Source organism: Pelodiscus sinensis, chromosome 10 (genome assembly GCF_052426305.1).
Source record: "Pelodiscus sinensis isolate ZL-2025 chromosome 10, ASM5242630v1, whole genome shotgun sequence".
Classification (NCBI taxonomy): Eukaryota; Metazoa; Chordata; order Testudines; family Trionychidae; genus Pelodiscus; species Pelodiscus sinensis.
Window position 1 is genome coordinate 48,624,514 of NC_143061.1, and position 576,716 is coordinate 49,201,229.

Genomic DNA, 576,716 nt, shown 5'->3' on the forward strand with positions numbered 1-576,716 from the left:
GAAGCATGCAGCTCAGAGAAAATTCAGCCTGTAGGTTTCTTGGAGTGTTTGTGGACTAGTCTATTTTGTCATTTTACATATTTTATACGGAAGTGACTATTCTGATTTTGAGAAAGAGAGCTGCTTCAGTGGCAGCACTGTAATAAAAAGTAGCGGATCCCCCGGTCCTGCATTGTGTTCAAAGATGTGGCAGACAAGTTAGAACATTAGAAGTGTTTTATACATGAAATGAATTGTAAATCTTGTTTACATGGATACAGCATGTCATGCAAACAATAATATATTTGTTTTTTCAATACAGACAGCCTCTCAGAGTCAATGTCTCAGACCAGAAATAGATAAACATAAGCTCATCTATACAGTATTTTAAACACATGTGCACGCACACATGCATTCACTTGTGATGGAACAAACATTTCTGAGACCTAAACTACACCCTGTGAAACATCAGGAAAGAGACAAAATTCTAACTATGGGCCCTCTATTTGTATTCAATATTTATATAGCGGTTCCTATGCAGCTGTACATTTCTGAACCAGGAATACTGCAAGCTGGCTCTTTAAAGCGAATGATTGTAACTACAGCCGGTCAAAACATTTGTGTTTGGAAGGAAGTTGGATGACAGTTAAAGAAAATCACAAGAAGCTCTGCAGAAAAAAAATGTCCATTTTCTTTGACACTCACCAAATTGACACTGACAATGGAGTGAACTCTGGACAGGAGGCACCAGCACCCTTTATATGCCCATAACCGTCCTTTACTGGCAGGCTGAGGCCTGATTGAAAGGCAAGAAACCCCCAAGTTCTCATTCGATGTTCACAGTGACTCCAGAACCTCTGCATTGGCTTCCTTAGAAATAACAGAACTTAACAACTTGTGTGAGGGAACTGGATTTTATTTTATATAGTTGTTTGTTAAAATCCCATGAAGACAAACAAGTTGAAATATCAACTGCTAAGCATTGTTTATAGCAGTAACAATTTCTGATTGTAATTTGTGCAACAGACACTTGTTCGCTGAGTTCTGCATTGAGACTGGCAATTAAGCTCAGGAAACGAACCTGAGGAGCAGTTAGTAATAATGTTTTGTTGTTTCCAGCCTTGGTCAGACTCTTCTTAGTGACCTGGTGGTGAAGGGGTTCATATCGCATTACCAAAACTCTAAGACATGCAACCCCCTGAATCCTGATGAATAATCAAGTTTAAACTGATGTGAGTAGAAAATTCAAGTTTCTGTTTTTAGAGATTTGATTTGTTGGCAGGATATATCATGGGCCAAATTCATCCATGGTGTAATTCCTTGGTCTCAGACTGAATTCTCACCATGATTGTTTTTGCCCAGTATGTCTTTTGTACTGAAATGCCAGCTACCCACTTCTGCCCACGGATGATATTGAAATAGCATACTTTGTAACAGACTCACAATATGCTGCAGTACCTTGGTCAAACTTTATGGAATTAAGTTAAACTTAATGCAATAATGTTTAATACTGTTGGGTCCATTGTATTCAAAATTCAATTGTGTAAGCGTTATTGCATATAACGTCTCTAAGAGGTGAAATAATACAATCGCTGGAAAATAGTAGAAATTTCTAAGGGCTTTTTGCATGAAGTGAGTTCCCTATGAAATGCTTGGGAGGAGGGAAATGCAAATTCTCCATTGCAAAGCCAGTTTTTTGAAGCTATGTCCTGGGGAGACAGAGCCACGGTTTACTCTTTATCTGTCCCTGGAAATTTCAGATCGAAGTCCCCCGAACTGTTTCAAACTACAGAGTGGGGGCAGGCACCCTTACTGATTCACTGCAGAAACAGCTTATGGAGTGTCAGCCGACGGTCAGGGCAGTGTGTGTGTGTGTGTGTGTGATACCGAGAAAAAGGTTTAACGTCCGTGACTTTACTGCTAGGACCGGGGTCCCGTCGCAGAGGGCAGCCAACAGGCTGACAGACACCCCGAGTTTATAGGAAGAGCCTATTACATCTCAGATTTTAGCTGCTAGGCTACAGGATCCCTTCGCAGCGGGCAGACTAGGGAAGACTGAGAGATGCCCCAACGGATCTGTCACCTGGGAGTGACACTATCAAAACGCCCAAGCTCTTCCTATACCTGTCCCTTATGACCGGCTGAAGTTCTTTTAAATTGTGCTTGGTTCTGTTACAGCACCTGAAGGAGTCAGGTTAAAAACTTAAACAGTTACAGGTTTGTTAAAAAGACTTATAAAAGTATATGGTTACAATGGCTATTGCTCTATTTCTTAACTGCTAGCAAATACAGATCTTAAAATGGTTACAAAGAAAATAAAGATAGAAAATAGAAATAATGGTACCAAGTGACAGCTTAATCTTTAAAGAGCTCTAAGTCTATGTGTACATTTAAGACAAAGGACCACATCCAGGTACAATTTTTACCCCTTTCTGTGCCTCTCGGTCCCAGCATGTCAGGCCAGGGCCGGTCCCTCAATTCCTAGGAAAGACGAATACGAGGTGGGCATCCCCGTGGAACCTCGGGAGGTCAAACACCTAACCGGACCAGCAGATAGATGGTAGATTGACACTCAGAGTAAATGTGCTCTGGACCCATCTTTATACCCATAGGGGCCCGTATCCTCTTTCTTATCTTAAGATGCTGAATTGTACTGGTCCATTTTGTGGCGCCAGTTCTTACAAGGGAGTTTCAAATAATTTACACTTGTAAGAGAGGAAGATAGCTAAATTAGGAGTGCCGGATATTCTTTGCTGGGCGGGAGATTCCTCCCCCTGCGGACGGCTCTGTGTTCGTATCAATATGGGTTTTAGTCAAGGGCACTCCTCGGCAGCCTCTTGGTCAGCAATAGGCATATCTCTGTTTACAGCCATTCACGGTCACTGAGCCTGCATATCCAGGCAAGCAAAAATGGATGTTACAAGGGGGGTTCCTGTCTGGCTACATGGAGGGTGTGTGTTTTTCTTGGAAGTTTGAACCTGGGTCCTGTGAAACCAGCTAGCTCTGCACAGATGGACCGTTGTAAGGAAAGCTGCCGGTATTAGAGAGAAAAAACAACAAATGGTCTGATAGCACTTTATAGACTGACGAAATATGTAAATAGTATTATGAGCTTTCGTGGGCACCACCCACTTCTTCAGATGACCCAAGTTATGAGTTGGGGATATAAAAACTTGAAATAAATAGGAGAGGGGAGAGAAAGAAAAACGGGAGGGGTGTGGGAGACAGAGGATCATTAAGTATCTGGAGAAGAGGTACTTAAACCTAAGCAGATAAAAATCAAAGTCAATAGAGAGGAAAGGTAACTATTATGTGGCACTCTGCTTTGTGCTTTATGACTTTGTGCACTGTAACCATTTCTGTCTCTTGCTTTTTGCAGAATCCTGTTTCTTTCCTTAAATAACCCTTTTCTTGTTTCATTACAAGCGCCGCGGGGTTTAAGGTAAAACTGGGGTACAGTTGAGCTCTGATTCCTGTGAGCAGCCAGGGCCAGGGTCTGGGTGTCAGGGGAATGATTCAGAGGGACTTGGGGTCTATGGAACACCCAGGGCTGGCGACAGACAGACTTTGTTGGGTCTGGGACAATGGGGGGAATTTTGACTCCAGTCCCTCCACTTGGGTGGAAGAGGCAGGGCTAGAAGCAGCCAGCCCTCAGCACTGCCCTGACTGCAGTGTGCCTTCCCCAGCCAGCCCTCAATGCAGCCCAGACTGCACCGTGCGGGGCTCCAGCAGCTGCTACTGCTGCAGTAGTGATGGTGGTGGCCTGGAGCTGCAGGCCCTTTTAAATGTCTGGGCCCCAGGGTAACTGCCCTCTTTGCTCCCCCTCCTGGCAATGGCCGTGGACACACTTCTTGTTAGCCTGCCAGGGTGAAGACAGGGCTGGCACAGCCCAGAGGAGAGCACTTAGTGGCTAACAGGCTGGTTGTATTAGGGACTAACAGCCAGCCATCCTGGGCAAGGCTCCCTCTCTGTAGAGGCGGGGTAACAAGGTACCGCGAGAACCATCATAGCTGCATATAAAGCACAGTCCAAAGCTACAGCTCAAACCGGTGTTATGGGAGGGCTCTAGACTGTCATGTGTAACACTGTTCTGTTTGTGAGAATCCCTGGCAAGCCCCAAACCAGGGCCATGAGAGATACTGAGGTTTAAGACGCAAAATTAACTTCCCTTTCAGCATATGAGATTCCAACCCCTCCATGGCTAGGGTATTTTTGGGTGGGGGGAGAGAAGGAGGAAGAGGATCTAACTCAATATTGTCATGAAATTGAAGCTCTGATACTGGTGATATTAAACCCATCTCCATAACAGACTGTGATGTGATGATAACTCCCAATTTTGCCTTTGTGACAGAATCAAGCAGAAATTAGATTGAAAGCTGGTTTAAAACACAGCCAGTGACTAAAAAACAATTACATTTTTTGGTAGAAATATTCCCTTTCCTCCTGTCCCTGCTATGCTCCAGTGACAGATCCCTTCTTTAATATCAGAAGCAGCATTTGTGAAGACAGCGTCTCTCTCCTTAACAGTCCTCTTTAGCTCACTTCTTCAAAGGGTGACTCATTTCAGTAACCTTCATACATGTTGAATAGTGATACATTGCCATGACCTAGAAGTATCTGTACAGACAGGTGTTTTGGCTTCCAGACACCTCTTAAAATTGTGGGAGAAATACAGTTACAATAACACGCTCCTGAATTAACCCAAACCTGTTATGTGTGTAGTATAACCAGGACACTGCCGTGAACTCTCTAGTTTACCTTCAGTTTTTGCCTCTTGAACAATGGAGGCATTTACTTGTGAACCGATGCAACAAACATCTTTCCTAAACCAAGCGACATGTAGAAATCTAGAATCTATGTCCGGTAGGACAAGCTGCAAGCTGGAGGGACTGAGGGGTGGGGATGAGGGAAGGAGGAGGAGGAGGAAATGACAGGAGGTGGAGAATTCCAGTGGAGAGCCGCGGTAGTACAGCCCTGAGTCTGAAAAGCATCATAAGAGCCTCTGGATACAGATACTCAGCTGCAGCAACAAGACCAGAGTAGAAACAAGAGGATTACTGCTGAATGGTGAAACATGGTGAGTAAGATTTTTGTCCCTCACCTTATTGCTAGCCTTTTGTGCAAAGGAATTCCTTTTGCTCTGACATCGCCAATGAGACTCCAAGGGACAGACGATTATTTTGGGATGATTGCTTGTTCTGACACTACCCCAAGCACTGGTTTTTCTTTATTTCTTTTCTTATATATTTGGAGGCACATGCTCAATCTCTTTTAAAACAATAAATAACTGAATGTGACTAGAGCTGGCAAGGTTACCATGTGGCTGGCTGATACTAAAGGCGGCTGGACACGGCCAGTGATAAATGCACTGTTTCCCTTTCAGGTACACAGCCGAGATTTCTGTTCAGCTGTTTCCTCCCTGGAGATAGGCTCATGGTTCAATAGCTCAGGGCGGGTAAGGAAAATGTTTCAAGCCAGTTCATTTCTTTCAGCTTCAGGTGCAGAAGAAAAACCGAGCTGTGCAGAGCAATGCCATGAAGGGTGCCTCCTGCTGTAACAAATTCATCCTTCTCCCACATTCCTCAGTGTGGTTCTCCCTCTGTTTTCCCTTGGCATAGAGCTGCAAGAGCTAGTAATTACAGAAACTGTTCAGATGACTAATCAAGGAAATGAAGCTGGTGGCTAGGAGCTAGCCATTGTGCTGAACATGTGGAGATTCTACAGCTTACATGCCCTGTACAATGAACCGGAGAGAAAGAATGCTTGTTTTTCTGCACCCTATTTCATCTTTTCTATGTACCTAGCTAGCATATTTACACACACGCTACTGCAGAGCTCAGCATACCAAGAGGTTTAATTTTACTACTGACATCTCAGCTTTACTGAGCAATTGGCAGTGTTTCATTTAAGGTTTAGAGACTTTCCTGTAGCACATTGCTAATAAGATTAAACATTAACTACAGATCCTCATAGTATTCTGATGGAATGTGTACGATTTTACCGAGTGTGCGTACGATGGTGTGTTTCCTTAGGTCTTCCAGTGAGAAAAAGAAGAGTCTGACCTAAATGTATATGCAAATTACTAGATGATCTGGATTAGCCAAGAGAGCCAGCCAGGTGATACATAGGAATAATAGCATGCTACCACTAATGATGACAAGACTATGCCAGGCAGGTGGTATGATAGATTATGCCAGTATAGATCTGTATGTCATAAAGGTTTAATTAAAAACAATCATTAGTATCACTTACTCTATTTCTCCTTTTTAAAAATGGAGATAAGATAGTGGCAGAACACTCGGTTTAAGAAGTGAGAAGATGAGCAATGCTTTAAAATCTTTTTTGTTTTCCACTGTGCGGGAATATTAGTGTCTGTTTTTAAGAAACTGAATTGGGTATTACAGTAACTTCAGACAGAATATCATCACGCTCTAGCAGGGAACCTCTTTGTTGGTTTATAATAAAAACATTCAAACAGTGTAAAAGAACAGCATGTTCCTAATAATAGTAGGAAAATTCTCCACTGGCTTTATTTTGTGACCTTTAGTAAAGAGAGTTAAGTGTTTGTGAAAGTAACTGTATTCTATCTCCCAAAGATAGCCCCTTTTGTAAGATTATATACTCTACTTTATGCTCTGTTAATTGATCCAGAACAAATGCTAAGCATTTATCTTACTCATTGATTTCAATAGGAATCATGGGCACTCACCCCTTCACACTGGTTTGTTAATCTTTCTTAGGGTTTTGGTTTGGGACCCATCACTATAGCAGCTCATTGTCTCCCTAAATTAATTAGTCTCTAGTACACTTAATGGCACCTTCAGTTCTTTGTCATTTCCCATTCTTCAATTTCATCATTAAAACATTTGAGAATAAGTTTCACTTCAGAGTGTTCAAAAAACTCCCCAAATGCTTGAAAAAGTTAAGAACACTGTCCATGAGATTTGTGTCCAAAATTTGTCTCACTCCACAGTTTTTTGGAGCAGGGAGAACATTTTCAAAAGTGACTTTCACACTTGGGCACCTAAGTTCACTGTGGAGAAGTCACCTCAATCATTTAACTCTAAAATACATGCGTGCTGTATTTTTCTTTCTCTCCATTTTAATAATATCAGCAGTTAGAAAGAATATAAAAGAGTTTGTCAATGGATTTAAATAGTAAGATCAAATCCTAGGAAAGGGGCGAGTTTAGACACTGTAGAAGAGGCAATCATTTCTGGTGGGGGGGGCACTCCGAGATTTTGGTAGGTGGTCAAGGGCCGCACTTTTCTGTGGAGGGGGAGCAGTGTTTGGGATGGAGGTTAGGTGCAGAAGGGAGTCCGGGACAGGGCACTGGAGTGCAGGAGACAGTCTGGGGCTTGAGAGGGAGTTTGGATGAAGGAGGGGGTTGTGATCTGGGGCAGGAGGTGGGGTATTGAAGGGAGTGCAGGGTCTGGGAGGGAGATGGGTGCGGAAGGGGGTGGGGTGCCAGAGGCAGGCTCTGGCCAGGAGGTGCTTACTCAAGCAGCTCCCTGCCAGTAGTACTGTCAAGTAGGCTCCTCTGCCTGCCAGCAGCTGTTCTGTGTAGCTCTGCTGCACTGCCCCTCCCCCCAGCAAAATCTCTCAGCTCCCATGGACAGAATTGATAAGTGGAACATCCATGCTACCAAGCCCGTTATTTTGAAATAACAGGCTGCTTATTTTGAAATCTGTACTCCCGCTTTCCTCAGGGAAAATACTATTTTCAAAATAGTTATTTGCAATGCCGCTATTTTGAAATAACCACTCCTCAGAATAATTCAAACTAATTACCCCATAGTGCTTCCTGGGGCTCTAAGTTGAGGTAGCACATCCTCATTAACAGAGTCTGCCTTGGACTAATTTCAAGGCTTCCCCATAGTGGGGACATGCTAGTTCAATTTTGTAAAATTGGGAGTTAAGTCCAATTAATTATTTCGAAATAATTTGCTAGTGTAGACATGCCCTCAGCAAGAACTAGTGCATACAAGATGATTGTTATAAGTTTGATGATGGAGTGTCTTTGAATTTTAAAAATAATATTCTCCAAATCCAAGTACCAAATCCAGAGTTTTCATTTCTATTGTACTTGCTAGCCCAATCCTTGGATTTAAATCTTGTTTAGAAACCTCTGAAACTTTAATGCTAATGTCAAGACCAGTAGATATGTGTCATTCTAGCAATATCATAGATGGGAAATGCAGTTTCTTCACAACAGTAGCATAGCATTTCTTTAGCTGCAGAAAAGTCTGTGTCTGAGATAGTGGTAGATAAAAATTTAACTGCAGTCCAGCCAAGATTTATGGCACATACGTAAATCTATTGATGCTAGAAAAAAGGAGATGGGTCAATTTGAAGGAAAAGTACACACAAAGTCTTCTTGAAAGACTGGATTAATGGATTAATTCTTAGTGGGCTGGCAGCCAGTTCCAAAGAGTCCTGTCATTCTGAGTGAATTTTAATTGAAAAACATATTTCTTTACAAAGATGGAAATCAGTCCCCAGATACGTCTTTTTTCTAGTAGAAGCACAAGATGAAAAGTGGAAATTAAATGTAAGGGTGGAATAATGGAAAGGAACTGGAGGCAAGGCAGTGAGAGAGCTGAATGCGTGAGTCAGAACAACCCACAGACAACGTCTAGACTCATTTTCTAGAAGTTTGATTAGGATTACACAACTCCTGGAAGCATATGCTGTTTTTTTACCTTAACGTTTCTTTAATCTTTTTATCCTCAGTTCTACGGTACAGTTTCCATGGTACTGATGCACAGCCCCACAGGCAGGAAAAGGAAAAATGATATAATTGGATGGAGATAGTAGAATTAATAACGATGCACAAAAGACATAAGTGTTCCATATGCATTGCTAGTCTATATTTGAAGAGAAGCAGAGTGACATGCTTCTATCACATAAGGATGATAAAGTACTTTCCAGCCTGTTTGTCAGTCCAAGGAGGATGTTAGACAACATTAATAAGGGATAAATGTGTTTTAACTACTAGGGCCAGAGTGTACATAAGAGTTCTAAAAGAGTTGGCTAAGAAGCTCTGATGCACTGATGTCAATCTGTAATAAATCTTAGAATATCAAGAGATATTTTAGGAGAAATTAACAGAGCTAGTATTATGCCAAGTGATCCAAATTACAAGCCGAATGACCCAGGTTACTATTGGGAGCTTAGGGTGTAATCAATCCTGGGCAAAATAATGGAAAGCTGATGTGGGATTCAGCTAATAAAAAATTAAGGAAATACAAATCATTCTAGTCAATGTAGCATTATGGAAACAGTTCTTGTAAAATAAACCTAATTTCATTCTTTGAGATTACAAGTTTGGTGGAGAAAGATAACTGTAGAAGTCGTCTATTTAGGTGTTTAAAGGTTTTTGACTTGGTACTGTTTGTCATGCTGATTTCAAAAGTAGCACTGGAGTATCAATTAAATGCATTATTAAGAACTAGCTACCATTTTTTTTAACCAAGATCAGACTAACACGGCTATTTCTGTTACTTTATATCTCAAAAACAGAGTTGTCAATGAGGAAGCTCTGAATGGGAGTGTTTGTAGTAGCACAGTTTTGTGGGGATTAGGGGACCACACTATTTAACATGCTCATCAGTGATCTGGAAGCAAATATCAAATCACTGCTGATAAAATTTGTGGATGACACAGAGGTGGCAAAGTAGTAAATAATGATGAGTAGGGCAGCCATGCTGAGACTTGGTAGGCAGGATTGTTCAAAGACTATGCCTTTTAATACAGCCAAATGCAAAGTTATACATCTAGAAAGAAGGAATGATACCTCCAGAATGGGGGATTATACCCTGGAATGTAGGAATGGATTGTATCCTAGACTCCTGGAATGTAGTGCCCCTTGGAAAGGATCAGAGGATCAACTCAACATGAGCTCTCAGTGTAGTGCTGTGGCCAAAAGAAACAATGTGATCCTTGGCTGTGTAAACAGGGCATAGCAAATAGGACTAGGAAGAGGATTGTATCTTGGTTTGTTGCAGTAGTTAGACTGATACTAGATTATTGGATTTACAGTTTTACATTTTAAAATTAGAGAGGGTACAGAAAAGAGCCACAAAAGTGATTTGAGGACTTTACAATGAGAGACTTAAAGACCTCAATCTGTTTAGCTTACCAAAAAGAAGACTGAGTGGTGATTTCATTGCAGCATATTTGTTGTGTCACCGGGAGTTAGTATCAGGTGCTAAAGGATTTTAATCTAGCAGAAAAAGGCATAACAAAAATGGTGACTGGAAGCTGAAGCCAGACAAATTCACATGGGAGATTAGGCACAAATTAGGATAATCCATCATTGAAATAAGCTACCAAGGGAAGTGGTGGAGAATACACCACTGTATGTCTTTGGATCAAGACTGAATTCCTTTCTGGAAGTTATGCCTCAGTGAAAACAGTTATGGGGCTCAATATGGGTGAAATTTAATGGCCTGTGATATACAGAAGGTCAGAAGATCAGACTGGATGACACAATTGTCCGCTTTTTTTTCTCACAAGTTCGCTCCCGTGGAATAGGTTTTCCTCCCATCCCTCTCTCAGGATGCTCAAATGGTTCTAACGTTTTTAACCTGAGAGGCCCATCTGGGCTTGATACCTATAAACCCTTTAAACAGCTATTTTCACAGACCCCTAGTGTCTCAAAACCAGTTTTTTCTGAAGCATTCCTCATTGTACTAGGCAGTGAACATATATGTAGAGCGTCTCTGCCTCCACCTTAACTCACCCTACATCTTTGACTATCTTAGCTGCTCTCTGGGCACCAATCCAGTTACAATTTACTGTAATACCTCAAATCCATGAGCAGCTCCAGACAGCTGCCTTTCTTTATATGACAATCTGCAGGGGAAAAAAAGTTCCTTTCTTCCCTAAATGTGACATTTCCTCCAAAAGCTACCCCTGCACAAGGTTCAGGAAAAGCAAAATGTATCCTGGGATAGCCACAGTTTTTCTAGACATAAAAATAATACAGTGCTGAAGTCTTATTCTACAGCCCAGCAGGGAGCTTCAAGCCACAGAGATATGCATTTTCCCCAGGGGATCCAGCATCTGCTTCAAGCACTAGAAGAGCCTGAGATCTCTGAAACCTCACATTTATGACATTGCTAGGTTGCAGGAAAGTTATCTTCAACTATTTCTAACAGACTTGTGTGGCTCTCTCTCAATTCTGCACAATTGGATTCAAGGTAAGTAGCATTTAGTTTTGAGCAAAGAGGTGCAAAAACATCCCAATAATCTTTTTCTAAAACTCTGAGTCTCCACACTGTACGAATGTAGTCACACGCTACCCTCTAGTTTGCCATTATTTCCTGACTTCCCCTGTCAGCACATTACAAATGTGCTGATTACAGGTCAACCTGGTGCCTCCACTAGAAATTGCTTTATACCACTGGATTATCACAGATCTGGCTGCCTGAAGATTCCCTTCTCCCTGTGGATTCCACGACTAGCTGTTCCAAGAAGATGTCAAGACACTTTCTCTCTTTATCCCACTCTGAGGTGATATGTCGCCAGTCAAAATGGGGATAGATGAAATCTTCCATTATTATTATGTTTTTTATTTTTATAGCCTCTCTAGTCTTGCTGAGCATTTCACAGTCACGATCACCATCCTGGTCAAGAGATTGATAATATATCCCTACCGCTATATTCTTATTATTCGAGCTTGGAAATGCTATCCATATTCTCTAGTACAGTTTGGTTCATTTCAGATTTTCATTTGACTCCATATTTTCTTTACATATATTGCCACTTCCTCACCAGCATAGCTTCTTCTGTCCTTCCGATATATTTTGTACCCTGGTATTACGGTATCCCATTGATTAGCCTCATTCTGCCTAGTTTCTGGGATGCCTATTATATCAATAGGCTCATTGAATACGAGGCACCCAAGTTCCTCCATCTTATTATTTAGATTTCTAGCATTTGTGTATAAGCACTTAAAATTGTCACCTTTTAGGTGTCTGCCATTATGTGATGTAATTGAATGGGACTCTTTCTCATCTGACTATTTCTCATTTTATCCTACCAATATTTAATCACCTTCCACTTTCTCCTCCTTACTAGGGCCTAGTGAATCTCCTTCTCCGCAGGATGTCTCTGTGTGAACCACATGCTCTCTTCACCTACCTGCCCATTGTGGGAAGGTGGCCAGTTCCAGCTGTCAGAACATCCTCTTAGAGGCCATGGACAGATGTTACTATTTAGAGGAGTTCTAAGACTGTTCCAAGTTGTATTTTCATATTAAAAGAGGCTTGCAACTGGGGGAGAGGGAGCGTACAAAGCTGGTTTGTACTGGGTGCAGAAGAGCTGGATCTGAGACGTTGGCCCCACATTTATGCACCTCATTTGAACACTGGCAGTTCTTTATTCTGCTAGTGTAACTGTGCCTGGTTTATCAATGAATGTTGGATGTAACACTGTGCTGCTGATGTGTATTTTAATATGAAGCCATTCATTCTCCATTATTGCTGACTTCCAGAGCTCCAGATGATTTTCGTTTTAGTGTATGTCTAAATGATGCAGACCTAGGGAATTTAATTCTCAACTGAGGTTTAATTCGGTGCAGATCTGAAGGGATTTTAAAAAAACGAACAGGCCTCTGAATAAGTATATGGGCCATTCTTTTTCTCCAAGAAGAATTTGGCTTGCATGAGAGCTTGCAGGACAAGTTTGATTCTGAATTATGCACTTATAATCCCATTGCTTTACTCCTGATTTACACTGGCGCAGGGAGGAGGAGAAACAAGTGCTGTCTATTTATGAAATAATTCCATGGGAGCTGAATTATTGTCACCACAGAATACTTTTCTGGATATGTTAAGTGTTTACTGCATTAAAACAATCAACTGTTCTGAACACTGTACAATCCACCCCAAATTTGCACTGAATTATGCAATGCACTTACATTTAAAAGTAACGAATGCACCAAAGTTATGCCAGTGCTTCCATGTACTATAGTTTGTCATCGTACACTTAAAAACGTTTGTTAGGCCAATCCAACTCTTCAGTGGTACTTAGCGGAGCCCTTTAAAAAAGCTACTGTTGGCATGTTTTTGCTAAAATTAGCACTACAGAAAATTCTAGGTTGCACTCTGACGTACAAACTCCCACTGGAAAGGTAAGGGTTAAAGAATTGATCTGCACCCAAGTGGCCTCACTCCACCGCACCTGCCACATCCGCACTGGCTGGAGAAGGAGCTTTAAAAGGGGAGAAAGCAGCCCAATGGCAGGCAAATGAGCTGACCCACAGCTGATCACAGCCCCGTGCAGAAGGTAGGTACAGGTCCTCCTACCACCCTGTAAGGAGGGATAACTATGGAAGTTTATCCCTCAGTGGGGAACCTCATTGTGGGTAGAAGACCCTGATGATAGGTGGAGGAGAGTCCTGAAGCCTCCTGCTTAATTCCCAAAGGCCTTCCCCACACTGTTGGACACCCTGAAGGGCCCAGATGTGTAAACATGACCTGGCCAGGACAGAGCCCTGGGTGGAGCCATGGCAATAAAGAGGGACTCTGGAGAGAAGATGGTGAGCCTGGCCTTTTCACACCTCCACCAGATGGAAGAGCAGCAATTCAGTTTCAGCATGTACCCCAAGCATTGCTTTATTCTGAACTTTTTCTAATGCCAAGATATCTTCTTTGAGATGAAGGGACCACATCTGCACATAGTATTCAACATGTGGGCGTACCATGGATTTCTAGAGGCTGTAAGATATTCTCTGTCTTATTCTCTATCCCTCTTTTAATGATTCCCAACATTCTGTTTGACTTTTTTGACTGCTGCTGCACACTGAGTGGCTATTTTCAGAGAAGTATCCACAGTGACCTGGGGGGGGAGGGATAGCTCAGTGGTTTGTGCATTGGCCTGCTAAATACAGGATTTTGAGTTCAATCCTTGTGGAGGCCATGGGGGAGAATTTGTCAGGGTTGGTACTTGGTCTTGCTGTGAAGGACTGGACTTGATGATCTTTCAAGGTCCCTTCCAGTTCTAGGAGATAAGCAACCTCCATTAAATTTAATTTTTTAATTTTAATCTCTCTCTTGAGTGGTATTATCTGATTTAGTCCCCATAATTTTGTATGTATAGTTGGGATTATATTTCCAATATGCGCTACTTTGCATTTTTTTAGCATTACAATTCATGAGCCATTTTGTTTCCCAGTCACCTTCCTATGTAAGATCCCTTTGAAGCTCTTCACAGTCTACTTCGGGCATAACTATCTAGAGCTGTTGAATATCATCTGCAAATTTTGCCACCTCTCTGTTTCCCCATTTCCCCAGATAATTTATGAATATGTTGAATACGCTTGGTCACAGCATGGACCCCTGTGGGACACCACTAGTTACCTCTCTCCATTCTGAAAACTGACCTTTTATTCCCACTTTTTGTTTCCTGTCTTTTAACCAGTTACCAATTGATGAGAGGACCTTCCTTCTTATCCCATGACAGGTTGTTTTGCTTAAGAGTCTTTGGTGCACGCCCTTGTCAAAGGCTTTCTGGAAATCTAAGTACACTATATCCATTGGATCCCCTTTGTCCACAAGCTTGTTGACCCTCTCAAAGAATTCTCATAGATTGGTGATGCGTGAGTTCTCTTTACAGAAGCTATGTTGACATTTTCCCCAACAAATTATGTTCATCTATAAAAATGATGAGAAGTCCTGTGGCACCTTATAGACTAACAGATTTATTGGAGCATAAGCTTTCATGAGCAAAGACCCACTTCATCAGACTAAATCTGTTAGTCTATAAGGTGCCACAGGACTTGTCGTTTTTGCAGATTCAGACTAACACAGCTACCCCTCTGATACTATGTTCATCTATGTATCTGACAGTTCTGTTCTTTACTATTGTTTCAATCAATTTGCCTGGTTCTGAATTTAGACTTACCAGTCTGTAATTGCCAGGATCACTTGTAGAAAATTGGTGTCACATTAACTATCCTGCAGTCATTTGTTACAGAAGATGATTTTAACTGTATCTGAAAGCTCCATCTTTGAAACTGTCAAGCTGCTATCAGGCCAACTAGCTGTCAAACTAGAGTGACCTGTTCTCCCTGCCAGTTCTATGAGACCTTTGCTAACCTTACCAGTAACACTCACTGGCTACGTCTAGACTACATCCCTTTTTTGTAAAAGGGATGTAAATTAGACGTATCACAATTGCTAATGAAGCGGGGATTTAAATCTCCCCTACTTCATTAGCATAAAAATGGCTGTTGCTTTTTTCCCACACGGAGCTTTGTCGGAAAAAAGCGCCAGTCTAGACGCTGATCTTGCGGAAAATAAAGCCTTTTCCGAAAGATCCCTTATCCCTCTATGAAATAAGGGATAAAGGATCTTTCGGAAAAGGCTTTATTTTCCGCAAGATCAGCATCTAGACTGGCGCTTTTTCCAAACAAAGCTCCGTGCAGAAAAAAAGTGGCTGCCATTTTTATGCTAATGAAGCGGGGGAGATTTAAATCCCCGCTTCATTAGCAATTGCAATACATCTAATTTACATCCCTTTTACGAAAAAGGGATGTAGTCTAGACGTAGCCCTTGTGTTTCACTTGAACTCTTTTTCAAGCAACACCAGGAGTTATTGACTAAAATCTCCCATGAGAAATAAAATCAGTTCTAATATTGCTGGTTCCCCCAAGCCTTCATTTCGCTAGATGTTATTCAAAATATACAAATCTGAATGGGGTTTTAGTTGTTTGGGAAACATCCTTCAAATCTACATGTATAGATGTGGGAACTAGAGGTGCTCTGCTCCTGGACCCATACCTGGCAGCCCAGCTTGGCCGGGATAAGGGGGCAGACTATCATTATCCCTATTAATAAAAGTGTTCCTGCACCGCTGCCCACATGGCCCCTTCAGAGCTCATTAGTGGAGAGCACATAGCCAAACACATTCTAAGGTTTCATTCTGCTGTTTTCTCTACAGAAACAAATGTGAGGAAGCAGCATGGAGCTAAGGAGAGGAAAGACCTTCATAAAATCGAGTTTGCAGCTGACCTCTGAGAAAGCACCATTGATAGATGCGATTCCTACAGACAAGGATGGTCTAGGAAAAGACAAAAGGGCAGCAGGTGAGGGGACCAAAAGCGAAGCAGATGTCCAGCCGGCGTGTTTGTCCACACACAAAAGTGATAGATTTTCCAATAGAACAACAAGGAGCGGGGCTAGTGAAAACTTCCTAGCAGCACCTGGGTCTTCCTACAAACTGGTAAGGAAGAGTAAAACCCATGACTGTGTGCTAGGGGGAGAGAAAACAGAACGATGCAGCCACAGTGATAAAGGTGAGAAGGAGGGCTCTTCAGCTGCAGGAAGAAGTAAAGGGCGTCTTGTCAATAGCATCAGCTTTTCTGGGGTGGGGAGCACCCTGAATTGCAGTGACAAGAAAGAGGCCATGGTCAGTCCAAGTCAGTCCACTTGCAGCAGTCAGCAGATGATAGATTATAGAAACTTTGCGCCACAGATGCCTTTTGTACCAGCGGTAGCAAAAAGCATCCCCAGGAAGAGGATTTCCCTTAAGAGATCTAAGAAAGGGCTCAGAGATATATTTCACATTAAAAAAAACAAACCTGAGAGCCTAACGCTGCTAGTTGAGAAGGGCAAGAGGCTGCCTTCTCCAGCTTGCAAGAGTGAGCTGCCAGGCAGGCTGGGGAAGTACCTTTTCAAACCCAGAGAAGCCTTTGCAGCTGACTGCTTGGCACAAGACTTCTCCGACAGCGAAATGCAGTCTGACTCCTCCCACGACTACTGCCACGCTCTGTGTGAAGATGTTGCTTCTCTGAAGAGCTTCGATTCTCTCACTGGCTGTGGGGAGATCTTTGCAGACGAGAGCTCTGCTCACGTGGAGCTGGAGAACAGCAGAGAAGTGCGGATGAGGCGATCCAAGGCCAAAGAGAGCCCCGTCCTGGGGTCTTTTCAAGGAGGGGTGGAACAGCTGGCATCCCCTGCCCAAAACGAAGCAGCTGATTTTGCAAAATTTTGGGACAATATCAACAAGTCGGTGCGATTACACCAGAGCACGTTATTTGATAGAAGGTTGTTGAAGATACCCAGCCCTGATTTGGGAAAGAGTAAACATGAGGCTCCTGCTTCAGTGACTGACCTGCTGGTATCACCTGACAAAGATCTTGACAGTTCCAAAGAAAGCTCTGTAGATACAGGGACGCCAAAAAGTGAGCACCAAGAATCCACCTCCACCAGCGATGAGGGATACTATGATTCATTCTCTCCTGGGCAGGATGAGGACACGAAAGAGACCCAGACTCCTGGGGTTCCAGGTAGATTTCCAAGAGATAGTTACAGCGGCGACGCCCTTTATGAACTTTTCTATGATCCCAATGAAGCCAAAATAAGCCCTGTCCTAGACGATGAGCTATGTATGTCTGAAAGCATGTCAGAGCAGGCCATTGAAATCCCTTTGTCAATTTACAGCTTTCATGTGGGAGCAGAGGAAAATTTGGCTTCACAGCCAGCTGCAGACATTATTAGCCAGGGGTTTCTTCACAGCACGTGGAAAGGTAAGGAATGCTTGTTAAAGCTCTGTGATACTGAACTTTCACTGACCATGGGGATAATAAACTGGCTGCGAAAAAACCCAGGGTTCATTTCCCCCACTGACCCGATCAGGAGTCCTGAATTGCAGATGGAAAACAGTGGAGATCCATTGGTCTCTTCTAGTCCCAGTCCATGCTGGAGTGAGGACAGAGCATCTGAGGAAGAAACACAAGCCAAAGGAGAAACAGATACTTCTAATCCAAAGCCTTCTTTGGGTGATGAGAATAATACGGCCCAGATGTGTGTAGAGGCCATGGCTGAAAAAGATGGAAGGGAAGTTTCTTGGCCTCACATAGCTAATGGGCATTCTCAGGAAAGGGAAGGAAACTACTCTGAAGATTCGTGGACTGTGTCTGGGCTTCAGGAAGCCCACTGCACACCCAGTAATGTGCCAAGATCACAAGCTCTTGGAGGCACTTTAGGGACCAGTTTGCCCGAGAAAGAGAAGATGCCAGTTTCAGGAGAATGCAAGGGACCTGAAGATAAAGCCCCATTAACAGGGGACGCGAACATGGAGCCTGCTTGCCAGAGCTGTCAAAATGATAGCCAGGAAGTGGAATCCTGTTGTTCCTATATGACTGCAGCAACCTCCCCGATGGATTCCCTAGAGACAGCAGCTGACAATAAAACAATCTATCATTCTTTGGCTATTTCCTGCAACACACCAATGCAGCCTCTTACTCTGAGACATTTTCAAAGCTACATCAGTCCCACACAGAGGGAAAGCGATACTACTATAGTGCATCTTCTGGAACGGTGCGTCACTCAAGTTGCATCCTTAAAAATCAGCTACGAAAACAAACATCTGGAAGACAAATGCATCGGGAATGAAATGAACAACATCATTTGTAAGATGTCTCAGTACAAAAACAAAATATTGTTGCAAAACGAATGCCACTGTGTTAGCCCGAGTTTAGAGTGCCCTGGTGTCCCTCACACAAACCAAGATAATTATGAGATGGGGCTCAAAGCTAGCAATCCATATCAGCAGAAACAAAATAAGGAACTAATTTGCTTGAAAGATCAGAAATGCAAAATAAATATTTTCGATCACATGAGTCAGGTCACCGGGAGTAAGATAAATTTTGAATATGCCCAGCTAAATAATCAAGCCCTCTCTTACATAAAAGACTTTAGGCTTGAGCACAGTCCAAGTGACTCTAACAGCATGACACCTCTTAATAGGCCAACATTTTTACCTCTCTTCAACTCTGTCTGCTCGGCTGTACCCTGTGATTTTTCACAAGCCTGCACAAACAGTTCCCTGGACAAACCAATGCAAAGTAACGAATCTAAGCAGAGCAGCACATCCTCATGCAGCTACACAGAAGGATTCCACCAAGGACTCTGTCAAGGAGCCACTCTCCCTAATAACCCAGAGGTGACTACCACAGACAGAGCAGTGACTGGCAAGACCCAGTAATGACACACCACAGTAACAAGGTGAGTACTTGTAGAAAAGATTGAAATAAAACATGACAAAATGAAATGACAACTATTCTCTTTAAGGAGAATAAGGCCCAGTGCACCTTGTTCTCCTGAGTACTTGGTGCGCCTCTCAGCTTGATCAGGTTCTTAGCATCTGCTTTATAGAGATGGACAAAATAAAAAAGAAGAAAACAAACAGTTAAAATCACACTGACTCCCAAAGCAAAGGGCCACATATTGCCTCAGGTAAGTGTGAAGCTGATTGACATGAATGAGAGATCCATGCAAAGGTGAAGGAGAGATTGGGGCTGAATCTGCACCCAGTTAAAGCACCTTCACCTTTATGGTCACTCCATCAAAAAGTTTCCTTATTCTCTAATCATAACTCTGGTCATCTGAAGAAGTGGGCTGTGCCCACGAAAGCTCATGATGCCATCTAAATGTTTTATTAGTAAACTAAGGTGCCTTTTAACCCCTTCCACTTTATATTGTTTTGCTTCAAATGAATAAGAAAAGTGGTTTTGGTACCCTTGTGAGCAGCTCAATTTTCAGAGTGTCGTAATTCAGGAAATCCCTTTGCTCCAATTCATTTTACATTTTCTAGACAATTTTTACTTCAGGCCCAGGACTAAAACCACTGATTTTGAGGCCAATACCAAGACTACCTGTGGATTCTGAAGGGGGCCAAAATCAGTTGTGTAATGCATCTTTAACTATGGAGCTATCATCATCATGCCACTCTCCAAAAAGAAAAAAGTAATTCTATTTATTTATTTAAGTCTATTGGCTCTGCTCATTATCAGCAAAATGTTGTGCTCACAGGGTATGTCTACACTAGAAAGTTAGTTCGAACTAACGGACGTTAGTTCGAACTAACTTTCCTATGCGCTACACTAGCGCTCCGCTAGTTCGAATTTGAATCGAACTAGCGGAGCGCTTAGTTCGAACTAGGTAAACCTCATTTTACGAGGACTAACGCCTAGTTCGAACTAGCTAGTTCGAACTAAGGGCTGTGTAGCCCTTTAGTTCGAACTAGTGGGAGGCTAGCCCTCCCCAGGTTTCCCTGGTGGCCACTCTGGCCAACACCAGGGAAACTCTATGCCCCCCTCCCGGCCCCGGACCCCTTAAAGGGGCACGGGCTGGCTACGGTGCCCGTGCCAGGTGCAAGCCTGCCAGCACCCAGCTAGCAGACCCTGCACCTGGCACGGCACAGAGCCACCCACCCGATGCCCCCCAGCCCACCCCCTCTTGCCGGGACCAGGCTGGCGGCTCCCAGGAGCTTGCCCTGGACCGCAAGAGGCGGGCACCTTCCTGGGCTAGTGCGGACATCGTGGACCTCGTCCACGATCTCTGCACTAGGCACAGGAAAGTGGCCGTCTAGGGCAGGAGAGCTGCCAGCCTGGCCACCCAGGACCAGGTGTGCATGAAAATCAAGGGGGTCCACTGAGACCCCCGACACTGAGCCCTGAGCTTACAATGGCCGTACTGGGTCAGACCAAAGGTCCATCTAGCCCAGTAGCCTGTCTGCCAACAGCGGCCAACCCTAGGGACCCTGGAGGGGATGGACCGAAGACAATGACCAAGCCATTTGTCTCGTGCCATCCCTCTCCAGCCTTCCACAAACTTTGGGCAGGGATACCACTCCTACCCTCTGGCTAATAGGACTCCATGGACCCAACCTCCATCACTTGATCTCACTTCCCTTTAAACTCTGTTCTAGTTCTAGCCTTCACAGCCTCCTGCAGCAAGGAGTTCCACAGGTTAACTATTTGCTTTGTCAAGAACAACAACTTTCTCTTACTAGTTTCAAGCCTGCTACCCATTCCTTTCCTTTGGTGTCCTCTAGTCCTTCTTTATGGGAACTCAGGAAGAACTTTTCTGAATGCACCCTCTCCACCCAACCCCTGCTTTTAGAGACCTCTATCCTGTCCCCCCTCCGTCTCCTCTTTTCTAAGCTGAACAGTCCCAGTCTCTGTAGCCTCTCTTCATCTGGGACCTGTTCCCAACCCCTGATCATGTTAGTTGCCCTCCCCTCTCCCAGCCTTTCTCTTCCCCTCTCCCACCTCCTTTTCCCAGTCTCCCCCAGTTTTGTTCAATAAAGACAGAGTCAATGTTGGAAGAAACGTTATCTTTATTTTGTACATCAATAAGAAGGGGGGCTAGGGAAGGGCAAGTGGAAGGAGGTGAGGGAGGAATGGGGTACGAGCCCCCGATGGGGAGGACTGGGCTGGCTCTGCGGGCTTCTGGGGGTGGAAGCTCTCCTGCAGCCCCCCAATTACTCCCTCTCCCCAGATGGCAGCCTGCGGCAAGTGCAGCCGGGCTGATGGCCGAGTGGTGTGATGTGCCCAGTGTGGGCACTCAGGGCACTCCAAGCCAGAACTTCTTTGCAAGCGGGGCACCCCTTAGAACTGTGTGTCCGGGGTGGGGGTCGGGACCCTTTAAGCGCAGCCCTCGGCTAGCCTGAGACAGCATCTCCATGCTCTAAGTCCTCCTTTTATGCCCTGCCGGCACTGCTTCCGGCCATCATTAAGCCCTGTTCAGAGTCCACTCAATGTGGACTTACTAGTTCGAACTAGCAAAACGCTAGTTCGAACTAGTTTTTAGTTCTAGATGCGTTAGTTCGAACTAGCTTAGTTCGAATTAACTAATTCGAACTAAGTTAGTTCGAACTAGCGCTGTAGTGTAGACGTACCCACCGTTACTGTGGTTGTAATGACAATCCAAGATGGCTTCTTTTCCCACTGTGGTTCCCATAATTTCTGCTTGTACCTTGCCATGAAAGAACAGGGTCTTGGAACTATCTGCTGCAGTGAGATTTATAATACAGAAATTAAACATTCATAATAAAAAAGGAAAGATTAGTGGTCACAGTTGCTACAAATAAGTCCCAATTCTGGCCACATCTGCCTAGGATCAGTGGACCAATATATACATTTGCTTACTGTGTCTATCTTAAAGTTGAGATTCATTCAGAAAGCTCTGCTATGCAGATCCCTTTTGTCTCAAGCTTGGATTGTTTGAAGGAATTCTATTTCTGATGCAAGAAGCAACCACTTTCTGCTAGAAATAGAGGGCAGAATTGTAGCTGATGTGACTGTCAGTAGTGGTAATATACTGTAACTTAACACAGTATGAGATATACTGCAGATAGACAATCATTGGTCTCAGGGCATTTTCTACTGCATCAGATCAAATGGCAGCTGTTATATGCCACCACTTGTCAGTGTAGATACCTGCAGTGCGAGGGACATAGCAGAGTTCATATGCCACAGCCCCATGCCCCAAAGAGATGTTAATATTAGCTCTTTGCAAAAGGAATGTGCTAGTTTGTGACAGATGATTTATCTAACAAAGTACAAATGAGCAGCATATACATTTTATTGATTTAAAATGTAGATGGAATTTGCATATTTGTGGGCTATGTGTTCAAATGCATAATTTCCAGGAATCATTTTGCTACAGACACCTTCATTGTGATTAACGTCTTACTGAAAGTAAATTTACACAATCATTAAAATGGCATTTAGCAAGAATGTAAGAAACAGCTGTGGGGGTAGCTATTAACTGTGTAACATGGAGTTTTCCTGTCTTGCCTCATCTTTCCTGGCCGCTCTTGAGCCTGCATTAACAGATGGTTTGAGGGTTCATTTGGGATTTTACTATTTTTGAAGATGACTGAAGATTTCTACCATATTGATGAAGGTGGGAGTGGGAGAAGGGCAGAAAATAAATAGGGCCACTGCTCTGACTTTGCAGAGAAATGCAACAGGAAGAAAATAATCCTGCTCTGGACACAAGTGCTTAAACCTAGACAATTTACACCTGACAAAAGCTCTAAGGCTGCAACGATCTCACTATTTAAAACAACATGCTTGGGAAAGCGACTAAGCCATAGAACAAATGCTGCACTGGCAGCTTCTGTACAGGCTGCCTAGGCCACGTCTACACTAGGAAAGTATTTTGAAAATACTAAATTCGACTTTTAAATCCTGATTTAACATATTCGATCTAGCATATCCCCACTATGGGGAAGCCTCAAAATTAGACTGAGGCCGGCTCCATTAATGTGGACACGCTACATTGGATTTAGAGCCCCAACAAGCACTGGGGAGTAATTAGTTTGCATTTCAAAATAACTATTTTGGAATTAGCGTTACTCCTGATCAAAAGCAGGAGTTCAGATTTCGAACTCCACAGCCTGTTATTTCAAATAACGTGGTTGGTACTGTGAACATTCTGCTTATAAATTCAATCTTGGGGGTGGGGGGTATTTTGAAATAAAGCCCTAGTGTAGACCAGGGCCTACCGATAAAAATTCTATCTGGACCCGCAAAAGGGATGAAAGGATAATGCAGCCTCCAGGCACCCAACATTCAAACCTGGTGGTGATGGTACTTGCCATCTTCACCTAGAGGTGCCTTATCTCTACATGTTCCAGTTTCCCAGTGACCAGTGACCCATTGCTCCTTCTTCTCCCCAAACTGGCACATGGTTTCTTCCCAGCCCTGTGAGAACAAGTACACAGCTAGCTCTCTCCCTAGATTCCACAACCATATACAGCCATTCCTCTCCACCTCTCTCTACTAGCAGCTCTCCTTCCCACCCTCACCTCTGGGCCACTTAAGCCTGACAACTTTGGTAAGAAGCATGGCAATTGGGAAAAACAGCCCCAGTGCCTCTTCTCTTTCCCTCCCCTTCCAAGTGTGGAAGAAAACATTGTCCTCACTCTGAGTTTGTAAGCAACAAGTAGCCAGAGGCAGTTTTATTACGAGCTGCAGCAAGGGAAAAACTGGTTCGGACAGGGGGGAAGCCCCCCCCTCCGAGGTAGATCTTCGAATACAAGCAATTATGAAGCAGTTTATATACTGTCTATTAGATATAATAACAATAACAATTAGTCTCCTTCCCATTACAAACACCAATGGCTAACAGTTATTTAGTTACACCCAGACGCTCCTTATCTCAAGGTCCCTGCCAGAGTCAGTATTCTATCCTTATTTCCGTATGGAGGCGAGAGGCAAAGGCAGCGTCTAATTACAGATCTCGCGTTGTCAGGCCACAGACTTAGCCTGACTCTTGCTCTCTTGTTAACAAGACCAAGATGGCTGCACACAAATTCCCTTATTCCCTTTTCCTGCCTCCACACAAGCAAGGTGCGAATTTGCAAATCTCCTTTGTAAGTTACTCATCGGTGGAATATGACCAGTAATTCCTAGCCCAATAGGTCTGTACTTAAAGCAGGAGGGGAAGTGGTTTAACATCCTTATGAAGAATGCAGATGTGCACCAGTGGAAGTTACTAGTAAGAAATACTTTGCGAGAGATCGATAAAGGAATTAAAACAGTTTCTGATTCAATGAATAGACAGAATCTTACACTGTAGTCTGAGGCTCATTAAATTTGGGTTCAGGTGGGTCGTGGGAGCAGGCAGGTTCTAGAGGTTTGAGCCTTCCCGTGAGAACCCCATGGCATTCGAGTTCAGAAGCAGGAGATCTCTCGGTATGAATAGGAGGGGCTGCTGGGATGATATTCTCCTCGAGGGGAGTTCATCCTGCAGACCCTCCACAGGACCGGACAACAAGAACAGATTATGCCACCATGACTGGACACAGGTAGAGAGAGAAGCTTTCTCAGATTACTGGGCCCACATTCATTTTGGGATCCTTAGATCTTAACATATCTTTTGAATTGCCCTGTTACGTGAAGAAAAAATAGGGCAGAGTACCAAGTACTTGTAAGAGCTCATAATAGCTCCTCTCATTCAAATGCTGAGCTCCTGCACGATGTATTAGCTAGCACCTTTGGGTGCATTTCAATGAGAGTAGATTGCAATAATATAGCATGAGGGTTAGAAAGGAAGAGATGATTGTGACAAGGTCCATGCCAATGAGAAATGACCATGCATGTTGGCCAAGTGTTGATAGAAGAAGACAACACAGTGCAAGCCATAACTGTCATGTAGCAACTGAGAAGCAGCAATGGATATAATATGACCCAGATACAGAAAAGGGATATTGTAAAGGTCAGATATATATCTGCAGTAGAAGGCATATTCATAGCCTTTCCATTCTAATGCTTTCTCTTACCTATCACCTTCACTTCCAGGCTGTCTACTTTAAACTAGGTAGCTGGCTCTCCTGCAAACACCCTTGAACCCGTAAGGCACAGGAAGAGCAGAGATTGCAATATTTGGGTTTGACAGAGCGGAGAAGTAGATTTGGTAATTGCTGGGGGTTAAAATATCCCATTATCCCCAGTGAGCTCAGCTGTATATTTTACAAGTGGAAAGAAAAAGATGGAATCCTTCAGAAATGCGCCTGAGAGCCCCTGAGCAGGGAAGGAGCTTAGGCTATGTCTAGACTGCAGGCTTCTTTCGAAAGAGCCTCTTTCGAAAGAGAGCGCCTAGACTGCACGTGGAACTTTCGAAAGAGCAAGCCGCTTTTTCGAAAGAAAGCACCCAGTGAGTCTGGATGCTCTCTTTCGAAGAAGCCCTATTTACATTCAAGAACGCCTTCTTTTGAAAGAAGCACTTTCGAAAGAAGGCGTTCTTCCTCGTGAAATGAGGTTTACCGCCGTCGAAAGAAAAGCCGCGTTCTTTCGATTTAATTTCGAAGGAACGCGGCTGCAGTCTAGACGCAGGTGAAGTTTTTTCGGAAAAAGGCTACTTTTCCCGAAAAAACCCCTGAGTCTGGACACAGCCTTAGTTACCTGTTTCAAGCCCACAGAAGTCAGTGCTTTCCATTGTCTTCACTGGAGTTTGGGTCCAGCCCTACTGGGAACTCTCAGAAGTAAGTAGCAACGAAGTCACGGAAGGGCTTCCCCTCCACTGCCATATGATTCCACGGCCGAGTTACCTGAATCTTGTGGACAATGGTGGGTTGACGGGTATCCAACATTGATGAGAGGTTTACCGCCATCAGTATGGACACGTTAGCCATACCCATTACTTGGTATGGGGAGAATGAATGCTACAGTTGAGCCCCACTCACCGAGAAGGCCACGCCAGCAGTGGCCCCCTATTTAATATGATAGTCCTATCGCTTGAGAGCCCTCGTGGATGGTAGCTGTGGTAGCACAGAACAGGAAAACAATCCCTCTGTGCTCCAATATTAAGGCCGGGACTGGCAACAAGAATGTGCATTTCAACAGAAGTGCCTCCTGTTCCATGGATTATGGTTTTATAAATTGAGCTACTCAAGTCTGTTTGCATTTAAGAAGCAGGATTCTAAAATCAAATCTGACCTTAAAAAAATGCACCCTACTCCTTAGACAAATGTATTGTCACCAGGTACCAATGTATAGCTAGAGATATTTGGCACCGTGTGTCTAGAGAAGATGGAGAGTAAAGTGATGGGCCACTGCCTTTACCAATGTGTTTGAATGTTAGTCACCATGTGCCCAGATACTAGGGCTAGATGCTAAATTAAACAATTTTCTTCTTCATTAAACATTATTGCTTCCGGACTTGGCTTTGTGTCACTGAACTCTCTGCATCTGACTTTTCCACTGATCCTTCCTTTGTGTAAAACCAGCGCTTCATCAGAAAGCAGGAGAGAGAAGGATTTCTCTAGCATATTTGCGAGGAGAGAAATTTTTAGCGCATAGTTATCAACAAAGATGCTGTCTCGGAGGACAGCTGCTCTAAAACAGTATTAAATTTGTTTCGTTTTGAAGCAGAGGAGATTGATTTGCCATTCTTGCCGGTTATTGCCGTGGCAGGGTTTCCATGGATACAGTTTGATAGAGGTTCTTTTTTTTCCCTGGCAGCAGCAGAGGGCTAAATTCTGATCTCAGCTGCACCAGTATAAATCTGAAGCCACTGGAATTACTCCAGATTTGCACTGAAAGCAGAATTTAGCTTTGAGTGTTTTGCAGCTCCCTAGCCAGGATTTTCACTGGAAGGAAACCAGGTTCTGTTTTCGGCAGGTGTGACTAAGGCACAGCACAAGCAAAGCAAACACTGTGTCTGTGTTACATGTGAGAAGTGCAGATGATCCTAAGCCCAAAATACAGGCACATGAACTGCCTATCATGTTCAGTGGCTTAGTGGACTACCCAACCATTTCATGGCAAAAATTCAAGTCCAGTTTTGATTACCCAACCGAATTACCTCATAAAATCTGCCTTAGATTGGACCAAATACTATATCATCATTATTAACAATAGTTGCAGCAGCATGAAGAACACTCCCCCCCCTCTTCTTTTTCTTTCCAGGACACATAGGAAGGCATGGAGGAAAAAGCAAAATCAGTATCTAATCTAAGCAGCAGACATTTTAACCAGTACCGATATATATGAGGATTGAACAGAGCACCTGGCCTGCAGAGAGTGCAGAGCAAGACTGGCTGAGGCATAATCTGTAACTGTTTGATTTTGTACCAGCCTCCTACTATCAAACAAAGAGATTTTGTTTTGTTTTATCTTGGGGGGTGGGCAAGGAGGAGAAGAGAGTTTTCAGTCTCTCTGTACTCATCTATAAAGCCCACCTCTATATTTAAGTTCCTCTTAAAAGCCCATTTCCATTGTGCTCTCTCTATGAAATGTTCATTTGTTACCACCCCCCCCATTTGCACATCCCCCCCCTTTCCCAATCTCTGTTTGCTTGTCTGTCTGTGAGTTCCCTGGGGGCAGGGGCTATGTTGCAGGGGAACTGCACCTATATTTCCCTGCAGTCCTCCTGTCAGGGCACTCACTTAGGGTACGTCTACACTAGCTCGTTAGTTCCATGAGGAGTAACACTAGTTCGAATTAGGATCTTTAATTCAAACTACCTACTCGGTGCCGCATGTAGCCGCGGGCATGGAGTCCGCACTAACGGGGATTTAAAAATGGCGGCACCCAGGAACATGCAAATGAAACCTGGGATATTTAAATCCCGGGCTTCATTTGCAACTCCGCTTGCCCTAATTACCCTACCTAGCTCGAACTAACGAACTAGTGTAGACGTACCCTTAAGGTTTCTGTCTCCCAGCCATCACCACTTTTGGGCAGAGACCAGCATCCCTCTTCCTGCTGATGGGGGAGGGGCTGCTCAGGCTGCTCAGCTCCCTGTCTTACATTGTGGCATCCCCAGCAAGTCCTGCTGCCTGTAGGCCAGGGCCTGGGCTTTGCTGTCTCTCTGAGGGCAGGGACCAGTTGCAAGTGCTCAGATGGCTCTTTCTAAGCAAGCTCTCTTAGTCTAAAGGCACAAACTGAGAATGCTTGTTAATAACCAATTACTGTTCCCATACGCCTCTGCTCACCCATCAGTCATATGGGGTCCCAGCAGGCCAAAGAATTCCAGCCGTTCTGTAAAGATGGGGGTGGAGCAAACGGAGCTCGTGCCCAGGGAGTCGTAGCCAGGGCAAGTGCTGCTACAGGCTCGGGTTTCCCTTGGCTGGCAGTGGCACGGACTTCTCTCCTCTCCATCCCCTCCCCCACACTGGGCCTTCAGGTTTCTCTCCCATCCCTGGCCCTTCTCCTCTGCCCACTCATGGCCAGCTGAGGGCTCCGGCTCCACCCAATGCCCCCTACCCCTGGAGCCCAGAGTCACTGTTTGTGCCACGTAGTCTCTAATGGGGGAGAGAGGAAAACTAGGCAAGGATGGGAGCAGAGCTGGGGGAGGAGATCTGGAGGTTGGGAAGAGAGGGGGGCAGCCAAGCTTGAGGGGAGTAGAACCAGGCATGGGTCTTAACAGAGCTGGGGGGGGGGGGAGGAGCAATGTTCCCTTTAATTTTTCCATCCATGTGTGGAATACATTTTGGTATGTGCATCAAGGCATGTGTGATATGCACCACCAGTAGAAACACATGCTGCCGGCTGGGGGCACTGTTGAACGCTTCTCTAATCAGCTGGGCAGCATTCGACTCTCTCCTGGGTGGCTGCCCAAGCACTTAGCTTACAGGGAACACTGGAGTGGGGGGAGAGGAGGAACCGGGCGGGGGCTGGCTGCGGGGAGCCATGCTGGGAAAGGAAAAAAGCAGGAGGGTTCTTTGTCTAGCTCAGTGAGCCAGCAACAAATGTGCTTCGGGGCCGCCTGGGGCCATGAGACACCCCCATGCTGCACCTGCAACTTTCCCCTCTTCTGCCCACAGGCCCTACCCTGCCTGCAACTCCCAGCAGTCTCTCTCCTAGGCCAGGTCTACGTTGGTGGAGAAAATCGATGCAAGATACAGGAATTGCATAGCTGCAGTTGATGTCTCTTGCATTGATATTCAGGGGCGATCCCACCGTGGGAGGTCAACAGGAGAAACTCTCTGGTTGACTTCCCTTACTCCTTGCAATTGTTTACCAGACCTGCTAAATCAAACGTCAGAAAATTGACCTCCAGAGCATCGATCTTCTGGGAAGCATAAATGTGGCCCTAGTCTCCTTTTCACTCTGTCCCCCTCTGCTGTGAAGTTAAACCCAGACAGATGCCAAGAACCATCCTTTTCTTCTCCTTCCTTCCCCAGCAGGGACCAGCAGCAGATGCAGGCTGGAAGGAGGGAGAGGCACACGCTAGCCTGACTAAAGGAAAATAAAAGAAGGTGGTGTTTGCTTTTCCTGCACATTCACTGTATTCCAGTGTCAACAGGAATCCGCCACTAAAACAAAATGAGGAGGGAGGGCCATGTACCTGGAGCAGAAAAGCAGCAATGCAAAATGCAAGGCAGGGAGCGACCTCTTAGCCAGGGAAGAAGATGGACTTGCTTTTGATAAGGCTGGAGTAGCTGAAAACTTTTATGTGGGCAAAAAGCGACATGGATTTTTTTTCTTGCGGATTGTGTATCTCCAGGGCTGTCTCTTAAGCTGGCAGCATTTTGAACAAGGGAGTGTTCTAATCAGTGTAGAGTTGAGTGGGATTAAAAGGGTCCTTCTAGAGTGCAGTACATTCTTCCTCACCCGTGAAAAAGACCTTTAAAAATGCCTGACATATCTGAAACAAGAGATGCTGTTCAAATGAGGCTTGGCTGGTTTATAGCTCCAGCCCCACGGATGTAGCATTGTTGAAAATGTGTGCTGAGCTACACCCCATGCAATCCCACTTTGAAATTTACAAGTCCTGACTAACTGCCCGCGTCTACACGCGGCAGGGACCCAGTAGTTCGAATTAAAGCCCTAGTTCAAACTACCTGTTAAACCTCATTCCAGGAGGAATAACAGATAGTTCGAACTAGGGCTTTAATTCGAACTACCAGGTCCCTGCCGCATGTAGACGCGGCAGTTAGTCCAGACTTGTAAATTTCAAAAAATGGCGACTGGCCGGGAAGATGCAATACAAGCCTGGGATATTTAAATCCCAGGCTTGATTTGCAACTTTGAATGCCTACATTAGCCTCCCTACTTCGAACTAGGGGGCTAGTGTAGACATACCCTAAGGTGCCATGGGACTATTTTTCATTTTTGAAGTTGCAGACTAACACGGCTCCCCTCTGAGACTTTTTATAATACATATTAGTAGGGATGGCCTTGGTGGGCAACTTTCTTTCTGAACATGTAGCTATTTGAAGGGTCATTAACAGGCGGATCAGGATGAACCTGAAATCATAGAATCATAGAGCTGGGAGAGACCTCAGGAGGCCCAAGGCAGAACCAATCCCAACTAAATCAACCCAGCCAGGGCTTTGTCAAGCCGAGACTTAAAAACCTCTTAGGGATGGAGATTCCACCACCTCCCTAGGTAACCCATTCCAGTGCTTCACCACCCTCCTAGTGAAATAGTTTTTCCTAATATCCAACCTAGATCTCCCCTACTGTAACTTGAGACCATTGCTCCTTGTTCTGCCATCCATCACTACTGTGAACAGCCTTTCTCTAGCCTCTTTGGTACCTCCCTTCAGGAAGTTGAAGGCTGCTATCAAATCCCCCTCACTCTTCTCTTCTGCAGACTAAACAAACCCAAATCCCTCAGCCTCTCCTCATCGGTCATATGCTCCAGCCCCCTAATCATTTTGGTTGCCCTCCGCTGGACCCTCTCCAATGCATCCACATCCTTTTTGTAGTGGGGGGCCCAGAACTGGACACAACACTCCAGATGTGACCCTCTGATGTCCACAGTACAATTGATTAAAAAAAGTGTGTGTGGAGGGGAGGTAAAGTTTTTCACGAAAAATGAACTTAATGAAATTTGCATTGCAATTTTAAAATCTGGAAATTTTCCACAGCTTTAGTGTGCAGTAAAATGTACTTTCCCCACAGCATTTCAGTCCAGTTGTGGTATGGAATAGTATTCATTGTGCTCTCTGATCAAAAGGCTCCCAAAGCCACGAATAATTTTGGTAAGATGGCTTCATGCAAATATCAAGCGTCAATTCAAATTTTCAGGCATTTCAGTCATGTCCCTTTTCCCATAAAGATTTCAACAAATAAATATTTGCTCTCAGATATAAAGCAATTTTTTGTATATTCACAATGCTTTTCTTGCAATATTCTTATCTCTAGTACTTAACATAAAAAGCATAAGGTACAGACTAATTTAATATTGCAAACTAATCCCATTGTCATTGAACTCGATAGCAAAACAAACTGTTACTGACTTCAGTGGAAGCAGGATTGAGCCCTGTTTATAGTTGCAGACATTCACTATAAAACAATACAGCAAGAACGTGCACTAGACATTCTCACAACTTCAACTTTGCAAGAGATGCTTTGCATTTATTATTCTCAACTGTGCTTGTAAAGAAATATTCCCTGGGTTGTTATTAGCTCTCCTTGATGCTGCTGCACTTTGGAACTGAGAAATGCTGGCACATCATCTTAGGGTTTTTTTCCTATTAACGTCAAAAGACGCCCTTTTGTGGCAGAAAATCGAAAACAATTTAGAAAAATGGGAGCTGCTGTTCAGCCCATAGGATGCTGCCAGTGATAGCCCTCAGACAGACAGAGGTTAGATTTCTTTCCTTTCCCATTCTTTCTTGCTTTGAATGTACAATGAAGTTGATTTTTGCTCTGAAAAGCATTTAGTAGACTGTTGCTATAGCAACCAACTCCTTGAAACCCTTTTTATAATAAGGATGGTAGTCTTAGCAGCCCACAAAAATAGGTCTTGAGGAAAAACAAGACTTACAGCTTCCTGGTTCATATTTTTAAAATAATTAAAAAATAATTATTGTCTGAATTGGGCAAGGTTGTTTTAAGTTATTTGGGAGCAGAGGTTTTTGTATTGAAAAATATTTTGCTTAATAGCTGAGGTGATAAAAATATTCAAAAATCCACCTTAACTGTATTTGCCAAGAAGCAGCAGGGATGTAATTTAAAATTTCTGCCAGATTTTGTCAAGTCAAAGAGCTAGTGCTTGAATCAACTGATGCTCTCAATAGTGCTCACTGGATATCATCAGTAAAATCTCAGGACAGTACATCAATCCTCCAGTGACTAATTTAACAATATTTCTACCTTCCTTCAGCATTCAAAAGCTTCTTGACTTTCAATTCATGTGAAAACACGGATGGCCCAGTTTTCCTAGGGAAAGGATTAAAATATGGAGATAGTCCACAGGATTGAATACTCTATTTCTGCAAAGGGAGTTCTGTATTGATTTAAAGCAGGGGCGGGGCACCTTGTTTTTCTGTGGGTGAGTGGCCCCCCAACCCAAATCAATCAACTAGGGGCTGCACACAAGTGAAAAACAACACCCCCAAAAACAACCCCCCCGCCCTTTACTGACTAAGAAGGAGAAAGACAGTCCCCTCGCACACCAGAGCTTAGGGAAGCCCAGCCTAGGGATGTTAGCTGAATAGTCAATTAACTTCATGAATTTGTATCAGTTACTCAACTATTCTATAGTTCCCAGAGGTGGGGCTGGCAGGCAGTACGCTTTGGCCTCATTTCTGAGTAGCCCCCTGGCACTGTGCGCTGCTGCCTCTGTATCAGAGGCAGCAGTGTGGGGTGCCTGGCAAGCAGTAGTCCACAAGGGGAGCCGGTTTAAAAACCAGTTCCCCTTGTGAACTGGCTGCCAGTCATGGAATGGCAGCAGCTCCTGTCTAGGTGGGGGTCTGAGCTCCCTGACCCAGTGCAAGCCAGAACTGAGCTGGGCTGCCTGCCAACCTGGCTCCTAATACATTTTAAATGCAGATCTGCTGCGGGGCAGGACTTGGACCCGGTGCAAGCCAGGACTGAGCCTGGCTGCTGGCCAGCCTGCTAAAACTTTTAGGGTATGTCTAGACTACATTCCTCTGTGGCCAGAGGGATATAAATTAGGCATACCGAAATTGCTAATGAAGCGGGAATTTAAATATCCTGTGCTTCATTAGAATAAAAATGGCTGCTGCTTTTTGCCGATGTGACAATTTGCCAGCAAAAAGCGGCAGTCTAGTCGGGAATTGGTCAACAAGGAAAGCCTTTTCTGAACGATCCTGTAAACCTCGTTGCCCCCAGACCTCCCCCCACCCGCTTCCTAGGTTCTGCAGGGAAGCTGCCTTCTGGCTTTGATCAAGAAAACAAGATGGCCACTGACAAAAAGCCTATAGACTTTTCTTAAAGGGGCCATGCTGTTTTATTTTTTTATTTTTTTTGCTCAACAACTTTGGTCTTCCCCTTTCATTTCATCAACAGAATTTTTTCCCTGGTGTTTTTTTTTTGGGGGGGGGGGAGGTGTTCGGTATTTTTCGTTAAACCATCTGGTAACCTTATGTGCATTAGGGAAACTGTATTTCTAGAAGGCCAGATTTTGCAGACCATTTTTAGCCAAACACCAGTTGAAACCAACAGAGATTTTGACTGACGAAAGTCTGCAGGATGTTGACATTTTTCCTCACTAAACCAGTCCCACCAGCTACCATTAGGGTTGCCAGATGGTTCAACTAAAAATACCGATCACCGCCCCCCCCCCACCAACAAAAAAGAAAACACCAGGGAAAAAATTCTGTTGAGAAAAAAAAGGGGGGGGGGAGACCAAAGTTGTTGAGAAAAAAAAAGGACCCTGAGAGTTATTAATAAAATAAAATAAAATAAAATAAAATAAAATAAAATAAAATAAAATAAAATAAAATAAAAAAATACCAGCATGGCCCTTTTAAGAAATGCCTTTGAAGCTTTTTGGCCCTAACAGGCTGCTGGCGGCCATCCGCCATCTTGTCTTCCTGCTCTGGGCCAGATAACTCCCCTGAGGAACCAGATATTTTCACCTCCTGGCCAGGAAAAAATCAGAAAATACCGGACATTTTAGGTGTCCAGAATTTTCTGAATTTTTTACCGGACAAGAGGTGAAAATACCAGACTGTCCGGGTCAATACTGGACACCTGGCAACCGTAGCTACCCTCGTACATATTGCTCCTTTCTGAATTCTTCCCAGTGCATTATCTTTCTGCTATGGAAGCACACAGCACAGTATTCACTCATCTAGGTGAGACCGAACTGTGTGCTGTATCGAGTTGCACTGCCTCCCCCCTGGTCCTGCAGTGAAGGATTCCTTGCAGTGATGATCACAATGTAAACTAAAAGTGCACTCCACTCCTTTATGTTGCTGCAAGAAAGCAAAAGAAGTTTCCTCTGCCTGTATCTGATATCAAATGCTTTATGGGCTAGTCCAGGGGTGAGCAATAATTTTTAATGGGGAGCTACTCCAAGATTTTGGTAAGTGGTCAAGGGCCGCACTTTTGTGGAGGGGGCGTGGGGTCTGGGTGTGGTGTAGAAGGGAGTATGGGTGAAAGAGGGGCTTATGATCTGGGTCAGGGGATTGGGATGTAGGGTCCAGGAGGGGTATGAATGCAGGACATTATTCTGACCTGGGGGACGGGTGTGGGGGGGCACGGTCTGAGAGGGAGTTGTGACCTGGAGGAGGTGGGGAAAGGGGGGGCAGATGGTTTGGGTGGTGGCCTGGGGCAGGAAGTTGGGGGGGAGAATCAAAAGGGGGGGCAGAGGCAGGCTCTGGCTGGGAGGCACTTACCTAGGCTTTCTCCTTCCTACCCAGTTTGCAGAGCAATTAGCAGCCTGCTGTTTAGAGCAGGTGCAGCTACTCTATAGCAAAAGTACTGGCTAGGCAGCGGTGGGCTGGATCTGGCAGCTTGGCAGGCCGAATCTGGCCTGCAAGCCACCTCTTACCCACCCCTGAGCTAGTCGCACGCAGCAGGTGGTGGGCAGTCATATTTTGGCTCCCTTCAGATAGGAGCTGAGTAGCCAACTTGTCCATACTTGTCAAAGTGAAAGTGTTTCGGCAAAAGACTTAGGGCCTGTTTCTCCCTTCCCTCAGACCAGTGACAGGCCATGTGACAGCCATAGGGTCGTGGCAAATCAGGCCTTTCGTGTGATAATGCAGAAATCAGCTAGGCAGTGTAGCCCATAATTAAGATTTTTGAACTAGTGATGGATGAAGACAATGACTTCCAAACATCTAGGCTAAAACATTTCGGCTATGTCTACACTGGCCCCTTTTCCGGAAGGGGCATGGTAATTTTTGAGATCGTAATAGGGAAATCCGCGGGGGATTTAAATATCCCCCGCGGCATTTAAATAAAAATGTCCGCCGCTTTTTTCCGGCTTTTAGAAAAGCCGGAAAAGAGCGTCTACACTGGCCAGATCCTCCGGAAAAAAGCCCTTTGAAGTAGGAATAAGAGATCCTCCGGAAAAGGGCTTTTTTCCGGAGGATCTGGCCAGTGTAGACGCTCTTTTCCGGCTTTTCTAAAAGCCGGAAAAAAGCCGCGGACATTTTTATTTAAATGCCGCGGGGGATATTTAAATCCCCCGCGGATTTCCCTATTACGATCTCAAAAATTACCATGCCCCTTCCGGAAAAGGGGCCAATGTAGACGAGCCCTTCATGTTTACCAATAAGTCCTTCCCTCTGTTTTGTGCACTGAGATTTAAAGAACTTTCCTAAAAAGGCACAGCCAGTCTCTTGACAGACTGGGCTAGACAGAGACTCAGACACAACAGGGCTTATGATACTCAAGGGCCCAGAGAGAGACAAGGGGACTAACTCCAGCATCTTTGAGCTGTTCTTGGTGACTATGAGCATGACGCAAGAGAGCTGTGCACAATTTCTATGTAAGTGGTGCACCCTTTGGCTTGGGAAGGGCAAAAGCTTAATACCAAGGTTTGTCTCTAATCAATAAAGAAGCCAACAGTCGAGTTCCAACAAAAAGGATGGGCATACATCCTGCTGCCAGCTACACATACCTCAACAGCTCACCTTTACAGGTGCAATTAAATTTAATGCAGAATGGAGTAAACTGAAGAGATAGACAACTGTATAAACCTTTCAAAAGTAACTGTACCTTACTAGCGTCTGGGAAGCTTAAACTGAAATCCATTAAAATCACTTGCAATGAGCCAGTTTTGCACGTTTTAAATAAATATTTCTGAAAACAGAAATTGCTTCCATGAACACCCCCCTGGCACTTGCTGCTTTGCTGGCATTAGCATGGGATTGACAAATTTTGCCATCATATGTGCCCTCCTTGAGGGCCAAATCCTGTTTCCCTGCACATCTCCAGAACAAATGGGCTCTGGGCATGGGATTGCCTCATTTTCTGGGGAAGAGAATCCCCCCCAATTTGAAAAGCAGCAACCTCCGTTCTCTTCCAAAGCAAAAGTTTTGGTCAGTGGATCTGTGTCGCTGCAGACCCTCTAGCACTTCCACACCTTCCACCTGGCCAACTGTCACTTCTTTTTAGGGCTGTCACAGCAAACTGCCACAGAGAGCTGATCTCGAGAGAGTGCAGGATGTGCACAGCCCTCTCCTCACCCCTCTCTTGGCCTGCTCCTTCACTTCCCAGCTGTTCTATTTCTTTTTGGTTCCCAGTCTGCCCACACAATGGAGGGAGCACAGGGATTGGCCCTGAAATAACTGTTGCATTCAACCGAGTTGATAGGTCTTTGGGGCTGGTATTACTAATACATATGCTGTTTGGAGTTGTGATTTAGAATGGGATGTGTCATGTATAAAGAGAATAAGCGCACAGTGTGTCCTCCAATTAGTTTGGAAGCATTTTCTGGTTCTTTGCCTGGGAAGATTCAGACAACAGTAGCATTGTTAGGAATGAATTGCTACCCCTTAATGTTCAGTTACGAGCATTACTGGCCGAGTAAATTATTACTGACCTTCGTCTTATTAGTTTCTTTTTAAAGATTCATGAAACCTTGGAAAAATTCATTTGAAAAAAGGGTGTCAAAGCTTGAGAGAGTGAATCAGAAAAGTGTGTGTGTAAAATGGATAAGTAAACTTGCAATACCATACTATTATTCAGCTGTTTAGCATATGAGGGGTGGCATGCCTCCTGGTATGTGCGTATCTCTAAGGTCAGCTCCACAACTATTCTGTTAAAAGGCTAGTTCAGCAAAAACAGGCTTTTTTGCAACTATTCCCATCCCTGAGGCTTGTCTGTTAGGATGCTGTGCCAGGTTTCCTTACTTATGGGCATGTAGTCACCAATTGTCTCCAACACAGTCTGTGGACACTGATTTATAATGTCTGCACTGCTGTGAAACTGGCTGGCTTGCACCCTGCTCTCTGTCTTGTTTAATCAGGCCATCCACAAATAGGCAGAATCTCACACAATAGAATAACGATGTTTCTCATACACATCCTTGTCCACATTGTACATTATTGCCATGGCAAATACAGGTTGAACCTCTCTAATCCGGCACTCTCTGATCTGGCAACATCTGTAGTCCGGCATGATTTTAGTTCTCTGGATGCCCACTTATCATGGGTGTGGCCATGTTTCCCACTGTCTGTGTTCTGTGCTGTTAGCACAAATTTACCCCTAAATGTCTTCTAAGAGCCCAGTAAGCAGTGGCAGTGTTGGGAATTCTGCTAGACAATATTGACCTCCTGTGATTCAGCAAATTCTCGTTTGGCACTAGTCAAGTTCCAAGGGTGCCTGACTGCAGAGGTGCAACCTGTACTTGTTTATATAGTTAAATATACCTCAGGAAACTTCAGGGCATGTCATTTATTTTTCTAGCATAGGAGTCAAAAGCATGGAAATTCTAACATATGACCAAACCCAGAGACACTTGTATCTATTTGCCTAGTAATTATGCTTCATAATTATATCTCCATTCACTCAAGGATTTCAGATCACTTTTGAAACACTAAAATAAATCTCCACAGCAAGAAAATGGTTGCAATGTGTTGTAATGTCATCCCCAGCACTTTGGAGCTAGCCACCCCAGAGCTGGAGACACCTAGCAAGCATTCATGGACATTTGAAAATTTAGGCTTATGTTCTTTGCTCAGGGAAGACAGCAAGTCAGTATCAGAATCCAGAACTTCTGACTCCTGCTTCCATATTCTAACTGATAGACAACAATACACAAAGATACTTTAGGTCAAAATTACTACTGGCATAATCCACTACAACACCACTACATCACCAGCAACTATACACCACACCACAGTAACTCTAACTCAGGAACCAATCCCTGCAAAAAACCTCTGTGCCAACTCTGCCCACATATCTACACCAGCGACACCATCACAGGACCTAACCATATCAGCCACACCATCATGGACTCATTCACCTGCACATCTACCAATGTAATATATGCCATCATGTGCCAGCAATGCCCCTCTGCCATATACATCGGCCAAACTGGACAGTCCCTACGTAAAAGAATAAACGGACACAAATCAGATATTAGGAATGATAATATACAAAAACCTGTAGGAGAACACTTCAATCTCCCTGGACACACAGTAGCAGATTTAAAAGAGAAACTGCAGAGCTACAATTCATCTGCAAATTTGACATTATCAGTTTAGGATTAAACAAAGACTGTGAATGGCTAGCCAACTACAAAAGCAGTTTCTCCTCTCTTGGTGTTCACACCTCTACCTCTGCTAGAAGTGGGCCTCATTCTTCCTGACTGAATTGACCTCGTTATCTCTAACCTTACTCTTGATTGGTACTCTTTTCTTATGCCTGTATATTTACAGGCAGTCCCCGGGTTACGCGGATCCAACTTATGTCGGATCCGTACTTACGAACAGGGCTTTTCTCGCCCCGGAGGACGCGGGCGGCGGGACCACCCAGACGCACTGCGGTCCCGCCGCCCACGTCCTCTGGGGCGAGAAAAGCTGCTCCGCATTTCCCTGGTCTACTCGGGGGGGGGGGGGGCAGCAAAGTCGCGGAGGACCCAGGCGGCGGGACCGCCCAGATGCGCCGCGGTCCCGCGGGGTCCTCCACGGCTTTGCTCCGTGTCTCCCTGGTCTGCTGGGGGGAGGGCCCCAGCAGACCAGGGAGACGCGGAGGACCCGGGCAGAGGGACTGCGGTGTGTCTCGGTCCTGCCGCCAGTGTCTCCCTGGTCTGCTGCGGGGGGGGGGGGGGGGAGAGCAGCTAGTGTGCCCCCCCCAGCAGACCAGGCTTTTCTCGGGACGCCTGTGGTAGAGCAGCTGGGGCGCTGCCGGTTGGTCCCGCAGTGCCGCTCTCAGCGCTACTGGACCAACCCGGCAGCACCCCAGCTGCTCTGCCCCAGGCGTCCTGATTCAGCCTCTGCTTGTCAGTTTCAGCAGCGGCTGAATCAGGACGCCTGGGGCAGAGCAGCTTGGGTGTTGCTGGGTTGGTCCAGTAGCACCGAGGAGCGGCGCAACTGGAGCAACCCAGCAGCACCCTAGCTGCTCTGCCCCAGGCATCCCCAAGTCAGCCGCAGCTGAAACTGACCAGTGGATGATTACAGGAAGTGGCTGACTACAGGACCTACCCGGAAGCGCCCCAGCTGCTCTGTCCCAGGCGTCCAGATTCAGCTGCTGTTGAAACTGATCAGCGGCTGATTCCAGGAAGCCCGGGGCAGAGCAACTCTGCCTCGGGCTTCCTGTAGTCAGCCGCTGGTCAGTTTCAGCAGCGGCTGAATCTGGATGCCAGTTCCGACTTACATACAGATTCAACTTAAGAACATACCTACAGTCCCTATCTTGTATGTAACCCGGGGACTGCCTGTATACCTGCCTCTGGAATTTCGATTTCATGCATCTGATGAAGTGGGTCTTTGCCCACTAAAGCTTATGCTCCAATTTATCTATTACTCTATAAGGGTATGTCTATTCTAGCCCCCTAGTTTGAACTAGGGAGGCTAATGTAGGCATTTGAAGTTGCAAATGAAGCCCGGGATTCAAATATCCTGGGCTTTATTTGCATCTTCCAGTCTGGATGCCATTTTTAAATCCCCTTAGTCTGAACTAACTGCCCGTGGCTACACGTGGAAGTGAAATGCTAACTCGAACTAAGTCCTTAGTTTGAGTTAACTGTTACACCTCATTCCACGAGGTGGTATCACTGGTTTATTTTGTCTTAAGTTGTTTAGGATAAATTAATTAGAGCAGGTCTACATTGGGGGAGAAAATTGATGCAAGATACGCAACTCCAGGTACATGAATTGAGTAGCTGGAGTTGATGTACTTTGCATTGATTTTTTGGGGTAGCCCCACAGCAAGAGGTTGGCGGGAAAAACACTCCTGTTGACTTCCCTTAATACTCGCGACAGCGAGGATTACCAGCACCAATGGGGTGCCCTCAGTGATTGATTTAGCAGGTCTTTACAAGACCTGCTAAATTGAACTCCGGAGGATCGATCGCCTGAGCATCAATCCTTTGGCAACTGTAGATGTGGCCTTACATTATAGTTCATCTTCTCCACAATGAAGTGGAGAATGTTGCTGGATCGTGTGGCCTGCTCATATCTCGCAATATAGAATATCGTTAACAATATAGAATTTTCACATAATGTTACCAAATTCCCAGACAAAAGTGGAGACAAACTTCTAAGGAAACTTTTCTGAGTGTGCAAGATATGAACATCTCACTAAACCATAAAACGAAGACCTTAAAGTCAATTGGTACATATTAAAACACAGTCAAGAAGTCAAATCACAGAACTGATATATTCCTATTTCATAACATTAAACTATTGTATTTTGATTGGAAGAAAAATTAATGGCAATCAATATTTTTGCAATACCCTCAAAGGATTTCAGCAAATGCTTTCACTTCCTTATACTGTATCATGGGTTTGTTATTTTGCTACAGATACAGATTTATATTACACCTTCCTATGGAGGTAACCTCATAGGATGGTGGGCAGAAGGTCCAGGAAACTCCATAAGGGGAATTTAAAAGAAGCCTCAGAGATGACGTTGGTAATTATAGGCTGTTAAGCCTAACTTCAGTACTAGGCGAACTACCTGAAACTATAGTAAAGAATGGAATGATTAGACACATAAATGAACATGATATGTTGGAGAAGAGTCAATACAGATTTTGTAAAGGGAAATCATGCCTCACCAATCTAGTAGAATTCTTTGAGGAGGTCAAACAAACATGTAGACAAATGGGATACAGATCATATAGGACTTTCAGAAAGCCTCTGATGAGGTCCCTTACCAAAGGCTCTTAGGCAACGTAAACGATCATAGTCAAATGGGAGCTGTGGGGAAAGGAGGGAGGAGGTGGTGCTTGCAGGTGAACACTAGGCAGCATGGAGCCACCTCTTCCTCCCCCCTCCAGCAAAGGGAAGCTGCGGCTGCTCCAGATAAGCACCCTTCACCACAATCCCCTGCCTCAGCCCTAAACTCCCTCCCAGACCCCACGCCACAAACCTGAGCCCCCTCCCACACCTTAACTCTTTCCTAGACCTTGCACTCCAACTTGAGCCCCAACCCTGAGCCCCTTCCTGCACCTTAACTCACTTCCATAACCCCCACCCACACCCCAATCTCCTGCCCAGAGCCTGCTCCCACATTCCGCATCCCTTGGCCCCAGCCTGGAGCCACCTCTCTCCTTCACCCCAAATGCCTCATTGCCAACCCCACCCCAGAGCCCACACCCCCAGTCAGCACCCCCATCCCCTCCCACTTCCTGTGCCCTTCCCACACACTGAACCCCTCACTTTTGGCCCCACCATGGAGCCCAGGGGGACCCCACAAAATCTAATAGCCCCAGGCCTGCCGAAGAGTTAATCCAGAAGACAAAATACATGGACAGATGGACAATTGGTCTGACCCAGTATGGCCCTTCCTATGTCCTTATCAAAGGTTCACCTCAAGGATTTGGGGAAGAGGCAACATGCCCTCTAGCTCCTGAGGATTCATGAAGAAAGGAAGTTCCAAATCCAGAGAGAGGCCACCTCCCCCCAGCTCTGCCTTGCTCCCCTGCTCCCACGAGCTCCTTCATCTGGGCTGGTTCATGTTCTCTGTGCCAGGCTGCTGCAGGCTGTGATGTCGTTGGGGGCTGTCTACTCTTACGGCCCTGGAACCACTGAGGTTGGTTGCTGTGTGTGCTGTGGGTGACCCCTACTGGCCTCCGTCTGTGAGCACTGCCCAGCGGGGGTTGCCCCTGAGCACCAGCAGGTAGACAATGACCAGCCGCTTCTCACCTGACCAGGGGCAGGGGTTTAAACAAAGGAAGGGGGGTGGCTACCTGGGGAGGATATGTGTTCTGTGGTTTTTGAGAAGGGGCAGTCTTGGCTGGGAAACCATGATGGGAAGGGACTAAATTGGGTGCTGGGGGTTCAGGGGCCTGGGTACCTCTACTCCAAGAGGTCTAAGGCTGCCTGCCCCTTACTCCGATGTCCATATCGAACCCAGGCTGTGCTGTATCTCTGAGAAGCAATAAATCCGCTCTATTCTACTGGCTGGCGGAGTCACATCTGGCTGCGGACAGGGGTGCAGGGTCGGGGGGTCACACAGCCATAGAGCATAGACAGTGTTGCTAGGAGAAGCTTTAAACTTTGTGTTAACAGCTGTCCATCTCGGTGTGGAATATGTCGTGGAAAGTGGCTGCTTCCTCTTCCACTCCATGTATTCACTCTAAACCACTGATGCATGATTACTGTGAAGGGTGACTCCCACCTTCTACTGCTTTTTACTCTGCTTTCCTCTTCTCTATTTCTTGGTGCTGAAGAAAGCACATGCATCCCTGACAGATGACATGCACCCTCCAGGTAATGTAGGCTCAATCTTGACTCTATTAAATTAACCCAGTAAATCAGTAACAATTGTTATCTAATAAAAGTCATGACAATAATCTACATAAATCTATAAACGCTTTCTAACAGCAGTTTGCCACCAGTGATGTCATTCATCATGTTTATTTCCTGTCTATGCCATAATTAAATAGAGCCCTTCATAAATTAAGTGAAAGCAAACAATGGCAATATGAATAGCAGCCCTATCGGAACAGAATCTCATAATGTTGAAAAATCCTGTCCCAGAGCTCTCTCTAACAAACGAAGAGCTAGACAAATCACAACGTCCACCAGAGACTTGCTAATGAACCCTAATTCATATAGATGGCACTCATATGAGAGTAAAGGGCAGCCTTACTACATCATTAGATACACTTCTGACAGTTGTACGAAAGATTTTCTTGGTGTTGTAACCTGGAAAGAAATTTATTCCAGTGTAAACAGGCAAACTCATACAATAAATTATGAAATTTAAACAGTTATAATTTGACACATTCAAATCAGTATTAACGACCCTCTCTCTTTTTGGTAAACATGACTGAAAACCCATTGGCTACGTCTAGACTGGCATGATTTTCTGCAAATGCTTTTAACGGAAAAGTTTTTCCGTTAAAAGCATTTGCAGAAAAGAGGGTCTAGATTGGCATGGATGCTTTTGCGCAAAAGCACTTTTTGTGGAAAAGCGTCCGTGCCAATCTAGACGCGGTTTTGCGTAAGAAAGCCCCGATCGCCATTTTTGCCATCGGGGCTTTTTTGTGCAAAACAGTCCTGAGCTGTCTACACTGGCCCTCTTGCGCAAATACATTTGCGCAAGAGGGCTTTTTCCCGAATGAGAGCGTCATAGTATTTGCGGAAGAACACTGACAATCTTACAGCAGATCATCAGTGTTCTTGCGCAAATTCAAGCAGACAGTGTAGACAGCTGGCAAGTTTTTCCGCAAAAACGGCTGCTTTTGCAGAAAAGCTTGCCAGTCTAGGCGCAGCCATTTCATTTGTTCAATTCCCATAAATTGTACAATCAAACAGAAAGTTTATTGTGTAACTATCTTGCTATTAGCATATGTGTATGAATTCCTTTGAGTGTACTTTCATGCTTCCATTTTGCTAAGTGATAAAATGCATCACCTTGAATGAGTCACAAAAGAAAATAGAACTGAAACACAGAGAAATATATGATTCTCTTGATAGCAGTGTTGCTGTACTACATCTTTGTTGAAAAAGCAGTTTCAATTTACAAACTTTCAGATAAATGTTATTTGGTTTCTTTTCACGGATTTCTATAGTTTGAGTTTTTCATGTTTCCGGGATAGTCAACTCGTCACTTTCCCAACCTTAACCTCTCCTGGCTTGTGGTGAAAGCATAAACCACCCCAACTTGGTTGCAATGGACCCAGCTTTTCTTGAGAAAGACAATTTGGCAGATGTTGGCCTCAATTAGCCACTGCTCTGCCCACTGTAGTCATTTACATGATGAAGTCACAGTTCTCCACTAAAGTATACCATTGGTGACATTTTACATCCCCTTTTCCAACACAAATGACTGCACTAAGTTCTAAAAAGCGGGTGCCTGTTCATTCCTTTGTAATAAAATATCACATCCATATGCTGTATAGATTTCTAATGAAAATTTAATGATCCTTAATTGAATCATCTGCATGAACTAAATTATTGACCCATCATAACAGATGTTAGTTATATGTTTTTAATTGATTAGCAATTCCCTTTCCCCCCACCAATTGTCAATATGTACAAAGAAAGTCATGTTTAGACTGAAAATGATGCAATGTTACTCAGTCTTCTTTCCTAGTTAGTCCAATCCATTCCATGTTTTCATATATGAGTGTATGCCATGTAATGGATGTCTGGAGTTATATAAAGAAATGCCAGCTTCTTGCACTGCCAAACTTAAAAATCAGGGAACTACAAAACATTGTTTTTCTGCTTAGCTGGGTGCAAACAGACCTGTTCATGGATGCACTTTAATGGGCCTTAAGGAGGTGCTGAATGATCTCTGTCAAAGTGGTGCAGTCAAGAGGATTATAAATCATGGGGCAAATATAGCAAAGCAGATAGAAACTCTGTGGACCCAAGTCCTTGAAAATTGCCCGTCTATAGTAGAAATCTCCAGGTGGCTGGGAGCCCAAGAAAGCAGATACTGCTAAAAGGAGGGCGCATACCTGATCCCCAGCTAGCAGAGCATAAGAACAGCTTTCACTGGCTGCAGAAATGGAGGACTGTAAAGATGGTGTAACACCACCTTTTTGTCACCCTGGTTCTGAGCTGAGCAAAGCTTATCTGGACTAGAGAGTTTAGGCCCAGAGCATTTACACTGTGTACAGGGCAAACACAGCAAAGGAAGCATGCAAAATAGAAGTGTATTACACAGAAATCACTTAAGACATATATGCCAAAGTATACCTATCGGATTCAAAGGCAGTCTCCTCAACTCCGACCAGAACACAAAAGTTATAATGAATCTTCACAATTGTAGTTTCCCGTAGCAACACTCATTATTTTTTGGTCAGGGGGATCTTGTTTATAGTGCCCTGAGTTTCTTTAGCAGGAAGAAGGGTAGAGTTGTTTAAAATGCTAGAAAAGTCACCTTCCCCATATACCTGTTATAAATCAAATTTTAGAAAATTTTGAGCAGCTCCAACTTAGAGCTAGGAATGTCTGAACCTGGCTTTGTCAAAATCTTGCTCTATTGCCTTCACCAAGTCATTTAGATCAAAATTTTTAGCTTTGGGTGACTAAATCCACATTTTAAATCTGTTTCTAAAATTTTGGCCTTAACCTATCTACTTCAATCAGTATATTCAGTGGGTTGGGATTTTAAATTATAAAATAGGAATATTGTCTCAAGTTAGAATGGAAGAATTTGTAATCATGGTAGCCCAGAAATCAAAGAATAATTAAAAAGCACAATCTTGTTGACCTTATTGCATATTTTATGGAGAGAATTAAATAGATCACATGATCAATAACGACATAAAGAGACTGCTGGAAAAACATAGGTATAGCATAACAGTCTTATGTATTAATGATGCATTAATTTAAATGGATTACATGGGCCCAAAGAGTCAAATCTGTGAAAGTAACCCTTCCTCAACATTAAAGAGTTTTAAACAAGGACTGGGGTTTGTTGCACAGAACCTACTATAGACATGTTGGTCTCAGGATATTGGAGAGAAAAGAAGGGTGAGGTAGAGTTAGCATCTTTTATTGGTGAGGGAGACAAGTTTTTGAGCTTCCACAGAGCTCTTCTTCAGGACTTATTAAGTAAGGTTTTCATTTTAACAACATCCCTTCTTTCCTTTCTCTTTAGCTGGAGAGAATTTTTAGGAGGAAATTCTCCCCTCCCCCGATTAGTAAGTCTCCTAGAGGGTATTAAAGATGTTAATTGTTCTTTTGAGGAAAAGAGAATAGTTTAGTTTAAATAACCTAGAGCTATGGTTATTGTTTCCTAGAAGACAAAAGATAGATACACAAAAAAGATAGCAAAAGAACAGCAAAGATAGAAAACGCAGCTTCTGGCTCTGGTGTTGACTTTCATGTGCATCCTCACTGCTACAGAAAGGCATAGAATCATAGAACAATAGAACTGGAAGGGACCTCAAGAGGTCATCGAGTCTAGTCCCTTGCCCTCACAGCAGGACCAAACATTATCTAGATCATCCCTGACAAGTGTCTATCTAACCTGCTCTTAAATATCTCCAGTGATGGAGATTCCACAAGACCCCCTAGGCCAGGGGTGTCCAAACTTTTTTCAAAGAGGGCCAGATTTGATGAAGTGAACATGCGTAAGGGCCGACCATTTTGCCTGACATTCTTTGAACCATTAAAATTAAATGCAAATTAACTATTTTATGCAAAGTTTATTGCAAACGGCATACTTTTCATTTCGTCACATGGATGACCAATCTAAACAGGTGTTAAATCACTCTGCCTTTCATATCTGAAGGCCAGATGAAAAAAAAAATCCAGGAAGCTGAAATATATGTCAGGAACATTGTAAAGTACATTACATATTATTGGTAATAAAGGTTGTCTGTCAACTTTTAAGTTCAAAAAATATGAACAGGAACATAACACCAAGTATACATGTTGTGTCCAAATATATTTATAACTGATTTAGACCAACTGACTTTAACTGAGATTTTACAATGTATTCATCTCAATACATATGGATTCGTTGGGGGCCATAAAAGATAGATATTGCCAAATTACCTGGGGGGCCGTATTAAACCAGAACACGGGCCGCAATTGGCCCGCGGGCCGGACTTTGGACATGCCTGCCCTAGGCAATTTATTCCAGTGTTTAACCACCCTGATTGGAAGGAAGTTTTTCCTGATGTCCAACCTAAACTTCCCTTGCTGCAATTTAAACCCACTGATTCTTGTTCTATCCTCAGAGGCCAAGGACAACAATTTTTTCTCCCTACTTTTCATAATACCCTTTTAGGGTATATCTACAGTGCAACACTATTTAAAAATAGTGAAAGGAGAAAGGAGGGTCAGGGCACAACAGGGAGGCAAGATCAAATCAGTATCTTAGATGCCTATATACAAATGTGAGAAGTATGGGTAATAAGCAGGAAGAACTGGAATTGCTAACAAATAAATACAACTATGATATCATTTGTATTACAGAAACCTGGTGGGATGGGACGCACGATTGGAATGTTGGTATGGAAGGGTACGGCTTGCTCAGGAAGGACAGACAGGGAAAAAAGGGAGGAGGGGTTGCCTTGTATATTAAAAATGTACACACTTGGACTGAAGTGGAGATGAACGTAGGAGATAGCTGTGTAGAGAGTCTCTGGGTTAAGCTAAAAGGGGTAAAAAATGAGGGTGATGTCATGCTAGGAGTCTACTACAGGCCACCTAGCCATGTGGAAGAGGTGGATGAGGCCTTTTTTAAACAGTTAACAAAACTATCCAAAGCCCAAGATTTGGTGGTGATGGGGGACTTCAACTATCCAGACATATGATGGGAAACTAACACAGCGGGGCACAGGCTATCCAATAAGTTTCTGGACTGCATTGGAGACAACTTTCTGTTTCAGAAGGTTGAAAAAGCTACCAAAGGAGAAGCTGTTCTGGATTTGATTTTAACAAATAGGGAGGAACTAGTTGAGAACTTGAAAGTGGAAGACAGTATGGGGGACAGTGATCATGAAATAATAGAGTTCATGATCTTAAGGAAAGGTAGAAGGGAGACCAGCACAATTGAGGTAATGGATTTCAGGAAGGCAGATTTTGATAAGCTCAGAGAACTTGTAGGTAAGGTCCCATGGGAAGCAAGACTGAAGGGAAAAACAACTGAGGAGAGTTGGAAGTATTTCAAAGGGACGTTGTTAAGGGCCCAAAAGCAAAGAATTCCACTGTGTAGGAAAGATAGAAAATATGGCAAAAGACCAGCTTGGCTTAACAAGGAGATCTTGCATGATCTCAAAATAAAAAAGGAGTCCTATAAAAAATGGAAACTAGGACAAATAACAAAGGATGAATATAGGCAAGCAACACGGGAATGCAGGGGCAAGATTAGAAAGGCAAAGGCACAAAATGAGATCAAACTAGCTACAGGCATAAAGGGAAACAAGAAGACCTTTTATAAATACATGAGAAGCAAGAGGAAGACCAAGGACAGGGTAGGCCCACTGCTCAGTGAGGAGGGAGAAGCAGTAACAGAAAACTTGGAAATGGCGGAGATGCTCAATGACTTCTTTGTTTCGGTCTTCACCGAGAAGTCTGGAGGTGTGCCTAACGTAGTGAATACAAGCAGAGAGAGGGTAAGTTTAGAAGATAGGATACACAAAGAACAAGTTAAAAATCACTTAGGAAAGTTAGATGTCAGCAAGTCACCAGGTCCTGATGAAATGCATCCCAGGATACTCAAGGAGCTGATAGAGGAGGTATTTGAGACTTTAGATATGATCTTTGAAAAATCATGGCAGACAGGGGAGATTCCAGAAGACTGGAAAAGGGCAAATATTGTGCCCATCTATAAAAAGGAGAATAAGAACAACCCAGGAAACTACAGACCGGTCAGTTTAATGTCTGTCCCAGGGAAGATAATGGAGCAGGTAATTAAGGAAATCATATGCAAACACTTGAAAGGTAATAAAGTGATAGGTAATAGCCAGCATGGGTTTGTGAAGAACAAGTCATGCCAAACTAATCTGATAGCTTTCTTTGATAAGATAACGAGCCTTGTGGATAAGGGAGAAGCGGTGGATGTCATATAGCTAGACTTTAGTAAGGCATTTGATACGGTCTCGCATGATATTCTTATTGATAAACTAGGCAAATATAACTTAGATAGGGCCACGATAAGGTGGGTGCATAATTGGCTGGATAACCGTAGTCAGAGAGTTGTTGTTAACGGTGCTAAATCCTGCTGGAAAGGGATAACAAGTGGAATTCCGCAAGGGTCTGTTTTGGGACCCGTACTGTTCAATATCTTCATCAATGACGTAGATATTGGGATAGAGAGTACGCTTATTAAGTTTGCAGATGATACCAAACTGGGTGGGTTTGCAACTTCTTTGGAGGATAGGGACATAATTCAAAATGACCTTAGCAAGTTAGAGAAATGGTCAGAGGTAAACAGGATGAAGTTTAATAAAGAGAAATGCAAAGTGCTCCACTTAGGAAGGAACAATCAGTTCCATACATACAAGATGGGAAGCTACTGTCTAGGAAGGAGCATGGCGGAAAGGGATCTAGGGGTCATAGTGGACCACAAGTTGAATATGAGTCAACAGTGTGATGCTGTTGCAAAAAAAGCAAATATGATTCTAGGTTGTATCAACAGGTGTGTTGTAAGCAAAACTTGTGAAGTCATTCTGCCGCTCTACTCTGCACTAGTTAGGCCTCAGCTGGAGTACTGTGTCCAGTTCTGGGCGCCACATTTCAAGAAAGATGTGGAGAAATTGGAAAGGGTACAGAGAAGAGCGACAAGAATGATTAAAGGTCTAGAGAACATGAGCTATGAAGCCAGGCTTCATGAACTGGGCTTGTTTAGTTTGGAAAAAAGAAGATTAAGGGGGGACATGATAGCGGTTTTCAAATATCTAAAAGGGTGTCACAAGGAGGAAGGAGAAAATTTGTTCCTCTTGGTTTCTGAGGACAGGACAAGGAGTAATGGGCTTAAAGTGCAGCAAGGGAGGTTTAGATTGGACATTAGGAAAAAATTCCTAACTGTAAGGGTGGTCAAATATTGGAATAAATTGCCAAGGGAGATGGTGGAATCTCCCTCTCTGGAGATGTTTAAGAACAGGTTAGATAGACATCTGTCAGGGATGGTGTAGACGGAGCTTGGCCCTGCCTTGAGGGCGGGGGGCTGGACTTGATGACCTCTGGAGGTCCCTTCCAGTCCTATGATTCTGTGATTCTATTATTCTATGAAAATAACTAGTGCTATTCTGAAATAAGTTCATATCTACATAGCAGGCAGTTATTTCGAAATAGTGTCAAAATATTGTCAAACTGGATGATTTCTTACTTTGACTCCTGTAACCCTCATTGTACGAGGGAAGTCGGAGGAAGAGTGCTCTATTTCGAAGTACGTACTGTGTAGACGCTCCCTATTTCTAAATAAGGTACGCAACTGATGTAACTCAATTTGCATAGCTTATTTTAAGTTAAGCCCTGCAGTATAGATGCACCCTTAGATACTTGAAAACCATTATCATGTTCCCGCTCAGTCTTCTCTTTTCTAAACTAAACAAGCTCAGTTCTTTCAGTCTTCCCTCATAGCTCATGTTTTCTAGCTCTTTAATCATTTTTGTTGCTCTTCTCTGGACCTTCTCCAATTTCTCCATATCTTTCTTGAAATGTGGTACCCAGAACTGGACACAATACTCCAGCTGAGGCCTAATCAGTGCAGAGTAGAGTGAAACAATGACCTCTCGTGTCTTGCTCACAACTTTCCTATTAATGCATTCCAGAATCATGTTTGCTTTTTTTGCAATAGTGTCACACTGTTGACTCATTTTTAACTTGTTATCCACTATGACTCCTAAATCCCTTTCTGCAGTACTCCTTCCTAGACAGTTACTTCCAATTCTGTATGCGTGAAACTGATTGTTCCTTCCTAAGTGGAGTCCTTTGCATTTGTCCTTATTAAAATTCATGCTGTTTACCTCAGACCATTTCTCTAGTTTGTCCAGATCATTTTGAATTTTGGCCCTATCCTCCAATCATACACGTGATTTTATCAGCCCTTCTGAGACATGGCAAACTTGTACCAGCATTGGGCTGTTTAAGGCATTGCTTTTAGCTGCCTTTTTCTGATCACATTCTTACAACTGCATTGCATAATATGCAATCATGGCAAAGCCAGACTCTTATTTCCCAGAAGGAAAAATGAGAGGGACAAGAAAGTGAAGAAATAACAAAAAGGGATGCATGGAGAGGAGGAGTGATGACAGTCTGTCATTGCTGGTGGTGAGAGGATTGAGACTGATCCTGTGGAAGCAGTGACAAAGACCCATTAGTGTAACAATGCGTCCCAGGGTGCTAAGAGATGGTGGCCATGATAGTGAGGTTTGTTCTATTCTGTTCTCCTGTCTTTCAGTCAGCCAGTGTTCATCATTTCTCCCCCTCTCTCCAGAAGAGCATGATGTGCAAAATAGCCCTTCCCCTCATTATTTGTTTTCACCAATTTAGTGTGATTTCTGACACCAATTTTGGTTCATTGGTTATTGGTCCTCTTGTTTACCAGGCATGATCTTAACAAAGTCCTTGAATTATATGTAGGCCTTTTTGTTAGGACCAATTCAGTCTTTCCCTTTTTCATCTGCTCCCATCAACATTTATTGTTATAGGCTATCATTACACTTTGTCACTTTTTATTCACTTTCCCACTGTTACGCTCACACCTGGACTAGGCCTACTAGGTCCCAATTAGTACCACGATGCTTAGCCCCTATTCATATTTGATTAGGGGACTAAGCTATTACCCTTTGCTAGCTGTCCAGTGGCCTATATAAAATGAGTTGGGGGCTGTGTCTGTTTTGCTCATAGACAGGTATCTAGATCGCAAGTTTCAGTATCAAAACTGGCACCCCTTTGGGCAGTCTCAAGATGAACAGTATAGAGATGGAACCTGGGTAGTACAGGCCTTAGTCACAGTAGTAGATGGTGGGGGGAGAAGCCTGCCTTGCTATGGCACACGCTGTACCAGTTTATGCTGAGAAAGGTCTATATGGCATGTAACAAACAAACCATTCAATAGAGGCCTGGAATCCAGAGTTTGGTACAGTTAGGCCTGGCAGAACTCAAATTTTATTCTTTGTGTAATTTTGATCAATGTTAATTTTAAGCATTTTTAATTTTTTAATTAATTTAAATGCTCACGGTTGCAGAAAATTATAGGTTGGCCAGATAATTATTTAATGACAATAGACAGTGAGATTCAAGAAAACTTTATACCCATTAAAAGATAAATTGTATTTTTCAGAACATGATGTTGAAAGAGTAAATATCCATAAATCAAACTAATAAGTTCTCAAAAGGAGCAATTGTTTAATTTCTCCTATCTGTACATTTTCATTAATGGAAGTATTGTTTCATCGCTTTGTGGGTGTGTGTCTGATGAAACTGACATTGACTGACATTTATCAATAAAAATCTAATCCTACCAAGGCTAGTTAAAGGCAGCGGGAAGTTTTCCGTTGATAGACGCTAACGTACCTCAGGCAAAGCCCACTCAAGTCAATGGAAGTCTTTGTGTGGGGTTGAATGGGCTTTATATCAGGTACTATAAAATCTTTTAATTGACTTTCAGGGGTTTTGAATCTGGCCCGAAAGTGTTCAAAAGATGAGGTTTTGAGACCTCTATAAAGGAAAATTGCCTATAGCTGCAGTATTTTTAGCTTCTTTATTCAAAAGTAAAAACAGTAGAATGGAAAACATGTCAAAACATTCTTGAAGACTCACTTTGCTATCCTGGCTGCTACCAGTGCCTTTTGATCTACGTAGTGGAACTCTCAGTTCAAGAAGATTTTTTTCCCTTCTCCTGAGTGACTGCCAAGCAAGCAGAACTGGAAAACTGTCCAGCCATCCTTCCAGAGACTTGCTGAGGCTGCGCTATGAAAAGTTCAAAGCCATAGCGGGGGGGAGGAAGAGTTGTCGCTTTCAAAATCAATACCAGTGCTGCAGGACAGAAGCTGGGCTCATTTCTGTTTGTGCACAAGTGAAATACAAAGGTTACTCACCCTGTCTGAGTCTAGGAAGGGCTTTTGTGACACCCAACATCTTAAGCAAGGATGATTTTGATTAATGCTGCTGCAGGGCAGGGCCTTGACTGAGAAGTAATGACCAGCCAGGAGAAGCCAATGGCCAGAGGCAATGCTGAAGGCCATTTCCCCAAGCGGGTCGTCAGTCCCCAGAAATGCCCTGAAGAGGCATTTTTATTGCTATCAGACTAAATAGAAGAAGTAAACATTGTAAATACTTTTTCTATGCTGTTTTAAAACTGGCATTGCTACACATGTGGTGATATATCTACCCAGTGTGTAATGCCCCAGGAGGTCTCAGACTTAATTGCTGGCAAGTTTAAAGAATGAATATTCATTTTGGATATTTTAATGTTTTAAAAAAAATTATTTAGCTTACGGGTTATCTCCTGCTATAATATATACACTGTTTCCCATTCCCTCAAATCTGTTACAATTGGACAAAACAAGGTATTTTCTCATCTGAAACTCCCTCTGTCACTTAAGCTAAATCTAAATAATTTTTGGAAAAGCCCCCGCAAATGGCTAACCATTCTAAGGAGTAACATTGTAAGCCTAATTCATTTCCTACCCCAAGGCACTTTTCATTTGTTATTTTCACTCTTTTTATCAGAACAAGTCATTTATGTGAGTAATGAAAATAATCTTACCCTGCAGCTTTTAATCTATTATTCAGCGGCCAAATGGAAAGTAACAATTGCTATTGCTATCAATAATTCAACTCCACCGCCGTTTTACTGCTAATGCAGCCACTCAGCTGAACCCCAGACCAGTGCCTCATACATTTTTAATTCCTAGGCTGTTTCCATCATGCGAGGTCAAGCATGTGAAAAGTGCTTATAAATATGATTGTGAAGTGTGAGAAGGACAATTAAAGTCTATTTGCCTATTTGCCAATACCCAGCTAATGCAAATGAGAACTTGAATATATGTCACTGAGATTGAATAGGGAAATTCCATTACAGCAGCGTTTCTCAAACTGTGGGTCCCGACCCCCTGGGGGGTTGCGAGCAACTTAGAGGGGGATTGCAAACAAATTAGAGGGGGGTCGTGAGCAACTGAGAGGGGAGTCGTGGTATCACAAGATTGAGAACCCCTGCATTACGGGATCACAGGTGCCTGCTTGACTTGGCTACTGGAAGAAGACTAAAAAACCAATGCAGCACTGAGAGTCTGAGCTAGTACAGAGAGTTCAGGAGCTCTCAACATCCCCACAGCATGTCTACTGATTTTATTAGATGGCAAAAGTGACCACATGTTCTAAGTTCTTCCCTCCTGTTCTCTTCAGTTTTATTTCTGAAGGAGGGTTCACGATAACCTTTTCAAAACATCCAAGGTTTCTCTGGGCTACATTTTCTTTATTTTTGTTTCTGAATAGGGTGTTGACAAAGGAAAACAGGTGTTTGCTACCTAAGGGTATGTCTAGACTACATGGCTCCATTGACGGAGCCATGCAGTCTAGACATACCGTAAGAGTTTTCATAGCTCCCAGTGCTGATTCCCCTCTTGAAGTCAATAGGTCACTCTGACATCACAGTTGGTTGCTGTGGAAATCGCCATTATGACTCAATGTAAAAAAGGGTAAGGACCTCTGAGGTAATAATTCCCTATGACCTTGACAAGTAAGAAGGGCAGGAGTCCCTTCACTCCCCTGAACCCACGTCACTGTCTTCCCCGGGGTGCTAACGTGGTTGCTCCATCCCTTTTAGGCAGTGGCAGAGGTGGCATAGCTAATTTATAGGTAAGAATGAGTCACTTCATCACTGACTGCATTGGTAATGTGAGCAGGGGACTGCTGGCACCTTTGCTTTTCTTTCTGTTGGCAGAGGGGGAAGCCTTGGAAGGACGTAAGAACTTTCCCTCCCATGGCCTGGAGAGACAGAAAAGCATCCTGCCATTAGATTGTTTCATTGCAGTTGATAGTCCTATTCAATGTTTCCTCTAATCTTTTCCATTCATGTGCAGAATACATTTTTTATGTGCAACAAGGTATGTGGGAATGTGCACCACTGGTAGAAACAAAATCTTCTTGTGGGCACTCTGCTAGTCAGCTGGGAGGCAGTTCAATCTCTCCTGAGTGGCCAAAAAACTGCACAGCTTACAGGGAACACTGGTCCCGAATCAGTGTGGGATTATACATTTGCTTACTGGCCAACATGTCGGCTACAAAGGTTTGCAATTCAAAACTGTGCCAGTTTTTTTTTCTTTCTTTGGAAATTTGACATGCGCCAATGCTCTGGCTGATAGAAGAGTGGTGGATATGTCTTATTTCTTCATGCTAAAACATGCAGGCTGTGAAATTATGTTACCTGTTTTGTAGCTCTCTTCAGGTTTATGTCTTGCTGCCTGACCTTTGTCATTTAATCCTGGAAGACAATGTGTTAATATTAAGCTGCTTGTTACAGAAGGAAACGTGAGATGGACAAAGGTTTCTGCATAGGTCAAGGCTTCATGCTGATCTTCATTCCTATAGCCCCTTGTTTTGATGTTTAAAAAATAAATTATACATGTTTATATAGAGGCTTTTTTTTGAATAGGCAAAAATAGGCTTTGTTCAGTGCAGCATCTTGGGCCACGTCTACACTGCAGTGCTATTGCGGGACACCGAAGATATCCCGAAATAGCTATTCAGCGTCTTTTGAGTGTGCCTGTTGTTTTAAAATAAAACAGGCTTGCTATTTTGACGTCCCCATAAACCTCATTCCACAAGGAGTACGGGATGTTTTAGAATAGCGATTTATTTAGAAATAAGTGCTGTCTAGACAGCGCCATATTTCAAAATAAGCTATTTTGAAATTAACTCAAAATAAGATAAGCAATTTGAGAAGCTCAAATTGCATAGCTTATTTTGAGCTACGGGTGTAATGTAGATGCACCCTTGGTGAACAAACCAGAGGGCCTACAGCAAGCACTGGGATGGGTTCCCTAGGGAGGTGGTGGAATCTCCATCCCTAGAGGTTTTTAAGTCCCGGTTTGACAAAGCCCTGGCTGGGATGATTTTGTTGGGGTTGACCCTACCTTGGGCATGGGATTGGACTTCATGACCTCCTGAGGTCTCTTCCACCCCTATGAATAAGGTGACTAGACATTCTGATATTTCCCCCTTTGTCCCATGTCCCAAAAATGCACAATCAGGATGTCATTTGTCCATATGGGGCAAGTGATGGGCAGGGGCGGTGAGAGTAGACTTGCAACACGTACAGGGAGAAGGAGGGATGGGAAAGTGGTCGTGAGCTGGGGGAGGGGTCGGACCTGGGGAGAATGAGGGTGGAATGTGGGTGAGGTCAACAGCTCCCCAGTGTGTCCCAATATTCACTGTTGAGTTCTGGTCACCCTAGCCTGTAACAGATCTGGGTTTCCAAAATGCAGTAGTGGACGTTATTCTATTCACATCCATCCCCTTTGGATATTTCACATATAATGTGTAATTTGTGTTACTATCACCTTAGCATTCCCGGGCATGGCTAGGACCCTATTGTGACATATGCCGTACAGCCACAGAACAAAAGGTTGGCAAGCCCCAGGGGTTATCATCTCAGTATAAGAGATCACAGATGGATACAAATGGAAGAGTAGAAGGAAACATTGTCCAGTCTTGACCAGCTTTCTGGACATAAGCCTTACAGCCAATGTATGCTTTAAGGAGGGACTTGAAGAAGGGTAATGAGTGAGTTTTGCAGACAGGTATGAGGAGCTCCCCCCAAGGAGGAGGGAAGCATGAGAGAAGACACAAAGGTTTAACACAGGGGTGGGCAAGATATCTCTGGCAGGCCTGCCAAGCCACTGGATCTGGCCCACGGACACCCTGCCAGGACCCTCAGGCATGCAGCAACTGCTGTTCTAAGCAAGGGAGGGAGAGGGAGGCTTCATGTGCCCCCAGCCCAACTCTCAGCTCCTATTGGCTGGAAACAACTGGCCAATAGGAACTAACCCCAGCCAATCTCTCAGTTTCTATTGGCAGGAAACAACCAGCCAATAGGAGCTGAGAGATTGGCCTGGGGGAGGGGAGCAGTGCAAGCCCCTCCCCACTCCCAGAACTGAGAGCCAAGTGGAGGGAGCAGCCTGCAGTTTTAAGAGGTCTGAGGCAGCAGCAGGCGGGGAGCCCAGCCTGCCTTGGGGGTGCAGCAGGGCTGCTGGCCAGGAGACACTTAGATAAGTGCCTCCCAGCCAGAGCCTGTGTCTGGCACCCCTGCCTCTCCCGCACCCCAACTCCCTCCCCTAGGTCAACATCCAAATCCTCTGCACCTCCCTTCCCCAGGTCACAACCCCCCTGTACTCCCTGGTACACTCCTCCCCCAGGCCAGAATCCTCTACTGCACCCAGACCCGTCCTGAACCCTGCACCTCAATCCCCTGCCCCAGGTCACAATCTCCTCCTTCACCAAACTCCCTCTCAGATCTCACATTATCTCCAGCACCCCAGTCCTTTACCCCATGTGTCCTTCTGCACCCAGCCTCCATCCTAGACCCCGCATCCCCTCCACTTTCTAAAATCTTGGAGTGGCCCTCCACCAGAAATTATTGCCCACCCCCGGTTTAACAAGTGAAAATTTAACAAGTGGGTGATAGAAGCTGACATTAGCCAACTGGACTTGACATTTTGATAGTGAATAATAGTCTGTAGGTACAGAAAGGTTAGGCCATGAAGGGCCTGGAAACTGGAGACAAACAAGCCTCTCCGATGGTGATTTAAAGGGCCCAGGTCTGCTTCTGCTGCCCCACTAGTAGTGGCAGCTGGGCGCCTCAGGCCCCTTTGAGCCCCCAGGCTTCAGGGCAACTGTTCCCTTTGCTCCTCGGTCGGCAGGCCTGGTGTGGCGCTGGAAAGGAAAGGCCCTATCTTAGAGATATTATGGAGAAAAATATGTTGTCCAGGTTATAGGCCTCAGTAACGGCAGGATGGTGACATTGTCCACAGTGATTGAGAAAGCAGGGGGAGTTTGGTTATGAAGTTTATCCTCAGATCATGTTTGCTTGATACGTATAATTGGCTGCCAGTCAGGCTAAGCGAATATGCCAGAGAGAGCTCTAAGTCAAGGATGGTAGAAGAGTCAGTATTATCCGAGTGGGTACGACACTGAAAGCATAGCGGTTGTATTTAACATTAAATACATTTCTGCCTCTTGTCTCTTGTTTCAAAACCAATTGGAGAATCTGGGTTGCCACTTAAATTTAATACTGTTCATGTTAACAACAGCAAAAAATCCAGCAGTGACATCTCTGCCATCAGCACTAAGTACAAAGGTTACCTGTAAAATGCTAACAGAGATGCACAGAGATTAGTTACCAACATTTTATTGCTGGTTTTACTGTGAGTCACATTCACTCTGACAAAGACTTTGAGCATACTAGTTAATCCCATTTTACAAACCCAGATATGCACAAGCAGCTCCCTCACCAAAAACAGAGAAAAAAAATCAGGTTGAGGAAGACAGGATGGAGAGTTTGAAAATTGATTCCTCGGCTATCCGTGACCTTGAGACTCTCTGTAAATGCTAACGCAGACTGGTGGGCAGCACAACCTGCAAACCCCACAGCAAATTGACAAAGTACATTCAGAGCCACAGAGCAGAAGGTGCAACCTGATACGTGAAGCAGAGCAGCACAAAAGCATTTACAACCAGCAAGCTGTCAGATATTTCGATTGCGAGGATTCCAAAGAGCTCTAACGCACCTATCAAAATATACAGGCTGAAAAATTAGATTTTTTCTTTGGGTTCCATTTTATGGCTATTGCTCCCCAAGCCTGATGTGATCTAATATATTAATGATGATGACATTAGGACTTTCAGGGAGCCTTGCTTCAGTACCAGTGTTGGAAACTCTAATGATAGCTACCAGCTCTGTTCCCCATTGGCTGGTCCTCTTGCTCTGACTGCCCATGTGATATTAACTGTGACTAGGTACCACATCGACTAGAATTATGTGGGTCAAACTAAATGACCGTATCTGTTCCTTCTGACCATAAACACCATGATTCTAAGATGTAAACCCTGTCGACATTAGGTGTTAGCAAGTCGGTAAGTAGCTTTTAAAGCATGTTAGCAAAATATTTTATAATGCCACTCCTGCATCTGCAAAGTTATGGGGAGAAAAGAAGGACTTGATCTTTCCTCATGGGGGAAAAAGGGTAGTGGCTCCTTTCTGGCTATCGCCCGCACAGAACATTGAGGAGCACCACCAGAACTGGTGGGCCTGGGGATGGGGCTCAGGTTAGCCACTGGTCTCCATGCAGTGGGGAAAAGTATTTAAACCCTCCAGCCTCAGGTCCTGTTCTCCCATGGATTAACATCAGAAATATCTGGATGTTCTACACACCCCCTTTTCCATAACCTAGAAAATGCCAAAACACTCCCAGACTTTCAGGACTTTTCAGTGACCATGGACTGAGTTTTGAGTTTCTGACAACACAAATAAGGCAGCAGGCAAGATTTATATTTTACATTTCATAAGAATATAAGAACGGCTATACTGGGTCAGAACAAAGGTAGCCCACTATCCTGTCTGCCAACAGTGGCCAATACCAGATGCCCCAGAGGGAGGGAACACAACTGTTATTCCTAGTCTTTATTTCCTGTCTTTTAACCAGTTATCAATCCATGAAAGGGCCTTCCCTCTTATCCCATGATAACTTGCTTTGCTTAAGAGCCTTTGGTGAGGGACCTTGTCAAAGGGTTTCTGGAAATCTAAGTACACTATATCCACTGGATCCCCCTTGTCCACATGTTTTTTGACCCCCTCAAAGAACTCTGGCAGATTAGTAAGGCATGATTTCCCATTACAAAAAGCATGTTGACTTTCCACCAACAAATTATATTCATTTATGTATCTGACAATTTTAATCTTTACTATAGTTTCATCTAATTTCCCTGGTACTGGCGTTAGACTGACTGGTCTGTAATTGCCAGGATCACTCTAGAGCTCTTTTTGAATATTGGTGTCACATTAGCTCCTTCAGTCATTAGGTGTGGAAGCTGATTTAAAGGATGGGTTTCAAACCACAGTTAATAGTTCCACAACAGTATTCATAAAGCCTCTCCCATTACGGGGTTGTGTCAGCCTTATATGAACAACATCATTAGTCTAATCATTAGAACCAGGGACAGGAATACAGAACTTCTGAGTCCTAGTTCCAATCCACCACTGATTTGTGATATTTTGGGCAAGTCTCTTCACCTCTTTGAGCCATAGTTTACCCAACTGTAAAATGGACATAATACTTCATATGTGTGATATGTCTTAGTGGAAATTTTCATAAAGCACAAGTCCTCCCATGGAAAGCTCTGTACAACACATCCTGGGAGCTCAGTAGAATAAGTCCAAGTGAAAAATAATTCAAATAGTAAAGATCACTTTCAGCTTTTAAATTTATTTTTTCAACCAAAACCACTTAGTTTTGTTCTCAGAATGCAAACAAGTTACTGACTCAGGGAGTTTCAGGTACCACACCTCTGTAGTTAGAGAGCATTTTCTAAGATGGCTAAGAAATTGTGTGCACTTGCCAGAAATAATATTAGGGTAGATCCCGGGTGTTTGCTTGATGAATTCATTCATTCAATTTGCTCAGCTACAGCAATCTTGGCATACAAAGGCAACCCAGAGAAATACCTCAGTTAGGAACCTGAGTGCTGCAGAGAGGACCAATTGTCCAAGCAAGGCTCTACAACTTAAAAGCCATCATGCAAATGTGTATCCAGCAGTTTGCATAATGAAATGAGAATAAAAAGATGGAACATGAACCACTTTTCTGCCACTAGATGGCAGAATTTCACAAGAGGGGTTTACACTTGGGGCTTTGATGTCTGAATTATGCACTGTGCCACAATGAATTGTTAACAGTTCCGGCAGTTAAGGGACTAAATTTGGAAGTGCTGGATGGAGGAGATAGTTTATCTGATATCCTGTAATCCCTGGAAAAGAGTGTTCAGATCAACAACAACTAAACTGTAAAAGCTACAGAATGTCCCACAGTTACTGGGTTGGCTGAATGAGCGTTGCTGCCACGTGTGGGCATCCTCAGAGTCTGGCCACGGGCTAGCACCCCATCCCACGTGGAAATCCTGGCTCTGACAGGAGTTCCGAGAAGTCAGGACTTCGTCTATTCCTCACCTCTTTCAATCAGTGTAATGAGCAGCACACAAGCAGGCAGGCCATTTGCGCTTTCTTCTAGAAAACTCTGACAGGTCAGCACTGCATAGGAGAATCCTAGACATAGGGATCACACTTATTAAAGTGCACAGGGGGCTGAGAATAACCCCTTTGCCCCACTGTGAGGAGGGCACAACAGCATCTCCCAAATGTATGAATCTGAAATGCTCATAGAAATGCTCATAGAAAAAAGAGCAACTATCTTTTCCTTAGGCACTCACACTGAGAAATTCACCACACTGAGTTCAGAGAAGTGGGAAGTCGGTCAACATATCGTATCAAAGAAATGTACATGCACATCTACCTTCTTCTGCAGTCTCAGCACAACATCCCTGACAAGTAACCTTCTGGCTCCCTCTGGTGGAAGAATTCCACTCTTGCTTCCGTACCTTTCCCACCCTGGAACAGGTGTAAAACCTGACAAGAAGAAAAGGAAGCTGTAAGTTCTACTTTGAAATAGGTTTAAAGGGCCAAATCTCCTAATAATCTGGGACTCTGGGAGCCACAAGGGATGTGCACATAGACCTAGTAGCCAGGTCTAATTGATTTTAACGGTACTTGAAATCATCAGGGCCTCAAAAAGCAGATCTCCCCACACAGAAAATGGAAAGCCTGAAAACAATCTCTTCTGTAACCCGGCATCTGCCTGCTCATGCCTGGGCTTTTCTAGATCATTGGGGAAAGCAATTGTATCAAATACTTTTAAAAAATTAGAAAAAAAACCACCCTCTTCTTTAAGTAGACGTGGACAATGGTGGAACTCAAGGGTTAGCTTCCCTTTTTCCGGCCTAGACTCTTTTCTGGTCTATGCAGTCTCCCTCACTGTCGTGGCATGCATTTGGCCATGACTCTGGTAGCAGTCACAGTGCTGGCACCTCCCAAGTCTTGAGATTTTTTAATAGGCACTCCCAAGGGCTTTGAATTCATCCAAAAACCTGAGACAGGCCGCCATGCTTCAGAACGATGACTCAGTTTTCATTATCCCCTCCCTTACCAATGACACTACACCCCAGAGTGTAATCCTATCTTCCCATCCCCGAGACTTAATTAGCATCGTCACATCCTAGAGAAATAGGGAGTCATTTTATGCTTTGAGTTTTCCCTGCTTAATTGTGGCTCTCAAGCTAAAGTAATGGGTCATTTCCCCACTTTGTTAAGTTCTGTTCTGATTCCAGGGCTACCAAGAGAATAATATGGGGAAAAAATGGAAACCCAGCACCAGAACAAACACAAAAATCAGGCACATGTGCTGCAAAATACACAGTGAACAGAGGAATTTCATAAAGGATGGGGTTTGAATAAACTTTCAGGGGTATAGATACTTAGTTGGCTCAAGAGAGGTTTCCCACCAGACCCAGTCATCATCCATCCCCTGCTAATTGGCCAATGAGACAATGTAGTGGCTTGGGAGACTGCACAATGGCCAGTGACTATACTCTCGTATGGCTGAAGGGTGGCTACAAGGCCTATGACCCATCTGACATCTTGAGAAGAATGTGGAAAGGCTGAGTCTCCATACCCAGTAGCTAAAAGGGGGCTTGGCACTCTGCCTCTCTTCAGAAGACCCATTGTTCTTTCCATCCCCATTGTTCTTTTGTCCCCCATTAATCTGTCTGAATCCCCAACCATACCTGTCCACCTAGGTGAAGAGTTTTATAGGAGAGGACGTAGGGGTTGACTCATCTCCTACCCCAAGCACTATTGTAGTAAGTGGTAGTGGGTGTGTTGTAGGGTGGGAAGTGATATTTCTATATTTTAAGTGGGAACAGTGCATTCAATTACATCTTGGCCCCCCTCCTCTTAGCTCTACCCTGAATCAGCAGCCTGTGCAGAATATCACCTGCCTCCTACCTAACTGAACAGAGAGCCTGCTTTCAGAGAGATAGCCATGTTAGTCTGTTTCAGCAAAAACAACAAGGAGCCCGGTGGCCCTTTAAAGGCTAACAATTTTATTATGGCTTAAGCTTTCGTGTATTGCAATTCAATTCCTCAGATGCATGCAGTGAAAACAGCAGTTAGTAGGGATACAGAGATGGGAGTGTTTACATCAAAGCTAATTCAATCAGGGTGGATGTAGCTCGCCTCCAAGAGCGATGAGAAGGGGAAAATACCTACAGGGGGAAATGACTTACTGCAATGAGAAAGCCACTCCCATTTTCTATTCAGACTCATTCTGATGTCAAATTTGCATTTAAATTCCAGCTCAGCACTTTCACAGTGCAGTTTGTTTTTGAAGATTTTTGCTTAATAACGACAATTTTCAAATCTGGAACTGTGTGTCCAGGTAGGTTAAAGTACTCCCTGACTGGTTCTTTTAATGTTACCATTCTTGATGTCTGATTTGTGTCCATTTATTCTGTTGTGTAGAGATAGTCTGGTGTGTCCAAAGTGCATGGCAAAGGGTGTTGTTGGCACAGGGATGGCATAGATCACATTAGTAGGTATGCAGGTGGATAAGTCTTTGATAATATGGTTGATGTGATTAGGGCCTATGATGGTGTCACTAGGGTAGATGTGTGGACAGAGTTGTCAGTGGGGTTTATTTCAGGGATTGGTTCCTGGCTTAGTGGGGTGTGAAACTGGTGGTGAGTATTTGTCTCAGGTTGTCGTAAGCAAGGACTGGCCTGCCTCCCAATGTCTGAGAGACTGAGGGATTGTTATCTAGGGCCAGTGTTTCTCAACCAGTGGTACGAGCACCCTTAGGGGTACTCAAGAGAAGTCTGGGAGCTACATCAACACAACTGAAATTTGGAGAAAAATGAATTTTTGTTTCAAGTTTTACAGCGCTTTCTTATTTTTGTACTTTTTATATCAAAAATTTCATTGCCCACATAGCTAAGATTAAGTTGTTTAAACAAATGTGTTGTAACAGTAGAAAAAAATGTGTATGTCTGAAAACTGTAGGCACTGGGGTACTTATAATTTTTTTTGAAAAAGGGGTATTTTATAAAAAAAAGGTGAGGAACACTGATCTAGGGTATGTTGGAGATCTTGATGAGGTATAGCAGAGGTTTTAGCCAGGGGCTGTAGGTAATGTCCAGAGGCGTTCTGTTGCTGTCTTTGTTAGGTCTGTCCTATAGAAAGTGACTTCTGAGTTCTTAACTGGCTCTGTCAAACTTTTTCTTCTCTTCCCCAGGTGGGTTTTTCAATGCTTGATAGCAGGGGCAATGCATAGAGGGGGAATGAGGGGTCACATGTGCTCCTGAAGGCCATGGGCGGGAGGGACTGGCCAGCAGCTGGTGAGGGAATTAGCAGGGCCACGGGTGTGGGCAGTGCCAGCAGCAGGAATCTGCCACCCCTTGCACTCACTGGCAGTTTCATCATTGCCAACATTTCAAGAAGTTTGTGGAGTAATTCAGAGATGCAGCTGAGTCGCGGGAGGCAGCCTGTATATCCTGGGGAAATTTGGGAGACTCATATCACTACATCAGTTCTCAAAACTTCAAAAAGTTGGGGCTCAGCAGTCAGAAACCCCAGATATCTCACCCCAAACAACTGCCTGTTTCCCACACATAGCACTGACACTTACCAGAAGTTGCCTTCTTCGAAGGGAAGCCCCATGCCTTATACCACCTTCAGGCATCTTCACCAGTGAGCAGAAGGCCTATTTTCCACTTTCCATTTCCTCTGCATCCTCTCACTCTTGAGGTATCTGTTACTCAGTGTTCTCCAGTGCTGGGCAACATGCCAAGTAGAAGGGGCTGGATTTCAGTCCTGAGGGCGGCATTACTAAACCACTGCAACACTGATTATTACATTGTTTAAAAAATCACAACAAAACAGGAGATTTTTCTGACTACATTGTAATTGCAGCCAACTTCTATTATTGTTTTCCTAGATGCACTACTGCATTTATTCTTTCAATTTACATAATAAAATAAGACTACCAATAAAAATGCACGCTGACCACAGCTTATTTTTTCTTCTGTATTTAGAAGCCAAAATGTGACCATCAGTATGTTTTCTGTTTATATTTCAGGTACAACACTGAAGAAACCAACTGTAAAAGTGATAGCTTTCTGCCGGTGTGTTTACATGAAGCAAGTCACAATGGAGGTCAATCCAGTGTCATAAGCAACAAGAACTTCTCACCAAGGCCATGCCTACACAGCAACATTATTTTGAAATAACTAGCATTATTTCAAAATAATGTTGAAATATTGTCAAGCTAGCGGATGTCTTACTCTGACTCTTGTAACCCTCGTTGTGTGAGGTATAAGGGAAGTCGGAGGAAGAATGCTCTATTTTGAAATAAGTGCTGTGTAGATGCTCCTAATTTCAATATAAACTATTTTGAATTAAGCTACACAAGTGACATAGCTCAATTTGTGTAGCTTATTTCGAGTTAAGCCCTGCTGTGTAGATGCATACCAAGAGACCCAGTGAAGACCTCATACTGGAAAGTTGTCCTACTCTTCATTTTAACAACAAATATTGTTAGGAGCTTACACACACCTCCTTAAATTCAGGTTTGCAAATGGGCAATAAACATGCTCCATTTTTCAATTGCAATGAGATTATGGTGAAAATAGTTTCATGACATGAATGTAAATGAAAAATATTGCACCACATGACAAAGTCTTTCAGGCAACTGAAAACACACAATATAGGGGTTTTTTTGAAAATGTAAGAATGTGGCTAATAAGCACTCACTTGGTTTAGATAATTTAGAAGATTTTCATTCTTTTGGATAGTGTAAATATTGTGAATTTCTACAGATCTTCACAGAAATTCTTAATAGTTTAATCATCTTAAACTTGATCATGAAGGTTACATTTGTATACTGAGGTTTACCACTTAGTTTAATTTTTTTTTGTAAATGTGGAGGTAAAAATACTAAAAAGTATAAAATGCTCTGCCCTGGATTCTCCAAAGAAGTTTGTTTACTATGTATCCTAGTTATAAAGGGTTGTGTTTCAGAATGACAACTAAAAAGTTGTTACTTGTTCTAAGGCAAGAAAAACACCCTATTTAACTGTCAAACAATGATTTTATTTCATTCCAAAAAGTCTTATTTTTCTAATTAGAACCCAGTTAGATATACCACTAACTTCACTTTCATTTTCTATGAAAAAGCCTCTTAAGAGGGTTTAACTTAAGATAACTTATTTTCAAGAAGTGCTTAACTGCAAGGTGTCACATACTATAAGGACGCAGAATTAGAGTGATTGAAACTGGATACATAAAAATTCTATGGGCAGTGGGACTAGTGATCTAATGGTCCCTTCTAGCCTTATAATCTATGAAAAGAACATTAGATCATCTACGTCAGTAACCTGCCTCAAATATGGTTTGTCATCTGATGCTTTGTGGAAGAGAAAAAAATTATCCATAATGCAAGCAGACAATTATATGTTGTAATATGTGGAGATGAATGAGGTGAGGGAAGAGGATTCTTTCCTGGTCCCCCATTTTATTCCTTGAAGCATGAGATGTGATTACCCTTTGCTTGAAAATGTATGGCTGCTAGTCAGCTTCTGTGGATGGCTTTTTAAAAGGATGGATAATGTAGTGACTATTATCTAAATTTTGCCAAATTTGAATTGGTACAAAAGAACCTAATGCACTGAATTTCATGTCACAGGTCCAGATATAGTGCATAGTTTCCTCTTTCATGGGTAGCTATGAAATAAATCCCACCCACTAGGGTCTCCGAGGTTTCCAGTAAAGGACATCTTCAGGATGGAAACATTTGCCACAAAGAACATGTCCTCTACACTACAGAGGAACAGTCATGACCTTCCTTTGTTGCCAGATATAGGCAACTGTGGGCAGCTAAGAATTTACCATTTAGAATGTAAAAAGTCTAAAATCACAAACCATTAATCACAGAGGCACCCCTTCAGAAATGCTAACATGACGCTCTAGCTGGGGGCTCATCAAATAATAATGAAGCTCAACAAAAGGGGTTGTGTAAGAACCAAACTGAATTCTCTTTTCTTGTATTGAGTTGGCCTCTTTTATCTTCATTATGTTTACTTCCAAACGGTTCTTGCAATACTGAAGGCCAATGAGAGCATGAGGCCAGAATTTCTTCACAGAGTAATACATGCCAAACCTGCCCTTTTAAACACTGTAGCCTTAATAAAATATCATCCCAACCCTTCAAAATGATCAGGTTTCATTGCCTTAAAATCAGTGATACTACCCGCTTTCCAATTCTTAAAAGAACAAGGCATGCAAGATGCAAATTCCCCATGGAAGGCATGTAGGAAAAAATACTGTTTTTAAAAGGCCCACACCTTTCAGGGCTCATTGGTGTATCATAAACAAGCCAACCAAGGACACCGAGGCACCATTTCTTCTTTCCTCTAAAGATCATTTTTAAAGCACAAGAGTCTCCAGATTAAATTCTCAGTGGAGTTTTGAGGCTTGGCAAAACCCTGGAAGTCTGCAAATTCAAATCACTTGTATGAATGAGCGCAATCTTATTGATTCTGAAGAAGCTGGGACCTCTCATGCCACTGATGAAAATGTCAGGTGTTAAAATGAGATAAAAATAAAGTTAATAAAATGTAGATTATGTTTTAAGGGCCTGGTTTTAGAATGTTATACATCAAGTAAAAACAGTTTGGCTACGTATAGACTAGCATGATTTTCCGCAAATGCTTTTAATGGAAAAGTTTTTCTGTTAAAATCATTTGCGGAAAAGAGCATCTAGATTGGCACGGATGCTTTTGCGCAAAAGCACTTTTTGCGGAAAAGCATCCGTGCCAATCTAGACGTGGTTTTGCGCAAGAAAGCCCCGATCGCCATTTTTGCCATTGGGGTTTTTTTGTGCAAAATGGTTCTCAGTTGTCTACACTGGCCCTCTTACGCAAAAGCATTTGCGCAATAGGGCTTTTTCCTGAACGAGAGCAGCATTGCATTTGCACAAGAACACTGACGATCATACATTAGATCGTCAGTGTTCTTGCACAAATTCAAGTGGCCAGTGTAGACAGCTGGCAAGTTTTTCTGCAAAAGCAGCTACTCTTGCGGAAAAACTTGCCAGTCTAGACGCAGCCTTTTAGTCTGAAAGTAACATCAGAATAGTTTGTGTTCTAACAAAATAGATTAACAACACAAAACACTGTAAGTGGATCTAGCAGGGCTTCTCTTATGCAGAGGTAGTGGGGAACAAGGGCTCTTGGGAGGGCAAATCCCTAGTTTAATAAAATGACTGGTCCTGCTGTGCCAAGCAAGGCCCAGCAGCCTGAATGCAAATTTACTGTGAAAGCTTCACTCCTGTTCAAGCCAAACAACGTAAAATGTGAAAAATGTGCATATTATTAGCAATGTTGTTGTGGCCACGTTGTGCCTCAGGTGTTAGAGAGACAATGTGCGTTAGGTAAAGAAAGAAGTTTTCAAGTTCTATAGAGCTTCTGGTGTGAAGGAGAGCTCTGTGTGAGTCCAAAGCTTGTCTCTCTCCAAGAGAAGCTGGTCCAAGAAAAGATATTACCTCACCCACCTTTTCTCTCTATAAAGTCAGTACAGCAGAGCACAATCTGCCCACTGTTTTCATTTTGTTTGTTCTCAGATTGTTTAGCGAGTGGGGCAAAGCACCCCTTGGCTCCTTTGAATGGTGACCACTCATCACTGAACAAAATTGGCCTTAACTATATAATACTAAGCACATGCTCTGGAACAGACTCAGTCAGAAATTTTAGACATGCACATGCAGTAAGGTAAGTGTCCTTCAGAAAACTGGTCATTAAAAGGGGTGGGTGGGTATTGTGAATATAGTGAAAAGGCCTTATTTTGCCCTGCCTCACATCTGGTTTTTCTCTTCCATGTTATTGTTCTTGCTAAGTTACAAGGTCACTGGTAGGTGGATATTGATTTAAAGATGAACTACAAAGTTGCAAATAAATTGACACATTTAAGAACAGCAACAACAAAAGAAGTCATAGAAACACAGACTGACATTTCCTTTGCGATGAGAAAGGAATAAGCTCTGGTTGTAGCTTTGGTAGGGAAAAGTGTGATTGGAGGCCACATGTAAACAACTCTGCAAAGTTGTTCAGTGAATAATATGAAATGCACATTGTTTTTAAACCATGACAGCAGAGAAATTGAATACTTCAGTACATATGATTGAATGTAATTAAACTACATACATTTAAATGCTATAGCTACCATATTTTTAACTCCTTTTCTTAAATTTGTCATATATGATATATAGTATTATGCTTTATGTATTATATTTTAGTTACCATATTCTACATTGCATATTAAAATCACTTGAATCCTATGTTATATATAGTCTCTTTTCAACATTCTTTTTATTTATTTACTTTACATATCATTAATAATTCACCATTTTTCAGAAATGAAAATTCATTATTCAATAATAGCTAATGCTTATCAGTTTTATTTAAAACTCTCACTTGTTTCTTTTTCTGCAATGTGGCCGTTAGCATAAGGAAAATGTAGACCTTTTCCTTCAATCTGTTCTCTGGGTAAAAGTCTATGTATTTTGTACACAATAGCACATGTAAAGTTTTCCGAGGGCAGAATATCAGTTCAGTATAATTCAGTCCACATGAAACTAACTAATTCCTAGGTATATGCTATGTGAGTGGACAAAAATTTGTATCCACATCTGATCTACAAAAACAGTCTGCAGCTATCTGCAGATTGCTGATGGGAATTGGATAATCTCCTAGTTTCGCAGCTGTATCTGAAAAGAGGGAAGTTTCTGACCACTGGGAGGCAGCGCAAGTAGAACCACATGAAAAGTGTCAATTTACCTAGTCAAAGAAACCGTCATCCCTACCCTATACAACTCTATGGTAGCAAGCACTACATCTGGTAGTAAGTGTTTCAGTAAACTAGTTAGTAGCAGAGACTCAATTTTCAACGTTCTATAAAGTGTCTAATACATTTTTGAGTGCCATGTTAAAGATACTTACAGTTTAATTTAAAAAAAATTTAAATTCTTCTTTGAAGGAGGAAAAATCAAGAAATTAAGACTTGGCCACTGTGTAAGGGAGCATAGATTGGAGATACAAGTCTATTAACACATACCTTTTGCCCTCTTTACTGTGGAACTCCCATTAAAGTCAATGAGATTTCTGCATATGGAAAAATGCAGTGCGCCTACATCCACAGAAATAGGACAGGTTTAGAAATAAAAGCAACATTTTTACACAGAGCAGTAGGAGTCAATAGAAATGTCCCTGCAAGTTTCCAAACACAAAATAATGATCAAGAGCTAACTTCTAGAAAGTTGTTAGGTTTTACTGTATAAGACTATTGCCAAGCTGTGCCAATCCATTGTCTCAGCATCCCATCCAGTCAAATGGTGAAGAGCACAGCGATCAACTGAACAGTCACACTTCCCCTGACGTAATATGTATTTGTTATCATGGGGCCCCCAGACCTATCCTGTGAGGTCTTGAACACTCAAAATCCCACTGAAAGTGATTGGACATTAAGGATACTTTGCACCGCTCAGAACTGAGACAGTCTAATTATGTTAAGAGTCTTTGAATGGCTTTAGTGGGAAGCATTTTCTCATCCATTTATGGAGGATTTACATCAGCAATCAACTGTAATGCTACTATGAACGTGTACATCTATTAATGGTAATGAGGAGCTCACCGTGTAAATCTCACACACATGGATGGAAGCTGGCAAATTCTCCCATGCTGGAAAATTAACAACACTGAAAGCTTAACACAACATTCAATATGAGGTATAATGATAACAAGTCCAATGCAAGAAAGTGCTGAACACCCTAAAACTCCTTCAGTGGATCTTTACCAATAGTTGAGGGCATTCAGAATCTTGCAAAAACAGGGCTAGTGGTAGATGCTGTAATGCAAAAAAGAAAGGTGCAATGAAGCTGGCAGCATGATAATCAGAGAGCATCTTTCTTGTCCCTTATGGAAAAGACAAGGGCACACATGGCTATGACTGTGAGCTGGCTGAAAAAGCAGCACACAAGAAAATGTGTGTTTGCATTACGGTTCTGACAACGCTCCTCTGTGCTCAGGTACAGTGTGTATTTTGTGTGCAGATTTGTTAGGCAGAACAGTTGCCAAAGAACTGCACAGATTCGTTAGGCAGAGCAGTTGGGTAAAAGTAGAATGCAGTGGTATTCAGCTGCATGATGAACTTATGTGTTTTGCTTACTTGCATGTTATAGCTAACCTCTATGTGAATGCAGCCCAGGGAGTTATCATCTGTAAAAAAAAATCAATATGAAAAAAACATCATTTTACCTAATTAAAACAATCTCATACTTTTTCAAGTAAAGTTTTGTGTGTGTCTGGAATTTGAATTAACTTATATCAATGTAGTAATAACTTTCCATAAGTGCTGTATGCATCATCTGGATACTCTTTTACTTGCCTTGCATTTATATGGTTCAAATACAATAAAACAAGGGGATTCAAGAACAAGGCCGTCTGGAACAGCATCTACAGTGGAAACATTTCTAACTTAGTTTTGAAAAGCTTTTCAGCCTTGCTGTTCTTCTAGGCAGTCATCATCTTCTAAACCCCTCCCTCCCCATTGGTTAGAATTGTACCAAAAAATCTGAGCCTTCTCCAGGTCAATATTTTGAACTTATTTGAGTGGCATTTATAATTCCAAGGACACATTTTGTGCTGCTTCTGAATGCTGTTTTCTAACTTGCTGTTTCTAAAGGAGTAAATGGATGTTTTATTTGTTTGTTGTACTTGTGTTTATTTTTTTATTTAAGATTTTTCACAGCCACGTCTTCCCCTTTTACCAGTGTCCACAATTGAGTATTGTCACTGACCTATGGCAGGAAGTCACAGTGAGAGCTTTGTCGTGCAGTCCCTAGCGTTCCTGGTTGGCACTCTACTCAGTTCTCCAGATGCTAGCCTTTGATAGGGTTCCCCCTTTAATACTCAGTCTAATAAACTTATGCAGGGGTTCTCAAACCTCAATGTGCCACTACCTCCATCTGACAACAGAAATTGCTACACAACCCTGGGAGAGGGAACCAAAGCTTAAGCCCACCCAAGTTCCTCACTTCCTAGCTGGAGGACCAAAAGTAAGGCCCGAGCTTTGTACCGCTGTTTACAGTGGGGGTGGGGCAAAGATGAAGCCCAAAGGCCTCAGTCTGAGGTAGGGGGCCTATAACTTGAGCCTGGGAGGTGGGACGTGGGTGGGGTTTGGCTTCAGCCCCACGTCCCAGCATGTCTAAGCCAGCTCTGGTGGCCCCATTCAAAACAGGCCTCGACCTACATTGGGGTCCCAAGCCACAGTTTGAGAACAGCTGAAATGGATTCCTAGGGCTGCCATATGTCTTCACTGGCTGCAGTGGCTGACCCACGTTGTTCCTGACCCTGTAGCATGGGAGTCTTGCTGAGACCCCTCCACAGCAGCTTCGTGCCCTGAAACCTGCTGCTGCAACGAAAGCTGGCTCCCAGGTGTGGTGTGAGGAAAAAAACAGGGCAAGTTGGTGCTCTGCTCTCTCCTCCTGCCTGGCCTTCCCCTGCAGCCAGTCCCCACAGCTGCTGTCTCCTTACCATCTAGCTCTCCCTCCATCTCCTGTGCCCTTCTCACCTCTGCTGCTACTTCCCTGGCCTGTGCTGGAGCGACCCTGGCTGGCTGTAGCACTCCAGCTGTGCTCCGCCCTTGCAGTGCTCGCAGGAAGAGGAAGGGGGGGCTCCCCTCTCCCCAGCCTTGGGCTATGGGGGAAGAGCCAGGAAGAACAACTGCCAGCACCCCAGGGCAGGAATGTACCACTGGGAGCATGGGCCCAAGGGGTGAGAGTGTAACCCACACACCCGGGTGTAGTGCACTGTCCCATCTAGGACCAATGCCTCTACAATGTTAGCTAATAGCCAGCTGGCTGTTAGCTCGTGCAGGTGAGGCTCCTGCATTGAGCTCCAGAGGTCCCAGGTTCAGCCTTACACAAGGTCGGGTGCTGGGGGAGTGTACCCCTCCCCCCCAAAGTGCTTAGAATCATAGAATCATAGAACTGGAAGAGACCTCAGGTCATCAAGTCCAGCCCCCTGCTCTAGGCAGGACCAGTTCCAACTAAATCAACCCGGCCAGGGCTTTGTCAAGGAGACTTAAACACCTCTAGGGATGGAGACTCCACTACTTCCCTAGGGAACCCATTCCAGTGCTTCAGTGAAATAGTTTTTCCTAATATCCAACCTGGACCTCTCCCATCACAACTTGAGACCATTGCTCCTTGTTCTGCCATCTGTCACTACTGAGATCAGCCTTTCTCCATCCTCTTCGGAACCTCCCTTCAGGAAGTTGAAGGCTGCTATCAAATCCCCCCTCACTCTTCGCTTCTGCAGATTAAACAAACCCAAATCCCTCAGCCTCTCCTCATAAGTCATATGCTCCAGCCCCCTAATCATTTTGGTTGCCCTCCGCTGGACCCTCTCCAATGCGTCCACATCCTTTTTGTAGTGGGGGGCCCAGAACTGGACACAATACTCCAGATGCGGCCTCACCAAAGCCGAATAAAGGGGAATGATGACATCTCTGGATCTGCTGGCAATGCTCCTCTTAATGCAACCTAATATGCCATTAGCTTTCTTGGCTACAAGGGCACACTGTTGACTCATATCCAGCTTCTCATCCACTGTAACCCCCAGGTCCTTTTCTGCAGAACTACTACTTAACTGGTTGGTCCCCAGCTTGTAACTATGCTTGGGATTCTTGGGGCAGCATTAGCAACATGGCAGGGTGGCATGCAGGGTGATTGCCCAGGGCCTGGCTGGGCTCTTTTTTATAGACGTGCCATTTGCAATGTGAGGAAAAAAACATGTTACTGAGGGAATCTTTAGGTGTTTTCTCTCTAGATTACAAGGGGCTGTGGGGGAGGGGGAGGGGTGCAGAGTTGACTTGGGGTTGGGGGAGGAAGACTATTTTTTTGCATTTCAAGGGTGGTAATGCTCCCTTTGATGCTAAGTTACCCCCTGCCCTGGGCTGTGCCACTTGGGAAGGGAGTGCAACCCCCTCCCCCAATCACCTCAGCCAGCCTGGAGTCAGTGTTAATTGCTGGCTCCTCCCCCAAGGCATGTCTACACTAGGAAATTAATTCAAAATAACTTATTTTGAAATAATAACTCCCCAAATAATAATTTCGAAGTAGTGTGTCCACACTACGGGGAAGCCTCTAAATTAGTCCAAGGCAGGCTCCCTTAATGTGGATGCACTTATAGACTCATAGACTTTAAGGTCAGAAGGGACTATTATGATCATCTAGTCTGACCCCCTGCACAATGCAGGCCACAGAATCTCACCCACCCACTGCTAGAATAATCCTCTCACCTATATCTCCGATATTGAAGCCTTCAAATAGTTTGAAGACCCCAAGATGCAGAGAATCCTCCAGCTGTGATCTGTGCCCCATGCTACAGAGGAAGGCGAAAAACCTCCAGGGCCTCTGCCAATCTACCCTGGAGGAAAATTCCTTCCCGACCCCAAATATGGCGATCAGCTAAACCCTTGACTTAGGCTATGTCTAGACTACAAGCCTCTTTAGAAAGAGATCGTCTAGACAGCAACCAGTATTTTCGAGAAAGAGAGCCACTTTTTGAAAGAGAGCACCCAGGCAGTCAGGATGCTCTCTTTCAAAAAACTGTTTGCATTTGTGTTCAATAACGCTTTTTTCCGAAAGAGCACTTTTAAAAAAAGGCATTATTCCTCGTAAAATGAGGTTTTCCGTGGTTGAAAAACTGCCGTATTCTTTCAATTTAATTTTGAAAGAATACAGCAGCAGTCTAGACTTAGGTGAAGTTTTTTTGAAAAAAGGCCACTTTTTTCGAAAAAACCCGGTAGTCTAGACACGCACCCAGAGACATGGGTCTTTCATGGGTGTCCACTTAATATTTCTGCCCTGGTTCTCAGCAAGTCTAACAGCATCCTTGAGCACGAACCCACCCACACAGACACACACGTGCACTGGGGGAATGCGCCGGGCCACTGGGAAAGGGTGTACACACACCTACACACAGCTATTGGAGATGTAGGGCATGGTGTTATTGTGGGGGAGGGGAGCTTTGGGAGGATGGGCACTGGACTGAGCTGAGGAACAAACTTCTTCCCCCCCTCACTAAAATCTTTGGGCACAATTACTCCACTGCTTTAATGTGCAGGACAAGAGGGCTTGGGGGAGGCAGAGACTGGTACAGCTGAAGAAGGAGTGGGGATGTGAAAAGTGAAGTCATCCTCTTGCTGCAGTAAGAGTGCTCAGCATTTTCAGAACGTCTCTCAAATTGCATGCTCCAAAATAGTGGCCGCCTGTGAAAATCTGGACCTATGGGGCATGTTCTCTCTGTCACTCTCTCTCAAGTTCTCAAGGACATCTGAAACTGGAGGAATGAAATATGAGGCTACCCACTACTCTCCCCTTCATGAGGCCACCCACCACTTTACCCTTTTTTAGCTTATAAGTGCAAAAGAAGATAAATGCATAGTAAATATGGGGCCACTTCCCTAACAAGGGAGCGGGGCATGCATAGTGGTGTATTCACACAAGTTCTGAATTAGAATAGTTTGTTTCATGCCAAACCACCTGGTGCTGGTTGAAATCTGAACTGAACCTTGACTTTCAGGAGAGTTCAGTTAATGATTAGTTTTCATTTTCTTACCCTCCCCATTGCCAAGTTCACTTGGTCTGGCTGGGGCAAAAATCAGGTATGCTGGACTACATCAAGAGTCTGGGCTGTAGGCATTGCTGACCCAGTCAGAAGCAGCACATGCCAGAAAATTCACAAGGCGGCTTCCTCTTGCAAGATTTCCTGCCCAGTTTTGCTAGGCTCATGTGGTCAGTATAATTCAAATAACTCCCCAGTTTTAGGGTATTAGCTGCTTAGCAGAACCAAAGCTCTGAATGTTTGAATTCAACCCAGGACTAGTGGAAATATTTTTTCTTCCTTGATCCAAACCTTCTAAATGTCTCATCTCAAAATACCATGGAACTTTGCTAATTTACACACTTTAGAATACACAGAAACGTGGCAGTCACTTGTATCTCAAAGATTTTAAACTGCTGCAATAAAGATTCATATACTAAAACATTGTATTAGGAAATTAAACTATGCTACATCTGCTAATACATGGACAGTTAACAAATCAAAACTGGACTACGAAATGGTCAGAACAGATAACCACTGTACAAGCCTGATGCAGCAGCCTTGCTTTTACTTTCAGTTGCTGGTGTGACTCGGTGAAAATATTCCTGTACAGGCAGTCCCCGAGTTACGTGGATCCGACTTATGTCGGATCCGCAGTTACGAACGGGGCCCTCTCCCTGGTCTCCAGCAGACCAGGGAGAGGAAGCAAAGCGGCGGAGCACGCGGGCAGCAGAGTCTGGGCTGCCTGCGTGCTCCGCGGCTTTGCTCTGCTTTGCTCCCCGTCTCCCTGGTCTGCAGACCAGGGGGACGGGGAGCAAAGCGGCGGAACACGCGGGCAGCGGACAGCCCAGACGCTTTGCTCCCCGCTTTGCTCCCCGTCTGCAGACCAGGGAGACGGGGAGCAAAGCAGAGCAAAGCCGCGGAGCCCGAGGGCAGCAGGACAGCCACGGCGCGTCTGGGCTGTCCCACTGCCCCCGTGCTCCGCGGCTTTGCTCCAGACACTACTGGACCAACCCGGCAGCACCCCAGCTGCTCTGCCCCAGGTGTCATGATTCAGCCACTGCTGGTCAGTTTCAGCAGCGGCTGAATCAGGACGCCTGGGGCAGAGCAGCTGGGGTGCTGCTGGGTTGGTCCAGTAGCGCCGAGGAGTGGCGGCGCTACTGGACCAACCCAGCAGCACCCCAGCTGCTCTGCCCCAGGCGTCCCCAAGTCAGCCGCTGCTGAAACTGACCAGTCGCTGACTACAGGAAGCCCCTGCCCCGGGCTTCCTGGAATCAGCCGCTGATCAGTTTCAGCAGTGGCTGAATCTGGATGCCAGTTCCGACTTACATACAGATTCAACTTAAGAACAAACCTACAGTCCCTATCTTGTACATAACCCGGGGACTGCCTGTACTATGAAGTGCTGGGATTTTTAAGAAAAAAGGCTAGCTGACATTGCATTAAGCAGGATTGCCACTATAACTACCACCAGACAGATTTGAACCTGGGACTTCTGGAGCTTAGTAGAGGCACCTCTACAACTTGAACAATAAAGCCAGCACTCTCTTAACCCATCCTGTAGAGGTATCTTGTTTTTACCTGTTGCTGTAAGTAGTCTAAGTGTCCCAACATGGGACAATGAACCACACTGCTAGTTAGTAAAATGTTGCCATAATCGAATGAGACGGCTACAAACATTGCAGAGTGCATTCACCTTAGCATGAAGAGCCCTGCCCCACTGTGAGATGCAATTATTGCTGTGCTGCTGCATTTCAAAATTGTCTAATGCAAAACAGAAATGGGGCTGCTCATCTGTTGATTCGTATTTTAAGGGCAGCTGTTGCAGGCAGTGTGGCCCTCCAGCTTCTTCAGCACAAAGTGTACTGTCAAAGAAGTGGTTCAAGTTTGTGAGGCTTTTTGTAATACTAAAAATGATTCATAGCAGAAGCATGAGGTCACACTCCAGAGAAGTTTGTTTAAGGTCCCTTCAGGTCAGACAAAGCTCCCATTTCCACACTTCTCCTCTGCCCTGCCCCCACAGCAGCTGTTCGTAAGATCTTTGGCTAGGACACTGCTTCTTTCACATAAAACCAAACCCAACCAGGATACTTCATTTCAAAGAATGACTGAGAGATTTATTAAATAAAAGTCCTAGTTTCTCTCTGCCCCCAGTCCTAAATACAAGGTCAGTCACATCATTAAGCTCAAAAACGAATTGTTAATGGAGAATCACCATCCAACTGGAGGGACGGCAGGTGTTTTCAGTAGGGTTCTTCTGCAAGGCTCTCCTCTTGGCCTAATATTATTCAGTATCTTTGTCAGTGATCCGGAAGGATATCTAAAGTCATCACAGGTAAGTTTGGCCGATGAAAAATTGATGGAGTGGTAAATGGTGCTGGGGCAGAGCAGTTATACAGATCAGTCTGGACCGCTTGGTACAGTGGACTCATTTGAACAACATTGTGTTTGAACAGAGCCAAATGCAAGGAAGGAGCAAAGAATGTATGTCTCTGAAGGTGAAGGGCTCCAGTTTGGAATACAACAACACTGAAGAGGATGTAGGGATTGTAGTAGACTGCTAACTGAAAATGATTTCCCAAGGTGATGATTAGCTAAGGGAGCAAACATGTTATTTAGGAGCCTACGCAGAGGAATTGTGAATAAGCTCAGGGAGGAGGCGTTACCTCTGTTTATAGTATTACTAGTACTGGAATACTGTGTCCACACTTAAAAAAATGTTGAAAATTGGAAAGAGCTCAGAAAAGATATACAAGAATGATACGAGGGCTGAAAATTATGCCACCTAGGGTACGTCTACACTACATGGCTCCGTCGACGGGGCCATATAGATTTGTTTATTGGGCAAAGGGAAATGAAGCCGTGATTTAAATAATCGCCGCTTCATTTAAATTTACATGGCTTCCACGCAGAGCCGACAAACAGCTGATCACCTGTTTGTCAGCTCAGCGCGCTAGTCTGGTCGCACCCCTGCCGACATCAAAGCCCTTTGTCGGCAGCCCCGGTAAACCTCATCCCACGAGGAATAACGGGGCTGCCGACAAAGGGCTTTGATGTCGGCAGGGGAGCGTCCAGACTAGCGCGCCGAGCGGACAAACAGCTGATCAGCTGATTGTCGGCTCAGCGCGGCAGCCATGTAAATTTAAATGAAGCGGCGATTATTTAAATCGCCGCTTCATTTCCCTTTGCCTATAACCCTCATCTACATGGCTCCGTCGACGGAGCCATGTAGTCTAGACACAGCCCTAGAGATCAAAGACATTCAATAATTTTGGGTAGGTACATCTCGACTACAAGCCTCTTTTGAAAGAGAGCATGTAGGCAGCTACAAGATTTTTGAAAAAGTGATCCGCTTTTTTGAAAGAGAGCACCCAGGCAATCTGGACGCCCTCTTTTGAAAAAACTCTGTTTGTGTTCAAGAACGCCTTTTTTGAAAAGCGTTCTTTCAAAAAAACATATTTTTCCTTGTAAAATGAGGTTTACCGCTGTAGAAAAAACCACCATGTTCTTTGGATTTAATTTAGAAAGAATGCATGGCAGTCTAGATGCAGGTGAATTTTTTTTTTTAAAAGCTACTTTTTAGGGTTAGGTTTTGGCTACTTTTTTTGAAAAAACTCTGTATTCTAGACATAGCCTTGCTTTATTCAAGAGAAAGGTAAGAGGTACTTGATTCCAGTGGCATAGCCAGAAGGGGACACTTGGGTGGGTCCTAACTTGGAATGGGTGGGCAATGATAGGGGTGAGGAGAAGGAGATAAGAGGGATGGGGCCACTTTCCCCCAACCAGCTTGGAGAGGAATGAACAGACTGGCCAGGGGACCTAGAGATGCACCCAGAGAGTGGGTTCTGCTTGTGGGGTCTTGCCCTATTCCACCTACCTAACTGGTGCTCCAGCCTGGGAGTGGAGTCCCAGTTCAGGTTCTATCCCTGCTCCACCCACTCCCTGGCAGAGAAGGGTAAGCTCTTGAGACGTGGCCCTGCTCCTCTGCTGGAGCATGGGATGCCCCCATGCCCAGCTCCCGCTCCCACTCCGCAGTTGGAGTGTTGGGTGAACGGAGCATGGAGAATCCTCGGCCCTACTCCCACATCCCACTACTGGTCCAAAGCACCTGGCAGAACAGGGGAAGCACTTGCGCTCTGATTGCACTTCCGAGCTGGAGCACAGGGCGGGCTGGCAGAGCGGGGCAAGCCACGGGGCATGAGGAAACCCGTGAGGGGATGCAGAAGTGGGCTTGAGTGCAAAGTGGATGATCCAGGGCCCACTCAGACCCACCCATGGCTATGTCCCTGCTTGATCCTGGTCTGTATGTACCCCGATGGGAAGACATTTCTGACAACAGACTGTTCTTTAGCACAAAAAAAGGCAGAGGAGCCCTCCAGGCATAAGAGATCCAAGAGTTGGAAACTGAAGCTACATGAATTCAGGCTAGAAATAAAATGCAAAGTGGCTGGGATGATTTAGTCAGGGCTGGTCCTGCTTTGGGCAGGGTCCTAGACTTGATGACCTCCTGGGGTCTCTTCCAGCCCTAGGAGTCTATGTTTCTATGATTTTTCAGTGCGGATAATTAACACTGGAGAACAAGGTGGATTCTCCATCACTTGAATTCTCTAAGCCAGCTTTGGATATCTTTCTCAAAGAACCATGATAGTTCAAGCAGGAGTTATGGGCCTGATGCAAAAACGATTGGGTTGTATGGTTTGTGTGATACAGGAGGTCAAAACAGAGCATCATAATGGGGCCTTCTGGCCTTAAAATTAATGACCGGATCTATGAAAAGGAATAGCTACCATGGTTCTAGTGTTTTCCTTCCTTTTGGTCGATGTAAGGGTGAGGACCCAGCAGACAAATGGATGTTGACATATTGATAACATCCAGCTCTGTGGATTCCTGATCCTGGATTATTTTATTCAATTGGAGTTTTACCATTGACTTGAGCAGGAGCAGACCCCATAGCTCCATCTTCTTTGACCCAGTTGCTAGAGCAATTGAACACTTTGCTTTGTGTCTGATAAACTTAGAGATTAGAGATGGCTGAAGCTCAATCCAGATAAGGCTAAGGTGATGTCGGTAGGTGGGGAGAGCAAGCACAGGTGATCCCAGAGATTTCAAAATCCTCTGATTGATAAAGGCAGCAAGGGACTAGCATTGAGAGCTGCATTCAGTCTCTTGCATTACCTTACAGAACATTACTATAGGGTAAACCTCTAGTCTGGAATCCTCGGGACCTGACTGGTTCTGAACAAGAGTATTTTCTGGACCATTGGAGGTCAATATTGTCTAGCAGCATTACCAACACTTCCACTGCTTACTGTGCTGTTAGAGGACATTTAGGGGTAAATAAGAACTAAATAATAGCACAGAACACTGAGAGCTAGGACTGGTGGCTGTAAACAGACTTTATGGGACTGCAGGAAACTTGGCCATACCCATGAAAAGTGGAAATCTGGCTCACTCAAATCATTCTGGATGACAGATGTTTCTGGACTAGAGAGCTCTGGATTAGAGAGGTTCAATCTGTACTGCTACTAGAGACAAGTTCTAAAGTGACTTTTAAATGGAAAAAAAAGACTGAGTGCACTGAGAAAGGACCCAGCTGAATAATTACGGCTAGCTCTTTTGTTGATGGCTCCTAGTGTATTAATATCAAGACAATAAAATGAGAAAATACCAGTTTCTTTTTAAGAATCTTCAGAATGGCATTCTGCATTTACAAGATATCTGTGGAAGTTCCCCAGAAATACCAAAAGAGAGAATCAATTTGTTTTCAGTCCAATTAAACAAGTGTCTGGCTTAGCAAACCCCACCCTTCAGCAGGGCCTTTGGGTATTTGTTGACATTTTTGTGTTTCACTGAAGCACCAGGATTTTCAGCTTCATTCTAATACAATTTATAAAAGGAAAAGGATCCTACAATTTGGAAGTAGGAAACCCAGTGTCTCAGATGGACGTGCCACTGCTGGGTGGTACTAGAGAAGTTTGGAGTTGGAAGCAGACTTGATTGAACCTTTGAGAATTCCTCTGGTATGCAAATTTGTCTATTTTTTCCAACTTTCAGCTTCACAGATGCAGACTTGTAATCCTCAGCAGGGTGAGCGAAAGTCAAAGAAGAATTTGAAAACTTATGAAAAGTAAGAGAATTAGAAAACGTTATGAAGAGACACAGTCGGGTTTGACCTGCCTAAGTGTAGGTCTCGTGAAAGAGAACAGTGCAGAGGAGGAAGGTATCACAAGTAGGGCTTTGAAATATACAGTTGAAACGCACTCTAGCAGTATTAGGCAATAGTTTTTATACTAAAATTTGGATATGCAAGAGATAGGTTCTTGGAGGTTTTTTTTAACGCAAAAAATAACTTTGACGTGCACAGATAGAAGCAAATAGAACCTGGGTGCAGTATATTAAATACTCTAGTTGGAGAAAAAGGGATAATGTACTAATCAAATACAACGGAATGTAGACATATAGTTGCATTTGTGCGTGGATATCGAAGTTGAGCATTGAGGTATTATACAATATTCTCCACTGCCTTGACCCTCCTGGAATCATTTATGCCTGTTCGGATTACTTTACACTTGTTTGACAGAGGGGCAAACAGCTACCCACAGAGCAAAAGAGTGAAAAAATCAGAGGACTGAGGACTAATAGGGAGATCTTGATTTGTGCATCTTATTTTCCTAAGATTGATTCACTGGTGTTATCACTGCTTCAGCTTCACTTGTGGTAGAAATAGTAGAGGTGGCAGTATGGGCAGAACACTTGTGGCTGCTGGTACTATAACTACCAAATCATCTGCACTTAGCTGGGTTAGACAACAGTGATTAAAATGTGCTAAACTGGTCTGTGTTAACTCTCCTGTAGTTATTAGCTCTTTCGGTAGCAGCAGTTTTGGGATGTTTTGGTAGAAAAGACTAGCGGAGAAACCTCCTTGTGGACAAAGGCAGATCTCACAGTCTGTTGGAAAACACACTGGAAGAAGAAAAATGCACTTCACTAGTATGTAAGGTGTTCATCTTCAACTACTCTACAAATGTAAAGCCCCGTTAACTGTTTTCATAGCGTGTTATTCTAGCTTTAGTTATATTCTGCTTAACACAACATTGGGCTTGGTTGGATGGAAAGACCATGCAGCAGCAGACTGATAGAGGCTTTAATGTCTGCACTTCAGATTACAAGAAAGGATGCAAATGGTATTCCTCTTTCTACTCTCACTTGCAGCACTTCATGGCTGCCGTGAAGTTTGGTTCTAGAGTTCTCTGCTATCTCGGGGTATGTCTACACTGCAAAGTTAATTCGGAATAACAGCCATTATTCCGAATTAACTTCCACAGCGTCTACACAAGTAAACCACTATTTGGAATTAAATTCGAAATAGCGGGGTGCTTAATTCGAGTTTGGTAAACCTCATTCTACAAGGAGTACCGCCAAACTCGAATTGGCTAATTCGGAATAAGCGCTGAGTAGACGCTTAGTCCAAATTAGCTGGCCTCCAGCCTTCCCAGTTTCCCCTGGTGGCCACTCTGGGTCAAACCAGGAAAACTCTTCTCCCTTCCTCCAGCCCCAGAGACCTTAAAGGGGTTGACTCTGGTAACAGTGCCTGTGCCAGCCTGCCGGCTCAGAGCCAGCAGTCACTGCTCCGACCCAGTGGCTCCAAAACATGAGCCAGCAAACCACTGGCAGCCAGCCCTCCACTGTGCCCTTGGAGCAGTCTGCCAGCTCCCAAGAGCCTGCCAGGGCCCAGAGAAGGTGGGCACCTTCCTAGTCCAGGACGGAGATCAGGGTGGACCATACTCAGGTTTGGGGGGATGCCCCCAATGTCCATGATCTCTGCACTAGACAGAGGAACACAGCCATCTATGGCAGGATAGCTGCCAGCCTGGCCAACAAAGGCCACATGCGAACCCAGGAGCAGGTTTGCATGAAAATCAAGTTGGTCCAGCAAGACCACCAACCCTGAGCTTCTCCTCCCCCTTCCTCCCCTTGCCTCTCCATTCCACTCCCTCCTCCCAGGTTTCCCCCTCCCTCTCCCACCTTCATTCCCACCCCAGTTTTGGTCAATAAAGAGAGTTTGTTTTTGGCAAGAAATGTGTTTTTATTTGACATCAAGAAGGGGGGCTAGGGAAGGGTAAGTGGAAGGAGGGACAAACAAGGCACAAGCCCCTAGTGGGACACACCAGGGAGGCTGTTAGTGTTCCTCAGAGTGGAAGCTCTCCTGCAGGGCTTCCTGGATACTGACAGCCCCCTGATGAACCTCTGGGATGGCAGCCTGCAGAAAGTGCAGCCAGTCTCGCAGCAACATGTCCACAAGAAGCACCAGAGTGCCCAGGGGCAGCTCCGGTTCTGTGTTGCAAAGTGCTGTGGTGTCCTTAGTGAGGGCAATCAAGGCACGCAGAGACACAAATGCTTTGCTGTCCCTCATTGAGGCAGGCAAGCAAGCAGGGACACCTGAGAACTGGCTGCCTGGGAGGTGGAGGGAGGTGTTCCTTTAAGTACTGGCATCAGATAGCCTCAGGCAGCAGCCTTAAATCCGATTCTGTGTCCAGTCAGTGTGGATGCAGTATTTCGAATTAGCAAAATGCTAAGTCAAGCTGCATTTTGTGTGTAGATGTGTTAATTCGAATTAGCTTAATTTGAATTAACTATTTTGAATTAAGATAACTCGAATTAACGCTGTAGTGTAGACATACCCTCAATGGTTCACCTTCATTGGTCTGGAAAAAAACAGGGAAATAGTCACTGCTGAATAGTGACCCACGTTGAACGCCTGGAGTATGCTTCAGCCAGAATGAGAGCTCTTGTTTGGTAGTCTGCCTCTTAACTCACTGAAAACGGAGCTAGTCTCTAGGGGTGTGTCTAAATTACATGGCTCCATTGATGGATCCATGTAGATTAGGCTGATTGGCAAAGGGAAATGAAGCCGTGATTTAAATAATCGCGGCTTCATTTAAATTTAAATGGCTGCGGCTCTGAGCCAACAAACAGCTAATCAGCTGTTTGTCAGCTCAGCACGCTAGTCTGGACGCTTCTGCGCCGACCTGAAAGCCCTTTATCCACCTCCCCGATATGCCTCGTAGGATGAGGTTTACCAGGGAGGTCAATAAAGGGCTTTCATGTTGGCAGGGGAGCATCCAGACACCTGGATTTATTTAAATCGCAGCTTCATTTCCCTTTGCCGAACAAACAAATCTACATGGCTCCGTCGACAGAGCCATGTAGTTTAGACGTACCCTAGGGGTGTGTCTAGACTACAGGGTTTTGTCGACAAAAGTGGCCTTTTGTTGACAAAACTATACCTGCGTCTACACTACCGCTGCATTCTGGCCATAGTATGTCAACAGAATGTGGCAGTTTTGTCGACAGCGGTAAACCTAGTTTCACGAGGAAGAACGCCTTTGTCGACAGAGATCTGTCAAAAAAAAGGTGTGTGTGGATGCAGGGAGCCAGTTCTGTCGACAAAAAAGGCCTCCAGGAAGAAGCCCTGGTGGACAGTCTAGCCTTTACATGTACAGCACCTCTGTGGTTCCTGACCACAGCCTCTTCAAGGCACAGGCACCCAGACAGGCCTTGCTGTCCAGCAGCTAGCCAGAGCACCCGTGCCAGCCATGTCAGCCATGTCCCAGCCTCAAGGCCCCCTGCCCCTTCTCGGAACAGAGACAAGGACCCACCCAGGGGCACCAAAAGGCAGACACCAACCTGGTCAGGGCCAGAAATCAGAACCCTCCTGGAGCTCTGGTCCCAGGAAGAAGCCCTGCAGGCCCTGCAGACACGGCGCAGGAATACGGACATCTACGAGTGCCTGGCCCAGGGACTGGCCACTGAAGGGCATCACCCCTGCACCATGGCACAAGTCAGGGCCAAGGGAAAGGAGCTGCGGCAGGGATATGCCAAGGCCCGGGACCAGAGCTCCCACTTGGGGCAGCCCCCGAGACCTCCCCTTACTACCAGGAGTTGGAGCAGATCCTGGGCGGTGGGGAATCCCAGACTCCACTGTGTATGGTGGAGTCCCGGTTACCCCACCACATCATGGACCTACCCCTCCTGAGGGAGGAAGACCAGGCAGTAGAGCTGCACCAGGAGGAGATGGAGGAGGAGGAGGCAGCAGGGACCCAGACCCCAGAGGCCACCCAGGCGTCCATGGACAGCAGGAAGGGAACATCAGGTGAGTGCTTTGAGGGGTCACCACACACAGGCGGGTTGGCAATGCGGGGGGCCAGCTAGTCCCATTGCCACTGTGGGGCCCCTGTGAGGCTTTCAGGCCGCTGCCCAACTCACACGTGGTGTCATGTGTAACACCCCTGAGTCTCCTGTCCAAAGGAGAGCCCCTGACAGCCACGGCATGCCCTCGGGGACAGCAGGGGTGCACACAGACAGTGATTGTCTCCTCCTCTTTTCCTCCACAGCCGGACCCTCTGCCCAACAGGGGAGCACCACACCTGCCCCACCCCCATCCCGGACCCATGGCACCCGCAGGCGCTGGTGGGTCTACATGGACCTGCTGAGAGAGCACATAGTGGCCCAGCAGGACCTGAACAGGACCCTCCAGCAGAGGACGGAGACAGAGGCTGAGTGGCGCACCAGGCTGCTGGATGAGCTGGTCCAGCAGAGCACTGACATCTGTGCCACAATGCGGGACCTCTTTGCCCTGCCTGCCCCTGTCACAGGCACCGCTCCTCCTGCACGTCAGGCCCCTGCTCCTCCAGCTCCCCCAGCCCCTCCAGCCCTCCATCCCACCCCAGCCCCTCCTGCTCCTGAACCCTCACAGGCCCAACAGCTGTCCCCCCCTCCTGCCCAGGCCAGGACTAGGTCTTGCTCCACCCGATCCCAAGGCCGTGGTGATGCCGGGACACAGGAAGGTGGCAGGATCCTGCGATCAGGGAAGCCGTGGCCTACCTGAGCCCCCCTCCAGGTTTTCAGTCCCCTACCACCCCAGTGAAAGGTCATTTTAGTTATATAACAGAATCTTTATTTTTGAGTGGAAGATTTACCTTGTCTATAAATATGTGAACAGTACACAGAGAATTTTTTTTGAAACAGTTAGCACATTTTCTTTACTGATAGTGTTTCTAATAAAAAATCATTATCTGTGTACAAAGAAAACCGTGTGTGTGTGTATTCTTTATGGGAAGAGGGTGAGGATAGTGGAGGGACAGGTAGGAGTGGGCCAGGCCAAACCCCAGGCTCTTTCTGAGAATCTTTACCTCAGGGCCTCTCGGATTTGGACACCAGCCTGGCGGATGGCAGCCGCCCAGGGCTGCTGAAATGGCCTCTCCTCACCATCAGCACCTGCCCCCCACCCCAGCAGGAAGGCCTCCCCTTTCCTTTCCACCAGGTTATGGAGGGCGCAACATGTGGCCACCACCTCCGGGATGCTGTGTTTGCCCATCTCCAGGCGTGTGAGGAGGCAACGGAATCCCCTTTCAAACAGCCAAAGGCACATTCCACCTGGATGTGAGCCTGGCTAAGATGCAAGTTGAAAAGCTCCTTGCTCACATTCAGGTGGCCAGTGTAGGGCTTGATGAGCCACGGCATCAGGGGGTAGGCCACGTCAGCCACTATGCACACCAGCATCTGCACGTCCCCGAATGCAAGGTGCTGCTGGGGGAAAAATGTTCCTAACTGCAACCTGCGGTACACGTAGGAGTTCTGGAATATGCGGGCGTCATGTGCCCGCCCCGACCACCCAACACCCCGATGGACGACCAGGGCCTGCAGCACCATCGAATAGTAGCCCTTCCGGTTTATAAATTGGGCTGCTCGATGGGGCGGTGCATGGATTGCGATGTGTGTCTCATCAAGGGCGAACCCGGCAATGATGTTGTCCAGGTACCCGAGATGGATAAGCCTCTTCAGCAGCTCCACATTGATGGCCCTCACCACCTGCAGCATGAGACAAATAGGCAGACAGAAACCAGGGAGTTAGACAGGTTACCTAAGCGCTTGGGAAGAGAACTCTCCCTCCCATCAACCCACTCCTCCCCTTGTCAGGATGCCCCCCTGCCCTGCATCAGTGCAGGGGTGGCTGAGGAGCGGCCTCCAAGTGTCACTCCATCCCCCACTCCCTGTTGCCCTTGTGTGGCAGTCTCCCTTTCTCAAACCCCCCACTTAGCAGGCCCTGTCCCCCGACAGTGACTTACCTCCATCAAAACGGTGCCGATGGCAGACTTCCCCATGCCAAACTGATGCCCCACAGAGTGGTAGCTGTTGGGGGTGGCCATCTTCCACAGGGCGATTGTGACCCGCTTCTGCAGGAGGATGGCGGGCCGCAGGTGGGTGTCCTGATGTTCCAGAGCAGGGGCAAGCCAGGCACACAGCTCCAGGAACATGGCCTTCCGCATCTGAAGTTGCAGAGCCAGTGGTTGTCATCTCAGACCTGCATGACGAGCCTGTCCCACCAGTCCGAACTAGTCTCATGCCTCCAAATCTGCCTGTCCCCAAAAAAGTTTGGGGGCAAGGGCAGAGCTCCTGCATTCCGGAGGAGGGTCTCCTCAGTGCAGTCCAGGTCCATATGGGGCAGGAGATTCATGACAGAGACGTACCAGAAGCTGCAGTATGGCAGTGTGGGGCCATCGCCTGCCCAGGGGCAGCTCAGGTTCCATGGCCAAATAAAATGTGAAAAGCAGAAAAAACCCTGCAAATAAAGTGCTGTGGTGTCCGAGGAAGCAGGGCAGCCAGAGCAAGAACTGCAGCATCTTTGCTTTCCCTCTAGGAGGTAGGCAAGTCAGAAGCAGGAGCAGCGCAACGGCTGTCCAGGGGGATCCCAATAAGTACACGTCTCTGCAAAGGGCAGGCAGCAGCACCTGGAAATAAAGGCTGCCCCCATGCCCTGCCAGAAGCACTTCCGGGTGCCTTCTTTTTTCAACAGAGAGTCTGGCAGTCTGGTCGCTCTTTTTCAGAAAAGTGGATCGATTCTTTGATCCGCGTAATGTAATCTAGATGCTCTTTTTTGACCGAGGCTTTGTTGACAGATACTGTCGACAAAGCCTCTGTCAACAGAGGGATGCAGTCTAGAGTAGCCAAGATGTTCTGCAGGTTTCTCTGATGCCTTTCACAGGAAAGGCTGGATTCTTCCACTTTTGCTCATAGCAGGTGGTACCTGCCTCCACAAATAATCTCATTAATTTCAATGGGATTACTTGTGGCATGGATAGGATTCCATGTGACTAAGAGTGACAGAACGGATCCTTTTGGATTTAAGTGCTTACAGTGCTTTTACTGAATAGCTGCCATGCGTGGTACTTGGAAGTGGCTCAGACTCACTCACTGAAGCCTTGGCTGTCATATCCTTTTACGTTAAGAAAGGGAATATTAGCCGAGGGGACATCAGAGTTTTCCCTCAGCCTTTCCGCAAGTGGCCAGAGAATGCCCACTTTCCACCTGAACATCAAGAAGTAGCAGGGACAGGGCAGAATATAATGTAGCATCGGAAGTATGGAAACTTCCTTTGCTCATCACTAAAGCTACCAAGACAATTCACCCTGATGGTCAACATAAAATACATTTGTTATTACAAGTTGAACCTCTCTAGTATGGCTCCCTTGGGACCTGACCTGTGCCAAACCAGACTATGGGAGGTCAATATTGCCTAGCAGCATTACCAACACGCCCGCTGCTTACTGGGCTCGTAGAAGACACTTGGAGGTAAATTGGAGCTAAATAACAGCACAGACCACTGAGAGCCAGGAAGGGTGTCTGTAAACAAATGTTATGATACTGCAGGAAACTTGGCCACACGCTTGATAAGTGGACACGTGGCTAACTAAAATCATGCCAGACCACGGATGCTGCCGGACCAGAGAGTGCTGGACTAGAGAGGTTCAACCTGTAGTACCACTGAAACTCAGAGACTTTGCTAAAATTAAATGGAAATCTCTTGCCATTTCCTAACATATGTAGGCCATTTAGAGTGAAATAAGTATGTTTTACAATGTTCTTAGCATATACAGATGCATGCTGTCTCAAGGCATAAATGAGCTGCTTAACATTTAGCTGTAAAATTGCTTGGCTAATCTCTAACATGTTTTGTTCATTTTTTGGCCTATGGAAGAACATTAGTTATTTCAAAATGTCTTGGCCTCTTTCCATCTGTGAGACCTCATTTATTCTTTTGAAATTTGTAGCCTTCACTAGCTCAGCATCTGCAATATCAACAGACAATGAATTACTGTGGCTACAAGTCTCTGGAATTAAAAAATCCTCCTCCGTAAGAACATAGCTTGTTGCAGAACTGGGATTTGTTCTGAGGAAGCACAATTGGCCAAAAAAAAAAAAAGTTTTCAAAGATAACAGCTTTTTCCTTTTTCTTGTAAATGAACAAGGGAGTACTGATGCCGGGGACTTGCTCTTTAAATAAATGGAATCTTTCTCTCCTCTCTTGGCAACGGGCAGGAGTATTCTTGTGTTGTATGACAAGGCTCTCTAGCCAGTGCTATATTTATCTTGTAGCTGTACACACATTTGCGAAAGGTCGCTCAATAAGAGAAAGGCAATGAGCCAATGGAGTTTAAACTAAAGAAAGTTCGTTCCACCGTAGCCTAAATTTGGGGTTGGCTTAAAGACAAGGCTGCATACTTTTGGAAGATCAGGAAATATAATTACTGATACGAAACAAAAAGTTCCCTGAGCTGTCTGTGGAAAGATCAAGGCTTTGTCAAGAAAGAAAAAATCTTTGATAAAATGGAGTTAAATAGGTTCTCAAGTGCATCAGTAGAAGAAGATCAAAGTCTACAAGAAGATGGGGAGGATGCTACTGCTGCTGCTGGCAATGGCATTGCCAGTGAAGAGCTGGATCTCGTGCAAATGTATCTTACCTGTTTACCGGACAGATACATGAAAGCGAAATTCACCCTGACAGCATACCTGGCATGCTGGTTAGTGCTGAAACTTTGCAAGGTAAGAGATTTAGCACTCATGTATTGGCATTAACAGTTAGCTTCCTAAATGCTGAGCAGGCAAAGTGAGCAAAGTCACACTGCTGTAGAATGTGATCGTCTGACAGGACGGGTATGTACAGTACCGTGAGAATGCAAGGATTTACAGTGTACTCAGATGTCTGTATGCAGAAATGCACGCTACTGAAAAGCATTGAGGGAATGCTATTTTAGGACTATGAGTTGCGGTACACGAATTAATAGCTGCTATTCAGCTTTCCAGCATACTTTATCGAACAGATGGAAGGAGTCAAAGGTACTGTATATTAAAGTTTGCTTTGCCACAAGATGGGGAAGCACGTTGTATCCCTCTAAAAATGCAGAGTTCCTCTGTTTATACCATCACACACTGTCACTTTACCTGCAAAAACAAATGGCTAGAAGAGGGGCCACCTTACATTTGATAATCGTGGAGGAAGCTGGATGATTTTCGAGATGAGATTCTGTCTGGATTTCTTCTAATGCTATTACTATTTGCTTTTGTTTCCATTTTGTGCTTGGTAGCACATCATTGGCATAATTCAAACAGACGGAATAACTAAGTCACAGTTCATTCATTTACAACCTAACAAGCGTTATCAATTGTAAGCTCCTAACACGGTAGTAACAGACGTGTGGTATTCAGGAACACTGCTGTGGAATGCCAAAGTGAATCGGTGACGACTTCAACATATGATTTTGTAAAGAAGTTTGTGATCGGGGCTCGTCTAACAAAAATTGTATTAGCTGTAATTTATTGTTTGTGGTGGTGATATTCATTTGATAAACTGTAGCACCATGAAATGAATCACATAATTTCTCCCTCTCCTTCCAACAAGCTACACTGTCATTTAGACCTAAGACAGGTGATATTCAGTCCCGAGCAACTGATGATGCAAAGTCAGATATTTTGTGATTTTGGGGGGTTAGGCACAAAGGAACAACTGTAAATTCTTAGTTCAGGAACGTGATGCTTAACAATACAGGACTGCAACTCAGGAGGGCTAGGTTTAAGTCTAGCTCTGCCACAGACTTCCTGTTCAGCCTTGGGCATATCACTTTGGCTCAGATTTTTAAAGGTATTTAGAAATGAGCATTTAGAATGGTGTTGCAACCTGACCACTGCAATGCCTGAATGCCTCTACAAATTTGGGTTTTATTCTTTGTGCCTCATACCCTCATTTGTAAAATGGGGAGAATGCACTTTCTTTCTCTTGTCTATTTAGATAGTAAGCACTTCCAGACAGTATTATCTTATTATTTATATAGTGATTAGTAGAATGATGCCTTGACCTGGTTGATGTTTCCAGGCATTACCACATCGCAAGTAATAAATTGACATACTTTGTAATATTTGTCCATTTCTACGAATAAAAAATAATCTTCTACTTTACTAATGCATCACACTGAGAAAACAAAATGTCCAAACAGAACTTAATATACCCTGGGACTATAATCTTTTGGAAAGTGTTCATTTCTCTAATATATAAAAAAAAAATTAGAACTAAGTCCAACATTTTGTTTTGTTTGGTTTGTTCTCTTACAGGAAAAACATGGGCAGAGTTAGTGGTGGGAGGGATAATACATCATAAACGTAACCTGAGCTCCGATTATTGTAATATGAGCATCTCACAAGCCTCCAGCGAGCTAGTGAAGTACTGTTGCCCCATTTTATTAATGAGGAACTGAAGCCTAATTTACACTTAAAAGTTAGAATGGCATGGCTATGGTGGTCAATGATGGGGGGAGGAGGGAAAAACAGTCACACCCCGGGCTGATGTAATTATGCCAAGCTAACTCCAGTGCACAGACATCAATGAAAGAAAGCTTTCATCAGTGTACTTTTTCATGGGGAACTGGTGTTCCCTACTGCCATGGGAAAACCCCAGCCATTAGTGTAGGCTGCACTGTAGCTACCCTGCCTGGTGTCTGTAGATATACCAGGAGACGCAGAGCAGCCATGTGACTTAGCCAGGAACACCAGAGAATTGAACGTGGGTATCTGGAGCCCCCAGCTAGTGCTTTGACTATTGAAACATTCACCTTGGTAGGTGAATGAAAGTAACAAGAGAATGTGGGGAACTGACTGGATCCCTTCACTTTCATTTTCAGACATTTTAACATTTGGGAAGCACTAGATTTTTTTCTACAGAAAGTACTTTTTTGGCGGGGGAGGGGGAAATTAACCAGACGCTACTGAGACAAATTTTCATCTCTAACCCTGAAGAATGAAGGCCGAGATTTTCAGAAGTACTTTGGGTGCCCAACTTGAGACAACTTAAAAGAACCTGATTATCAGAAAATGCTGAGAACCCACCTTCTGAAAATCAGCCCTTTTAAGGTGCCTCATATTAGGCAGCTTAAAGTAGATCACTAACTCCAAGGTTGCTACTCTGGCCAAAATCTTCAGTATTTAATAAAACCTAAGGGTCTAAACAACCTGATTAGGTAAATGTATAACTCTCAGCCATTCCTATCTGCCTCCAAGGTTCTTGTTTTGCGGTGGGGAGGGTGAGCCTGATCCCCTATGATCCATCTTGCTTTAATTATTACCGATCCTTTTTAACTTGCATTTGGGCCAGAAATACTGTCACAATCTATGCGATAGTCCTACACTTGATCTTTTGTCTGGAACCAGAAGGTGCAGAGAGGCAAAGCAATGAAAATGAAAAAAATAATGGAGAGCAAATCTAAGCACAGGGAAACCTACAGAAAAGTTTGGTTCGAGTTCATTTCCCATTCTGGGCAGAGGTTCAGGCCAGTTTTTTTAACAAGCAGTTTAAATCATTTACTGTGTGCCTGGAAATTCAACTTCTCCTGCCCCCTCCAGAAGAAGCAGGGAGTTGAAATATTTCCAGAATATTCAATACTCAGACAGCCATGCCTCAGGTCCAGTTCCAATCCACAGCCAATATGGTCAGAGCACAGGCTGAGCAAAGATGAAACATCCTTTATAAAGCCAGGGAACGATCCAGCCAGAAAAGCCAACAACATGCACTATAGAGAGCCTCATTTCCTATTATTGACACCCCTTTCATGAAAAAATTAAATCTTCATGCTGCCTATGAGGCGCCCCTTATAGGTACAAAAGCTTTCTCCAATGATGGCAGCTGCCAAAAATACATATTTCCTTTCCTTTCCATGATTAACTTAGGCCCATTTCCTGCAATGAGCGCTGCAAAGGCAGACCCCCATTACCACGGGGACCCTGCATAGGAAGAGAGGCCTGCCTGTGTGGACCACATCGCAGGTGGGGACTGGTGGCAACGGCCCAAATCCTGCAGCGAGAGGTCCAGTGTGAATTGCACTGTTAAGACCCCTGCTTGGAGAGATGGAGCTGGACAAGTTCATTAAGTAACTGGACAAGAGCCAACAACAGCAACAACTAGCGCAGCAAATAGGCTCCCAACAACAGCAACTGCTCTGTGAATTGGGGGCCCAACACCAGAAGCAGCCACAGCAACAGCTTGCAGCCCTGCTGCCCAGAACCAGTGGCCTCAAATGGGGCCTGTAGATGACCCTGAAACAGTTCTTTTTATCTTTGAATGAGTAGTGGTAGTTGCCCGGGGGCTCCTAAAGCAGGGGGCCACCGTCCTAGCTCCCTGCTTATCTATTGTGGACTCCCAAGTGACGAAGCCCAAGAGTATGGGTACATAAAGGAAACCATTTTAGATGCCTTAGACATCATGCTGGAGACCTGCCAGTGATTCTGTGCTAAAACCTGCCTACTAGGGATCGGGACACGAACCATGGCCCAGGAAATAAAAGGACCTTTGCTGACAATGGTAACACCCTGAGCGAGACTCGGTTGAGGAAGTTGTGGAACAGGTTGCGTTAGAACAGTTTGTCCATGTCCTCCCATCCTGGGCGAGGACTCGGGTACTCTGGGATTGGCCAACAACTCTAAATGCAGCCATTACCTGAATGGAGGATTTCTTGCCCTCCAAGAGTCTGACTGGCTCAGGACCTTAGTCTATGCTCCCCAGTGCAGCAAGAAAAGCTGGGATCTATGGCTGAGCCCCTTCCTGAAGCCCAACCTACTGAGGTCACCACCTGCAATGTCCCGAGGCAACTTGAGTCTAACTGGTGCTGTTACTCTGACAGCTCGGATACAAAGAGCCAAGGCCATGACCCCAGTCCTGCCACGGAGGTTACCCCCAGCCTGGCTGACCAGAGGTGAGACCCTGTTTTTCCTGTGGCTGGTTTGGTCACCTACAATGTGATTGCTCTGAGAAGGACTGTAACTTTGTTTGAGTCTATACCGGAGAGTGTCAGGCCCACAGGCAGGCAATGTGGCAGCTTACAACCACTGTCAAAGTCAGGCAAAAATGAGTCACAACCTTTCTGGTCTCCAAATGTGGGCAGACCCTTATCCACCGAGAGTTTTACCCCATAGAGATGTAACGTCATACACCAGGGCCCACGTCGCTTTGACCATACATGGACTGATACATGTTGTGACAGTGGTGTTGGCCCCCGCACTCACCTATCTGGTCACCCTGGATCGGGACTGGCTAGGGTTTGTCAACCTGCTGCAGAACGCCAGTCTCTGGACATCCACGACCCAGGCAGCCATGGGAAGAGATTCCGCCACAGAAAGAGAGACGAACCAAAGGGAAGCTCCAGAAGGATCCACGTACTTTGGGAAGTGTGCCGCTTCCACGCTGCCTGCAGGAGGATCCTGTCACAACGCCCCTTATGGATTTTTGTCATGACCAGAATGACAACCCCACCCTCAGTCGGGCATATGAACAAAAATGTAATGGATCCCCTGAAAGCTGCACAGTGGCTCCAATACAAGCTGTCAGGCAATGACCTCTACCACATGGAATGGGACCCCCAGGCAGCCAGGACCCAACTGGCTGTCCCCCATTGTCATAGGAAGGCTGCTCTGAAGCTCCCCATGCCATTCCCACAGTGGGCTACTTAGGGCAAGAGAAGATAGGCATGATGTCTATTTCACTTTTTCTGGCTGGGGATCCGGCCAGCTTGCTGCTGGACACTCCCCCAGGAGTGTCCAAAGCTCCTTTGCCCATAGAGGGGGCCTCTTTTAAGTGGGTTGCCCTGGACCTGCTGGAGCCCCCTCCCAAAGAGTAATGCTAGGTTCCAATACATCCTTGTCCTGATAGACTATGCTACCCACTTCCCCGAGTCCCTTGTCCCTCTACAGAACACCACCGCTTGCACCATTGCAGCAGAGTGGGTAAGGAGCTTTGTATGAGTGGGGCTGCCACAGGAGACCCTTACAGATCAAGCGACCAACTTCACTTCCTGGCTACTCCACTAGAGGTGCACCATGTTACGTATCAGGAAGTTACAGCCCTCAGCGTACCATCCCCAGACTGATGGGCTGGTTGAAAGTTGTAACAGGGCCTTAAAAGTCTTGTAAGAAAGTTTCCCCTGCCAGAGCTACACCTGTGGGACCTGCTGATCACCCCTCCATTACTTCTCATGAGAGAGACGCTACAGTCGTTGACCAAATTCTTCCCCTTTGAGCTCCTCAGTGGCCTTCAGCTCTGTGGCCTACTGGGCCTGATCAGAGAAGCCCAAAAACACACCCTGTCAAACAGCGAGTGGCACAGTCCCATTGTGCTAGTCCTGAACCCCAATGGGCCTCTTCAGTTATGGGTAGATTTTGGGAAGGTAAATGCAGTCTCTAAGTTTGATGCCTCGCTAATGGCCCAGATAGTTGAGCTCCTCATCCATTTTGGAATAGCCGGTTACATAACAAAGTCCGACCTCACAAAAAGGTCCTGGCAAATCCCCTTGGATCTTAGCTCCAGGCAGAAGACAGTATTTGCCACTCTGCCTGGGTTATTCCACTTATGACAAATCATCAAGTAGGACAGTTTCTGGGCTTTGCTGAGTATTGCTGATGCTTTGTTCTGGGTTTGCATCCATTGCAGTGCACCCCATAGCTCTTCTAGGCAAGGGCAGCCCCCTCCGGGTGCGTTGGTCAGAGGAATTGCAGGACGTGTTCTGAGCCCTGGAGGAAAGCCTGTGTAGGGAACCTGTGCTTTTCAGCCCTGATTTCAACCATCAGTTCCTGGTCCAATGGATGCTTCAGAAGTGGGCGAAGGGTGGCCCTCTCTCAGGAGGTCCCTATGTCAGCTGGAAACACTTTCTCCAGGAATGCAGCTATGTGGTTCCAAAAAAGGAGGCCTCCACCGTTAAGTGAACTATTGATGACCTCCGCTACTATCTTTGTGGGCCCCTTTCATACTGATAACTGACAATACCCCCTCAAAATAGCCAAATACCATCCATGGGCTGACAGCCACCAAAGGCTCCAGGGCAAGGTGTGGGGCCTGGCTCTATGGGGCCTCAGGCAGAGGGGGCAGGACTGAGGGCTGTCCGGACTGCAGCATGCCCCCCTCCAAGTCCTCAGAGCCACATGGAGTGGCACTCAAGCAGCAATTTAAATGGACCTAGGGCTTGGGATGCTGCTGCTACCACAATAGTGGTTACAGCAGCCAGTAGGTCTGGGCCCCTTTGAATCTTCAGGCCCCGGGCCAATTGCACAACCCCACCCATTCCTACCTGGAATGGAGGAAACTAAAAGACTTCCCATAGTTAAGGCACAGGACCTTGGGTAAGGCAACACTGGCTCTGTATCCAGCCATAGTGAAATCTTCCTGTGTGAGCTAAATCTATGCCTCAGTTTTCCCATCTAGAAAATGGGTGCCCACCAGAAGTGCTGAGATGCTAAATTCAGCACTTTCAGATCCTTGAGTAGAAACACAATAGAAATGCAAAGAGCTATTGAAAGAGCCCTTGGCTTTCAGAATGGGAGGAGCCAAACTTAAGAGGTGTGGCCTCACATCTAGTCAGCTGCCTCTGTTGTTTCCAAGAGTACATTTGACCTTTCAGCCTTTCCCCATGAGGATACATTTTACTCCTTACAAGGAGAAGTAAATGCTTTATTAAACAACATTAATTGCCCAAGCATTAAACTTTCATTCTTTGCTACATTTGAGCCTTCTTGCAGAACTAAGTGTAAAAGGACAAAAAAACTTATAATATGAGGAAACATTTTAAAAATGTTTCTTTGATGCCAAAGCAGACAGACAGCCTTTGTGTTCTCACAGAAAGTTTAGGGATGGGGTAGGCAGAGGGGATTGGGCTGTTTCCAAGTAAATGTTTCCTTTTTTATATTAGTTTCTATGGTACCATTTGTAGAATGACATTCACTGGTTTGACACCCAATTTTCCTGCATAAAGCGAAGGTGCAGTCATCCTTTGCTTTCCCAGTCAGCTGCTACTCTCATCATGCTTCACTTCAATTATGCTCCTGAAGAGACATTATCATACTCGCAGAGGTAGTGAAAAATGCCTAAACAAAAATGCCTAAAAAAGTGAACAGTGTGTGGGAAGCTGGGGGCTGCTTGTGAAGTTGGTCATGTCATGTGGACAACTTAAGTCTGGTGTCATGATGGTAAAGTCCCAGTTCCTGGAGTTAAGCGATCCAAAGGAATCCCAGCTTTCCTTTAAAAAAAAAAGGAAAAAGAAAGCAAACCAGATCTGAACCATGACACCTAAAGCTCTGGAAACCAAAAGGGGAACAGAAGAACCCCCCGTTGTCATGGTTGTTGGAATTGGAAAAAGTCGTATAAGTGGACTAAAGTCAGGGCCAGATATAGAAAGGTTCTGATTGCCTGTGACACCCCCACCTCAGCGTCTGCTCTTTATGATTGTTTTGGCCAGCCAGACTGAGTGAAAAATGATGGAGTTCATTTGTGCACCACCCTTCATCCTGAAAAAGAGACCCTACCTGGCTGTTGTAAAATGCGGGCACAAATTAGGCAAGGAAATGAAGACATTCCCAGTTTCGTGGCGGGACAGAGGGAGAGGAAAGGAGGGCGAAAACATCTGCAGAACATCAAGGGAGCAATGCATGAGCTCTCAAAACAAATTTAAAAAAAATCAAATTAGTGTCGCTGGAAGCAGGCCAAAGCACCAGGGCCCACTCGTAGAAACTCCCCTTGGGATCTTTGAAGACCAATGTGGTGAGGCTTTTCATGTAACCCAAAAGACAGCATCTCCAGGAATTCCATGTCCCTTTGCACCATAGTTGGGTACCTTAAAGAGAAGAGTCATCTTTCAAATTACCACCACTTCCTGCAGCAGGCAGGTGTTCCTGGGAGGATCTTGTAGCCTGGGACAGAATACAATGACAGCACAGCATAGCAATATCTGCAAGCATAGTGCCAGGGAAGTTAATCTCATGGTATTTCCAGACTAGCTGGAGCCAGCAAGTATAAGAAAAGCTTATTCTCCTGAGTTTTTTAGCCTAATGTCCAGTACCAGGAGACTGGCACAAGATGAGTCTCTGAAGTGAAACTCCGTGTGTTGCCTTTCACTGTTTTCCACTCAGATGCCGTATGACCTAGGCTATTCCAAGATGAATCTGAAATACAATCGATGAGGACAGGTAGCCTTGCTGGAAGGGAGGAAGAAGAGAGATGAGTCGATGAGTAACAATCAAGAGAGGTCGTATGGACTTGTAGTTAAGGGACCTGATCTCTGAGTTCTGTTCCTGTCACTGCCACTGAGTTCCTGATTGACCTTGAGCAAATCATTTTATTTCTGCCTCAGTTCCCCGTCTGCAAGACAGAGGCAGAAATTCCTTTCCCCCATTCCCATTCTCATTTTAGACTGGAGCTCTTTGGGGAAGAGAATGAATAAATGTGTATATACAGTGGCTAGCGCAATAGGGAGCCCACGCTTGGTTGGGGAATGTAGGTATAACACAATAAGCAGGAGTAGAACTATAAAGGATGTTAACCTGTTTGCAAGGAGGAGTAAGTGGAATTTAGGCAACATCTTTAACTCAGGTTTCTGGGACAAAGATGATCTAATACTTCAAGCAGAATTTCTTAGAACAACATAAGGAGGGGATGAAGAGGGTGATGAAAGGAGGTTTTAGCAACAGTGTAATCCAAGTTCTTCTGGCTAAGTTGTTAGCTCTGTCAGAATACCAGAACCAGGTGTGTAAGGCTGATAGCAGGGGTGTGAGATATTATAGGAGCTGCCGCTAGCCCAGTAGGGAGACGTTAGTGTCAAGGAAGGCCAAACAAATTGGAATTTGCATGATGTATGACTTGGAAATAATTTCTGAAATAACCTTATGAAAAAGGTGACTTCACTGGGAGCAAGACTGAGCCTCTCATTACTTGAGAAAAGGGTTAGATACAGAATATATGATACTCGCCAACTTGGACAGGCTATGTTTGAAACTCCTGATGGGACTGTGCTGTAGCATGCTGCAATGAAATCTGCCCAATCAAAAGGTTGTTTTTCAGGCATCAGATGGCCTCATTTGTTTTCAAAATGTGCAATCCTTGGGGAGCTGGATATTTACAGGAAGTTGCTAGTGTTATTATTTTTTTCCAGAATATCAGAGTCAGACTTGTAGGCGTTTTAAAAAGTGTAACATTGCTGTGGTAAAAATGATAAACCTTAGTAACGAAGGAAGCCATTTCAGAAGGCAGTCAGAACAGAGAAAAACAAACGAGAAAAGAAGGTAGCTTTGAAAGCTGCTTTAAGCAACTTTCAATGCTTTTAAAAAAGTTTACAGAGCTAAACTAGTGTGGTTTTAAACAGAATGCTGCATGTTTATTTCTGAGGCTTCAGGAGCTGTGTATAGAAATAATACGTTTCCACGTCCTCCCAACACCCTGCCTATTCTGGCTCTGCCCTTATGGCTCTTTTTGCCCCTGAATCTGCACAGAACCCATTGTGGGATTAGTGTGGTTAATAGGAGTTGATATTGAAACACAGTGTACATATCAGTAAGAAGAGGAAGCTCCCAGAGAGAATCACAGAACTCAATGAAATCAATAGAGAAGCGTGAGCAGGACAGCAAACACAGAGATGAGTGCAAAAGCCAAGATAAAGGTGAACTGCACACATTTTTAAACACTTTATGGCACAAGGCAGGAGAGGTAATACGATTTATTGAACCAGCTCCTGCTGGTGGAAGAGACCAACTTTTTAGCTGATCTGGACCCACATGAGTACATGTGAAATTATTTGTGAAAGAATAATTCACAAAGAAATTCAGAGCTATTTAAAATGGAATTATTATGGCATTTATACTGAAATGAGTCACTAACAGTTTGGATTCTATACAAAGCCACTCACTTGTTAGAGTTCTGCTTATTTTATTTTGTCACAATTAGATCCCATTGAGACAGCATGCAATTTTTGGCCCTGATCCCACGAATGCTTAAGGCTCATGCATAGCTTGACTCACCTGAATAATCACGCTATGGAGTTGCCCATGTGAGCACAATACTTACACATAAGCTCAATTGTTTCCATGGATGGGGCCTCTGTCTCATCCCAGACACCAGATTCACCTGACACACCAACCTGGATGAAAAGTGTACACATGTTGGGAAATGGGAGACTGGGCAAACAGTACAAGGAATGGGGAAGGATCGCAGTGTTTAATAGAAAAACACGAGTGTTTTACTTTCAGGGATCCGTATGAGAGCTAGCCAAAACTTCTGTAATAAAATCTGTCGAAAGCTGAGAGTTTTGTTTTGCTTTTAATTTCCAATGTAAAGTTTGGGGCAAGTTCACTAAAGTTTGTGAACTTTTCAGGAACCCTGGGCTAAGTTTTAAGCACGCCTGGGCTGATTTATGGTTTGGGGGCAAATCTGGATGGTTTTGACCCCAAGCCACAAAAAACATGACAGCTTTGCCTGCATTTAGCTTTCAGTTTTAGCCTTTAGTTGAACTCAGAACAAAGTGGAACTGGGGGTTAGAACCCACACAGGTCAAAGCTGATGCTTTGCATGAAACCCTGGGAGTTGCTTTGTTTCTGACAACTCTTGTTAGTATTGAGCTGCAGAGCAGGTCTAGTTTGGACTACATACATCAGGGTGGGCAATAAAATGGTGGTGGTTTGCCAGGGTTAGCTCTGAAAGGCAACTGCCACTATATTTACCTGCATGGCTGCAGGTACCGACAATTGCAGCTCCTGATGGCTGCGTATCACTGTTCCTGGCCAATGGGAGTGGTTCGAATTGGTGTGGATCTGGATACTGCTTCCCGCATTTCCCATTGGCCAAGAATGGCTATCCACAGCCAATGGGAGTGCAGGTAGCTATAGAAGAGGGAGCCTGCCAGAGGATAACCCTGGCAAACCGGATCTGGCCTGTATGTCGGTTTTTGCTCACCGCTGACATACATAGCGAATGAAAGGTGTCAGCATTTCAGACCTGTGCAGTGTGAATGAATTACATCTCATCCGCATGAGAGTTGATGGAGCACAAAGATGTGTTCACAAGGTCACTCAGGGCCCCAGTGTTCTCAGTCCAATCCCTTCTCAGCAGGTGTCCTCACAGGACAAAACCACCATCACCACTTCACTAACAGATACCATGCTGGAAGTCTCAGTCACCTTCTTTCTTTAGAGGTGATTCCTCCCAAAAGAGGAATGAGAATTGAGACACACTGACAGCAAAATTAGATAGCCCTTGTCTGTGTTGTGTTCATTCTGTAGATCTAGTTGTATTCACATTGGCACCCTTTAAATATTACGTTTCCTTTAATAGATAAGATGACATTTTTTAAAAATGTAAACAAAACTATGTTTTTGGCTATGGAAAAGCAATGGGTCCTGCATGTTTTCCAGTTCCTTTCTGTTTTCCTTTTCTTGTGTGCATCAGTTCTCTTGAGATGTTCCCTTCCAGGGCCAAAGCACTATAACCCTCTAGGTTGACAGACTATGCAGCAGGAAGGGATTAACGTGACCCTATCGTTGGACCCCCTTTGTAACACTGAACAATGGGATTTATTACATCCTGTTTGAAGCAGAGCAGAGCTTTTAGAAAAATATCCAAACTCGAATTAAAAATTGCTAATGATAAAAGAATCCACCACTGCTTTTGATTCCAATTGATTTTGATTAATTTCTCTCACTATTACATTTTGCGACTTACTTCCAGTCTGCATTTATCTAGTTTCAACTTCCAGACCTTGGGCTGTATTATACCTTTGTCTGCTAGATCAGAAGGCCTATGATCTTCAACTTTTTGTTCCCCACTTATGTACTTATGACAGTGACCAAGTCACCCCTTAACTTAAACGGAGGAGACGGAGCACCATGCATCTATCTCCGTATGCAGCATACGGCACGGCTTCCATTCTTCTGGAAGTTCTGCTCTGACAAATAGCCTTGAATTGTGGACACCAGAACTGGATGCAGCTCTCCAGCCATGGTTGTACCATTGCCGAGGGCAAAGGGATATCTGAGCAGACCATCTTGTTGCTTGAAATGGTGAAATTCCTTGCAATGTATCAGATTCTGCCACTCTCATGCACTTATTAGGGGTAATAGTGCCAAGAAAGCCATCCGACAGGTTAGCAGAATCAGGCCTCACGTGATTTTTTGAATGTAATTCAGAAAGCAATATTACTTCCAAAGGGGGAAACTTGAGAAGAGGATTTTTACAATGCAGCATTTTAATAGCGATATTTTCTGTGTTGGTTTCTGCAAAGCAACAGTGCAGTATTGAATTAGCTCCCCTGTGAGTGCCATTCTTTTTGTCAGCCCTAAATTACGTACCCACTTTTTAAAATATTAGCTTAACAATGGCAACCTCCTCTGCTTCTTTATGGCATGAGAATTGCTTGATTTGGGTTTTCCTCAGAGGTAATTTCTATTCAAGTCAATTAATATTTTTCTTTCCCTCTAGTGCTTGGGATTTGACACTCTCTTGAGTGCCAGCACACAGATAAAATAACAGGGCCTACTTCTGCAGCCAAGTCTTTAGGGCCTAAAGACTTGGCAGTTTACAGAGGTTGCACTCAGTAGAAAAATGAATGGAAGCATCTTTAAATAACAGTATTAGGGAGAGTCCACACCTCATTAAATGGCTACACAGTAACTATGTAGTCTGGTGTGTCAGCTGCTAGTGGAGTTTTCCTGGGACTACCAGCGCTGAGATTTAGGTGAAGAAATAATGAGCTGAGCAGAGGAGTAGGCAGGTCTTACTCCTGTTCGTATTGCACCATCTTTCCCAGCTATTCCCCTGAGACTTTCTATGGGAGTGCCTCATGACACGCACTGTGCGGGTGTTAATATTCCCTGTGTATAAATTCCTCCAGGGAGGGGGAACTGTTATTTAAATGTGGCTACAGAACTCTGGAAGGATCACAAATTCCACAAGCCTGGTTCTCTTTCACTCAGCTTGGGAAAGCACCAATCTGCCTGAAATTTACAATTTGTGCCTTCTAGCAGGCAGAGTCCTAGTGTGGTTGAGGTTAACCAAGCAAGACTATTTAGAGATAATAGCATTAGGAGATGTGTTACATTTTTAAAAGTGTCTCTCAAATTTGCTAGTCAGATGATTGAACTATGGTTAGGGCCACCCTAGCACTTCTGTAAATATAATTTATGTTGCTCAGGGGTGTGAAAAAACCCCCACTCTGAGCGACATAAATTACACCGACAGGAAGGCCAATGTGGACAGTGCTTTTATTTTCTTACCACCCTCCCCTGACCTCCCCTGACTTCCTCACATTGTTTCCCTACTGTCACCCCAAGCAGCCATTAAGTTTTTTCTTTTGCATTTCAGTTGTTACCCTTATCCTCTCTCCACTTAACCCACACATTCAGAAAAAGCTTGGGTAAGTAGAAAGCTTTTGCAACGTGCCGCGAAGCATGTATAGTTGAGGAGTATATACAGTATAATTATGCATAGCACAATGAGACATCACGAAGAGCCTTTGTTTAAAGCCGCTCCATCATGAGGACAGAATGAACAGCTTCATTGAGAAAATGCAAAAGCAGCTGCCTTTGGCCAGCGTCTGTTATTCTCTTTGGCAAAGACGTAGGGCCAAATTAATCCCTGGTGTGACTCTACTTGAAGTCAAAGAATTACACTAGGAATGAACTGAGCCCATTGCTTGTAGAATACAATTTTCAGATCCCCTTCTCCTAACTTGTACAATTTCTCTTTCCATAGAAAGCCTGCGAGAAAGGAGACTCTGCTTCGAAAAAGGTAGGATTTCTTTTTAGCCACAGACTCAATACTTTTTCATTGTCCTCAGACTATTGTTAGCTGTTCTGTTTCTCTGCCGATACTGCTCCTGCAGCAACATGGCTGAGTAACTAACCAATCTTAGGAAAACCAATGATTTCAGTATATCTAAAATATTTCCATTAGTGAATGGACATGAAACATTCAATTGCATGGCACTGGGCAAAAGACTAAAATGTTGTTTCTGAAAGCATTTATTCCTTACAAACGGGAGAGTGAGTCTGGAGACCTCCAGCAACCAAATAACAAATAAAAAGCCCTCGCCAGTAGAAATGACAAGTCATAGTCATACATCAGTTGCAAGTAAAAAAGTTCCATGAGAGCGAATTTTTGACTGGATTTAATAAACTAGACTGATACTTACTAGCCAAAGTTAAAAGGATGGTTGATGTTTTATGTTTGTTAGTTTTACAGTGGAACATTTTACCCAGCCATGAGCCCGAGTGGTGCCTCTCAAATAAAACCCTGCCATTTATAATTTGTCTTGTGCTGAGGCTCCCTTTGTTTGTATACAAGGCAGCTGGCAGGGGTACTGGCCTCCCTCGAGTAGAACTTTGCCAGCGCTAACTAATCAATATTCAGCTGAGTAGGCTGCTCATTATGTGGCCATTGATTATCTCTGGAAGTTACTCCCTTGGTATGTATCCCACTCGGTAGTTGCTTCCCTGTACCACATTTCACAAATCCCTGTGAACACAAGTATCCTTGTGTGCAAAGCTCCGGCATGGAATCTGGTATCCATCTGGAGCACAGACAAACTAACCTGGTCTCAGGTATAAAGAGGCAATGTTGAGGTGACAGGCCTGTTGCAGCCCTATGTCTTTCTTTTGACCAAAACGGATCTGAACACTTAATCCCTAGGAACCTTTTTATCAGGAGTTTTAAGTTACACCAGTGGGGGCGTCTGAGGAAGTGGGTCTGGCCCACAAAAGCTCATCATCTAATAAACCATCTTGTTAGTCTTTAAAGTGCTACATAGTCCTGCATTTTGCTTCACCAGTGGGGGCGTCTGCTCTGTTTTACTTACTTGTCATTGGATACTATACAGTCAATTTAAATACATCATCTTATGTGGCTGTGCAGGGGAGTAAGAACCCACCCACTCATGTCCCTTTTGTGGCTGCGTGAGAGCTGCCCAAATCATCATAGGAAGAGAGAGCAAGGGCCGCACAGCCCAAATTATCCCCCCATAGCAAGTGGACAGGAAGGGATGGGGAGTGGCAGACCCATAGTGTTGTTCCTACTACGTACCCATGTACTGGGCTTGCAGCAGGGCGCATGCTGTACCCCGAAACAGTATAGAATCATTCACTCTCTTGTCTCTCCAGTGCAAGAGACGCTGTGCTTTCCAAGTGCTCTTCTTGAGGCAGGGCATCTAGGCACTGCTCCGTAGTCTAATGCTAGCTCTTATACGCCAGGATGCCAGTCCACCATGCTAGGTAGCCTAATAATTTAGAATCCACAATCCGCACCCCACCAATTGCCAGTCCTTAAAGCAGTGGTACAAAATCTGCCTACTAGGTGAATAAAGAGAATGTAATGATCCCAAGGTATAATACTGCTAGATTGAGAATACAGAGTTACGCATGTCCGAGTGGTATATATAAATACTGACACTTCATGGCACAGATGTAGTGATGCCAATTTCAAACTTTTCAGCTTAGTTCAGGAGCAGGGATTAGAGTCATTTAGGAGCGTTCCAGGGAGGGGATCATATTTCAGGGGAGCAAGAATTCAGAGCAAGAGCTGAGAGACAGATGCCTGAGAAGGAAAGTAGCTGAAAGACCCATGTGAGAGTGAAACTGATCCCTGCCCCTCACTAGGGGCTGCCACTGATGGTGCGGCACAGAGACCAGGCCTGCTGTTTATTATTCCCTGATGCTGTGCAAAGGCAGAACACTGCATTTACGGGCATTCTGCAAGTGTCAACTCACCAGGGCTACTCACATTACTCAGTGTTGGAAACTGGCCTATCCTGGATTATTGCTTTACTCCAACTCCTTTTTGGTGTGCACCGCCGATTTGTCTGTGGCTTGTCAGGTGCAGCTGTCTATTTTGACATGTGTCTTTAGAGACAAAAGCTGGTTCAAAAGCCAACTCAGTGACCATCAGTAGCAGTATAATCTTGTCCCATCTCTTGCACGTACCAGAGAGTCAGTGACAGCTATGTGAAAAATGGCAAGCTGGCATCAGAATGGGTATATTTAGCCAGCCGGGTTTCCTGTCAGCTGTCTGTCTTCCTGATCAACAGAAAACGAGGCATGTGATGCTGTAAATCTATCTGGTTGCACTGAACGCTAAATGCTTAATAAGTCAGGGGCTAAAGGAAAGAGGAACAATGGGGAGGGGGAGAGAGCAGCTTCTCTGCTAAAGTGGAGGGTACGTCGTTATGAATAGGCATTAGACTGAACAAGACAAAGCCATTCAGTTTCCACTGTGAACTTTCCTAGTGTTTAATGAAATGCAACTATCTCTTGAGCTTCATTGATTTGGTTTCTAGCTTGCTGATGGAATTTGCATTGTAAGTATTCACTGCAGGCTTAGTCACTCTCCATACCAATAGAGATTCACATTTCCGAGTTGGGTTTGGTTTCAAAAGAGGCAGTGGCCACTCATCAGTACTGTGTTGCATGTCTCTGGCTTTACCTGCAAGAATCCATGCTAGGCACAAGAAGCCTCCTACCCTAAGGGGATGGAAGAAACTCACTGGATGGATATAACATCAAGGCTTCCCATGTCATGCAGATTCTTTACAATACCTATTCTCCGTAACTTACTGTTAAACTCCCTGCTTGCTTCGTTTGATTCTAATGTTTGATACAAGAAAACTTGAGACCAAATTAAATTATAATAATGATGTATAGCAATGACGGTATAGTCAGCAACTGCTCCATGAACCTAGGACAAAGAAACTGGAGTTAAAAACAATGTTTGGAGCATGTCAGCTGTCCCAGGTATGTACAATTTTTTATACTGAACTTTGGAGACTTTTGTTTTTGCTATAAGCACATTTCACATTGGCCCAAAGGGGAAAAGGGAAGCTGAAAAATAAGAGTGAAAAGGATAAAGTCTATTTTGCAAAACTGAATGTTACTGTTTGAGGAGAAGGCCATACCAGTGGCATCCCATTTCAAACATGTAGGTGCTGAACAGGAGTTTTCATTTTTAAGGCCCTGCCAGGTATGTACGGGTCTGCATTCTGGAGACAAAAATGGAGTTTTGAAACTGGGGTCTCACACATTTAAATAGGTGGTATATGCTGAATTCTCCAAGGCAGCTGCACACCAATCTGCTGCTAGAAATCTCTGCAGGCTTTTGAAGCTACTCAGTTTTCTCCTTTGTTTTGGGTTTTCCTCTCAGCCAGTAGTGTACTGATGCTCCACCTGCTGGAGACAGACAGCTGTTGGAGTCAGAGAGCAATTGAGTTTTGCAGAGGAGTGGCCTTGTTAATAAGTCTTAGGGTATGTCTACGCTGGGCAGTTTTTAGAGACAAGGCAGTGTTGACATAGCCTTGTTGCTAAAAGTCAGCTGGTGTGAACACTGTTTGTCAGCACTTTTGCTGACAAAATACTTCCAACCCCTATGAGGAAGTTTCGCTTTACTGCAAGGAGAGCACTCTGTCAATACAGTGGTGTTCACACTTTCACTTGCCATGGCAAAACTTGGTCATTCTTGGGCGTGGATTTTTTAAGGTTTGTCAATCAAGGGCAAGTGTAGATATACCCTTAGGGTGCGTCTAGACTGGCAAGATTTTGCGCAAAATCTTGCCAGCTGTCTACACTGGCCGCTTGAATTTGCGCAAAAGCACTGACTTTGTAATGTACAAAATCAGCGCTTCTTGCGCAAATACTTTCACGCTTCTGCTTGGGAAAAGCCCTCTTGCGCAAGAATACTTGCGCAAGAGGGCCAGTGTAGACAGGGAAGAACTGTTTTGTGCAAAAAAGCCCCGATGGCTAAAATGGCGATCGGGGCTTTCTTGCACAAAATTGCATCTAGACTGGCCACGGATGCTTTTGCACAAAAGCACTTTTTGTGCAAAAGCATCCGTGCCAATCTAGACACGCTTTTGCGGAAATACTTTTAATGGAAAAACTTTTCCATTAAAAGTATTTCTGCAAAATCATGCCAATCTTGACACAGCCTTAGTGTACTGGCTTCATGTGCTGGTTGGAAGAAACTGCAGGCACGCCATTTCAGACTTTGGTGAGGGCTGGTGACCTGTGCATGCTGTAATGGGGGCAGGGAGCGAGACCATGGAAGGGCAGACCGAGGACAGTGGCTTCAGCAGTGTTACTGAGCATGCTCAGTACAAGCCCGGCAGCAAATGGTGGGGGGCCTACTCCATCAACTTTCCCCTCCATACACATCACCTGTTTTCAGGGGCTACTAAGGCTCTGGAAAACTGGGGGTTGGGGTTTTTTTTTGGCAAATAACTTAGCAATTAGCTGACAGGAGCACTGTATCTAATTTTGATATAAAAGAAAGAAAATTAAATAAATATTAGACCCATTTAACTCTAATACTAACTAATATATTTATTCTTACTTTGTTACTAACTCTGTGGAGAAAGAGAGATTGTCAGGACTCCTCGGCTAGCTTTGGAAGGGGAGTGGGGTCTAGTGGGGTACATCATGGGGCAGATACATTTGGCTCTGTATAAAAACATCAGAATGGCCACACTGGATCAGATCAATGGTCAGTCTAGCCCTGAATCTAGTCTTCCAACACTGGCCATTGCCAGATGGCCTTCAGAAGGCTTGAAGAGGGAATCATCAAATGATCCAGCCCCTGCTGCCCATTCCCAGCTTCTGGCAAACAGAGGCTAGAGTGGGGGACCAGATCTGCATGCAGTGTTCAAGATGTAGGCATGCCATGACTTTATATAGAGGTAATATATTTTCTGTCTTATTATCTATTCCTTTCTTAATGATTCCCAATATTCTGTTAGCTTTTTAGACTGCCACTGCAGATTGAACAGATATTTTCAGGGAACTGTCCACAAGGCTTCCAAGATCTCTTTCTTGAGTGGTAACAGCTAGTTTAGACCCCATCATTTTTGTATGTATCGTTGGGATTATATTTTTCCATGTGCACTACTTTGCATTTATCAACCCTGAATTCTATCTGTCCTTACGTTGCCCATCCACCCAATTTTGTGAAATCCTTTTTGTAATTATTTGAAGCCAGCTTTGGATTTAACTATTTTGAATATTTTTTGTATCATCTTCAAATCTTGCCACCTCACTGTTTACCCCTTTTTAAAGAATAGTTATGGGAAGTTTAACAGCAACCGTGGAAATTCAGATCTTTTTTCCTATCTTTTATGTGGAGTACTTGGCAATGTTTTCATGATGAGCTAATGAGCCCTCACTTACTTGAATGACAAACTTTTTGTTATCTTAATCACCCTGCCTCTCTCTGTTTATAAACAAACTCCCTGTTCCAAAGGCAAATTAGGAGCAGCACAAACTCTGGCCATGCCTACACAGGCAGATGTAAAGCGCTTGCATTCACAGAGCGCAGCAGTGAAAACGCTATTGGATGTTCACTGTCAGCTCCCAGCACATTAATGTGCCCACGTTTGTGAGTGGCACTTATAGTGTCTTTCGGAGCAGTGCATTCTGGGCAGCTATTCCACTGAGCACCTCTACCTCTTCTTCTAGAGAGGTTTGTAGGGAGGCACAGGGTATCCTGGGTCCTGTTCCAGTGCCCTGCGGTGCATCACTTCACCTCCCAGAAACCTCTCTGCTTCTCTTTGCACGTGGCGCCATCTTTCAATGGCTTCTGTGCTGTGCACTCTGCTTCCTCAGTGTGGATTGCCAGCTATTGATGACAATGCTGTTAGGTCTCTCATCACAAATGGCAATTGAGTTATTCCTCAAGCTGCAAAGTGATGGCGAGGAGTCCGAGCAGTGTTCTTGTGGCATACGATTTCTTGAGGTGGCTTCACAGATGAACTGCTGCTTTATACTGATGCTCAGTCCTTCTTCAGTTCCTTTGGGAATGAGGTGTTCCCACTTTCACCCCTTTTTGGTGTGCTCTATGCTAAGAGACAAAGCACTTCTTATAAGGCATAAAAGTTACTCTTTGCCTCTGAGTTAAGCTTAGCTCAGCTGCTCCTGGATCAGCCAGGGGAAGTTCCCTTTCAGGGCACCGAGGGCATTTCCAGACTGCAAGCGTCTTTCGAAAGACAGTGTCCACACCTCAAAACCAGATCAAAAAAGTGACCTGCTTTTCCAAAAGAGAGCATCAAGACTGCATGGACTCTCTCTCGAAAGAAAGCCCTGATGGCTATTCACAGAATGGCCACTGGGGCACCTGTGCTTTTTTCAATTGCCTCTTCTTTCAAAAAATGTCCCTGTTCTACAGCCGCATGCGCCTTTTTTAAAAAGAGCTCTTTTGAAAAAGGCGGTCTTCCTCGGAAGTTGACGTTTACCAATGTTGAAAAATCCCCTGCGTTCTTTCGATTTAATTTCGAAAGAACACGATTGCAGTGTGGATGCAGGTGAAGTTTTTTCAAAAAAACAATGTAGTCTAGACATACCCCAAGTGTCTGTTTCAGGTATGGAGTTTGGTCTCTGGGCAGGTCTACATTACCCCTTGTATGGCTCTAATTTACATTGCTCAGGGTGTGAAAAAGTTCCTCTGTCCATACCCGCAGTCTGCCAGTTGAGATACTCTCCCACTGACATCACTTCTGCTTCCAGCCGAGGTGGAGTAATTATGCCAACGGGAGGGCACTGTCCTGTTGGCATAGTGTGTCTTAGGTGAGACAGCAGTGCAGATGCATCGGTGCGCCTATGCCAGTGTGGTGCAGCAGTATAGATGGGCCCTTAGCATGGCTCCGGTGTTGATTCCTATGAGGAGTTTGGTTAACTCTAAGGGTGTGTCCACCAATTGGCACACAATAGTTTCCAGTCCTGCAATTTGTTCTCTACAATTTAAAGAAAGAACAGAGCCCCTCCCATATAGTCACCATTTTGGGATGCCTTTTCTTGTCCTATCAGTTCCTGATTCCAGTCTGTGTATAACTTATGAAGGGGTGAATTTGGGGTCAGGGAAGCAAAAAGAACATTCCTTAAGAGCATCCCTCTTCCTAGCTGGAGGACACTAAGCTCAGAAACCTGGTACAGGCAGTCCCCGAGTTATGCGGATCTGACTTACGTCGGATCCGCAGCTACGAATGGGGCTTTTCTCGCCCCGGAGGACTGGAGCGGTAGGACGCCCAGATGCACCGCGGTCCGCCGCCCCCGTCCTCCGGGGCGAGAAAAGCTGCTCCCCGTCTCCCTGGTCTGTAGGGAGACAGGGAGCAAAGCCTTGGAGCACACCCGCAGAGGGACAGCCCGCTTTGCTCCCCTTCCCCCGACCAGCAGACCAGGGAGATGGGGAGCAAAGCCTCGGAGCACGCCAGCAGTGGGACAGCCCAAGCGCGCCTGGACTGTCCCGCTGCCCGCGTGCTCTGTGGCTTTGCTCCGTGTCTCCCAGGTCAGCAGACCAGGGAGACGGAGCAAAGCCGTGGAGGACTTGGGCGGTCCCGCCACCCCCGTCTCCCTGGTCTGCTGTGGGGGGGGGGTGCAGCTAGTGCCCCCCCCAGCAGACCAGGCTTTTCTTGCCTACCCCTGGGGTAGAGCAGCTGGGGGCTGCCGGGTTGGTCCCGCAGCACCGCTCCAGACCAACCCAGCAGCACCCCAGCTGCTCTGCCCCAGGCGTCCTGATTCAGCCGCTGCTGGTCAGTTTCAGTAGCGAGGAGCCGCGCTACTGGAGCAACCCAGCAGCACCCCAGCTGCTCTGCCCCAGGCGTCCCCAAGTCAGCCGCTGCTGAAACTGACCAGCAGCTGACTACAGGAAGCCCGAGGCAGAGTTGCTCTGCCCCAGGCTTCCTGGAATCAGCCGCTGATCAGTTTCAGCAGCAGCTGACTTGGGAACGCCTGCGTTTCTTAAGTTGAATCTGTATGTAAGTCAGAACTGGCGTCCAGATTCAGCCGCGGTTGAAACTGATCAGTTTCAGCAGCGGCTGACGCCAGTTCTGACTTACATACAGATTCAACTTAAGAACAAACCTACAGTCCCTATCTTGTACGTAACCCGGGGACTGCCTGTAATTAGAACTGTCCGGTCTGTATAGGCCAGATGACACGAATGGGTAAATGTGAGCATAGTGTCCCAGCTCGCTCTGTGATGGACAATCTCTTCACATCACATGCACTGCATGATGTCTAGTCAAAATGACTTCCCCAGCTCAGGACTTGAACAGCTGGGAATGCTGAAAATCAGAGCTCTGTGGAGGAAGCTCGTAGGAGTCTGGTCACACTATGAATAGCAATTCCCGATTGCCACTCATTTTTATGCATTCCAGTGGACACTTAAACCTGCCACCCCTCTTAAAGCTAAACTAAGTCATTGTGCTATTTGCAGTCAGTGAAGGTGGATCAGTGAAGAGTGGGCAGCTATACACTTCCCAGTACTTGGGAAGCTGGGGTTGATAGTCTCATACTCATATCTGCCTGGCTTTGCAGGTCTCCTCAGGTACTGTCAATACTAATGCATGGGTGTAATAATTAAGATGCCTTTTCAGTGTGGGCATGTGGCCTTTGTAGGCAATTGCATGAGGCTATTTGATAGCTCTTTTCAACATAGTTCCTTGGAGGGACATTTCATTACAATCTGATGGATTCTATACAGCACGCAAGAAACCTTATGAAGCACTGTAATTATACTGAGGCAACACCAAGAGAACAAAACCTTGTAAGATTGCACGATAACAAACATTTCAAACCATATTTGTCTGTAGCAATATTGCCGCAGTCATCAAGTGTGCAGTAAGTCAAAAGTGTCTGTACCGTAAAGAGAATGGAGAGAGTGCCTTATTTTCCAAAGACAGATTTACAGTCCAATAAATGCTGCTGGCATACTATATGCAATAAGACATATTGATAACCCTTATTTAATCATCATAATCCAGATGAAAACCCTTTGGATACTAGTATCTAACTTCGCAATTCTGAGCCACAGACAGATTTCAGTAGCACAATTGATATAATCATTTTGCAGTGTTGCTGATGAGGGTAAACTCTGCAGGAACGAATCACTGGAAGCCAGAACCTCTCAAAGCATATTCAAAACATTTAGGGTATGTCTACACTACAGAGGGAGGTCAAAGCTGTTGCTGTTGATCTTCCAGACTTCAAATTAGTGGTCTAATTAAGAGAGCTAATTCGAAGTGAGAGGTGTACGCCGGTTGGTGCCGGTAACCCTGCTTTCATGAGGAGTAAGGGAAGTTAAAGAAAGAGTGTTCTTCCTTCAACTTCCTGCTGTGTGGACAGCGCCAAAAGCTGAGTTAAGTTATTTCGACTTCAGCCATGCAATTAATGTGTCTGAAGTTGCGTATTTTAACTCAACCTTGTTTTGTAGTGTAGATGTACCCTTAAGGCGTTAACTTGTTTTTGTTTTATTCATTGCATGCTGATAGTTGCTGAATGACAAATGAAGAAATAATGTAGAATGACCACAGTAGCATCACAAACTGCAATTACAATGAAAGCCATCAGAGTAATCGCATAAAGGTTTATAAATAAAGTCACATTTCTATTCAATTATGTGTTAAGGAAAACTCCAAAGCACTGCTTTTAACATCCATTTTCCTCCTTCCATTCCCTAGTTTAAAAAACTCCACGAGTGGTCCCTCTACCTCAAACTGCCTTTCCCCTCCCCTGCTGACTGGAATTAAGCACACATCACTCTCTATAGATATCCTTGCTCTGCCATCCAGTTCAGAAGACCCACTTTTGAAGTTGCGACAAGGAGTCCTATGTCACCTTATAGACTAACAGATGTATTGGAGCATAAGCTTTTGTGGGCAAAGACCCACTTTGTCAGATGAAAGTAGTGGAAAATTCCAGAGGCAGGTATATATATGCCGGCCAGAATAAGGCTAGAGATAACGAGGTTAATTCAGCCAGGGATGGTGAGGCCCACTTCTAGCAGCTGATCTGTAGGTGTGAATTGTAGATCCAGACTAATATGGACTTTTGACATTAACATCTGTGAGTAGGTGTTGCCCTTTGTGCAGCAGTGGTTGAAAAAATCCTTATATGACTAGTTCCTTCTTAAGAAAGGAGTATTTTTTAAAAAAGAGACATTTTTATAGTTTTCACAACCTATAAAGATAAAAAAAAAATCTTCAGCGCAGCTGACAAAGTCTGGATTTCTCTTCAGCATGTCTGTGTAGAAGGGTACAAGGATTCTTTCCCTGTCTGATTCTTCCTACAGATGGATCAGGCACAGAATTGCAGGCAACTGGCTCTGTGGACATGGAAAAGTCAGTGGATGTGATATACCTTGACTTTAGCAAGGCTTTTGATACGGTCTCCCACAATATTCTTGCCAGCAAGTTAAGGGAATGTGGACTGGATAAATGGATAGTAAGATGGATAGAAAGATGGCTAGAAGGCCGGGCCCAGCGGGTAGTGATCAATGGCTCGATGTCAGGATGGCGGTCGGTTTCTAGTGGAGTGCCCCAAGGTTCGGTTCTAGGACCGGTTTTGTTCAGTATCTTTATTAATGACCTGGATGAGGGGATGGATTGCACCCTCAGCAAGCTTGCGGATGACACTAAAGGCCTTTTATTCAGTTCTGGTGAGGCCACATCTGGAGTATTGTGTCCAGTTCTGGGCAAGGCTGGCTTTAGGCTGATTTGGCCAATTCCCCAGAATGGGGCCCCGTGCCTAAGGGGGCCCCGCTCCCAGGTGAGTGATGCACGCACAGTGCTCCCTTCTGGATGTGTGACGCATGTGCAGTGCTCCCCCCTGGGCATGTGACGCACACGCAGTGCTGTCCCGGGCACATGGCACATGCACAGACCGCTGCGTGTGCGGGGCCCCGCCCCTGGAATCAGGCCCTGCACTTCTTAAAGCTGGCCCTGGTTCTGGGCCCCCCACTATAGAAAGGATGTGGATGCATTGGAGAAGGTCCAGCAGAGGGTGACCAAAATGATCAGGGCGCTGGAGCACATGACCTATGAGGAGAGACTGAGGGATTTGGGTTTGTTTAGTTTGCAGAAGAGAAAAGTGAGGATAGCAGCAGAGTTGTTGACTCAAGTCCCATGACTTGAATTTGAGTCCGACTTAAGTCACCTAGGTGACTTGACTTGAGACTCGACTTGGGTTCATTGTTTGTGACTTGAGACTCGACTAATTTTGTTAAATTGACTTGGTGAAAAAATTGTCCGAAAATGCTGATATTGATGGCTTGTACATTTTTTTAAATTAAGACTTGAGACTCAACTTGGGACTTGACTCGAAAGTGACTTTAGGGACTCAAGACTCGACTTGAGACTTGAACTGTAGTGACTTGAGACTGAACTTGGACTTGACAATGACGACTTGAAAACAACACTGGATAGCAGCCTTCAACTTCCTGAAGGGAGGTTCCAAAGAGGATGGAGAAAGGCTGTTCTCAGTGGTGACGGATGGTAGAACAAGGAGCAATGGTCTCAAGTTACAGTGGGGGAGGTCTAGGTTGGATATTAGGAAAAATTATTTCCCTAGGAGGGTGGTGAAGCACTGGGATAGGTTACCTAGAGAGGAGATGGAATCTCCATCCCTAGAGGTTTTTAAGTCTCGTCTTGACAAAGCCCTGGCTGGGTTGATTTAGCTGGGATTGGTCCTGCCTCGGGTAGGGGGCTGGACTTGATGACCTCCTGAGATCTCTTCCAGCTCTATGATTCTATGAAGTCTGGCTACCATCCTGCTGATTTTATCATTGTGCTGAGCAGACTAGTCTGTTGGATTGTACAGCAGTTACATTCAATGAGTATTTGCGTACAGAGTTGCTTATCACATCGACTGCTGTAGAAATGGGAGTCCTCCAGCCACAGAACAGTGTGAATAGCAGCACAAGCTTTTGGAAAGAGGCCCAAGCAACAGGCCTGAAGTCTGTACTGGAGACATCACATGAGTCAGCCAGTGTCCATGGTTTTTTAGCGATAGGTTGTGTCTGGTCCTTATGGTGAGGGAAGGTGGCCCATATGCTCCTATATGCTTTCCTTCCTACCACCCCAAGAACCAAGGAGAATTGTAATTCTTTCTTTGGGAGAGCAGAGGAACTTCTCCATCCAATCACTTCTAGAGAAGGCTAATCATTCCAGAAACCTAAGAACTTCAGAATGGCCATACTGGGGGGGGGTCAGACCAAAGGTCCATCTAGCTCAGTAGCCTGTCTGTCAACAGTGGCCAATACCAGATACCTCAGAGGGAAGAAACACGACAGGTAATCCTCACGTGATCCCTCTCCTGTCACCCATTTCCAGACAAACAGAGGTTAGGGACACATTCCTACCCATTCTGGCTAATAGCCATTGATGGACCCAACTTCCATGAATTTATCTAGTTCTTTCTTGAACCCTATTAAAGTCCTGGTCTTCACAACCTCTTCTGGCAAGGAGTTCCACAGGCCGACCATGAGCTGTGTGAAGAACTATCTACAATGACTCCAAGATCTCTCTCTTGATTAGTTATAGCTAAATTAGTCCCCATCATACTGTATATGTAGTTGGGATTATTTTGTCCAATGTACATTACTTTACATTTATCAACATTAAATATTAAATGCCATTTTGTAGCCTACACACTTAGTTTGGTGAGATCTTTTTGAAGCTCTACACCAGTATTTCTATATTGTGTTACCAACTTTTTCCAGGCCAGCACTAAAAATTACCCAAATCTGATGAAAAATTCCCAGATTATTTTTTATATGTTATAAAGGCTATTTTAGATAAAGTTAATTCCTTCGTTTTATTTTATATATATATATGTAAACTCGAAATATATGACAATAATTTTGATGATTTTATGATGTTCTCTATAATTAAAAATATAATGTTATTAAAGCTGCACTTTTAATCCAAAAATAATTGTTTTCTATATATCCAAATATCCTTAATTGCTTCATGGATGGTATTTCATAAAATGAAAGAATAATAAAACATTTTAATTATTTTACTCCTGTCAGATAAAATCAGTACAGTATACACGTCAGTATACATTTCAGTTATATATGATGAATAAAGAAACTTGTCAAATATAAAACATTTTCGTTTCATATAAAACGGATAGAATATTTAATACATAATACTTAACTATCACGATGAGTTTTACTCATCAGATGAGTCATGACTTGACTCCTCGCTAGAAATGTCATCACCATCATTAATATTTTTATCAGTCTGACCGCCAGTTTTTCTGGCATATCCCTGTTTGTACATATTTTTATTATGTCAACTTAAATGCTTCTTTGTAATTACAAAACTAGAACATTTCTTTTTTTTTTTTTTTTTTTGCTTTAAAAGCTGATCTGACAATTACACCAGAATTAAGTGTTTTAGTTTTCATGTTACTCCTTTTCTTAGTTTTAATGTCTGTAACCATTGAAAAAATTCTCTCACATTCTGCATTTGAATGTGGCAATGCTAAAACCTTTTGAGCTAATTTACAAATGTTTGAAAACATAAATTTTCCAGAAAAATATTTCATTTTAGAAATGTTATGCCACATTTCATCAACAGGCTTATTCTTTACACATTCAATTTGATTTGATTCTAAAGAAAATGGCAAGACTCTGAGTTCACTCTGAGCAGAGTTCACAAATATTGCACAAAGTTTTGAGATTTTTTTTTCTTTATCTACATCAACATTAAGACAAATTTTAGGATCTATAAATCCAACCTCTGAGAAAATTACTGAGTCAAGTGGCAGCCTGCACTGCATTTCTTGACAGCAAGTGATGTAATAAAGCTGAATCACTTTTCTTACATTCATAGCTACACTAGGATCAACACATTTTAAATACTCATCACACTCTGGACTAGTAAACATTTCATGAATTTTGATAAAATTAGAGGGATGCGACACATTAACTTTCGTTAATTCACCTTTTAGGAAATGTGGTTTTAAGTAATTTGTTGCAATTACTTTGAAAAGTTTCACTGACTCTGGTTTAATGCAATGAATGAGTGGAGATTTGCTTTGAAAGAGAGCATTGGATTTGTTCATGTAATCCAAAACATATTTCAAAAATAGTAGGTAGGCTTTGAGCTCTGGATTACACATTGCATCATATATTTCTTTGGCTTTTGTACTTTTTTTGATCAACACACTCAAGTTGTATATAGTTAAACAGAGCATCCCACAACACTAATATTCTATTTACACAAGGGTGCACAGCTAACCACCTTGTTTGACTTGGTTTTAACATAGATAACTTTAAATGGAGAAAATATTCAACCATCTCCTCAATTTCTTCTTTCTTTTTAACACTATGTGCTGGATAGTTAGTGATATTTGTTATAAACTGCTTTACGAAATCAGGCACAACTGTAGAAGCTGAACTTGATATCAGAGCTTATGTATGGCAAATACATCTGAGCAAAACAACATTTGGAACATCCTCTCTAAGTTTAGAGAAAAAGGAATTCTTTGCTCCTAACATCAAATCTGCACCATCACAAGCAACACCCAAAATATTATTCAATGGGATATTTTTTTTAACATTGATGCCTTGAATTTAGTATAAATGCCTTCCGCTGTACAATTTTTAGATTCAAGTTCAATGAGTTCTAATAATTGACAGGCAACCCTATTTACCAACTGAGAGCAGTTTTTGATCAATCTGAATCATCCACAAATTTTTATTCTAAAGGAACGACAAAATGAACAGAAATTTTAATTTTATTGAAAATTTCCCAGGATTTAACAGATTTTCAAGAAAATTCCCAATTTCTCATTTTGACACATTTTACTCAGAAATTCCCAGAATTTGGGAAATTTCCCAGGATATAGAAACACTGCTCTACACAGTCCGCTTTGGCTTTAACTATCTTGAGCAGTTCAGGGATGGGTAGGTACACAGTAAAGGGCAGGAAGATGCCTTCCAGTCTGCAGTGGTTACTAGAGTCAAGTGGGTGCATCGTGGATAGCACACTGTATTCCCCAAAGAAAGGTGTCGCATGCACCCTTCTTTCTGCTCCCCAGATCTGTGGTGCATCAGGAGACTATAATCCTCTCCAGAGCTCCCACTGTGTCATGAGACTCTGCCCAGTCCCTCGGGCAGGGCTATATGTCATTTACACAGTCTGGTCCTGAGATCTTTAGCCTCTGCTGGGATTGCCAACAGTGGCTACCATCAAGGATGCTGATTCATGCTATTTGTGATGGCTCTTAAGAAGTGGAGTCAAGCTTCCTGCTGCTCCTGATCTTGTTCAGAGTTAAACCAGCAATGAAAAAGTCTCCCTATTTCTTTACCCCATTGTTGGAGACTACCAGTTACTTCAGCCTTGTGAATTTGTGTCCTGGCTTAGCCATAACTCAGGGTATGTCTACACTACCCTCCTAATTCGAAATAGGAGGGTAATGTAGGCATACTGCAATTGCAAATGAAGCCCGGGATTTGAATTTCCCGGGCTTCATTTGCATAAGCGGGGCTCCACCATTTTTAAATCCCCGCTCGTTCGAACCCCGTGCTGCGCGGCTACACGGGGCACGAACTAGGTTGTTCGAACTAGGCTTCCTAGTTCGAACTACCGTTACTCCTCATTCCACGAGGGGTAACGGTAGTTCGAACTAGGAAGCCTAGTTCAAACTACCTAGTTCGTGCCCCGTGTAGCCGCGCGGCACGGGGTTTGAACGAGCGGAGATTTAAAAATGGCGGAGCCCCGCTTATGCAAATGAAGCCCGGGAAATTCAAATCCCGGGCTTCATTTGCAATTGCGGTATGCCTACATTACCCTCCTATTTCGAATTAGGAGGGTAGTGTAGACATACCCTCAGAGCTTAATGTGTCATAACTGCCATCCACCCACAAACAGAAAGCGCTAGCTCCATGACCTGTTTGGTCTGACAGAATTTTAATTGGTACAGACAATCCCTTCCCCCCACCCCCAACCCCTAGTTGACTTAATTGGGGAATGGGTGCTCAATGTTCCAATTAGGCAGTGGGAGCTGACAGGCTAACGAGATCAATCAACCCGTTGAGTGAAAACAGCTGAAGGACAGGCAGGAAGCACAAGGGGAGGTGGCTGTTAGTGGGAAGGAGAATTCAGGGTCTGAGGAAAAAGAAAGCGTTCTCTCACCATTCCTGGAGAGTGGGCCCAGAGGGAAGTTTACTTCCAATTGTATGTGGCTGCATGAGGCTGCACTGGAGGCAGGGAGTCAAGTAACGCAGTGGTGCTTAGAAAGGTGTAAGTGTCCCCTGTGAGCTGTGTACTTGGGCAGCCACACCCAAGGGAAATTCAGGTGCCACCCAGCTGCTGAGCAGAGCACCCACAGTCAGCAGTTGCAGTTTATGCATCATGCCTCAGTGCACATAAAATTTATTCTGAAGTGGAGAAAATTAGAGGGAACAGTGTCCCACGTCCTCTGAGGCGATCCAAAGGCAGGAGAAGGCTACTCTTCACATTTAGGTTTTACCTCTCACGGGACAGTCTCAAGAATTCGCTCTCTGGTGGTATGTGGATGAGATACAAGATGGCAGTACCCACCGTATCTGATTCATGTACAGTTTTAGGAAAAAATACTTTATCAGTGTACTTAAAAGCTTAGCTGCAGTTGATTTAACCAAGCCTTCTTAAAATAGATCTATTTAGTCAAGGGTACCCAACTACTGAATACCAACCAACCCCCCTCCCCCAGATTCCTTGGGGAGTGAATGGCTAGTGGGCAGTGTTGTTACAGTTGCCTAGTAATGGACAGTAGGAGGGATGGCACAGGTTCAGAGGTTCAGAAGAAAGGAAACATCAATGTCACATTCAGGTGGGGGACTGTATAAATCAAGACACAAACTGACCCATAGCTGTATATTAAGTTTAATGGATGAACACGTAGCTGTTCAGTAAACTGTCTCCATGACATAATATCAAAGAAAGCCAAGAAAAAACAGTAATGAACACAGGAGGAAAACAAAACAAAAATCTCTGTATTTGTGCCTAGTCCCCTGAAGACTGCCATGTTTTGTTTCCAGTGCATGAGCTACTGTCTGGCAGGTTTCCTGAAGCACTTTGTCTATTCACTTCTTGGTAATGTGAAAGGGCCTAGGCTCCCTGGAAGGAAGGTTTTGTTGAAAACCTTTCATGATTAAGGATTAGCTGTTTGGTAAACCTGTGTCACCCTTAACAGTCTTGATGGGAAGCACCAACTAATGAATGGCTCATTGTGGAGATGCTTTGAGTGTGGAACTTCTCCTGTCTGTTTTATTGCTCAGCTTTCAGCTCGGGGTTCTTTATGCTTCCAGGGTTCAAAGGGAAATTGAAGCATATACTTTAACTCAGCTAAAAATGTACAATGAAAAGTCTGATTTCCCCTTTTCAGTGTGATTGCTGAGTTAGAATCAAGTCTTTACCGAAAATGTGCTTAGTATCTCGGGGCATGTTATAAAATTAAGGAAATAGTTCTGAACAGCACTGTAAGAACTTTTAAAGCTAGTGTTGTCTCAATTAGTCCACAATGGTTCTGGACAACTTGCTAGGTACACAACATGAGGGATGTGATAACCCAACACCAGTTTGGCTTTTGTATTAGTTCAAGTTTTAGCTGCAAAATTCATAGAAAAAAACCCAAACAATATTCTCATTTGTATTGAAACGCTGGACAAGTAGCACATCTAAGGATAGAGGAAAGGCAATGGGAGAGATCCCTGTGGAAGGGGAAGCAGCCCATATACAGGAATGGACAATCAGGGTGTTTCTAGACTATACCTCTCTGTCGACAGAGATGTAGATTAGGCACGTCAAAATTGCTAATGAAGCTGTGATTTAAAAATCCCGTGCCTCATTAGCATAAACATGGCCACCGCTTTTTTTCAAAATGGAGTTTTTTCAAAAAAAAAGTCAGTCTAGACCCGGATCGGTCAAAAATAAAGCCTTTTTCAACAGATCCTGTAAACCTCATATTTTGAGGAATACAGGATCTGTCAAAAAAGGCTTTATTTTTGACAGATCTGTGTCTAGACTGCCATTTTTCTGAAAAAACTCAGTTTAGAAAAAAGTGGCGGCCATGTTTATGCAAATGAGGCACGGGATATTTAAATCCCGGCTTCATTAGCGATTTCAACATGCTTGATTTGCATCCCTCTGTTGACAGAGGGATGCAGTCTAGACGTAACCTCAGAGTTTGTCTTTTCCAAGGGAAGCATTGCAACATTGAGGACATGCTGTTGAAGTCATCACTTTTAAACAACTACAAATGTCCTATGTGATTAATGAATATATCTGAAAGATATAAAATTCAAAATAAGGTTCAGTCATAAAATCCAGCATCCCCTGTTGCAAATATTTGAAAATTAGGTCATTCATAATTCAGATTCTACCAAAAACCCAACCAAACAAAACTTCAAGGAAATCCTCCAATGCCAATGGCATTAGCAGATTCAAAACCAAAATACCTCGCCTACCAATATGCCTCACATATTTCCATTATGGCTCACAGATCCCTACCTCCCTTACAGTAAATACTGGTATGCAAGACACATGCACCATCAAATATAGATCCACCAATGAAAATATTCCACATTCTCTACCCACCAAGAAACATCAACTTCCCTTTTCTTCCCTCCATATATATTCCTGATCCACTGCTATTTGAACCCTATACCAATTGAACCTTCGTTCCAACTCCATATATTGTGTAGACACTGCATAGCCATACAGTTGCCATGGACTTGTAGCCACTTAAGTTTGCTTATCAGCTGACTACTTTTTCATCCATCCTGTGATTTATTGCTTTACAGATCAATATTTATTTACAACATAAATACCACGATGAAAAAAGTGAAATGCGTCTCTTCCGAAACAGCATGCTAGAAAGCAATTTTCTGTTAAAATATAACTTAAATAATGAAAAAATGTCAGAGAAGCCCATTATCTGAGTGTATTTCATTTTTTTGTCTCAGTAATAAAACTCCCTCATTGAAACTCTCATCATAATAGCTTCATACAAAGACATGATTAATTGCAGCATTTGGTTCCAGAGCTGTTATATAGTACTGTATAAAGATCTTCTGCTATTTTTCTACAAATAGGCTATGTCTAGACTGGCACGATTTTCCGCAAATGCTTTTAATGGAAAAGTTTTCCGTTAAAAGCATTTGCGGAAAAGAGCATCTAGATTGGCACGGACGCTTTTCCGCAAAAGCACTTTTTGCGGAAAAGTGTCTGTGACAATCTAGATGCGCTTTTCCACAAAAAAGCCCTGGTCACCATTTTCGCAATTGGGGCTTTTTTGCGCAAAACAAATCTGAGCTGTCTACACTGGCCCTTTTGCGCACAAGCTTTGTGCAAAAGGACTTTTGCCCAAACGGGAGCAGCATAGTATTTCCGCAAGAACCACTGATTTCAGACAGTAGGAAGTCAGTGTTCTTGCAGAAATTCAAGCGGCCAGTGTAGACAGCTGACAAGTTTTTCTGCAAAAGCAGTTGCTTTTGCGGAAAAACTTGCCAGTCTAGACACAGCCATACATTCAAGATTCCTGAGAAGGATGGGCCACTTGAATTAATTGCTGTGAATTCTTTTATGTGTGTATTTAGTTTGCTCATATTGTTTCCAAGCACAGCTTCTGTGGCGTGTACCGAGCTATTTGGCACACGGCCTTTCTGAAGCACCTAGTCAGATTAACAATTGCCCAAATTTGGACACGTGGCCGAAATAATGCAGTGAAATCCCAGCAGGATCAGACAGGAAGCGCTGCAAAGCACTTTTAAAACCCCACCATGGAACCTCAGGAGGGCAACATGGAACCAGGGACAGTGGGCACAAGGTGACATACACAAATCAACACACAGCACATATTTGCTATTAACTGTTCTTGGGGAGAGTCTGAATTTCCATTTGAGATTCTGCTTTGTTTGGCAAGTTAACAGGGGGTGCATCCAAGCCCATATGGAGCCTTCCATTGTAGCATCCTGCCTTTTCTCCACCGAGCGCTCATGGAAATGCCAGCTCTGGTCTGGAAGAGTGTACACACTTGTCAGATTCAACTCAGGATCAACACCTAGATTAATACCCTATGGAGATATATTTCTAGTGAAAACAACCACAAATTTATTGTCAAAGATTAATGTGTAAGGATAGAGGGAACAACACTGTAACATGCTTCCTGTAAACTAAACTTAACTAACTTCCTGTCTAAATAGGTTTCTCACTCCAAATTCCCTCTGCAGCATTTCAAACAAGGCCGATTGAGGTTCTGTTTTCATGAATGCAACTCATGGGCAGTTTACCTCTAGGTGCAGGAAAAAAGGGTATCTTTGTTGCCTTTTGCTTATACACCCAAAGTTCATTGCCTGTCCTCCAGAGAAAACAAGTGTTTGTGCTCTGCTTCTTCCTTGTTGCTTTCATGTCCCCTGATTGACTTTGTGAGTAGCTTAGCTATGGAGCCATAGTATACAATGCTTAATGAACATGCTGAAAGAGAGACAGCTGAGCAAACATCTTTTGTCTTATAGGAAATCTGTTAGTCAACTCTGTTTTCATATAGCCATGCTCATTTCAGTACACATAGCCCCTTACATATTGTGGGTACACACATTTCACAATTAAATGAGCCTGAATTTCATTTAAGACCCAACATGATGTTCTTTGGCGAAGAATGAATGTATTAGGGTATTCTTGTATCTCCCCGGCCCACTGGCAATAAGGGGATTTTGAGTCACCCCCTGCTTGGCTGTGGGACTCCCTCTATCCAACTTCGTGGGATCAGCTGCCTAAGTAGCACTAGCAGGTGGGATGGGGGAACTTACATTTTATATAGAAACATTCAGCAGAGAGGAAGCTTATTTACATGAGTTCCCAGTCTCAGGAAACTGACTGCACTGTGTGGTCGCTATTGTCATTAACACCCACCATTCCTCTGGTAGATCCAACCCTGTGCTAGAGGGGTCAGGTTGTTGATTCTCTGGGTACATTTTCCTACACTGAATTCACTAGCAGAGGGAAGATGGGAGAAGCCAACTGGATATTTACTAAATCTCAGAGGGGGAGCCGTGTTAGCCTGTAACTTTAAAAACAATGAGTGGTCCTGTGGCACCTTAGAGACTAACTAAAATATATAGAATCATGAGCTTTCATGGGCAAAACCACGAAAGCTCATAGTTCAATATATTTTGGCTAGTCTTAGTTGCTAAGGTGACACAGGACCACACATTATTTTGGATATTTACTAGTAAACTGTACTATGACCAGATATGGACAATCAGAGGTACAGTACTTGATCAACACCTTTTCTGCTCCTTTATTTCCTTAAAGCACCCTTCATAATGTTATTTCAATGCATCTAGGATACAAGGATGGAACATGTAGATGTTTATCTACTTTTTAAAAATGGACTTTTATCTTAGTACACTCCTACAATCTCTCTCAATACACCTTACTATTCAGATTAATAAGGACAGAAAGGACCATTATGATCAACTAGTCTGATCTGCTGCATAACACTGCTCACTGAATTACATCCAGCGATTCCTGCTTTGAGCCCAGTGGCTGAGCTAGAAAATTTTTTAGAAAAAAAAAAAGCCAGACTTGATTTAAGGACTTTAAGTAAAGGAGAATCCACCACATTGTTTGGTGAACTATTCCAGTGGTTAATTATCCTCACTGCTAAAAACCTAGTTTCTAGACTCAACTTTTCTAGCATAAATTTTCAGCTGTTGGATGTTGCTATGCCTTTGTCGGTAGGACTAAAGAGCAGACAAAATACGTTATTTTAACTTCCCTTTTAGGTTGCTTGTCTTATGACGAGGACCCATTATATTCAAAGTTTTAGAAGTGTTGCTTGTTTTAAATTGAAAAATGATTCAAGCCATTTCTATGTGAGCAGTTTAGATTTGCTATCAGATCAATGCAGATTTTGAAGTAGGAAAAATAAAAGGGGAGGAAATGTGTTCCATTGTACTTAAATGAAAGAGGCCACTGTGTTGCTTGTTGGCCTCCACTATGGCTTGTTGGTGTGCAGAATGGACGTGGGATCCCCTTTTATTATGTCCTTTCCAAACAACCTTGTTGTGCCATAGAGGGTTTTCCCAGATGTTTCCCTTACAGGATTTCTTAAAGGTACAGCACTAATACCCACTGAAATGTACACAAGACTCTCACTAATGTTTACATTTATAACCTCAGAACTTTCAAGATACTAAGCCTTGTTCAGCCTCAAAATTTATTTTCATCTGTGTAGAGCTCCCCGCATTTTGCATAAGCAGTCATGCTCTGCTGGTTTACAAATACCCTGTTTAGACAAGAGCTGAAGCCTGATTTGTAAGTGAAATAAGATAGCGGTTGTTTTAATGATTCTCTGTGTGATGGTGTTGCCTTGGAAACATGAACTATTAAGGCTTTCAGAAACTCAGAAAACAATTTTTGTCATACTTGGCAGGAGTTTCCCCTTTGCTCTGCAATTGAGAAAACGCTGCCAAAGATTTCACCCCGTTTGGCTTTCAAGACGACAGTACCCTTGTGAAAAAGGTATGATGTGCACTTACCATGATTTCAGCTATATTGAAAAGATCTTGTGGGGTTTTGGTGTTTAGAATGACCTTGTTCACCATGGCCTAAAAGTTAGCGTTGGAATAATGGTGAATGGACAGTGATGATGGAGATCTCAGGCAAAGAATTAGGATAGTGGGTAAAGCAGAACTAGTGTGAAGAACTGACTGACTAACTTTCACACCAAAACATCCTTTTTGTTCTTGTATGCTAAGGTGAGAGGTTTATCTGTAGAAAGCTTCTCTATGAAGATGGCAAGTAATATATAAATAGTCAGCTAACTGTAATGCTGAAAACATGGCAGGCACATTACATAAATTAGTTTCTAATGAATATATGTAAGAAAACTTGGTATTTTCAGTCATGCCCAGACTTTATATATGCTCTAGGTATGTCTCAGTTCTTTAAAGCTTTAACTGCATCCAACTCTACAGCTGTCCAGTTTCTCTCAGGTGTCTGCTGTTGAAATAGTGGTCCAACTTTATCACCACGGCAAATTCAACTGGATATTTGGAGATTTGCAGAGGGACATGCCACCATGCCAACATTAGTACATCATCTTCCTATTGTCTGTAGGGTAAGTGGTGTGTGATACCATGTGCTCACAACTTAACACTTGGAGAATACATTGGGCTATTTTATACCATCACTTAGTCATCTCTGTCTAAGAACTAAGAATATTGGATACATTTTATTTTGAAGTCTCAATAGCCAAATTACATGTGAATTTTTGAAAGACTCCAGAAGGTTTGACCTTCAGTGTGGAGTAATTTAAGCTTTGGATTTGGATTTTACAGATTGGAGGAAACATTCATCTCATAAACAAAGTCTATTATATATTGTTTCTCTTTTCCATTCTCTTTCCTTCAGTTTGCATTAGAAACCAACAGCACGCTGGATCTGTCTCGTTTAATAAAAACAATGTTGTGAGGCTAGAGCTGTCAACCTTCCAGGACTGTCCTGGAATCTCCAGGAATTAAAGATTATTTTTTAGTTAAGGTTAGTCATGTGATGAAAACTCCAGGAATATGGCTGACCAAAACTCACAATCATACGTGAGGTTGTGTACTCACCCCCAGATCGCCCACTGGCATCCATGAAGAAACTCTTGTTTCTTCATATCCATATGCTCCAGCATATCCTGATGGCCATCTGTTTCTCCCTGGGGCTCCGAATCCAGTGAACTGTTATAAAATTCCAGCCCTGTCTGGGATAACCAAAAGGTCTACATGAAATTCCCTACAAATCTGAATAATTCCTCAGCTCTTTTGAGCTACTGAAGTCACCTGCTTTCATTTCCAAAACCCTATTGCAGGGCTTCCTCCCACAGGAGCCTTTTTTGCTCCCCGGGGGTCTTTTCCATCTGTTCATGACCCTGCTGCTCCTGGAGCCTGTTTTTCTCCCTGGGGGTTTCCTCTCTGTTTGTAGCTTGTATTTATCCTTGTACACTCTTACAATAATATTCTTCGTACAACTGTATCTTGTGAGGTGTCATCTGAAAACTCAACTCTCTGGTCAGAATTGTCCAGGTAAAAACTGTGGCAACACTGTTATGTAAAGTTATAAGAGTCCACTGTATGGTTTTACTGAGCTATACTGCCAGTCTGGGGAATGGCCAAACCTGTTCCTCAGAGGAAAGGGACGAGCTGATGCCTCAGTCAGGTGTAAATAAAGTCAAATGGGCCATCACTTCCTGAATGACTCATCATTATCAAGAAAAAGAGAATTGGGCAAAAATTCTGCATCCTAAAATGAAAGCAGCTTGGAGTTCTTGTCTCCTCAATCTCAGCTGAAGATGTTTCCAAAAAAAGGGAAAGAGCTATGAGAAGGGAGGTCAGACCCCCCCCCCCTTCCAATTTATTCCTTCCTTCCCCTTCTCTCTGCCCTTGGCATCCACAACACCTGTAGGACAAAGGAAGTAGTACTGGAGTGAGGGAGGGATTCTGACTGAAAGAAGTTCAGGCATGTTTCAGCTGCTGAAACATAAGGTGAGACCTTGCTTTGAATTCACAATAATTTTTTAAGTTAGGCATTAGTAGTGTTACTTTTCTTTTTCTTGTAACCAACATTGACTTTTATCCTTCATTAGTTATATTCACTTAAGAGCTATCCTTTCTATCTAAACCAATGTTTGGGAAACTCCATTTGGGATAACAGCATTTGTGCATATCATTTTCTATTAATAAAACAATAGGCTTTATAGGAGCCTGTATTGTCCAGGAGAGAGCTGGGCAGAACAAGACACACATTTCTGGGGCTAGGAGTTTGCTGTTGTTCCTCTGTAGCATAATTCAAGCCATCATACCATACAACTGGGAGTAACTTCCATGGTGAAAGCCGTGCAGGAGACGGGGAGAGGTAGCTTTCATAGCAAAGCAGCATAGAAGATGCTCCAGGTTAGAGAGCTGAGGGGATACAGCTGTTCATCAGCCCACCTGAGGTCTTCTCCAGAGAGCTTATTCAACTGAGCTCCCTTAACTCCTTTGAGACCTATCTCTCCCACCACTGACCAGGAAGCAATTTGACATTCATCCCCAAGCTGTGGTGCATGATTAATTGAGGTTATTTCCTGTGTCTTACAGGTGACAGGGGTTAAACCCTATCACAAAGAAGAAAGGTGTTAACAGAGGCTTTGGCACTAACCATATGATTTCAGCAGCTTAATGAAATACCCTTTACATGAAATGGCTCCTCCTCCATTAGAAATCAAAACATTTACTAGCCCAGATCCAATAGAGTATATGCTCCCGCTTATTGTGGCATCTAAATATATAATTGCAATCTTGATACAGAATCTAGTGGGCAAGCCCCTAAGAATGAAAATAAGTCTTTGTATAAATGCTGAATTATAACAAAAAAATTACCAAATTTATGGTGACCCTTCTTATAAAAGCTCAGATGCAGAAGAGGAAAAGAAAGAAGATAGCAAAAAAGGATATGAACTTACAAAGGCATAGTACTAGGTAATCAATGAACAGCATCATGCTACCCTAATATTAGGGCTACGGCTGCATCAGAAAGGCAAACTATTTTATATGAAGATTTATGAATCCCCCTACCAACCCTCACAATGAGGTTTTACCAGAAGATCTTGATCCAAAATTCTTATGAGTGGAGATTTGCTCAGGGCTGTAGGGGGTGGAGTCAGGGCACCAGTTCAGCTCCCTGATTCTCAAGCTGCTCCAGCATGAATTAGCGTGGCCTTGAGACTGCTTTAAGTTACATCTATTGATTGTGGTCCCCAAAAGCCTGTTGAACTGATTGTGTGCAAGTATGCCCCTCTCTGCCCCTATCCCTAAGAGACCACTGTCAGTACACGAGTTGGCTACATGCAATCTGAAAGCTCCCCACGCCTGGGGAATTCTCAGCTGGCCAGTGAGAACTCTCTTCTAGCCAATGTTTAGCCTGACTAGCACAAGCATATGAACATATTCTTTACTCCTGCTCCTCTTGTCTTTAAGGGAAGAACATATAGAGCAGGGGGCTGACACTGGTATTATTTCCTCCTAGGTGCCATTGCAGTTTGTGGAATTTAAGAAATATACGTTCTATGATGTGTGGGAACAATTTAAAAATCCCTGATTCCAGGCTCTGAGAGGACAGTGATCAGTTAGTTGTTTGATAGAGAGCATACCAGCTTTTAAAACAAGTTTCCTCTGACTTATCGCTCAGGGGGTTGTCCTAGAACCATAGTTCAAAGGGCTAGAAGAAGACCTTCTGCAAACACAGATGCCTCCTTACAACTTCGTGCTTTGGCATTTATCATAAAGCTTTGTATACAGATCGCTCTCCAGTTTCCAAGCCACTTGACAGCATTTATGCATTCCGGCTAGCTTTAATTAGCTGTGTGAGATTTCGAGAGAGACTATATTTCATTGTTTACTAAGATCCAGATATCACATTCCCACTTTTCCTTTGTCTAGCAAGGGCTGCTCTTTGTAAACACTTATTGCTCATGGTTCCATTATCCTGTAGCTGTGAGTGGTTGTTTTCTGAGTATCTCTTCTGTTATTTCACCAAATATAGAAGTCAGACTTGTACAGCCGTTAATTGCCAAGTCATGTATCCCTCTTTAAAAGACTAGTACAACATTTTAAAAAAAGGTTTCTGGTACTTCCCCTTAACTTTTTTCCAGAAATAACTGTGAGCAGCATAGTAAATTAACTTGCAAATTCCAACAGTGTAGGGTGTATGATATTGGGCCAACAGACTTCAAGTTTTCTAAAATTCCCTTCCTAACTCTTTATAGCTAGCTGTTTCTATGTCATCTCATTTTCTAAGTGTTGCTACTCTTCTTTATTTTTCTTGTTAAAACAAGGACTTCAGTCTCACTGTCCTTTGAGTTCTTAATTCCATCAGCCCCCATTTATCACTGATTCCTCTGGTACTTTCTTTTTCCTGCTATATTTATTCTTCCAGACGTCTGGCTAACATTAACTCATTGTGCTTTCATACTGCCCTTAACTTTTCCTGGAAATCTTGTACTCTAGTTCATCTGACTTCCTCATTTTCCATTTGCAATACAGTGGATTTTTGGCTTTGTTTTTAACATCATATCTGAGCGGTCCGACTTGATATCATGCTTATTGACATGAAATATCTTGTCCTTTGCATTCTTTCTTGTCATAAAAACTGTTAGTCTTTCAGCATTCCTCAGCCTCTTTCCAGAGTACACTATTTGGCTACTTTCTCCCATTGAATTGTAGGCTATATTTACACAGCAGCGTTATTTCGGAATAACTGATTATTTTGAAATAATGTTGAGCTGGAGGACTGCTTACTCCGACTCCTGTAACCCTCATTTTACGAGGAGTAAGGAAAGTCAAAGGAAGAGTGTTCTTCCTTTGACTTCCTGCTGCATAGACCGTGCCAAAAGCGAAATTAAGCTATTTTGATGTCAGCTATGCAATTGATGTAGCTCAAGATGCATAGCTTAATTCAGCTTTTGCCCTGCTGTGTAGACATGCCATTACTGTGCTTTCTTTTCAGAAATGTACTGATCTTTTGTTTCTGAATTTTGTGACCCTGGTCCTTACAAGTAAGTTTGCATTCATTAGTTGCATTTCAAATTCTGTGACTGCTGCTAACTCTGCTGCCCTTCACTCCTATAAATTCTCAGCCCTGTCCTGTCCAGAATGGGTTCTTCAAGCAAATTTCTCCTCTACTTGCAGTTTTGCTTTTTGGCTTATAAAGGTTTCTTTTACAGAACATAGCTCAGGACCTGCTTTGCTGACGCATCTTTGGCTTTCTTTGGTATACAACCGGGAGTTAAAATCTTTCCAAAGTAGGGTGTTCTGTGGTTTCAAGTATCAAAAATGTGGAGTGGAGCTGCTCAATTCACTGGCAGCGTGCTCTCTTGTGTGAAAATTTTAATCACAAAAATATTTTCAAGCTCATTTGTGACATTCACATATTTTTGAGATGAGAAATATTTTCCCGCTGTTTAGCCTCTGGCAGGATGGGTCAAATTAACTGGAATAAACTGCAGGAAAGCTACTAATAAGACTGCTCAAAAGGTGGAAAAGTACCAGATTGTCTCCAAAATTAAGGAAAAGGCCAGGGGAAGAACTCTACTCTCTTACATTTTGATAATTACAGAAAGAGCTTCTCGGTTTCTTATAAAGCCATTTCATTACATCAGTGCAAATATTTGTTTTCTTCTACTTTTTCCAAGCCTTGGACATGCACTTCCTGCAAAAGAAGGGCATTTACCTAGTTTTCAGAAATAAGACTGAAAGGCTAATGTGGTGTAAGCTATTTGTTTCTCATAACATCCCTGCTATTTTCAACACAGTAACAATCAATGCTTTTTGGCTGGGGTCCTTAAGTAACAGGCCAACTTTCCTCTCCAAGAATATGTCTACATTGCAGAGGAAGATTGAAGCCGCTTCTGTCGATCTTCCAGGGTTCGAATGAGAGGTCTAGTTAAGGCTAATTCAAAGTGAGAGGGGTGCTCCAGTTGATGCCAGTAACCCTGCTTTCATGCGGAATAAGGGAAGTCGAAGGGAGAGTGTTCTTCCTTCGACTTCCTGCAGTGTGGACCGTGTCAAAAGTCGAGTTAAACTATTTCTACTTCAGCTACACAATTAACGTGACTGAAATTGTGTATCTGAATTCAACCTTGTCCCATAGTGTAGACATACCCAAAAATCCCGCAGTTTGGCAGAGCAGAGCTGAATGCAACGCTCCTTTGACTATCACAGGCATTGCTTGGGGGCCTTAGGAGATGCTCCGTTTGCCTAGAGATTGAATCCGGTGCCTCAAGCCCCTGCTTTTTTGACCTGGCAAGCAAAAGAACAGGCCTAGAAATCAATCTAGGTCTTCTGCATGGACGTGCACAAGGCCAGTGCTTCAGCATGCTCCCAAACTGCATTTTGGAAGGTCACATGACACCTCTTTTGAAACGCTGTTAGATTGTAAAATGGAGTAACTCAGCTACCCCTCTGAAGCTTTTGTCCAAAACTAGTTCAGTTACAGGTCAGGCAGCTGACAGCATGTATAGTTTTTTGGTGTTTTGTAAACCAGTGTTTCTTAAATTGTGTTCTGTGGCACACAACAGAGTTCAAAATGAACACCCTTAAAGGGACAGGTGACTCTCCCCCTCCCCTCCCCCCCAATAACTTTCCCTCCAATCCTATTTTCTTTTTTTTGCTCAATAACTTTTCCCCAGCCTATTTTTTATTTTATTTTTTTTTTTGCTCAACAAAAAGTCCTTGGTGTTCCTCATTAAAAAAAAAAATTGTTTGGTGTTCCTCTGTCTTAAACAGTTTAAGAAACACTCCTGTAAACATTGCTTAGTCAGCTGTAGAGATCAGAGCTCTGGGTCTGGCTAATAGCACTCATTCCTAAATCCACAGTGAAGAGTTTCATAGTTTGTTCCTCCTAATTTATTAAGCATCATGCTAGTTGCAAGTGGCATTGTATATCACAAGCCCACCACTTTATCCAGTTTCATCTTCACACACAACATTAATCTTTCCTGAGTGTACAGAAAGTTTGCATTATAATGTCATACTTCCCTCAAATCTGTGTGCTTGTCCCTCCAAACATGGGCTCATATTGCCAAAGTGGTAATCAAGATTTGTGAATTATACTGTTAGGGTATGTCTACCCAGCAAAGTTATTTCTATATAATAGCCCTTGTTTCGCAATAACTTTCCTAGCGTCTACACAGCCAAACCGCTATTTCAAAATAAATACATTTGAAATAGCGGAGTGCTTATTTTGAATTTGGTAAACCTCATTCTACAAGGAATAACGCCAAAATTCGAAATAGCTATTTCAAAATAAGTTCTGTGTAGACACTTATATCGAAATTGGGGGCCTCCAGCCTTCCCAGGGTGCCCTGGTGGCTACTCAAGCCTCAACCAAGAACACTTCTCTCCCTCCTCCCTCCCCAGAGTCCTTAAAGGGGTAGACTCTGGTCACAGTGCCTGTGCCAGCTCCAACCCTGCCAGCCCAGAGCCAGCAGTCACTGCCCCTGACCCAGTGGCCCCAAGACATGAGCCAGCAAGCAACTGGCAGCCAGCCCTCCACCACTCCCCAGGAGCAGTCTGCCAGCTCCCAGGAGACTGCAGGGCCAGGGCCTGGAGAAGGTGGGTGCCTTCCTGGTCCAGGGTGGAGATCTTGGACCTTATTCAGGTTTGAGGGGGATGTCCCCAATGTCCATGATCTCCACACTAGTTGGAGGAATACAGGAGTCTATGGCAGGATAGCTGCCAGCCTGGCCACCAAAGGCCACAAGCACACCCAGGAGCAGGTTTGCATGAAAATCAAGTTGCTCCAGTGAGACCCCCACCCCTGAGCTTCCCCTCCCCCTTCTTTCCCTTGCTTCCCCCTTCCAGCTCCCTCCTCCCAGGTTTCCGCCTCCCCTCTCCAACCCTCTCTTCTCCCCTCTCCCGCCTCCTTTCCCCAGTCTCACCAGAGTTTCATTCCCTCCCCCCGTTTTGTTAAATAAAGAGAGTTTGTGTTCATGAAAATACATGTATTTTATTTGACATCAAGAAGGGGGGTTAGGGAGGGCTAAGCGGAAGGACGTGATGGGGGAATGAGGCACAAGCCGACTAGGGAGGCTCTTAGTCCTCCTCAAGGTGGAAGCTCTCCTGCAGGGCCTCCTGGATACTGTCAGTCCCCCGATGGACCTCCCAGATGGCAGCTTGTAGAAAGTGCAGCCAGGATCACAGTAACACGTCCACAAGAAGCACCAGAGCGCCCAGGGGCAGCTCTGACTCCATGTTGCAGAGTGCTGTGGTGTCCCGAGTGAGGGCAAGCAGAGCACACAGAGACAAAATGCTTTGCTGTCCCTCATCGAGTTAGACAAGCAAACAGAGAGAGCTGAGAACAGGCTGTCCGGGGGAGTCCCTTTAAGCACAGGCCTCAGACAGCAGCCCCACACAGTAAGTCTTGGCCTGGTGCTCTGCCGGAACTGGTTCCGGCCAGCCTTAAATGCGATTCAGAGTCCACTCAGTGTTGACGCGCTATTTTGAAATAGCAAAATACTATTTTGAAATACATTTTGGCTACGTCTACATTGGCACCTCTTTCCGGAAAAGGGATGTTAATGTAGACTTCGGAATAGCAAAATCCGCAGGGGATTTAAATATCCCCCGCGGCATTTGCATTTACATGGCTGCCGCTTTTTTCCGGTTTGGGGATAAGCCGGAGAAAAGCGCCAGTCTAGACGTGATTCTCTGGAAAATAAGCCCTTTTCAGGAGGATCTCTTATTCCTACTTGAAAGATCTCTTATTCCTACTTGAAATAACACTGTAGTGTAGACATACCCTGAGAGAAATGGGTGTGTTGAGGCATTCTGCCACTTGTTGCTTGCTCTTCAGGGTTTGCCTTGGAGGAGTCACACTTAGAGGTCTGTCTACACTTGCACTTGATGAATAAAACTTTTGTCATTCACAGAACTTAAACCTCCCACCCCACCCATGAATCACAAAGTTTTGACATGGCAAGTGAAGGTAGGAGCGCTCTCCTGCTGACAGTGAAACCCCCTCATAGGGAGTGGAAATATTTTTGTCCTCAAATGTGCCGACAAGCAGCATTTTCACAAGCTCACTTTTGGTGGCAAGGGGTCTCAACACAGCCTTGTTGTGTAGACATACCCTTAACCAGCCTGAATCCTCTTTACCGAGACAGCTAGTATAGCATGGTTGTGGGAAAACATGCATAGGGTGGGAGCAGAGATGCTGTCCCCACGTAACCTATGGCCTGTGCGGATGTGGAGAGAGCAGGGGAGGGGGAAGGGAGGAGAGAGGACTACATGTGTGTGTAGGAAGGCCGTTTGTCTGTCAGTCCAGTTGCACAGTGTGTACATATTGGGGGCAAGGCACTCCTAGGCACTTCTATCCAGTGCCACCGCTCCTGACCATAGTGGAGCCTCTGCCAAAGATTCAGAGGCTGGAGAACCCCTAGAACTGCAGTTTGTAAAGTTCTCTTTTGCAGACACCTCTGCTATTCCTCCACCAATGAGCGTAGGTGCCTGGGATTGATGCTTTCCTTAATCGTCTATGAAGCATAAGCTGTGAGCCTCTTCTTTCCTCACTCGTGCCGGGCTCTTAAATGTACTGCATTTCAGCTGAGCCGGCCCCCAGTTTGGCTGAGCGGGAGAGGCTGACATCCCCAACAACCATCTTTTATCCCAGTGGCAGCTGAACTGGGCCACCAGCCCCCAGACTCTGCTAAACTGCAACCCATTTTTTTATGAAAATAGATCCAGTACTTGAGTACTCTGATTCATTTCAGGTTACCTCTAGGTTCTTCTTTAAAATGCCTGCTGTTACGGATATGGAGACCGATGAAAACATTGTCTGAATTTTATGTCATAAAAGCTCCAGGTAAAAATAATTCTTCAGAGCAGATAATTTTTTTGTTTGCACTTTACTTAAAAGGCTGCTTTGAATCTAATGTTTGCATGGGTTGGAAGAACTGAAATGAATGTGTGCTGTTGTAAAAGAAATGACAGTTATGAGGAATTATTTGACAATTTCTGTTTTCTGTGTGGGCTACAACTCTAGTTATGACAGAGAAACTTTAGCCTTACAGGGATCTGCATGGGCAGAGTCAGTTGCAGGATCTGGATATAAGTTGTGGCAAGTGACTCGGACTTTGGGAAGCTCTGGACCCACGAGTAGGGTTGGCCTTTCTAAAGAGTTTGGTAAAGTTTGTTGTTCTTACTGGGATCTTGGTCTGAGCCTTGTTGGGAATCTGCTTCTATACAGAAGTGTGATAGGGTGTGATCACTGGTGTTTCTTTGGTACCCAAAGGGTCCGCTCCAGCTTGGCTTTCTCCTTGTACAGGTGCTCAGAGGAAGGACGACTGGAGGGGCAGAAGAGAAAACTACTTGTAAAAAGCCAAAGCTCCATACCCAGGTGCTGGCTCAATTTCAGGTGGGGGAATCTTCTTGGCTGTGTCTACATTGGCATGATTTTGCGCAAAAGCGGCTGCTATTGCAGAAAAACATGCTGCCTGTCTACACTGGCCGGGAGTTCTTGCGCAAGAACACTGACGTTCTAATGTGTGAAATCAGTGCTTCTTGCGCAAGAACTATGATGCTCCAGCTCAGGAATAAGCCCTCTTGAACAACTGTTCTTGCGCAAGAAGCCAGTGTAGACAGGCAACATGAATTTCTTGCGCAAGAAAGCCCTATGGTTAAAATGGCCATCAGAGCTTTCTTGCGCAAATCTCTTGCACAAAAGCACATTCCAGTGTAGGCGCTCTCTTCCGCAAATACTTTAACGCAAAAACTCTTGCTTTAAAGAGTATTTGCGCAAGATCATGCCAATGTAGACGTAGCCCTTATGTTTAAAGTTGGTAATTGATTTCCATTCATGGCGAAGTCAGTGGGGCCATATGGTCTTCTTTACAAGATGGCAGGTCTTAATCTGTGTTCTTGCAAAGTTTAAAAAGAAGAAGGGTTCCCTCCTTCGGAGCATTCTAGGCTTTGCAAGAAAAGCTGCTGCTTTTTCAAGATGACTCAGGAGACATACAATCAACTAAACTACATTCACTATAAGTGCTTTTAAGAAATTTAATGCAAAGCTAAAATTATATAGTAAATATTCTTTCACAATCCCTTCTTTCTCAGTCAGTTCTAAGACTAAACCTAAGTCCTAATTCTACACTTTGTTCATAGGCATTATCATGCTATTTGAAGCTTAATAGTCTTTATGTGCCACTCTCTGATTTGGAAATGCAATATGCCAAACTGCAATTTTAAGACTCATTTTAAGACCGTGTGGGCCATGCTGCTTCCTGCGGCTCCCTTTGGCTGGAAATGGTGAACTGGAGCCAACGGAAGGTGTGAGGCTCCATGGCTAAGGTAAACAAAGTGGCGTGGGCCTTCTAGCGGCTTTCTCAAAGTGGGCCTGTGGCCCACTTTGAGAAATTCTGATCTAGATTAATGGAATTTCTCCTGGGTGAAGGAATGGTACAACCCTGCAGCTGCAGAAAATCATGGTCACAAACACACTCTTGTTTAGTAGCTGATTTGCTAGCTAGTTATTACATTAATAGCTAGGTTTCTCACAAACAGATCTGGTGTGTATATTAGTAATGGGACAGTACTAGTAATGCCCGCAGAGGCCTCTTTCCCCTCTGTCCCATAGGTACTATTAGGTGCATCTACGCAATGAGTAGCAGGGGACCTCCAACTCAAGGTCAACAGACTTAGTCTGGTGGAGCTGTCACGACTGCTAAATATAGCAATGTGGATGTTGTTGCTCTCCAAAGCTCATTCCACTCTCTAGATGTCAGCACCTCAGCCGCAGTATCTGCACTGCTGTACTTGGCACCACAGCCCAAGTCCAAGCCAGTCTGCCTAGGCTCTGAAATTTGCTGAGGCTCACTGTGTAGACGCACACAACATGGTTCCCATTGCCACAGTATTTGAGGACCTCACAGTCTTTGAGGTACGGACCCTCGCAGCTCCCTGGTGAGGTAGGGAAGTGCTGCTATGCCCCGTTGACACTGCAGCATGGCGCTTAAGACATTTAAGAAGTCTGACAAAGCACAGGATCGAAATTGGGTTTTTTAGGGGGAGGCTGGCACCCTAACCAATGCTCCACTCTTCCGCTTTGAGCCAGCTGTTGGTAGTGTAGGCTCTGTTAGCTCTACCTTTTCCTCTAATTCTGACTCCTTCCCCACCCTCCCCACACTTGTTATGTCTTTCCTGACACATGTCTGCAGCACTGAGGAGCTCCCTGGAGACTTTCTGGGGACTCTACTTCCTTCCTTCATTCCAAATTAATCTCTCTGCTCTGCTGTCCTTCTGAGTGTGCACATCCCTAACCAGCTCTTTGTCTTGTAAAGCCTCCTGACTCTTTGGTTCTCTGCAATGTTCTGGGCAGAAGCGAACCAAGGTTTAAGCAAGCTTCTTTTATAATCAATTTCTAAGTCTTCCTCTTTCAATAATCACATAACCCTCACCTTAATATTATTAAAAATATATAAAAAAAACCTGTATAAACAAAGTTACAATGAAATAAGGTTCTGTTAACACCTGGATAGTGAACATTCATTTTCCAGAAGGATCAGACTCTGTTTTCCCCCAAAACTGTACTTCCTTGACTTCACATGTTACTTAAGCCTTATTAAAAACACTCCCTCTCTAATTGAAACCAAGTCATCTTATGAGTCAAACTGAATTGTTAATTGAGGGTAATAACTCACAGCTCAGTTGTACTTGTGTGTGTGGTTCTTAGGGGGATTGTAAGTTGAGAGGATACCCAATTTAGAAGACAATTAAAAATGAAATATAAACTTATTAACAATGCTAATTAAGACTCACAGCAAAGCTCACTTGCCACTTATTGCAGGTTGCCTGCTTGCCAGTTCATGTTTTCTTTTGACACATACCAATTAAAGACAATTAATATGCAGCTTTTTCATGATAGTGAAATTGAAATAGCATGCAATTATCTCTGGCAGCTTAAATATTATATATCCTACTGAACTCCTGCAATTTCAGGCTGCAGATACAGAATTGTATCCACTTCTGTGTTAACTAAAGTACCAGGCAACATACTGTAGATACTTGCTTCAGAAAAGTTAGAAAGACAACAGTGGTTTAAAATGTCAGTTTTGAAAGAAAAGTATCAGTTAAAAACATTGGCTATGAATTTATCCTTCATATTTACTGAAAAAAGAGGTATTAAGATAAACTGGGGTTCATGTCAAACCAGTTACACAAGACTCCAAGCTGAAAATCTGTCTTCTTTCTGAAGAGCCTTGAATTTTTTATGTATATATATTTTAAAAATAATCTTTGCTGCTTGATTTTAACCTGGGAGATGATGGGCCCTCTCTCTGCAGGAGAACTTTAGCAAGATTTTGGAGAACACGGAATATAAAATTTACATTGCTCATTTTCCATTATTTTTATAGCATATTTTTGAACTCTCAAATGATAAATAAAAGTAGTATTTTTCAATTCACTTCACATAGTATTGTAGTGAAATCTTTTTATTGCGAAAGTGCAATTTACAAATGGAGATTTTTTTCTTACATAACTGCACTTAAACAAAAAGAACGTAAAGTTTTACAGCCTACAATTCCACTCAGGGTCACTTCTTGTTTGGCCAATTGGTCAGACAACCAAGCTTGTTTATATTTATGGGAAATAATGTAAACAAGAAGTGGGAAGCATTATCTCCCATAAATACAAACCAACTTGTTTGAGCAATTGTCTGAACAAGACGTAGGACTGAGTGGATTTGTAGGCACTAAAGTTTTACATTTTTGTTTTATTATTGATTGTAGTTATTTTGTTTTACATAATTCTACATTTGTAAGTTCAACGCTCATAATAAAGAGATTGCATTATAGTATTTGTAGTGGGGGAATTGAAAATATGGTTTTAACAGTGCAAATATTTGTAATTCCAAATAAAGATGAAGTGAGCACTGTACATATTGTATTCGGTTGTAATTGAAATCTGAAAATGTAGAAAACATCCAAAATATTTAAATAAATGGTATTTATTGAATAGCATGATTAATTACAATTAATACTTTAATTGCACAAGAGCCCTACTAAATTATACGTCAGCTCACTTCCTCCTCATGGTGGGGAAGCCTCAGTGTGGATATTGGAGCCTATTTGTAGACATTCATGTTTGAAATCTTCACCCACTACTTATACTTTCTTCTCTAGTAAGCAATAAGGCAAACCATGCTCCCATCCTTGTGAAGAGTGAATGAGCTGCCTTTAATCCGGAGACATTTTGTACAACAGGTATTACTGCATTTTGCCCAAGTCACTTACATTGGTCCTGGTGTTATATGCTAATATAGTAGGACAACTTAAGTGCATAGAGTCTTTGTAAAGAGGATGCATTTATCTGTGGAGTCTTTTGAACCATTTCTGTTATGGTAGAAGTAATCTTTTCCCCTCTAAGAGCAAAGATTATTGCACAGTGGTCCCCAATAAGATCAGAACGTTAGAGCAAACGTTCCTGTGGGTGACAGGAGTTCTAACAATGGCCAGTGACAATGTTCCCTCTTCCCCCCCCCCCCCCATTCATGTGTGGACTAAATTTTGTTATGCATGTGCAGATATGTACCTCCAGTAGAAACACATGGTGCCAGCTGTGGGAGTCTGTGGACACTTTGCTGATCAGCTGGGCAGCATTTGAATCACTCAGCTTTCAGGGAACATTGCCCAGTGATAAAATTGGCTAACACTCAGAAGACTGTGTGTCCTAGACTGTGTGTCCTAGAAGGGGCATTTTCAAGGGAGTTAAGTCTCACTGGATAGGGCAAGTATATACTGGAAGTATAGGAGTATATACTGGAATGGGCCATGCTCTTAAGCTCATCGCAGCCTGTTCACTCAAACGTGGAGCAAAGAAAGGATTTGACCCATGGTGAAATAGCTGACCTATTACTACTCTGGGTACCTCAGGCCTTAGATCTATTGTGACCTTACAACTTGGCACTTGTGTGACGGCACATCGGGGTTCCCCCACCTCCTGCACCTCTGTAGTGGCACGAACAGACTCCACCAGCCAGTAGAATAGAGGGAGTTTAGTGCTTTACCAGGATACAGCACAGCATAGATGTAATCCGGTTACAGGGCTAGGCCTGTGATGCCTCAGCCCCCCTTGAAATGGAGAAGACTAGGCCCTTAAATCCCAGCCCCCTTGCTCAGGCTGCTTCCTCCATGATTCCAGACAGAAACTACCCAACTCTCTTCCAGCCCTGCCCCCCAGCCAGGTGATGGTCTCCGCCTCCCTTCCTTTGTCTCCCTCCCTGGGAGGTTGAGCCTGGGTGTCTGGGTTAATACACATTTGGGAGAGTCAGTGAGAATCTCCCAACACAGCGCAGGGGGACCCCGGGTCACAGAGCAGACAGCACCCCCACTACGCCACAACTTGCTAGAAGAATCTCTGAGAATAATAGGGTTTCATACCATACACATTGCTTCTCTGCCAACCCAAATGTAACTTTATCTCCTAAAACTTGAAAAAAGACACACACAAGTCAACATTACACATTGCTACACATTTAAAGAACTCCATATAAGAGATCAATGGGGACATTTCCGGTGTCCTTAGTCATCTATCTTTTTGACCTTGTATTTGGTCAGTGCAAGTGCTTATTTATTGCTACTTTAGCCTCTCTCAACCAGTGCAGGTCTAAGCTAATGATCAAGACAGAAGATTTGAAGGTGTGTTTTCCCTCTGCAGTGATCTGAACCATCTAGCTTCCCATAAAGTCTTGTGGGGTTTTTTTAAATAGTTTCACTGCTACCCAAATTAAAACCTGGATGCTTTTAAAATATTGTCACTGCTAATTTAATTAAAAATAGTGGTACTTCAAGAGACAGCTGTAAAACCATTTATGATCAGAGAAAAACACAAGTAACGGCCCAACTATCATGAGTTGTGATAGTTGACTCCATGAAGACACTTGCTTTGGCTCTACTCCAGGATAACAAGACTGTTTCTGCTAACCTGTATATTGGAATACAGGAAAGGCCTAATATTCAGCTTTGTGGAAAAGCATTTGCATACTGTGAAAGTCTTGGCACCAGGATGGACATGTTGGTCTGAAATATGAGCACCAGTGAACAGATCTGCTCTCAAGTGGTTCTGGCTGTGCAAGTTCTGTCCAAAAATGTGCAGCTAAGCTTTCATTAGCTTACAGCTCACATGAAAACCCTGGACTCTATAAGCGTTCGATCTGTTTTTCTCCAAGTTAATTCATAGGACTTCATTGTGACCCCAGTATGGGAGGGGCATAACCCGTTAAATTATTGCTCTAATTAGAGTGCAAAGTCTAAGGGTATGTCTAGACTACATGACTCCATCGACGGAGCCATGTAAAATAGTTTACTTGGCATAGTCAAAGAAGCAGGGATTTAAATAATCCCCACTTCATTAAAATAAAAATGGCCACCACGCTGTGCCGACGATCAACTGATCATGCATATCCGGCATGAAACAAGGTTTACCGGAGCGGTCGACAAAGGCTTCCCTTGTTGACCGCGCCCCGTCTAGACTGCTGCACTGTGCCGGATCAGCTGATTGTCGGCACAGCGTGGCGGCCATTTTTATTTTAATGAAGTGGGGATTATTTAAATCCCTGCTTCTTTGACTATGCCGAGTAAACTATTTTACATGGCTCCGTCGACGGAGCCATGTAGTCTAGATGTACCCTAAGAGCTGGGGAAGAGGTTAGCACTGAGGTTGGGCCTTCTTTGGATGGAAGAAAATGACATAAGGACTCAACAGAGCTTTGGATGTTTGATTTAATATGTGCTGTAACAAATTTGCAAAGATTATCCTTCCATGGAAATGTTACAATGAGGAGATGGAGAAAGAGTAAAATTTCTGGGAGAACAAAGAGTCTAGATATGTCATTATTTGGATGGTTTCAATTATTGACTCCTCCCCTTATACACTCATTCAAATCTATTATTCACACACTTGGTGCTCTGTCACACCCTCCTTTTACAATTAGGCACAGGTAATTGCACTATTAATCAGTCACTTATATGCATACTTGCTTTGTCACTCAAAATACACACACACACACAGAGGGCAGGGAATTGACCACTGAAGTACGTCTTCGATACTGAATGAGTCCCTCATGTCACTTGAGCGGTGTAAGTCTTCTGGCACTAATCAGTGGCTGAGTTTGAATTCTGAGCTGTTAAATTAATAGATCCCAGCTGCAGTCAATGGACACATAGTTAATCTTTGAAACACATAGTAAATACATGACACTGACTTGGAATGGCCACGACAGAAATAATATGAGTTTTTGGTGCTTGAAGCAGAGATCCCAATGGATGGTCTCTAGAAGTATCCATTGTTCCGCTTGGCTCTCATGCTGTCAAGGCCTTATTTTGCTAACGCTTTAAAAGTGTGTGAATTGTGTGTTCAAGGTACTGTTCATGAAATGCATGGACTAGAGAATAGCATGATGGGGCAGGAACTCTTTGATCTCCCCCCTCACTTTCTCCCTATACATCTCAGTGTCGACCTGCCCCTGCTAGGCATCACCTTTGTCCGCTCTCTGTCAATTTCGCAGAATTGAGAGCATTGTATTCTTCTGATCTGGGTAAATGGGTGTGTGGGGAAAGGGGGGAAGAGGGATAGAGAGGGACTATTAAGATCAAAATTCCCTTTTTTACCTAAATGGAGACTTTTTAATTGTTTAAGTTCACTCTATGGTCAGTTCACACTATGGTCATCTTTCAACAATAGCTGCCTAAAATATTGGCATTCAGTCCGTGAGGGTTTATGATGTATCTGAGCTCCCCGATGGTAATATGGATAGCAGCTGGTTGTGCCTAGAAGAAATGATACTACTCATTACATAGTTTAAACCTTTGCCAAGGCTCCTACTAGGGAAGCTATACATAATTTCTTATTGTGATCTGATTTCTGTCTATATGCTTGATCTGTTATGCCATTTAAGCCTTTGACTGAGAGAGTTCCTGGAGCAGTAAAAGCTGTAGACCATGTCTGCACTACAAAAGTGTTGACCTAACATGTATCAGCATACCACTGCTGTAGTAATTGCATTGCTTGTGCAGGTCTATACTTTTCTTGTGCTGGCAGTGTGACCTGACCAGGAGCACTTGTATCAATTGTACTTTGACCATGGAGCACTGTGGGATGGTCATGAAAGCCAGTAAGAGTTGATGTAAGCAACCCACTATCTACACCACTGTTTCTCAAAGCATTCTGCAGGCCCACTTTGACAAACAATGGTCGACACTGACTGTGTCAACATAACTACATCAGCCGCGACTCTATGACACTCATGGAGTGATTCAACATAAAAAGGCAGTTACATCAGTGGGAGTGAAATTTAATAGGTTGACATGAGTTGTTTGTAGTGTACGCCAGACCTTGGTCTCCCAGAAGGTGTGTCGCTTGCTGGACTGCAGCTCAAAACTTTAATGAGGCATACCCCATGAGTCAGCTAGCCAGAGGTGACTGGAGAGCGAGAAAAATAAAATACAGGGAAGATAGACAATGTAGGAAGAAACGTGCCAACGTTTCCTACAGGAAAGAGTGTAGCAAAACTGGGAAGGTGGGGGAGCAAAAAGGCAAATAAGTGACACTTCTGTCTTTTTAGAAGGTTAATACAATCTACAGTAATCAACTCTGTTTCCATATACCAAAGAGTCTGTGGCTGTGGAATGTATGGCTGCAGGCTTGTGGGCTTAAATCCTCGTGTAAAATGTCAAGTGTGTACAACTATACTACAGAAATGCTGTATATGGTGTATGAAATGTATACACAGTCGGATTATTCCTCTGCACATTGTGCTCCTCTTCCCCCATTCCTTCAGGTACGGGTTGAACCTCTCTAGTCTGGCACTTTCTGGTCTGGCAACATCCGTGGTCCGGCATGATTTTAGTTAGCCAGAAATCCACTTCTTATGCATGTGGCCAAGTTTCCTGCAGTTCCATAAAGTTTGTCTACAGCCATCAGTCCTGGCTCTCAGTGTTTTGCACTGTTGTTTAGCTCCAATTTACTCCTAAATGTCTTCTAAGAGCCCAGTAAGCGTGGAAGTGTTGGTAATGCTGTTAGGCAATATTGGCAAATTCTCTGGTTTGGCACCAGTCAGGTCCTGAGGATACCAGACTAGCGAGGTTCAACCTGTACTATTTTTAACCAGGCCTATCCTAGAATCCTAGAACTGGAAGGGACCTTGAGACGTCATCGAGTCCAGCCCCCTGCCCTCACAGCAGGACCAAGCACCATCTAAATCATCCCTGGCAGGTGTCTATCTAATTTGCTTTTAAATATCTCCAGTGACGGAGATTCCACAACCTCCCTAAGCAATTTATTCCAGAGTTTAACCACCCTGTCAGTTAGGAAGTTTTTCCTAATGTCCAGCCTAAACCTCCCTTGCTGCAATTTAAGCCCATTGCTTCTTGTCTTATCCTCGGAGGCCAAGGAAAACAATTTTTCTCCCTCCTCCTTAGATACTTGAAAACTGCTATTATGTCCCCTCTCTGTTTTCTCTTTTCTAATCTAAAGAAGCCCAATTCTTTCAATCTTCCCTCAGATCATGTTTTCTAGACCTTTAGTCATTTTTGTTGCTCCTCTCTGGAACTTCTCCCATTTCTCCACACCTTTCTTGAAATGTGGTGCCCAGAACTGGACACAGTACTCCAGTTGAGGCCTAATCAGAATAGAGTAGAACGGAAGAATGACTTCACATGTTTTGCTCACAACACTTCTGTTAATGCATCCCAGAATCATGTTTGCTTTTTTTGCAACCGTGTCACACTGTTGACTCATATTTAGTTTCTGGTCCACTATCACCCCTAGATCCCTTTCTGTAGTACTCCTTCCTAGACAGTCACTTCCCATTTTGTATGTGTGAAATGTATTGTTCCCTCCTAAGTGGAGTACTTTCCATTTGTCCTTTTTAAACTTCAGCTCTTTAGGTAAACAAAGCATTGCAGACCCACTATCGACTTTCCCAAAGTGTTTGAACACCCCTGGACAAAACCTTTTTCTCTGATTCAGGAGACAATGTTCATACTCCCATAGATCATAGCCTCCATAAAGCATTTACTTCCATAGTCACTTGAACCTACATCCATCTCTTTCTCGGTGCCAATGTGGAGACAATTGTCAATGTTGATGTGGACTCCACTTCCCAAAGCGTTTGGGAATTCTGTTGGCTGTTAGATTAGTGCCAGTAATAGACTTCAGTTGTGTTTAAAGTTCCAAGTAATGATATATTGTTCCACATGCAGTAGCTGTCGACTGTATGGGACTTTTAAACTAACAAATATCTGCAATGTTTTCTAAACGATAGTAATCTCTCTTTTTTGGACTAGAGCACTGATCTTAAGTAACTTGTGCTTTTTCAGAATATTAGGCTGGGCTCTAGCCAGCTAGCTTTAATTTCAACCATTGTAATTTACAGTAGATTCATTATTTGGCTCCCTGAAGCAACAGTGTATTTGTTGGACAAATTCTCACCCCTTTTCCAAACGGTCTTCTCCAATAAGTGCAATATAAAAAGCTCAAACTACATGAGGCCGAACAAGTTTTGGAGATCGAGAACTTCTCAATGCAAAGATGACTGTAGCCATGGACGCTTGTACCTTCGGTCAGCTCCTAGTGGATTTGAAAGCGGCAGGGTCAGAAATGTCAACACAGCTGGTGTCAGGATAAAGAGTATTAATTTTATTACAGCCAAAGGGTCAGCTTATCTTGAGGAAATGTACATCTCTGCAAACAGGGTTTTTATTCTAGATTTATATTTTTACATCAGCTCTTACATTTTTTTCTGTATAATAAACCATTGCTGATGCATTGCATGTGTAAATGTGCAAGGTTTTCTCCTTGTATAGATACATAAAGATCTCAATTCACAAGATGAACTGAGCCTTATATATTGAACATTAAAAAAACCCACAAAAAACCTGTGATCAGCAGCTAGTGTCATGATTCCTATGATGGGACCAATTTAGAAATTGCGTTGGCCTTCTGACTTTGAGTACTTCTAGATTGTAGCCAGGCATGTGAATAGAAGCTATTGCAAACATACCCATGCTAGCACTGGCTAGCTCATTAAACAGAAGTGAAGATATCATGCCATAGGCTTGAGCACCAGCTGCACAAGCTAGAACGTACCTGGCTGGGGGTCAAGGAGGTATATACAACCTTCATGGAAGTGCATAGCACAGCAGCTGCATTCTTAATTTTGGCAAGCTAGCCGGAGTATTTAATGTGTCTACATGAGCTGCCATTCACATGCTCAGCCGTAATGTAGATGTACCCTTAGTAGTTACTTACTAACACGGGGAAGAGCCTGGGGAAAGAAACGAGATTGGGCTGAGAAGTCACTACACATGTCTAAGGATGGAGACTTGTGACTGTTCTTGTTAGTTACAAGCATTGTTGCAGACTGGGGACTGAATGGCTAAGTAGCAGCTCGGCAGGAAAGGACCTGGGGGTTAGAGTAGACAAGAAGCTGGATATGAGTCAACAGTGTGCCCTTGTACCCAAGAAGGCTAATGGAATAGTAGGGTGCATTAGGAGGAGCATTGCCAGCAGATCTAAAGAAGTGATTATTCCCCTTTATTTGGCTCTGGTGAGGCCACATCTGGAGTATTGTGTCCAGTTCTGAGCCCTCCACTACAGAAAGGATGTGGATGCAGCCTTCAACTTCCTGAAGGGAAGTTCTGAAGAGGATGGAGAGAGGCTGTTCTCAGTAGTGACGGATGGCAGAACAAGGAACAATGGTCTCAAGTTACAGTGGTCTAGGTTGGATACTAGGAAAAATTATTTCACTAGCAGGGTGGCGAAGCACTGGAACGGGTTACCTAGGGAGGTGGTGGAATCTCCATCTCTAGAGGTTTTTAAGTCTCGGCTTGACAAAGCCCTGGCTGGGTTGATTTAGTTGGGGTTGGTCCTGCTTTGGGCAGGGGGCTGGACTTGATGACCTCCTGAGGTCTCTTTCAGCCCTACGATTCTATGATTCTTGGTTAGGCTCACTCTGCTGAGAGCTGGGGGAAGGTACAGGGTAGAAATAATTCTTTCCATCCTGACCTGATTGTTTCCAGTTCTAATGGACCAAATTTGTAACACTCCATCCAGATGGCAAACTTCACTGCTGAGATAAATTCAAAGTGCCGTGACGAGAACTTGAACCAACATGTTGGCCCAAACAAAGAATTCCCTTTTCTGATCATAGGAACTGACTGACTGGCCTCAGGGCAAATGTGCAATTACTAACAAAATGAAAATGGCTCATACGGTCATAGAAATTAGATTAAAAGTCCCAGGCAGTTGCGTGGTCATTCTGTTAGCCAGTGCAATTTGCTTCTCTGCAGTGGTCTGCTGTCCCTTAGGCTTTGGCCTGAGTGGGTGAATGACCGCTTAAAAGTCCCCATTGTTAGAACTATTGAATTTTGTATGTTTTTAAGTCCTAACCCTCGCCTCCTGTATTTGTATATGAAAAATGTTGGGCCTGATCCAAAGTGAATTGAAGTCAATGGAAGTCTTTCTAATGACTTCAAAGTCCTTGTGAAGGGAACGTGAAGGCTGCACAGGTCCGAGCTCAGGAGACGGGAAGTGTAAATTAAAGTTGCATGGCCGGTGTGTCTTTACTGACAGAGGCGATAACAAAATGTCTGAGCTAAAGATTCTGAGGGGAGGTGGGAGAGCTAAGAATTCCTATACCCCATTCCCAGAGTGCTTGCCTAACTCCTATCCACAGCTTCAGTCCCTGCTCTTGGAAATGCAGGAACTGTGCTCTTTGTGGGCTGCAAGGGATGCATGACACTCCACATAAGATAAGAAGGTGGGGTATTTCCCCAGCTCCCTCTTTGTATCCCCGTATGCATAGCTCATGGGATACTGTGTATCATCCCTTGAAGCCATAAGACTATTATTACACCATCAAACTGTTTCTCCCCTTCTCCTTTGTTAGAAATATTTATTTTAAAATCACCTTAAAAGTATTAAACTGGTCATAGTAAAGTGGCAGCAATCAAACTTATTGTCATAAAAAGTCTTCCTCTGTTGTAGGTCTGGGGTTTCAAAAAGAGAGAGTGCCCAATTCCCATAGGAAATCTCATCTGAGGAGTCTGGTTAGATTCATGTGCCTAACTTTAAGGTATAAGTCTGAAGGTTTTGGGCCAGGTGTTTTGTGTTGTCTGGTTTCCTATACCACAAGGTCATTGGCCGAAGGATCATGTTGTCTTCTAAGTTTTGTTCAGTGCTAAATGTTAGTTAAAAATTGCTCTGTATCAGCTATGCCAAAAGGCGATCCTGTGAATCGTTTTTCTGAGGTACGGTTGGTTATTTCAACTTCTTTTCCCCGGTGTGATTTTCAGAAGTCTAGCAGTTCCCACAAGCAGAACATGCCACACAAGGACACACAAAAAATCTCTCATTAGCAGCGCTACCCATGTGTAACTGGGCAGTGACTTCTTATTGACTCAAGGGAATAAAAATCATGGTGAAGGTAACAGAAACATCAGAATCAGGTCAGTGTAAAGAGGGATCACAGCAATCTGGAAAGGAACGTTTACCTAAGAGGGAGACTTCTAGGATGTAGAATGAGGATAAGAGGAGAGACTGCAGGTAGCATACTCTCATCAGGACTGTAAGGGCAGACAGTGCACCTGCATTTCCAAGGAAAGTAAGATTAATGTAACCCTATAACGGGAGGTAGATAGAGACTTTCTGCAAAAGCCGGATTCTTGTAAATCTCTTTAGTTTTTGACAGCAGTGTATGATTCAAAATATGGTGCTCTTGAAAGTATTACAAGATTAGGGGAATGTCACACCTTGTACATCCTTTTTGTGACACAGAATCAAATGCACAAATCCCAAAAGTGTAATAACATCTATGTAAAAACCCTGAGGGATTTACAAAAAGGAACTTGGTTAAGGCTAGAAATCCTGCCTGGTATTTCAGCCTGTGAAAGAATATATGACGCAGGCAAGAAAGTAACTTAAGGTCAGTCTCAGGCTGAAGTTTGTTGGAACTGTGCATGCAAAAGAGGCGTTTAAATAATGGGTAAAAATACTGAGGTAGTTTACGCATGCAGGTGGGTGCTAATTGTAAAATTTAGCCTTCAGTATTATAAGAGAGATGGTTTTATTCCCCCTTCTTTATTCTTTAAAAAAGAGATTCCCCGAGGCGGTAAGAAGTGGTCCATATTTCAAGGAACACTTCCATTCTCAATTCAAAAATTGCTCAAGAATGCTCTGGCCTGAATTTTGTAAACACATGACCTAGGCGTTCAGTTAATCAATGAGGCCGACCAGAATAAATCCGTTTATGTGCAGTGTCTTGAACAACTAGGAAAAGAGAATCCAAAAGCATCGTGGGAAGTTTTTGGAACACATTTAAAAATGAAAACTTAAAAATAACCTGAATGTCTGTACGACTAGCCACAAATATTCAAAAATCATGACTTGGGTCTCAAAATTGAGATTTGTAAAGATACATTTAGGTTTTTAATTGCCTTCTGCTTTGAGCCTTTGTGGGGGCCATATTTTCAACTTTCTTCTGAAACCATGAGGGTGAGGAATTTACTCTCTTTTAAAAAAAATATGAAAGCTGAGGTTCATGACTCCAGATGCTAGGGCTTGAACATCCTCCACCTGCTTCAATTTGTGAGATTTGCTATGAAATTGCAAGAGCTACGAAGGCAACTTTGATAACAAGTGCACACTGTGCTATTTAAACAGCAGCCTGTAATGCATTTGCAGGCTTATGTTAACACTCAAACCAAACTGCTTGCCTGTGTTCTATTGTTAGGTGTAAGTGACATGAACTACGGCTAAAGGAGACTTGCCCAAATCAGATGTGCATGTTGCCATAGTAATCAAAACATAAATCTAGCAGTTCTGTTTAAAGAAAAATAAAATAGTGGCTGTGTGATGCCACTCAGGGGCTTGCACTGGGGAGATGTAATACTGGGGAGAGAGCAGGTGATGCAGTCTAGGTGAGTGATTGCACAGAGATGCACGCACAGTGCAATGAGACAGAAAATGCAGTGTTTGTTGTAGAAGGTTTATTGATATGGCTTTTGAACAGCAGAACTTCTCCACCCCGGCTGGGATTAATGGAACACAAGATATAGGCAGCTGGTAATGGTGCTTGATAATTGAAATAACAATTAAGCCGCAGTTTCATGGACTGCACAGAAACTGTGAAATTAACGCAACCCTGTGACAGATCCTGATTCCCTTCTCATGACTTCTCGTGCCCCAGGGGGTGGATCCCAGTCTCAGCGCCTTGTTAGCCAGTGGTGCAGTCCTTTGCCTGGGCCTGTGCGGGGCTCCGCCGGGGGATGCCGGGCAACCGTCTTTGCTCTACGATGTGTCACACCAGGGGGCAGGCTGAACAGGAAGCAGCAGCAGAGGCCTGGGCCAGAGGCCAGTGCCATGGGGTGAGACTCACACACACACACACTAGGCCCCTCCACTCCCTGGACTAAGGTGGGTTCAGCCCCTTGGGGATGGGACAACCCACTAACCTCCCCCCAGGCAGCCGCAGCCATCTTGAGTAATTTGCAACCCTCTAACGCTCACAACAAAACGTGGACATGCCCTTTATGGAGGCTTTTATTTAGGCCTTTGTAGTAATCTCCTAGCATGTGGGAGAGAAAAGAACATAAACAGAACCTCCAACACTGAGTTGGAAAATGCAACATTCCTGCCCGTTGCCTTCACCTTTAGGTCTTGTCAGAGGGCTCCTGGTGTTGTCACCTCCCCCTTTAACTGACTAGAGTAAATCAGTTAATTGATTAATTGACATTGCTGCTGGCACAAAAGGAAGCTGGGGAGGGATGGAAGTGAGCATGTGCTGTGCTTTCTAGTCTCACTAGTTACCAGCTCTGTGAGCAGGGCTCACAAATAGCCATTCTTGCTTTAGTTTCTTTAGCAAATACAATGGCATCGCTCTGGGCATGCCTAGTCGAAATGCTCGGGAGCCAGTAAACTGTGAACAAACCTGTTTGCATTGCTGTACTGTACAGTGCAGCACAGATAAACCCTAATTGTTATGCAACTCCTTAGCATAAGCTCCTGGCATGGCTCATATGCTTCTCTCATACTAAGACTGTCCAAAATAGCAACAAGAAAGCATGTAACTAAAGACACAGCAGGAGTGGAGGAATTCACACGGGCCTCGGATGTTGTAAGGATTGAACAATTCCTCATTTTTTTAACCTCCAAACATGCTAAGTATAATGTATTTTCTTCGGAGCTTCTTCAAGGTAAGCAGTTTTTAACTTTTCCTAAGTGTGTGTGTGTGCTTTGCCAAGAAGGAAATTAGCTGAGAAGGCTTTGTGCAAGGACTAGGGAAAACTATGTTCCGAGGACTGATGCCCATTTAATAAATGCACTCCCTGGCTTTGTATGAATATTTTGATTGCTAGAAAGTTATGCTCTGCAGTGATAAAATGGAAAAGACTTTCTGTGGTTTTAATCAGGGAAATTCGTAATGCAAACAGATTTTTACAACACAAGCCACTTGCAGAAAGACGGAGAAGTTGGTAGCAACTTTAAACCGATCTAGGGATACATTTTCTGAGACACAAATCAATTGGAATTCATTATTGTTACATTTTCCTGACGCTTTTTGTTGCCCTTTAAACATCCTTAAGCAAAAATGACATCAGTGAAAGTATTTTGTTTAAATAAAATAGAACATTAAACATTTCCTATAAACATAATCTTAGGTAATTACCTATTCTGTTAACATACCCTTCCCAAAGACAGACGCTAAGGGAAACTGAATTATCCTGGTGCAGTTTCATTTATACCTGATGTATGCAGCATGACTGAATTGTACACTTGTATGATTGAACTTCTATTGCTACCATTTTATCGACAGAACTAAAAGTGGGAGATAGAAGAAAATTTTCAGTGCTCTATTCAGTGGTATATCACTGAAGCATTGCAGTGTCAATGTTTATGACAGGATTTGTTAATGTGTACATTGGCATGCTTGATAGATGATTAAAAATGTAAGGTGTAAGGAAGGTAAAGTTTAAACACTAACTGTTACTGGATTGATCCCTGGTCAAAAGTGCTGTTGCACTTTAGAGTGTGGGAGTGAATGTTGTTAGTTTGTTGGCAATTCCATAGGGAATAAAATGGAGGTATTTGTATGAAAATTAACTTTCCATTGTGCTGCCATTTTTACTTATACATCTTCAGATTGAACTAAATCACTATTTAGATATTCTGCAGAATTGTTCCTCTAGTGTAAAATCAGCAGTGATTTGTTGCCACCTGGCATTGCTGAAACTAGGTCCGTATGTGAAGTTTAAATAGGAAATCAATTGTCTCAGCATCCAAAACAGGGAAAGGTTTCACTTTGGTCTTTAAACATGTGGTTCTAATGCAGATGATCCCTTGCACCTGTTTTCACCATCCTTTTTATTGTAAATTGTTTGTATTTTAAAAATAAAAGTGGGGAATGTATGTAGCAACATGCTTTAGGATTGCATAGAAACACCTGTCCCACATGCAAGCTCATTTCTTTAACCTGCTCCATTTGGTTGGAAAAGCTCATTTGGGGGTCTGCAGACTAGATCAAAAAAGACGGAGCCTTTTCTGCTGTTAGAGAGAGTGGAAGTTTTAGACACACAGACAAAGTCCTTTGAGGACAGAGTAGGAGGATTTTTCTACATTGGTTGCACACGATTATTGACTTGTCAAGATCTGTCCAACATTGTCATCTTTGGATTTGAATAGTCTCAAAACACACACTTGCTATGTAGTGGTTGTCATTGTAAACATTTAATATCAGTGTGGCAAAATATCTTAAACATTTTGTAGATAGAAAATAAATACACGCTCTGACATGAGAAATGCCCATCTCCAAACAAGAAGACACCAACTGGAAAAATAGGGACTGTCCTTTATGAGCTCTCTTGTAGGGACCACTGGAGCTGGGCTACACTTGATTATTTGAGGTGGGGGGGGAGATGTGACACCCTGTTTCGTTCAGTGGGTTCAAGCGTCACACTGAGTTGCATGGACTAAATCTCAAAGCAAAACTCAGTCGAAACAGTTGGACCTTGTTAGGATTGGTGATGTTCAAACGGAAAGTTTGAGTTACACATTACAAACAAACTTTTCCCTGGAGTCTCTTGGGTTATAAGGGGTTTGCTTGAATTTTAGTGTAGATTCCCCCCAAAATGCACCCTACCCATAATGATACTCTGTGTTCTACATTAATTGTACCAGATACGTTATGCTGTTTCGGTGAGGTGTAGCATTATATTAGTATATCTATTATTGAACTTCTGTAAGTGCTACTACCTGTGGATTACGAAGTACAGTACTTTTACAAATATTAATGTAGCTACATCGTTCTTTTGTAAGTTACAGTATTTTATGGATGCAAAACAGAAAAAAATTAGTTGCTAATGACCACTGAACAAATCCTGCAAATTTTGCATCTAGTCTGACTTCCAGTGTGGGGACTGGCTTACAGTTGTCCAGGTTGTGAGCAGACAGCAAGTTTTGCCCAATACTTATCACTTCCTGTTCAGTTAACCTATCAAAATTGGCTTCCACAAAAATAATCTAGGGTATGGCTAGACTACAAGTTTTTGTTGGAAAAAGGTACGCAAAATACGCTCCACATTTTGCGTATACCTTTTTCCGATACTTTTGTTGGAAGAGGGTTTTCTGACATTTGGCATGTCTAGACCGTGCCAAATGTTGAGGGAAAAACCTCTTTCGAAAGCCCCCTTCTTCCTTGTAGCACGAGGGGCTTCTGAAAGAGTGTTGCTCTTCCACAAAAAAAAGCGGAAGAGCAAATGCGTTCCCTGGATGCGGCAGAGTTTTTTCAGGATACTGGAGGTATCCCGAAGCTCCCCCGCAGTCTAGCCGTACCCTAGATTCACAGATTCCAAGGCCAGAAGAGACCACTGTGATCATCTAGTGTGATCTTCCAAAAACTTCTGCAAAATAATTCCTAGAGAAGATCTTTTAGAAAAACTTTTAATCTTGAGGTTAAAATTTCCACTGATGGAGAATCCAACGTGACCCGTGGCAAATTGTACCAATGGTTAATTATCCTCACTGTTAAAAATGTAGGTCTTATTTCTAGTCCGATTTTTGTCTCATTTCAGCTTCCAGCCATTGGATCATGTTCTGCATTTCTCTGTGTGACTGAAGCGCTCGTTATCAAATATTTGTTATTTATTGTTGTCTACAGCAGGTGACAATAGCTAACGTGTGGGCAGATCGAGATACTGTTAATTAAAGGAAAACATTCAGAGAAGTTGGGTAATTTCTATACTCAAAATACCCATTGGAAAAAGTTTTGCCTCAGGGATGGGGAAGATACTGGATGCTGAGTGCCACAACTATTGGCAACGCAAACAAAGCCATAGGCGAGTACTTTTCTGTAGACTGTTTATACAGTTTGAGTCTACATAGTGCTAAGGAACTTTGAGCTGCATTTTTCATGTTCTGTGAACTGTGGGGCCCAGACCGCGGCTGTAGACTGACCCAAGTGTAAGCATTGCAAAGATGTCTGCAGACAACCGGAGGTGATAGGTTTGAGGGGTGAACTGTCGCACGTACCTCAATGAGGCATTCGCTACATGGCTGGCTGCTCCGAGGAGCCTTGCTAGTGCTACCCCTGCCGACGACTATGCTACAGGAGAAGAGTGGCAGGGGTCCAGCCCAGCCACCCAGTCAGGTACAGTCTGGCTTCAGGAGTAAGTTCTCAAGGGGGCTTTCATCCCTGCTTCTATCAAGGGAAGAGATCCCAGCTGTAACTCATGTGGGGAGAAGGGAGAGAACTGCTGTTGCTACTGCCACTGGGAAAGAAAGCCCCCCCCCCACCGCCCTGCTATTCCACAATGGGACAGGGCTGTGGCAAAGAGCTGAGGTGAAAGGAGATGAGCTACAGGGGAAACCATAATGAGGTGTGCTCAGGACCCCAGGACACTGTAATCTGAGTTTGGCTGAAGTGTTTTTCTGCTGTAGTTCCAGCTCTATTGGCTCTTTACCACCAGGAGCATCCTGGGCTGGCTGTTTATTCTGCCAGGGCGGCACAGGGCTCTTGGGTTTGGTCCCATATTTAGACAGAGCATTTTGAAGTTCCAGCTGCAGCAGCATCAGCAGTCTTCAGCAAACACCTAGATGTCCTTTCCAACTATTCACCACTGGAATGCTGCAAAGCTTGCTGGAGAGTTTGTTCCATTACCCTGCAACTTCAGAATGAGTCACAGGACAAGTAAAATATTAGGAGGCTCGTTTTTCAAAAAATTGGGTACCTAGATTTGTATTAAAATTGTGGGCCTGCTTTGCACTAGCAATTTGATCTTCAACAGGCTTGTACCAGGCCACATAGATTTGACACACACTACTACATAAACGGCATCACAATTCCCATCACCACATGCTTGAAATAGACCGGGGGGGGGGCAATAATTTTTGCCCAGGGGCCACTTCAAAAAATTTTGAAGCAGCCCCGGGCCATCCAGGAAGGGGCGTGGCCTAAACAGGAAAGGGCGGGGCTACCCCACCCCCACACCAGGATTTGCCTTTGCACCCCCTTCCCACTAGGCACCCATGCCCTAGAAGAGGCTTGGAATGCTCCCCACCCGCAGACCAATCAAGGCCTGGGGGTGGGGGAGCGTGGGAAGCTGCCTCCCGCCCTGCCAGGAGCACATGGCACTTTGAAGTGCCACAGGCTACTCGCAGGGCCAGGGCAGGGCGAAAGAAGCTTCACGCATACATGTGGGATCAGGCTGTGTACAATGGAAACAACTTAAAATCAAGTTGGCATTTTCCCCATTGCAATGCTGGAATTTACTGTGAGATTTTGTTGTGCTCGTTTACGTATAATACCACCAAATACAGACTGATCATGGTGATTGTCACAGTCCAAGGTAACTGCACCTAGATTTCCTTCCCTTGTGACCAAGGGGATCCACTCTAGGCTCCTGGCTCCTCAACTATCATCCCTTTTGAGTGGAGACCCATCTCTAACTGCCTCCTGATCAGGGTTTTTCTAGCCCTCACAGCTCCTTGCCTCTGAGAAGATATTCCCAGCACACCATACAGCTTAAACGGGCCAACATCTGCCATTTGCTTTCTCCCCAGAGACTAAGAACAGCTGTAAATGAGAGTTAAACCGTAGAGAGTTACCAGACCTCTCTTTCTAAGCAAGCGCATGTATTCTCATAGCAAATACATTACAGAGGAAACATATTAAAACAATAAACTAGCCTATGCATATACTAATAAGCATACTAGAGATCAACCTGCAGTCAGCAGGGGCTCTGGTAGGAATCAGTCCTGCAAACCACACTAAGGGCTTTTTTCCCTTTGTTTGATGGTTACAAGTTCGTAACTGCTTTAGCACAGAACAAACAGTGACTGGGCAGCTCAACCTCTTCCTTTGCGCAATGCGGGTCTTTGATCTTCAGATTTCTGGAGCAGGAATTCAGTAGACAATGGCCCCTTCCTCAGAGTGGGTTTGTGTATTCTTCCTCTAGAGCAGAGGTGGGCAATAATTTTTGCCTGGGGGCCACTTCAAATTTTTTTGAAGTAGCCCCGGGCCACCCTGGAAGGGGTGGGACCTAAATGGGAAGGGGCGGGGCTATCCCATCCCCAGAGCATCATTGGTCTGGGGGTGGGGGAGCCCCTTCCCCCCCCTTCCCACTGGGCATCCATGCCCTGGAAGAGGCTTGGCACGCTCCCTTACCACCAGGCCAATCAGGGACTGGGGAGCACAGGAAGCCTCCTCCCACCCTGTCAGGAGCATGTGGCACTTGAAGTGCCACGGGCTCCTCACAGGGCCAGGGCAGGGCGAAGGAAGCTTCATGAAGCCTCCTCCGCTCTCCCCGCCACCCTGTGAGCAGTGCGCGGCGCTTCAAAGTGCTTTCAACGTGCTGCTTTGATCATCAGTGCCCACAGTATGTAATCTTTGCATTTAATGCAACAGGTGCCAAACTTAACGCATTGCCCTTCTCCCCACCAGGATATTTCAGGAATTTGCCACATCTGTTACACTGACTTCTTAAAGTGGTGATCACATGAGAATGAAATATGCCATGGTTAAAACTCAGTTTTACCTTCTTATTAAAGCGCAGCATATTTTACTCAGTGATACTGAATCGTTCAAAAGACGGCACCTCCTACAATCAATCTCAGTCCACATCTATTGGAGCTCATATGGTTATGGTAATAAACAAGGCACCAGTGTAGATATACCACTAATACCTCTAATGTGTCAGCTACAATCCTTCTGCTGTTCTCCTAGCTCTGGAGCTCCTGTCTGCTAAGACCCTTGAAACAATTCCTGCCCACTTGAAAAGGCTGATAGTGCTTGGGCTTTAATTGCTACAGTTATTGGTACAGTGCAGATTCGCTGATTGCCCTGCTGCCACCATACCTGCAGCTGCAGGTCAGTATGTCTATATCTAACCTGAAATAAGACACATCGGGTTATGTGGTGGTGGAGCCAGGGCCGGGTGGTGGAGCGGGCACTTCAAAGTCCTACCCAGGAGCCCAGCTCCCCCGGTTCTGGAGCTGCTGCTGCCGCCCCTGCTGAGCAGTTCCACGCAGTTTAGCCTTTGCCCCAGAGGGAGGGAAACAGAGCAGGGAATCCTCACATGATCCCTCTCCTGTCACCCATTTCCAGGCAGAGGCCGGGGATACCATTCTTGCCCAACCTGGCTAATAGCCATTGATGGACCTAACCTCCTTGAATCTATCTAGCTCTTTTTTGAACCCTGTTAAAGCCTTAGGGTATGTCTACACTTCCACCCTAGTTCGAACTAGGGTGGTAATGTAGGCAACCGGAGTTGTAAATGAAGCCCGGGATTTAAATTTCCTGGGCTTCATTTGCATAAAGCCGGGCGCCGCCATTTTTAAATGTCCACTAGTGCGGACTCCGTGCCGCGCGGCTACACGCAGTACGGACTAGGTAGTTCGGACTAGGCTTCCTAGTCCGAACTACCATTACTCCTCGTTTCACTAGTCCGAACTACCTAGTCCGTGTCGCGTGTAGCCGCGCGGCACGGAGTCCGTACTAGTGGACATTTAAAAATGGCGGCGCCCGGCTTTATGCAAATGAAGCCCGGGAAATTCAAATCCCGGGCTTAATTTGCAACTCCGGTTGCCTACATTAACCACCCTAGTTCGAACTAGGGTGGTAGTGTAGACATACCCTTTGTCTTCATCACATCCTCTGGCAAGGAGTTCCACAGGTTGACTGTGTGCCGAGTGAAGAAAAACTTCCATTTGTTTGTTTTAAAGCTGCTGCCCATTAATTACATTTGATGATCCCTAGTTCTTCTATTGTGGGAATAAGTAAATAACTTTTTCTTATTCAATTTTTCCACACCAGTCATGATTTTATAGACCTCTATCATATCCCCCCTTAGTCTCCTCTTTTCTAAGATGAAAAGGTCCAAGTCTTTTTAATCTCCCCTCATACGGGACCCATTCCGAATCCCTAATAATTTTTGTTGCCCTTTTCTGAACCTTTTCCAATGCCAATATATCTTTTTTGAGATGAGGCGACCACATTTGTATGCAGTATTCAAGATGTGGGCATACCATGGTTTTATATAGAAGCAATAAGATATTCTCTGTCTTATTCTTTCTCCCTGTTTTAATGATTCCTAACATGGCTTTTTTGACCGCCACTGAATGGATGTTTTCAGAGGACTATCCACAACGACTCCAAGATCTCTCTCTTCAGTAGTTGTAGCTAAATTAGTCCCCATCATATTGTATATATTAACTGCCACTAACTGCCTGTCATCTGTTTACTATGATAGCAGTATGATACCCATTGGCCCTCACAACACTTTCTACTAGCTGAGGTCTTGAAGACTAGCCACTATGGCAAACAGTGCGAGCTGTTGCCAAAGTATTTGGAAGGGATGAAAAAAACCTGTGCAACGGTGTTGCTCCGATATTCTCCATTCAGAGATATTTAAATCTCATGTGAGAAATGAGCTCTCTTGAGCCCCAGAACTTACCTATGGAAACCATCAGAATGTGTTGGTCTTTCTATTCATACTGCAGCAGGCCTGTTAGGAAAGCAAACCATTTCATCCTACTGCAAAAGAAGCTAGAAAAATCTAAAACTGGGCATACAGTGCTCTCCAAGAATTAGTAGGAGTGCCCAACCGTACTTCATAACAGTTTCCAGATTCAAATAAATACTTCATTTATGTTCCCCTGGCAGCAACCACCTTCCAGGAATTAAGATCCATGCTTTCTATGTTGGCGCCTTCATCCTACCCAGCTCACTTTAAATCTAAATCTTGGAGCTAAACCTATCTTTCTCTTTGAGGTACATACTGAACTCTTTATCCCAGGTTTATCTGAAGCAGGTTTAAATTGCCTGTATGCTGAACTTCGTAAGTCTGTGTATCTCAGAATCTGTAAAGATCTGTATCAATGGAACAGCACCAGTCTCTCAGGGTATGTCTGCACAGTAGTGCATACCTCGAAATAAGTAATGCCATTTGAGTTATGCAATTGCGTAGCTTAATTTGAAATAGCTGATTTTGAAATTTGGCACTGGTTATACAGCACTAATTTCTAAATAAATTGCTATTCAAGTGTCTTCCTTAATCCTTGTACAACGAAGTTTACAGGAAGCCAGAATAAGAAGCTCGTTATTTTGAATGTATTTTGAAATAATGGGTGTGCTGTTAAGACACGCAGAACGCTATTTTGGGATAATGGACATTATCCTGAAATAGCACCAGTGTGTAGATGTCCCCTGACTGTTATGCTCAGGTGCAATAGCCAGAAGGAACATTAATTGAAAACCACTTTTAATTGTAAAATATCAGAGTGGACTGGGCTCTGGATATGTTAAAATATTCTTTGCTTCTTCTTTGCCCATCCCTCGTATGTGCTTTTCTTTTCTTTTTTTTTGTTTAGACTTGAAGACTTATTAAACTTAAGTCTTTTATTTACGTAGTGAACACAAGAGCAACCAGTGCAGGTGTTGCCTACAATCCAGAACCCCACTTTCCAAAATGGAGGCTAACTTTTGGTCTTAGTGGCTATGCCTAATAGCAGTTACTCTGCACCACTGTTCGCTCCATTTTTGTTGTTGTTATTGAGCTGAGCTGCCACAGGGCATAATGGGACTCTCAGTGTCCAGATTGGCCCAGTCTTGTGTTCTCTGAAGTGCATCTCTGTCTGGAATGTTCCGGATGGAAAGAACAATACCATGATATATAAAAGCCCCGTCCCTAAGATGGTGTGGCACAGAGGCATCTCCTCATCGGAGCCTCGACAACTTTTTAAATGCTTTCCTCGTTTTTCTTGCTCATGTGGCTCCCCTCTTGCATTCACTTATGGCTGCCTATATTTCTGGTGGTGCTGATTCTCTGGCAGTTGGCTTCATGTTCTGAGCACCATTCATGTAAAGGTGTCTTTGGACAATCATTATTTCAGTGCCCGCATCAAATTCAGTCAGAGCTTTTGTCTTCAGATTACATGCAACATTGCCAGCCGCTCGGTCACAAATGGAACAGGGCCTACAACTCTGACTTCTAATCAGCTTCTGTGTTGTTCCAGAGTGTGCAGGAGTACGACTCCATCATTGGCTGCCTCAGTGCTCCCAGACAACTCCTGCTGAAAGCCTGTTTACTTGGGCTTTAACACTAGAGGCAGGACGGAGCCCATTGGTCTGGCTGGAGCTATCTATTGTCTTTTGATTTATTCGTAGACTACAAGTTACTATGGGGCAGGCACCACCTTTTTGTTCTTTGTTCGTAAGCACAGTGGGAGTTTTGCTCTACATATCCAGTCTCAGTCAAGTTCGTTCTGTTCATACTCACACGCTGTGTTGTATCCATAGGGCTTGTCTAAAAATAACATACCTCAATGGAAAAAGAAAAAAAAAAGAGAGAAGTTAGGCACCATTAACAATGGTGTTAATGGGCCCCAATGGCAGAGCTAAACTACTAGAAATCCTAAACTCTGTTGGACTAGGAGAGCGGAGTGTTCTGCTAATGTAATTTCCAATGGATAGCTACCGTACCTATGTAGCTGCCCACATCACATATAGAATAGATGCCTTTCCAAAGCAGGTTTTGTACAACCTACCAAGGACTTGACAGCTGGAACGCTTCCTCATATTGACTTTTGTGGGCCTAGCCATGTATTCAAGTGTTCCTCAACACAAGTAAAGTTTCCACAATTGAACATAAATATGCAGCAAACTTCACTGCTGGGACTCTTCCAACAGCAAAACATACCCTCTGCTTTCTCTGCTTGGGAGCGATTCTCTTAGTTCCCTATTTTCCATGACAGTCCACTTCCCAGCTGAGCTTGGAAATGGTTTACGTGGCTTTTTGGCCCTGTACTGCTATATCCATCAGCTACAGAACTTAGAATCATAAACTTCTTGGCTACAAGGGCACACTGTTGACTCTTATCCAGTTTCTCATCCACTGTAATCCCCAGGTCCTTTCTGCAGAACTGCTACTTAGCCATTCAGTCCCCAGCCTGTAACAACGCTTGGGATTCTTCCAACCCAAGTGCAGGACTCTACACTTGTCCTTGTTGAACCTCATCAGATTTCTTGTGGCCCAATCCTCTAATCTGTCCAGGTCACTCTGGACCCTATTCCTGCCCTCCAGCGTATCTACCTCTCCCCCTAGCTTAGTGTCATCTACTAACTTGCTGAGGGTGCAATTCATCCCCTCATCCAGGTCATTAATAAAGATGTTGAACAGATCTTTGGGGCACTCTGCTAGAAACTGACTGCCAACCTGACATCGAGACATTGATCACTACCCGTTGGGCCTGACCTTCCAGCCAGCTTTCTATCCATTTTGCCATCCATTTATCCAATCCACATTCCCTTAACTTGCTGGCAAGGATATTGTGGGAGACTGTATCAAAAGCTTTGCTAAAGTCAAGGTATATAACATCCACTGACTTTCCCATGTTCACAGAGCCAGTTACCTCATCATAGAAGCTAATCAGATTGGTCAGGCACAACTTGCCCTTCGTGAATCCATGTTGACTATTCCTGATCACTTTCCTCTCTTCCAAGTGATTCAAAATGGATTCCTTGAGGATCCCCTTCATGATTTTTCCAGGGACTGAGGTAACGCTGACTGGTCTGTAGTTCCCTAGATTGTCCTTCTACCCTTTTTCAAAGATGGGCACTACATTTCCCTTTTTCCAATCATCAGGGAACTCTCCCAATCTCCATAAGTTTTCAAAGATAATGGCCAAAGGCTCCACAACGACATTTGCCAACTCCCTCAGTATCCTCAGATGCATTAAATCCGGGCTCATGGATTTGTGTATGTTTAGCTTTTCTAAATAGTTCCCAACTTGTTCTTTCCCCACCAAGGGCTGTCCTCCTCCTTCCTATACTGCGTTGCCTAGTGCATTTGTCTGGGAGCTGACCTTGTCCCTGAAGACAGAGGCAAAGAAAGCATTGAGTACTTCAGCTTTTCCCATATCATCTGTCACTAGGTTACCTCCCTCATTCAATAAGGGCCCCACACCCTCTCTCATCTTGCCTGTAGAAACCTTTCTTATTATCCTTCACATCCCTTGCTAGCTGCAATTCCTATTGCACTTTTGCCTTCCTGTTAACTCCCCTGCATTCTCGAGCAATATATTTATACTCCTCCCTACTCGTCTGCCCAAGTTTCCACTTCTTGTAAGCTTCCGTTTTGTGTTTAAGCTCACCAAGGATGTCCACAGTAAGCCAATCTGGTTGCCTACCATATTTGCTTTTCTTGCTGCACATCGGGATGGTTTCTTCCTGTGCCTTTAATACGGCATCTTTAAAATATTGCCAGCTCTCCTGGACTCCTTTCCCCTTCACGTAAGCATCCCAGGGAATCCTGCCCATTAGTTCTCTGAGGGAGTCAAAGTCCGGTTTTCTGAAGTCCAGGGTGTGTATTTTGCTACTCTCCTTTCTTCCTTTGGTCAGGATCCTGAAATCTACCATATCATGATCACTGCTTCCCAGGTTGTCACCCACCTCTACTTCCCCTACTAGTTCTTCCCTGTTTGTGAGCAGCACAACCTGAGCGAAACAATGCTGAGAAAAGCACTAAATATAAGCGTATCTAATTAGCTAGCATGTTGCTGCACAGGGAATGAATCACACCCATAAATGTGTGGTGTGATTCTGTACTAGCACTATTTAACATTTAGGTCCACATTTAAAACTTAAATCGATCTAACTATATCACTCACACCCTGTGGGACAAAATTTCACACCCTGCGTGACATAGTTAGGTCGACCCGACCCCAGGTGTAGATGCAGGCAGGTTGATGGAACAACGGGATTAACTACACTGATGAAAAGCCCCCTTCTTTGGTGGAGGAAGTTTTTACACTATGGTTCTCCAGCTGCACAGCTTCTGTACCATAGAAGCTCAACTGTAACTGCTGTAGTGTAGACATACCCCTCTTTGTATGGAACTCAGCATGATTAAACTGCTGTTCATATAGGCTACATAATTACAGTATGCTCTGACATGACCATGTGTTCAGTGTTGCAAAAATACTATCTATCCCTTGCATCTGTGAAGAGTTAATCTCTTGACTGGTTATATTAAACAGCATTTCTGACTGGGCAAGGGTTACATAGTGTTCCTATTGTAGTTTGCATCTTCCATAAAATAACAGTTGTTTTTAGTGATGCACTGAAGTCCAAGTTGGTGCTTTTTGCTCCAGTTGTATTCTGAGTAATTTGCAAGTCCTCTGACCGCCTTGTAAACCTTGCTTCTATGAAAATTTAGGTGTGGATTTTGAAGAAATTTGTTAGTCGCATGTAGGTGTGCACCAGCCCCTAGGCGGGGACTCTGGTAAGCATAGATTCATAGAAGAAAACCAAAACATTGACATTGGGAAATATACACAAGCATTGTCTGTGTGGTGGACAGCAGTAACTTAGTCTGCTGCTATTTCTTCAACACATACATGCCTTCACAGTGGGCTTTTGGGACTTAGTGACAGGACTATTCAGACTTCACTCTGCACACATTCCAGATAGCAAATCAGATCATGCAATTGCTAATGCTTGAACTTTCAAAATAGAAACAGAATTATCACAGATAGCAAAACATGCCTTTTCGGTATGGTGTGGGAAATGCTCTGCCCAAGGCTGGCTTCATGCATGGCGAGGTTTAGCCAATGAATGGCTTATAACAAAGCTAATAACCAAAGCTGCCTCTAAAATGACTGTCTTACATCTTCCTTATTTTAATACCACTAAACAACAATTATATTTACAGTATGTGAGTAACCATATTGTACCAAATGCCATGATACCCTCCTGAGTATATGAACGTGCTTGCATACCATTAAAGTATAAAGAAACAAACTTGCATGATTGCACATGTTGTACCAACTATTGATTTATACTGATGTGTGGAATGAAAACTGTACTAAGTACCGATGAACATTCGTTCTTGCATATGTCTAAGCATGGAATTACCAAGTTTTTATGTTTTTATAATTTCAATAGAGATCAATGTTTATTTTTAATTTTTTTTAAATTAGTAGTTATGAAAATGTTCACAGTTTTGCATAATTATGGGGTTTTAACTTTTTTTCCTGCTTTTTATTTGTTTAAATTTTTGTAGTTGCAGGACATTCGGGGGCGGGGAGGCGGAGGGGGAAATTAAGACAATTATTTACTGATAGTGGATAGTGAGGTTCAAAGAGCTGAAGCTTTCTAAGGGTACAGCTACACAACAGGGCTAAAGCTGAAATAAGCTATGCAACTTGAGCTACATCAATTGCGTAGCTTAAGTTGAAATAGCTTATTTCGACTCTGGCCATGTCTACACAGCACTTATTTCAAAATAGAGCAATCTTCCCCCAACTTCCCTTACTCCTCATACAATGAGGTTCACAGAAGTCAGAGTAAGAAGCCCGTAATTTCAAATTTATTTAGAAATAACGGGCTTGCTGTGTAGGGCTGTGTCTAGACTGCAGGGTTTTTTCGAAAAAAGTAGCCTTTTTTCAAAAAAACTTCACCTGCATCTAGACTACAGCCACATTCTTTCGAAATTAAATCAAAATTTTCTTTTCTTTCGACGGAGTACTCCTCATTTCACGAGGAAGAACGCCTTTTTTCGAAAGTGCTCTTGAATGCAAACAGGGCTTTTTCGAAAGAGAGCATCCAGTGTAGATGCAGTGTAGATGCTCTTTTTCGAAAGAAGCTTTTTCTAAAGTATCTTTCGAAAAAGCCTCTTTCGAAAGAGACTTGCAGTCTAGACGTAGCCTAGGTGTGCACTGTTATTTTGGAAAAACTGTTGTTATTCTGAAATAATGCTGCTGTGACAATATTTCCTAAGGGTACATCTACACTGTATGCTTGTTTTGAAATAGCACGTCTACATTGCAGGGCACTCTCAAAATTAGTCCGAGGCAGGCTTCCCTAATGTAGACGAGCTATCTTTATTTAGAGCCCCAGGAGGCACTGGGGAGGAATAACTTAGAATGGCCCTGGTGAGGGGCTATTTTGAAATAGCAGCAGTGGAGTGTGTATACATGCCTTATTTTGAAACAGCTATTTCAGAATAGGAGTTATTCCTCATAGAATGAGATATACAGATTTTGGAATAAGCCATCCATTATTTCTAAATTATTTCGAAATAACAGAATGGCTTTATAGGTGCTCACATTAATTCAAAATAACGCTTGTTATCTTGAAGTAATGGTGCAGTGTAGATGCACCCTTACTGTTAAACACAAATTGTCATCAGCAGATGTCAACATATACAGAGTAAATACTCTTAAATCAAACTCTAGTAAGTTACTGAGCAGCATTTTTCTTCTCTTGCTCACCTGCACATTTCTATGATTATTGATGGAAATATTTTGGATTGGTTTGTGAGTAGATGGGCAAATAGGCTTCTATCTGTAAAAGTTAGTAAACATCATAGATATTGACATACATTCTAACCGTCCAAGATAAGGGACCTGTCTTGCCAGGGTACTGAAGTAAACGGGAGCAAAGTGTTATACACCTCCAGTAATCAGGTTGTTTGTTCAGGCTGAAAACGTTGGCCAGAGTGACCTGTTCAAAGCTGCAGAGTTAGATTTTCTGTTAGTCATTTGTGTTGCCAAGATGCTCTGTGTTCTTGACCCCTGAACAAAGATAACAGCTGATGCTTTGTGTTTCTGTAATGTTGTCTGACAAAAGATCACAAAGCACTTCACATACATTGATTTAAGCCTCACTGCTTGGTGCATCTTATCTGCACTGTCAGTACTCGGAAGCTCAGCTGGAGTGAGGCTTGTATGATTGCACAATACTAGGTCACGCTTTTCAACAAAGCACGCTGTGTAGACATGTGTCACGGGAACAGATGCAATAGCATAGGAACATACACAGTAGCTGAAGAGAAACAAGATACAGGAGATAATCACTTCTGTATGAAAGGAAATGAGGGGGCACAGGTTTCTTTTCTTATGTGATCATACCAGGAGCTATCTAATGGACTAGAGGATAAGAGAATTAGCCTTGAAAAAGAAAGCACTTCAACTTAAAATGAAACAGGGCTTGGAGGATTTATGATCATGGGGACAATGTCAAAATAGGGCAGCAAAAGGTGAAAATTCATCAGGGAAACAGAGACAGGGTATTTAGCTTGCCACTGATTTTAAAGAGATACAAAGCAAAGTGTGGTACCACTTAACATATAAAGAGTCCAAACAATGAAAAGACACGCCAAACTGAAATTATAGGAAGAGTGAATAAAGCTATGGGAATGTTGGGATTCTGAATTAATGACAGTCCAACAGTTAATTCTTGGAGAACTTGCAGCTCTGTAGATCAGCAGGGTAGATGTGTATCCCCTCTCCATGGTACTGCTTCAGCACCTGAGTTAAGCTGAGGTTTCCAAGTTTGAAATACCAGAGAGGAAACAAGTTCCAATGTCTTCATCGCTGTCTTTTATGGTCACTAGTTGTGCATGGTACATTGACTGGTCCATAACATAGATTGGTCCATGGCCTGAGAGCCTTCCAGACCAGCTGAGACCTCAAACAGCAAAGGATGACCGCTTAAGACTAGAAAGGTTATAGATGAGGGTTACTGCAGTAGAAGTTTTCCCAGGTCTTAGACTCATAGACTCATAGACTTTAAGGTCAGAAGGGACCATTATGATCATCTAGTCTGACCCCCTGCACAGTGCAGGCCACAGAATCTCGCCCACCCCTCTTAGAATAATCCTCTCACCTATGTCTCCGATATTGAAGCCTTCAAATACTTTGAAGGCCCCAACATGCAGAGAGTCCTTCAGCTGTGATCTGTGCCCAATGCTACAGAGGAAGGCGAAAAACCTCCAGGGCCTCTGCCAATCTACCCTGGAGGAAAATTCCTTCCTGACCCCAAATATGGCGATCAGCTAAACCTTGAGCATGTGGGCAAGACTCACCAGCCAGACACCCACTCACCAGCCAGACACCCAATGTCTTTACTTGGGAGCTGGAGGTGAGATGACTTTTGGTCCTCAGGATTCATTTTAAATTGTGCACATGCCCGGAACTACTGCAGCAGGACAAATTTTATAATCAAACACTGTAGCATGGTAACTTTCAGAACTGGTAGTCAGCTCTGGAAATGCCTGTGGGAGGTAGCATATCACAGGCAATATGCAAACCAAACCCTGAAATTGCTGCTTAGTCCAAATTGCTTTACTTGACCAAAGTTCTCATGGACTTCAGGATTTCAGCTCAAAGGGAAATGGGTTCCAAGAATATGAAAATAGACGAGCTTGCTAATTGGCCTTGTTTGGCGCTCTCATTGGCAGTGTAAGCAAAGAAGTCTGATGGAGTTTGGGGGCTCAATGTTCTCTTGCCCCATAAGTGGTCTCTCCTCTGCTGTGATTGGAGCACAGTGTGGGGAGCCAGCACTGCCCCATAACTGTTTGAATAAACAGGATTGCAATGAATGTGCTGTCATTTTAGTACCGTTGATTCAGAAATCATGCACAGCACTGCACTGTAAATAGATGTCACAATTAAAATATAACAGAGATATGAAAATCTAGGCCTAAGCCTTTCTATAAAATTATCTGGCCCCGTTTGTAGCTCTAGGCTCAGCTTTTGACCCCCTGGGAGTATTATCTGAATAAAAATGCTAGAAGGCAAACTGTGAAGCTTTGGAGTGATTGTTACCAGCATCTGTTTAATAATCTCATGTAACATTTGGATTATGTGGTTTCAGGAGGAAACACCAATTTAGGATTATAGTAAAGTAAATTTTCTTACTTAAATACACAAGTGTTCCTGGAGCAAGGCTGCCTCGACAAACTGGTACATTGGGTTGTGGTGGCCTTTTGAACAACTAGCTGTGAAATGCTTCCCATGGAACACGGCAGCTGTCTGGTAACACATTTAAAAATAAAAGATGAGGTGCTGAAGTGCTCTTTGGAAAGCAGATTATGTCAAACCTTCAGCTAGAGGTGCGGGCAATTCCTGTTCCAGAAGTAGGAGACTGTTTCCACTTCCTGAAATAACACTGCTTTGCCTTAAACCCTATCCACAGAGAAACTCTCTACCACAACTTTTGAAGTTATTAGGGGTCCAGTTAATTATCCATTAAGGTTGGAGTCCGACCACTACATACATATCCTGGGTATTCACGCCACGCTCATTTCTGCAGTGGGAAATTGGAGGCAATATCCATGCTTGGAGTAAAACAGAGCCAGATCTCACAGGTGTGCTCTGTAAGCATCCACACTGCCTTTTTCAACTCTCCAATGAGATCTCCTCTCAGAGATTTCCGTAATACCGCAAAACTCTCAGTGGAAAAGTACACAGGGAATGGGCGGCAAATGTCAGGAGAGACTGGGATAAGAGTCATCTGCCCCCCAGATCTTACAGGGATTGGATCTTGTCACTTTCCTGGATCTAATATGTTAAATAGACAATCCATGGCCAAACTGTAGTCCTGAAAGTTTTATGATCCAGAATTCAGAGCTCCTCTGACTTCAAAAGAGCTGTATCTTTTTATGCCAGCTGAGCACCTGGCCATGTGGATCCAGTGTGCCCATCTGCACAAAGCTTCAAGGTGTGACTAGCCTGCTTTGTTCAGAAACCAGGAGCCTGTCCAGTTATCTGCCTGCCATAGTCAATTAGGCAATCAAAAATAACAGCTTGCCTTGAAGTTGGCTGAAAGTTTAGTCTTTTTGCACAGTCCCTGAGAATGGTCACATACCCTCCAATTCAGAGATTGACCAAATCGCCGACGGGAAAATTTGGTAAGAATTAATAGAGTACTTACTTACTGCCCGTTACGCCAATGGTGCATAGGGCAGCAACAAAGTCCTTCCACTTCTGTCGGTCGCAGGCCAAAGCGCCTATTGTTCCCCAAGTGTGATGATGGTCTTTTAATTCTTGTTCTACCGTTCGGCGCCAGGTTGTTTTTGGTCTTCCTCTCTTTCTCTTCCCATCTGGTTTCCAGTGGAGTGCAATTTTCGTAATAGATCCGTCTTCTCTTCGTAACACATGACCTATCCATCGCCAGCATCTTTTCATAATTATAGTGGCCATGTCTTCTTGTTTACACTGAGACAATAGGTCTTCGTTGGAAATTTTATTTGGCCAAAATATCCTGATTATTCTTCTAAGATTCTTGGTATGGAATGTAGACAATTTAGTAAGGTCTCGTTGTATCATGCGTCAACATTCTGCTCCATAGAGAAGCACTGGGAGAACACAGCTGTTGTATAGTTTCAGCTTAGTGTGCACGCTGTACTTTGAGGATTTCCAGATGTTATTCATACTGATAAAGGCATTTCGTGCTTTACTCAGTCTATACAAATCTATCAGTAAAGGGAAGATCGTTGTTATTGATCTTGATGGGGGTTTGTGTTATAGTGTTCAGAGTCATGACTTCTGACTTCTTCTGGTTTATCTTAAGGCCAACTTGTGAGCTATACTTATTTAATTTATCTGTTTTATCTTGCATATGCCGATGAGTGTGAGAAGTGCAATTAATAGAGTAGCAAATTCTTATTAACCATCCCAAATTCTAGACAAAGCATAAGTAAATTTATAAAGTTATACTGACAAAGCAAACTGTTCAGTTTCAGGCTTAAGTTCTGTTTCATCAGATTCGTAGAGGAAGTCCCTGGTAAAAAGGGGGGGACAAAAGTGAAGGGAGGGACTTGAGTCACGTTTACATTATTTTGTACCCAAAATAAGATATCCTGACCATATCTGGGGGAAAGTCAACCATGCAGCCGCCCAATGACTGAGTTACACCTGTCTTTGGGCTCTTTTTAGCAGAGGTTGTCAGATGCTTTTGCCCCTTTGCTATTTGTTTTTGCATGCATGGCCAAGTTTAATGAAAATCACACAGCTTGTTATCTCACCGCACCCATTCCACACTTCAGCCTACCACTGATAGCTGCAAGGATGTACAGGAGGCAGCTGGTGCCAAACTTTAACTTCATGTATAAGAAGGTATATTCATTAATTCAACAGAGAGCCTACAAATATTTTCACATAAAGAGATATGAGCCTTTTTGCTCTGCAAAGCAGTGTGTGCTCTGAGGGTGAAACTGGGTGGGGAGAGGGCCAGTACGAAGCACAATGGATATCCCCCACATCGAGGGACTTAAGTAGTTAGATACTTTACCTAGTGGGCATTTCAACCAGAGAGAATTGCAAAGTCCTTTAGAGCAGAACATGGACTGGAAGCCACCTATGATTAGCTCTGACTAAGAGATCTAGTGTCCATAATATTGAATCAGGAGCAAAGTTATTTTAGAGAACTCTCATTTACTGAAGGATTTGGGTAAGTGCCAAACATTGTTAAATATTGTATCATATTACTCAGAACAAAGATTAGTCTTGGCCTATGTTTGATGACCCATAAAGCTGACTAGTCCGGCAATATAATTTCAAATAGGTGTGAAGTAAGAGATTTTTCCACTGAAATCTTGGGCACTTTCCCTCTAACTAGCTACCGTAGCATAATGATTGCGCTAGGTTGCATATATTTAACCAAAGTTAGAACTGATCAAAAGGCGCTGCATTTTCACACCATGATATATTGATATCAATGCAGCTGCAGAGAGGGAAGTCTGTAGATTTTTGACTGTAGTGCTAAGGGTTGAAGTTAAGGTTCAAGATTCTATACCTATATTTGTCAGACATCCAAACAGAACAAAACTCAAAGGACAATCCAAACTTTTTTTTTTTTTGTGTGGAGAAAAGTTGTATGGCTCATTGTGGCTTTGTTTCTATAGGGGAATGGGGTTTACAGTGACAATGAAGCCTATTGTTTTGGGGGTGGGGTTGTTTTTTATTTTAACTTCTGGATTTTCTCACCATATGTCATGATGGGTGTCACAATTATTTCACAATGTTCAAAGAATCAGCCATAAGACTGCAAAACCCTGTACCTCCTTAGGAAAAAAACAGGCCACCACATTTGGAAATAAGATGATCAACTCCTCTGTTTTTGTCGTGGTTTTGGCTAGATTCCAGCTCTAATCTTTACATTCTGCCTGCTCAGCCATTTCACCTGGGTGCAGAATTCTTCCAAGTGGGATCACTTCAACGTTGCTTTGTTCAGTTTGGTTCCACCTGTGGCATGGCTGCACTTCAGGGTGGGGGAAGTAATTCTCTGACAGCTTTTCTCAACCTCAGACTGAAACCATAAGACCCTTAAGACAATTATACTTTGTCCAAAGTTCTAAGCAGAGGAAAGAAAGCCAGAGCAAGCTTAGAATTAGAACCGTAGAGCTGGAAGAGACATCAGAAGGTCATCAAGTCCAGCCCCCTGCCCAAGGCAGGACCAATCCTAATTAAATCAACCCAGCCAGGGTTTTGTCAAGCTGAGACTTAAAAACCTCTAGGGATAGAGACTCCACCACCTCCCTAGGGTAACCCATTCCAGTGCTTCACCACCCTCCTAGTGAAATAGTTTTTCCTAATATCTAACCTGGACCTCTCCCACTGTAACTTGAGACCATTGTTCCTTGTTCTGCCATCCGTCACTACTGAGCACAGCCTTTCTCCATCCTCTTTGGAACCTCCCTTCAGGAAGTTGAAGGCTGCTATCAAATCCCCCCCTCACTTTTGCATTCCTGATAACTCCCCTGCATTCTCGAGCTACACATTTATACCCCTCCCTAGCCATCTGTCCAAGTTGCCACTTTTTGTAAGCTTCCTTTTTGTGCTTAAGTTCACCAAGGATGTCCCCGGTAAGCCAATCCAGTCTTCTACCATATTTGCTTCTCTTGCTACGCATTGGAATGGTTTCTTTCTGTGCCTCCAATAAGGCTTCTTTAAAATACTTTCTTTAAAATACTGCCAGCTCTCCTGGGCTCCTTTCCCCTTCATGTTAGCATCCCAGCGGATTCTGCTCATCAGGTCTCTGAGGGAGTAGAAGGCTGCTTGGATAACATCCCTTCCCATCTTCCCCTCCACCCCCATGAAGAGGCTACAGCTCTCGCTCCTCTCCGCAGAGATAACGTAAGACCCTAAATGAAAGGCTTGCCTTTCTAGCCCTCCATCGGGGTCCCCCTCCAACATATCCTACCCAGCAGGTAGAACATTGGCCTCCTGCTCCTCAGCTATGCTACTTCAGGGGCTGGTCCTTGCCTCCTTTACTGGCACTGCTGGCTTGGCACTTTTAGGCTTCACACATGAAAGGACTGATTCATCTACATTAAAACTTTTGGAGGGAAGGCAGGGGAGAATTGCAATACTTACTATTTGGAGTATCTGAAATACTTTCCAATTATTCATTTTTGTGGCTTTTGTTTCTCTGAACTCTGTTCAGTGTGCTGTGTCTTGCTGAACAGAAAAAAAACGTTTGCATTGCTTACTGTTTGCATAAGCATCCAAATCTCAATTAAGACATTTATGAAAAGCAGTTTTGCATTTTGATCCTTGCGTACCAGACATAGCTTTCCCATGGCTAGGAAGTTTCCATGGCAACTGATTAATAAAGATTAGCTTTGCTTATAAAGTGGTAAGACCCAAGTACATCTTGTTTTATGATGTAGATAATCTCTAGATCTCTTTTTGGAGACGGGTACCTATCAAACAAGTGCTGCAGGCAATGTATTCTGAGAAACCAGACCAAAGGGCTCATAAGTGTGAGATCTTTTCTGCGTATTTTCAGTTTTCCCACCTCTTAAATCTGCTTATTGGTCAACTTGAAGAACTGTTTCTATTAAGCAAGTGTTTCCTGAACCTGCCTGAGGGTTATCACATAAAGGCACAGTGCTATATTTTTACGTTGAAACTCGAAGCTAACTTAGGCACAAGATGTTTAGATCTACATCTCCCTTTGTAGTTTAAAGTGCCAAAACAAAGACACTTATGGAGTGAAAAAGAAATCACTGAAATATTGGCAGGGGCTCATTTTTGCCCGTGAAAACTTTTTTAGTATTTTAGTAGTTCAAAGTATCTACCCCCACCCCCATTCTGTAGTTGTGATTAGGAACAAACACTTTGTTTCAGACCTAAGAAGTTTAATTTTTTTGTTAACTATGAAGACGCCACTCATTTTATGTGAATGGGAAGGGGGAAGACGCATTAGCAAGAACATAAGAACTGCCCTGGATTTTTCCAGGTTTTCATATGGACACTGAATTCAGACCAGCTGAAAGTGTTGCAAGTTTCAAGCAAACAAGGGTGAAGTTTGACTGAATTTGAGCCTTTTTTGTGGTTTAAGTGCAAACCAGGCAAAATTTGGCAGTTTAAACTTAACTGTGCATGGACATTCCTGAACCTGAAATTCATTCTGTTCTTGAAAGTAAAGAAAAATCGCAGCATTTGCATAGCTCTAGAGCATAGGGTATGCCTACACTGCAAGTAAAGGTGTTTTTGTAGCATAGGTAGGCATAGTTATGCTAGTGTTAATCTAGCTAGTTCATGCAAGCCTACCTGTGTTACAATCAGACTTTCACTTGCAGTGTAGACATGCCCATAATCTCTGCCTACATGCGTTGCTAGCTGTTAAGTTAACACTGAATTTTATCTGCCATTTTGTCACCCAGGAACACAGTTTTGTGAGACCTCTTTGTAACTCTCTGCAGTCGGCTCCAGTGTCAAGGTTGTTCCCCACTCTAGCACTTTCAGTGCAGAAGGTGGGGTCCTACAAGAGACTTTAAACTACCCTGCCACTAACGGCTTCTGCTTAAAACTCTGCAAGATCACAGATACCCTGACCTTGGGTGGTACGCCGCCACCACACAAATGCAAAAACTCCTTTGAGAATTCAGGAAGACGTATCTGGGCATTTCTTCTTGTGGAGGTACCCTCTACCTCTTTAGCCCTAAAGAGACAGCTTGAAAACAAACTATAATTTCTTGATAGATGACCTTTCAATCTCAGGCACCTGCCCACAGATCCGCCAGTCTTCTAAGATACAGGAATCAGATCATAGTCTTTAAAAAGGTGATTGTTATTAACAAAAGACAATGTACTTGATAAAGCACACTTGGTTGCTAGGTGTTACAGAGCAACTGATAAAAGGCAGATTAAAGAAACAACAACATAGAATTGCTTCCCTATAATTCAGTTTAAAAGTTACAATGTACTAGGAGGCCCAGGGCTCAGCACAAAGGAGTTCAACCAACCAGAAAATTAAAGAAAACAACCTGATCACGTATAGCTTAACATTCCCTATTCTATTTCCATCTCTGTTGTTCCAAGGTTTAGACGTTTCCTGGGCATGCGTATTGCTGGAAATCCCATGCCTTGTTCCTGTTTTAACGAATGTCTGTATCTCTCCTCTTGTCACACAAAGACTACAGCAGTCAGATCACTGCTTTTCAATTCAAATATTCACACTATCTTTTCATTGGCTCTCCGGCTCCCTTCCAACACTTCCTGGAGAGTCTCAAGGACTCACTTTTTCTCTGGGTTTCATCCTTACAGGTAATTTAGTTAACTGAATGGCTGGGATGTCTGCAAAAGGGTAGTACCCCCCCTATTCATCACATTCAGTCCTAACTATCATGAGTAATTCTGTAATTTTTACCACCTTATTGTTCATTCCCTTTTCAAAATCATGTATGAATATGTTGAATACCACAGTACAGATTATTGGGAGATCCTGCTATTTATCTTTCTCCCTTACTGCTTCCTATCCTTTAACGAATTACTGATCCATGAGAAGACTATCCCTTATCCCATGACTTTCTTCTGAGCTTATAACTGCAGTTCTCTGTTGAGCTACTGGCAAGTTATCTTGGGAATTGGATTTTAAAGGTGTGTGAAAGAGGTTGCACTGAAGCAACTATTAGAGTTGTACTTCAGCTAAATTTTTGGTTTTGCCAGGACTTTTGTAGCTTCTTTTCATACAACACAATTTTGCAAGTGAAATTCCTCTTGATGTTGAAAGTTACTAGAGGACAGTAAGGGTGCATCTACACAGCAGGCTAAACTCCAAATAAGATACGCAACTTGAGCTATGCTAATTGTGTAGCTTAAGTTGAAATAGTTTATTTCTAATTTGGGCATGTCTACATAGCAGTTATTTTGAAATAGAGCACTCTTCCTCTGACTTCAATTACTCCTCATACAGTGAAGTTTAAAGAAGTCGGAGCAAGAAGCCCGTTATTTCAATTTTATTTCAAAATAATGGGCTTGCTGGGTAGACGCGCACTATATTATTTTGGAATAACATCCATTATTCCGAAATAACGCTGCTGTGTAGACATACCCTATGGGTCTGTCTACACTACCACCCTAGTTCGAACTAGGGTGGTAATGTAGGCAACCGGAGTTGCAAATGAAGCCCGGGATTTGAATTTCCCGGGCTTCATTTGCATAAAGCTGGGCACCGCCATTTTTAAATGTCCGCTAGTGCGGACTCCGTGCCGCGCGGTTACACGCGGCACAGACTAGGTAGTTCGGACTAGGCTTCCTAGTCTGAACTACCGTTACTCCTCGTGAACGGACTAGGCTTCCTCCGTTACTAGGCTTCCTCCGTTACTCTTCCTAGTTCGGACTAGGCTTCCTAGTCCGAACTACCGTTACTCCTTGTGAAATGAGGAGTGACAGTAGTTCGGACTAGGAAGCCTAGTTCGAACTACCTAGTCTGTGCCGCGTGTAGCCGCGCGGCACGGAGTCCGCACTAGCGGACATTTAAAAATGGCGGCGCCCGGCTTTATGCAAATGAAGCCTGGGAAATTCAAATCCCAGGCTTCATTTGCAACTCCGGTTGCCTACATTACCACCCTAGTTCGAACTAGGGTGGTAGTGTAGACATACCCTAAGTGTGGAAAGGTTTTTCAGCTAATCATAAGGTACCAGATTCTTTCTGATGGGCTTAGAATGGAGTGAGCTCCCTTTGTCTATCTGAAAGTGAAAAAATACGTATTGAAAAGATTTATTTTATCCCTCATTCAGTACAGCTGGTTCCTCCACTAGACTTGCAAGCCATAAGCAATGCTTGATCTGACAAAACAATTTTCTACTAGGTCTCTCTCTTTAGCCATTCAGTCCTGCATCCCTTTTGCATGAATCATGCCAAGCTCTTTTGATGGCCTGGGAATGTGGGCCACTATTCTGAATTCTGAGGAAGGAGCCAAGACCACACACATTTGTGAAGAAACTTGCACTTGCAAAGTGAAAGAGCTCAGTGATGCAGTGTATAATTTATATTACTTTGTCAGGGAACAGCATAATATCCATGTGGTTCAGAGCAGTGAAACACATAGTGGGGATGGGAGGGAATAAAGGAATTAAACTGTGAGAGGACACTGGAGAGAAGACAATCAGATTATGTGTATAGCAAGATGGAAGTCTTGCTTCTAATAGATTCTCACTGTTCTGATTTTTGAGGGTCAACTGTTGCCTAATCCCCTCCTTGGGTCAATATTTCAGAGTGACCCAATGAGTAACTGAGAGTGGAATCAGATGGGTGGATCTGCAGAAACACAGCACTTGATTGTCCCCGCCCTCCAGCTATAGGGGAAAAACATTTGAGGGACTGTGCTGCCACTAGCTACATTCCCTCTAGCTGATACACAGTGACCACAGAAGAGATGCTCATTTAGAAGACACCAATTTATGATAGCTTCTCAGGTGTCCTCTTGGTCAACTTAAATAAACAGCTGATACAGCACGAGGGTGTGGAACCAGCTCACAAACCCTGGAGCCTGTTCGCCACAGAGTATAGCTGGTCAAAGTGACTCTGACAAAATGGCTTCTCATCAAAGGAAAACGGGTGGGGAAAAATATAGCTTTGTGCAAGAGACCATAAGCCAAAACCATTTTGGTAACTCTTTATTGGGGCAGATTCTGGCTATCCCAGGCACCATTTCACCCCACATGTAAGTTAAGAGCCTGTGCTGGACTCTCCCTCTTGCATGCACTGTCACTCAGAAAACGCCTGCACAGCAGGGCAAAAATCAAATTAAGACACGCAACTTCAGCTACAGCAATTGCTTAGCTGACGTTGAAATAGCGCCAAAAGCCAAATTAAGTTATCTACACAGCAGGAAGTCGAAGGAAGAATACTCTTCCTCTGACCTCCCTTACTCCTCGTGAAATGAGGGCTACAGGAGTCGGAGTAAGAAATCCTTGAGCTCGCCACTATTTTGAAATAACGGCTTTTGGTGTAGGCGAATATTTTGTTATTTCGAAATCACGTCAGTTATTCTGAAATAACGCCGCTGTGTAGACATACTCTAAGAGGCTAGGGTGGGGTTGCAGCATCGGGGATGGATTCAGGAGTGTGCTGTGGGTGGAGATGAGGGGTCTGGGAAGGAGGAAAGGTATAGGAATGCATTGGGGCTGGGGGTGCAGAGCCTGAGAGGGAGGATAGGAGGGTGCTGGGAATGGGGACGTGAGGTTTGGGAGGGCCTCGAAACCAGTCCTTTGCTAGGCTGCCATTCCCCCAGCTGGGGACGAAGGGGAGCAACAGCACACAGAGCTGCTGCCTCCCCCCCACCGCCCCTCCCGTGCAGTGTTCTGAATCATGGGTGTTCCCAGATCATGGAGGTTCAAGTGTATTTCCCTAATCAGAAAGCTGGTGCAGCAAGTGTTTGTCAGACAAGATTACGCCTATGATTGGCCTAAAGAGATCTTCCCAAATTTTTATCCCGAGCAGCCTTTCAGTGTGGAAATTTTGAAGTGGGATTGTTTAGATAGGGAGCCATTCTGCACAAATGCATATGCATTGTCACATGTAGATAAGAGCTGTGGGGAGTGGGCTTTCTCACATAAGCTCAGGCATAATCTTCTGAGATGAACTTTATGAGATTTTTAGAAACTAACGTATTTATCTACAGCGCCATCATCTGAATGAAGTGTGGGCAGATTTACAGCTCTCGTGCTGGCTATCTGAGGCTGGTCAGGAATGCATTACAGATTTTTGGCCCAAGTCACTTTCTAAATGTGGTCCTTACCCTGTACTGATGTCGAACCATGTTGAGAACATTATCAGCATTTTAAATTGCTGTGGGGACAGTCAGGCAATTTATGACAATGTTAAAAATGTAGCAGCCCTTCAACAGGGAGAAAAGACACACTGGGGTTATAACTTTGTTCTGAGCTTGAATTTTATAGATGATACGGAGCTTACGTAAACATCCGACATGCTGCCCCCTGCCCTAAAGTAACTAATAACTCTAACACACACTAACTCTTCCATGTGAACACACATTATATAGAAGTTGTCATTAATAGCGACACGTCTCTGTCAATCTTCCCTTGACATCCGCTAAAGGGACAAGGGGAGACCTTTCATGGTTTCTCTGAAAAGACTCATTAATTATGGCAGTAGAATAACCACTGCATTCTGTGAAGGAGATTCACCCAATTGCCGTCATTCACATAAAGGAGGCTTTTAGGAAGGGAGATTGTTTCAGTTCTAGACTTGCAGTATTTTATCAATAAGAATCTTTCTCTTCTCAGAAGTGGGGGGGGGGAATACAAGCGCCTCATTCTTCTACTGTAAAATTCCAGTAACTCATCAAAGTCAGAATCCAGCCCTCTAAAGCTGTCAGATTCTCTCTTCCTTCATTCTCACACTTTAGTATATAGAAGGAACAACGGCTACATTTCTATCACTTTAGTATATAGAGAGTCACATTTTAAAATGCTTTATATACATTTTAAACTTGTCTGGCTCTGAGAGAATGCCACATGCTTGATATCAGCTCAAAATTGGACTGTCCTCTTTGTCTCAGATGGGTATTCCACCTGCTTGGCACATGCCAGAGTAGCTGTTGCTGTAACAGTGCTTCATCTCCAACAGAGGGAACAGAAATGGGGAAATCACTTGTCAATTTAAAGTCTAGCCTGGGTCACTGGAAGTAACTTCCCATCCTGCCATGGGAGAATAAGGCTCCTGAAGACCGAAGGTTAGAACTGAAATTGTCCACAAGAAAAAATTCCAGAACTGCATTACAGGGCTTAAAAGGAGGGTGTGCCAGGCGTTTCCCTGGCCGCGGCTCAGCGTGTGTATCGCACCGCCTTGTACGGCGCCTGTTGTCTGCCTGCACCCGCTTCGCTCTATGCGGCAGGGCACATAGTGGTGTTGCTATGTGCCACACTTGGGGGCGGGGTTCAGCTTTTAAATTGGGATTGGGATTCCATTGGAAACATGCCAGGCCATGAGCTGGGTAAGTTGATCCCCAGCCATCCTGGCTATGCCTGGGCAAGCGCAGTGGGGGTAGAGTTTCTTTTTTTTTGGGGGGGGTGGGGACAGGTTTGAACAGCACCTAGCACAGCACAACACTGCTCCTTGCCCCTTTCGAGTGCTGGAGTGATCAGGAATAAGAGTTCCAGAAGGGGAAGGTTCTGAAATGCTTGGTTTTATGCCTGGATCTTGTCCTCCTTTTGTTCGTCCTGAAAGGATCCTGCACCAGTAATGTGTGTGGCATTGGCATTGACAGTTCCTGAGCCGAAGACTTCAAGTCAAAAAGAGGCGCACAGGGACGCCAGAAAAGAGAAAGTAACTTGGTGACTCCAAAAACGTGAGCTCACTGCTCACGTTCATAGGAAAGCAGCTCTGAGTAAGGGCAAATTACATGCCCTACCCCACGGCACCACAGATTTGCTCTTGGTGGTGACACTGAAAGTCCTGTGGCTCAAAAAGCCTGGCGATGTCAGTGTCCGTGCAGAGACAATTCTGCGCTGATTCGCATTCACGGTGACCATGCAAATGAGGGCACCATTCCAAACAGACTCTGGCTCGGTGCATATCACTGGCAGCACTCGATCTGGGAACACAGTAGGTTTGGTCCCCTCACCACTTACAGTTTGGAATTCACCAATTGGGACATGATTTGATTGTCATCCAAAGAGTCTGATAGAACCAGAGAAGTTGCGAGCAAGGGGCTATGCCACCACCTGACCACTGCATCACTGGCTTAGGGTATTGTTCAGCTCCACCACCTTCCGAGGTAACACATTCCAGTGCTGCACCACCCTCCTAGTGAAATCATTTTTCCTAACATCCAACCTAGACCTCCTCTGCTGAAACAGAAGGACATAGAGGCTGAGTGCCTTTCCTCCCCCAGGTTAATAGAACCCATTCTGTTAACCTTGCTGCACAACTCTGTGCCTTGGGGGTGATGTGAGGGGAGGGTGGCAAAGGGGTGGAGCACTGGGGGGATGTTTAGAATGCAATGGGTTATAGGATTAGAGCCAATTGACTGGCTGGATGGCAAATGATTTTAGCAATATAACTCTTAGTCACAGCATCCCGCGTTGAACAGGTGTCATCACATTCCTGGGTGCAGTTAGTCCTACTCTTGCTTCCTGGGATCGTCCCTGACTAACTCAAGAGGTTGCCAGGCTATATTAGGGAGACTTTGAGTCGTCTTCAGCATGTGATGAGCTGAAGTCTCAAGTCGTGGGTGAATACAAAGGATCCTGCAGTTTACAAGGAAGCAACCGCGTGGAAACTTGCTGGAGAAAATGAATATTTATGGGACCGTGAGGGTGACCAGTTCTTTTCAAGGGGAGAAACAGATGAACCCATAAATGTTCCCATGGCCTCTCTGCTTTTTTACAGGAACAACAGAGAAAAGAGACAATGTGGCAAGCCATGTGCTGACATTTCCTTTCATTGGTTTACAGATGTGTGAGAGCCTCTACCAGGCAAAATCACTCTGCTGGGCAGTTGTGTGGTGGCAGAAGTTTAGTCACTTTATGGCCAATTCCACCTGTCAAAACTGTGGGCTTTTTGTGTTGATCGCACTGATCGTAGCTCTCAAATCCCATAGGTGTGGCCAGGGAAGCTCTCCCCCTGCTTTGTAACTATCTAGTAGAGACTAGATTAAGAAAGTTCCTAAACTACCTGCCCACACAAGAACAGAGGGAACTGGGCTTGGCCAATGAGCATGGTCATTTGTTTTTTCTTCTTGAATTTTGAGGCAAAAACTTTCACTCGACTTGTAAATCAAAGGAGGCTCAGAACTAAACAAACAGGCTTATTAAAAGTGCTATTTTGGGGACCCATAAAGCAACTAAATCCATCAAAATGACACATTTAATTGCTGTGAGACTGGGTGGAGCTGTGCAAAACTTGCTGGGTTTTGATTCACACTGGACTCTTCAAGGTGACTAGTCTGAGGCGAATTTCAGTTTCACAACCAGAGAGGTTCATTTGAAGCTTCGTGTTCCAATGAGTCAGTACTCCAGGTGAAATTCTGCCAAAACTACTGAGTTGTTCATGATTTCTATGCAAACCCTCTTGCTCCCATGCCCTGGGAATCCATGGTGACCAAAAACCTTGTCACCTCTGATTTGTTTAAGAAGGGTTGGCTGGCCTGCCTGTCCTCTTGCATTCAGGCTGCCACCCCCTTGCCCCCAAACCAGAGTGATTCAACTGAGAAGTCTCTATTTTGGGGTAGTGTGACTTTAAACGACAAGCGCCATGGTGGAGCATTACTTCAGCAACTTTCTCCTAGGCTGCGCTGTATTAGGGAGGCTGGAGAAATAAATGTTTCCCACCAGACTTGAATGTTGTTGCCAATTTCACTGGTATCTTCCATCAACCTCATGATCCACAGAATGAACACAAGTCTAGCAAAGAAACATGTGACTGTCTGACATCTCTTTCCCTGGCGGTTTGCTTCCCTTTAGCGACCTTAAATTTGGTTATTCATGGACTCCAAGGCCAGAAGGGACTACTGTGATCATGCAGCCTGATCTTTTGTACAGCATGGGCCATAGAACTTCCCTCAAATAATTCCTGGAGCCAGGTCTCCTTCCAAAAATATCCAATCTTGATTTTAAAATTGTCAGCGATGGAGAATCCACCATGGTTCTTGGTAAATTCTTTGTTTCTCTGTTTAAAATGTTTGCATTTCCAGTCTGCATTTGTCTAGCTTCAGCTTCCAGCAATGGGATCACGTTATAGCTTTTTGTGATAGATCAAAGAGCCTATTAAATATTGGTTCCCTGTGTAGATAATTACAGACTGTAGTCAAGTTACCCCGTAACCATTTCTTTGTAAAGTTAAGTAGACGGACAGCGTAGAGCAGTGTTTCTTAAACTTTTTAAGACCGAGGAACACCAAACAATAATTTTTTTTTATGAGGAACACCAAGGATTTTTTTGTTGGAAAAAAAAGAAAGGTTAGGGGGAAAGGTATTGAGGAAAAAATGTCGCCTACCCCTTTAAGGGTGGCCATTTTGAATTCTGTTGTTCACCGCGGCACACCGGTGTGCCACGGAACACAGTTTAAGAAATACTGGCCAAGAGTCTATTGGTATAAGCAGGCTTTCTGCCCTTTAATCATTCTCATGGCTCTTCTGTGACCCTCTCCAATTTATCAAAACCCTTCTTGAATTGTGGGCACCAGTATTCCAGCAGCTGTTGCATCAGTGACAAGTGCAGAGATGAAATATTCTCTCTTCCCCTTCTCAAGTTTCTCCTCTTCATGCATCTACCAATCGCCAAATTCTTTTGACCACAGCATCCCACTTGGAAGCTCGTGTTCAGCTCATTATCAGTTATGACCCCCAAATCTTTATTGGCATCACTGCTTCCCAGGCGAGCAGTCCCCATTCTATAAGTATGGCCTGCTTTCTTTGTGTCCAGATTTACACTGAGCTATTGATAAACCCGCATTGATAATGGGAAGCGAGCCCCCAGGGAAAGAGCTGTCAGACAGTCGCATGAGTCTATCTTTTTTTCCAGGACACTTATAAAAGTGTTAAATAGTCTAGAGCTAAGAACTGACCCCTGGAGAACTCCCCTGGAGGACCCATTTGATGATGTTTCCTACATTTTGACACTGGTCAATTTAATCTATTTAAGATGTGGAATGTTAATTTTATATCGTTCATTGTTTTTCAATCAAGATGTCTTGTGGTACGAAGATGTTTTGAATGCCATGTGGAGGTAGAAGCTTCTGGCCAAACAATGAGGGAAACATGCTTTTTTCCCCTGCTTCACCTCCTGCAAACAATTCCGCAGGGAGTGGATCTCTCACGATTGCACCCCTGTGGCCGAGCATCTACTTGATTTTTGCAACAAGTGTTTTTCTAACACCTAGAAACCCTGCTGAAGAGAGAGATGGAGACGGGGAGCCCTGTTAGGTGCTGAAACAGCATTTAGTCAGAGACCTAAATCTCAAAGGATAAGGGAAAGGGCAGGAGAGAGGAAGTACCAGCACTCGTCCATTCCTGGCTTCCTACCAGACCAAGAGAGCTGAGTGCTGCAGAAAGACTTGCTGGGAATGGGAAATGAAAATAAAAGGCAGAACCTGTGTCTCAGCGCAGAGGGATTGGGGAAAGAAGCAGCTTGGTAGGGAAGCTCTGCAGGGACAGGAGGTGGGCCTGAGCTGAAGACCACCAAGGTGCTTGCAATCTGTCTGGGTGACAGGGAAGTTGCCTAGAGGGAGGAGGCTCGTGATAAAGGAAGCAGGGTAATTCAGGAGTTTGGAATGGACAGATGTGTCAGCCTGGTGCTGGAGCCTGGACTTGTGGCAGGGAGGGGGCTCCCCGTGGAGAGGCCAGACGTAGGCACCAATGGGAGGATTTAAAGAGAAGCTTTGACCAAAGGAGGAGGAGGGGGCATGGCTTGACCACCTGACGCATGGCAAGGTTCCTTTTTACCCAGGAGAAGGGAAAGGTTGCTCTGCTGGTGGGGAGCAGGACTGGTTCTGGAAATCTTGTTTTTATGGACTGCTTGCCTAGGGAGGGAGAAATTTTGATATGGCTCGGGGAGGTGTGGGGAGGCGCAAATTGTGCGACCAGCCTGAGGGAAATCCTCTCTAGTGGGGAAACTGAGGCATGGCTGACATTAGATTAGAGATAAGCCAGAAAGTCGCAGAGTTCCACATAGAAGTGGGCCTCTTCATGCAGAATGTCTTGAATACAAAGACGGAATAGGCCTCTCGTGTCGCACCAGAGAGAAATTCTTGTACCCTAAGCATATTCAATCCAGACTCCCAAGTAAAAAATGGAAATTGACTTACACACAGCAAATGCAGTGCTAGGAGACTGACCCAGTCAGGAGCTCAATTGTCCTATACTTATTCAGAGGCTTCTTTTCAACTCTGCTTGAAAACAATCGGAGAACTCTGCCGGGAAACTATTTTCTCTTTACAGACGTCTGCTCTCACCCTTACAATCCAACAGCCAGCCAAGACGCTCCGGCAGAAATATCCCTTTCTGCCTGTGTGGGGTGCTGGAGGAAATACAGGGAGATGGAAACAAGAAATACCCATATGGACCAGGGTGGGTGTTCATTTAGTTCAGGGTAAGAACAAACAGAAAATGGCTTTTCCCTGTCACCCTGGGCTGCTTGTGTCTTGGCACTGCAAGTACCAGCAGATTTTTTCTTAACCAGACTCACTGGAAATACTCAAGGAAGGACTCTTAGTGGCAGGGGCCTGAGTCGTTCTGTATGGTGCACCAGGACTAAGGATACTTCACTGGCTCCCACCAAACTTTGCCTTAAAGGAATTTGGAAGAGACCAGGAACGTACCACTTGCACTTTGTTTTCACGTATCGGCTGCGTCATTCCGAGATGAACTTGCACTGAGGTTCTTCACCACATGTCAGCTCTCTTTGAAATCCCATCTCATCAAAAATCAATTATGGGAAACATCCGGATGCAGGGTCAAAACCCAATACAAGTCATCGCTTGCTGTGGAGAACATTATGATAGGGCGCCACCTGCTGATCACCCAGCTTTTCTGCAGTTCCTGTTTAATTGTTGTGCTGTTACTCATCCCACTAACTGTTCTTTGGCACTAATACATAGACAAGAAAGTGAAGCCACGTTTTTTGCTGACCCAGCCCTGTAAATCACTGTAGTCTGTAGAATTCTCACACATGCATACTGTTCCAGCGTCACACTGTGGGTTGCTAACAATGGTTATTTGCCTCCGTATGTGAACCAGACTCACACATAATCCATTCGCTACTGTTGGCGCTTGGATGAGGCCTGGTGTCGGTTGTTCATGTCCGTCTGTTTTGAGTGGAATGTCTGGAGATTCATTCTTTTTGAGCTGAGAAGTTAGCATGGAGCTATAGGAGATGCATGGAAAACTGGGGAAAAAAGGGAAATATATATTGTTGTACACTGGAGTCCCAAAGAAGAAAACTGTTCTTGTGTACTCTGTAGATTGCACTAGACAGATCACATTCTGGAACTGAAGGAGCCATAACTCTTAGGGTTAATTCTAAGTAAAAAGACAATTCACACTCACATTTAGGTTACATTTCTAAGTTTGTGTGCCTTGATATGCGATAGTTTCTATCCGTATTTCATTCCAAAGGATCAGAGCCTCTCACAAGACTCACTTCTGAGTTGCACTGTGCAGTAGAGGGGAGAATTTTGCCATACATTTCAATTCACATCACAAAGTGGCAGTATAAGCAGATGATTTCTGCTGATTATTAATAAAGCATTTCCCTCTCCGTGTTCTGTTTCCTGTCAGAAACCTGACTTCGGTTTTCCTCAGCAGCAGAGGGCTGAATAGCAGTGGGGTATGCCAGGGAGAATGTGGCCCGGTGCCGTGTGAGCTACTCACACACACTGCTCAGGACTGAAATACGTTGTCAAAACAGTAGCACTTGTTATTCCAGTCCTGGGACTTGTCTGGGCGGCAATTTCCATGTGCTGTCAGTTGTGGCTTGGCTTGTTCATGCACAGGATGAAATGCCTGAACTCATTTGTCCTTGTGGTAAATATAGGCTCTGAATCCAGCTCCTCAGAGGTGAAAAGCTAGTGCATTAAACTGCCGCAGCACGCAGCCCTCGCAAGAGCTTTCAAAGGGGGAACCATATGCTCACCAGCTTTCATAGAGAAAACAAAGAGGGACGGGTTGGGGCAGTTTCAGTGGACTTTCATCTGGGATTTGCAAAGGAAGGTTCTCCCTTATTTCTCCCTTTCCTTCCAGTCAAGCAACAACCATCTCCACCTCCTTAGCACCCTCCAACTTAGATCATTAACATTCAGGACACGTAAAGGAAAACTATTTTTTACCCTGCTGGTGCCCTTGACTTTCGGTTCCAGTCTCTTCACTATATTTTCTACCCTGTATCCGAAAGACCGGTTGCTTTTCACTTGACTCTCTTGCTCTGTGTCTTCTTTTGGGCCTGGTTCGCTGTTCCTTGTTTGCTTTATAAGCATGTCCTCCATGTGGAGGACATCTGTAAAACCAAGGGGATTGCTTACAGGAGCAAGTCTACTCAACAAAAGGGTCACAAAGCTTGACACCTTCCCCCACCCCCATGAGTTTTGTTGTTTATTCTCTGCTTCTGCTTTTACTCATATGTGATTTCTGCTTCTCAAATTTTCCCCTACCTTTTTGTCTTCAGTAATATCCTCTGCTTGATTAACTATTCATTCTAGTCTTGTCCCCTCTGTCCATGGTTACAAACATAGTATATGCACTTCAAATTCTTGTACAGACAGTCCCCGAGTTACGCGCATCCGACTTATGTCAGATCTGCAGTTACGAATGGGGCTTTTCTCGCCCCGGAGGACGGGAGCGGTGGGACTCCCAGATGCGCCGCGGTCCCGCCGCCCGCATCCACGGGGCGAGAAAAGTTGCTCCGCATCTCCCTGGTCTGCTGGGAGCCCCCCCCAGCAGACCAGGGAGACTGGGAGCAAAGCCTCAGAGGACGCCGGCAGCGGGACAGCCGCGGCGCATCTGGGCTGTCCTGCTGCCCGCGTGCTCCGCGGCTTTGCTTCGTGTCTTCCTGGTCTGCTGGGGGGGGCTCCCCCCAGCAGACTAGGGAGACGGGGAGCAAAGCCTCGGAGGACGCCGGCAGCGGGCTCTGCTGGGGGAGCACTCCTCGGCGCTACTGGACCAACCCGGCAGCACCCCAGCTGCTCTGCCCCAGGCTTCCTGGAATCAGCCGCTGATCAGTTTCAGCAGCGGCTGACTTGGGGACACCTGGGGTAGAGCAGCTGGGGTGCTGCCGGGTTGGTCCCCGCAGCGCTGAGGTGCGGCGCTGCGGGAACCTACCTGGCAGCGCCCCAGCTGCTCTGTCCCAGGCGTCCAAATTCAGCCTGTTGAAACTGATCAGTGGCTGATCCCAGGAAGCCCAGGGCAGAGCAACTCTGCCTCGGGCTTCCTGTAGTGAGCCGCTGGTCAGTTTCAGCAGCGGCTGAATCTGGACGCCAGTTCTGACTTACATACAAATTCAACTTAAGAACAAACCTACAGTCCCTATCTTGTATGTAACCCGGGGACTGCCTGTAATGTGGAAAGAGTTTCCTTTGCTCTATTCTGGGATACCCATGTCAAATGAATTTTGTCTAATTGTTCATTATGGTAACAAATTATTTTCAGGACATCTAGAGTCTCCTTCAGTCATCCATCGCCTGGGATGGAATCTCCATCCCCGGAGATATTTAAGAGCACGTTAGACAGAGACCTGTCAGGGATGATATAGATGGTGCTTGGTCTTGCTGTGAGGCAGGCTACTGGACTTGGTTACCTCTCGAGGTCCCTTCCAGTTCCAGTGTTCTATGATTCAATCATCTTCCCCTTATGATCTTTCATCATAGTCTTCCTTTCACCATAGTGTCCCATTTTCTCCCTTGTTCATTCTTTGCACTCTCTTTGATGCCCGGGCTCTGCACGTTCTGTCGCTCTGTTCCTGAAGTGAAGTCTGAACAACGGGCCTGGTCTGCAGTCTGTGGCCAGTTGCCTCCGGAGATGGTGCGGCTAAGCAAACCTTTGAAATGTGAGCAAGGAATTCAGCTTCTTTCTAACATTGCCGTGTATTTGCCGGTTCTGCAGCTTGAACAATTAGCATTCATTTTTTCCTTCGATAGATCAACTATTTCAAATTCAAACTGTGGTTTGACAGCATCGTTTCTGCTCCCTGAGTAGATGAGAGGGCTCAAAATTAAAAATTGTTGACAAACTGTGCTCTTGACGTTGAACATTGCACTTTTTGGCCAAGAAAATAAATCTAGAATCTTGACAGAGTAATTCTCCCATCCACGATCTGGTCTGTAACATTAATTTTAGATCAGCAAAAGTGCTGCCAACATGAATGCTATTTCAACATAATTGCACAATGTTTTGTCATTCTGACAAATGACACCTTGTTCAGAAGCTGATTACTTCATTTTTAAGCTTATAAAACACACCTACCCCTACAGTGTCTCTGGGTGCACATCAATGTTCCCTCCAATCCTTTCCACCCATGTGCAGAATAATTTTTCTATGCGCACTGAGGCACAGGTGAATGTGTACTACCATTAGAAACACAAATCTAACTGTGGACACTCTGCTAATCAGCTGTGTGGCATTTGAATCTCTCCTGAGAGGTTGCTCAAGGGAACACAGGTGCATATGCAATATTTAATGTCATTCTTAACTTCTAAAGTAGGCTGGGCAGAGAAAGTCTTTCTACACTACATAAAACAATGGCCTCTTGACCATGAGTAGGGCCTCGCTCAGAATACTATTTGTAATACAGCTACATTACACAGACAATGGCATTTAATACATTGTTTATGTTGCAAAGTCAAGCACATGAAGGTAAAGAAATCTCTGCTTCACAGTTCCTTGGTCAACCTTCATTTGAGTCCCTCGGCGTGTATGTATTATGGTCATATGTGGTCATGAGACTTACGATTTTTTTTCGTCGCATTCAGTGCTCAGAATGGACACCTAAGGGCAGAACTAAGGATGCATGGGCATGTAAAGGGCACTGATGCAGCCTAACATGAAAGCCACAGAACAAGCACTGAACCTGAATCAAAGGCTTGTAATTGCCTTACATGCTATAGATGAGATGGTCCAGTATTAGGTCCCTACCAAATTCATGGCAGTGAAGAATGTGAAGTCTGGTTTCCTCCATGAAATCTGGTCCTTTGCGTGTTTTTCCCCTTTACTGTACAAATTTCACAGGGCAGACAAGCGGTTGCCAAACTAGGGATCCCAACCCAAAACAGGGTTGGAGGAAGGATTGACAGGTTTTTGTAGGGAGTTGTGGTATTGGCACATTTTCTTGTGTGCCGCCTTTAGAGCCGGGTGGCTGGAGAACAGTGGAGGCTGACTGGCCACCAGCTCTGAAGGCAGCGCCGCAGCAGCACGGAACTAAAATGACAATACCAGGACACCCTTATTTCTGCATTGCTGCTGGGGCTGGTGTTGCCTTCAGAGCTGGGCTCCAGCCAGCAGTGGCAGAGTTTCTGTGGCTAGGGGAGGTTCCCAGAGGTTGGTCTGACCCAACACCAGCAGCGGCCTTTGCAGGGGAAGAGGAAATTCTATCCCTTATCAGTGCAACCAGGACCAGCACACCTTCCCCCACCCCCATGAGTTTGCTGACGTCAGCACCTCTGACGTCACATGTGTGGCTCCGCCTACCCCGTTGCATCTGGGCCGCATTTTGGCCGCCATGCCTGGGGCTGCAAGGAGTTCTGCAGTCTGCGAGTACTCGGAACAATGCCGGTAGCTCGCCCCCCACGCCATAAACAGAGCGCTCGCGGGGGGGAGCTACAGTGCGTGGCTGTGGCGCGCAGTCACAGATGCATACAACCGAGGATGGAGGAACCCACAACTGAGGATGGAGGAACCCTCCTCCTTACAGGTTCCTGATGCTAACTGTAAAGTGACTCTCACAGAGCTCAAGCTGGAACTTGCCTTCTTCTTTGCCTTTTCCCAAAGAAATGCCAGAAACAAAGCTCAGCTGACTCATGGAAGGAAGCAGAATGCCTGACATGGTTAAGCTTGTGAGACGCACGCGGGATCTTCTCCAGGGGAAAAGGCAATACGCCGTGTTTATTAAGAAAAAGCGGCATATGTATTGGCCAAGTTAGACTGAGCATGAGTGAGGAGTCGGGGTTTATTGATTGTGATACGAGGCTCCTCTGAGGCTTGGCTTGCAGGACCAAACCCAACGTGTCATGGGAAGAACGCTTGGAATGAGGTATACCTGGGTGGTCGACAAATACCTTTGATGTCACAACCCGTGCGTCCAAACTATCGCGCTGAGCCAACAAACAGCTGATCAGCTGTTTGTCGGCTCAGCGCGGCAGCCATGTAAATTTAAATGAAGCGGTGATTATTTAAATCGCCGCTTCATTTTACTATGTCTGGTAGCCTAATCTACATGCCTCTGGCGACAGAGGCATGTAGTCTAGACGTACCCTTAGATAAGGGAAGGTCAACCATTCTGTCTAAACTGAATGACTTATCTGAAACGAAGTCTTAGAGGGGAGTAGCCATGTTAGTGTGTAACTTTAAAAACAATGAGTAGTTCTGTGGCACCTTAGAGACTAACAAAACTAAATAGTATTAAGCTACACAACTTCAGCTATGTCAATTGCATAGCTGAAATTGAAATGCTTAATTCGGATTTTGGCACTGTCTACACAGCAGGAAGTCAAAGAAAGAACGCTCTTCCTTCGACTTCCCTTACTCCTTGTGAATGGGGGTTACCATGAGTTGGAGTAAGAAGTCCTCCAGCTTGACATTATTTCGAAATAAAGGCTTGTAATATAGATGCAGACTATGTTATTTTGGAATAACGTCGGTGCTGTGTAGATGTACCTTAAGGTGCCACAGGACTCCTCATCATTATCTGAAACTATGCTGTTATTGAAAGCAGAGCATGTCAGCTGTAGTTAAAGGTCAAACCTATGGAGTTGGACCAATGAACAGATAGCACATGATGTGTTAACAACTGCTGAGATACCCTGGGCTGAACTCTGCTGATGTAAATTGACAGAGCTTCAGTGACTCCACTAGGACTGTGCTAATTTGCAGCAGCAACGTGGTGTCTGGTTGTCAGGCGTGGCAGCACAAAACTGTTAAGGAGCGAGAGGCAATTTTACAAGGAATATTGTTTCCCACACTATCTTAATCACATACTTGTGTGGAAAAGTTGGGGAGTTTTGTTGTACTATCTCTGGAAGAACATGTTCGTGCGTGCCATGACTTGGATTTTTGACTAAACAATCACATGAGAAACTGGTGCTCCACTAATTTGCTACAGTTAAGTACAGCTAACCCATTTAATGAGGGTAAATCACATTTCCAGGGAAAAGAAAAACCAGTGAGACATATTAGAGATGTTCAAAGCTAAGTGAATGGGGATACTATGTACTTGACTTTGTTGAAGGCCATATTCTGCATAGTAAGCTTTACCCAGGTAAAAGCTGATTTATGAGAAACTAAATAAAAAACTCCAAAGGGAAGTGCATAAGCTACTTAATGGAAGTATCTTATCGTCCTGAAAATTAAAAAGCAGGGAATGTTTCTTACTTTGTGGGGGATTTAAACATTGATGTTTTTCTTGGGAGAGACCTGTGCCAAACTTAGTATTTCTGAACACTCTTCCTTCAGCCAGCGGGGAATAAGTGATAACATGCATTTTGATAAAGAGAGGCAAGTTTAAGCATATACTGCCATGTGTTCTTTATAAGATACACGTTCCTACTTGATTAGTGTTGTGGATTCAATATGGTAATTTAGTTTTGATTACCATCCAAGTATCCAATAAAAGCTTCTGCTTCCTGTTAGTAAGATGTGCTGATTAATTAATATGAAGGTGCTAATTGGCTTGGAAATAGTCTTTGTTATTCTTCAGCAGGGTCCATATTTTGCCTGTGTGTGTGCTGTCGTGGCTTAACCTTGGTATGCTTTGGTGAAATGCCTGAATCAGCACATGTCTCTGTATAACCATGTATACTGCATCCCTTTTCCGTAAAAAGGATGCAAATTAGACACATCGCAATTGCAAATGAAGTGGGGATTTAAATTCCCCCGCTTCATTTGCATAAACATGGCTGCCGCCATTCCTCTTAAAATAAGGAATAAGGGATCTTTCGGAAAAGGCTTTATTTTCCGAAAGATCCGCGTCTAGACTGGCGCTTTTTTCCGGCAAAGCTCTGAGCCGGAAAAAAGCGGCAGCCATGTTTATGCAAATGAAGCAGGGGGGATTTAAATCCCCGCTTCATTTGCAATTGCAATGTGTCTAATTTGCATCCCTTTTACGGAAAAGGGATGCAGTCTAGACACAGCCGTAATGTAGTGGAATGCTCCTCAAGTCACTGGTACATTTTGTTGGATAGGGAGGAGGCATGTGGAATACAACTCTTGCAGCTAACCAAATTGTAACCTTGGCAGCTTCTTAAGATTTTCATGCCTGAAGAGACAGAATGTAGGGAGCCGTGCTTCTCCCCTAGCAAGCCCCTGCACCCCGCTTGACATAGCTGCAGTAGGGGCACCGACAAAGGCACCCAAGTTCCATGACTTCTACTGCTGCCATGTGACTGCAATTGTGCCACTGACTCAAAGCACCTGCAGCATTGAGGCTGTGGCCAGTGGATCCATGGGGCTGGTCTCCCAAACTCAGCTGTGCCCTTGAGCTCCCTAGCACATGAGAAATATGGCACCCTCAAACTGCAGTCATCGCTTGTCATGTGACCCACCCTTTCCTACACACTGGGCTTCAGTCTTTTGTCCTGGCCTCCCCCTGCTTGCTTTTGGCCTGTGACCGTCCCAGAACCTCTGCTTCCATTCTGGGAAGGTGGTAGTGGTTTACTCATATTTGGTGCTCTACATCAATGAATCCCACCAAAATGTCCCACAGCTCGCATTTTCCTCAGATTAAAAAAAAGGGCATTTGGCTAAACCTTAGTTATGTAAAACGTCTGACACGAAGGTTTAGAGTCAAACTTCATTCCACTGCAGGCAGCTTCCTGAATGTCACAATGTCACTGTCAAACGCCATGAAGGAACACTGGGGTGAGCAATCTTTTTGATAGCCTTTGGTCAACAGTAGAGCAAAATCCAATGCAATGCATGGGGCACGGACCCATCTTACTGCTATTAACAACACTTCGAGTTGGGGATTAGCTTTACTTTATAAGACATTGCAAGTTGAGGGGTTAACTGTCCAAATTTTACATATAACGTGCAATTCAGCATTGAAAACAAAAATATATTTGACCACAGTGAAATTAAAACCAGTAGCAACTTGCCCACCAGGTTAATTGCATTTTTTGTGCCCTCACAATTCATCTCCATGGAACCAATCATTATATGAATCCTGGACAGTTGTCCCCAGATGAATGTAATCGGTCTACTCCTCTCACCGTAGTGACAATAGAAAGTAACTCTCAAACCTATCAGTGAAAAGTGTGGAATAGAAAATTAAATTATATGCTGTGTTTCTTATTGTAATAGATCTCAATTAAAGAAGAGAGCTACTTAAATCTCTTCATTCTAGTTGCACTTCTTGCTGTAGAATTACTTAAGCAGCGCAGGACTTAAGTTTCACCTCAGAGTTGCTATATTAGTCCAAATGCTAACTACTGTCAGCATCTCTTATATTTCTCTGCAGCTGAGACTTCCAGTGTTTGAATGCTACAGTAAGTACGTTGGGTTATGAGAGAATGCAGTTAATCCAACCCTGCTGTATCTTAGGAGGCAACACTGGCATGTGGCGATTGCAGCCATCACCATGCTGTGAGCATAGGCATGTGCAGCACATTTCATTAGGGCCGTGGTCCCCAACCCGGGAGTGTGGCAGGTCCCAGCCCTGGGCGCATGGCCGGCCCGGCCCCAGGTGCGCCGCGCGTGCCGGTGCCGACCCTGACCCCCGCCCCCGGCTGTGCAGCGCGTGCCCTGGCCCTGGCCCCGGCCCCCGCACATGCCCTTGCCAGCCCTGGAGCCGGCCTTGGCCCCACCCCCGGGGGTGCCGCGCGTGCCCTTGCCGGCGCCGGCCCCACTCCCCAGTAGTCCCACTCTGATCATGTGACCTACCCCTCCTCATCCCTTCGTCTAACACCTCCCTCGCCTCTCTCCTCTGGTGCTGGTCCCTCCCCTGCAGGTGTCTGCCCTTCTGCTTCACCCCCAGAATCCCCTGGCACCTGCACCTTCCCTTAGCCCTGCACCCTCCTGGTGCCTCCCCCTTCCCTCACTGCCCCTCCCCCCTTTGCCCTTTTTCCCTGATGCCCATCCCCCACCACCCTCTGCCCCCCAGTCCCCTCATGCCCCTCTGTGCCCTCACACATGACTTGCTCCAACCCTACCTTCCTCATGCCTACCCCTTCTGTCAAGCCTTCTCCCAGCACCTTCCCTCCTGCCCTTTTCCTCATTGTCTCCACTTCCCCCCTAGCATTTGTGTCTCCTCTACCCTGTCCCTTTGGTGCCTTCCCCTTTCTTCCCCCTCTCCCCTCCCCCTCCGTACAAGCCCCTTCCATCCCTTTCCCTTTCTTTCTCCTCCATCCTCCCCCACTGCAAAAGCCCCTTCCTCTCCCAACCCTTCCTCTTATCCCCCCCCCCCCTTGCCTTAAGCTTCTGCCTTACAACTTGCAGGGCTGGAGTCAGAGCCAGCCCAAGCTGCAGGGCTGGGGAGGGGCACCCCGGGGCGCCGTATGGTGCTGCAGGGCCGGGCGGGGGTGCCCCCGGGGTGCCACGTGGTGCTGTAGGACGGGGCACCGCACGGTGCTGCTGGGACAGGTGGGGGCGCCCCTGGGGTGCCGTGCAGTGCTGCAGGGCCGGGCGCCGCGCAGTGCCACCGGGCTGGGCAGGGGCACTCCCAGGCACCTCAAGGGCGCCACGCTGTGCTGCTGGGCTGGGCGGAGGCACTCCTGGGTGCCTCAGGGGTGCCACGCCATGCAGCCGTGCTGGGTGGGGGTGTTTCTGGGCGTCTCAGGGGTGCCGTGCCGTGCTGCTGGGCCGTGCGGTGCTGCCGGGCCGGGTGGGGCCCAGGATGCAAAAATGGCTCAGGCTAGCCGGCCTCAGACATTAGGGTGTGCCTGGGCACACCTGGCACACCCCGTGCGCATGCCTATGGTTGTGAATGGTTGTAAATACATATGTACAAAAGAGGTGAGAAGTGCCCTCACTAACATTCCCGGAATTACTTCCGGAACACTTCCAGAGATTGTTCAGGGAATACTCTCTCTCTCTTTCTAGCACTTTTATCCAGGCATCACAAAACACTTTTCAGTCATTAATGACTTTAGAATCCTGGGATATACATCTTGCAGAGGAAAAAATAGTGGAAGAAATTGTTTTTGTCTGAGAGATCTGGCAGAACCAGTATTGGAACCCAGCTCTTTATACATATAGTCCATTAGCAAAATAACCAGTACGCTCTGCCTTGGCGTATATCTACACTGAACAATTATTTCTAAATAAGCTATTCCGGAATAGCTATTCTGAAATAGCTTATTTCGAAATAGTACATCTATACTGCAGGGAAGTCTCAAAATTAGTCAGAGGCAGGTTTCCCTAATGTAAATGTACAATCTCGATTTAGAGCCCCAGGAGGCACTGGGGAGGAATAACTTAGAAGGGCCCTGGTGAGGGGCTATTTCAAAATAGCCACAGTGGAGCGCCTACACAGGCCTTATTTTGAAATAGCTTTTTCGGAATAGGTATAATTCCTCCTAGAATGTGGCTTGCAGATTTTGGAATAAGCCATCCGTTATTTCAAAATTATTTCAAAATAATGGAATGTCTGTGTAGATGCTCTCATTGTTATTTCGAAATAACAGTGCAGTGTAGATGCACTCTTGGAAAGAAGCCATCACTTCTAGTAACTGGTAATGGAGTGTGGAAGATAGATGAGTGAATTATATCACAAAGATATGAGAAAAAGCTAGGTTTTAATAGTGAATAGATGATAAAGTTTTACTAATGTGAAGTTCACTTCTTACAAGTGGACCTCACATCAGTATCTACCTGCTGGGTGTGGTGTATTGCCCCATCTAGTGGCACCAAAAACACTTACAGAGAGAATAACTGCGGCCTTTTAGCTCATGCACTAAGCTCTAGTAGACCCGGGTTAAACACAGCAGATGAGAGGGCAGTATCTTCACATGAAGTAAACTAGGGTACATCTATCCAGCAGCATTATTTTGGAATAACGTCAGTTAGTCTGAAATAACGTACTGAGTGCCTACACAGCAAGCCCGTTATTTCAAAATAAATTTGAAATAACAGGCTTCTTACTCTGACTTCTGTAAACCTCACTGCACCCCGAGTTCGAAATAAGATACGCAATGTGTGCGACACAAATTGCGTATCTTATTTTGATTCTTTTTCGAAATAGGCTATTTTGAAATAAGGCGCATCTACACAGTGCCAAATTTCAAAATAAAACAGTATTTCAAGACAGCCTTTATCCCTCATGCAACAAGGTTTGCAGGGATGCTGAGATAGTGTGTCCGCTATATTTTACAATAGCAGATGTGTTCAAAAGACACGGGGTTGTTATTTTGGGATACCTCTGGTATCCCGAAATAGCATTGCAGTGTGGACAAACCCTATGAGGAGTAAGGGAAGTTGGAGGAATAGTGCTCTATCATATATATATATATAGTAGCCCAGTGTCTGAGAGTCTGTAACGCTGAAATGCTGGCTGTTCCCTCTGGGGGGTGCTGTAGCTGAAATGCTGGCTGTTCCCTCTGGGCAGCGCTGTTGCTGAAATGCTGGCTGTTCCCTCTGGGGGGTGCTGTAGCTGAAATGCTGGCTGTTCCCTCTGGGCAGCGCTGTTGCTGAAATGCTGGCTGTTCCCTCTGGGCAGCGCTGTTGCTGAAATGCTGGCTGTTCCCTCTGGGAGGCCCATGCTCCATGGGGAGTGCGGGGCCCAAACGGCTGCTTGCGCCGCTTGCTCACCCGCGGTGGCACGGCTGAGCGGCGCAGAAGTCAGCCGAGTGCTGCGGTGGGAGGGGAAGGGAGGCGGGGAGGTGACGTGCAGCATGACAGCGGCTCCAGGCCCCGCCCCCTGGCCGTGAACATCATCACCCTGCCCCCCTTCGCCTCCCGCCGGGGCGCTCAGCTGACTTCTGCGCCGCTCAGCCAGACCGCCGTGTGGGAGCAAGCGGCGCAAGTGATCGTTTGGGCTCCGCGGCCACCATGCAGCACGGGGAGTGCAGAGCCCAAACGGCCATTTGGGCTCCACAGTCCCCCGAGTGAGAGGCAGGAGGAGGAGGAGAAATGAAAGAGAGAGACAGAGAGAGAGGCAGGAGGTGGAAAAGAGCTGAGAGAGAGAAAGGGGGAGGCAGTAGGAAGAGGAGGAGAGAGAGAGAGAGATGGAACGAGAGACTGGAGGCTCAGGAGAGAAGACCGACGTGGAGGAGAGACCTGAAAATCCCGTCTTATGACGGGCTAATTGGCTAGTTTTGAAATAAGTGCTGTGTAGACATGCCCAAAGTCAAAATAAGTTATTTCGACGTAAGCTACGCAATTAGCATAGCTCAAGTTGTGTAACTTGTTTCGAGGTTAGCCTTGCTGTGTAGATGTACCCCTAGCTGTGTTTTAGTTCATGTTGTACTATTCAGAAGAAGCACTGCTCATTTGGCACCCTGGATCAAGCCAGCATGTGAGAACAATCCAGTTCTTTGTCAAGAATTCAGAAGTCGTGGGCAGATCATAGATCAATACAATTCTTTCTGATGGATAGGAGCTTGTCTGCTCTCTGAGTCTGTTTCTTCGTTGCCATGCAACCTTTGTACTCAGTTATACTAATGTAAAATGCCAAGATTTTTGCACTAGTGTAAATCACTCACAAAGAGCAATGAAGAAGCAGGCCCTGTGCCATTTTGTAAGTATCTAATTCTGCCAGCAGCACTCAAATGGAGTAGTATTGCTCTCTCTGTAGTCCCCATAAGATAAATGGGGCTACTCCCAAAATATGGTTCTGGTCCCACTCAGCAAAACAGTGGCAGAATCAGCCCCTCTGTTTTTACTCATGGCTTATATACAGTTGTGTAATAGCAGATATACGTTTTCAGCAGCGTGCCCGGCAGTCTGAACTGTAGTGTCTCCTAGTCTTATGATTATAACCCATGGATTGTAGCACATAATGTTTCTACCAAGAGGTTTCAACCATGAATATTAAAATGCTTTGAAAACCTCGAGCAAAGAGCATCCTATAGGTTTATTATCTCATGATAGTATATACATAATTGATCATAGGCTGTAATCTGAGGGTTCATAACTGTGTTTAAATAATAAACATGTAACATTTCTGACCTTCATGCAGCGAGGTAGCCAGTACCCATGGACTTGGTGCTGAATGGGTTAACTTCCATTGAGTTCAGTGGTAGATGAGGGCTCACATCCTACCAAGTTATGCCAGCCCTTCAAATGCTTTATGAAACAGTGGGAAAGCAGCAGTGAGGAAGCCATGTGATAATCCAGAAGTTGTCACAGTCCTGCATGTCAAACCTGCTTTCTTTAATTTTATAAAAACCATTATTGGGTAGTTTTTAACCCTGGAAGGAGGCAACAAACCTGTTAGATTTATAGATATAGTATAATAATATATTTGCTACTGAAGAGTGCATGATAATTGAGCTGGGGAAAATTTTATTTTATAATTTGGCACCATCTCCAAAAGATCAGGATCAGAATGAAATCTTGTAATTCGCTTTCTGACGATTACAGTCCTGTACTGAGCACGTGGCAATACTGTAGAGCTGTGTCCTTCTGAGGTCTTCAGCCACTCTGTGGGGACAGGAACAGGGCACTGAGAAGGCAAACAGCCAGTTGGTATTTTCTTAAACTGAACTGAGTACAAGTGTCAGACCCCTCTAATCCCAGGCATTGCTATGAAAGGCATGGCTGGTGCTTTGTAACTAAATCAGATTATTCCCATTTTGAAAAAGATCAGAGCCTTGAAAATCCAGGTTGTGCAATAATTCATTTGCTCTTGAGCTTTTGTTTTGGAGACTGGTGTATAAGGAGCATCCAAAGATTATCCAGGGTCAGACTGAGGCTAACTCTGTGCTGGTGTTTCTATGGGGAACGAGGCCACAAGGGCTATGTTTACACTAGCTGGTTATTTCAAAATAAGTTATTTCAAAATAGTAACTCCCGAAATAACTATTTAAAATAAGCTTATTCCTCTTCACAAGCAGGAGTTATTATTTTGAAATAACAGGCTTGGTAGGTTGCACCTACACTGCACCCTTACCTCGAAATAAGCGACGCAATTTGCACTATGAAATTGTGTAGCTTATTTTGAGGTAATTTCAAAATAGTTTACTTTGAAATTTGGCACCAAATTTGAAAATAAAGTGCTATTCCGAAATGTCCCTTAACCCTCATGGAACAAGGGTCACAGAGATGCCGAAATAGTGCACCCATTATTTCGAAATCTATTTCAAAATAACAGGCTGCTTTAAAGATGCGGAATAGCTATTTCAAGGTACTTCCAGTATTCCAGAATAGCTCCTTAGTGTAGATGTAGCCTAAGTGTGTAGATGCTTGCCTTGTTATTTCGAAATAAAGGGAGACATGCCCAAAGAACTCCTTCCTTCCCTGCAACTCAGGTCAGCTGAAGTGGGGGTAGCTGTAATGTGGTGCGAAAAGTGCACTGGGCCAGCTAGCTTTGAAAATGGTGCTGTCAGACCCAGAGATGTGTCTTGGTGGCAAATGGCCCAGCTGCTAACTCTCTTCCCTGTCAGTGAAGCACTGCAGGTGGTCACGTCCGAAGATGGAACGGCTGGCAGCCTCGGCTCTGCTCTTCCCTCACACTGCGCATTGTGGAGATGGGAACCTGCCTTGAACACTGTTACATTCTAGGCTCTCCCAAGGCCCAGAGAATCTCAGGCTCATCTTGTAATAGGTCAAAAGGTATAATCTGGAGAGAAATCTCTGTTTCTAAATGACTGTAATGGCTGCTCTTGGTGGATGAGTAAACATTCAAGCTTGGGGGGAGAGGAGGGGATCTATTGTCTTTAAGTCTTTGTTCTAGCACTGCAGCCCAAGTGACATGCACCATATGCAGTGGCCACCATCCCAGTGCTGGCCTACCACATATTTGCTTCACTCTGTCTGAGTTCCAGATCTGCCTGGCTTGGACCAGGCTTCCACGTGCTACTGTGTGAATTCAGTATTCCAGAATACCCTGTGTCCTCACCCATCGGCAGAAAGGACTGTTGCATTGACAGCTAACTGTGGAGGGGCTGGACGCAACCGTCTTTTGAGATGTCTGCATGAACTAACTGCTCTTGCTGTTTTCTATAGGCTGCCATGAGCTAACACACTGGCCGATGACAGGCCCACCAAATGGGGGATGCACAGGGGGCAGTTGCCCCAGGACCGGCGATTCAACGGGGCCCAGAGCTCCCAGCTGCTGCCACTGCTACAGTTGCAGAAGTGGCATCCAGAGCCCCGGGCCCTTTAAATTGCCACTGGAGCACTGCACGGCACTCTCCAGGCAGTGCTAAGGGTTGGCTGGGTGTTGCATTCTGGGTAGCATGGAGGACAGGTTACCCCTTCTTCCCGAGGCCCTGCCCCTTCTGGGAACACAGGCCTGCCCCCTTGCCCACGGGTCCAAGGAGGCTGGTGGCTCCCCAGCCACTGGCCTCCTAATGCCAACCATAGCAGGAGGACTGGGATGCTTAGGGTCAAAAGTTTGAGCCAATTGCTGGTTGAAATAAAGAAATGAGGTACTTTTGCGTGGTGACTGCACCTTTCTTGTAGAGGCTGAACATGAAAGGTCTTGTACCAGTTTTCAACATGGAATTGGCATCGGATCATTTTGGAGTGACCGTTCAGTTGTTTATATGCAGGAAGGAAAAAAAAATCTGTAAATTCTACCCCTCAGCTAAAGAGTTGGGAGATCTCTCAGGGTATGTCTACACTTGCCCCCTAGTTTGAAGTAGGGAGGCAAATGAAGCATACCGAAGATGCTAATATCCCCCGCTTGATTAGCATATTCACGGCCAGTCACCATTTTAAAAAGCCAGTAGTCCGAATTAACTCGCCGCGTGTAGACACTGTAGTCCTATCCAATGAGGAGTAACAGTTAATTCGAGGGAAGGATTCATTTGCTTCGGTATGCTTCATTTGCCTCTCTAGTTCGAACTAGGGGGCAAGTGTAGACATACTCTTAGGCGTGTGAGAAGAGTGATGAGCGTGCCTCTGAAATCCAGAAATCTCTTGAGCGATGTGGAATTTTAATCTGCACTAGGGAGTGTTTTTAAAGGCTTCCAGAGGGAATCCAGAAGAAACTGACGTATTTTTATACATTGCTCAGGTGTGGGGAAGTTTAGGAGAGTGCTGAGGACTGCTCACATCCCAGCATAAAAACAAAACTCTGAATTTACAGAATGCTGCGTGTACGTTTAGACTATGCGACTGACTTAGAATATCACCGTGCGAGGTCAGTAAAGTAACACGCAGGCTGTTTCTAGCTAAGAATAGCTCCCAGTGTAGATCAGCATAATACAAAGTGTACTGTGCTGCGTTTTGTGTAAGCAACAAGAACCAACAGGGATGGTATTTCTAGGCTGGTAATGACTAGCTGAGGGGAGGCTGGGGCTCAGGGAAATTGGGCCCTTCACTATAAACCAATAATTAACTGTCTGTAGAAACGTCTTGGCCTGGAGAGCCCTATTGCTGCTATAAGTTGTGCAAAATTGAATTCTGGAACGCTGGCCAGTGTTATGTCTGTGGTGAGTGTCTTGGAACAAGAATCAGAGGGGAAGCAGAACCTCATTCTCAGTATTCAGTTCTGCATATAATGGACAAGATGTCTAGCCAAAAATTATCCCAGGTGGCCATACATGAGTCTCTGCTAACCCTTCCGCCGCTCAGTTCAGAGGTGCAGGGCGATTGTTCCCACAGTGTCACTTGCGAAATAAAGGCACTGAGATTTAGTCCTCGTGGTGACCCCTCACAGCCTCCTCCTTTGGGGTTTGCTTTGCCATTCCTACACACTACTCTATAGCTCCCCGTTTGTGCCTGTAAGAAGCATGGAGAATTGCAATGGCATTTTGCTGTTAACAATTTCCTGATCTCCTCCTGTCAGATTGCTCCCAACAGGTGTGTGTGCAGCTGCGGTACAGGGCTACTGGTCATCACACATAGGGGCTACACAGAAGATCTCCCAAGTGAGACAAATAATGGAAAATTGGCGCCTTCCGTCCCAAGGGAGTTGTTCTCCCCACAGTTGCTAGAGTAGCGGTTAGTGAGTGCAGTACTGTAAACTGGGTGAAGCCCCAGAAACACGCCCCTCCATTGACTTGCAGGAGCAGCAAGGTCCTAAGCTGCTGTAAGAGTTCATCGTCAAGCCATCACAATTCCAGTGTCCAGAGAGCGCCCTGGCAATGGCTGGTGTTCACTGTGTGCTGGAGCTGTGCTTACAAGCCACCGGAGCTGTCAGCCTAGGGAATGCAACTGGGGGAAAACCAGAATGAAACTTGACAAATGCTGAGAATAGGATTGTCAGTCTGTGGGGCTGTCTGCGGCACACAGGGGTAAGGAAATTGTCACAACCAGTGTCAGAGTCTATCAAATCATAGTGAAGGATGTTTAAACCCATATTTCACCGTGAATTTGCATTGCACTGTGGATTTGTTCTACCCGATTCATTATCCAGCTATTTACCGCATATCATCTGTACTCTGAAATAGGGGAGAACACATCCACATAAGGAAAAGAAGGCTTAATAGTGAATAAATGTCTCTGCAAACATGCCGATGTCCATTTATTAGGTAGCAGTGCCATAGATTTGCTCAATCGGTATTTACTCTGCAGAGTAGCATGCTACTTTCAATCCTAGCTAGAGCTAGGAAGAAATTCCAGGGGGGTGTGAGACAACCCAGCCCTCCCGGTCAATCCCGTTCCTCCCACCAAGAAGGAGCCCGGTCCGTCTGGTAAAAAAATTCAGAAAATACCATGTGAAATGTCCGGTATTTTCTGTTTTTCCTGGCTTGGGCATCCACTCTGGCTGGCTGGGGCAGGGAGAGGATAGAGCATCCTGGGCAAACTTCAAAATGGCTGCCTTAAAAGGGAAATGCCTGTTTTTTGGGGGGGGCATGAGGGTTTCTCAAAAATCAAAAAGGGGGTGTGATGCCAAAGAGTTTGGGAACCAATGTGTTAGAGCCTATCTATGTGGCCTGTTTTTTGCCTCTGGGATGCATATGTCTGGTTATATACCCTGAGACAAATTGTAAAACACAACATCTCAGTATAAAGAAGACAGTAGCTTTACTGATAGGCTATTATAAATATAAGTCATGTTAATCTGTGGCATGTTAAACGTGGAGAACCAGACAAAACCCACCAACTCCTTTGGCTTTAATGAACTCAGCATGTGTTATAAACAATGGACTATTGTGTCTCAGATACTGATAGTAGAAATAAGAGGTCTCCTTTCCTCTGCCTGTGATGCAAGCCAGTTGTAATTAGTGTTAACAAGCTGCTATTTGCATTGTCACAGCAAAGCTGAGCAATGGAAAACTTCAGAAAACATTATCTAAAACTTTACATTTACTGCCAAACCCGATTTTTCCCTCCTGCTGACTGTGGTACATAAGGGATTGCCTGAAAGCTGGTGAAAGTTGACCAGTGTCAAATTGACATAACGATGTACAGAACCGGGCCCATGTATGCAGGTTGGCCAATGGTGCGGCCGTTTGTAGATGGGATGCTTGGGTTAAGACCTCACGCTGGTGTTGGTGTGACAGTTTTAATAAGAACTGCAGTCACTTGGCATAACTTTCCTCCTCGCCAAGGCTCTGCCCACGCTAGGCCACCACTGAGCACCACAATATAGATGAGGGCACAGGCTGCAGCTGGCATTTAACACCATGCCAGTTAGACCTATTGCAAGCAGAGCTCCTTGACAACGCTCAAAATGTGAGGGGCAGCTGCTGGCTCATCTCCACTAGCGCTCCCAATGCTGCTAACACTGGCAGAGCTGAGCCACTGTTAGGGGTGGGGAACTTTGTAGACACTTATCTCTTGTGTACACAGGACCAGTGTACGCCTGCAGTGGTAGCATCCAAGGCACATCCGTACACACGGCTACATACTAACCTTGATTTGAAGTCATATGTCTGCTTCGCTCTGGCTAGTGGTCCGGATGGTGCTAATCTTTTTCTGCCACAGACTTGCTGTATGGCATTGGGCAAATCGCTCCACCTCAATCTATAGTCCTGCCTGTAATATAGGGGACACAAGCTGAGGGTGGTAATAGCTTTTACCGGACCAACATGGTGAGATACACATGTTTTTAAGCCACACTGAGCTCTACTTTACCTCTGCGCTTAAAACAGAGGTAATAGATTTGGGAGAGAATGATTCAGTCCCTCCAAATCACTGTTGCCATCATTGTATTGATGACGTATTATGAAACATGCTCAAAAGAATGTGCCGCTTCCTTTTCCCACTTCCTTGGTCTGCTATTTTTCTGCAGCAAACTCCACTGTTTATATATTAGGGTTGTCTATTTTTTCCATGTATTAGAGGGATGCTCTGTTTTTCCTTGGCAATAATCCAGACATTCCTGTAGGCTTCACAGATAGGGTTGCCAAGTGAATGGTTTTGAACTGGACTGTCCAGTATTTGAGCTTTCTGTTCTGGAAACAAATTGAGAAAATATAAATGAGAAAATTTAAATGTCCGGTATTTTCTAAATAAGATGTAATATAGATTGTGATGTAATGTCAAGTGTGTCTGGTATTTTTGTTGAAACCATCTGGCAACCCTATTTACAGAACATTATTAATGTCTTTAAAACGGGCACCTTTCTAATATTTAAGCAATAAGAAAGACTCATCAGGCATTTTGGGTGGCTTAATGAGAGGGTATTAGCTCCATGCAGCTAGTTTCTAGAGAATACCCTCTGTGGACATTATGCAAGTAAATGTAAAGAACAAAACATGAAGCATAGTCAATATACAGGTTGATAAAGCTTCACTTAGAATCATAGAATCATAGAGCTGGAAGAGACCTCAGAAGGTCATCAAGTCCAGCCCCCTGCCCAAGTCTTCTGTACAGACTCAGTGCTAATTATTAGCTGGTTGGATTATTCCATTCACTTCTTTTCACCAGAGTAGATGGCTTCCAATTTGCTGTGTGACATTGTCAGAAGCAAATACATTTTTAAAAGTGGACACGACTCGTAGTGTCTCAGCTTGAGAGTCCGGATTCCAGGCCTTTTCTGAAAACTTTGGCATCAGCCTCTCTGAACCTGTTTTCTTATCTGTTGAATGAAGCTAATGGGTAGAGTTGGGGCAGGGAAGAAGAGAGCTGTGAATGTCTCACAAATTTGTTTCTATTTTTCTTTGGAGGTTTTTGACCATCTTTAGTAATTTGCGTTTCAGAGAGGAGAAAGCTGAGGCATAGAGAGCTAAATGACATGCGTGGGATGGGGATTCTGTGACTCAGAAGACCTAACTATTAATCTTGGGTGCTGACTTCTTTATGGTCTGGCTCAGGCACTTAACCTTCCTGAGTTTCTGTTTTACCCATGTGTGCTATGGGGAGCGCTGCTCTAAGGATGTGGTAAGGCCTAATTGAACATTAATTTTTCTATGATTAAACCCAAGCAGTGCTAGATTTGTGTACTCCCAGCTCCATAATTCTAGGCCTTGGGGTCTTCTGCAAAAATTCACAGGAGTGGCAGAACTTCCTTGGAGTCAAATACCTTTTGGAAGTGTGCGCTGTCAGAGCTTCACAAACCTGAAGCAAAATTCAGCAGGGAGGCTTTGGGTTTTCATCTCATCCTTTTGCCTAAGTTTGCATGGAATGAAATTATTTTTTGTCAGTATTGGCTGTCGTCTAACTCTAGTCTCCCTGTGGCCTTTAATAGCCGATTGAGAACCATTTGAGGACTCCTAGGGCATGTCTAGACTGCTTGTGGCTTCCGAAAGAAGATATGCAAATTAGTCACACATTTGCATATCTTCTTCCGATCCCTTTTTCAGAAGTTTAAAAAAAAAAAAAAGCAGTCTAGACAGGGTTTTTCACGTGAAAACCCCCTTTTTTGAAAGAACTCTTATTCTCGAGGTTTACAGGGTTCTTTCGAAAAAGGGGGTTTTCGCGTGAAAACCGCCTTCTAGACTGCTTTTTTTTCCCCAAAAAAAAACTTCTAAAAAAGGGATCGGAAGAAGATATTCAAATTTGCAACTAATTTGCGTATCATCTTTCGGAAGCTGTGGATAGTCTCGACGTAGCCCTATTGATTACATGCACTTCTGTGAGATCTGAGGGTATGTCTACACTACCACCCTAGTTCGAACTAGGGTGGTAATGTAGGCATACCGCACTTGCAAATGAAGCCTGGGATTTGAATTTCCCGGGCTTCATTTGCATAAGCCGGCCGGCGCCATTTTTAAATGCCGGCTTGTTCGAACCCCGTGACGCGCGGCTACACGCGGCACGGGCTAGATAGTTCGAACTAGCAAGCCATTCCGAACTATCTGTACGCCTCGTTCCTATCTAGCCCATGCCGCGTGTAGCCGCGCGGCACGGGGTTCGAACAAGCCGGCATTTAAAAATGGCGCCGGCCGGCTTATGCAAATGAAGCCCGGGAAATTCAAATCCCGGGCTTCATTTGCAAGTGCGGTATGCCTACATTACCCCGCTAGTTCGAACTAGCGGGGTAGTGTAGACATACCCTGAGTGTGGCTCAAATCTTTGCCAACTGGGGGAGCATCCTTGACCGTGGTGTGACCATGTTACAGAAACCAACAGGATGATGCCCTCAGTAGTGATGTCTCCTCAGCCAGTTTGTAGCCTGTATCAATACCAGGATGTCTACGTCCCCAGCCCTTGCCAGAGGCCCTGGCACTGGGGACATTCTAGGAACCATAGAATCATAGAATACTAGAACTGGAAGGGACCTCAAGAGATCATCAAGTCCAGTCCCCTGCCCTCATGGCAGGACCAATCACAGATCATCCCTGATAAATATCTGTCTAACCTGCTCTTAAATATTTCCAGAGATGGAGATTCCACAACCTCCCTAAGCAATTTATTCCAGTGTTTAACCACCCTGACAGGAAGTTTTTCATAATGTCCAACCTAAACCGCCCTTGCTGCAGTTTAAGCCAATTGCTTCTTGTCCTATCATCAGAGGCCAAGGAGAACAATTTTCCCCCTCCTCCTTGTGACACCCTTTTAGATACCTGAAAACCGCTATCATGTCCCCTTTCAGTCTTCTCTCTTTCAAACTAAACAGGACCAATTCCTTCAGCCTTGCCTCATAGCTCATGATTTCTAGACCTTTAATTGTTTTTGTTGCTCTTTTCTGGACTTTCTCTAATTTCTCCACATCTTTCTTGAAATATGGTACCCAGAACTGGACTCAGTACTCCAACTGAGGCCTAACTGGACCCTAAACTAACATTTAAGTAGTGCGATCCTAACGCTACATTTAATATTATTCTTTGACAACAACGGATGGTAATGAAAACTTGGGGGAGGGCAATCAAAGATGCAGGATGCTGCTTTTCCCTGGTAGTATAATAGCCCATAGACCCACCGTGGCCAGGATTAAGCTGCACATAGGCTGAACTAGTGCCTAGCCTTGCCTTCAGGGGAAGTGGCATAAGCTGTGCTTCCCTCTGGCCTGTGCTTGGCTCACTTCTCTGCTCTGAGCCCATGCACACCAGTGAGATGTTCAGTCTGACTGAAATGTCAAACAGTGTAACTGATTGCTCTGATTGCCCTGCTAGTTTAAATCTTGCACCGCCGTGCAGAAGGCCAGAGTCCTGGCCTTTGAATCCTGGCTCCCGCACTCACTGTATCATACGTTGTCAGTGGAAACTCCTCTAGAGGCACAACAGCATCTTCTTGGAGTGAGTTTAGAGTGGCAGAAAGTTGAAGTTCATTGGACGTTCCCATAAACATAAACAAGTCTACTGTTGTCACTAACCGACAATGTTGGCTCACAATGTTGTTTTTTAAGTTTTTCCTGTTACAGACTAACTCAGCTACCCCTCTGAAATGTTATTTATGAGAGAGTCTTGCTAAGAACTGGATGGAGACAATACAGACTCATTTTCCCTAAAATTTTAATTTCCGTTTGAACTCTGATTGAAAAATGCAAAGGTTGGTGAGAAATCCAGTGAGATGTCAGGTTCCAAACTTGTAACATGGGTAGCTCCTTATGAGTCAACTGAGATGCTCCTGTAAAAGAGGGAAGGTGCCGTTAATAATTGTTCTGTCTTGCATCTAGGGTACATCTACACAGTGCACCCTATTTTAGGGTAACATCCATTAGCCTTGTGTTCATCTTCACAGCATGCCCGTTAGTTCAAAATAAATTCAAAACAACAGGTGACTTATTCTAGTTTCCTGTAAACCTTGTTGCACGAATAATAAGGAAGATGCCGGAATAATGCTCTATTTCAAAATTTGGCACTGTGTAGCTCAAATTGCGTACCTTATTTCGAGCTACATGTGACTATGTAGATGTACCCCCAGAGTTCTGAAAGTTAAGGGATGACGTTCTTGTGCGGTTTGGAAAGCTGTTGGTCAGAACGTATGCAACAGCCTCTTATCAAAGAATCATAGAACACTAGAACTGGAAGGGATCTCGAGAGGTCATTGAGTCCAGTGCTTCCTCTTAGAGTGGGGCCTAATGATCAAATCCCAGGTGAGGGAGATAGGCCTCCTGGTTCCTATTCCTACCTCTGCCTCAGTTTCTTGGTAACATTAAATAGAGCTGGTTCAATGTTCTTCAGAATATGTGTTGACAAAGTGGTTATTCAACCAAAATTACAATTTTTTATGGTAATAGAAATGTAGCCGTGTTAGTCTGGTGTAGCTGAAGCAAAATACAGGACTATGTAGCACTTTAAAGACTAACAAGATGGTTTATTAGATGATGAGCTTTCGTGGGTGGGTCTGGCCCACGAAAGCTCATCATTTAATAAACCATCTTGTTAGTCTTTAAAGTGCTACATAGTCCTGTATTTTGCTTCAGCTACACCAGACTAACATGGCTACATTTCTATTACTATTCTACATGCAAGGCACTACATTTAGCCGTTTGGAATGGAAATCCATCAACCATACGAAGAAACTTGCACAGATACAGACAGACATCATCTTTCTATCCAAGTGCAAGAAGATGGACATCGTACCCAAAGGACTGAAAGTGAACAATCCATTAAGAGTATCCTTTGGTATATATGGTTGTGACTATTTTCTTCCACTACTTGATCTGAGGAAGTGGGTCTGGCCCACGAAAGCTCATCATCTAATAAACCATCTTGTTAGTCTTTAAAGTGCTACATAGTCCTGTATTTTGCTTCAATTTTTTATGGGAAACTTTCATGCTCTTTCTTTATATATATATATATATATATATAGGAAAAAAACCACAACCCTAAGTGCTTACCATATTTTGTAAGTTTGTAATTGGCATTTTTAACTAGTTGTGAAAATCTACCTAGTGGATGCCCGTGGTGCTTTGTGTGGGTTTGGTGGCACAGCTGATAAAGGCGTTTGCCTCAGGGGCCCCTTCATCGCTACCCAGGGAGCCTGAATGCCAGCGTCAGAATGTGCAGAACCCTTTATTCCCACCTGGAAGGAAGTGAAGAGAGGCAGGCCTGGCATCACAGGAGTTAAACAAAGCCTTTTGGTCCAGCTAGCCGTGCCCCGCTTTACCTGCAGCTAATGCCAGGTCTGGAGGGAGGATAAAAGGAAGGAGCCTGGCTCAGGGGCTGACCAGCAAGCGGAGAGGTGCGTGGTTCTGCTGTCTGCAGGACCTGAACAAAAGCCCATCCACTTGACCAGCCACAGGAGACAATAAGCCTCCAACCCCACCCCCTGCGGCAAATTACTTGAGAGGAAGAACGGCATTGCGCAAGAGGGTTTTTCTTGCGCAAGAAGGGGCAGTGTAGATGCTCCTTCTTGCGCAAAAGCCTCTTCTGAAAAAAATGGTGGCTCATTAGGTATGCAAATGAGGCTCGGCGATATTCCATGCTTAGCCTCATTTGCATATTACTTGCGCAAGAAGCCGCGAGTATAGACATAGCCCAAGATCTTTGTTGAGTGGCAACAGCTAATTTTGATGCCGTTGTTTTGTGTGTGCAGGTGGAATTCTTTTTCACAATGTACATTAGATTGCACGTATCAACACTGGATTTCATCTGCCATTTTGTCTCCCAGCCACCCAGTTTTGTGAGATCCCTTTGTAGCTCTCCAGAGTCAGCTTTGGCCTTAGCTCTCATGAATAATTTTGTGTCATCTGCCAACTTTGTCACCTCACTGTTCATCACCTTTTCCAGATCATCTGTGAATGTGTTCAACTGCACAAAGTCAGATCCTCATGGGCCACTGTTATTTTGTGTACTCTAGACAGGTTCAGGGTTTTTTTAACTACTGTCTAAGGACTGATAACTGAGTTCAGTAGCAAAGCAGAGCAGAAGATGAACTGATTTGAAGCTCAAGGCAATCATGCAGCAGAGTGTAAGTGGGCAAGTATAGGTACATGAAGTAGCAGGCATGGAGAAAAGGGCCCCAGTGACAAGCAGACTGAATCCTGTCTCCATTACGGCTACCCTAGTGGTGAACTACACAGACATTGTGCACCCATGTGCACACACCCATGGTTTCCTGCATTCCAGTCTTATTCTTATACCTTTGGTTACTCTCCCATTGTTGCAAAGATGGGTCATCTCCCAGTAAACGCCAACACGTTTCACAGAAAAACCTCCAAATGGAGATCCCACCGTTATTAGCTGTCTCTAGCTTTGGAGATGCAAATACTCACAATTACATTTTATAATGAAAGGCCAATTACATCATGCTTAATCTGGGCTATTTCTAAACAAGGAAGTGACGCCCATGCCTGTCCTATGGCAATCATATGTATTCACATACGTATGCATAAGCTGTGTTGCAACCTGCTGGAGAAATGCTCCTCTTGGTAATTCAGTACAGCACAGAGTGTGATAAAAAGGGAAAAGTCTTTCCTTGGACTTTTTGAGTGAAGGTAAATGAAATGAAAATAATATTTCTAACGGCAAAGGCTGTGGCGCAAGGTGACCTCTTACATGCGGGGATTAGGAGGGGGGGATTTAGGCTTCCAAAAGGAAAGGTCTGAAAGCTACGGGATCTGTGACATTACTTGTGGGGCAACTTTGGCTTTGAAGCCTAAATCATTGCAGCCCTGCCTTGGTAAGAAGTGTGCCTCAGTGACCTTCTGGGGTCATTTTGCTGTGCTGTTAGTAAATGAGTAAGAATTAGGGTAGAATCAGTAAACATGGATTTCTTGTCTGATGCCATTTAAAAGTTTAGTACATTTAGCTGTGAGGAGTGTTGGCTCTTTTCCTCCCCGCCTGCTCCAATCCATTCATTTGCCTTCCCTTCCCTCCCTCCGTCCCCTCCCTTCCTGTGCTCAGACTGGGCGGGACATCATATTTCCAGTTCAGTGATGTTCAGGGCCGTGAGGCATGAAGGGGCGGGGTTTTCAGAGGCAAGGCATGGGTCAGATGCTGCGGAGTGACTGTGAAATGTCACAGTGCTGACGAGGCCAGTCGTGCGCAGAGATGGAGGGTGTTACTATGGGTGACCCAGCACCGTGGCGAGGAAGATGGAGCACTCAGACCATCTCTTGCCACTGCCGCCTTTGCCAGACCCACGAGCGCCCCCAGTAGCTGGTTTCATTGGCTGAAGGTTTTTGCGAAGGACTGACGGCAGCGGGATTGGGAAAGCGGATGAGGTCCAGGAAAGGGCTCTTTTCTCTCACTGTTTGGGCCCAGAAGGCCCGAGGGTTTTTCCAATGCTGGGGCCAGCGGCATCCGTTGAGGAGGCTGTTAAGCTTTCAGAGCCCTTCAGAGGCAAGCGCAATGCGATCGCATCGAGGTTCCAGTTCCGACAACGGGCACAACTGCCCGGGGAAACCTTTGTGGCTTTTGCTGCCACACTGGGGCAGCTGGCATCGGCCTGTGATTTTGGACCTCGGCGGGATCAGCTGGTCCTGGATCAGCTGATCGAGAATGCAGCAGACTGGCGAATTCGGGAAGCGCTCCTGTTGGAGCCCAGCACGCTGACTCTGGCCAGGGCAGTGGAGCTGGGGTCTCAGATGGAGGCAGCATTCAATGAGGTGCACACCAGGTTGATCTCAGCAGCCGTCGAGCAGTGGGAGAGCAGGAGCGGTGGTAACAAGAGCTGGAGTGAAAGAGATTTCAGCCACTCGAAATTATTGCACCACCGGAGAGGGAAAAAACCTCCACTCTTGACAAAACAAAATCTCCAGAGTGAACAAAATCGCTCCACCCTACGTTCCTGCAGCATGGGGCCATCGGCAGCATTCGCAGCGAGGAGATATTCTGGCCAGAAGGAGGGGTGTCCTGCCCCAGCAAAGACCACGCACCTGGGAGGAAAGAGCATCCAGGTAGGCCATTGATTGATGAAAGAACCTGGAGGGACAGTACCAAATAAGGAAATGTGGGGACAGACCCTGTGAACAGGGGGATGCTGCCAATGGAATGGTCTAACCAGGGGCGCCATTTCTGGCGGGGGAGGGGGGGCGACCTGTGCATGTCGTGATGGGGAGGGAGAAGAGAGAGAGCATGGTGGGGGAGGGAACTGAGGATAGAGGCTTCAGTAGTGTTACTGAGCATGCTCAGTGCAAGCCAAGCACCAGATGAGGAGGGGAAACCAACCCCAGCTCTATCCAGGGGCAACTAAGGCCCTGGCAGACGGCTTAGCAGTTAGTTGGCAGGAGCACTGTATCGAATTCCTGTCTAAAAGAAAAAAAATTGAATAAACTAGGGGGCTGTGCTCCCTGCTAGCTACGCTCGCCAGCCTCCCTCTCGCAGCGGGTAGGCAACCCTGGCTCTCCTCCTGACCACTGGGCAGAGGCCAGGTCTCTTCTCCCCCCGCACTCACCTCTGCTGAGCAAGTCTGGATGATGCTCTCCCCCCGCCCCGCCATCAGCCCGGGCCCGTTCTCCCCCTGGCCAAAGCCGTGACAGGCCCAGCTCTCTCCCCGCCGGCACCTGGGCGGTTGGGCTGGGCTGGGGCCTCACCATGGCCAGGCCTGGCTCTCTCCCCCCAGCTTCCTGGTGGGTTGTGCCGGGCTGAGGCCCCCTCCCCTCCAGCACAGGGGAGGCCACATGGCTCACAGCTCCTTTGAGCACATGGGGGGGAGGCCATGTGGCTGAGGATGGAGGGAGGGGCAGCAGGACACAAAGTGATGCATTACGTCACTCTGTCGGTGTGCAGGAAACTTTTTTTTATACATGCGTGTGTGTGTGTGTGTGTGTGTGTGAGAGAGAGAGAGAGAGAGAGAGAGAGAGAGAGATTAGGCCCACTCAGCTCTGACACTAACATATTCTGACATCTTATGTCAAGTCACTTAAGGGACACGGGTTAGCCTTAAAATCTTAATATTCTTATTTTGTTACTAACTCTGCAGAGAGCGAGAGACCCCACCAGGACTCCTGGGCTCTACCTCAGCTCTGGAAAGGGAGTGAGAGCTAATGGGTTACAGCAAGGGGCAGATACATTTCAGCTCTGTATAAGAACATCAGAATAGCCATACTGAGTCAGACCAATGGCCCTGCTAGCCCAGTATCTTGTCTGTGGACAACAGGCAATGCCAGATGCTTCAGAAGGAATAAAGAGAAAAGGCAATCTTGATACAGCCCCTGTGGCCTATTCCCAGCTTCTGGTAAACAGAGGCTAGGGACACCATCTCCGCCCCTTCTGGCTAGTAGCCGCTCAAGGACCGATCCTCCTTGAACTTATTTTGTTCTTATTGGAAGCTTGTCTTGGTTTGGGCTGTCCCACCATCTCCGGGCAAAGAGTTCCATAGCTTGTCTGCGAAAAAATCATTTATTTTGTTTTAAATCTGCCCATACATTTAGTTGGGTGAGCTTCTGGTGTTATGTTAGTGAAGGAATGAATATATATATATATATTTTAGATGGGGTGACCGTATCTGTATTCAGCATTCAAAATGTGGGCATACCAGGACTTTATGTAGACGCAATATGGTATTTTGTCTTATCTATTCCTTTCCTAATGGTTCCAGATATTTGGTTAGCTTTTTAGTTTTTAGACTGCCACTGCACATTGAGCAGATATTTTTAGGGAACTATCCACTAGGATTCCAAGATCTCTTTCTTGAGTGGTAACAGCTATTTTAGACCCTATCATTTTTGTATGTATCGTTGGGATTATATTTTTCCATGTACTACTTTGCATTTATCAACACTGAATTCCATCTGCCCTTGCATTGCTCAGTCTTCCAGTTTTGTGAGATCCCTTTTTTAACTCTTTACAGTCAGCTTTGGATTAGTTCCTGTTCACCCCATTTTCAAGAACATGAAGCTTAACTGCAGTGTTCCAAATAGCAAATCCCAGCAGCACAACACTTATTCCTATTCTTTGCTTTCTCCTATTTTTTAAGTGGAGTACCTGGCAACGTTTTCATGATGAGCTAACAATCCTTTATTCCTTTTCCTTCAAGATCATTTAAAAGTTTAACGGTACTTGTCCAAATTCAAATCCCAGCAGTACAACACTCATTGCTACTCTTCTTTTCTCCCTATCTTTTAAGTACCAGGCAATGTACTACGGTAGCAGGTTTAAAACAAACAAAAAGGAAGTTTTTCTTTCTGCAGCACACAGTCAACCTGTGGAACTCCTTGCCAAAGGATGTTGCAAAGGCCAGGACTTTAACAGGGTTTAAAAAAGAACTAGATAAATTCATGGAGGTTAGGTCCATCAATGGCTATTAATCAGGAAGGGTAGGAATGGTGTCCTTATCTTCTGTTTGTCAAGGGTTGGCAATGGATGACAGGAGAGGGATCACAGGATGATTACCTGTTCTGTTCACTCCCTTTGGGGCACCTGGCATTGGCCATTTTAGGAGACAGGATTCTGGGTGAGATGGACCTTTGCTCTAACCCAGTATGACCAATCTTATGTTCTTATGTTTTGTTTTGGTTTTTTTTGCATGATGATCTAATGATCCTTCAATTACTGGAACGCCCAGTCTTTTTTCATTCTTAATCACCCGGCCTCCCTTTGTTTATAACAAACTCCCTGCCTCAAAGGCAAATCTGCAAACAGATCAACTTCTGTTGCAGTTAAGAGCTGTCTTTTGAGCCAGGACATGCAGCATTAAGCAGAAATCAAGTATGAAATCCAGGGGTTCCCATTCCCTAGAGAGGGGGGACTCCTGCCCTCCCTAATGCCCCATAAATGGTGCTCTGTGGTCTAACCAGTTATAAGGAGGTCACAGTAGTCCAGTTAGGCTATGTCTAGACTGTAGGCTTCTTTTGGAAGAAGCTTTTCTGGAAAAGATCTTCTGGAAAAACTTCTTTCGAAAGAGAGTGTCCACATTGCCAAAGTGCATTGAAAAAGCGATCTGCTTTTTCCAAAGACAATGTCCACAATGATTGAATGCTACATCACATTTAAATTGTGATTACTATGGATGGAGTGGCCACCTGGGCACCAGTGCTTTTTCTTGGAGGCCTCTGCTTTCAAAAAAACCCTCTTCTGAAAGAGCTCTTTCAGAAAAAGGCTTCTTCCTTGTAGAAAGAGGTTTTCTGCTGTCAGAAAAACCCCTGAGTTCTTTCGACTTTCTGTCAAAAGAAAGCAATTGCAGTGTGGATGTAAGTGAAGTTTTTCCAGAAAATCTCTGCGGTGTAGACATACCCTCCGACCTGTTGGGGGTGGGAATCAGTGTTTCTGCATTGGGGATAGGATGCATTTTCTTTCTTTCCTGTTGTGGACAGGCACAGATGTCACTTGAAGGCTCTGGGAGTTTGTGAGCTGATAGATCCAGTGTAGCACCACTTAAAAGCAAACAACAGCTTCACAGCATGTGTGACTGCATTAGCTGGAGACTTCTCTCCCCCCCCCCCCCCCACCCCCTTCCCTTATTTATTTTTGATTGTGGACTTCCAACACTCCGGTCATCTGAAGAAGTGGGCTGTGTCCACGAAACCTCACGATCCCATCTACATGTTTTGTTCATGTATAAAGTGCTACCAGACCATTTGTTGTTTTTTAAGCAATGAAATAGTTAATTGTATTGGGTTATCACACACCTCTCTGCTATTGGATGGGCCTGTCTAAAGTCTCAAGGAAGCTCTTCAGTTTACACAGGGAAGGCATTCTTTTCAGGCTCACAGTTTCATTTCGACGGGGCTACCTTCAGAGCTGTGGAATGATGGAGCACAGCACCTTGCTAACGAAGTCAGATGGTATGAGCTGGATTAGGTGGAGGTATGGGGAAGAATGGGTCATAGGCATTAGAGATCGATAAGCACAGTAATAGCAGGGAGGGAAGGAGGGCAAGAATGGGAGGGAGGGGCTAACAGGAGTCATATTTTTGTGTCCATATTAAACTGGAGGTGTCTAGGGCACAGGATTCAACCTTAGAAGCATCTCTGGGGCATGTCTCTATCCAAAGAAATCTGCTTTGTAGCTGAGCATGCCACTTGCTCTAGGACAGTGGTTCCCAACCTTTTTTATATGCACTCAGTATTGCATCATAACAACATGTGCGTGCTGGCTGGGAGCAGCTGGAGGCCAAGGGGAGTGCTCCTGCCGAGCAGGGAGGCAGGAGAACGGGGTTGCAGGGACAGCGGCCCATCATGTGGCGCTTGGCCCCGGCGGATGTGTGGCACTTGTCCCCCCCAGGCCGGGCAGGCGCTCTCCATGCAGCCCCACCAACCTGGACATGTAGCAGCCACCAGAGCTGGAGCTGGGGCCACAGTGTGGCTGCTCCAGCTGCAGCACACCCAGCTACCAGCCGCCCCACTCATCCTGCTGCTGCGTAGGGAAGTCGGAGGGAAGGGAATTCCCTGGGAACCCCAGCAGGGGAAGCTAAATAAAAGCTGGGGGTATGGCCTGGCAGTGTGCCATGACCTGGCAGACGGGTTTGGGGCCTGCCACCGGTCCACAGACCACCGTTTGGGAACCACTTTTCTAGGAAATTTCCTCTTTCTAAGCTGCGAGACAAGTCAGCACCAGGTTCCTCTCCTCTCTGCTTCGTGCTCAGTAAGAGGCACAGGAAAAGTGGGCCTCTTCCTTCTCAACTCTCACAGACCCCCAAGGTGTCAACGAAACGTCATGCAGCAAGATCCGAGACCAGGGAAGTCTGACTGAAGAGCACTGACAAAGTGAGAGGCCTATAAACTCAATGGCTGAAATTGTTCTCCTCGTAGATGCGGGGCTGTCCAACAGGCTGAGTAGAAATAAGACACAGCTCGGCTCTCTCTGAAGGTCTGGAACAGAGCAATGTGGATGAGTTTGAGTAGTTTCTCCTCCTGCTACTTGATCTGACTTCTTCCCCATTAATAGAAGCAGTACAGTGCAGTCCCTCACAGAAGCCCCCTCAGGAGAATTCCCCCAACGCAACTATACAGGAACTGCCCTGAGGAGAATGAAACCCTGAGGCTGACCCAAACAATTGAGTCTCTTGCCTTTAATGCCACCAGCATGTAATTATTTGGTGACATGCAGCAAAGAGTCGACCCAAATGAAAAGCAGGCTATAAATATTCAGTGCTCTTTCCAATGTGTGCTTTGAGGCTGGTGAAAGGCTAGCTGAAGAGAAGTGAACTGTATGGAATGCCACCCTCGTCTGCAGCAAAGTTGGCAATTTCATCAAAAAAAAAACTGAAGACGCAGGATTTTCATGTTTTATTTAATGTTTAATGTTGCTCTCTCCTTCTGGTTAACTGAATCTGACAGCTGTCTCATAGCTGAAGTATATATCATCTTGGATATTTACATAGCCGTGTGTTCCATTTGCCTCAAAAGGACCTTAAAAAGGGTAGCAAATGAGATGCAGTTTCTGTAAGTCATTTGTTGCCTCGGTCATACATTTAAAGCTTGGTGCTTTGACAAGCAAAATTGTTTGTTGGTTATCTTGTTCCTGATTCCTTCGTGCAGTTGCTGAGAGCTGGGCTTTGGCTTAAATAGCATGGCTTTGGTTACCAAGATGATAAGCTTGATAAGTGTGTTTGGCTTTGCATTGGCTCCCTGAGAAGTCTGTTAGGCTATTCGTGGCATGGGGCATGCTGCTATAAGTATGTCACTTCCTATAGATTGGATCTTGGAATGTGTATTTCTTGCCAGATCTTCTGTATAGCAACTAATACCTGGGCGGATACTCGCCTGACTCATTGCATAGTTCTCCCGTGTAAAAGGTGATTTTGAAGTCTGCAATGGATGAGAGCTGAGTGATTTAAACACACCCAATCTGTGCAGAAAGGAAGTCCCTTGCTAGCCAGGCAAGCTGAAAAGGCCGTGGATGTGACAAATCATCTCAGCTTCACTTGCTTTGCCTTCTAAAAGTGCAGGGGGGTCAGACTTAGTCAGGTGCTTCTCTGGGATTAAAGCAATATATTCTAGTGCACAGCCCCCTGCTCAGAGAACAGCTTCTCGCTAGCCCATACTTTCAAATGACAAAGGGAGATTGCAGAGCTCAGCCCGGACATGGGCAGAAGCCAAAGCTGAGGCTGCCCATGTAATTTTAGGGGCTAGATCAGGAGTGGGCAATAATTTTTGACAGGGGGCCACTTAAAGATTTTGGAAAGTGGTTGAAGGCTGCACTCTTCCATGGTATTAATGGAGGAGATGCGGGTTCTGGGATGGAGGTTGGGTGCAGAGGGGAGCTTGGGGTAAGGGATTGGGATGTAGGAGGGAGGTTGGAGTCTGGGTGAAGGAGGCAGTTGTGAACTAGGGTAGAAGAGGACTGGAGTGCAGGAGTTTGGGATGTGACCTAGGGTAGGAGGCGATTGTGATCTGGGGCAGAAGATTGGGGTGCCAGATCTGGGAGGAGGTATGGTGCAAGAGAGGAACAGAGGGTTTGGGTATGCTGAGTGGGGGGGCACAGGGTTAGGGCAGTGAGGGGCTGGGGTGCCTCTGTGGGCCAGATCTGGTGGCTTGGAGGGCCAGATATGGCCCACAGGCTGAATTTTGCCCAGGCCTCATCTAGATTCTTACTCAGTGCGGGATGAGGAGGGAACAGGCTATGGAGCATGTCCTCAGGGACAGTGCAATCCAAATTCTCCTTTATTTGGCTCTGGTGAGGCCACACCTGGAGTACTGTGTCCAGTTCTGGGCCCCTCACTACAGAAAGGATGTGGACGCATTGGAGAAGGTCCAGCGGAGGGCAACCAAAATGATTAGGGGGCTGGAGCACATGACCCACGAGGAAAGACTGAGGGCAGCAGTGGCCCGAGGTTGGTTGCAGCAGCTGGTGCCCCAGGGGTAAGGTGCGATCGGCGCCCCCGCTTGCACGGCCCTCAATGGCCGTGATGTCATCATTGGCGCCTGGGCCAGTGTCACCATAGGCAACTGCCTAGTTTGCCTAGGCTCACGGGCTGCCCCTGACTGAGGGATTTGGGTTTGTTTAGTCTGCAGAAGAGAAGAGTGAGGGGGGATTTGATAGCAGCCTTCAACTCCCTGAAGGGAGGTTCCAAAGAGGATGGAGAGAGGCTGTTCTCAGTGGTGACAGATGGCAGAATGAGGAGCGCTGGTCTTAAGTTACAGTGGGAGAGGTCTAGGTTGGATTTTAGGAAAAACTATTTCACTGGGAGGGTGGTGCGGCACTGGGACGGGTTACCTAGGGAGGTGGTGGAATCTCTGTCCCTAGAGGTTTTTAAGTCTTGACAAAGCCCTGGCTGGGTTGATTTAGTTGGGATTGGTCCTGCCTCGGGCAGGGGGCTGGACTTGATGACTTCTGAGGTTTCTTCTAGCTCTGTGATTCTATGATTCTAACTTCGGTCACTAGCTTAGAGCCCAGAATAGCCCCGTGCTTGTGAAGGATCGCTGCCACAGAGCTCTGCCATGCCCACTGCTCTCAGCATTAACTACACTACTAAAGCATCAACATGGAGTTCCCTTCCACCAAGGGGCTCCTCCGTTGGGTGTTTGTAGCCAGGCTACAGCTCCTCTGCACCACCCCAGCAAACAAAACAACTGCCTCCTTGGGCCCTGTTTGTTACCGTAGAGAAATGGCAAGATCACATGCTGATTCTCAAATCCAGTGTAACAGAACTTTGAGCCGCAGAGTCCCAGGGCTTCTGCCTCAGTGCTATGAACTACCAGATGCCAGAGAGCCCAGGAAGCTCACACAACCAGAGGACGCATAGCAAAGGAGGCAAGTGATCCTGTGACGACCGTGCAATGGCCTGTGCCGTAAAGTATCGCCATGGGAGCCCATGAGCGGCGACAAGGTAGGAATCATGCTTACAATCACCTCTGCCACACCTGTGCAAGAGGCTCCTTGTAACAGTCCGGGAGGGGGTTGCGCAATCTGTGGTGAGGACATAGGCAAAGGACAAACAGGTTACAAAGGGGAAGCCTAAAAAAGAAAAGCTGGTCTAATTATCAGCTGCCAAGCTGACAGTGTCAGGCAGGACGTGAGTTACATTTACTTGTAAACTGTGCAGACTGGCGTTGGAAATCCGTTGAGACAAACGTGAACTGCTACAACGCTCCTTTTACTTACTTGCTGTGGTAGAACTGCACTTGAACCATCTGGGCCTAGTACGCTGACTAAACCCAGACCTCCAGGTGTAAAATGAAATCCCCCATTTGCTTCATTTAGTTTTCAGGGTTTCTCCCCCTCTATTGTTGTGGCTTTTCTAAACATTTCTAGGCAAAATGTGATTTCCAAATGAAGAATTGAAACTTTTTTGTGTTTCAAAATGGTTGAAAAGAATTATAAATACACCTTCTAATTTTTTTCATTTCTATGTAGCTGAAACTATTTGCCAAATTCATCCCAAATTTGCAAATAGCTTTGGTGCATTTTGTGGCAAATTTACTGTCCCTCCCCCAAATTCACCCATTTCTATCTACAGACCCTTTGTCTTATCTGTTTAGGTTGTCCCTGAAGTAATAATTAATGGATACTGGGACTTAACCCTGCTACAGTCCTCTTGTGTGGCCTTGGAAATGTCATTTAATCTCCGTCTTAGATCTCTGTAAGCTGAAGATAATACTTCCTTCCACCATTCCTTTTATTTGCCTAATTAGCCATAACTTGTTAGGACAGAAACTAAGTTCCACAGTGTACAATGGAGCGGTGAACTTGGTTATGGTATCGGTGCTCCACATAGCTTGTGGTGAATGTTCAGAGAATGTTTGGTGTTGCATATTTTATATCTACCCAACTGTCAGACGAGCACGACAGCAGGAGTGTGATCAGGATCAATCATCTGGAGACAACAGGAATGGACTCAGGAGTGGAACACATTAATGAGTGTGTGCAGCAAGCTTCCTTGATGGCAATGGCTGGTGAGGGCTAGGGTTAAAGAATGAGGGAGGGTATGAAATGCAACATTCCACATGCTCACAGTGCTCCGCCCGGCCTGCCTACACGTCCTTCCTGTCAGCATGTTGTTCTAAGCAAGCACGTGAACGGTTGTTGCTTTCTGTAGAACAGTTGCCTGAATTACAGAGATATTGGAAATACGGGGGGGGAGGGAAGGGGGGGCAGTGGGATTCATACACAATGCAGGCAGGCCACATTCTGTTTGGTGCTTGGCTGGCCCTCCAGGCCTGGCCCTTTCCTGATCAGACTGCTGGTCAGATAGGGAGTCTTAGCATTCGGCACAGGGATACTCAGGATGTCTCAGGCTCTATCTACAGTATGAGCCTCTAGCGGAAGAGCAAATGCAAATGGAGCAAATACAGGGAATGCACTTAGAGATGTGCACCGCATAAGTCTCATATAAACAGGTCTGGAAAACATTTTTATATTTTTTGAGGAGTAACATTGGTTCGAACCAAGGGGTTTGATTCGAACTAACACGTCTCGGAGTCCACTTCCTCGTTCGAATCAGCTGATTAGCAGAATAACGCGCAGGCGAGATTATGCTAATGAAGGGCGGGATATTTAAATCCCCGCTTCATTAGCAATTTCGGTCGGCTACATTTGCATCCCTAGCTCAAACTAGGGAGCAAGTGTAGACGTACCCTCAGTCTGAGACGGTGAATGTAGGCTTCCAGGTCACCACAGAACTGTATCGTGTTTGTGGGGGTGGTAGGGCAAAAAGAGAGTCCCCAAGATAGGACAGACTCTTCTGCCGGGCTGAGTGTGTAGTTGAATAGATTGACGATATTGCTGGGTGAGTTGAGGGTACTACTATTGTGTCCCCATGTGTCAGGTAGGAGCTTAGACAGCTTACAGTCCTTTTTCCTCTGTAGAGAAGTGAAGTGTGCAATATAAATCTCCTGTCTTATTTTAGGAGGAATCGAGCCATGTGGAAGTTTGTGTGGAAGGTTGTTTTTTTTATGAAAATCTCCAGATTTGAGAGCTCTTTTTTGATGTTTTCCTGTTTGCTGTACAGGATGCTGATCAGGTGGTTCCTCAGTTTCTTTGAGAGCGTATGGCATAATCTCTCACCATAGTCTGTGCAGTATGTTGATTGCAATGGATTTTTCACCTTCAGTCCATGATTTAATTTAAAAAGAAAGGTGCGACAAGGTTAAAGAAAAGTGATATGCCATCAGCCATTTAACTATCTCACTTGCTTTGGTTTATCGGAATCCATCAACCCATATTTATTTTACCCTGGCCAATGTAGGCTTCATTTCTGCAAAGTATTTAAGCACATGCTTAAGTACTTTGAAAAAAAAAATACAGAAACATTTTACTCATTAAAGCACTAGTTTGGCAGACAGCAATAGTCCAAGGGTAACAATTTCAAAAGTGCTTAAGTGATGAAGGCTGGTACACACCTAGAACTTTCGATGGTCTGAGGGGTGTCTTTTAGTGGTGTGATAGTATTTTTATATTTTTATACCAGCTGTGGCCAGAAGTCTCCAAAGTGGTGTCCTGACAGATGTTGATAGGGGTTCGGCCACATGCATGTGCTCCCTCTGTACGCTACCCCTGCGCTACATAGATAGCCAGCACATCAGACTCTCAGAGAACACACCAGGACTACAGAATCAGATAAGGTACAAAGGCAGGTTTATTGTCAAATGAAGCACAGCCACTAGCTCTGTGAATCAGACGTCTACAGTCGTGCTAGTACATGAGTCCTCCCTGGCGATGGATTCAGCTCAGTCGGTGGCAAGATTTTCCACTGCCCCGGAAGTTGGACAAAGAGTCAAGGTGAGCTATACCAACATTCATAGACTGAACCAGTCGGTGATACCCACTGTACAGACCATCTTACGTGTTTCGTGACAGTTTGTTACCTTCCCTTGTACTTTCTCCTGAATTTCAGACAAAATATTCCTATTGACCACCTGTCATTTTAATTTCATGCCTGATGTTTCAGATAAAATATCACCATTCATCATTTTTGCCAAGCCACTTTATCAGGTGTAGGTTTGGGTGCCCTTGTGCTGTCCTGCTGGAATGTGTTTCTATGTTCCCTGGGTTTTAGCAGTGCTAGCAATACTGGGACTGAGTTCATGTTCTGGACAAGCAAACAACTGCTTGTGACAGGGCCTGCCTGCTCTTCATAGGATAACTCTTGCTGACTTTGGTTCAGGCCTCCGGCCATACACCAGACCCATGCTTCTGGCTCCTTCCGGCTCCTAAACCAGCAAAAGCCTTAGTGTGGTACAATCGTATTGACAAAGTCCCTTTATCGATAGAGCTTATTTCTTGTGGGAGCTGGTATAAAGTATATGGCAAAAACAAGCTAGACACAGGAGTGCTTTTGCTGACCTAGGCTGCATTTACACTAGAGGCTTTGCCAGTAGAGTATACCAGTAGAACTGGACAGGCACACCTTTTCTAGCATTTGACTAGGCTTTAGGTCATTCTCACAAATGGTACTTAGGCCTCCTAGACCACATAAGCACTTATGAAAATGTTACTTGTTACTCGTTATCTTTCAGCTGAACTATTTCTTCCAACAGGACTGCTCTAAGCAGGGGTGTGGAATCTCAGCCCCAGGGGGGAACCTCAGGCCCAGGGGTCAGATGCAGCCCCCAGCCCCAGCCCCTGATCCAGAGCTCATAGACTCATAGACTCATAGACTTTAAGGTCAGAAGGGACCATTATGATCATCTAGTCTGACCCCCTGCACAGTGCAGGCCACAGAATCTCGCCCACCCCTCTTAGAATAATCCTCTCACCTATGTCTCAGATATTGAAGCCTTCCAATACTTTGAAGGCCCCAACATGCAGAGAGTCCTTCAGCTGTGATCTGTGCCCAATGCTACAGAGGAAGGCGAAAAACCTCCAGGGCCTCTGCCAATCTACCCTGGAGGAAAATTCCTTCCTGACCCCAAATATGGCGATCAGCTAAACCCTGAGCATGTGGGCAAGACTCACCAGCCAGACACCCAGAAAGTTCCCTATAGCAACTCCTATCATCCCTCCATTGACCTATTTCCAACTGGAAATGAATGGTCAATTAGTTACCAAGATCATGTTATTTCATCCAACCATCCCCTTATCATAGAATCAGAACTGGAAGTGACCTCAGAAGGTCGTCAAGTCCAGCCCTCCGCTCTAGGCAGGACCAATCCCATCTAAATCAACCCGGCCAGGGCTTTGTCAAGCCGAGACTTAAACACCTCTAGGGATGGAGACTCCACTACTTCCCTAGGTAACCCATTCCAATGCTTCACTACCCTCCTAGTAAAATAGTTTTTCCTAATATCCAATCTGGACCTCTCCCACCACAACTTGAGACCATTGCTCCTTGTTCTGCCATCTGTCACTACTGAGAACAGCCTCTCTCCATCCTCTTTGGAACCTCCCTTCAGGAAGTTGAAGGCTGCTATCAAGTCCCCCCTCACTCTTCGCTTCTGCAGACTAAACAGACCCAAGTCCCTCAGCCTCTCCTCGTAGGTCATATGCTCCAGACCCCTAATCATTTTGGTTGCCCTCCGCTGGACCCTCTCCAATGCGTCCGCATCCTTTTTGTAGTGGGGGGCCCAGAACTGGACACAGTACTCCAGATGTGGCCTCACCAAAGCCGAATAAAGGGGAATAATGACATCTCTGGATCTGCTGGCAATGCTCCTCTTAATGCATCCTAATATGCCATTAGCTTTCTTGGCTACAAGGGCACACTGTTGACTCATATCTAGCTTCTCAGCATTGGGGAGCCGGTGCTGGCACTTCAGCCTCTCACTGTTCCCCTCCAGAGCTGAAGCACACAACGTGTACTAAGCTTCCCCCTCCCCTCCCCGGCTCTGGTGTGCCAGGGGAATGCGGGGAGTGTCTTTCTGTTTTTCAGTTGGGGGCCATGACAGTGAGGAGGGGTTTTTTTTGCATTTCACTTGTGTTCAGCCCCCGACTGATTTTTCTGTGGTTCAGCCTCTCCAAACCTAAAAAGCTCTTCCCCCCCCCCCCCCCCCGCTGCCTTTAAGCATGCCTTTATTATTTTTGGACTGTTTCTTGAATGAGAATTTACTCAGTATCACATTGAATGCAAAAATATTGTTACTTTGTTTTAAAAATAAAGACACGCTGAGACTGGAGACTTAATGTGTCAAACCATTTTCTTGTTTTCAGTTCCCCAGCAGGGGGAGCTATTGCAGAGCAATGAATGCATCAAAACGCTTCAAATGGAAGTCTAGTGGTGTTACAGTTCAGATTCCATAACTGTATGTCTGCCGACTTTTCTTTTCCTATCTTACTGACTGAGAAGACTGGCTGATTTAAAAAAACAGTTCAGAGCAGTTCGTATGCTGTTGATTATTGGGAATTTTTTATCATGAATGCCTCTGCTGAGCAGCTTCTGCTCTTTACCTCTCGTTATTTAAGGCTTGATCTTGCAATCAGGTCACTGACACTCAGTTTGGAGCCCTGCATCTTGTGCAGAGTACCATTGAAGTAACTGCAGGGCCCCAAAAGTTTGGCTCTCCTTGCCAGGTCTCATTCCAGCAGTGGGGTCTTATCTAACCATCTCAATATTTTTAAATCAGCATTAAGTTTCATTCAGAATATTTTGCACAGCCTTAGAGTTTCATTGTGACTTTGCCAAAATAGTTGGGATTATGCCAACAACCTCTGGTTTTGCTAAAATATAAAGCCATCTTTGAGTGAAAACGAGCATCCATCCTTGACTGGACCTGTTTGAATAAACATAGCAAATACAAAAAAAGAATTAGGAGGAGAAGCTGAGGGTTTGGGTTTGTTTAGTCTACAGAAGAGAAGAGTGAGGGGGGATTTGATAACAGCCTTCAACTTCCTGAACGGGGGTTCCAAAGAGGCTGGAGAGAGACTGTTCTCAGTGGTGACTGTAGACAGAACAAGGAGCAATGGTCTCAAGTTACAGGGGGGGAGGTCTAGGTTGGATATTAGGAAAAACTATTTCTCTAGGAGGGTGGTAAAGCACTGGAATGGGTTATCTAGGGAGGTGGTAGAATCTCCATCCCTAGAGGTGTTCAAGTCCTGGCTTGACAAAGCCCTGGCTAGGATGATTTAGTTGCGGTTGGTTCTGCTTTGGGCAGGGGGCTGGACTCATTCTCCTGAGGCCTCTTCCAACCCTACGATTCTATGAATGTTTACACACTTCAGGGCAAAACCCCAACTTGTGAAGCTTAATGAAAAACAAAATTAGGCAACCACAGAATTGCCCAAAACTCAATTCCAAAAATATATGAAATGTCTGAGGAACCAGTAGGGCACAGCCCTATTTTACCATTTCTCTGTAGCACCACGGGATGTGAATGTGGTTATTTTAATTCTCATATAATTGTGTTAACAGCCCAGCTAAGGCTGCTTGGTGCTTCATATGCACGTCACATTCAGGTCCAGAGGAAGAGCAGCTTCTAGGTGCAGAGTAACTTTGCTGAGTGAAGTCTGAGGGAAGCTGTACAGCAAGCCTCTCACCTATTCACTGATGCCAGCAGATGGCAGCAGTGTGAAATGGCTACAGCACGAAGTCACAGAAACCCTGCATCCCAGATGGGAGTGTCAACTGTGGGGCTTGCCTAGTATCCGACTTTAGACTCGCCTGCACTGTGCTGGCTTGTAACTTGCCAGCATAACCAGGAACAGTGTAATGTAGCCTGTTTCTAACTGTCTGCTGTACAGAAACAAGATGCTGTGAGTACAGCTTATAGGAAGGAGAAATGCATTTGGAAATATGCATTGGGAAATGCACCAATGTCGCTCGCGTGACAGTATTTTCATATTTCTCTTGAGGTGCACAGATTTAACATCTGATTTGAATTCTTTGTCTGGTGCCCTTCCCCCACCTACTCTCATCCAATAAACACATGGGATGTCTCTTATGAATAGCTGAAGGCATTGCTTGTAGATTTTAATTATTCTGCAACGGCCCACTCCATTTAGTAGTTCATTTTTGGAGACTTTCCACTGAAGGTATTAGGTATCAAAGGATCACGAACACCACCCCTCACTGCTTGTCAAAGAATCCATGACCTGAAGCATGAAGCGGCTGGGCTCTGTGAGTTAATTTTAACTCAAAAGATCACTAACTGGCAGTGGTAGTAGGTTGTTATCTTCTGTGACTCAACTGCTAGACAGCTGTGTAATGTAACATTTTAGCGCTTTGATATATGAGAGGATAAAAGTTCAGAGGCTACAGATTAAGCAAGAAGTGCAATGCAAATGCAGTACTGTACAATATAGTGCATAACATATACATTAAATTGAACAGTATTGTTACAAAACTGTTGAAGAACTTAAGGCCACATTTAGGTCTTGGATGCCAGTTTATATCTCCCACTGACTGCAGCAGGAATCTGTCCAGAGGAATATTACTCTCCTGCTCTGATTCTGTGAATCAGAGCTCTTCTTACTCCCATTAAGTTCAGCCAGCTGCTCAGGATCAAATTTAGTGCAATTGGAAGTAATAGTTCACAACTTAATGAGCGTGGAAGGCTTTGAAGCTTTCCCAGTGAGCAGTCTTCGTTGTACAGCTGCCATCTCCTGGCTGCTAGCATAGCAGAGACTCGTTGGGAGGGGGAAGGGTATGGTGAGGGATCCAATATGTCCTGGCCTGGTCGAGTGGCTCCAAGACACCTTGTGTAAATCAGCACAGTCTGAAAGAGTCCTGGACCAGTGCCGAGATGGCCCAAGCACCAGGGACTGCAGAAATGGCTTAACGCCAGTTTTCTGTTCCCCCTTCCTGGGCTTACAAAGCCCATAGACTTCTGGTTGTCTGCATTTGGCTCACCTGAGTCGTGTGAGCGTGTTGGTGGGCGTTGACCTGTTAACTTTGCCAGGGCAGGACTGTGACTTCCAGAGTTGGAGAGATCTCTGCTGTTACCAGGGCTCTGTATAATCCTAGCATACCTGACAGCTGTGCTTCTCCTCAGCCCACATCAGCATGCCTGTGGGATCGCCTCCCAGGGAATCCCATTTCATCCTCTCCAGTGGCCGAAGCTTTTCTCCGGAATTCATATGGCCCCTGAGATGAGCGTCTGAGCGCTCAGACTATAAATAATTGGGCCTCAGACCATCACCCAATTTTCTCTTACAGATGCCTGTAAAAGAGCCACGTTTCATTTCAGTGTGGGGAGGGCAGGTAAATTGGGGGCTCAGCCGTATCTCTGGGCCTGTTGAAAGGGCTCTGTTGCCTTCAGTTATCTTCCTGTGGTGCCCAAAGTGGCGTGATGTGTGTGCAGGGAGGGCAGCTGTCTTCAGTGGTTCTCAGCCACCCCATCTGAACTCGGTGACGAATTGCTTGTGAAGGAAACTTCCTTTGTGTGTAAAAAGGGCAGTGCTTGCCCTGAACCTAAGAGGTTAATCCAGTCCTTCAAGCCATTACCATTTAATTAGCTTCCTCAGCCCCCTGTCTCTAGCCCACTTTAAGTTCTGAGCTGTGGTAGCAGGGCTCAGAAACTCTGATATCTGCCCTTCTGCTCTGGTTTTTAATTCGGTTCTTCACTGGGGCGTCCATTGAATTTTGCATCTCAGAGAATGGAGCAGCTGGGGCCATCGCTCAAAGATGTGTGGACCTAATGAGCTCGGCACAAGTTTGGATGACAGGATCTCGAGTTCTAATCACACTTCCGCTATTTTACAGGGCCCCACCTCTTCTTGCTTCTGTTTTCCCATTTGGAAAGGCATGAGGCATAAGAACCTAGGGTGTGTCTACACTGCACCGTTATTTCGAGATAACGAGCGTTATTTCGAAATAACAGTGTGAGCGTCTACGCAGCCATTCCATTATTTTGAAATAATTTCAAAATAACGGATGGCTCATTCCGAAATCTGTACACCTCATTCTACGAGAAATAACACCTGTTGTGAAATAGCTATTTCGAAATTAGGCGTGTGTAAATGCTCCATTGCTGCTATTTCAAAATAGCCCCTCACCGGGGCCATTCTAAGTTATTCCTCCCCAATGCCTCCTGGGGCTCTAAATCGAGATAGCACGTCTACATTAGGGAAACCTGCCTCGCACTAATTTTGAGGCTTCCCCGCAGTGTAGATGTGCTAGTTCGAAATAAGCTATTTTGGAATAACTGTTCCAGAATAGCTTATTCTGAAATAACTGAGCAGGGTAGACGTAGCCCTAGAGAGCTATCTATCTCACAGGAGTGCTGTGAGAGAGCTACCAGGATACAGGTTATATAGAGCTTAATGGTACATGTACATACATAGCTAGGAGTCTGAAACCAGCTGAGTACTTGATCAGTATCAACCATATAGAATCTTTGGATAGCCAGTGATGGCAGCAGGTGTAAGATAACAATTTCCCCTCAGCCTGCTTTATCAAGATCGGCTCCCCTCCCTCACACGTGGGGAGGTCTCCACTCGCATTCTGATGGTAAAAGAAGGGGGGGAAAGAGACCTCTTAGATTTGTCTCTTAAGTAAGATTACTTAGAACAAAGACTTATCCCTGGCATTGACAGCGTTGTTTGGATCTCTCTTCCTATAAGCCATGGGGTGGACTTTCTCCAGTGCTGACGGTCCTTGGTCTCTCCGAACATCACGTTCGAAGTTGGTTCGCATCCCTCTGTAGACAAGGTCCAAGTAACTAACTATATTGTGTTCTAAAAGGTGGTTTAAAGTGGTCTGAAAAAATTAGGTGGTTTATGATAATCTGGGAGCATCAGCTTTGGTAAAAGTACTTAAAGTACACCGCTGAGTGATCCGCTTGCTTTTAAAAAATGGCAGGTTTGTGATCTTACCTTCAGCCCTACCTTCCTTAAACACTGGATAGATAACTGGATAATAATAGCTATGCTCCTGGTTTATGCACTAAGTCTCCTGCTGAGATTCAAAGACAGACTAAATAATAGTTTTTATATAGAAGGAATTATTCTACTCCGATTGATGAGAAAAGTGGCCTTGGGTGAGTAGGATGCAAAAGATTGTAAGTCTTGGGAGCTTGTGCCACATTTTGGATTGAAATATTATTAAAAATAGTTTAGAGTAAAGACATAAGGGCATCAGTTCCAACCCTGTACAAGCATAAGATATAATCCCTAAGGAATAGGGGGATAGTCTATATTAAATGTATCTGTGTTGTAATTATTTCCAGATGCATGATATCCTAGAGAGAAACATCTTTCTCTCCGATACCCAACTGCTGAATTCATTCATGACTAATATTGGTCTCTTCATTTGCAGACCCCAGAGCCAACTGAAAACTACATCACTGAAGGAGAGTTTGAAGATGACCAGAGTTCTTCTCCCCCAAGCACCACAGAGTTGGAGCTACGTGGATCAAGCCAGGAAACAGATGAAGATTATTTTGAGACCAAGTCACATCAGAGTGAATCCTTGTCAGACATAAAGACTGAGCCTTATGAAAGTGTGTCAGACACAGAATCTGTTGCCAGTGACGTAAGTGGAGAAACTTGCTTAAGTTCCGACTGCCTTTCCTCTGGAAAAAAACAACTAGGCCATACTTTTCCTGATACCAGTACAGGAATACCCCCTCATGAACTTCATTGCACGAGTCAACTGGAGAGGAGTCAAAAGGCACAGTTGGAGTTGTCTTCTCATTTAAAAGTAGCACCAAGTAGAAATGAATTTTGGATTCAGACTAGAAAACAGAGAGGAGAGGAGGCAGAAGAAGAAGAACTAATATTAACTAGTGACCCCTCCAAAACAGAGTCTGTCACCAGTGCAAAGGACACTACAGCAAAGGCAGGGACTGAGTTGGTGGTGGATGGATTGCAAGGTGAAGCAAAGTCTGAAAACAATAAAGTGCAGTCCTTGGGCAGCTCAGAACCAGCTGAAGATGCTATTGCAAGGAGTAAAAAGAGTCCAGCAACTGTAAGCATTGCCTGTCTGAAAGCAAACTCCGAAAGCTGTTTGACTCTTCCCAAGGCTCAGCAATTTCTTTTACAGCCAGATGTTGGATCAAGCCATAGTTTGCCTAATATTAATTTAGAAACAAATAGAACTGATGATAAAAGAAACTCTGAGGCGTTGGAATTTCACTATGAATTAGATTCTAGACCTAACATAAAATGCAGTAGAAGGAACTCAGTTAACAATGGGGAACCGACAGATACAAAGACAAGAAACAGAACTCCAGGGGCCAACCTTAAATTCGATTCACTCTTATACCAACCCTGCCTAAAATCTAAATGTCAGCTTCCACATATAAGATCAGAGACTGCAGAAAATAAAACATGGCATAGTGTACCTGAAAACATAAATTCTAGGGATGAGAGAGACTGCTTTCAATTTACAGATAAATTAAGACTGTCATCGTCCAGGCTACATCTTCAAGGTTTGGATTTCGAGTACTCCTGGAAAAACATAGAAAGGGTGGGTGGAAGCTCTGAAAAAGCAATAAAACTGGAGGGGAAATTTGGCATCAAAGGATCACTCCTTAATACCTGCCTAGAGGCAAATAAGAGCCAGGTATCTTGTCCAGCGGGCTCCCACCAAGGTTCTGAGATTAATTTGCACACTGAATTGGAGACATGTGGCCTTGACACAGAAGCAGACATGTGTGCTGATAGCGTATCATCAGCAGAGCTCCAGCTGGACGATGCCTCTGAGTGGGATCCAGTAGGCAGGACGACACCCTCCGTCTTGGGCTCGGAGCCATTGGGTGTAAATGCTGAAGGAGATGTAGGAAAAGACCAATGGAAATCTGAGAATGGTTCCAAAGTCCATGGGCTGTCTCACACCATTAACTCGGAACCTGGCATCAGTGACCCCCAGGACCAAGTAACTTGTCTTGTAGGCATTTCTGTTGTTGCAGAAAACAAAGGTGATAACTATGCAGCAAACAATGGTCTGGCTGGTAGAACAAATCTGAACGACTTGGAGGAAAGTGTCCTTGAATCACCAAGTACTGAGGCCTGTGTGAGAGAAACTGGTTCAGAAGATTCTTCTGAGCTGAATTTAGGTGGGAAAGCCCTAGAGATCATGCTGACTGGTGTGGATCACACCGACTGGTCCGGTGGCCAAGATGTTACAGGACAGCAGCATGCTTCAATGCTGCAAAACCTGAACGGCAACAACAATGCCTTCCAGGGACGCTCAGAGCTTATAACAACAAATGGACATCTCCAGGGGGAAACGTTGATGAAGTTCCCAGAGTTAAAGCCTGCTCTGATTATAATATCAGTGGAGGAGAAGGGCTTGCAGTCCAATAAGTCGAATGATGGCTGTCGTGCTGAAATAATAACTGGAACATTAGGAGAACTAGCCAATGAGGATCTGGGGTCTCCTCCCATTGGCAGCAAAGAATCCAAGGAGCAACAGAGAGATCTGCATATGTATCCCAACTGTGAAGAGCAAACTCTGCCTATACAGCACATCTCTGGCAGTGAAGAGGTGAGTGCTGCTGGGAGCACAGGACAAGAAGAATCTGAAATCGTGCAGCAGCAAGTAAAGAAAACCGATCTGGATTTCTCTTTGAAATGCAATTGCAGTGGCTTCCCAGTAACTGCTGCAAAATATGAACCCAGTGAGCTTAATTTACACGTGGAGGATGCTGCTGTTCCCATGAAAGAAAAGCCAGTTGTATGCAGCAGAGTGCATTTGAAATCACATGGCATAACCAGTGGGGGAATCTCTCGGGGAGAGCCCTACCGAACTAATGTGGGGGTGCAGACAGAAAGAGAGATGTTACAAAAATCACTGTTTGAAAGCAGTGCTTTCAAAGAGTCTGAGGAAAATGAGTTCAATACAAGTCAAGGCCCAGAGCAAGACATATATATCCCTACCACAACAGCCCTGGAAAAGAGCAGTATTAGTGGCCTGTGGCAGAGCGTGGATGGTGACACTGTTGGGAGCATCGTCTCCTGCGTACAGTGGCTAGACGGGAAAGAAAGTGAAAGCACCAGTCTTTCAAAAGAACAGACGGGCATTGGCGAAGATTCTCCCGACAGAGAACTAAAGCAGGGCTCTGCTATGGAGGAACTGAGTCTTAGCAAGGTCAATGAACAGAATCCACACGTGACCGGTGCCTTGAACCATATAGCGAAGACAGAGAGCCAAGAGGCCTCTGCCCTGGCTCTAGACAATGTGAGCACTAGCAGTGCTAACAGTGAGGAGATGGAGGAGAATTTATTCCACTTTCCGGGGAGTAACAGCAGCCTCTCTAAAACTGTGCAGAAACCGAGCAAGACTGTGAAGCCTTCCAAGTTTTTAGTGTTCTCAAAAATGGCATCCTTCAAGAAAACCAAGACAGCGGCTGCTGAAAACCAAGGTAGCAGCAGCATCTTTGGGAGCAAGACAAAGGCAGAAGAACTTGACACTGGGAAAGAAGATGAAGACACTGAGAGTTTGCAGTCTTTTAAAAGCAGTTCATCTAGTTCTACCTTGCAAAGAAAAGAAAGTTACACCTCAGAATATTCTGATGATGACGACATATTCTATGAAAGGCCTGCTGGATTGCTCAGCAGAATCAGCCTGAGGAAGGCTTCTGGATCTGGTCGGATACAGACGGACAACACTGACACAAATTCTACTTCCCCCTCATTGCTGAATGCCAAACACTCTGAAACACGAGCCTTAGAGTCAGCTGAAAATAATGAGAGCGAAGTGTCAGAGTGTTCTGGGGCAAGGAGATCCCTGAGTGAGAATGAGTATAAAAGAAACAAAAACCCAGAGGGCAAAAAATTCAGGACAAGGCTGGCCTTGGCACAGAAATCCTTCTCGAGTTTATTTGAATCCAAAACCCCGGAGAAAGAAAATCCCGAGCAGAGCCCCAAAGTGTCAGTGAAACATGAAAAGGAGAGAGCCAAGATTCGCCAGAGCTCCTGGAAAGCATTTCTGAAAAGCAGGGAGGCGGAGGGACTAAAAAGGCCCACCGTACCTCCATCCCAGGTCAGTCTTAGAACCAGCAGGGGCCACCAGCAAGGTCCTGAAAATGGTGCAAGAAGACCATCTACGGAGAAGCAGGAGAGCTCTAATGGACAAGCATTGTTGAGATCCTATGAGTGTAATGCCACCTCCACAGATGCCAACCATTCTGACACCTCTGTGGAGTCCATTGAGGTCTCGACGCCTATGGATAGGAGAAGACAGAAGGTACTCTCCTATGATTTGACTAGCAAAGGTCTGGAAAGCCTAGACTATGATGAGCAGCAGGAATTATTGGTCAACAGTTTAGGTACTTCTGAAGAATACTGGTTGAGATCTGCCTTTAGCCCTAGTGACCTGCAATCCCCCTTTACTCAGTTAAGCCCCTCTTGCCCCCAGCTATCGACATATGATGGTAAAGACATGCCCTGCCGGCCCATGAGCCCTAAACCCCAAAGTCCAAGACCCGGATCTCAACGCAAAAGTTTCCGTTATCCCGGGAGAATAAGTGCCACTTCTATGATCTCGCTTGGGAACAGCTCTGCTATCGACAGCAACTTAGAGGCACCCGAGAGGCCAAAGACGCTGAAGCCTAGGGGTATGCTCTTGCTTTCTATGCACTCACTGGACAATGAATGCCAGAGAGAAGACAGTGGGATAAGCAGCCAGTCACAGATCAGCTTAAACACTGCTTCCTCAGTTAGCGATCTGCTCCGAGATGAGGTGAGTTGCTCGGTGAAAGTGATCAGACTTAATAGTGCTTTGCAGAGCTCTCCTAAGGGGCTTAATGAATCCCAAATGCCAAGAGTCATATTCTGTTAATAGAAGAGTGAACGAACTAGCTGTTAGCTGGAATAAACACATCTCTTTGTGTAAATACAGCAGCTGCACACTAGTGATAGTTCCTAGTGAATAGCCTCCTGCCTCTGAGCTGATTTACAGTCCCTTAAAGAGCAGTTTTTCTGCAAATTGTGACGGTGAAATTGGCATTGTGATTCTCTGTATTTATTGCATCACAATGATTTAAGATTAGGATTTACTCCTCTGCCAAGTAAAAGGATCAGGGTTTTCCTAACTGCTAGTGCTGCAAACTTCTCCTGGAATGTGAGAATCTAGCTGGGTTTGTTTTGTCTCATGCACTAGACAAATTGCACACACCAGACCCTGACCTCTGTGACACCCATGCTAAGCCATTGCCTTGTGTCAGGTCTTCAAGGCAAAGTGGGCCCTTCAAAAAGCACACTGGAGAATGCTTGCAGCATCTCCTCCTGCGGCATGCTTGGGAGCAGGTTGTTCAGAAGCTAGCCCTACTGAGGTTTTAAACATTAAGGCTGTGTCTAAACTACATGGCTCCGTCAATGGAGCCATGTAGATTAGGCTGATCGGCAGAGGGAAATGAAGCCGCAATTTAAATAATCGCAGCTTCATTTAAATTTAAATGGCTGCCACGCTGAGCCGACAAACAGCTGATCAGCTGTTTGTCGGCTCAGCGTGCTAGTCTGGACGCTCCCGCCCTGACCTGAAAGCCCTTTATCGACCTCCTCGTTATGCCTCATAGGATGAGGTTTACCAGGCAGGTCGATAAAGGGCTTTCATGTCGACAGGGGAGCGTCCAGACTGCCCTGATCTGCTGACAAACAGCTGATCGGCAGAGAGGGGCAGCCATTTAAATTTAAATGAAGCCGCAATTATTTAAATTGCGGCTTCATTTCCCTTTGCCGAACAAACAAATCTACATGGCTCCGTCGACGGAGCCATGTAGTCTAGACGTACCCCAAGATAACAGTCCTCACTTCCAAGATATGAATTCCAACACATTAAAGACCTTTGACTGCTAGTTAGATTTATTTTAGGAATTTTGATAAGGACATTGTAAGTTTGAGGTAGCTCTGAATCCTGCATTATAGATAAGAAGGTTTAACATACAGAGTCTTTGCAGTATGCATTTGCCAATTAAATATATATTCGGAACTATACCTCAGTACACCCACTGCTACATAAAAATGTCAGTAAATACAGTCCAGCACTAGATGCAGACTAATTTTCCTCCTATATCTGAGTAGTAGGCAGTAGAACTGGAGAGGTGGTGAACCACATGGATATATGTAGAATTCTTATGTAAAAGAACCAAAACCTCCAACTTCCCCTCAGAAATTAACAATTTGTAACTAAGTTTCAAAGAGAGAAGAATTTATGTTGAAACCAAGAGTCTAGAGTGACCCAGTTCTGCACAGCTGAGTGTTTGCCTTGGGGCCAGAGGATCACATCAGATGGGCCTTAGAGTAATTTCATCTATCTGGGCTTTTTTTCATGTTTTAATTTAGTTATGTAAATAAGTTCTCCAGCAGGCAATAAAAGACAGTCCCAATACATCCCCTCTTCCCCTCTCTCCTCCCTCACCTGTTTCCCAGACCTTCCTTGAGGTGCTGGGGTCTAAGGTCTCCCGTATCTCAGGCGTACACCTCCCTCGCTACGTTTGCATCAGTATCGGTAAGGCTGTGTCACGTTGCCAGAGATGAGCTGGCACAGGGCTGTTTACATGCCGCCCTGGTTTAAGCAGAGATTGAAAATTACTATTTTCAAAGAGCTTGTAGTATCTGAGTTCTTCAAACAACCTGGGGGATAGCAGAGAGATCCTGGTCTCTCTAGAAACCAACCCTCCCTCACATGGGGGACGTACGTTGCCTCTTTTCCTCTGAGATTACTCCTGCCCTCGTGTCACTGATCTCTTGTCTTACCTATAATGGATGCCCTCTGGATTAATGGTGAAATGCCTTGCCACATCTCAATATTTAAGGAGCCCCTGTGAAAAAACTGGTGTGTGTGTGTGTGAGAGAGAGAGAGCATAATAGCACATGGAAAGAGAAACAGAGTGAAGTCAGCACCTATACACCCTGCCCCCATCCTGTAATTTCCTAACTCCTTGGCTAAATATCAGACAAGTAGCACTGATAACATAAAGTGCAACATCAAAGTACTGGACTCCTGTGAGACCAGCAGGCACCGAGGGGGTTCTGATGCCTCTCCCAGCTAAGGGATGGTGGGGAAAGCACAGACAGCAAGCGAGGGTACGACTGTCTACACCTTTATCAATAATATTGCAATAATAATAAATATAGAGTGACCCAAATCCTAGCAGTAGCACTATTGTAACAAACCCGGGACTAGCTTGTGACTGGCCACAGGCTCCTCCGCCAGCATGCGGGGTATGCTTTGTGTGCCATGTAGCGTGGGAAGCAGGCACTATACAGTATTTTAAAAGGAGAAATTTTGGCAGGCTCAGAACATCACTGATCTGTTTCCCCATTAACTCTGTTTTCCAAAGCCAGCAAATGGCTCATTACATTATTTTTGTTTTAGCACCACAGTGTTTTTCCTTCCTTTCCTCTTATGGGACCCGTTTTCTGCTTCAAGCTTCTACCGGGCCTTTAAAATAAACAAGATAAATGAAATCAGTGCAACACCTTGTGAGTTACCTCTGTAAGATGCCATCACCGCTGCCCTGGTCAGGCTCTCCGGTTTTTGTGTGGAGGTGGGGCTAGTGGGATGGGCTTTCAGTCTTCCAGAGCTCAAGTAAAGGCCCAGCCCCCCAGGTGGTTCTGAGGCCTTGCACTGAGCTTTGCAATCAGCCATTCAGCCGTGATTAAAAAACACCCTGTGTTTTCACCTGCTGCTTATAACACAGGATCCCCAACAACAAAGTCAAATGCCACCTGAAAAGAGGCCAAGTGAGAAGTGGGTTCTGCATCGCAAAAAGAGGTCCCCTCAGATCCCGCTGTCCCCGCGGCCATTCTCCAGCATTGAGAGCAAAATCTGGATGCTCCCCTTCCTCGCCCCAGATGAAAAAGCCAAGAAGGTGCCAGAGCCGAAGAGACTGAAACCCCTATACAAGTGCTTCAGCTGTGACGACATGTGGCTGGAGAGGAATCGGAAAAGGAATCTAGAGAAGGCAACACAGCTGGAGAGAGAGATACAATTGAGGAACCTTCCAGAAGATCAGTTAAAAGTAAGAAAATGGACCTCATCCTTCCTCTCTTCTCTGACACTGTCCTCTTCCTCTTCTCCAGCTGCTTCTTTTTGCTGTCATCACCTTCTCTCTTCAGGCTGCATCTCCTGCCAGCTCTGTCAGCTTCCCTTTTTGCCTCTGGTCTGTGGCGACTATGTGTGTAAAATGAACTTCTCACCAGCCCTGCAATTGTCTTGTTTTGTTGTTAAAAGCATGCGATTTCTGCTCTGTCATGTGGCGTGCATTGGAGAGCGATAGAGTCTGGGTTGGAGAGACAGAAGGAGGGGGGGACAAATCCGTCTTCTTCACTAATGAAATCTGCTATTGTGCTGTGTTATTCCCTGAGGCAGCTACGCCACTTCAAACAGAGGCCCTCCTGTTCCTTAGCTTATTAGTCAACTGTTGCACTCCTTACTCGGGCAACACTCCCATTGACTCCCAGAGGGAAAGAGTGCAAGAAGCATTTAACAGAAACTCTTTGGGGCAGATTGTACATGGAGAATATTGGTTTGAAAATTGCTCCGATTACTGACCATTGGTAATGTCTTTAGAAGATGTGTTATTACTGCTTGTTACAAAAGTCGTCGTGGCCCCTTGGACTCTCAGAGATAGCAATGCTCAACTCCGGAGGCAAGACCAAGGCTCCCATTAACATGAGTGAGAGCCACTTGTGAATCCAAGAGCAACATTTGTGGAGAGCTAAAGTAGATTCAGAAAGGAGGCACCTGTATGCAGCCTTCTGCTAATAAAATGGAAATGCTTTAGGCCTAGCTTCGGTAGGAGGATGTAGGCTTTCAAACAAAAAAGTGCCTGTCAGGGACTCTGTGCTGGGAGTTTGCCACGTTTATTATTTCCCTTTCATGACATAGACACTTAGGGCTTGTCTCCACTACCACATAGATTGACACTGCAGCAATTGATCCACCAGAGGTTGATTTATCAGGTCTAGTGAAGACTTGCTAAATCAACTGCCCAATGCACTCCCATTGACTCTGGTACTCCACTGGAATGAGACATGCAAGGTAGGTTAATAGTAGAGTTTCTCCTCTCAACCCAGTGCAGTGTAGACACCACAGGTAATCCACCTAAAGTATGTTGTCTCCAGCTACATTATTCACATAGCTGGAACTGTATTTCTTGGGTCAATTTTAGCCCATAGTGTAGGCTTGCCATAGAAATGCTAACAGTGTTTCTGCCTGCCATTACATTGAAGAAATGGTCTTTAAGAATTTGGGCCCTGATCTCACAAACCCTCAAGCTTAATTTAAGCTTAAAGTTACACACACACGAGCATCCTGTTGACTTCTTCTCAAATGCCTAACGTTCAGCTTTTCCCTCAGTGCTGGCAAGACTGGGGGCTTTAGGCCCATTTTTGGTCTATATTAACACAATTAAGATAGCCAGATTGATTCTAAAAACAGAGCTGATGAAATGTTATCCTCCATTCTCTCCTCACAAGAATTCCGCCTGCCAAATTTCTGTGGGCACACACAACATTGAGTCATTTGCTGGTTCTACCACAGACGGGCCCCAGCAAATACTAGTCCCAAACCTGTGATGCACTGTTAACCCTCGGTGCCATGAGCTTTGTGAACTCAGGCTTGCTAGTGGCAGGGTCTCCTGACAATGAACCATGCTACTAGCTCAGGGACCGACATCCTAGCATACGATGTACCTTTCTGATGTATTTTAGAAAAAAACAATTGTGTTATTTCCAGCATTATTTAAAGTCCCAGGGAAATAAGGATATGTCTACACTTGCTCCCTAGTTCGGACTAGGGAGTCAAATGAAGCATACCGAAGTTGCAAATCAAGCGCAGGATTTAAATATCCCACGTTTGATTAGCATAATCGCGACCGGTCACCATTTTAAAATGCCGGTCACCCGATTTAACTCGCCATGTGTAGCCACGGTAGCCGCGGTAGTCCGATTTAAAACCCTTCCATCGAATTAACGGTTACTCCTCATTGCAACTATACGTGGTGAGTTAAATAGAGCGACCTGCATTTTAAAATGGTGACTGGCCGCGATTATACTAATCAAGTGTGGGATATTTAAATCCCGTGCTTGATTTGCAACTTCGTTATGGTTCATTTGCCTCCCTAGTCCGAACTAGGGGGCAAGTGTAGACATACCCTAACTGACTGTTGTTTTCAGACATACATAGACTCATTCTAAACAAAAGGCAGTAAAATGCGTTAAAGGCATGAGAAAGCGTGTGCAAAGCATGATGAGAATATAATTAATGCTGCAACACATTGTAATCATCATTTAGAATGTTGAAGCTTGTAGAAAGGGTGATGGATTATTTCATCATCTTTTACTTTTCCCTTGAATCTCAGATGTTCTTCATTCTACTCATCTGCTCTCTGGGTGAAAGTCTATGGCTACCCATAAATATTTTCTTCATTAAACTTTTCCACTTTCTTTTTCTGCTGCTAACTTTAAACTGCAATCAGCTGTGTAAGTGTAAAAGCTACTCCTGCTCCTTCTGTTCACTCCTATGTCTAGAGGGTATTCTGTCTCATTCACTAGGAAGTCACCTTATCTTCCTGTCCTAGAGGAGAAGTGCAGGAGGAATAGAAATACAACAGGCAGATTGGTAGGTGTGTGGCAGGCAAATGGTGGACTTTGTAATCACATCTAACTGGACCACAGAATGAGCTAAGTGCATGAAAAGGGCGATTATGAATTCTAATCTTCCTAGACAGTCTTGGCATGAAAGGGTTGTTGATTCTGTGGAGCACTTTTGAGATCTGTGGACCAGTTAGGTCGGGTGCCATTTTTAAATTCCCCTAGTCCGAACTAACTGCCCGCGGCTACACACGGCCATCAAACATTAACTCGAACTAAGTCCTTAGTTCGAGTTAACTGTTACATTCCACAAGGTAACTCGAACTAAGGACTTAGTTCGAGTTAACGTTTGACGGCTGCGTGTAGCCGCGGGTAGTTAGTTCGGACTAAGGGGATTTTAAAATGATGCCCAGACGGGAAGATGCAAATAAAGCCCGGGATATTTAAATCCTGGGCTTCATTTGCAACTTCGAATGCCTAAATTAGTCTCCCTAGTTCGAACTAGGGAACCCATATAGGGTATGTCTACACAGCAGCGTTATTTTAGAATAACTGATGTGATCCCGAAATAACAAAGTGTGTCAAGCTGGAGGACTTCTTACACTGACTACTGTAACCCTCATTTCATGAGGAGTAAGGGAAGTCGAAGGAAGAGTGTTCTTCCTTTGACTTCCTGCTTTGTACCCATTACCCATTACTAAATTAAGCTATTTCGATGTCAGCTACACAATTAACATAGCTGAAATTGCATTAATTCAATTTTTGCCCTTCTGTGTAGACATACCCATAGCAAGCTTAAGAAAGCAGTATTCTTCAGAAATGGCCCAGAATGTCAGGGTGTCATTATCATAAACTGCCATGTTTGGAAGGGTTATAGTAGAATACTTCTATAAAGAGGAATAATTCTCACAAAAGGAGTCTTGAAAGGCATTTGCTGTCAGTTGTGACTCTGACTGAACCCAGACAATGCCACTGAGTGTGATCTTTGAGGTATAAGTGGCAAGGCTGATGTTTTCTGACACATGGATGCCTTGGGGTGCATTGCTTGGTTAGGACGGGTCGCATTGTGTTAAGTCAATGTCAGGTCAGCGTACAATGTGATGCAATGATGCACTGTTGGAAAAGCAAATAAATTAGACAGACTGGGTAAAACAGTAAATGCAGCCTCGATTTTCAGCAGTAAGAATTGCTTATTATTCTTTGGCTTCATTCTAGGAACATACAACCAATGAAGGAAAAGGGATAGGTAATATTATGAAGGGCCGGCAATCAGACTCTGTGGCTACGTCTAGACTGGCATGATTTTCTGCAAATGCTTTTAATGGAAAAGTTTTTTCGTTAAAAGCATTTGCGGAAAAGAGCGTCTAGATTGGCACGGACACTTTTTGTGGAAAAGCGTCCGTGCCAATCTAGACGCGGTTTTGTGCAAGAAAGCCCCGATCACCATTTTCACCATCGGGGCTTTTTTGTGCAAAATAGTTTTTAGCTGTCTACACTGGCCCTTTTGCGCAAAAACATTTCCAGAAAAGGGCTTTTGCCCGAACGGGAACGTCAAAGCATTTGCACAAGAAGCACTGATTTTGGACAGTAGAATGTCAGTGCTTTTGCGCAAAATCAAGCGGCCAGTGTAGATAGCTGGCAAGTTTTTCCGCAAAAGCAACTGCTTTTGCAGAAAAACTTGCCAGTCTAGATGCAGCCTGTGTGTGTGGAGGATGGGGGGAGTTAAATTCTCAAAAACCTGCTTTTAAACACAAGTGAGAATTATAAATGCCAGTTAAACGACCAGAAACATTGGTGTGACCTACCAGGGTACACTCTGGGCCAATACAAACTGTGTGACTCCTGCCTTGTAACCTGGAGTGCTGTTTACAACCCTTTGATATTGCAGCCTCCAAGATGCACTGCTGACAAGCAGCCACCAGCAGGTAGGCTACTCCCGGTGATATCTGTGTGTTCTGATCCCATCTGGCCTCACATTGGCTCTAAGTTATGCACCTTTACCTACAGCAGCAGCTTTCTGCTGAATACAAGCAGCCAGTCTCTCTCAGCTGGTAGAGAGGAGACGTGTCCCTAGTGCCTGGGAGAGACTCGCTGCTCTGTCCTCAGCAGGGTGGTGCTGCTGTAGCTGAGGAAGACGTACCCCTCCCCCAGCCAGCCAGCTCTGTGTGTGGATTCCTGAGCGCCTGATGGGACAGGGCTCATTAAGCAGCTTCAGGGCCGTGCTGCTGCGTAGCTTGGAGGGAACCTTGCTGCCAGGTGAGCCCATGCGCCCTCAGTCCCAGATCTTCCCCCAGAGATATATGTCTTATACTGCCCAGCCCTCTGGACAGGACAGATATGTTATTCTCATTGCAGAATTTAAAGGAATAATGTGCACACAATTTGTTACCCAAAATGGCGTTACCTGGATACTTTAATTTGAACAGACTGGATTAGATAAAGAGGAAACATTGGTTAATTAACTGCACAGAAAGAGTTCTGAAGTGAATATAAGTAATTAGGCATAAAAGTCAGAAATGGTTACAAGAAAAATAAAGATAAAACACTGACTGGTGCCTAATTTAACAAACTTTATGAGATTCAAAGGAAAATTTTCTCACTATATGCAATTAACAGTCTTACTTACCAAAACCTTTCCGTCAAAACCTCTCCCCCGAGCCTAATGGCTGCTTCCTTTGTCTCTTCAGATGTCGTGAATGTGATGGTCAGGTGCTTGCCTCTGAATTTTATAGTTTTAGTCTCCCTCCTGAAAAATATTTCCAGCTAGCAGCAAGGCAACAGGCAATCTGGGTGTAAAGAAACACCCTGCAGTTTCTTTGCTAAATTGTGGATTTTTGTCCCTTCTCTGTCTCCAGTCAAAAAATAGCCACTTGTTTACACCTGGTTGAGGTGTCAGCTCACCTTTTGCCTCTGACACTTTTAGTCATGATTTCAGCTTGTGTTTATAGCTTCACCTATAAGGCTGCCACGTGGATTTTGTCCTGTTATTCCTGTTCAGCAAGTGAGTTTTCAGATAACACCTCTCAAGACATACTTTGTACAAAAATTGAGCAGTGTGTAGAGCGTGAAGACAGGCATACCCTGTCACCGTTGGTTTTTGCTTTGCTCAGGTCTGGTAAGGTGCTGACCTGCCTTGAATGAGGAGAGTCCACCTCTCCAGAGTCCAAAATGAAGCTGTCCCCAGCTGTCACTTACAATGACATGCAGCCCTTTACAACCCGAGTATGTGCTGATCTCCTGTTTTAAAGTGTTGACATGTAACTGGTCACAGCTAGCCTTGGAGATTAATACCCCTGAAGCTGAATGAGAAAAATTCTCACCATTTTTGGTGAATCAGTCTCATTTTGCCCAGTCACTAACTTGCATTCATTTACAGAAGGAAAGGTCTTGCCATGCAGTCTGGAGTGTCATACGTGTATTTTAATGAGATCGTATATTCAGAAAACTAGAGCACAATCAGTCCTGTGTAATCCATTGATTCTTTAGGGGGCAATGCAAATCTGTGACCCTCCATCTGTTTCCAGAATCCTTTTGGAGGAGTGGCTTTAGCAACGTCTATTACTTCTCTCTTCCCTGCTCTATTGCCACGAATTGTTAAACCCTGCCTGGCGGATTTGACTGCTGTCAGACCTGCATCTGGCAGAACGTAGCTTCTGAGTAATTCAGCAGAACCCAAGTGCCTTGCTGCTGGGCTTCTGAGGAAGCTGGAAAAGGGACAGCCGAGGGGTGCTTTAGCCAGACAATTCCATTGTATGGTCTGAAAGGAAATAGCGAACGGTGAACAATATTCCTCTTAATCCCTTGACTGTTTGAAAAAGCAAATCTGATTCTCCCACCTTCCTAAGCAGGCTCAGTCGGTGCCCCCCTCAGAGCCTCATGCTAAGCACACACATTTTACATGTGTGAAACAACAGAACCTTAAGGGTTCTCTACACTGGGGGTATGTCTACACTACAGAGTTAGTTCGAACTAACTTAGTTCGAATTAGTTAATTCGAACTAAGCTAATTCGAACTAACGCGTCTAGAACTAAAAACTAGTTCGAATTAGCGTTTTGCTAATTCGAACTAGCATGTCCACATTAAGTGGACCCTGAACAGGGCTTAAGGATGGCCGGAAGCAGTGCCGGTAGGGCATCAGAGGAGGACTTAGAGCGTGGAGATGCTGTCTCAGGCTAGCCGAGGGCTGCGCTTAAAGGGACCCGACCCCCACCCCGGACAGACAGTTCTCAGGGGTGCCCCGCTTGAAAACCAGTCCTGGCTTGGAGTGCCCGGAGTGCCCACACTGGGCACATCACACCACTCGGCCATCAGCCCAGCTGCACTTGCCGCAGGCTGCCATCTGGGGAGAGGGGGCAATTGGGGGGCTGCAGGAGAGCTTCCACCCCCAGAAGCCCGCAGAGCCAGCCCAGTCCTCCCCATCGGGGGCTCGTACCCCATTCCTCCCTCACCTCCTTCCACTTACCCTTCCCTAGCCCCTTTTCTTGATGTACAAAATAAAAGGACAATTGTGGTCAAAAATGGAATCTGTCTTTATTGAACAAAACTGGGGGAGACTGGGAAAAGGAGGTGGGAGAGGGGAAGAGAGAGGCTGGGAGAGGGGAGGGCAACTACAATGATCAGGGGTTGGGAACAGGTCCCATATGAAGAGAGGCTAAAGAGACTGGGACTTCTCAGCTTAGAAAAGAGGAGACGGAGGGGGGACAGGATAGAGGTCTCTAAAAGCAGGAGTTGGGTGGAGAGGGTGCATACAGAAAAGTTCTTCATTAGTTCCCATAAAGAAGGACTAGAGGACACCAAAGGAAAGGAATGGGTAGCAGGCTTCAAACTAGTAAGAGAAAGTTGTTCTTCACAAAGCAAAGAGTCAACCTGTGGAACTCCTTGCTGCAGGAGGCTGTGAAGGCTAGAACTAGAACAGAGTTTAAAGGGACGTGAGATCAAGTCATGGAGGTTGGGTCCATGGAGTGGTATTAGCCAGGGGGTAGGAGTGGTGTCCCTGCCCAAGGTTTGTGGAAGGCTGGAGAGGGATGGCACGAGACAAATGGCTTGGTCACTGTCTTCGGTCCATCCCCTCCAGGGTCCCTAGGGTTGGCCACTGTCGGCAGACAGGCTACTGGGCTAGATGGACCTTTGGTCTGACCCAGGACGGCCGTTGTAAGCTCAGGGCTCAGGGTCGGGGGTCTCAGTGGACCCCCTTGATTTTCATGCACACCTGCTCCTGGGTGGCCAGGCTGGCAGCTCTCCTGCCCAAGCCGGCCACTTTCCTGTGCCTAGTGCGGAGATCGTGGACGAGGTCCACGATGTCCGCACTAGCCCAGGCGGGTGCCCGCCTCTCGCGGTCCCGGGCAAGCTCCCGGGAGCCGCCAGCCTGGTCCCGGGAAGAGGGGGAGGGCTGGGGGGCATCGGGTGGCTGGCTCGATCCGTGCCAGGTGCAGGGTCTGCTGGCTGGGTGCTGGCAGGCTTGCACCTGGCACGGGCACCATAGCCAGCCCGTGCCCCTTTAAGGGGTCCGGGGCCGGGAGGGGGGCAGACGAGTTTCCCTGGTGTTGGCCAGAGTGGCCACCAGGGAAACCTGGGGAGGGCTAGCCTCCCACTAGTTCGAATTAAGGGGCTACACAGCCCTTAATTCGAACTAGCTAGTTCGAACTAGGCTTAATCCTCGTAAAATGAGGTTTACCTAGTTCGAATTAAGTTCGAACTAACGGAGCGCTAGTGTAGCGCCTATCAAAGTTAGTTCGAACTAACGTCTGTTAGTTCGAACTAACTTTGTAGTGTAGACATACCCTGGGAGTGGGGGGTTATTTCCAGTGTTCACAAATTAATTGCTCTGTGTAGACCCCGCAGGCACTCCTGAACCTCATGCTGCTTGAAGCAGTCTTATATCAGAGCACACTAGGGCACACTAGTGCTTGGCAGCTGGGCCTACATGCACCACTCGATGGGCAAGACATGACTGCCTTTTAGAAAACACACTCCCATAGAGCACAGTACCCCACCGTGCAGACAAAATTGGAGACGCTCTAATAAAAAAGCCTTCGTGACGATTACAGGGTTAACTGTCAACACCAATAACTTGCGCAGGACATGGTAAGGCTGTCCTCTCCCATTACATTGCTAACCAACTGCACAAGGAAATCTATTGCGCTAAATACAATTATAGCACCTATGTTCCAGGAAAGGTGTATAGGCCAAAATTATCTTCTTAGTGGCACCATGGCAATCCCACTAATTTCAGGAGTCAGTTAAATGGACAGGGAATTTGGCCCTGAGAGTGTTAAAGCATGCAAAACCAACCCATTTCTCATTATAAAGAGGACGTGTCGCTCTTACCACACAGAGTATCCTTTTATTAAGCTCTATAATTGTAGCCAGGTCACGTGCATTGTGGTTGTATCCGGTGTGCTCTCAGAGGATAGCTAAGGTGTGTGGGAGCAGAGCGTGGATCAGGTAGGAGGCTCCTTTTGTGTATCTTAAGAATCACTAAGATGGGGATGTGGTAAAAGGCCTTTTCCAAATGTAGACCCCTTTAGGGGTGTATTTAATAGCTTACTGGCATAGAAAGAGCTCAAGTGCCTTTTTCTAAGGAGTTGTCAGTATTTGACCTGTAGCTTCTGCTTTACTAGTTGTGACATGGTAGCGTGTGCAGAGTCACGGTTCTTTGTTTAAACAGCACAACAACACCTTCTACCCTGCGTCCGAGTAAATATTCTAGACGTCACGCTTGGCATTTGCATTTCTGTGCTTTGCTTATTTTGTGCTGTCTTGTCGAAGTGGGTGTGCCCCCGGTGAGACTTCATTGTTGTTGTCTAAGCAGGCAGGCTTAGCTTAATTTGCACAGGGTTTCCTCTGTGACTCTGGAGATACCAATTGGCACTAAAACATTGGCTGTGTTCTCTGTATGCCAATAGAGTAAACCCCTTGGACTGGAATGGGAAAGTATCGCTTTCAGCTACCTGAGCAGTGTGGTTGGTTTGCTTTTTTCCTTTGGAGGAATGTAGTCATTTTGCTAAGAACCTGTTTTCTTAAAGAAGCAATTGGCAAGAAACAAGACGCTGGTTACTTACGGTATTGTGGGGTGAACAAGGAAGCAAAGATTATGCTTGTGGTGACAGACTAGTGGACTAGCAGGAAAGAAGAAAGATCCTCGTTCAAATACTGAGCTTCAGAATCCCAGACCGTTGTTTCGGTGAAGGATGAGAATATTGTTGCTGCAAAAAGCTCAGACACAGCAAACGAAAGGGAAAGTCATGGTAGTGGGTGGAAGGCTTGCCAGACCCACGAGAGCAGCCATTGCCGACTTGCTGCTGCCACATTAGTTTCATTTACACGCCCAGTCACTAATATTCTACCTGGTTAGCAGCAGTGAGAGACACGGGATGGAGAAATAATTAAAAAAATGCAATGAAAGGAATCTTAGCTTGTGCTCTGGTCACTCCAGCATTTAGTGTCTTTGAGCACATTTCACAGTGTGCTAATCTCTTGGATATTTTAATTTGAGAGGGTTTTGTCAGTTTGTAGCCTGGTACTTGCCATCTGTGTTCTGATGAACTAGCTGAGAGAAACTCTGTTTGCAGCATTCCTCTGGTTCCTCACTGGGCCGAGTATTTTGGCTGCAGCAGGTCATTTACATGCTCTGTTGAGCCAAAGGGCTTGTTCAATCTCATGAGATCTTCCTATGCCAATTTAAACTGAGTTCAGTACATTTCCATTGCATCTCGTGGTAGCTGGGTACTTCAGGCCTGTTTCCTTCCCACCTATTGCATTGCTGAGCCTTGGAGTGAATTCTACGGGGAAGAAAGAACCCAATCTGAGACTAATACAGCTCAGTCTAGCACATCCCATGTCCCTTGCCAAATTCAAGTTTATAGCTGGTCGTTCCTATTTTAAGGCACTGGGTGGAGGTGGGGGGATTGGGCACAATATGTGTTGCTATGGAAAAAATGATAATACAAAAATTTCACTTTCCTTTCAGGTTTGGGGGCAGGGGGATTGTAGGTGAATACTGCCTTTTCTCTTGGTGAATGTCCCTCCTCCATTTTTATTCATGGGGGGGGGAAGCAGTTTTCCCTGGTGAACCTGACTGTGGTTAATTTTTATTGGGTAAAAATGTCTCGGGATGAATTAGTCTATATTTGCGATAGTCCATATATTGCACAATTTTCAAAAGAAATCTTGTCATTTTTTTCTTCCCTCAGAGGGTCTTCAACAGAAGGGAAATAACTTCATGTCTTTCTAGGGCAAAACAGATGCAAATTGAGAATGACGTGGTATCTGTTAACAGATGCCCTATACCTGTGCAAAGTGCCCTCGTGACTTAGTGAACCCTTTTTTCTGTCCCTGACATCTTGCAGCTCTGTCCTCTCTATCATTGTTTGAGTCTCTAAAGGCTCTTTCTGATGGGACATACCCATCTCCCTAGCTATAAATCATCTGATCCTGCAAGCCCTTACTTTGCTCAACTCAGCAGTCAATACACCTGGACAGAAATATTTCAGGATGAAGCCCATAATTCTTACTTCCAGGTAACTAAGTGTGAAGTTTTCCTTTTCTTTCTTGCAGGCTAGAATGAGTCTCTCCATCACTTCTCCAGTTGCCTTTGACATTCTTCCCCTGAAGCTGCATCCGTTTTCCCAGAGCACCCCAACGGGCTTAGACTGCGTGGGCTGGAAGCGGCGTATCTCATTTCCCGGTGTGTATGCTGCGTCCTTCTTTCTCTGACAGCGGTTGTGCAAGAATTAATTTCAGTTTCATTGAATATGCAAACTATATAGTATTGGCAGTATCATCCCGTTCTAGTAGAGTAATATAAACACCAATTCACATATCCTCCCGTTAAAGCTGTTGCCGTTAAGGGACTTTCTGCAGGTGGTGACTACTATCAGCATGTTACAGATAGAGTAAGGCATAGACAGGTGAAGTCTGGGTTTCACAGGAAATTAGTGGCAATCAAACCCAGATCCCCTGTCTCCCAGATCTCTTCTCTAAATACTAGATGGCAGGATCTGCCTCCCCAGTTTATTTCTACAGATGGTAGGTTTCATATTATTTAAATTCACCAGAGGATCCAGACCCACAAAAAGAGTGCCATGGAGCATAAGAGTATGTCTATGGTGCAGTGCAACCCCTGCAGCAGGTCAGGAGTAGCTGACTTGGGGTTGGGCTCCAGGGCTGTAAAATTGCAGTGTAGAAATTCAGGCTGGGACTGGAGCCTGGGCTCTGGGTCTCAGGTCTGGATTTACACCCAATGAGCCACTAGGCACATCAAGTTCTGCTGAGCGTGTTTCACATCGTTTTGGAGAGGAATGGCTGCCCAAGAAAGCCTGCCCCTCCATGCATGTGCCTGCTGTGCCTAATTGGAAATCTGGCTCTGCTGGTGCCCTGTGAAGGGGAAGAGTCTGAGAGCCTAAATGTCTACCCCCCCCCCCCCCAGTGTTATAGCGCTGCCTCCTGAGCCAGGGTCAGATGGTGCAGGACATCTGTGGGTATTTACTTGCAGTGTAGACATGGGCACAGTGAAGGGAGTAGTTCGTGGTTTTCAGTGCTTTCCTGTGCCTTATTGAGGGAAATTCACTCTCTCTCTCTCGATCTTGTCAGTGGTCTTAAAAGTTTGAATGCATCCTCAGTGCTTACAGCACTTGTATGCAAGCAGTAACAATGCAACCAGATGTCCTTTTTCATCATTGTGAGGCACTGGAATGATTTTTTCTCCATCTGCACATTACAAAGTCGATTAGGTGCCCTTTGCAAGCTTTGCCTCAGGTGTTGGACCAGGCTGAGGGCAGGGTACTTGAATGAATGGTCTTAACAGTATAATAAATCCTATTTGTCTTCATCAATGCATTCCCTGTGCTCCCTCATCTTACTAAGCACACATCTCAGTAAGTGCCCCAGTGCATCTTTGGAACGAGTGCTATGTCTGTGGGTTTAGGGAGGTTTAGGGATAAGGGAATGCCCCTAATACTGGAATGGAGCAATGCCGGGATGTGGAAGGGTTTGGAACCCCTCTAGGTGGCCTGCTCTAGCTTAACATTGGAGATTTCTGAGCAGAAATCTGCACAGGAGATTGCTACCTGCAAGATTAACTTCCCTCTGTGGTTCCCTCCAGCTTGCAGAAGGGAGCAGTGTGCAGCCATGAGGAAAATGGTAAGGCACAGCTCAGAGCCTGGCTGCTGGAGGAGCAAGGCCTGCAGATGGCCCGGCCGTGGGGATTGCCTTCCAGTTCTGATAGTTATGCTGAAAGGGGCTGCGGGCTTTGTCAGCCATGCCATCCATCTCTGCAGGGCTGAACACTCTCCCTTCTGATGTTGACCCCAGAGGGTGAATCTTGCAGAGGTTTTAACTGCACTGAACTCTCCTTGTGGGGTTTCTGCGGGAGGGAAGCATCAGGACTTGTCTGAGGAAGAATGCGCTCTGGCCCCAATGCGTTGGTAGCATCCCTCATCGCAAGTCAGCTTGTGAGTGCAGAGTGTGGAACTGCAACTGATAGAAATAGCTTAATCGTAACAACATGCGGCAAGTCTTGGGGTTGAAAGGGGACATTCTGCTGTCCCATGGGAACTCCAGCTAGCCCAAGATGATCTCACCTAAGTTACAGGTTTAATTAGGTTCCAACAAGCACAACAGAGTCTCTGCCTCATGCCAGCTGGAGATCACTGAGGTGGGGGCAGTTCCTCTAAGTTGCTTAGTAAACACTCAAACAGCTAAATGAGCCCTGTGGACTAAACGTCTCCCGTAGTTAGGAGATCACGTTAAAGAAGGGCATGTGCTGTAGTTTTATGTGGAATATGCATGAGATCAGATGTCTCCTTAATATTCCAGTGACTTGAATACTTTAAAAAATTGAAACGCAAGCCCCGCAATTTATTAAAGAGGGGAAAGTATCCCTGCCAGATTCTTGTGCTCCCCAGAGACCCATATCTGCATAAAGATAAGCTGATAGCTCGAGCAGTTTCAGAGTGGGATGGAGGAAAGAACATGATGTGGGAGATTTTCAAAGGCAGCTCAGCACCCAACTCCTCTTTACAGTCCATGGGCACCGGGTGCAGAAATGCCACTTTTGTGCCTTTGAACGCCCCCCCGCCCTGTGATTCTCAGCAATACAGTCACCCCGATAAACTGCCCTGGCTCTATAGACCTTAATCCTTATCAGGATGACCGACATTCCTATTAATCATCTAAAGCATTATGAACAGCAGGCTTCAAAACTGTGGTTAATAAAATCCAAACACAGAGACTGCAGATTAGCACGGGAGACCAGAAAACAAACCATTTCTTTATCGCGGTATCACCCTCTCTCTCCTTTGCCCTGCCGTCAGTCATGGTGTCAACTACCTGCCTGTGCACTTTTCCCTCAAGCCCTGTTGTTATTTCTCCCCTGTCGCCTCTTTTGCTTGATCTCCTCAATGCAATTCAGAAAGCTACTGCCATCACCTGTTTCAACTCACTCCTGCTGGAAGCCTATCTTTGCTGCCATGTCTACAGATCACAGGAGCCACCTGTGAGTACTGACATGGTAACACTGTTACTTTGTCTTGCTGCCATCCTGTGTATCGGTGTATTCACCAGTTGGGTATTGTTTGAATCTTAGGCCCTGTCTGTGAGCAGTCCGGAGCTTATCTATGTTGTGCCTACTCAAATAAAGGCCTAATCCCTTTTTGGGATCCTTTAAGCACTGCCACAATCGACGTAAATAATACTATTGTTCTCAGCGCAGCTGGCTCAGAGACGTTTAAATCCATAGGTGCCCCTACTGGGAGTTTTTATATTGAAATAATTGAAACTTATTTTTGGAAGTAAAATGAAAAGTGAATGTGGACTGACCAATAGGTGGTGCCGTACATTTTCAGAAAACACTTCCCCAGCAAAAGGGGCTATTAAAGTTGCATCTTGTGGGAGGCACAAGATATTCTGAGCTCAGCAGTGACTGCGAATGAATGTTTAATGTTGTGACCTACGCATGAACCTCAACAATTCCAGTTGAAGCCACAGCAAATCAGAATGAAATGCCACAACAAAACCTTTTCAAATTAACAGAAACCTCTGGAGAGGGAAAAGATGCTTTTCCTCGCTTTGCTGTCTCCGTGATCACCTCCTACTAGGGCTTCGGGAGAGAGTGCGGGCATGTGTTTGCTTGTCCATTTTCCTCCTGGTAGGCTGTTTCTCTGTTGCCAGTAAGAAAACTAAGCCATTGGACTGGGCAGTGCTCCAGGCTCGCTGGTGAATCTTAAGATCAAAAACATCTTTGAGGCAGCCGCAGTATAAAAACATGTACATTTCAAGTCTTACACAGCACTGTTTTCATAAGTGTTGCCCTTGACAGAGCTCTGGGGGTACGTCTAAACTACATGCCTCCGTCGACGGAGGCATGTAGATTAGCCAGATCGGCAGAGGGAAATGAAGCCGCAATTAAAATAATCGCGGCTTCATTTAAATTTAAATGGCTGCCCCGCTCTGCCGATCAGCTGTTTGTCGGCAGATCGGGGCAGTCTGGACGCGACGCGCCGACAAAGAAGCCTTTCTTGATCGGCACAGGTAAACCTGGTTTCACGAGGCATACCTGTGCCGATCAAGAAAGGCTTCTTTGTCGGCGCGTCGCGTCCAGACTGCCCCGATCTGCCGACAAACAGCTGATCGGCAGAGCGGGGCAGCCATTTAAATTTAAATGAAGCCGCGATTATTTTAATCGCGGCTTCATTTCCCTCTGCCGATCTGGCTAATCTACATGCCTCCGTCGACGGAGGCATGTAGTCTAGACACACCCTGGGTTATTTAACACAGAAGCTAATATGACCATTTACCAGATCTTTTTAATATCATTTAATAGTTCTTCTGGACTCTACAGTTCTAATGGCTTCTGTATGAATCATGTAATTCATGGAAAGCCATGAAAGTAAGGAAAATGGAGGCCTCCTGCACTTGTGATGTGTGTGGTCAGCTGGTGCGTGCTGGTAAAATCCCCATTTCCAGAGTCTGTTCCTTGCGCCAGATTGGGCAGGGAGCACTGCAGAGGCATCCTGTTTGGAAGTGTCCTAGACTTCCCTCCAGTCTTCCTTCCATGGCAGGATGATGGCCATAATGCTTGGCTTTCAATGGGAGGGGTGCGATTAACGGAGGAAAAATTGTCTGAGTTTCATCCGGGCTTCTGCTCCTTGTACTAGGACAAGAAGATGCTGTGCATGGCCTTCTAACAATTTAGGAGGTGAGAAACCAGCTACTCTCATCTCAGACATGGCAACTTTGCATCAGGAAGGAGTGGGGTGGAGGAGGTCCTTACCTCTAGTGCCACAACCAAGCTTCTACTTAGTTGAAGACATCCTCCTAGCAGTCTTTGATCCTGCTGAGCAAGGGGAGGTGTTCTGCCTGCCTGCCAGCCATTCACGTCTGGGCTAATTGCAATGCAGTATTTGATTCTTTCCTCTTAGCTTAAGGCCGGACAGTTAATTGCATATTCCAAGGGCTGTTTCTTGTCAGGTTCTACCAAGCTCCAATCCGTCAGTTCGGTGAGGACACTAGGGAAGTTTGTGAGACATGAGGAGGTGCAACTCTGAACTCCTTTGTATTGAAATTCAGTTGCTGGTGTGTTGTTTTCCTGTAGATAGAGTCTGAATGAAAATATGTTTGTGGATCTTTAGGGTATGTGTACACTTGCACCCTCTTTCGAGAGAGGGATACAAATGCAGCTGAGCAAAATTGCAAATGAAGTGCGGATTTGAATTTCCCGTGCTTCATTTGCATAATGGCGGAGCACCGCTATTTCGAAATATTCTATTTCAAAATAACAAATGCTGTGTAGATGCAGTTATTTTGGGAGAAAACCCTTCTTTCGAAATTACCCTTATTCCTCATACAACGAGGTTTACCGGTTATTTTGGAAGAAGTGTTTTCTCCCGAAATGACTGTGTCTACACAGCGTTTGTTATTTCGAAATAGCGGCAGTCCGTGATTATGCAAATGAAGCACAGGAAATTCAAATCCACGCTTCATTTGCAATTTCGCTCAGCTGCATTTGCATCCCTCTCTCGAAAGAGGGTGCAAGTGTACACATACCCTATTAGTCCAGAAAAGCGTAGGGCAAGACTGGTAGGTGGCTGTGCTCTGCAGGCGGGACAGAGGCAGACAGAACCAGTGTTTGTTAAGGAGATTTGCTCTCTGGCTGCTCTTGGAATCTCGGGTGTCATTGAGTGCTACACTGCATGCCTTTGCCATTCATGGTTAGTTAGGCAGTTCTGATCTTTCCTCTCCAGCTGATGCCTGGTAATAGTGACTGGGCCACAAAGGGGAAGCGTTGGTGACTGCAGTAGATGGATGTCCGCCTGTTTAACACAGCCAACCATAGATACATGTCACGTTTGCCCAGAGGCTCTGCTGGCTTTCTACCCACTACTTGCTGCAATTTCACATGTTGATTTGGATCTACGAACCCTTTATGTTTTGGGCCCTGTCTTCCTGAGAAACAGTATCACAATACATGGCCACAGAGGGAACCCACAGCTTGTCTGGGGCCTGGGAGCAAAATTCAGGTTCTCATCTTGACTGAAAACATCCTAGTTCCACAAACGGTTTGCAGGCCTGGGTTGAGATTAGTTGAAAAACACAATTCCTTCCCTGTCAGATGATCCATCTCTTCCTCTCTCCTTTAAGGCACCAGGACTGACCTCCCAGCATGACTGTGGCTCACATCATGTGAGCCGTTGCTAGCAACTGTTGTGAGGCTGAGTGCTCTCTTCCAGATTTTCAGGGGGTATGGTGTGAATTGTCCTCCCATCTTTGGCTTCTGTGGTGGCATCTTGGAATAGTCCACTGTGCGCACACAAACTGCTGGAGTCTTCGGGGGTAGTCCAGGAAATTCTTGCTTCCTTCTGCTATAGGGAGAGAGAAGAAAGGAAACATTCCCTCTGCTGTTACAGCTGACTACCCGGGCTAACCACAGAGGTATTGGCGGTGCATAAGACTTAACACGTTCTCTACACAGTGGGGATTGTGGGATATGATGATAGCAGTGTTCTCCTATCTCCCATTCCAGGCCCCCCTCTGGAAGGATGGAGCCAGGTTCCCCCACCTTCCCTAACAACTAGGTTGTTGGTTTCCCTGGGGGGCAAATGGAACACCCCTCAAATTCTCAGCACCAACTGACACACAGCCTTCAAAACGAAAACCTCTTTCAACTGATCAAGAAAGCCAAGGTGTCATCTACTCTGTTTGCCAAGGTCCTGTCTACACTGGGAAAATTTCTTCCCAAATTCAAACTGGGTTTCTATTAAACCAGTTTTAAAACTGACCTGGATTGAAGTGGACCTGCTTTAGGGGAACTGAATCATTGTTAGTGAACCAGATGAGGCCACCTTTTTCTTATAACCATTCTCTCCTAAGCCTGGGCTATGCTATTTCTCTAGCAGCCTTTTAACACTGGACCAGCTTTTGAACCAGTTTGAATTTTTTTTAAGTTCCTCTGCCTTAAGAGACAAAGAGTCTGTAACAGAACTGCCCTCTGGCATCGCCAGAGATGACCTAAAGAACAGCACCTCTGGGAATGCTTCCGCTGCGCAGCAGGAGGCGCTGCAATGCCAGTACTGGCCCTGGCATGTGCCCTGAACGTGCGTCCTGCTGACCAGTAGTGAGAGAACTACCTTGCTCTGGCCAGACACCTGTCTGATTTTTTTATTTAGTGCAGGCCCTGTGTAAATTGGGCTTTTAGGCTTGTGTTAAATAGACACACGGAGAGCAGTTCGATGGGATTCACTGAGTGAGATGAACCGCTGGGGGTAGAGGAATGGGGGGGGGGTTACTCCATGGAGGGACTGTTTGTTTATTCAGCATCCTGTGACTGACATTCGTCCTGTTTTCCCGGCTATGGATGGGCTGTTGCACTCACACTGGATGAGTTACTGTGAAGATGTTTGACAGCTGCTGGAGAAATCCATTTAAGGGGGGGACATAATCACTCAGTAAGAGGCCTTCAGGATTATAAATATTTAGAGTCAAGGCGCTAATTGCGCCAAATTTTGGGGTGCCCCACGCAGCTGTGTGCTGTGCATGGGTAGTGCCGGCCCTGGCGGCCAGCCCCATCCCTCAGCCAGCCCCCCATGGGCTGCGCACAGCAGAGCTGTCTCTAGGGGAGGGTGGGGCCTAGAGCACTCCCCCCCACACTCTACCCTATTCCACCCCATCCCCCAAACACTCCATCCCTTCCCCTGAGCCCCCGCCCCTGCTCTGCCTCCATTCCACCTCTTCCCAGCTTTGCTCTGCTCCTTCCCCACCCCCACTGCACCCTTTCTCCAGGCCCCCATACCTGCCCTGGCCCAAACAATACAGCCCATGTGACAAGCAGAGGACCTGGCACCAGCAGCAGGGGTCAGAGCTGCCCCCACACTCCCCAGAGGCAGCTCCGTCAGCTCCCAGCTACCTCCCTCCACTTTCGGCCACTGGTTCCATCCCTTCCCACAAGCGCCCTCCCCTAAGCGACATGGCTGGGAGCCGGGGAGAGTGGAGCAGGCTGGGGCCGGGTCACTCCATTTCTCACTGCCACCAATGAGCATGGGGGCAGACCTGACCCCTCTTGGCTTCCTGCCCGGCTGCCCTGCTCCTGCCCCCCAGCTGTGGGCCTGCCCCCACAGCTCTTACCCTTGCAGCCCTGCGTGAAGCCTCCCCGAACAGAGGGGCCACTTCCCCATATAACACTACCCTCACAGGGGGCTGCATAAGTCCCCAAAACTACTAGGGATGGCCCTGTTAGCAGTCCTGCAGTTTAGCTAAACAAGCTTCTGACTCTCATAGGTTTTTGCTTCTTTCCTTCTTGAAGGGCAAAATGGTTATGCAAGCGACATTATAGAACAAAACAAGGATGCATGGGGAGCACACATATGTTCTCATACACCTTTCGAGCTAGTGCTGTACCTTGAAATGTCAGTACCTTCCCCTCTTCACCACGGAAGGGCTATTATAGAGTTTAAATGGTTGGAAGCTAATTGCAATGTCATCTTTCGTCTATAAATCACAGAAAGATTAAACGGATTGAAGATTGACATACTGCATCTACTCCCAGCCACCAGTGTTTGCTCTGGCAGCGTGTACTCTCTCAGAGATCGAAAGCTGTCCTTGCGGGTTCCTTGTGTGAAACGTTAGTGAGCGCCTGTGTGGGAGAGTGGGTTTATATGGGAACGTGTGCACTACCTACTGGGGGAAAAAATGATCCACAAATCCTTTCTGGCTCATTTTTAATTGAAAAAGTGAAAGAAAATCCTAGAGAATTATAAATGCCTCTATAGACAATCCGTTTGCCCCCTCCCCAAAATTAGCCATTTTCAAACAGAGAAGCCTACAACAAGTAAATACAGTAGGGCTGTGTCTACACTGGCATCCCTTCCGGAAAAGGCTTTCAAGTAGGAATAAAAGATCCTCCGGAAAAGGCTTTATTTTCCGGAGAATCACGTCTAGACTGGCGCTTTTCTCCGGCTTATCTCCAAGCCGGAAAAAAGCGGCAGCCATGTTAATGCAAATACCGCGGGGGATATTTAAATCCCCAGGGGATTTGCCTATTCCAAAGTGCTACATTAGCATCCCTTTTCTGGAAGGGATGCCAGTGTAGACACAGCCATTGTGTTTGATTAAGCTCACTTGGGCATGGATTGCCTTCTAGTTAGGTGTTGTCTGGCATCTAGTACAACAGGGCAGGCATCTGTGACTGGAGTCCATAGGCCCCTGCCACAATACTGATTAATTCTCTCTCCCATCTTCCCAGAAGAAATCCTCTCCAAATGAAAAGTTGCTGCCAGGAATGGGTTAGATGGCAACTTTCCATGATGGGATGGAGTTCCTGATTTCTGCAACCACGCTTCGGCGTACTTATACGTTCTGTACATTGTGTTAAAATCCAGTGACACTATGAAGTCACTAATTTATTGTTACTGTTACAATATACAGGGATGTGTCTACACAGCAAAGTTATTTCTGAATAACGGCCATTATTCCAAAATAACTTTGTGAGTGCCTACACAGCAATTCCGTTATTTCAAAATAATTTCGAAATAATGGACGGCTTATTCTGACTTCTGTAAACCTCATTCTACAAAGAAGAACGCCTATTCTGAAATAGCTATTTTGAAATAAGGCTTGTGTCGATGCTACACTTCTGCTATTTCAAAATAGCCCCTCACCAGAGCCATTCTAAGTTATTCCTCTTGGGGTCTAAATCAAGATAGTACGTCTACATTAGGGAAGCCTGCCTCGGAATAATTTTCAGGCTTCCCTGAAGTGTAGACGTGCTATTTCGAAATAAGCTATTTCGGAATAACTATTCCAGAATAGCTTATTCTGAAATAACCATGCAGTGTAGACATAGCCTAAGCGGCTAACAAGTTAAATAGACAAGGCAAGCAAATGGTAGGAGACTAAACAAAAGCACCCAAAGAGAAAGAGAGAGTGACTCAGTGCAGATCAGTGGCAGAGGAGGAAATATACCCTAGGTCTCCTGATTCTCCATTGAGAGCCATACTCACTAGGGAACACTGCCTCTCTGATGCACTCTAGCTATACTTAACTTATGTAACCTCACTCTCAATATTTGCTCCTGTTACACATGCCGGTCTGTCAGTGACTCTTCTAATGTGGTTTATAATATGAGCAACTCTGGTTAGATCTGACAGTACAGCAAAGAGGAATGGTTCTGTTTCGGTCCAATTGAGAATGCTGGGAAATTACTATAACAAGACACTGTAGAGTGCATTTATTAAAATATAATGAAACCATAGTCATTCATTTTTCGATATTTAAAAGATAATTTAATGAAACTCCCTCAGCCCCAATGGAAATGGAACATTATAATAAGCAGCACTTGGAGTAGCAGCAATAATAAGACATATTGGAATGTTCAAGAACTTGAGCTGTCTGACTGGCTGGACATTGTTATGTGCTTTGTCATAACTAGAAGTCATGGAATACAAAGGCATCAGTGGAGCAGTTCTCTGTCGCAGAAAAATATTCTCCTGGGACACTATTGAGGCAAACCCCAAAATGATTTCTATGTCCAAGTGGGAGACAGCAATCCCAAGGTAACATCTTTAGAACCCTTCAACAGAATTACTAACGTCAGAAATTCATAACCTGTCACCTAAACTTAGGGTCTCAGATCTGCAATTAGGAATCTCAATAATAGATGCTTCTCAATAATAGCTACTATTAATTTCACTGGAATTTGCCAGCACTTTGAAAATCAAATTACCCTTATTAAACTACATATAGTTTTAGGAGAATTCAGGTTGGAAAATTAACCTAAACATTGATTACTTTAATCTGATGGATTTCAGTTTGGTAAAGGAGCCTGTTGGATTTTGACAGGCTTAGAGCTGATATGTTGTACACTTCAGCTTTTCAGAGTCCAAATCAGCTTTCGCCATAAATTTATTGTTCTGACTTTTCTCTATCACTTTCGGAGACTCTCACCATCAATTTGCTTTTTCATGCACAAAGACCAAAATGTGCATGTTTTAGGCAGTGTATCTCCAGTCAGAATGAAGGGAACAATCTGTGAGAATGTTCATACTATATCATTCTGTATCTGAACAGAGGCACAAAATGGCAGCTTACAGACTCCTCAGAGGGGAAAAAGTAATATATTATAAAGCTGCATAGGTAATCATTATGGCAAATGTCTTTTCTGAGAAAGGAGGATGAAACCTCCTAAGGCTAGCATCTCCAAATCCTTGATCAGGTCTTTGGAATAATCAGAGAAGAGCCTACCTCTAGACAGCCATCCCAGGTTTCACCCAGTGTCTGTTATATACTGGATGAGGACTCTGGCAGGGACGCTAAGTGAGAAAAGGCAGCATTAGTCACATTGCAGAGTTGTTTTCATCTTCTTGGCCTGTTTTAAAAGTTAACAAATTCTCACAACCTGGAGGGGGGTAACTGTTATCTCCATTTTTCAGGTAGGGAAACAAAAGCAAAGTGACTCAACCAAGGCCAGAAAGGCAGCAGTATCAGGGTGGAACTTTGAACTTGAGGATTCCTGGCTCCAGGGACTGTTCTCAGAGAACTAGACATCACCTCTCTTTAAAATGTCTGTCTTCTACTGGGATTACACGTGAACAGTTAGGAAACTTTGTTTAAAGTTTGCTGAATTAAATCTCCAGATTTCATCCTAGTCTAATAACAACCTTGGCAGGAGGGTGCTTTTTATGACACCTCAGTCTGCCCTGCTAATGGAAGCATGATGGGGTGGCTGTCGCAGCTGCCCTTCCAGCTGAAGGCTTGTCTCTTTTGTTTTACTACAGCCACTGCACAGCGCTAACCTGGCTGACATGTCTATTACTGATGCCAGCCAGGAAGCTCTATGTACTAGCAACGTGCCTCCATCTCGCTGCGTGTTACAGGAAATAGGAAGCTTTAAACTAACAGCCTGAAGAGACCCACTAGAAGTGTCTTACCATCAATGGCACTGTAGAGCAGAGGGTAAGATCTCAAGTAACAGTGGTTTAAATTTGGAGTAGCTCCACTCACTGCAAGAGTCACAGTTCCAGGGGGCAGCAGACTGTGAGCCCAGTTCTGGTCTGACACCTGTGGGAACCAGCAGCCACTTCACCGGCATCCATCAGGTCCCTCTGATGTGAAACAGGTGAAAGTAATGGGGAAGTCAGGCCGGCTGCCTGCAACAATGTATTCTCCTTTGACATGTAGGCTTGAGAATTTCAGTCCCCTCAGCATAGCTCTGATGGAAAGATGATATATTGCAAAGGGTGCCAGCCATGCTAACTGAGGGTTCCCTTCTTTTATAGAAACAAAAAATATGACATTGTTGTTCACTGGAGTGAGCAGTTTTGCACATTCTTTGCTGCAATGCAAACCATGTGCTCACTGCTGGATTTTTGAAAGTATTGGACGAACCTGCCATCTCAAGGCAGGATTTTTGGTGGGTGTGGCAAAGAGAGGATGCTCTGGAAGCGTCCCTTTGCGCTGGAACCTCGGCCGTGCCACACAGCCCTTGCGGACAGTACCGTTGTTGCTCCATCTTCCTGGGAAACGGCCTCCCTGCAGATCACCTCTTCTTTCCATGCTATCAATGCCCCATGGCACTGAGGATACTGTCATTAACTAAGAAAGGGGACTCAGTGATTCCATTGAACTTGGATCTTCTGCAGGCAATCACACAACCGGACAGAGAGACCCTCCGTGTTGTATAGGATGGCAGTGGATGACAGCTGCTATTTTGTGCTCACAGCAGCCACGCTGAATCACCATCTGCTGTTCCAGCTCTGAGCGTTTATTTTTTCATTTTTCAAATCTTGTTCTAAGCACTTGAGAAATAGTTTTTAATAGCAGCCACCGCCAGGACTGAGCAGGATTAGTTTGCCTGGTAAGTCCTTTCTTGAGGGGAAGCAGATAACATGAGGTCTCCTTGGGCCTTTTGAAAAAGCCTGAATTATGCTGCCCCCATTTATGGTTTTGTCTGAGAGTTCTGTGGGCCTGGAAATGAAGCTTTCTGTCCTGCCCTTGGCTTTTTAATACACTGAGACCAGCCTTCGTGCAAATCTGCCTCTGGAAGCTGCAGCCGAGAGCTTTTCAGCTGCCACAGAGGGAGCCTCCTTAGTGGACCCCTATGATGTCAGGTTGCATCGTGCAGCCGACTAGCTGGGAAGGGGCTAGGAATCCGGCTCAGCCCTTAGACAGCAGTACCAGGTACCACTGCCCCGAGTGCAGCTCCAGCGTGCACAGCCTCTTCCCTCCTCAAGCCCAGCAGAGCCCTTGGCTCTCTCTTTTACCTGCCTGCATGAGGACCCAGCAATGCCCCAGTGAGTCCAGCGGGGCGCACAGTGGAGAAAATTGCAGTAGCAGTGGAAGCTCCGGGCTCTCTCCGGGTTCCGATTCGGACAGCAGCGGCGTGGTGTGCGGCGGCGGTGGGATGAGAGGCGTACTGTCCAGATACTGGAGCCTGGAGAGTCTCCATTCAGCTACAGGTAAGAGAGACTCTATTATTGCTACGTGATATTGCACTGACCTTGAGAAACAGCATCACGCTGCCTGGGAAAATTCCCTAAGTTGGAAGCAGGCTGTGTGGTCTCTTAGCTGTGAGCCAAATGACAGTGAACCCTGAAACATTCCTTGGATCTGAGGCAAGCAATGGGTTCTTAAAGGCTGCTGTGAAACACTGCTGAGACTCTCACCAACTCATGCAGTGTAACTCTGCAGGGCTAGTCTCCAGCGCTGGCATTTTTCTGTGTAAATGACAGTGTGGAGCGACTCTCCTCTCTTATAAAATGCCCAGGCGATGTGCTGTGCAAGAAGAGAGGAGCAGCAGGGTGTAGCATGCTGAGGAGAAGGAAGGCCAGTCATTTGAGCTGACTGTACAAGTTGTGCACAATTTTTTTCGACTTGTGGTTTGATTCTCTGGGCTCTGAGGATTTTTTAGGGACGTTCACACCTGCCTACATTCGCAATTCTTCTTCAGGTGTGTTTCGGGTCCACATGCAGGAACTCTGAGCCTGGGAAGAAGGCTAACGTTGCTGGCCGATGCTAGTTTAGTGGGGAGACCCTTGCGGCAGTTCTAATGGCTAGAGGTCGTCCCACTGTTCATTTCTTCTCACATTTGTTGCCTGGCTGTTGCAGGCTGGGAAGATTTTTTGCAAGGCTGCAGTAAACTAGTTGCTCCTTTAAGCCAATCCAGACAAGTGTCTGAGCATGTCAGTTGACTGCCATTTTCCAGGCAGCATTGCCCTGGGCTACCAGGTAGAAATTTTAGCTGTGGTGGTGTAACTGGCCTTACCTGCATATACTGTTAGTTTATGAAGGGCCTTGTCAAAGGGTCCCGCTGCTGTAAAGGGTATGTTGTTCAATAAAATCCTTTTATTGCTGGAGACCCCCGCTGCACAGAACTCAGCTGCACCTGCGTGACGCTGAGTCCCCTGAGCAGTTGCTCCCTCAGGTTTTTGCTTTGGGAAGAGCACTCAGAACTGACCAGATGAAATTGACAGGTGTGAATTGTGCCTAGCATTGGGGATACTTTTGTTTTTGATTCTGAAGGGTTTTGTGTGGTAAGTCTGTGTGGTACAGTCCAGGGCCATTTTGTGGCCACCACATGCATGTAACAGGAAGCGCATTGATGAGGGAGGCACGGAGGCAGCGCTTGAGGATTCTGAGGGAGAAACAAATCCATTTTCATCATTATGTTCTTGATATGAGTTAATAGAAGTAACTTGCTGAAATGTAAGGCTAGGTCTACACTAGGGGATAAGTTCAAATTAAGATACACAACTCCAGCTATGTCAATTGCGTAGCTGAAGTCAGCATGCCTTAACTCGAACTGTGGCACCATTCCCTCAGCAGGAGGTTGACAGGAGAAATACTCCCATTAACTTCCCTTACTCCTCACAAGGAGGAGGAGTACCAGCACTGCTGGGGATACCCTCAGCATTTGACTTAGTGGGTCTTTACTAGACCTGCTAAATCAAACACCAGAAGAATGACCTCTGGGGTGTCAATCCGTGGGTAAGTATAAAAGAGGCCTGAGACTTCCTGGCTCCTCACAAATACAACAGTAAGTAAGAACCATAGTCATAGAGTTTAAGGCCAGAAGGGGCCACTAGATCATCCGGTCTGACCTCCTGTATATTACAGGCTGTCAATACCACCCAACTCCTGCACACTAAACCTAACAATGGATGAGAGACCAAAGTAAATGAGATCCGCAGGAGACTAGACGTGCCACAGGCAGAGAACATAAAAACAGCCACACTGGGTCAGACCCATAGTCCATCTAGCCCAGTATCCTGTTGTCCAGCAATAGCTAGTGTAAAATGTTTCAGAGGGAATGAACAGAAAAGGTAAATACCAAGAGATTCATTCCATTGTCCACTTACAGTGTCAAGCAATCAGCTGTTTTAGGGAGACTAGAACTCCCTGATTATCTGTGCTAAAAGCCATTGATGGATGAATCCGCCATGAACTTATCAAATTCTCCTTTTGAACTCTGTTATAGTTTTTGTCTTCCCAACATCCCCTGGCAATGAGTGCCACAGGTTGACTGTTCATTGTGTGAGAAGTGCTTCCTAATATTTGGTTAAAACGTCATTAATTTCATGGGTGACTTCTGGTTCTTGTGTTATATGAAGGAGTAAAGACAACTTTCACTTTCTCCACACCATTAATAATTTTATAGATCTATCTCATAGTCCCCCCCCCCCTCCCTTAGTCTCCTCTGTGCTAAGCTGAAAAGTCTGGCTGGTGAGACTTTTAACCTCTCCTCATATTGAATCTGTTCCATATGCCTAATACTCTGTACTTTCTCCAATTTGAATATGTTATATGTTGCAACCAGAAATGTATTTGGTGTTCAAAGTATGGATGTTCCATGGATTTATATTAGTGGTATTATGATATTTTCTGTCTTATTAACTGTCCCTTTCCTAATAGTTCCTAACAGTCTGTTAGCTTTTTGACTCCCTCTGTACATTGTACAGATGTTTTTCAGAGAACTATTGACAATGATTTAAAAATCTTTCTTCAGTAGTAATGGTTAATTTTAGTCCCCATCATTTCATACTTATGTTTGTGATTGTTTTCCAATGTGCATGACTTTGCACCTTACAAATTTGAATTTCATTTGCCATTTTGTCATCCAGCGACCCACTTTTGTGAGTTCCCTTTGTAACGTTGCAGTCAGCTTTGGCCTTAACATTTTGCATGACTGAATCATCTGCATACTTGCTACCTCCCTGTTTACTCCTTTTTTGGATCATTTATGAATAGGAAGGACTGACGTGCACTAAAGCAATGGCAGGGAAATGATTAAGTGGGATATACCCAGATAATCCTGGAAAACGACCCACATCCCGCATGCCGTAGAGGAAGTAAAAAACCTCCGAAGGTCCTGGCCAATCTGAGCTGGAGAAAAATTCCTTCCCCACCGTATAAATGGCAATCAGAGCCGGAAAGAGGAGCAAGAATTACCCAGTCAAGCATCTGAGGGAGTGTCCTACCCTGCCCTGTGCAATGTACTGACTTCAGCCGTGGCCATCCCTAGTTGCTTGAGAGGAAGGGGATAAAAATACCCTCACGGTGTCCCTTGGTTGGATGGGGAGAATCCCTTTCTGATCTCTGCTGGCAGCAGACTGAAACTCTGGAACATGAGCGTTAGCAACATCAGACATAAACCAGAAGTGACCTTCAGGCTGTTGAACCCCTTGTCCCCACCATCACAAGCAAACCTGCCATACAATTACACTCATACATTTCTCCAGCTCTTTCTCGAAACCGCTTATGTTGTTTGCCCTCAACCCCTGTGGGGAGGCTGTTCCAGAACCTCCCCACTTCTGATGGTTAGAAACCTTCTGATGGTCTGCAGCTGACTTTGTTCGTGGCTAGTTTGTGTCCATTTGTTCTTCAGCCAACATTTGTCTTTTAGGTTAAATAGTTCTGCATCCTCGCTGGTATTTATCCCACTACTGTATTTATAGAAAGCAGCCTGGCCCTATCTCAGTCTTCTTTTTGTGAGGCTAAATGCACCACTCTCTTCCAATTTCCTTTCATAAGATCAGTTCTCCATTTTCCTGCCCATCCTAGTCACTCTTCTCTGCACCTGCTGCAGTTTCAGTTTATCTTTCTTGAACATGGGTGACCAGAATCGACACAGGATTCCAAATGAGGACTTACCCTGGCCTCTCACTGAGTAATTCTCCTCAGTGTCGACTGGAAATGCCTTGCCTAAGCCTTGTTTCCAAAAGACCCACTGTAACAGCATAAAAATGCACACCAGTGTTACCTGGAGAAGCTGTGCAAAGCATTGCTTGTACAGCATAAGCTCAAATATAACTTAGTCGTTTTCTCTTGCCAATCCCTGCCATTTTGGGTCTCATGTCAATTTCCAGTGTGTTTCATGGAGATCCTTCCTTGCAAAGGGTATGTCTACACTACACAGCTTTTAACAACATAGCCTTGTCGTTAAAATTCAACGCGTATGAACGCTGTTTGTCGGCACTTTTGCCAACAAAATACTTCTACCCCCACTCCTGCAGACAAAGCAGGGTTTGCACTTGCACTTGCCGCAGAAAACTTTTGTCATTCGTGTGTGGGGGAGAGGGTTAAGCACCCATGAACAACAAAAGTTTTGTTGCTCACTTGCAAGTGTATACATAATCTAAATGTAGAGGAAGTACAGCTTGCAATTCTAGCAAGGTTTCCATTCAAGGATGTTAAAGGGCTGGAAAGGAATTCATGAAGTAAGCCTTACAGTGTACTTGTGGAGCGTTACCATGCTTGGTTTATTTTGCAGTGGGAAACAGAGGCACCTATAATGTTGGATGATTCACTGTTGGGTGAACCTTTAAACAAGGTTGAGTCTTCCTCGAGTGCTGGTCCTTATGTGTGCTCCATGTGCCTCAGACAGGAAAGTTTTAGTAAGTAGTGTCCATGGCTCTGCACTTGCACAGTTGCCTTCCTCATGCTCCGAGGCAGCATGGAACAACACCACTCCAAGGCACCCACATTTTAGAACATAAGGATGGCCATCCTGGGTCAGGCCAATGGTCCATCTCACCCTCTATCCTGTTTTCCAACAGTGGCCAATGCCATGTTCTTCAGAGAGAATTAATGTAACAGGCAATTATCAAGTGATCCACCCCTTACTGTCTGCTCCCAGCTTCTGGCAGTCAGAAGCTAGGGACACCTAGAGCATGGGGTAGTATCCCTAACTATCTTGGCTAATAACCATTGATAGACCTAACCTCTATCGACATATCTAAATCTTTATTGAACCCCATTAATGTTTTGGCCTTCACAAAATCCCCTGACACTGAGTTTCACAGGCTCTTTGACAAAGTGTTTAATAGAAAAGCAGGTTTAAAACAATTTCAGTGGATGATACCTAGTTATTGTATTATGTGCAAGAATAAATAACACCATTCCTGGTTTTATAGACCTCTCTCATATCCCCACTTAGTCTTCTCTTTTCCAAGCTGATAAATTCCAGTCTTTTTAATCTCTCCTCATGTGGAAATTGTTCCTTACCCTTAATCCTTTTGGTTGCCCTTCTCTGCACCTTTTTGGGTTCTAATAAATATATATTTGTGATGGGGTGACTGAACTTCATGCAGTATAGGCATATCACAGGTTGGCAAACATATTTTTTATAGTGGCATTGTGATACTTACTGTCTTTTTATCTAGTCTTTTCCTAATGCGTCCTAACTTTCTGTGGTTGTTATTTTTTACTTTTGATGCACACTGACTGGAAATTTTCAGAGAACTGCCACAGCGACTCCCAGATCTCTTTCTTGAGTGGTGACAGTTAATTTAAATCCCATCTTTGGGTGCGTATAGTTTGGATTATATTTTCCGAGGTGCATTACTTTGCATTTATCAATATTGAATTTCATCTGCCATTTCCAGTCACCCAGTTTTGCCTGATGCCTTTGTGACTCTTCATGGTCTGCTTTGGACTAAACAATCTTGAGAGGGTGCTTGTGAACTGTTAGCCATAAAAGACGAAGTGGCATCATGAGAACTAGACCCTAGATTTTAATATCACAGCACACTTTGTCCAAACTAGCGTGTCTCCTCCACTTCATTCATTTTAATTTTATTATCCAGCTGAAGTGTTTGAATTTCCTTGCTGATGCTTTCAGTTTCAATATTGCTGGTAAGGGCTTTTTCCCCTTTCCTAGTCCTTTTTTTTTTTCCTGGCTTATTCTTTCACTTCATTAATAGCACTTCTTGTTCATTCGTTTGTGCTGTGTTCTGAAAGGCCGAAAAAGTGGAAAAGTGGTAATAAGTGAAAACCAATATTTTGAAGGAAGGGGGCCACTAGGGTTTTATAACAAATCCTCATTGCCTTGTGCCAGTGTTGCAATTCGCAATTCGCTTGCACAAATTGCATCTCTGTGTCCAGATTTCCATGGCTGTATCTTCGATTGCGTATGGGCACGTGGGAGTTTTGAAGGCTCCCACCGTGCCCTGCTGGAAAATATGATTCTTTAAAATTAGGGGGAAACCATGGAGTTATGTTTTCACAGCTAGTTATTTTCTCACTGTATAAGTGAGAGCTGAGGCATTCATTTCTCTTCCCATTTGTTGCGTGATTGTTGCTGACTAGGGACCCATTAGTAGAGCTGCAGCAAATGGTTTGCATATTTCTTCTTTGGTCTGACTGAGCCATTTCCTTTCGACGCATCTTTCTTTTTCCTCTAGCCCTTCCCTTGCAGCACTGATGTCCACAGCTGTGTTTGTGGATGACAGTGTATAATTTCGTTGACCCCTTTTCTCCAGGGTCATGTAGTCAGCTGGAGTTGAAGAGGTCGCACAACAGGAGACTGATTTAAAGTTCAAAGTCTTTCAGCACGTTTTAAAAGACAAAAATAAAATACATTCAGTGTCTCAAAGCATACACTAGTGCATGCTGACATTGTTTTATGCTCGACTTGGCACGTTGTGAGTTAGGAGATTACAGTTGGATTCATCAACTCCATCCTCACAAATTCCCCAGATGTATCTCTTTATCTATTTCCCCTGAATGGCTCTACAAGCCACCTGTCAAAGTAGCTCTCACTAATGTTCTAACTGATCAGCTGATGTACTTAAAATATGGGCAAAACCCAGGGTTTAAAGCATCAAGCCATGTCAAGTTAATTCATTATGTGCCACAGTTGATACCAGATGAATTAGGCAGGAGGTAAACAGATCGTGAGCTCTTTGGGGAGAATTGCAGCAGTACTTCAGCCTAGGGAGGATGACTTGCTGATTTTTAGGGAAAACTGAAGTGGAGGTAATGCTTTCAGATAATGAATTACATTGTGGTACTGTTCATTAACCAGCGCTGAACTGCAGCTGGGAATTCTAGTCGAGTTTGGATGACTAAATGTCCTGATTTTATAGGGATAGTCCCAAAATTTGGGGCTTTATCTTATATGTTTGCCTATTACCCCGCTCTGATTTTTCACACTTGGTATCTGTCAAGTACTTTGGGCATGTACATTAACACTAAGGCCATGTCTACACTAGGAAACTATTTCAAAATAACTAAATTTGACTTAATAACTCCCGATTTTACAAAATCGAAATTGCATGTCCCCACTACGGGAAAGCTTCAAAATTAGTCTGAGGCAGGGTCTGTTAATGTCGATGCACTGCCTCAACTTAGAGCCCCAGGAAGCATTGGGGAGTAATTAGTTTGAATTACTCCGGGGAGTATTTATTTCAAAATAGTGGCACTGGAGTGTTCACACTAACGCTATTTTGAATGAACTATTTTGAAATTAGCATAATTCCCCGAGAAAAGCAGGAGTACTGATTTCAAAATAAGTGGCTCCGTATTTTGAAACAAGTGGTTGGAAGTGTGGATGCTCCGCTTATAAATTTGACCTAAGGAGGGTTATTTCGAAATAAATTCTAGCATAGAGCGGGGCTAACTGAGTTCATTGTGTTTAGAGTGTCACAATAACACGAATTCTGTGTAATTGACTTTGCCATGCTATACACTGAGTATAGTTTTCAACACAAATGGTGATTTAGCCACATGTTTAGCCATAAGAGCAAGAACAGAAAATATAACATTTCTGTATGTGTATGCAGTGGAGCTGAGTGAATGTTGATTGCTGAAGTTCTTCTTCACACAGCACATAGTCAATCTGTGGAACTCCTTGCCTGAGGAGGTTGTGAAGGCTAGGACTATAACAGGGTTTAAAAGAGAACTAGATTAATTCATGGAGGTTAAGTCCATAAATGACTATTAGCCAATATGGGTAAGGAATGGTGTCCCTAGCCTCTGTTTGTCAGAAGGTAGAGATGGATGGCAGGAGAGAGATCGCTTGATCATTACCTGTTCGATTCACTCCCTCTGGGACACCTGGCATTGGCCACTGTCAGCAGACAGGGTACTGGGTTGGATGGACCTTTTTGTCTGACCCAGTATGGCCATTCTTATGAGTTTCATTGAAGCATTCCTTGGCTTTCTTTGGTTGTAACAATGTATTATTGGGAGGCATAGCATCGAACACCTCTTGGTTTTTAAAGGAGAAAATGCTTGTGTTTGTGATGTTCCCGGTGGGCACCGGTCGGGAAGAATTCCCACTGTAGAGGCAGTGGTTGTAGAGGGAGGAGTTATGTGTCCAGGGTTGTACTTCTCTTTGGCTTTGATTGTCCTGCAGATGGAGGGGAGTGCCTGCAGGAGGTGAACTCCTTGTACTGCTGCAGTGGAGCTGGTAAAACAGTTGTAGCAACTTGGAAACTCATCTGACGTCCTGTGGTCCTTTTCCACCCTCCTGTTTTAGACGCCTTGTGAGCTTCAGGCAGTGGGACGGTAGCCTGCTGCCCAAGGCGGATAGAGACCCATGTGAATGTGTAGAGCTCCCAGAGTCGTGGAGAGAGGGGCAGAGAAACTGGGATTTGCTGAAGACATGGGGAGAGCTGCTGGTGCCTGGAGGTGGACATGAAGTGGGGCTGGATTATGAAGCCTGGAGTGAGGGGGTAAGGAGAGCGTGGCCCACAAGTTAGCATGGTCATTTTGGATGGATGGCAAAAGGAGGAGGGCAGGGGACAGGGGCATTTCAAATGGGAATAGTTTTGTTGGGAGGAGGCAGCTTTTGAATTTGTACTAGATGCCGGCTTCATGTTAATGTGTCCCTCTGTCAGCATGTGTGTGTCACTTTTCCTGTCCCCTGCCTGCTCCTTTCAGCCCTTGTTTTAACGTGATTCATGTATCTTGCTTATGGGTCTTGCGGAAGCGGGAAGTAATTCGGTCTTTTTGTAAATAAGAGGAGAGGTACTTCTGAGGCACTGCCCAGAAGACAGGACTAGAGTGATTGGCTTGTGGTCTGATTTTCTGGGCAAATGCAAAAATCCACCCCAAATGAGTTTGATGTGTTTTGGTACCATGGTGCAAACTCACCCTTCTCTCCCAGACTCTGCCACATTCAATCCATGGGGGGCTAACGTAGTTGGCCTCTGCAGCTTCTTTGCAAGCCCAGTTGAAATATAATCCTGTTAGTTGTACATTTTAAGGAGTAGAGAAATGTAGCTTGTCTTCTAATGGTCAGTGCTCGTCTGGGGAGGCTGCTGGCTTAATTGTCTCATGTAAGGATCATTCTGATAGGGTTAGTTAAACCAAACAGGCAGCTTTTCAGGGGTCTGTCTACAAGTGATGAAGTTTAAGGGAACATTACACAGTTTTATCTGAGTGTACCTGGTGAGCTGAAATGGTAAAATGTATATACTGAACCCCAAATAGCACGGCCATTCGACACAAAGCTGAACTTGTTCTTTGCGGTTGTTGTGTTCAGTTCCCTGTAACCAGAGAGGCAAGAGCAGGAACTCCCCAAGAGAATGAAGTTGGCCCCTAGGAGCTCAGGCTAATGATGCTGCTAATTATGTGGCATAATCTGGAAACTTATTAACTTTTTTCCCAGAGTAATTGAATTCTTCCAAACTGTGCCATGTTCTCAAGAACCCTTACGCCAGCTCCTATGGGTCAGCTCCATATGCCAGTAAGTTGCTGATCTACCAGCCCATTACAAGCTGAGGATTGACAGTGTCACAGGAAATGACTTGTGTCTCATGGGGAAACTACACTCCCATGTGTGCGTGTACATATACATGCGCACACACGCACACAAGTTCAATATCTGTTATGTGGTGAATGCCCTTCTGCTGTCTGATCAGTGAAGCATTCTATATGATACATAACCATTCAAAAATGTAATGTGAAATAGTTCCAGTGCTTGCCAGATGCTTATCAAAGCCTCTTAGCTATGCAGGCTTGGGTTGGAAACCTCCAAAGCAAAACTAGGTCTCCCATGCACTGGACCTAAAATGATCTTTGCTGAATCAGCTGTTCAGGTTAACTAAGCGTGGATATGAACAGACTATGTTTAAAAGGAGTTTAGAAGATCTGGTTGACTGTATAACTCACCTGGCCTTAGGTCTTTCATAGTCAAAGTCTTTTTCGGGACATTTTCACTTCAATCTTGTCTCCATTTTTTCCAGCTCACTGAATAGGTTGGTTTCAATTTGGTACAATTCTGGATAGAGGCACAGATCTTAATTTATGCAAATTGGTTTTTCCTGTAATGAGAGACTCTTCTCATAAAGTTTCAGCAACCTTTGCCAAAAAGAATGAGAATTAGATAAACTCTAGCTGGTTATCTGAGCTCAGTAATTTTTTGCCCTTTTTGTAATCTGCATCTCTAAGAGGCTCAACATTAGAAAATGTGTATTGCGAACAGGCATTTCCCATAGGTCACTTATGACCGGCATGGTGGTCATCAGTTGCTGGTAGGATTGGAGATGGCCACATTGGTTTCATTATTGCCAAAACAGGTCAGGAAGGGCACGTCTACACAGCAGGGCTACAGTCGAATTAAGCTACGCAACTTCAGCTACATCAATTGCGTAGCTGAAGTGGAAATAGCTTAACTCAGCTTTAGGCACTGTCTACACAGCAGGAAGTTGAAGGAAGAGCACTCTTCCTTGGACTTCCCTTACTCCTCGTGAAATGAGGGTCACCATGAGTCAGAGTAAGAAGTCCCCCAGCTCATCATTATTTCAAAATAAAGGCTTGCAGTGTAGACGTGCTCTTTGTTGTTTCAGAATAGCGTCCGTTATTCTGAAATAATACAGCTATGTAGACATAGCTGGAGGGGGATCAACACTGAACTCCGAATACCCCATGAGTCTCTTTCTTAGAACATAAGAACATAAGAACGGCCGTACTGGGTCAGACCAAAGGTCCATCTAGCCCAGTATCCTGTCTGCCGACAGTGGCCAGCACCGGGTGCCCCAGAGAGGGTGGACCGAAGACAATGATCAAGCGATTTGTCTCCTGCCATCCCTTTCCAGCCTCTGACAGACAGAGGCCAAGGACACCATTTTATCCCCTGGCTAATAGCCTTTTATGGACCTAACCTCCATGAAATTATCTAGCTTCTCTTTAAACTCTATTATAGTCCTAGCCTTCACTCTTATTTCTTTCAAACATTTGGTTTTAACCCATTAGTGTCTGCAGACATATAACCATGACCATTCTTTTAGCCGATAGTGTGAAAAATCTCGGCATTGGAGGAGTTTAATTGTTTAAGGCTCAGTTTGAAAATTGGTTTAAAAATGCACCTGCATTTTTTGGACATACACATGGCAACCATGTTTCTGAATCAAGTAGCTGGTTACTGTGGCTTGTTCTCATCATCACTGTTTACATTCACAAATCTAGTTTTGTGAATACAAATTGAGGTATATAATTGTTGGCACAGTTTGGAAGCCTGCTTTGACAATGACTGAATATTTGGCTTATTATATGCAAACTTGGTACTGTACCTAATCTACCATGTGTGTGAATGTAATTCACTTATAATGGAAGTTGCATGAAATAGGCTGGTATTTGCATAAATATGCACCGTTACATACATAAGTTATAGGGTGGTTTGTGCTGTTCTAACAAAAAAGTGCTCTAGTTTTTCAGCTAGTAATATGCAGACTTTTAGGTCATAATGTACATTAAAATTCATTCATTATTTTGGAAATGAATATAAAAATGACCAAGACATTTCTTTTGCATCTAATTTTTCCTGATTCAGAACATTTACACTTTGCCATGGCTCAAAATGAAAAAGCAAATGAAATGAAGCTTTTGCTGATGTCAGCAGTGAAACGGACAGAGCAAGAGGCGCAAGTTAGCTGCTGCAGTTGATGCATTTCAGGACTGATTTTTAAAGGATGACAATAATATAGAAATATTGCCACTGATTTAACACAGTGCACAGAAAGCTGCCTCTTCATGGTTTGTCAGAGGTATCTGCTGGGGTGAAAAGTGGGGTAGCAGAGCTCATTTATGTAAGAAAGTGCTCTTGTCTCTATCACCCTTAGATGATGGAGCTTGGGATAATAAGAGATGCAGAAAATCAGCTATGTGACTTCCCTCCCCTCTAGCCCAAAAAAGTGACTACCAGGTTAAATTACTCATAGACCTTGCAGTAAGTACAGCAGGAACTGCATTTGCATCAGGGAATCTGTCTGATCTACAATGTTGTCTTTAATTATGAATCTCGGACTCATCAATGATTCCTGCGCTGAGATTTTAGTTCAGATACATTTTGAAGGTACTCTCTTGGCAGGATTCCTTTTTAGACAACGCAGCAAGATAGGCTTGCCTTGGGACGGACAGGAACCGAGGATTCATTGGCTTTATCTCAGAACAATATAACAAATGTGTCTCATGACACAGTAAGGAAAAATATTACAGTGAAGGCTGCTTTTGTTTTAAAGCAGCTGGCACCAACATATTTCTGAGTAGGAGGGAGATATAGCAGGGCAAGAGTTTGTCATCCCGATAATGGAAACATTTTTCACATGGTAGTTTTTAATTAGCGTTACAAATGTCTCTTCCCTACTGAAGACTGCCTGTGCAAATGGAGGCAAAGAGGAGGAGCCCAGTTTCTGTTCTGCAGCAGTCCCAGGCCCAGGGGCTGTTTTGTATTAGGTTATTGTTGGTCATTCTGGCTGCCAACAAAACATTCCCATGTTGGATGCTGAAAACCCTCAGACGAGCAGGGGCCAAGTTTGTGACTCAGATGAGACACTTGCAGAAAGGCACAAGTTGGCATTTGGAACCCGCAGTGCATAGGCAGCTTGGAGAAGAAAAGGAGACACAGTATGTACGGTACGCTCTATCCCCATTGCTGGGGCCAATGTGCAATTGTATTATACACTAGTCACTGACAAATGGGCATTTTCCTTGCAGTGCTGTGTGCCTCGGGCCAGGGGAAGGGCAGTTGATCCTTCACTGCGTCAAAAGTTCAACTCTGTAACAACAGGACTCATATAAAGAGAACAGTTGGAGTCAATAGAACCTGCTGAGCAAGTACCCATAATTTCAGCTCCTCGCCACTCTCCTCAATTTTACTCAACTGCAAAAATGCAGTGGAAGCCTGAGAGCGGGAGGAGAGTTTAGAGCTACAGGGCACCATGACGTTTAGAGACCAAGTCTGCTTATGGTCCTGGGAAGATCAGATTTCGTGCGAAGACTTTGTTGTAATGCTCTTATGATGGATACAGCAACTTCCTGCTATATTCTTGGGAGACCTTGCTGAATTAAGTTTATGTATCTTTGTGATCCACTGTATCAAATGGCTGGTTTATGTCTGGTTTGCTCTACTGCACAGGGGCGGGACGCTACAGTGCCGGCTTCTGGGAAGGCTCACTTATACCTATCCAAACTGGGTACCCCACAGACAAGGAGATAAAGGTCTTTTGGAGAAGCCCGGTTTAACTTGACTAGGGGCTCGCTTCTTCTGATCAACTTCAGCTGTTAGTTGGGCGGGACTTTTTCCACTAGGGCTACGCCCAATGTATTGCCAGCAGTTACAAGTTGCCACACAGCTCTTTCTAAACAAGCACGTTTTTTCTCTGTAAAAGCGTCACAGAAAAATATTTAAAAATCCACAATGCTTGCTGAATGCTCACCAAAAGTTACCCATCCATTCTATAGGGCCCTAGTATAATCTTGATTTTTATCATTCTTAAGAGCTTGCATAAGTTAAAAATACACCAAAACCAGAGGCAATGCAACTTGTTGATCAGATCTAGAGCAAGATTTGCAGATTTAAAAAAAATACTGAGTTTCTGGGCCCACTTCTAGGTGGGAAAGAGGAGGTGGAAAGAATGCTGAATTCTAACCCATCCCGACCCCTGAATTTGCAATCCGATTATGTAACAGACATCTCATAAAGAGGAAAGGAATATTTGATACTGGTCCATTAAGGGGTCTAGTTAGGTGTTAGGGCAGATCAATTCTTCCACTATGCAGTATCTGAAGTAAGATCTGAAGTATCCATCTTATTGGTCTTAAAGGGTGCTGTTCAGTAATTTATATAGTGTTTAGCCGAGTTTGGGATGTGGATGAGAGCGGTCTGGCTCTGACTCAATCCTCATAAGGGCGCAATGATTCTTACAGACAGGGGGAGGAACTGAAACAAGTGGGGAAAGATATTGTTAACTGCTTCAATAGTTGTTACACAGCTGCACAGCCTGGGAATTGTGTTGGATGCGTGTCTGCATCCTGACCTGGTAGCAGCAGGGGCAGAGGACCTTTTTCAATCTGCACTTATCCAGAAGTTTGGTTTTTTGTCCTCAGTTACATAGGTTGTTGTCGCCCACAAAAGAGAAAGCTGTGTTGGGCTCTACAATAGGCCACTCTGGAAAATTTCAGCTAGTACTAAAAACAGCAGCCTAATGCAGGTGCTTCATAGCGGGTCAGTTATGGGTGGCTGCCAGCTGTTTTCTGGATGAGGTTTAAAGTGCTGGTTTTGCCCTATAAAGTCCCAACTATTTTGGGCTCTGGCTACCCAGGAGACAGCCCGTTTCATTGTGGGGCACCACAGGGGCTGTGATCCCATTTGCTGCTTGACACATTTGCTTCTCTTTTATATGGAGGGGGGTGATACAAGGGCATTTGCAGGAAGAACTCTGGCCTAGGAATGCTTTCCCAGGTTCATTCTAAGGAACATGTATTTGTGGACCATCAAGCATGCGGCAGTTCTCACCACCTTTTTCTCAGGTGGTGTGATCACCAAGTGAGGACCATGATGGAACAGGCAATTTGTGGACATGAGATGGATTGGAGGGGGGTGGTTTCAGTGGGGCTGGAGAGTCATGTGACTGTGGATGCACTGGAATGTGTACAAGCTCTTTCAAAATCTGAATGAAGACTGTTAACAGGAGGAGCAAGTTGGAATTTGTCGGCTTGGATTTGCTTAGTGTAAAAATAAGATTGGGTATTTTTGTGCTAGCTTTGTTGTAATAGTTCTAATCTCAGATCAAACTGGATACTGTATCCACAGATAAACCCTTCTGTGCAGCTCAGGTGCAGCTCTGCCCGGGTTTGGTCCATGAATCTGATCCGGCACATTACTAAGCATTTCCCCAGCTATGCTGCCTGCCCTCAGTTCCAAATTGACTCCCGTGGGAACTGGTGTCCCTGAGCAACATTAAAAAGGCTCTCAGCATCTAGCAGAATTAGACCGCTCATGAACTGAGTTCTGCTAACTGCTATACCTACTTCTCTGATAATAGGGCAGGCTGTTGATCTGAGTCATCATCTCAGACAAATTCCAGGCTAGATTCTGATATCCACCAGAAATGGATCCTAACAATAGGCAGATTTCATGCAAGTGTGAAGATCTGCATGAAATATCACTTGGAAGCTCTGAGGTTATACCTTGAGGTAACTAGATGGTCCAAGGAAAAATTGCAGAGTCCAGAGGCGAGCAACCGAAATGATAAACAGTTCCAAAAACCTGATCAATGAATAAAGGCTAGAATCATAGAATACTAGGACTGGAAGGGACCTCGAGAGGTCATCGAGTCCAGTCCTCTGCCCCCATGGCAGGACCAAACTGAGCATGATTAGTCTTAAGAAAAGACCATGTGCAAGACCATTTGTTGTTTTTTAAATATCTTCAGATATGTTAAGGGCTTTTACAAAGAGGGTGGTGATCAATTGTTCTTCATCTCCACTGAAGGTTGGACTAGAAGTAGTGGGCTTAATCAGTCACAAAGGAAATGTAAGTTAGATATTAGAAAAAATTATCTGTCTGGATAGTTTAGCTCTGGAGTAGGCTTCCAAAGAAGGTTGCGGGAACTCCATCATTTGAGGTTTGTATTAACAGGTTGGACAAACACCTGTCAGGGCTGATATTAAGTATACTTGGTCCTGCCTCCGCGCAGAGTACTGAGTTAGATGAACTCTTGGGGTCCCTTCCAGCCCCAAATGTCTGTGATTCTGTATTTACAGACACAGAGACTTTATTTAGCCTCTCTGTTTACAACACTCGATAAAAAACAAGTGGCGGCGTAGAAGAGAACTGCCCTGATAGACACAGCTGCCCATTGTTCCACGGCTGCAATACTGGAGTTATTTGATAACTCCCAGAAGCCATGGTAAGGCCAGTGTGCTAGTAAGAATGGGCATTTCTGAGTAAATTCCATGGATAACCCAACTGAAACACAGCAGCTCTCTGTTATGAACGGAGTCTTTTGTCACCAAGCCTGTGGAGCACAAAGAGTGCATATACGTGCGATCTAGCAGTAGTAGTTGTGTGACTAAGACCCTTCCAAAGAGAGTATTTAAAAGGTGCCTTCTTTCTTATACACTGATCCAACCTTGTTCCTTCCTCTCCCTGCCCAAGCACATAAGCAAGCATCAGGTTTGGGAGGTCTCCAGAAGACCCTTTCTCCTTGTAAAGGCAGAACAGAAGGTCTGGCATAGACAGTCTTTAATAAGCATTTGCTTCGCTTACTCTTTCCCATGCCATTAGATGCCAGGAACTTTATACTCCCTGTTCCCCTCCCCTGTGAAACCGGAATCAAAAGGAGCAGGCTGACTTGGATTGTTGCCCACTGCCCCTGTGGTAAAGAAAAGGAAAGCGTCACTTGAGTCCTGTGTGAATGTTGCCCATTTTACAGCTCTGAATTTACCCCATCTTCACAGCCCTGAATTCACCACGCTGGCACAGCACGCTGTATCGTGGGCTTTTCAGCCAGGGACCCAGTTATAACTCTTCACAAGGAAACTCTGTCGTGCTTGAATTGATTCTGCCACATACATTTTCCGGAAACCCAGGTGACACCTGTGGTAGGCAGTACAGAAGATACGTTGGGGCTAATTCTGGGCATTTAGGCAGCACGGGCAATTGTCTGATCTCATTAGTGCAGCAGAGAATGGTGGCCGCTGTGCCTCTCTTCCTTCTCTGGGCAGTGAAGTCACACGTCTATCTTTGGAACTTTCTCGTCTGTTGTCATGGAGATGATGGCATTGACACAGTGGCAGCGGCGTGACTTCACTCAGTGGAGAAGGAGCTGAAAGATGCCGTGTGGGAAGGGTGGAGGCTTGTTCTAAACACTCCACCATCGTGGAGATGTGTGCTTCAGACTAACAGCTGCATTAGGGTGTCACATGATGTGTGATTGGGTGTATGATTAAATATTCTGAACTCAAGTATGAGTAGATCTATGTAAAGCAGGGGTGGGGAACCGCAGGCCTGGGGGGCCAGATGCGATCTTGGCTTACCTGGATATGGCCCCTGAGGCTCAGGGCCACCCACAGCATCGGGCAACCTGCACTGGTGCTCCAGTCTCCCCCTTCCCCATTGTAACCCTGTGGCACTGAAGCACACAAAATCTACTAGCCTGGGCCCCCTAGGCTCTGGTGTGCGAGGGGAATGGGGGGAGTGTCTTTATCCTTCTCGTTCAGGGGCCACAGTGAGGGGGGTTTTTCCACTTCTCACTTGTGTGCAGCCCACGACTGGTTTTTCTGTGGGTCAGCAGCCCCCGACTCAAAAAAGGTTCCCCGCCCCTGATGTAAAGTTATACCCAACATTTTAAATAATAGTGAGACTTACTGCTGCATAGAATAGCATACTGGTTAAATTTTGGGGCACAACAGCTATCCAGCCTCCCATTCTTGCATGCCATAATTTCATAGGCGGCAGATTATAAGAGGCAAGGGGAGGCAATGCTTTCCCTGGGTCTTAGTGCTCAACCCGTCCTCTCTTCCTGTCCCTATTTTGAGCATTCCTACAGGCTCTGACAGCAGGCTGCTGCAGCCTGATGACTCTTCCTCCCCTCCCCCACAAAAAAGGATCTTTTAACTTAAAAGTGAAAAGCCTTCCAGCTTACCAGACCTATTAACTGAACATTGAACCTGTGAAAGATCCATTAAGTGGCAATGAAACCACTGAACAGGCATGTGCCAACCCTGAATTTACTGACAGAACCAGTTGTGCATTATCTGTGTCTGTCTACAGGACCTCAGTTTACATTTTGCTTTAAATATTTAATTAGTTTGTTGCTGAAGATTATAAAATCCCATCTCTAAAAAACCCTTGCACAGATATTACATGCACAATCAGCTTTAGCCTTAAATGCTTGGATCTTCAGACATATCATTTTTAAAATAAATGCTTCACAAGCCTACCCTTATCTCAAATATACATTTTAATGTTAAGTATTATGGTCTTGGCTTGCATCCAAAGTCTTTCTGCCCTTTCTATACTCTCCTTTCATACACCCCCCCCTTTCTCCTCCCCCGCCCCCGTTGAAGAGAGGCCATAAAGGGACAACATTCCATTTCTTCCAGATAGCGAGGCAAATACTTCTGACTATTTTATGAACAGGTTTTAAGAGAACCCTACACCAAAATCAGTACCTTACTACTATGTAAAATTCTTTGATATTCCTAAAATCTTTGGAAATATATGTTAACAGAAACATATAATGAAATTTCATTACCATGATATTGTTATGCAAATCACACAAAATAGTGTTCCCTTTTTCTAAAGTCAATGAACTTTGTTATGAACACACTAAACTGCTCTGTCTGATTAATTTAAAATAATGTCTTTGTTTCAGTGAGTTTAAATATGTAATAATCTAGAACGATTAATTTATGAAGGCTTCATAGTATATTGAAAATATAAAATCAGCTTAGAAATAGTAATGAAGAAAATGTAAAACAGAGAAGGGCTGCATCACAAATTTCTTAATATTTAATAGCCACAGAGAGGTAGCTGTGTTCATCTGTAACTGGAAAAACTTAAAAAACAACGAATACTCTAGACTTACAAAACGTGAGCTTTCGTGGGTACATCTGAAGAAGTGGGTTGTACCCACGAAAGCTCATGTTACCATCTACATGTTTTACAGTAATAGAGATGTAGCCGTGTTAGTCTGTTCTCGCTGAAACAAAATGTACGACTATGCAGCACTTTAAAGACTAACAAGATGGTTTATTACCTAATAATAATGCATCTACATGTTTTGTTAGTCTTTAAGGTGTTGCTAAATTATTCATTGTTTTTTAAGTTTTTCCATAACATTTAATGTTATTCAGCAGGACAACTGACTTGCCCTTACTACAAGGATTTGCAAATAAATCTCTGACATACCCTGAAGTTTATCAAAAAACCTGTGAGTGACATTTTTTATTCACAAATTAAGTCATCTTCTGCATGTCCAGTCTTCACAACCCAGTATGCATTGGAAACATGCTCCATTTTCTTTAGAATTTTTTTTTAGAAGAATGTTCTTTTTCCCAATGCCATTTGCTACATTTGGGTTGGGATTTGGCGGGAAAGGGGGCAATAAGGAGGGGGTGGAGCCTGGGCAAAGCAGGGGTGGAATATGAGTAGGGCCACAGGCTGGGGAGCTTCACCCACTGCCCATGATGCTACTGGTAATAAAAATGGGTTGAAATGGTTGCAGTTTTGATTTTCCAACTGCATCACTCCCAGAGTATATGGATTTGTAGGCAAAAGGTTTGGTTGATTTCGCTCCGTGCCCATGGCGAAGCCTGGCAGACTGTAGGAACTGATGGAGGAATAACCTTGCCTTCTTGTACTGACACACAGCTGTGAAGCTATGGGGCTGTAGATTAGCAGGGTTCCATTTCCAGAGTACAGCACGCTGTCCATTAGCACCAGCCATGAGCAGTAGAAAAAGGCACGACGAAGCCTCCAGAGAACATTAAAGGACCTTCCATCTCCGACAGGAAAGATAAATCATTTTCACTTGAGGCACTAATTGATTTTATTTTAAAATAAATGTGTACCTTGTGCCAGTTATAAATCACTTCATATCACAACATTTTACCAAGTATTTCCAGCCTAGATCCAATCTCCTTGTATTATTGTGGGTATGCTGAGAAAACGCGGGGTCCTGTTTTCTCATCACTTATGCCCCACATTTCAATACTATACATAGTATTCTTTGGGGATTGTGCTCATAGCTTCCTTAGCTTTCATTTGGCTGGAACCCTGGAAAATGCTGCTACCCTGTAGGTTAATCAGGGAGATATTATGAGAGTCATTATGAGAATAAAAATTAGTTACTTTGATAGTCAAATTTCAAACTCTTGTGGGCCTGGCCACTAGTGCCAGAGAACTGTGCACTCAAAGGAGGTCAAAGAATAAGAAGGGGGTGAGGTTGTGGAGGCAGTGAAAGGAATGTTGCATGTATTTGCCTCACATACAAAGCATTCTCACCAGTCACTGCTTGGCTCGACCTGCTGCCATGAAGGAGAATCTCAAAATCAGAAACTTTTCAAGCAAAGAGAGAAGCTGCATCCTGAATTTGAGAACTTCACTCTGCAGGGGGTTCTTTCTTGCTGGGGCAGCATCTGCCGGAAGTGTCCCTTTGACTTCCTGTTCATATTCCAGACAGACTGTATCGGAGCCTGTTCTGTGGAATACAAGGTGCTGTTTGCATTTTATTGTAGAAAGCAGGCCTTTCACCCAGGGATGGATTTACAATGAAATGTACCATGCCTTGGCACACCCCCTCCTCCCCAACAACACAGGGCCCCCAAACCTGGCGAGTCCAGAACCGAGGCCCCCCTTCCCCACACGCAGGGGGCAGCTGCTCGGGGGGGGGGGGGGGAATGCAGTCCCTCTGCAGAGAGGGCTGGGAAGGGGGGTTGGAGAGCAGGGAGGCTCACCTGCAGGCTGCAGTGTGAACACAGGCTGGAAGGCTTCAGAGGAGCACAGGGCAGCTGCACAGCCAGCCGGAGAAAAGCGGTGCTTTGAAATGGGAAAGCACCTTTTCTCTCCGGCCGCCAACTGTGTGGCTGCCCTGTGCTGCTCTGAAGCCTTCCAGCCTGTGTTCGTGCTGTTGGCTGCCACCTGGTGAGTGGCTGCTGCCTGCGGGTGAGGGGGAGAGCAGCCGGAGAGCCCAGGGTGAGGGGGACGCTCAGGGGGCCGATGGAACTGAGCCCCCTTCACCTTGAGAGTGCATGTAGGTCTCTGCCCACTTCTCTGGGCCAGCCAGCACAGGGCTACGGGGTGCCTGAAGCTGCCCTCCACGGTCACGGAGACCTTCGTATCTCCTCTGTCAGCCTTTATTTCCAGTCCCACTATGGCGGCTCTGCACCTGTGCTGGGCCCCCAGCTCCACCCCTTTCACCCAAGGCCCCGCCCTTCTGGAGGCCCAGACCTGCCCCCCCCCCCCCCACACACACACCTGGCCCAGGGGCCTGGCTATTCTGTCAGCAGCCCTGCCTGAACCCTTAGTTCCTGTGCCTGTGGCCCGCACCCAGGTCTGGACCTACACCTAGGAAAGACGGGCGCTGGCTTTCAGCACCCCACTATTACAAATGTTCCAGTGCCACAAGTGTTAAACCTAATTGGGGAATGGATGGTCCAGACTGCAGCTCACCTGTAGCTACACCTCTGCTCTTTCAGACATTTTTAATTTGCCTAAAAACAGTTGTCAAGCGAACAGACTCGCTGCTGCGCCACTACCCTATGTGCGCCGTGACAATGGACTGACACCCGACTAAAGTCTCTGGGTCTAGCGTCTTCCCACGGTCAGTCAACAATCACCCGTTGGGGTGCACTATTATACACACTACAAACAAGGTACACGTTGCTCCTGATGCATCAGGTTGCCACCCTCTGTTAGCTAGTTACCGTCCCTTCCCTCACAGAACGAGGATTTCCATTACTATCCATCATGCTGTCATAGACTCAGACTTATAGACTTTAAGGTCAGAAGGGACCATTCTGATCATCTAGTCTGACCCCCTGCACAGTGCAGGCCACAGAATCTCACCCACCCACTGCTAGAATAATCCTCTCCCCTATATCTCAGATATTGAACTCCTTGAAACGATGGTTCAAAAACCCCAACATGCAGAGAATCCTCCCGCTAGTGACCTGTGACCCATGCTACAGAGGAAGGCGAAAAACCTCCAGGGCCTCTGTCAATCTACCCTGGAGGAAAATTCCTTCCCAACCCCAAATATGGTGATCAGCTAAACCCTGAGCATGTGGGCAAGACTCACCAGCCAGACACCCAGAAAAAAGTTCTCTATAGCAACTCCTATCTTCCCACTATTGGCCTATTTACCACTGATAGTGAAAGGTTAATTAATTGCCAAGATCATGTTACCTTATCAAACCATCCCCTTCATAAACCCATCTAGCTTTATCTTGAAGCCAGATAGGTCTTTTGCCCCCACTACTTCCCTTGGAAGGCTGTTCCAGAACTTCACTCCTCTGATGGTTAGAAACCTTCACCTAATTTCGAGTTTAAACTTCCTAATAGCCAGCTTATATCCATTTGTTCTTGTGTCCACATTGGTATTGAGCTTACATAATTCCTCTTCCTCCCTGGCATTTATCCCTCTAATATATTTAAAGAGAGCAATCATATCTCCCCTTAGCCTTCTTTTGGTTAAGGTAAACAAGCCAAGTTCCTTGAGTCTCCTTTCATAAGACAGGTTTTCCATTCCTCGGATCATCCTAGTGGCCCTTCTTAGTACCTGTTCCAGTTTGAATTCATCCTTCTTAAACATGGGAGACCAGAACTGCACACGGTATTCCAAATGAGGTCTCACCAATGCCTTGTATAATGGCACTTAACACCTCCTTATCCCTACTGGAAATACCTCGCCTAATGCATCCCAAGACCGTATTAGCCTTTTTCACGGCCATGTCACAATGGCGGCTCATAGTCATCCTGTGATCAACCAGGACTCCGAGGTCCTTCTCCTCCTCCGTTACTTACAACTGATGTGTCCCCAGCTTATAACTAAAATTCTTGTTATTAATCCCTAAATGCGTAACCTTACACTTCTCACTATTAAATTTCATCCTATTACTATTATTCCAATTTACAAGATCATCCAGATCTTCCTGTATGATTTCCCGATCTTTTTCTGAATTGGCAATACCTACCAACTTTGTGTCATCCGCAAACTTTATTAGCACACTCCCACTTTTAGTGCCGAGGTCAGTAATAAAAAGATTAAATAATAATGGTCCCAGAACTGATCCCTGAGGAACTTCGCTAGTAACCTCTCTCCAGCCTGACAGTTCACCTTTCAGTATGACCCGCTGTAGTCTCCCCTTTAACCAGTTCCTTATCCACCTCTCAATTTTCATATTGATCCCCATCTTTTCCAATTTAACCAATAATTCCCCATGTGGTACTGTATCAAATGCCTTACTGAAATTGAGCTAGATTAGATCCACTGCATTTCCTTTATCTAAAAAATCTGTTACTTTCTCAAAGAAGGAGATCAGGTTGGTTTGGCACGATCTACCTTTTGTAAAACCATGTTGTAATTTGTCCCAATTGCCATTAACCTCAATGTCCCTAACTACTTTCTCCTTCAAAAATTTTTCCCAAGACCTTGCATACTACAGATGTCAAACTAACAGGCCTGTAGTTACCCGGGCCACTTTTTTTCCCTTTCTTAAAAATAGGAACTATATTAGCAATTCTCCAGTCAAATGGTACAACCCCTGGCTGTGTCTAGACTGCATCCCTTTTTCGTAAAAGGGATGCAAATTAGACATATCGCAATTGCAAATGAAGCGGGGATTTAAATCTCCCCCGCTTCATAGCATAAAAATGGCTGCCGCTTTTTTCTGGCTCGGAGCTTTGCCGGAAAAAAGCGCCAGTCTAGATGCAGATATTTTGGAAAATAAAGCCTTTTCCGAAAGATCCCTTATTCCTCTTAAAATAATTTCCCTCCCTCCTTAGGTGAAGTCCATCCCGAGAGAACAGTCCTCTGTCCGTGAATGCCTCCCAGTGGCCATACATCCCAAAGCCCTCCTTATAGACCACTGCCTAAGCCACCTATTGAGCATCATAATCCTATCACACCTTTGTTGCCCTTCTCTAGGGACAGGCAGAATCCCACTGAAAATCACCTGAGCCTCGATTTCCTTAAGTGTCCTCCCCAACCTGGCATAGTCTCCCTTGATACGTTCCAGCAAGAATCTAGCTGTATCATTTGTTCCTACATGAAAGATGATCAATGGATTCTTTCCCGCTCCCTTTAGGATCCTCTTCAACCTCAGTTCCACATCCCGTATCTTAGCACCTGGCAGACAGCACACCCTTCTGTTCTCTGGATCAGCTCTGGTTACAGGCCTGTCTATTCTTCTCAATAAGGAGTCCCCAATCACATAGACCTGCCTTTTCCTGGTGACAGTGCGATTCTCTGGTCTATCCCTTGTTTCCTCTGGCTGCAAGTCCTTTCCATTCCTATCTTCCCTTGTAATCTTCAACCCATCCTGTATCCTCCTGGTGCTCATTATTGGTGTTGTCTCCATCATCTCTTCCCCTTTATGTATGGGACTAGCCACTCTTCTCTTTTTCCTTGCCTTTCCACCTTCAGTGGCCACCTGCTGTATCCGTTCTCCATTCTCCAACTCCGCATATCTGTTCTTGAGCTCTATTTCTCCTTCACTGGCCCATCTTTTCCTCTGCCTGGTTCTCATAGTCACATGCTTCCACTGTCCATTTTCTTTGCCCAGCAGTCCCCCCTCAGAGGCCTTTGATCCTGCTTCAGTCTGCATGTCTAAGATTTCCCCTTCAGCCACCTCATGCCTTTGCTCCATCATCTGCTTGAACCCCCTTCTAAACTCGACCAGAGTTTCCACCTGCATCTCCAGTCCTCGGATCTTTTCTTCCATCAGTTCTATTAGGCGGCATTTCATACAAACAAAACTCCTTTCAGGTACCCCCTCCAGAATCATATATATAACACAGCTGCCACATTCACTCAGTCTCATTGTGTCCTCCACTGCTTGGGTTATGGCCACTGCTCTGTGTTAATCAGCCTTCTCACCTAAATCCTGTTAGTCCGGCAAACACAAAAACAAACCAAAACACCCTCCTACGGCAAAAACAAATCCTAAACGAGTCCCACAATCCAAACTCCCCTTACAAACTCCCACTCAAACTCCCCTGTTTACAGCTCTGTTTGCTGGCTCCTGTGCCACTGCTGCTGTCAGTTTAGACCGGGTCCTGAACTTGGGTCAGTATGTTATTTGTGGGATGTGTGTTGGTACCATAGTGTTGCTTAATGAGGTGTTCTGTCGCGATGCCTCTGGAATATGCTTACAGCCTGTGCCTAGTACCCTTTAGATCTGAGTGCTTCTGTAATATCAGCCCTGTTCTTGCCAATTTCTGTGAGCTGGGCCTGCCTCTTGCTCACAGCTTAACCCTGCTCTATATTAGCAAAGTCTTGACCATTGCTGTCTAGGCTTCAGGCCTCATACTAGGCCTGTGATATGTGGGCTTATGTTTCAGACTCTCATCTTACTACAGTCAACACCACACATAAGTCCCAATGTTGTCTGTGCAACTGCCATGGTCCTGCACCGAGGTCCACGTCAACGCCCATGCTCCAGAAGCAAAGTTCCACCATGCTCAGAAGCACCCCGGCCTCTTTGGAGGATTCCATCTTTGAACTTTGATGAATATTTGCTATCTAGTTGTTTTTCCAGCAAATGGAAATTCCGCTCTCCCATCGCTGAGCAATAGATTGCAATTGAGAGACACTCAACGTATTCACAACAAGTAAAACTCCTTCCAAGTTTTCACATTTTGCAAATCTTAGCACTGAGATTGTTGAAGGGAAGACTCCGGTTTCTGTTGGGGAATGGGAGATTGTGATTGAAAGGAGTCTGTGACATTATGTGTGGCTTTGATCCACACGGCCATTTAATGACTGAAGCATATGAAAATGGTGGATAGCTCCAAACTGCAATGTGAACATTAGAGCTGTGTGTGAGAGCTCTTTTGTCTTAGAGAAGACCTCTGATCTTCTACAGCAGGTTACCTTCCCATTTACAATGGTCACCCATTAAATACTTAACACTTGCTGTATTCATGGTACTACAGATACTAGTTGGATAAGATCAAATATTGAAGACTCTACACCAGGGGTGGGCAATAATTTTCACAAGGGGGCCACTTAATGAATTTTGATAGGTAGTCCTGGACTGCAAGGGGCGGAGCCTGGGGTGGAAGAAACGGGGCTTGGGACTAGCCTCCTCCTAGAGTTGCTAGAGTTGTTTGAATTGTTTGAATTGAAAACACAGCAAAGGGCTTATGGCTCCCAGCCCCACCACTACTGCATTGCCTGGCAGATGCCTGGGGTTGCTGCAGCTATTGAAAGGGCTCATGGCTCTGGCCCCTGCCTGGGTAGCGTTGCGACCATGAGCCATTTAAATAGGATCTGGCTGCCTGAGCCACCGCCAGGAAATTTGGTGGCAGCAGGCTATAAATAGAAAGCAGCCAGATGCAGTCCCCAGGCCAGATCAAAATATTAGGCAGGCTGGATCCAGCCCTTCGGCCACATCTTGCCCAGCCCTGCTTTACACGAAGCCTGAGCCTGAAGTAAAATGACAAGTAACTTAAAAGCCATCCAGCTCCCTGGCAACATAATCACGGGCGGATTTAAACAAGGCATCAGTTGAATTTGTTGTTCATATTTCCAGGAAGCTAATTCTCAGTTTGTATTAGAGGATACTAGTCTTGTTGTAGTGGCCTAGGCCCAACTGACTAAAATCTCCAGAGGGCATTGCCTTCAGGATACGGTTCTATTGTACTATGTGATAAACAATGTGAAATATTGTCCAACTGTAACTAGTCTCCAAACTGTTTTGAGTTGAAAAAGCTGGGAAAGCTACAGGCAGGCAGGCAGACTCTCCTATAAAAAAATGTCTTGGGGAATAGGCCAGTTGCAGACTCTGCTTTAGAGAAAGAGTTGCAGCATCTGTTCACCTCAGGAAATAATACCCCGGGAGCCATATCGAGTACTATTTGATCAGGACCAACCAACATACCTCAACCAGTTGCTTTTGAACAGCTGCCTTTAAACAGTTGCACTTCAAATGGGTGTCGTGACAGTTGCACACCCACCGCTTCATCTTTTGTATGGTGCACTCCAAGAGAAGCAAATGTCAAGTGAATATTTGACATTGGTCTAATTGCTACTTTGATGGGCTATTGACTGCAGAGTTTGAGGGACTGCGAGGAAGCGTGAGGCATGTCTCATTTGAACTGGGTGCTTAGCTTGGTAGAAAACTGAGGCAACATGCAAAACAACTTTTTGATAAAGTTAAAGATAACAAAAGCCAGGGTTGCTGTTGGCCATTATCTGCCTTCTTTCAGCTGAAGCAAACAGAAATCTTCCCTGACACTTTAGTGGAAAATATGATAAAGCACAGGAGCAGAAAATGCCAAATGCAAAAATGTCATAGTTAGTACTCCAGCGTGCCAGCTTGGCTGATCAAGAAAGCCCAGTGTATATTTAGCTGTGTGAGACTTTTGACATATTAACTGGGTAGCTTGGGCCAAATTCTGCTCAGTTACATAATGCAGCTCCCACCCGTTTCTTCTCTGTTACATAGTGAACTTTGTCTGCTGTGTGTGTTTAATGGAAGCCGTCGTGGCAGGCATCCAATCAGAGGGCTCACAAAGAAGTGGCATTGGCCAGAGTTTGAGGTTGGGGGCCCATTCATAAGGAGTACTGTAAAGCTTTGTCATCAGATTCTCTGTAGGCAACAATTTATCACTAACATGGTGTGATTGCTGGCTTCCTATTAACAAGGCAGAACATTTTCTGGACACCACAGCTAAGGTGGGCGAGGGAATATTGAGAGCATTAGATCTTTCTGATTTTGCATTCAAGTCATGTGTACGGCAGGTTTCAGTGGAGCATACTGAAGTGAGACTGGATCTAATTATTATAGTATCTGTTCAGGACATTTTCCGAGGGGAGAATCTTATCCTCTCCTGCAGCTGTGTTATTCTGTGGTGCCTCTTTTTCTCCCTCACTATGGGGTCTACATCTTTCCTTCCTTCACCCAGCTTCCCTCCCATCCACTCACATGGCTTCAATTACTGTCTTGATGTTACAGGCTCACAGATCTACATTACTACTTCTGATCCTTCTTCCTACATTAGTCCTGCAGCTTGGCCAATTGCATGTCTTGTCATCATGGCCAACTCTCACCCCATTTTCACCCCCAAACTCCCTCCACTCCCCCCATGCCATCACTTTTACCACTAACCTCATCCCCGACACCCAAACCCATAATTTAGACCACTGGTCTCCAACCTTTTTAAGCACAAGATCACTTTCTGAATTTAAGTGCACGCCAAGATCTACCCTTGCCCCACCTCCTTTGAGCTCCTTGCCCTGCCTCTTTCTGAGGTCCCACCCCTGCTCGCTCCATCCTCCCCCCCCCCCCATCCTCACTCACTTTCACCAGGCAGGGGCAGAGGGTTGGGGTGCAGGTTCTGGCCTTAGGCTTAGGGATTTAGAGTGTGAGGGGCTCTGAGCTGAGCTTGGGGCAGTTGGCTGGGTTGCAGAAGAGGGTTCTAGGTGCAGGCCCTGAGAGGGTGTTTGGATGAATGGGGGCTCAGGGCTCGGGCAGGGGCTTGAGGTATAGGAGGAGGTTCATGACTGGGGTAGAGGTTCAGGATGTGGACTCCAGCTCTGCCCTGATTACCTCAGGTGGCTCCTGGTGATAGTGCAGTGGGGCTAAGGCAGGTTCACCCTGTCCTGGCCCTGCACCTCTCCCAGAAGCAGCCAGCAAACTCCTTCCATCCCAAGTCCTATTGTGCCCCCTCTCTGCTCTGTGCAGATGGGATACAGGGTGGGAGAGGGGGCACCTTGACATCAGCGCCCTCCTTTCCCTCTGCTTGGGTACCAGGGAGCTCTGCTACTGGCAGAGTGAAGAAAGTGGCTTGATTGACAGGCGTCCTGGACACCTTTGGCTTCACATCTCCCACTTTTAGAGACACATGGAGATTGCCCATAGTAAAGCCCATACGGCTTTTGGGTTACTTCACTGTATTTTCCTCCACCGGGCTATCATTTACACCTGCCAGCAGTGAATGCGGTTGCCTGCGGTTGGACATACCTGAATTAAGCTGCGGACAAAGAATGAATGGGGAAGTCTGTCAAGTGAAAAGCCTTTCCTATGAGAGCCCAGTTCATAAAAAAGAGGTCCTACTTCAGAGACAAAAATGGTACCTAAGTATTATAACTATGTCTTACAATTGGTTTGATAAGACACAGCGTCCTTATCCCTATGCCATTGTTCTCTTGGAAGGATGTACAGACTGTAATTAAATTACACAGGCATTAGATTTGAGCCATGCCTAGATCCTGCATGTCTTTGCTGAGACCTGGAAGCAACTCCCTCTGTGAAGCCAGTGGAATGACCAGTATAAGGGAGAACTTTAATGTAAGCAAGAGAATGATTTCTAACGTGGCCATTGAATACTAAGTTACATGGCTAATTCTGTGGGAAGTTCGTTCTAATTCATTAACATGTATGACTCCTCCCCCCCCCCCCCCCCCCCAGCTCTGAACTTTTTATGTGACTAAAAGGATTCCTTTCAAAAGGTAATTTCATTCCAAGACCCTTATGTTCTGGAAGATCAATCAATTATTGGCTTTTTGATGTTCAGATTAGTTCTTTTATTTAACAAGCAAGTGGAGATGCCAAGTAGCACCCGAGGTAGGCATGCCTTTATTCCAGCCCTGCTTTCTACATCATACAGTAAGGTCAGGGTCTCTTGCTTTCATCTTGAACATTCCAGTTTGGATCTGTGCTTTGATGCAAAAGACATATGAGCCAAGTCGTTTGGTGCACAGTGTTGCTTTTGTTGGCCTTTAAGAAAATACTTCTGAAATGGGGGACTTGCTCAGTGGACTAGTGATAAGGACGTTTCAGAGCAATTCATTAGCAGCACATTAAGTGCATGGAAATGATGCCTTTCTGTGGGATCAACAGGAAATATTAAATGCTAATGCAGTCTACCCGGGGGTAACTTTTTACTGTTAATATGATGAAATAGACACTAGTTGAATGACAGGGAGGAAACAGGAGCAGGCACACAGAAGGGCAATCTGAATTAAAGCTAATTCTCTCTGTTTAATTAACACTGCAATGTTAATTAAACAGACGATGCCTGCAAAATAGCTTTTTGCTTCTAGCTCCTTGGAATTCCGAGATGCATTGACTTTGTGGTCACGTTATTTTGCAATCAACACGAATTCATCTTACAGTACTAGTTTATCTAGCTTTGATGCTGTGCGACAGCTATTGCTCGAGAGTGAAAGCAAGAGCAGTGTACGTAACATTCAAGATGGAGTTTGTGACTGAGACTGGAGTCTCTCTCCGCTGGTGTACCTTCAGGTTAGCCTCTTGGGAAGCAGATGAGGGGTGGATTTGTCCACCGGGATGCTGGGAAAGCTGTCTGCGTCTCCTCACCCAGACACAGACGCTTTTAACTGCTGGCATTGCTTGTGCGGAGAGGAAATCCAATGAGAGGCAGCTGCATTTCAGATACTTGTTCAGGCCTGCCACGCTGAGGGAAAGAGGAGAGAGCTTACGACAGACCAAGCTGCATGTTTCTCACAGGTAGTGAGGGTGCTTTCCTCTCTGCTGGCTCCATTCTTCTGTGATATCCAGGTCTTTTAGATATTTCCGATTTTCTTTAGTGACAGGCGGGCTATGAAGACTGTAAGCACTTGTCTTTAGTTGTCCATGGCTGAATAATGAGCACATTTAGGGCCAAAATTTCACTCCCACTTAACGCAGTGTCAGAATCAGATAGTGAAGGATTTGAATGCCTGTTATTGGTATTGTAAGCTGATACGTTTGCCCTCTCCCCAGAATAACGACTTTCAAAACCCAAACATTTTGGGTCTTTGTGTTTGCCTTCAAGGATTGATTTATTTTATTTTGAGTCTTTGTGTTACACTTGGGCCATGCTGAGGCTTCGATTCATTCAAAGATTCTTCTCTTTATATTTTGTTCCCTCCCCTGCTGTTTGGATGCTGCGTTCTGCATCAGTATGTACTGCTCTTAATCAGGCCCTGCCAGCTTCTGTTGGTGGGACAGCTGTCTGGGAAAGGAAGCAAGAAACCCCGGAGAGCCAGGAGATCAGGGGAGCCAGGAGATCTGGAGTCCGTGTCCCAGCTCTGCCACGAATTTCCTGCAGAACCATAAAAAAATCACCCTTTCTCTGTGTGCCTCAGTTTCCCTCTCTGTAAACAAGCAGGAGTCCTTACCATGCCGCAGGGGTATGGTGATGCCTGTTAGTATTTGCAGAGCTCTAGGAGGGTGGGAGAAGCATTATTCAGAACTGCTCGGTGTGTATGTCCATGTAGGGTTGCCAGGTGTCCAGCATTCACCTGGACAGCTCGGTATTTTTGCCTCCTGTCCGGTAAAAAAATTCAGAGAATACCGGACACCTAAAATGTCCAGTATTTTCTGTTTTTTTTTCCCCAGCCAGGAGGCGAAAATGCCAAGCACCTGGCAACCCTACAAACACTCAGTGCCCGGCCTTCCCCGCCGCCCCCCCCCCCCCGAAACCTTCCTGTTTCCCAACACTCCCAGGCCCCCGACCCTCATGCTTATCTGGTTCTGCAAGACTGCCGGCACAAAATGGCTGCCAATCAAGGGGAAGCAATGCTTCCCCTGGGTCTTAGTGCTCAACCGCTCTCCTATTCCTATCCCTGCCCCCACTTTTTTTTCCTTCAACAGAATTTTTTCCCGGTGATTTTTTTTGGGGGGTGGTGGTGTTCGGTATTTTTGTTTCAACCATCTGGCAACCCTATGTCCATGGAAGTTCTGGGCCAGATGATGAAGTGCAGAGATGACCACAACTGAAATGCTGTCCTAGGGGTGACAGCTCAACTCTGTGACAATCCTGGGCTCTTGCTGGTAGGGGGTTCTGGCTGGGGCCGTTGCATGATTTTCAATGGCTGTGAGTGTGGTTTAGGGCTCGTTTAACATGCACCAATTTAGGTAACCTTTCCCTGTGCCGCTCGGGATGAACATGGGTGCAGTTTGCTTGGTGCATGCCCTGTTTTTCATTGAGGCCTCTCTTTTGGGACTCACATTTGCTAATCAACTAAGGTTGTTTGTGGCCCCTTTGCATTACCACAGAGTGCCTCACTCATCTTGTTAGTCTTTAAAGTGCAACGTAGTTTTTCCTTTTGTTTCAGCATACACACCACAACAAAATATACTTTTGGGGGGCCAAAACTGCATCTAAGTTCTGAAAACTTCACCTCCACAAAGATGGTCCACCAGATGTAGCCACAGGATGGGGGATTATACGGTCCATGCTGGAATACACACCCTGCAGTCCCCACCCAAGCAAAACTCCCACAAGCAACTTTAAGTATCTTAAGAGTGCAGGATCTGGTGACTTTTTTTTCCCAGATGTACCGTATATACTCGAGTATAAGCCGACCTGAATATAAGCCGAGGTACCTAATTTTACCACAAAGAACAGGGAAAAAATATTGACTCGAGTATAAGCCTAGGGTAGGAAATGAGGCAGCTACTGGTAAATGTAAAAAATGAAGATAGATACCAATAAAATTACATGAATATTTATTTCAAAGAAAAACAATAACCTAGCTCTGTAAGTGGAAAAGGGGGTCAACAAAAACAATATGGTTCTGCAGGCACGGCCACAGCTCAGCCCCCGCCGCCCCCGCCCCGCAGCCCCCACGTTCCGGCCCCCTCGCCTGCCAACGAGCCCCCTCTAAACAAGCCAGTGGGGGGGGGCTGTGAGAGACCAGAGCCGGGCATCGATGGGCCAATGAGCCAGCGGGGGGGGGGGGGGCTGTGCGAGACCCGGGCCAGGCGTCGATGGGCCAATGAGCCAGCGGGGGGGGGAGGCTGTGCGAGACCCGGGCCGGGCATCGATGGGCCAGTGAGCCAGCGGGGGGAGCGGGTGCCGGTGCTGGCTGGATTTTACCACGGGAGGGGACGGGAGGGGGAGCAGGGAGCAGCGGCTGGTCCTTGTGCACCTGCCCCAGAATCGGGCCCAAACTCGTGATCAGGGCTCCCGGGCGCTTCCAGAACAGACGCCCACGGTGCCGAGTCGGCTCCTGGCCCAGCTGTTCCCGAGCTCAGCGCTGCACCCGAGCGTCATGGCGAACGGCCCCAAACGCACTTCCTCCCACGCGGCAAGGGCCCATGGTGCCGGGCAGGCAGGGGCTGGGGGGCCGAGGGGGCAGGGACTGGGTGGGCCAGGAGGGCAGGGGCTCGGGGGGACAAGGGCACAGGGGGGCCGGGAGGGCCAGGAGGACAGGGGCTGGGGGGGACGAGGAGACAGGGGCTGGGGGGGACAAGGCGACAGGGGGGCTGAGAGGGTCAGGAGGGCAGGGGCCGGAAGGGCCAGGAGGGCAGGGGCTGGGGGGCCGGAGCTCCGGGCTCACGCGTCTAGACCCGGCCGGCGGCAGAGACGCGCTGAGCCCGCCCGCGAGCAGGAGGCTGACTCGAGTATAAGCCGAGGGGGGCATTTTTCAGCACAAAAACTGTGCTGAAAAACTCTGCTTATACTCGAGTATATACGGTAACTTAATTTAGTCAACGCATGTGTGATTCTACATTGTTTGGTTTGAGAGCCTACAGCAGTTTTTGGCCTTGTGTCTTTTATTCCAGAAATTAACATTAGGGAATCTTGAAATTCCATGTTTGGTGCCTGAAATGGAATACAGAGAAGAGCAGTCATCACAACACATAAGGAGAGATTAACAAAAGCCACAAAGTGGCCTCTTACCCCAATCTCTCTTCATAAACAGCAATGAATCTCTCCTACGTTTGTTTTATTTTCTGAGAATAATTTATGTCTGGGGGATTGGCAATATCATTTCTTTGCTGCTCTGGAATTTGGATATATTAACAAAGAAGAAGAAGAAGCCCGGAAGTGGATCTCAGGCCACTTAAAATTTATGGAAGTAGGAAACTCAGTGAGGAATCCCTAGCATTCCAATTTTCAGTGATACTTGAATAGTTTCCTTCTCTTGTGTCCAGATGGTGCAGCAAAACAGAACCTTGGCTTCAACAGATGTGAGAACCAGAGATAATGTCCATGATGCCCAAGAAGCTAATTTACTGTTTGGCTCTGAACAATAATAAGCCTGGGAATCTTTATGCAAAGCATATTTGGAAGGAAATAACTTTAGCAAAATTTAAAAAAAAATCCCAACAACAACAAACTGGCAGCCAACTAAAGCCTGAGTTGGTGTATTCTTAGTGGAAAAAATAAAGTGGACAAAACGTTGGAAGTAAGAAGAAATTGAAGAGCTGTAGGATGCATCAAAGCATTTTCTCTGGAGGAAATTCTATTGCTGTACTCACAAGGGTAAGACCTTGTACTGTCACCATAGACAGAGTTTACCCAAAACAATACATCCTGTTTGTTTTTCCCCTCAGATGAAATAATTGTCTATTAAAGCAGAAAATAGCATTTTGTTGCACATTGCACTAAGTTATATAAGGGGGAGCAAGGTCACAAGAACATGAGAAATTGAAACCTGGTTTGATTCCTATGGGGAGAAGGAAACTGTTCAGCTGTCTCTAAAAATGGGAATGATAAAACGATAGGATTACTCCCTGAAAGAGAAATCAGACAAGTTGCGTTTCTCAGAAATGTTTTCTTTGTACTGTTTGATATTCTTGGGCTGAAATGCTATGAATGCTCTCTTGCTCTCAGCTTTTCTAATCTAGCACCCATTGATTTCATCTGGAGCTGTGAGTACTCAACTAGATGTCCAGCGTGTCAAATCAAGCACCAAAAATTAGTGGGGCACTATGAAAGTGGAGTCCAGAAATACTGTGCCTCAGTTTCCCTGTAGATTTGAGCACCTAAAATGCCAAATCATAGAATTATAGAATACTAGAACTGGAAGGGACCTCGAGGGGTCATCAGGTCCAGTCCCCTGACCTCACCCCATCTCGATCATTCCTGAAATGTTTATCTGACCTGCTCTTAAAATCTAATCTAATGAATGCAAGCTGCAGAGAAGCTTGCAATAAATGGTAAAGATTTTACACCTTGCATTTTATCTACCTTCTCAGTAGATCTCAAGCACCTTACAAAGCCTTATAATGTTATAAGATATGTGGTCATATGACCTATCTCAATCAGCATCTTGTTGCTCATTTACATATTCCTAGATCAATTTGGAGAAGTAAGAGGGCAATTCTGTCACCCTGATTTTTTTCAGTTACCTTAGTGGGCTAAATTATATGTGGCAGTTGAAGAACATAAATATAAAACTCCTGCCATGTCTGAGCACATAATACATATAAACCACAAGATGGTTTGGCTCATGACTTAATTTTGCACCTCACACCTTTGCCTGGAGAGGGACTCAGAGTGGGTGTGTGGGTTTCCATGTTTGTGGATTGGATTCCATATCAAATTGTCAGTTTGAGACCAAGAACGGCAGAGCTGCATGTGCTACCTGAAATCTGAACATTAGCTTGAGATTTCTCAGGGCTAGTCATCAGTAGGAATAAAGATTTAGCAATTAAGTTGTAATTGACTAGTCTGTTGATTATGCATGAGTCAGAATAGAACCCAGAGACCTTCCCAAAGCAGGTTTAGCTCTTTAAATCAGCAGTTCCAAGAAACTCCAGGGCTACATCTAGACTGGCATGATTTTCCGCAAATGCTTTTAATGGAAAAGTTTTTCGTTAAAAGCATTTGCGGAAAAGAGCGTCTAGATTGGCACGGACACATTTCCACAAAAGCACTTTTTGCGGAAAAGCGTCCGTGCCAATCTAGACACTCTTTTCCGCCAAAAAGCCCCGATTGCCATTTTTGCAATCGGGGCTTTTTTGCGCAAAACAAATCTGAGCTGTCTACACTGGCCCTTTTGCACAAAAGCTTTGCGCAAAAGGACTTTTGCCCGAACGGGAGCAGCATAGTATTTCCGCAAGAAGCACTGATTTCTTACATGAGATCATCAGTGTTCTTGCAGAAATTCAAGTGGCCAGTGTAGACAGCTGGCAAGTTTTTTCGCAAAAGCAGCTGCTTTTGCGGAAAAACTTGCCAGTCTAGACACAGCCCAGTTGTTGAGGGAAACCATTTATCTTAAATTCACATGCAAATCTTAATTTTAAAATGCACTGAAGTCTTTGCATCATCTAAATAAAGACAAAGAATGTACAGTGGCCCAAAGATAGACTCGAGGACCGTGAGCAGAAATTGTTGCTGTTTCACAGCTGGTTGGGGTTCTATGTGGAGCATACGATTTGTCTCAGCCCAGTTCCTGATGGCTGCTATCCACATTGCAATTAACACCAAGTGGAGTTCCTTGTTATCAAGCTCTCAAGAGGCCAAGAACTGACTAGGCATGAATCTTCTTCTTGCAGGGATTCCCTCCTGAGTAAGACACACTGAAATTCACATTTGGGAGCTATCTTCCTACTTTCTCAGGCATGCTGATCAATTTAGAATGAATGTTACCATTTGGGGACATGTTCTTCCTAACCTAGAGAACAGGTGACTATGGGCTCCCATTGTTTTACGAGTTCTGCATCAGAGTTCTAGATCAGCAGCACGACAGGAGAAAAAAATACCATTATAACTTTGTTTATTTCATTTCCATTATTTCCTATCTGCTCTCTTTTTAACCAGATTCACTTCTCTTCCCCTTTCTAAGATATGGCAAAGATGATTTAAAGGAAAAAGAAATGGAGGAGGGAGGGAAAGAAGGAGGCATAAAATTATTTAAGCAAAGATGAAAACAGGAGGGAGCCAAATATTGTGCAGTACGACTGCTGAAGGAAAGCAAGCTTTTCTTTGACACTGTTCAGGATTCTTGTTGTGGGGTAGAATGAAATTAGCAGCATCTGTGTCCAGACCCAGAAGAACTGAAAATAAGGACAGTAGGCAGCAGCAGCAGTCAGTCTAGGAAAATTCTTTGCCATTTTCTACATGAATGGATACAATGCACAGAGTAAGGAATACACCCTCCTTTTTTTAGGTGACCTCTTTTTGGCTTCTCAACTTCTTTGGCTGTTTAATAACTAGAGACAAGCTTCATCTAGAATTCCCACAATCCCTCCCTGAGTGCATAGCCACCCTAGAAAGCACTCACTGTTTGTGGATTACATTCATATTAGAAAAAGTCTTCCAAGGGAATGAGAGAAAAATAACATTTCAGAGTAAAAAGAGGGTTGTGACAGTGGAAATAAGAGGTGGGATCCAGCTACCAGGGGTCAAAGAATATCAAACACCCGTCAGATGGAACCAATGCTGCAAATACAGAATGACAAATGCACCCTGAAATGATCCTCATTATGTCACAGCAGTCTGAAACATCAGCTGCCTGAGCGCCACATGCAGAGTGAATGTGGGAGCCTCACGGTTTTCAGTAGGGTTTTGTGATCATACTGTATGGACAGAGGATTAATGTTTACAAGTTTATGCCCTTCTGCATTTCCAGATGCCCATAGCTTTCCTAAACAACATCATTTTACAAAGAAAATAATACACACTTTGGACCAGATTCTGATACCCTTCCACATGATGAATAGTACCTTATGCCCTGGATAGAGAGTATGAAGGTACAGAGTCCCTCTCAAATTGGATAAAGCTATCCACACCTAGTCCCATCATTTCCCTTTTACATTAAAAGACAGAGCGAGAGAGAGAACACTAGTGACATGTTCTGGGATTTTCTTCCATCTTTTGCACAGCATAATGAATGAGACTCAGAACAGGAAAATGAAGTAAATATGGCATGTAAATCCATGTTTTATTTCCAGGCATCATATATATAGTAGCCCAATGTCTGAGAGTCTGTAACGCTGAGATACTGGCTGTTCCCTCTGGGAGGCGCTCTTGCCTGAAATGCTGGCTGTTCCCTCTGGGCAGCCCGTGCTGCATGGGGAATGTGGGGCCCAAACGGCCACTTGCTCCCCCATGGCGGCCCTGCTGAGTGGTGCAGAAGTCAGCTGAGCGCCACAGCGGGAGGGGAAGGGGAGCGGGGCGGTGATGTGCGGCGTGACAGTGACTCCAGGCCCTGGCCATGAATGTCCCCGCCCCACCCCCCTTTGCCTCCCGCCATGGTGGTCAGCTGGCTTCTGCGCCGCTCAGCCAGGCCGCCGTGTGGGAGCAAGTGGCGCAAGTGGCTGTTTGGGCTCCATGCTCCCCATGCAGCACAGGGAGTGTGGAGCCCAAAAGGCCATTTGGACTCTGCGGTCCCCCGAGTGAGAGGCAGGAGTGGGAGGACAGTTGGGGGGGGGGAGGCAGGAGGAGGAGGAGCGAGAGAGAGAGAGAGAGGGAGACGGAGAGAGAGACCAGAGGTTCGGGAGAGAAGACCGACGTAGAGGAGAGACCTGAAAATCCTGTCTTATGACGGGCTAATTGGCTAGTTTTAGAAATGCTTAGATTGGGCTGATGTTTTGCTATAAGTTCAACTGACTTTCTAAGCAAAGTTTGTTCAGCTGAGTTGCATTTTGGTCACCCATGAGTCTATTTACCATGGCAAATGCATTCTATTTATGACATATCTCATCTATCTTCATTTCCACAGCATGTTATTTAATAGTGTTCTGAGAACATGGCAAATCACTAAATCTAGGGAACAATCTCTGGGACAACAGTTTTTTCAATAATTAGTGAATCAATTTATAATGAGTCTTTTAGGATGGATGCCCTTAGCAATTTCTTTGATCTCTAAAATCTAGAAAGTCAGTCTTGCAGTCACAGCTCCAGATTCTGTTCTAAGAGATAGGCTCCATTCCTAAAACACTTTTTGGAGGAAACACTGAGGTGACCAGGGTAAAGTGTTAGAAAACAACAACTGGGCTTGTTTAAATGGCTGGGATATTTGGCATGCTTGAGAAAAGATTCCATCTGAGAATAGACAGCTTAGCCTCAATTAAAAATTAGACGTCAGAGAAAACTGCATAAAGGCATAAGGGAGTGATTGACAAAGGCGTTCCCTGTTGACTGATCCGCATCTTGACTGCCGCGTTGTGCCGATGATCAGCTGAGCTGGCACAGCGCAGCAGCCGTTTTTATTTTAATGAAGCCAGGGATATTTAAATCCCGGCTTCATTGACTATGTCAGGTAGTCTAATGCACATGCCTCTGGTGACAGAGGCATGTAGTCTAGACATACCCTGGGTTTGGCATAGTTGTATGGATCTATAAGTATCTATGGGTATGTCTACACTACCCTCCTAATTCGAACTAGGAGGGTAATGTAAGCATACCGCACTTGCAAATGAAGCCCGGGATTTGAATTTCCTGGGCTTCATTTGCATAAGCCGGGCGCCGCCATTTTTAAATCCCGGCTAGTTCGAACCCCGTGCCGCGCGGCTACACGCGGCACGGAGTAGCTAGTTCGGATTAGGCTTCTATTTTGAAATAAGTGTCTACACAGCACTTATTTCAAAATATCAATTTCGAAATTGGCACTATTCCTCGTGAAATGAGGTTTACCAATTTTGAAATAAGCTCTCCGCTATTTCGAATTACTTTAGAAATAGCAGTTGGCTTATGTAGACGCTAGGAAAGTTATTTCAAAATAACACCTGTTATTTTGAAATAACTTTGCTGTGTAGACATACCCTTAGTGCCTGGAGTATCTTTACTCTCTAGGCATCTGTCAGGAGCACCTCTATTTCTCCACAGGTCCTACTCATGAAAGCCAAGCTCAGCACAGTTACCCAGCTTTGAGGAAGGACCTTAGTCTAGCTGTTCAAGTTGCTATACTTGCACTTGTCAGAGATTAAGTGGGACAACATACCAGGGTAGGACTGGAGATGATTCTGGTCAGAGATTAGATTTCACGTTGACAGACTGAGCGCTGCCTATGGTAAACTATTCAAACTATGTGTGTTTGTTTTTTCCCCTTAAGGGGTATCCTAACCCAGCCTATCAACTCTACTTTCTTCACATACATCAATACTGAATGAATGGTTTCAAGAGCTGACTGTGTTTCCTTCGTTTGCCCACCAGACAGTGTGGGAGCTGAGAGAGTCTGATGTTCCTGTGGATAAAGCTGTAGGCTGTAAGTGTTCTCAATTAGTAGACTGCGGATGACAGGGAAAGTTCTGAGGGAAATTGTGCTGCTCAAAAGGACCCTGATTTTTTCTGTGTCAAACATTTTTTCCTTTTTCATTTGTGCTGATGCATATTGCTAGAATGATACTGTTTGGAGACCATCTTTGCTGCTCATGTTTCGGGCATAGACAAAGGGTTTTGGATATGACCATCCTCCATTTTACCTTGGTTTTGATCAGGAAGTACCATATCTTGCGGTGACAATAGCTCCTCATCTCTGTGCCAGTTCAAATCTTGGCTTCCTCCTAGCATTGCCATCAAGAGCATCGCTGACTACATCTTGAAACAGACACCTGTCCACTAGGAAATGGAACGAGACCTCCCATTCATGTGCTTACCCAAGCCCCGGTGCGTGGGTCCAGCCAAGGTGCACTCAGCACTGGACCCAAGCATAGGAATATGGGGCAAAGGTGGATTTCTGCCATTTCTGTGGGTCCCTTCTTCTGAGCTAGTTAAATCCTCCATACAAGTTAGAGCAGCGGTGGGGCTGCTTTTGTGCGTGTGTGAGATTAGAATCAGGCTTTAGGTCTCTGTGCTTCTGAGGTGATCAGAGCACACAGCAGACCCATGAATCAGGCTCAGACTATCCATCAACAAACAAGTAGCAGTAGCTTTCATGTTCCCCTCATTTACACAGCGCTTTCAAGCTGATCATTTTATCTTCTCAGGGACCTAACAGTTTGCTCTCCACAAGTTTAAGACTTTGTTACCAGCCCCTGCAGCCAAATTTGAGCATCTATTCTCTTTTTTAAAAGGGGAGAAAAAACACAGCAGGCAGCACTAGAATAAGAGCTATGGGAAAGCCTGTCTCTCTGCATATGCTAGATTAAGCCTTATTAACTTTGCTAGATCTGAAAAGCAAGAGAATGAGTGGTGTTTGGAAGTGATCAGCAGAGATTTAAACATCCCACTGCAGTTCAGCATAAACTACTTTGCTTTAGAAGTAAGGCTGGGATAGAAAACTACCAGAAAAAGGAGGACAAAAATAAAAATCAAGTAGTAGTTGTCAAGTTTTGAAGTTTTGGCCCTCACTGGCAATTATCAATTGTAGTGGTCATGCTTGACGGTGCTTGAAAATGTCAATCCTTTCAGCTCTAGCAACGTTCAGTGAAACTTTCCTCCTAAGTTGGTGACGTAAAAGTATGCTAAAACGTCTCAAAGGGCTAGCGCTTTGTTAGTCTGTAACTTTAAAAATAATGAGTAGTCTTGTGGTGCCTTAGGGCATGTCTACACCAGGAAATTATTTCTAAAGAAGTTTATTTCAAAATAATGACTCCCAAAATAAGTATTTTGAAATAAGCGTTATTCCTCCTGACAAGCCGGAGTTATTTTGAAATAACAACAGGCTCGGTAGTGTGGAAGCTCGCCTTGTCATTTCAAAAGAAGGGCATGCCCTTAGAAATGAACAAAAATATATATAATATCATGAGCAAAATCCACTTCTTCAGCTATGAGAAATGGGCCCTTGTGTGTGTGTGGGGGGGGGGGGGGGAGTGCCCTCCTATGTTTATTGGATTTATAAAAATAAATTGAAGAAGAGCCTTTCTTGGCTTCTAGGTGCCTTTGAGAATTATTTAGAAACACAAAGTGCAACACAAAGACAAATCCAACAGCAAAAACTCTACCATATATGGGTTGTAAATAATTACCTTATAGCAACTTACCAAATGCCCTATCCAGGAACTGCTCATTTAAGGGGCACTACTGCTGGATCTGCATTGAGACCCAACTCTGCCAAAACTATTCCCCTGAAAACCCTGTGCCCCATGAAGGGCAATGGGATGATGGTGCTTGAAGTTAAGCACATGCATAAGTCTTTTCAGGACCAGGACCCTGGTGCGCAAGAAGAGGATCCAGCAAGCCTCACCCCCTTTTGTGCCTCATCTCAGAGTTAAGGGTAATCCTACGGGGAAGATAGAAACAGTTCCCTGGTGGTGAGGTGAGGTGGCTAGAAAGGGCAAAGTGAGGGGATGCCAGTCCCCTCTTCATGGGTGTGTGTGTGTGGGGGGGGAGTTCTTGCCCCCCTCATAGCAGGTGATGGAGCTGGTCCAAGCATGCGTTTTGGAAGCATTCCTCCTGCGCTACCTGGGTGGTTCTTTGGGTGGATGGTTATTCTGCTGAAGGGTGGCCTCTGGGAATCCCTTCCAATGTGCCTGTTGCTGGAGGCAGACTCTGACTCTTGGAGATTAGTTCTTTAGATGAAGAACAACACCTGGGACTCCAAGATATGTGTACAGCAGTGGATCCTTTCTAGGTGGTGGACAGCAGCCGTTATAAATGGCAGAGAATGGTCAGGAGTGGAAGATGAAAGTGATAAGAACCCTGGGATTGTAAGATCCCATCTTGTCTCTCTCATCTGCCACAGGAGTCAACCTCAGTTCCCCAGCAATACAGATCACTCGTTTCTAGCCCTAGTGGCTTGCAAGGAGTCCCCTCCTAACCTGTCGCCAGTACCCCAGACTACCCGGACTTTTTAACTGAACACAGCAAGTGCCTGCCTTTGAACCAAATCTCTCCTCACGTGAACCCTCTACAAACGATAACTTGCCCCAGGCTATGGGATTCATCCCAGCCACCACTGAAGTTTCACACCAGTTGACCTTGGCTAGATGGGTAGTGTGTTGGCGTAACTTTCTGTTACTTTACAAGAGCAGCATGTAGCACAGTGAATACAGAAAAAGAAACATTTATCAGAAGCCACCAATCAACATGGTTAACGTAAGGCCAAATCCTGAAGGGTGCGGAGTATTTGCAGTTCACTTTACAGTCCAGAGGAAATGCAAGTTCTCAGCATGTTAGGATTTGGTGTAAAGCAATTGAAAGTTACCCCAACACACTACCCATCCAGCCAAGGTCAGACTGTAGTTACATTGGTGTGAAACTTCAGCAGTGGCTGGGATTAATCCCATAGCTTGGTGCAAGTATAGTGAGTTCACTAAAGGTTTTCATGTTGCTGAGAGACTATTGTGTTCATGACCTGCTAGAATTTCTTAGGCTGTGATGATATTGGTGTGTTTTTTATTATGGACTCAACCCAGAATAGCTGAAGGATTGTACCTTATATAGCCAAGTTGGCACAATGCTAACAACTAGCAGTGAAGTTAGTAAGCAACTATTTATATTGCTTGAGAAACAAAATTACCTTCCTTCCCGTCCGGGCCCCAGTGTTTACATAGTGGTCGGGAGCAGTTTACTGATTCATCTGTAATTTACATGAGCATTTGGTGCAAGGAAAATATCTAGTCTGATATCAAGAGACCAAATGAGCTAAAAGAGCAAGTTAGTCCACAAGTATACCAAGTATATGCCGTGATTAATATCAAGTATATGCCTTCTGCACAGGGTCCAGCCCCAAATAGCTTGAAAATTGTGTAGGAGGCAAAACGGGCTAATTGAAATTCTTATTGAAATGGTCACAAAAGTGGATTAGTCAGCTAGTTCTGGAACGTAGACACGCGGTATTTTTCTGCAGTGCTGGAAGCCTTCTGAAGCACTATTAATTATAAAAGCATCGCTCTTTAGCAGATTGCTAATTTAATTGGGCCGCAGAGGTAGGGAGACAAGCATTGTGCCTTCTTCTATTCCACACTTAGAGAGCCAGTGCTATATATCCTGGGGAAGTCATGACAAAAAGTCAGCCAGCCTGCCACTGTCTCGGCCTCTGGGGAGAACGGGAGACAGAGTGCCACACTTCATTTGGCCACCTGTCTGTTACAATGGAACCGTCCCTTCCTTGGTTTTAATTTTAGAATTGTTTTCGCAATCCGTTTCTGAGGCCTCTGTGCAGCCTGGCAGTTTCCTTTAGACTTGGTTGAGAGCTTTTAGTCAGTGCCAGGATCCATTTGGATGATTGTTCTGGGTGTATCACCTCCTTGGTGAACCTGTTACAGCTCCTAGTGTGGCAAATAAAGACAAGAACAGGAAATCAGCAGGAATTACAGCTGCTATTGGGGATTTTGTACTTTTATATGTTGTTGCAACTTTTTAAATGGCCCGAACCACAGTGTTGCTCTACTCCAGCTAAAGATGCCTACGCTGGGGCATCATGCTGCAGTTTCTTCAAGATACAGAAACAGCTTGTTAATCAGTATAGCTTCATTGGAGCTATACTGATTCATAATATTCAGGGATCTGGCTCATTGTATCATCCGTCAGCCTCCTAATTGTCAGTTAAGCAAAATTACCACGGAGTCCGAACTCCTGAACTCTACCGTTGTAATTCCCAGTGATAGTGGGACATTTGGACAAACTTTTTTGGTCCATATGCAGTTTGTGTTCTCCAGGTGAAGTAAGCTACTGAATCCAAATCAGTGGGGGAGTCTGCTAATATAATTTATGTTGTCTTGAACAGCTGTTTGCTGTCATCTCGTCTGTCGGCTGGGAAGCGCCAGATATACCCCTCCCTGCTTACCTGTCTCCAAATAGTTACAGTGTAGTTTTATAGAAGATCACTGTGACTAAATTGTCTCTACAAATGAGGATCATTGTTGGACCACAGAGGTGGCAACCCTGCTCAATCAAAGTAGGAAGGAAGGACTGTATTATACAGTTTGGTTTTCAGGTCACGTTATCAAGAAATCCCCTTGAGTGCCTGTGTGAAGTGAATTGTACAATTTGAAAAGCAAGTAAAATTAACTAGGACTTTGGGAGCTTACTTAGAGTTCCACCCACTTTGTTACTAAATTCTAATTAAAAGAGAAAAGACCGCACTGCATTAGACACCTATATGCTATGCCAGCTAGTTATACCTGATCAAAGTTGTCCTTTGCATCTATCACTATCTGTAAAGCTATTTGACTGCTCAACTTTGAGGTAAAAAGCTTCTGTTGCTGAAAAAAGTTGACTCTTCATGAAAACTATTTAATGCAGGATATATTCCTCAAGGGCCTACACCGGCCTTTTAGAAAGTGTTGTAGTGAGAATTTTACAATTGAAGTATAGATATACTATAGATATGTAGCAAAAAATCTGTTAGACACTTCAGGGGGTAGCCAAGTTAGTCTGTACAAGATAAACTTAAAACACAACAAAAAGTCGGATAGTACTTTATAGACTAACAAAACACGTAGATGGTATCATGAGCTTTTGTAGGCACAGCCCACTTCTTCAAAGGACCAGAGTTATGAGTTTAGGATGTGCAGACCCAAACCCATCTCCCTTTTTCCCTATTTATTTTGGGTCTGCACATCCTAACCTCATAATTTCGGTCATCTGAAGAAGTGGTTGTGCCCGTGAAAGCTCACGAAACCATCTACATGTTTGTTAATCTATAGAGTGCTACTAGGCCTTTTGTTGTTTAAGTTAATCTATTAGATGGTTTACAACTTAAACCAATTGGATTGGTATAAAACGATCTGAGTCTCCATTTAGTATCACTTGTTGTCATTAGACGCCACGTTATATGTTATATTTACCGGGGTACGATAAAGGTCTGTTTATTGGGTTTTATTAAAAGTTGGGGATAAAACTAATTTCAGCTGTCCAATCCCAGATGTTAGCTGTTTAGTTTTCCTTTAGTATCTTTTTTGATCTGGAAAAATGTTGCTTTATTTCAGCTTCTAGAGGCACAGCTAGAACCCTCCCCCACCACACTAGAGCATGCAAAGCATGATTGCTATAAACAACTGACTTAATGTTAGAAATCTTCATGATGCAAAAGAACGCATTTGTTTCCACAGCAGTTTGATTTATGCATTTTGTTGGAGGCTGAACTGTGATGCGAAGACGCCTACACTGTGCCATTAAAACTGGATGCTAGCTAACAGAAACAGTGTGAATTAAAACCCCTGTGATACAGAGAATCGGCTCTAAAAAAGTTTCAACGGGGGAAAAAATCGCCTGGTTACACTTCAGTGAGTTCATTACGTAGAGATTTTCAGGCAAACTAATTTTTTTTTTTTTTTTTGTACTGGGAATGATCTAGCAGGACAAAATCTAATGTAAGTTACATGGTTCAATGCATTTAAAATCAACAGTTAAAATAGGTGAGCCCTACTGTAAGATAGGCTGCAAATCTGAAAAAAGGGAAGAGATTTTCATCATGGGATGTCATTAACCAGAATTCAGGGCTTTTCAGATACTCAGGCATAAAAATCTGCCCTCTTTTGTATGTGTACACTAGCGAGATTAGAGAGAGGTGGTTGCCTGGCAGCCACCTTGTTAAGGCAGTGAAACCTTAGCAAAGCCAAGAGAGTGTTAGCTCAGGTAAACTGATCACAGGGGGCTACTCTTCTGTAATAGGTGCCCTCAGGATCTTCCTTTCAAACCCCTCTCCTCACACTTGCAATGTCACAGTTACACTGTGGCTACGTCTACACTGGCATGATTTTGAGCAAATACTTTTAACGCAAGAGTTTTTGTGTTAAAGTATTTGTGCAAGAGAGCATCTACACTGGCATGTGCCTTTGCGCAAGAGATGTGCTTTTGCGCAAAAGCATCTGTGCCAGTGTAGATGCTCTCTTGCGCAAGAAAACTCCGATGGTCATTTTAGCCATCGGGCTTTCTTGCGCAAGAAATTAACATTGCTTGTCTACACTGGCCTCTTGCGCAAGAAGAGTTGTACAAGAGGGCTTATCCCCGAGTGGGAGCGTCAGAGTATTTGCGCAAGAAGGACTGATTTCCTACATTAGAACATAAGTGTTCTTGTGCAAGTACTCGTGGCCATTGTAAACAGGTGGCAAGTTTTTGCGCAAAAGCAAGTGCTTTTGCGCAAAATCTTGCCAATGTAGACACAGCCTGAGAGTCCCAGCCTGTGAGGCTCATGGTGTGATTGTGGTTGATAGAAATCCACTGCATTTGGGAAGACAGGGAGGGAAGCAGCGTTTGTTCCCCAGGCCTGCCCTCGCGACACTCAGACAGTCTCTGCCTGTTGAAAGTTATCCTTCCTCCCCTGCTGGCACTGCACTGGCTGCTGGCTCTGATGGCTGATGCACCATAAAGCACCTGCTGTTGCACTTGCTGCCAGGGAAAGTCCTGTCCTGTGTCCCTCTCCAGTGCCTCTCCAAGCCCAGAGGACACTAGATAGTCCCCGTCATTGCTACCTGCTGCTTCAGCAATGGATGTGGAACTGATGGTGGAGTGAAGCTGCTGTTGCTCTTAAATTAGTGGGGGTCCTGGAGCAGCACCAGTGCCTTCTTGCCAGGAGTTTAAAGAACCAATAGGCAGGGTTCACCCCCCTCCCCATTAATCAAAAATCAGTTACCAAGCTTACCAATGGAAGGTGGAGGGATCAACTGTTATCCACCAGGCTAACCCATAGCCAGAGGCTACCCCTCCTCCTGCTGCTCCAAAGAAGAGTTGCTGGGTTAGGCAAGACATCAGTTTCAGTAGGACTTTCATCCCTACTAAATCCTAGAGACATTTTCTGTAAAGAGCATACAGGGTTATGGTATTTTATTGAATTGGTATTTTACACAAAATAGATGATAATACTGTTTGTAAATGGTAATACTGTTTGTTTACTGTTTGTAAAGTGAACAGACTCATACTCTGGTATACGTATACAAAGTGAAGATTACATTATGTTATACCAAACCTTTTCCGTATTCTATTGAGTGCAATTTGATTACTAAGAGGTCCATGTGAATACAAGGGTTCGGTAGCCATCCTTCAGCACCTGTCAATTTTGTTATCTTATGGTAGTCACCAGGGCTTTGTTATTTTGTGCTGTTTTTGTGATTGATTAAACATGGTGTAAGAAATCATGGGTGCTAACATTCCAGTGAATCACAGAAACATAGAATCTCAAGTCTAGAAGATGCCTCAGGAGGTCATCCAGTCCAGCCCCCTCCCCAAGGCAGGACCAATCCCAACTAAATTATCCCAGCCAGACTTAAAACCTCTAGGGATGGAGCAATTCAAGAGATCAGACTCATAAAGTTCAACAAAAATAGCTAATTTTTATTATTTTCAAACTTTATATTACAGTAGCAGCATGGTCCAACCAGGCCAGAGGCCCCCTTGTGCTGGGCACGGGACCAATTTCAGTTGAGATACAACAAGGCCAAATGCAGAGTCCTGTCCTTGGGACGGAAGAATCCCAAGAATTGCTACAGGCTGGGGATCGACTGGCTAAGTAGCAGTTCTGCAGAGAAGGACCTGGGGGTTACAGTGGATGAGAAGCTGGATATGAGTCAACAGTGTGCCCTTGTTGCCAAGCAGGCTAATGGCATATTAGGTTGCATTAGGAGGAGCATTTTCATCAGCTCTAGAGAAGTGATTATTCCCCTTTATTCAGCTCTGGTTAGGCAACATCTGGAGTGTTGCCTCCTGTTCAGGGACCCACAAAAGGGATGTGGATGCATTGGAGAGGGTCCAGCAGAGGGCAACCAAAATGATTAGGAGGCTGAAGCACGTGACCTACAAGGAGAGACTGAAGGATTTGGGCGTGTTTAGTCTGCAGAAGCGAAGAGTGAGGGGGGATTTGATAGCAGCCTTCAACTTCCTGAAGGGAGGTTCCAAAGAGGACGGAGAGAGGCTGTTCTCAGTAGTGACGGATGGCAGAACGAGGAGCAATGGTCTTGAGTTACAGTGAGGAAGGTCTAAGTTGGATGTTAGGAAAAACTGTCTCCTTAGGAGCGTGGTGAAGTACTGGAATGGGTTACCTAGGGAGAGGGTGGAATCTCCATCCCTAGAGGTTTTTAAGTCTCGGCTTGGCAAAGTCCTGGCTGGGATGATTTAGTTGGGATTGGTCCTGCTTTGGGCAGGGAACTGGACTTGATGACTCCTGAGGTCTCTTCCAGCTCTATGGTTCTATGATTCTATCTCTACTGCCTGAGTTGTGTGGATTGTTTGAAGCACTCCAGATTCCCACTGCCGATGTGGTCTGGCAAGAGCCAGCTCAATACTGTGCCTTCCTCTGTGGCTCTACCTTTTGTCAAGTTGCCTTTTTATTCCATCGGGACAGGACTGCAGCTCCTGCCGTGGCTAGTTTATTAATATTTTGACAAGAGGAGGAAGAGCTGCCTTAGGCTAGCTTTTACTCTCTGCCTCTCTAGAGACTTAATTTGAAGGGATGCTGTCAGGGCTGAGAGCTACTGTATAAAATGATAAACAAGATTTTAGGCCTTTCTACAAAGCTTATGTCGGTGTTAGACCCCGTCCCAGACAGTAAGTGCTGTAATATCTGTTTTTAAAACCTCAATAAGCAACCGTGCCATAGAGCCTGAACCCAGCTGAAGATAAGCATGAGGTGCAATGTGGGCCAGCAAAATCCTGCAGTGGGACTGAGGAGAGCTTGGGTTTGTTTTATTATGGGCAAATCACTTTATCCCGGGCTTGTTTCTCCCTTCAGACTGTCTCCTCTTTCGGCTGCCCTTACACCCAGGCTACGTCTACACTGGCATGATTTTCCGAAAATGCTTTTAACAGAAAAGTTTTCCGTTAAAAGCATTTTCGGAAAAACTGTGTCTAGATTGGCAGGATGCTTTTCCGCAAAAGCACTTTTTGCGGAAAAGCATCCATGACCAATCTAGACGCGGTTTTCCGCAAAAAAGCCCCAATCGCTATTTTAGCCATCGGGGCTTTTTTGCGGAAAACAGTACTGTGCTGTCTACACTGGCACAAACAGTACTGTGCTGTCTACACTGGCACAAACAGTACTGTGCTGTTTACACTGGCCCTTTTGCGCAAAAGTCTTTCGGAAAAAGACTTTTGCCCAAACGGGAGCAGCATAGTATTTCCAGAAAAGCACTGATGATTTTACAGGAGATTGTCAGTGCTTTTCCCAAAATTCAAGCGGCCAGTGTAGACAGCTGGCAAGTTTTTCCGCAAAATCATCTGATTTTGCGGAAAAACTTGCCAGTCTAGACACAGCCCCAATGTATCTGCTCTGTGCCTAGCACAAGGGGGCCTTGCTCTGGAGTGAGGCCGCTTGGCACTAAAGCGTGACTCTAAGAAACGATGATGTGAACCTCGGTGCCATACAGCCACAAGTTGATCCAATGTTCTGTAACCTGCGCATCCCAGACATTCTTGAGCACGACAACTCAGCAGGCACAGTGACAATTTTAGTTTTGCTTGCTTTAGAAGCAGCTTTGGGATTATATTACAAACACCTCTGCTGTCCCTGGGTTTTATGGGCTCGCATTAAAACCAAGAGCTTCCAAGAAGCGGCTGAGTCTGGTATCACTGATCATTTGTCATGATCATCCACTGAAGAGTATGTGGAAGAGAGCAAGACAGTAGCTATGGCTTAAATCCTCTGAGCATGCAGGCGACTGTCGTCCCCAATTACTTTGAAAATTGGTCTGCAGCCTGAGCAGACCTCACAGTCATGAACTCCCAGGCTTTCAAGACAAGGATTGCCCAAGCAAGGTAAAACAAACAACAAACAAACCCAAATGGTCCTTTTGGGGGGGCTTACAGCCCAGTTCTCCTCCCCTCTGACTCCATCAGAGTCTGAAGTAACATTAGGAACTGGAATTCAGCCCAGGACTCCAGTCAGGCTGGAGGGGCCTGTCTATTACCTGTCCCCTGTGTGGCACCAGGCACAGCAGGGGAGCCTGGTGCCACACAGCAGCAATAGCGGGTCCCCTCTACTCCCTGCAGTGGCAGTAGTCGCAGGGAAGTGAAGCGAGTGCACTTGCCTGGTGCCAGGGAAATGTGGGGGAGACCTGAATGTTACTGCTGTGCTGCACCAGGCCCCCCACATGCAGCCTACTGGGGGTCTGTGGGTGGCCCATTCGACATTCTGGTAACCATTGCCCAAGAACAGGGTGCCAGATTCCGCTGGTTTCTGTGCACGTCTGTTTTTTCCTACTAAAGTGACACGCACGTAAAAGAAGGGCGCGTGAAGTGAGGCGCGTGCTGACTGCACGCCACACTGACTGTGAGAGCCGGGCCCTCCCTCTGTGCCCCGTCACGGCGCTGCTACGCTTCAGCCGGCACCCCTCCAAACTTCTAGGCACACCAGCGCTGTTAGCAAACCGGTCTTATCCCAGCAGACTGTCTTTGGTATAACAATCTTGTGGGCCACTGAGATGAGGGAGGGCCACTCACGCAGCCAGCGTGCCCAGCCCTGCTCTAGAGCAAGAGTTTTCAAACTTTTTTTTCATGACCCAATTGAAGAAAACTGTTGATGCCCATGACCCGACAATTTGACTTAAGTGTGGGCTCTGGGGTGGGGCTGATGATGAGCTTTGGGAGGGTGGAGCAGGAGGGGCTTACTTTGAGCAATTCCTGACCATCGGTGCAGCAGGGGGGCTAAGGCAGCTTCCTGCCCCTCCTGGTACCTCAGACTGCTCCTTAGAAGCAGCCAGCAGCAGTGGGAGTGCGGAGCCAGTGCTCATGAGTAGTGCCCAGAGCCCTGTGAGCTATTCACCCTCACCGAGGAGCCGGGCCTGCTGTTGGCCACTTCTGAGGTACAGTGCAGTCTACAGTGCCAGGGCAGGCGGGAAGCTGCCTTGGCTCCGCCACTGCTCACCCTGCAGCAACGAGACCCAGTGTCTGACGTGCCACAACCCGGGCCTGGGTCAAGACCCATAGTCTGAAAACCACTGGCCTAGAATGTCCCCTGGCTCACAAGGAGGTTGCCAGTGCCACCTCCCCTGGAAGGAGAGAAATGGTCTTGAGTTCTCCCTGAAATTACCTTTCCGTGCTGCTTGGGAGTATGGCCTGAGAACAGGGGGGTCTGCTAGAGGGACGGTTTTGGTCACAGTTTGACACACCCCAGGCGGATTCCAGCGGCTGTGTTGCACCATCTCTGTTCTGCCCAACGGGGATGTTACTGCATCAGAGTAAAATGGAGGGGAAGATTTCTGGAGGGAGTTAAATGTGAGCCCCAACCCGATCGGAACAATTCTTTCCCTGCTCTGTGGTGCAGAAATGCTTTGCGTGAGCATGGAAGTCACCCGCCATCTGTGCACTATTGTATTTCCAAGACCGTCTACTAATTAGCAGGCACTCGCTAAGTAGTACAAGACAGAATTCACCACCACAGCTAGTAAGTCTTCCTTCATACAGCTGAATTTCCCTGAGTGAAAAGTAAACATGCCTGGCGAACTGAAACTATTTCTTAGAAACACAGTGCGTGCTCAAGGTTAAGAGATTTCCCTCTGTTTGCTTCTGGCTTATCTGCTCAGCATTCCCCTGTCTCTGCCGGCCAGCCTGAGTGGGAGCAGCCTGCTAGCTCGAATTCCTGTCCGAAGCGTTCCTCTCTCCCAGCGGTGACCCCTGCTGACCGTTTGAACTGCTCTATTATGTCAGATGCTCCCCACTCCCTGTTCCCACGTCCCTTTGTCTCTGGGGCCCGAGGGAGCCGATGCGAGTCACGAGGCCTTTGGACTGGGTGAGACGCATCGAAGCCCAGCCAAGTTCTCAGGACTAATTAGTGAGGCAGCTCTCCCTGACCCAGCCTGCAGTGCACGAGGAGTCAAGCCGCCGCCTCTGCTGCAGCACCGCAGCGTCTGGGAACCAGTATGTGACAGCCAGTGGCAGCGGCCACATTTCTGCATTTCTGGATACTTATTGTACATTGGTTTGGTGGGGCAATTAATGAGTCAGTCAGTGACCTCAAGCTGTGGATGTTTGCCAATGCACGGGCATTTACACCAGCCTGGGCGGAGCGGAGAGACAGGGTATACTCGGGATGCCCTTTGGGACTGGGAAGAGCAGGCATCCACCTGGGCGGCTCTTTGCAAGACCGAGACCTTGCTGTGTGTTTTCCCCTGAGACTCTCTTCTCTGGCAGACAGAGCACGCGGCCGTGAGTGTCCTCTGAGCTGCACACAACCAGAACTGACAGGCCTCTTTCCAGGAGCTGGCTGTGCTGTAATAAGGAAGAGAAAATGAGACAGTCTGGGTCAGCAAAGCTCTTGGGAGGCACGTGTGCAAAACTCAGGGCAGGCTGGGGATTAGACAGAGACTTTGCTTTGGGTGTTCAGCACGAGTCAAGATAGGCACCGAGCACAAGAGGGCTTCTCTGTGTTTAGCATGTGCTTGGCTAGAGCGCTTCCTTCAGCTTTTGCAGAGCGGGTGCGTGAATATGGGCACCCCCTTTGGGGAATGTAATGCAGCACCTTGGAAAGGGGGCACCTCCTGCCAGTGCCCAGGCTCAGACCCACAGGATTAGTCAAGAGCTGCTTGAAAAACAGGTCCTGAGTGAGCCGAAAGCTTAAATGTTTTGGCCACTTCTAGACTTTCTCCGGAGTGAATGACGTCACCGAAGCTATGTCTACATTGCACCCCTCTTGCGCAAAAGCCTATGCAAATGAAGTGCAGATTAGCATATTGCTGTGTTTCATTTGCATAACTGATTAGAGGCTATTTTTGCGCAAAAGGCTTTTACGCAAAAAGGAGCCGTCTACACAGCTCATTAGGAAGAACGGCTCTTGCGCAAGGGGGGGGTTGTGCAAAACGGAGCTGTGTAGACGGCTCCTTTTTGCACAAAAGCCTCTTGCACAAAAACGGGCCCTCATTATGCACATGAAGCATGGCAATATGCTAATCCATGCTTCATTTGCATAGGCTTTTGCACAAGAGCAATGCAAAGTAGATGTAGCCTGAGAGTTTTGCTCCTAACTTAAATGAGAGCCGTTTTACCCCTGTGGGCCCTGTTCCTGCCCTGACTTACACACACACTTCATATTCAGTGTGGGAGGAATCGCACTGTGGTCAGTGAGACCACTCCTGTATGTAAAGTTAAGCATGTGTGTAATTATTTACAAGTTGGTGCCAGAGCTGATATGGGAGTGCCACTTATGCCCCTATAAATTACAGGCCCTTAATTGCTCTGAGGTGCAAGTGGAACAGGTGTTTTTCTTTCTTTTTCTGCGTGGGTAAATATTTTTGGTCACTCCTCAAAATCCATTTTTAAAAAAAGTACCAGTAGTTTCTCTGGAAAATACTAACATCCTGCGAGTCTTCTGCACGTTACTCCTCTCCTTATAAACCAATCACTGCCGTGTGCACAGTGGCTTGCTACTCCGCTCTTTAGTGGTTGTGGAAGCCCTGCAAAGGTGTGGAGAGCTCTCCTGCAGACAGGGGCTTATCTTTTCATTTTAAATGGTTATTTGGATTTTAAAAGAGAGAGACAGAGCAATTCGCAAGCATACGCCTTCCAGCAACATATTGCCTATGGTTTTGAACAATTGAAAGGCCAGTGGAATATCCATTAAGGATGAGGACCCTGCCATGGGGCTGGGGCACTGGACACAGGGTCTGGAAGATTGGCCTCTAGTTCTGCCACTAACCTGCCATGTAATTTTGAGGAAGGCCCCCTTTTAACCTTCCCACGTTTTATCTGTGTTTAGATTGCAGGGTCTTTGGGGCAGGGACTGTCTCTTACTAAGTGCCTGTACCGCACCTAGCATGATGGGGCCTCAGTGGTGGCCTCTTAGTGCTACAGTAATAAGAAAATGATTTGGCTGCCATCTCAAACCCAATCTGATTCAACCCCCTTTGAGGTTCCAAAATAGGTGGCTTGGCAAACCTCATCTTTGACTTTTAAGTCAGTGTGTAAGACCCTGGAGTGCTGGATAAGTGCCTAGACCTTGGGGTAATTATCTAAAGCAAGTCTCCATAGCTTCCGAAAATCATTCATCACTAATATAGCCATGCCACAACGTAGCTCATTGAATGCCATCCCCCACTCCTTGTGCATTACAGACAGAATCCAGATGCCAGACGGTATCTGGGAACATTTCCAGCAGCGTGAGTTTTCTGCTTACTAAGTTGTACAGGCTGCTTTCGCTGGCTGTGCACACGTACTGACGGTCGGCTGACTGCCAGTGCCTCTTTCAGTACCTCTGTCCTCCTGACCCCATTATTTCTTCAGCACATGCCAATAGTTGCTCAAAGTTGTTTTTATCCATAGAAGGGTTCTATGTCCTCCCATGATGCCTTGGATGCCCGCAGTACAAAGCATTGTGCAGTGTTATCTGCAAGTCCCTGTCTGCAGCTGCCATCACACTTGTTGCAATGGGAAGGTAATGGCTGGAAAGTGGAAGTTGATGAAAATCTACATTCTTGGGCAAAAAGTTAAATCCAACCTTGGTTTCAACGAACTCCTAATAGGGTCACTGCAGGCTACTTGCAGGATCTATGGAAGGCAATTTACAAGTCTTCTCAAGTTGAAGTTCATCTGTTTATTCTTGATCATCAGCACTGGATGAACAACATCCATTCATCTGAGCATGAAGAGTCTTGCCCTGCCTGTGTCATTGCAAGTCAGTTTCTGGCACAATTTCAGCCTGGCCCAAGCTCTGGATGTCTACAGGCCAGATCATCTCCTCCGCTTCTACAGCCAGGACTCCACCTCTGTGAGCTCAGGAAGGGATGGCCTGGCGTGGCAGTAGGAATGGATGAGAGCCACTCCCATGGTGGCAGAGTCCAGATGTGTAATGTGTGTATGCCAGCAACATGCCATCAGTGGAGAGAGGAGAGGGCTGTGGGGAAAATGTCTGAGTTATGATCTCTTCAGTCTGAAAGCTTGTAGGATGTTCAAGAGCCATGGACATCACCCTAGCCCCCACTCCCAGCATTCAAGAGGACAGCTGGTAGATTAGGAAGAAGGGTGGAGGACCCTGACTTCTGATATCACAGGAACTGCAGGCTTAGTAGGCTGAATTCTCTCCCTTTTTATTGATGAACAATGCAGTAGAGCAACCATGAATGGAAACTGCGAGTTTCCTGTGCTCTAGGTATGATTTTCTTATTTTGGGGATCTCTAGCAACAAGGTATGATGTTCACGACAATACTACATGTGGTGGAGAAAGCGCTTTAAAGTGCACGTAAGGAATGCCCAGAGCTTACAGAAAGTGTCAACAAGAAAAACCAAGTGCATGGAAGAAGACATAGATAGAGCGCAAAAGCAGCAATTTCAGGATCAAGTTTTTTTTAGTCAAAAAAAGCTCCACACTGATATAATTAAGTCCTAAACATGGAGAAGGAAAAAAATCACTTGATTCTACAGACTAGTATAAGCTAAACCAATGCGACTCCTGCTACTGCTCCCTTGGGCTCCTTTTTTAGAAATATTTTATTTTGCTCTACTTTGTTCCCATCAGGGGAAAACAAGTGATTTCATGACAGAATGAAGGCGCTTGAGACACCAGTGAGGAAAATAGTGTTGCCAGTGGTTGGGAGTTCCCCAGTATCACCATACCACACCTTGCAGTCCCCAAAAGAGGGGGGTTGAACACACCAGAGGGAGATGGGTGGAAGTGGAGAATGGAACCAAAACGTCCCTACATAGGTAAACCAAATGTGCTTTGTTACCAAAGGTCAAAGAGTCCAATTAACTTTCAAGACTTTCTCATTACTGTGCCTTTGCCTCCTTGGTGTCAGCTGAGACCAGAACACCAAATTATACTACGTCTAATTATGTCCTCCCATTTCAAGATCAGCCTGAAGGGTGCAGCCTCAGGAAAGTTACAAAGAAATTGTTCCTCAAGGTGTCCAGACCAAGTTTACAGACTCCCTTGGTTTGGAACTAAAAGAAACATATTTTTATCCCCAAACTCCTGAGTAGACTTAGGGTGCATTTACCCTGCAGGGCTTAACTCGAAATAAGCTATGCAAATTAAGCTATGTCAATTGTGTATTTTATTTCGAAATAGGAAGCATCTACACAGCACTTATTTCGATATAGAGCACTCTTCCTCCGACTTCCCTTACTCCTCGTACAATCAGGGTTACAGGAGTCAGAGTCAGAAGTCCTCCAGCTTGACAGTATTTGGACACTATTTCAAAATAACTGCCTGCTGCGTAGATGCAGACTACGTTATTTCGGAATAGCGCTAGTTATTTCGAAATAGTGTTGCAGTGTAGATGTACCCTTAGCAGAATTCAATTTTTTTTATAATTTTGATAAATAATATTTGTTTATTTATTTATATTTTCATATTTGCTTGAAATTGTGGGGTTTAAGCTTTTTTTTTTCAGTGCTTATCAATTTCAGTTCTCACAATTGCAGGACCTTATGGAGGGAGTAGACATCGACAGGAATCAGACAATCATTATTTAATGATAATAGATGCTGAGATTCAAAAAGTTAAAGCTTTACAACCATTAAAGCACAAATCGTCAACGTCACATGTCAAATATATAAAGTAACTGTCCGTAAATCAAACTCTAACGTGTTCTCAAATAGCATTTTTCTTACTTTGTCTATCTAGAAATTTCAGTTATTATGATTATAGAAATATTTTTGCTTGTGCGCGTGTGTACAGTAAAATCAATGTTTACTGACATTTACTAATGACATCACTCAGGGAGGGAGGTCTTGACAATAAACTCTTTAAGCCTCAAAACTGGTTTAAACTAGAGTTGGTCCAAAGTAAAACTGCACATCAAAGCACTTCTGAACTCCGATGATCAGAGCCCAAACTCAGATCTTGAGTTACAGACCCTAATGTTTGAGACAAGTGGTCTGAACAACCCAGATCTTTAATGAATGTAGATGGGTAGAGGTGCAGGTTTTGCAATTACGTCTCATTTCGTTTAAACCATCATGCTCTGTATTAACTTCTCCTTTGTGTGTTTTATCTTCAGTCACCACTGACTTCAGATAATATTACATGGGACAGGCTATTTCTTTTCTCATAAAATCACACAGCTCTGCTAATACTTTGCATGTTTGTGGCACTTTGTGTCCCCTCCCTCTTGTGTCAATCTCTTCACCTTTGAAAGAGATGTATGTAAATAGAAAGGCATCTTTCCTTCACTGCTCAGAGATAATTATTTCCAGTCGTTATCAGCTTGGAAATGCCATGCCCTATGGAAACCAAGCCCAGCTAAAGTTGTGTTTGCTTTGATTGCTGCCGTCTGTAGTGTTGACATTTCAAGATTACACAACCCCAGGGTCTGTTTGACAAAGAGAACGCGCTCTGACTTTTAAGGTTACTGTTAGGTTTGAAATGAGAATTACACAACTATGAAGATGTGCCCTGGAATCAATTGGAGACAAAATGTTGGCTGGAGAGCAGTTACAGCTCAGAACAACGCGGACAGTTCAAACAAACTCAGGGTTTACTTGTAAAAAGGAATATCAGAAGTAGGGAGATCGTGTTTAAATTCTGATACACTTTGATGACTAACATCAAAGTTTCGGCAGGAAAGACAAGCAGACCCTGGAAAATTTCCTGCTTTCTACAGAGCTGTACCTGCTGAGCGATAAAGGGGCCTTGGCACAGAGACAATCCTGTTTGTAAAGTCTCACAATGCCATTTACGTTAAAAGGAAAGGAGGCAGACACAGAGGTAATGACTCAAAGGGAAGATGGGAGGGACCTTTCTGCACATTAGACGCATGCTGGGCCAAATCCGGCCCTATGCCGGAGCTGTGCAAAGAGTGTTCAAAGCTGCCCTACACAGGCAGCTGGAAATTCCCTTTGTGTGGAGGAGTCTCTGGCTGGCACAGAGTTGATTCTACGGCACTACCTCCCACCAGTGTCTGGGCCTGGTGTGAGCCGGGTTCTCCAGCAATCCTTGGCCTGCGTAATTGCCCTGATGGGGTAGGGAGGGTGGATTTACAAGCTAGCAGAATTTAGTACAGCGGTGAGCTTGCTCTAAAGTGTCCTGGGGGAAGAACCAGTGACCGGGATTGAGGCGCACAAAAGGTGGTGTGCATCTCAGGGTCAGAGTCAGCATGATTGTGTAACGTAGCGCCTACAAGCCCTGGGCACTGCCAGGATCCCATTGAACAAACATGGAACAAACCAAATTGTCCCTTAAAGGGATGCCAATTGCCTTTGGACCATCTGGTGACCAGCCTCTTCCCAGATGGCCTCTTTTGTCCTCTCCACCTATCAGCAGGGACCAGTGGTGATTGACTGGTCTCTGGTAGCAATGCTGGGTGTGCTTAGTGAGGTTTCACTGTCTTGGTAGCACCATTTTTTGCACGGATGCTGCATCCTGAATTTTCATTAGTTTTGCAGCATGATAAACCTCATGGTCATGATCACAGAATCATTGATGACCTTCTGAGGTCTTTTCCAGCTCTATGATTCTATGATAGAAACAGTGGGCCAGATTTGTCTGTTGGTTGCCCTGTGGAGAAGCTAGCGGAGTTACCTCAGACTTGCACCGTTGTAATGACAAGTTATTGTATACCTCTCCCCACTGCGGGGGCGGTTTTCCCCCCCAGTGATCATTGTATTATGCTGTGACTCCCCTTTTCTAATTCACCAGACTGGTTGGCAAGTAGAACAAATGCTTTAGGTGTGGAGCAACATCAGTCACTGTCTAGACGGAGACAGGCGGCATTCTGGAGGGGATGAAAGGGTTTGTTTTGGGGGGGGGTATTTTTCCTGTTTGAAGGAAGAATTTATTTCTTTTGACAGCAACGCCCTGGGGAGCTTTTCCATTTACTGATACTTCAGTGCTGTCCTTTAATGTAATAGTGCTGCATTGCATCGGCTGTCACTCATGGATGATACAATCGGGCCTGATGCAGGATAAATACCACCAAAGTAGAAGATAAAATAATGATGTAAATATACACGACCCATACATGAGCGGCGCTCTTAGGGAGAGAATAATGTTACAGACAAGAGCATGAGAGGACAGTGCATGTTAAATCCCAACACTGGCCAGCAACCTGATTCCACAGAAATGTTTTATAAACCAATGTGGATTTTGTGTTTACGCTCAGTTCAGGCTAATCCGTAAACCAGCTCACCAAAGCACAGATCCATGTACATTGTCCTTTGACTGCATAGCAACTTTTAATATACCTCCTCCCTTGTGGCAGATTTCACTCTTGCGAGTACTGTTGCTTTTCTTGGACCCTTACTTGGAAATGCTGCAAAGGCAGCAAGACCGCCTGCCCCCTAGGTGTTGAGCCCTAAAGCTATTTCATTTTGCCGGAATATGGAAATTGGGGTCCAGATTTTCATGATGCGGACAAGCCTGAGTCTTACTTTCTGCAATGCCGCAGTGATGCCATTCATTCCCACGTGCGCCTGAGACCTCTGTGAGCCTCCCTTTACACAGAAAATAACAGACAGCGAGTAAGTCACAGGAGTGTTTGTGGCTGACAGTTTGACTCTGCAAATGAAATGGGCACAGACGAAAGCTAGCTCCTCTGTCAAGGTCTGTGCCAAGTGTCAAACTCCAGACACGCCGCTGGTGGAAACCACCTTAGCACTGTTGGTTTTCATGGAGCTACACTAGTTTCCATCATCTGTGGGTCTGGCCCACCGTGTGAGTCCTGCTGCTAGCTCCTTCTCCCCTCAAGTTCCCTTTAGTACACACTGTGAGGCAGCAGGGACTGTGTTACACTGAGCTCCAGCTCCCTGTCCAGCATGCCAGGCTCCCCTTCTCCCTTCTCTCTTTCTGTGGAGAAAGCCTGCCCCGTGCCATTCCCTCAGTTTGTCTGTGAGGTAAGTGTCAACTTTCCAGGACCTCTTTATTCTTCACTGAAAAGTCGGGTGTCAGGGAAGAGGAAACTCAAATCTCCTCTACCTCGTTGCCCTTGCTTCAGGAGCCAACGTTCAGCAAGAATACATGTATCTTCTTGGAGAGCACGCGTTTTTGAGGAGTCTCTTTCTCTCCAATGGCTGCATGCTCTGATATGTTTAGCCCTAACCCTTCAGTGCCCAAAGTGGTTCTGTGGTATAATAATCCCACTGGGATTGCAGAAGGAGGGTCTCTCTTGACACTTGTTTAACAGCGATAGCAAAGATTTCCCCTCCTGCTGTGCATTTGAGGGCTGTCATGCTACTCACATACATCCCATCTGGGGTTCTCCTTCCCTCCCCTGTGCTTCCCAAAACAGTGGCTGATGCATCTTATGTGCATGATGCAGCAGCTGTAATTTGGCCTTTATTTCTGACATCTAGTCTACACCTAGTTTTGTACCTGTTTACCTATTTCTGTTAGAGGAGTGGGGCTTGTTAAACCAATATAGTTAGGCTGGTGCTCCATTCCTGCTGCAGGGGCTGCACTGTTTTAACAATACTGGCCTAGTTAAAGTGGTACGGCTTTTGTGAGTAGACAGGGCCCAAGATATTTCATGTCATCTAATGTGATTTCAGGTCCTGAAGTTCCAAGCTGTAGCATGAGGAATCATAAGAATTCTGCATGTGGACTGTAAACACATAAGTGTGATGTATTGGCAAAGTTTCTGTGTGTCATAGAGCAGTATCTAGGATTGATATTAATTTTGTAGGTTCAATGAAATTGTTACTACAGTGTAAAATGTTTCTTGATTACAGAACTAGCCTCTTCACCGACATCCTCCCTAAAGAATGATTTATAGTTGAAATATGATCATGTCCTATGTAATCCATTCTAGGGGCAGAACAAAAAGGTTCCTCAAATGAATGTATAGTATGTGTGACAATGTAGCATAATGGAAATGACATTCAGATGAGTCTTTTCTAAACTCAGTGTTACCAGCAGCTATAGTCTTCTAAGCTGAAATTCTAAAAACTGCACCAGAGGTCAGGGGGTGAATTACTCAGGGCCATGTCTCTGTTTTCACAGATGATCGTGGAATGTGGCTCTCAGGGGCTGTGTCTAGGTTGTTTTCAAAGTGATTTGGACGCGTGGGAGCTTTCCTCTTTTCCAGGTTGGAGAGCAACGGGGAAAATAACACACACACCCCTCGATCTGCTCCAAGATTGATTCCTCTCAAACAAATTCTGTTCTATGTCACACTTGAATATATTTCAAACAAAAACCATAAGAACATCTTGAGTAGAACTATTCACACCAGTTAATCATTCACGTTCCTGGTTGCCATCAATATTCATTTCATTTTTTTCTCTCCTAGACAACTTACTAGTGGAATCGAGTCATTTTTAATCTTCTTCCCTACTGCAATGTATTTATTGGTTCTTGGCTAGATCCCACTGGTTCTTGGATAGATCTGTTGGGTTCACTGGTTTGAGTTTTGGCTAATCATGTGATAAGCTTTACTTGTTTATCTTTGGTTTCAGAATAAACAGAGTGCGCTCCTAGGCAAACTTTGAGCAGCCTGCCATTTCTTTAACATTACAAACCAAAACACAACACAGTATGTTAGACGGGTTCCATTTTGAAGATCTGGATACCCTCACCGTAGGAGGGGCTGACTGTTCATGTCAGTATGTGTTTTGTCCCTTAGGGTTGCATTGTTCCATCAAACTTGCTTACATTACTTTCATTACTTCCACTTTTAACAGCTATCTCTTTCTATGGCTATGTTCTCTTATTCATGATCCAGCTAAAGGGAGCATTGGCCAGGACAGGATTGGACTATTTGCATTGACTGCTTTTTGGCTAGTATTTTAACAGCTGAGAAAGCTTCATCCTTTTCTTACCTCTTATAATATTAGTGATCGTTCAACCAGATTGATTTTGCAGCTCCTTCTCATTTGGTACAGGGATGATTTTGCTGGTTGTGTTGTTTTAATATGCTTTTTTCCCATCTCCTAGCACTTTTTACTTTGTCAGTCTTCAAAGCTTTCAGAAGTATTCACTGCCAGTATGTATAAATGAGCTGTAAGATGCAGCATGTCATCTTGAACTCCTAGATGTGCATAGTTAGCATCTCAGACTAAACACTTCTGATGGCTGATCCTACCAATTGTACTTTACTGAATCCTGTGCTGGAACATGCAGTTAATATCCTAAGTACAGGCTGAACCTCTCAAATCCAGAACTCTATGGCCTGGCAACATGGATGTTGCTGGACCGAAGAGCCCTGGGGGCCAGGAGTGGGAGCCAGCTGGAAGGCGCCCAGTGGCCAGGGAGCCCCAGCTAGGCCAACGGCCCCAGCCAGAAAGCCCAAGCAGCAGCAGGACTCTCAACAGGGAGGGGAGGCCAGACTCTAGGGAGCCTCAGCCAGGCCAGTGGCAGTGGGGCCAGCGGCAGGTCAGGGAGCTCCACAGCTGGGAGTGGAGCCCAGAAGCTGGGCTGGCAGCATTCACTGCCCTGGTCCAACAAACGCTCTGTTTTGGGACCTCTCAGATCCCCAACGTGACGGACGAGGGACATCCAACCTGTAATACATTTCTCAGTTGTAGGCAGCCTGGCCAACCTTGCCATAAACTCTCTTTCTTTTTTCTTTCCAGAATTCTGATTAGTAATCTGCCTGAATGGAATGATGTATTTTATTGCACTTCTCCCACTGGGAATGCATCCTCTACCAGGGAGATATTTGCTACTGCTAATCTAGATCGTATCTGGCATGTGTAGATCCAGTTCAGACACTGTGTGGGTATGTCTACACTACAGAGTTAGTTCGAACTAGCGGAGCGCTTAGTTCGAACTAGGAAAACCTCATTTTACGAGGATTAAGCCTAGTTCGAACTAGCTAGTTCAAATTAAGGGGTGTGTAGCCCCTTAATTCGAACTAGCGGGAGGCTAGCCCTCCCCAGCTTTCCCTGGTGGCCACTCTGGCCAACACCAGGAAAACTCGTCTGCCCCCCTCCTGGCCCCGGATCCCTTAAAGGGGCACGGGCTGGCTACGGTGCCCGTGCCAGGTGCAAGCCTGCCAGCACCCAGCCAGCAGACCCTGCACCTGGCACAGATCAAGTCACCCACCCGATGCCCCCCAGCCCTCCCCCTCTTCCTGGGACCAGGCTGGCGGCTCCCGGGAGCTTGCCCGGGACCGCAAGAGACGGGCACCCGCCTGGGCTAGTGCAGACATCGTGGACCTCGTCCACGATCTCCGCACTAGGCACAGGAAAGTGGCCGTCTAGGGCAGGAGAGCTGCCAGCCTGGCCACCCAGGAGCAGGTGTGCAAGAGAATCAAGGGGGTCCACTGAGACCCCAGACCCTGAGCCCTGAGCTTACAATGGCCGTCCTGGGTCAGACCAAAGGTCCATCTAGCCCAGTAGCCTGTCTGCCGACAGCGGCCAACCCTAGGAACCCTGGAGGGGATGGACCAAAGACAGTGACCAAGCCATTTGTCTCGTGCCATCCCTCTCCAGCCTTCCACAAACCTTGGGCAGGGACACCACTCCTACCTCCTGGCTAATACCACTCCATGGACCCAACCTCCATGACTTGATCTCACTTCCCTTTCAACTCTGTTCTAGTTCTAGCCTTCACAGCCTCCTGCAGCAAGGAGTTCCACAGGTTGACTCTTTGCTTTGTAAAGAACAACTTTCTGTTACTAGTCTGAAGCCTGCTACCCATTCCTTTCCTTTGATGTCCTCTAGTCCTTCTTTATGGGAACTAATGAAGAACTTTTCTGTATGCACCCTCTCCACCCCACTCATGCTTTTAGAGACCTCTATCCTGTCCCCCCTCCGTTTCCTCTTTTCTAAGCTGAAAAGTCCCAGTCTCTTTAGCCTCTCTTCATATGGGACCTGTTCCCAACCCCTGATCATTTTAGTTGCCCTCCCCTCTCCCAGCCTCTCTCTTCCCCTCTCCCACCTCTTTTTCCCAGTCTCCCCCAGTTTTGTTCAATAAAAACAGATTCCATTTTGGAAGACACGTTATCTTTATTTTGTACATCAAGAAGAGGGGCTAGGGAAGGGTAAGTGGAAGGAGGTGAGGGAGGAATGGGGCACGAGCCCCCGATGGGGAGGACTGGGCTGGCTCTGCAGGCTTCTGGGGGTGGAAGCTCTCCTGCAGCCCCCCAATTGCTCCCTTTCCCCAGATGGCAGCCTGCGGCAAGTGCAGCTGGTCTGATGGCCGAGTGCTGTGATGTGCCCCGTGTGGGCACTCCGGGCACTCCAAGCCAGGACTGCTTTGCAAGCGGGGCACCCCTGAGAACTGTCTGTCCGGGGTGGGGGTCGGGACCCTTTAAGCACAGCCCTCGGCTAGCCTGAGACAGCATCTCCATGCTCTAAGTCCTCCTCTGATGCCCTGCCGGCACTACTTCCGGCCATCCTTAACCCCGGTTCAGGGTCCACTTAATGTGGACATGCTAGTTCAAATTAGCAAAACGCTAATTCGAACTAGTTTTTTAGTCTGGATCCGTTAGTTCGAATTAGCTTAGTTCGAATTAACTAATTCGAACTAAGTTAGTTCGAATTAGCGCTGTAGTGTAGACGTACCCTGTGGAATATTGTAAAAAGGCCACGAACAAGGTGACTGCCATTCTCACTTCTGTTTCCTGGGAAATATGTAACTATTGGATGTAAGTTCTGTTTATAAGGCTCTTGCGTTTGAGCCCTTAAGACTTGGCACTTTTAAATCTATTGTGACCGTTAGCTATTTAAATGCCATTTTCAAGCATAATCCTTTCAATCGGAACCATGAAGGGGTGACATATTCTGCCTGCCTTGAGATCCTCAGGAACTAGGTCTCCCTACTTATTTCGGAACACGCTTGAATGCCTTCAGTGACTTTGGACAAAACTTGGCAGTTTTATTTTTAAATATTGTAAGGCTAATGCTGCCCACGTTACACTTCATTCTGGACTTTGAAAGGCCTGAGAAGAAGTTGCTTACTTCCGTGTATATATTAGGAAGGACAATTCAGAGGTTTGAGGGGGGAGGGCATTTACATAGTCTATAGAGCCGTTCATTCTAGAATCTATTTGTACAGCTGATCTTACGCACATGAAATTTAAGTGGGATTTGCAAATTAGTCATTTTTGGGCTAATTCAACTCCAATTGTAATCTACAGTAAAACTCCCATAACTTCAGTGAGAGCAGAAAAAGCCCCCATTTTAGCACTTATACATAATCTTTCTTACGTCCTCTAAACAAGATTACTGGGACAACTTGTTCTGCAGCCTTTTAGTGGGGGGGACACTTGTTTGTCTAATTAGAAGACCACATTCGTTAGTTTTGGCCGCAATGAACAGCCATCCTGCACCTCACTCAGAAACATTCTTCCAAACATCTTTAATTGTTACACTATTGACCCAATTCTGCCAGCCTTGCTCATGGGATGCTTCAGCATTCAAGTAGATTCTGTTCACAAGGGTTGGGATCCCCCATCTGCGCAGAACAATTGTAATTTACTAACCCGATTCTACATTTGTTTTCTGCAAAAATGTTCTCAGAGCTTAATCCCAGGGCTTTTCTTGGAACTAGGATTAGAATACAAAAGGAGGAGGATTTTATTCTAAAGGGTAAAGGAATCCGAAGAGCATTATTTTAATTAGAAAAACACTGCCCCAGAATGAATTCACATATCTGCCATTTGTGAGGGCTAGCTGTATTTTGTGAAGTACAGAATTATTTTCAATTATATTTGTTTTATTGGTTGGCCTGACAAATCCCTGGTATTTAAACTCTACCCCTCAGTATTTAAACTTGATTAGTGCCCAATAGATGTATATATTTTGGCAGGTTGTGTTGTGTTGTTTTTGTTTTGCAAGGGCTTCTGTGGTAGGTGGCTATAGATTTAATTTTAAGACTGGACAAGCCCTCAAAAATAAAGAGTAGATCTTGTACTTGAGGTGCAGACTTCTGGGGAGAAATTGAGGCCAAAATTTTCAAATGTGAGTGCTTATGGTTAAGTTCTTAAATCTGTATTTAGGTAGGTAAGCAAATGACCTGGCTTTCAGAAGTGCTGAGAAGTTCTCATGTCTACTGGTTTTGCTGGGAACAGTGTCTATTCAGTACTTATGAAAATAAACCCATTCATTTACTTAGGTGCCTAAATATGGATGTAGGTGCCTCATTTTAGGGACTCAAACTTAATATTTTTGGTTCAGCATGTGCAAGGGGGAGGGATAGTTCAGTGGTTTGAGCATTGGCCTGCTAAACCCACAGTTGTGAGTTCAAGCCTTGCTGAGGCCATTTAGGGTTTTGGGGCAAAAATTTGTCTGGGATGGTACTTGGTCCTGCTGTGAAGGCAGGAGACTGGACTCCATGACCTTGCAAGGTCCCTTCCAGTTCTAGGAGATAGGTATATCTCCATTAAAAAAATGGGGGGATTTTATTGATCACTAGCTTGAATTTTCATTCTTTATTTACTTGTTGAGTTACATCACCTGGATTTGCTATTATTTCTTAAGACTGAAAAACAAAATGTACTTTTGCTGTTCTCTGAATCTGTCCATTTTTTAAAAACACTGCAATAAGTTAGATATCTCCAGGCAATGGGCATTGTTATTAGGACGCCACACTTGGAAGGTGTTTTATAAACAACCTTTCATATTAGGAAGTATTTTAAATTCTGCGGCATGTACTGCGTGGGGCTGATATTAAGGCAGGGCTTGGCAAAATACGGCCCGGGGGCCGGATCCGGCCCACAGACCACCCTGCCGGGACCCTCAGGCACACAGCTCCCGCGGGTTTAAAACGCAGCCCAGTGGCTCTCTGCTCTGCAGGGAGGGAGGGTGAGGTTTCGTGTGATCTCCCCCCCCCCCCCAGCCCAATCCTCAACTCCTATTGGACAGAAACAATCAGCCAATAGGAATTGACCCCATCCAATCTCTCAGCTCCTATTGGCTGGAAACAACCAGCCAATAGGAGCTAAAAGATTGGCTGGGGGAGTTGGGGGCAAGCAACCCTCTTCCCCCTCCTGGAGCTGAGAGCCAGGTGGAGGAAATAGCCTGCAACTCTAAGTGATCTGGGGCTGCAGCAGGCAGGAAGCCCAGCCTGCCTTGGGGGTGCTGCTGGCCTAGGTAAGCGCCTCCCAGCCAGAGCCTGTCTCTAGCACCCTCTCCCAGGTCACCGTCCAGTCCCACTGCACTCCCCTTCCCCAGATCACAACTCCTCTCCAGACCCTGTACCTCCTCCTACACTACCTCCTCTCCTGCCCCCAAACACCCTCCTGGCCTCTGCACTCCAATCCCCTGATCCAGGTCACAACCCCCTCCTTTGTCCAAACTCCCTCTCAGACCTCACACTGTCTCCTTCACCCCAGTTCCTTACCCCATGTGCTCTTCTGTACCCAGCCTCCATCCTAGACCCTGCACCCCCTCCACAGAAAAGTGTGGCCCTTTGTCCACTTTCCAAAATCTTGGAGTGGCCCCCTCCCCCACCAAAAATTATTGCCCACCCCTGTATTAAGGGCTAATAAATACATGCCTGAATGTAGCTGTATACCACATGGGTGTAATTTGTAAAGTCAAAATGGCTGACAATTTACAAATTAGACGGTGACAGACTGCAAAACCCAGTGACCATTCAGCCTGTGGATACTCTGAACTAGAGCCCACGACTATGCTAGTAGCTGTTCCCGTCACTTCACGCTGTCTCTACAGGCGCAACATGGTTTGGAATAATACAGAAACAATAGTGGAATCTTATTTTACAGAGACCTTATAGAAAGACCTTTTCCAAGCAGGCATGGAAGGCCCAATATGCAGCAGAACAATTGTGCGAGCAAGAGTGAAAAATACGGTGTAATTTAGAGGATGCAATTTTGTTGCAGGCCTTCCAAACCCTCTCTGCTTCAGAGCAATAGGAAACAAAAGCAAACTGGAAACGAAGGAACTCTTGGAATACACGCCTATCAGATTTTCCCAGAGCAGATTTACACTCTCCACTCTGTTTAATAAGGGAATAGGCACGAGTGTGGATTCCTTAGTAACATGGAACATGCTCCCCGTGCACATTTAGGAAGTTGTTTTAGAGCAGAAACCAGTCTTAGAGAAACAAGCATCCCTTTTGGATCCATATAATTAAAATAGACAAGGGTGGTGCAATGTTGGGGGGCAGGGAGTAACTCCACAGAGTTAAAGCCTTTGGCTACGTCTACACTGGCCCCTTCTTTGGAAAGGCATGCTAATTTTGAACTTGGGAATAGGGAAATCCGCGGGGGATTTAAATATCCCCCGCGGGATTTAAATAAACATGGAAGTAGGAATAAAGTAGGAATAAGAGATCCTCCGGAAAAGGGCTTTATTCCGGAGGATCGCGCCAGTCTAGACGCTTTTTTCCGGCTTTTCCCCAAGCCAGAAAAAAAGCGGCGGACATGTTTATTTAAATCCCGCGGGGGATATTTAAATCCCCCGCGGATTTCCCTATTCCCAAGTTCAAAATTAGCATGCCCCTTCCGAAGAAGGGGCCAGTGTGGACGTAGCCTTTGAGAGTAATATAAATGTGGGGTGAATGACATTTCCACAGGCTTTTACTGAGCACATAAACCCCAAAGTTTCCCATGCTAGGCTGCGTTCTCTCTCGCTCGCTCAGCTTCTATATCCCTGGCAGGCAGCAGTGGCTGTGAGCTTCTGCTGAGGCCCTGATCGCATTTGAATTGTTTCCCGATAAATTTTAAAAAGAATAAGATGAGCTTGACTGGATTTAACTTAAGTTCATTTGAACTGAAACATTCAAATGGGATGAAATAATGGCAGAGAAGTAAAGCTGTGTGGTTGGTTGGTTTGTTCGCATGTGGAGCGGGAAAGAGGGACAACCAGCTTAGAAAGAGACAAGGGAAGCACAAAGTGATCTCTCAGAAATGAAGGGGAGCGCAACCATCGAGCTGAGATTGAGGGCCAGTGTTAAGATCAGCAAAAGGGGTTCTCTGGGAATAATCTATAAAGAAATCGGGGCATCTGACTTTGACATTGTCAGTCCTCTCACTTGTGGGCATGCCTGTAATCTGGACAGATGCTCGTCTAGCGATCAATCAATTAAATTAAATTAAATTAAATTTCCACGACTTTGCTGGCAACTCCTCCTTAATTCACATACCAGTTAAAATGTTATTTAGGCTTGTCCACTACACTAGCCATGTCTGATTTTTGTCCCCACCTCCTACGGTTGCCTAATGTAAATAAGCATTGTCCTCATTTCCCAGCTCATTTACTTTAATTTTTTTTGATCATTAGGATTGATTTTGCTAGAAATGGCTAGTTAGAGGCAGATGCTTTGAAAACTCATCTGGGGCTCTAGCTGAGTTGGGTTGGCCCAGTTTATTTTCCAGTGGGCAATATCAAATGTATGTAGAACCATAAATAACCAAATCAGCAAGTTTGGGGGGAGTATGGGGGATGGTTGTTTCTTTTCTCAAGGGTTGGGAATTGGATCTGGTTTTGATTTTATTTAAGTCTCAGCAAAAAGATAGTAAGAAATTTTTCCACTCTTACTTACACTAAATAATAATTTACTCCACGGTAGTCCCTTTGATGGGAGACTATAGGACATGGTGTATAGCCTTCTGGATATGTTTCACCAAGGATGCAGCAAAGAGCAATGCCAGGACAGGACACAGAAAATGGATTTGTTTGTACTGCATCATATTATTATTTAACTTTCACCCAGTGATAGCACCTGAAGGTCTCATCCACATTGGGCCCCAAGTGCTCGGCACAGTACAGACATATTGTAAATACAGTTGAAAAGATGAGATGTAACAGGTGCAGGGGAAAATAAGCATGAGAGGGGAAGGAGAGACATGAAAACAAATAATCAAAACAGGATGTGTTCAGCAGCCAGTGGCAATAACTACCTGACCCTTGTGCTGTGACAGGATTGGACTGTGGTGTGGATCAATTAAAGATACAGCTGTTTTGATCTAAATGTTTGTTCTGCTTTTCAGTTTGTTATATTTCTCCCTGCTATTGTTCCATCCTGTCTCAAGCTTCTGCTCTGTCGGTCACCTGCTGAAAAGCAGCTAAGCCGGCCACTCCCGGTCAAATGTAACCACCCCAGGCCCCTTCTCCGCCTTATCATCTTTGATGTGTGTGTGCAGGAGAAGAGCCATATGAGCTGGAAGCATCTTGCAAGCAGCAACCCCAGAGTCCAAAACTGTAGAACCATTCGTAACCTGCGTCTCTCTGTTGCCCATAATTATCTACACTACACATGAGAGCCAAAGACTCCCTCAAGCCTCATTGTGAGTCATTTAGAATTCTAATTGGGATTAAAAACTCTTGAAATCTGAGTGGGTGGCTCGGCGCATTATAGTTGATGGATGTTACCCTGGGCTACCAAGCCTGAAGACCAGTACGAGACCCCCCACTATGTTTTTTTATTAAAGAGCTGCAGCATTTTTTGTTCCAAAGAATGGCTTTGCTCCCTGCTTCGGCTAATTAGTAACTAGCTCATGCACAACCGTGCTGGTTAATGGCTCTGGTACTGAAAGGCTGATTTCATTCTGAAGGGTTTTTTTTCCTGCGCTTAATTTGTGTTCCAATATGAGGGGTCCTCTCCACACTTCGCTTTCTCTGCCTATTGTGGGTGTATGGATCATACATTATTTTCTTCCTGAAGATCCCTCAAATCACGTTTCATGATCATATAACTGCGCATGGAACCGATTGACTCCAGGAGGCTTTATTTTGCACGTCTCTGTTTTCATTTTTCTCACCAAGCAACATTCTTGCCTTGGCACCCATTTCCCCCCAGACTGCCATGGTCCTGTTTGAGCAGCCCACACCCACAGGAGAGTAATGGCAGAGGGTCCATTGGAACACTAAAGAGCCAGCGGAGTTGTACTGATGGAACAGAAATGGGATGACCTCACTGTCTGATGGTTTTCACTGCATAGGGATCACAATGTATCAAGCAGCCCATAAGTCAAAGCAGAATTGCCGAAAGCTCTTAAACCCCATTTCTAAGGGAGACATGACCGCAGCAGGCTGGATTGCAGAGAATAGAGGCTTTTTGCTCAACTCACCTGAGCAACTCAATCTCAGTTTCTTTAGGCCTCCTGAGCCATGTGAATACAATCTGCAAACTGTTTGACCCAGGCAGCCCCCCAGTCAGGAATCATCAGCTGTTTGGAAGGAAGGGTGGAGGGGAGAAAAAAAATGATGTCCTTCACTCTGAATTCATTTGCTCAGTGAGTGTAAATTGGGCTCCTAATGTTATTGCAGAGCATTATTTTAGTTTTAATGTTGCACAGAGATAAATGAAACAGGTGAAATCCATTTCTATCAGACAACCTTGCAATGAGCAAAAATCAAATCCCCTTTGAGGTTATTTTTCATTCACTTGCTTCTAGTTAAATATGGATGGATGTTTTCTCATAATGATCAGCCTTGAAAGCAAGCCAGACCTGCTGTGGACTATTTCCCCTACATTCCTGCAAAAGGCTACAGGCCTCGTGAAAGTGATGCGGACAGGTTTCAGGACAGCTTCTTTTAACTCACTCACCATGAATGCCCTGTCACTCTCCCGCATCCCTGGGGCTTGTACGCAGCTGGATTGTATCTGCATATTCCACTAAAGACAATGGCGCTACATTGATTTACACCAGCCGAGCATCAGGCACATCTGACTTGCAGGGATGCATTGATATCAATTATGAAGACGTTCCAGATTTTAAAAGTTCCTTCCCTGCCCTGTCAAGGAAACTCCCTGCAGGCTCTGGTGAAAAGGAGGCTGCAAAGATTCATTTAAATAATTAACAGTTTAATCTGTTTTATTTGCATTTGTGGAATGTGGTTGAAAATATCTGCTGAGTAGCTGCATGGTTAAAAAAGAGATGAATGTGCACTAATGCTGAGCCCTTGCATTTCCCCTCTGGGGCATTCTGCAAACATTGCTTGTGACTGTGGCCCTGGACTGGGGCTCACGAGGTCTATACCATGGAGTCCCCCTGTGGCCTTAGACAAATTGCTTCATCTTGTTTCCCATCTAGAAAATGGGGATGAGGATGCTTTTTCTCCCACCTGTTGTCTATATTGGATTGTGAGCTTTTCAGGGAAAGGCTCTTTCACATACTCTGTGCGTGTACAGAGCCTCGCACATGAGAGCACATCTCAGGTGGAACCCCCGCAGAGCGTTAGTGCAGTGAATAATGCTGGCATAAGATGGGTAACTAGATATGTTATATAGACAGATGCACATGGGCTGTGTCTATACTTACAGTGGCGTGTAGAATACATTTGCTGCATGCCCACCTAGCGTGGGTATAGATAATACTGTAGACAGGGAGTAGAGTAAAAACACATCTGAATCTGGTAGCTGTGCCCTATGTGGTTCTCTACATGACCAACCCGTGTCTCCCATGTCTACACTGCTATTTTTAGTGATGTAATTTCCCATTGCTGGAGCCTTTTCCTGCCATGGGGAGTTATTGGAGCATTCCCCCACCTCCATGAAAGAGGTGGTGAAAATCTCTAGCAAGGAGAGGCTCCACACTGACACTGCATTTCCCCCACCTGGCCAGAGACTTTTCCCCTCTGCCAGAGACTTTCACTTCTGTCTATAGCTATGCACCAGTGTGGACACAGCCTGATTTCATGCCAGCCTGTAGCTATGCGTTTTCTACCCTCCACAGCCAGCCAGAAGCCTGGAGACTAGCTTGAAGTCATGAAGTCAGCTGGTTTCGGAGTTGGGAATAATTCCATAATTATCAATCTCGTCACCATAAATTTGGACTGAACTCCCTGTTCACCCACTGCAGTGCCATGAGAAGTGGTTCTCTGAGGCACAGTTCCTCCATTTGCTCCTTTATAGCGTTGTGTGTGGGATCTAATTTGCTGCTGCCGCTTTAAAGAGCACAGCATGCTCCCCCCCACACACACATTTCTTCACACTGCAGAGAAAAATAACTCACTTTTCCCCCCCAGCAGCCTTAAAAGCCACAAGGTGGAACCATTTTTCCTCATGCCACTTTTCTGTTTCTAACATGGGTCTAATTAAGCTTAATTTGTAATGAGCCACATTTGTGTTTACTTGAATGTGTTCTCCACTCGAACGGGAGATGATGGGGCGCGGACCCCTGAAACTGCTTCCCGGTGTTGCTTATTTCGGCTTCCGCAGCATGCTGAAGGGTTTATACGGTTTGGTTCTCCTCTCTGCAGGGAGCAGCTGCTGGACGACTAAGAAGACTAGCTCACGAGCTAGCATGACAGTTATCCATTTGCCGTAGTGTGTTTGTGATATGAATCCTGAGCTCACAGCAAAGCAGAATGGGGACACTCAAGCAGGCAGCCTTAATGGTAAACACTAGCCTCCCTCCCTCCCCATGTTCTGCAGCGTAGGCTCTGTTCTCAGAGCTGACAGAATTTATCTGCTTCAGAGGGGGAGCCGTGTTAGTCTGTAACTGGAAAAATTGCAAAAACAACTCATAGTCTAGCAGCACCTTAGAGACAAACAAAACATGTAGATGGTATCATGAGCTTTCGTGGGCACAGCCCACTTCTTCTGATGAATTTCTCTTCAGAATTTATCTGGTCAGCCATATAAAACTATGGGGAAACTGATGTAACATTCATTGGCTGTAGGTGAGAGTCTTGTTTTGGGGGATGGTGTTCTTTACGGCTCTGTTTTTTCCAGAGACTGGCTAGATTACTGTGCTCAGAGAGGAAAGGAGGAGGCCAACTGTAGCCATATTGGTGCATTCAAGTGTGGATGCAAACAAGCATTGGGGTGGGGGAAAGGGGGGCTGTGTAGCCTAGTGGGCTCCTGTCCAACTCATGCGGTACCCTTGGTGATGAAACTCATGAAGAATGGAATTGCTATTTTAACAGTTTGCCCAAGTCCACTTATAGATTTTTCGAACAAGCTTCTTTCCTGCTTGACCTAGTTACTTCTGTGCATGTTGAGTCATTACCTCTATTAAAAGTCTTCACTTGCCCTACTTCCAGGTCTGATTTCCCGTGTATCAGGTCAAAGGGGTTTTTTATCAGCCCCTCACAGTATTCTTTCCCCCTCTTGAATAAGCCACTGCAGAGCTAACTCTTATTAGTCAGCATTGTCCTGAACTCTTTCTTCCTGCCTCTGGTCCATTAGAGATTTCGACAAAGTACCATGAAAAAATTCTATTTTGGACCAATTTTTATTACAGACTAAAACCTCAAAGCTATTTGTAACATTACAAGCAGTAGAGTTTTCTGGTGAAATTTACCTATAGGTTAGGGGTGGGGAACCTTTTTTTGGATCTGGGGCTGCTGACCCACAGAAAAATCAGACAAGGGCCACACACAAGTGAAAAGCAAAAAAAAAAAAAAAAAACCACCAAATCTCCCCCCCCCCGCAAGTCCCCAAACTTCAGGGGCTGGCTCCAGACAAGCCAGGGGCCACATCCCTGCTACTTGTTTATTTAAGTTTGGACAACTAATACAAGACGTAGCAACAGTTTTAACGAGGCTGATGCCTAAGCTAGAGTTGAGCAAGACACGAACAAAACCTATACAATAAAAACAAATAAAGTTTGCTGCAGATTTAACAGAGGTATTCGAATATTTTAAATAATAAAGCTTTTCTCCCTGGAGCTTCCCGTCTCCCATAAAACAGATAGTGCAACTGGGAAAACATGGCAAAATCAGAACTCTTTAAAGATGTCGGGAAACATTTCTCGGGCTAAAAATTATACTCTCTCTGATGCAGGCAGCAGAGGGAGGTGTATAAAGCAAAAACAATGAAAGCTTGTAGGAATCAGTAGGATACTATGCTAAGGGAGACAGAACACAAAGAAAGAGGGGCTATCATGGTCTAAACAGAGATTCACTTTTGTGCAAACAATCCGATATGTTCCTGAAAGTGTACCTGTTGTTTCTCTCATTACTGTAGATTGCCCCCCAAATAGTTCACTAACAGTACAGTGCGTAGCACACGCCGTATGTTAGCCGTTTTCAAACTATGGAAGAGGTACCCGTGGTGGGAGATGAACTGATTTAAATAATCCATTGTATCAGAATAGAATCCTTTATAACTGCACTGCTTACAATTGTGACTGGCAGCTGCAGTACTTTTGAGTTCTACATGTAGTATTCTACATGTGAGAACAGCTCTCTGTGAAACACATACTTGGAGCATACACTGAGTGGGGTGCTGGTAGCTTATATGTGAAATATTTTGATGCGCACTCAGCTCTTGTCAAGCACCCTTTAGAACCCTGAAAGCTTGGGGAGTTAAACCATTCCATATAGCAAACATCACTTTAATCATAAGGGCAGGTACTCCTTGGCCACCCCGTTTCCACTGAAATTAACTGAAGCTTTGTGTGCAAATCAAAGTGAGACTCAACAGATCTCTGTCACCTTGCAGATGTCTGTTGAAGTCAGTAAGTTGTCAGTCAAAGAGCAAAAATTTGAAATATTTCATTCAGGTCTGATGCATAATTCAGGATGTAACGTGAATGCATTTTGCTGACTACTAACATAGTGAGTTTCAATTCAATTTGATTGGAAATGATTGCGTGAAGAAACCCTGACAAACCAATGGAAGCATTGGTGGACCTGCCATTGCAGTTGTTGCTGTAATCTCTGCTGTGCCGGAAATTTACTACCACATTTCCAAAGCATTACCTAGGAATTACAAGGACTGATCTGGTGCAGTTGAATTCAGTGGAGTTACACAAGTACACATCAGCTGGGCATCTACCAGTGTTCCCTGTGAGCTGAGTGCTTATGCGGGTGCCCAGGAGAGATTAAAATGCCGCTTGGCTGATTATCAAAGCACCTACAGTGCCCAGAGCCAGAAGCATGTGTTTTTTACTAGTGGTGCACATCTACACATGCCTTGGTGCATGTGACAACATTTATTCTGCACATGGATGGAAAAGCTTAGAGGGAACATTGGATCTAGCCCATAGAGCTGTTAAGGACCTAATATTGCACCACTGAAATCAATGGAAACCTCATCATTGGCTTCAAAGGCAAATTCAGAACCTTTGGGCTCTTAGTTGTGTGGTTAAATCCCATATGTGAGACCTTTCAACATGTATCACTTGGCATCTGTTACTTTGATTTGAATTGGAGGGTGTTTGCAATGATATAGCAGGTAACATCTTTGGACCTGCTCCTAGCCCACCCATCATTACACCTTATGCTTTAGATACTATTGGTTTTTTTTTTTTTTTGTCAAGCTGAAGGCTTCTTACACGTTCCCTGTTGATACTGGCAGTATCATTGCTGGATGTTGCTTGTCTTTGGAGAGGAAACACATTACAGGAGAATACCCTGTAGGGAATGACTCTGGATTAGTCCTTGGGAGTTTAGGGTTTTGAGCTGAGGAGACATGCCTACCTAGCTAAATGGGGAGGTGCTGTTCCAAGAAGGGTCCCAGAATGGCAAAGGATGAGAACCCCCCAGACTAGATGATCTTATATGAACATAAGAACGGCCGTACTGGGTCAGACCAAAGGTCCATCTAGCCCAGTATCCTGTCTGCCGACAAGACTTTCCCCACTTTTATTTATAGGGCCCTAGAATTATTTCCTTTGTATTTCATCTGCTCTGCCAGGATTTTGAGTGTGACATCATTTGTAGCCTGTTCAGTGAGATTACTGAGAGCCCAAATGGTGTTATCTCTTGACATCCTAATTTCTTTTCACTTTCATACTGCGACCCTGGTGAATCTATTGAACCGAAATCTTCCATCAGGTATAGTCCATCTGAACTATCTTTGTAGGCATTGTGTTGTGGTCTTTGTATTTTATAGTGTAGAACAGTGGTCTCCAATCTTTATAACCACAAGATCACTTTTTCAATGTAAGTGCATTATGAGATCTACCTCAAACCCAAATACTCTTGCCCCACTTCCTTCCTGCTCCTTCTCCAAGGCCTCACCCTGCTCACTCCATACCCCTTCCTCCCTGAACCTCATTCGCTTTCACCAAGCTGGGGTAGGGGGTTGGGGTGCAGGCTCTGGTCTTGAGCCAAGGAGTTTGGAGTATGGGAGGGGCTCTGGGCTTACCCCAGGGTGGGGCATTGGGGCCCAGGAGGGGGTTCAGGGTGCAAGCTCTGGGAAGGAGTTTGGATGCAGGGGAACTCACGTCTGGGCAGGAGGGTTCAAGGCTAGGACAGGGTTGCAGGCTCTGGCTGGGCTCCACTTAACTGAGACGGCTCCTGGGTGGTGGAGCAATGGGGATAAGGCAGCTTACTCCTGCCCTGGCCCTGCCCACTCCTGGAAGCAGCTGGCATGTACAGCAGTGGCTCCATGGCACCATGTGCTGCCCCTCATCTACAGGCTCTGAGCCCACAGCTTCTACTGGCCACGGTTCCCATTACTGATCAATGGGAGCTGCAGGCGCGGTGTCCGCAGGCAAGGACAGCGGCTGGAGACCCCCCTGCTCTGACTTTCTCAGGGGCTGCAGGGACATGCCAGCCACCTCCAGGAGCAGCAATTACCGTAGGGATAATGACTCCAGCCACAACAGGTCAGGCATTTTAGAACTCACTCCTCAAAGAATTACATTTAAGTGTAAGAGAGAAATAAAAGTTATGAAACGCACAGACCAGTCACAAACCAAAACTGACCCACTTTGCCAGCAGTACAAGTAGTAACAACAACCCCCCACACATGTGCAGGGCTGGGAGATGAGAGTGAAGGACAGTGTGTGTGTGTGTGTGAGAGAATGACAGACACACACACGCACTGTGTGTGAGTGATTTGCATTGCCAAGCTCCTTCCATTCCCTTCTCTCTTTGCGGAGTACAGGAGTGGGGGGAGGAGGGACACCCTGACATCAGCTCCTCTTCTCCCTCCCACACCCTGCACAGCAAGCAGGAGGCTCCCAGGGGGCAGCTCCAAGGCAGGGGGCAGGAGCAGCATGATAGCGGGTGGAGGGGCAACTGAAGTGCCAGCACTTGAGAGTTTCCCCACCAAACCAGTCAGGATCCCCTGTTAGAGGCTCCAAGATTTACGGTAGATCCTGATCTACTGGTTGGTGACCAATGGTGGAGAAGGTCTCCTTGGAGTATGTGCAAACGGTGGGTGCTTTACTCTAGGCCTGCTGCTTTTTTCCGGCTCAGGGTTTTGCCGGAGAAAAGCGCCAGCCTAGACGGGATCTTGCGGAAAATAAACCCTTTTCTGCAAGATCCCTTATTCCTACTTTCAAGTAGGAATAAGGGATCTTCCGGAAAAGGGCTTATTTTCTGCAAGATCCCGTCTAGACTCTCGCTTTTCTCCGGCAAAACCCCGAGCCGGAAAAAAGCGGCAGCCGTGTTCATGCAAATGCCACGGGGGATATTTAAATTCCCTGCGGCATTTGCAATTCCGAAGTGTCTCATTAGCATCCCTTTTATGGAAAAGGGTGCCAGTGTAGACACAGCCTAGCAGCAGCTGCTAACCAGAATACAAATGTCACTCCACATTTTGTTAAGTTTCAGCACTGGTACCATCTCAGAAAAGCAGGAAGATGACACAGTCTGAGGTTATGAATCAGAAAACATGTGCACAGTATCTTATAAAAGCAAGAAATGACATCACATGCATCTCAAAATGTACCTGGTGAGAAGCGAGTTTCAGAAAATTATAGCTAACATTGAGAGAGCCCCACAAGAGGATTCTGTTCTTTAAATAAGATGATCCGTTTTTAACTTGTAACTGCAAGTTCGTTCAGATATACGGGTTGCATCTGTATCCTGCTACCTGCCCTCCGGTGCCTCTGCAGTGGATTATCTGAACTCCCATCAGAATGGGAAACTGGAGAGCCGCTGGCTCACACCATCGTTGCGTTAGATAATGCGGAGATCTCTGGTGCATTTGTGGGCCCGTAGAAACTGCTTATAAACTATTCCAGACTCAGATGCATGGTGGGCATGAGTATGCCATGTCTGGGATGCAGATAGGGGCTGTGCATTTTGAAGAACCTTCATGTATCAAAATTAAAGAGAAAATATGGCAATACGTTCAAATGTGTGTAAGTTGGGATTGGTCCTGCTTTGGGCAGGGGGATGGACCCGGTGACCTCCTGAGGTCTCTTCCAGCCCTGGGAGTCTGTGTTACCAGTTGAGCATTAGCAAAGATGAAACTGCTCCAACCACAGAGGATGTCTGCCTGAATCCAAACTCAGGTGACATTCCCTTGACTTCCCTATTTTGTTTTCTAAGGGTTTGTCTATGCTGGCAATTGAGCAACAAAACTTTTTTGCCTCTTAGGTGCTTAAGGCCTCGACCCCCAAGGACTAATCTTTGCCAATGGCCAGCAGGAGTGTAAACAGTGCTCTGTCAGCAGGCGTGACTTCTGGCAACAGAGCGGTGTCCTCACAGCCACGTGGCTAAAGGCTGCGTAGTGTAGACATTCCCGAACTCTGTGCACTTCTTGATGAACTAGGAAGAGACTGGTGGGAGAGTTATTCACTCATTTTTCATTTTGCTCTTCATTTCGACCTTGATCCTGCCTACACTGGTGCATGTGCTCAATTTAATGCATGGGAGTAGCCCCCCAGATCTCAATGGTCGTACTGACACATGTTCATAATCTTTGCAGGATCAGAGCCAGAGCGAGATACAATTTGAAATGGGCCCGCGTAGTGAACCTCCTCTTACAGCCCAGGGAGTCCCTTTACGTTTGGATTTTAGCCGTTTTTGTGGGGCTGCATGTAACGGGTTGCATTATTAGTGCCTTTGCAGTCCCTGTTCTCCGTGTACACTGACAACCTTGATTTCTAGGGACATCATATGGCCCCTCTCAGTCATGCTGAAGAAAAATGCCTTGAACAGATTTTAAAATATTTTAGTTTTAAAATCCAAATGACTGATCGTTTTGCTCTGCTTTTCATTCACGTCTCTGCCTACCAATGCTGTTAAGCAGTTCATTTCTTGTTGCAGTGATCGCTGATGGGGTCCTGGATAAGACAGCTCTCACAGATGACGTGGGCAGTGAAGAGGATCTGTATGAGGACTTCCGGAGTTCCAATCACCGCTACGGACACCCTGGAGGAGGAGGAGAACAGCTTGCCATCAATGAGGTATTGCAACCTCAAGGGGACAGGATGGCAGTTTTTGGGTATCTGGGAGGTGTTTCAGGAAGGAGGGAGAGAGGTTGTTCTCTTTGACCTGTGATGATGGGATGGGAGGCAGTGGGCTTGGATTGCAGCAGGGGAGGTTTGGGTTGGGACTTGGGAGCAACTTCCTGGCTGTCAGGGTGGTTAAACACTGGAATAAATTGCCTAGTGAGGTTTTGGAATCTCCATAACTGGAGATATTTAAGAGCAGGTTAGATAGACATCTGCCAAGGATGATCTAGACAGTGCTTGGTCCTGCCATGAAGGCAGGGGACTGGACTCGATGACCTTTCGAGGACCCTTCCCATTCTAATGTTCTATGATTCTAACTGTAGGTCTGTGAAGAAGCGGATGGGAGGCTGCTTCTGGGTTTTATTTAACATTGCAATAGGATATTCAGTATTCTCTTGCTGTGGCCGCCATTTAATTGCACATCATCCCAAACCCCCGTTTGGGTTTTCTGCTGTGATACAAAATGGAACCGCAGCTCCCTATGCTGCATGTAACTTCAGTGAGTTGTTCCTCTCTTCTCGTGGGTTTTTAGGCCGAAAGGAAACATACAGGTATGAGTGAGCAGCACAGGCCAGACTACTTTCAGGCCTGGTGTGATCTGGAGCCTGGTTAGCCTTTATACTTAGTGAGGCAAGACTGATGATTCTGAAGCCCTTGGGAGGATGGTTCTGAAAACATGTTCAAACTTTTCACCTTCAGCGCAAGCTTGTGTCCAAGCAAGCAGCACATTAGTGGTTTGAGCAAAGGTTTCTTGTTGTGTTGACACTGATTTAATTGCTTGTCTCAAATTAGATTGTTTCTTAGCCTAAGTTGTATGATGAGTATTGGTCAGGACACAGGACCTGTCTGTCTGCTAAAGTACAATGCCCTTGTCTAGTGCATTAAAATTGTGCTGCTCTGGAGACTTACACAATACGCAGAATGCTCTTTCCTTGGGGTGAATTAATAAACATTGCATTGGAAGAGCTGAGGACATGCCCCCTATGAACGACAATGCGTTTTGCTGTACTGAGTGTGTTCAATGCTCTGCACCCTGCACGTGACGGAAGGACACCAGTAAACGATGTGCAGATTGGACCTTCTGGTCTGGTACCTGACTGGGCCGAACAAGGGAGTTTGCCAGACCCAGGTCATTCTAGCCACTGGGCTCCAGGCTCTCCCTGCAGACCAACAGTCCCCAGGCTGAACTCCAGACTGCTGGTCCCCAGCCATAGGAGTGGCTCTTCTGTCCCCTGCCCTCCTGGCCAGGCTCCATGGCCACTGACTCCCTGGCCACGGGACAGGGTCTTCTGCTGGGTCTCCAGCCAGGCTCTGTGCCGCCGACTCCTCAGTCTTGGGACTGCTTTTTCTGCCGGCCCCCCAACTGGGCTCCGGGCTGCTGGTTCTCCAGCCATAGGACCAGCTCCTCTGCCTGCCCAGGCCAGGTTCTGAGCTGCCGGCTCCCTGACTGCAGGCTGGGATTTGGGCTGCCGACCCCTCCACCATTTGACTCCCAACCAGCCCCAGTGGCTGTCTGGTCGAGAGACTGTCTGGTCCACCAACATCCGGGATCCTGTCAGACCATGGATGTGCCAGACCAGAGAGTCCCAGACCCATGCGGTTAAACCTGCGTTATGCTTTTACTGGGGTCAGCCGCAGCTGCCGTGGTGGTGGCTACACCTAGTGCCTGTGTCAGACGCAGCCATACTGCCTCGAGCTGCTGTTGAGGGACACACCCAGAAAGAACAGCTACAACACCTTTAAAAACAGCGTAGCACATGCTCCTTCACTAGGGTCCCCACGTGACTGGGAAAGTGGAGGCCTTAGCACCACTCTGCTTCCCACAACCCCCTGCGCATGGCAGGAAGCAAAGAATAATTGGAGCCCAGCTGCTACAAGGGGTGCCGAGAGCAGGCCCATCTTTGGGGTAGCTCTGTGTCACTGAGGAGGTTCCCAATGGAAGTGGTTTATCAGGGGCTGTTTCCACCCACTGTACAGTCTCTTTGTGCCACCACCGCAGCGTTGAACGACAAATTCATTTTCCTCTTACACCAGCAAATAAACACAAAGACTCTAGAGACGCACCGAGGCATCTGATGCTGCAGTGCAGATGAGAAAACTGAGAGGATAACACAAGACTTGCCACAAGACCATTCTCTTGCTCAGTTTCCTGTGCTGTGACATCCACTTCACTGTGTAACGTAATTGGAAGTGATACGGTACAGGTTCTCCCACACTTAACTGGCACCTCAGCTGTATTTGGCCAGTAGCCTGCGAAATCTTTAGCAGCACAGGAAATGCATTCTACAATGTGTACTGGATACATTTAGACCTATGGAAGGAGTTTACTGCATTTCCTAATTTTTTCAAGTGCTTGTGTGTGCAACCTAAACAACATTCTTTTAGCATAGTTTTTTGTATGTACGTTCTTGATGAGGGAAGGGTTTTTAAAGGAAAAGGATAAAATATAAAAACATAGGGATCCCAAATATCTTTACACCTTGTGATAAATTCTGAAACATATTTTAGGTCACTTGGAAATGGTTCTGTTTCTATGTCCGATATTCTCTGTACTTACTTTTCCTCATTCTTTACTACTGAGGACAAGAGCTTTTTTTTTATTAAGAGTTCATTGTCTCTGTTAATTGCTTGTCCATCATGTAACTTCGTGTGCTTTGATTTGTCCAAAGCAGTTGTAATTTGCAAAGTTCATGAACCATACCTGGATATATTCGCATTTCAGATTCATAGACTTACCAGGTCAACCAGTAAGCATTGATTATTTGTTTATTATCCTGTACCCTGTAAGCTTGTATATTACAACTTCTTTGTTGGCCCAAGAACAGATAGCACATTATTTACCTTGTCCACTGGATGTGATGATTAATGATTCCATCATTTAGCATCAGTTAGCGCTGGCAAAGTGCCTTCCTGTGTGCGCCATCTGGAATTGCATAGTATGACGGAATACTAATTTCTAATGCTGGGATTTTAAATGGACACATACCTGAAAATTTAGAATGGACATTTCTAGCATCAACCATCATGATTCCCAGCTACCTTGATGCATTTTAGTGGTGCATCAAAGCCTATGGCCTCTATTAAAAAAATTGCCAGGCAGATCTTACAGGTTTTCTGTAATAGCCTTGGGAGATTTGCAAGTTAAAAACTAAAATATATAATTTAATAAACTTTTCCAAGTTTTCCCTGCTTTATTCTCCCTCCCCACTAGTTTTCATTGGTCTAGGCTAGGGGAAGAAAACCAGGCCAGTTTCCTTGCAGATATTCTCATTCTTAGCCATCTTTAAATAAGCAGAAAAAAGAATGAAATGTATTCCATGGGTTTCAGCAGTATAACACCATTACTAAATGCATTATCGATATTCATAATCAGTCCATACCACTTCCTTTCCTCATTTGGCACCTCACTGTTCTCGCTCGCTTCTCTTCATCTTCGTTGCCACCAAATAATTCAAGAAATAAGCTTTTAACAAATATTAACATCCACCAAATGAGCTCAAATGAGAATTTAACATTGTTAGATGTACAGAGAGCATTTAGATGTCGATAGCATTTAAGAATCATACATCTAGAATCCTAAAGATATTTTGTTTAATATACACTTGACATTCACTTCATAAGCAAACAATCTGGGGAAAAATAAGTCTCCGTGTAATGTTCTGGCTCAGAAGGATATAATCAATCTCAAGGGTACAAAATAATTTGGGAAAGAAATTGCCTGACCAAACTTCCAGCCACAACTTCCATAATTAGATAGATTAATCTTTTGGAAGTGATACACTGTAGTTGTACATATAGTCTAGGAGAGATGATTTATTGCCTCTTTTACGTCTTCGTGTGAGTATATTGGTCTCCCAACTGATAGGCAGACTCTGCAGCAAATGTAGCCGGATAACAAATGCCCTCCCTCCCCTCTTCTGCTGGCTCACATCCCTTTTTGCAGATCCTACATGTTACTGTGGCCATGATTTGAACAAGGACAACTATGGTTTGGAAGCCCCAATTATTTATTTGTTAGCCAACAATAGTGCTCAGTGCTGTAAAGGGCAAGAAATAGACACTCTCTTCCCTGAAGATCCCTGTAATCCAAGTTCCAGTACAGATGTGGGCATATGATTCACTTTACGCATGTGAGCAGTTCCACTGAAATCACTGGGACCACACGTAGGCTTAAAGCGAAGCACATGCATGCACGTTTGCAGCATCGTGTTGTAAACACTCTTTGCATTTTCAGATTTGTGTGTGAGGGAGGGATTCTGCAATGTGTAAACTTTCAGTATTGCATCAGAGGGACTTTTGCATTTAATTTTTTAAAGTTGCAGGATCTGTAAATCCTTCATAGTGTCTATAGAATGGGCCTGATCCTTGGCTGTGCCCATCACATCTCTACAACAAGAGACGAGTGGACGATGTAAAGCAGACTATGCTGGCTTTGTGCGAGTTGACAATTAGCGACATCAGCCTCTTTAGGGCAGGCTTAGGGTTTCTTTGTACCCCTCCAGTCATACCAAAGATTTTGCCCTGTGTGTGTATGCATGTATATAAGATTTCTTTATACATATACCACAAACCGTCCTTAATTCCACCCAATCAGTGCTTTCATTTTAATGACATAGGAAGTTTGGAATCGAGCAGCACTCAGGCTTTTCCTCAATAGCCTCCTCGGTTTCTCTGATTCATTTTTGGCTAACCTTGGTGGCAGGGAAAACGACACTTCTCTCTGTCTAGTTATTAACTCATAGAAGCTGCTGAGATATTTCGGCAGTGAGGGGGGCCATCTAAGTAGCTAGATAAAGAATTAGTGTTTTATGGTGATAAACTCCGTGCTGGCCTGCTGATTCTAATGTAACACAAAAGGGGCTGTTTTTTCTCCACCTCCTTCCCCAGACAGTCTAATGGGAGAAGCAGACTTGAATCACCTGAGCAGCAAGAGAATAAGAACACTCGGAGCATGTGGTCAGGGTAATCTAATGGGGTCTGAAACAAAACCCGCAGATCTCTGTCTGTGTTTGGAAAACAAGCATAAAAAGTCACACCCGAATAAACACCCGAGAGAACAATGTCTTTTGGAATGTTTATGTCCATCTCACATGAGCTATTAACTTGTAAAGGTTATGACAGCCTTGTTATGCTTGTCAATGACAATGTGAGTACTAGGGATACTGGTCACACCTTCTGCATTTCCGGCTTGCGGTGAAGGGGATAGGGATGAGAACCGGAGCACAGAATCCTTTTTTTCCCTTTGGGGACCAAATCCAAACAGATTTTTAATTCCAAAGGCTTTTTATGCCAAAACATCTTGCAGTCTGTCTGTATTATATTCAATATTTCTATAGGCTTGTAAAACTTACTACTCAGTAATATGGAACTCTCCACAACATTTTATCTCACCATTGCCACAGTAACAGAATTGGAAAACTGGTTTGTTGATTGCTCAAAATTCTTATTAGTGCTCTAGAAGGATGGTAGCTCCTTCAAAGTTAAGACTTTAATCGACTTCCATTTTAAAATTTCATTTTCATTTTCCATATACACCTCTAGTTTATTCCCCAACATGGGCTGGGAATGCTGATTTGGGTTGGTGCATTCTGTAGCAAAGACTCCCACGTGTGCAGTGGCTGCCCAACCTTACCCCTTCAGCTGTGCCGTAGCAAGTTGTGGTTTGGAACCAATATGTGTTCACACTGCTCTGCACCAGCATAACACCTAAGAAAGCACAAAGAGTTTGGCCTTGTCTAACTCGGAACAAAATATAACCATAGTTAGGTGAGCAGTACTGGGATAGTGTCCCAGTTGGGCAGTAGGCAAAGCTGGCTCCCCATTTATTGTTGATATAGCTGCACCCATATTATGCCATTACTAAGTTAGTAGAGTAGAATGGGTTGCCCAGTTCAATAAGTTCATGCGATGGCTATGGGGAGCTGTGGCCCAGTCGGGTGCTGCTCTGGGTCAGTGGGCAGCTGCTCCGCCCCGCTACCCACTCACTTAGTTCTTAGCTATGCTTGCCTTTAGCCTTATGTTAGTTCCCAGACACAGACCGCAGTCAGTAACCGACAGTTCTCGGCCTGGCCTTGGTTCAGGGTGGGGCAGCAAATAAACAGCTCTCAGTAGCAGTCACTAGGCCGAGGAAACAAACAGCCGAACAGTTCACAGTAGTGGTCCCAAATGCAGCACCCACGGCTGGGTCCCTTGCTCATGCGGGGGTCCAGGAGATACAGGCTGCTGTTCAGGAACAGCTGAGGGGGGATACTGTCACCCAGGAGTGGGACGGCGGGGAAGGGGGATGCAGGCCCATCCACTCCACTGTGTCCCAGCCTAGGGCCCTAACAGCAGCAGAGCTGTCTGCTGCTGGGTCAGCGGGGATCCTCACCACAACACACTGACCCTTGCTCAGGCAAACTACCAGCGTGTCTCCCTGGGCTGCTTCCATCTGCCCCTCGGCACATACCCGGCTTCTGCGCCAGTCTGCTGTGCTCTCCAGGTTTGGCACCTCTGGCCAGGTAAAGAGCTCCTTCAAGTCGCAATGCAACTGGGGCCCCAGTGGCCTGAGCCAGTCATCAGCTTCCCGCAGGTCCAGCTCCCGGCTTGGGAGTGCAGGTGAGGCCTCTGGTTGCTCTGGTGGCTAGGGCTGTACTGGTCTTTCAGGCTGGCCTTTTATAGTCTGAGTTGAGCCCCCTGGCTTCCGGTCAGGTAGGGTGCTGGGGCTGGGTGCTGCCCACCGGAGCTCCGCTAGGGGCTCCTCCCACTCTGGGTCAGTGGGCAGTCACTCTGCCCCACTGCAGGGGCACAAGAAGTTTGGATGTTTCTGCACATAGGGACATGGGCGGCGAGTTATATGGGCTCATGATGCCCATGCTCCAGCAATATTTAGAGCCGGGGGCCCTGCTCCACCAATATTTGGAGCTGGGTTTTTCCCCCGATCCTGCTTGGAGCGGACCCCAGCCACAGAGCGTCTCTCCCCCGACCCCAGCCCCAGAGTGTCTCTTCCCCGGCCCCGGCCCTGGCACCGGCTCCGGCCCTGTCCCGACCCTGCAGTGCGCAACCTTCAATCAGCTCCCCCTTGCTGGCTGCTGCTGCCATGCGCTGCGTGCTCAAACAGGTGGGTGGGGAGACGCCTGGGTGTGATGTGACGTCACCACCTGACCCAGGATTTTAAAACTGCTGGCGCCGCATGGCTGAGTTGTGGGTTCGGAGTTCGGAGACTTCTGGGGCAGAGTGCAGACTCCAGCCCCACAAAGTGGAAGGCAGAAGGTAGGGGAGGGCTGGGAGAGGAAGGGGCTTGTGTGGAGGGGGAGGGAAGAGGGGGAAGAAAGGGGAAGGCACCAAAGGGACAGGGTAGAGGAGAGACAAATACAAGGGGGCCAAGTGCAGACAATGAGGAAAAGGGCAGGAGGGGAGGTGTCAGTGGGAGGGGGACAGGGTGATGCTGGGAGGGGAGAGGGTAAGGGCATTGGGAGCTAGAGGGAGGAGGGGTAGGTGCTGGGAGAAGGCTTGAAAGAAGGGGTAGGCATGAGGAAGGTCAGGATGGAGCAAGTCATGTGTGAGGGCACAGAGGGGCATGAGGGAAATGGGGGCAGAGAGTGGTGAGGGGGTGGGCATCAGGGAAAAAGAGGGCAAAGGGGGCAGGGGCAGTGAGGAAAGGGGGAGGCACCAGGAGGGTGCAGGTGTAAGGGAAGGTGCAGGTGCCAGGGAATTCTGGGGGTGAAGCAGAAGGGCAGACACCTGCAGGGGAGGGACCAGCACCAAAGGAGAGAGGCAGGGCAGGTTTGTAGAGGGAGGTGTTAGAAGAGATGAGAAGGGGTAGCTCACATGATCAGAGTGGAGCTACTGGAGGAGTGGGCACAGGGGAGAGAAGGGCTGGTGGAGGGGGGGCAGGTTGCAGGAGGGCTGAGGGCAGTGAGAAGGGCAGGAGTCAGGACAGCAAAGGAGGGTGAGGAGTTAGGGGGGCAGCAGGCACTAGGGGAGCTGATGGAACAAGGGGAGGAGACATGGCAGCAGAGAGAAAAGGTAAAGGTTTAAAAATATTTATTAATAACTTGGGTGCCACAGTGGCACATCCAAACAAGCAACATGAACTGAGTACACCACAAAATTCATTCTGGTCATGGGAGGAAACTCTTAGGCTATGTCTACACTGGCGTTTTCTTGCGCAAGAACTTCTTGTGCAAGAACTTGTGCAAGAAAACGTCCACACTGCCATGTGCGAGCTGTGCTTTTGCACAAGAGCATCCATGGCAGTGTGGATGCTCTCTTGCCCAAGAAAGCTCCGATGGCCATTTTAGCCATAGGGGTTTCTTGCGCAAGAAATCCCTGCCAAGCATCCACACTGCCCTCTTGCGCAAGAGAGCTTACGCCTGTTAGAAAAGAGCGTAGCTCTTGCGCAAGACGCCCTAGAGCAGGTGGGCAGTGTGGATGCTCTGTGGGTTCTTGCACAAGAACGGCTGTACTTGTGCAAGATTCCGCGAGTGTAGACATAGCCTTAGAGGGAACACTTCCCCCAGCTCTCTGCCCCCGAGTTAATGTCACACACATTGGGTTATCCACAGGATAGTTGCATGTGGGGGGTTTGGCGGGGGCCAACTAATCCCTGTTGGTAGCAGGTTGGTGGGAAAAGCCCTCCGAGAGGGGTGACATGACACTTTTTACTTCTCGTCATGTGTCCATCTTGCCCCGAGCATGTTACCTCCAGAGGTGTGACTAATGGAGGGGCGGGGCGTGGCTAATGGGGGGCAGGAGGCGTGGCTAATGGGGGGCAGGAGGCGTGGCTAATGGGGCACCACCAAAAATTATACAAACCTGCTGCCCATGCATAGGGACTCCCTGAAGAGATGGCATTTTGGACGTGACTTGAAAGATTGGGAAAGCAAGTGGTGAATGCTAAGGCAGGCAGTTCTAAACATAGGTATTGGCATGGAAGCAGGAGAGCGTTTATCTGGAACAAATTGGTTTTCTTACCAACTTTTCTATCCCAAATGTGCCTTGGGATGGTTTCACTGACAGAAAAATTCTGAGATTATTTTTTCCTCGCATTGTGACTGAGAAGCCCTTTTCCGGAGGATCTTTTATTCCTACTTGAAATTCGAACTAGGCGTTAGTCCTCGTAGAATGAGGTTTACCTAGTTCGAATTAAGCGCTCCGCTGAAAGTAGGAATAAGAGATCCTCCAGAAAAGGGCTTATTTTCCAGAGAATCACGTCTAGACTGGCTCTTTTCTCCGGCTTATCCCCAAGCCGGAAAAAAGTGGCGGCCGTGTAAATGCAAATGCCGCGTGGGATATTTAAATCCCCCGCGGAATTTGCAATTCTGAAGTCTACATTAGCATCCCTTTTCTGGAAAGGGGTGCCAATGTAGACACAGCCACAATGTAAAGGAAAGAGGAACACAAATGCTTATCCTTTATACTAGGTGGTGTCATTTACATATGCTGAACATCACAAAACTAAATTGCATGCTTGAGAAGCCTTATATAATCGGGGGAGGGAAAGGGTGATGAAGAGATGGAGGGCAAGAATTATTCCTTAGAAGAACTTTGAGCACTTTCTAAGTTCAAAGTCTGAAAGTGAAAGTTCTGCTTCAGAACTGATTCTGGCTTCTAAATTATCCCCAGTTAAGATTTTTTTTCTTCATATAAGAGAGAGTCCCTGTTGAGAAGTGCTCCAACATGGAAGTATTGCACCTTCCTCCAACCTTGAATAAATTATTGGGGAAGAGGGCTGGTGTTGCTGATACTTTAAGAAAGTGTTCCATTTTGAGGCAGAGAGGTGGAACAAAAGTATGGAAATGTCACTGGAAACCTTTAATTTTTGCAGATTTCAGTTATAATGACACGGTTAAAATGACTGAATGTCCATACACACCACCCCATACAACAATCTCTAAATCTGTTGGTCAGACAGAGAAATCCTCAGACCTATGGTACCTTGACCATCTCCTAGCATTCTAGAAATGGAGCCATCTGTAATATATTGATGGTAGAACACCTGCAAACCATTCAGTGCCGTACTGGGCAGTAGAAACTGAATTATGCCATGTCACACTAGCTAGAGAAACATGCCGTGCTCTGTCAAGACTGATGAGAAACAACTCTCTCGCGGTGTACTAGTAACACAGTGGGTCATGGAACATTACAGTCTGTAAACTTCAGAGGGCACTCAGAACCTATAAACATTGTTTTCTATTATGGAAATGTTAGATCATGTGCCGTTTTAACAGCTCAACTTTTTCCATTCTGACACTTTGAGGCCCTGGCTCAGTTGTGAAGCACTAGTTACTGCTAGCTACATTGAGCCCTGAGAGCTAAGTCAGCACAGGCAAAAATCTCAGTTGCACTTTTCCCAGTATCTAGCCTTATGCATTGATCAACATACCTGAAACAAAAAAACATATTACCTTTATTACAGGGTCTATAGGTAACACCGCCTATGATTAAGGTTGCCTGACACTTTCTATTATAAGTCCCTGTTTTCAGAAAGAGGACTAGATCAAAGCCCATTAATGAACTGTTATTGCCCATTAGCAGGGTCTGCACAATTAGTCCGTAGCAGGCTACTGCTAAAGTCACACCCCAGCTTGCCATGATTGATTGTGTACACAAGCCCTTAATTCTAGCATTTCTTTACAGTGAGTGTATGGCATTGCTACCTTAATATTATTTAAATATAGTTATTGTTATGTATTTTATTTTTAATTCATTGTTAATAAATTACACAGCCTGTTTCATCTGATGATTTGTAGCTCACAAGTTATATGTAATACCTGAAGTACAAATGGCTCAAACTAACCCCAAATTAAGTATATGAAAAGTCAATGGAATTTATATGAGAGCCTCAATTTTTCTGCTTTCATTTTCTTGATGCTTTCTCCCATTTTATAGCTAATTCTAGAAATTCACTTTACTGTGGTATCTTGCATGACACCTAGGAGTTTGTCTTCTGTCCTCAATCATTATTTGGCCTTTGTGCTATTTATGTGCTGGGCCAAGTCCTCAGCTGATGTCAAATTGCCTTGGCTTGATTTACTTCAGCAGTGTTAATCTAAATTACATCTTCTAAAGCAGTGACTCTCAACCTTTCCAGACTCCCATACTCCTTGCATACCTCTAGGTTCCACCTCACTTAAAAGCTACTTGTATATAAAATCAGACATAAAACTACAGACATGTCACAACACACTGGCACTGAAAAATTGCTTAGTTTCTCATTTGTACTATATAATTATAAAATTGATTTCAATATAAATATTGTACTTACATTTTAGTATATAGACTACTGAGCAGAGTAAAAACGTGTTGAAATTTTAGTTTAGACTGGCTTTGCTAGTGCATTTTATGTAGCATGTTGTGAAATTAGGTGATTATCGAGATGAGCTGATGTCCCCCCTGAAAGACCTCTGCATATCCCCAGTAGAACGCAGTACCCTGGTGGAGAACTACTGATCTAAAGGAGTGCTTAATGTGTAATGCAAGAGGTGTAGGAGCTCAAGCAAGAGATGTCCGGGCAGTGAGGCTCAAGTGCCATGCAAGTAGCACAGCTGTGCTCCAGGCATGTTCTGTGGCAGCTGAATGACATGTGAGTGGAGGTGGAGCATTATGGCTTGAATGTTTTATGTACCCATAAAACCTGATGCAGCAAGCTTGAGGTATCTGGGGTACGGATGCCTCCATGATTAACCGATACGCACTGTATCAGCACTCTGCTGTATCAGAAGCAGTGGGAGCGGGGGGGGGGGGGGTGGCAGGAGGTGGTGCCTATGAGGAGTTGACTTTAAACAGGCTCTCCATGAGCATGGGATCCACCTCCCCCCTGTCCCCTGATGCTGCCTCTGATAGAGAGACAGCATCATGGAGGGTGAGGGAGGCAGGCAGGAGCCAGATTAAAAGCCATTTCCCCTCAGCACCAGCTCAGGGGTGCACCCACCCCCCCCCCCCCCCAGGCTGCTGCCCCTATCGAGGGAGCAGCTCGTGTCCATGTGAAGCTCAGACCCCCGTGGACACAGGCTTCTGCTACCCTGTGCTGCTGCCCCTGTATCAGAGGCAGCAGCACAGGGTGGCAGGAAGCTGGTCTGTGTGGGGGGAGCTCCCTCCTGGCACCCTGCGCTGTTGCCTCGGATACAGAGGCAGCAGCGCGGGATGGCAGGGGGCTCCCCAGGAGTGGGGCCAGATCACATTGGCTACTGGCCCCTCCCCCAGTGACTATCAAATAGTCATGTAACCACTAAGAGTTCATGCGGTTACACGACTATTCAATTATACTATATCTAACATCCCTGGGACTCATGGCCAATAAGCCCCGTCACAAATTAAACGCTGATCTGAGACTCTAGGCTGCAAATGTCTTTGTTTGTCTTTCTAGACTGAACTGTTTGTGCTAAGAGGTATAGAGGAAAGACTTCTGGTGCAGCATCCTGTACAGAACTACCCCCCTTTTTTCCTCTTCTAACTCTGTTGTGGATAAAAGCAAAGGCATTCTGACTCCAATATTTGTTCTTATTGCACTGTTTTATTCATTGGATTTGCAATTTGCCTCACATGCTTTTTCTCTTTATGGTTCAGTAGAAGACCAATAAGAATGTTATTTAATCCCCTTTTCTGCAGCAGCACCTGTGCTATTTATTGCAGTTATTAATTTTTCATATTTATATACAGCTGCTTTTTTATGTCCCAATGCAGCTGAGACAATGTTGAAAATCTCTCTTTCATGTTTTGATTGTTCATTACATCTGACTAACAGGCCTTACGAAAAGGAATATGGAGCCAAATCTTCAAAGGCTGACACCACACTATGTGTACAGAGCAACAATTAAGAGTTGAAGGAATAATTAGCAAAGATTGATTGCATTATTTTTTTACTTTCTGTTCACACATTACCAGTAACAGATTTCCGGTTTTTTTTAAATGTATTTGTTTGACGTTTTAGTCACTGAATATTTTCCGCAAATACAGGTTGGTTTGCAACTTGTGTGTAATCGGGTTAGTGGGATTGCTCAGTATTCACAATCTGAGCTGTTTTGAGTGGACACATCAATCACTTTGTATGTTCCTGTTCCCTGACTTGGTGAAACACATATATTCTCGGATGGAATTATTGCTATTGAGAATTATTTTTCGTGAATATTCTGCACTGCTCACTTAAAATGTGCCATTTTGGTGAACATCAGAAGAGTAGGATTTTAGAGTACACCAGATTGCAAGCTAATGCCCTAAGTCATTTCCTGTGGCAGTGTTAACACCTACCATATAGGCATGTGTCTGGTCAGTGATGAGGAAGAACCAGATCTAACGTCTATAACAAAAACTGCACAAAATAATAGTTAATAGCTGAGTGGTTGTATGTTAGCTGTTTGCAGCAGGGAAACCGTGTGAGTTGCCATGGAAATTATTTCCAGGTACAAATTCTACTGATCGAGAAATGTTGGATGGTTTGTACGACCTTCCAAGGTAATAGAAACAAAGGATGGATCACAATCAATGCCTTTCAAACCTTCACAGTCAGAGTATCCGCTATAAGGCCAGCAAGGTGGTTGTTTGGTGCTTAGAGACGTACAAACCTTAAATACATGCTGTCTGGCTCTTCTGCATTCCATCTTGCTGCAGTAGGGTTGTAACAGAAAGTGAGAGGCATGACAGATGCTCTTGGGTGAGGATATTCTGAGCTCTGTTGGGATAAGAGCTGTGTGCAGAATGTAGTTTTCTGCCACAGAATTTTAAGTAGGGAAAGTCTTCTCTTGAGCTTGCATCTTGTTGCTCTCCCAGATATTTCATGTTTTCAAGAAATGTCATGAGAGCAGCCGAAGAGGAAGAATGCCTCCAATGCTGACACTACACAAATATTGCAAAGCAGAGATTTCCTGAGCAATGTTAGCATTCAAAGAGCCCAGAGAGGACTTGGCTCTTTTTATCAGAGGGGTAGCCGTGTTAGTCTGAATCCTCGTCGCTTTGGCTCTTTTTGACATTCCTGCAGCCCATCACACAGCTCTGAGGTGGGTTTCAGTCTCAGTCACTGTCAGTGCTCCTTGGGCTTTCATCAGTCACTAGTTTATTTGCTGTTTAGTTATTTTAAGTTGAGTCAGGTCCCTGGCTAAAGCTGTAGGTACCATCTATAATCTTCTTACTGTATATGTTAGAAATGTGTGTCTGGCTGGCTGGCTATCTGTCCGTGAATCCCTTTGTTCACGTGCCCCAGCCCCAGGAAGCAGAAGCTGGGGCAGCACAGCCTCCGTGATCCAGGCTTGCAGCAGAAAACAGCTGCCCTGGCCATCCCCAGGGACTGTGCCACATGGATCCTGCTGCTCCAGGCTGGCCCTGGGGAGAATCCTCTAGCCACCCCCACTCCTTCCCCTGAGTCCTGCACCCCTTTCTCCCCAGCCCTCCCAATACCTTGCCCTGAGCCCCCTCGCCTGATCTGACTCCTGCACCCCCACCTCTTGCCCTGAGTCCCTCCTCACCCACCAACCCTAACTCCTGCTTCCTCCACACTCCCAACCCCCTGCCCTGAAGGACCCAAGCAACGCCGGGTAAGTCTGCTAATCTAGTATATATTTGAGAGAGTTTGTGTGACTGTCCATTTGTTCAAGAACTCCTCCCAAACGGTAAGAGCGAGGACCACCAAATTCAGTATACAGCTTCCTCTTACCATAACTGAAAGCAAGGTCAGGGTTTGGTTGTGCCAGGACAATGGGATGTGCCTGGAGTGGGACTGCGTTTCCTGAAACCAAACAAAAAAAGAGACAGAATCACCAGTCAGGTGAAAAAGTGCTGGGGACACGGTCTCCCCCCCTTCTGGGACTGCCCCACCCCAAGCCTCTCTGCCTCAGGCACCCTTTAGAGAGGACGGGGGGGGAGGCTGCCTGTTCCCCTTCATCAGGGAGTGAGGGGAAAGTGCACCATTTGCTGGATTCCTCACTCTAGCTGGGGAGCGCAGGTGGCAGACACACTGTGCACTTTGCCCTCGCTCCCGGAAAGGGACAGGAAGGGGAAGAGCAAGCAGCCCTGGCTCGAATCTTGGTAGGTGGGGGGGCTCCCCTACCCTACAGACCCACCCACCCTACACACACATACAACCCCCTGCCCTAAACCAAGCAATGCCAGGTAAATGTGTTAGTAATATATAACCATCCTCCTATCCACCTGGCCTAGCTGCCCCAAAAGTTCTCCCATCACCACGCATAAGGTTCAGTCCCCTCATCTCACTTGTGGCCAACACTAATCCCCTCATCAAAAGTCTGCAGGAATGGATATGCTTTGCAGGCTGTCCTGAAGGTCAGCAAAGCAAGTAGGAGAGCAAGTTCCGGAGCTGAAGACCCTTCATGAAATGGGCTCCGTAACTCCAGCTAATCTGCTCTCTCTCTTTCTCTCTCTCTCTCTCTCTTACATGCCTCTGTCGTCAGAGGCATGTAGATTAGGCTACCCGGCATAATTGCGGCTTCATTTAAATTAAAATGGCTGCCACGCTTTGCCGACCAGTTGATGATCAGCTGTTTGTCGGTAGATCGGGGCAGTCTAGAAGGAAGCCTTTGTTGACCGGTGCAGGTAAACCTGGTTTCACAAGGTATACCTGCGCCGGATTATTTAAATCGTGGCTTCATTTCCCTATGCTGGGTAACCTAATCTACATGCCTCTGACGACAGAGGCATGTAGTCTAGACATACCCTAAAGGTCCAAATGAGTTACACAATAAAGAAAATTTGGAGTTCAGTGGTAATGTGCTTGTTATGAGAAGTGAGGTGTGATAAACAGGCAGCCATATCCTATTCTGGCTGAGGTTCAAGGGTCCATGCCATGCATGTTGCAAGTAACATAGTCTTGAGGAGCGGAAGGCAGGAATAATTGTGTCAAGGGCAGCAACCCACTGTACACCTCAAAGGCAGCATTCTTTGTCCAAATCTAGATGAAAAATGGCCACCGCTCCAGCCAGGATGTCTATACAGCAGCACAATATTGAACATGACCTCCAGATTGCAGACCTGAGGGCTCTGCCAACCAATTGAAGCATCTGATATAATCTCTAGCATTTCCTCTAATAGAAGCATTTCCTTTGTTGTATCTAGAGTGGGCATCAGCCAAGTAGCTCTTCACATGGTATAAAGTAATCATCAACTGTCTGACGGTCTGCAGTCCACCTCGCCTTACTATGTCCTTCAAGTTTCACATGCTCCTGAGCAGGAGGGCTAGCAGATGAGAAGCCTGTATGAGAATCCTTGGAGACATCAGAGCAGTGATCCTGAGTGTCAGACCTGAGCAGTTGTTTGCAGTAACTCGTATAAGGTCCTAGCTGATACTCCGTTCACAGCTCCCATGCCAAACGTTCACAGCTCCCATGCCATGTCTCACCATAGATGGTCTTGCTGGTGGGGTGCCCACATGAATGGTCCCACAACCCAGGGTGTCTGGACACCATGAGAAGCCAGGAAGCACATCGCTATTCTGGAATTAAGAGCCATCTGCCTGGGTTGCCGGGAGTTCCTCTTCCTCATATGATCCCACCACATTCAACTGTCATCCAGCAATTTGACAACGGTGGTCTGTGTCAACAAGGCAGTGCCAAATCCCCACCTCCTTGGGCAGAGTCCATCCAGCTGTGGAACTGGTGCATCAAACACAATGTTGCACTCCAGGCCACATACCTCTCAAGCTCCCAGAACTCCCTTACAGAAAATACTAAGCAAGGCCTTCTACGTGGACCCGAGGGGGAACTGCTTGACCTTACTCTCCAGTATCTCTTCTGCGGGTGAGGCACACTGCAGTGCTATTTCGGGGTACCAGAGGTATCCTGAAATAGCTATTCCTTGTCTCTTGAGCATGCCCGTTACTTCGCAATATAATGGACTCACTGTTCCAACGTCCCTGTAAACTTCATTCTATGAGGAGCAAGGGATGTTTTGGAATAGCGATTTATTTCAAAATAAGTGCTGTGTAGACAGTGCAAAATTTTGAAATAAGCTATCGTGAAATAACATCCAAATAAGTTACGCAATTTGCGTAGCTCAAATTGTGTAACTTATTTCAAGCTCCGGGTGCAGCATAGACGCATCCTTACAGTCTCGGCTAGACACGAGGACAATGCTTAATGCATGTATGGATCAACAGACACTGCTACAAATCATTCCATTGCCTGGCCTGCATGTGCACTCACGTGTGGAATCCAAATAGGGACCGCACATTTCGAAGAGCCTCCAGGTTACAGCTAAGTACCCTGCTCTTTTCCAATCTGGCATCAGGCCAGCAGATCCTCCTGCTGAAATGCACCAGAAGAAAAATAATGGAGATCAACAACATAGATCTGACACCCTCTGATGGGTTCTCAATTGTGACATGGATACACAGCCCAGTACCTGGAGCAGTGAATGGCAAAGCGGCAGAGGCACGGGCAAACCTGCCGCTGGGGCTGGAAGACAAAAGATGACGTGTGTGTTATTCCCAATAATGGAAGCAACGTGAGTGCTTGTCAGCACTGTGTTCTCCTCCACCTCCTTCCCATGCCTCTCTTCTTCTTCCTTGAATAGTAATAGAAATGTAGCCGTGTTAGTCTGGGGTAGCTGAAGCAAAATACAGGACAATGTAGCACTTTAAAGACTAACAAGATGGTTTATTAGATGATGAGCTTTCCTGAGGAAGTGGGTCTGGCCCACGAAAGCTCATCATCTAATAAACCATATTGTTGGTCTTTAAAGTGCTACATCGTTCTGCATTTTTCTTCTTTGTTGTTACTGCGGGAGGGGGGGGGGGGCTGATCTCGATTAGGGCTTCCAGGCATTGTTGTGATATAAAGAAGAATAAATAAATCCCGGGGTGGGGCCTGAGGGGCATTTAGGGAAAAGTCCCCACGTGGTTTCCTAATTTTTAAAATGTCTAGATTTGAAATCTTCCCCACGTGCACATACACGCAGCAGCGCACGTGCCCTGCCTCCCCGAGCCCGCTGTCTCAGTAGACACAGCAACCCCACGAAACATTATTATGCCCATTGTAGCGCCGGGGCACTGAGGCACAGAGAGGCTCTGGAGGTGCCTGTGGCCATGGAGCGGGGCTGTGGCAGGAGCTGGGCCCAGTTTCCCGGAGTGCCAGTCCCGCAAGTCTGGCCGTGCCTGTGCCTTTCCAGCGCGGATCTGCGCGCAGCGCCCTTGCAGCCGGAGCGCCGCCGGCCTTCTCCCCTCGGGGGCACGCGCTGAGCAGCCCCCCCCCCCCGTCCTTGTTGCTAGGGCTGCATGTATCCTGGATACCGGGCTGAGCCAATCGCTGGGCGGCTCTTTGGCAAGCCGGGCTCGCCGCGCTCCCGCACGGAGGAGTCCGCCAGCGCCGCGCGGGCCCGTGGCCGTGCCGAGCTGCGCGGGCAGGCGCCGGATGGCGTGAGGCACGTGCGCCGTGTCTCGGGCAGGGCGGAGAATGGCCGGCGCGGGGCCGGACCGCTCCCCCTGAGGGCGCGCGGCGCGCACCCCCGTGTCCCCGCCCGGCCGCTCCCGCCGGCACCCCCCGCGCCCGCCTAACGCGCCGCTCCTGCCCGGGGGCGCGGCGGGCCATGGCGAAGGGGCCCGAGCGGAGCCGGTATAGATGGAGCGCGCTTCACACCTTCCTCCGCTGCAACATGAACCCGGAGACCCAGCGGGTCGTGGTCTTCGTCATCCTGCTCTTCCTCATCATCATCAACGTGGTGCTCATGTTCCTCCTGGCCTTCCACTGAGGGGCGCGGTGCCGGTGACGTGGGGGCGCCCGGGCCTGGGCGGCAGCTCCGCAGGTCAGCTTGTCGTTGTGTGGTTCTGGTTTGCCTGTCTCCCGGCACGGTGCCCGTGTGTCCGAAAGTGCCCCTCGTCGTGTTGATGAGTCAGCACTTCTCCCCCCCCCCCCCCCCACGCCCTTCTCTGTTGTCATCGTCTGTGCCTTGCCGTCCGGAGCGCCGTGGCACCTCGGGAAGGGAAAGAGAGAACAGAGCCAGCCCGTCCCTTGAACACTTGCTACCCATGGTGCGAGACATCCCTCCATTCAGAACAATGTGTGCAGCACTTCTCAACCCAAAGGATCCCCAAGTGCTGTACAGACGGCACGCTCTTTGCTTGTCCAGTGGCAATCACTGTATAACCAGCTACCATGCAAGAATCAGCGACATGTGCCGTGAAAAGCCTGGTCCGCTCAAACCTGTATTGCTTTCTGATTGCCAGCATCAGGGCTGGGAAATTCGTGCTGTGCCCTGGGATGTGAGAAATGTCCATTCAACTGTAACTGATTAATAGTGGGTCTCTAGAGTGCATCAGGAATCCATGTGTGGCACAAAGCTGCAACAGTGTGGCAGGGGCATTTCGTTGGCTTGTGTTCCTGTTTCTTTCCTTACCAGCCTTTGTATAGATGTGCATGTCTGCTAAAATGGCTGGCAAGATCACAGGACAGAAAACTGCTTTCATGCCCCTTATTTCTAGCAGAAACACAGTAAATGTTCACAGCGTGAGCAGTGAGTCGGGCAACAATTACATAGACCTGTTAGAAGAGAAGGGGAAGGTAACAGAGCCCGCAACACTGCTTTTTCAGCTTGGTGATGTCATATCAGTCAGTGGAGCAACATTCTGCCTGGTAGCATGAAAGGCAAACAAGTCTTGGGAAGAGACACTATAAAGGAAGCCAGGGGACTGTTTTTTACTCGCACAGAAAAAGCTCTGAAATACGTCCAAGACCCTAAAAAACATCAACAAGGTGCCTCTTCACTTGGCAGTTGCAAGCAGCATGCAATGAAATGCACATTTCTCTAGGGCAGGGCATTTCCCTGAAATTATCATCGGAGCAGCTGTGATCTTTTCAGACTGAATATTAATGGCTCATGGAATTTGATGTGATATTGGGAGGGGCTCAGTTGTGGCGCTGTCTTTGTCTTGTCAAGTGTGATGTTCTCTGTACTGGTTATTTACATGCTTATGTACATTGATGTTGTGCCAAAATCCTGCCACTTCTGCACACAAAGAAATGAAAGGTGTCTTTTGTGAGTTCTTTCATTGTCTCTTTCATTGTAACCAAACCCCATACCAGTACGCAAAGCCATGGTTCACAGGGCTGAGATATTGCAAATCAGACCTCAGTGTGCTTTTCTGGATACCACCTCTAATCAAATATCAGTGATCAAAATATGCAAACAATCCTTAGAGAACAGCATGGTGAATCCAACCGTTGGAACTCTTGCGTACACCTTGCTTTCTCAAGCTCTTTTAAAAAAAAACGGGATTTTGGAGAGATCTGATTATAGCTTAGTAGTTATTCTGTGATCGTAATTAAAAAAAATCCTAACTTTACAGAGGCATTATGGAAAATGGATTGGTTTTAGGTAGGTGTAAATTTTAGATACAGCCATGCAAATCTCTTTAAAATATTAAAGCATTAAACTTTGGTCTCGGGTGTATAAACTCCAGTTTCCAAGTTGCTGGTAGATGCCTATGAACTTATAAGGCAGTCTTCAGTTTTCACCATGTTTAAGCAGGCTTTGAGGACTGCTTGTCCTGCTGAAGTCAATGGGAGTTTTGTCACGGACAGTAATAGAGTGGTTCTGGGCCATGGAGTATCAGAACTGCTTACAGAATGTTGGAAGTCTCAGCTATTAATACCTATCCTGCTCTCTAGCTTGCTAAGCAAGGCCCTACCAAATTCACGGCCATGAAAAACATGTCATGGACCATGGAATCTGGTCTCTCCCTGTGAAATCTTGTCTTTTTTGTGCTTTTTACCTCAGACATTACAGGTTTCATGGGGGAGACCAGCATTTCTCAAATTGGAGTTCCAGTGCCCCAAATGGAAGCTGCAAGGGGGATCACAAGGTTATATTATGGGGGCCACAATATTGTCACGTATGTTTTATGTCAGAGCTGGACAGCCAGAGAGGCAGCAGTTTGCCAGGTGCCCATCTCTGAAGGCGTGCCTCTTCCAGCTGTAATGCAGAATTAAGGATGATATGGTATGATATTGCTACCCTTACTTTTGCACTTCTACCTTCAGAGCTGAGGGCCCAGCTCTGAAGACAGCACCACAGCCAGAAGCAGTACAGAAGCAAGGGTAGCCATACAACTACTCCCCCATAACCTTGTGATACTCCAAAATTCCTTTGGGTCAGGACTCCTACAACTATAACACCATGAAGTTTCAGATTTAAATCAATAAAATCATGAAATTGTATTATTTTTAAAATCCTGTGGCCCTGAAATTCACCAAAATGGACTGTGAATTTGGTAGGGCCTTATTGATACTGTACACCTCTGGCATTTTTGGACAAGAACCAAGGATATCTACAGTAACTCCTCCTATAGAAACATAGCTATAGGTATGATCTCCCAATCATTTGTCTTAATACACACAAACTATGCCTAGGCAGGCAGACATATATACATATAGCCTTGAATATTGATTACAATCTTTGAAGACCAAACATAGTCCTGTTTATTTAAGATAAATTAATACAATCAAAATCATTCTGTGCTGATGAGTAGGTGCCATCCTATTGGTCACTTGGCTGTTTGCCAGAGACCCATAGGCTTCACCTCCTCCCCTTTTCCGGCCAGTCAGCAGTTGCTAGAATTCAATATCAGGACTTTCATCGCCCAGTTGCAGTCTGTTTTCATCCATTTCCCACTCCCCAAATACTCTTAGAGAAAGTCTACCACAAAATTGATGGGAAGTTAAGATTTCCCTGAGTCAAAAGGGCTCTGCCCTCCTCTCAATATTGCTAATTATCCCAACTTGAGATGATTTATTTCTGGAGCTCATAAAAAGCAGAGCAAGCCCTTGCTTTCAGACTGGATTAGGTTGAAAAATCTGTCATAGAGAAACCACTGTCCCTCTCTCCCACACTGTTGTCCTTTAAGCCTCTGAAGCTGAATGCAGGGAATATATTCATTAGGCTCTAATGGTAGTTCCATTACCATTTGAGCCAGGAGGAGCTTGAATTGTAAGTGTCCGTATCCTTTTCTTTATCTCAATTTGGATCCTTTCTAGGAAGCAAATCTACAGCTCAGCAGTGCTGCGATCCCAGGTGCTGGAGTATTAAGAGGCACACTTTTTAGTGGTTTGTGAAATGTGTATGCAGGCTTTCCCTGCCTTCATCTGTTTGCTGCCTTGCATTGTTCTGTAATGACCATGAATCCACTTCCCTCATTCCAGAATGATACCCCAGGAAGGCAAGCATTGTTGTGCACAGAAAAGGATTTCCGGGGAAAGCATCCGGGGCTGAAGACACATTAGTGAGAGTCAGGAAGTCTGGCACCTATCCTTGGCTCTGCCCTAGACGCTCCATGACTTTGGGCAAGTTGCTTTAGCTCTCTGCCTCAGTTTCCCTCAGCAATTAAAATAGGGATTACAATATTTATCTCTCACAGGGGTGTTGGGAGATTAAATAAATCAATGTGTCAAAAAGAAAGTTGGGACAAAGAAAGAGCAGCTCAGAAATATTAGAGCAGAGTGCTAATTGGAGGCATATTGCCTTACTTCAGCAGCCCTGGATGTTCACCAGGCCCCTCAGAATAGAGGATAGGGGTCTGAATCTGGGTTTTTCCCCCTTAATGGGCAAACAGTGGATGAATTTTTCTTTTTTGGCATTTCCACTTCTTTATCTCCCTGGGCCCAGCCTGGGGAGGGGGGAGAGGGCTGCACAGGACACCCACTGGCATCTCCCCGGGGACAGCCTGGGATCAACTGGCTGCTGCACCCCAGGAGAGGCTGGAGTGGCAGGGGCCACGCCGCTTTCCAGTGGATGCTCACTGGGGCACTTGCTGCCCCCCTGTGGTCATGCGTGAGTATAACTATCCTTGTTATCACACTCCTCCCTTTCTGTGTGAGGTAAAACAATTGTATTCAGGCACATCCCATTGTCCTGACACAACCAAACCCTAGCCTTGCTTTAAACTAGGGGAAGAGGAAGCTGCATGACGAATTCGGTGGGCCTCGCTCTTACCATGTAGGAGGAGTTCTTGAACAAATGGACTCGCAGACAGACACACAGACACACAGACTCTCTGAAATATATAGCAGATTTGTAACATGACCATTTCCATGGTATCGTGGCATAATTGTGTGGTTGAGAGGAGAATACTTATATTTGTTTCTCTTGCTCCCCCCACCAAACCCTGCCTGCAGTTATTTATGCGCCTCAGCGAACGAAGCCATCACCTCTCTTTCTGGAAGTGGGATTTTTCACCTTGAAACCCTCCCTTCTAGCGCGTTGGAGTTAATCGGTCTGTATTTAGAAATTGTGACTCATTCAAACCTGCCTCAGATCTCAGTTGAAGCAGCAGCCCAGGAAGGGGACATCAGACCAAGGATTCCTGAGTTGTGTTGGGTGTGAACAGCATTGGCAACCTGAAAAGACTGATGGGAAGGAAGGTAATTTGGGGCTGGAAGGCACAAAGTGGGTTTGTTTTGTGCTAGTTGCACTTAATAGTCATTCTGAAGCAGTGAGGCTTCTGGTCACAGATGTAGGCTTGGTTGCGCCTTCACTCCTCAGTCAGGGCTGCGCCCAGTGTGGCGGCTCAAAGGGGAGCACCAGTGATGTTGAGCCAAAGAGAAGTTCTTTGGACGCACAATGTCTCCCTCGACTCGCCGTTTGTGCTGGAGCGGGGGAGCAGGGCCTTACACACTCTTCCAAACCCGTCCCCCCCTAGCAAGCCAGATTCTCTGCTTCAATACATGGGGGCACAGAGGACCCCTGCCTACCATCTTCCTTGTTGCTCCCCGGGGAGAATATTCCAAGCACCAATATTCTGTACTCACCAGAATGTAAGAAGAAGCGACCCACATGTGCTGTACAGGGGTGTATCCTTACTGCCCCCCATACCCCTACGTGGTGACCTGGGACCAGGCAAAACAATCTAGCTGTAATTCGCCAGAACACTTCACTGGCAGTGACCTGTCCCATGAGAGAGCAAAGCCCGTTAAGCATGTTTCTTTGCTTCAAATATAGAAAGTGCAACAGCATGCTCCATTCTCTTTGGGAGTATCGGACCCATGTCAAGAAGGGACTGTCTGCTGTTGATCACGTTCGGGCTCAGTCTATTTTCCAAGGCTAGATTCATTTCTGTGGGGTGAGTTTTGATAACTGTCTGCTGTCTTTGTGATTTATTCCTGGACTGTTCAGGCATGGAGCCAGCCAGATCAGAGGCACATTAAGTATTTAGAATGATTCCGTAAAACTAGTATTTGTAATTGATGCTTTTACTGTTTTGATTTTTAAAATGTCCCGTTGCCCAGATTAGATAAGATTACAAAATGAGGAATGTTTGTGTTTAGATTGCATCCCTGGGCATGTTAAATAATGAAAGAGCGGCAAACCATGAAATCAAATGGTATTTCTCTTGTGCCTATTGCCTTCCTTCCCTGCACAGATCTGCACAGGGGTTACCGTAGGAATTCCAAAATGGCCATCACTTTCTGCATTGGTTTAATACAAAGAGCATCAGCTCCTCAGTTGGTATGAATTGGCAGAGCTCCATTGAGTTTAAGGAGTTCTGCTGGTTTACACCATCTGGAACAAAGAACCTAGCAGATAAGCAAAATACAGGACTATGTAGCACTTTAAAGACTAACAAGATGGTTTATTAGATGATGAGCTTTCGTGGGCCAGACCCACTTCCTCAGATCAAATAAGGAAGTGGGTCTGGCCCACGAAAGCTCATCATCTAATAAACAATCTTGTTAGTCTTTAAAGTGCTACATAGTCCTGTATTTTGCTTCAGCTACACCAGACTAACACGGCTACATTTCTATTACTATTCTCCTAGCAGAGAAGGTATTTTTCTACCCCATGAGGCTCTACCCAAAAAGGTTTCCTGGGAGAATAAGTAAAAGCAGGGTTTGAAAATTACACTGAGTAATCTTGGGTCAGAAATTGTGACTGGACTTTTTAGTATCCATTATATTTTTATTACAGTAACACCTAGAGGCCCCAGTAGAAATCAGCTTCACTGTAACGGACACTGTGCACATCCACAGCTAGATACAATCCCTGCCCCCAAGGGCTCACAGCCCAAACAGGCAAAGGGCAGGAAGGGAAGCAGACAGAGAGAGGTGAAGAGACTTTGCCCAAGGTCACAAAGCAAGTTAGTGTCAGAGCTGGGACCGAGATCCACTGGGTTTGTCCAGTGCCTCATCCATTAAACAACATGGCCTCTGACTGCCCTTGCAAAAGCCACCTATTGCAAGGCCCACAGTTCATCTTCCAGAGTGGAGGGACTCAGTCTCTTGGTGTAAAGGAAATTTGTTGTGTGTTTGGCTGGGTAGGCAAATAGTGTTACACAATGGGAAGAAGAGAATCTGTGATCTGCCCTACCTCAGCTGCCTTATTCTTCAGCATAGACTGGAGGCAGCAATGTGGATAACGGGCTAAGGGGATCCACTGGTTTTCTTGACTAAAATGGCAGTGAAAACAGGGCCGTCCTTCCCCATATGCAGAATGTGTCCAGCACCCGAAAATTTGGGGCATGACTGGGTCTTAGTATCTGCTCAATTACCTCTTCCTCTCTCTGTTCTGTGCCTCTGCTTCCTCCAGCGAGGATCGAATTAACTGAAAAGCAACAAAGCCTGCCCGACCTATCGACAGAACACTGAACTGTGGAAGAGCCATTCAACTGGTAATGAAGCCATTTAATAGGCATTTGCCAACCCCAGATATATACTCCGAGTTTCTGAATGTACTGAATTTCCTCTAACGTGATCTATGCCATCAAGTGCCAGCAATGCCCGTCTGCCATTAACATCCACATTTCCACATCAAAAGCTGTGTATGGGCCACATCTAGCCCACCTAATTAGCCTCATTAACATGGGTACTACAATTGGCAGCTACTATTTCTGGTTTGTTTGTTTTTTAATCTATGATATATTTTGAAGAGGGTGTTTGTAGATTTGTTTGTGCAAAATAAAATCATATTTCACGATTAAGTTTGCAGATGATACCAAACTGGGTGGGGTTGCAACTTCTTTGGAGGATAGGGACATAATTCAAAATGACCTTAGCAAGTTAGAGAAATGGTCAGAGGTAAACAGGATGAGGTTCAATAAAGAGAAATGCAAAGTGCTCCACGTAGGAAAGAACAATCAGTTCCATACATACAAGATGGGAAGCGACTGTCTAGGAAGGAGCATGGCGGAAAGGGATCTAGGGGTCATAGTGGACCACAAGTTGAATATGAGTCAACAGTGTGATGCTGTTGCAAAAAAAGCAAATATGATTCTAGGTTGTATCAACAGGTGTGTTGTAAGCAAAACTCGTGAAGTCATTCTGCCGCTCTACTCTGCACTAGTTAGGCCTCAGCTGGAGTACTGTGTCCAGTTCTGGGTGCCACATTTCAAGAAAGATGTGGAGAAATTGGAAAGGGTACAGAGAAGAGCGACAAGAATGATTAAAGGTTTAGAGAACATGACCTATGAAGCCAGGCTTCATGAACTGGGTTTGTTTAGTTTGGAAAAAAGAAGATTAAGGGGGGACATGATAGCGGTTTTCAAATATCTAAAAGGGTGTCACAAGGAGGAAGGAGAAAATTTGTTCCTCTTGGTTACTGAGGACAGGACAAGGAGTAATGGGCTTAAAGTGCAGCAGGGGAGGTTTAGATTGGACATTAGGAAAAAATTCCTAACTGTCAGGGTGGTCAAATATTGGAATAAATTGCCAAGGGAGGTGGTGGAATCTCCCTCTCTGGAGATATTTAAGAACAGGTTAGATAGACATCTGTCAGGGATGGTGTAGACGGAGCTTGGTCCTGCCTTGAGGGCGGGGGGCTGGACTCGATGACCTCTCGAGGTCCCTTCCAGTCCTATGATTCTATGATTATCTACAGGTACCAAATTTTGCATTAACAATCCTGCCACTTAAATTAGGTGAATGCACTGCTTTTTGCACCTGACTATGCTGGGTGAAAGATTTAAATCAGTGTTTCTCAAAGTGACTCACGGACTCACTCTGATAAAGCTGTTAATCGGCTGCTCTGGTCTGTTTACTTACTGGCTCTGCAGTCACGGAGTCTTGCAGCGACCATTGGCTGCAGTTCACCATTTGCAGCCAAAGGGAGCCCATCTGTGGGTCCCCTTGGCTGCAAACGGCAAACCACAGCCAATGGGAGCCATGAGGTTCCGTGGCTGCAGAGCCAGAAGGGAACAAACCGGAGGAGCCCGTTAACTGCTTTCTCAGAGTGGAGCTGTGAACCACTTTGAGAAACACTGGTTTAAATAATTATTTTTGTTTTTCATCGGGAAAAAGTCATGACTGTTGTTATTAGAATTTATAAAAATATTTTCTACCAAAACTAAAATTGAGTCGCCTATTCAACTGTCACTTTAGAGCAAAGAAAATTTTTACTGTTACAAATCACAAAATAATTCAAATTAATTACAGAAAGAGTAATGGAAACTTTGAGTTCCTCATTCAAATTTACTATGTATGGAAATTATTCAAGAGAATGAATAATGTTTGCATTGAAATCTTACTAATTTAAAACTGTTCCTTTACTTCCCTTTTTCAAGCACATTAATACAAAATTCTATTACATGTATTTAATTTCTTGAACGTTCCTATAAGTGTCGTCGTCTTCTTAAACCCTTGTACTCTGAGTGGAGTATAGGTCATCTACAAGTCTCCTCCTCTTCACTTTGTCTTGAGACAAAACTTCTAGCTGACTCCAGTAGTACCCCAGTTGTTGTCCTTCAATCTCAGTAGATCTTCTCCACATTGTCCAAGGTCTTCTTCTTTTGCATTTTCCTTGCAGGTTCCATGTGAAAGCTTGACGGACTATGATGGAAGATGGTTTTCTGAGAGTGTGGCCTAGCCATCCCCACTTTCTTCTCTTGATTTGAACGTCACTTTCTTCTCTTGATTTGAACGTCACCTCATGGTCCATTCCTTGTCGTGGTGAGGTGGTTTCTGTGTCTCAATGACCTGGAAGGTTATGCCAGCAGGAGCTACAGCTCCTGGAAGGGTCACCCAAACTGGACAGGTCAAAGGGTAGAGACCAGACAAATTTGGATCATCTGTCCCGGAGGTTGAAAGGGGTTGGCTTAGGCTTAACAACCCTATCCGTTTAAAAAAAAAAAAGTTACAGAAACATCCACAGCTATAAGTGTAATCTACGCAAAATGACTTTGCCCAGTCAACAACGGACCTCGCCTGCTAGTGTGTGTGTGTGTGTGTGTGTGTGTGTGTGTGTGTGTGTATGTGTGTAAAATTTGGTTAGTCTCTAAGGTGCCACAAAACCACTCATTTTTATTAATTTACTGTGTTAGTAAATTAATTTACTGTGTTCTGGGCCTTAGTTTAAAATTTGCGTTAAAACTATTACATTAGTGTATTGCTGAAGATTGTAAAGTCGCATCTCTAAAATATCATCATGCCCTCATCCCTGGGCTGCCTTTGGGCATAGGGGTAACAGTTTAATAGTATTACATAGGGCCCCATAAATCCTAACAATGACCCTGAGTGAAAGCCTCAGATAAATGAGGAAAATGGGAAATATTTAAATGGAATAAGCATGAGAGGACCCCAAAAGATCCTGGCCATCTGCTACTTCTGTCTAACCACTACATGTATAATCAAAAGAGTATTAAAAAAAAACCAATAGTTGATTGACTAGGATATATTTACTCAGAGAAGGAGTTACAGAGGGAACTTAATTAGATCAAAGGAGCTCTTGTTAGAATCAAAACTGAGAAAGGGAGTGATTACATTTTTACTCCTACAGAAACCACTCAAAGAAAGAATAATAAACGAATGACTAAGATTTGCTTAATGACGATCATGTGAAAAGGCTTCTGTTCTGATTTTTCCTCTTTTTCTCAGCTCTTCTAATAGTGAGATTTTCTTAGGGTCACCTAAGAAAGGAAGAAGAGACAAGGGCTATTTTACCAGTAGCATAATAAGGTGAAAGGCTCGAGTGTATGTTTGTGTGTGTGAGAGAGAGACAGATAGAAAATTGCCACTATAGCTAATGTTTTCAGTCGTTGGGCGCTGGCAGTTATTTTAACAGGAGAAGCCAAGGGAAGGTGGCAGAGACTAATGTTTTGGGGGGGGGCAGGGGAAATGGTCACTAAGGGCTAAATCCTGATAATTTTGGAGCTCCTTCTCTTAGGTAATGAGTGTCCTCAGCTCCTATTAATTTGTGGCAGGATCTGGCATGTAGGTGTTAATCCAGTGGGGATGTTTTCACAGGCAATTGTAGCAATAAAAATCATTTTAGTGTGTTCCTTGCAGCATGTTCCATTACAATTAAATTACAAAAAAAAAAAAGCGAGGGCTACTTCCTGGCATACTGCCTATCCCAGAACCAGAGAGATGCTGACCTTTCGCTGATTTGAAGTGGTTTGCAAACAGCCCTGTTGTATTTGCTTCTTGCAAATGTTTCCTCTTGCCTCATTTGTAAAACAAATGTAGATTAATTTGTCTCCAGGCTACAGCTGATTCTGTAAGTTACTGAATCTCCTGGGGAAGGAATAAAGGTCTGGCTCAAAGCTTAGAGCATTGCAAGTCTTTCAGACTCCTAGAGTCTTTTCACAGGCAAAGAGTTAGTGGCTGGTGTTTATGCCTGGGAAACACATAGCTGAATATCTACCCATTTTTTTGTGCAGGGGGTCCCTGATCTGTTTAGGAGGATAACTGGACTTCTCCCAGGGGAAGGAAGGGTATTCTAAGCTTCTTAGGCAGTGGCTACTTGCCTGCAACTGAACTGGCATCTGAGTTGTCAATGCGGCCTCCAGCCACAAGGGGCAGTGGTTGTAGGGAGAAGACAGCTAAAGTGCAGGCTGCTGACACACAGTAAAGGCTACCTGATCTCTGCATACCTCAAAAGTGGCAGCAGTTCCTTGAAAGGAGTACAAAGGAGGAACCTCAAAATTTGGCACCAGTCCACTTTAAGGCCAGGACATTCAGGGGAATAGATCCTGAACTTGGTGGTTGTGCTAAGATGATGCTGATTGCATATTTGTTGTAAACGACCCAGGGCAGACACTGCGATGCCAGTCCCCTGGAGAACTTGTGTGAGAGTTAGAGGAACTGGGGAGTGTAGAACTCACATAGCAAACGCTGGAGACGGCACTGACAGTTTCATTGTTCAAGGAGATTGGAGTCGCGGGTAGACCTGCCCCTGGATTTTGCGACTCTTCTTTTTGATCATGAAACATGGAGGCCAATGTCACCCACTCCTCTTCCATTTGCTGGAGTGCCTCACGAAACCTCTTGAGGCTCTGGACAGGTTGTCAGATGGTCTCCCAAAAAATACTGGACTCATGGTATTTTTTGGTCAAGCAAAAAAACCGGGATAATAAGCCCCCCCCTTTTCCCCCGTTCTGGGGCGCCCAGAGTGGTGATCGCAACCCTACTTCCCAGCTGGGACTCCCAGGCTGGGAGGCGGGGCCATGATTGGCGCTGGGAGCCTGTGATTGTGCAGAAGTCTTGCGGGGGCAGAGGGAGTGGCTGGGACTCCCAGCCACTCCCCCCACCCTGACTAGGCTTCTTAGGAGCAACCAGAGCAGCGATCGCGGCCCCGCCTACAAGGTAGGACTCCTAGGCTGGGAGGCGGGGCCGCCATCGGTACTGGGAGCCTGTGATTGCACAGAAGCCTGGCGGGGGCGGGGGGAGTGGCTGGGACTCTCAGCCACTCCCCCCGCCCTCACCAGGCTTCTGTGCAATCACAGGCTCCTAGTGCCGATCGTGGCCCCGCCTTCCAGCTGCCAGGCTTCTGTCTGGTGTACAGCCGGAAAAGTCAGAGAATACCAGACATTGCACATGTCCGGTATTTTCTGATTCTTTTTACCAGACAAAGAGCACAAATACCGGACTGTCTGGTAGAATACCGGACACTTGGCAACCCTACTCTTAGTAGGAATCTTAACGCCCATGAACCCGATGGAATGCTGCATTCTGAAATCCGTGGTCCAACGAGCATGCACAATACAGATGCTGACACCAGATACTTCTTTCGAAGGTGCTGATGAGCAACTCCCCAAACGTATTCTGGCAAAGGTTCCATTATGCAACTCTCCAAACAAGTCCATAGTGCTAGGAACACCTGTGTTTTTTAAGGTTGCCGTCAGGCAAGATGGTCAGTTGAATTGATGGCAGCCTTAAGATTGATGTGGGATGGCTGGTGGGTATAAGAGGCAAGGGGAGGCATTGCCTTCCCTGGGTCTTAGTGTTCAACCTGTCCCTTCATCCTATTCCTATTCTGACCATTCCTGCTGGCTTCCATGACAGGCTGCTGCAACTTGGTGAGTCACCCCCACCCCTCCTAGCGGCCTCTAGTAACTTAAACATGAAAACCGTTCCAGCTAATAGTTTGCCAGACCTATTAGTATAACTTTGAAGCTGTGAAAGAGCCATTAAACAGCAATAAAACCATTTAATAGACATGTGACAACTCAGAGATATACTGTCAGTTTCTGAATTTACTGGCAAAACCAGTTCTGCATTTCAGTAATACATCTTCAGGACCTTAGTTAAAATTTTGCTTTAAATATTTCTTTCGTTTTTTGCTGAAGATTATAAAAATCACATCTCTGGGAAATCCCTCCATAGATTTCTAAATGCACAATCTTGAGTATTCAGCTTTAGCCTTAAATGCTTGGATCTTCAGATGTATCATTTTTTAAATAATTTTTTTTCAAATGAGCACCCTGATCTAAACTACACATTGTAATTTTAATTACTGTCATACAAAAACCTGCTTCCCAAGTCTCCTGTCCGTTCTGTCCAGCCATGCTGTCATGGGCGGCAGGTGCAAGAGGCAAGGGAAGGTAATGCCTTCCCAAACTGACAGGCTGGCCCCTATGACACTCCATCCCCAGGCCCATCCCCCATTCAGTGTGGCTCTCCCCATCTCTTGGGGCTGCCTTGGCGTCAGCCCCGTGTTACGGCTTTAGAATGGTTTAAACGACTTAACAAGGGCCTTAAATTGCTTAAATCTCTTAAACTGATTTAAGGCTTTAGAGCAACTTAAGTTCTTGGGATCTGGGGGTGTGTCACCCTTCAGGCAATCACTTAACTGCCAAAGGCAGTTGACAGACATGGTATCTCCTTGGCTTTACACGCATTCCTGCTAGTAGTGCGCCCTCCGACTGGAGAACGTTCCTACTCTGCATGCTCCACAGAGGGCATTTTCAACCCCTCAGAATTAAGCCACTCATTTTCCAGGCTAGCAAAGGTTCTGCTGTTCCTCAATGAGGCGCCCACGTGTCAAGTCAAATTGCTCAGAGTTCTTCTGTTTGTGAGCAAAACGGTGGTCAGAACAGGAAATAGAACCTTGCGCTGGTTTTGTTTTTATAATTGTCCCATTCAGACACTTGAACAAAACTAGTTCCCATTTACCAGAAAATATATCCCTAAGATCTTAAACAAAAATTTCATCTTCAAAGTATAATCTTCTGGAAACTTGAGTGAATGATAACAAGAGCTTGTGGAAACCATTTTACAACCATCATTAGAGAGGCAACTAGAAGGAACTTCTGCAATAAAATAATGTTTTGTTACCTGGCATGATAGCAGGATCTGTCTTTTGCACAATAATGATTCTTGGGAAGGATTCAGGGTATTTTACCTTCCGCAACTAAGAATGAGGATTTTAGCCCTAGCAAGTTAGGGGACTCTGTTACTATATAGCACAGGATAAAAACAACTCTGGCAAGGTGAATGGGATTTTCTTGGAAGAATGCATTACCTAATTTCTTTCTGTTTGATGAAAGTGATAGGTCATGGAAGGTAGGAGAGGGAAATTATTAAAATTAAAAGACAGTAGGTTTAAAAACCAAACAATAGGAAGCATTCCTTCAAACAACACACGGTCAATCTGTGGAACTCCTTGTCAGAGGATGTTGTGAAGGAAAAGACTATAACAGGGTTCAAAAAAAGAACTAGATAAGTTCACAGAGGATAGGATCATCAAAGGTTATTAGCCAAAACGGACAGGTATGGTGTCCCTGTTAGGGATGAAAAATCCCATTTCATTGGTTAACTGGTTAAATGTTAAATGCCGTGGCCAGGCTGCTGTGGCCTGTTTGCCGCAGGCAGGGCCTGCTCCAGCTGGAGGAACCCTGGCCTGCGGACCCACCACAGACGGGCTGCTCTGGATGGTGCTGTGTAGTGGCTCCCTAACCTGAAAAGCGCTGCAAGAGATGTGTGTTATAGTTATTTCCTATAACCTCTCCTCCCAACACGCATATATAGAGTCTAAAACAAAGGAGAAGTGCCGCTCTGCCTACTCTGCTAAAAATAAAGATAGCATCCTTCTTCTCACTAGCATGGGTAACCTGTCAGTTCCCCTTCCCTGGGGTGGTGCATGGGGAGTTCTCCCTCCTGTTTCAATCTACTTTAACCACTTGCCCTGCCATATTCCTGGAGAGGGAAATTACCCAGGGGAACATGAAGAATTGGAAGCAGGATTCAACTAATAAAGAATTTAAAGCGTAGGAAAATAAATAATGACAATCAGCATGGTTTTATGGAAAATAGGCTTGTCAAACAAATCTGATTATATTCTTCGGAGCGATTGCAAGTTTGCCTGATAAACGTAATTGCTAGATGTAATGGACCTTTGTAAGGTATTCAACTTAGCATGTGACATTCTGATTTAAAAAATTGGGAGATATAATATCAATAGAGCACATGCTAAATGGATTAAGGACTGACTAATGGTCAGATCTCAAAATGTAGCCATCAATGGAAAATCGTCATATGGGGGTGTTTCTAGTGGGGTTCCACATGGATCTGTTCTGGGCCCAACAGTATTCACCACTTTGATCAAAGGTCTGGAATCCTAGAATCATAGAACCCGAACAAACCTAGAAAGGTCAGCACGTCCAGTCCCCTACGCTCACAGCAGGACCAAGCACCGTCTAGACCAGGGCTACTCAACAAGCGGCCCATGGGCTGCATGCGGCCTGTGCCCTGTCTGTTTGCAGCCCGTGGTGCAGTTTGAGTTTACATGGGGCTCAACACGTGACCCACAGGTGGATCCTTTGAACATGGCTTCCACTGGGAACACACTGCGCAATGGTGAGTCAATATAATGGTCTTCTGTTGATATGCGTTTTAGTAGTTAAATTCCTGGACTGTCATTGCTCATTAAAAGTGCTGTCCTATGGGTGAAAGTCAGGTAAATATTGCATTTTATTAATATCAGCAGAACTGGCTTAAATGGGGCCTGCGTGCTGTGTAGTCTTGCCATAATCTTTGTATTCATGCCCGTCAGTGTGAAAAGCTATTTGCATATATATGCAACCACTCTTAAGTTGCGGCCCTCAGCATGTGCTGTGAGTATCATTGTGGCCCCCGGGGCTTCCAAAGTTGAGTAGCCCTGGTCTAGACTATCCCTGACATGATGGAGATTCCGCAGCCTCCCTAGCCAATTTATTCCAGTGTTTAACCACCTTCTCTCTCCATCTTGTAACATCTTTTTAGGTACTTGAAAGGTATTATCATTTTCCCTCTCAGTCTTCTCTTTTCCAGACTAAACAAACGCCGTTCTGTCAGTCTTCCCATATAGGTCTTGTTTTCTAGATCTTTAATCATTTTTGTTGCTCTTCTTTGGACCTTCCCCAATTTCTCCACATCTTTCTTGAAGTGTCGTGCCCAGAACTGAACACAATACTCCAGTGGAGGAGTAATCAGAGCAGAGTAGAACAGAAGAATTATTTCATATTTCCTGCTCACAACACTCCTGTTAATACTCTACAGAATGATGTTGGCTTTATTTGCAACAGCATCACGCTGTTGACTTATATTTAGCTTTCGGTCACTATGACCTCTAGATCCCTTTCTGTGGTACTTCTTCCTAGACAGTCGCTTCCCATTCTGTCTGTGTGAGACGGATTTTTCCTTCCTGAGTGGAGCACTTTGCATTTGTCCTTCACCATATTTACCTCCGACCATTTCTCCAGTTTGTCCAGATCATTTTGAATTACAATCCAATTCTCCAGAGCAACCCGTCTCATCTTGGTCTCATCCGCAGACTTACCTTAATCATTAATAAAGCTATTGAACAGAACCAGACCCACCTTATAGGAGCTGCACCTAGGTTGTATTTCCCTAGTTTGTTAATGAGAAAGACATGCAAGACTGTATCAAGTGCCTTATTAAAGTCTAGGTATACCACATCTATGGCTTGTTATCCTGTCCAAGAAAGCTGTCAGGTTGGGTTGACATGATTGGTTCTTTACTAATCCATGCTGTCTGTTACCTATCACCTTATTATCTTCTAGATGTTTGCAAATGGGTTCCTTAATTATTTGTTCCATTATCTTTCTTGGTACAGAAATTAAGCTGACTGGTCAGTCTGTAATTCCCTGGGTTGTCCTTATTTCCCTTTTTTATAGATAGGCACTAGATTTGCCCTTGTCCAGTCTTCTCTCCTATCTTCCTGGCCTTTTCAAATATTATAGCTAATGACTCGTGTGTCTCCTCAGTCACCTCCATGAGTAACCTAGGATGCTGTTCATCAGGCCCTCGTGACTTGAAGGCATCTAACGTGACTTTTAATTTGTTCTTTCCCTACTATAGCTTCTGAAGGAAATATAAAAATCACTGGCAGGTGACACAAAGATTGGCAGAATGGTAAATCATAGGAGAGTAGTGTTGAAAGAGACCTCAGAAGGTCATCTAGTCCAACCCCATGCTCCAAGCAGAACCAGCCCCAATCCCAATCATAATGGATGCTAGTGAATAATGATGAGGACAAGGCAGTCATACAGAGCAATCTGGATTGCTTGGTAAGCTGAGTCCATTCAAATAAAATGTTTTTTAATACAGTCAAATGCAAGGCCATACAGCTAGGAATAAAAAATGCAGTGCCATAAGTACATGGGGAGGGGTTGTATTCTGCAAAGCAGAGACTCTGAAAGTGATTTAGGGGATTCCACTACATTAGGGTGTCCAGATGGACGGATTTGACAGGGACAGTCCCAATTTTGGGGCCTTTTTCTCTCCATTTTCAGCTTTTAGCATGCAGCCAAAGGAACAGACAGTCGTCGCAGTTTTAATCGAGTAGAACTAAATTGCTGGCAGTCTCCATCCCGGGTTTCATAGGGTTCCTACAGAGTGCCCTGATTTTTTATCCCCTGACACCTGTCCCAATTTTTCACATTTGCTGTCCAGTCTCCCCTTAATAGACGAGCGACTCAACCTGAGCTTCCAGAGCGATGCTGTAGCAAAAAGGTCCTTGAGTGGATAAGCAGGAGGAGGGATGTGATGGGTCATTTGTAAGGCTGACACCAGACTGCAACGTAAAGGGCTGGTGTCCAACTTTTAAAAAAGATTTGTTTTTAATGGAGAAGATACAGAAAAGAGCCACAACAATGACTGCAGGGCTGGAAAAAATGCCTTACACTGAAATGATTTCAAAGGTCGGTCTGTTTAGTTTATCAGAGAGAAAACTGAGTGGTGACTCGATTGCTCTGAATAAGCACTTTCATGGGGGGAAAATCCCAGATACTAAAGGTCTCGTTAATCCAGCCGCAAAAGGCAGAACAAGAGCCACTGGCTGCAAGCTGAAGCCAAAATCCAATTAGAAATTAGGCACACTAGTTTAACAGTGGTGGTGAGGAACCATTGGAACTAACGACGGAATCTCCAGCTGTGGATGCCTTCAAATCAATCCATGATTCCTCTCTGGAAGGTGTGGTTTGGTCAAATTCGGACCAACACTGGGGTATCTGGGTGAAATGTTGTGCCCTGTGATATACAAGGTGAGGTGATGGACTTTCTTGGTCTTATACACTATAAATAAGTGGCCACCTAGGAGTCCTCTTCTTATTATCTAAAAGGGAAGACGATTTCTTAAAGCTCCTGGAGAGCAGAACATTAACTCAGCCAGGGGCCTGGTTCTGGTTTGTCTCTGTTGTTTTTCTGGAAATCAGTTTGCACATTCTCTGTTGGCCTTTCACTCCTCTCCCCGCTCCTTCCCTGAACCCACAGAGCTGGGGGGTGGGATGGAGGGATTGGCACAGTGACTAGAGGTGCCTGGAAGCATTGACAGACAGGAGAAATGTTTAAGTTCAGGGCAGGGATTGGCTTGATTACACCCACACGTTTAAAAGAATCTGCAGAGTGAGTGCAACCATGCCTCTGGGCATGATGGGAAATTGCATGCAAAAACTCCTGCGCCATCAGAGCAGGAAGGTGAGCACCTCCCCGGGGAGGACTGGCAGAATGAAGCCGCAGGAGCGGTCTGTCTGTTTTGCCTTTGGGTGACTAGCTGACAGGCCGACTGGTGAAACCGAAGGCTGTAAGCATTGGGCTCATGACCCAGATCCTTCTTCCTGTTTCTAATGCGCGTGTTCTGAGAGGTGCAAAGAAACAGAAATAAAAGAAACGCTTCTCCAGTGTATTTCAGTGAGTCAGGCCGTGCTCGACTTCATAGCTACTCTGGATCGGGAGGCCTCTGTTCTAGGGTCACAGAGAAGAAAACGTGGTTCTTCTTGCCTGGGCCTTATCTTCGCTCTTCGCTGGCATCTGAGCACCCTCGTGCCTGACTGTTAGCTGGCGTACCAGGGATTAGCACGGCTGATTTTCAGCTTTTAGCACGCAGCCTAAGGAACAGACGGTCGTCACAGTTTTAATCGAGTAGAACTAAACTGCTGGCAATCTCCATCCTGGGTTTCTACAGAGTGCCCTGATTTTTTATCTCTGTTAATGTTGCCTGGAGTTCCTGCTTCTAGAACGAGTCGGGGAGAGATGAGGCAATTATGCTGCGGTAGAGAGCCTTACACAAACAAGAGCTGAATGGTTAAAATACAAACATGCATAAAGATGTAGGACCTGGCGACCTTGCTTTGTTTGCATACATGTAATTGGCATAATTTCTGTGTAATTATGTTGATTTGCAGTGGACCCTGGGCTGTTTTTTTGCCCCTCTTGGTCATATTTGTTCTGCCCTAGAACAGTCAGTGCTTAGGAGTCTACTGCCGCAGCCTATGATGTACCTTATTGCTGGCTTTTGTAGCATACACTGCACATCTTTAGTGGACTGGAAATGAGCAGCAAACAAATTACAGCCAGTTGTAGCTAGGTGGACAGTTAGAAACAGCTGCCAGTGAGGAAAAATGCAGATATAATATTGGAGCACTTGCACTATCGTCAATATTCAGTGAGATGCTGATAATACTGTTTGGCTTGCTGATGTATTCGTTGCACTCTCAGCCCCGGTGTAAATAAGGAGAACTCCCTCCTCTGTGCTCATTTACAGAGTTTCACACAGAACTGCCTGAGCGCAGGTCTGGAGAAGGCAAGGTTTGCATTCTAACAAACTGTGTTGTCAGGCCAATCTCACAATCCAAATATACAGGGAAGACTTGGAACTTAACTTCATTTACAGGTTTGGGACCCATCACAAAGGCATGCACAAAGACATTACTTGACTAGCACACTACCTTCCACATCCTAGGCTATGTCTAGACTGCCTCCTTCTGTCGGCAGAGGGATGCAGATGAGTCAGGTCGACATTGAAAATGAAGTGGTGATTTAAATATCCCGTGCTTAATCTGCATAAAAATGGTCACCATTTTTGCCAACTCAGCACTTAATCGGCAAAAAGAGGCAGTCTAGAGGAGGATCTGTCGAGAGAGAAAGCCTTTTTCGACAGATCCCTTATGCCTCCTGCAAGGAGATTGACAGGATCTGTCGGAAAAGGTTTTCTTTCTCGACAGATCCCTCTCTAGACTGCCTCTTTGCAGACAAAGTGCTGAGTCGGCAAAAATGGTGGCCATTTTCATGCAAATTAAGCACGGGATATTTAAATCCCCGCTTCATTTGCAATGTTGACCTGCCTAATCTGCATCCCTCTGGGGACAGAAGGATGAAGTCTAGACATACCCCATATGCCTTAAAAACCAAACACTGGGTACTTAAGAACAATTTGCACCTTCTCTATCAGCGTCATGTGGCAGGAACACTCTAATTAATTATTTCTTTTCCCTTTTTCCTTCTCCCCTATCCCCTGTTTATTTTGGAACTGGACCTTTATTAACTCCATTCATCTGAAGAAGTGGGTTGTGCCCAGGAAAGCCATCTCCATGTTTTGTTAGTCTCTAAGGTGCTGCTTGACTTTTCCTTGTTTTTTAATCTCCCTTCTGACACTCTGTTTCACACCTTGATTAGGTCTAAGGTGAGCAGATAGCAAGTGTGAAAAATCAGAGATTCCTTTGGGGTGGGTGTGTGTGTAATAGTTGCTTATGTAAGACAAAGCCCCTAGATTGGGACCCCTGGTCACCTCACTTAGGTCACAAGAACAAGGTTCAAGGTAAGCCCTACTGCCCTTTCCAAAAAGGTCTGGAGTGGTCAGAATGAAAAGCTGTAGAAGTCACAACAGAATGGACAAGTTACACATGGGTTTGTATGAACAATTTGTGTCTCAGGGCCTCAGATAAATAGCAAGAGCAGGGCATGTGCTGTGGTAACTGTGAGCCTTTTCCAGCATATGATGCTATGCTAGACGTGATCAATACTCCATCCTCATTATTAGAAAGAGGAGTCTGAACTGTCCCATTCCTACTCCAGCCACAGCATGGTCAGCGAGCTTTGCTGAACTCTACAGTATCCTTTGGGCTCTGGAGCAAGTTTAGTGTTAGTCTGTTTCAGCAAAAGCAACCAGGAGCCCTGTGGCACCTTAACAACCAACAAACGTATTTGGGCATCAGCTTTCGTGGCTGCAGCCTAATGTGTCAGCTGCATGGAATCACCCGGAACAGCTGCACTTACAAGACAGAGAAACTCTGGAATAACAAGTGGTGTCACGGCATTTAAGGCAATGACACCATGACCGATGTTGCGTAGTGGCAGGGCGCTGTCTCAGAGGAGAGTCTGCTAAAGCAAGAGGTCATGTAAACATCCCGTGGGAGTCCAGCAGATGGACTATGAAAATAAAAAAACGTAGAAAGCTGCCGACCAAAGACACGGTGTGCGTGTGGGCAGTACGTGATGTGCTGGTAACAGTGGAACGCTGAATGTTTCAGTGCCTGGCTTCTCCCAAAGGCCAAAGAGATCCCCGGGTTAAAGTGGCATTGAATCAGGGAGCTGTAGGCTTCAGTCGAGGTGCTTTATGCAGGACATCCAGAGCCCAAATAAAACAATTTTCTCTTCACTCTTCTGCTTTAATCTCCTCATTGTCTCCTCAGTATAGAAAGGGGGTTAACTCTTGATGAAACAGTCGTCGGTCTATAATTCCCGCCACCGTTTCTGAGTAACTGCTGTGAGTACCAGTGGGGTAGCCACGAGGCCGGTTTTCGCCCGGAATACCCACTTGAAAAGGACCTTGGCCACTCCGGGCAGCACAACCAACCAGGCCACTGAACGTGCACAGCAGGGCTAAGGCAGGTTCGCTGCCTGGCTGGCTCTCCGAGGCTCCTGGAAGCAGCTGCCAGGTCCCTGCAGCCCCTAGGCACACGGGGGCTCTGCGTGCTGCCCCTAAGCCGGAGGGGGGGCTCTGCGTGCTGCCCCTAGGCACACGGGGGCTCTGCGTGCTGCCCCTAAGCCGGAGGGGGGGCTCTGCGTGCTGCCCCTAGGCACACGGGGGCTCTGCGTGCTGCCCCTAAGCCGGAGGGGGGCTCTGCGTGCTGCCCTTAGGCACATGGGGGCTCTGCGTGCTGCCCCTAGGCCGGAGGGGGGGCTCTGCGTGCTGCCCCATGGCACACGGGGGCTCTGCGTGCTGCCCCTAGGCCGGAGGGGGGGGCTCTGCATGCTGCCCCATGGCACACGGGGGCTCTGCATGCTGCCCCATGGCACACGGGGGCTCTGCGTGCTGCCCCTAGGCCGGAGGGGGGGGCTCTGCGTGCTGCCCCATGGCACACGGGGGCTCTGCATGCTGCCCCTAGGCCGGAGGGGGGGGCTCTGCATGCTGCCCCATGGCACACGGGGGCTCTGCGTGCTGCCCCTAGGCCAGAGGGGGGGGCTCTGCATGCTGCCCCATGGCACACGGGGGCTCTGCATGCTGCCCCATGGCACACGGGGGCTCTGCGTGCTGCCCCTAGGCCGGAGGGGGGGGCTCTGCATGCTGCCCCATGGCACACGGAGGCTCTGCGTGCTGCCCCTAGGCTGGAGGGGGGGGGCTCTGCATGCTGCCCCATGGCACACGGGGGCTCTGCGTGCTGCCCCTAGGCCGGAGGGGGGGCTCTGCGTGCTGCCCCTAGGCCGGAGGGGGGGCTCTGCGTGCTGCCCCTAGGCCGGAGGGGGGGGGCTCTGCATGCTGCCCCATGGCACACGGGGGCTCTGCGTGCTGCTCCTAGGCACACAGAGGTTCCACATGTTGACCTCACCCCAAGTGCCAGATCTGAAGCTCCCATTGGCAGGGACCCATGACAGTGGGAGCTCTGGGGTTGGTGCCAGCGGGCACAAGGACAGTGCGTAGAGCCGTCTTGTGCCTAGGGGATGCAGGGACCTGCCAGTCACTTCCTGGGAACAGCTGTAAGTGTTGCTGGGACCCTGCACCCACTCCTGCACTCTAACCCCTGTCCCAGCCTGGAGTCCCCTCCCGTATCCCAACTGCCAACTGGAGCTCGCACTTTGCACCCCAACCCGTTGTCCCCTCCCACATCCTGAGCCCCTCATTTCTGGCTCCAGCCAGCACCCACATCCCAGCCCTAACCCCCTGCCAAAATTTATTATCCCTTTCTGCACCTCAAGCCCCTCCATCCCTGGCCCCACCCCAGAGCCAGCACCCCCAGCTGCAACCGCCCCCCCCTCCCAAATCCATCGCCTGCCCCAGACCAGTGGAAGTGAGTGAGGGTGGGGGAGAGAGAATGAGGAACAGGGGGGTGGGGATGGAGCTGTCAGGGGTGGGGTCTTGGAGAAGGGGCACCCAGGGGTGTTTGGTTTTGAGCCGTTAGAAAGTTGGCAACCCGAAGTACTAGTCCCCTTTGGCAGGGATTATCTGCCTGCCCTTGGTTCAGCTGCGTCTCGGAAGCCACGGACACACCCACCTTGAGAGCTCCATTCCTGAGCGCAGAAGACTTCCCGTGTTAATACTAGATGCTGTGCCGATAAAGGCTCGTCTGGCACCCATCAGGCCCAAAGCCTGAGGTTTTCAAAGCTGATTCTGAGTTTTACTGACATGGTTCCCCTCGATGTCAGTCAGAACGGTGGGTGTAAAATCTCCCCGTGAGCTGTCAGCACCTCCCCCAGGATCATTGCTAGTGCTGGGTCAGATTGGACAGACTCTCGGCTTCCTTCCACAGGCGGGCCGTTCTGACTGCCTGCAGCTCGCAGTGTTACTTACTCACTTCTGCTGACTCTTCTTTGGATGGCAGCAGCAATTTTGCGAAGGCTCATTTAGCTGCGTGTGGCCCCATTCACCACGTGTCTCTGTACGTGAGTCCACGCTCCGTGCAGGATATTTGAGGTCTTAATAGGGCTAGTTCAGCTTTTTAAAAATGCTGTACTTTCATGAGCTCTGCCTAACGTGCACCTTGAGAGCCCCTTTGAATTCTGGATTGCTTAATTAGTCTTCTCCATAGCTACATGACAGTGGAACAAATGAGTCATGCATAAAGGGAGAGGAGACACTTCAGCAGTAGGTTTCTATGTGCCTTTGCTAGTGAACCATGAGTAAGCAGTGTTGTAAAAAGCCTTAACAGCATTATTGATTAATTATCAAGCCTAAACGCCCCCCCACCACACAGCTTAATTGGACAAATTGCATACCATGCACTTAAGTACAAAAAGGTCTTTCTACTGCTGCACTAGCTATAATAGCAGCTGGTTTTCTGGGTCATGCTTGACCACTATTTGATCCTTGCTTTTCTAATGTGGAATAGTAATCCCTTACTAACACTCGCTATATGACCCAAGGTCACCCTAACTTAGCAGAGATGGGAAGTAGTGAGGTCCAGTAGATAAGACACAGGATTGGACTGGACTTTGAATCCTGGATAGAGTTGTGTGACATTAGGCGTATCCCTTAACGTCTCTAGCTCTTTTTTCCATCTGTAGACTGGGGACAATAAAATAGCATTTTCCATCAGAAATCGTTTTGTTAAAAAATGCAACAAGCTCTCCTTGCCCCCCGTTCTGTATCCTGTAGCATGCACAAGCTCCCCTGCCTTTTTTCACCATGTATTTGTATTGGACCAAACCAGAATACAGTAACACAGGGTGCAATCTACATAATCAACATCAGGTGCATATCAAACCAGTGCTGGGCTGTACACCACCATGAATGGCTGCAGAGATAATATTTCAGAAGAGGTTAGTAACACGACTGAAGACAGGGTATTGGGTACAAGAAGTAACTTTGTAGTTAAACCGTATGTACATGTTTTCTCCTTTCCCAGCCTCCTGGGGGACTGCTCATGCTACCTGCCTTCCAGAGGCTAGCATTGCACAATGGGGTACGGAAAACAGGATTCGTACACCCCCTGTATTGGGTTAGACTGTCTGGGGATACTTCCCTGACCAGTCACAATGGGGAGAGTCCAGTGCTTTCTTTGATCCCACAGGAAGGAATTCTCCGAATTTCATAGCTATCTAGGCCGTTATTCTTGGTCATGTCCAGGCCCTGATGAAAGCCCATTAAGAGTTGCTCTCCACAGATTAAGGTTAATGGGAGATTCTCTGACCCAACAAGTCAGGATGGTCTGGTACGGAACAGACAGATGGACATTTCTTGGGTACTGACTGTCAGGGATCAGGATACACGATTTCCCTTAAGTAAAGCCCTTCAGCTTTACTCCTTCCTGCATTTTTTTAAAATTCTTTTGTAGGATTGAAGTTTTCCAAGCTTGATCTCTGCCTGAGCAAATCTTTTATTCCAAATGTCTGAAACAAACCTCCTCTGAAATCACCGAATCATGAGTGGGTACGGGGAGGGGATATTTGTCCCATGGTTATATGATCTTGCTGCTCTGTTTTATCACACACGTAACTGAAAAATGAATCATCCATTGCATGTAAAATAGCCCTCAGTGAGGACAACGTCTCTAAGACTAAACAAAAATTGTTTGGAAAGTAAGAAAGTTGTGACCCTTTGGAAATTACATACTGAATACAAACAGTAGAATTGTTTCTTAAATGCAAGAGATTGTTCCACCAGAGAGGTCGGCTGTGCATTTCCCCCAAAGCAAGCACTTTTTGATATATGTTAATAACCAGTTGACCCTAAGCTTAAGCGTTTGTGTTCCTTTGAGGATTTACGTAAAGTGGCTTAAGTGCTAAGTTTAACCACTCTAAAGACATAAAATCTTAGGTCACCGTGGGGTACTTTCTGCTGTGAAAAGTGGCTCTGTAAAAATGTTACCAATGGGTTCCAGATTTGTATCTCAAAGGCATCCCTAGGAAATACCACCTGGGGCCACAAAGGTGCTCTAAGTTCTAAAGTGCATGCTCTGTTCCTTCTGGCTAGTGCCTAATCACCAAAAATAACTCTCTGGTCCAAAATCTGCCTCCGTTCTCCAAGCACGCTCACTGTCTCAGTCAGGTAGAGCAGCTGCAACAGAGCCCAACTGGGCTGTGCAGTTGTCACTTAGTCATTCTGTTGATGCTGCACGAGGCAGAAGACTTGGCTTCTTGTCACTTTGCTGCTTCTGAGGGGCTCTAAAGCAGTAACATCTGCTCTTTTGCCCAGTACGCAGAGATGGCTCTGAATATAAAGAGGGTGCAGCGCAGGTAAGGAGATGTCTTTGAAATAGTCACTCTTCAGACCTATGCACTGCCCTAAGAAATTAAAGTGCTTTTAATTCTGATGCTACTGCAAAGATTTGAAGGTTCTTATTCACTCTGAAGAAGTGCACTTTGCCCATGATACTGTATTTTTTATTTTTAGTCTCTAAGGGCTCATCTAGACTGCGCGGAAGATTCGAAAGAGGATTCCTGTGGAATTTGCATATCTTCTTCCAATCTCACTTTCGAAAGCAGAGCTTTCAAAAGTGAAGTAATGAAGATGCATTTTTTTCGGCAACCCCCTCTTTTTCAAAAAGCTGTGTAAACCTCATTTTTTGAGGAAAAGAGGCTTTTCGAAAAAGGGGGGGTTGTCGAAAAAAGCCACCTCTTAATTACTTTCACTTTCGAAGCTCTGCTTTCAAAAGTGAGATCGGAAGAAGATATGCAAATTCCCACGGACTTTGCATATCCTCTTTCAAATATTCTGCATAGTCTAGATGAGCCCTAAGGTGCTATAGCACCACTCATTTTTTTACTGGGGGTTTTATGTTACAGATTAACACGGCTGCCCCGGAGACTTGTAGAATAAGAACCAGTTGGTCACTTCAAACTGGTCCCATACTAGGGCAAGGAGGGGCTAGCCTGCAGCAGGAGCCCCTAAAAATCAGGAGTGGGAGCCTCCTGAAGCATGCAGCAGTGCTGTCTTCTCCAGCCAGCTCCACTCGGCTGGACAGTGTTGAGTGTGGGCAGGGAGAATGGCACAGTTCTGTCCTCCTCCTGTTCACAGCAGGGTGACTTGTGCCATGGGGCAGTATCCGGAACACTGGTGTGTTCAGAGAGTGGCTAATCTCACACACACACACACACACACACACACACACACACACACACACACACACACACTAGCTCCTCCCCTCCCCCCCCCACACAAGGTAGCCCCAAACATTTGGATTTCGGCTCCGTGAGTATCCATGTGGGCCCGTGCTCGCTGCGTGAAATGAATCTATGGGTGGTAACCGGTTGCCAATGCTTCACTTGCTCTGTTCCCAGCTCATCAGCGATGGCAGCGTGGTGTATGCAGAGGCCCTCTGGGACCATGTCACAATGGATGACCAAGAGCTGGGATTCAAGGCTGGCGACGTCATCGAAGTGATGGATGCTACCAACAAGGAGTGGTGGTGGGGGAGGATCCTGGACAGCGAAGGCTGGTTTCCAGCCAGCTTTGTACGGGTAAGGACCTGCGCATTGTTTTTAACCCTGCCCCATTAACACCAGCTTCCTGATGGCAGTGCGCCAAGCACTTCTGTGGCTGGAGGGGTGGGATGCAGATTGCACCGGCGATCAGTGCACGTACAGTGCTGCTTCTCTTTTACTGCTGTGCTCAGCTGAAGCCTCGGTGGATCTCTCCATTTGCCAGTGTATGGGCCCCATCATAATTCAGTTGAAAGCAAAGGAGCCATGCAGAACCTCTGCCCTCTGGGAATGTGGCCCTACACGCCCCATAGATTGCATGTGACAGGCGTGGTGAAGCAGATGGGTGGTGTGTGATTTGGATAGTGCAGGAGTGGGGTTCATTCCTTCCTGCTGCTTTCCCAGATGTGCGAGTTCCCCTTACTCCTGGGAGAGGACGAGAGCTCAGGCAGGCGGAGCGCATGGGCCACGTGTTTTCCTTCTCTTTCCAAGAGGGAATTTTCATTCCATGGGGCGAGCTGCAGTTCTCAGTGTGGAGGTCCGGCTCGCTGTTCATGGGCAGTCTCTCCACTAGAGTAACTGGGCATTGATATGGGGCACTTCCGATCTCTCGGGACACCTGGGTTCTCTTCCTTTTGTCCTCGCACAAATTGCCCAACACAATCTGTGAATGGCAGGAGAGGGCCGGGAGCAAAAGTCCTGGCTGGGGGTCTGACTGGAACGTAAACGTTCTGAAATCTTTTGCTTGGGGCGGAGCAGGAGGCGAAGAAGAGGTGCCTAGTCTCCTCCTTTGTAGCCTCACAGTCCCTCACAGCAATCCTGCTCCAGAGGCTACAGTTTGTAAAGGAGATCACTTGGATGTGGCCCCAGCCCTGACCTTCCATGGGGACAGAACCATTTCCGGGAGTCCCCTCTGCCTGCGCCCCACTCTGGGGTCGCACTGGAGGAGCTTCAGGTTGTTGCCTACTAGGTGGACCTATGTCCCTCTTGGGTAGTAAAACCTGTGGTGAGACAGCAGCATTTCTGTTGCTGATGGGCATGATCAGTGCTGGCCTTTAAAAGGGCAGGATGCCAACTTCTCCTGCTGGGAAAACGGATGGCTCCTTGGTCAAGCAACCCAAGCATGGCCAGTTATCACCTGGCCTCTGAGCTATTTCAAGCGAGAGCTGAAGGGAGGGGAGTATAAGAGCAACTCTGGCTAACCTGGGCTCCTCAGAGTGCCTTGATTCTATGCCGTCCAGATTCAGTTGTGGGTCAAACATGGAGGTTTCACTGGTTTTGCTGGGCCGTGCTCTCCTGCTAGCAACGAAGGAAAATCGGCCACAGCTTTGGTTCATCAGCGTTTGTCAGTGCTGTTGACTGGAATGACTCAATTTAGTGATGACTGAGTAGCCATCATTCTGTATTGCATGGCTGCCGGGTGTGTGATCGTGCTGATGTCACGCATTTTAACTCCATAGAAATCGAAGCAAACTCTTTATATCAATGCAATATTTGTAGCACTAAAGTGGCTGAGGTGGAGTGGACATTTGGAAAATGGCATTGCGTGCTCCTTACTTCAATGTTCTTTATTCTCTCCAAAGCATTTTGTTGGAGACTTTTTGAAATATTATTAGATATCCAGATGGGGTACCCTGAGATCTGTTAAATATGCACTTGGGCAGTACCGGATAAAAGAACTGCACTGAAAATTGCATAAAATTAACTAACAGCGGTATTAGTATCACTGATAAGGTAAACTTCACAGCAAGTACTCTTATGAAAATGTGTGATATTTTTGCCTATACACATGCTGTGCTGCCATCCAGTGGTTATTCTGTAGAAAGCAAGAGTCTCCTATTGAATGCGGTTACATTGAGATGTGTCTTCATATGCCAACACTGGCACCTAGAGTCAGTTTGAATGAAGAAAAGTTTTATTGCTGTAAAGCTTAAAAGTAATGAGTGTCCTTTAATTTGCTCTTTAACAAAGATTATCAAGGCAGAGTTTATCTGTTGATTTATTCCCTACCCCCCCCCCCCCCCCACACACACACACACAAAAGCCCTCGGTCGTGACTAGTGAAGCATGCTGAGGTGCTTTCCCTTGATGCATACGTATTTCCTCACATCACACCTGTGATCCTTCCATCCAAGAGGGAGCCTGTCAGCGTCACACCTCAATTAACGGGAGCAGGAGGTTGGGTGACATGACGGACCAAACAGGCAGATCTACTGACTCCTGCCAGAATTCCTCCCTCCCCACCTCCAGCCAGTCTGTAGACCCTGGTGCTGGATATTTCATTATAGGGGACACTGGCTAACCAGTCTGTGAGCTCTAGGAACAGGATAGGGAGGAAGTGCTGCGCACAGCAGTCCTGCTGTCCCCAACACGCCCGTCGTGGTGGGAGCAGGGTCTAAGTTAGTGACGCAGATACAATGAGTGAAAACAGGGAAAGCAGGCGCTGTTACCCACTGGATACCCCTGTGTTTGACAGCTGCGGGTGAACCAGGATGAGCCCATGGAAGACTATCCTCTGAAGGTAGAGGACGGCAAAGAGGAGGATGCCAGCACCACTGCCCGGCGTTATGGGGTGGGGCAAACAAGCAAGGACCAAATGAGGACCAACGTTATCAACGAGATCATCAGCACAGAGAAAGACTACATCAAACACCTGAAGGACATCTGTGAGGTAACGTGGCTGGGACTGAAGGAGTGTGACCCAAATGCACGAACTGAACCCACGTGAAGAGATCCCCAGTTTCCACCCTGCTATGCTGTCCTGTGCTCTTCCTCTCTCTCTCTCTCTCTCTGGCTGTGGGTTACTCTTCTCCCCTTAGGAAAGAGCCCTTGCTAAGCAGAGCTGTGGCTCTGTCAGAGACCAGTGTGCTGTGTGACTGGCAAGTCTGCCCAAATCTCTTCAGCCTACCCCTGTGTAATTCCTGGCCATGTTCAGGGAATGGGGAATACTGATCCATTCCAGGAATATCTCAAATGCCCTTTTATTTAGGGCGCACAGAGTCCTGATGAAACGTAATTAGTTGAATTCCCCACGCCAAGGCGACTAGAATTCTAGCACTGCTGTGTTCTTCGTGAACGGAACGGCGTGAGGTGGTAGGCTCAGAAATGCCAGCCTTCATGCCAATCCCATGCTCCGCCATCAAAACCCTGGGCAGTGTCTGGCCGGTTAGAGCCTCCGCTTCTGAATATTCTGACATCTCCTGTCACAGGTGAGAGCTCTTGTGATGCACGGAAGACGTGATAAATGGTGATAGCAGCTTTGCCTGCACATAGCACCTTTCCTCCCCCTAACACTTTGCAAAAGGCATGCCCCAACATACCCCTCCACTGCAGGCTCCCTCCTCCCCCCAGGCTGGAGGGAGGAAGCCAACTAGGCTAAATGTCGCACCCAGCAGGGGAACCAGAGACAGTTTTATCCAAGGACTCCGGGGCAAGCTCTGGCTTTTACAGAGAGTGTTCCAGTCTCCTCATCACTGTCTGTGTTTTGCACCTTTCTTTCTCCCTTGTCCAGTCCAGATGTGACCCAGTCTTGGCGTGCGAGCCCAGGCCCTCAGCTGGTGTAAATCAGCACGGCTCCATCAATGGAGTGGTGTCGATTTACACCAGCTGAGGGTCGGGCCTTTTGGGCGTAACCAGAATATCTGGTACCCATAGAGAGAGTTCGTGATTTGCTGCAGGAGGTTCCATTGTGCAGGTTGAACCACTGAGTATGCATCAATAACTTTTTCCATTGACTCCAGTGATCTGTGGATCAGGCCCTAGAGCAAGGACCAACCACCCCTTGCAAATCTGACTCCCCTCAGGGTTACATTAAGCAGTGCCGTAAGAGGGCCGACATGTTTACGGAAGAGCAGCTGAAGACCATCTTTGGGAACATCGAAGACATTTACAAATGTCAGAAAAAATTCGTCAAAGCGCTGGAGAAGAAATTCAACAAAGACCATCCACATCTGAGTGAGGTCGGCTCCTGCTTCCTGGAATACGTGAGTTGGTTTGGCGCGTCTCTGTGGGAGAAGGGTAGTGGGGGAGATGCTAGCTGTGGTGGGCCAGACGAGAAGTCTGGTATTTCTCCGATGGGGTTTTAAGCTTTGGATTTTTTACAATTAAATGCATAGTCCTGCCGGTGGCCAAAAAAACCTTCCCAATTAGACTGCAGAAAAAGCTGCTTTGCTGAGTGCTGTATCTCCATTGGGGGTGACAACTCTGTAGCCTAATGTTACCATTTGCAGGCCAATATTTTAAGTGCTGCACTGCTCAGCATTTCATCAGAAACCTCCATCCAGGTAGGATACAGTGGTCTCTGCAGTACATGGGATGTTGGACGCATACTAGTCTGCCTGATAATTAGCATCTGCCATAACTTTGATTTGGCATCACCCAGGCAAACATATAGGCCATTTATCAGATGAGCCTCTTCACCCTAGATTGGCATAATGAGGGTGTGGGGGTGGGTGTGGGGGTGGGGGTGGGAGTGGGTGGGTGTAGGTGGGGTGGAGGGGGTGCACGTGTAGATCCATCACAGAGAGTATAGGCCCACCTGGGAAAGCTGTGGGTCAGCACACCTGGCAGTACCCACGACCATTGGGCACAGAGAGCCAGCAGGGAGAGGCATGGAAGAGACAGGTGGTTCCCTAGCTGTTGGGGAGCATGTACTGTAGGTGTTCTGAGAAGAGGGGCCAGCATTGGGTGGAGGATGGCCGAGATCTGCAACACTTTCAGGTCCAGACATTGATCTGAGATTACCACGAGAACTTGCCTTTTCATCCTCCCCTCAGCAAACCGAGTTCCAGATATACTCCGAGTACTGCAACAACCACCCCAATGCATGCACGGAGCTCTCCCGACTCGCCAAAGTCAACAAGTACGTCTACTTCTTTGAAGCCTGCCGCCTGCTTCAGAAGATGATCGACATCTCTCTGGATGGGTTTCTGCTGACCCCAGTGCAGAAAATCTGCAAGTATCCACTACAGCTGGCTGAGCTGCTCAAATATACCAACCCTCAACACAGGTAGGTGAGGCATGTGGGGGACGTACTTACATGCACCTGGGAATAGGCAGTTTGAGCCCTGTTGTCTTGGTGTGACAGTGAAAAGATACTCATGATGAGCTGTATGTTGTGTCACCGTTCTGTGCTGGGCCCTGGTACTGGATATATCCTTGTCTAGTAGGCAGACACCGAGTGTGCCCTCCCTGTGAAACAGGTGTGAAATCACTACTCTCCCATCTGTTCATATTGTGGTTACTTCCTCATTTGGGCCCCAAGAGTGATATTAGCACAGCCAATAGACCTCAAGAGTTAATGTGTGCTTCTTTTGCTGGCTGTGCAGGAGCAAAGCATAAAATACTGTAGGTCCTACCAAAACAGAGGCTGTTTTTCTGAGAGAGCCTGAGAAGTGTCGTGCCTGAGAGGATGGGCTCTTCAGCCAGAATTAACCAGGGGTGTCTGTGTGGCTGATACTCCAGGTGTGAGGGGAGGAGTAGATTTTGCCTGCTGCTGTCCTATGGACCGGTGGATTCATGGGGAGCACAGGCAAACACGTTGCCTGTAGTAACTGTGCACTCCTTGTGGAGATCTTCTCCACAGCACAAATGGGCAGGCACAGTTCACCTACTTGGGGTCTGGGCTGCTTCAGCCCCCTCCGTACAGTCCAACCCCCAGCTTTGAAACCTCTTCTTGGGATATATTGCATGGCTGTGTTTGTTCCATGATTTCAACTGGAAATGAGGACTTTCAAGTTCCTAATGACCACACTGATGTTTTTCAGTATTACTGTGTGTGTGCGCGCGCGCGCACTGCAGCGCCTCCTGCTGGTCAGTCTGGGAATTAGCTCTGTGTAACTCGAGTGCACTACCTCTCTCAGTCCTCCAGGGGTACTGGCAGTCCTTGGTCTAGCCCCTCCCTCAGGGGCAAGACACAGTCTGTTATGTGGCCAGCCTCTCCAACAGCTAGTAGGGCAATGGGGGGGGGGGCGCTGCCCACTACTCTGGATCCCAGCCCAGGAGCCATCTAGGGGCAGCCTCCTTCAGTCCCCTTTACAGCCTTCGTTCCCCAAGCCACTTCCCAGTAGCTCTTGCACCCGCTCAGCCTTGTATCAAGGCAGCAATCCAGCAGTTATTGGCCAGAGCTCCATCCTGGGTCCTTCTCCCTGGCTAGCCAGGGAGAGACTCTGTTTTGCTCTGCTGAGCTGCCCTTTATATCAGGGCTGCCTCAGCAAACTGTCTTCTGGTTGGCTTCCAGTAAGCTCTTTCCTGATTGGTTGGGGCTCTGCACAGGCTCCCTTTAGCCTGCTTTAAACCCATCTAGCCAGAATGGGGCAGCCACCCTACTACAGTGTGTCTTATTAAATTTGTAAACACTGTGTTGTGAAACTAATTATATCCAAGTATGTAGTGCAGTGGGTGCCAAGAGATTTTGGAACTGGCAAGACACACCAGCACTCTTCTTCCAGGGCTAGATTGAACATGAAGTCCCAGAGGAAGTGAGGTGGTAACAGACGGTATGTGGGCTGGGTTAAGGAGAGTCTGTCCTTCTACAAATAGCTGCATTTCTGAACAGACTTGGCCTGTGACTAGTGTTAATTAAATCTTTAACGATAATAGCTTGAAAGCAGTGTGTCTTTAACAATTGCACTTCAAGAATCATTTTTTTTTCTGTTGGACAAAATAGTGGCTTTACATCTCCAGAGAAACCAGACTCTTAAAACAACAGGTATTTCACACCTTGTGGGTCAGACTTTCAGATCCTCCGCCCTCCCGTTCAGAACTGGCTTTCATAACAGCTCAGCTCCTTTCAGAATCAGACTTCTTATTTTGGTGCCCACGCAGGAGATGAGTTCTTCTGGAAATGTGGCCTACAGGGCTCTCTGTATGATACCCTTCAAGTGCTTTAGAGCTGTAGTCTAGAAGATCCTGGGTCCTGCTGTGAGGGCAGGGGACTGGACTCGATGACCTCTCGAGGTCCCTTCCAGTTCTTGTGTTCTGTGATTCTGTGTATCACCAGTGAATGACAGAACCAGGAATGGAACCCAGGTCTAGTCCTGGCTTGAGTGCCGGGGACTAAATTTAGTGTCCCTTCCAGTTCTGTGGTTCTCCAATTGCCAGCTCTGTGCGCCGGTCACTTTACTCTGGAGTTGAAGCCCTTTTGGATTCCACTCTGGTTGTGTTGACATCCCAATCTGTTTCACCCTAGGGATTTTAAAGATGTTGAAGCTGCCTTAAACGCCATGAAGAACGTCGCCCGACTGATCAATGAGAGAAAGAGGAGGCTGGAGAACATAGACAAAATTGCCCAGTGGCAGAGTTCAATAGAGGACTGGGAGGTGAGCAGATTTAAGGGCCCCACAGGGTGAATAGAGCCCCCAAGGGATTACTTTATATGGCCTGCTAATACAATCACCTTCTGTCACACCCATGTGTGTTGATTTTTTTTTTTTTTGTATTACATGCTGTCACATAAATCAATCATTTAGTATTTGAACTATTTTCAAGCATTATTGAGGCAGGCCGAGCTGGCATCTACTATTCTAAGTGAAACCCTTCAGAGAGTTATCAGGCCCTGACAGATACAATGGCATCTGACTTCCCTATAGTATTTGTACATGCTCGGAAACACTCTTTTAAAAATCAGTTTTATTTATTTTTTAAACAAAAAAACCTTCTTGTTTTCTAGAGTTCAGTGAATGTGTTCGATTAAATTATCCCCTCCCCCCATCAGCTCGTGTAAAGTGACATCACTCCTCTGAGACCAGAGGGTTTGGCTCATAGTATCTGCTGTGAGCAGGTGATCCTGATCTGTCAAATGGTGCTGAATCCAGAACAAAATGTCCTTTTCTGCATATACCTGGCCAAATTGGTGCCCAGGGAATGGGGGCGGGACAGCATGCTCCCCCCATGGAAGGCCGGGGTCGTCCTCCGCTGTTGTGGTGGAAGGAGATCATGTGGTGAGAACTGGGCCTGCAAATTTCCCCCAACTGTGAGCTCAACTGGAAAAAATATGCTTAAGTTCCTAAGATGTCACAATGGCTTCAGCCAACAAATGCTGATGGAAAGAAGATGCAAAGGGAAGACAGACTCAATCAATCCAAACCAAACGGCCTTCTCGTGTAATTCCAGGACAATGTTAAGGTCTCGCTTAGTAACCAAGGGAACTGCGCAGCTGGAAATCAATGAACCAAAACTGGTGTACAAGAAACTAGGCCTAATTGGTGGACAGGACTGCGGACAGGGGGCTGGGCAAAAGGGGCAACTGCCCTGGGGCCCAGCGATTCAAAGGGGCCCAGGTCTCCCGGCCACCATTGCTGCTAATGGCAGCGGCCGGATCCCCGACCCCTTTGAGTCTCTGCCTGAGCGCCGCTCTGACAGGGGGACATGCCGCAGTCTGGGCAGTGCTGAGGGCTGGCTGTCCCTGGCCCTGCCCCTCAGGCCTGAGGCCCCGCTCATTCTGGGGCGCAGAGGCACTCCCACACACACCTAGCCCCAGGGCCCGCAGTGGCTGTTGGGGGACAAAATAATGAGAGGACCGACTATCCACCCATCATTCTCTTTTGAGGGATCCTTAAGGAAAGAGACATTGGGGGGGGCAGGGGAGGCTGGGAACTGGCTACTAGAGCGAGCTTCACCAAAATGGCTGCTGCCCCCCATCATCTCCTGGGATGCTGGACTTCAGCATCCTGGCGCTGGAGATATCCTGAGCAGAGCAGGCCAGGGGGAGCCTGTGGAATCCCAGATGCCACCTCAGAGGAACTGGAATTGGACTTCAGTGGCAGCAGCAGTAAGAGCTCCAGCCCATGTTGGTTAACTTCTCCCTTCCCCTAAAGAACAGTTATTACCGTCTTCGATACCACCTAAGAGATGTCAGACAAGGCAGCTTTTCCCTCTGAAATCTCTCCTGCTAAAGGGAAAGGGAACAAGAACCCTTGTTAAGATGAAAGCCTCATGTAATGCTTCATAGTTCAGCTGCTTGAACTTGTTCCCCCTTCTTCTCTGTATCTGGAATAAAAGGTTAAGGATTTTGAGGAGGGCGTTTGCCTTGGTTCTAAGCAGGCTGAGGTCTCTGTCCACCAGAACCTTGTTTAACGCTGTCGAATGTTGGACAGTGACTGGGTTATGTTAACGCAGTTAGTCCATTTATTCCAGCTACATTCCCACAACAGCCTCCCTCTCCTTTTCCACCCCCTGCCTGTTCACAGAGGAGGACTGCATCCCGAACACACCAGTTTTGGTTCATTGGTTTTAGGCTGCAGATGTCTCTTATGTACCAGATGTGATTTTAACACAGGGATTGTGTTATCTCAGGAGGCCCTTGTGTTTGGACTAATTCAGTCTGTCCCACTTTTGCCCCTTTTCCCATCAACAATTTTTATCAGTGGTTATTACGACATGTAACGTATGGTCACCTAAGATCCAGGATGGTAGGTCAGGGACCCCCCATTTAACGAATCAAGCCCACGCACCTACGTCAGGCTGAGTTCTTCCGATTGCTCCCTTTCCTGGGGCAAACTGATGTGCTCTCTGTGGTCCTGCTGCCACTGGCAGGGTGAAGACGTCCTGGTCAGAAGCTCAGAACTCATCTATTCTGGAGAATTAACCAAAATCTCCCAGCCTCAAGCGAAGAGTCAACAGAGAATGTTCTTCCTCTTTGATCACCAGCTGGTCTGCTGTAAGAAGGTAACTTGAGCAGCCCGTCTCTACCTCTGTGGAGTGCGAGAGCCACCGAGGTCCGATCACATCCGTCTCAGTTCAGTTTTACTTGTTACAGTCCCTTCCCCAGGAGAGTCAGTCTGTAGGTTGATAGACTTGTCTGTCTGTCTGTCTGTCTGCCAGAAGACAAACATGGCTACGGTTGGGTGTCTGACTTCCAGCTCACTCCGTTCAGATAGCCCGTCCTCACAGGGAAAGGGTGGAGCGTTACAGCGCCCATGTTGGATTATAGGAACCCCCAGGCAATAGCCTTTAAGGAACGGAAGGGATCCCAACCCTTAAACCTGTCTGTTGTCTCTGGAGGGAGCAGGCCCAAAGCCCACTGATGCCAGTGAGAATCTTCCATTGGCTTGGGCACAGGCTGAGGATGGTGAGGACGGACCAACACATTTCACGCAGTGTCCTGCCGTCTGGTGCTTTCCCCTGAATGGGGAGAGCTGAAAGACCAGTTCTGTGTCCTGTTCAGGGAAGGACAGTACGGGCCACAGACCCTTTCCACCCCTTACTCTGTCTCTGAAAGCTCCTTCTGAGTTTGAGCAAATTCACAGGCCTGGTTTTCAGGGTCGCTGAGAGCTCCCAGCTCCAGGTGAAGTCAAAGACTCTGCACCCCTGAAAGCCAGCCCCCCCCCCCTCGTCGGGAGGCCAGTGTCACTTGGCTTGTATCCCTGGGAATGCTGGCTGGGCACAGCCACTTGTAGAAGCACAAAGGCTCAGCTGTGGTTGTGGCCTAGTGCGGAGAAGACAGGGCTCTTTCCACGGCACCTCGGCCAACGCTTTTCGCTGAGCGCTTGACCCAGTTCACGTTTCTTCACTCCCAGTGAGAATCTCAAAATCCTAAAATCCCACAGCTGGAAGAGACCTCAGGAGTCATTGAGTCCAGCCCCCTGCCCAAAGCAGGACAAATCCCAACTAAAACATCCCAGCCAGGACTTTGTCAAGCTGGAACTTAAAAACCTCTAGGGATGGAGATTCCACCCATCCCAGTGCTTCCCCACCCTCCTAGGGAAATAGTTTTTCCTAATATTCAACCTGGACCTCCCACACTGTAACTTGAGACCATTGCTCCTTGTTCTGCCATCTGTCACCACTGAGAACAGCCTCTCTCCAGCCTCTTTGGAACCTCCCTTCAGGAAGTTGAAGGCTGCTATCAAATCCCCCCTCGCTCTTCTCTTCTGCAGACTAAATAAGCCCAAATCCCTCAGCCTCTCCTCATAGGTCATATGTTCCAGCCCCCTGATCATTTTGGTTGCCCTCCACTGGACTTGCTGCGATGTGTCCACACCCTTTCTGCAATGAGGGCCCCAGAACTGGACACAATACTCCAAGTGTGGCCTCACCAGAGCTGAATAAAAGGGAAGCTTTGTCTCAGAAGCTAGTGCTGGCTGCATTTGTCACCAGTGATGTTAGCAGGAAAATCCAGTCCTGCATTTTGAGGCTTTTTAAGCTCTTGCTCCCTTGCACTGTCATTAATATGGAATAATACCTAGGGATGTAAAATCCTGATTAATTGGCTGACCCAGTTAAACAAATCATTGAAGCAGATAACCAAGTGAAGGGGGTGAGCAGGGGAGGAGAGCGCTCTAGCCAAGTTGGAGTGCCCCTCCCTGCCTGCCACTGGGCTGGAACGCTCCCCATCTCCCAACGCAGGCAGGGGCTGCGCCAGCCTGGCCAGAGCAGCCCCTTGCCATGGAGAGAGGCTGCTTTGGCCAGGTGCCCGGCCCCCACAGGCAGGGACTACACTGGAGTAGCCCCCTGCCCAGCAGGCTCCAGCCCCACCGTTAAAGGTTAACTGGTTAACAGGTTAAGCCTTCACATCCTAGTACCAGCACGGAGGAGTTGTCGGGCTTAGTCACTCGTAGAGCCACGGAATCAGGGCTCTTGCAGGAGCCTGCGCTTGCCCGTCAAGCGTGGCGGGAAAGGGGCGGTGAGCGGCAGGCGCACTCTGGTGTGGCTGGGAGTTGTGGCCGTGTCTGTCGTCACACTCCCGGAAGTGTAGCCCTGCCTCGCTACATGCTCCACCTGCCACAGAAATCGCTCCACCTCTTGTGGGAAGCCTGCAGCCAGCATCAGAAAGGGGAGTTCAAAAACACCGCTACCGGGTGGAGGGGCCAAATATTTGGTGTCATTGTTTCCCCCCCAAGCAATAGTGCTCGTCAATAAGGTAATGGGCGTCTGTTGCAGCTAGGGAGAGACAGGAAGTGCGTGCGTGGGAACTGGAGACCGTTACAATGAAAATAATCTCTCCCAGGATCTCCTGCGCCGGGACATCCTCTATTATAAGAGTCGGATCAACATGGATGACATGGAAGTGGTGGACGTGGAGGACGGGAAGGACAAGGACTTCAATATCAGTGTGAAAAATGCCTTCAAACTGCTGTGCGGGGACCCTGAGGAAGTCCACTTGTTCTGTGCCAAAAAGCCGGAACAGAAACAACGCTGGCTCAAGGCATTCGAGAATGAAAGGAAACAGGTTCAGCTTGACCACGAAACTGGTATGGAAAGGCTGCCTGCCTAGCGGGGCCCTCCAGCACACTGAATGCAAATGTATGCAAATGCAATACATGCCTCTCTGGCCCGGGGCTGGGCTGCAGATGGGTGTCTTCTGCATGATGTTTCTTTTCCCCTCTGCTCATTGTGCAAACAGAGCAGAGAGCAAGCACTGGCGTGAGGACTTAGGGAGCTGCTAAAATCTTTTGCCTGCCTTCTTGACCCATGCAATAGGCTGGGATGTTAGTTATGTATTTTTCTTCCCATTGTGGGGGTAGAGACAGTCTTGGATTCTGTACGTGCCACATGAGGCACATGCTGCATCTTGCAAAAACTTGGCTGAGCGCCCCGTGCACATACACTCCCCCACTGCTGGGCCCCCCAGAACATGGCCCGGGGCTCCTGTCCCCCTATGGGGCTGTGCCCGAGGAGCACAGTCAGGCCCATGGTGATGTGTTCCTCCCCTCACGGCCCTTTCCTGGGCTGTGCCACGAGCCCCACGGGCGTGGGAGGAGCTAGCTGGAGAACTAAGCGGCTCTGCTGCTAACTGTCTTGGTTTTATCTTTAAGGGTTTTCAATCACAGAGGTGCAGAAGAAGCAGGCGATGCTGAATGCCAGCAAACAGCACCACACCGGAAAGCCTAAGGGTGAGTGAGGCTCTTTGTTTGCTCCTACGCACACCAGCACGTTGAAAACCTGACTTCAAGTAAGCTTGAGCTGAGCGCTCCATGAATTGTCCCCTCCCCCAAGCTCTTGGAGCTTGATAAGTATTAACTCTTCTCTGACCACTGGGGCAGGTTTTAAGACCTTTATTCCAGTGGCACTTGGGATGGTGGAGAAGAAAATGTGCAGAGTCAAGAACGAGACACGATTGCTCCTGGGTTAGCAATAGCTGCTCTAATTTTCTGTTGCTCCACGTTTATGGAAACTAGGAACAAAGCTGGTCAAAATGAAGAGCAAAAAAATAAACCTGCAAATGTTACCAGCACGTACGGATCAGGAAACAAATTCATTAGTGCAGTCAAGGTTACATGAAAATCCAGACTTCCCAATAAACATGCACATGCCCCACATTACACAATCTGAACATGCCGATAAACAGATGAGCAACGTTTCAGTGCAACTCCCAGTGCGGTGGTTTTGTTTATAGAGACATTGAGAATTAGCTACTCTGATGACCAAGACTGCATTCCGGGGTGACATAAAGAACATTTAGCCTCCTATTCCTGTACCAATAAGGGTACAACTACACTACAGAGGAAGATAGACGCTGCCGCTGTAGATATTCCAGGGTTTGAATTAGCGGTCGAGTTAAGACAGCTAATTCTAACTAAGAGAGGCACACTGGTCAATGCCGGTAGTCCTGCTTCCACGAGGAGTAAGGGAAGTTGAAGGAAGAGTGTTTTCCCTTCAACTTCCTGCAGTGTGGACAGCGCCAAAAGCCGAGTTTAAACTACTTTGATTTCAGCTACACAATTAACGTAGCTGAAGTTGCGTAGCTTAATTCAATTTTGTCCCATAGGGTAGACATACCCAAAGAGTCTATAGCTAAGCGTAATCTAAGGACTCTCACAGTGACTGCAGACAGTGGAAGAGAAACCAGAAGCTAGTTGCCATCCAGGCAACAGCCGCTTCTTGCCTCGATGGGAGACATGAATTGTCACAAACCTTGATCCCACTCCCTACCGTTACTGGTAAGAGGGACATGACTAAGGATGTCCACTGGTGGGTCTTGTTTCAGTGAGGTGGAACGCTAAAGAGGAAGTGACTAATCCCTCACTAACTGCCTGCTACCGTACTGAGAGCAGTTGTCTCCTAGCGAGCTAGAAAATGCCCCGTTCTGAGGAGGTCATATTTTTGTTGGATCGGCCCTTTGTTACTTGCTGACGAGAAAGAGGACGCAGAGAAAGAGCCATGACAGGGAAATACAATCTGGTGAAATTAATGTATTTTCCATGCTGTGAAAATTACTCAGCGTCGTAGCTTTCTATTGCATCCCATTATATGTTAATTTTCCCTGAAGAAGCTGATTGTACGGCATGTGATTAGTGTCAGTCAAGTGGCACTACCAAAAGGTTTGGGGCGGGCTGGCCGGTAGGCTCAGAGAGGTGGGAATTGTCACTGCACTCGCCAGTCTTAGCTCTGCCAGTGAGATTCAGCAAACCAGTATTTCCTGGCTACAAGGGCCGGTCTGTGTGTCCAGTCATGGGTTCGCATTCCAGCCCTCAGACAGCTGAAGGTAGCTAAGGGCAGCTTCTGCTTCTGAGAGGCTTGGAGGGCGTCTGGCTGGAGATTAGACTTCCCCTCTCAGCCTCCAAAGCCAGGTCCCCACACGATTTGAATGGGGCAGCAGGAAGGCAAGCGAGAGGGGTTTTCGGGGAACTTGGGGACAGTCAAAGGGGCAGTGAGGTTAAGGTCTGTGGGGAGGGACATTTGCTTTCTCTGGGCTTGTGCTGTATTTGGCACAGTGTTGGTGCTACCACACCAGAATGGTTCGTTAAATAACCCCCTTGCTGTACGTTGGGATAAGCCAAGTGCAAATGATGAATCATCAAATGTCTGTAGGAGCCAAAGACCAGAATCAGCAGCCTAACGAGGAAGGGTTAGCAGTGGCCGAAGGGGGGTGAGCTCCCTCAGTCACAGGGACGTTTCCCCTGCTTGTGCCTGGCCTGCACTTCCTCATGGACATTACTGCCAGGGGAAGGGTCACATGACCGCTCTGGGGAAACCAGCCTTAGTAGTTGTGCTCCCTCCGCACAGCTTGCCAAGGAACTCGGTCTCTTACCTTTCTATGGTTCCAAAAGCGACAGTGTGGGGAATTGAATACAGATTGGCCATTTATTGCACAACGCTGCAAAAAGCGTAGGGAGGCAGGAGCCGGTCAAGACTTGGAGCCAAGTTATCACTGAAGTTTGGAAGGAGAAGCCAGATCTGCAGCATAAGCTGCCCGGTCTCTCCCTAGTGCAGTGAACCAAGGCCTGGTCTACTCCTAAAACTCCGGTCAACCTAGCTAGGTCGCTCAGGGATGGGAAAAATTGACCCAAGAAAAGTAGCTGAACGGATCTTGATGGAAGAATTCTTGTCTTGACTTCGCTACAGTCTCGTGGATTAACTACAGCGATAGAAACCCCCTTCTCTTATAGCAAGTGTGCGCACTGTCGCACTAGGCTGCACTGCCACTGCTGTCCCATTGTAGTGTGTACAGTCTAGATAAGCCTCTTAACTCCAAACACTACTCTGCCCCGAAGGCTTCAAAACCCAGATGTGGACTGGGCCCACTGCTCACTAAGCCATGGCAACGTTCAGACATTTACAAATACTGGCATGTTTACTATGTGGAACACAGCACGACCGTGGGGTCAGCTAAACCAGTCTCCCAAGCCACCAGAATTGGGTGCTTGTAAGTTTGTCAGCAGCAGGGCGCTGCCAGGTCATGTCTATGCTGCAAAGCAAATCCTGCGCCTGGTCCGTACCAACTGACTCCGGCTCCAGGGGCGCAGGCTTGGGGGCTGTTTCGCTGCAGTGAGGACCTCCAGGCTCAGGCTGGAGCCGGGCTGGTGCGGCCTGCTGTGGGTTTCCCTTTGCAGTGCAGACAGGCCGTGGCTGCCTGTTGTCCACCTGATGCTGCCTCTGAATTCAGAGACACGCTTTGGGCACCTCTAGACCATCGGCTTCATCCTCGAGCTGCCTTTGGGGTCAGACAACTGGAGCCAGAGTAATCTGTAATGGGCTCCAGCTTACTACGGCTAATGCTGCCCAGCTTTGAGAATGACTCTGTAGGAATAGGCCATGGGACTCTGCCAGTCTAATGTTTACGTTTCCCTGTCTCATTGTCTTCACAGCCATCACCAGGCCGTACTACGACTTTCTGATGCGCCAGAAGCACCCTACCCTGCCTACCAACCTCCCCCAGCAGCAAGTCTTCATGCTGGCAGAGCCCAAGCGCAAGCCCTCAAACTTCTGGCAAAACATAAGCCGGCTGACGCCCTTCCGGAAGTGAGGGCTGGCCGCCTGTTTGTGCCTGAATCCCTTCTGAGAAAGCACTTTAGCCATCAGTTCCAGCTGCCGGAGCTCCAGCTCCTCCCACCCTCGGTTTGCAAAGGATGGCGCATGCTCCTTCCTTCCCTATTTATTCTGCAGACTGACTGTACTTGAATGGGTCTGAAACAGGACGCTGTGTTGCGTGTTTTTGTGCCAGTCTAAGTGAGCCAGCCCTGCACAACGCCCGGGAGCTACACAAACCCCAGGAAAAGATCCCGGCAGGATGAAGCCTGAACTGTTTTGCATCTTAAGAGTTTCCTTGTCAGTTACATCTTGAGCCGTTCCTCCCAGCTGTGAACATTGTCGCTGCGTGACAGCTGCCCGAGAGACTCTAGCCGTCGGCCCACACAGAGACAGCAGCTTGTCCAGTGAAACACCTGCCTGCTTGGTGTCAACTGAGCATGCTCGGAACCATCGTTCATTGTTGCTGATGTCATGCACTTTTGGGGGAACTAAACCCTTCTTTCACTGCCCCATCCCAGAGTTCCTCTTCCAGGAAATGGTCCTACAAACTGATTAGCCTTTCTCGGCACACAGAGAAGGCAACAATGATATCGCTGTGCCCTTTTTTTCCTCTTAGTTCAACCCACTGACGAACCATAGTATGTTAATGGTGCCAATCAATCAAACCCACAGCATGAGTGAAGTACACGCATCTTGCAATCTAGTTGATTTTCTTTGATTTCTGTAAAACAATGACTTAGGAAAAAAATGTGCCTAAAATAAATACAGTCTTCAGCTCCTTAGACTCTTTCCACTGTCACTCTGCCATATTTCCTGGCCAATGAACATGTCAAACGTTTGTAATGTGTTTATTTATGGTAAATACAGAACTGTGTATTTTGTAAGTTTGTAATCGGTCCTGTCAGATGTTGTTAACTTGATGCCTGTTCCGTCTGTCTTTAATTTTTTTTATTAACAAAAAACAACGGCCAACATTTGCAAACTTCATTCCCTTAAGTTAGGGTCCTAGCTCCACACCCGGGCGCCTTCATACTAAACGCATGAATTTTTCAAAACCGTGGAACACCTACAATCATCCTCCTTCCCCCAAGTCAAGGGGTATTCCAGGTCACCTGCTGCTTTGAAAAAAGAAATCAGACCACTTGCAAGGTGCCTAAATGTGGGATTAAGAGCTTAGCGGTAGGTACACAGGTTTGTAAATTGTGGCCAAAAAGAATTCATTTAATCCTTGGTTAGTAAAAGGAAAGATTTGCCTTACAATAGTGAAAGAGTTAGAAGCCATAATGACTGAATTCCATAGCTTAGGAGGAGGTGCGGGTGGCTGTAAGGAAAACACCCAGCCGTTTCAGCGTTGCTATTGTGAGTAAGCACTAACTGTCTGCAAAGCTCAGAGTTTCAATGTTTGCGGAGACTGTAGCTGACTGAACTCTGGTCAGCCAGGGATATCTGAATTCAGTAGCATGTACAAAGTCATTCTTGCACTATATCTTTCCCCTCACCAGGGGCTACATTTAATTTCATAAAGAAACTTGTAAAAGTGACCCACAGCCGTGTTTGTGTCTTATGCGTTTGTGTCTGTCAGCGTGGCCGCCTCAAAATCCTAGTGGCTACTTCTTGCTGCGTGGGTGGCCATGTGCCACTGGAGGCCATTCTGGAAGTGGCATCTCTCTGGGGACAGCACCTTTGCGAGAGATCCAGAGAAGCCTGGAAAGGTGCTAGCTCTTTGGAACTGAGCTCAGGGCTGCCAGTGTAATTAAAGGCAAACTTCCAAATTCCCGTCAACAGGTTATGGCCCTGAAGCGCCTGACAGTCGCTTACAAGCAAGCGCCTCGTGCGGCGTGGGCCATTTCCTGGTGATATGCTGGATTTAAACAAGCATCCCTGGCTGCCTGAGCCCAGCATTTCCACTCTGCTCTCACTCCTGGGAGGAAGGAGCCGGTAGCAGCTTGCCTGAGAGAGCTGGTATGTAGCCAGGTAAGGCAACACAAACAGGCTTGGGGCAGGGCCTTTCCTTGGACATGCCCCAACAGAGGTCACTGCCCTTCGTAATCATAGCCACACCTGCTCTTCCTTCGGGCCCACGGCCCCTTACTTTGCAACCTGGCTGCAGGAGCTGGACTTTTCAGATGATTTTTCCAAGTCATAGGGACGGCACAAGGGTTCAATGCCACAATGGAACCTAGGTATTAAACGATCTGCAAAAGTGGCTTTCTGAGGGCCTGGGCCACGCTGCACCAATGCAGGGGGCCTAGTTGTCACTTCTGCAAGTGCCTCTGCAGGGACCGTAAACGGGTCCCTTGGCCAGCTCTGCTGTATTCAGAGTAAACTGCCCTGAACGGCCACTGCTGGTAGGGCAAACGTTCCTTTGAATACTCGTTTGCAGTGCTGCTGTAGCCGACTTGCACCCAGGCTGTGCACAACGGGGCAAGGGAGAGGGGGGACAATAGCTTTGATTGGGCCTAACCCCGATTGACACTGAGGTTACCTTCTCCAGACCTGAGGAAGAGCTTGGTGAAGCTCATACGTGTTCCTTCCAGCAAGAGAAGGTACTACAGTGAGATCTTACAACTCTCTTACCTTGACTCAGTGCTTTTAATAATCAGCTGGCCTAAGCGAACAGCAGGAAACCTTTCTTTTACTAAGGCACTGGCCTTTTGCGGCTCACGGCTGCACTGCCTGACCATAGTCTTCATACTGGCTTCCTCTTGCCCATCTGACTCACCTGCACTACTAGAACCAGGACTAAGCTAGCTAGAGCCATGTGTTCATGCCATGGTCTACCAGCTGGAGCCTGCACAGTTTCACTGGCCCAGAATGGACATGGATTTTTTTCCTAGCCACCCTGCTAGAACCTGGGCATAGGCCTGGCCCCTCAGGAGCCGCGGAGAAGGAAGGTCTAAGCTGGCAGTTAGGGACTGAAGTTGGATCCACATGGGCCCAACTATGTTCACAAGACGGGGCTAGATGGAATCCTGGTGGAAAGCCCAGCAGCCAGTCTGGGCTGTTGCCTGTATTAGGCTGGCATGGCTTCTACTGAGCATGTGCCTACATAACCAACAAGCAGGCACACCGTTAACAACTGCGCCCTGGGGACAGCTTTTGAGTACGGTGCAGGTTGTGAACAAGCAGCCTCAGGTCTGTCGACATTTTCTACTCATGTCGCTTACACGGGCTCCCCCGTGGCAGGAAGTGCTGCACACGTCCTTCGAAAAAGCATGTCCTTAGGGAGGTTGAACATCACGGTGCTGCTTGGGGCTGGCTAATGTGAGCCAGTGTTAAAGCCAGCAGCCAGCACAAGGGCCAGTCAAAATTGCTAACAGCTGGTGCTGAAGCAGCATTAGCCACAGTAGTTTCAAAGCCTCAAGATCTGCAGCTGGGCTGGTTACCCAACCTGGTGGGGTTGGGTTAGGCTGTGTCTGCAGTAGAGGCAAATTATGTAAACAGCCCAGACTACCACAGCCACCTCAGACATCAGCTGCTCAGTCCCAGCTTGTGCCAGGTCCCAGACCTACTCCCACTGCAGCTCAAGTGGAGTAAAAGCTGGGCAATTCTTTACTACATTTCCAGAGGCGCAGCGATCCGGGAGCTGGCCCACGCTGGGACCCAGACTACTGCGCCTCTGCCTCCTACCCCACAGCGCAGAGACGGTGCCGGGAAGGAAACCAGCTTTTAAGCCAGGTCCCCCCAGCACTGGCTCCTGCTTCCCCCCACGTTGCTGCCTCTGATACAGCAGGGGAGGAGGGAGAAGCAAGTAGCTGAGTAGTAACTCAACTACCCAACAAGCTAAGGCTTATCCAGTAGTCAACTCAACTAGTTGCTTACATCCTTAGTTCTCACATACCTATGTATGACCTTGCCGGCTTCTCTAGGATTAAACAGTCACATTTTCTCCTGCATTATTGGGTAAAGGTAAAAATGACACAATCATCCACATGCTCCCAGTGAGTTATTGTCTCCTCCCATCCCAATTTACACTGGGTTCATTCAATTCACACTGGCAAAATGGGGGGGGGGGGAGGAGGGGAGAGTGTTTGAACACACACAGCAGATTTACAACATTACCTAATTTCTGAACAGTCAGACATTTTCTAGTATATCAGCAACAGTTCAATGGAAAACTGTAGAGTCTTCAAGCAATCACTGTTTACCACAGGGGAAAGGAGGTACAAACTGTTGACGATTGTGCCTAAGAAGAACAAGCTCTTCTTTGTTATTTGTGTTGCAGAAGCACCCCAAGGTCAGGACCTGGTTGGGTAAGAATTTTGGCAATCCCAACAGCTCCTAGGGGCTGAATGTAGCACATTGGTTAAACTACCAATCTGTATTTTCACATGCTGATCCCAGCTGGAGAGGCGTACCTCTTTAACACATCAGTGACTCATTCAGGATTGCAGACCAAAGCCTGTGTACTCTTCCACGGACTGCAAAACTGGGTTACTCACTAGAGGCCGACTAGAGGGATTTGGCCAGGCTTTGACTTTTTCTGAGACATTATCTTGGGAAAACGCTTGCCAGCTGGTTTGCAGTTTGACAATTCCGCGTGCTCCCCAAGTGCTCTTGAAGCAATCAGGGTAATGTGGACTTTGTGGTGACCAAGAAATCTCTAGCCCCGTGGTCACCAACTAGTAGATCACGATCTACCAGTAGATCTCAGGGGCTCTAAGAGTAGCTCTTGAGCCCTCTCTGAACTGCACACCTGCGCAATACATTTACATTAGATTTCCTCATTTGAGGAGCAGCTATTCACCGAGCAACAGCACAGGTGAGTAGCTGCGAGGAATGGTGGGATTTTTTTTTTTAAAGTAGCAGTATAAGGATTGAGGATGGCAAGTGATGGAGAGGAGGAGAATAGAGAGGGCGGGGCTTCAAGGAAGGGGCGGGGCGGTAGATCTTGGCTTGGTCTGTCGTTTAAAAAGTGATCTTGGGTGTAAAAAGGTTGGAGACCACTGCTCTAGCCAGTGCTGGAGTCAGTACACCCGAGCCTCATGGCTCCCCCACTGACTTTGGAAGATGGACGGTAGAAGGAAAGCGCAAAGAAAATGAAATAATGAACCGATAAGTTTCCATGGTTAATCGGAGCTAAACTTTTACATGACTCTGCAGCGTTTATGAAGTGGAGCTTTCTGGCTTTGTGTTGTCAGCTAACAAGACTCTCCCTCCTCCTGCTCATTTCCAAAAAGGAACATTCCCCATATGGAAAGTGGTGACAGTTCCAATTGCCCAAGAAGCACCATGCTGCAATACCTGTGTCCCTGACAGGTCAGCCAGGGCCCTGCAATGCTGCCCATTTTGCAGAAGCAGCGCACATTTAGATTCTCAGATTGAGGCCCCATGGGCCCTCGAGTTTCAGAGGTGTTTCCTGATGCTGCAACGTGTCAGGCTGGTCATCCAAGAACTGAGGCAAATAAAAGAAAGAAGCAATTTTGACTAACTTTGGCTATGTCTAGACTGCAAGCCTCTTTCGAAAGAGCGCGTGTAGACTGCACGCAGAACTTTCGAAAAAGCAAGCCGCTTTTTCGAAAGAAAGCACCCAGTGAGTCTGGATGCTCTTTCTAAAAAGCCTGTTTGCAGCCGCGTTCTTTCGAAATTAAATCGAAAGAATGCAGCTTTTCTTTCGACGGTGGTAAACCTAATTCCACGAGGAAGAACGCCTTCTTTTGAAAGAGCACTTTCGAAAGAAGGCGTTCTTCCTCGTGGAATTAGGTTTACCACCGTCGAAAGAAAAGCTGCATTCTTTCGATTTAATTTCGAAAGAACGCGGCTGCAGTCTAGACGCAGGTGAAGTTTTTTCGAAAAAAGCCCTGAGTCTGGACACAGCCTTTGTGACTCCACAGACATGTCCACTGCTGATTCAGTAGTTCGGGATTCCTCTGCCCGCTCTGGAAAACTACAGTCTTTAATCTTGCCAAGTATTAGGATCTGAGGTTGCTCCCTGTGAATTGCTGCTGCTTTCAGTGGCAGAGAGACTAGGTCTCTTACTAGCAGGGTATTAAGTCTGTACGGCAAAACAGTTTTTCAAGTGGTTATATTCTTAGAGCCACAGACCCTAGTTCTCTTGTGTTTTCTGCATTAGCCACTGAAGAATTTCAGACTTAGGAGAAGCAAAAGATTTCTGCTTTCCTGGCCTGTCTGATATCCACTCATTAGCCACAGCCCGCAATCTCCTTCCTGCGGCGGAATTAACATCTCCCTTCACATTAAGTCTTTCGCCTCCTCTTTCTGCCTCCTTCCCCATCATGAGCTGTAACGTATATAAAAGAAGAGGTGGCTTTGACAGGGACTGTGTTCTGATTAAGGCTGCTTGTCCTGCTTGCTTAGATTCACTGTCATTTCTGTCCCTGCAACTACTTTGTCCTTCCCTCAGCACATCACGGGCTGTTAATTCTCCAGTGCGCTCTCAGCAATGCAGCTAGCTCCATTTTTTTATAGCTCTTGTGGTTGGCACATGTGTGATCCTTACCCAAGACACGTACATATCTGTGTGTGCGAATGGCTGTTGACATATGTAGAGCCCCGTGCAGATACAAAAATTTGTACCTGCATCCTCATCTACCTCTGTAAATCTGAGCTGCGGATAACTGCTCTGACGTTCACCGATGCGGCTCCCCACAGATACAAAGTGAATAGCTGCGGGTTTGCAGAGCCTTATACAGGTACACTCATGAGATGGGAACTAAACAAGGTGCCCACATTTCTGCCTGCCCAGTTTTGTGCTTTCCACACAAGTGGCCTAATACCAATAAACCAAGTGACCACCAAGGACTGCTTGAGGGGAAGGAAGATAATTGGCCCAAGATCATACTGTAGCCCTGCAGTCGCCGTCAGCAATGACATCACTGGTTGCCTGCAAATGCTCCCCCGCAAGGTTTCTGGAGAGCAATCTGCCCAGCTGAGAGCTATTTGACAATTTAATTGCAACCAGTGTTGCTGACGAGGTAGGTGGGTGCTTGAAGAATTAGTGCTGCAGGGTCCACTCTGCTGGGAAGTATTGCTAACTACCCATGATAAAGCACTTAGAGGTAAACCCCTCCCTGCTCCTGTCTGCCTAGCATCGCCACTGGCTCCCGGACACAGGGGAGCTGCCTCCACAGCAGGCTCTGTTGACAGGGCTGAACTGAGAGGGGCAACATTTCCTCATCTAGTCCCTAGGAGAGGAGGGAGGTGAGATCAGGCCAAGCATTTCACCCATTTAAAAACATTGTACCGAGTTTTCAGAAACATTCAAATAAACTGTAAACAATGGGCCTTCCTTCTAGTGTTGTGGTGTCCAACCAGTTCTGAAGCAGCGGCGCTGGAGTTAACTAGCCACACATGGCTAGTGGCTGGCGTGTTGGACACCAGAGCTAGTGAATCCATCATGGCTGACAGCTCTCCCAAGCAAAGGCAGTTATTGCCACCTCACACTGTGGGCTCACACCCAGCTGCGAGGAGCCCACGGAAGGGAGGCCTACACACATTTTTACCACCTACTGGAAAATTAAACACGTAGCTCTTCCCCTATTTCTGGTGGCCTAGCAATGTTTAGGAAGGAATACTGACTGCGAGCCAAGCTGCACAGATGTTTCTAGACTGGTGAAGGTTGTTCTCTGTATCTTATTTAAATCTCAGGCCAAAAATTGAATTTCCCTGCCGTGGCCACTACCAGTAAAGGGAGCCAATCCTTCGAGAAGTATTTAATTCTATGAGATTTGGGGGGAGGAAGGGGGAGGGAATCACCACCACTCTCCCATGCCACCCAAAAAGATGGCAAGAGACCACACTAAGCAACACAAGTCAATCTTTATTGAAAACTGAAGTATTAATACATAACAATTCTCGTTACAATAAACGTGCTTTTAAGAATTTAAATTTGAGCTCATCTACTTGTTGGATTGCATAAAAATAAAAAAGTATGAATTTACACATAATTCAACTGGCTCAGAATGGAATCTCCACTCCTTGGTGTGTTGATACACTAGTTCAATGCAGAAGTGAGTGATGCTTTAAAACTTATTCTGGAAGACAACATTTACCTAAACTTAAAAAAAGTACCAATATGACTGCTTGTAAGACAGTTTTAAAAAAAGTCATAAAAAAAGGAAACCTGTGCCTATATTGTAACAAACATGGAGAACTATTACTGGGGCCTCTTGTACTTCGGTTGCATGCACTCCCCCTTCCCAAACAAATCGTAGACATGAGGGCAGCCAATAATAGCACTAATTAAAAACCTCACTTACAAATCCATTCAACTTGAAACAAGTCTGTACAGCAGCCAGGTAAAGAAGCTTTCCCAGTTTGCCTGCTAAGTACCCCAAAGTCACAACAGTCTGTAAAAGTCATAGTCACTTTTTGATGTGGGAGCATCAGGCTATAAACTGTTGAGAATATTGATATTACAAATGGACCCTCAGCACAGTAGTAGTCCAATAATTCCAAGTGACAAAGGAAGATGTTTTTCTCTCTCTCAAGGACTAAGCCTTGTTCCTCTCCAAGCCAGCCCCCTCCCTCTCCTCAACACTCCTGGCCTCATCAATTTTTACCTCTTTCCTACACGCTCACAGTGCCTGCTGAAAAGTCCTCATTAACTTAGAAAAGAAATCTGAACAGGCCCAACCATTGTGCGTGAAAAGTGATCCTACCTCCCTTGCACGTCTCTGACCTTCTCCTTATTAACATCCCCCCCTTAGGTCCAACTGTCTCTGCAGATGGCTTACAGTGGGTAGAACTTATCTGCTTACTGCTTCCTTAATCAGAAACACAGGGACAAGTTCAACTCTTCCTAATGTTTTCTAACAGGATTTCCATTAACAGAATGCATTTTAAACTGGAGATTAATGGGTTGTTCTGAACCTTCATTAATACTAAATTATCCGATGGTGATACCTGCTGGAGATGTGGGACCATAAAATATATGTATTACCATGGGAGGCTGGTGCAGCTGGGGCTGAAGGAGGCAGGCCCCCGCCCCACCTTCAGACCCAACCCCTCTGCTGTAGCTCTATCCCCATGGGAAAGAGAGGAGGCAGGAGGCCATGTATGTGCACCCCAGCTTCCCCGGCCCCTGGAGCACCAGGGGATGCAGGAGGCCATGAGGTGCAGCCCCAGAACTGGGGAGGGAGGAAGCCACATGGCTCCAGCCTCCCCGGCCAGGAGCACAAGGAGGGCAGGCAGCAACACTCTGCCCCCAGAATAGCTACAGCAGGCGTTCTGGGGGCAGAGCCGTGCCTGGCAGTCCCATGCCTACACTACCAGAAGCCGATGTGTATTACGTACAGACATGGACCAAAGCTGCTTGACACGTCTGTTTCAAGTTATACAAATGGACAATCAGGGCCCTGGTCCTCTCCAACAAGTGTAACTGGAGTATCACTACACTATGTCTGCACCTGTAAAAATGAGGGCTTCACATACAAAGATATCTTCTATTCTCTGATGGTTTTTAAACCTGCAATTAATTATGTCAAAAGATTGCTGAACTTCACCATTCTGGCAACATTAACATGTTTATGGCCCAAACTAATAGTATCCAATACTGTGGCCAAGCCCTGGGGGAGCTATTCAAAATTCCACAAGTGTTTTTAACTTGGGTGTGTCTCTGCAGACATGAAGCCAGATTGCTCTGTAAAGACTAATCAGTGTAGAGTCCCCTGGTACGTGTGTCTGTACCATGAACTATAAGTCAGAAAACACAAAGACATGGTGGTACTTTAGGGCCTTTTGAGTGGGTAAGATGGTAGGAAGAAGAACTTCAACTAAAGTGAATCCCAAATTATGAATTTTTGTCATCTATCACTGCAACTAAGCCCTTAACTTGCATAGTACTCTCCAAAAGCTTTTATGAACAGCAATTCTGTTAAGTGTTCCAAAACTTCCACAAGAAATGGTTGGTTAAAATAAGATTTAAAATAAAGAAGCAGTTCTTCCACACCACTCACTAGGGCTTCCAGCTTCTGATGCCACTTATCTAGCCATTTTCAAGAATATGACTCGATTTCATAGCTACATTTAAGAGACAATCAGATGTTTACCAACACAGGAAAGCGTCAACAATATTTTTTTTAAATGCAACACTTGACGTTAGAGCCAAAATTTATGTTAAACTTCCTCTTAACATTATTGCTGTAATAGTTGTCTTCAGTTACAGGTTTAAAGTAGTATTCTTTTTAATCTATTATATAAAGCTGCCATAAATGTTTCAGAGAAGCTTGATTTGAACTGGTGTCTACTGCACTATTGCCCTTTCGTTTTCTTGAGAGCTCCAAAGAAGTCACGTCCTGTGTCTGCCTGCGTGTGTAAAGCTATACACAGGATTCTAAATAGGGAATGTAAAATGAAAAGCAGGAGAAAATGTTTCATAAGCCACCCACACTGTGTAATGTATGATTTTTATCCCAGTTTAATATCCATGCTTTCCACTATTTGCAACAAAATACCATTAATATAGTTTATATACACACACACCACCTCTCCCCCACCACTGTGCTTTTGGTTAGTCCCTTAAGCAAACTACTGGAGAACAGCTTAAACCTCCTGTTTGTTTACATCAGTCACATCTGGAAGGTGCAATACCTTTAACAAGAAAAAGGTACAATTTCCCCTTTGTGTATGAATCCTACAATGCAACTTAGAAAAAAGTGCTCAAGCGAGACCCCCTCAATGTTACAGAATAGTATTATCAGGAGACAATGATTCCAAGGAAACGTTTAGGAATCTGAAGTCAGCACAAATATATAGAATGTTATATTCTTTCCATAACTATTTCTCTAATGCAGTACTCATGAAAGTTCTCCCCTAGGTCTCCAAAGCTGTTATCGCTGGGGAACAAGATGGGAGACAGCAAAGCTTACAACTTGATCTCTATAGCTTCTCCCCAAGCCAGCACTGTTTCACACCTCACAACTATTTTTATTAAAAACATACAAAGACAATGAACTCTCGCTCTAAACTAGCTAAACTGTATTAAGGTTCACTACAGTCTCTGGAGCACCTGACCAGTCAATGCTGCAAACCCACTACACAAATGGAATTGTTAGACTTGAACAAAGCAGTACAGGTTCAAATGGTTTGTTTGGGGTAATTTTCTGCTACATATATAACTATATGGAAATCTTGAAGCTGTAGTAAGTGCTCATGAGTAAATTTTAAAGTACTTATAGTCAACACCATAGTTATGTTAAAGACATTAGAAAGAAGGGGCAGTCTGTTTACAGTGATCCAGGCAAAATAATCCTAAATTTTATAAAAACAAAACATGGAAGTAAAAAAATATGCCGAGTGCTTATTGTAAAAAATAAGATAATTAGGAAGGCAAGCCTCTAATGGGAATTCAGGTACATCCGCCTCCACCCCACCCCCCAGGATAGAGTATGAGAACGGCAGCTTTAAATCAGGACTGATGCTACCATGAAGTAGCTGCCGAACCTGTAGAAGGAGCAGACCACCCCAAAACAAAACCCAAGTAGATACACAACTTTAAAGGAAATACTTCTGGATGGAAATCAGACTACAACACTACAGCCTAACATCTGTGTAAACTCTTAAAAGGGAACAATATTTTATAACCATTTACCGCATAATTTATTGCAGGCAGAATGTATCTGGAAAAAATTGCATCTTACTGGAATCATAAATCAGGCAGGTTTCAGAAAACCTTGATTTTTTGTGCAATATTCAAATTTAAAAATTTAAAATCTTTCCCATAATGATTTTGGTATACAAATGGGTTCTAAGGCTAGCCCTTTATCCCCACAGCATTTGCTTTGAGGTAATTTTTTAAAAATTGAAGTCGCAAGCAAGAATACCAGAAATGACTCATTGCAATGAAACACTAATCTACAATCTGTCTTAATTTACATGCTTTCCAAGTGCAACTTAGGAGGTACAAAAGGAAAACTCAACAATTACATCAACAATTTTGTAACCAAGGAATGATCACTATGATCAATTGCTTTTTTCCACCCCCTCTCCCCCAGGAAAATCTTTCTGAAATCTACATTCTGACAGCCCTATTATACTGCACCCATAAACCACATTGCATATAATGTGAGCTAAAAGGAAATTGTGTTAAAATGGTTTGTTCCCCTTTAAAACACTTAACAAGCACAAAAACTTTCTTCAGGATAACATGTAATTAAACTGCTCCAGTTGGTTGTGGAAAACCCAAGCATTTCTTAAGTGTTAGAAAAGCAAGCTGCATCAACTGCACATACATTTCCAGGTGATTAGAACATTCTTTAGGGGGGAAAAAGAATGGATTTCCTGGACTGAAGCCACAGAAAATTTGATTCCATGACCATGGTATCAGTCTCATTTTGACACATCCTCCCTCATAAGATTTCTTAATTAATGTATTCTTTTCAAGAGCCATAATTCATGCGATATCTGAATATCTTCTAATGACACAGATTTGCCTTGAGAATGTGGGCAGCAGGGAAAGCTGCTTTATTCACATTTTTCATTAACTGGTCACACAATACTTCCTTAATCTTTCCATTCTGATCCTTAAGAATGTTCGCATAACACTGCATCCATATACTAGAAATGAAAAGGTAAATGTGGAAAACTAGTTCTGTGCAGGATTTCTACAGCTCTTCAGACTTATTTTTCAGCCATTCCAATTTATACTAGCTGAATTTAATTGGAATACATCACTTACATAAATTTTTCCCCTTTTAACTGGCGACTCCAAAAAAGTTGAAGCTGTTATATAATGTATATTATGGTATTCAACAAAGAAATTTGCATTCACGATTCTACCTTTTAAGACCCTGCATATGTTACAACAGTGCATTAGTGATACAAGTTGTAAAATACTTTTCGGTTCCTTTGGATTTTGCATATGGTTTTTGCACCAGTCACTTCATGAGCAAGCTTTGCTTTTTTTTTTTGTTGCTTTTTTTTTTTTAAAACATGCATTCAACTAGATATGGATCAGAATAAGTTTATACTCCCTTTTTATCATTATAATTAGCTAAAAAATTGCAAGACAGTCCACAAAACAGGATTTGCTTTAAGACTAACTGCTGGAGTTCCAAGATGTAAGATATGCAGCACTGGAAAAATCTTCAGTGACTTGGAATTAGTAGTGTTTAGCAAAGTGTTGAAAGCATTCAGAAGAAAGAAAGTCCTGGTTGGAGGCATGAGGGCTTCAGCACCAACTTTTAAACCTCAATAACTTGATTGCATATCTCCCATCTTCAAACCTACATTCAAAGAAAGAAGCAAGATAGATCCACATAATTGTGTTTTATCTGAACCATGTAACATCCCAGAATCTCGTTTAATGCTGCAAGCTCTACACTGGAATACATTTAAAACCGAGCTGTCCAACCAGTTCTGAAGCAGTAGCTACTATTGCAGCTACTGCTATAGCGAACTAGCCGCACTCAATGAGCCAAATACTAGTGGCTAGTGTGTTGGACACCACGGATTTAAAACATACTTTTTTTAAAAAGGCGCAAACTATAACTTAATGCTCCTTTATAGCAGTTATGCTATAACCACCATCCACTCATGGCCCTTTAAGTTGCCAACTAGGGCGAATATCCTCCATTGACTAGACTTTTTAAAAGGTCCCTGACAAAGTATTTGATTTTAAAAACTTTTGCTGTTAGCTTTTGAATTTTCATGCTAAGGAATCTGTAGTACACAAGTACTTTTACTTCACTGTACCAATCCTGAGCAAAAGGCCCTTTGTTTTCTTCACACACTCAACAGACAGTGAGGATTTGTTTTAAGGAGCTTTGGATGTGAAGAGTTTGCCTTGCTCATGTCACACCCTATATTCTGCCCCCAATGCTGTTTGTAACACAAGTGCTGGCACAGACTGTTTAATTACAAAAAAGAACGAGGTTTTAGGAAGCAAACCCTTCACTGACATCCCACAGACTTCACAAGCAAAAGAGAACTAAGAACATTTGGATTTGCCAAAATCCAAATAAAAATGGCTAAATGCTTCAAATGCAGGCAACTGTAATACCTTACAACGCTCCAGTGTGGTATTTTTCTTGGCATACTTTTCTTTCACATCTCATTTGAATAAACCCTTTAATGCTTCTTAGCCCCAAACAAAACACTGAGCAACCAAAGAAATGATGTTAAGAAAATTAATGATTTCTTCATTACAAATACCAGTTTTAGCAGTAAGGTGTTTACAACTAGACCTGTGCAAATATTGTATTGCATACAAATGATACTGCCTTCAGAGAAGGTTGCAATGTTGTAAAGTTTGACAATCATTTCACTGCAAAGAGAGCAGAGATTATACTGGTGACAACAGGGGCTGGCCTACATTACGGATGTTAAATTTAGTTTAATCAACTAGTTGATGGCTTTTCCATTGACTAGTTGATAAGCGGGGGAGTCGCAGCAGAATTAGCTCCCAGTCCATGGTTTACACTTCTTTTCCACTCATGAATCAGAGTATTGCTGGATTCAGGAACTGCCATAAAACCCAAATCATTGAGCAAACTAGCCTCAGTTTCATGTACACCCCGAGGGCCTTGGATTAAGTGAACCTAATATTTCACTTAAGAGATTACAATGCTGCACTCTGAGATACAGATCTTTTTCGATTCTATATGCAGGCAACAATGAGGTGAGCAGAGAGAAAAAGCAAGTCTCATTAGAAGACAGACACATCGTGTTTAAAAACCATCCTTCCTCCCACAAACTTAATCAAAACCAAGAACTGATAGTTAGGCAAAATACTCCATATTCATCCCTATTCACTGAATTGGCATATTTTAAATTCCCCCAAATGGATTAACTCCTGTGAAATCTCTATGAAAGGATCTGTAGTCATGGGGCCACATATATGCAGGCTACTGTTTCAACTGGTAACTTACACTGCCAGAATGATCACCATTGTGGGGGCACATAGCTATAGGTTGGTGTTCCTGGAGCCCGATATGTGGGCATAGTGACTGGATGAGGGGCTACTGGAGTTGGGGAATGAGTCGTCAACAAAGTACCTAGAAGAGAAAAAATCATGTTTATATTAAATACGTCAAATATACCTTTCAACTCTATGAAACAGTCATTTTGAAAATCAAAGCCATATTCATCTACATTTGTTCATCTTTTGACATATACTAATACACAACTTCTGTGAATGGGTCTCTTAAGCATTTTCAATTCCATCTACGTTCCTTCCAATGTTTATGCAATAAGGGCACTTTAATGTTCTGTCCAATGTATGCTTGGATGCTTTTCAAGTGGTGAACTACTACTTAGGAGCAGAAGCATAGCATAAGCACACATTACACATGCATAGCCTCTGGGTGCTGCAGGAACACCCAATGCAAAAGAAAACTGGTTAGAATACATGTAGTTTAGTTCCTGTCCGTGCAACAGACTGAGGGACTGCAGAAGGCTACAGACTGAGATCCCAGAATCCAATCAGTTTCCTTCCATAGCACTCTGTGTGTGAATTAATAATGTTTAGTTGATGCTGTTTACCCTGCATTTGGGGGCGGGGGCGGGGCAAAATACAAAGGTAATGAAGAGCACACAGTGTGTGGGCCTGAAAAAAATATTCCCACCAGGGTTGTGGGCTACCTGTTAGAGCATGGAAATCAGCAGTTCAATAGACTACCATGTAACACGTTCACCTTGGTTAGCCAATCTGAAAACGTTTTAAGCTGCCGAAGAACAGCAGTGGTGCAACAGAGGAGGGAATAGATTTTGTACACTAGTTGGTGCTTAAATATCAGCATCGCTCAAAGATTCTGGGGAGAAGCACCCCAAATATATATTAATTCCGTACTAGAAATGACTTGTTTGAGCATTGCACTGACACCACTTCTTCAAACTGACAAAATCACTCAAGCTCAAGTTTAGGGCGAATGTGGACAGGGTGGCAAATTCTGTAACTGCATCAGAGAACAACGTTATAGCCTTGGTCTTAGTTATAAAACTACCTTGTTTGGATAGAAACATATTAGAACTGGCACTACTAATGGACAGTCAGCTGAGCTGACCACAACTGTACTTGCATTAATGTCCAGGCCTTAAAGCTGGTTCCCTCTGAAAGTGCAGGTTGGGATTCTTTGGCAGTTCTGAGCAATAATTCTCTGATGAACTAGAATGGAGAGTTTGCTTAGCTCTCAGCCTGGGAAAGAGAACTGTAGCCTTTAATTCCAAAACCCAAGTGACTGGAGGAACAAAAGCCCCTCTTGATCTCTTGGGCAGCACTGTAATTAAAATGCCACGTCAGATTGCCTTGGTTTCAATGTTTCTATGCTGCTCACGTGGCCTAATCCAGAGTACTAGGACTTTGTAGTTAGAATGGCTTAACATTCATGTACCAGCACACAAACATCCCGCATGAAACAAACTAGTGGCTGGGGCAAGCCTGTTAACTGCAGTACATTTCTGCTAAGGTCTTAACATTAAAAAGTGTAAGCAATATAAATCCATCTACCTGCTGACATTGCCATAGTGGTCCCAGCCACCATTCCCATAGTCACACCATTTCCTCTTGGTGGTGGAATTGGAGCAGGATACATAGTTGCTGGCATGCCATTAGGCTGCACAACTGTGGTGTGATGGATTACGTGGGGTGGTGCTGCATATAAAGGCTGTGTGTAGTAAGTGCCTTGCTGTTGGAAAAGAAAAGTCAGTAAACCCACTAAGTTTATTTGCACTATCACACGTACTGAAAGCAACATTTCAACCTTGGAGATGTTTAAGGAAGCAATGTGTATTCCAGAGATAGGAGTATGAGTATGGCAGGGACTGGAGACAACACTTAAATGCTCAAAGAGAAACTAAAAGTCAGCGTTGCAAAAGGACGATCTTCAGCTACTTTAACTACTAGTTGGGCAGCCAAACCCTCTCCCTCATACAACTCTGCTCTAAAGTGAAGCTGTTCTTTTTATCTTCCTCTGTGTGTGGACTTGGTGTTTTTGCCCCCTCCCTTCTCATGATTTGGGGACTCTAAGTTGCTCTCCCTCAAGGTAATGAGCTATCTGGCTGAGTCTCTCAGAATCAGAATCCCTACAAGGTTACTAGAGTGCAACATGAAGATCCTTTCTTCCAACAGAACCTAAGTAGACCACTTGAGTACTCCCAACACCCCACAAGCAACTTAAAAATTACAACATGCTGCACCTTAACTCCCAGGTAGGACTGTAAAAACCTCCTAAAATAGTTAACTAGTTAAGCAACATCTTAACTGGTTAACCACCGCCCATAGGGCTGTTCTGGCCCCGGTCTTGTTGCACCACGGCTGCAGGGGCTGTTTCCGCTGACCAGGCCCTCTGGTTAATTGGTTACCTGGTAAGCATGCCAGTAAGTCTATGCTTACTGGGTAACTTGTTAACTATTTACCCTTTTACATCCCTGCTTCTAAGCTCAGCTCACATTTCATAGACATTTAGCCTGGCCCCAGCTCTTTCCTCCTTACTTCTACACTTAAAACCTCTCCACAGGATCACACTTACATTACTGTATGCTATATACTTGTCTAGTGATTCACAAGAGTGAAACTGATGCTATTGTTGTCAGTTTTATTATGCTGCTGCACGCTGGGCCATAGGGGAAGCACTCTACATGGATCCACCACCCTCTGGAAGGTCAGGAAAAAGTAGGATGAGAGACCTCTGTGTCTACTCCACAGCAGTAAATAACCATGCCTCTGTTCCTGCTTTCACCAGGGCACAGCAGAAGTGGAGTGAAATTGACCAGCAGAACATCAGTGTGATCCTGCCACAAATCCTCTCATAGGAGCCCTTCAAAAGCAAAGGGTAAGAACCTGAGAAATGGCATGCTCAAAAGTTGGCTTCCAAAACCAGACACACGCATTTTTGAAATCTTACCTTAAGAGATTTGGAAGCAAATGTGCTATTTGTACTAGTGATTTAGGCACCTAGCCTCTTAATTCTCACTGATTTTCAAGTTTCCAACCTTTGTTCTTCAGGTTTCTAATTCAGAAAATGTAACTTAAACGCTTTTGAAAATTAGTGACCTATTTCAATAACTGAAATTAAAGTTTCCAAATATGCTAAACAGAAACCCACATGAAGTTTAGCAAGTCCCTCAACATTTTTGTAAGATAAAGCCATGTATTCAAATATTCATATCTGGACTTCAAAGCCTGATTTTGGCACCTGTTTTTTAAAACTTCTGACTTAAGTACAGAAATACAAGACTGGAAGGATCCTGAGAGGTAATTTAGTTCAGTTCTGTACTTGAAAACATATGTCCTCTCTGTCTTCTCATCTCCATACTAAGCCCTTTTTTTCCCCCAATCTTCCCTTAGAAGTATTTTTTTTCTAAACTTATCATTTTTCTTGCTCTTCTTTGAACTCTGTCCAATTTGAGCACATCTTTCCTGAAATGTAGTGCCCAGAACTGCAAACACAGTTTGCAGTTCTAATCAGCACAGAGCAGAGCACAGAGCACAGAGCAGAAGGGAAGAATTACAGGGGGAAGCATGTAAATTTACACATGTACAGGAAAGTTCATTTTTATGTACATGAATCATTTTGGTAACAAACCCTCAAAACGAGTAGAAATAAGTGGCCATCTTTATTTTATGAAGCAATGGAACATTTCAAGTTTAACAGCAACAGACTGTTGACCTGGCACAAAACAGCAGAGCTTTCCTTTTTACCTGTGCATATGGGTTCTGCTGTGGATAGGCGCTTCGAACCGGATACACAGCAGTCTGATAGGGATTGGGTGAGGAGGAATACGGTGGCACTGCACCACTGGTGGGTGAACAGGATACTTTATATGGTGTGCCTGGTGTGTAACCTGCAGCAAAAGTAAGTCTGATTTAAAATGCCACAAAATGAACAGAGCTGTACACCAATGTTTCAGATTAACACAACTGCAGTTATTACTTTTAACCCTCATGGTTCACAGTTATCTTACTTAGATCACTATTTTATCATCAGTTCCTAGGTAGAAATTCTTAAAGGTATTAGGTACATAAAGACAAATACAATTAGAAACACAGCATGTAGGTGACTACACAATTAACTGATAAGCCTAGGCTTGGTGGTTAATCCTGTCCCCTACACACATTCATCCCCCTTGCTGTATCAGAGGCAGCAGGGGGGAAGAGAAGGCAGCGGTGCCTGTGTGGAGTCAGCTTAAAAGCCTCATGTACCTACATCTCATTGGTATTAGGAATATAACAGTGTAGTCGATTAACAAATAAGCAAAATCTTATAGGTTAAGGTTATAGACTGCACGCATCTCCGCCTCCCCCAGCCCCCCACTTTTGCCACTACATTTTTTAGCAGGTTGGCCAGCAGCCTGGCAGTTCTGGCTCACATTGGGTCCAGGACCTACCCCCACTGTGGCTCTACATTTAAAGTGTATTAAGTAGCTAGATGGGCAGGCAACCCGGCTCAGCTCCAGCTTGCACCAGGTCTGGGAGCTAAGACCCCACTTCCACAACAGGGGCTGCTGTCACCCTGCGTTGCTGCCTCTTTATCAGAGGCAGCAGCACAGGGCAACAGGAAGCCAGTCCGCAAGAGGAGCTGGTTTTTAAACTGGCTCACTTCATGGACCAGCTCCTGCCTGCCACCCCACTCTGCTGCCTCTGATACAGAAGCAGCAGTACGGAGTGGCAGGGGGCTCCCTAGTAGTGGGGCTGGAGCACTCTGGCTGCCGCCCCCAGGAACTACAGAATAGTCAACTAACCAATAAGAATTCATGAGGTTACTCGACTATTCCGTTACTAACCGATATTTAACATCCCTAATTGGTATTCAGTACAAAAGATCTTTACAAAATTTGTGTAGACACAAGTTGTTGTTAATCTCTTATGAATTTTTAAAAACAGATTGCTAAAAGGCTTTATGCTACCAGAATGCTTTTGCACGTCTTGTGAGGTCCACATTAGGAGTTACATACATTATTATCCAAACATGCAGGGACTGAAGCACACGCTCTTGGCTCAGTCCCTGTACTCCTGAAAACACACAGATCTAGGATTCTTTGGGCCTATTCAGTGAAAGAGTTCACTTCTCCTACGAAGATGGGGAGAGTCAGGCCAGGTCTACACTAAACCCAGAAGCTCGGCTTAAGGAACACAACTCCAGCTATGCAGAATACGTAGCTGGAGTCTGCTTACCTTAAGCCAAGCTTGGCGGCATTCCAACAGCAGGAGGCCAATGGGAGCAAATGTTCCCATTGGCTTCCTTTACTCCTTGCAAAAATAGTACCGCATGCCAGCCAGGGTACCCTCTGAGTTCAAATTTAGCAAGTCTTAACTAGACTTGCTAAATCGAACTCCAAAGCTCAATTGCAGCAGCAGTGATCTTCTGTTTAGTGCACTCAGGCCTTAGGAAAATGGAGCTAACGCCTGACAAAGTATGCAGGAGAATAGTGAGAATTAGCACTAACTGCTGACACTGGGCCTTAATTGAGAGAAACTAGACTACAGATGCCTGCTGTCTGTACTACGGATGTAAAATCCCATTTAATTAGTTAACCAGTTTAGTTAGTTACATGTTTATGTTTAACCAGTTAACTACTTAACCGGGGGGAGGCCCTCAGGGTGAAATACATAAAGAGGGAAGTGAACTCAGTGAGGGAGGCGTTTCCCCCGTTTAGGAAGTACCTGGTAAAGGGCAGACTGGAGAGAACCATGGGGAGCAATTAGGTTCATCTGGGAGACTCTGAAATAGGGCCTGTAAACGCAGGGAGTCCCATGGGGATGAAAGGCAGTGAAGAAACTTGCTAGGAAGAAGGGCCTCCTGGGGGGGGGGGGGGAGGAGTAGTACTCAGCTAAAAGAGCAAAGAAGGAACTCTGGAGCCCCCAGAAAGAGGAGTGAAGAGCAGGAAACTTCAATGTAGTCTAAGATAGAAGAATCACTGTTGATGCAAATTCTTTCGTTGGACTTTTGTTAATTCAGAAGGGAAATCAACTTGAAAGAGGTGACTTAGCTGGAGGGTGAGGTTATGGAAGCTGTAACCAGATGGGCCATTGCATAGCTCAAGCGATGATCCACAGAGGGTACTGGAGATGAAGATCCCTGTGATGGCAGGCTCCAACACCAGCGGGCACTACAGCGCTAAGGGAAAGGACCCATTTGGGAACCAGGCTCTTGATACAAATTCTTCTCCTTCCATTCTCCCAATTAACTTTACACTTCTGCTCCTCACTTCTCTTCCCTGCCCTCTTGCTCAGCTCCAAGACATCTATGGCATGTTTTACACATCAACTGACACACACCCTTTATCTAGAAAAATGTAGTAAATTGCAATAAGCAAATAGCTAAACAGGCTACTGTTTCTCCTGTATCATTCCTTTCATTGCTAGCCAAGATTTATGCAAGTGCTAATATTTTATGAAGGATAGTAAGCAATTTCTTATCTGTATGTAGTATTCCTTTTGAAAGAGAGACCTCTGTCTGAATGTACCCTTCTCTTATGACTAGAGATGACACTGACAGTTTCTCCTTCATTCCAATATTAACATCAAGCTCATCATATGGAGGGATTCTTTCAGAGATTTTCACATGTGTGTGTTGGCCCCCTGTGCATTTCTTCTTTCTTCCCCGTACTCCCAAATCTCTCATCCCTTAGCTGAGTAGTGTAAGGTGTGTTTTATTCCTGAACACTGCTCTGTCCCCATGACCTGGTAGCAACATACTAGTAAAACTGCTTGGAATCATAGCTGTTGCACACTGCTGCTAGAACTGTCGGACAATCACTGTATGCAGGTGCATGACAGGCACGGTCCTGAGCTAGGAAGGGGTATACAATTTAAGAGATGAAAGATCCAAGGTGATAAAGCAGACATTCCAGACACCTTTGGGAAAGAGGAAGGGAAGAGACATACTGAGAGACAAGGAACTAAAGGGCCAGGTCAGAAGGGACTAGTGACAAATGTAACCAAAAATTTGTGTAAGGATATGAACTACCTAGTATTTGTGACTGCCAACTGAATAACCCAAAACTTCCCATAAACAAGTTAAGGTTTTCTCTTCTCTAAAACAGGATGACTGTCTATGGACACTGCATAAACATTAATAGATGCAAGAACTCTAGTTTGCAAGAGCACCATTTTATATGATGTTTTCAAAGTAAAAAATAAAAAAATCTTTATGCATTGCTCCTCACCTCCCAATTTCAAAAGCTTCTAATAGAGTTCTGAGTATTTCTAAGCAAAAACCATTTTCTGCATACCTGTTTGGAAGGTAGGATTTGCTCCAGGGTACATACTGGGAGAATAGGCAGGTGCAGCCGCTGCATAGCCCATTGGGAAACCAGCTATGACAAAAGAAAACAATTCCAGGTTATTTTCTAGATAAGCAACACAATGTGGCTATATGCCTTGTTCCCAGAGAATATGCTGTGCATTACAATTTTTCACCAAAGAACACCAAACTGTAATTTGAAGCAATTTTTCTAGATGAATGTCTACTAGTTGAGAAGGAAAGCTAAAAAGTCTATTAAGCCACAGTTCCCATTTCTCAGGCGCCAGAACAACTTTCAAAAAAGCATAAGTTAGCCAGATCACTAGTAATTGCAGTCAGATTGTTATCTTTGGTATTAAATAATCAAAAAGAATACAAAACCCTGAAAGGCATTCACAGCCTACTGAACTCAGATAGTAAACTCACTGTGTAAAGAGAAGTCTTCTAAATGGGAGCAAGTGACTTATTTCCTGGATCACAGTTTCCCAAACTGGACACTAAAAGCCAACTTTACCATCTAAACGATCTTGTTTTTATTTAACTTCAATTTGTCTGCTTTTAGATGTCTGCTATACAGGCAGTCCCCGGGTTACGTACAAGATAGGGACTGTAGGTTTGTTCTTAAGTTGAATCTGTATGTAAGTCGGAACTGGCATCAGCCGCTGCTGAAACTGATCAGTTTCAACAGCTGCTGAATCTGGACACCAGTTCCACTTACATACAGATTCAAGTTAAGAACACCAGGCGTCCTCAAGTCAGCTGCTGCTGAAACTGATCAGCAGCCGATTCCAGGAAGCCCAGGGCAGAGCAACTCTGCCTTGGGCTTCCTGTAGTCAGCCGCTGGTCAGTTTCAGCAGCGGCTGACTTTGGGACGCCTGGGGCAGAGCAGCTCGGGTGCTGCTGGCTTGGTCCAGTAGCACGGCTGCTCCTCGGAGCTACTGGACCAACCCAGCAGCACCCCAGCTGCTCTGCCCCAGGCATCCTGATTCAGCCACTGCTGAAACTGATCAGCAGCTGAATCAGGACGCCTGGGGCAGAGCAGCTGGGGTGCTGCCGGGTTGGTCCAGTAGCGCCAAGAAGCGGTGCTGCAGGACCAACTGGCAGTGCCCCACCTGCTCTACCACAGGCCCCCGGCTTTGCTCCACATCTCCCTGGTCTGCTGGGGGGGGCACTAGCTGCGTCCACCCCCAGCAGACCAGGGAGACGTGGAGCAAAGCTGCGGAGGACCCGGGCCGAACCGTGGCACTTCCAGATCAGCGCCGCGGTCCGGCCCGGGTCCTCCACGGCTCTGCGCAGCGTCTCCCTGGTCTGCAGACCAGGGAGACGCTGAACAGAGCGGCGGAGCACCCGGGGCCTGGAAGCGGTGCTGGTCCGGCCCCGGGTGCTCCGCCGCTTTGTTCAGCGTCTGCCTGGTCTGCAGACCAGGGAGACGCTGCACAGAGTGGCGGAGCACCCGGCTGGACCCGCGCCGCTTCCAGCTGATCTGGAAGCGGCCGCGGGTCCGGCCCCCGGTGCTCCGCCGCTTTGCGTCCCGCTGCTCTAGTTCTCCGGGGCGAGAAATCCCCGTTCGTAACTACGGATCCGACATAAGTCGGATCCGTGTAACTCGGGGACTGCCTGTACTGCCATTTCAACCATCCACAATAACACTCACTACAGGTTGGACCTCCCTGGTCCAGCACCCTCGGGACCTAACCAGCAGATGATGGATTTTGCCAGACATGGGTAGTTCATTTCTGGCCACATTGTCACTCCCTCCAGCTCCAGCCCCACCGCCAGCCTCCCCCTCACTGGCCCCCACTGCCCAACCGGGCAGCCCCACAGCCTCCGTGCACTCCAGGCTCCCACTGCAGTGCCCAGCAGCCCCGTCACCTCTGCGCCCCTATTCCTGCTGCTGCACTGGTCTCCTGCTGCCCTGCTGGGCAGCCCCACTACTGCATGTGGGGCTCCCACTGCCTTGCCAGGAAGCCTCACTGCCGTGCATTGGGCTCCCAGGCACTAGAGCTCTCCACAGATGTTGCTGGACCACAGAGTCCTGGTTAAGAGAGTTTGAACCTACTGTAACAATCTGTGATTCACTCTGGCACAGTGGCAACATGCTTCGTTGGACACTCATTACTATGACTAAACTAGCATCAAGAAAGACAGGCCCCAAATTCTAAGGTGATAATAGCACATAGTGAAAGATAAAAATGAGGGTAGAGTGATTTAAAATCAGTATTAAAACTGGTAATTGAAACCAACAAGCAGTAAATACTAATCTAGTGATCTTACAACTAAACACAGCCTTTATGCTAAACTTGGTGCTTCTTTTTGTTGAGCAGGAAGATACAGTGTATCTACACACTTAAAGCAATTATTGCTTAATTATATTTATGAATTCTTAATTTTTATGTTTATTACATTAGAAAAGGTCAATTATGCATTTCTTCAGCAAATCACTTTTTATTTGTGATGCGTGTCAAGCTCTATTTGGATGGAAATTCCAATTCAACGAAAAGCACAAAACCAGTATTTTAAGATTTTTGTTAAATAAAACCACTTAAGTGTGCTGGCTACATAAGAAAATATTGATTAAAAACTTTTGTTTTTAAACATGATTTAACAAAGGAAATATTGGGGGAGCTTAGCTAAGCTATTAAACGCTGCACAGGGACTCAGGGCTGCAGCAGACAGAGAGCACTCTCTCCAAGCCCTGAAGCTCCTGCAGCTGATAGGAGCCAATCCAATCCCTGCCAAGCCCAGCACAGAGCCACCCATGTCCCAACCCCCTGCCACATGCTGAGACCCTCAGTCCAGAGCCTCTACCCTCCTCGTTTGCCCCAACCCCTGGTACAGAGCCTATACCCTTTCCTTCACCCGCAACTCCCAGGTCCTCACCCTACCCCAGAGCCTGCATCCCCAGCCAGAAGCCTTGGTCTGCAACCCTCTGTGCAAGCCCTGAGCCCCTCATTCCCAAGCTAGATCCTGCACCCACAGCTGAAGCCCTTTGATCCAGCCCTAAGCCACTCCCACACTAGGGATGTCAACATGTAGATGACTACATGATTAACCGATACGACCAGGCTTATCTTGTCAAATACATGCACTCCCCCTGTCCCTTGCTGCCTCTGTATTAGAGGCAACAGGGGAGAGGGAGGAGTGGGAGCTGGCTTTCAAGCAGGCTCCCCACATGTGCCAGCTCCACAGACCCGCTTGCCCCTTCCTTGGTGCGTCCTACAGAAGCAGCAGGGCAGGGAGGAGGCAGAAGCCAGTGCTGGGCGGAGCCAGCTTAAAAGCAGATTGTGGAGCTGCCCACTGTGGAGGCTGCCAGCCTCTGTCTGTGGGGAGCGTGGACCTTCCATGGATAGGGGCTGCTGCCATCCCAGGCTGCTACCTCTATCAGAGGCAGCAGTGCAGGGTAGCAGATGGGAGCTAGTCTGCGCAGGAAGCCTGTTTTTAAACTGGCTCCTGCCTGCCACCCTACACTGCTGCCTCAGACAAAGAGGGCTCCCCAGGAGTGAGGTCAGAGCACACTGCCTGCCTGCCTGCCCCGCGCCCGGAGACTATAGAATAGTCATGTAACCGCTAAGATTTAATGCGGTTAAATGACTATTCAATTACACGCTATCTATCATTCCTACCCCACACTGAGAACTCCGTGGCCTCACTCTGGCCACATGAATTTTGTTAAGTTCATCAATATGAAGGTGATGTGTGTCACATCTCCTCCACATTGGTGCACACAAGAAAATTCATTCCACTCAGGGCTGGAAAATATTAAGAAGGAACACTGACAGTGAAGTGGTTGTTTCTGGTCACCCATGTGCTTCAAAATTTTAGCAGCTCTCTTCCACTCAGGTTTTTTCCCTCTCAAATCTATACATTAAAAACATTATTGCTTTTTCAACTCCTACCTGGCTTCTTAACTTAGAACCAGTCATTCAATTTGTTCCATTCAATAAATTGGAAAGAAAAGGTTTTTTCTGCCTCTGCAGTCAAAGGTACTGCTGGAAAAGCTGGTTTGTAACTTCAACGATTTTGGTTCTAGGTGCTTAGCCAATGACTTCCGTGGTTTCATTTCCTTAATAGTGTGTTAAATCATAGCTTTAGTTGTTTATATAGGTTGTCAATTTCAAATTTCAGAACTTTTTTGAACCTGATTTTTTTAACAAAACTGATTTTATTAAAAGTTGTTATCTGGTGACAATAATTGGCTCCGAACTACAAATCTAAGTTATTTCACTGACTTCAAGTGTTACTGAAAAACCAAATGCTTGGTGGCATATATATGCATTACTATACTTCAGTTAATCTGTTTTAGACCTGAGTGATTTCCCATTTTGTTTCTCCAAATGCAGAGTGCCAGGTGGTAGACAGCAACATTGCTGAAACATGCACGGATTTCAGATGTCACTTTTACGAGGGTGAGGAGAGGGGGGTTATGACTACTCCCACAGTCTCTTCTGTCAGAATTTAAACAGCTATCTGAAACTGGTAAATTAAAATACAGGGCTTTTAATGTAAATAAATCTGATTTAGTAATGTTCATAATTACAGGCAGTCCCCGGGTTACGTACAAGATAGGGACTGTAGGTTTGTTCTTAAGTTGAATCTGTATGTAAGTCGGAACTGGCGTCAGCCGCTGCTGAAACTGATCAGCGGCTGATTCCAGGAAGCCTGGGGCAGAGCAACTCTGCCTCGGGCTTCCTGTAGTTAGCCGCTGGTCAGTTTCAGCAGCAGCTGACTTGGGGACGCCTGGGGCAGAGCAGCTGGGGTGCTGGGTTGCTCCAGTAGCGCGGCTCCTCGGCGCTACTGGAGCAACCCAGCAGCACCCCAGCTGCTCTGCCCCAGGCGTCCTGATTCAGCCGCTGCTGAAACTGACCAGCAGCGGCTGAAACTGACCAGCAGCGGCTGAATCAGGACGCCTGGGGCAGAGCAGCTGGAGTGCTGCCGGGTTGGTCTGGAGCGGTGCTGCGGGACCAACCCGGCAGCCCCCAGCTGCTCTACCCCAGGGGTAGGCAAGGAAAGCCTGGTCTGCTGGGAGGGGGGGGGGGCCCAAGCTGCACCCCCCCCCCCCAGCAGACCAGGGAGACGTGGGCAGCGGGACAGTCGGGGCGCGCCGCGGCTGTCCCACTGCTGGCGTGCTCCGCGGCTTTGCTCCCCATCTCCCTGGTCTGCTGGTCAGACCAGGGAGACGGGGAGCAAAGCCTTGGAGCAGGCCCACAGCGGGACAGCCCGGGCGTGCTCCAAGGCTTTATTCCCCGTGTCCCGACCAGCAGACCAGGGAGACGGGGAGCAAAGCCTTGGAGCACGCCCGCAGCAGGACAGCCCAGGCGCTCTTGGGCTGTCCCGCTGCGGGCGTGCTCCAAGGCTTTGCTCCCCGTCTCCCTGCAGACCAGGGAGACGGGGAGCAGCTTTTCTCACCCCGGAGGACGGGGGCGGCGGACCGTGGCGCATCTGGGCGTCCCGCCGCTCCCGTCCTCCGGGCCGAGAAAAGCCCCGTTCGTAACTGAGGATCCGACGTAACTCGGGGACTGCCTGTACTCATTTCTCAACTCTTTGGAGCAGTGACTATGTCTTAACTAGGCTTGTAAAGCAACCTGCAATCATATGGTGTTAGATACATTGCAGGGAGAGGAATCAAGTCTTAAATTGTGAGGCATAAAGATTAAAATCTAGGATAAAGAAATCTGCTGTATTTCTTTACTATAACAAGTTTTGGGGATTCTAAGTCACAGCCTTTTACAAAGTTAACATGTTTCAGGAAAAAGGCCCTTAGTTCAATTTTATGTCCTAGTCAAACTGATCATCCCACCTAACAATGCTATTTTTAGGGTTGTTTGAGCTTTTGAATCCTGGGTCCTTACTTCACAGGTTTAGCTTCATAGTAAGACTTCCAGCATGCTAAACTGAGGCTTTCCTAAAGGAACTTGTCTGTGTGAATTGTAAAGAAACAGCACAACACATGTAGCTGATAAAGCAACTCCTATCCATGTCCCACTACTGTGTTAAGTCAAATGTTTTCCATTCTTTACTACAGGCAGTCCCCGGGTTACATGGATCCGACTTACATCGGATCCCTACTTACAAACGGGGTGAGGCAACCCCGCACTAGCTGCTTCCCCCCCAGCAGACCAGGGAGACGTGGAGCGGCTTTTCTCAGCAGACACCTCAGCTTGAGAATAAAGGACTGAAGGGAAGTGAGGTGTGGGAGAATAAAACTGAGCTCTGGAGAAATGTTTGGCTAGAGTTTCCCCTACAATATGTACCAGTTCCGACTTACATACAAATTCAACTTAAGAACAAACCTACAGTCCCTATCTTGTACGTAACCCGGGGACTGCCTGTACTTGTTTGTTACTATGATCCTCCTTAAATACCCTTCTTAAAGTTTAGTCCCCAGAAAAAGTTTTGCCCTATGCTGGGTATTTATGTAGGCATCAAGCGCCATTAGCTAAAGTGTGCTTTCTAAAAATAGAGATCAGCTCAGCATCAGAACATTCTGCTAAATTCAGCAGTTCTGAGCAGAGAATCAGTAGCCTTATCAAAAAGTGAGCAGGGGATGTTTTAGTCACACAGAGACTAAAAGTGTCTTATCTGACAGTAAGTACTTCCCAGTCTCCATCCTTTACTTATCAGAGCATGTTTTGTGCTCTTTAAACCTGAGCTAAACTAGATCTAGTAATTTAATTTAATCCATATCACTATGCCATTTGATGGCATTAGATTTGCATGTGACTTTTTATGCCATTTATCAGATGTGGTCTCCTCACCTCACAAAAAATATTTTGGCTTTGGAAGGGTTCAGAAAAGGGCAACTAAAATGATTAGGGGTTTGGAACAGGTCCCATATGAGGAGAGGCTAAAGCCACTGGGACTTTTCAGTTTGGAAAAGAGGAGACTGAAAGGGGATATGACAGAGGTATATAAAATCATGAGTGGTGTGGAGAGGGTGAATAAAGAAAAGTTCTTCATTAGTTCCCATAATAGAAGGACTAGAGGACACCAAATGAAATTAATGGGTAGCAGGTTTAAAACTAATAAGCGAAAGTTCTTCTTCATACAGCACATAATCAACCTGTGGAACTCCTTGCCAGAGGAGGCTGTGAAGGCTAGAACTAGAACAGAGTTTAAAGAGAAGCTAGATAAATTCATGGAGGTTAGGTCCATAAAAGGCTATTAGGCAGGGGGTAGGAATGGTGTCCCTGGCCTCTGTTTGTCAGAGGCTGGAGATGGATGGCACAAGACAAATTGCTTGATCATTGTCTTCGGTCCACCCCTCCGGGGCACCTGGTGCTGCCCACTGTCGGCAGACAGGCTACTGGGCTAGATGTATCTTTGGTCTGACCCAGATCAGCCATTCTTATGATCAATTCAATTTAGCCTGTTTAATTCCCTGAATGATTAACAGAACTATGAAAAAAAATCCATATTCATATAACACAAAACTAAATTAAACCAGTCAACAACTTGGCACTAAATATCCATTCAAACATTAAAGAAAAATATTAGTAAGAGTTCTAAGGTTAGTGTCGTCTTTAATGTTAATTATGAAATTGGCAATCTAGGTTACAGGAAGCCCTCGCTATTCGCAGTTTCACATATTCGCAGTGCATTGTACCAGCCCAAGCACACGACGCAGCATGACCACAATTTTTCAGTGTACTCTAGTACCAGAGCCTGAAACTTACAGAGGAAATTGAAGATGCAATGATGCTATACTGGGAAATTTTAGATATTGCATATATTTATTGCATTATTATATGTAAACATTAAACTATTACATCATTACATTGTTTTATACAGAAAATGTGGTTATTTTATCAGGAACATCTCTGCACTCCCAATATTTGTGGATTTTGTGGTGATCCCAAGAATGTTCTTGGGGGATGATAAAGTCTTCCTGTACTAATTAAATATCTACTAAAAAAATCACTTAGAATTCGCTACATTAGCGAGTCCATCAAGTTTTAATGGATTTATAAGGTGCAGCTTTTTAAACTACACTTTCCAAACGTATCTATTTTCTCTTAAAGGTTTTGCCTCAGTTACTATTGGCTTCAGTTTAGCTTGCAGGAGAAGAGAAAATGCTTTTGGACTAGTTTGCTCACAACTAAGAAACAGCTGAAAGAATACCAATATTTGTTTATTCTTCTAATTTATGAACAAAGGCAAGTGGAAGGGGATGTGATCTACCAACTCTTGAAGAACACAGGCCAGATTTTTCCAGAGTATTTAGGGAACTAAAGGTGCAGATACTAACCTTTGTGACCTTTTTCAGCCATAGATCCCAAAGTGCTTCACAAAGGGATCAGTATCACAGGGAAGCTGATAGGTTCCTAACATGCTTAAGTAACTCCCCCTGATTTGAAGGGGAGTTCAGCATCCAACCTTTTGCTCAGGGACTTCTGAAAAATCGCACTATGCATCTATCTGCATCTTGAGTACTTAACTACCTTTAAAAATCTAGCCCTTGGTGATCAGGAAAAAAAAAATCACTGCTCTAACTAGAGTTAGTATTTCTTTTTTTCAAATAACTTTTAAACATATTTTACCTAAAAAGTTTATTCAGAACATTTAAGGTAATTTTACTTAAAATTTTTAAAATGCTGATTTTGTAAGTTAATGACAATTTACATCTCATTGTAGTGTGACAGGTTTTGTTGAATTTAAGATTTAATCCATCAATTCACCATTTTCTAACAGAATAAAATGGCAAAACTAGACTCTGAATAAGCTGACATTTAGCTATAATTGCTTAAACAAGTGTATATTGCTATATTGTATGCTTCTGGTTAGCAAAAAGTACCAAATTTAGTGGTGTAAACACTACATTTGATTACAAATGCTTTTGTAGTTATACTAACAAAAATAAATCTTTTTTAGCAAACTACCTAAAGTACAAATGAAAAAACACACAACTATTTAAATGTTTGCTGCTTGCTGAATTAAATCATAGCTAAAATCCTATACCCTGAATGGAAAGAAATTATCAATTAAGATAGACAATATATACTAGCCAATGAAACTGATGGTAAAGTATTTCAAAGAAGACTTTCTTCAGCTGTTCAGCTTTGCAAATATATGTAAAGCAACTGATTAACTGCTTTAAGATATTGCAATAATCTTAAGTCTTAGTACACACATGAACTCTGTCTTTATATTGATCAATTTCCCAGGAAAAACTAGGACAGGTGATGGTAAATATCAGCTTAAGCCTGGCTCAGAGAGAAACTGGGAAAGCACACATCAATGTTCACAAGCACAGAAGAAATCTTCTCAAACACTAGATACATCCATTCAGAAATGAGAAACAGACTTGCTTATGCACTACATCAAACTTAGTCTTCTGCTTCAGTCTTCTGGACAAATGGACCTGGACTGGTGGTCTGCAACTTTGTATGCTTCCAATTCCTTAATGCAGGGATGTCCAAACTTTTTTCAACGAGGGCCAGATTTGATGAAGTGAACATGCGTGAGGGCCGACCATTTTGCCTGACATTCTTTGAACCATTAAAATTAAATGCAAATTAACTATTTTATGCAAAGTTTATTGCAAACGGCATACTTTTCATTTCGTCACATGGATGACAAATCTAAACAGGTGTTAAATCACTCTGCCTTTCATATCTGAAGGCCAGATGAAAAAAAAATCCAGGAAGCTGAAATATATGTCAGGAACATTGTAAAGTACATTACATATTATTGGTAATAAAGGTTGTCTGTCAACTTTTAAGTTCAAAAAATATGAACAGGAACATAACACCAAGTATACATGTTGTGTCCAAATATATTTATAACTGATTTAGACCAACTGACATTAACTGAGATTTTACAATGTATTCATCTCAATACATATGGATTCGTTGGGGGCCATAAAAGATAGATATTGCCAAATTACCTGGGGGGGCCGTATTAAACTGGAACACGGGCCACAATTGGCCCGCGGGCCGGACTTTGGTCATGCCTGCCTTAATGCTTCATGGCTACAACTATGTATTATGATTTTACTGCCACGAAACATCTGACTTTTGTTTATACAATATTAAACTGAAAGAATCATAATGCGTAACTTCTTTATGAAAATACAGACTCAAAAAGTACATAGATATTGACAGTCAGTATTAGAAATTAAATACATTACTATTGCATCCAGTGTCATTTTAAGATGCACGACTCTAAATTAATCTATAAATCCACTGTGTTATGTAACCACAATTTAAATACGTAATTAAGACTAAGCGCACTGTGATGTGCATTAATTAAAGATTTTAAAACAGAAAATGCCTTGAACTGAGACTTACTAGTTTTTCCCGGGCTGTAAAAAACAATTTTATTTGGTAAATACCATGGTCATAATAGCATACACGATATTTACAGTAGAAAGATTAAGCAGAAGAATGGGCAATGGATGCAGTCTATCACCTTTGGAAAGTTAGTTTCAGCTGAGAGCACTATTGCACTACCTGGAACTGGGGGCTAAAGTTGTTAATATAACCTCAGTTAATACTAGGACTTTAGCCTGCTTTCTATCATAGGAAACACTATTAAAAATATTTAACCTTTTATAGGAGATACAGAAAAGGGAAAACAGTTAAAGCATTTGAATTATAAAGTACATGACTTTCATCGTGTCAGCAATTTTCTGGTCTCACTCTGTGTACCTGGAAAGAGTTTCAAAAAGGAAAAATCCTTGCTTAGGAATCTTAGGTGGTAACCACTATCCTTTTGGAAAAATGAAGTTGTTAGTGGAGATGAAGTTAAAAGTCTGATCCTTTTTCATCTCAGGTGGAATTTGGATTTCAGCGGTAACTTGTAGGGGTTATGGTGTCACCTGGATCCCTTTCTGGCCAGGATAGGCCTCTTTATTAGGAAGAAGGTGGCCAGTTATCCCAGGAGGTGGTGAGGGTAGCCTCCATGATGGTGATTTTAAGGATGTAAAATTCTGTTTAATCAGCTAACCAGTTAAACATTATGTTTAACCAGTTAACTGCTTAAATGGGGCCAGGCTGAGTGTGGGTCCCCACTGGTTGGGCTGGAGCAGTCCCCTGCCCGTGGGGACCTTTCATTACAGAAGGCTAAATCTGTTCCTCCCTATTTTTACTTCCCCCAAAAATAAAATCCTTAAGAACACAAACAGGGAAAGATGGGTGGAATAGTGAACAGGCAACAGTTGGCCTAATTAGATATAATATCTGACACACTAATTTTGGTTTATTGATTTTCCAGTTCCACTTCTTTGGTTTTCCAAGAATTATCTTAAGAGTCCTTATCAATAGACTTTTTTGTTTAGACTACATTTGCCTCTTGTATTTTTTCCCCATTAACATTTATCTGTATAGGTTACTATTGTGACACTTTACAAACTTATATACTTCGTACAATTGAACTCATTATTATAGTAAACTTGTAGACCTAATTATTACAACAGTACCTCAGTGCAAGAAAGATAAATTAAAGGCTTCAGAGAACAGCAAAATGTTAGGGTATTGGAAGAATTTAATTATGAGAAGATTAATTATTCTTACGCACAATTAGGCTAAGATGGGATACAAATATCTATGAATATTTGAAGGATGTGAACACGAACAATGAATTTAGTATGACTGAAAGGTGTACTAAGAAACAAGATAAAACTAACGTAAGTGCCTAACAGTGACACTTCCAACAGAAGTTTTAAGTCTATCACTTGGAACATTTAAAAACAACAACAAAAAAAAAAAAAATCATGCACAGAGCAATTTCTGCTCTAAAAGGTCGGTACTTCTCTCATCTATAATTATGTAGTAGTAGAATAATCACTTGAAACAGCTGATAGCAACAGAAACATTTATATATTCATGTCTCACACTGCATAGGCTTAACTAATGGTCTTCTGTTGGTTATTGTGCTCCTGGAGGCTTCAGATCTACTCAAACCAAGCATCAGGTTGTGAGAAAGGAGGAATGGGGATGAGAATGAGAAAGAAAATCTCAGAACAGGGGTGACAAAAAAGAAAATAAGGGAAATGCACAGAGTCCTGCAGTTCTGGCATCACTAAAATATTCTTAATCTTTGACACTGTTACTCTGTCTCAATTGGTTTTATATACGTGGCACACAAGACTGCCAATGCCAAATAAACAAACTGTAGGATAAAAAAGGGAAATTGTCAGCCAACAATGGGATAAAGTTGCTTCTCTACAAGCTGTTAATTTTAAATGTAGTTACACCCCTAAGATTTCAAACTAGCATAAGGAACACAACACAAAGTCAAGGCACTTGTAGTATAAACTTGGTACGTGAAAGTTATCAAAAGGTATGGAAACATTCGTAAGTGAGTCACCTTAGAGTGTATGCTGACTGGGCTATAGTGAACAATCCACAAGTATCACTTTAAAAGAAAACTTAGGATACAAATTAAGTTGTTTACCTGGATAACCAATTCCTTTGGCATTTGCATAGGGAACCCCAGAAGATCCAGGGCTATAGACAGGATTCATGATTTCAGTAACTGAAAAGAAAACAAGAAAATTAATCAGATCTACTTAGCCAAGCTTATGGGGTCCCTAGAATCTCTGCGGGAGTTTAAATTAAATTAATGGGAAGGAAAATTCACAATTCTATTGTCCATCTCATCTATCAATATTTTAAATTACAGCTACAGAAATGCACTTGTGCTGTGAGGTTTTTATTTATAAGGGATTCCAGGCTCAAACTATCAGCTTAGCAATTCTAAAAATAAAATGCCCTTTAGAGATCTTTAGAAGAGTAAATGTTAATTGTACTGCTGTCAATTTTTTAAAAAATTGACTGTCTCCAAGTTTGTCTCACTAGCCCAGTCCTCTGTTTTTAAATAGATCTGCAGCTATGCCTCCTCTTTTCTGCCTACTAGCACCAATACTTCACTTAAAATCTCTGGTAACAAAATGGCATGCTACCAGAATTACTCTTTCCATTATCCTGGAGTCCCCTCTCTCTCTTTCTTGACTTGTAAATGTTATATGAAGGGGCACACTAGTAGTCTAGGAACAAAATAGTTACAGAACAAAGTTTATGAAGCCAAAGAGCCTCAGTAACTAAAATATTACTATAAGGATAGATTCATTAGCTAAGATGAATGAGTGCAAGCATTTAAACACTAATAAGAGCAAACAAGTGAGATTAAGATAAATAAAAACAGTTGCCAAAATACTGTATCTCTAGAACATAGCACCATAAGCAAAAATACCCCTTGAACTTGTGCAAAGAAATTCACTGTGCTCTCTGCAAAAACATCTAGTGTAACAGAAAATCCAAAATACCACAGAAAATGGCACTATACAAACTAAGGATGTTAACTAGCAGTTAATTCACTCTTCGAGCAGTCATGGAATTTCCATGGACTACTCAACTAGTCGATAGGCACTTCCGCTTTGAAATGCACAAGAGCCCCCACTGGGCTTCAAAGGAGGAATGCGGAAGTGCCCTCATGGAGCCCAGAGTCTGCAGGGGAGAGTCCCCTGCTGACCCCGGGCTCCATGCTGTGCTGCCGATTTGAAATGCCATGCAGAGCCCAAGGTCAGCTGGGGGCCTCAGTTGATCCCAGGTTCCGCAGAAATGCCGCACGGAGCTCAGAATCAGTTGGGGAGTCCCCAGCTGACCCCAGGCTCACAGTTTCAAAGCAGCAGCATCACATAGCTAAGCCAGGAATTAGCTATGCAGCGCTGCCCCTTTGAAATGCTGAGGTGGTGCTGAAAGGGGCAGCACTACACAGCTGATCCCTGGCTCAGCTGTGTGGCGCTGCGGCTTTGAAGTCCCCCCTCTGCTCCGTCCTTTGCTGCCTCTGATAGAGGCAGAAGGAGGGGGGAGGAAATCAGATAGTTGACTAGTATTTAACATCCCTAATACAAACATAACAATTTTATCTTATAGGACAGCATTTCTCAAACTGTGGGTCACGACCCCCCGGGGGGGAGGGGGTCGCAAACAATTTACAAGGGGTGGGGGTCACAGCTGGATCCGTTTTTTTTTTTATGCAAAAATTTTTCTCCCCGGTTTTCAGGGTGTCCAGTTTTCACCCGGAACATTGCTGCGTCTGGCGAGGGTGAGGGAGTGAAGAGCGCCGCAGAGTCTAGTGAAGGGAAGCAGGAGGGGACAGTTCCCAGGCGCCATGCCAGGGGGATGCCGGGCTGGGTGGGAGCAGAGCGCACGCTGCTCTGGCCGATGTGACCAGCAGAGACCAGCAGCTGGCCATGTGATGCCTCCCCTACAAACTTCAAGCTGAAGGCAGCCACTTTAAAGGTCAGATTGTTCCTCCGTGCCTGGCTCTGCGGGAGGGGTGTGTGTGTGTGTGTGAGATTTGATTGGAGCTGGGCTCCCGACGCTGAAGATGCCTGTCTCAGGGGAAGGGGAGAGTGCACTGGGATGGGGGGGGGTTCTAGGATACTATTTATATATTTAAATAGGCCTGGCTCTGAGGCAGTTGTGAGTGCATTAGGATGGGGAGACTGGGGGGCATGACTCAGGGGAAGGGGTGGGTGCATTGGCGGTTAGTGTGCAGTCCCAAACTGGACAAAGTGGTGCAACTTTTGCCTAACAACTTTGGCTCCCCTCTTCCCCCCTCCTCCCCCCCGTTTGGTTTTTTTTTGCGCTTAACTTTGGAGCAGTGAGGGTGGGAGGGTCACACAAATTCATTTAGCATTTTAGGGGGTCGCAGGAATATCACAAAGTTTGAGAACCCCTGTTATAGGAATACAAACATCAGGTTTTTAGAAAAGAGAAGGCAAACACCCAGCCGGGGGGGGGGGGGGGGGGGGGGGGCGGGGGGCGGGGGAGAAATCACTCAGGATATTTAAAAAGCCTATTTAAAAACTAAGTTAAATTACTCCCTAAATACTAAGCTATGTAAATTGTGAATATTACCTGAAGAGGCATTTATTACCCACTAAACTATAGATGAGTTGTTTGACTTAATTTCCATTAGCAATAACACTGTACAACACTTCCTGACTCACCCATGCTCATGTACAAAGTGGTGGGATAGTTTCCATACAATCACAGTAAGATTTAAGAATTAATATTTCACTAGCCTGTAACATTTTACTTTCTTTCTCACTCTTTTCTAAATCAATTAATTTTATCTCCTTACACATCTTTCCTCTTATACAATCTGTTTTCATCCCTACACTTCAATTCATTCTCATATCAGTCTTTGACCCCTTTCAATGTTTTAAAGCATTCTGCCTCTTTTGGCCTTAAAAAGAAGATCCCAGCTTTCCTTTAGTCCTGGTATTTCCAAATCATGGAGTGAATCCAGATTTCTTCCATTTCAGAGGCATCCACACTTGGACAGTTTGTACACATGTAGTATCTGAAACAACATCTGTGCCAACAACAAAGGAAGCTATGATTGGACACATCAGGTGTTCGTACAATTGTTTAAACCAGCAGCTTCCACCACTGGATGGAGCTATACCAGTATAGAAAAATGCTTACAAATTTTCCAAGCATGGGCTGAGCCTCAGACATAATTCAATTCAGTGACAAAATTATTTCTGCATCTTCAGTAAAGGACCCAATTTGTTAGTGTACTAGAAATCATGCAGTTGCAACCCCTAGCCTTTTCTATATTGCTAAATGGGAACAAGCCGTGTTAAGGAAAAATTGAATATTACTGGTATAAACAAAGTGGTCACACTGGGTATGGAGACACTGAGAAACAGAGCCTTGCCAGCCATGGTTTTTCTCTCACTAGAGCATAAATCCACTTTACTGTAATGCTGCATTTATTGTATTACACGCATGTATCAGAAGCTATAGCAAAGCGCACATCTGTAAAATATCAATAAATGAACAAGCGATTTCCAATCTTGCTGAAATCCTCTTTTGCAGTCATATAGCAAACTGATATCACATATAAGCGAGTACAGGCAGTCCCCGAGTTACGTACAAGATAGGGACTGTAGGTTTGTTCTTAAGTTGAATCTGTATGTAAGTCAGAACTGGCGTCCAGATTCAGCCGTTGTTGAAACTGATCAGCGGCTGATTCCAGGAAGCCTGGGGCAGGGGCTTCCTGTAGTCAGCCACTGGTCAGTTTCAGCAGCAGCTGACTTGGGGACACCTAGGGCAGAGCAGCTGGGGTGCTGCTGGGTTGGTCCAGTAGCGCCGCCGCTCCTCGGCACTACTGGAGCAACCCAGCAGCACCCCAGCTGCTCTGCCCCAGGTGTCCTGATTCAGCCGCTGCTGAAACTGATCAGCAGCGGCTGAATCAGGACACCTGGGGCAGAGCAGCTGGGGTGCTGCCGGGTTGGTCCAGTAGCGCAGAGGAGCGGTGCTGCGGGACCAACCGGCAGCACTCCACCTGCTCTACCACAGGCCCGGGGCTTTGCTCCACGTCTCCCTGGTCTGCTGGGGGGGGCCACTAGCTGCGCCCCACCCCCCCCAGCAGACCAGGGACACGGGGAGCAAAGCCGCAGCGGTGGCGGGGTGCCGCGCCTCTGAGGCTTTGCTCTGGCAAAGCCTCAGAGGCACGGGACCCCTCTGCCTCCCGGCTTTGCTCCAGGTGTCCCTGGTCTGCTGGAGATGGTCCCCAGCAGAGCAGAGGCACCGGGAGCAAAGCGGCAGTGGCGGCGGAGTCCCGCGCCTCCCCAGCTTTGCCAGAGCAAAGCCTCAGAGGCGCGGGACCCCTCCGCCCCCCGGCTTTGCTCCAGGTGTCCCTGGTCTGCTGGAGACGGTCCCCAGCAGACCAGGGGCACCCGGAGCAGCTTTTCTCACCCCGGAGGTCGAGGTGGCGGGACCGCTGCGCTCTGGGCGGTCCCGCTGCCTGCGAGCTCCGGGGCGAGAAAGCCCCGTTCGTAAGTGCGGATCCGACATAAGTCGGATCCGCGTAACTCGGGGACTGCCTGTATCTTCAAATGTGAGGAAAACTTCCTATTCTGCATAGTCTCTACACAAGTTATAAAGCACTCTGTTAAAAAAAACATTTCAAACTAAATAAATAACCATCCTCAGTGAGGACTACCTTGATGCTAGATTATATTCATATTTTTATTCTGAAGAATGCCTGGACATGTGTAATAGAAAAAAAACCTATATTTTCCCCATCCGCAGAAGTTTGCCTAATCTCACTTTGGTTAATCCCCCAAAAGCTACTGTTACATGAAGCTGAGCTCATTTGCTGACAGACTAAGGTAGTTGAAATTGTTTTGCTATCTGAATTAGGTGCTGAAAAACACCTTTACTATAATTAGAGCTGAGGAAGTGTTACCAGAATGGATCAGCAAGGCAGGGGGAGTGACTAGTTGAGTCACTACTCAACTACCCGATAAGCATGCCTTATTGGGTAGTCGACTAGTCACTTACATCCTTAATTTTTAAGATTACATCGAAACAAAGATGTATGAAAAAACGTTGTAAGGCTTCTAAAAAGTTAAAGGGTTAATAGTTCACTACATCTTAATATTCAAACATCCTGCTACACCTCAAATGCAAACTAAAAACTGTAACCATTCATTACATAGTTTGCATCATAGGAGTCGGGAAGAATCTCACTTAAACAGGCTGCTTGCTAAAGACAAAAACATACTATAATCTACTATATTTTCATTCAACATTTGTCCTACAAAGTTTTAAATGTTTCCTTGAACATTTAGCTATCCCAGATCCACCTTGCAAAATCCACCTTGCAAAATTTAGAATCCACCTTGCAAAATTATGTAAGTTTCCATGTTAGCCTTGTATCTGATCTGTCACTATATTTTTGGACTACTTCCTCCACAACCTAAATTTACATGAGGCGTTCTCAGATTTTGCTAATTGATTTTACTTCTATGAAGCTTAACCTAGAAATGTAAAGCTTTAAATAATTCAATGAACTTCCAAAATTATTCAATGTGTAATAGACCTTTTAATTTTGAAAATCAGTTCATCATCTACAAGCAAAGACCAGTATTCAGGATTCTTTTGCCCTGAACAGTTGACATTGGTCACTGCCTTAACTATATAGTGTTTTGCCAAGATTTCAATCATGGGTGTCCATACAAGGTACAAACCCCTAGGCATGTTGTAGTCACGATTTACTTTATCACTACAGGTTGGACTTCCTTTGTCTGGCACCCTTGGGACCTGGCCCATCCCAAATGAGGGAATTTGCCAGATCGGGGAGGTCCCCTGCCATCAGCCTCCCAGGACGCTCCCCCTCCCTGTGGCTAGCTCTGCTTCGGCCCCACTGCCACAGGGCTCCAACCTGCAGGCATTAGTCTTGGGCTCTGGCATGCGGGATCTCCCCAGGGATGGAGCTCAGCAGCGGCAGCATTGCTTCTCCCCCACCTGACCAGGAATTCTCGGGAACAGAGCTTGCCAGCTGCCCCGCTTCTGTTGTGCTCTGCTGGGAATCTCAGGGGGACGGGGCTTGTTGGCTACCCCACTGTTGCCCCACCCAACCAGAGTTCCCCAGGGACAGGGGCTCACTGGTCCTGCTGCTGCCCTGCCGGAGCTCCCCTAGGATGGGGTTCGCACTCCTGGGTGCCGGGGGTTCAGAGAGTTCCAGATTTCAGAGATTCAATCTGTACTAGAGGTTTTGCATAGGTGGAAATTTCCAACATAGGCAAGGTCTAGGACAGCACTTCCTGCACTGTTGTAGGTGTTCAGGATACTTTGGATTTACAGTTCTAAAAGACCTCAAAACATTTCAGAAATATTACAATTATTATCTCCATTTTTTTTAAACAAAAATAATGGAGGGAGACTGAGTAAGTGATTTCCCAAAATTTCACAGGAAGTCTGACACAGGTGAGAATAGTACCCATGTGCGACTTCCAGTCTCATGCCAAGCGGATCTAAATGTTTTTAAAGGTTGAATTACAAAGCTGAAACAAAAAATTATATAGAAACTCTACTTGCACTTGTATCTGAGAACTTAAAACGTGACTCTGTATTACAGGAAATTTTAAAATTACAGGAAACCATTTAAATGGTCAGATTTACTTCTATCAGTTAAGGCAAATTGCACGATAAACTGACAGGAAACTCCAAGAACCAGCTGGTTAATATGTATCATTTGTAATTTATTTACATTTTATTATGAGATGTAATACACAATGCAAAAGAGCTGGATTTTTTTCCCTGACGAATGGCAACAAATCTCCATTTATCTAGATAGACAGATAGAATATTAATCTCCATACTTCGTACTTCTTGATGTAAAATTGCTATTAGTCACATTTGAAACTAAGTTCTCTCAGAGTAGCCCAACGGTACACCAATCACACTCAGAATCGGAGTTCAACAGAGCTCTTTTTACTGTGTCTCATGAGATAATTAAGGAGATATTATATAATTTGTGAAAAAGCAGGATTAGGTAACTAAGTCACCAGTTCCTTGATAAACTCAGTCCTACAAAAAGACTTCTCCCTCTGCTGATTTTGGACACTAAACAGATTCTCAGATGGAAGGAAAACTGAATTTTTAAAGAATGGAACTACTTCACTCTGTATTTTTCTTCTTTTTGGTGAGTTATTCGCCTAAAAAAAGAGCTGGGGAACCACTGAAAGATTTGCCAGAAATCCAGCAGTGGAGGAGCTTCATCAGTGCCCTAAATGCCAGATACATAATGGAGACAATATGATTAGCTTGTAAGGGCACTTTCCTAAAGCTAGTTTTCACTTTATTCTGCACACATTTTTAGAAATGAGGCAACTGTCATGAGTTCTCCACCGAGATGGAACCTAAAAAAGCCTAATTCCTTCTGCCTTGCCTTTCAACCTGGAAGTTGAATTACAAAATTAAACATAGAACACTAGACCCGGAAGGGACCTCGAGAGGTCGAGTCCAATCCTCTGCCCTCATGGCAGGACCAAGCACTGTGGATCATCTCTGACAGGTGTCTGTCTAATCTGCTCTTAAATATCTCCAGTGATAGAGATTCCACAACCCTCCTAGGCAATTGATTCCAATATTTAACCACCCTGACAGGCAGGAAGTTTTTCCTAATGGCCAACCTAAATCTCCCTTGCTGCAATGTAAGAAGTCCATTGCTTTTTGTCCTACCATTACTACCACAAAAAGCTCAGGTTGGATAGCAGTGTGTTTTATAACACCTGCAATCAGGAGTCTCACTATGAAATTACATTCCCACAAAATCTACTTGATTAGATAACATACACTAGTAAGCATCTTAAATTTATTGTAAAATTATACCTATTAAATAGCAGTTCTCTTCTAATATTCCTAAAGCAACAGCACTTAACTAAAGGAACAAATCTCATTTATCAGATAGAATAATAAAAATAATTTCAGCAGGAAAATGTGATGTGTCTTTCAAACATTGCAGGGGAATGTCCAACTAAAGCACAACTTATATTTAAGTTTTAAAGACATGGAAACGTTTCTGTAGGTTGTAGGGGTTAAAAAAAATCACAAACACAATAGTAAGGCCAATGGCCCTGTTTCATTAAGCTGCACGCTCAGCGGCCACAAACACATTCCTCAGCATGCACTGGAACTATTTGCTGCATATATTATTTACATAATGTTGCCGACTCTGATCACCTAGCAGCATACAAATCTCATTTTCATAGAGGCCTGGGCAGGACTGTCACTTAGCCAACATCAGTTAGAAGTACCAACACCGTGTTGCAGGTGGGCTTAAAACTTAACCGCTTTCCTGGCTTTTCATAGGGTGGTGCTTTTCTCAGGGGCAGGAACCGAGAAAATGAGGGGCAAAATTAAAAGTACACTTGGCCTAAGCAAGTAACATGGCTGACAGCCGCTGGATGCCGGGCCCATCACTTGACCGCAGCATCCTCAAGGCCAAGCCGTTTGACACCTGTTACAGAAAGTGTCCCGGGGCCTCCCTGACTGGGGATCGCGCCTGTGGGCAGCGATGGCTGCGGCGGCGGCCTGCCCTTTGCTAGCGCTGCACGGGATGTGGCGGGGCCGGCAGCCCGCGGGGTCCCACCGGCGCTGGAGGCTCGGGGCGGCGCTGCCAGCCGGCCTCAGAGGGCCGCCGCCGCGGGGCGCCTCCTCCACTCCAGCCCGGGGCCTCGGCGGCCGCAGGGCAGAGCGCCGGCCTGCCGGAGCAGGAGGGCCCCGCGGGCCGGACTCCCGCCGCTGTCACCGCCGCCGGCCGGCAGGGACGCAGAGGCCGGCAGCCCCGCGGGCTTGGGGTCGCACCCGGGGCACAGGTAAGCGGACCCCGGGCCGGCGGCTCCCCCTTCCCGGGCCCCGCACCCCCAGGCCGCGGGGGAGGCAGCGGCGCCGGCCCCATCCTGTACCGGGCGCGGGAGGGGTCCGGAAGCCGGCGCCATCCGCAGCCCGCACTCACCGGGCTGCGGCGCTTCGTGGTGGCGGCCCCGGCCCTAGCGCTGTCGCTCGCTCGGTGCCTGGGGGCGGAGCCTCGCGGGCGGAGGGGGCGGGAGCTGGAGGGGCGGCTGGGCCCTGCGCCTCCTGCTGCTGCGGAGTGTCCCGGCGGCGCCTTCCGTCCCTCTCCCGAGAGCTGCGCAGCAACTGAGCAGCCGCACGTCACTTCCGCGCGGGGAGGGGGCGCCTGGCCCTCAGGCCTCCAAGGGAAGGCAAAAGAGGGTCACGTGCACGGAAGCTAAGAAGGCGCCCCCGCCACGTGACCAGCCACTTCTCTCCCCCCCCCGACCTGGGGGCTGCAAGTAGGGTGGCGCCGTGAGACTTGGAAACTGCCCGTCCCCTCCCCCACCCGCAGGGCGGCCCCGCCCCCAGCCGCACGAGCCCTGGCACCCACCGTTCGGGCGCGTCCTGGTCGCCCTCCTGCAGCTGCGCTAGTTTCGCCCCAGGCGGGAGTGGTCGCGCGCGGCACGTGGCCCCGGAGCCAACGTTCCCCGCGTCTGCTCGTGTTCCCGCCGGACGCCTCGCACTGGCCGCGCGCTCCCCGCCCGCCTTAGCCAGTGCCCGGCACGTACCTGCACCGGGCCCGTCAGACCGCCGGGGCCTAGCGGGGCCGCCTGGCCCCTCCCTGCTCAGGCGCCTTGGGACCGAGCTCGCCTCAAAGTGAGCCCGTTCCTCCTGGGTGTCAGGAAAACCCGTTTCCGCAGAGGGGGCGAAGCGCTGGGCTCCCTGGGGAGGGTGGAATCTCGTCCCGGCTGGACCAAGCCCTGGCGGAGTTGGGTTTGGTCCTGCCTGGGCAGGGGGCTGGACTCCCTGGCTCCTGAGGGCTCCTCCAGCCCGGGGATTCTACATCGAAATCTCCCTGGGTGCCGCCAAGTGCATTACTTCCTGTTTAGGAACATGGGGATTGCCATAATGGGTCAGATCAGTGATCCACCTACTCCTGTATCTGGTCCATACATCGCCAGTACCTGATCCTTCAAGAAACCCTATGCAAGTCAGTTATGAAATCACTTCTCCATGTAGGGAAGTGTCTTCCTTATTCCAACGTGTGGCATAAATCAGCTAACTAAAACATTCATAGTAATATTTCTTCTGAATATACATCTACTTTAATGATAGGTGTTCTAATTACCTATGGAAGTGTCTTATCCTTCTCAAATCTTAAGGCCTAATCCTCAGATACTACTATAAATCATTATGATTCCAACTGAGCTATGACAATTTATACAAATTGACAATCTGGCCCATAGCATCTATATCTTGAGGCTATGAGTCCTGCTGGATTGCGTAAAAAGCATTTCCATTTACATGCTAATTAGAAGGATTGTGATTTAACATGGGATCTTGTGAAAGGTATTTTTGTTCATTGTCCTGAGTAATCCATAGAATTTAGAGCCAGAGAGTGGAATGATTTAATACACTTAACATAATATATGGAAATATACCCATATCATAGAACTAGAAGGGACCTTGAGAGGTCCTTGAGTCCAGTCCCCTGCCCTCATGGCAGGACCAAGTACCATCCCTGACAGATTTGCCCCAGATCCCTAAATGGTCCCCTCAAGAATTGAGCTCATGATGCTGGGCTTAACAAACTAGTGCTCAAACCACTGAGCTATCAGTCCCCTTTTAAATAAAAGGAATTTAAATCACTGATTTCAATCACGATTTAAATCAATAAGCAGCTTTAAATGATCAATGTTAATCATGCTTTTCATTTGTTATTGAAAGATTGAGTCTCAGTTAGCAACCTTTAAAACAAGTTATTTTAGCCTTTACACCAAATTTAGTGCTTCTTTTTGCTAACCAAAAGGATACATCTATATTCATTTACTAAAACAATTGAATAACTTCTTATTTTAACTCAGATTATTTTAAATTCATTTATTCAGATTTCTATTTTGCTATGTTAGAAAATGATGATTTACGAGACGATGATTGTTTACTTGTGATATTTATCATGCTCTGTTTGGATGGAAATTAAAATACATAAACAGGCATTTTAATTTTTTATAAAACAAATCTGTATTAAAAGTGCTGAAAACAAAAAAGTATCAAAATATTTAGTATTTGAAACTGATTAATTTATTGAACAAAGCAAATGTTATCTGTCATTAATTAATTGAATTGATTGTTACTAGTTACCCTAACCTTCAAGATTTTAGAACTAGTAGATCTTGTCCTTTCATACCTAGTTTTTATTCATAGATTGGAAAAGGAAAACTAGTTTTACTGCTTTGTCTACTTCCAATTTGTTTCTTAACTTCCAGCAAAGTAATCATTGGACTGAGCTAATTGAACAAACTGAAATTAAAAATAGATTTTCTCTGCGCCAGCAGAAGAAGCTTGCATACGCTGGTTTATCACTTGAACAAACTCCAGTTACAAGTGCTTAGTCCTTGACATATACCACTTACGTGGTTTGACTTTCTTTACAAATTGGCAGCAAATGTGCTGCTTAAATATGTTTAATTAAAAGTGATTTTAACAGATGATACTATATTTGGGCCTTAACATAGGTTATCAGAATTTAATTTGGTTTATTAATAACCTTATTTAATTTGAATTAAAAAACTGATTTACTTTTTTAAACAATCATTTGTATCCACTCTGCAAATGATCATAATGGTCATGTAGTCTGATCTCCCACATTAACACAGGAGTAATTTCTGCATCGAGCCTCTTTGAGCTATAGCATGTCTTTTAAGAATGATGTCCAGTTTTGATTTAAACACTGCAAGTAATAGAGAATCCACTGTCCAGTGTTCCCTGTAAGCTGAGCACTTGGCAGCTGCCCAGGAGAGATTCAGATGCTGCCCAGCTGATTAGCAGAGTACCCATAGCCTCCCTGATTTGGCAGCATATGTTTCTACTGGTGGTGCACATCTGCACATGGCTTGATGCACATCACAAAATTTATTCTGCACATGGATGGAAAAATTAGAGGGAACATTGACTATGTCCCTTAACAAGTTGTTCCAATGATTAATTATCCTGGCTACTAAAATTTAGAACTTGATGTCTAAAAGTTGGCTTAGCTTCAGCATCTAACCACTGGATTTCGTTATGCCTTTTTCTGCTAAATAAGAGTGGCCTACTAACAGAAATCTCTTCCCCATGTAGATTGTGATGAAGTCACTTCTGAACCTTTTCTTTTGCTAAACTGGATAGATTGATCTTATTTTGTTTGTTGCTATAAGACAGGTTTCTCAGACCTATGAGCATTCATGGAGCTCCTTTCTGACTTTTCCAACATCCTTTCTGAAGTGCTGACACAAGAACTGGACACAGTATTCCGGTAACAGCCTCACTAATGCTATACAGTAGGGATGTTAAAAAATGGTTAAATAGGTAACCATGTAACTGCTGAAAATCTCAGCAGTTGCACAGTTCCACGCTGCGGGCTCTGCAGTATAAAGTGCAGCAAAGTCTCTCCAGATGTGGGGACTGCTAACCGCTGCTGGCTCCGCTCCTGGGGATGCTTCCCTGCTGCAGTTAAGCCGTCTCCCCAGGAGCCACTGAAGGTAACTGACACCATTCACTGATAAGCATCAGCTTATTGATTAAATGGTTAGTCAGTTACACTCTAAAGCTACGTCTACACTTGTGGCTTCTTGTGCGAGTAATATGCAAATGAGGCTAAGTGTGGAATATCGCCGAGCCTCATTTGCATACCTAATGAGCCACCATTTTTTTCAGAAGAGGCTCTTGCGCAAGAAGGAGTGTCTACATTGCCCCTTGCGCAAGAAAAACCCTCTTGCGCAATGCCATTACACCTATTACTTTTCAGGAAGAACGGCATTGTGCAAGAGGGTTTTTCTTGCGCAAGAAGGGGCGGTTTAGACGCTCCTTCTTGGGCAAGAGCCTCTTCTGAAAAAAATGGTGGCTCATTAGGTATGCAAATGAGGCTCGGCGATATTCCACGCTTAGCCTCATTTGCATATTACTCACACAAGAAGCAGCGAGTGTAGACATAGCCTAACATCTCTAATAGACAGCAGTAGTACCACTTCCTTACTACTATCTTACAGTCCCCTGATTTTACAGTCAAGGATTGTGTTCACCCTCTTAGCTACCACACTGGAAGCTGATGTTCAGTTAGTTATCTATAGAGCGCTATGTGGATACAACATTTGTATTAGCATCTACATCCGTACAAATGATCCATGGATAGCTGCAACCACGTCCCCAGATGTGGATGCCAAAACATATAAAGTGGATATCTGCAAATCTGCAGGCTTCTTGATACAAAATTTTTATCCCTATCTGCATCTGTATCTGCAGAAAGGAGCAGGACTATTCATCAACGAGAGCCCTGCAAATCTGTGATCTACAGTTGGTTAGCTACTGTGACCGCTAAATCCTTTTCAGAGTCTCTGCTTTCCAGGATGCAGTCTCCCGTCTTGTAAGTGTGACCTGCATTGTTTTTTGCGTTTGTGTGTGTTAGTGCATATTGTTAAAATTCATGTGGCTCACCTTACCAAGCAAGACTGCTTGGTCTGTATAGTTGACTTCTCCCCATCATTGTTTACTATTTTACCAATTTTTGTCTCGTCTGCAAACTTTACCATCAATGATTTTATATATTCTTCTCGTTTGATTTTATTAGAGGAAAGCATTTAATGTGCTTTAAATGGTCTTTTGTTGTGTTTTAAGAATAAGGAGAAGCCAGCACCATGTGACCAGACAGCTCATCACAGACCACCAGGAAGTTGTCTGTGGGCTATTGGTGGTCCACAGACCACAATTTCAGACATTTGAAAATGTGGTTTTGAAATACACTACATCTTCCAAACTACATCTTCCACAGTGTCGTAAAAATAAACTTTTGCTTTGTCTGCTTCTCCAACAGTAATGGCAGTGGTGAGGTTCAGATAATCTCTTGGGTGCTTGATATTTTGTTCTGCTCTCAGCTTGTGATTCTAGATCTCAATGTGTGGGGAAAACATCAGCTGACTCTCCAATAGGAACTATACAATCCAGTTCTAAGATGGGCATTTTTTCAAATCATTCAGGGTTTCTTAAAAGCAGTATCAAAGACGTGTCAAACACAGATGCAGCTAATGTTGAGAACTGGACTATACAGAAATGGTAATATTTTAGATAGGTTAATGGAATGGCAACAATTAAAGAAAATAAGGGAATTGTCCTCCTATTCATTTCACTTGAAAACATTGAATGTAGAGGCAGAGAGATCCGGAAACTCCTGAGGTTGGCAGACATTTCAAGAAACTGTGGTATAATCTAGAGGATTGTTTCTGAAAGTGTTCCACGGAATCACTCTCAGAAACACATTAACTGACTGCCCCGCGGCTCCCCTTGGCTACAAAGGATGAAACGGAGCCAATGGGAGCTGTGAGGCTCTGTGGCCGTGGCACCGGTAAATAAACAAACTGGGGTGGCCAGTTAATGTGTTTCTGAGGGTGATTCCACAGAACACTTTCAGAAACACTGGTCTAGAGGATTTTGGAGGAGATGGGTGTGGCAAGGGGAGTGGATTCCCAATGTTGTAGATTTTAGAGTCAGTTAAGGGGAAAGAGAGCCTCAGATCTGACAAGGCAGAAAGCTGAGCCTTCTGTGGTGCATTTTTGGCCCCCATTTCCTCCAGAAATGACTCTGCCATTGGGGCACTCCCTCTTGGTTGTGTACTATAGACAGACCCATAGGCAGTTAATGCTTTTGAAGCAGCATTGTTTCTGACTCCGGGATCTCTTGGGATATCCATGGCTGCAGCAGGAAATGATGGCCCAGGTTCACCTCTACAACTCTCTTCTCTGCCGAAAGAATTCCATAGAGAACAAATCATGTGCAGCTCTGTCTCTGGAGGCTCCCCAGGTGAACAGGAGGATTGTGTCTCAGAGTCGGCACATGGATCTTCTTCTGTGTCATGCCCGCGAATCAGAATCTCCTTGTGAAAGTACAATCTACAGGTTGCACCTCTATGAACGGGAGCACTCTGGTCCAGCAACATCCATGGTCTGGCAGGACCGAGGATATTCCAGGATCAGAGAATCCCAGCATACTGCGGGAGAGGTGGGAGCTCGGTGTGATGCAGGGGAGAGGGGACATGAGAGCCTGGCACGCTGGGGTGGAGGACCAGGAGTCTGGTGTGATGCATGGACAGGGACAGGATCCCAGTGTGATGCAAGAGAGGGCTGGGAGTCTTGCGTGTGGCCCTGCTGGGCTGCTCAGGGAGCCAGGAAGTCCAGTGGGCGCGCAAGGCAAGTGCGGAGGTGGCAGCAGGGGGCCAGAAATGACCTCCTCTAGTCTGGCAAATCCCTCATCTGGGACCACTTGGGTGCCAGACCAGGGAGGTCCAACCAGTTTAAATACAGATACGTCCTCCCTTAGGGTGTGTCTAGACTACCTAGTTTTGTCGACAAAAGTGGACTTTTGTCGACAAAACAATACCAGCGTCTACACTACCGCGGAGTTCTGTCGACATAACGTCGACAGAACTCCGCGGTTTTGTCGACGCTGGTATACCTCGTTTTACGAGGCATAACACTTTCTGTCGACAGAACTCTGTCGACAGAAGGTGTTATTGCCTGTAACACTGCGTCCAGACTACGGAGTTCTGTCGACAAAGCGGCTTGCTTTGTCGACAGAACTCCATGTGTCTGGACGCAAATTGTCGACGGAAGTTTTGTCGACAGTATCTGTCGACAAAACTTCCGTCGACAAAACGCGGTAGTCTAGACGTACCCTTAGTGTTGTCCCAGCTTGTATTGCTAATGCACAGCACAGATGTATTATTTAGATTCAATATAATTATACAAAAACTGATAGCTGTGACTAGCACAATTCGCACCCTCCGACCCCTCCAAAAACCAAACCCATAAACATGGTTGGGAAATCACTTTCAACAAGACTGAAATTATTTTTAAAAACTAATAGAAAAGATGTCTTTTTTTTTTAACCATTTGTGGAATTCCTTCAGAGGATTTCATTTCTTCAGAAGCAAAGTTAAATGTGACATTCCCCCCCCTCAGCAGAGTTGCAAATCAATTCTTAGCTTTGTGACATTTCTAACAGGCAGGATAATTTTCTGTTTTCAAATTATTCTCCTTGAATGCCTTCCTTTCAGACGGCTCATACAGAGCTGAAAACTGGCATACATCAGTACAGCTGCCCAACAGCAGATGGTTGTGACAGTAAACTGAGTGCATAAAAAAAGCACAGAAAATTAAGATCACAACTCACAAACCCTACACATGCCCGGAAGCTGGTACTTAGAATTGCTCCTGTCTCCAGCCCTCCACCGAGACTCTCTGATCAAGGAACATCTGTGGCCTGCTGGACCAGAGAATCTTGGTTTAGAGAGGTTCAACTTGTAATAACAGAGCTTCCCAGCAATGGAAATGTGAGCTAATATCATAACGTGCCATGGGCTCAAATTTGTGATAAACTTTGATAAGGTAGGTATTTGGTGCGTTTTCTGGAGGGTTGAGGGAATTGCCTTTATATTTCAGGAAGACTGGCAAAAGAATCCAATGAGTGAGGAATAGCCATAAGTATGGTGTCTTTAGTTTAATTGTTGTCTACAATGCTGGTCAAATACTGCAAAAAAGTGTTGCTGAAAACGCGTTCCAGTTCTGAGCAGCGGCCATTCTCTCATCTTTGTGAAAGAAGAATGGTTGAGTGGTTAGGGCACTAGTCTAGGGCTTGGAAAACATGCATTTAATTCCCTGCTCCGTGGCTTAAAATCTCTGCCTCATCTGTAAAACAGGGATTACAAAAATTGCAAAGTGCTTTGAGATCTACGGATGAAAGACATAGGTATTATTCACCATTGGGGGTCATTCATACCAACTAGTTCTTGTTCACATGCTTAATTAGTTTGAAAACCTAAAATGAACACATTTTTGAAAGATTGGCTACTGGGCTAATTTCCGTTGCCTGCTGTGAACTGTTATGAAATGCTGAGTATTCAATACATTGCTAGGATTTATGTTAAGCAGAAGTAGTTATATCAGTTGCGTCAGGGATGCTAAATCAGGGTTGGTCTTAATAGGAATGCACTGACTCCTCGTAGCAGGTCTTTCCATTGTTTGTAACCCCTTCTTTTCACTTTAATCACAGATAATATTGAATTTCTTCTCAAGGGCAAAAAGAAATGGGGAAGGGGAACCCAAACACAAGTAATCAAAAAAAAGAAGTCCACCAGGATGGGCTAAAATAAATATTTTTGTATGAAGTTGTGACAACGCAGTCGGGGTTCCTCCAATCCTGCACTCCCGTAGCAGCAAGAACAGATTCCACCAGCAGTAGAATAGAGAGGGTTTATTGCCCCTCCAGGATACAGCACAGCGTAGACGTGGTGTGATTACAGAATTTGGGGTCAGGATGTTTCAGACCCCTTGGGTTAGGGGTCCATCACCCCTAGCCTCAGACCCAGCAACCATAGTCTCTCTCCCTCATGGTTCCAACCCAAGACTGCTCTTTCCCCCAACACACAGTTCCTTTGTTTCCTCTCTTCCCTTAACTTGTAGAACCAGTTTGGCCACTGTCCTGGGGGCGTCAAGATGCCCCCTGCTGAGCCGTGCTTACAGACAGCCACCAGTGGGGGTCACCCACAGCCCAAGCATAGTAACCAGCAAGGTACTGGCACTACACCACAGAAGTATATTTAATCCTGCATCCAGGGGCAGATGACCGTTTTGCGGAGCCCAGGGCAGCATAATCTTGCGGGGCCCCCCTTTGCCACGGCGCATGCGCAGGGCTTCTTGCAGCGCGGGGCCCGGGGCGGCCGCCCTGCTCGCCCTGCCGTATATCCGCCCCTGCCTGCATCAACACAGGAGTCTGGTCTTCATGAACTATCAAAGTCTCTTCCAGCTTGTGATGGGGCGTAGGAGGTTCAAAGACTCCCCTGCTGTATGCCTCATGGTCCTGTGTCACCCTGCTCCAGCAAAGAGCAGTAGAGGTGAGTCATCTAGGCTGTCTAGAGTGACTGCAGGGAAGCAGCTAATTGGAGAAAGGCTGCAGGGAGGAGCCACTCAATGTTCAGCAAGCTCATACAAACAGCTGCTGGGCTGAGTGTTCAATTGCTGGCTGGAGCAGGGCTCCTGGGTGGTGCAGAGATTCAAGAAAGATTTCAGTCCCGAGGTGAAGGTGAAGGTACTGGAGCCATGGGGAAGTGGCCCAGGGAATTGCAGCAATTAGTAAAGGGACATAGCAGGCAGCTACTACTCATAGGGTCCCTAAGTCAGGACCCAGAGTAGTGGGCAGACCCAAGTTCTTCCTACTTTCTTCCCTGAGCCACTCGGGAAACAGCTTAATTCCTGAGAAGGGAAGTATCCCAGGGAAGGGCCCGAAGACCCAGAATGAGGGTTAGCATTTGTGGGACTTCTTACAGCATCTGGGAAGGGGACTACACTGCCAAGAGTGACATGGCTGGTGAGCTGGGCACCACAGATGAAGAGTATCCAGGAAGGAAGCCCTGGGGGTACTGCTCCACGTCACAGTAGAGGGAGCCCAGAAGGGGCTGAGAGACAGTTTGAAAACTAGCCCAGAAGGATCTATAACCATAGGCCCTGTTGCACTGACTGAGGAGTGAGCCCAGGAACAGAGCTGCAGACAGGGATCTGAGAGAGGCCCAGTTGGACTGTGCACCCCAGAAAGCAGCTATTTTGTGCATGTTCACACTCAGACTGTGTGTGAGTGGACTGATGGGTTGAGTCACTGAAAATCCACCGGAGAAGTTTCAGTGCCAGCAGGGGTTACTGCAAGAGCGTGCAGGTACTGTCCCCCCTGGCCTGTGAGCAGGGGCGCTCATGGGAGGCGAACGGATCCCGCCACATAGCCCTCCATTTCTCTGATTTTGTTTTGAAAAATAAAATGACATGTTAAAATGTTAATCATTATTAGTAAACAATTGCTTTCCAAAATACTTTGATTATTGTTCACTAAAATCTATTAATTAAATATGAACTCTGTTTTCTATCTGTATATTAGAATGCAGACTTTAGTTACTAGATAAGCTCAAATGCAATTCATTAAATAGAGGGGGTGCAGGGCAAACTCTTATTTTCAGGGAGATATATTTTAATTATAAAATACAGGACTATGTAGCACTTTAAAGACTAACAAGATGGTTTATTAGATGATGAGCTTTCGTGGGCCAGACCCACTTCCTCAGATCAGGTTTGATCTGAGGAAGTGGGTCTGGCCCACAAAAGCTCATCATCTAATAAACCATCTTGTTAGTCTTTAAAGTGCTACATAGTCCTGTATTTTGTTTCAGCTACACCAGACTAACACGGCTACATTTCTATCATTAGTTAATTATAAAATGTTATCCATAAAGAAAATGCCAAACTCAAAACAGGGATTACAGTGATGAGTCAGTCTGGATTAACCTGTTGGATTGATTTTTGCAGGGCCTATGGCCTAGAACAAGCTATGTTTCTTGGTCTCCATCTCAGTGCTTTAGCTCATTAAATGTGTCTTACAGCAGGTCCCCATCTAGGCTGCTTCCCCACGATGTCCTCTCCAGTCTGTACCCCAAGTACTGCAGCTCTCAGATCATGAAGAAAACTCCAGGGACAGCAAACAGCCAGCAGGGGATGACAGCTGTTAATGTGTGCTGGTGAGCTGATTGATAATTGGACCAGGAGGATAGTGGTGCACGGCACCAATCTCACCACAAAAATAGTTAATTTCCATGGCGGTAATCAGATTACTTCTGGAGCTAACTTAATGTGGAAATTCCTCTGTATCAAAAACTGTAAGGCTGACCCATACTTTAGTAATTTGAACATCTTAAATACCTCAGATAAATCCAAATATGAGGTCAAGAATATGGCTGTAGTAGCATCCATGATATTCTGGGTTTTGTCCAGTGAGACTGGGGCAATCTGGAAGTAATGAACCAGCTGATTTCTGCATGTACACAAAGGTGCTTGAGAACTATAACACATGAGGACACCTATACCAGGTCAGAGAATCCAGGCATGAATGGTCAGTGGACTAGCAGAACCATATCTTTTGACTGTTCTAGGGACACAGAGGAAATGGACCCAGGCTCAGATATCCTTGATCCCACAGCTCAGACATTGCCAGCACTAGGAAAATAGCTGCTGGCCTACTCTTCCTTCTCATGAGTTGCATCTGTTTATACCAGTAGTGAGTTTGGCTCTTGATACTTAGCCATATGTGATTAAAAATAATTAAATACCCCAACAACACACTGGATTACTGGAAGTGAGATTGCAATGGTGTGTTAATAATACAAGACAGGAAAAGAACATAGTTATCAAAAATCAAACATAGGAAACCAGGAGTAAAGGGTACACATAAAAGAAACCCAATCTCTGAAATACCTGGCAATACAGTGTCAAGATCATTTGTGTCACCTTAAGTCTACTGTAACTTGCACATGGATAAATAAGCATAAACATAAGGGGTGAAATCCTGACTCTGTTGTCTGCAGTGGAGTCAGGATTTCACCCATCATGTCTGGTGTTACTGAGGAGTATCTGAACATTTCTTATTGACTAAAGATTTAGAGTTAGGGTTAGGGAGCTTTCAGGCCTCTGCTTTATTAGAGCAAATATGCCTCTGCTCTATTTGAGGAGGAAGTCAGTACTCAGCCTACTCTTCTGTGACTGACAGGCTTCTTATCCGAGTAGTAAGAACCCTCCCCACCAACATGAGTAACAAGATTGGCCTTTTAGGGAACCTTTGAGATGCTGATTTACGCTGTTACCAGACATTGTTTTCGTGCTGTAAATTGTTTAATGCTGTTGAAAACTTTGGGACAATTTCCTTCCATTTCAAATGCAGAAAGAGAACATTTACTTTCCCAGATATAGGCTGCTAGCAGTGATTCTGTCACACTGGCTGTGTTGCTATAGTACCATAAATATGCATGGGCCCTCACAAACAAAATTGATAGATACCTTCCCACCAAAGCCTACAGTACCAGGGTCTCATTTCAAGTACAGCTGATTGAATATATTTGGTGAATTTTTCACTTTTAGGTTAAATAATATATCTGAATACCTGTAGTATTTGAGGACATTCAAACTCATATTAGTGGTAGAATACTTTCTCCAGGAACTGGAGAGGTTCATGGAATAATCTATTCCATTTTTGTATATTCGATCACGCCTAATTCTGCAGAATGTTGAACACCTATATTTGCCAGCATCTCTGAGGATCAAGACCTAATTGAGGGCATGATCTGTGAAAGGAATAATCCATCAGGTGGAGACTTAGTTTGAAGCTGAGGAAAGGAGTGAAAGGTGTAACATTTGGAAATGGAAGCCCATTGGTATTTCCTGTCCTTGAGCTGTCACTTTTTTTATTTGATGCATCTGTTGTACAAGACAATCTAGGGAAATAGGCTTTGTTAAAAGAGGTGAAGGGGGGGAAAGCCTCATTTTACCCTTTCATTCGGTGATTAAAATCCAAACACTTCTCTCTTTCAGTAGATTTACTCATCCCCCACTTTTTTCACTTGTTCAGTGTTGAAATGAACTGGTGCATTGCATCTTATTTATTTGGGCAGTTTGTCATAGTGTCATCAGTTATAATCTATTTTCAGGGCTTTATAGCTGAGATATTTATAGTTAACAACATTGGAATGAAATCTTGCAGAGGACAACTAAGGACAACTAAGAATCAGAGAGAGAAGTAGATGGTGTGGGCAGTTGGCTAATTTCTGAAAGGATCTGAACACAGGAGTCCTATGGGAAAAAATGGTGTGTGATCATGTCATTAAAAAGTCTCAGTGGGGTAGCCATGTTTATAACTTTAAAAGAATGAGTAGTCCTGTGGCACCATAGAGTCTAACAAAAATGTAGAGAGAATTATGAGCTTTTGTGGGTAAAACCCATTTCATCAGATGGGCTGGAGCAGAAATAACAGAATCGAAGAGAGTATGTCTACACTACCACCCTAGTTCGAACTAGGGGGGTTAATGTAGGCAACCGGAGTTGCAAATGAAGCCCGGGATTTGAATTTCCCAGGCTTCATTTGCATATTGCTGGGCGCTGCCATTTTTAAATGTCTGCTAGTTCGGACTCCGTGCCCGCAGCTACACGCGGCACGAACTAGGTAGTTCGGACTAGGCTTCCTATTCCGAACTACCGGTGGAACGAGGAGTACCGGTAGTTCGGAATAGGAAGCCTAGTCCGAACTACCTAGTTCGTGCCACGTGTAGCCACGGGCACGGAGTCCTAACTCGCGGACATTTAAAAATGGCGGCGCCCGGCAATATGCAAATGAAACCCGGGAAATTCAAATCCCGGGCTTCATTTGCAACTCTGGTTGCCTACATTAACCACCCTAGTTTGAACTAGGGTGGTAGTGTAGACATACCCAGATATATTTATAACAGCAAAAAGCATTTACTTGTCAATTGTAGGCTGTATGCACACACACCTTAATTCTTGTATTTCCTAACTTTTCAGTGTTTGACTTTCCCACCTTAAATTATTTTACTATAGTTTTTTTGGGATGTAATCTTGTAAACTATTTTTAAAGCATACCGAAGTAACAGAAATGTACTCATATTGATCCATAATTGGTTCATCAGTGTGATGGCACTGTTTAGATTCAGAATCCTCTTCCACCTGAACCAATCAAGGAACTGGTAGCAGTAAAAAGCTGTTATCATCTCTGTGGGTCTCCCACTAAAGCAGCGGTGTGCAACCCGTGGGTTGCAGCCATCTTTCTGGGGGGTTGCAGCACTTTGATCTGGGCCGGCCAGTATTTTCTTTTCCTGGCGTGGTGCCCGACGTACACATGGCGGGGTCGGGGGGAGTGACGGGAACAGACTGGCGCTTTAAATTAAAGGGGCCACAACAAAATGTTCCTGGTTTTTTGTTGTTGTGGTTTTTTTTCAACAAACATTTTCCGGCTCCGGGGATCGCGAGTGAAAAAAGGTTGAGCATAGACTCGTAGACTTTAAGGTCAGAAGGGACCATTTTATGATCATCTAGTCTGACCCCCTGCACAATGCAGGCTACAGAATCTCACCCACCCCTTCCTAGAATAATGCTTTCACCTATATCTCAGTTATTGAAGCCTTCAAATAGTTTGAAGACCCCAAGATGCAGAGAATCCTCCAGCTGTGACCTGTACCCCATGCTACAGAGGAAGGCAAAAAATATATTATTTTACTATAGTTTTTTGGGGATGTAATCTTGTAAGCTATTTTTAAAGCATACTGAAGTAACAGAAATGTACTCAAATGGGACCATATTGATCCATAATTGGTTCATCAGTGTGATGGCACTGTTTAGATTCAGAATCCTCTTCCACCTGAACCAATCAAGGAACTGGTAGCAGTAAAAAGCTGTTATCATCTCTGTGGGCCTCCCACCAGAGCAGCACTAGCACCACTGCACTAGAGGGAGATGGAGATGCATACTTTGCTAGTGGGTTTCCCAAAGAAGGAATATTGAGCTTCAGGAATGATGCATTCTATTTTAGATTCTACAGGGGAGTGTTCTCTAATGGTTATAGACTCTTCTGCCTCTATTCCCCCTGCCCACTTCTGTCCCTATCCCCTGCCCCTTACTCCAGTCTGTCTCAAGCAACACCTCTCTCCTTCCCCTGCCAAATTTCAGGCCCTTGATCCAAAGCATAGGGTTTCAATGTCTCAGTGAAATGGTTGAGATTTTAACATGGGGAAAATAATTATTTTCTTTCCTGGAACAGCTCAGCCCATTTTAGCTGAAATTAAAAAAAAACAAAAAACCAATTTGAGTCAAATACCTGACCTGAAAAATTTCAGCCTGAATGATTTAATTTTGATAAAGTTATAAGCAATTGAAAACAGGGGTTTTAAAGGGAATTTCACACAACCTCAAACATATGCAGCATTACCTGTATTCTCTAGAACATTGTGATGGGGTGCATTTGACCTGCACTGGACAAGAAAGAGGTAACCATGCATTGTGAGCTGAGAAAGCCACACTCCTTCTCCTTACTGGGCATACTCCATGTGCACTGGTATAAAAGAGAGCAGCTCAGCTCAGTTGAAGTTGTTTGCCGAAGAGAGAGAATGTGTACCGGCAGACAAGCTGCCACAGAAGCCCTGGAATGGAGATGCCACAACCCAGGCTGAAGGCAAGAGACTCCCAGCAACTTCATGAGTTTGAGAGGCATCGAAGAAAGGGCAGCCCATGGACAGGTAAGATAGATGCCCAGACCACAGCTGCGGGTACAACAGCAGGAAGTAGCCCTGAGGAAGGTGATGGCAAACCAGTGAGTGAGCCAAAGCTGGAAGTCGGCATGTTTCGGTTGGAGCTTTTCCCCACTGACTCATGACTTGAGCTCACTAAGGCTATGTCTACACAGCGGTGCTATTCCTCATCTTAAGAGCAAGCCTGTTATATCAAAATATAACGGGCTCACTATTCTGATGTCCCTGTAAACCTCATTGCATGAGGGATAAGGGACATTTTGGAATAGTGCCTTATTTTGAAATAACTTCGAAATAAGCTACGCAATTTGCATAGTTTCAAATACGCAATTGCATCGTGCAAATTGCGTAGCTTATTTTGAGGTAAGGGTGCTGTGTAGACACACCCTAATAGAGTCTTGGACTGGGGTTCAGTGGAGAGGGAGGTCTGGAATCACTCTAACCAGGGAGCCACACACGGACAGATTTATTGACTCTGGCCATTGGGCAGTACAGCCCAGTGAACTGAGTAGAGTTTATTGCCTCTGGCCTCCCAACAGCTTCTTTTAGGGTTAGGACCCCTACAATTACAATACCTTGAAAATTTAGATTTAAATAGATGAAATAATGAAATCTATTTTTAAAATCGTATGAACATGAAATTGACCAAATTGGACCATGTATTTAACAGGACTTTAATCACAGATAAAGAAATAGTTAAGAAGTGACCTTAAATTTGTTTGGATCTTCCTATTGAGTTAGATGTTAATTATTATATTTTTTAGCAGGCCTCTTTCAAGTTCTTTTCAATTGTCACATCCTTACACAATTGTGTTAAATTCTATAAGTAAATATTATCTTGTCAATTTTTCTGCTGCAGAAATATAATAAAGTGAAGAATGCTCTAATCATGTGACTAACTTCTATCAAACAGGTTACTTGATAGCCAAAGAAGAACTCAGAAAAATGATTTGTAGCCTTGGAATTTTTTTAAAATTTAAAATCAGGGTCGCTTCACAACATAAACACATTATTTTACTATTGAATAAAAGATCTACCAAATTCTATTGCCTGGGTAGCTGACCTAAGTATCAGACATCAGCATGTATAGTACAGTACTTTTTTATAGGAACCAGCAAGGCCAGGTACTCCCCAACTGACCCCGGGCTCCACTGCCCCTTTGAAACGTGAGGAAATGGCATTTCAAAGGGTCAGCCACCGCATAGCTGATCCCCCGCTCAGTTGTGAGGCGACCGCGTCTGCACATTTCCAAGGGGCAGTGGAGTCCGGGGTGAGCTGGCGACTCCCCAGCTGATCCAAGGCTCCATGTTGTACTGCCCCTTTGAAGCGCCGGAGCGCTTATTTATGCGTTAATCCTGCCCTGCGTTAATTGCAGGCATTAACTCATGTGAATTGACAGCCCTACTAAGGGTGACTACTAAGGATATAATTTTTGGAAACTTGTACTAGAATTTTATGTCCTTCTACAATCAGAATATGTTGAAAATATATGTTGAACTAGTCCATTTTCCAAAGGAAAAGGCTTTATGTTGAAAAAACTGATCTTTTCTCAAAATTGGACATTTTTGTAAATTAAAAACAAATTTAGGTTGGTTGATGGTTGTGGAACTGGAAAGCAAAAATATTTACTGGCTTTTAATTTCCCCTTTCCCCCTCCATTTCTGCTCCCTCACCTCATTTTAGGAGCAAAAGGGAAAAAGTAGGGAGAGGAAGGGAAACATTTTAGACACTTTTAAAAAAAATCGTTTTCTGTAGAAGAGTTTTCAAAAAGAAAAATTGTTCCTTTGTGAAACATACAGAATGGAAATAACTATCACAATGTTTTGTGAAATTATCTTTCTAATTTGTGCTGTGACAGTCATCTCTGCTTCATATGTTGGGTTACATTTAGGCTTGGAAGTATCTGATTTTTGCCAATATAAATAATTGTCAATTTCATTGTACATACATAAAAACTGATAATAAAATATATCCTTTGAAACTTACAGGTTGAAAGCTTATTAGAATTTGGTTAAAAGCTATTTACTTTCTATATTGTGACATATGATTACATTTTGTTTCAATGGTTATAAAGCATTAACCTTTTGAATATCAGCATGTACTGTCATTAGGTAATTAAAACTGTCTGATTCCCCCATAATTTCCCTCAATTGTAAGCATTTAATTGATGTTAAAAAATTGCTTAAAACGCATAATTTTGCAAAAGTGTTAACATTTAAATAAATAAAAATAGAAAAATGCTTAAACAACATTAATAGTATGTCAAAATTATTTTTTTTAAATCACATTCTGCCAAGCCTAGTTATAGTTCCACAAGCCTAGTTATAATTCCATGAGATTTCTGATACTGTCTCACATTTCATACTATACACTTCATTTGATTGCACAGAAGCAAATAGAGAGCCAAATTTTCAGCTGGTGCCAATGGTCATAACTCTTCTACATTCAGTGGAGCGATCCCTATTTATACCTATGGGGAATCTGGCCTACTGTTTTTTTTATTGGCAAGGAATGTGTTTTTGTATATGAAAACAGCTTGCAGTAACTCCTGCACAACTTCCTTTTCTTTTTTTGGATACTCACACTGACTTCCAGTTGCTACATCATTTGACAGCTAAATGCCCTGCAGCATAGTCACTTTTCATGGTGTGTTCTGAGTGCTTCCAAATTATTAAACTTAGCAGGGCTAAGACACTTTTAGATGATAATGCTTTCCATATGTCTGCTCTGATAGATACTTGTATCACTGATATAAACCTTTGGTGTTCTTTAATGCAGAAGCAGCTGCCACGTTTAATAGACTATCTTAGCAGTTCCTAGTGGTAAGGAGGAAACTCTATAAGAGTTACTGCATAAGGGCAAATGATCATTATTGGCAGGGCAGAGTCATGACATTTGAAAGGACTTGTGTTAGCAGTGCATTTCCAGTGTGCTTTCCTCCCCTGGTAACTTTCCGTGATACCTTCTCTGGTCTCTTCCCTTTAGGTTTTTTTTTAAGGGCTTGAATCTGCACATGGAAATAAGAAGTTAGACACACTCGGGTGTCTGTCTGCATCCTGGACCTCATCCTACCAGTACTCTGGGTCTCATTCATTAGTGGCCCTCTTGCACCACCACATAGTACAACAATACTATAATGGAGATGGTGTGGCCTAGTGGATAAAGCACTGAATTGGGATGCATGTGATCAGGGTCTATTCCTGTCTGCTACTGATCTAGGGCAAGTTACTTTCCCTTAGTTTCTCCATCTGTAATATGAGTTATTTTGTAAAGCACTTTGAGCTCTACCAACTAGAAGCACTACATAAGAATTAGGTATTATAATAATCATAATAATTAATAATATTTATTATGTCTTACAATTGTGTGGCTGGGGACCATTTGAGCCTTTATTCCTTTGATCATCTTTGATCAGCCTCAATCAGCCTTGTAATCACCCTCCCCATGTGTGGTTAAGGAAGATGTAGGGAGAGAAGGCCTTAAAAGCCAGAGCTAAATGACCAGTAGAAGCAAGTAACCAGGGGATTGCAAACAGGAGAGTCTGAGAGGGAGTGTAGAAAGGAGTTCTAATATAGCCACTATGGCTAGGAAGGGCTGCATCACCTGTACAAATACTGCTCCTGTCTCCTCCACCTACACCTGTGGCCAGACAGACCACCTGACCCTGGATGCTTCTACCCAGATCCTGGTGCAGTTTTGCGGAGACTGTGGCCTAAAATTCCCACTTACAGAAAACCCGGCTGGGGAGAGGGGGCCGGACACATCCAATGTGAAAGGTGCCTGCTGGTGGAATCTTTGAGGAAGCAGGCAGGAGAGCTACAAGAGGAGGTGGCTAGGCTGAGGAGTGTTCATGTCCAGGAGGATTTCCTTGAGAGTATTTATGTGGAGACATCCCAAGCTGAGGAAGCGGTCCAGTGGCAGAGTACTACTGTCACACCACTGCGGGAGGAGGAGATGGGTCTGTCTCAGGGGGGACACTGGCACCTGGCAGCGCTCTGCCTCTGCTCCCAACCTTCCCACTGTGTTGATCAAGAACAGTTACATTGCCTTGGCAATGAGAGATGAGCAATCTCCCCCTAAGACAGAGGAGGAGAAGCCAAGGCGAGTAGGTCTGCAGCCACTTCTCCCAGGAGGAAACATAGGGGAGTGGTGGTTGGAGACTCTCTTCCGAGGGGGACAGAGGCACCCATCTGTTGCCCTGACATGGCATTGTGGGAGGTATGCTGCCTGCTAGGGGGCTGTGTTCATGACGTTACAGAGGAATTGCTGAGGATCCTGCAGTCTTCTGACTTTTTCCCCATGCTAGTCATTCACATGGGCACTAATGATGTATGACTGTCAGCAGATCAGGAGTAACTACAGGGCTCCGGGAGTAGGAGTTTGCAGTGCAGGTGGTGTTCACTTCGATCCTTCCAGTCAAGGATAGGGGCCCGGGCAGAGACAGATGCAGCCTGGAAGTACATACCTGGCTTCAAAGAGGGTATCACCAGGAGGACTTTGGCTTCTTTGACCATGGGTTGCTGTTCTAGGAAGAAGGATGGGGTCCACCTACCAAGGAAGGGGAAGAGCATATTTGGATACAGAATGGTAACCACTGAGGAATGCTTTTAAACTAGGTACAATGGGAGCAGGTGTCCAAAGACCACAGAAAAGTCTAAAACATGGAGCCCAGGGAAGAGGGTTGGAAATTGGGGGAAGCATGGGTGGTAAATGGGGGATAAACAAGAGACAAGACAGAACTGTGGGGCAAAATCATGTCAGTATCTTAGCTGTCTGTATACAAATGCAGGAAGTATGGGAAATAAGCAGGCGGAACTCATAAGTCTAGCAAATAAACACAACGAGGAGTCAGTTGGCATTACAGATTGGTTGGATAATACACGACTGGAATATTGATATTGCTCAGGAAGGGCAGACGGAGAAAAAAGGGAGCAGGTGTTGCCTTAGATATGCTTACACTTGGACTGAGGTTGAGATGGAAAAAGAAGGCAGACTTGTTAAGAGTCTCTGAGTAAGGATAAAAGGCATAAAACAAGAGTGATGTCATGGTAAAGGTCTACTACAGACCATCGAGCCAGGCAGAAGAGGTGGGGGTTGCTTTTTTTGAAAAACTAACAGAATTATCCAAAGCACAGGACTTGGTGGTGATGGGGGACTTCAACTATCCAGACTTGTTGAGAAACTAACACAGCAGGGCACAGATTATCCAACACCTTCTTGGACTGTAGTGGAGACCATTTTTTTAAATTTCAGTAGGTGGAGAAACCTATGGGAGTGGGAGGCTGTTCTAGATTTCATTTTAACAAATAGGGAGGAAATGGCTGAGAATTTGAAAGTGGAAGGCCGCTTGAGTGAAAGTGATCATGAGATAAGAAGTACAGAGAATGGCAAAAGAAAGACAATGGATTTCAAGAAGACAGACTTTAGGAAACTCGGGGAGTTGTCAGTATGATCTTATGGGAAGCAAGTTTAAGAGGAAAAAACAGTTGAAGACAGTTGGCAGTTTTTCAAAGACATATTATTAAGGGCACAAGAGCAAACTATGCCACTGCATAGAAAAGTATGGCAAGAGACCACTCTGACTTAACAAGGAGATCTTAAATGGAAAGTAGGTCAAATTACAAAGGACGAATACAAATAAATGAGCATGCACAGGTTGTACCTTCAAAAATTGGCATTCTCTGGTCCGACAACATCCGTCGTCAGGCAGGACTCCGGATGCTCCTGGACCAGAGAGCCGGGAGCCAAACGGCAGGAGGGCCAGCCCACAGGGTAATCAGCCCGGCTGGGGGCAGCACAAGACCAGGGCTAGAGCCCTATGTCAGCCTTTAGCAGCCCGCAGAAGCACGGGGCTGGACTGGAGTTCCCTGGCAAGTGGGATGGTGTGGGGCTGAAGCTCCGTGGCAATCCCTGGGAACTCAGGGCTGGGCTGGAGCCCTGTGATTGCCCTCGGACGCACGGGCCTGGAGCCCTGGCAGCAGGCGCCCAAGCCTCTGCTGCCCAGGAAGCCGGCAGCAGCTGGGCAAGTAGCCCAGCCAGGTTGTGGGGAGGGGAGGGCAAGGCAGGATGCCTGCTGGGGCAGCCTGTCAACAGCAGATGATGGGTTTGGGAGCTGGTGGCAGGAGACCTCCCCTGGTCCGGCAAATTCTTTCTTTTGGGACTGGTCAGGCCCTGACAGTGCCAGACAAGAGGGGTCCAACCTATAGGGGAAAAATTAGAAAGGCCAAGGCACAAAACAAGATTAAACAGTCTAGAAACATAAAAGATAAAAAGAAAACATTTTACATATAGGTTGTGTCTACACTGGCATGAATTTCCGGAAATGCTTAAAACGGAATACTATTCCGTTTTCAGTTTTTCCGGAAAAGGAGCGTCTACATTGGCAGGCTGCTTTTTCGGAAAAGCCCTTTTTCCGGAAAAGCGTCTGTGGCCAATGTAGACGCGCTTTTCCAGAAAAGAGCCCCGATCGCCATTTTCGCGATCGGGGCTTTTTTCCAGAAAAGACTACTGGGCTGTCTACACTGGCCCTTTTCCGGAACAGTGTTCCGGAATAAGGACTCATGCCCGAGCGAGAGCAGAATAGTTTTTCCGGAATAGTGGCTGATTTTGTGCAGTAGAGCATCGTTGCTTTTCCGGAAATTCAAGGGCCAGTGTAGACAGCTCGCAGCTTATTCCAGAAAAGCGGCTGATTTTCCGGAATAAGTGGCCCAGTGTAGACACAGCCATATAGTAGAAGTAAGAGGAAGACCAAAGACAGGGTAGTCCCACTACTCAAGAAGGAAAAACAATAACAGAAAATGTGGAAATGGCAGTGATACTTAACGGGTTCTTAGTTTTGGTTTTCACCAAGAAGATTGGCCTTGATTGGACACCCAAGATAGTGAATGCCTGAGAAAATGTGGTAGATTTAGAAGCTAAAATAGGAAAAGAATAAGTTAAAAATTGTCTTCAAGTCCCCAGGGCCTGATGAAATGTGTCCTGGAACACTTAAGGAGCTGACTGAGGAGATATCTGAGCCATTAGCTTTGTGGCATGTCTCCATTAGACAAACCCAAATGTGACACTTTCCTCAGACCTATTGCAAGATGGAAAGGAAATAAATAAGCAAAGATTACAGCATTTTAAAACATTTGTATAAGCCATGTTCTCTCCTTAAACAGTTATATAAAAGTAAGACTATTTCTGACTTGAATTACTAAATTCCACAGAATTATACCTGGATGATGTAATAGATTAAACATAATATCACTCTAGCATTTGTCACAGATGACCAAAATCTGCATATAGATCAGCATAATCCATTCATTGATTTATGGACCCAGAATTCTGGAACACATTGTTATGATGTCCTGGATTTTACACATAGATTTCATGATTAGTTGGACGATATGCTAAACATTCCATATAGGGTTGCTCTCGATTCACTGTGTAACTAGCGAGCATATTGTGCACTGTTTATTCCAGCAAGTAGAACAGATTTCCTTGCAATATTTTGGCACTTCATATTTCTATATAAGCAGAAGTGAAGAGGGAGAAAAGTATGTATATAACTATCCAACCTATTCTGAAGTTCAGAATAAGAGATGGTTTGTGTTTACTGTGAAGTTAACATTTTCAAATAGCGGCTCCAGCTAGGTCAGGTGTAGGCAAGACAGCTTCCCTGGGTTGGATCCATCCCACCAAGCCAGTTGATCTGGCCCACAGCTGCCCTGCCACTTCCCCACCTCCAGGCCAATCGAGACCAGGGGACGGGGGAGAATGCAAAGTCCTCCTCCCCTCTTCCCCGGGGCACGCAGCATCAGTGGGAACCAATAGCTGTTCAAAACGACTGGTAATTCTCTCTAGACACTAGAAGCAGGGGCCAAAGACTTCATGTGCTCCCCTACTCCCAGGCCAATCAGGGTCTATGGGCAGGAGAGCACAAGAAGTCTCCTGGCCCCACACCTTCCTCCTGAGGCCCTGCCCTTTCTGAGGTGTCCCAGGGCCACTTCAGAAATGTGTGTAGTGGCCCCCCTTTAAAAATTATTGCGCACCCCTGCTTTAGACCTATGCTTATATGGATCTTGGGCTAGGATCATGCTCTGAGCTGTCCTTGGAGTGTTGTCTGTATAGCTCTCAGTGCCTGGGATGAATGTACAGTAGACTTCTGATAATCCGGCACCTTTGGGACCTAGGTAGTGCCGTATTATCAGATATGCCAGGAAATTGGGAGGTCCTGGTACAGCTGCACAGCTTACCAGCTGGCAGAGACACAGTCTCCCTCCCTCTCCCCTCCCCTTTCCTCTTCGCTTCTCCTCCCTGCTGTAACCTGATTCTCCTCCCCCTCCCCTCTCCTTCCTCTTTGCTTCTCCTTCTCCATGCTGTAACCTGATCTCCTCCCCTCTCCTTTCCCCTTCCCTGAAGCAAAATGCTCTTCTCCATACTGTAACACGATCCCACTTCCCCCCCCCCCCCCACCTTATGCTTGGTCCAGGTACAGCTAGCACGTGTGCTGAGCGGCAGGCTTTTTAATCAGCTGGACAGAAACGCTTGACATTTTGATGCCGGAGTAACCGGAGTGCCGAACAATTGGATGACGGACTATCGAAGTTTTACTGTATGTCTCGGGTTCGAAATCAGAACCTTCTGAAAAAAACACTGGCCACAGGATACTGCCAGCTCAGTCACAGATCTGGTGGAGTCTTGCCCCATATCCACCCTTTTCCTTCTAGTCTGCTTCAGTCCTGAGTATGGAAAATCTGCTTCCCCCACCTCAACATTTTTCATAACATGAAATTCCATTTTTAACATTAGTCAGTAGTAACATTGGGTTTTTTTTTCAATCTAATATATAAAGGAGAAAGTTTGTATGTTTGTGCGCTAATAACTTGGACACTATAAGAGCTACTGCAACCAAACTTTGTATGAGATAACTTTTCCTCCGGGAGAAGGTTTGAAGGTACTGTAGGAGGGAAGGGACGAGAGACCGACGCCTTTCCCCAGGCCTGCATGGAGCTTGCGTGCGGCTCTCTTCCCCCGCCCTATAGCAACTGTCAACTTGTATTTCAACAATGTATTCTGACAAAGCACAAGGACATTCACTTAAAGTAGTTGGAATTGATTTGGAGACATCTTGCTTTTCACATGGACAACTCTATGTTGCGTGTTCAAGAGTTGGAAGTGGAAAACATTTGTATATATTTGTTAAGAATAATGAAACAAAAATATAGTTTACAATACATTTTTTGATGATAACACGTAAAATTGGTTGTTTTGTACTTTTTAAAATATATTTTAATCCCTATAGAACTCAGTGCAACTTTTCTACCATTCAAAAAAACGATAATGGACCACTGTTTTTCTAAATTTTGTTCCTCCACTTTCCTGAGCAATGCTGGGTAACTCCCGCTAGTCTTAAAATATATATATATATATATATATATACATATATAAAGTAAGGTTTGAAACAGTCGATTCAAAATTAAAAAATTTAAAGGGAACATTTTCACTATTTTGAAATACTCTTTCCAACTGTTTCAAACAAAATGTTGTCTAAGTTGATGCAATTTCACAAAGAAGTTTGGTTGCATGGAGACAACATTTTCTGAAGAGAATCTGTCTTGAAAATTTCTGATCAGCTCTATGCCAGAGAAGACAAAGACTCTGGCACCTGGTGAACACTTTCTTATTTGATAGGGCCAGTTTCTTCTGAAAATAATTGATATTGTCCTAGGTGCATAAGTTCTGGGTATGATTTGTCCACATTGTAATAGATTCCCCTGTTAGCAAGTCTTCTGATTTTTGAAAAAATTGAATCGAATTTACCTAGTTTCAAAATGGAGCTGTCAGAGAAAAGAGAGGAAAGGGGTCAGTAGCACCTCAGGTAGAGTGGAAAAGCCAGAGAAGAAACCTCAGTAAATGAGAATTTACTAGAGAAACAGAACTACAGCAGACAATGCGGGAGAGGAATGGGGAAAAGTGAAGGTAGGTGTACATGTAACAGCCAGAGGGCAATGTCCCCGTTATCTGGAAGGAATTAACTATATTGATAAAAGTACCTCTAGCGTAGTATAACCACATACTCTGACCTCTTATTGAACAGATGAAGTTAAAATGATGGAAAAACAGTCTATAGATCAGACTTTGAGGCTCATAGAAAGAGAACAGAACTTAGGTCCTTGTGAACATTTTTGCTCCAGTCTTGTAGATCAGACAGTAGAGGCTCATTCCTTAAAAGCTCATGTTTTTAAATTCAGAAGTTCCTGTCAAAAGTAATGACAGACCATTGGTAACCTAGTGTTGGATCATGATGACACCATGGAGGAATGACTGTGTGGAAAAAGTGAATAAGGAAAACTTATGTACTTGTTCCCATAATACAAGAATTAGGGGTCACCAAATGAAATTAATAGGTAGCAGGTATAAAACAAACAAAAGGAAGTTTTTCTTCACTCAGCGCACAATTAATCTGTGGAACTCCTTGCCAGAGGATGTTGTGAAGACTAGAACTTTAACAGGGTTCAAAAAAGAGCTAGATAAATTCATGGAGGTTAGGCCCATCAATGGCTATAGGCCAGGATGGGTAGGAATGGTATCCCTAGCCTCTGTTTGTCTGGAAATGGATGAGAGGAGAGGGATCACGTGATGATTACCTGTTCTGTTCACTCCCACTGGCACATTGGCCACTGTTGGCAGACAGGACTCTGGGCTAGATGGACCTTTGGTCTGACCCGGTATGACCCATTTTTATGCTCTTATGAGGCAGGTTCTGTCACTTTTGGGGAAATTACTTTCAGGTAGGAATAAGAGATCCTCCGGAAAAGGGCTTTATTCCGGAGGATCGCGCCAGTCTAGACACTCTTTTCCGGCTTTTCCCCAAGCTGGAAAAAAAGCGGCGGATATGTTTATTTAAATCCCGCGGGGGATATTTAAATCCCCCGCGGATTTCCCTATTCTGACTTAACTGCTTTGCATGCCTCTTCCGGAGAAGGGGCCAGTCTAGACGTAGCCTGAAGGTTACAGGAGTTGGAGTAAGAAGTCCTCCAGCTTGACAGTATTTTGACATTATTTCGAAATAACTGCCTGCTGTGTAGACACGGACTAAGTTATTTCAAAATAATGTTGCTGTGTAGATACACCCTTAGTCTACAGAAGAGAAGGTTTTTAAGCCCTGGTTGGGATGATTTAGTTGGTATTAGTCCTGATTTTAGCAGGAGGGTTGACTCAAATTCCTGAGGTCTTTTGCAACCCTGTGTTTCTATATTTTGAGATCTTACTAGCTCATGTTTATCCATGAATCATGATATCGTCTACTCTGGAAGATCTCCAGAATAGCAGTGAGAGAAAATCTACTGGCAAATAGCATGCAGACATTTCTGAGGGCAAGAAAGTAAACCCTTTATTTCTCGGACTTTTCATAAAAAAGGAAAATGAGATGGTGGTGGTGGAAAAACAGGTTCTGGCACAAAATAATCTGTGTTTGATGGTGAAATTGTTCCAGAATAAAAATGGTGTCACAGAGCCCCTCTCTGACTAATTCTTATTTCTCCAAATCTTGGCATGTTGTTGGGAAGAGATGACTGGAGAGGAAAACACAGTGGTTCTGCCTTGCTAAAAGGGCAGGGTATAGCTAATGACTCATCGGATGACCCTGTTTTGAGTTAAAAAATGAGAGAATGCTGAGGACTTTCATACCCTGAGAGGAGTGTGACTCAAGTGTGCCTTAGACCAGTGTTTCTCAACCACTTTGAAAGAAGTCTGGGGGGGTACGTCAACACAATTGAAATTTGGAGAAAACTGAATTTTTGTTTTAAGTTTTATAGCGCTTTATTATTTTTGTACTTTTTACACCCAAAAATTTCATTGCCCTCCTGGCTACGATTAAGTTGTTTAAACAAATGTATTGAAATGGTAGAAAACAAATTGTGTGTCTGAAAACTGTACATACTGGGGGTACTTATAACTTTTGTTTTAAAGGGGCACTTTAGAAAAAAAAAAGGTTGAGAAACACTGCCTTAGACAATGCAGTACCACTGTGTTGTACCCCATGACTAATTGTTGCCCTTGATCCATGTGCCGGCATCAGTAGGGTGTTCTGCATGGATTATGGGTGCCATTTGGAGGCTGATGGATGCACTACGATGAGCACTTAAAGGCATATCAGCTCATCAGAAGTGCCAACCTGTGAACTTTCTAGTTAATACTCTCCTCAAAATGTATTTAAAGTGTTGCTGCATCCCTGAGCATCACTTTGAAAAAGACTGAGGATTGTTTTCAGCTGTAGACTCTGTGGGGAAAATACTTTTTTGGGGGAGGTAGAGTTTAGGGGACTTTCTCTATCCCTACCTTGGCTCTGTCTTTGAGCTCATGTAGAGCTCCTTCCTTGGCAGTAACAGAGAGGGGAAAATTTTGCTACTGAAAAGAAGTTGTGGGGCCAAGGGGATCAGAATGAGGAACCCGTCCATCTTGGAAGAGGGTGGAGTAGCAAAGGCCAGACTTGAAAGAGCAGAGGATGTGTATCAGTGACCTCTGCCATGAACTGACAGTACAAGCATCACTGATCCCAAGAGAGACCAGTCAATAGAATTCATTCCAAATACAGCTTCACCAGCTCCCTCCTAAATATTCTGCCCCCGGACGTGTAGTATGTGGAGAAACAGAGTCAGAGAGCTTCACCAGCTTCTGTGCCTCTGGAATTGACTGCCTGTCCTTTGATCTGCCATGAGAGGGGAGAGGAAATGTTCCTGGCTTAGGCCAGCAATTTTTTCCTTCTGAGGACCCCATATTTCCTTTCCTCTCCAGGTAGGTTTTGCTCAGATGTTATTGCCCTTCATAGTGTGACCACAGTATGCCCTGGAACTTGACAGAGAGAGGAGACCTTCTGATTAAGATATACCAGGTGGAAATGTCTACAGTTGGTGTGACATTCATGGTTAGAGACTATCTGCTGCCACTTGGCTTTCAGGTGGATTCTAAGGTGTTGATTTGATCTATAAAACCCTACGTGGCTTGGAACCTGCCTCTTTGTGGGGTAATAATGCAGCTGTCAGCCCTATAGAAACTTGAACTGGGCCCCCCTTTTTGTAGATGACAGGGAATTGTTGCTGGCATGTTTTTGTCCATTAGAACTTTGGGGGTGTAAACAGTGAGGGCAATTAACCATTGGAACAATTTACCAAGAGTATTGGTGGATTCTCCACTATGGTCAACTTTCAAATATAAAAGATCTGCTCTAGGAATTATTTTGGGGAAATTCTGTGACGTAGCTTATACAGGAAGTCTGACTAGATCAGGGTAAAGAACCTTTTTTGGTTTGGGGGCTGCTGACCCACAGAAAAATGAGCAACAGCCTTCACTGACATGGCCCCCAACTGAGGAGAAAAGAGGAGAGAAACAGTTCGCACATTCCCCTCACACACTAGAGGGGTCCAGGCTAGTACATTTTGTGTGCTCCATCCCCACGGGACGGCCGGAGGGCTGGAGCACCAGTGCAGGCTCCCCAATGCTGGGGAAGAACCCCGAGTCTTGGGAACCAGATCCATAGAAGCCAGGGGAGTACTAGAGTTGCCAGATGGTTTCAATAAAAATACCAGACACACCTGACATTACATCACAATCTACATTGCATCTTATTTAGAAAATACCGGACATTTATATTTTCTCATTTATATTTTCTCAATTTGTTTCCCGAACAGAAAGCTCAAATACTGGACTGTCTGGTTCAAAACCGGACATCTGGCAGCCCTACAGAAGACACATCTGCCCCTCCCCCTGGGCTTTAGGTTCCCCATCCCTGGACTAGACGATCACCATTATCCCTGCTGGCCTTAGAATCTATGATGTTGGAATTCACTCTCTGCTGGGGCTGAAACAAGCAAATCTGTCCAGTGCTGTAAAGCCCATCTCTTTGTTCATGCTTTTGGGATAGCCTGAATAGTTGGGGTGTGTTTTGGACAAAGATGGGATATTTTTCCAAGTGCCAGCTTGTTTAAGGAGTTCTTTCTCATGATGGATATTTGTTCTTTCTATCAGATTGATTGAGTTTGTAAAATAAATTAGCAGGGCATTCAGCAACTGAGATAATTGTCTTCTCTTTATGTGTAAATCAAATAAATGCATAACAATAAATAGTGCAGTGAATCTATCTAAATGGTACTTATAAATGTGGCCAGAATCCTAGAAAACAGAAAATCTTCCCAAAATCAGAGGTCCCCTCGAAGCTTTATTTACCACTAACATGCTCAAACTCTGTGCCTCTGAGAAGAAAATAATTAAACCCTTGTCCGCATCACGTCAATGGTATCTCACTCTTTGCCAGTTCTCACAGCTGAGGTTGAGAAGTACAATTCTGACAGTGTAAATGATATCATGAGCTTTGGAAAGCTCATGATACCTTCTACATGTTTTGTTAGTCTTTAAAGTGCTCCCAGACTGTTTGTTGTTGTTTAAGTTTATCCTGTACAGACTAACTCGGCTACCCCTGGAAAAATTCTGACAGTGTCCATTTTTCAGTTTACAATAAAAAAAGTTCACTAGTTTTGATGCAACTGATTTTTCTTCTGCCTTCTACATTGGCCAGGTATCTTACACCTGTGCAAAATGCTCCCTTTTTGACTTATGGTAGCATTTAAAATCCCCTTTGTGCTAGCATCAATGACTCTACAAGGACAAAGCAGTGGAGGATCAGGTCTGTAGCCAGGGCACTGATAGGAAAGATGGAGAAATTAATTTGCAAAGGAAATACAATGCATGATGTTACGTCTTTCCCCAGACTGTATTTGCTTGTAGCATGTTTCTTTCCTATATGCAGATGATATAAACAAAGGAGAAAGAAAATGGACAGATTATTAAGGAAGTTGTCGGGAATACTAGCTAGCTCCTTGCAAGGCGAGGGCATCACAAAAGGTTATCTAATCTACAGCTCCTTCTGTCAACAACTGTTCAGGAATTCAAAGCACGGAGGATGGTGGTTTGAGTGGTAATGACAGAGAGAGAGGTTCAGTGGATAAAAACAAAGGAAAAGCGGGGAAGTTAATTAGCAGCACAATTTGGCAATGACAGCAGCTGCCCATCAAAGACAAGAACAGGAGTCTGAGAATGATTAATACAACAGTGCATGAGTTGACATGGTAAGAACAGGGCATGTGAGACGCAGGCTGTAAATACATTTGTGGCATAAATCAATGAAACTGAGATGCGCTATATGAATTTCACCTGCTGAATAAATATTGATGATTTATTAATTTGCATTCTGTATATATGCTCCTCACAGATGTATATCCCTTTCTTGAACCATGCTGTCTGGAAAAGGCTTACCGCCATTTCCATACTAATAAAGGTATCATCCATAGTTCTTAACCCCTCCCCTCCAATATAGACTTGCAGGTAAGTTTGGGGGGAATTAATACCTCCGTACATCATAATGTATTCAAGTGCGCTATGCTAATTCTTTAGACTAAGCTGGTTTTAGAGAATGACTTTGGCCCTCGAGTCGGTGCTAGTGCATTGCCACCAACCTGTGGAAATACTCATTTGGGGCCAGATTCTCAAAGGCCTCTGACTACCTAAGGATGCAGAAAGGTCATGATTCTCCTGTCACTTAGCCTAGTTCTTCAGGAGAAATGCCTTGGCAGTCAATGGAGTCACTGATCCCAAACCAAAGCAAGGGGAGAGCAGGGCCCCTATTCTGTAAGCAGGGTTTTTCACTCAGAAGTCTGTCGTTTTACTGCTTTCACCTCAGGGATTTTCCAACTGTTGGTGTGTTTTGCTACATTCTGGAGAATTTGGTTAACGGACTTGAAATTATGAGTGTGGAGCTGACCCATCCTAATACGTATTCATTCTTCCTGTTTGTTACACGAACTGCGTGTGTCCTACCTTAAATTGGATGGAAAGCTCGCTAGAGCAACTGTGTCCTTATTACTCTACTGGTTTGTACAGTGCCTACAGGCAGGACTATCCCAGGGAGAGTGGGGCCAAGGTAACACCCCCCCTCAGTGCCCCAGGCATAGGGCCCAGGGCAACCCTCCTGCTGCAGGCCCCCCTCCGACCTGCCTTTGCTCCACCCCACCCCGTCCCCTGCTCCACCTCTTCCCCAAGCCTCCCCCATGCTCCACCCTTTTGTGCCTTCCCACTGAGCAACGTAACCCGAGGGATTATATGGGCCTGGCATGGGGCGGCAGCAGGGGGATCCAGAGCAGCTAGGTAGCCTGCTGTGCTTCACCCCACTGCTCTGTCCTGGCCTGCTGTGCCCTGCTTTTCCCCAATGAGGGGAAGAAAAGTGCCCTGGGGGCCGGAGTCCTCTGCTTCCCACTGCTTCAGTGAAGTGGCATGCAGCCAACTGGGAGAGGGTGGCCCGGAGGAGCAGAGCAGCTGCTCTGAATCCAACTGCCGTGGTGAATGTGGGGCAGTGGAGGTGGGGACCTGATTGGCTCCAGTGGCAGCCATGGGCTGGGTTCAGGCTTGGTCTGGCAGCAGCCGCAGAGCAACTGTGGGGCCAGCGGCAGCCTAGCTGGTGCTGGCAACAGCTGCAGGGCTAGCAGCCCCAGTGGGCCATTGGCCAGGAGCCCAGCAGGGCAGCAGCGGCCAGTCTGAGGGTCAGCAGTGGGGGTTGGCAGCTGGGGCTGGGAGCAAAGTTGGGCAGGGAGGGCCAGAATGGACCAGCAAAATCCCTTGTTTGGGACCACTTAGGTCCAGAGGGTGCTGGACCAGGGAGGTCCAACCTGTACTATTGTTCCTCATACACTTTACAAAACTTCCGTCGCCTTGCCTTGCCCCCTGCTTGCCAGGGGGTTATTTCAGCATGAAGCCATGTAACATGCCCTGGCTTAATTTTCACGTTGGCATTTTGCATCATCAATATGAATCTGAAATTCATAGCAAAGTTCAGGTCAAGAACCAGCAGAGATCATATCTAAAGAAAATGTTTTCATGATATCCCATGCAAGGAAGCTTGAGGCTCCCTTCTAGCAGCAGTGAGCCAGGGCAGCCCTTGGAAGTACTCCCTCACTGCTTGGCTGCGTGAAAACTACCAACACAAATCGATGCCCTGCTGTCCATAACAGAATCTTGGAAGCTGATGTCTTAACGACTGTCAGGCTATGCTGCGCCTGGAACTGCCTCTGAAGGCAGAATCTCAGCCCCGCACAGTCTGATCTGATTAGGTCACTGGTGACATCTGAGGGGCTGCAGAGGGGCAATATGCCCCCAAACATCATAGGTAGGAAGGACAAGGGGCGGCCTGGGGGATTAGCGGGGCGGGCAGGGACCTGATGCCCACAGCAGGGTCGGGCCTCCTTGCACTCAGTGGAAGTGGGGGAGGGGGAGAGGGAAAGTGGAGCAACATGGCTCCGCACCCTGGTTGCCGGCTGCATCACTTGGGGGAGGAGCTGGATCGGCCCTCCACACTCACCTCCACACTCACTGGCAGGAAGTGGAGCAGCATGGCTGGCAACTAGGGGAGCGGGCTAGGGCCGCGTTGTTCCTCTTCCACCCGCTGCTGCTAGTGACTGAGGGAGCCAGAGCCCTGCTGCTGGCACCAGCCCCTCCCATACCCTCAGTGGTACCCCAAGCCACATCGCTGAGGGGAGGTGGCTTGGGAGAAGAGGCAGAATGGGGGAGGAAAGAGATGGGGTAGGGGCAGGACCTGAGGCAGAGGATACCTCCCTGGCGGCATGGGGGTATCACATGGCCAGTGCCCCTCTGTGTCCCCCCCGCACCAACCGCCCCAGCTTAGGTGCAAACTATCTCACAGCCCTAACAGAAGTCAAAGCAGGTGCGTAGACTGGTGATGCAGGTGGTATAAGTGCCGAGAGAGGGGTACAAATGAACTCATACATGGGTTTCCTGAACAAAGGCTTTTTTACCTCATATTGTTTAACCTGCTTTTGCTCTCACAGAAATTGTCAGACTCCATTTTATAACAGTCAGACCTGATTCAACATGGGTTGTGAATATTCTGGGCCAGTGCTGTTGCCTAAGGCAATAATAATATATACCCCTATCTCATAGAGCTGGAAGGGACCTTGAGAGGCCATTGAGTCCAGTCCCCTGCCCTCAGGGCAGGACCAAGTATCATCCCTGACAGATTTGCCCCAGATCCCTAAATGGCCTGCTCAGGGATTGAATTCACAAGCCTGGGTTTAACAGACCAATGCTCAAATCACTGAGCTATCCCTCTCAATGTACTTCAGCATGTGACTATCTTTAAGCATGTAAGTAGTGTCAGTGAAGTCAATGCCTATAGTTAGCGTTGTATGATTTCGTATTTCGCTGGGCTTAATTTATTAGATCTGAAACATGCATTGCTTCTGGAGTGACCATGTACTCGCTTTCCACGCCTTAAACTATGAGAGTGCATCTCCTTTTGTATTACTACTAGCACACTTACCCGGCGTTGCTTGGGTACTTAACTCAATTAAGTTTGTGCACTTTCCCTTTGCTCCCTGATGGTGACAAAGGGGAACAGCCAGCAAGGTCCCTGTATGATTTGGGAGGTGGAGGGGAACTTCAGCTCCCCACCCTTCTTAATGGACGCCTGGGGGTGGCAGGCTCAGGGCTGGGGCAGTCCTAGATGGAGGGTAACACCCCCCCCAGCCAGCCTCTTTCACCTGCTGGGTGATTCTGTCCCTTTTCTGTATGGTTTTATGAAAAGCAATTCCACTCCAGGTACATCCGATTTTCCTGGCACAACCAAACCCTGACCTTGCTTTAAATTATGAGAAGAGGAAGCAGTCTACCAAATTTGGTGGTCCTAGCTCTTACCATTTAGGAGGAGTTCTTGAACCATCAATCAATCACAATCTCTATAACATATAGTAGATAGCAATTGGCAGCCACAGCTAAAACTCCATTGTGTTAAGTGCTCTACAAACACATTGCAAGACAAGCAATTTTCTAAAAGTTTTGCTTATTTACAACCTGATGCCACATTATCTGGAACAGAACATTCAAGCAAAAGTTCCCAGTATGCATAGGCTAGTTGATACTGTTTAAATTATTTCTTTTGAAGACATGGATGGTATTGAATTGTATTCCAGCTGCAAACCAGGAGGTTCACCTTGAAATATTGAAGCAGCTGGTGACAAAACCAAAGTGAAATAACAATCACTTAAAGGGTACGTCTACACGGCATGCTTAGTTTGAAATAAGCTATTCTGGAATTAGTCTGAGGCAGGTTTCCCTAATGTAGACGTGCTATCTCGATTTAGAGCCTCAGGAGGCACTGGGGAGGAATAACTTAGAATGGCCCTTGTGAGGAGCTATTTCTAAATAGCAGCCGTGGAGCATCTACACACGCCTTATTTCAAAATAGCTATTTCGGAATAGGTGTTATTCCCTGTGGAATGATGTTTACAGATTTCAGAATAAGCCACCTGTTATTTTGAAATTATTTTGAAATAACGGAAAGGCTGTGTAGACACCGCATTGTTATTTCGAAATAACACTAATTACCTGGAAATAACGGTGCAGTGTAGACACACTCTTAGAGTTTTTGTACCTTTTTTTACCATTTGGATGGTTTTGAATAAGTTTTCAGTCTTGGAACCAACTTATCAACCTGTTTACAGTAAGCAAAGGGCACTTCAGCTGCTAACTGGGTTTGAGAACTGGGATGAATTAACCCTATTGTGTCTTGTCTATTTAGATTACAATTTCTTGGGGACAAGGACTGTCTCCTGCTATGTGTATGTATAATGTCTTGTACAATGGCTATCTAGATGCTACTGCAATAGGTCTTCTCATCTCTTCTTTTTACTCGGTAGGATAATTGCCTTACAAGTAAAATAAAGAGCTTTCAGTGCTCAGAAGCCTTGATCACCACAAAGAATGATTAGTAAAAATCCTGTACCCATTGTCAGAATCAGTTATTTGAGAACTGACTGGATTATACTTTTTAATATTCAGTGCTTCCTGGCATTCGCTTTGTACAAGGTATGTACAAATGATTATGAACGATAGTCTCAAACATTTGAATTTGCAAAGTACATACAAGGTAGATGTCTCTATCCCCAGGAGATTTGTCAATTACAATTTCAGCAAGGTTTCTTGCTGCAAAGTGGGATGTTAGCAAATTGCTAACACTTTCAATCCTAACAGGGTAAGGAGCTAGAAATAGGTAACAGCTGCATTCAGTGGACCTGACACTGTGCTAACTCCTGCTGCTGTAAATCAGGAGTAACACATGAAGTCAGTAGCTGGAGTAGAATTGATGCAAGTTAAAGAAGAATCTGGCCCTGTGAGAACAACTATAACAATGCCCTGGATTATGGCCAGTGGCGGCTTCTGAACTGTAGGAGCAGGTAAAGCTATTCAGTCACAAGGAGGGAGCAAGGTGAATGATCTTCTATTTGGGCTATTTTCAAAAAGCCAGGTTATGTGACAGCTCCAATATACAATTTCTCCCTTTCATCTTCCTTGCTTTGGGGAAAGGGCATAACTTGCTCCAGGCCATTTCACCAGCAAACTAGAACTCACCCTGGCTACGTCTACATTGCAATGCTATTTTGGGATACCGGAGTATCCCAAAATAACTATCCCGTGTCTTAACAGCAAGCCCGCTATTTTGGGCTCGCTATTCCGACGTCTCTGTAAACCTCATTCCACGAGGAATAAGGGACGTTTTGGAATAGGAGGTTATTTCGAAATTTTGCGCTGTGTAGACAACACCAAATATGCTATTTTGAAATAAGATCAAAATAAGATAAGCCATTTGCATAGCTCAAATTGCGTATCTTATTTTGAACTGCAGTGCAGTGGAGACGTAGCCCCTGTGAGGTAACAACTACTGTGGCTTGTGGGTGTTCTTCTCCACTTGTGCTTGGGCATAAATAGGTGTTGCATGTCTGATTCCTTCCACGTAGCTGTATCTAAAGCAGGGTAGTGTGAACAGGGTCCAAAGAGGGATTCTTGTCCCTGCACAGGTGTGTAATCCAAGTTCCAATCTAGCTTCCGCTGGTTTGCATGGCTGGGTGGCTCCATTCTAGAGAAACAAGTTCAGAATGTGTATGTTTCAGTGGATATTTTACATGATGTTTCACATTTGTGTCTGGAAAGCAGACATCAGATTCCATGTTCCTATTGCTTAATCAGGACTGAAGAGGCTGCTGTAAGATGCAGATCCTGGAGTCTGCTTGGATAAAATGCAGAGAAGCAAAACAAAAACTCTCAGTCTGATTTGATGAATTGGAAACTAGCAGAATGATTCCCAAAGGGCATCGTTGGGGTCGTGGTAGTGCAGCGCACAGGTCACTGAGGCAGAACAATCTGGATCACTTGAAAACAAAGCAAGCTGGTGCAGCGCATTGGTAAAAGACTCACTGGCTTGAGGCAGGGCTTAGGATGCTGCCCGTACCCGGGGCTGTGAGGTCACAGTGCACCAGTGTGCAGGTAACCAGGCAGCATGGTCCCAACGCGCTGGCCAGCCCCAGAGATCCAGTGGCTGGGCAGCAAGATGGCTGCTCTCCCAGTCCAAGCTTCCCCATGTCCACCCAAGCCCTGGCCTTGAGACCCCCAACTCAGTCCCCTGGCCTGACTCCTGCACCCCCCACATCCCTGCCCTGAGCCCTGTCACTCTTGCCTTGACTCCTGCACCCACATCCCCTTCTCTGAGTCCCCCACACCTCCCAACTCCCTGGCCTGACTCCTGCACCCTACACTCCCAACCCCATGCCCAGAGCTCCCCTCAACCCCCTGTCTTGAGTCCCCCACATTCCATCCCTCACTTCTATTTCTTGCAGGAACTATCCTATCACAACCCCCTCACCCAATGCTTTTTTAATGATGGTACTGCCCAGTATGCAGTACCGGCACCTCCAGTTCAGAGCTTACCTGCAAAGTGTTGACCCAACGCTTGATCAGAGAGGATGAAGACTTCCTCGATAGAAGGCAGCATTTAATCCTTCAAGCACGGCAGGCAGAAGAGCCAGAGAGGGCAGTACGTGACCAAGAAGAGAACTGGCAGCATGTAACTTCTAGAAGGGGAAAAAGGCCAGCACAGGAATCCCCCGATGCTATAGAGGTAAGCAATCGCTTTCAAGCTCTCTCCACAGGCTCTGCAGTGCTGAAAGCTCTGGAAGGGACCTCACAAGGAAGAAACCAAAAGGGAACACCATCTACTGGAAGGCATGGGATGTGTAGTCCTACGGATGGGGATTCCACAGCCACCACCCCCAAAAGGAAACGACGGGTGGTGGTGATCGGGGACTCCCTCCTAAGAGGGACTGAGCCATCCCTCTGCCGTCCAGACCTGGAATCTCGAGAGGTGTGCTGCTTACCGGGAGCTCGCATTCAGGATGTCACTGAGAGGCTTACCAAGCTTATCAAACCTTCGGATCACTACCCCTTCCTGCTTCTCCACGTGGGAACTAATGATACGGCCAAGAATGATCTTGAGCGTGTTACTGCGGATTATGTAGCGCTAGGAAGAAGGATCCAAGAATTTGGAGCGCAAGTGGTATTCTCCTCCATCCTCCCTATTGAAGGGAAAGGACTGGACAGGGATCGTCGAATTGAGGACGTAAATGTGTGGTTGCGCAGATGGTGTCGCAGAGAGGGCTTTGGTTTCTTCAACCATGGGACTCTGTTGCGGGCTCAAGGATTGTTAGGAAGAGATGGGATCCACCTAACGAAGAGAGGAAGGAGCATCTTCGCGGGCAGGCTTGCAAACCTAGTGAGGAGGGCTTTAAACTAGGTTCGTCGGGGGACGGTGACCAAAACCCTGAGGGGAATGGGAAAGTCGGATACCAGGAAAAAATGCAGAGAGGAAGGGGCAAGAAAGGAGGACCCATGTTTCTAATGGAGAAGATAGGACGATCAACTGGTTATCTGAAGTGTTTGTACACTAATGCGAGAAGCCTGGGCAACAAACAGGAAGAACTGGAGGCCCTGGCCCAGACCAAGAAATATTATTTAATTGGGATAACAGAGACTTGGTGGGATGACTCGCATGACTGGAGCGCTGTCATGGAAGGATATAGACTGTTCAGGAACAACAAGCAGGGGAGAAAAGGAGGAGGAGTTGCACTATATGTAAGAGAGCACTACGATTGCTCTGAACTCCAGTATAAAGAGGGAGAAAAACCTGTTGAGAGTCTATGGGTTAAGTTTAAAGAAGCAAGCAACAGCAGTGATGTTGTGGTTGGTGTTTGCTACAGACCACCGAATCAGGTGGATGAGGTAGATGAGGCTTTCTTCGGACAACTGAGCGAAGCTTCCAGATCGCAGGCCCTGGTTCTCGTGGGGGACTTTAATCACCCTGATATCTGCTGGGAAACCTATACGGCAGTACACAGGCAATCCAGGAAGTTTTTGGAGAATGTTGGGGATAACTTCTTGACACAGGTGCTGAAGGATCCGACCAGGGGCCGTGCGCAGCTTGACCTTCTGCTCACAAACAGGGAGAAACTAAGGGTATGTCTACACTACAAAGTTAGTTCGAACTAACGGACTTTAGTTCGAACTAACTTTCCTAGGCGCTACACTAGCGCTCCGTTAGTTCGAACTTAATTCGAACTAACGGAGCGCTTAGTTCGAACTAGGTAAACCTCATTTTACGAGGATTAAGCCTAGTTCTAACTAGCTAGTTCGAATTTAGGGCTGTGTAGACCCTTAATTCGAACTAGTGGGAGGCTAAGGCTTCCCAGGTTTCCCTGGTGGCCACTCTGGCCAACACCAGGGAAACTCTATTGCCCCCCTCCCGGCCCTGGAGCCCTTAAAGGGCCACGGGCTGGCTACACAGTTTGTGCCAGTTGCAAGGCTGCAAGCACCCATGCCAGCAGACCCTGCACCTGCCACAGGATGAGCCAGCCACCCGAGGGCTTCCAGCCCTCCACTGCTCCCCAGGACCAGCCTGGCGGCTCCCAGGAGCCTGCCCGGGGGCGCAAAAGGCGGGCGCCTGCTTGGTCAAGTGCGGAGATCGTGGAGCTCATCGAGGTTTGGGGGGAAGCCTCCAATGTCCACGATCTCCGCACTAGCCACAGGAACGCGGCCGTCTACGGCCGCATGGCTGCCAGCCTGGCCGCCAGGGGCCACCAGCACAGCCGGGAGCAGGTCCGCTGCAAGGTCAAAGACCTGCGGCAGTCCTACTCCCGGGCCTGCCAGCCAGGGGCCGACCCAGAGGCCTGCCCCCACTTCCACGCCCTGGACTGCCTCCTGGGGGCTCATGCCGTCCCTGCCCCCCGGGACGTGATTGACCCCGGGGCAGAGGGCTCGCTCCTGGAGATGGAGGAGGAGGAGGAGGGCTCTGAGAGCCAGGAGCCTGCCGCCAGCCTGCCCGGGACCCGGGAACCCCGAGGCACCCCACAGAGCCGCTCGCCTGCGTCATCTGAGGCCGGGGAGGCATCCACCTGTGAGTACCATCGTGTTCCCCTTATGTGTACGGGGGCCTGGGGCGAGAGGGAGCCCCGGGACCGTGCGCCTGGGCCTTGCCCACCACGGAGCAGCAGCTGGGGATCCTGAAGGGGCCCTGGCCTTGCAGAGGGGAGCTGGGTTTCACACACCTGGGCCCCTGGGGTAATTGACTGCTGGTCTTGTTGCACCACAGCTGCAGCACCTGGGCCTGCAGGGCGCACCACCGCACCTGCAGCAGCCGCCCGCGCCCGGGCAAGCAGGAGAGCCAGGAACGAGGAGGAGTATCAGCGGCGGCACCTCCGGTTCATGGATCACCAGCTCCGCACCCAGGACCACTGGGTCCAGGAGGACCTGAGGCTGCGCCGGAGGAGTCTGGAGGCCCTGGAGGAGCAGGGCCGTGCCCTGCGAGGCCACCTCCAGAGCCTGCTCGACCGCTTCCCATTTCCTCCTCCCCCTGCTCCCCCTGATCCCCCTGCTCCTCCTGCTCCCCCTGCTCCCCCTCCTGCTCCCGCTCCTGCTTCCGCTCCTGCTTCCTCCACACCCCCTGTCCCTCCTGCCCCCCCCCCCCACAACCATTTCCCACCGACGCCCCTGGACCCGCAGTGTGGTGAGACGGGAGAGGCAGCCGGCCTCCCACCCCTGAGCTTTCCTTTCCCTTCCTCCCTTCCCTCCCCTTCCAGCTCACTCGTCCCAGGTTTCCCCCTCCCCTCTCCCACCCTCATTCCTCCCTTCCACCACCCAGTTCTGTGAAATAAACAGACATTTTTGTTTCAAAAACAGGTGTCTTTATTTGACAGTAGGTAGGGAGGGGAAAGGAGAAGGGGGGTAGGGTGGAAGAAGGCCCCAGTGGGGCATGCAGGGAGAGGTCAGTCCTCCTCCTCCACCAGGAAGCTCTCCCGCAGGGCTTCCCGGATCTGGACGGCCCCCCGCTGGGCTTCCCGGATGGCGGCGGTGCGGGGCTGACCGTAGTGTCCAGCCATGCGGTCAGCCTCAGCCATCCAGGCTGGCAGGAAAGCCTCCCCCTTCCGCTCACACAAATTGTGGAGCACACAACATGCTGCCACCACGGGAGGGATGTTGTGCTTGGCCAGGTCCAGACGGGTGAGGAGGCATCGAAAGCGGGCTTTCAGTCGTCCGAAGGCCCCCTCCACCACGATGCGGGCCCTGGTCAGCCTGGCATTGAAGGCCTGGCGGGAGGGATTGAGGTGCCCCGTGTAGGGCTTCATGAGCCAGGGCTGCAGTGGGTAGGCGGCATCCCCCACCAGGCACACGGGCATGTCCACGTCCCCGACCCTGATGTGGCGGTCGGGGAAGAAGGTCCCGGCCTGCAGCCGCTGGCACACGGAGGAGTTGCGGTACACCCGGGTGTCGTGTGCTTTGCCGGACCAGCCCACATTAATGTCCGTGAACTGTCCCCGGTGGTCACACACGGCCTGCAGGATCATGGAGAAGTACCCCTTGCGGTTGACGTACCGGGACACCTGGTGTTCCGGGGCACGGATGGGGATGTGCGTCCCGTCAATGGCCCCCCCGCAGTTAGGGAAGCCGAGGGCGCCGAATCCCCGGATGACGGCGTCCGGGTCGGCGAGGCGGACCACCCTGCGGAGCAGCACCCGGTTGATGGCCTTGACCACCTGCGGAGAGAGACACAGCAAAGCGCCAATCAGTGGGGCGCCCGGGTGGCTGGGAGCATGCGTGCCCTGGCAGTGCCCCGCGCCCCACTCCCGGAAGCAACCCCCCTGGCAGCGTGTAGTACGGCCGGGACAGCCCGACCCCTCCGGTGCGGGGCGCTTTCGCCTCCTCCCGCCCCCCCTTTGTCCCTGGGGCGGCCCATCCCCTCCTCGCAGCCCCCCTCCCCCCCCGGCTCGGTGGCCGACGAGTGCCGTACCTGCATGAGCACCGCTCCGACAGTGGATCTCCCCACGCCGAACTGGTTCCCGACGGATCGGTAGCTGTCCGGCGTGGAGAGCTTCCAGAGGGCGATGGCCACCCGCTTCTGGAGGGGGATGGTGGGCCTCATGCGAGTGTCCCTTCTGCGCAGGGCAGGGGCGAGCCACTCGCAGAGCTCCAGGAAGGTGTCCCTCCTCATCCTGAAGTTCTGGGTCCACTGTCGGTCCTCCCAGCGCTCCAGGACGATGCGGTCCCACCAGTCGGTGCTGGTGTCCAGACGCCAGATGCGGCGGGGCACGCCGGTGCCGGGGCGCCACCGCGGCTCCTCCACGGCCCCCAGGGCGGCCAGGCGGAGAGGCAGGGGGCTGACGTTCACCAGGTGGTGCCAGGCAGCCTCGAGCCATTGCTGGCAGGCTTGCAGCAGCAAGTCCAGAACGTGCACCAGAAGGTGCAGGGCGAGCTGTGGCTCCATGTTGCCACCTGCGGCGGCCCCCCTCGAAGGGAAGCACTGACACAGACGGGCACAGAGACCAACGCTTTGCTGTCCCTCGGCGAGGTTGGCAAGCAAGCAGGAAAAGCTGAGAACCGGCTGTCCGGGGGGGGTCCCTTTAAGCTCGAGCCTCAGAGATAGCCTCAGACAGCAGCCACACAAAGCAACTACTGACCTGATGCCCTGCCAGAACCGGTTTCAGCTGCCCTTAAATGCCCCCCTCCGTCCAATCAGTGTGGACACGCTAGTTCGAATTAGCAAAACGCTAATTCGAACTAGTTTTTAGTTCTAGATGCGCTAGTTCGAATTAGCTTAGTTCGAATTAACTAATTCGAACTAAGTTAGTTCGAATTAGCGCTGTAGTGTAGACGTACCGTAATAGGGGAAGTGGAGGTGGGTGACAACCTGGGAAGCAGTGATCATGAGATGGTAGATTTCGGGATCCTGACCAAAGGAAGAAAAGAGAGTAGTAAAATACACACCTTGGACTTCAAAAAAGCAGATTTTGACTCCCTCCGAGATCTGATGGGCAGAATCCCCTGGGATGTTAACATGAAGGGGAAAGGAGTCCAGGACAGCTGGCAGTATTTTAAAGAAGCCTTATTGAAGGCACAGAAAGAAACCATCCCGATGCGTAGCAAGAGAGGCAAACATGGTAGGAGACCTGACTGGCTTACAGGGGAAATCCTTGGTGAACTTAAGCACAAAAAGGAAGCTTACAAAGAGTGGAAACTTGGACAAATGACCAGGGAGGAGTTTAAAGGTATAGCTCGAGAATGCCGGGGGGTTATCAGGAAGGCGAAAGCACAAATGGAATTGCGACTGGCTAAGGATGTGAAGGATAACAAGAAAGGTTTCTACAGGCATGTTAACAAGAAGAAGGTGATCAGAGAGGGTGTGCGGCCCCTAATGGATGAAGGAGGTAACCTAGTGACAGATGATGTGGGGAAAGCTGAAGTACTCAATGCTTTCTTTGCCTCTGTATTCACGGACAAGGTCGGCTCCTGGACTTCTGCGCCAAGTGACGCAAGATGGGATGAAGATGGACAGCCCGTGGTGGGTAAAGAACAGGTTAGGAACTATTTAGAAAAGCTAAACGTACATAAATCCATGGGTCCGGACTTAGTGCATCCGAGCGTACTGAGGGAGTTGGCAAATGTCATTGTGGAGCCTTTGGCTATTATCTTTGAAAAGTCGTGGAGATCGGGAGAAATCCCGGATGACTGGAAAAAGGCAAATGTAGTGCCCATCTTCAAAAAAGGGAAGAAGGATGATCCAGGGAACTATAGGCCGGTCAGTCTTACCTCGGTTCCTGGAAAAATCATGGAAGGGATCCTTAAGGAATCCATATTGAGGCACTTGGATGAGAGGAAAGTGATTAGGAATAGTCAGCATGGATTCACAAAGGGCAAGTCATGCCTGACCAATCTGATTAGCTTCTATGATGAGGTAACTGGCTCGGTGGACATGGGGAAGTCAGTGGATGTTATATACCTTGACTTTAGCAAGGCTTTTGATACGGTCTCCCACAATATTCTTGCCAGCAAGTTAAGGGATTGTGGACTGGATAAATGGACGGTAAGATGGATAGAAAGATGGCTAGAAGGCCGGGCCCAGCAGGTAGTGATCAATGGCTCGATGTCAGGATGGCGGTCGGTTTCTAGCGGAGTGCCCCAAGGTTCGGTTCTAGGACCGGTTTTGTTCAATATCTTTATTAATAATCTGGATGAGGGGATGGATTGCACCCTCAGCAAGTTTGCGGATGACACTAAGCTGGGGGGAGAGGTAGATACGCTTAAGGGCAGAGATAGGGTACAGAATGACTTAGACAAACTGGAGGATTGGGCCACAAGAAATCTGATGAGGTTCAGCAAGGACAAGTGTAGAGTCCTGCACTTGGGACGGAAGAATCCCAAGCATAGTTACAAGCTGGGGACCAACCGGTTAAGTAGTAGTTCTGCAGAAAAGGACCTGGGGGTTACAGTGGATGAGAAGCTAGATATGAGTCAACAGTGTGCCCTGGTAGCCAAGAAGGCTAATGGCATATTAGGTTGCATTAAGAGGAGCATTACCAGCAGATCCAGAGATGTCATCATTCCCCTTTATTCGGCTTTGGTGAGGCCGCATCTGGAGTACTGTGTCCAGTTCTGGGCCCCCCACTACAAAAAGGATGTGGACGCATTGGAGAGGGTCCAGCGGAGGGCAACCAAAATGATTAGGGGGCTGGAGCATATGACTTATGAGGAGAGGCTGAGGGACTTGGGTCTGTTTAGTCTGCAGAAGCGAAGAGTGAGGGGGGATTTGATAGCAGCCTTCAACTTCCTGAAGGGAGGTTCCAAAGAGGATGGAGAGAGGCTATTCTCAGTAGTGACAGATGGCAGAAGAAGGAGCAATGGTCTCAAGTTGTGGTGGGAGAGGTCCAGGTTGGATATTAGGAAAAACTATTTCACTAGGAGGGTGGTGAAGCACTGGAATGAGTTACCTAGGGAAGTAGTGGAGTCTCCATCCCTAGAGGTGTTTAAGTCTCGGCTTGACAAAGCCCTGGCCGGGTTGATTTAGTTGGAATTGGTCCTGCCTTGAGCAGGGGGCTGGACTTGATGTCCTCCTGAGGTCTCTTCCAGTTTTATGATTCTATGATTCTACAGTCGGCTGGGTCTGAAAAGAGTACCGGCACCTATTTTTAACAAAAAAAATGCACTGCCCTCACCCCTGCCCTGACCTCCCTCTACCAAGGGCGGGCTGCAATATGACAATACCTGTAAGAAATTTAAGTTTCTTTCACCCTGGCTTAGTAAACTAGGTGCAAGCAAACAATATGTATTTTAATACCAGTAAATGTGTATATGTCAGCCATGCTTCCAGGGGAGCCGCTACCCTGGGAAGTGGTGACTCTGAAAAAAAAATTGGGGGTTGTGGTGGATAATCAGCTGATCATGAGCTTGCAGTGTGGCCAAAAGTGTTAATGCGACCCTTGGATGCATAAATGGGAATCTCAAACAGGAGCAGAGAGGGTGTTTCCCCTCTGTGTTAGGCAATGGTGCAATCGTGGCTGGAATCAGAGCCACAGTATGGCTTAGGGTTAGGCTCAGGGGCGGCCCGTGACTATAGGCGGACTCAGCCGCCGCCTAGGATGCTGCCATCCGGAGTGCCCGATGATGACATCACGGGGCGCATGGGGCGCCCGATGATGACATCAGTCCATTGACGGCCCTGCAGGCGGGGGCACCAATCGCGCGTTCCGCCTGAGACACCAGCTGCTGCAGCTGGCCTCAAGCCGCTCCTTGTTAGACCCATAGTGAGGGTTTTATTTCTCACTTGTGTGCGACCCCCGACTGATTTTTTTGTGGGTCACTGGCCCCCGACCCAAAAAAGGTTCCCCTCCCCCCCCGATTTAAGAGTTAGAAAACATGTCTTATGATTGGACCTGCAGATTTGTCAAAGCATGTTTTTACATCAAAACCCCTGAAAGTCCCAGGTTACTACAGTACGGAGACTGCTCCTGGAGTTCTGGTTATTATATGCCATCCTTCTCTGACCACGGCAGTGACATCTTCCACCCCAACATTGAACCCCTAACCCCGCCCTGCGAGGAGGGGCGGCTGCAGCGGGAAGGAGGTTGCCTTCGTCAGCCTTCCCCCACAAACACATTCTGCTTTCTTCCAGGACCACCTCCAGTCCTCCAGTAGCTCTGGGTATGTCTACACTACCCCGCTAGTTCGAACTAGCGGGGTAATGTAGGCATACCGCACTTGCAAATGAAGCCCAGGATTTGAATTTCCCGGGCTTCATTTGCATAAACCGGGCGCCGCCATTTTTAAATCCCGGCTAATTCGAACCCCGTGCTGTGCGGCTACACGCGGCACGGAGTAGCTAGTTCGGATTAGGCTTCTAATCCGAACTAGCTGTACTCCTCATTCCACGAGTTTGAATTAGGAGGGTAGTTTAGACATACCCTCTCTTTTAATCCTGGCTGATCCAGTTTGGTTTAACACACTAGGTCATCTCCTCCCCCTCTCTCCCGCCTTCCTAATCCTTTACAGTGCCCAGGTGCTGCCCTGAGCTCATAACTGGCCAAATGGGAGCATCTGTCCTGGCCATGCCCAGCAACAGGAGGGGAGGAAAGGAGGCAGTTGCCCCAGGGCCTGGAGATTGAAAGGAGACCACAGGTCCCAGCTGCCGCACTGCAAGCCCCAGGCCCTTTAAGCACTGCTGAAGCTGGCAAGGAAGGGCAGCGCCGTGCACTCTGGGCAGTGCTGAGGGCTGGTTTCCCCTGGCCTCGCCCACGGAGCACAGAGCCGGGTTCCCCCCTCTTTGCCCAGGGGCCCACGCAGGCATGAGGTCCTGGCCCAAGAGAGCTGGGCATAGTTCATTTACGGGGGCCAGCACCTCGTGGCGCCTGCCTACGGAAAGGATTCCGCACGTAGCTTTTCCAACTCTCGTACAAGCCGACATCACCGAGAGGGAAATGGCTTCGTGGGCGGTGACCTGCGGGAATGTCTGTTCCGCATTTGAGCTCTCCTGTGCCAGTTTGTTTTTAATTAGCATAAAATATTCCACGCTGGCAATGAAATCAGGGCCTCTGGAAACATTTTCTAGCTTTTGGCCTTGCCTCCTGTTTATCTCCTATCATCAGAGAGTTCCTACGGTGCCTAATCCCCACTGCCTGAAGGCCTGCCTTGGCCTCTTGCCAGGAACCCAAAGACTGCATTTCATTTACATATAAATCTACCTATAATTTCAGAAGGAAAGGGACAGAGCAATAATGTTATTTGTAGAGCAGTATTAGGTGCCCAGAGTGTTCTGTGAATGCAGGAGGAAAGGAAGGATAACGAGAGGAAGGTGGATTTGTAGTTAAGGAAAGGGACTGAACTTCAGACATCCTGGCTCTGCTACAGACTTCCTGGGTGCTCCTGGAAAAAAAATCCCTTAATCTCTGAAGTCCAGCTTTTTAAAGGTATTTAGGTGCTGCTCTGCTGTCCGCGTTGCCAAGTCTAAGGGATTTAGAGAGCTGAAAAGTGAAAAGTGACAGGCAGTTAGGCTGCTAAATCCTATTGACTTTCCATGAAACTTAGGCTCATAAGTCACTTCTGAAAATGGGATTTAGCTGTCTCCGAAGTCCTCAACCTTTTGTACTCAACATTTTTCTTTCTGAACCCCACACCAAACATATTATAAACATTCCATGGCCTGCCTGTGCCACAACAGGTTTTCTGCACATGGGGGAGAAGCTGGAGGGGCAGGAGCTGTGGCGGGAGCGGCAGCAGGAGTAGGAGCGACCACCAGGCAGTCCACGGCAGTGGTGTAGGCCGGGCACATGGTCCAGGCTTGCTGTATGAGCTCCTGCGAGCTGGTGCAGCACAGCTCCATGTCTACCTCCAGAGACTATTGCAGGCGATGTGTTCTGGGGTCATCTTGCTGTGTAGACAGGGGCGGATGAGAGTGCCGCGGGGCCCCGGGCAGCAAAATTTCGTGCCCCCCCCCTTTGACACAGCGCATGCGCCGTGGTGCCAAGGCGCATGCGCGGGGCCTCGGAAAGCACGGAGCTCAGGGCAGCCGCCCCACTCGCCCTGCCCTAAAACCGCCGCTGTGTGTAGATGCTCATTTTATTATTTCAAAATAACACACGTTATTTCAAAATAATGCTGCTGTGCAGACGTGTCCTTCTGCTGTCTGACTTTACCTTTCAGCTGGCCATGCACGTTAGGGAATGCAGGTGACTGCTGTAGGTTTTCTTCAGCTTCACAATTAAAATGGTCCATTTTGCAAATGTATTGGTCATATGCCACAGATTTTTATGCTGGCTATATGTCAGTTACCAAGGAAACTATAAGGTGGCTTATAGAAGTTTTGCACTGGGGAATGAAAAGTCATTTCAGACAGTCTAAGAAGGGGATCTCTGTTATGCTTGTTTCAATTTTCTGTTTCTGGGTATTTTGTATAGAGCTTCCTGTTAGACTGTACATACATTTGATCTTTTCCCTCTTTCCATTTTACTTACTTTTATGTAAGATTACACTAATATTTTACAAAAGGAGGGTAGTAGAGCCTGTTAGCATATTTTGAAGCATGAATTTCAAATAGCATAAGAAGGACCCACAGAGACCTTGAAAGGACCTAGGAAATGTACACACTTAAGTTTTTGCTGCCACAACTTTACCCTTATCATGTATTGAAGAGATAAACCACAATGCATTGTACAGGCAGCCGATTGATTAGGAATTAGAGGTCATGTTCTTCACCTCCAAAAAAAGGAGCAGTCTCCTTATATAGCTTTGGATATCTGCCACTCAGACATTTAGAGATCTAATTGCTTTATAGTGATAGAAATGTAGCCATGTTAGTCTGGGGTAGCTGAAGCAAAATGCAGGACAATGTAGCACTTTAAAGACTAACAAGATGGTTTATTAGATGATGAGCTTTCGTGGGCCAGACCCACTTCCTCAGATCAAATAGTGGAAGAAAATAGTCACAACCATATATACCAAAGGATACAATTAAAAAAAAATGAACACATATGAAAAGGACAAATCACATTTTTCATATGTGTTCATTTTTTTAAATTGTATCCTTTGGTATATATGGTTGTGAGTATTTTCTTCCACTATTTGATCTGAGGAAGTGGGTCTGGCCCACGAAAGCTCATCATCTAATAAACCATCTTTTGTTAGTCTTTAAAGTGCTACATTGTCCTGCTAATTGCTTTATGAAATTTGAACTGGAGCAGATTGGGGCATTTTAAGTCCATCAGATCTAGTTGAACTTTGGTCTCAACTTTGGATTCTGCTGAAAATGGATCTGTAAATGTTGTTTTAGTTCTTTTGGAAGTTTCTAAGCTGCCAATTAAAGGTTGCACTGGCTGCCATCCGTAGCTGAATGTTAAATTCCTGAAAACATCTTGTCAGTTGTTGAGAGTAAGAAATTTGCTTCAGAGGTTGAGTGTAGAGCTTGGCATAAAGCGATGGCATTTTTGAGTTAGCTGCAGAATTAGCCATACACAAGTTCCTTCACCAGCTGCATCTGAATCTCTGAGATCTACTCTCAAACAAAAGTCCTCTCTCTTCCTCTCCCATCTACTCTCACCATTATTCTTTCCCTCTCTGGCTATAGTGATTCCCAGAATAGCCTCAGAGGCAGATAAAGATTTACTGGGGCCTTGAGCACAAAGAACATTTGGGCCCCTATCCCTGTTCCTCCTCTTCTCCCTGGGGCTCCCCGCCAGGAAGCCAGAACCAGTAAGACCGGGACTCTGGGGGGAGCTCCACACTCCACCGGTCACAGGAACACAGGACATTGGCTGCTCTTGGATCTGGGGCTCCCCCTCAGAGGCCTAGTCTCCTTGTGTGGCTCTTATCACCTAGCTTCTAGCCTGGCCAGGGTCTCAGGAAGAAGATGAGGAGCAGGGGGTGGGGCCTCAGCCAGGAGGAAGAACAGGGGGTGAGGCCTTAGTTCTGGTACCAGTTGCCCTTCCCCCCACTTCTACATGGGCTTCAGCGATCCTATAGGGCCTCTAAATTGGCGGGAGCCCCTGTGTTAATCTGCCACTGAATAATTTGCAGTCAAGGATTGTACCACCAGACTTCACGGGTATTTCTTATTTATGATTGTGATTAGATTCAGGAAGAGAAGAGGATAAGGGGGAAATCCAGGGGATTTTCTGACAGATGAAGGAAGACTATGCCTAGGACAAACATTGCTTCTTTATGCTCGACTCTTAAAAAGAAACAAATATTCTTTTGCTCTTTAAACAGCTCTCCACAGTGGCTGAAGTCAGCTCAAATATGCGGAATTCCTTGTTTGACCTACTTGTGTGAGGATGTGAGTGCTGTTTGTTTAAATCTGTAGCAGGACGGGGCGGGCAGGTTGTTTTTCTCATTTGAACAAAGAACTTTATTAAATGTTTTAGACAAGAAATAAGACACAGATTAACAGTGAGGATAATTAACCATTTGGAGCAATTTACTGAGGGATGTGGTGAATTTGCCATCACTTGAAGCCTTTCAATCAAGATTGGTGTCTTTCTAAAAGAAATGCACTGAGTCAACTAGAATTTATGGGTTTGATGCAGGAACCACTGTGTGAAATTCCGTGGCCTGTGTTATGCAGGATTTCAGACTAGAAGGTCTCTTCTAGCCAGGACTGGCCCGAGCCATTTTGGCGCCCCGGGCCCGGACACGCAGTGCTGCCCCCGGGCACACGGTGCATGTGCTGCCCAGCCTAGCCCGGCCACCGCTGCTGGCGCATAGCCCGGGGCGGGCCATGCCTGGCTGTACGGGGCCCCGCAGCCTTGGGGGGAAGGGTGCTGCTGGCCGGCACCGTGGGGATGGAGGGGGGCGGTGCTGTGGGAGCCAGGCGCGCGGCGCCTGATGGCAGCTATAAGGGACGCTGCGTGCCCCTTACAGCTGCCATCAGGCACCCCCCATCAGTTGGTGCCCTGGGCAGCTGCCTGGCTCATCCACCCCTTAGTCTGGCCCTGCTTCTAGCCTTAAAAATCTCTTAATCTATTGTATAGATGTTAGAAGAAAATAGCTTTCTGTCATTCTTTACATAGTCACATTGTGTGGGGTCAAAAATTGTTCTATTTTTAACCATCATAAATAGGACAGAAAATGCTAAACTCCAGGGCGCTGGTCCCAGACCCACCAAGACTTTTAGGTTGATAGGGGCTATGGAAGGAGTACTTCATTACTTCTGAACTACAGCACATCTTAACAGAAGGTAATGAAGTGCCAGGCAACTAACTGACTTATGCAACAGAAAGTGGAGCCGAAAAAAATCTTTGCCTTGGCTGGGAAGGAGATAAGAATATTTATGACATTGTTCTTGAAAAGTCTGTGAGTGTCTCATTCCATACAGAAATCTAATATATCAGAATGTCTATGCTTTACCAAACGGAGTAGATAAGCCTTGTACAAATATTGGGACTTCAGAATTGGTGAGAATAACATATAGTCATAGGAATTTTTTAAAGCAACGTACTTTCCAGAAAGTTATGGTTAATGTTGGAGCCAGCATTAGAACAGGTGGTGTGACAGGCTTGGTTATTTGAGTGACTACCTAAATCCACCCAATAAGATAACAGTGGAAACACAGTGCAGGAAGTAGCAAAAGGAAAAAAGAGGAGGGGAGATGATGACATTAAAATATGACTCTTAAGACAGCTGAATTCCTTGGACTGAAATATACAAGGGAGAATATGTCAGGTCAGGTTTGACTAATGTGTGGGACCCCAATATGGACAAGTGCCTTTGGACACAGATTCCCGGGAAATAGGCATTATTTCTGAGTAGGCGTGGATTGTTAATTTCAAGGTTTGTAATGCTATTATGGTGCTTTTGATATGGTCTCCCACAATATTCTTGCCAGCAAGTTAAGGAAATATGGATTGGATAAATGGACTGTGAGATGGATAGAAAGCTGGCTAGACTGTCGGGCCCAACGGGTAGTGATCAATGGCTCTGTGACAGGTTGGCGGTTAGTTTCTAGCGGAGTGCCCCAAGGATCAGTTCTAGAGCCGGTTTTGTTCAACATCTTAGTTAATGACCTGGATGAGGGGATGGATTGCACCCTCAGCAACTTTGCAGATGACACTAAGCTAGGGGGAGAGGGCATTGGAGGCCAGGCATAGGGTCCAGAGTGACCTAGACAGATTAGAGGATTGGGCCAAAAGAAATCTGATGAGGTTCAACAAGGACAAGTGAAGAGTCCTGCACTTGGGACGGAAGAATCCCAAGCATTATTACAGGCTGGGGACCGACTGGCTAAGTAGCAGTTCAGCAGAAAAGGACCTGGGGATTACAGTGGATGAGAAGCTGGATGTGAGTCAACAGTGTGCCCTTGTAGCCAAGAAGCCGAATGGAATATTAGGTTGCATTAGGAGGAGCATTTCCAGCAGATCTAGAGAAGTGATTATTCCTGTTTATTCAGCTCTGATGAGGCCACGTGTGGAGTATTTTGTCCATTTCTGGGCCCCCTCTATAGAAAGGATGTGGACACATTGGAGAGGGTCCAGCGGAGGGTGACCAAAATGATTAGGGGGCTGGAGCACATTACCTATGAGGAGAGGCTAAGGGATTTGGGCTTATTTAGTCTGCAGAAGATAAGAGTGAGGGGGGATTTGATAGCAGCCTTCAGCTTCCTGAAGGGAGGTTCCAAAGAGGATGGAGAGAGGCTGTTCTCAGTAGTGTCGGATGGCAGAACAAGGAGCAATGGTCTCAAGCTGCAGTGGGGGAGGTCTAGGTTGGATATTAGGAAAAACTATTTCCCTAGGAGGAGGACGAAGTATTTGAATGGGTTCCCTAGGAAGGTGGTGGAATCTCCATCCCTAGAGGTTTTTATGTCTCGGCTTGATAAAGTCTTGGCTGGGTTGATTTGGTTGGGACTGGTCCTGCTTTGGGGAGGGGGCTGGACTTGATGACCTTCTGAGGTCTCTTGCAGCTCTATGATTCTATGATTAAATTTAAAATTGACTCAGGGCAGAGGTGAATTTGATTTGTGGACACTATTAAGGAGTCAAACCGTAGGCCTAAATTTAACTGCCCAGGGTAAGACTTCGATAGCCCAAGAGAACAGATAAGTTGCCTGGATCAATTCAAAGGTTTACGCTGGCAAAAAGTATAATATGTTTAATAGTGATAGAAATGTAGCCGTGTTAGTCTTGTGTAGCTGAAGCAAAATACAGGACTATGTAGCACTTTAAAGACTAACAAGATGGTTTATTAGATGATGAGCTTTCGTGGGCCAGTCCCACTTCCTCAGATCAAATAGTGGAAGAAAATAGTCACAACCATATATACCAAAGGATACAATTTAAAAAAAGGAACACATATGAAAAGGACAAATCAAATTGCAGAACAAAAGGGAGATGCGGGGGAGGGGGGAAGGTAAATGTCTGTGAGCTAATGATATTAGAGGTGATAATTGGGGAAGAGGTGATATTGGACCTAACCAAGTGAGTTATAAGATCAAGAACACATATTCCTGCGCATCCAGAAATATAATCTATGCTATCATGTGCCGAAAGTGTCCGTCTGCTATGTACATTGGACAAACGTCTCAGACATTTCGCCAAAGGATCAATGCCCACAAAACAGATATTAGACAGGATCACAAAGAAAAAACAGTTTCTTGCCATTTCAACCAGAAAGGACATTGTCTCAACGACTTAATTACCTGCATCCTGCTTCAAAAACCTTTTAAAACTGCACTTGAAAGGGAATCCTCTGAACTGTTATTCATGCTAAAATTCGACACTTTATGCGTGGGTCTCAACAAACACTCTAGTTATTTTACCCATTACAAAGACAGGTTCCCCAATTCTATCCCTCTTCTGTTCTGCAATTTGATTTGTCCTTTCCATATGTGTTCCTTTTTTTAATTGTATCCTTTGGTATATATGGTTGTGACTATTTTCTTCCACTATTTGATCTGAGGAAGTGGGTCTGGCCGACGAAAGCTCATCACCTAATAAACCATCTTGTTAGTCTTTAAAGTGCTACATAGTCCTGTATTATAATATGTTTGACACTCTTTTTATTGAAAAGGTGCCACTAGTGACCTCCTATACTAAAGTACCTTGCTGAACCAGGGCATAAGTATGTGCCTGGCTAGTTTTAACGAGACAACACCCATATTTAAAAATAGGCACCTCCTTGGATACTGTGGTGACTGAGGTGTTACCCACTACCTCTGTGTTATTGGAGAACCAGGACCTAGTATCCATCTTGTCTGACTCATAAAATACACCCTTTCCCTCCAGCCTCTGTTTGAATCAACACTGATCAGAAGGAAGACTTACAAAAGGCAATGAAAAGGCAGGGGAAGATGCACCTCAACCCGTAAGGGTGAAAGAATTAAGGAAACAGCTCTAATCTCATTTGCATCGAAGATGGGACAGAAAGACATCTCCTTTAGCATATACAATGGAGAACAGCAATTCCAAGGCAAGAACCACACTGAACTCTGGAACATAGAAAACAGGAAGGCATTGCCTCCTGAGAAATCTCTGCTCCAGATGCTAATGAATCCATGCTTGCATACACCCAGATCAGTAATCATCAGACTAATTTTAGTAATAAATCCTCTATTGGTATCCAAAATACTGATATTGCATACAGGGCTGGCCTGAGCCATTTTGGCTCCCCGGGCCCAGGCGCGCGGCGCTGCCCCCGGACGCACGGCGCATGTGCGGGACCACCCCCGGGGCACACAGCGCATGCACTGCCCAGCCTGGCCCAGCCATCGCTGCTGGAGCACAGCCTGGGGCCGCCCGGGGAAGGACGCTTCTGGCCAGCGCCGTGGGGATGGGAGGCTGGCGCTGCGGGAGCTGGGCGCGCGGCGCCTGATGGCAGCTATAAGAAATGCTGCACGCCCCTTACAACTGCCATGAGGCGCCCCCCATAGGTTGGCGCCCCGGGCAGCTGCCTGGCTCACTCACCCCTTAGTCCGGCCCTGACTGCATAATTGCATTATAAGCTTCCTCGAAGGAACACTGCCATAGCCAGGAATGATTAGTTCCTACTGTCTAGCTCAAAGAAAAGAACTTTGAAATCTTCCCTTCAACCATCAGTTTATCAGTTTCATTGATGTTTCCCTACTTGAGCATGGGTCTGGGTTTTTGTAAAGTGGTCTGATGCCTGGATCTAAATTCTGCATTGTAGTTTTCTCAGGAAATCCGTAGTGTCATGGAGGTAACTGGGAGTGCTGGTGGTGTAGGGTCTGAAAAACAGCATCGCTTGCCTGGTAACCTCAGTCGTGCAGAACGCAATGCCATCCACAGCCTCCGGAACAACTCTGACATTATAATCAAAGAGGCTGACAAAGGAGGTGCTGTTGTCATCATGAACAGGCCTGACTACCTAAAGGAGGCTGCCAGACAACTCTCCAATACCAAATTCTACAGGCCTCTTTCCTCAGATCCCACTAAGGAATACACTAAGAAACTGCACCATCTGCTCAGGACACTCCCTACACAAACACAGGAACAAATCGACACACTCTTAGAGCCCCGACCAGGGTTGTTCTATCTATTAACCAAGATCCACAAACCTGGAAATCCCGGACGCCCCATCATCTCGGGCATTGGCACTCTCACTGAAGGACTGTCTGGCTATGTGGACTCTCTGCTCAGACCCTACGCCACCAGCACTCCCAGTTACCTCCGTGACACTACGGATTTCCTGAGAAAACTACAATGCATAGGTGATCTTCCAGAAAACACCATCCTAGCCACCATGGATGTAGAGGCTCTCTACACAAACATCCCACATGCAGATGGAGTACAAGCTGTCAGGAACAGTATCCCTGATGATGCCACAGCACAACTGATGGCTGAACTCTGTGAATTTATCCTCACACACAACTATTTCAGATTTGGTGACAACATATACCTCCAGACCAGTGGCACTGCTATGGGCACCCGCATGACCCCACAATACGCCAACATTTTTATGGCTGATCTGGAACAACGCTTCCTCAGCTCTCGTCCACTTACACCCCTTCTCTACCTATGCTACATCGATGACATCTTCATCATCTGGACCCATGGGAAGGAGACTCTGGAAGAATTTCACCATGATTTCAACAGCTTCCACCCCACCATCAACCTCAGCATGGACCAATCTACACTGGAGGTCCATTTCCTGGACACCACGGTACAAATAAGTGACGGTCACATCAATACCACCCTATACCGAAAACCTACCGACCGCTATACTTACCTGCATGCCTCCAGCTTCCATCCCGGACACACCACACGATCCATTGTTTACAGCCAAGCACTGAGGTACAACCGCATATGCTCCAAACCCTCAGACAGAGACCTACACTTACAAGATCTTCAACAAGCATTCTATAAACTGCGATACCCACACGAGGAAGTGAGGAGACAGACTGACAGAGCCAGACGTGTACCCAGAAGCCTCCTGCTACGGGACAAGCCCAAGAAAGAAACCAACAGAACACCACTAGCCATCAACTACAGTCCCTAGCTTAAACCTCTCCAATGCATCATTAGCGATCTACAACCCATCCTGGACAATGATCCCTCGCTTTCACAGGCCTTGGGAGGTAGGCCGGTCCTTGCCCACAGACAACCCGCCAACCTGAAGCATATTCTCACTAGCAACTACACACCGCACCATAATAACTCGAACTCAGGAACCAATCCTTGCAACAAACCTCGGTGCCAACTCTGCCCACATATATACACCAGCAGCACCATCACAGGACCCAACCAGATCAGCCATACTGTCACTGGTTCATTCTCCTGCACATCTACCAACGTAATATATGCCATCATGTGCCAACAATGCCCCACTGCTATATACATCAGCCAAACTGGATAGTCCCTATGTAAAAGAATCAATGGACACAAATCTGATATTAGGAATGGCAACATACAAAAACCTGTAGGGGAACACTTCAATCTTCCTGGACACACAATTGCAGATCTAAAAGTAGCCATCCTGCAGCAAAAAAACTTCAGGACCAGACTTCAAAGAGAAACTGCTGAGCTACAGTTCATCTTTAAGTTTGACACAATCAACTCAGGATTAAACAAAGACTGTGAATGGCTCGCTAACTACAAAAGCAGCTTCTGCTCTCTTGGAATTCACACCTCCAGATCAGCTACTAGACGTGGGCCTCATCCTCCCTGATTGGATCCACCTCTTCATCTCCAGCCTGATTCCGGCCTGCATATTTATACCTGCCTCTGGAAATTTCCACTACATGCATCTGACGAAGTGGGTCTTTGCCCACGAAAGCTTATGCTCCTACACTTCAGTTAGTCTATAAGGTGCCACAGGACTCTGCGCCGCTTTTGCAGATTCAAGCTAACACGGCGACCCCTCTGATACCTACTAACTGGGGAATCCAGTAGCATCCCCACCCCCCTCCGCGTGCCCAGGGGACTGGACTTTATTAAACTGGGCAGAGACTCAGTAAGTCTTTGAGGCAGCTGCCGGAAGTCGGGGAGATCTGAGGGGGGGCGGGAGCCTGCCACCCGAGAACGTGACCCCGCCCCTGCCCCTGTTTCCATCGCCTCGCGGGCCCACCTCCCCCGAAAACTACAGCTCCCAGCAGCCCCGGCGGGGCGCATGCGCAGCGCGACTAGCTGAGCTCACGGCTCACGGGACGGGCTGACGTCAGAGCGGGCCGAGGAGTGTAGCCGCGCCTGGCGGGGAGCAGCCGCGCTAGGAAGGAGCCGGGGCGCCGTGCGCGGGGTCGCGCGTCAGTTCCGCGGGCAGCAGGTGCGTAGGGGCGTCCGGGGCCGCCGGCGGGGCGGGGCGGGGGCTGCCAAGGGCGGGGCGGTGTTTTGTAACCGCCACCCCGCGCGGCTGGGGGGGGCAGAGCCGCGGGGGGTAACGGGGCGGGTCCTTTGCAGGCCCCTTGCGCGGCGGCCGCTCCTCGGCAGGGCTCCGGGCGTCTCACCGGGGCACCTCGCCCGCCTGGCGTCCCACATCGCCGGGAGCCCCGCCTGCCTCCCCGCGGAGGCGCCGCCCGCTGCGCTGGGAAGCCCGGGGGCCGCTCTGGTGAAACGGGCCAGCTTGGGCCGGGGCGAGGTGGCGCAGCGGGGCGGCAGAGGCCGGGGAAAGTTTCCAGCGTGTCCCTGCCAGGGTGCGATTCCCTGCGGGGCGGGCTCTGTCCCTGCCGCCGAGCTCACCCCAATGACTGACTGCACGGTGAGGCGGTGTTCTCGCTCTGTGCTGCTAGAGCGCCTAGGCAGCCCTCGCACCAAAGTCGTACAGACTTGCCAAGCAAGCTTTGTACTGTGGATAGACTGGGACAGTGGCACAAGGCACAATCCTAGTGCAGCCCGCACGATAGAGGTGCACATTGTCCAGCAGTGGAGCGGTAGCAGGTGTTTCTGGTAAGAGCAGAGAAACAGCCACAGAGTACGAGTAAGAGTGCGTAACGGAGGGGGTGGATTGGGCAGAACTAAATGGGATGTTGCTTCTCTGAGTCATTTGCATCTGAGCTCTGACTTGTGAATCTCGAGCATTTTTTAGTTGCATGACTTTGGCCTTTTCAGCTCTCTTCCCAGACCGTGTAAGTGGCTCTGCATGGAGCATGTTTACTTCAGTAGGCTTGAGTCTGCCAACAGGTAGTCAGTTGCAGGATTGGGAAATTTAAAAGGCAAAAATATTCTTGCTTGTTTCAGTGGATGTAGCTGGTGTCTGAATTTTTATTTGAGCGGGAGGGGGAGTGATAGAAAAGGGAAGGCATGGGGAAAAGCCGAACAAGCTAAGTGAGGAGGACATCACTGTTAAGCCTGAAACCCCACTTCCTTAGGCTGGCTTGTGAATTGCTAAACTCAGCATTGGCACCATTCCAAGATGGATCTTTTTCTATGGATCTTTCTGCGCCTGATTTTTTTTTCACACCAGTTTTGCCCTAGCTGCCTTTCTTTACATTGTAGTTTTAAAGGTGAAATTCTCCATACTCAGTCATTCACAGTAACATTTAACACTGTTGAGATATCTGTGTATCTAATTGGTGGTCACAACTGAGTATCTGGGTCCCAATGCTTCAGTTAGATCTCATGGGCAGATCCTTGTATCTGCATGGATTGCCATTGAGATCCAGTTGCAGGATTGGGATCGTTGTCATGTGAATAATATTAATTGTCCCTGTAGTTTTCTTCGTTCTCCCAAAGCAGGTACAAGTAGGGAAGGCAGGTTTTAAAAATTTTACTCAGGAATAGTACAAATCTTAAAGAAGAGACTATTGGATATTCTGGATTATATTTACATTATAAATATAAGTTTATACTTGCTACGTTTGCCAGCCCCACCTTTGCTGCAGCCAGATCATGGTCTCTCCTACCTGTGCTGTAGCAGGAGGGGTCAGATGAGGACTGCACCATGGGGCCTGTCCCAGGATCAGAGCCAGGGACAGGACACTGTGGCCAGATGGGGGCTGGGCCCCAATTGAGGCCTGGTTGGCCAGGTTTAATTTTAAATAAAGTAAAATATTATGTCCAACACAAAAAGGTTTCAACATTGTAAGGGTTTCAACATTAACTTCATTGGAGACAATTTTTTATTGTAGAAGGTTGAGAAAGCTAGAAGGGGGGGAAGCTGTTCTTGATGTTATTTTTAACAAAAATGGAGGAATTGGTTGAAAAATTTAAAGTGGAAGGCAGCTTGGGAGAAAATGACCATGAAATCATAGAGTTCATGATTCTAAGGAATGGTAGAAGGGAGAACAGCGAAATAGATAGGAAAAAAGTATGACAGGACATCAACTGGGAGATCTTACATGACGTAAAAATCAAACAGTTGTATAAAAAGTGGAAACTAGGTCAAATTACAAAGGATGAACAAAAGCAAACACCGCAGGTATGCTGGGCAAGATTAGAAAGGCAAAGGCACAAAAAGAGCTAAATCTAGCTAAAGGCATAAAGGATAACAAGAAGACATTCTGCAAGTATATTAGGAGCAAGAGGAAGACTAAGGACAGGGTAGGGCTATTGCTCAGTGAGGAGGGAGAAACAATAACAGGAAACTTGGAAATGGCAGAGGTGCTTAATGACTTTGTTTCGGTTTTTGTCAAGAAAAACATAGTGATGCCTAACATAGTGAACACAAGTGGAAATGGGGTAGGTTTAGAAGTTAAAATAAAAGAACAAGTTAAAAATTCCTTAGAAAAGTTAGATGTGTACGAGGCATAAGGGCCTGATGAAATACACCTAGAATACTCAAAGAGCTTATAGAGGAGGTATCTGAGCCTTTAGCTATCATCTTTGAAAAATCATAGAAGTGGAGAGAGATTTGGTTGCCCCACCTCAAAATATTAGGGAAAACAAAGAGAAGTACAACAAAAAATATTAGTGTTTTAGAACTGCTTCCAGATGAGGAGAAGCCTAAAAACCCGAGACTGTTAATCAGACAAGAGATGGTCGAGGGGCGATATGATTGAGGTCTGTAAGCTCATTGGATGACCGTTGTATTAATAGGCAGCAGGTTTAAAACAAACAAAAGGAAGTACTTCACACCATGCACTGTCAACCTGTAGAACTTCTTGTCACGGGATGTTGAGCTGGTCAGAAGAATAAATAGGTTCAAAAAAGAAGTAGGTAGGTCCACCAATGTTTACCAGTCAAGAGGATCAGGGACACAACCTTGGGTGTTTCTAAGCTTTTGATTGCCAGAAGGTGGGATTTGATGATGGGGGAAGGATTAGTTGATAGTTGCCCTGTACTGTTAATTTCCTCTGAACCATTGGCACCAGCAGTTGTCAGAAGACAGGATACAGGGTTAGATGGTCTGACCAGTATAGCCATTCTTTAATATTAAAGACCATAAGAATGGCCACACTGAATCAGACCAAAAGTCCATTTAGCTCAGAATCCTGTTTTCTGACAGTGGCCAATGCTAGATGCCCCAGAAGGAATGAACAGAACAGGGAATCATCAAATGATCCCTCCCTGTTGCTCATCCTCAGCTTCTGGCAAAGAAAGCTGCTCAGCCCTGCCCATTCTGGCTACTAGCCAGTGAGGGACCTATCCTCCATGAACGTATCTAGTTTTCACTTGAACCTTGTTGTTCTCTTTGCCACAGCCTGTTGTGACGGCCAAGAGTTCCACAGGTTGACTAAGCATCGCACGAAGAAACACTTGCTTTTGTTCATTTTAAGCCTGCTACCTATTCATTTATTTTGGTTCTTGTGTTACAAGAAGGATTAAATAACTTCATTTACTTTCTCTGCAACAATCCTGGTTTTATAGACCTCTATCGTATCCCCCACAGTAGTTTGTTTTCCAAGATGAAAAAATCCCTGTCTTACTAATCTCTGTTCACATGAAAGCTGTTCCATACTCCTAATTGTTTGTTGCCCTTTTCTGAACCTTTTCCAATTCCAATATAATGCCAGTTTTGAGCTTCACTTGAACTCCCACTTGCCATTAGCAAGGGTGTGCGTCAGCAGGTGACAGAGCCATGTCTTCGTTCCCCAACACATTTCATAACTGTTCCGCTGGCTTTCATAACACTTGCTAGACATCCTCTGTTGTACTTCTCAATTGCAAACTACATCACCACCCTAACTTCCCCAGGCATTCAGAACCTCCAGCCATGTCCTGCTTTCAGGCCTTGCTAAACACCAGTCCCACTGAAGCGCACAAGGACAGAAAGGAGGATACCATCTAAAGTTAACACAGAAGGGATGAGATTTCCTTTATCCTGTGTTGTCCTATATCAAAATTCTCTCCACCTTACTCTGAGAAGCACTGTTGTTGTTGCTGAGCCAGCATCTATTAAAAATGAAAAACTGTTTTTTCTCTTCAGCTTTCAAGTGATATTATCAAATGCATGACACTGCACATAGAAGACACTGTATTAAACTAAGTTCTAGTATACATTATATTCAGCTGCTATAGTTTGGATTTTTTTGCATAATAAAGGAAATTAAACATTAAAAGGAAAGATGGGGAGGAGCGGGTTTTGTTTTATAACACACGGTTGTTTTGACCATTCATTTTAAAAGGGTTGGGATTTGCTTACCTGTCGGTGAATCAAACAATAGCTAGAACAAAAGTGTTTTTCAAATTGCAACAAGGACAATCCTACAGATGTTCTTTTTTAACTTGTAAAATGAAAGCTGTAGGAATTTAAAAGAGATTCAGACCCTTTTGAACCTACTACTCAACATGCACTCTTTATGAAAGTACAAAAGAGTATCCATTAAAGCTCTCACTGATTTGGCACACTAACAAGTTTGACATTCTCAAGCTCTTTGAGAGTCTCAACTGGAAAGAGCTAAACAAAGGAGATGAAATGTCCTGGTTAAGTTACGGTAATCATCCCCTTTTAGAGATGGGGAAATTAAAACAGCTACCTAAAGTCCTGTCACTACAATTTGTAAATATAGATTTTAAAAGTGCAGAAATTATATTAACTGTCCACACATACCCTCCAAATTTAGAAGGGAAAAGTTTTCTTTGACAGTCTAGTTTTAGCTCAATCCTTTATTAATGACAAGTTATCAATTTTACCTCCCCCCCCCCCCAAAAAAAAGATTTAAAATGGAAGTCCTCAGTTAATACTTTACTATCCATTTCTTACAAAAAGAATCTAAAATATTCAGTTTATAAGACTACTTCTTCCTCTATCCCTTTTCTTACCTCTAAGTACACACCCTCAGTTGTCAGGCCTCATGCCTTTACTAATCCCCAGGTTTAACTCTGCCACTCTCAGACCAGGCCCCAGGCTACATTATCCTGTGTGTCAACTAGGGATGTCAACATGTACTCAACTATATGATTAATCAATAAGTCTAGGCTTAAGGGTTAATCTTGTCAACTACATGCATATCCCCCCCACCTTGCTGTCTTAAAAGCCAGTTTTCCCCAGCACTGGTTCCAAGATACTGCTTGCCCTGCCCAGTGCTGATGCCTCTGTCAGAGGCAACAGAAGGAGAGGAAGCGCAGCACTGGCAGCGGAGGCTGTCACGAAGCAGCCTGTCAGTGGGGGATCTGAGTGCCTCGCAAACAGAGGCTGCTCTGCATGCCACTCGGATCCCCCCCCTCCCCCAGACAGCCCTTACCAGTTAACCAAAACCAGTAAGCATCACCCTGTAAGTTTCTCTAATATCCTGGCACTGACAATACCACAGTAATACTGCATATCTTACGTAAAGGCTGACCATGTCCAGTTGGTAACTTAAGCATCTCTTCTTCAGAGACGCTATTTCTGTGTGTCTGTCTGGTTCCCCAAACAATGTCCCCTGCTCTTGAGAGAGTATTCTCTTTTCAGCTATCCAGAACTTCTTAAATCTGTGCTGCGTAGACATCTTTTCCATCTGGGCACTGTCTCAATGCTAAGGATGTTACATTTCGAGTGACTAATCGAATAGTTGATGCAATTTGCATCGACTGTTCAATTAGTTGATAGTGCGTCTTCACCTTTGAAGTGTAACAGCCATAGGACTGGTGCTACACTTCAAAGGTGAAAGCGCCGCAGGGAGCATGGAGCCAGCGGGGAAATCTCCCACTGTCCCCATGCTCCCTACATTGTTTCAAAGAGGCAGCACTGTGTGGAGCCCAGAGTCAGAAGAGGACTCCCCTGCATGACCCCGTGCTTCGTGCGGCGCTGCTGCTTTGAAATGCTGCAGGGTATCCGGCATCAGGCTGCATACAGAGTTTCAAAGCGGCAGCACCACGTGGAGCCCAGGATCAGCTGGGGACTCCCTCACTGACCCCGGGCTCCATGCAGCGCTGCCGCTTTGAAACACCATGGTGAGCCCAGCGTCAGGTTCCTTTTTGCGCCCCTGGGGAGGCATAAGGATCTTGTGCTAAAAGGGGGTTTTGCACAGACACGGATCGGAAGAGATTATTCTGTAAGTTGGGAGAAATCCCAGTCCCCCTGCTGGGGAAGGGGGAATGCTTCTTCCCTGCAAGCCAGATCGCACAGCGAGGCTCAAGGCTTTCCTCCTCCTCTCCTCCCACCTCACCTCCCGCCCACCATGGGAGGCTGGCGCTCTAACCTTGTGGGAGAGCGAGGGTGAGGCGGGAGCACCAGTGCAGGCTCACCACTGTGGGCGGGAAAGACGGGAGGCTGAGCTCGAGCCGTGGCCCACTAGTGGTCCGCAGAGCACAGGCTGAGAAACACTGCCTTAAGCTGAGCTGAGCTTGGAGGCATCCACACAGTGGGAGCAAAGACTCCCATTGACTTCCCTTACTCGTTATGACTGCGAACACGCAAACTTGAATGCCAGAATGTTGATCTCCAGTGCAGCAAGCGTAGATATGCCCTTGGCAAAGAACAGGATTAGGTCAGTAGTAGCGAAGGGATCTCCTAAAATCAGAGGATATTTTTCATTGCATTCACTAACAGTGCATGAGTTAGTGGTGTACTAACTGTTTTTAGTAGATATCTTCCCAGTTGGGGGGCTGCCAAAAAATGATCTGGACTGTTTCCATTTAACTCCTGCAATTCACTCTTTAATGGTTCAGACTGTACCCCAGCCAGGAATTGTTTCATTGGGCAAGCATTTCAGGAAGGAACCACTCTTGTGCTCCCATCAGCTAACTGTGCCAGGGTGTTTACATCGAGCCAGCATGCCTGATTGATTGATTGATGCCATGTATTGAAGGGGACGGTGGTTTTCTTCTTTTCTCCCCATAGAGTAAACGGAGATGGCATTTGTGAAGAGCGGATGGCTGCTTCGGCAAAGTAAGTGATGAGCTTGTTCACTACTTTCTCCCACGCATAGTTTAGCTGCACGTCTAGGGTTTTTTTTTATAGGCCATCAGTTGGAAACAAAAAATTTCCTTTGTCCTGTTTAAACAGCTCTCTGAGGTTGATCTCAAGGATATTGGACCATAAAAACATCCTATTTTGATAGAATCATCATCTGACCTTTCAGATTACAGTAGGCATTGCTATAGCTGAGTGTGCCGGGTCTTGTTGTCTGCTGCTTGCATGGTCTATAACTAAAGCTTTATGAAAAATAAAAACCCAAACAGACCATTGTAAGTGGGGCTTGGAAAATATACCTGATGCCTACTCGCTTTTGATTATTTATTTGGTCACTAGCATGTTAGAATCCTGAAGCATTATGTTGTTTGCTTAAAAAAAAGAAATTAGCAATCACAATGCTAATTGTTAAATAAGGAATGACGTGTAGGGCCTAGCTGTCGTGTGTTTTATTTGCGTTTTAAAGTTGAGAGATCCTGATGCAAAATTAATTCTTCCAGGCACTATTTTACGACGTTGGAAGAAGAATTGGTTTGACCTGTGGTCTGATGGCCATTTGCTGTTCTATGATGATCAGCATCGCCATGACATAGAGGATAAAATCCACATGCGAGTGCACTGTATCAACATCAAAGTGGGGAATGAATGCCGAGGTAGAACATGTACTTTTTTACTTTACAGGGATGGAATTGAGAAGGAAATTTTAAACTAACAAAGGGAGATGTTTCTCACATATGGCATTGCCATGTGGTAGATTATCTTGGTGGTTGCCACAATTCACATATAAAACTGCTTGAGTGATGGGGAGTCTGTGGCATGTGACAGAGTCTGCTGGCATGCATTCTGGGTAAAGTGCTGAACTGTGGCAGAAGTCACAGCCTTGACTGGTGAAGTTGCCCTGGGGAAGCTGCAGCTCTTGTTCCGTGTTCTGGCTTGCCATTGTATTCAGTGTGCAGCCAGCACAGAGGGGTCAAGGCTGGTGCTCATTTATACAGGGCCCCATCCAGCTGTCTCCTTGCCTTTAAGTGGGAGTGTAGCACTCTGGCTAGTGTTTTCCTAAGTATTAAATGGAAATCGTTTGCTTTGTTTTTCTGAACTAGATTTCCAGCCTCCAGAGGGGAGGTCGAGAGACTGTGTGCTGCAGATTGTTTGTCGGGATGGAAAGACGATCAATCTCTGTGCAGAAAGTGCAGATGACTGCTTGTGAGTTTCCAAAGAATGTTGTACTTGGCTCTTTGTGGCCCAAGAATGAGCCCCAAATATTCTGAAATTCCTCAAGGGTGCTACACACCAGTGAATGCCAAGAGGAAGAATGTTCCTTTGATATGGGCCCTTGTTTCTCTGCTTTTTAGGCTACACGTTTGCAGAGGTGCAATTGCTCAAGCGATTGCGGGGACATGTCTCCGTTACCCCACTCATCATTATTGCCATAGTGATGCCCCTTTATCAAGGTTGCTGCTGGTCTCCTGTATCTTCATGCCTGGCTCTTCGTTTGTTGCCCTTCTCTGTATTCAAACAAGGAGCCCCAGAACAGCACCCATTACTCCTGTCGTGGGCTTAGGGACTGAACAGAGGCGTAAATACCTCTTTGGTCCTTCCCACAAATCCCTTGGTGCATATGTCTTAGCGTAACATGAGGCTACCCACATCCACGATAACTTTGATATACATTTTTCAACATATCATTTTGTCTACTGAAACGTAGTTCCTACTGTACCTTTTAATTGCTAACTGCATTTTATTCAAAATCTTAGAATTGTGGAGTATCTCTTTATCCAGTACATAATCTGTTTCTTGCAGGGCATGGAAAATTGCACTCCAGGATGCTAGAACAAATGCAGTAAGTGCACTGTGAATGTTGCCATGGTGATGGGGAAAGGAGGGAGTATGTGTGAGTGGCAGTCCGAGGCCTGGCAATTTTTCTTCTCACTGCCTTCAAGCACCCATTTGGATGATTGTGCTTTGTCCCTTGTTACCTAAGCCAGAAGGGGTGTGAGCACCATGGAGCTGGTGCCCACAGCTCTGGTAGCAGGCAGGCTTGTGGCTGTGCACACCGGCTAAAGGAGAGGTGTGCTCTTTGGAGCCCCGCAGCTACTGTGCTGTAAGGCACGTTGAAGGGGGAGCGTCAGACAGCTGGTGGATATACTGTGGCGGGGAAAAGGCTGATCTGTAGGTGAACAATGAGGATTGGGACTGTGGGCGCTCATGAATTCTTTTGTATCTGGTTAAGATACAGCTTGACCTTCCCACTGCTCATAGCTTGATCAGGCCCATCTCAATGCTGGTAGTCAGCAAAGAAACCAGATAGTGGTGGAGTGGGTGTCTTTGTAGAGAAGCTTCTAGCTGAAATGAGTGGCAGCTACACTTATGTAGATAATTAACGCAGTTGCCAGACTCATTTGTAGAAGATACAAAATGTGCTTTTGTGTGCTGTATGCCTAGTATAGTTGTGTGAAATCATGCAATATCTAAATACCTTCAGAAACTTGGGCTTCAGGTAGAATGGTTCATAATCATATTCAAACTGGATAACTATATGTTGAAATGTATGGTTTGTATTTGCAATTAACATTGTTTGTGTCTTTTGAGCCAAATATTCTATCTTGTATTAGGGATGTTAGATATAGTGTAACTAAGTAGTCATGTAACCGCATGAAATCTTATCGGTTACACGATTATTTGATAGTTTGTGGGGGCAGGGGCGGCAGCGGCAGCCAGTGTGCTCCTGGCCCTACTCCCAGGGAGCCCCCTGCCACCCTGTGCTGCTGCCTCTGCTACAGCTCCTGTGGACAGAGGCTGCTACCAGGGAGGGGAGGTGCTAGGGGAGGCTGCTTTGAAGCTGGGTGCTGCAGACAGAGGCTGGTCCTTAGCAGCCCCTGTCTTTGGGGGTCCAAGCTCCCCATGGACAGAGTCTGCTCCGTGGGATGCAGAGCACTCTCTGTTTGTGGGGAGCTCAGACCCCCCGTGGACAGGGACTGCTGCTGTGGATAAGCCTCTGTTCATGGCAAGCCTAGGCCACCATAGACAGATGCTGCTTCATGGCAGCCTCCTCCACCACTCCCCCAAGCTGTTGCCTCTGCTGGGAGGCAGGGATAGGTGGCACCATGGAGCTTGTGCTAGGGGGAACTGGCTCCCTCCAGCACCGGCTCCTGCCTCCTCTGTAAGAGGCAGCGAGGTGGGGGGAGATGGTCCCATGGAGCCAGCATGCGCAGAGAGCCAACAGCTGGCTCCCCGTGTGTATTAGTTCCAGCCTGCCACCTTCACCCTCCGTGCTGCTGCCTCTCCATTGAGTACACAATTAGCCAGATAACTGCCATTTAACTTCCTTAAAAGGAATGGATTTCTGTGAAGACTCCAAGAAACTCCTGTTTTACCCTGGAGTCATTTTCCTTGCACATAGAATTTTCTAAACGTTCAGTAACCTCCGTGTTGAAGTTAACTGATTTGTGAATGGGTTGCAGGTGATCTAGAGTGTACAACTAGTAGCTGTCACCCTAACTAATGTCTCAGGCTGTATCTACGCTTACGGTAGTGTGTGCAGACACTGCATGCCCCTCCTCCCCCAACAAGGGATAAATGGCAGCGTAGATGCTCAGGCACTGCTTAAGAAAGTAAAGGCGTGCCAGAACCTGAGGGTATGTTTTCTGCACCACTCTTCACATGCCCAAGCAGTGCTCCCATGTCTCCACTGGTATTTTTAGCAAGATCATGCTCCGCTGCTGGAGCCTTTCTGCACCACAGTGAAAGACTTGGGTGGGGCCGAGCCTGCTGCCTGAGCCTTTTGCTGCTCAGCATAGCAGTACACTGCTTTGTGGACACAGGCTGTTTTCACTACAACTTGAAGCTACATAACTACCACAAGCTGCTACCAGTGTAGATGAGGCCGCAGAGAATGACCTTCAGATGTTCTCTGCTGTTAAACCTCTACGAAAATTTCAAATACGTAAGAGCCCAGGAGTGGTCACAGTCCATCTGCCAGCACCCCCCTAAGTGGTCGTACTTTGAAAAGTGCTGAGCATCCAGTTGCACCCACTGACTTTGCTGGGGTTAACTGGGTCCTGCTCCATAGGCTTGGATCCTGTAAACCCTCACACAGCTGAGGGATTCTGTGAGTTCAGTGAAAATCCTTACAGGTGTAAAGCTACTAGTGTACCTTTGCAGGAGCAGTGCTTTGGGGCACTTAACAATGAGCTCCTCATCTTTTTTGGGGGGGGGGGGAAATCTTGGCTCCTTCGTTTGAGGCAGCGTGTGAAATCCTCTCCCTTCATGGAAGGAAAACATGGGACAAATCAAAAGTAACTTCCAATCCCCTAGAATCTCTAATAAAACCACAAATCTGAGTAGAGACCCAAAGCTAAAATGTCAGAGAAATTCTGCAATCCATCTCCAATAGCATGAGAGAGGGAGAGAATATTTTTAGGAGCTACTGGGATCCGTACAGCTATAAAGTTAGCCTTTTCCGTATGCAAAGCCTCTGGCTGAATAGGAGCAGCATTGTGTATCATCACAACCAGGGCAAAAATCTTAAGGCCATTCTGAAATATATAAACAAACTACTGGAAGTCAGCAGTAGTTACTGTGTGAATTACTTTCAGCAGAGGGTGCGTCTAAAAACCTTCTGTGGCAAGGTTTTAAATTACGTGTGTTTCTACCAACAGTTGAAGGAAGGGGGCTTTTAAATATAGATTTGCTAATTTCAGGTCTGTCTTTTATTTGTAGGCAAAGAGCGTGGGTTGCTGAGAAGCTTGTCATTGGTACAAAATGTTTGGGTGCAGCTGTGAACTTTACCATTGATCCTTGTAGGCTAACACCTGCATTCGGTTGCACTGATGTAATTCTACAGAGTTCAGGGGGATTACTCGAGGGTGACTGAAAGCAGGGTATATAAACTTGCATGTGAAGAGTCTTCTTCGCCCCGTGACCCCTTCCCAAATTAATCAGTTGAACCTGGACTTCAAAACAATGACCTATCGGTTTAAAACATTTTATTTCTCTTACCTTTAATGAGCCAGAGAAAACGGTTGACTCAAGGAGCTGATCTGCATTGCTGTCTCCTATTTTGCCATCTGACAGGAACTTGCTCCCCTATTGAGTGTCCTGCTGTGGCATTATGTGACACAACTCTTTCTTCCTGCTGTGGATCATCTCATGAAGTTATAGCCTCTAGAAAACTTGTGTGTCTGTATTGTGTGCTGCTGTAATGAAGCTCCTCATTTAAAGCAGTGGCTCTCAGAGAGGTACCTATGGTCCGAGTGGGATGCAGAGTAAGGATGTTAAGGAGTAATCAACTGTCCAATAAGCAAATGTTTATCGGTTAGTCGAAAGGCTAGTCGACTAGTCATTCTTTATCCCCCCCTACCCTCCCCACCTCTATCAGAAAGAGGCAGCGGGGGGGGGGGGGGCGCATTTAAAAGCGGTAGCTCTTGCTACACCTGAAAGGCAGAGGCGCTCTATCAGCTAATCAGTTAGTCGATATTTAACTGATTAGTTGATAGAGCGCCTCTGCCTTTGAGGTGTAGCAAGAGCTGCCACTCTCTCTCTGTCCAACCAGTTCTGAAGCAGTAGCCACTATAGTGACCTAGCCAATTTCAGTGGGACAAATAGTCACATGTGGCTAGTTGGCTAGCTTGCTGGACACCACGATTCTAGTCAATTCTCTCTGTTTGTAAAGAAGTGAGTAACTACTGTCATCTTTGTTCATGTTTAGGGTTATGTTGGTTCTGAAGTGATGTATGATGAAACCGCAATTTCCTCAGCTCCTCCCCCATACACAGCGTACGCTACCCCATCACCGGAGGTAGGAGTGTAAACAAATATAATACAAATGTGAAAAGACTGTATTGAACCCTGACATTCTGTTCCTTGGAAGTGCTGTTGCTTTGGTTCTTTTTCTTAAACATGGTTTATTTTTCAGTAGAGAGAGAGCTCAAGGTTTTTAAAAATGACTAGTGATTTTTAGGGGCCCAGCTTAAGGTACCTTTAAAGGGCTTGACTTCTGATCGGTGGCGAGCTCAGCACTTCTTAAAATCAGGCCCTTTTAAGGTGTCTCAGATTGGGTAGAGAAAAAGGGAGGTGCCCATAAATTACAAGTTACTTGTGTAAAACGTGGCTATACAGCCTTAATATTGGGCATACATCCTTAATATAAGGAGAGGCAATAACATTTTGAAAGGCTTTGACACGAATTCTGCACTTCCAGGATAAAAATTCTGTTTGATAATTCTTCCTGGTTTTACTGTTTGAAGCTGAAATTTATAAAATCGGTAAGGACTTTGTGTGCGGAATTTCATAGCGATGCAAATAACTAGAGTTTGCTTGGATTAGGATGTGGCAACAATAAAACCAAAATATTTACTGACCTCAGTAGGTTCTGACTTTGACATATTACCCAAATAGTGGTGGTAATATCTATGCTGCTGCTGAGGCTTTGGAACAGAACAATCACATTTCTTGCTTATAAATAGTTGTAATACCAATTGTGCACAGCAGCAGAGATGAGCAATATGCTTTGTTCCTGTACATCAGAGAAAAGACGGCTTCAGAAATGGTGTGAACAGAGGGTTTTTATAATGGGGGATCTGAAATGTTAAAATTATACTGGTCCCATCCTGTCAACTGCCAATTGGCCACGGTTTTCTTGTATATCACAAGGCCGGATTATATAGGAACCATGGGCAAGCCATACTTGTATGTATTATTATAGCTCTGCATTGGCTAAGCTTGGTGCTACAGGAACTGAAGATGTTAACTGGCAAAATACTGTGGTTAACTATATGCGAATGTAGAAAGTGAATGCTGTGAAATAGACACAGTGGATTTTGATTATTCCTAAACTGCACCAGCATTGGGTAGAGACTTAATCAAAGCACTTTTAAATTGGTGTAAAGATGCTTTAGTAAAGGAACATCATCTAATAGATCCATTTAATTCCCCTAGGTTTATGGCTATGAGCAGTACAATGGTGCATATCCCCCTCCTGGTCCTCAAGTCATCTATGCCTCTAATGGACAAGCCTATGCTGTTCCTTATCAGTATCCCTACCAAGGTAACAAATGCCAGCCTCTTCCTCCTGCTTGGTTCCCACACTTTCTAATCAAGTTGCTGTGAAGTGATATGTTGTTTCCTATGGAGGAAAAATAAGTCCGATTACTTGAAATCCGTGCCAGTATTTCCATTGCTCTTGATGCTGAATATAGCCATAGGTAGTTTTTTAGAAGGAAACTGTTGTTTGCCCTAGCCAACAGACAGTCCTTCTCAAAAAGGAAAGGTGGTAATTATCACTACACAAAGATAAGAAGTGAAGAATTTTGGGTTCAGTTGAGCTGTTCTGGAGGTTTAGCACAATAATGTGCTGACTTAACATGGAATTTGGCCAAGAGATTTGCCTTAACACCTCTTCCCCCAGAAATTCTGTGGGAATATAATCTTCTCCTTTGACTTCAATGGGCTTTGGATTCAGCTCTTAATGACCACCAGTAGTTAAGACCCCAGTTTTAAGTCACTTCACCACCATCTCTTGCCTACTGCCCTTTGGAACCATTCTTAGTCCTTTGGTTTAGCACAGACTCTGAAGGAAAAGGTTCCACTTAATGAATTGCTGTGAGCACTTTATGCTGAATTTAGGTTTCCCCTGGAGTGGGGGTGGGGAAAGGGGCCTCCGCGAGATTGATTTGGCCCGCGGCTGCCCTGCTGCTCCCCTGCCCCCAGGCCAATCGAGACCTGGGGATGGGGGAACGTGCAAAGTCTCCTCCCCCGCCAAGGGCGTGCCATGGCTAGAGAGAAATGCCAGCTGTTTGAAAACAGTCAGTAGTTCTCTCTAGCTGCTCCGTGCTGCTGGCAGGGTGTGGGCAGGGAGTGAGAGACTTCACACGCTCCTCTGCCCCCCGGCTCTGGCACATGAGGTCTCCTCCTGCTGTGGTGCCTAGAGGGAACCACTAGCTGTTTTAAAACAGCTGGCAGTTCTCTCTAGGCACTGGGTGGGGGGGATAAAGACTTCATGTGCTCCCCCGTCCCCAGGCCAGTCAGGGTCTGTGGGCAGAGGACCATGAGAAATCTCCTGGCCCTGCCCCTTCTGGGGCGGCCTGGGGCCACTTCAGAAATTTGTGAAGTGGCCCCTTTTTTAAATATTGTTGCCCACCCCAACCCTAGAGAGCTCTTCTCAGTCCCTCCTGTAAGGCACCCTGGAAGAGTTGCAAGGGCTGCGGGACTGACTTGAGGTAGCTGGAGACCTAATCCAGTGACATGTGGTTGGCCTTAGATAGTAGAGCACTTTTACTCTTCTATATGGCTCTTCATCTCAAGAGCTCAGAATAAACACATGCATGAATTAAGCCCCCAATACTCTTCTAAGATTGGAAATTTTTTATTTTCATCTTGAATATTGAGAAAATGAGGCACAGAGATTAAGTCATCCAAGGAATATTTGGCAGAATCAGGAATAGAATCTGTCTCTGGTTGCCAAAGCCTATGGGCAAGCCACACGTTTATGCTTTTATCTTTCTGTGATGTTGGGGTGTTGTCTGTTCTCTGTCCTAGCAGGATCAAGAATTGGTATCAGAACCCCCCACTCCATGGGGAGTTAGTTTTCACCACACCAGCTACAAAGAAAGTGTTAAAGTTCAAGTGTAAGGGGAGGGAAAGAGTGGGTGACTGGGTAGGCTTTTCAAGCCTGCATCAAAATCAAATCATGAACAAATTCTTTTCCTAACCAAATTATCGCTGCTTTCTAGGACCCTATGGCCAGCCCCCTGCAAATCATGTCATCATTCGAGAGCGTTACCGTGACAATGATGGAGACCTTGCACTGGGCATGCTTGCTGGCGCAGCGACCGGAATGGCCCTGGGATCGTTGTTCTGGGTCTTCTAGCTTGCCTGGGATCTTTGTCTTTGTAGCTCCAAAAACCTTTATTTATTCTTCCTGTGCAATAATATATTTTGCAAAGTACTGTTTATTGTAAAGATTTTTAATAAGACAAATGCAGGAGCACCTTTTTTAGTGTTGACACCTTAATTAACCCCCTTGTAACCATCCCAAGATGAGGGTTTAAAGGTACCATTTAATTGAAATATGGTTAAAAATGCACTTGCTAATTTCATGTGAGATTTTTTTATGAAGCTGGGCTGTCTGAAGAATTTATATACCTATTGATCAGTGATTGCATTGATACTAATGCTAATATTACAAGCAAAGGATTAAGTGTTGTCATTTGTCACGCACCTTAAGACCATACTGTTAACCATTTGCTCTGGAATTTTTGTTATTGCTAATCCTTGAGTCTAGTTAGTCCAGCTGTTAACTCCAGCATGTTACAGTGTATTGAAGTCATGTATTTAGGAATTTTACGCTATTGGTGTCACAAAACACTCCTGAAGACAGATATGAAGGATTCTATTAATGGTCCCACAGGGTAATGCTTACTTTTTGGTGGATGGCACTGAATTCTCATAAATTAATGTGTAAATGGGGAGAGTTGTTGCAGTACATCAGCAGTGGCGTTAGCACATCCACACCCATTTTATAGGACAAAATCCTCAGCAAGGAAAAACTCCATTATATCTGTGCTATAAAACGTGAATTATTTCAGTACTTGTATTTGCAACAGATGTTTCTCTCACTTTACAAGCCTTTTGTTTAACATGGCCCACATGACTTTAAGCAGTTAGGTCTCAGACTTAGCAGGCTAATGAGTTTGGATGGGAAGATTTGGGGATCTGATCAGAGAGCAGTTATTTCCCTTTGTCCAGTCACAAATGCCTTGGTGGGGAAGGGGCTGTTGTGTGTAAGGTCTGCATCTATGCTCAACTCTGTTTTGTATTATGTCCAGAGAAGATCACTGATCAGTCATCCTTGCAGGACTGGGCCTGGGAGTACCACTATGTGTTAAAAGGGTAAGCTGAAGTTTGTTTGGGGAGGGAACCATGAATGGGGAAGGGAGGAGCAGACAGAAAGCAGATAGAAAAGGAAAACAGGAAAGAAACTCGAGTGGACCTTGTATGCAGGCTGTGCCAGGCACCAGATCCACGTTCCCCACCTGTTACTTTAGCATCCCATCCGTTCCCCATAGCAAGATCTTGCCTGTGATAGCATGAGTGCTGTGGTGTCTGGCTTTTACGCACCACCTCTGATATCTCCTAAAGTGGCCATTAAAAAAAAATTCCCCTTCCTCTGTCTCACTCTGCATTACAGAAGTGCCCAAGGAGCTGTTCCATCTTTCAGCTGATTCTCTTCTGCTGAGTTGTTTCTCATGCCCAACCCTACTGTACAGTCCTGCTTTATAATACAAACTGAGCTGTGCTAGGCATAGAGGAACCAACAGACAGAACTTACGTACTTTCTTCATGGGAAAAGGGAGGGTGTGCCTAAGCTTTGATCTTTATAGATATCATATTTTTATACTTCGATTTTTGAGCTTCCCATAACAATGCTGTCTTAATGTTTTGAGGCTTTTGCCTCCTTTATGCTTTCAGTTGAAAGTTGATTAAAATCTTCAAGGCGTATGTCAGGGAAGATGACAATAGATGGGATCTGGCAGCTATGTGACTTTGTGATGGAAGGAATAAACCTGGTGTAACCTAAAACTGTATTGTCTGGGTTGTGCTATACAACCAGTACAGGACTCTTCAATACTCGGAAAAGTTTGGTTAACAGCCAGCAAGAGCAAAATTTTTCTCACTGTCGGGCCAACTGTCATCAATTGATTTAGTCTTAATAAACCCTTTTGAAAATCCTTTGAAAAGAAATATTCTAATAGTAATGAGAGATTGTTGAACCAAAGTGTACTGTGAGCGCTTCACTGAACATTGAGGGGGGGGCTTTGTAACAGACTGTAGTTTCCTAATTCTGCCCTTCTGTGCATATAATGGCTTCAAGTGAACTCAGTGGGCACTGCACATATTCATCCAAGAATTCGGGTTGTGCAGAAACAACAGGCATTTCAAAAGAGGAATAATCCTGTTCAAAAGAACACATTTCCCAGAAGGGAAACTGGCCCATGCACCAATCCAAAATGTTTGAAAAGTATCACTTAATCCTCTCCTAGAGTCCAGTCTTGCAGTGTGCTCAACCATTCCTTGATGCTCATCTGAGGGACAAGGCCCTAAATGAAAGCCTATTCATATTCCAATCATTGGGGTACCTTGGAACTGGTTGTATAGTTCAGAACCCTGTTTGGAGCTCTGACATCTGACTAGCTACATAGAACACCCATCGCTCACTTAGTTCGGCACTATTTTGTGTGAGGCACGTAGAAAATAAAGACAGCTACATATAACTCCACTTTTGTGTGTGTGTGTGAGTTAGACTGTAATGGGAGTGAAAGCAAAGCACAAAATAGATCAGCCTAGTAACTCTCTTGCAGGGACTGTTGATCACAGCATGGGAGTGTTTTGTCTTGTGCTGAAAACACAAAGTTATACTTTAGTCCTTGATTGTAGGAAGAAAGCCCATAAGGAAAAGGAACTCTGTTGCTGGTAGAACTTTCATGTGTACGACTAGCTACACTTTAAAATGATCATCTTGCTTTTTGGTTTGAAAGTTCTAAAAAACCAGTGTCTAAAAACCAAGCAAGCAAGAAAACCAGACATTGCACAGTAATGCGCTAAAAGGAAAATCTTCAAGAAAAGCTGAAGGTTGTAGTTGGCTTCTATTATGGTAGACTGCTTTCAAACAAAATCTTGGCAGCTGATTGTCTACTAATTTAATAGCACTTTTTATAGCTGTTAAGCACACTGTGATGTGTACTGGAGTATATAATCAGGACATTAGTTCCTTTGGTGCTGGAAGTCAGGACTTCACAGCCTCTCTGCTGCTGATGGAAGCTAGCATTGAGCAGTTAAGCAGAGGTCACGCTTCTGATGAACAGCTTTGGTGGGCAGCCACCTCAGCTTACTCATAGTTAATGTTGAGATGAACCATTTATAACAGCCCATAAATCCACTTCCCTAAAACACTGGTTTGCATCTAATTCCTCAAGATTAAAGTAGCAGCTTTATTGTGTTGTCGGGGTGGCTACATAGCAATGACCTTTTTCTTTTGCCTTTCTTCTGCTTCACCCACTCAGATGTGCTGAGCATCTGCAGTTTCTGTGGAGCTGCAGGAACTCAGCACCTGGGAAACTCTGCTCATTAATGAGGAACTTCGCTTGCTCTTACAGAAAAGTGTGGTGGGCAGCGACAGCAATGATGTTATAATCTGGGTTGGATGCATTTTTAAAGACTTGGTCCTAAACACATATTTCCTTCGATGGCATCTGCTGGGGCTCCGCTTCAAACTGCCCTATTCAGATTACTGAAGCTTGTGCCCAGCTGAACCGTGACTGTTGATTTTTTTCAGAGTAAGGTATTACACTAGGGTGGTTGAGTCGGGACCAAAGTGACTACCAGATACTCAACTTTAAAACAGAGACCAAAAGCCTACATTGTCAAATGTGACTTGTGACGTCTTGGTTTTGGTTTCTGGGATGGTGCCCACCCCAAGGAATGCATGAGGCCTGGTTTTGAGGGAAAATGGATATTTGCCACTTTAAGATATAGCAAGCGGAGCTCCCAAAATCACTATTGAAAATTTAGATTTTTTTATTATATTAAAAGTTTAAAAGCCATCAGTGACAGTGAGCTTGTAGAACTGTGTCTGCCTGAGAGCTGGGAGTTAGAATTCTTTATGGGAAGAGCAGTAACATTGTCTGGTTGGTTTTACGCTTTGAGAAGACATTTGTTTCCTTTGTTTATTGTTGAATGTGGTCTAACCAGTGCCTGGCAAGAGCTGGCTTCCAAAATGATAGCACAGAATACTCAGCTTTTTGTTGGGTCTTCACTTCTAGCACTGCCTACCAAAGTTCAGCTAGAAAGCAAAAGGGAAAATTGACCAACATGTGTCTGGGTTTCCCCCTTCTCTCAGGACATAGAGCTTATGATATGGAGTGTACAGAAGCTGACATGCACAACAGTATGTAGATAGATATAGCATAAACATAAATTGCTGTCATTCTCAGGTGCTGTAGTGTTGTGTTCTTTGCTATGAATCCTAACTACTGTCCTTTCCCTGATGTTCTGCTCTCTCACTATGCAGTTCTAAAGTTACAGTGAAAATTCTTACCAATAAAATGCTTACTAAACTGGAAGCTCGTGTCTTGATGTTTTTCTATTTTCTCTTAAATCTGTTGTTCCAGGAGCTTGTATAATGGGTATATACTTACATTCATGGCTCCAGCTTGAACAAAACCATGTTTCATTTTACTGGGAGTCCGTGGTGTGAATACTGGCATTCTCTGCTCATAAAAACTTTCCAGAGCAATTATTAAAGTGACACTTCTGATTTTTGCTGAAGAATAAAGCAGATCTGTGGTCTGGGAGGTTAGCATTTGACTTGCCTTTGATTTGTACACTTCAGGCTACAAGCATCTGCTCAATCTAGTCAGATACATGGCAAATCTAGAGCGACCCTATGAAATCTGAGAAGTCACTGCATTTAAACAAGGATACCTGAGGCTGGAATTGGGTACATAATAATCACATTTCCTTATTCCCTATATATTTTTTACCTCTTCATCAACTCAATATTCTTAGTATTTGATCTATATGTAGAGTTCTGCGCAAATACAACATTTTTTTTTATCTTCATCCACATCTGCAAAAATGAGCCACAGGTACCGTCATCCATGTTTGCAAGTGGATACCTACATAGAATCATAGGACTATAAAGCTGGAAGAGACCTCAGAAGGTCATCAAGTCCAGCCCCCTGCCCTAGGCAGGATCAATCCCAACTAAATCAACTCAGCCAGGGCTTTGTCAAGCCGAGACTTAAAAATCTCTAGGGATGGAGACTCCACTACTTCCCTAGGTAACCCGTTCCAGTACTTCACCACTCTCCTAGTGAAATAGTTTTTCCTAATATCCAACCTGGACTTCTCCCACTGCAACTTGAGACCATTGCTCCTTGTTCTGCCATCTGTCTCTACTGAGAACTGCCTTTCTCCAGCCTCTTTGGAAGGCTGCTATCAAAGTTGAAGGCTGCTATCAAATCCCCCTCACTCTTCGCTTCTGCAGACTAAACAGACAAATCTCCCTCAGCCTCTCCTTGTAAGTCATATGCTCCAGCCCCCTAATCATTTTTGTTGCCCTCCACTGGACCCTTTCCAATGCATCCACATCCTTTTTGTAGTGGGGGGCCCAGAACTGGACACACTACTCCAGATGTGGCCTCACCAGAGCCAAATAAAGGGGAATAATCACATCTCTGGATCTACTGGAAATGCTCCTCCTAATGCACCCTAATATGCCATTAGCCTTCTTGGCTACAAGTGCACACTGTTGACTCATATCCAGCTTCTCATCCACTGTAATCTGCAGGTCCTTTTCTGCAGAACTAATACTTAGCTGGTTGGTTCCCAGCCTGTAACAATGCTTGGGATTCTTCGGTCCCAAGTGCAGATATTTTCGGCTTTGCAGGACTCTATATGATGCTTATCCAGATGTACATTTTCATGCAGTTTTGTCCAATCTCAACTACAGTCAACTTCCGATAATCCGGCACCTTTAGGACCCAGGGGGTGCCGGATTATCAGATGCCGGACTATCAGAAGGGGGGGCTATGAGGGGTCTGGAGTGGGGTGGGAGAGGATGCCACCTCAGACCCCTAATAGCCCCCCCTTACGATAGTCCGGCTCTGCCCCAGGCGTCCCTGATTCAGCTGCTGCTGGTGAGTTTCAGCAGTAGCTGAATTGGGGATGCCTGTAATAGAGCAGCTGGGGTGCTGCCAGGTTGGTCCCGCAGCGCCGAGGGGCGGCACTACGGCACCAACCCAGCAGCACTCCAGCTGCTCTTGGGGACGCCTGGGACAGAGCAGCTGGGGTACTGCCCGGTTGGTCCCGCAGCGCCAAAGGACGGCGCTCCGGGACCAACCCCGCAGCACCCCAGCTGTTCTGCCCCAGGCCTCCGGATTCAGCCTGCTGGTGAAACTGGCGCTGCGGGACCAACCCGGCAGCACTCCAGCTGCTCTGTCCCAGGCGTCCCCAAGAGCAGCTGGGGTGCTGCTGGGTTGGTTCCGCAGCCCCGAGGGGCAGCACTATGCGACCAACCCGGCAGCACCCCATCTGCTCTGCTCCCGGCTTCCCAGATTCAGCTGCTGGTCAGTTTCAGCAGCAGCTGAATGGGGAAAGCCTGTCCGGCTGCCCTAGCACTTCTGGGTTCCTGATGGTGCCGGACCATCAGGAGTCCCGGAGCATTGGATGCCGGACTAATGGAGTTTTACTGTATTTGTACATTTTAAGACTTAGTCCATTTATTTCTATGGTATGTATTTATAAATATTTGTTTTGCAGAGTTTTGTTAATTAGCACAATCATTCATTTTTATATACCACTGGTGGTCTCTCCCTATCTCTCAAGAAAACAATAGTGATTGGAATATACTCTCCTGAATTTACTAGTATTCTGGGGATTAAAATTAATATTTTATCATAAAGAGCTACATTGACCTTGCTCTGTGTTTTACTTTATAATTCGCAACACTCAGCAATGTGGGTCATGTAAAGTAGTCAGATTATGGTGTGTTAAACATCAGGAAGACTAACGAAATCCATCTCAAACAATAAATGTGTATTTCTGATGCATCTAACAGAGTCCACAATAGTTGCTTCCAGATCCAGTCCTCAAGAAAACATCTGGTTTTGATCCCACATGAAGTAATATGCTTCCTTGTACATAATGCAGTTGTAGTTCTGGGTAGGAGTGGACAGGGCAGGATGCTAGGAGATGCATGTGCCCCTGCATGCTGGAAAGACCAGCTCTAAGAATAGTGATAGAGATGTAGCCGTGTTAGTCTGGGGTAGCTGAAGCAAAATGCAGGACAATGTAGCACTTTAAAGACTACCATCTTGTTAGTCTTTAAAGTGCTACATTGTCCTGCATTTTGCTTCAGCTCTAAGAAGGCTGCTTGTGCACACTGCAGAAGGGCAGGGCCCTCTGAAACGTGGGTGTCAGGACAGATCTGTCCCTTGGTCTCTACGAAGCTTGCCTTTGCTGAACCCTTCTATTCTGATGAAGTAGGTTTTACCCATGAAAGCTCATGCTGTATTTGTCTCTAAGGTGCCACAGGACTGCATGTTTTTAACATTACAGACTAATATGGCTATGTCTCTGAGACCTGTGCAGGCTTGGCAAGGAAACAGGCTTTGCCTCCTCTTCTATAGAGTCTTTATACTGCATCCTGTGCGTTCACAAACTCTACTAATCACAGCCACGGTGCGTGTGGCTCTGTGCCCAATTATGTCTTTGTTCCTTTCTTCTTGGGTGAATTCATCACCCTGGACAGACGTCAGCTCCGTCCTTCCTTTGGCCTCTGTAGAAAGTAACTGAAAGCTCCCTCTGCTGGCACATTGGCTGACCAGCTGCTGCTTCCCCTGTGCCTTCACTGAGGAGCGCTGGTAGGGCTATCCCCGGAAAGAGGAAGGGAGGAAGCTGTTTTCCATTCAATCTCCCTTTTCCTCCAGTTTGATCTTTGCCTAGAAGGGGGGAAGAGCTCAGTGAAAATAGACCAGGGTGCCCATGGCCCTGGGTTTCCCAGCCCTTGTCGGTGCTGGCAGGGTCTGAGTGGCTCCAACATCAAAATCCAATTGCTCCCATTCCCGCTGCGTTCCATTGCGGTTTGCTTTCAGCTGCTGTTGCAGAGCAGGGCCATGCAGCTGCAGAGTGAGCAAATCGCCTCAGGCTGTTCTGCTCGTGCAGTGGCCTGGCTGCTGGCAGGAGAGGGGTGCACCCGGTAGGATATAGGCAGGAGGCTGCTGCCCTTGTTGCACAGGAGTGGGGCGCTGAGGCAGAAGCAGGCCTTTGCTGAACCCTTCTATTCTAATGAAGTAGGTTTTACCCATGTCATTACCTAGCCCTATGTCCCCCAGTCCCCCACAGCAAGAATGACACGGGAGACAAACCTTTCCCCAGTTACAAAGAAGATTTTAGCCTTTCTGCCTGTGTGGCTCTCCTGCTGCTCCATGGCAGAAATCACATTGACACACCAATCTAACACATCACTTGTACATGCCTCACTGTAAGTACACAGTGAAAATACCTAAATGCTTAGTGTCTGCAAGACCAGGGCCTGAGACAGGCAGCTTTTGGGGGCAGCGATATAGAAATAATATCACCATGTTGATAGCAACAGGCTCTGTCTTCACACTGATTTGCCATATTCTTTTTATATCCCTCCTTCTTGTGGTGAGAGGCCCATGTTTTATTCAGTATAGCACCTGTCCCAGTGTAGCCAAGTACTCTGCTTGAAACCATAACAACTAAACTGGAGCTCAACCTAAGAGCCCACAGGGAAGTAGCCTCTGCTAATAGGAACTCCCTTGGTTGCTGTCTCACTCTCATGCAACATCTTGTTTGCCCTGGATCTGTCTAAATAGTATTCACAAAGATCTGTTGCTGAAAAACACAGAGCTGAGGGGAACTCAGCTATGACTATAACCATACCCCTGGCAGGCTAGGTCTGCCCAACACACCATTCTTCCAGCCTTTGTTGCCACTGGATGCTTTCATTGTAAGGCTGGTGGTGATGGGTGTGTCTCCATAAATCCCTAGCTCTTGGAGGCATGTGACTGAGTCACACACTCCTTTTCCTTAAAGTAACTTTCCAGCTGCCATTGTTAGGCACAAATGCTTGAAAATGCTTAAAAGTGCCAAGGCCAGAAGGCAAATAAAAACAATGATTTTTAAGCAATAATGTGTTTGAGGCCTGACTTGTGATTTTTGAATGCTTGGGAGTAACAGTACGGGGCATATTCTGAATGTGACAGATGTGAGGTTTGCATCTGGGCTATAATTTGTTCAGTACTTAGTGTCTTTAGGCCTTAGATACTAACACTTTTTGTTGCTTTCTAACTCAAAACTAGATAATGCTCAAGAGCAAAATGATCAAAAGCGGGTGCCATCGCTAGATTCCTAAATCCATGTATATGATAAGGGACTGGATTTTCAGAGTAGGGGAGAACCTGGAGCTCCCACCAACTTCAATTGTATCTGTGGGTGTTCAGAGTTCAGGAAAATCAGGTTGTGTCTCTAGATGTGGATTTAGGAGCCTAATGTTGGGCAATGAGGAATTTTGTGATGCCAGTGCTGCCTTCTAAGGCACAAATCCACGTGGCTGCACTGACTAGCACAGGGGTCGGTAACCTTTGCAAACCAATGAGCCAAACTACATCAGAATTCAGAACAGGAGGTCAACAAAGAGCCATATAAGAATGCCCGTTTGCGTGACTGAAAATATACAACTTAATATTATTGATAATTGACATGTTTAATAGTGGCATAAATGAAACATTGTACTCACAGACTTTGTTTAATGGAACTTCTGTTGCTGCATCGTTTTGCACATTTCTTTGAAGTTTACATCATAACTGGTCAAATCCAGATTCATTCATGCAATCAGGCTGTCTTCTGTCAATCTTATGGCAGGGGGCTGGTGATGTGGGGGTGCAGGGGACTGCTGGGATGTACGAGGGGCAGGAAATTAGGAATATGATGGACAATGTTATAGCAGGAATCTGGGGATGTGGAGGTGTGAGGGGCTTAGGGCAGGGGGTTCAGGTGTATGATGAGCTCAAGGTTTGTGTATTGGTGGGGTGCAGGAGTGTTATGACGCCGTGGTCAGATGGGGGCTGGGCCACAATTGGGGGCTTGTTGGCCAGGCATCATTTTTAAATAAAGTAAAATAATATGTCCAACACAAAAGGTTTCAACATTGTCTTGATTTATGGCAGGGTGGGGAACCTTTTTTGGGTGAGGGGCCACTGACCCACAAAAAAATCAGTCGGGGACCACACAAGTGAGAAGCAAAAAAACAAAACACTTCCCCCCCACCCCAACCCTCACTGATGTGGCCCCTACCTGAAACATTGCACTCCCCTGGTGCTGCAGCCCCATGGTGATGGGAGGGGCAGAGAGGACTGAGTTTCAAGGCCTCCGGACAGATTTACTCTTCTGGGCTTCCAGGAATAGTGGATTTTGTGGACCCCTCAGTCTGGGGCGGGGCCAAAATGAAGGGTTGAGTGTGTGGGACAGGGTTACCAGTGAATGGGATAGGGAAGGGAGTGAAGGATCTGGGCAGGAGGAAAGGCAGTATAGAAGGGGGTCAGGGTGCAAGGTCTGGCCAGGGGGCAGGAGCGGGCTGGGGTCAGGCTGCCTGGCAAGGGGGCAGGGGGATTCTGGCCAGGGAACTGGGGGCAGAGGGATTCTGGCCAGGAGGTAGGGCTGTCTGGCCAGAGCGGGTGAGTGAAGGGGTGGGGAGGCCTGCTGCTCCCATTCCCCGGAAGCCGCCAGGAAGGATTTTCAGGGAGAGCCTCCAGGGAAGTGAAGTCCCAAAGAGATGAAAAAGGGCCGTGTGCATAGAGCCATTTTGGCTGCTTGTTTCCCACATGCAGAGGGAAGAAAAAGAGCAGTGCACCGAGACATTTTTTGCTCTGCTTTTTCCTCCATCCTCCCTCCCAGGAAGCCGGTGCTGATGCTCCAGTCTGGGATCCATGATGCAGTGGGAAGGGGGCTGACTTGGGGCTCCAGAAGAGCCATAAGTTGCCAGCCCCTGGACTAGCAGATACTAGTCTACTCTCGCTCTGGCTGCTCGGCATTGCCTTGTGGATGTAATGGTGTAACTGTCGCTTTCCTGGCCTAAAATGGTGCGCTCTCTGTAATGGAATTGGTCCCATTCTCCATGCTCCTGGTTAGAGCCCCGCGAATGCTCCACAATGGTTCTATTACAGTAATGCCTTCAGGCTCCAACTGCGGTCCAGGCTGCGCTGTGCTAGGCTCTGTCCCGTGCACACGGTAAGATTTTCAAAGACAAATAAATGGCAATAGCGCCTAGCTTGCACTGTGCCTTTGAAAATCTCTTAAGACTCCCCTGACCCCCGAGAACTCACACCAAATAGACAAGAAAGGCAGGTGATGCTTTATTATCCCCATTTTACAGATGGGCAACCCAGGCACACAAAAATTTAAGTGACTTACCTGAGGGAGTCGCATGAAGAACTGGTAAAGAGCTATACTGATGTGCTCTCCTCTCTCTCTGATGCCTCTCTATCCCATTCAGGACAGAGCCTTCACCCCTACCTTCCGACTTTGCTGCATTCTTAGCTTCTTCCTGTGTCATTTTGACAGCTTTCACCTGTGCTTTATTGTGCATTTCTGCAGTATCCTTGGACTACCTCATCACCTCTAGCCCTGAGTCCAATGCCTGGCTTATATTATTTGGATCCTTTCTCCATGTATATCTTAGCCTGTTCCATTTTGACGGGCTGCATTGTTTAAATCTGATCAATATATTGTGTGTCCTGTCTTTTTTAAACCAACAGAGCCTGTCTCTGGGGCACATCAGGCTGCTAGGCATTCTCCATAAAATGGCTGTTGTATGCTCTTTAACTAGATACCTCTTCAAGCCCACAGCTTTCTGTAGCAGGCATTTATAAACTATTGACTTCACAAAGTAAGGATAGGCAATCAAACCCTTTCCTAAAGAAGGGTCCTGCGTCTTCCAAATTGAGCCACTAGATGGTAGGAAAACACAAGCAATGTGTAAAGAATACAGAATGCATATAGTGTTCAGTGTGTGTTTCCTGGGCTGTAATGCCTGATTAAAGTGCTTGTTGTGTTAAGTTATTTAGCCCAAATAAAGAGGAAAAGCCCTCACAAAGCAAAACTGATATGAGCAAAACAAGCACTCAAATTTCTTTTCTTTCCATGGCTGCTGTACAAGATGAAGGCAATATAAGACAATTTAATTTTCTAGTGGCTTTCATATAATGTCTTTCCCAAAGTGCTTTATAGAGTTAGATAATGCAGTTAGAAATCTAAAATAACAATGAAAGCAGCAGAAGAGCAACGGAGAGATGTGGGCAAGGAGAAGCGATGTTTTCAAGTCAAATTAAAGGTCAGCGAGATGGAGATAGAACTGAAAATTGCTGTATGAAGAGTAACTGGATGGTGTGAAGGAACATAGGAAGCTGATGGCAAAGAAAGGGGGAGGACAAATTATTTTCTGGTTCAGGTGCTGGACTGGGTCTCCATTTTAGGATTCCTGTGTGACCCAGACAAGTCGCTTCCTGCCACAGTTCTCTGGCTATGAAATGGGAATAATGTTACTTTTCTCTGTCTGTTTAGAATGTAAACTCTTTGGAGCAGTCTTTGGTATTCCCTGGCTTAATTCTTAACTATACAGACCTTTTGGTAGGGAAATTCATCTTTAAAAAAGAAAAAAATATGAAAAAAATTTAAAATACCCATAAAAAGAAACCTCCTTTTTCAGATTTTCAAAACTGCTGGCTTGCAAAAACTGCCAGTAATTCTATAACTGCGCCTTTGTGAGTCACAACTCAGAATACCAAATTCAGGTCACGGTGCTGAGAAACAGGGCAAATACACCCCAAAAAGCTGATATATATATATATCCCAGTATATATTAGGGATGTTAAGGGCTAGTCGACAAGATAGTCAGCTAGTCGCTCCCCACCCCCCCTTGCTGCTTCTACCAGATAGAGGCAGTAAGGGGTGGGGGTGAAGAGAGGGGTACTTTGAAGCGGCAGCGCGGCCTGGAGCCTGGGGTCAGCTGCTCCCATGCAGCGCTGCTGCTTTGAAACGCAGCCATGGCATTTCAAAGGAGCAGCACCGTGTGGAGCTCGGGATCAGCTGGGGATTCACCAGCTGACCCCAGCCTCCGTGCAGCACTGCCGCTTTGATACGCCTCAGCGGCGTTTCAAAGGGACAGCACCACCCTATCAAATGCATTGACTATTCGATTAGCCAGTTCTATGATACTTAACCTCCGTAGTATATATACCAAACCAGCCACACAAGTAAACTTCTGTTTCACCGCCGTGGCTAACAAGAAGTCAGAAAAGCAGTTTCCTGAGGCATTCCAGTCTTTGTATCACCACTGCAACCACTGGATCCAACGATGAGTGGTTCTTTACAACCTGTCTCATAAAATAAAAGGTTCTTCTGATAGCAAAGGACCAGCCACATACCTAGATCAACATACAACTCAGATCTTACCCAAAAATCATGTGCTTGCCAATCCTTTAGTATCTATAAGCTAAAGGTTTATAGAAAGATGAGAGTTAAAATTGGTTAAAGGAATCAATAGGTACAATAATTGAAAAGTTATTGGTTCAGTGATGGAATAGATTGCTGGCTTAAGTCTCTGGTTGCTTCCAAATCATTGGAAAGCAATGATTTGGTCCCTTGGTTAGAATGCTCCCTTTGATATAAGTCCATAATCCACAGTTCTGAGCAGGAAAGAGGCAAAATGGAGATTTTTCCAGGGCCTTTTATAGCCTCTGCCATGTGGAGGGAAACCCATTGCTCTTACTGTGAAAATCACAGGTAACGATGGAGTATGGAGTCTCAGGGGCATGTCACATGGTCATGTATACTTTTGCATGGTCACAGCAGTAGCCATTCCCTACATTTCATAGAGAACATCCACAGGAAAGTCCATCCAGTGTAGACAGGTGTCTCCCATGGTGAAAGTAAGCCTGCACGCCCTGGTGCGGCGCACTGTTAAGAGACTAGTCGTCCAGGGGCGAGAGTCTGAATGCTGTCTGCATCCTGGGCAGTATGGTTCCGAAATCATAGCCCCGAGCTCCACCATACTCCTAAACCCCCGGCCTGACTCTCCCACCCCCACTCCAATCCTCTGCCCTAACATTTGCACCCCCAAATCTTCCATATCCTTGCCCTGGGCCCCCCACCCTTCCCTTGATTCCTGACCCCCCACCTCCTTGCCATGAACCCCCCACACCTTCAAACCTCCTGCCCTGACTTCTGCACCCCCCACATTCACAGACCCTACCCTGAGCTCCCCACATACACCAACCCCCTGCTCAGAGCTTTCCCACACCCAAACACCCCAGCTCCCTGCCCTGAGCCCCCGGAGCTCCATCCCACACTTACATTTCTTACAAGTAATCGTGTTGCAACCCCCTTGGGGGTGTCAGGGCAGGAGTGGGGGTTACTTTCACTGTCACTTTCCATTGTCAACTAAATTTTTCTTGCTGAGCCACTTAATTTTACATGTCCTTCCTACATGTGCTGGCTAAATATTTTGTGGCCATTACTCCAGAAGCAAATATTTGAAATACAGGTGCTTAGCTACTATGTATATCTTCAGGTACAAAAGTGATACATGCATACAAATAGCATAATCATATTCAATAAATCATAACCTTTCCAGGCACCTTACTCTTCCTGTTGTGGCTTTGATGCCGAATCCCTTTAACTCCCATTACACCTTAACTGGGGGCGGGGCTTCTTAGGAAGTTCAGGGCTTTAAAAAGCCCACTCCTAAGCAACAAGAGGAGCTAGTGAACACGGGAGTTTCACAAGAGAGTTTGGGGGGTGGGAGTTGGAAGGGGCTAGATACTCTTGGCATTCTTTAAACTACAGTAAAACCAAAACCACCTGATTAGCTCTAGGAGTAAAAAGAGAATGCAGGCAGAAGCCCAGCAGCAGAGTGGGGAGCCTATTATTTGTACCTAATGTAGCATGTCTGAGTACTTGCCCTATGGACGGGTGATGTACGTGTGCATTCAGTGACAGGAGCTCCTGGCCCTCAGAGACCCCGTATGGACTTTGGAGACCAGGGTGGCTGAATTGGAGGAGCTAAGGGAGGCCGAGAGGTACGGAGATGAGACTTTCCAGGAGACAGTAGGATGGTCCCATCCCCCTGATCAGACAGCCCCTGTGCTGTGGAGGAGGGTGAAAGGCTCAGGGAAGGAGAACATCCAACTAGAGTAGAGGGAAATGATCCCATAGTTGGGACCCTCCTTCCAGACGACATTGAGGTATCCTCTCATGCTGATGATTCCTCTTCAGAGGGAGGGAACGCCAGTTACTAGGAAAACTCTGGTGTTAGTAATGGGAGATTCGATCATTAGAAACATAGACAGTTGGGTTTGCGATGATCAGGGTAACCATATGGTGACTTGCCAGCCTAGTGTGAAGGTCGTGGATCTCTTGAGACATCTAGATAGACTTACGTGGAGAGCTGGGGAGAAGCTGGTCATCGTGGTACATGTAGGTACCAATGACATAGGGAAGGAAAGGAGAGAGGTCTTGGAGGCTTAATTTAGGCTACTAGGAAAGAAATTGAAATCCAGGACCTCAATGGTAGCCTTCTCTGAAATGCTTTCAGTTCCACATGAAGAGCCAGCCAGGCAGGCAGAACTGCAGAGTCTCAATGTGTGGCTGAGATGATGGTGTAAGGAGGAGGGGTTTCGCTTTATTAGGAACTAGGAAATATTTTGGGAAAGGGGGAACCTGTACAGGAAGAATGGGCTCCACCTAAACCAAAAGAGAGCCAGCCAGATTGCTGGCTCTTCAAATCACAAAGGTCATTGAGCGGTTTTTAAACTGAGGGTGGGGGGAAAGCTGACAGGTGCAGTGGAGAACGTGGATCAGACAGATATTTCCCTAAGGGGACAGTCTGTTAATAGAGATTCTCTATGTTCTAGTAAAGAGGAGAGGATGGAAGATGATAAAATATGGGTAAGATCTAATGAGAAACAATCAAATGAATTAGCAAATGAACCAAACTGTTCCATAGAATCTCTATGGGTTAGTAATGCCATTCTCTAATAATATGAATATAGCAGTAGGGAGATATTATTGACCACCTGACCATGATAGCGATAGTGACTATGAAATGCTAAGGGAGGTTATCTTATCAAAATAAAAAACCCAATAATAGTGTGGGATTTCCATATTGACTAGGTACACATCACCTACGGTCGGGATGCAGAGAGAAAGTTTCTTGATGCCTTAAACAACTTCTTGGAGCAGCTGGTTCTGGACCCTACAAGGGGAGAGGCGATTTTTGATTTAGTCCTAAGGGGAGCGCAGGATCTGATCCAAGAGGTGAATACAGCTGGACTGCTTGAAAATAGTGACCATAATATAATTAAATGTGACATCCCTGTGGTGGGAAAAAAAACATGGCAGCCCAACACTGTGTCACTTAATTTCAGAAAGGGGAACAACACAAAACTAAGGACATTAGTAAAACAGAAATTAAAAGGCACAGTGCCAAATGTAAAATCCCTGCAAGCTGCATGGAATCTTTTCAAACACACTATAATAGAGGCTCAACTTAAATGTATGCCCTAAATTATAAAACACAGTAAGAGAACCAAAAAAGTGCCACCGTGGCTTAGCAACCAAGTAGAAGAAGCAGTGAGAGATAAAAAGGCATTGTTTAAAAAGTGGAAGTTAAATCCTAGTGAGGAAAATAGAAAGGAGCATAAACTCTGTCAAATGAACTGTAAAAATATAATTAGGAAGGCAAAAAAGGAATTTGAAGAACACCTAGCCAAAAACTCGACAACAACAAAAATAAATAAATAAATAAATAAATAAGTACATCAGAAGCAAGAAGGCGGCTAAACAACTAGTGTGGCCCTTGGATGATCGAGATGCTAAAGGAGCACTCAAAGATGATACAATAATTGCAGAGAAGCTAAATGAGTTCTTTGCTTCAGACTTCCCGGCTGAGGATATTGGGGAGATTCCCAAACCTGAGCCATTCTTTTTAGGTGACAAATCTGAAGAATTGTCCCAGATTAAGGTGTCATTAGAGGAGGTTTTGGAACAAACTGATAAATTAAACAGTAACAAGTCACCAGGACCAGATGGCATTCTCCCAAGAGTTCTGAAAGAACTCAAATGGGAAACTGCGGGAAACTGTTGTTTGTAACCTATCCTTTAAATCATCTTCTGTACCAGATTTAACAGGGTTCATGCCAATGCTCTGTCTCTTGTCTTATCTAGTTAGACTGTAAGCTCTTCAGGGCAGGAACTGTCTGTCTCTGTGTTTGTGCGGCACTTACCACAGTGGGGCTCTGATCTTGCTGGCAGTGTCCAGGTGTGTTACCAACAACACTCAATTGAGAAGTCGCCTGGGGTTTGGGATGTGGATTGTGGGCTGGTCTGTGCATTCCAGGGGAACGTGTGGGAGAACAATCCAGGTGTGGAAGAACAATCGCTTTCAAAGGGAGCGTCGCTGTTCTACTTCCATGTTTTACATACATTTTAACTGCTGACTTTGAGATGGAAGATGTTCATCTGAGGAGCGGCATCACTCAAATTCATAGCAGGCATTCCTCCCGGTGGATCTGACCATCAGGACCTGTATCTTTTCAAACCAGTGCCTACAGCAGCAGAGGGCGACGTGAGAGTGATCATGGGGGATAAGTCAGGGATTCTCAATGCATGGTTTTAATGGCTGGAGTCTATCCTCACAGATCTAGTTTTATGTATCTTCTGTGTTGTGCCTTTTGGGTTAGAGAGCGGGGGGACTATTGTGGGTTATTTGCCCTTTTATCAACTAAAAAAAATGAAATCAGTTTCATCTCTTTGAGTGACATTCACCTGGGATCGATGCAATGCCCTGTGCTGGCCCCTGCACAGGAATGAATTTCACCCACCACAAATTGGGTCAGGAGAATTAGTCTGAGAGCTAGAAATAGAAATAATAATCTTCCATCTAACCTGAGACCTTTTGCTCATTTCTGCAAACACCTCTATGCTCCAGGTTCCAAATTGTGTGGTTAATTGTCCCTGCCCACCTTGCTTTTTCCTTTCTATGCATCTTTCTAACTGTGGCACATGGGAATGAATGAATGATATTCTGTAAGACACCGTTGTTGTTGTTGTTGTCTGTCTGCCTGTAGTGGGTGGCTGCCCAACTCTGGCACAGAGGGTATGTCTACGCTACCACCCTAGTTCAAACTAGGGTGGTTAATGTAGTCAATCGAAGTTGCAAATGAAGCCCGGGATTTAAATATCCCGGGCTTCATTTGCATCTTGCCGGGCGCCGCCATTTTTAAATTCCTGGTAGTTCGGACTCCGTGCCCGCGGCTACACGCGGCACAGAGCAGGTAGTTCGAATTAGGCTTTCTAATTCGAACTACCGTTACTCCTCGTGCTTCATTTGCAACTTCGATTGACTACATTAACCACCGTAGTTCAAACTAGGGTGGTAGTGTAGACATACCCTGAGAGGGTTAAAGGCAGGCCGGAGGGAGCCTGCACAAACCCAGCCAATGAGAAGGCAGCTTGCTGGAGCAGCCAGCCTGCGCCAGGGAAGGCCATATATAAAAGACTGAGTTTCTCTGTGACCAGCAAGGGAAAAGGCCAGGCCAGGCCAAGCTAAGCTGACCCCTGCCAAACTGCAGGCCTTGATGCAGAGGCTGAATGGGTGCTATGAGGAAGTGTCCCAGGGAAAGCAGTCAGTAGAGGAGAGGGGAGGAGGGCAGTAGGTAGCTGCTACTAAAGGGTGCCTGATTTGTGGGTGGGCTTGGATCCTCTCTCACTCCCCCTCACACACTTTGCACCCGCTTGCCAGAGAAGAACGTGGCTCTAGCCAGTGTGAGGACTGAAGGACTGTTGGACCCCTAAAGGGGGGAAATTGCAGTTGGGGCAAGCTGGAGAGCCGTGCCCTGCAGAGGATGCTGTGATCTAGTGAGTGATGTGGGTCTAGTCTCTAAAGCAGGGGTGGGCCAAAGGGCCTCCATGGGCCGCATCCAGCCTGCCAAGTGAGTGGATCCAGCCCACAGAGACCCTGCTGCTTCCCTGCCTCCAGGCCAATTAGGGGCGGGGGAGCGTGCAAAGCCTCCTCCCGCCCTGCCAGGAGCACGTGGTGTTTTGAAGCACCATGCGCTGCTCACAGGGCAGTGGGGAGAGCGGAGGAGGCTTCAGGCGCTTGCCCACCTCCAGGCCCTACTTGGCCTAGGGACAGGGGTGTGAGGGAAATCTCCTCGCACGTCAGGGGCATGGACCCCTTGGGGGAACGTGGGGTGGGGGCAAAAGCCCTCCCTCACTCCAGACTAATCATTGTCTCAGGGTGGGGAACCTAGAAATATCTTGGCCCCACCCCTTCTGCTCTATGCCCTCCTCCCTTCCGCTCGACGCCCTGCCCCTTCAAAAATTTCTGAAGTGGCCCCCGGCAAAAAATTATTGCCCACCCCGGTCTAGGGTTGAAATCGCTGACGTGCGAGTGATGATGGGCAGGACACCAGCCAAAGGTGGTGCAGTGAAGCTGCACTCAGCTAATTCTGAGAGTGTCCAGCAGGAGGCGCTGTAGCAGTGAGTCTGCACGTTGTTACACTGCCAACCTCTGAAACGTAAGGCTAGCCAGATCTTTTGGGTGCTAACAGGAGCAAATTCTGTACCTTGCACCTTTTGTGTCTTGCCCCCTCAAAAGTTGTGCTGCTTTCAATCTTTAAAATGGGATTCTGTGGGTAGAGCTGGCCAGAGCAATACTATTCCCACAACAGGTCTGCACTGTTCCTAATAGACAGCTGAGTTCCTGAAATGTCCCTGCTCCCGGTTTGCTTTTTTTCAACATTAAAAAAAGATTGTCCTCAAAGGCCACAGCACACGAAATGCCCTGACAGGTTAAGACAGCAAAAGCATGTGCTGAAAGGACAAAAGAGTCCCTAAATAAATCAATAGCTATATTTCTGACTGTTTTAAAACCAATTGCTTTGGGTGCCACTATTGGGAATGACTTCTTGTTCTGATCAATACCCCTGGCAGCCGTACAGCTATTCAGATAAGCTATCAGGGGAACTAATTGATAAAGCCAGGTCATTTGATCTGTAAGGCGTGGGTGGTTTTGTTGTTCTTACGTTAGTAGCATAAACTGGCTTCAATTAAAATGTACTTGTGCCAGGCTTTGCTAGCTCCTTTCAAATGTATGCCACCAGTTTCATACAACACAGCTTTGTTGGGACTTCCCTCTGCAAATGAGAGAGCTGGAAACACTTCCTTTATTCAGAAGTGCTCATAACGTTGGCCCCAATACTGCAAAGCACTTAAGCATGTAAAGTAGTTCCATTGACTTCAGTGGGGCTGGTCATGTGCTTAACTTTAAGCAAGACCCAAGTTTGCTGAAATTGGCTGCACACTGTGCAAAAAAGATCACTGAGTAGATTGTGAGCTGGTATAAATTTTCATAGCTCTACTGAAGCTACGTGCAGATTTACCTCATGGGTTTATTGTATATTATCAGTCCCTTAAATTTCCCTTTTAAGGGACATTCCTTTGAAGTATACGATGCAGTCTGTTTTGCTTTTCAGACAGAAGTATTGCCATATGCTTCAGACGGGACCATAATCTAGTATTGTGCTGGGCCATCAGTATACTTTTCCGTGCATGAAAGCATCTACAGATGTTGTAGCCAGTTGTACTGTATTTTAGTGCTGTATGGGGAAAGTCATGCTCCATCACAGAGTTTGGATGATTTTATGACAGACAGGAGTTGTATGATGAGAGAGGGGATCTAGGTGTTGATATTTAGACAAAACCCACAGAGTTAAGGTGCCCCAGAGAAGCTATTCTAGAGAGTGACAACAGAGTTCCACAAGGAGCGTTCCGGAGAGTTCCAGAGAATTCCAGGGGGTTCCAGAGAGCGACAGTATATCCCTGCCCCCGCCTGTGAGGGTGAGCGTGAACATACCACGCCAAACTCAAGACCTCGCTGCAAGCATGTTGCAGCTGTTTGGTTTGCTGCCACCAGCCAATGGTATGAAATAAGGATGTTAAATATCGGTTAATTGAATAGTCGAGTAACCTCATGACATTTTATCGGTTAGTCAACTCTTCTAGAGTCGCTGGGGGTGGGGCCAGCAGCCTCTGTATCAGAGGCAGCAGCGTGGGGTTCCGGATAGGAGCTGGTCCACAAGGGGAGCCAATTTAAAAACTGTGCTGCTGCTTCTGAGAAAAAGGCAGCACCACAGGGTGGCAGCAGCTCCTGTCTGGGGTGGGGGGCCTTAGCTCCCGGACCCGGTGGGAGCCAGAACTGAGCTGGCCTGCCTGCCTACCTGGCTCTTAATACACTTGAAATGCAGAGCTGAAATGGGATTAGGTCCTGGACCCAGCATGAGCCAGGAATGAGCCAGGCTGTCTGCCCGCCCAGCTCCTAACACATTTTATATGCCGAGCCGCAGAAAGGGTAGGTCTCGGACCCGTCGCAAGCCAGGGCTCAGCCAGGCTGCTGGCCAGCCTGCTAAAAAATTTACTGACAGGGATAGGGGGAGAGGGAAATGTGGGTAGTCTATAGCATTAACCTATATGCCTTTGCTAATCGGTTAATCGACTGTGCTATTACATCCCTAGTATGAAACCCAGGGCAGGCTGAGCAAGATAAGAGGGTGCAGAATGGGACTGTGTCCATGGCTTGCACATGTAGAGGAAGTTACGGTAATAGCTGTTGGGAGTTTCCTGTTAAACTGGCTGGCATAGGCAGGAATCTATTATAACCCTGAGCCAGGACTATGATAGAAGTGGAGACCCTGATTCTCTAGAAGGCTCTAGTTATTATCATGGAGCATCATCATCATGAGTTAGCTCATTTTCCACATCATGTGTCAATGAAGCATGAACAGTAAAAGTGTGGATGAGATTAGAACTGTCTGAACTCATTATTACAAGAGGGGTGAACGTGTCCCACTCTGATTTTTTTTTGGAGTCCCCAAAAGCTACGTACAGTAATCACTTTTGAAATGCTGGCTGGCAAGCTTTGTTCTTACACCCTTTCCCTGGCTGTGAATTTTCAGCAAATCTATTGAATACATTTAGTATTTTTCCTACCACTTACTATCTCCAGAGCTCTGGTTTAGCGCTAAGATTTGTCCCCCACTCCCTTCTCTCTTCAAATCCAGATAGCTGAGTTACTATTGCAGTATTTCTTTGTACCTGCGAATAGAATTGCAGTTCAAGTACAAAGGGTTTTTAACACTGTAGGTAGGTTTCCTCTTTAAAGGCTGTCTTAGCGTTTCTGCCATTCATGAAAGTCCCAAACAAATCACCTACTTCCATGATTGACTCTTGCTTTTGAGATCAAGTAGGTCTTGCAATAATATGACGTAAATAGCACTAAGACATTTTACTTGCTACAGAAATGGGTGCACTGGTACACTACCAGTGTTTGCAAAACTGAAGTTACATAAACAATTAAAATGGAGAAAGGAAACAAAGCAAACACTTCACATTAAATAGTACCAATTACAGAGTAAGTACTGCCATGCTAAGAAAAGTAAATGGTCTAGTTTATGTTATGTTATATAGCCAGCAGTGAATAAACCCTTGTACTGTTTGTAGATGTTTGACTTTATTGTTTCCGAAATGGATACTCTGCAGCCATGCTACTTTGACCTATGATCTCATAAAAGAAGTAGTCAGGCTTGGTGGCAGATATCTGGATGGGAGACTTCTATGGAATAATCAATATTCCTAAGAGGATGTTGATGTCTGTTTAGTACATAGCTCCTTTCTGTCACGTGTCCGTCAATCCCATGGCTTTCCAGTGTGCCACAACCCTTCCTCAGGCATAGGATTTCTCTACCGGAATCTTAGAATTACATTCCATCTACTTCAATTCTTTTGCCATTAACTGCCTTGATTTTCTTTTTTTTTCCTTTTTTCCCACCAGCTGTCCTTAAAACCATATTGTTTAATTATTCCGGTGCCTTTTTAAGGAAGTAATTCCTTTGAACAAATCATGCCACCTTTCTCTGCCTCTGTGCCCCCTCATCTGTAAAATGAGGGTTATATTTCCCTCCCTTGCCCAGTAATATGAGAAAACATTCATTAAAGACTGGGAGCTGTTCACAGGGCCATGGCTACTGGTGCTGGTACCCTGTGCAGCCCAACACTGACACTTCCCCTATCCTCCAGTGGCCTCTCTGTGCGAGAGGAGTGGGGGGGCTGAAGTTGTGGGGAAAGGGGCATGGGTTGCCTGCTGTCCTGTACCAGATGCCTTTTACTGCAGTGGTGTCTGGTCCATCCAGTCCGGGAGAGTTGGCAATGCTGGAGGAGGACCAGGAGGAGGCATGGACCGACGGATCAGTGGGAGGTTACATAGCCAGCCAGAGAGCAGGGTAGCAGGTTTAAATTAATGGGTAGCAGGTTTAAAACTAATAAAAGAAAGTTCTTCTTCACACAGCATGTAGTCAACCTGTGGAACTCCTTGCCAGAGGAGGCTGTGAAGGCTAGGACTATAATAGAGTTTAAAGAGAAGCTAGATAATTTCATGGAGGTTAGGTCCATAAAAGACTATTAGCCAGGGGATAAAATGGTGTCCTTGGCCTCTGTTTGTCAGAGGCTGGAGAGGGATGGCAGGAGACAAATCGCTTGATCATTGTCTTCGGTCCACCCTCTCTGGGGCACCTGGTGCTGGCCACTGTCGGCAGACAGGATACTGGGCTAGATGGACCTTTGGTCTGACCCAGTACGGCCGTTCTTATGTTCTTAGAGAAGCGGCACTTTTAAGGGGAAAGCTCCATTTCTCTCCTGCCGCCTGCTGTGTGGCTGCCCGCTGCTCTGTCTGAGTCCTCCAGCCCTGCAAGTGCAGTTGGTGAGGAGGGGCTGGGGACTGAGAGCTGCCGGAGTCCCATGAGGGGCTGGAGCCTCGACACTGAGCCTGCAGGGGGAATCGTGTGGGGACAACTAGAGCCCATGAGCAGCACCCAAATTTCGTGGTGCCCCACGCAGCTGTGTGTTTTGTGTGTGGGTAGGGACAGCCCTGGTTGTTAGGTCCTATGGAAGTGAGCACCACAGAAAATAATTGCTAGTGGCAGTGTTGACATCTTTTTCCAGAGACAGCTGCATTGTGCTGATGGCTGATCTGAAATATGTAGCTTGTTCCTAATTCTGTGGCGTGCTCGGCGTCTTGCAAAAGTTGCCATGTCAGTAAATATTTGACATTTGTAAATGCTCGTGTTACAATCTGAACACAAAGCAGCAATTAGCTACCCTGGGGGCTGTAGTGCAGTCTTGCCATGTACATGGATGCTTGAAGACTGATCCATTTTGGCTAGATTTTAGGCAGACATCTTATTTCAGCACAGAATTGAATGGACTCCGCCTTGTACAATTTCTCTCTCTGTGAGTTGGTCTGCTGTCAAATCTCATGGTTCAAGGTTTAAGCTAATCTCTAGCAGGGTGAGACCTTCAAGGGGCTGATCATCCCACAGCTGTCTGCTGTAGGGTCTCTCATCTGTCGCAAATCCCCATTAAATACAGAATAAGCTGGACCACGTAGGGCAATTCCTATGCTCCCTTTGCTTTGTGGGAGAGAGAGCAATCTTCACTTCTCTCCCGTTCTTTGCTCCATCACCTGACTACTGCCCTCCTCCTCCAACTCCTATCCCTTCTTGGCTCAGAGCATGCATGGAAGCTAAGGTCAGAGAGTAACGCTGTAGTAGACCTTGGCTTCCCGAAACCATTATATCTGCAGCACATATCCTGTCCTTGATATCCCATACAACACATCCAAAACGGATGCTGTACAGTATCAGCAGATAGATTCGGAGAGTATGGATCTGAATCATACTCATCTGTTTGATCTTGCTTGGTTTTCGTGGGCATTTTAAAAATGTCATAGGCAAGATGACAAAAATGGGTTTGGGCGATCCATCCTTTGTAGGGCAATGGGATGGATGCTGGTATTGGATCCCTCAGCAGTGGACATACAGAAACACAGATATGTGCTCTAGTACAGTGTATGGGAGGCCATGACATTTTGGGGAGAAGATCTGCTGCAGGAGAGAGGCAGATGTGTTCAGGAGCTGGCTAGGATATTCCCATGGGCCAGATCCAGCTCACCAGCTCTCCTACCATAAAGAGCTTCCTTAGTCTACTGTTCATGGCTATTGGGTATGATCGTTTGAATTTTTTCTTGTGATGTGTATTTGAGGCAGTTCAAGGAAAAGAATAAAAAACCCAAAATCTAACCTGCAATATTGGCTGAATGCCCACATTCCTGAGCAGATGCCAGCAAATATATGTAAGTGTCAACAAGCCTTCTGTTAATTGGTTTGCAACCAATTATAGTTACAAATGATATAGGAGATAAGCAAGAACTCTGGCACATCATCTGCAACTGTTTATGGTCTTCTTTGTAAGTAAGAAGTAGTAAAGCTTTCAGAACGTTGCAGAGTGTTGTCTTTTGACTCCTAGTGCAAATCTGGCCCAGGGGAGGTGTAAGGGAAAGCACCCTTGTATTCACACCCTACCCATTTGTAGGAACCGTTGTACGAAATGTGCCTTCTAGGATATCATTCCAAAAAAAATCACATGCTGATCAATAATACCGAGGTGAAATGTATGTAGCAACATTCTATGTAAAGCTATGCATGCCCCCTAAATGAGGGGGTGGCACATATTCAATCCACATAGCCCCAATTAGGCAAAAGTGATCAAGCAGGCCTTAAACAAAGGAATGTGCATTCACCTCAGTTGACATTTAAGATCTCAACAAGATCCTCAGGCATTGAGAGGATTAAAACAAGAGACCAGAAAAGTGCATTTTCGCAAACACAGGTGAGAGAAACAGTGTGGAACTTTTTTCACTACTAGACCCTATATCACCTCCTTTCCTATTTGGATACACTTTGTTTTCAGGGCTAACCTTCAGGAAAATGCATCTCAAAGGCAGAGTGGATTATAAAAGTGAGGGACAAAACACCTGTGTGTGTCTCTGTCAATCTCCCTTTTTACCTAAAGACGACAAAAGAAACAGCTGTTGGACTCTGGGAGCAGTTCCTAGCCTGAGAGTTTAGTCATCAATGTTACTGGAAACAGTTGGTAAGAGTTGGCACCTTAAAAGCAAACCTAGTTTGTGAAGGTTAGAAAGGATTTTATTTTTATTTTTCTTGTAACCATTTCCGACTTTAAATGCCTCATTACTTGGAGTTACTTAAAATCTGTCTCTTTAAATAAACTTGTTTTGTTCTTTAATTAAAATGAATGCAATGTTGTGAATTGTTTAGGTAACTCCATTTAAGGCAGCATTTGTAAGTTGATCCTCTTACAGGGGCAATGGCCCTAATATATCTGGAGTGTCCAGGAGAGGGCAGGACAGTGCAGAACATGTTTTTTGAGAAAGACTGGCAGCATTGAGGTCACCCTATAAGTACTAACCAGGGCTCTTGGTTAGTAAGCAGGGTGTAACTGGTGTTTTCTGTCAGGCTGCTGAGGTCAGAACTGCTGTGCCTGGACTGTGGCTATATATAGGCGCTCGGGGTCTGTGTCCTGCAGGCTGTTTGTAAGGAGCCCAGGTTGGGAGCGACAGCAGCACAGCATTGTGAGGCACCCCAGTATTTGGGGCAAGTGGTGACACAGCCCCCAAAAGGTCTGGATTGTATCCTGAAACGTCATAGGTCATAGCCACTAAAAACCATAAGGACTTGAAGGCTTAGACCAGGAACCTTTTTGGTTTGGGGGCCACTGACCCACAAAAAATCAGTCGAGAGCCACACACAAACACCCCTCATCGACGTGGCACCCAACTGAGAGGAGACAGACACTCCACACATTCCTGTTGCACACAAGAGCCTATGGGGACCCAAGCTCATATATTTTGTGCTCCAGCCCCGTGGAGCTATCGTAAGTGGCAACGCATTTCTAGTGTAGACAAAATCTTAGGTCTGGTCTGCACTAGAGAATTAGTCAGTTTTACCGTGTTGAACTCCACACACTGCTAAGTGAAGCTGTTAAGTCAACCTACATCCTGGTGTAGACAGTGCTATGTTGACATAAGTCTTTTGTCAGTGTAGTTACTGCCTCTCGGAGGTGGATTACAAACACTGACATCAGAGTAGATAGAGTCTACGCTGAAGTGCTGCTGTAGTGTTAAGTGCAGGGCTTTGTCTGTGCCTGTCGGTTTTAGCACAAAGTCAGGTCTTTGCTAGGGATGTCATTGGTTAACCAGTGGCCTGGCTGGGCTGGAGCAGCCCCGCACCAACCCGTTGGCCCGTTCTGGTCGGAGTTCCCTCCCACCCACAGGTCTGGCTGGAGCAGTCCCCCAACCTGTGGCGGGCCCAGTCAGACTGTAGCTCCAGCCCGGCCAGGCCCACTGCCCACGGGATCCCGGTGAAGTGGTTAAGCCTAATGTTTAACTCAGGGGTGGGGAACCTTTTTTGGATTGGGGGCCACTGACCCACAGAAAATTCAGTCGGGGGCCACACACAAAAACCTCTCAGTGACGTGGCCCCCGACTGAGAAGCAGAAAGACACTCCCCACATTCCTGTTGCTCACCAGAGCCTGGGGGGGCCCAGCCTAGTAGATTTTGTGAACTCCAGCCCCATGGTGGGGCAGCGGGGGGGGGGGGGGGGGGGGGGAGGAGGGGCTGGAGCACCAATACAGGCTCCCCAATAATTCAGGATGGGGCACTGTGAACCTCAGGGGCCGGATCCAGGCAAGCTGGGGACAACATCTGGTCCCCGGGCCTGAGGTTCCTCACCCCTGGTTTAACTGATTAAAAGGATTTTACATCCCTAATTTTTGCACAGAAACCATGCCAGAGTCCTCACTGGAAAGCCACATTTTAAGCTGAACGGCTGTTTCCATGCTAAAAGAAAACCACCCCAACACGAGTTTTTGCTTTTTACGCTGACATGCCAGTGAAGACTCTTGGGTGCCTTCCAGAGCTGTCCCATAATGCAGAGCGGGCCCCTCTTTGAAACTCAGCAGTCCTGCCTGCAGGTACCTGCCCTCCCCTTATCTCTGTTCCGCCAGCCAGCGCTGTCACTGCTCCGGGACACAAAACAAACGATTATTGAGGAATGCTCCCACTGCCTCCCACGATGCAAATGGCAGGCGGACAGAATATGCTGTGCAGGGTGCAGAGAGAGGGAGGGAGGCAGGGATTGGGGTCTCCCTTGCCTCAGGACTGGTTGTTTCCGGCAGCTGTCTCACACACACACATCCACTACCACAATAATGACTCGCTTTGTGTCCTGGAGCAGTGCATAGTGGGATAGCTACCACCCTGTGCTCCTCAGGTCTGGGATGCAAGTGCTGCATATGTAAACATGCTCTGACATGTGGAAAACAATGTGAATGGAAACCAGTGCTTTTCTATCACCAACAAACCGTCAGCACAACCTCTGCCAGTGCAGACAAAGCCTGGATGAGCCTTTAGACTCCAGCCCAGGCAAAATAAGCCTGTAACTTCAACAGAGCCAAGCCCACAGGCTGTTCCCAGTTAATATCCCCCTCTCTGTTCTCTAACAACGTGGAAGTGTTTTGCCTGGAGCTGTCTTATCTCTAGTCATAGTTTTATTTACTGCTTGTATTTCCTACCAGCTCCTTTTGAATGAACGGCACATTGGCTGGACATGTCTGTGGTACATGAGCACACTAGCACCGTAGTGTAGATGCTTCCTCCAGGTTCTATTGTTCACACAGTTAGTCCACCCCTCTGAGAGGCAGTAGCTAGGTGAGCAGTAAAGTCCTTCCATCGACCTAGTGGAGCTTATTACAGTGCTCAGGACAGGAATTTTTTTGCAAGCCTGAGCAATGTAGCCAGGTCGATAAAATGTTTAAATGTAGACAAGGCTTCAAATAGCAGACATGCCTTATGGGACAATGGGATAATAGCAGACAGTATTCATGAATGAACACAGAGCAGCCGCACATCCTCCCAGAAGCCGCTACCCGCAGTGAACGATGTCGTGGTTTTTTTCATTGGCACAAAAAAGTAGTTTAAAAAGAAACGTCTCGGTGTTTGTTCAGCTCCTCACACCGCCCCCATCGTCTGAGAGCCTTTAGGAGAAACCTCTTACCTTTGCCTATCCAATCCACAGGTTGCGGATGACCACAAAGCAAAAGAATGAAGACTCTGGAAAAAGAGCCGTACACATTGGTTTCAAATCGATTTTCCTCACAGGGCCGTTAATTATGGATTGGCCTTTCAGCCCTGGGAAACCAGGCGGGGGATTTCACAGTTCAGGAACCCCCCAATCCCTACAGCAGACATTCTGGTGGAATTTACACTGGAGAGTACCTGGAGTAGAACAGCAGTTGTGATGCAGGTCCGGGCTGAGGCTAATTTAAGTCCGTGCCCTCTCTCTCCCCGCCACACTATATCTGGTCCTGAGTTTGCAAATTAATATCTGACTTAGGTGTACCACGATGATTGAAACCTTCCCCTTCTCAGTCCATGTTATTTGCTTGCTTGAATATTTCATCATCTCTTCAGCCCAGAGAATGATGATCCAAGCGCCCTTCCTTCCTCGTATCCCAGGATGCTTGCAGGCAGTTGTCTGTGATTAGTCGAAAAAGGTTGGTTTCTGTCTGCACCACCTGGGGATGCTTCTCTTTCCCCAGGCCAGCTTATATAGAAAATATTCCTTGCAATGGGCATTGCTGAATGAGTCAGGAACAATGAGAGCAGGGGTCTCTTAATGAACACAAGGCTATGGAAAAACTCTCTAAAAAGTAAGAAACCTTCCCGAGCAAATCTCTGAGTTCATCTCGCTGGAAACAAGCTCCCTCCGCAGCTCTTCCTTTGCCTTCCACACACAGACACCTCATTAAAAATAAGAAAATCCCAGGCTTGACTGGTGGGGAAAGGGCACAGCTGCAGAGTGTGAAAAGGCAAGTCTCTTCTGATCCAGAGGGTGTTCACAGTGGGAGAGTAACATAATTGCAGACACTAATCCCATATTTTAATGAAGACAGCCCCATGCAACATCTGACTACGTGTGAATATCCTCATTCAGTGTTTACATGCACTGGCAACTCTTGCTTAAAATCCCATCCACTGCTGGCACTATGCTGAAAACTTAATGTTGGATATTTTTTTTTTAAATGAAAGAAACTGCAAAGAAAATAATTCCTGTGGGGAGAGAAGCCACTGGGAAGCCTGGATTCAAGAAAGCAAAGCTATTCAGGGTAACACCTAAGCACAGCTCAGATTCATAAAGGTACTTAGCATTGAACTGCGAGGGAGTTTGTGAATCTGGGGCCATGAGCTTAACTTTAAGCTGGTGCTTATGTGCTGTTCTACACGGATGAATTTAAGCATGTGCTTGAGTGTTTTTCCAGACCGAGACCTTAGTTATAACCTGACAAACCTGTGACTGGCCAAGAGCCTCATCAAAAGCCCATTGAAGTCAATGAAAAATCTGCCATTGACTTGGATGGGTTGTGAATCAAGCTCTAAAAGCAAACCACGTATCTAGGGTATTAGTGACAGAACACACAAATATGGAACAAATGGTTCATATAAATGAGCTTCCATTTCCCAATGTTGGAGTGTAAAGTCACCGTCCACGCATGACCAGCTGTCTCGCATGCTGCGGCTCTCAAAAAGGCAGGCAGACATTTTATTTTTGAGGGACTGTCATCACAATTCAACACATCTATGAACCAACAAAATCAAATGAGGAACATGCTAGTCTGCTTGACCCAGTGAATGCAAAGATATTTATTTATCCCATTCAACTAGGTTTGCATTTCCAGAAGATGAACAAATGAGTCAGGATGTCAGGCATCCTTTTAGGACTTCTTTCACAGGTCAAGCTGCCCAGTTAGGACTACCCTAGCCTGTACAGTTTGCTCCTACACATGCAACACTCCAGTCATCTGACGAAGTGGGCTGTGCTCACGAAAGCTCACGATACCATCTACATGTTTTGTTAGTCTATAAAATGCTACCAAACTATTTGTTGTTTTTTTTCAGCTAGTCTGTACTGTTGACCCTCAGAATTATGAACAAGAGCAGTATGTAGGAGTCAGTGATCCATGACAAGGATGGAGGGATTGCAACGCAAATAGGAGCATGCAACGTAGAGCAAAAACCAGTACTTACAAGTGAAGTTATACCAGGGATGAGCAGTGCTTTTCGGAAGGTGGGTTCTAGCATTAGGATCATGTATGCACTAATTGGATGGTGTCCAGAGCTCTGTTTGCTACAGGGATACTCACTTCTATGACATTCTTTAATATAGTGAATTCAAATTAAAATATAATCTAGACTAGAAGTTCCCCTGGAGCAGTTTGGCTGCATAAGAGGTTTCTGCATAACACAAGAACAGCCACACTGGGTCAGACCAAAGGTCCAGCTACCCGGTATCCTGTCTTCCAATGGCAGGCACTTCAGAGGCTGCTACTGCTGATCATTATTAGGGACTTAGTCTTTGAGCTCAGCTGGTAAAGGCTCATGTTCTTAGTGCTGAAGTAGTTGGGATCAAACACTTGGGGAGGGGGGTCAGTTACTAAAAAAAAAAAAAAAAATCAAATTATATCAATATCAGATCTGCTAAGAGCATCGTAGAAAATCCAAAACAGCTTCCTACTAGAAACCATTTTAATAGACTAAGCAGGTTAGTGGGAAACGGGGTCTCTTGAGCACAGAATGCTCAGAGCAGAGACCTTTTTTGGTTCCACAAGCCCTTTTCTGATCAATGGCAGATGCTTCTGTGTGCATTGCCTTGCAAGCGTGGCCTGCAATAGGGTGGCCTGCCCTTAGGTTGGAGAGCCTCAAGCGAAGCCAAGCCGCACTACAAGATGAACCCCATTTGTGGGAAATAGACAGCTCCTTTATAAAAGGAGTCCGGTTTAAGGGGTGACAGGACCCATTGGAGGAAGAGACTGAAAGGGGCAAGGAGGCTCTTGTCGGACCCTGATGCAGAAAGAACAGCAAAGGAAGCTCAGGGAAGAGATGCAAGCTTTTCGGGCAGGGAGGTCTCCATGGGACCTTGATCAAAGCAGGGGAGAGATTGGGAGGCCTAGGGGGAAGCAGTGATGTGAAACAGGAGGCCACCCAAGGCAAAATGAACTAGAGGTCAAGGAGCTGACATAGCTGTGCAGCCCTTAGCTGGAAGCCAGAGCAGAGCATGGGACGAGGTTCTCCTACCAGCCCCAGTGAAAGGAGGCTGCAGACTCAACCCTGGAGACAGGCTGAGAAGAGGGCAGAAGGATCTGTTTTGCTTTGATGTTTTGGGGATGTCTTGGTTTGGACAGTTGTGAGCACTGAAAGGGGTGGACTTAGGCTGGTGATCTGGCTGGAAGGCTCCGTGACTGAGTAAACTGTCACAGTGCCGTAGCAATCATCAGCAGGGGGCGCTAGCTGTGCAAGAGATCTGCAATGCTGCCCTTGGCCACAAGGTGGGTACCTGGGGTAAGTGGAATCATTGACGTTGCACTTGATAACGTGACTTCCGGTTGCAGCACACAAAACCTGGACTGGCGGTGCTATCACTGCTGCTGGGATCTAATGGCAGCTGTCTGTGTAGGAATGATGAGGTTATTTGGCACACCTCCTTAGCTAGGCATCCCGTTAACAGCCAGTAATTCAGTGATGACCCCACCATTTCAAGCTCATTTTAGCATTGACTAAAGGAGGAACCGAAGATCTAATTTCTGTAATTTGAACGAGAGTTAAAAAGATGAAGATTGATACCCTTCACTTTATTTTCCGCATTAGGCTGGAATCAGTACCTGGGTTTGCACACAGCCATTCACTCGGCTCAAACTAAGACAAGCCCAAGCCTTCTGGTGTATTTTGTCTCAGCTCAGACACTCTGAGCTTGTCTGTAAAATAAATGAACTAGAAAAGCATTCTGAGTACTGGCACGGAAAAAAGCACACCAAGCATTCTACTTTGCTTGCAGCATTTTTTCAGTACCGTATTGTAGATAATCTATGTCAATTACATTTCAGCGTGACAGGGAATGGGCAGTTCTGGAGCACATGTAGTTTAGGTTTGGGGATCCGTGGAGCTGCGCTTCCCAATAGCTTTCCAACAGTGTTCAAAACATTGCTCCGTGTCACTGTAAACAGACACACAAGTGCCACAGGGAAATGGGAAAGGAGCTTAGCAGCTCTGAGAAAATTGCTTCATTTTTGTGATCTCATTTTTGACATTTTACGGGCAAGAGGAAATGATCTGTTGTTCACTGTGGCCATCAGAGTTGAAGGGGTGTTTGGTTTCAGGTCAAACCTTCTTTGAAAAATCCATGGCTCCAGTTGATTTCTAGGCATCTGGCAAAATTCATGGTCCCACACCAGCCGAAAGAGGGTTCTCCTTGACTGAGAGGATTCCCAAGTGTCTGATACCTCTTGATGACCCCCTGTACACCACCACCTCCTGGACCCTGGCAATGCTCAGATGCCAGACAGCCAGCAGCAAGTTATAGGCTGCTCACAGTTGTTCTGGGGACTGAATTAGCCCTCCCAGATGGTCTCTGTAAAGCCATGTGTGGTCCTCCATCTCTAGGGCTCTGCTGGACCCTGCAGACCAAAACCATTGTATTTATTCTAGCCCTTGGTTACATACCTCCAAGATACTTGAAAAATATTAAATGGCTAATTTTAACAAATCCAACATCAATGAATCACCTTATGGCATCAGATTGAAGAGAAAAATCAGCACCTCTCCCCCAGCCTTCTTTTGAATGCATTGGCTTATGGCAGGCTGCAGTGATTTCCTTTAGGAGCCCCTGTATTTCACAAATGGTTTATCATGTGTTCCCTCTTGCTGCCAGTAGGGGGTGTGGAGTGGGTCATCTCAAGGGGTTGTGACTAAATTTTTTGCAGGTGACTAGGTACACTAATGTCAGGGTAATTTTTACCTGCTCAATTGGTTTCCGTAAGTCTGTTATTGGCATGTTTCCCGAGTGTGAGATATTGAAAAACTAAATGTTTTATTGCCCCAAAGCCTTCCAGCTGCAGTGCATGCAATAATCAAAGTGTATGCCCTAAATCTGTTAGTCTCTAAGGGTATGTCTACACTACCCTCCTAATTCGAACTAGGAGGGTAATGTAGGCATACCGCACTTGCAAATGAAGCCCGGGATTTGAATTTCCCGGGCTTCATTTGCATAAGCCGGGCACCGCCATTTTTAAATCCCCGCTGGTTCATGGAATGAGGAGTAACGGTAGTTCGGTAGGAAGCCTAGTCCGAACTACCTAGTTTGTGCCACGTGTAGCCGTGCGGCACGGGGTTCGAACCAGCCGGGATTTAAAAATGGCAGCGCCCGGCTTATGCAAATGAAGCCTGGGAAATTCAAATCCCGGGCTTCATTTGCAAGTGCGGTATGCCTACATTACCCCGCTAGTTCGAACTAGCGGGGTAGTGTAGACATACCCTAAGGTACCACAGGACTCCGCATAGTTTTTGCAGATGCTGACTAACATCGCTACCTCTCTGATGAAATAATCAGTTAGGGTATGTCTACACTACCACCCTAGTTCGAACTAGGGTGGTTAATGTAGGCAACCGAAGTTGCAAATGAAGCCCGGGATTTGAATTTCCCGGGCTTCATTTGCATCTTGCCAGGCGCCGCCATTTTTAAATCCCCGCTAGTTCGGACTCCGTGCCCGCAGCTACACGCGGCATGGACTAGGTAGTTCGGATTAGGCTTCCTATTCCGAATTACTGTTACTCCTCATGGAATTCCCAATCAATCTTTCTCAGTATCATTCCAAGCTGCTGCTCTCAACCCCCTATCTTCTGAAAAACTCTTTATCTTCCCCCATTCACTCACTTTCTAATATTGTTCGCATCCTTACCCTGTCCTTTTTCTCCTTTCTGCCTGTCTTATACAGCACAAGCTTGTTGATGTCTTTTGACTTGGTTCTGGGCCCTTGTGCAATGCTGATTTTGCTTAGTGATCAATCTGTATACTGACTTCATGTCTTGGATCCCCCTAAAATTGCATTTTTTAATCCTTAATTTTGCACTTAAGGTAAGAGATAGTGCAGTCAGTCATTCTTGACCCCAGCCTTCCTGGCTTCCTCTCATCTCTCTCTTGTCTGACGTGGCCTTCTTAGAAACTTTGTAAACTTCTTGTCCATCCAGAGATTCAAAATTATTCAGGTTTTTACAACCCAGAGGACTTGCTCCTTGCTACCTCTGACATCCCTATCCTTAGTACACCAACTGACAGACCTTCCTATGCAGGTAGCTTAGGGATGCTGTTGCTAGATCTACTACTACTTTTGGACGGTAATATTATGGCCACGCTGAGGATGCTTTGTCCATCTGCATCAGGCCATGAGTTTGCAATCTTTTCTATGGGATACAGACCTTCCTCCTGTCACCCATGCCTTTCTCATTTCAAGGTTGGGCTCCTGCAATATGCCATAAATAGAGCTACAACTTCCATCTGTTCAGAAACAGAAGCTGGTTCAGGAAAGTAGCTGCCCCTTATTAAGGCAGCGCACAATGGACAATACTTACCTGAAGATTTGTTATGGAGGCTCATTGGTTTCATGGGGGAGGTGATGCCATTGGGCTGGGCTGTAAAGCATAAATATTCTGATACCTGCTCGCTGAAGAGGCTGCCTTTTCCCCTCTGTGCCAGTGCTGCCAGGTCTGGAGGGGCCCCAGCGTCTTGATATGAAAAAGAAGAGGCTGCCAGCACGGTGTCCTCTGGCAGAGCCCGACAGCTGGAAAGATTGTTTTCCTCATTGGTCCAAAACAGTTTCGGTTGCTGCTTCAGGTCAGTCTGCGAAGACCATCTCTTTGATAGGGCGTGTGTGGGGGGGAGAGGAAGGGGGACAACTGAGGGTTTCTTGTGGGGTGGGATTTTGGGGGTGGTGCTGTTCGGTTACTGGCCGAGAAGTTTTACTTTACTCTTGTGCGATGCTGAGGGGTGCTCACCTCAGGCTGTTTGTTTAATAACTGGCAGGGTGGAGACAGACTTTTTTTGTTGCTTCTGAAGGACATTATCGGGGATCTGGCCTGCAGCAGAGCCTCTTTCTAGGCAACCTAGTGAGCGCGGCTGGCCAGTAGCAATCTACCTGAGCAATTGATGGCAGCTCCTGATTGGCTGGAAGAGTCAGCAGACAGGCTCTTTAGCCCAGCAGCAGTCCAGTCCAGTGGTCACTGAAAAGCATAGCCCATGGCTACAATAGCTCCTGTCCCAGCCTTGCTCCACGTAACCTCGGTCTGACCTTCAGCCCCGATTCCTGACTAGGGCTGCCAGGAAGACCTTGCTGAAAAGGATCCCTGGTGGCTCCGGTGAGCTCTGCTGACCAGGCTGTTAAAGGTCCAGTTGGTGACGTAGCAGGGCTAAGCCAGGCTCCCTGCTTGCCCTGGCTCCGTGCAGCTCCCAGAAGTGGACGGCATTTCCTCGGGCTCCTAGTCAGAGGGATGGCCAGGGAGCATTGCCCCGCCCAGCACCAGGTCTGCAGCCGCCATTGGCCAGGAACTGCAGCCTATGGGAGCTGTAGGGGCAGTGCCTGGGTGCAGGCAGCACCTCCGAACAGGGGCTGGACATGCTGGCTGCTTCTGGAGCCAGGACAGGCAGGGAGCCTCCCTTAGCCACACTGAGCAGCTGACCAGAAGCCTCTTGAGTTAAGTGCTGCCTGGCCAGAGCCCATGCCCCAAATCTCCTGCCCCTGGTCAGACCCTCCTCCAAGACGTCACCCCTCCCTGCAACCCAACGTCCTGGGTGCCGCCAGCCTCCGTGGGCCCCTCAGATAGGTGTGTGTGGGGGCGTCTGCTCTGTGGTCCCAGAGGGGTGGGGCCTGGAGTGGAAGGGGCAGGGGCGGGGAAGCCAGTCCTCTGCACTGCTCGGTGCTCTGGGCCGTGATCTAAAGGGCCGCCACCACCCCTGCAGTAAGAGCAGCAGTGGCCAGAGCTCTGGGCCCCTTTGAAATGCCAGGCCCTGGGGCAACTGCCCTATTTGCCCCACCCCCCGTTGGTAGGCCTGCCCACGCCCAAACTCCCTCCCGAAACCTGCCCCCCCATTCCAAGCCCCTTGATCCCAGCCTGGAGCCCTCTCCTGCACCCCCAGCAGGAGCCCTCTCCCTCTCCCATACCCCAAACTCCTGCCCCAGTGAGGAGCCCCCTCCCTGTACCCTGAGCCCCTCCCTTCTGGCTCCGCCCCAGGGCTTGCACCCCCCAACTAGAACCCTCACCCCTTCCTGCACGGAAGCCTTCTCTGAGGCTCTGCCCCCACTCACTCCAGCCCCCACTTTCTGTCATCTGCTGACCCCCACCCTCTCTCACTCACGTGCACCCCCCAGCTAGGCAGCGAGTGACAGAAAGAGGGGGCTGGAGTGAGTGGGGGCAGAGCCTCAGGAAGGGGCAGGGCAAGGGTGTTTGCTTTGGTACAGCTAGCAAGTTGGCAAATAGATGCTTGGCTCAGGTGCATGCCTGTGTCTCTTGGAGGTTAGCTCCATCAGTACTTATGAGCCAGGATGGGTAGGAAGGGTGTCTCTCCCTCTGCTTGTCAGGGGCTGGGAATGGGTGACGGATGGATCCCTTGAGGCTTACCTGTTCTGTTCAGTCCCTCTGGGGCACCTGGCATTGGCATGGCCTGCTGTCATGGGACTAGATGGACCTTCGGTCTGACCCAGTATGGCCGTTCTTATGTCCTGGGTCTGACCTGGGTTTGCTCTGACCTAGTTCCTGCTCTAACCACTAGACCTGACTCTTGCTCTAAGCACTGGCCAGGACAGCCACCATCCCAGTCACTGGCAGACATAAACAAAGCCCTTCTCAGTCTGTGGTCTCATTAGCTCACAAAGACAGGTTTATAAAGATGAAAGGTCACCACGTCGACCTCTGTGTCTTTCCCAGCAAAACCAAGCATCGGGCCAAATGATTTTGAATATTTTATGAAACCTGTCGAGCGTTCCCCCCTCCCACCCTCACTTTCAGGATGGAGGAAAACTTGGAAGCTTTCCACAATGAGTATTCTGGACCCACAACCAAGAAAAATGAAGAGGGAGGCACCCACGTTGAGAGTGCCCATAGCAGTGGCTGCTAGAGAATGCAGAAACCCAGCAGCGAGCGATCTCTAAAAGGGTTAATTTAAAAAATGCATGTTTGTAAAAGCTCCCCTGCTGCCCCGCCTTCCCCCCCCCAGAGTAATGTGTAAAGTCTGGAGAGAGTTGGAAAGAGAAATCAACAGCACAGCTGGCTGCTTCATTCCGCCTGCTCATTTTCCCTGCACCAGGAAGTAGAGAGCTGGGAATTGTTCCCCTGGAACACTGCTTTTGACAGAGTTGCATATGGGCTGGGAGAAGCAACGGTGTTGGCTCTGTACTGGCTCAGGAGAGAGGCCTATTTATGGCCTTACACAGCACCACCTGCTGTTGAGAATGCAGTACTGCAGGAGGCAGCTCCACCGCTCCCAACTGTGACTGCCTGGAGAAGTGGAGATGGTTGGCTGGTTGAAACCCAGGGGCTCTCCAACTCAGCTGCAGGTTCACTAACTTGCCTTTACCTGGCAGTGTAGTCCAGTGTTTCTCAACTTTTTTTTGCTCACGGCCCCCTTCTGAGCCTCGTTTACCTCTGTGACTCCCCTCATAGCTGCTGTTAGTTGGAAGAAAAGGTACATAATTTACCTCATGCTCCGTTTTTTCCATGTGGCCCCCTACAGGTAGGGCGTGGCCCCTGGGGAGCCATATGGCCCACGGTTGAGAACCACTGGTTTAGTCTAACAGCGGGTGGGCATAGCAGTCTGGCGTAGCTTAGCTTATATATATTATATCCTAGAAAGGATCTCTGGGTTAAAAAAAACCAACAGTCCCAAGGAGAGCAATTGCCGGTATCAATCCCTTGTTTCCTTTTGGTGTGAGAGTGGCACTGAGAAGTGATCTGTAATACGGTTTTACCAATTCCCTCACAGCACCCTTCAGTGAATGAAAAGAGATCGTGCAAAGGAAGTGATGCTTTGAGAGGTCTAGTAAGGCTACTGCTTCAAGAATGGCCCCTTTTGTGCCAGGAAGATATGGTGTTGGCCTGTGGATTATTTTATCCACATACTGTGGTTGAGCTGTGAACGGTCAGACAATGACTGGCGTGGGTGGACATTTCCCCTTTGGCACCTGTCGGTATACCTGGAACAGACGGCAGACAGGGTGGTCTGGTTGGTGTTTTAAGGCAGAGGTTGGAGGTTGAACACTTGTACCTTGGGTAAAGACTTTTGGGGTGTTTCATATGTAACTCACTGGCCAGCGTATGTTGCCTTGCCCTTTTGTACTTGATGCAGGGAGATTGAGTGGCACAGCTTCCAGCAACAAGACTTGGCTGTCTAGCTGAAAATGTAGAGGCGTATGCTTGCAGCTCCCGGGAAGTCCTTGGTAGGGTGGGTCAGGAATTTTACAGTGAAATATGTTTTGTCTGAACACATCGATTCATCAAAACCAAAACTGTAAACTGGAAAGGGTCAGTTTCAATGATTCTCCCAATTTAAAAAGCATTTAAAAAAAGCCAAAATGTCCCATTTTGATATTTTCTAAATGAGCTTTCATTTTTTTGGTCCTAAATGACTTTGGAAATGTTAATTATTTTATACTTAAAGATTATTTCAGGAAGAGCAACTGGGGCTGCTTGCTCACAGGGCGAGTTGAAATTCTCCGATTTGGTGACTAACCTAAAATCTCTGCCCAGGGACCAGGCATAGAATCATAGAACACTAGAATTGGAAGGGACCTCAGAAAGCTCAGAAGTCCAAGGGGCAAGGATAAAATAAGCGAAGGGTTTTGAAAGGAGTTGTGCTGTGCCAGTCAAACAAAATGCATTGCCTAATCCTTTAAAGACAGTAACATACATCTGAAAACACATAGAATCATAGAACACTAGAACTGGAAAGGACCTTGAGAGGTCATCAAGTCCAGTCCCCTGCTCTCATGGCAGGACCCAGTACTGTTTAGACCATCTCTGATAGATGTTTATCTAACCTGCTCTTAAATATCTCCAGAGATGGAGATTCCACAATCTCCATAGGCAACTTAATCCAGTGTTTAACCACCCTGACAATTAGGAAGTTTTGCCTAATGTCCAACTTAAACCTCCCTTGTTGCAGTTTAAGCCCATTGCTTCTTGCCCTATCCTCAGAGGCCAAAGAGAACAATTATTTTCCTTCCTCCTTGTGACACCCTTTTAGATACCTGAATACCGCTATCATGTCCCCTCTCAGTCTTCTCCTTTCCAAACTAAACAAGCCCAATTATTTCAGTCTTCCTTCATAGGTCATGCTCTGCAGACCTTTAATCATTCTTGTTGCTCTTCTCTGGACCTCCTCCAATTTCTTCACATCTTTCTTGAAATGTGGTGCTTAGAACTAGACACATGACTCCAACTGAGGCCTAAACAGCATCGAGTAGAGCGGAAGAATGACTTCTCAGGACTTGCTCACAACACACCTGTTAATACATCCCAGAATCATGTTTGCTTTCTTTGCAACAGCATCACACTGTTGACTCCTCTTTAGCTTGTGGTCCACTATGACCCCTAGATCCCTTTCTGCAGTACTCCTTCCTAGACAGTCGCTTCCCATTCTGTATGTGTGAGACTGAATGTTCCTGCCTCAGTGGAGCACTTTGCATTTGTCCTTATTAAACTTCATCTTCTTTACCTCAGAGGTGACTTCCGCTACCAGGCTGCTCAGCTGAGGGTCAGCTGGCATGCCGGACACTAGAGGAGCAGCCAGAAGCTAGAGGTTTTCCTCTGTGAAACATGTGAGTGAGTAATAGTATGAAGGGGTTTCGCTCACTCCAGGCTCCCCTTGCAGCTAGATGTGAACACCGCAGGCTCTCTTCTGTCTTGGGCCCAGAGTCTTGATCCTTCTACTTACAGGGTCTGTCTTATCCAGATTCCACCTATCAGACCTGGCTTTCCTCCTAGCCCCATCGGCAGGTGGGTAGGGGAGCCTGGGCCCATCTTCTGCAATCCAGGGCTTGGGGTTCTGTACCCTAAAGGTGCTCCCCAGCATATTTTCCTACCAGTCTCCTTCTGCAGAAGGGCAAAGCAAAGAAATGGAAATAAGATAAATCCCAGACTTTGCAAGTGCCCAGAATCCTTTCTCCCTCAGCAAGTCAGATAGAATCTCACTACCCAGAGGCCCCAGGCAGCCAGATCTCCCATAGCTCCTCCTTGTGAAGAGCTAAGGGCTGGTCTACATTGAAGAATATCACATTGGCACGGCAGTCTCTCTCAGCAATGTGGAATACCAACTGCACCTCTCAGGGGTGTGAAACTGACCTGACCCCTGTTGCAGACAGTGCTCGGTGGATGAAGAAATCTTCTATTGACCTAGCTACCATCTCTCAGGGAGGTGGATTTATTCTCCTCCTGTTGTTGCAGTGAGTTTCTACGTGGTAGCATTTTAAATGTAGACATAGGCCTTGTCTATACTTACCCAGAGATTGATGCTCCAGGGTTCGATTTATCAGGTCTAGTGAGGATTCACTAAATCAACTGCTGATGGTGCCCCTGTCGATCCCGGTACTCCATAGGGTCACAAGGAGTAAGGGAAGTCGACGGGAGAGTTTCTCCCATTGACCTCCCATAGTGGGGATGTCGCAGTAAGTCAGTCTAAGGTACATCGACTCCGGCTACACTATTCACGTAGCTGGAGATGCTTATCTTAGGTCGACTTTCTCCCCCCGTGTAGGCCAGGCCATAGGTGCAGAGTGCGGGGCTGTTCACCTCCACTGGCTGCCTGCTACTGAGCTTTTCTATTTCCTTTTGAAGCTGCTTCTCCAGCCCACACATGCGTTGCCGGTGGGGCTCAAAGTAGCTCTTTAACCTCTTGCTTTCTGGTGAAGGGAGAGTACGCCCACCATGACAGGGCTGCAGGAAATACATAGGAAGTTACTAGGCAACATGGATGTCGCAGGATTCCCCTAGAACCAGAGCACTTGTGGCTTGAATGAAGCCAGCAGAAATAATAGGACAAAAATCAGGGTAGTCCTGTGTTTGCTGACTTTCTCTGCAGAAATGAGGATGGGCTGCTAAGGAGAGAGTCCTTGTTTTAAAACAAGTACTTGTAGGAAGGGGGGAAGGTAAATGATTAAGTTGGAGAGGATTGAAAGTTTCCTCCCGCAGGAAAGTTGTTCTTTAATATGAAACGCTCCTAAGTAACCTGCACTTCTAGAGGGGAGGGATAACTAAATAGCGGAGAGAAATGCTTTGGCTGACAGTGACAGAGAGAGAGAGACTAGAAAGGTAACATGCAATCCATCAACAGGGCAAGTTTCATTAGTCACTGCTCCGTCATTTTGCTCTGAAGTTTAAATGTCGCGCAGAATGCCGCCCGGGATTTATCATTTTAAAAAAGTTTTTGCCATATTGAGAAAGGAAGAAAAATATTTTCACTGCTGCTCAGTAACAACATGGTCAGCTAGAGCATCCAGTTTTCTCGTGACGAGAGCTGCACCCGGCTCTCCAGAACCGATGATCAAATAGGCAACCTTGGTTCGTTTTTCTATAGCTGGCTGTTCAGTGCCATCGTTGGCTGGCCCTAGAAGTTTACTCATCTATACCTCGATTAGCTGCTCATCCCTTTGAAACCCATTGGTGGTGGCTTAATTCAGGTCCGAGCAAAGAAGCAAAATGTTTCATGTGCTGCAACTCCCATACTTCATACCCAGGGCTGCCTAATACCATTGCTCTTCAGAAGCTGTCAGAGGGAGCTAACACGTAATCTGCTGGATACCCACATCTGTAATATTGAATGGCCTGGACATTCAAATGGACTCAGGAAGGCTCAGTTCCTTTAAGTGAAAGAAAACTTGGGATTGTCCAGAGATCCTTTTAAATGGATTTTTCTGAAAGTTTCCCCCCAAATAAGTAACTGTGGGGAAAGAGACATGAAGTGAGGTGCATCATGGAGTCTCAGGCTGGTTTCTTTGCTCCTTAGTGTTTGCTAAAATGCAAATTGATTTGTTTCTGCTCTTTTCACTGCAAACAAATGGCCACATGACATGCGATTGCTAATCAACTCTCACGCCTCTTTGGAGGTGCTGTCCTATCCTTTGTCTGGGAAGAACATGTTTATCCACTCCCCCCGGCTTGTCTGGTTTTAGTTCTATGTTTCCTTCATGAAACATTCATGTTTGTCTGGGCCCTTAGTGGTTTATTATACACACACCATGCAAGAGAGTTAATGATCAGCGTGTTAGTTTCCCAGCCAGACCATACTCGATACACAGCAGATGCAGGATATGACATTAGTGAATTGGGAAGCACTGATACCCACTACCTGATACCAGTGAGCCTCACGCCTGGGGATGCTATTGGGGCTGCAGTTGTCCAATCCAGTTGTGGATGTACTGATGCAGTTTGGTGTTGCTTTAGAATCTGGAAAACACTTGTGCTGTCAGTTCACGGAAATTTAACTCTCCTGGGCTTCACCCTACCCAGCCACTTATGTTAAAGCTCTTCTACTTCAGAAGGAGTTCAGCCAGAGCTTTAAAAAACCCGTTTATTATTGTGTTCTGGGAGTGCCTACACACCCCACCAGTCCCATTGTGCTTCCTGCTGTACATCCAGCATACAGCCTTTGCCCTAAAGAGTTACAGTATAAACACAGGGTGGGTACCACAATCTCCATTTTACGGAGGAAGCTGTGAGGCACTGTGATAGGAAGGGCTCGAAGGGCGGGGAAGGGGATAAGGAGCAGCGTGGGCCCAGGCAGCTTCCCCTGCCACACCTGCCAGGCGCACGCAGGCTGGTGGAGGAGCTGAAAAGTGAAGCAGAATCGCTCACTTGCAGGCCACCGGTGGAGGTCAGCAGACCTGTCCTCTGAAGCTCTACAAAAGGAGCCCGGGGAGCAGCCCAGCTGCCAGGGCCCTGACGCTTCATGGTCTACTCAGCACGCTGGGGGGAAAGGCTGGGAGGCTTTTGCATGGTTTGCAACCGTTGCTTTAATTTACTGTCTTTACTTGTCTTTGCGTCTCCCTCTTGTGCCCTGGAGGCCATGAGCCCTCGTGTGTAGGGAGCCCCTTGCATTGCACTCTAGGGACAGGCCTACACTTTGGGGTGGATCGATGCTGTGGTGATTTACCCAGCAGGGGTCGATTTCACGGGTTGCCGCTCATGCTCCCATCGACCCCAGCGCTCCACCAGATGAGCAAGGGGCGCCGATGGGAAAGGTTCTTCTGTCAACTGAGCGTGGTGTGGACCCCCGCGTAAGGAGCTCTAAGATATGTCAACTTGAGTTATGTAACTCACGTTGCATAGCTTAGATTGTTCTGACCCCGGTGTGTATACCTGCCCTTGGGTGCAAGGCTCAGCCACCTACATCTGGGCTCTGGTTTGGAACCCAGTGCAGATGGGGGCCCAGGTTCCCCTACCTGCCGCTCATGGGGCTGGAGGCACAGGCTATCCTTGATTCCAGAGATTCAGGACTAGGAAGGTCCCATGTCTCAGAGACAAATGACTTTGGCCGGGTAAAGCCTGAAGTCCCTTGCTCGGCAGTGGAACCACCCTTTGTTGGATTCTTTTCCTATCCCCAAAGGGATAGGTATAACTTGTGGCCCTGCTGCAGGGATAGACGTAGACAGGGACAGACCACTGTAGGGTTGGAGAGGCAGTTTACAGAGGATGCCAGGAAAAAGGAGTGCCTGTCACACCTTTACCCATTTACTATGTTACACCTGTGCAGAGCAGACCCTTTCACAGCCACGTGAGGATTAAGTGACATGCCCAAGGATGCACAGAAAACATGTAGCAGAGTCTCAGTCCAATGCTTCACCCACAAGACCACCCCACAGGATGCTAATTCAATGTATAGGTGTCTAATATAAAGGTTTTGTCACTGCAGAGTAACTACAGATTTAGTAAACTATGCAAACCAATTATGAATGTGCTGTCACTTTCTGCTTTCACAATAAGCCCTGTATTCTGTAGCACTGGAGCTGTGGATCTATGCAACACTGCTGAAGCCAATTAATCAATAGCTATACCAAGGAAGGAGGAAAGAAATTAAAACTGGACACACTGCTGGATTTATTCTGTTATGTGCTAAACTTGAACAAATATGTTCCAGTCAGTGGAAGCCAGGGAAGCCAGTACTCAACCATACAAGACCGATGGCTCTAAGGAGATAAAAAGAAAAATAGCAAAATGCCAGACACCGGCTACAGTGGCTGGAGATCATCTGTGGAGGATGGAAATATTCTTTAAATGATGAAAGGAGACAATAACTCACAAAAGGCAGATTCACCAGTGAATCATGGGATGCTGCCTCCAGTAAGTCAGCAGAAATATGGTTCCAGAATTTAAAGGCAATCATCCATCAGTGATTCTGTTTATACAGATTTATGGATAGATCTGTACTTTTTCTACTATTTTTATATATTTATATAAATCGGACATTTTAGTTTACCTGTGCCTGGCACTCTAATTTTAGATGGTGATTATGAAATAGAGGAAACCAGGACATTTCCCTCCTGATATGTAGAATAAAAGAATCCCAGAGTTGGAAGAGACCTCAGGAGGTCATCGAGGCCAGCCCCCTGCCCAAAGCAGGACCAATCCCAACTAAACCATCACAGCCAGGGCTTTGTCAAGCTGGGACTTGAAAACCTCTAGGGATGGAGATTTCACCCCCTCCCTAGGGAACCCATTCCAGTGCTTCCCAACCCTCCTAGGAAAATAGTTTTTCCTAATATCCAATCTAGACCTCCCCCACTGCAACTTCAACCCATTGTTCCTCATTCTGCCATCCATTGCTACCGAGAACAGCCTCTCTCCATCCTTTTTGGAACCCCCCTTCAGCTAGTTGAAGGCTGCTATCAAATCCCCCCTCACTCTTCACTTCTGTAGACTAAATAAGCCCAAATCCTTCAGCCTCTCCTCATAGGTCATGTGCTCCAGCCCCCTAATCATTTTTGTTGCCCTCTGATGGACTTTCTCCAATGTGTCCACATCCTTTCTGTGAGGGGCACAGAATTGGACATAGTTCTCCAGATGTGACCTCACTAGTGCTGAATAAAGGGGAAAAATCACTTATCTAGATCCAAATAACAACTTTTAATACCAGAGAGACCAGGTGAGTGAGGTAATATCTTTTATTTTACCAACTTCTGTCAGTGACAGAGATTAAGCGTATGTCCAGACTGAAGACTTTTTCCGGGATACTGGAGGTCTGCTTTCCCAAAAAATTTTTTGTAAAAGCAGACGCGTTTTTCGGCATCCCTGTAAATCTCGTTCTACGAGGAAGAAGGGGTGTTCCGAAAGAGGCTCTTTTCCCAACATTTGGCCTAGTGTAGACGGGCCAATTGTCAGAAAACCCTCTTTCGGAAGAAAAGCCAATAAAGATATGCAAATTGCAATTTGTGTATCTTTTCCCGATAGAACTTTGTAGTCTAGACACAGCCAAAGAGATTAGCTCACCCCTCGTTGTCTCTCCCTAATATCCTGGGACTACCACAGCAACAAGAACACTGCATACAACTTCTTACACGCTCAAGGGAAATTGTTGTTTTGGGCCCCTATTAAGCCAAATACTTATAACCTGTGCTTAACTTTTGTGTAGTCTCATGTTTAAAGTTACAGTGGTTTCCTAGAACATATTATGAACCAACTTAGCATGTATAGGTTCTTATAAATGATGGGTGACCCTCAGGAGCATGGGACATTTGCCTCCATGAGGTTTAGATAAGCCTCAAAAGTTTAAATGCTTATTTGGCTGTCCTGAACTGCTGTGAACGTCCTGTTATTTTTGTTACCTGTCTCCTCCTGAATTATTTGTTCAGCTCATCTACTTGTCATATCTTAGTCCTTGCTCACGGAGTATGAACATTATTTTCTGTGTTTGCATAGCAGCTAGCACAATGGGGCCCAGGCCTGGCTGGCTTTTGGATATTACAATATTCTGAGTTTTAATTGCAATTTTTTATGTTTAAAGAATATGAAGGTTGTAAGTCACAAACTCAAAGATCAGGAAATGCCAAAATTAAGGGTATCCTACCTGTGATTGGGGTTGACCCCCACAGTCTGTCAGGCATGGGCAAGAACCCAGTTAGCATGGGTGGTGGGTGAAGCTGCTGCTTGGAGAGGCAAGCTCCCAGCCGGTGGTCCTGCCCACGCTCCCTCTTGCTTTGCTAAGGCCCTGCCTCCTCCCCGCTGTCTCCCTCTTCTCTTCCCTCCCCCTCCTTGTTCACCCCTTCCAGACAAATCCACAATTTCAAATGTAGCAAACTACATTTGAAAAACCCCCACTCCATTGAAATTCCTTTCGCAATAAAAGGGAGCATGTTTTCCCCTGCATGCCAGATTGTGAAGAGCGGACATGCAGAAGGTACCTATTTAAAGGCACTACATTTGGGAATAAAAAATGTCAGTCAAACTTTTTTTTTGATATATCCTTAAGTTTGTCAGAGATTTATTTGTAAACATTCTGTGGGAAGGGCAAGTCTGATTTCCTGCTGAATACAACATTAAATATTATGGAATACAGCTTCTCTGTTTTACATTCTTTTAATCGGTATTTCTAAACTGATTTAATATTTTTAAATATACTCTTAAGCCTTTATAAAGTAATCATTCCAGATTACTACATATTTAACACACTGAAACAAAGACATTATTTTAAATTAATCTGTCAGAACGGTTCATTGCTTTTAGAAAAAAGGAACGCTCATTTATTTTGTGTGATTTTCATAACAATAGACATGTTTATGAAATTTTAACATATGTTTATGTTGAAAATATGCTTCCAAAGATTTTAGGAATAACAAAGGATTTTTATATATTACCAAGGTACTGATTTTGGTGGAGGGTTCTCTTAAAATTAGTTTATCAAATAGTCAGAAGGAAAGAAAGGGAAACTTATTTTTCCAGTATCTGGAGGAAAAGGAATGTTGTCCCTTTAAAGGACTTCCCTCAACAGGGAGGTGAAAGGAAACTAGGGATGGATAGAAAGGACAAGACAACCTTGGAAGCCAGTTTTTTACTACTGTAATAAAAATAAAAATGTGTATTTTAGATAAAGGTGGTCTTTTGAGGAATTCATTTTAAAAAACTAGATGTCTAAAGGTCCAAGCATTTAAGGCTAAATCTGAATACCCAGATTGTGCATGTACAAATCCATGCAAGGGTTTTTGAGAGATGTGATTTTAGAATTTTCAGCAACAAACAAATGAAATATTTAAAGCAAATTTTAAAGGAAGGTCCTGTAGACATAGCAATGCACAGCTGGTCCTGTCGGTAAATTTCAGTTTTAGCATTTGCCTGTTCACTGGCTTCTTTGCCACTTACTGGCTCTTTCACAGAGTGACAGAAGAGGGTTCATGTGAGGATTACCTTCCCTCCCTCTTGGGCATCTGGTATTGGCCACTGCTGGCAGACAGGATACTGGGCTAGATGGACCTTTGGTCTGACCCAGTACGGCCGTTCTTATGTTATTATGTTCAATGTTATGTTACTAGGCCTGGCAAGTTAGAAGGCTTTTCACTTTTAAGTTAAGAGATCTACTTTGGGCGAAGATTCACCAGTCTGCAACAGCATTCTGTAGAGTCCTTCAGGAAAAGTCAGAATGGGAAAAGAGGAAAGAATGAGCACTATGACCCAGAGAAGGCATTGCCTCTCCTTGCCTCTTACACCCTCTGCCCATGCCAGCTAGTCCTAATCTGCACCTGTGTGGAGTAACTAAGGGTATGTCTACACTACCACCCTAGTTCGAACTAGGGTGGCTAATGTAGGCATCCGAAGTTGCAAATAAAGCCCGGGATTTAAATATCCCAGGCTTCATTTGCATCTTGCCGGGCGCCGCCATTTTTAAATACCCGTTAGTGCGGACTCCGTGCCCGCGGCTACCTGTGGCACGGAGTAGGTAGTTCGGATTAGGCTTCCTATTCCGAACTATCTGTACACCTCGTTCCATGAGGAGTAACGGTAGTTCAGAATTAAGAGCCTAATCCGAACTACCTACTCCGTGCCGCATGTAGCTGCTGGCACGGAGTCCGCACTAACGGGTATTTAAAAATGGCTGCGCCCGGCAAGATGCAAATGAAGCCCGGGATATTTAAATCCCGGGCTTTGTTTGCAACTTTGGATGCTACATTAACCACCCTAGTTCAAACTAGGGTGGTAGTGTAGACATACCCTAATTGCCTCCCGGGTAGAAAAATGGCAGTAGAGTAGAGTAAAGCAGCACAATGGGAAGAGGCTGCAAAGTAGACTGGTTCCTCTGATGGATGCAAGCCCTGGGCTAGGGCTTAACAGGTGGAGAGCTGGAGTGAAGCCTGGCAGGGGTGGAAGGGCTATTCATTGGAAGAGTTGCTTGTATCTTTATTTGGATTTGTGTGTACTACCCTGGCAGGGGCTTGAACAGTTGATAGCTGTTGACTGAGAAGGTCCTAAGGAACTGGCCGGAGGGGTGGGGTGCAAAGGTTAAGTAGTGCAGCATCCAGGGTGAGGATGCACCCTGGGACTGGGCCAGGTGGTCCAGCCGTGAGGATGAGGAGGAAAGGGGTCAGTGCATTGGGGGAGCTGGCAACGAGAGCTGGACAGGAGACAGCAAGTCATTTGGAAACCCAGGACATGCAGTTCCAGGAGGCAAACCTGGAGCCGGGAGAGGTAAGAACCTCACACTAGAAAATAATAGTGGTGGCAGCAAAACAAGAACTAGAATTAGTTCGGACAAGACAGGGCCCGACATAGGAGGAGAACTGTTGGCAGCAACTTGAAATAGCGCCAGCTGCAATGTGAACTGGCAATGATGTGCCAGCGCACGCCCAGGCTCTGGAAGCCAAGAGCAGGTCCCTGCAGGACGGGAAACTGAACTGGGCACATTTTGGGGACACAAATGTCCTGAGTGAGGAGATGAGAGACGCTGTCTTGATTGTGGACTCTGAGCCACCATCCCACAGGTGAGCACAGAAGCCAGGACCAGCAGTGGAGAGTGAAGGGATTTGGGGCCTTCAGAGTAGGGTAGCTGGCACAGAGGAGGCCCTGCCTGTACACATGCAGACAAAGAATACGGGAAAGAATGTTATCAAGATGTCCGAGGTGTTCAAAGCCGTTTGTTCACTCAGGTATGTGTCTGCGGGGCCCTGCACAGTCAGAGGAGGCAGTACCCTGGCCTGTACTACCTTGGGGAGGAGGAGGGCAGTGTGGGATGGGGCGTAACTCCCCCACCAGCTGCACAGCAAAGGAAAGGACCCAATTAACTATGTTCTGCAGCAAGAGTGGGGAAGCAACATCCTCTCCTGGATGTAGGAGGTGGAACTAAGCCACATAAGTAGCCTAAGGGATCCAGGCCTGCTTATGAGGAAGGCAAAGAGGGCAGTCGCCCCAGGGCCCGGCGATTCAGAAGGGCCTAGGGCTCCCGGCTGCCACCACTGCTGTGGTGGGGTCTGGAACGCCAGGCCCTTTAAATTGCCACTGGGGCATCATGTGGCACACTCCGGGTGGCTCTGAGGGCTGCCTGGGGGGAAGAGTGCTGCGGCGTAGTTCAAGCCCCTTCCACCTGGAAACACAGAGTCATCCCCACCCTCCCTTGCCCAGGGGCTTGGCAATTCTGTTGGCCCCCTGAAGGGACCGCTGCTGGGTGGAGACTGCAGAGGTGAGAGGTCTGTGGAATGGAGAGACGTCCTGGGCTATGGCTTAACAAGCAGGATAAACAGAGGAACTAAGGTAAAGCCTGAGAGGGACCGAAGGGCTGTTAATTTGGGCGTGTTTGTGCTACCCAGGAGCAGATGTAGGATTTTATCGCAGTGACTGAGAGAGGCCTTTGCAGGCCTAGGAAGTGGCTGCTGGGGGGTGGGGGGGGGGCGGCAAAGGTGAAGTCCCTTGTACTGCTGCATCCAGGCACAAGGGAAGCGCTAGAGGCGAGGAAACACTTACGTTGCACAATCTTAAAGCAGCCCCCTGGTGTGTATGTATTATAATCACACACTGTACTTTCCACTGGAATAAGCCAGAGGTGGTGTGTGTTCATGTCGTTACAGTTCACACTGCACTGGCACAAAGCGCTGGATTAAAGTTGCACAGGCTGCCTTAATTCTGTCGTTCCCGAACTTCTGTGTCCCTGACTTTGCAACCTTAATGTTCTTTTAATGTAGCAGGTTTTTTTTTTAAATGTAATATGTAATTTGTAAAGTTCTCTGAATGTCCTTTGGGATGAAAGGTGCCCTACAAATTATTAATAGTGCTTTATTGAATATGCATAAGCACCAGTTCCCTTGTGCAGCACCGATGAGTTGTAGCTAGGCCATGACATCCCATAGGGGCCATCGTAAACAGCAGCTTTGGGGAACATGTAAATATGTAGATTTCCAAACAAAAACATTACAGAAAAAGAACTAATATGAAATGGTGTTTCCACGGAGTACAGCTAACACCCTCCGGCCCTTCCCAATTATACCTCCCAGTCAACCGTAACTTTGCCTGCAAACTATGCAAATACACAGGCAAAGGTCAAATCTGTACAAATAGACAAGTCTGGGAAGCCATATTCTTCACAGGTGTGAGCTTGAATTCAAAACGAGCCTGCTGGTGTCCTGGGGGTGGAGGATGAATAGTTCAGGAAACAGTATAAAACAGACAAATGGACTCAACCTATTGTGTGTTTTATTCTTTATTGAATAGTTACTGGCAATGTAAGCTGACAAGGTGAATATATTGCAGAAAAGGAGCAAAGATTTCTTAATGTTAAATCAATGATTCATTTGCTCTTTTCATGATTAATTGCAAAGTATTTAGATCTATAATGACTCCTGTAGCTGCAACATAGTTTAATCAAAAGGGGGAAAAATCTAGTTCACAGGGAGGTACTGACACTAAACAAGGTCCGATTTGCTTCCCTTGCCCCTCAGTCTTTGGGGAGCTATCACAATCAATGGGGAGCACTGGACACTTCATACAGAAACATGTATAGAGGCAGATAAATCTGCACAAGTAACAAATAGCAGCAGCAGCAGACTGGCTTATACCCTGATCTGAAGCCCATTGAAGTCGATGCCAAATGCTTTCCTACAGTTTGATTAACTCTACCCCAGCAGGGCACTCCGCTGGTGGCCAGATGGAGCATCCATCTAGCGAAAAGGAGCTGGAGCTGCCGGTGCCGCTGGCTGGATTAGAACTTTGACCTCAAGCCCAAATACTGGGCAGTACCCCCAGATGTACAGACTTGTCTCTGCTTCCCCCTTGTTCCCTGTGGGAAGCAAAGTGTGCCAGCTTTTTCCTTAGTCTGCATTACTTCTTACTCTGCAGGGACTTGTCTGTGGGGGGCTGGCATCTAGGGTCCATCGATGTGGGTAGCCCATTAAGGCAAGTTGCGGGGCTCTTGCTTTCCTGTGTGGGTATTCAATTGGGCTCATAACAAGCCTCAGTGGGTCTGTTTGGGCAGGGAAGGGTCTGGCTAGGAAAGACGTGCTAAGGGATGTTATCGATGTAAAGGGCGGGGTGATTGGTTCAGGTATTCCATGGGTCCCCAGAGTAACTTTCTGTTCTTAGAAGACAGGTTTAGTTTGTCTCGGTACTTGGAGATGCATGAACCAAGACTAGAACACCAGAAAGACCGAAGTGTCTAGTCTCCTAGGGTGTGTCTAGACTATAGGGATTTTTAGAAAAAAGTGGCCTTTTTTCAAAAAATCTTTACCTGCGTCTAGACTGCCGCTGCGTTCTGTCGACAGTAAATCAAAAGAATGAAGCAGTTTTTTTCGACTGTGGAAAACCTCACTTTATGAGGAATAATGCCTTTTTTTCGAAAGTGCTCTTTCAAAAAAAGGTACTATGTAATGCAAACTGTGCTTTTTCAAAAGAGAACATTCAGACTGCCTGGGTGCTCTCTTTCGAAAAAGCGGCTTGCTTTTTCAAAGGTACTGGTTGTAGTCTAGACGCTCTTTTTTGACAGAGGCTTTTTCAAAAGTATCTTTCAAGAAAGCCTCTTTCCAAAGAAAAAACAGGACTATGCAGCACTTTAAAGACTAACAAGATGGTTTATTAGGTGATGAGCTTTCTTGGGCCAGACCCACTTCCTCAGATCAAATAGTGGAAGAAAATTGGCATGACCATATATACCAAAGGATACAATCAAAAAAATGAACACATATGAAAAGGACAAATCAAATTTCAGAACAGAAGGGGTATGGGGCGGGGGAGGTAAATGTCTGTGAGCTAATGATATTAGAGGTGATAATTGGGGAAGCTATCTTTGTAATGGGTAAGGTAATTAGTGTCTTCGTTAAGATCTAGGTGTAAAGTGTCAAATTTAAGCATGAATGACAGTTCAGAGGATTCTCTTTCAAGTCTGGTGTTAAAATGTCTTTGAAGCAGGATGCAGGTAATCATGTCATTGAGACAATGCCCTTTCTGGTTGAAATGGCAAGAAACTGTTTTTTCTTTGTGATCCTGTCTAATATCTGTTTTGTGGGCATTGATTCTTTGGTGAAGTGTCTGAGACGTTTGTCCAATGTACATAGCAGACGGACACTTTCGAAAGAGGCTTTCAGTCTAGATGTAGCCCTAGGGAGCGTCTACACTAGGAAATTATTTCAAAATAACTACATTTGAAATAATAGCACCAGAAATAACTATTTTGAAATTAGCATTATTCCCTGAGGAAAGCAGGCGT

General features: G+C 45.6%; 4 protein-coding genes across 7 annotated transcripts; 3 read left to right on the plus strand and 1 right to left on the minus strand.

The window, feature by feature from the left end:
* Nucleotides 1-4,967: 4,967 nt before the first annotated feature.
* On the plus strand, nt 4,968-67,973 carry AMER3 (APC membrane recruitment protein 3). The gene is made up of 3 exons (XM_006125200.5): nt 4,968-5,056; nt 15,928-18,995; nt 65,211-67,973. The coding sequence occupies exon 2, from the start codon at nt 15,949-15,951 to the stop codon at nt 18,973-18,975; it is 3,027 nt and encodes a 1,008-aa protein (XP_006125262.3). The 5' UTR covers nt 4,968-5,056; nt 15,928-15,948; the 3' UTR covers nt 18,976-18,995; nt 65,211-67,973.
* Nucleotides 67,974-89,941: 21,968 nt separating this feature from the next.
* On the plus strand, nt 89,942-407,261 carry ARHGEF4 (Rho guanine nucleotide exchange factor 4). The gene is made up of 15 exons (XM_006125203.5): nt 89,942-90,675; nt 104,672-104,707; nt 232,861-237,228; nt 240,191-240,511; nt 251,644-251,773; nt 344,988-345,127; nt 390,790-390,969; nt 393,407-393,601; nt 394,734-394,913; nt 395,706-395,938; nt 398,120-398,249; nt 400,465-400,596; nt 402,878-403,121; nt 403,686-403,763; nt 406,959-407,261. Exons 1-15 carry the CDS (start codon nt 90,460-90,462, stop codon nt 407,114-407,116), a joined length of 6,741 nt encoding a protein of 2,246 aa, XP_006125265.3. The 5' UTR covers nt 89,942-90,459; the 3' UTR covers nt 407,117-407,261.
* A 7,620-nt stretch (nt 407,262-414,881) lies between these two features.
* On the minus strand, nt 414,882-451,267 carry FAM168B (family with sequence similarity 168 member B). Of its 3 annotated transcripts, none has more exons than XM_006125209.5 (7): nt 451,135-451,267; nt 441,657-441,737; nt 429,253-429,336; nt 425,720-425,862; nt 423,527-423,704; nt 421,950-422,075; nt 414,882-420,305 (listed from the first exon to the last, which is right to left on the minus strand). In XM_006125209.5, the coding sequence occupies exons 2-6, from the start codon at nt 441,724-441,726 to the stop codon at nt 421,963-421,965; spliced, it is 588 nt and encodes a 195-aa protein (XP_006125271.1). In that variant the 5' UTR covers nt 441,727-441,737; nt 451,135-451,267; the 3' UTR covers nt 414,882-420,305; nt 421,950-421,962. The 3 variants fall into 3 exon arrangements, with proteins under 3 accessions (XP_006125271.1, XP_089637007.1, XP_075793575.1); XM_089780881.1 differs by lacking the exon at nt 451,135-451,267 and adding an exon at nt 450,957-450,977; XM_075937460.2 differs by lacking the exon at nt 451,135-451,267 and adding an exon at nt 450,528-450,740.
* A 56,258-nt stretch (nt 451,268-507,525) lies between these two features.
* Nucleotides 507,526-527,737, plus strand: PLEKHB2 (pleckstrin homology domain containing B2). 2 transcript variants are annotated; one of them, XM_075937457.2, is made up of 8 exons: nt 507,526-507,671; nt 514,548-514,595; nt 515,120-515,272; nt 515,720-515,822; nt 516,420-516,459; nt 520,327-520,416; nt 521,556-521,664; nt 523,349-527,737. In XM_075937457.2, the coding sequence occupies exons 2-8, from the start codon at nt 514,559-514,561 to the stop codon at nt 523,483-523,485; spliced, it is 669 nt and encodes a 222-aa protein (XP_075793572.1). In that variant the 5' UTR covers nt 507,526-507,671; nt 514,548-514,558; the 3' UTR covers nt 523,486-527,737. The 2 variants fall into 2 exon arrangements, with proteins under 2 accessions (XP_075793572.1, XP_075793573.1); XM_075937458.2 differs by lacking the exon at nt 507,526-507,671 and adding an exon at nt 507,831-508,291.
* Nucleotides 527,738-576,716: the final 48,979 nt, after the last annotated feature.

Bases quoted from the DNA above. Each gene is read 5' to 3' on its own strand.
- AMER3 (XM_006125200.5), top strand. From the start codon at position 15,949: ATGGAGCTAAGGAGAGGAAAGACCTTCATAAAATCGAGTTTGCAGCTG.
- ARHGEF4 (XM_006125203.5), top strand. From the start codon at position 90,460: ATGGAGTTAAATAGGTTCTCAAGTGCATCAGTAGAAGAAGATCAAAGT. The intron at 251,774-344,987 runs GTGTGTATGCTG...TTCTTGTTGCAG, and splicing joins GCGGCGTATCTCATTTCCCG to TGATCGCTGATGGGGTCCTG. The intron at 390,970-393,406 runs GTAAGGACCTGC...TGTGTTTGACAG, and splicing joins TTCCAGCCAGCTTTGTACGG to CTGCGGGTGAACCAGGATGA.
- FAM168B (XM_006125209.5), bottom strand. From the start codon at position 441,726: ATGAATCCTGTCTATAGCCCTGGATCTTCTGGGGTTCCCTATGCAAAT. The intron at 423,705-425,719 runs GTAAAAAGGAAA...CTTTTCCAACAG, and splicing joins AGCAGAACCCATATGCACAG to CAAGGCACTTACTACACACA. The intron at 422,076-423,526 runs GTAGATGGATTT...TTTCTCTTCTAG, and splicing joins CACTATGGCAATGTCAGCAG to GTACTTTGTTGACGACTCAT.
- PLEKHB2 (XM_075937457.2), top strand. From the start codon at position 514,559: ATGGCATTTGTGAAGAGCGGATGGCTGCTTCGGCAAA. The intron at 514,596-515,119 runs GTAAGTGATGAG...TAATTCTTCCAG, and splicing joins CGGATGGCTGCTTCGGCAAA to GCACTATTTTACGACGTTGG. The intron at 521,665-523,348 runs GTAACAAATGCC...GCTGCTTTCTAG, and splicing joins TTATCAGTATCCCTACCAAG to GACCCTATGGCCAGCCCCCT.